Source organism: Dendropsophus ebraccatus, chromosome 6 (genome assembly GCF_027789765.1).
Source record: "Dendropsophus ebraccatus isolate aDenEbr1 chromosome 6, aDenEbr1.pat, whole genome shotgun sequence".
NCBI lineage: Eukaryota > Metazoa > Chordata > Amphibia > Anura > Hylidae > Dendropsophus > Dendropsophus ebraccatus.
The window spans coordinates 85,890,254-86,466,969 of NC_091459.1; the positions used below are offsets into that span (position 1 = coordinate 85,890,254).

The following is a 576,716-nucleotide window of genomic DNA, read 5'->3' on the forward strand; positions in this document are numbered from 1 at the left end:
TACTATCACTTTACTACCCCACCGAGTGGGGAGTGGTGGTAGGGGTGCAATCTCAGTGAGGCAAGAGGTAAGGAGGAGGATACTCAGTGGCAGAGAAGCCATGGCTTAGTGACAGCGTCCACCATTGATTTAAACTTTTATTTTTACAGCTAAAGAAGCCACAGAGATCACTAAGAAGGCTAAAAACACAAAGTAATCACTAAAAAAAAAAGTAACAATGTTTTTTCCTATGATAAAGGTGTCCATGGCCTTTCAGCTGAAGCAGCAACCCTGCAAGGTCTCCATATAGACCACCTCTCAAAGTGTGATAAGAAATTCTCAAATAAAAGCACCCAAAACCAATTTCTATTTCAACACATGGATATTTACTCACATAAATAAAACTTTTTATTAACAAAAAGGCACACAAACTGTTAACAATGAAAAATATGTACAATATGCACATAAATTATTAACAAGTGCACTGTTGGTCATCATCACAGAGCTTGAAGTTTCGGGGCTTTTTATTAGTCTCTTTGTCGAATTAAATAACGCCTCCTCCACCGGACTGTAGCAGCATTCTCTTATTTAGATGGAAACAGTGTTACTAACTTCTTCATACTGGATAATAAAATAGGGATAGCTCTGGTCATCATTAAATATAACAAAGATCTGAGGTTCAAAGAAATTGTCCACACAGGAATCATAAAGGTCACTGGTTATGTCTCCTGGGTTGAGTGGAGGAGGCCTTCTCATGGTGTGATTCCCTACAACGTATCTTCCGGTTAATACTTTTGCCAGGAACATGTAGTGAACTCCTTTTGGTGACCTCTTGGAGAAATTGTGAGAATAGCTTGCTTTCCTGGCAAAGTAACTGCCCTGTCCGAACATGGTGGCATGTTTCCCACAGACTCGGGGGTCAAAGTTATGTTTGCAAATCCCATCAACAACATCCTGGGAGGTCCCGTGAAACAGATGTCTTTCATTCATAATCCTGTCCAGTCCTGTCATCTTTCTGGCCATAAATTCTTTTTTCCTAGAAGAAAGGTGATAATATAATTTTTTAAATTATGGTTCTAGGAGGCCTAGACAAAACACATTGCTGTACTATGTATACCCTGACAACCTTAAGTGTACCTGTCATTGTATAAAAAAAAAAAAACCTTTCGACATCTTAGGCACAGTCTTTTCCTGGCACCTTTATGACATATTAACATTGTTTATGATGACGGTGTTCTTTTAAATCATAATTTTATTATAACTAAGTTAATTAACTTAATTGTGATCAATGGTAGCATAGTGTGGCAAAGGGGGAACCCATCCAAGTCTTAAGAAAGGGAAGATCACATAGGCAGTACTAAAATCTAAAAACTAAAGACAAGGAGAAGTGCCCACACTGCAGTCTAGAGGGATAGAGATGAATCCCAAATATTGTGTGTATCTGTGTGATGAGAAAAGAGAACACCCATGGCAGACTTTTTAATGGTCCTCAGCATCAGTGTCTATCAGTCCAAGGGAGAAGAGGGGCTTTAGAAGGGAAAACATAAGCAGGTACCTTATTGGTTTGTTTGAGAACATTTTTCTTTGTACTATGATTAACAACTCTAAATCCAGACATGATTTCATCTAAAAATGCCACAACTCCAATCTCCAGATATAAGGAGTGAAGTCACATCTATCAGTCAGCCCACTTAATTGTAATATATAACCTAGCCCCCTCTATTATAGACTTCTCAAAATCCTCCTACAAGAATGTGATCTAGAAAGCTGAAGTGCAACTAAAAAAGGAATTTAAACTATTGTAACCTCAGCTTCCCAACCCTTACGTATGTAACTACTTAGCTACTTATTCAGTTAAGAGATGTGTAGACACTTGTTGTCTGTGCATAGATCATTACACATTCTTCAATATATGAGACTTAATGTTCTGACAATTACATTTGTTTTTTTTTTTTTTTTTTTTTTTTTTTTTTTTAACAATACTGGGAGCATTCAGTTGCTGATTTGTAACCTTCCCCTAGGACTAATGGGGTAGTTTGGTCAGTGGATTAGTGGGGGTCCAACCACAAAGCCCTCTATCTATTACTGAAGCTGTTCAACCATGTGGCATTCTAGCATGGTAGCAAGTCACTGGCTAACAGGAGACAAACTTAAATTTCTGTAAGTTTCCAACAACAACTTCCACAAAAAAAAAAAAAAAAAAAACATGTACCTTTTATATTTTTCCCACAGGAAGAGGTTCTGCACTCGCATTATTTTCATTATTCGGAACTTGGTCTCAGGAACGGTTTTGTGAAATAAAGTATAAACTGTTCTATAACTTTTATCTTCTTTTGGCATAGGCACTTGGACAAACTCCTGAGATGAGTCCATGGGAATCCAGGTTTCAGGGTAGAAATTTGGGGCTGTAATAGCGACAGGAGATAAGACTTGCAGAGATGCAGGATCTGCCATTGCATCGGCAGCTGGGGATACCCCACTCAGTGTCCTATGGGTAAAGAAAGGAAGGTTTAATATGGGACATTGAAAAACATATTAAAGTGAGCTTTTCTTTAAAAAACAGGCAATAAAGCTTCTATTATCACCCAGCTTGAATGGCAAACAATTGATACAGTAGTGTATTATCACATAACTAGACAAATTTACCATTCAGGACTGCAAAATCTATATGAGTTGGGGGTCACACTGATTGTCCCTATCCTGGCTTAACAACTTGACATAGGAGGACTACCGTAAATCCAGGATTTTTGTTCACTGGTAATTTGTACTATAGAGGAATATGTTTTTTTTACATGAGCCTAAAATATAGCAAATTGATTCAACCACCACCTCTATAAGTAAAATCAGCCAGGAACTGAAGGCCGCCATAAACGTAACCTTTTAGTCTGTTCCAGGGAGCAGACAAAATACGTTTCGTAGGGAAATGGATTTCAAGCTGAGCCAACGCTGTAATTGTAAAACCATTCATTCTGAAATGGCTCATAAATGGGGTGGGTAGTAAAGCCAGACCGATGCAACATTGTGGCCCACAAAACAAAATTACTAAGTACCGTACTCTACTAATACAAGCTTTCTGTGCACAGTTTTAATGTAACCCATTCATCTCATCGATACCAGAAAGCTCCTATGTATATAACATGCCACAAAATGACCGACACCACTACGCAGAGATTATGCTGCATTTTCTTCTTGACCACCAGGCTAATCAACATAACTCATATGAAGAATTGAGGCTTTAAATGGCTAATCAGCTGATGGAAATGTACTAGATAAACTACAAGGGGTGTATACACTTGTAAGAATAGACACATATACATATTTTTTTCTGGAAAACAGACCTATACATGTCCATGGACAATGAACACATTCACTTTTTATACAAAGATTGCATTTAGAGAACTGTGCAAAAAATAAAATCAGGTTAATATTAGAAGTTACTTGTATTTTATGACTAAGCCCCTTTATTAATGTAACATTTTTATGTATTGTATGTGTTTCCTTTGAACTGTACAGGAAGTATAATAAAAGGCATACCGAAACAATGGCGCACTGGTATCTCATATGGCCCCTGGACTACGATATACCCTTGCTAGAAATATATAATGCCGGCCTACTCTGGAAAACACTGTATATTGTCAGGGTCAGGAATGAGAAGGAGAACTCTCACTGCCAACAAAGGCCCTAGTAATGACACAAGCTGAGTAAAAGAACATAAACAGGAAGATAAAAGCAATGTTCTCCCTAAGAAACACAACAAACTGTACCATTTATGACCCAACATAATGAATCATGAGTTTCCTCCTAGCAGGGTGCCTAGTTGTCAATACAAACAAAATACAGTATCACATTGTGCGGCATAACCAGAAGGGAAACTACTCATTGCATTCTTTCAGCCTACAACCTGTCCTTGTGTATGTACAGTCCACAGTATCATTCACTGCACCTCTATGCACACAAGGCCCTATTCCACGGAACGATTATTGGCCGTATTCAGTCGGTTACATAGGTACGCTATATTGTACAACAAACAGCTGTAATGCTGCTTTCTCACAGGGGGCAAGTGCTGTCTGGGAGTAAACTGATCACATGTTATAATCTCCTGAGCAGACAGAATGCATGGTACATGCCATCAAGTGGACACAGGCATTGGCAGTCTTGTGTTTTGTATGTCCATGGATGATCTGAAGAGAGAGCACCAAATGTTTTAGGGTAGGCACACACATTTTGTGCCTGTATTATGGCCTCAAGTCCCGACCCCAACTGCAGGTCTCATTACCTAAACTGACATCTAATAGTACAGTTCATCGGACCTACAGTTGGGCCAGGACTTGCAGCCATATTATCCTAGTATAGACTCAGGCCTATTTTGGATCCTGGCAGAGAATATAGCTGGGGCCTAATCTGAGTGAAAGGTTCCCTCTAATAGTGGCAGATATCTGGTTCCTGAAGGACAGCTCACCATCAATAAGTATACCCTACACCTTTAAAGTATTGTGTTTCCTATAGATTGAGGTGTTGGGTGTTCCAGTTGCCCTTTTGCTGTTACACACTGACCTCTTACCAAAAGAACTTCACTGTTGTCTGGGATCAGTTCTTGCCAGCTGGCATGTATTCATTCTTGTAGATGAGCCACAAAGGAATTAATAGCTGGAGATGGCCATTAACTCGGGACTTCAAGGACAAGTATAGCTCAGCATCCTCTATACTGCCGTGGCATACCAGGCAGTGGCTCTGGATTGTTTTGCCTTGTTATATAAACCCCAAACAGCACTGGATAAAGAACTGGGCCCTGCGGTACTCTATATTTTTTGGTGACTAATAAGGTGTATGATAAGAACTACTTTTGCAGTCTGCAAACCAGAAAGCCAGTTGAGAATGGTGCTATCAATTTCACAAAATTCCTTTAAGTGTTACTGTCATTTATAAACCCCTTTGGGCCAGTTTACACGGAGTAAAACTGGGGGAATTCCGCGGCGTAACTCTCCGCCACAGAATCCCGCCAGCCTCTATGTCATACAGGCAGTCTATGGGAGGGCTCGCGCCTCCCCTCTCCGCTCGGAAGAAGTGACATGTCAATTCTCTTGCGCGGAGAGAGAAAAGGCGCGAAAGTTCCGCTGCAGAATTCCACAAGTTTTACTCTGTGTGAACTGGCCCTGACACGTCATGCAGACATACAGTATGGAGGAGTCCTGCAGCATCCGTGGAATAATCAATAAGGGAATATTCACCTGATCCAATACAAAGAAATGCCATTGCTTTGTACTGGTTCATGTGAATAACCCTTCATTGATTATTCTATGATGTTGGAGGACTCCTCTATACTGTATGTCTAGTGCTCACATCTGAGATTGTAGGCCTTCCAGCGTGCATCTCCTTTCTACATAAGCCATTGTGGCCCAAGTTCCTGGTGCTGTTAGACCCTTCTCTGTTATGTCATGCAGACAGGTCAAAAAAATCTTGGAGCTACATTCACCCTGTTTCTTGCCATCAACAAGTCATTTAGTACCTGTGTGAATACTATGTATTCTTCTCATATCTAGCTGGATGGCAACAGCCTTCTCTATACCTTACCCTAGGAAGAGCAGGTTAAATACAGACAGGTCTGAAGCTACTTAAAAGATCTTGGCCCATGGAGAACTTCTTTTGAAGGGACCTTATGCCTACGGCCTTCAGTAAATCAGTTTAACAAGTTTAATCAGTTTACTAAGAACACAAATTCTTCTATGTAGCTGCATATGCTGACGGAGATTAGAATTGCAGCTCTGCTGCTTCTACGCCACTCTTTGTGGCTGGAGGGGATCAAGCTTAAACATGTCAGACTATGGAATATACCTCCAAACGCTATAAATAGCAGACAAAACATTCAACTTTTTTTGCCTTTCATTCAGTTCCTACGTGCAGATTGCTGCCACATCTATGGTGAATCTATGAACTCAGTGACAACTGCTCACACTGCCTCTCCTGTAACACAGGGCTCTTACTAGACCATGCATGTCAGGCCTCCAGGCTAACAGCTTCCCGCCATACCCAGAGAGGACAGTGTGTTCCTAAATACAGGACTGTGCAATCCTGCTGCCTCCAGCTGTGCATGAGATGCCATAAACAGCTTTTAAATACAGCTTCAAATCAAAACAGATTACGCTGTAGGACTCGCCAGATAAACGTCCACATCCGCTCAAGTCATCGCTGCCGCAGAACATGAAGAATATTCTGACAAGGATCACAGTGCAGATTGTTACCGGCTATGAGGACTACTCAGGTCTAGGCTCAGCTGTCTAGTGTAAACTTTGTTGTGTAAGAAGCTAAGAACTTGTGCAGTCATATCACTGTGCACCTAGGTAATGTAAATGACTGGACAACATGTAGAGGTGTACACCTAGATATTACGATCAGATAGCAGAGTATGCCTAGGTAATGTGAACAGACCAATGATTACACATAAAGCAGAGTACATCCAAGCAAGAATGGGTTCACAATGCCTTTTACTACTTTTTTCAGATTGTATACATTGGCAACCTCTCAAAAAGATTTGCAGACATATACGACAGTGTACAGACAGTGGACTCTTGAGTTTAATTTCACACATGGATACATAGCGATTATCGGCCATTACATCTGTTAATCGCTTTGTGTAATAAAAGGCAATGATCAGCCAACATGCACAATGGTCACATATACCACCAGTAATCAAATGCCGCACACTCGGATATGGATAAACCGGAGCATGCTCGAGGTTTGCTCATCTCTTGCGGTGACCCATTACAAAACAAATGTATAGGAGAGAGAGAATCATGCTGAACATATTAAGTGGCAGTGGCCACAATCTGAAGATATCTTTACTTACTGGAGATGAGGCAATAACATGACAGAGGAACGGAAAAAGGGTCTTCTTTTGATTTCCTTCCTGAAACAAGCGTTCTGCTGGAATCCATCTTTAATGTTCAGTATATATTGGTTGTGCCACGTAACAAATCGGACTTCCTTTAGTCCACGGAAGTTGGCTTCCTCTATCAGCTTCACAACAGGCTGTCGTACAAAAAGAACATAGGGTCAGAAGAACTGAAGTGCACAGTGTACAGATGTGGTTTATTGGCCAGATTCTAAGTAATAAGTTTACCTCTGAGTACTCTCGCCACCCAAAGTGATCTCTGCAATAGTATTTCCATACGGTGTGGTAATTTGAGGCAGCGCCGGAGGTAGAAGGAGTAGACAGTCGTCGGATTTGGTCAAATTCAAGACTTTCATAAATAGTCATTGAGTCCAAGTTTACTAAAAAATCATGTCCCCTGAAAAATAAAAAGGTTATATGTTGTTATATAGCAGTTTGCTTTAGTAGCCATCTAGTAGTACAGTATATGAAGAGGCACATTACTTATCAATGTTATGCATAGCTGCGTGTATATTAATGACATGCATACAACCGCCAGTTGTATATATATTTACATGTCACAGATGAAAACATGTATGTTCACAATACTAAACACTAGTTCCCCTGTGTAAAATGACGTTTTTCATACTCAATAGGGTCATAACAATGTAAATAGCAGACTATGGCCACCAACTAAAGATTGAATCAAGGGCACAGGAGTACTTTGTAGCCTCTGGGCCCAATGCAAAATTTGTAACAGTGTCTCATGTCTTCCAATGTGCCATTTACAATACTGGCATCTACTCATGGGGCAGAGGTGCCTAGGGCCACCCCCCCACCCCTCAGGCACAAGGAAGCCTTGCGAAATAAATCATACATCTTAGTCACTGACTAAACTGAAGCAAAGCACAAGCAAGGATGGAATGTAAGCTTCATGTGCGATTTGTCTCTGGGAGCCTATCTGTGAATGAAAAGCAAGGAATTAATGATTTCGCTAGGATCATCTGTTCTACAGCTGGAAGCAGAAACGTGAACGAAAAATGAAACTGGGCAACGTTCCTGAACACAAGTCTGTTTGTGGAGAAGTGAAATGCTCAGCCCTCCTGTGTGCTAATCGTGCATGGCTAATACATCCAGCCCAACTTGTTAACCTTCACACACATCACCAAGGCAACCCGTACCCCATATCCTTTATCCTTATTAACCAATAACGACTGAGAAAAGAGAGGACAAACAATGTAAAGACACAGAGACAAAGGAAGAAGCAGCTTGTGCAAATCTAAAGAAAGGGGGGATGTCGGAAGGAAATATACAGTTTATTGAGGCACCTATGTTTGTAAAAGGGCGCTCGGTCCCAGTAAATACTGTCAATCCCTACACAACTCAGTCTAGATGGGATATGCATGCTAGGAAGGAATTTCTGGTTTCAGTGTAACTGGGCAGACTACTGCTATCTAAATATGTGCTTAGCCCGGCTATAAATAATAATTTGCATGAGAAAGAAAGAGGCTGCTACAGTTCTCCTCAGGCTATCTTGCTGAGGCTTAACATTTTGCAATACTAAGACGTCTTAGGGTGGTATTACACGGGCCGAGCAGGGCCCGATAATACCTGTAAACGAGCAGAGATCGTTGCTCGTTTACTGGACCTATTACACGGCCCGATAATCGTTTGACAAGAGCTGCAAGGACATCGTCACCGATGTCCTTGCAGCCCTTGCTAAACTGGCATACATTACCCATCCACGTTCCAGGGCTGCTCCTGCCGTCCGCTTCTCCCGGGGTCCCGTGCACGCTCTAGCTTCACAGCGGCCTGTCAGCTGGTAGGCCGTTCAGCCAATCACAGGCCGGGACCGCCGCAGCCTGTGATTGGCTGAGCGGCCTACCAGCTGACAGGCCTCTGTGAAGCTAGAGCGCGCACGGGACCCCGGGAGAAGCGGACCGCAGGAGCAGCCCTGGAACGTGGATGGGTAATGTATATCGTTAGTCGCCGTCCACGCACCGCTATTACACGCAGCGGTGCGCGGTCGGCGCCCGACGAAAATAGGGTCTAACCTATATCAACGATCAGCCGATGATCGTTGTCATCGTATGATCGTTGCATTTATTACACGGAGCGATAATCGGCCGAATCGGGCCAATTCGGCCGATTATCGTTCCGTGTAATAGTACCCTTGTAATAGTACCCTTAGAATAGGTGTCATTAACCATGACCTGGAAAACAATTTACTTCATAGCGTGACATCAACGTTTTATGGTAAATTATGTTTAAGGATGTTAACCAATCCTTATCTAAAAATTTATAGAGTTGCTAGACACTGGGAAAAAATTACACCATTACTGTCACTTATATAACCTTTTGGCTCTCAATTTAGCTTTTTTGTTTTAGCCAGACTACTTTCATTTTTTCTAGGGTCAGACAACCTCTTTACAAGTTTTATCTCACTTTATGTGCCCAGCTTTCCCCTCCGATTAGAAATGGTATACAGAACAAACAGGTTAGCAGACATTAGTGGATTCGGACTGCTGGTAATCTCTGTTCAGCCTGGTGTGCTATTTTTGAGGTACTAAAAGGTGTCATGGAGTCATAGATGGCTTGTTCACAAAAATTGCCATTTCATGTCCCATGCAGCCGCAAAATCTAGACTGGATTGAACTGAACTTTTGCAAAGTTGAGTAATGATCATGGATGTACATGTAGTCGAAGTCCCATGTTGACCTGGTAGCTGTATAAATCCCTTTACGAGTAGATGTATATTGTATTAGGAAGCCCAACATCAGAATACACATCCAGACATTATTATTTAGTGCTTACGCATAACATAACCAGTGTTTTACAGTATACCTCAGGCTGTATAGAAAAGCGGGAAATGTGCTGGACTGTGAACCAATACCACAGAGGTTTCTCTAACCATAGCGCTTACAAAATATTGTGCAAATGGAATCTTACGTGACAAGACACGCCAGCTGCCCGAAAACAGCCACAATCGTCACGCTGATCTCTGCGACAGGAAGCTTGTCAACTTTACATCCCATGATGTGGTCACAAAGCTGTTAAACGTGATGGTAATCTCTAAACCTTCATATAAACACTCCGGTCACATAGGTTATCAATGTTGTTCTATGGCCCCATTTAGTAGGTTTCTAGTTTAGTCATCTATTTTTCAAGATTCACAAGAACTGTCGAAACTTTTTATTTTATTTGATACAGACACAGCTTTCCAGTCAACTTGGATCAAGAGTTTACCTTTGTTTGCTCTGGTGTCATTTGGCCATATACCCCTTAATACCGTGCATAGTACACTGGTACAGCGTGTTCCTACCAGGAGCTCCTAGGCGGCTCTGACTGTTCTGTAACATCACATTATGTCTGCTGCTTGTACTCTGCACTGGGGTATAGCTAATGAAAAGGTGTGGATGGCTATGGAGACATTACTAATGTTAGTCTTGAAGCACTGATAGAACACAGCACAGATATGAATTTTGCAGACTAAAAATAAAAAAACAACCTTTCAAGTACAAGTAAACTATAAAAGATATAGATGTTGTCCAGACTAGGTTACATGCTTAGCTGCAATGGCATCTTACTCTACCCCATGAGTGCAGCACAAACCTGAGCTTCCTTACTGCAATATGATGGCTGTCAAAAGTTAGTGTGCAAATGTGCACAATACTGCTATACAATGTTCACAGTCCAGTACAACCGTCACACAGTAGCATGGCTTCCGGCACCCCCAGAAAACAACTGATAGTGTGGGAGGGAAGCATGTGGCTGCTGTTTGAGAAACATCATACAGATAAATGGCCTTTCATTTAAAACATGGATGGCCCAGGTTCACTCAAATAGAAACAGATTTACCCCATGGTGGGGGATCCTCACATGGGGAGCCCCCTTTATGACAATCATATGCCATTAGTGGATAGAAGAAAAGTTTTATACGACTATAGCAGATTTTTGATGTAAACAGGACATTCCTATTCAGCCAGGCTGCTTGATTATTTGTACATGTAACAATATAGAAGACAACAATGTATCAATGTGTTACTGTATCAATGACACTCAGGATGGAGCCTGAGCCATTAGGGTGCAGGCCCAACAGGAGCAGTAATGCTTTGTAAGAAGGGGACTAGGGGTCCTATTTAAGCGATAATCTTTCCGTGTGTATGCAGGCAAACAACTAACAAAAATTTGTTTGCAAATTTTTCAGTGTATGTACAGTACACATCGGGTCATTATTACGACTGTAATTGCCATTGTAACTAACGACTATCGTTCTGTGCATTAGGGTGAATGATTTCAGGTCGTTCACAATCTTTTATCGTTAATTTAAAAAAATGAAAAATCACTTTGTCTAATAGGACCCTAAAAAATAGGTGTATAGGATTGTTAAACACATCTGTGAACGTCCCTGCATTCCAGTGAATGTAGGCGACCTCTTCTAGCTGCACAGTTAATCCGTGTTTTCCCCTCCTTTGTACTTTTGTACCTTCCATTTGGCTGGGCTCGAGCAGTCTCCGTACAGCGTTGCTTGTAGTTCTCTCTGAGGTGCTCCGTGTCTCTCCCCTGTGGGATCGCTGACTGGCTAATAAGAAGTGATATTATAGAGCAGATTTAATCACGGCGCAGTGCACTTCCACCCACAGATCCCATTCACATCCTCAGCCCATCATTACTCTGGCTGCTGCGTGACATTACTAAAAGGACACATGAATACAAAGCAGGCAGCGAGGGTGGGGAGAAGTGGGGGTAACTGATTGAAGTTTAATAGATAGCCAGGCTCCCTTTCTAAACTAAGAAAGATACGCCTACGGTAATTAGGTTACATTATTCCTAGACATGAGATGGAGACGTTGCATATGCCGAGGGCAATGAGGACACATGTTTCGTCATCTACCTCTAGTGTCAGTAACAGTAATGGATGGTAAGCTAGCCATCAGAGAACGAAACTGTGGTGGATTTGTTCTATCTAGAAAAGAAGAAGTTCCAGTGCTTGATTCCCTGGAAAAGACATAGTAGATTCCAGGGAACCAGAGCACTTGGAAAAGCACTTGTGAAGCATAACTTATTTTTCTAGACAGAACGAATCCTTTAATGAATGTAATGAATCCTTCAATGAATGTCAGTTCTGCAGATTCACACTGTAGTTTTACTCATCTCTGCTGGACATACACATTAGGTGAACCCACTGATTTCAGCGATATGCCTGGCCTACCATGTAATGAGTATGGTGGCTTCCTGACTCGCCCCTGATGTCAGTGGAAAGGATGGTTGGACATGGCAACATGCCATCACCAGAGGACAGCGGCTTTCTTTTCTCACATACTTAAGGCCCTATTCCACCAACAGATCTGACGACAGATTATCTGCCAAAGATTTGAAGCCAAACCCAGGAACAGACTATAAACAGAGAACAGGTCATAAAGGAAAGACTGGATTTCTCCTCTTTTCAAATCCACTCCTGGGTTTGGCTTCGAATCTTTGGCAGATAATCTGTCGTCGGATCTGTTGGTCGAATAGGGCCTTTAGACAGAGTGTTTATAAGTACGGGTGGTATGAGAGATATAGTTGTCAACTAAATAAACATTTGGCCTACAGCACTCTAAAATGTATAGTGAGCTTTAGAATCATAAAACATTTGTCAGCCAATCCCAATTTCCTAGGTAGGGACCATTAGGAAATCTAATGTAGCTGTCAGACCTTCATTGGGGAACAATGACTAGAAAATACAGAAGTTTCTCTCTCCAATTTCATTCTAAAGAGGTAACTGTCAGCTACCTGTCTGCCTATCTCCCCATTGGGCATGAGAATGCTCAAGGGGTTTTTAAACTATTGCTATGATATTAATGGTATTAATATACTATTAATGTCACTGTTGAGACCATTGATGAATCATAGTATCAAGGGCAGAGATACCAATGTCATGGTGGTGGTGGTGGGTGGGTGTGAAGTTAGATATTCCAACAATGCTCAAAAAATGCACAACCCCCTTAGGCCAGGTCCACACAGTGCAGTGCAAAAGATTTCCATACAATGAATACAGGAAAGGCCTTAGGTTTCATTAAATGTGTGCAAAAAAGTGAAAAGTGTATCTAAACCATATCAGAATATACTTACATAGCAAAGCAACATAAACACTAAATATTTTATGTCATTATTACTAAAATGCAACTAAAAGAAGTAACAGAAAATGGGAACAGTGGAGGCGAACAGAATACAGACTAATACGAGCAGATACAGTCTGGATTAAGGGATTATTTAGGACAGCGTCTAAGGAGACAGACACACACGCAATGTGCCATTTTCATGTTTCATGAATGGCAGCACCATTTTATGACAGCGAGAGTCACAAGGCTTGAAACTCTTTATTGTGACATGTAAAAGACAAGGTAAGATACATAAACATCATTCCAGAAATGAATAAAGCCCCTTATTCTAGGAAATATGATGTGCCCAGTAATATGAATTCCCCTACGCATGGTAACACTAACAGCACTTGTTGGAATAAACCTGTTGTGGTTTTTGGGGCAGTTTAGTTTGCACCTAACTATGCTGGTATCACTGCAAGGCTGGGCGACAACTTCTGTGAGAGCGGTAATGGTGGCTTACCGGACAGAATCTAAAGAATGTGACAGAAGAGGATTTATTGACGTCACATTCATGAAGAAGTCACTTGTGCTACCTGGCCATGCACTGGTGTGTAAACAGCCAAGGTTCCCCCAATTCTGGTTTTTAGTTGTTATTCTTCTCAGTCCACATAAGAGATACTGATCCCAAGACAATAAACACTTCCTCAGATCACTAGTGCTGCTTCTTTGTAGTATTTTGCAGCTTTTTTTTTTTTTTTTTTTTACTAGAGACATGTTTAGTATAGTGCTTTTCCCAGAGGACACACTAAATGTAGATGAAAAACATGATAAGAACAGGGCCTTGGATGTGATTTCCACCAGACGATACTAAGCTGTACATGTGAGACAATGCACAGTGGCCTACAAACTAGATCCTGCTGTATAACTGGCTTATGTGAGCTTCATGATCTCATAGAAGACAATCCAATCAAGAAATTAGAGTAATATACTTGATCGAGGGTAAACAGCCCTCAAATGAACCGCTTAGTCTGGGGCTCTGTGCTTCTGTATAGTGACAATAGCCAGGCTGATACTGCCATACAAAATAGCCCATGGTATTTGGGTAGGTGCGGCACCACACAAAGTTTTGTTAGTGGGAAATGAGCAGTTTGGTTCACGTGGAGTTGCTTTGTGTTACATCCTGCTTTGCTGATAAGGACTTTTTGATAAGCAGAGTAAAACCTATTAGGAAAGATGATTGTTTGCAAAAAACCTTTGTGTAATAGTTAAATGGACCAAGGAGCAAAGTCATCAATTATAGAGACTGCAGACAGCCCCATACATAACGCCTCCTGTGCTGTAATAGGACACTATGGGGGCTAGGAAGATAAGAGTCAGCATCCACACGTAGCTCCTAACTGGAGAGGTAACCTACATACAGTAAGTCTCTTATGTAAAATGCAGGTCAGCCGCAGTGCATGCCATCTGCAGATGAAGTGCTTGGCACTCTAGTTATGAGTCCTAAACGCATTAGAATAATCAGTTTTTATAGATTCCTCTTCATGACCTATCCCTCTAGAAGCCTCCTACCCACAAAGCTGCAGCTCTGCATGGCATCCACTCACATGGAAGACAGCACCAAGCCTGCTCTAACCATGTTATTTTGTCTATTCATAGATAACATACAAGGATGATCTGGACAAACCATTTTCTGATGCAGTTTTTCACAGTGATAACAGACAATATTGCTAGAGATATGCAATGTGAATAACATTTTTACAGGAAAAAACAAATGGGCTTACTTCATTAAAAAAAAAAAATCAAATAATTTTTATTATGTATTAAAAAGTTACCAATACCAAATGTTAATAACATTTTTGCATTTCCATTGCACAACCCTTCTGGAAAGCAGTAGGGACGGTATGACAACAGGGAAGTGAGCGCCAACATGTCAGCTCATCGCTTGCTTCCCCCTTATTCTCCGCTTTGCACTGCGCTATTACATGCACAGTGTTTACATGAGTGTTTGGGTGGCCATTGAAGTCAGCGCCAGTCTGCTACCGCTGCTCCTATTACGCGGAGCGACCATTTGCAGACTGTCTCTGATTTTTCAAACACGTTGAAAGACCACGATCAGCCGACATTGTGCATGTCACTGAACGATTATCAGCCTGAGTGGTCAGTAATCGACCAAGTGAGGCCAATAATCTTTTAGTGTGGTCGGGCCCTAAGGGTCCATAGATTCCAATGGACACCAGGGGTCTTCCAGAACACAAAGGGGGAGGTTTATCAAGCAATCTTACAGAAATGTTCTATGTTGCCTATAGTGACCAATCACAGTGCAGCTTTCATTGTACCAGAGATCATAAATATCCGAAAAATGTGCTATATTGGGCGATAAGGCAAGTGAAAAACAAACATCTGAGTCTGACCACTCGAAACATGAAAAGGACCATGGTCAGGTGATCATAAGTTGCATCCAGCTATCCCCATTTATTGCCTGTGAGTTTTGTTTGTCTTCTACGATTTATTACAGGCAGAGGGCACCTTGTTCGCTTATGGAGTAATGGGTCAGTGCACATAAACTTACGGCCAAGGTTCAGATCTTTAGTAAAACAAATGGTTTCTGAAATCCTACATTAAACTTCACTCAATAAACTGGAGAAGAAGCAATTTCTTTGATTAAAAAGAATAAAACAAAACAAAACCTGGTAACCTCCTGCGTGCACACAAGACGTTCCCTCCTGCCTACAGTCATCATAGGCTCGGATAAAATAAAGGAGCGGTTTGCTCATGGAAGATCATGAAAGGTGATGTGTCATGGGCCTGATAACTCCCATCTTCTGTAATCTGCTGGAATGAATGATTAAGCCGCTTTGTACAAGCTCATAAAGTGTGCCGATAGCACCAAGGCAGCAATGTTATCTTGTACCACCCTCAGTAAACACACCACAGAGCGGTCCTTATTTTGCTGTATACAGGCATTACACACATAGCATAGGTCAAATGTGACAATCCCGCTCAGATTTTTAACACATGAATGAGGTGCTCTGCAGTAGACTCTTTTGTACCATCACCCAGACAGGAAAAATTAAGAAAACTGCAGCTTTTAGGTAAGGCACAGACCAGAGAAAACATCAGCCAGGCCGAGGGTGAAGTGCACCGGGTAGGAGCGCTCAGCTATGCTTGTTAACACTACACTACAGCACATTTACACCGAGGCAGGAAGCAGAAGCACTTGTTCATGAATGGATAGCCCTCTTGGGAAATAAAGGGAAAAGGCTGCTGTGCGGTCAACAAAATGCTATGTCATCTGTGAAAAGCATGGGTTAAATAACCATACAATGTGAACCCAAGGGATGTACAGGTGAGTGACAGATGCTCCCAAACTGTAAACTGTTGTTTTGAGATGACAAATAAAGAATACATTTGTGATTGCTGGATCTCCAGAACAACACTTCAAAGGGCCCTGGCTTCTTGAATCATCCATGTAGAAACCAATTTGTCTCTTTTCATATGGAAATGGGTGAACACACAACTGATAGGACCGACCCAGTCTACTCCCCATATGTAATGATGCCTCTGACATTCCCAGTACACTGTTGCTCTGTTACTGGTGCTGCCAAGTCCTGGAGAGCATCAAGTTAAAGGGGTTATCCAGTGCTGCAAAAACATGGCCACTTTCTTTTAGAGACAACACGACTCTTGTCTCCAGTTCAGGTGCTGTTTGCAATTAAGTTCCATTCACTTCAATGGAACGGAGCAGCAAAACCCTGCCCAAACTGGTGACAAGAGTGGGGCTGTCTCTGGAAGAAAGTGGCCATGTTTTTGTAGCGCTGGATAACCCCTTTAACTGAACATAGAACTCATACATACTGTCCGAGTATACATGGCAATATATCGCCTCTAATCCTGCACATCCTATACACAATTATAAGACTGAGAACATTTACTGTGTTGGAGATATACAATACCTACATACATGTGGCTCTCTAGATGCGTTTAATGCCTATTTCCAAGAATACTTTGTATAAGTACAGCCCAAAAGTAGCCCACCATCATGCTTACCACTTCTTCCTTTACAGTCCCTTTTACACAGCCCAACTAAAGCGGCAAGTGAGCACTGATCAGTGACATCAGCATTTGTTTGCAAAACCTTTACAAGGCTTGATCAATTATGTGGCTGGGCTCATTGCTTTTTCATTCGTGCAGCCTATTAATGTCATTAGTCAAAGATGTGTTTGGCCAGCGAACAAAAGATTTCTTATTCAATGGCTGATCGCTTAATATGAGCCAATTATCGTCAGTGAGCGTTCCTGTCTGTCAATAATCAGCCCATGTAAAAGGGCCTTGAAATCTCTGGTGCCGGCAGAGAGCAGGCAACACGGGACCCAGCAATGGAGGTGGAGCAGTATAGGTAAGATATGTCCCTGACATCTCTACCTTGCAGCCCCAGCAGAATAGTAAAATATAATTTTATCCCAGAAAACCCCTTGAAGCTCTGTTTACACCTGCATTATCATTTATGTTATGTTCTATCAAAAGAACACAAAACTGGAAAAGAAGCCAGAAAGCTTATTAGCACACATTACGAAGTTATATAACTTTGTAATTTGTGTTAATTAAGCAGAAAATGCTGCACTACCACTTTAACTAAACAAGAACAGAGTGACACAACAGAATAAATCATAATGTGACAATGTATGACACATGTATAGCTCAGCCTGGTAAGGGGTGAAACGGCGAAAGAAGGAAATATGTATGAATGTATTCTGTGCAATATGTAATAATCTTTTGTTTCCTATACAATGGTATGGAAACAGGTGACATATAGTTCACCAAGAACTGGGCGGCAATTTCAATGGACCACTACTGTACACATGCGTTGTAGGCATTGAATATATCCCTATCCATAAGTATATATTCTTACAACATGTGTATATCATGATTGACATTTACTAGAAAGACACTGAACCTGATACAGACCACTAACAATATGCTCCTTTAATGGGATTAGTGACAGGAAGTACAGAACAATGTCTGCCCAATTTCTGTCCAGAAAAATATACATAAATGGCTGTGAATGATGTTAGCAGCCCTCTTGATAAAGCGGTTTTCCTTATGTTTACTGCCCCTTTAAGTCGGAAGAATACAATCCAGCAGACGGCGGTTCTCGGGTCACGCTGCACACCTGTGCATTTCTTCCAGTGGGAATAATCAATTAGGTTGCGTTTGTGATTACGGAGCAGAAACCGCTCTCCCCTTGGCATTTCAGCATTGTAAATAGGATGGGACGGAAAAAACTGGTTTTGTAAGAGTTCACCAACGTCACCATTGTATTTACTGCTAAGGTAATCACATGTAAAAATATTCAGCGCTCAGAACTCCTTAACTTAATTACAGCTCAAAACCAGACAAGTGACTTGTCATTTAGAACTCGGCTCTGTCTAGAGAGGAATATTACACACCATGATAGGTGTAGGGTACATTTTAGATAGCTATTGGCTGAACAGTCATTTTTTCCCCGTGATACTTGTACATACTCGGCTCATCTGAGTGTGCTTCAGTTCTCTGGCCCCTGCCAGAAACCTCAGGTGTGGGCTTATCCCCCATGAGAGCAAAGGAATGGTGCATGTTGAAAACCAATCCTCCCCAACATCCAACATCAGAGTCCCCCATACACAGTGCATTGTCAATGTTCAGCACCTTAAAGGGGATCTGCCTGTTTGTAACTACTCTTACTACAGATCAGAGAACTATAAGACCAGTACTATACTAATGCAGGAATAAATGTTGTACAAGACAAAATGTTCCACATCCGTGTAAAGCAAATGCAAAGGGGATTATTTATCGATATAGTGCAAATAGCAGCAAGCCAGGAAAATAAGCTTTAGCTATCCCAATGCAAATGAGACTGCTTAATGTGGGCACGCCAACCCCGGAGAGCACACATGACTTGTGTACCTGCTGTTCTGAATGTATTAAAGTGTGATTAATTCCTTCTGTACCTTCCTGCTCACAATGACAGGGTTATCTCAGGTCGTGTTCCAGGTGCCTCTATAAAATAAATGGTGTCTACATTATAAAAACAGAATAAAACTCTGGTGACAAACCTGGAGGCTATTGCTATAAGTTAACAACATAGAACAATGGGCAGTGTTACGGATGACAGGGCATTGGTTTCTTGCAGTGCCAAGGAAACGGTGTTCAAAACCAAGAGGAGCAAACAAGTTCTCGCCATTGGTAACCAGTGGAGCTGCCTCATAGTCGGAGCAGGCAGGTCCTGGTTTTGTAAATGCTGAGCCTGTCCGACCACAGGAGATGAATAGCTCTGGCCAAGTAATGTGCTAACAATGCAAATCAGATGCTGCACTAGCTTGTTTGGGAGCTTCTCAGGAAGGATCAACACTCGATTATTTGTGTCCTGTTGCCAGGCAACCCAGCATAGCCTTGAAATAACTTGGAGATAGAGGTTGAGGTGACCATGAAACTTATTAATTCACTTAAGGTCTTTTCTCAACATTATTGCTTCAACTGAGAGCAACCTGGAAAGTTGGCTTAGAACACGCACATAAGGGTACTGGCTGCCTAGATCGTGCATGACCAAGTTACAGATTTAAAGAGGTTATTCCAAGAGTATAACTTGTCGCCTATCCATAGGACAGGAGACAGTCGAGTCACTTTAGCAGTAACACTATAAGTGAATAACTCCACTAAATTACGGAACAAAGAACCTTGTTATTGTGATTGGTGGGGGTCCTGGCAGTCAAACCCACCTAAATTTATTATTATATAATTTTTTAATCTTCGGATAGTACCTTTAAAGCTTATTTCATATTAGCCAGATACTAGGAAAAATCCCAGGAAAAATATGGAATAACCAAAGTACAGTAATAAGGTAAAGTTATATGAGCCATTCTCATATTGGTTAACTGGGACCATTTAGCATAATAATTTAAATAATTACTGCTACTTTATCTCCACACATAAGTAAACCTTGAAGCCCAAAACAAAGCAACTTATCACCTTGTTCTAGGGACAACATCAACCAACATGAGGTTATCACTGGCATTGCCCAGTGTTGGCATTGTCCCGTAAGATCTACCATTTTGACCATTTAAAAAAAAAAAAAAAAAAAAAAAAAAAAAAAAAAAACACCCCCAGGCAACACTTTCCTCCCCATTCCACTTACTATTAATACATGTACAGTTGTTTTATGTGCTATAAGGCTGATTTTCAATATGGCCTCAGCCACAATAGCAGCTTTGTGAATTAAGTAGGGTTATGTGATTTAGTAAATCACATCAAATAAAGTGTTTTGAAATATTCTAACTAAGTAAGCCAACAAGATCCCTTCTTAAATGCTTGAGCTATCAGAGTACTTACATAAGGGAATTAAAAAAAAAAAGTAAGTTAAAGGCACCATTAAACAAGCTTTTAAGGTGCCCATATACTAAAGTCATCTGAAAGCACTGGTGGGTTGAGACGACTTTAACATAAAGGTATATGGGCACTCTCTAAAGTATATAGCAGCCCCCTGCATCTTCTACAAAGTTAATTGAAAAGAGTCGGGTATAGGGATGAGTGAATTTACAGTTATTCTCCCAGTTTCTCAGGACTGGATCCAACTTTTCTAGCTCCACTCTCCGTCTGCCTCCAGTCCCGTCCACCCCACCCTGCGACGCGCCTCCTGCTCCCCCGGCCCGTCCGCTCTGCTCCCCGGCCGCCATATGCCTGCCGGGGAGGTGTGCCGCTCTGCTCCCCCGTCCGCCTCCAAACATAGAGCTGGGCGACTCCTCGATTGTTCATTCTATCACTTCCCTAGGGAAATGATGGAACGGCGCTTTTATTCCATCATTTCCCGGGATTTGATCAAATCCCTGGATTCTATCATCTCACTGCAACATATATACATATATGTGTGTACACAATGTAAGCTGCTCCTTCTCAATCCTTTTAGTTTAGAATTTGGGAGGTCAGAGTATTGAGCAGTTTGCATTGTATTGTGATACATACAGGCTGCAGAAGCCAAATGGTACAAATATGCTAACTAAAACTATTGACAAATCTGTTTTATTTGTCAGTATGCAATGAAGGAAAATGATATATACAGTATACATTGAAATGAGTCTATAGTCTAAGTCCTGAGGGGCTTATAGTTACATTCTTATTACAAGATTCCATTCACCTTATAAAGTAAGGAGTGACACATATAAATACACACTCTATTATTTAAGGTCAAAAATCTATCAAGTACAATAAATGTAATAAACTTTAATAAATTAAATACTTACTGATATCGCAGTTTGATCCGGTCACTATCTGGGCTACAGTACAGTCTTTCCATATGTTCCTGTGAATCGTCATTTATACTTTGCCATAAACCTGTGGCTCTCCTCCTAACCTGCCAATGATAGGGCAATACCGTGTGATGCTTTTGGCAATCTTTACCATAAAAACACAACCCTTGTAAAAACTCCACACAAATGTCAATCCCATCTTTTTGATGGACGTGGTATTGCAGCTGATTCAAAAGTTCAAACACAAGAAGTAGAGATGCTTCTTCTGTTTTGTCCTCGAATATCCCAGCATTAGAACTATTGTTTTGGCTCACACTGTATTGGTCCAGACAGGTGGCGTCCTGGAATAACCCAGATGAGTAACTTTCTAACATCTTGTCCAAGGAGATGGAGTTGGTGGACTCACCAGAATTTGCTTGTAGTAGCGGATCCTGGAAGGAGTTGTTGGCAGTGGTAGGAACAGTTCCACTAGTGCTTTCTGATGGAAATGTTGGTTCTGTGCTCTCTAATACACTGGACTGGTCTTCATCGAGGTCTTGGGATGCGTGAACAGATGCTGTGTGCTCTGTCACTGGCCTCAGACTGGAATTCCCAGCTATCAGTGCATTGTTCTGAGGGCAATGTTGGTCAATGTCTAGTGCCTTTTTGACAAGGGGTTCACATAAATTACTATTGTTTCCAGCCTGATCATTGGATACAAATATTCCATTAAGAGTCCCAGATCCTAAAAAACTTGTGAAGATTGGCCGCAGAGCTTGAAGGGTTTCGGGGTTTAAGATTTTTTGGGTCTGTTTCTTTTTGAAACATGGTTTGACTGGGGGAATTTTATCAGAATGTCTGGAACAATCCACACTGGAAACTTCAGGGATCTTTAATGTACAGTCCTTATTCATTTCTGCATCCAATAGTTGCAATGAACCTTCCATATTGCTCATCAGTCTCCAGTCTTCCCTATATAGAAGAAAAAAGACAAAATATAACTACACGGGAAGATGAATGTTTAAAGCTAGCACTGCTAAGACTCCTTAAAGTACACAACGATAAGTGAGCTAATGCCGAGATGACGCCATGATCATCCGCACATATGGAAGCAGACATGAAGGAATGCATGCTGCACATTGCAGTGGTTTGCTTCTTGGTATTTAAAGCCACAAATACCTAGAGCTCATCGTTACTAGAGATTTTTTGCACACGTCTTACCTTTTATTGACACTACAGGAGAGCACACAATGTATCACAAACAGGCCCAGCAAAACAGACAGGCACAAGCTGACTACAAGACAGCCTTAAGGTCACATGCGTCCGTACACACCCTGTCTCACTCACTATCTTGTGCTCTGACACACACCCAGTCTGACACATTCACATGGCCAATTTTTCATTCTCAAGTACAAGACCTGCTCAGCCTTAAGGTGGCACACACGCCCAAGATCAGCTCTGACAATGCCACTTTATTTCAGGAGTTATAGCAGGAACCATAGTCACATTAGACATTATTAGTCTATTGATCAGTAAGTCATCACACTATGGAAGGGCCAGATGTCAAAATAAATAATTTTTTTTTATATACACTAAGGGTGACATTTATCATTTGCACCTTTTTTTGCGAATATTTTTAGCACTGTGCACTGGCTTATATGTTTGCAGCCTAGTAAGGTATTTATGAACATTCACATGTTGGTTCATAAATCACCTGCTATAGCTTCCCTGGCGCTGTGCATTTTACTGCAGGTATTCATGAATTGACCCTGGTTAAAAAAGTTCCGCTACCCTGGGACTGGAGTACAGATGCGAACGAAAATTTCAAAATTCTCACATGATAAATCCCGGCTGAGAATATTCTTACGGATAACCACGCCCACAAATGTCAAAAAGGCAAAAAACTGGAGTAAGCTGTCATATTCACACATACACCGAGCTACACTGTTTAGTAAATCTGACGAAGGGCTGTGCACATCACACTTACGCCAAAAAATACTAAGGAGCACAAGGTACACTGCTTGATACATGTCCCCCTAAAATCTTTGTCAGCCTGGCACAAGCAAACATACAAGAGCACATGTCACCCTGGATGAGACGTCTGAATTAGAAAGATCATGTTACTGCAAGAACAGGATCAGGTCAACTCAGGAAGTGTTGGTAAATCTCCTGAGGCCATATTGTGTTTATTAGAAGTGCTGGTAATACACAATGACATAGTCTGGTCCCTGCCCATAGAACAGCATTACCAATAGTGTGCCACCCTTCACGTGTGCTGCTTTGGTATGGTACATGCTTATTATAAAACCACAGACAGAACATTATACACATTACTTCCCGGTTGCTTCTCCCTCCCCGTTGGATGTTATTTCACTTGCTACCACTATGTCATATAAAGTCGTACAGCAAAGTTACAAAGGAACAAACGTCAGCCACTGATAACAAGTAGTTCTGTACAGATTCTCATCTAACAAACAGTCAACGTTTCAGGATGACAGAGGTCCGGCACTGGGCAAATTAGGTCACATGTGTCACGTCTTCCTTGCTTTACAGAAAACAATGTTACAAGCTGACATGAGGTTGACATGATAAATACAGACGTTGCCTTACTTGCCTCCCTACAGTAAGCCACTGACGCACAAAGCACAGAGACTGTCATAGCTGGCAACAGCAATGGCTGATAACAGAAGACAATAACCGCAGGTCAGCTGGGAAATAAGTATACAAGGTCAGATTCTGTTTACAGCATCTTTAGCTTTTCAGTAACGAAGAAGACGTAGACAATATAACCATAGAAAACATTAGAAAGCGGGCATACATTGTAGCAAATCTACAAACGTGGGAAAAGGGGTGTGGCCTCCCCGATACTACAACTGATCTAGAAATGTGTCTAGACAACAGCAGGTACAATAAGGCACTGTTCACATGAGCGTTCCATGTTCCCAGAGGCTTGCACCTTGTAGCTGGGAATATGATGCAAACTATGGTAAAAACATTCTAACAGGGCAAAATCTATAATCCCCCTGCCCTTGTATTTACTTAAAAGGACACTCTCCCCACAGAATAAGGCTTGAATTGCTAACTAGATCATTGACACATATGTATGGAAATGTATCTGGATGTTCTTAGAACTGAAGATATGTGGGGCAATGTAGTGATCATGGGGGGAATCAAAGACAGAATTGCACTGCAAGCGGCAATAAAGTTTAGTCCCTTTAAGCACAAGGGTTCAGTGAGTTTACAAGCTCTGCTTTAATCCATTTCCTGAACTAATGTAAAGTAGTAAAATGGAACATATATAAGATGACTGCAGTCTCCCACCAGATTCATTGTGCAGTGGTGGAACAAAAGTCAGATTTTCATATGAGGCAATCGTGCTATAAGAATTGCATTGCCTATCAGGATAATAAGGGGCTTCTTGGAAAAACAGGTATGAGGTAATTCTGCACAATGTTTTCATGGCAACTTGTGGGAATTGCATCAAGTAAAAAAAAAAAAACATTTGAAAACCCATCCAGAGAGTTCATTACAGCATTGCCTGCAGGTCCCCTGAGCCCTGCTGACGTCCCCTACAATAGGTGCTTCTTTACTCATCACATGGTGCACAGGATCTAATGTCTATTGACGACAATAGCATTAACCCTCAAAATCCACTATGGACGCCTATTTTCTAATATGTCGCAGCAGGTCTACAAACCTGTTACATAATTATTATAGCAATTATCAGGGTGGAATTGGAAGGCTATTATAATCCTGGGTCACTCTTAAAGTTTAGGAGAATAATAAGTGATTTCTTTGAGGAGCCAGAAAATCCCTGTATCCACCAAATTCCAGTGGAATGTGATCAAATCAAAATGAATCATTGTCCATTGTTCTGCTATCTCCAGCCGCTGTCCTGCAGAGTATACACTGCGGAGAGTACATATTCTTTTACAAACTACACCGCAGTCAGTCACATCCTGTACGCTGCGCTGGTTACACTGTATACAGGACTATCAGCAATGACACTCACTACAATATAATGTATGTAGGCTGCGCTGGTTACACTCTATACAGGACATTCAGCAATGATACTGACTGCAAATATAAAGTATATAGGCTGCATTGGTTACACCATATACAGGACATTCAGCAATGACACCATCTGCAGTATATAGGCTGTGCTGGTTACACTGTATACAGGACATTCAGCAATGACATTCACTACAATATAATGCATATAGGCTGCCTGGTTACACTGTATACAGGACATTCAGCAATGACACTCACTACAATATAATGCATATAGGCTGCGCTGGTTACACTCTATACAGGACTATCAGCAATGACACTCACTACAATATAATGCATATAGGCTGCGCTGGTTACACTCTATACAGGACTATCAGCAATGCTGCATTGGTTACACCGTATACAGGACATTCAGCAATAACACTGACTGCAATATAATGTATATAGGCTAAATTGGTTACACTATATATCCTATACACAGGACATTCAGCAGTGACACCAACTGCAAATCTACTTTATATAGGCTTTGCTAGATACATTGTATAAAGGACACTCAGCAATGATACTGACTGCATATATACTGTATACAGGCTGTGTTGGTTACACCGTATACTGTGCACAGGACACTCAGCAATGATACTGACTGCATATATACTGTATACAGGCTGTGTTGGTTACACCGTATACTGTGCACAGGACACTCAGCAATGATACTGACTGCATATATAGTATATGTTAGCTGCACTTTTCCTACTGTATAGGCTGCATTGGTATACACTGTACACAGGACATTGAGTAATAAAACTAAAGTCAATTATACTATATATAGGATTTGCTGGCCACACTGTAAACTGTACATTCAGCAATACAATCAGCTGCAGATATACTGTATATAGACAATTGTAGATATACTGTATATAGACAGCTGCAGATATACTGTATATAGACAATTGTAGATATACTGTATATAGACAGCTGCAGATATACTGTATATAGACACCTGCAGATATACTGTATATAGACACCTGCAGATATACTGTATATAGACACCTGCAGATATACTGTATATAGACAACTACAGATATACTGTATATAGACAACTACAGATATACTGTATATAGAGACCTTAACCATCTGTGATCATAACCAACAAGTACACTTTGAAAGCAGTGCTCCCCATCCTGTGACACTCCAGCTGTTGGGGCATGCTGGGAGTTGTAGTTATGACACGGAGCAGCACAGTTTAGGCAATGAGATGATTTAGCTCTGGTACTTGTGTAAGGATTCCAGGCTGCATTATATAGCACATTGTCCCTGTGCTGGAGGTAAGTGTTCTGTATCTGCAGCGGACAATGCCCCCCACCTACCTGCTGACAGTCTCCGCTGTGCCCTATGCTGCTCTGTAACTTTCCCCAGGGACACAAGCTGTAGCTGCTACTTACAGGACTCAGGATGAGGCAGGAGACCAGTGTAAGTGTGGGGCCCCCGGTTAGTGGGCTCTATAGAAGAGACGCATAGGTGTGCACAGGGACCTGCACTTCTCTCCCCAGACACATTCCAGCCCTATGTACCAGCAGGAATCCCCGGCCGCACAGTACGTGCTCCGGCAGATCCTTTGTTCTGTCACACAAAGTTCTGTGTCCTCCAGCCGGGACAGTCACTTACCTGCCGGAGCAGCAGAGCAGGAGGGTTCCTGGAGAGGAGGCAGCTGCAGCCTGGTATCCACTGTAGGGGAGGAGGGCTTCCTAGCCGGCTCTCTCCTCTCTACGTGCCTGCCGCCCCATCCCGCTGTGTACACTGTGCGCTGCCTCCTGCCTCCTCACATGTTACATTAAATATCGCTTCCTGTGGCCCCGCCCACAATGCCTAGCACGACTCAGGGCGGAGCCTCATCTGCTGAGGAGCCTTCTCATCCCAGGGATCAGCAGAGGCTTCTAGCGACACCTACTGGATGGGACACTGCATTACAGTGCACAGTGTAGATAGCGCCGCTCCTGTCACCACTGACTTGGTCTGGACAGGAGAGAAGAAAGGAGTGAAGTACAGTATTTGTACCCTTCCTGAGAGCACACAGATGTGTAGGCACTGCTGGGATCTCTTGTGGTAAACTAGTGGGTAAGGTGTCTAGTGGGCCCCCCACATACACACACATACACGTTGTTACAAGGTGCTGTCTGGGCTTTGTTCTCTTTGGGCGCTGGCAGCATTTGCTCAGGTTCATCAGGGGTTAATTGCAGGCTGGCTGGCACTACCTCCCCCACCCTCTTCCCTCTGGGCAGGACAAAGTGTGCATGAAGGGAGTGCGGTTATCGCCCTGTGCACGTACCTCTGACCTGGATGCAAGCTGTCAGTCCTCTCTGTCCACAAGAGTCCTGGCAATAACTGCTGCTGACTGCCAGGACTAGTGAAGGTGAGGGAGGGCTGCTCTCTCCTCAGTCCCACATCTCACATGAGGGCAGCAACATGTACTACGGCCACTGGCCCGTCTCAGCCCTGGCTGACTCCCTCCTTCCGCTAGGCGGCGCTGTGGCCACATCAGTAGGAGTCCCTCTCCGTCCCCCCTGCGTGACCCAGGAAGCAGCGTGCTCCTCTCTGGGCTGGCTCACACACGTGGCTGTTCTGTCATGGGGAACAATGGCAGCTACAGCTCCTCATCTGCGCTGCCTCCCACCCCTTCTCCCTCACAGGCACCTCCTGTTATGCAGAGACAGCTCCTATAACGGCTCCTACCAGCTTAACCCCTGCTGCACCTGTAGATTGCTCTCCCACAGCAGACCATCAGTCACTGCAGGCTGTATACTGTCCCCTACTCATCCTCCCAGTATGGGTCCCCCTAGTGATCCCCAGCCAGCTCACCCCAACCCCTCCTTGCCCACCTGCTCCTGTTTCAGCCCCCCCTGCTCTGTTTCAGCTCCCCTGCTCCTGTGTTTCAGCTCCCCTGCGCCTGTTTTAGCTCCCCCTGCGCCTGTTTCAGCTCCCCCTGCGCCTGTTTCAGCTCCCCCTGCGCCTGTTTCAGCTCCCCCTGCTCCTGTTTCAGCTCCCCCTGCGCCTGTTTCAGCTCCCCCTGCGCCTGTTTCAGCTCCCCCTGCTCCTGTTTCAGCTTCCCCTGCTCCTGTTTCAGCTCCCCCTGCGCCTGTTTCAACTCCCCTGCGCCTGTTTCAGCTCCCCCTGCTCCTTTTTCAGCTCCCCCTGCTCCTTTTTCAGCTCCCCCTGCTCCTTTTTCAGCTCCCCCTGCTCCTTGGAGGCCTGTAAAGAATTGCCAGAGGTCCAGTTCTTGTGATTCTACAGGTTGCCAAAGCTGTAGGTCAAGTAAGCACCATACCCATCACTGTTCCAGGGTTTCTGGGTGCAAACGACGCTTCAGATCTTCCCATTAGCGCTCTTCATCTTATTCAGTAGCGTCACCTGGCGCATCAGCAGAGTCAGGTCAGTCAGTGTAGTAATAACACCAAAGCCATTTATACTATATACAGGATTCGCTGGCTACACTGTAAACTATACATTCAGCAATACCACCAACTCCAGATATACTGTATATAGACAACTCCAAATATACTGTATATAGACAACTCCAGATATACTGTATATAGACACTTTGACCATCTGTGATCATCACCATCTAAACCTAATAACTTTTCTGGTCACATAAAGCAGTGATCCCCATCCTGTGACACTCCAGCTGTTACAAAACTACAAGGGCTGTTAGGGCATGCTGGGTATTGTAGTTATGACACGGAGCGGCACAGTTTAGGAATACAACTCTTTGAATCAAATAATTTTGGTAGCTCTGGTACATCTGTAACAATTAAAGGCTGTATTATGTAGGACATTGTCACATGGCCCTGTATGTAAATGTTCTGTAAAACTACAACTACCAACATCATGAAAGTTGTACTTTTGTTTAAGCTGCAGAGACATAGGTAAGGCAGACTGGAGCAGACAATGCCTGCAGCCCCCACTTATCTGTCCAGACACATTCCAGCCCTATCTATCAGCAGGAAACTCCCCAGCTCCCCGGCCCCACACTACGTGCTCTAGGAGATTCTTTCTTCTGTCCTTGCACTCAGTTATGGATCCATTGAGGGGAAAGTCCTATTGCCCCGCCTAAGGACGAGACATGCCTACATGTGGGAGTCCACAAGGACAGTTATTTTTGTGAGGCAAGCTCTATGGTTGCTCATGTAGATACAGAGATAAGGGAAAAAATTAGGGGTTACCAATACATAAACATTTGGCCCTTATGCCACAAGGATCACCAGAAATCCCGTTCTTTCCTTTATCTCATAATTCTGGGAGTCGCCACTGGTCACCATACCTGTCACCATTCCACAGTTTTTGGAAGAAAACAGCACTCCGGATCTTTCTGACGGCGCTCTCTATCTTCATCCGAGTGGTCCCATTACACATCGGCTGAGTCTGGCCAATCAGTCAGTAGAAGAACGCAGGAGTTTCCAGTCCCCGGGCCCCAGAGCCTACTCCCCAGTGCCCACAATGAATCAACATGGTGGAAATACAACAAATACTTTCGTCATTGAAATTGGACACAGATTAGGGCCACCAATGTCTGCCTCAAACTTGTGATGGCTCAGCGGAGCCAACCCTTTCAGCTCACAGCCACTTCCTCTGTGTCAACAGGTTTTCCAGGGACAGTGACTGACAACCAGAAGGGCCCAGCCATTTGCCGCCACCCCAGTACAAAACCAGCATGGCCTGGTCACAGTGACACTAAGGATTACAGTGAGCACATCCGCAATCGAGCCATGACTAAACATTTAGCTCAATAAGGAGTTTAAGAGTTTATTTCACATTTGAGTTCTTATTCCATTTATTTTTAGCCGACTCCCTTTTCTTGCTGATAATTTAAAATCTGCCAGGAATCACCCTGGAGTCCTTGACAAGTTATCCAAGAAAGTCTCCTTGGGTAGGATAAAAAAACCTTTCATCATCCCCTTTCTTTAATATGTGTGTGTCACCATTGGGTGTTGTTCCTAAAAAGGGACATTGGGACATTTTGTCTTATCCATCACCTTTTGCATCTGAAGGATACATCGGTTAATGACGGTATATCTCTGCACAGCCCTGTCTTTTTTTGAGATGGCTGTTGCTCTGGTCGCAAATGCTGGCTGGGGGACTCTTATGGTAAAATCAGACATACAGACGGTTGTTACCTGTTTATCCTGACTGCTGTGTAGGGATGAGCGAACTTTTGAAAAGTTCGGTTCGGTTCGATCCTGCGAACTTCCGTGAATTTCGGATCGGTCCGAACCGAAAACGAACCTTGCTCTAACGGCTGAATAATTGCAGCTACAATAGTGGGAGTGTGATAGGGTATAGTTTCGTTTAGTTGCAGTTTATATTACAATGAAAAAAAGTGGGGAAAAATTTTTCCAAAAATAATGAGAAAAAAAATAAAATAAAAAAATAATAATAATAGGAATAAAATATAGTGAATCAAAGTGCCAAAATAGTGAAAAAAAATATTGGAAAAAAAAGTTTACAAGGAGGATGCGGCAGCACTTGATTGCACCCAGGCCAGTATTGTTGAGAAGAGACAAGTCGAGAACCAGGAGGAGGCAGCAGTAGATTGCTCGCCTCTCAGTCCAGTATTGTTGAGAAGAGACAAGTTGAGCAGCAGGAAGAGGCAGCAGTTGATTGATTCCAGTCCAGTATTATTGAGGAGAGGCTACTTGAGGAGGAGGCAGCAGTTGATTGATTCCATGCCAGTATTATAGAGGAAAGGCTACTAAAGGAAGATGAGGCAGCAGTTGATTGATTCCAGGCCAGTATTATGGAGAAGAGGCTAATTAAGGAGGAGGAGGCAGCAGTTGATTGATTCCAGGCCAGTATTATCGAGGAGAGGCTATATGAGGAGGAGGCAGCAGTTGATCGATTCCAGGCCAATATTATTTAAACCAGACTACTTCAGGAGCAGGAGGCAGCAGTTGATCGATTCCAGGCCAGGATTATCAAGGGGAGGCTACTTGATGAGGAGCAGGCAGCAGTTGATCGATTCCAGGCCAGTATTATCGAGGAGAGGCTATATGAGGAGGAGGCAGCAGTTGATTGATTCCAGGACAGTATAATCGAGGAGAGGCTACTTGAGGAGGATGAGGCAGCAGTTGATCGATTCCAGGCCAGTATTATTGAGGAGAGGCTACTTGAGGAGGATGAGGCAGCAGTTGATCGATTACAGGCCAGTATAATTAAAAAGAGACTACTAGAAGAGCAGGAGGAGGCAGCAGTTGATTGATTCCAGGCTGGTATAATCGAGGAGAGGCTACTTGAGGAGGATGAGGCAGCAGTTGATCGATTACAGGCCAGTATAATTAAAAAGAGACTACTAGAAGAGCAGGAGGAGGCAGCAGTTGATTGATTCCAGGCCAGTATAATCGAGGAGAGGCTACTTGAGGAGGATGAGGCACCAGTTGATCGATTACAGGCCAGTATAATTAAAAAGAGACTACTAGAAGAGCAGGAGAAGGCAGCAGTTGATTGATTCCAGGCCAGTATAATCGAGCAGAGGCTACTTGAGGAGGATGAGGCAGCAGTTGATCAATTCCAGGCCAGTATTATTGAGGAGAGGCTACTTAAGGAGGATGAGGCAGCAGTTGATCGATTCCAGGCCAGTATTATTAAGGAGAGGCTACTTGAGGAGGATGAGGCAGCAGTTGATCGATTCCAGGCCAGTATTATGGAGGAGAGGCTACTTGAGGAAGATGAGGCAGCAGTTGATTGATTCCAGGCCACTATTATGGAGGAGAGGCTAATTAAGGAGGAGGAGGCAGCAGTTGATTGATTTCAGGCCAGTATAATCGAGGAGAGGCTACTTGAGGAGGATGAGGCATCAGTTGATCGATTACAGGCCAGTATAATTAAAAAGAGACTACTAGAAGAGCAGGAGGAGGCAGCAGTTGATTGATTCCAGCCCAGTATAATCGAGGAGAGGCTACTTGAGGAGGATGAGGCAGCAGTTGATCGATTCCAGGCCAGTATTATTGAGGAGAGGCTACTTGAGGAGGATGAGGCAGCAGTTGATCGATTCCAGGCCAGTATTATGGAGGAGAGGCTACTTGAGGAAGATGAGGCAGCAGTTGATTGATTCCAGGCCAGTATTATGGAGGAGAGGCTAATTAAGGAGGAGGAGGCAGCAGTTGATTGATTCCAGGCCAGTATTATCGAGGAGAGGCTACTTGAGGAGGATGAGGCAGCAGTTGATCGATTACAGGCCAGTATAATTAAAAAGAGACTACTAGAAGAGCAGGAGGAGGCAGCAGTTGATTGATTCCAGGCCAGTATAATCGAGGAGAGGCTACTTGAGGAGGATGAGGTAGCAGTTGATTGATTACAGGCCAGTATAATTAAAAAGAGACTACTAGAAGAGCAGGAGGAGGCAGCAGTTGATTGATTCCAGGCCAGTATAATCGAGGAGAGGCTACTTGAGGAGGATGAGGCAGCAGTTGATCGATTCGAGGCCAGTATAATTAAAAAGAGACTACTAGAAGAGCAGGAGGAGGCAGCAGTTGATTGATTCCAGGCCAGTATAATCGAGGAGAGGCTACTTGAGGAGGATGAGGCAGCAGTTGATCGATTACAGGCCAGTATAATTAAAAAGAGACTACTAGAAGAGCAGGAGGAGGCAGCAGTTGATTGATTCCAGGCCAGTATAATCGAGGAGAGGCTACTTGAGGAGGATGAGGCAGCAGTTGATCGATTCCAGGCCAGTATTATTGAGGAGAGGCTACTTGAGGAGGATGAGGCAGCAGTTGATCGATTCCAGGCCAGTATTATTAAGGAGAGACTACTTGAGGAGGATGAGGCAGCAGTTGATCCATTCCAGGCCAGTATTATGGAGGAGAGGCTACTTGAGGAAGATGAGGCAGCAGTTGATTGATTCCAGGCCAGTATTATGGAGGAGAGGCTAATTAAGGAGGAGGAGGCAGCAGTTGATTGCACCCAGGCCAGTCTTATCGAGGAGAGGCTACTTAAAGAGGATGAGGCAGCAGTTGATCGATTACAGGCCAGTATAATTAAAAAGAGACTACTAGAAGAGCATGAGGAGGCAGCAGTTGATTGATTCCAGGCCAGTATAATCGAGGAGAGGCTACTTGAGGAGGATGAGGCAGCAGTTGATTGATTACAGGCCAGTATAATTAAAAAGAGACTACTAGAAGAGCAGGAGGAGGCAGCAGTTGATTGATTCCAGGCGAGTATAATTGAGGAGAGGCTACTTGAGGAGGATGAGGCAGCAGTTGATCGATTCCAGGCCAGTATTATTGAGGAGAGGCTACTTGAGGAGGATGAGGAAGCAGTTGATCGATTCCAGGCCAGTATTATGGAGGAGAGGCTACTTGAGGAAGATGAGGCAGCAGTTGATTGATTCCAGGCCAGTATTATGGAGGAGAGGCTAATTAAGGAGGAGGAGGCAGCAGTTGATTGATTCCAGGCCAGTATAATCGAGGAGAGGCTACTTGAGGAGGATGAGGCAGCAGTTGATCGATTCCAGGCCAGTATTATTGAGGAGAGGCTACTTGAGGAGGATGAGGCAGCAGTTGATCGATTCCAGGCCAGTATTATTAAGGAGAGGCTACTTGAGGAAGATGAGGCAGCAGTTGATCGATTCCAGGCCAGTTTTATGGAGGAGAGGCTACTTGAGGAAGATGAGGCAGCAGTTGATTGATTCCTGGCCAGTATTATGGAGGAGAGGCTAATTAAGGAGGAGGAGGCAGCAGTTGATTGCACCCAGGCCAGTATTGTTGAGAAGAGACAAGTCGAGAACCAGGAGGAGGCAGCAGTAGATTGCTCGCCTCTCAGTCCAGTATTGTTAAGAAGAGACAAGTTGAGCAGCAGGAGGAGGCAGCAGTTGATTTATTCTAGTCCAGTATTATTGAGGAGAGGCTACTTCAGGAGGAGGCAGCAGTTGATCGATTCCATGCCAGTATTATGGAGGAGAGGCTATATGAGGAGGAGGCAGCAGATAATTGATTCCAGGCCAGTATTATCGATGAGAGGCTACTTGAGGAGGATGAGGCAGCAGTTGATCGATTACAGGCCAGTATAATTAAAAAGAGACTACTAGAAGAGCAGGAGGAGGCAGCAGTTGATTGATTCCAGGCCAGTATTATCGAGGAGAGGCTATTTGAGGAGGATGAGGCAGCAGTTGATCGATTCCAGGCCAGTATTATTGAGGAGAGGCTACTTGAGGAGGATGAGGCAGCAGTTTATCGATTCCAGGCCAGTATAATCGAGGAGAGGCTAATTGAGGAGGATGAGGCAGCAGTTGATTGATTACAGGCCAGTATAATCGAGGAGAGGCTACTTGAGGAGGATGAGGCAGCAGTTGATCGATTACAGGCCAGTATAATCGAGGAGAGGCTACTTGAGGAAGATGAGGCAGCAGTTGATTGATTCCAGGCCAGTATTATGGAGGAGAGGCTAATTAAGGAGGAGGAGGCAGCAGTTGATTGCACCCAGGCCAGTCTTATCGAGGAGAGGCTACTTAAAGAGGATGAGGCAGCAGTTGATCGATTACAGGCCAGTATAATTAAAAAGAGACTACTAGAAGAGCATGAGGAGGCAGCAGTTGATTGATTCCAGGCCAGTATAATCGAGGAGAGGCTACTTGAGGAGGATGAGGCAGCAGTTGATTGATTACAGGCCAGTATAATTAAAAAGAGACTACTAGAAGAGCAGGAGGAGGCAGCAGTTGATTGATTCCAGGCGAGTATAATTGAGGAGAGGCTACTTGAGGAGGATGAGGCAGCAGTTGATCGATTCCAGGCCAGTATTATTGAGGAGAGGCTACTTGAGGAGGATGAGGAAGCAGTTGATCGATTCCAGGCCAGTATTATGGAGGAGAGGCTACTTGAGGAAGATGAGGCAGCAGTTGATTGATTCCAGGCCAGTATTATGGAGGAAAGGCTAATTAAGGAGGAGGAGGCAGCAGTTGATTGATTCCAGGCCAGTATAATCGAGGAGAGGCTACTTGAGGAGGATGAGGCAGCAGTTGATCGATGCGAGGCCAGTATTATTGAGAAGAGGCTACTTGAGGAGGATGAGGCAGCAGTTGATCGATTCCAGGCCAGTATTATTAAGGAGAGGCTACTTGAGGAAGATGAGGCAGCAGTTGATCGATTCCAGGCCAGTTTTATGGAGGAGAGGCTACTTGAGGAAGATGAGGCAGCAGTTGATTGATTCCTGGCCAGTATTATGGAGGAGAGGCTAATTAAGGAGGAGGAGGCAGCAGTTGATTGCACCCAGGCCAGTATTGTTGAGAAGAGACAAGTCGAGAACCAGGAGGAGGCAGCAGTAGATTGCTCGCCTCTCAGTCCAGTATTGTTAAGAAGAGACAAGTTGAGCAGCAGGAGGAGGCAGCAGTTGATTTATTCTAGTCCAGTATTATTGAGGAGAGGCTACTTCAGGAGGAGGCAGCAGTTGATCGATTCCATGCCAGTATTATGGAGGAGAGGCTATATGAGGAGGAGGCAGCAGATAATTGATTCCAGGCCAGTATTATCGATGAGAGGCTACTTGAGGAGGATGAGGCAGCAGTTGATCGATTACAGGCCAGTATAATTAAAAAGAGACTACTAGAAGAGCAGGAGGAGGCAGCAGTTGATTGATTCCAGGCCAGTATTATCGAGGAGAGGCTATTTGAGGAGGATGAGGCAGCAGTTGATCGATTCCAGGCCAGTATTATTGAGGAGAGGCTACTTGAGGAGGATGAGGCAGCAGTTTATCGATTCCAGGCCAGTATAATCGAGGAGAGGCTAATTGAGGAGGATGAGGCAGCAGTTGATTGATTACAGGCCAGTATAATCGAGGAGAGGCTACTTGAGGAGGATGAGGCAGCAGTTGATCGATTACAGGCCAGTATAATTAAAAACAGACTACTTAAGCCGCAGGAGGAGGCAGCGGTTTATTGATTCCAGGCCAGTATTATCGAGGAGAGGCTACTTGAGGAGGAGGCAGCAGCAGTTTATCTATTCCAGGCCAGGATTATGGAGGAGAGGCTAATTGAGGACGAGGAGGCAGCAGTTGATCTATTCCAGCCCAGTATAATTAAAAAAAGACTACTTGAGCAGCTGGAGGAGGCAGCAGTTGATCAATTCCAGGCCAGTATTATTGAGGAGCGGCTACTTGAGGAGGAGGAGGCAGCATTTGATTGATTTCATGTCAGTATTATTTAAAACAGACCAGTTGAGGACCAGGAGAAGGCAGCATTTGATGGCTCTCAGCAGGGGCTGGCTGGCAAATTTTAGCCTGGGGGGCAGCCACATAGCAGTGGCCCATGAGTAGCAGGCCAGCGGCCCATCCTTCAAGGACAACTCTGGCCCTTACCTATTATTAAATCTATCTCCTATGTATCTCCTATCTATCTATCTATCTATCTATCTATCTATCTATCTAATATCTATCTATCTATCTATCTCCTATCTATTTATTATCTATCTATCTATTTATTATCTATCTATTATCTATCTATCATCTATCTATCTCCTATCTATCTATTATCTATCTATCTATCTCCTATCTATCTATCTCCTATCTATCTATTATCTATCTATCTCCTATCTATCTATCTATCTCCTATCTATCTATCTCCTATCTATCTATCTATCTATCTCCTATCTATCTATCTCCTATCTATCTATCTCCTATCTATCTATCTATCTCCTATCTATCTATCTCCTATCTATCTATCTCCTATCTATCTATCTCTCCTATCTATCTATCTATCTCCTATCTATCTATCTCCTATCTATCTATCTATCTATCTATCTATCTATCTATCTATCTATCTCCTATCTATCTATTATCTATCTATCTAAGAAATTCAGAATGAATGCAGCACTCGTGTAGCGATGAATGTGGTGCCAGGCGGTATATACCAGTGACCACCCGGTATAAGTGATATAAATCAGAAGAATACCGCAGCACTCATGGGATAGAATTCAACACAACGTGTTTATTTCCCCAAACTGCAAATCGCGGTGTTTATTTCCCCAAATCGCGGTTTGGGGAAATAAACATGTTGTGTTGAATTCTATCCCATGAGTGCTGCGGTATTCTTCTGATTTATATCTATCTCCTATCTATCTATCTATCTATCTCCTATCTATCTATCTATCTATCTATCTATCTATCTATCTATCTCATATCTATCTATCTATCTATCTATCTATCTATCTATCTATCTATCTCCTATCTATCTATCTCCTATCTATCTATTATCTATCTATCTAAGAAATTCAGAATGAATGCAGCACTCGTGTAGCGATGAATGTGATGCCAGGCGGTATATACCAGTGACCACCCGGTATAAGTGATATAAATCAGAAGAATACCGCAGCACTCATGGGATAGAATTCAACACAACGTGTTTATTTCCCCAAACTGCAAATCGCGGTGTTTATTTCCCCAAATCGCGGTTTGGGGAAATAAACATGTTGTGTTGAATTCTATCCCATGAGTGCTGCGGTATTCTTCTGATTTATATCTATCTATCTATCTCCTATCTATCTATCTTCTATCTATCTATCTCTCATATCTATCTATCTATTTATCTATCTATCTATCTCCTATCTATCTATCTATCTATCTATCTATCTATCTATCTATCTATCTATCTATCACATGTCTGTCTAATATCTATCAGGCAGTATGAGGATTGTGCTGTAGCTGATGGGCCTAGCATGGGGCACATATTTCAGCTACAGGCTATAGCAAATATTAGGATTTATAAAGAAAAACCAAAAACACATATATAAAATTAAAACAAAACATTTTTATATGCCTAATACTGTACATGTCTAAATAGCCATCAGTTACCAAATAACACTGGTATACAAGAAGCAAATATTATTATTATACAAGTTACCACCATAATATTACCAACCAATCTAGTATATAGGTTTAGTCTATGTTCACACAACGTAAATTATCAATTAATTAAGGCTGTTGTTGCAATTTGCAACAATGGCCATGATTAATTGATAATTTACATTGTGCTGCAGACAACGGAATCCTGGCCGGAGTGTATACACATATACACTCCGTCCGGGATTGCAAGCGGCTGCAACGAAAACTGACAGGTCAGTTTTGTTTTGCTGCTATTCATTGAATAGCGGCCGCACAAGCCAGACAGTTCACACAATGGAGAGTGCGGCCCTGGCCGCACTCTCCATTGTGTGCAATGTTGAATTGGGATGGGGGTGCACACGGCTGGGTCACAGAACGGTCGGTGTCTTACCCAGTGTGTGAACCCGGCCTTAAAGTGCACAATCAGCCGACAAGTGAGCTGATTGCTGGTCATGTAACATATATCTGTAACGATATCTGATTAGGCAGAGAATCGCTCTGTGTTATAGACATTTATGGTGTCATTATGTCATATGTTCCCCAATCTGTGTGCCCCCAGTTGTAGCAAAACTCTCACAGCTGGAACTACAACTCCCACCCTGACCTCACAGCTGGAACTACAACTCCCACCCTGACCTCACAGCTGGAACTACAACTCCTATCCTGACCTCATAACTGTAGTAATAGAGCAGTATAAGAGTAGTATTGGGGGTAGTAGAGCAGCATTAGGGTAGTAGTAGTAGAGCAGCATTAAAAGTAGTATTTGGGGGTAGTAGTAGAGCAGTATGGGGAGTAGTATTGGGGGTAGAGGTAGAGCAGTATTGGGGGTAGTAGTAGTGCAGTATTAGGAGCAGTATTGGGGGTAGTAGTAGAGCATTATTGGTAGTAGTATTGGTTGTAGTAGTAGAGCAGTATTGGGGGTAGTAGTAGAGCAGTTTTGGGGGTAGTAGAAGAGCAGTATGAGGAGCAGTATTGGGGCTAGTAGTAGAGCAGTATTAGGAGTAGTATTGGGGGTAGTAGTAGAGCAGTATTGGGGTAGTAGTAGCGCAGTATTGGGGTAGTATTGGTTGTAGTAGTAGAGCAGTATTGGGGGTAGTAGTAGAGCAGTATGAGGAGCAGTATTGGGGGTAGTAGTAGAGCAGTATTGGGGGAAGTAGTAGAGTAGTATTGGGGGTAGTAGTAGAGCAGTATTGGGGGTAGTAGTAGAGCAGTATTAGGAGCAGTATTGGGGGTAGTAGTAGAGCAGTATTAGGAGCAGTACTGGGGGTAGTAGTAGAGTAGTATTGGGGGTAGTAGTAGAGCAGTATTGGGGGTAGTAGTAGAGCAGTACTGGGGGAAGTAGTAGAGCAGTATTGGGGGTAGTAGTAGAGCAGTATTAGGAGCAGTATTGGGGGTAGTAGTAGAGCAGTATTGGGGGTAGTAGTAGAGCAGTACTGGGGGTAGTAGAGCAGTATTGGGGGTAGTAGTAGAGCAGTATTGGGGGTAGTAGTAGAGCAGTACTGGGGGTAGTAGTAGAGCAGTATTAGGAGCAGTATTGGGGGTAGTAGTAGAGCAGTATTGGGGGTAGTAGTAGAGCAGTACTGGGGGTAGTAGTAGAGCAGTATTGGGGGTAGTAGTAGAGCAGTATTGTGAGGAGTAGTAGAGCAGTATTGGGGGTAGTAGTAGAGCAGTATTGGGGGTAGTAGTAGAGCAGTATTGGGGGTAGTAGTAGAGCAGTACTGGGGGTAGTAGTAGAGCAGTACTGGGGGTAGTAGTAGAGCAGTACTGGGGTAGTAGTAGAGTAGTATTGGGGGTAGTAGTAGAGCAGTATTGGGGTAGAAGTAGAGCAGTATTAGGAGCAGTATTGGGGGTAGTAGTAGAGCAGTATTGGGGGTAGTAGTAGAGCAGTATTGGGGGTAATAGTAGAGCAGTACTGGGGGTAGTAGTAGAGCAGTATTGGGGGTAGTAGTAGAGCAGTATTGGGGGTAATAGTAGAGCAGTACTGGGGGTAGTAGTAGAGCAGTATTGGGGGTAGTAGTAGAGCAGTATTGGGGGTAGTAGAGCAGTACTGGGGGTAGTAGTAGAGCAGTACTGGGGGTAGTAGTGGAGTAGTATTGGGGGTAGTAGTAGAGCAGTATTGGGGGTAGTAGTAGTGCAGTATTAGGAGCAGTGTTGGGGGTAGTAGTAGAGCAGTATTGGGGGTAGTAGTAGAGAAGTACTGGGGGTAGAAGTAGAGCAGTACTGGGGGTAGTAGTGGAGTAGTATTGGGGGTAGTAGTAGAGCAGTATTGGGGGTAGTAGTAGTGCAGTATTGGGGGTAGTAGTAGTGCAGTATTAGGAGCAGTATTGCGAGTAGTAGTAGAGCAGTATTGGGGGTAGTAGTAGTGCAGTATTGGGGGTAGTAGTAGTGCAGTATTAGGAGCAATATTGGGGGTAGTAGTAGAGCAGTATTGGGGGTAGTAGTAGAGCAGTATTGGGGGTAGTAGTAGTGCAGTATTAGGAGCAATGTTGGGGGTAGTAGTAGAGCAGTATTGGGGGTAGTAGTAGTGCAGTATTAGGAGCAGTGTTGGGGGTAGTAGTAGAGCAGTATTGGGGGTAGTAGTAGAGAAGTATTGGGGGTAGAAGTAGAGCAGTACTGGGGGTAGTAGTGGAGTAGTATTGGGGGTAGTAGTAGAGCAGTATTGGGGGTAGTAGTAGTGCAGTATTAGGAGCAGTATTGGGGGTAGTAGTAGAGCAGTATTGGGGGTAGTAGTAGTGCAGTATTAGGAGCAGTGTTGGGGGTAGTAGTAGAGCTGTATTGGGGGTAGTAGTAGTGCAGTATTAGGAGCAGTGTTGGGGGTAGTAGTAGAGCAGTATTGGGGGTAGTAGTAGAGAAGTATTGGGGGTAGAAGTAGAGCAGTACTGGGGGTAGTAGTGGAGTAGTATTGGGGGTAGTAGTAGAGCAGTATTGGGGGTAGTAGTAGTGCAGTATTAGGAGCAGTATTGGGGGTAGTAGTAGAGCAGTATTGGGGGTAGTAGTAGTGCAGTATTAGGAGCAATATTGGGGGTAGTAGTAGAGCAGTATTGGGGGTAGTAGTAGAGCAGTATTGGGGGTAGTAGTAGTGCAGTATTAGGAGCAGTGTTGGGGGTAGTAGTAGAGCAGTATTGGGGGTAGTAGTAGTGCAGTATTAGGAGCAGTGTTGGGGGTAGTAGTAGAGCAGTATTGGGGGTAGTAGTAGTGCAGTATTAGGAGCAGTGTTGGGGGTAGTAGTAGAGCAGTATTGGGGGTAGTAGTAGTGCAGTATTAGGAGCAGTGTTGGGGGTAGTAGTAGAGCAGTAGTGCAGTATTGGGGGTAGTAGTAGTGCAGTATTGGGGGTAGTAGTAGAGCAGTATTAGGAGCAGTATTGGGGGTAGTAGTAGAGCAGTATTGGGGGAGTAGTAGAGCAGTATTGGGGGTAAAGGATCCCCTATACTCACCTAGAGATCTGGCAGGCTTGCGCACAGCTCCTCTTCTCCCCGCTACAGACGTGTGACGTCACCAGCGCGCGGGTGGCCGGAAACAGCGTGGCGGTGATTGACAAGGCAGACAGCCAATGGGCTGTCTGCTATTAGTGCGCCTGGGATTACCGTCTGACGGCATCCCCCTCCTTCTCCTCCGGCCTGACGCTGGCTGGGTAGTGCGGCTGCAGGCGCTGGAAGGAGGCTGGGGGTAGGGACGGAGCCAGACATCCTCCTCCGGCCTGTTGCTAGGTGAACGGCCGGCCGCTGCGGCCCTGGGTCCTTTAACCTGCAACCGGGGGTGGCGAGAGCGGGGGAGCAGAGGCGGACTTCATTCTCCTCCGCACACAGGGTAGGCGGCCGCTGCAGCCCCTAACACACGGCCCACTAATATTGAGTAAGACCGGCCCGGGGGGCACATGCCTCCCTGCCCCCCGGCCCAGCCCGCCCCTGGCTCTCAGGCTAGTATTGTTACAAACAGACAAGTTGAGAAGGCAGTTTCCACCCAGTATGTTTCCAAATAGACAATTGACTGTGGGGGCATTAGTAGGAGTAGTATTCTTTTGGACCCAGAAGGACCTAGTACAGACAACTAAAGTTTGAAGCTAAGGATATGCATGTGTGTAAAAATCATTCTTTAAACATGACAACATGTTAATGTAGAGTTCAGCACAGGACAGTCAACGTTAAAAAACACCCCCTCTAACATTACATCTATTCTAGCAGGATACGGATACGGTAAAATAGACAGAGAACCTCACCCTCAGAATCCATGAGGTGAAGAAAGGACATTTAAAAAGGTACAGATTCAAGAATGCTTTACCCCAGTTCCATTATCCAAAAATACGTTTCGAATTTTCATTAAATTGACACCTCACTGGCACTTGCTTTACAAATTGACGCAACTACTCTGGTGTCAAACCTGTTAAATCTGGGCCTATGGCTATTGGCGATACACATATATATATATTTTTTTCTTAACACCAGTTTGATGTCCTTACCGGGTGTAGCGTCCAATACAATGAATGTATGCTTTTGTGTTTTTTAAGTGCTGTCACCAGCTAGCTTAAAGGATAAGTCCGGTCAATTAATAAGTTTCTGGGTCAAGTAAGGGTACAGAAAGTTATTGACTGCCTGGACTTATCTTTTAAAGTGGGTAGGGGAAAAACCCCTGATGGGGTATGGGAGTGACCTCCCACCCTCGCTTTTGTCACTCCCAAAAAACCTCACCCTATGGGTACCTTCACATGTGGCTGCGGGTCTCCTGAGTAAAATCCACATCCACATCTTTTTATACCGTTCACCAAATGGCATTCAGTACTAGGGTGCCGGCCGGACATACGCAGTTCTGTGTTGAACTGGGTATTTGCGCCCAGCCCCATAGTACTGAAGGTGGCATAAAATCAGCCAACGATGCGCTGTGGATTTTAGCCAGCAGGGAACCACAAAAAAGCCTCCTATTGTAAAGGCACCCGTAAAGAAGGCAAGATAACCTGCCTTTCAGCAACTGTTTGTTGCTGTAACTAACTGTGGTGGTTTTTTATATCACAGTTAAAGGACAGCAGCCTCCGTGATATATACCCCATAGACAGCCTTATTCCACGCGTGACTGCATGAGAGGCGTGAAATAATTTGCACACAGAAGAACCCCATCGGGATTTGCGGTGCAAGATTTCACTACTCTCATGATATCCACAAAATACCTCAAGAACAGTTAGTACCCACTCACAAAACAATGAGTAGTGTTCCTTGGCACGGGTGCCAGGGATAGAACCCCACGGCTATAGTTCACAAAAGGTGAAATCCACACTTTTTGAAGCATAGTCGTGGGGATTATTTTAGGGTTGCTACTGTTCTTGGGGTATGGGTTGGACGGTGCACTGGTGCAAGGCATTAATCTGGTGTGGAGATGTTAAATAGCCAACACACCATGGGCATCAAATTTGGAAATGGGGATCTGTTATTTCAAATGTATCCGAATTAAGTTGGGAATTTTTAAGGTGATTTTTAAAAAAAATTTGGGGTCTAAGGGGGGAACATTACTTAATAAGTTAAATTACGGATTTTTACGTTGGGCACATATTTAGGATATCAAGGTCAATTTCTTGGACACACGGATTGCCATGCAAGACAGGTGACTGATGACTTAGTCATTCACATCAGGCAGGGGGGTGGTATAATCAGATGTAATCCAGGCACGATTCATCTTAACAAAAGTGAGCATCTCCACACTGTGGCAAGAGAGCCTCGTTCTTTGCGGTGTTATGATGTTAGCCCCTGCACTAAATACCCTCTCTGATGCCACACTACTGGCTGGGCAGGACAGCAGAGCCAAGGCAAACTCTGCCAGTTGAGGCCAAATCTCGAGTTTTTCTGCCCAGTACTGCACGGGGTCGGTGACACTTTGGGGCAGGGTAGAATCAAGGTAGGCAGTGACCTGGTAGCTGAGCTCATGCTGGTCCACGCCATGAGTCCGGTGCTGTGTCCTTTCTTCACCAGCTGGCTGCATGAAATCGCTCATGAGGGCTTGCAGGCTGTAGCGACTTCTGATGCCTCCACTAGTGGTGGTGGGAGTGGAGCGCGCTGGTTTCCCCCCAGAGGATGTTGTCTGGGAACCTGGCTGATCTTGCAGGTAAGTTGAGACCAACTGACTGGTGAGCATGTCCCTGTAGTACACCAGTTTAGCTTCCCTCTGTGATGGCGGGAAGAATTCTGCCATTTTGCAGCGGAAGCAAGGGTCCAACAGGGTGGCCAGCCAGTATTGGTCCCTCTGGCGGATGTCCACAATCCGGCTATCATTCCGCAGACACTCCCACAGACACCTTGCCATCTGCACCAAGGACAATGACCGCCTCTCCTCTACCCTGTCCTCGGTGTAGTTCCAGGGTCTGCTGGGGTCTTCCTCCTCTTCCTCTACCACCTCATCCTCCATCTCCTCCTGTGATGGAGAGGCAGAGAAGCCAGGTGGCGGTGTGCGGAATGGCTGGGCGTAGACATCTTCCTCCTCCTCAACCTCCATTTGCACTTCATCCAGCTCTGGGCTCAAGGCGATGTTCAGCCTTGGAGTTGTGGCCTGGGAATCCTCGCTGATGATGTTGCTCAGCGCACTTTCCAGAACATGGAGGAGTGGGATGATGTCGTTGATCCCATAGTCCTGCCTGCTCACAAACAGAGTCGCGTCCTCAAAAGGGATCAACAATTGGCAGACTTCCCGCCAGGGCCGGCTCCAGGTTTTTGTGGGCCCTTGGTCGAGAGAGCCTCGGCGGGCCCCTTTGAATAGCAAATTATATGGCATCATTGTTAGAGGGTCTCTAGCTCTTGATTCTGTGTAGGGGATCAGCTGTGTTATATACTTATTACCCCCCCTCCTGTTTGAGTGTGTATATATCTATCTCTCGAGCACATATATACACACACTCATACAGTAGGAGGATAATAAGTATATAATACACTGCTGTATACCTACACAGAATGGAGAGATATATACACACTCATACAGAAGGATAAAAAGTATATACTACACTGCTGATTACCTTTTTCACCTCGGGGCACACCTACCAAATAAAGTTTGACAAAATAACAAAAAAAACAACAAACATAATTCGGTAACTCACAGGTGACGTCTTCTTTGATCTGATGCGATCGCTCTCTGTTTCCTCGCCATCCGGCCCAGACCACCATGATGATTTCTTCCAGCTACAATTCTTCTCTTCAGAACCTGTGAGACAAACATCTTAGGCTCCGCACATTTCCAGCAACTTCCTTCCCTTTTCCCCACCCATAGGCTCCTATACATTAGTAACTCCGCTGCTTGGTGTCATGTGCAGTAAAGTAAGAAGGTTTGTGTCCCCATGCTGTGCCCCCATATAGTAATAATGCCCTCTGTCCCCATAGTAATGCCCCCTGCTCTGCCCCATAGTAGATGACCCCTGCCCTGTCCCATAGTAAATGACCCCTGCCCTGTCCCATAGTAAATGACCCCTGCCCTGTCCCATAGTAGATGTCCCCTGCCCTGTCCCATAGTAAATGACCCCTGCCCTGCCCCATAGTAAATGACCCCTGCCCTGTCCCATAGTAGATGACTCCTACCCTGTCCCATAGTAGATTCCCCCTGCCCTGTCCCATAGTAGATGACCCCTGCCCTGTCCCATAGTAGATGACCCCTGCCCTGTCCCATAGTAGATGACCCCTGCCCTGTCCCATAGTAGATGACCCCTGCCCTGTCCCATAGTAGATTCCCCCTGCCCTGTCCCATAGTAGATTCCCCCTGCCCTGTCCCATAGTAAATGACCCCTGCCCTGTCCCATAGTAGATGACCCCTGCCCTGTCCCATAGTAGATGACTCATACCCTGTCCCATAGTAGATGACCCCTGCCCTGTCCCATAGTAGATGTCCCCTGCCCTGCCCCATAGTAGATGACCCCTGCCCTGTCCCATAGTAGATGACTCCTACCCTGTCCCATAGTAGATGACCCCTGCCCTGTCCCATAGTAGATGACCCCTGCCCTGTCCCATAGTAGATGACCCCTGCCCTGTCCCATAGTAGATGACCCCTGCCCTGTCCCATAGTAGATGACCCCTGCCCTGTCCCATAGTAGATGTCCCCTGCCCTGTCCCATAGTAGATGACCCCTGCCCTGTCCCATAGTAGATGACCCCTGCCCTGTCCCATAGTAGATTTCCCCTGCCCTGTCCCATAGTAGATTCCCCCTGCCCTGTCCCATAGTAAATGACCCCTGCCCTGTCCCATAGTAGATGACTCATACCCTGTCCCATAGTAGATGACCCCTACCCTGTCCCATAGTAGATGACCCCTACCCTGTCCCATAGTAGATGGCCCCTGCCCCATAGTAGATGCCCCCTGCTCTGCCTTAACACAAAACAAAAAATCATACTCACCTAATCCAAGGGACGGTCCTCTTCTTCCTGGCTTCTCCCTTCTGCTAGCAGGGACGGATCCGCTAGCAGGCGCGATGACGTCATCGCTCTGCGCCTGCTGAGGGGATCACGTCCTGAAGCGCTGCGGAGGAAGGCCCAGCCCAGGACGTCATTGAGGACGTCGCATCCGCCCAGCAACGCCACACCCCCCGGATGTCGCCAGCAACGCGGCCCGCCGCATCCCCCGTACTCACTGTCGGCACGACAGTGAGTACGGGGGATGCGGCGGGCCCCATTGCTGGCGATATCCAGTGGCTCATTGCTCGGGCAAGTGCCGGGGGCCCCTTGAGAGGCTGTGGGCCCCGGCACTTGCCCGAGTACGCCACGTGCTGACGCCGGTAACTCACAGGTGACGTCTTCTTTGATCTGATGCGATCGCTCTCTGTTTCCTCGCCATCCGGCCCAGACCACCATGATGATTTCTTCCAGCTACAATTCTTCTCTTCAGAACCTGTGAGACAAACATCTTAGGCTCCGCACATTTCCAGCAACTTCCTTCCCTTTTCCCCACCCATAGGCTCCTATACATTAGTAACTCCGCTGCTTGGTGTCATGTGCAGTAAAGTAAGAAGGTTTGTGTCCCCATGCTGTGCCCCCATATAGTAATAATGCCCTCTGTCCCCATAGTAATGCCCCCTGCTCTGCCCCATAGTAGATGACCCCTGCCCTGTCCCATAGTAAATGACCCCTGCCCTGTCCCATAGTAGATGTCCCCTGCCCTGTCCCATAGTAAATGACCCCTGCCCTGCCCCATAGTAGATGACCCCTGCCCTGTCCCATAGTAGATGACTCCTACCCTGTCCCATAGTAGATTCCCCCTGCCCTGTCCCATAGTAGATGACCCCTGCCCTGTCCCATAGTAGATGTCCCCTGCCCTGTCCCATAGTAGATGACCCCTGCCCTGTCCCATAGTAGATTTCCCCTGCCCTGTCCCATAGTAGATTCCCCCTGCCCTGTCCCATAGTAAATGACCCCTGCCCTGTCCCATAGTAGATGACTCATACCCTGTCCCATAGTAGATGACCCCTGCCCTGTCCCATAGTAAATGACCCCTGCCCTGTCCCATAGTAGATGTCCCCTGCCCTGCCCCATAGTAGATGACCCCTGCCCTGTCCCATAGTAGATGACTCCTACCCTGTCCCATAGTAGATTCCCCCTGCCCTGTCCCATAGTAGATGACCCCTGCCCTGTCCCATAGTAGATGACCCCTGCCCTGTCCCATAGTAGATGTCCCCTGCCCTGTCCCATAGTAGATGACCCCTGCCCTGTCCCATAGTAGATTTCCCCTGCCCTGTCCCATAGTAGATTCCCCCTGCCCTGTCCCATAGTAAATGACCCCTGCCCTGTCCCATAGTAGATGACTCATACCCTGTCCCATAGTAGATGACCCCTACCCTGTCCCATAGTAGATGACCCCTACCCTGTCCCATAGTAGATGGCCCCTGCCCCATAGTAGATGCCCCCTGCTCTGCCTTAACACAAAACAAAAAATCATACTCACCTAATCCAAGGGACGGTCCTCTTCTTCCTGGCTTCTCCCTTCTGCTAGCAGGGACGGATCCGCTAGCAGGCGCGATGACGTCATCGCTCTGCGCCTGCTGAGGGGATCACGTCCTGAAGCGCTGCGGAGGAAGGCCCAGCCCAGGACGTCATTGAGGACGTCGCATCCGCCCAGCAACGCCACACCCCCCGGATGTCGCCAGCAACGCGGCCCGCCGCATCCCCCGTACTCACTGTCGGCACGACAGTGAGTACGGGGGATGCGGCGGGCCCCATTGCTGGCGATATCCAGTGGCTCATTGCTCGGGCAAGTGCCGGGGGCCCCTTGAGAGGCTGTGGGCCCCGGCACTTGCCCGAGTACGCCACGTGCTGACGCCGGCCCTGCTTCCCGCATTAACTGCCAGTGTGTTACTTGGAAGTCGCAGTGTGGCGTGAAGCTGCCTGATTGCCCCATGAGGTAGTCTGTTATGGCTGACCTTTGCTCATACAGGCGGTCGAGCATATGGAGGGCAGAATTCCAGCGGGTTGGCACATCGCAGATTAGCCGATGTTGATGCATACCGCGCTGTCTCTGTATTCTGAGCAGGGTGTTCCTTGCAGCGTAGGAGTGGCTGAAATGTTTGCACACTCTACGTGACATCCTCAGAAGGTCATGTAGTGCATAAAATGATCGGAGAAACCTCTGCACTATGAGGTTGAATATATACAAAAAGGTTCACCGTAGAGGAACTCAATCACCCCCACTCTCAGTATAGCCCACTAATAAGTTGTAGCCATGGGTGTTACTCTACTCAATCAACAAAAAAACCAACCATAAAGATGAATACACAAAAAAACTATGGGCATAGATTCTGAATCACTGCAAAATTTATTTATCATAATTATGATGATAACATGATAAAAACAATATATAAAAACTCACTAAAAATATTTAAAAACAACCAGGTACAATACATATATATAATAGACAACAACATAGGATGTATGGGTAATCAAATATTAGGTGCGTCGCAATGGTATGTCATTCCCTAAAACTAAACCGCTGTTCCAGCAATATTATGGCACAAGACAAACCAGAGACAGTCATAAACCTTATCAGCACTCACCCATTCGTCCTATGAGGGTCACAGCTGTCCCTACGTACGTTTCACCTCAATCGGGCTTCTTCAGGGAACTGTCCCCCTAAATCCCCCTCTCCCTTATATACATACCGGGCCTCATTATGGATTAGCCCCGCTTCCGGGCTTGTCGGCGCGCCAGACCGGAAGTCGAGACCGCGTCACCTCCGGGTCAGCAGCTCACCCCACGTACGCACGGCCGCGACGTATTGATGTCACGGACATGCGCACTAGGAGTACTGAGGCCACCCGGAAGTGACCGCAGCATCAACGACCGGCCGGGTGCGCACACCCATTTGCGATGACTTACCAGATTAACTATAACCTTGCTGGGACAGCAGTGATTGAATGAACAGGGGTATAGGACATATAATAAAGGCGAGAACAAGAATTATTCCTATTCTCCTAACATACTTCACCGAAATAAATATCATAGTACAATATATCAATTCATAATATTTAAGTGATTTATACAAAATAATGATTATATTCTTAATACAATTATATATATTACAAAAGTGACTAGTGCTATAATAAAACATAAGTGATTTGTTACAAAGCAATAAAGTGCACGAGTGCTGCGCAAAGAAATACACTAAATTTATGTGTACTACAAAAGTGACTAGTGCTATATTCAAAGCCTGATTAGGATATTGCAATACAAAAAAGTGCGCAAGCGCTGCGCAAAAAACGCAACCAAACCGCAAGTGCAAAAAATGCATAAAGTGAATCGGTGCAAATAATTATTACATTTTTTATTTTTTATTTTTAATTATATATTACAAATCATTATAGTTACTATTATTTCATGTGCATAATTTATTACAAAAATCTTCTATCCAATAATATCCCCTTCAGTTATTAACAGAAATATCAAGAATGCTGTCCCACTTTCTTATCTTCTTGAGGTACCCAAAACCTTAATATAGATAGAAAATCTGTATGGCAGAATTTAGAATAGAAAGAAATATAGTGAAAAAAAGATGGAAGGAAAAAGAAAGACATTAATAACATAAAAATACAATAATATAAAAAGATTATGGATTCATAAAAATGGAACAAAGCTACAATTTTCATTAAGTCCTGAAGGGGCTACTGTACCTAACACTGTAATCCAGCGGCACTCCTTCTGGGCCAAGATCCTCCTCACATTGCCTCCTCTAATACCGACCTTGACCTTTTTAATCCCTCTGACCTGAAAGCTTTTTGGATCACTTCCATGGAACAATTTAAAGTGTCGGGGGATAGTTTTAAGGGAATCAATATCATCTGTGTCTTTGGCTGCCACTATACCTCTCACGTGTTCCCTTACTCTCACTTTTAGTTCACGTGCAGTCAAGCCCACATATATCTTGCCACAGCCACATGTGGCATAATACACCACATGTGTACTATTGCAGGACACATAGTCCCGAATCGTATATTGTCTTGTGCCGTCGGCATTTTGGAACATCCCTATCCTAGTAACATTCGGGCATGCCACACAGTTTCCACATGGGTAACATCCTTGTTTCGGAGTAATTTGCCCAAATGGATTCTCTACTTTTGGAACATAGTGGCTCTTCACCAGAAGATCTTTCAAATTTTTTCCCCTTTTAGCTGTCATTGCCGGGGCTGGAGGGAGTTTACAAGCCAACACTGGGTCTGTAGTTAAGACCTGCCAGTGTTTATGCAATATTTTCCTCATCATTTCCCATCTACAGTTATATGTTGACACAAATCTCACAGTCCCATCACTTTTTTTATTTCTTATCCCTGTCTTTAGGGTATCCTCCCTTTTGGTCTGCTTAGCTCGTCTAAACCCTCTCTCTATCACTCTCTTGCTATATCCTCACTCCCTAAACCGATTCTTTAAATCCTCCGCTTGAGTCTCAAATTTGGACTCAGAGGAGCATATTCGACGCATCCTTAGGAACTGTCCAGTTGGGACAGCCCTAATGGTTGCCGGTGTGTGTGCTGAGGATGCGTGGAGCAACGAATTTGTGGAGGTTTTTTTGCGGAACACATCCGTCTGTAACATACCCAGATCATCACTCTCAATCAGAATATCCAAAAACTCTACCTTCTTTGGATCACTTTTATAGGTAAGTCTGATGTTTAGGTTATTGCGGTTGAGCTCATCCATAAAGCTCCCCAGTTGGGACTCCGACCCCTGCCAAATAAATAAAACATCATCAATGTATCTAAGCCAGCACTGGACATGGGTGGCGGCCTGGGCGCCCCCACACTGAAATACCCCCCTCTCCCAATACCCTAGGAAGAGGTTGGCGTATGAAGGCGCACAGGCCGCCCCCATGGCCGTGCCGCGTGATTGTAAATAAAAATGATCCTTGAACACAAAAAAATTGTGCGTCAAAACAAACTGTAATAATTCCAGAATTAAACGGCAGGTGTCGGAGTCCCACTGGCTCGCCCCCAGGAAGAACTCAACCGCACGAAGACCATCTTCAAGCCCTATACAAGTGTACAGCGACTCAACATCTGCTGTCACTAGTAGCATGTCTGGATCCACAAAAATCCCATCAATCCATGCCAGGGCATCCGAGGTGTCTTTAATATAGGAGGGTAGATTACCAACTAATGGTTTCAAGTAATAATCTATAAATTTACAGATTGGGTCACAAAGACCATCTACCCCAGACACAATCGGACGCCCCGGAGGATTGAGGGGATCTTTGTGGATCTTGGGTAGGAGATAAAATGTGGGGATCTGTGGCCATTTTTGTGTCAACCCCTCAACAATTTTTTGGGGGATGATTCCCTCTTCACAGGCTCGTTCTAAAATTTTATGTAATTCAATTGAGAAAGATCCCAAGGGATTAAAAGTCAGTTTTTTATAGGTATTTTTATCCCTTAACTGCCGTAATGCCTCACGTTCATATTTTGATGTCGGCCATACTACTACATTCCCCCCTTTGTCCGCCATTTTAAAAACAATATCATCCAAAGCCCGCAGATCTTTAAGTGCTATACGTTGTTCATGAGTGAGGTTATCTCCTATCATAGATGAGGAGATTTCTTTAAACTCTTTTTCTACTAATTTAGTAAAGATCTCGATCTGCGGGCAAAGGGACAAAGGGGGAAATGTTTTGGACTGTGGTAGCGTATTGGGGGGAAACATACCTGTACCCTGTCTGTGTTGTTCTTGTAGGAGTTCCTCCAATATGTGTATTGCTTCCCTTTCCTCAGCACTAAAGTCGCTGCCACAGTCATCTTTCTTACAGTGTAATTTCATCAGCATCAGTTTTCTTGAAAATAATTGCAAATCTTTTAGTGCTGTAAAATAATCAAAATGATTGCTGGGTGAAAAGGTCAGGCCCATAGACCAAACATCTATCTGGATATCAGAAAGCATATGGAGGGCAAAATTCCAGCGGGTTGGCACGTCGCAGATTAGCCGATGTTGGGGCATACCACGCTGTCTCTGTATTCTGAGCAGGGTGTTCCTTGCAGCGTAGGAGTGGCTGAAATGTTTGCACACTCTACGTGACATCCTCAGAAGGTCATGTAGTGCATGAAATGATCGGAGAAACCTCTGCACTATGAGGTTGATCACGTGCCATACAAGGTGTACGAGTCAGCCCTCCCTGCTGAACTGCAGAGACAATGTTCCTCCCGTTGTCCGCTACTACACTTCCCACCGTTAGTCGACGTGGGGTCAGCCATTCAGCTATCACCTCCCTGATGGTCCGGAGGAGCTCCTGCCCACTGTGGCTTCGTTGACCCAGGCTCACCAAATGGAGGACAGCCTGAGAGCGGCGGGCCTGACATCGGTGGTAAGACACTGGGTCAGGTTGGACTGCAGTGGTGGTGGAGGCAGAACTTGTGCTACCCGCTGATGGCCCCCTAAAGCACCGTGGAGGTGACAGTGGCAAGAATGAGCCAAGTTCCTGATGGTCTCCTGGGAGGATGTTGACCCAATGGGCAGTAACTGCCATGTACTGGCCTTGCCCATAATTAGAGGACCAGACATCAGCACTCAGGTGCACGGTCTTGGACACCGAGAGTCCCAATGATTCGCCAACCTTTCTCTTCACATAACTGTGCAGTGATGGGACAGCTTTGCTCGAGAAGTAGTGGCGGCTGAGGACTCGCCATCTGGGGTGCGCACACGCCACGAAATCCCTGAAAGGCTGGGAGTCCACAAGATTAAATGACAGGGACTGAAGCACCAGCAGCTTAACCAGGTGTCCGGCAGTACACCTGACGTTTGCCCATGGACTCGGTCAGGGATTGCTGCCTCATTAGGGATGTACATGGCAGTGAGACTGTGCTGCTGCTGGCAACTGAGGCTGACGAGGCCTGAGTTGCAGTGACAGGATGCTGCTTGATGGGATCTGCAGTGTATGGTGCATCCTGACAGGAGGGGGTATTGGGGTCACGTTTTTTCCAGGCCTGTTGGTGTTGCCTTTCCATGTGCTTCCTCATGGATTTTGTCCCAAGATTATCACCCCTGCCACGACTGACCCTCTCGTTGCACAGCAGGCACAGAGCGATGTGCTTATCTGTCCCCAGCCGAAAGAACTGCCAGACGACAGAGGACCGTGGTTTGCTGCCAGCCACGGGGGGTCTTGCGGCCTGTTGGTTGCCACTGCTGCCTAAGGGGCCCCTCTCAGGACCAAGGCTTGGAGGTAATGGACTGTGCCTGGTAGATTGTCTTCTACCCCTCCCTCTTGTGCCTCGCTTGCTTGCAGCAGTGGGATGTTGCTGCTTCGGTAGCACCTCACTTTCCTCCCCTGATGACACTGAGGATAATGGTGCTTGGGGGCGCCACGTCCGATCGGCGACATCATCATCACCACCACTGCTACTGTCCTCCAGTGGCTGGGACAGGATCTTAGGTGTGGCACTGGATGCCCCTTTCTGGCTTACAGCCACCACCTCCTCTGCAGTCTCTGCACGTTCCACCTGCTGCCTTTGGTGGACTACCTCATCCTCCTCCTCATCATCACTAAAAAGTGGTAGAGAATCCAAAGGTAGATCAAGATTTGCCAACAGTTCCCTGGCAGAAGGTGCCCCAGAGGTTGGTGGCATAGTAATAACAGGGGACGGGGCAGAGGACTGTCGCTGACCCTCCCATGTAAGGGTGGTGTCAGATGATCCAGCCGACCTCGTTTGGGAGCTTTGGGCGGTGGAAGTGGAGTATTGGGTAAGCCAATCTAGAACCGCTGGCTGTGTGGTTCTTACATAACCACTGGGTGTCTGGGGTAGCTGCACCCTGCTGCCACGCCTGCCGCCCCGGCTGCCGCCAGGCCTGGTGCTGCCGCTTCTCCTACCCTCACCGCCTGCCGTTGCAGTCCTTGCCTGGGAAGTGCTGGAAGTAGGACGCTTGGACATAGTTCTTTGGTTGGTGTAAATTTTGAAAAAGAAATAATCTATTGGGCAGAAGGCACACATTTTCAGTGACTATTGCTTTGTGGGTTGGAGGCACCCAGCAAAGGAGAAATTTACAGGTTATCCCAAAAAAAACAATTTTTTTTTTTTAAACTTTTTTGGTTGCAGGTGGCTAGAGGGGTTTGACGGCAACCAGCAGAGCACAAACGGACAGCTTTTGTGGGGCGCTGACTTCGCCTCAAATAGAACAAGCTGATCACAAACAAACAAACCAACTTTTATTTTTTTTGAAGGTTTTTTTTTTTTTACTTTTTTGGTTGCGGGTGGCTAGAGGGGTTTGATGGCAACCAGCAGAGCACAAATGGACAGCTTTTGTGGGGCGCTGACTTTGCCTCAAATAGAACAGCTGATCACAAACAAACAAACAAACAAACCAACTTTTATTTTTTTTGAAGGTTATATTTTTTAACTTTTTTGGTTGTGGGTGGCTAGAGGGGTTTGATAGCAACCAGCAGAGCACAAACGGACAGCTTTTGTGGGACGCTGACTTCGCCTCAAATAGAACAAGCTGATCACAAACAAACAAACCAACTTTTATTTTTTTTTAAGGTTTTTTTTTTTTTTTAACTTTTTTGGTTGCGGGTGGCTAGAGGGGTTTGATGGCAACCAGCAGAGCACAAACGGACAGCTTTTGTGGGGCGCTGACTTCGCCTCAAATAGAACAGCTGATCACAAACAAACAAACAAACTTTTCTTTATTTTTTTTTAAGGTTTTTTTTTTTTTTACTTTTTTGGTTGCGGGTGGCTAGAGGGGTTTGACGGCAACCAGCAGAGCACAAATGGACAGCTTTTGTGGGGCGCTGACTTCGCCTCAAATAGAACAGCTGATCACAAACAAACAAAGTTTTTTTTATTTTTTTTGAAGGTTTTTTTTTTTTTTTACTTTTTTGGTTGCGAGTGGCTAGAGGGGTTTGACTGCAACCAGCAGAGCACAAATGGACAGCTTTTGTGGGGCGCTGACTTCACCTCAAATAGAACAGCTGATCACAAACAAACAAACTTTTTTTTATTTTTTTTGAAGGTTTTTTTTTTTTTTACTTTTTTGGTTGCGAGTGGCTAGAGGGGTTTGACTGCAACCAGCAGAGCACAAACGGACAGCTTTTGTGAGGTGCTGACTTAGCGTCACCTAGAACAGCTGATAACAAACTAACCAAATTTTTTTTTAAGGTTTTTTTTTTACTTTTTGGTTGCGGGCAGCTAGCCGGGGTTAACGGCAACCAGCAGAGCACAAACGGACAGCTTTTGTGAGGCGCTGACTTAGCGTCACCTACAACAGCTGATCACAAACGTCTAGCGTCTCCTCCCTGTCACGGAACAGTAGCTGGTTCAATGCTACGTGTCCTGACTCCTGAGTGACTCTTCTCACTTTTCTCTCCCTATTTCTTTTTTTTATCTCCCTATCTCTCCCTAGATATCACGATTTTTGAGTTAGATGGCTATCTCTCCCTCTCTACCTAACTCTTGATTTCTCAGCCTCTTTCACTATGTATGAGCTTATCAAGCTTTCCCTGGATCTTGCGATTTTTTTATTTTATTTTCCTCTCTCCGGCTTCTGTCACAAACAATATATACTCCTTCTCTATCTCTCCCTGTACTTATCCAGTTGTTTGGATATGTAATCTATGTGTTTTCCCTCTCTGCCTAACGTACACCTCCTCTCTCTCTGCAGTCTAGACACACAATGAGAAAGAGCATGGACGCTCAGGCACTTCCTGTTCCTGTAGTGACGTCACACACCTTGATATTCACATAATAACAGGATACAAAGGATTATAGGAGTAATAATACCTTGTAGCCTTTTCTATACTCTGATTGTGACGCCGTTGCGATTTTAACGAACTTCGTCACAAACCTTTTGAAAGTTCGGTTCGGTACCGAACCGAACTTTTTGCAAAGTTCGTAACGAATCTGGTTTGTAACGGTTCGGTTCGCTCATCCCTACTGCTGTGGTGTGTCTGGATCAGTTATTCTTGCTGCATGCTGGTGGTAATAACCTCTGTGCCCTTCAGATGGTTGTATTGATAATTGGTGGGTTTTTCAATTAAATTGTGTTGGTGTGCTTGAAGATTATTCCCAAGGTGGTGTTGCAGGCTGCCAGTGATGCCACTGTCAGTTGGAGGGGATCAACAGCCGCCCTATGCACCTGGACGGTACACCAGGGGCGTAGCTAAAGGCTGATTGGCCCTGGTGCAAAATTTTAGCTTGGGGCCCCTCCTCCCCATCTCACCCGCTCAGGCAAAGTCATATCTAACATTATATCCAGTTACTCTAATGTGCCACCATGTTCTATTGAACTGTCACTGCCTCCACCTCATGTACTGCACTACTGCCCCCTATAATTAATGGACTGTACTGTGTCATTGTCTAATCATTGTTTTCCAATCTTTGACTCTCCAGCTGAAAAACTACAACTCTCATCATGAACTGCCAGTTGGAAACGATGGGGGTTGTAGTGCTGCAACCTGAAGAGCCACATGCTGCAAAACTACAACTCCCATAATAAACTGTCAGCAGGGCACGATGAAGTTTGAACTTCTGCAACCTGGAGAAGTCACCTGATATCACCTGCAGTCCTATGTAACACCACAGATAACACAGTGATATCCCTCTGAGTACAGATAATGTAGTAGTCACCTGCAGTCCTATGTAACACCACAGATAACACAGTGATATCTCTGAGTACAGATAATGTAGTAGATGTCACCTGCAGTCCTATGTAACACCACAGATAACACAGTGATATCTCTAAGTACAGATAATGTAGCAGAAGTGACCTGCAGTCCTATGTAACACCATAGATAACACAGTGATATCTCTGAGTACAGATAATGTAGAAGTGACCTGCAGTCCTATGTAACACCACAGATAACACAGTGATATCTCTGAGGACAGATAATGTAGATGTACAGCGGATCCACGACTCCATTACAGTTACAATTACAGTTATTAATGCCTTATATTAAAGCCCAGCCAGTCTCTCACACATTGCTTGAGTATCAGTGTTGTTTAGTCTCTGCCTCTAGTCTCCTATACTGTTCTATTGTTTTTTTGTCTGATTCCTCCTCAGTCCCCGGGCAGCCGCCTACCATGCCCAATGGGTAAGACGGCCCTGTAGATGTCACCTACAGTCCTATGTAACAGCACAGATAACACAGTGATATCTCTGAGTACAGATAATGTAGTAGCTGTCACCTGCAGTCCTATGTAACAGCAAAGATAACACAGTGATATCTCTGAGTACAGATAATGTAGTAGTCACCTGCAGTCCTATGTAACAGCACAGATAACACAGTGATATCTCTGAGTACAGATAATGTAATAGATGTCACCTGCAGTCCTATGTAACACCACAGATAACACAGTGATATCTCTTGAGTACAGATAATGTAGTAGATGTCACCTGCAGTCCTATCTAACACCACAGATAACACAGTGATATCCATCTGAGTACAGATAATGTAGTAGTCACCTGCAGTCCTATGTAACACCACAGATAACACAGCGATATCTCTGAGTACAGATAATGTAGTAGTCACACGCAGTCCTATGTAACACCACAAATAACACAGTGATATCTCTGAGTACAGATAATGTAGATGTCACCTGCAGTCATATGTAACACCACAGATAACACAGTGATATCCCTCTGAGTACAGATAATGTAGTAGTCACCTGCAGTCCTATGTAACACCACAGATAACACAGTGGTATCTCTGAAAACAGATAATGTAGTAGCTGTGACCTGCAGTCCTATGTAACAGCACAGATAACAAAGTGATATCTCTGAGTACAGATAATGTAGTAGCCACCTGCAGTCCTATGTAACCCCACAGATAACACAGGAATATCTCTGAGTACAGATAATGTAGATGTCACCTGCAGTCCTATGTAACACCACAGATAACACAGTGATGTCTCTGAGTATAGATAATGTAGTAGATGTGACCTGCAGTCCTATGTAACACCACAGATAACACAGTGATATCTCTGAGTACAGATAATGTAGTAGCTGTCACCTGCAGTCCTATGTAACACCACAGATAACACAGTGATATCTCTGAGTACAGATAATGTAGTAGTCACCTGCAGTCCTATGTAACACCACAGATAACACAGTGATATCTCTCTGAGTACAGATAATGTAGTAGTCACCTGCAGTCCTATGTAACACCACAGATAACACAGTCATATTCCTCTGAGTACAGATAATGTAGTAGCTGTCACTTGCAGTCCTATGTAACAGCACAGATAACAGTGATATCTCTGAGTACATATAATGTAGTAGTCACCTGCAGTCCTATGTAACATCACAGATAACACAGTGATATCTCTGAGTACAGATAATGTAGTAGATGTCACCTGCAGTCCTATGTAACACCACAGATAACAGTGATATCTCTTGAGTACAGATAATGTAGTAGCTGTCACCTGCAGTCCTATGTAACACCACAGATAACACAGTGATATCCATCTGAGTACAGATAATGTAGTAGTCACACGCAGTCCTATGTAACACCACAAATAACACAGTGATATCTCTGAGTACAGATAATGTAGATGTCACCTGCAGTCATATGTAACACCACAGATAACACAGTGATATCCCTCTGAGTACAGATAATGTAGTAGTCACCTGCAGTCCTATGTAACACCACAGATAACACAGTGGTATCTCTGAAAACAGATAATGTAGTAGCTGTGACCTGCAGTCCTATGTAACAGCACAGATAACAAAGTGATATCTCTGAGTACAGATAATGTAGTAGCCACCTGCAGTCCTATGTAACCCCACAGATAACACAGGAATATCTCTGAGTACAGATAATGTAGATGTCACCTGCAGTCCTATGTAACACCACAGATAACACAGTGATGTCTCTGAGTATAGATAATGTAGTAGATGTGACCTGCAGTCCTATGTAACACCACAGATAACACAGTGATATCTCTGAGTACAGATAATGTAGTAGCTGTCACCTGCAGTCCTATGTAACACCACAGATAACACAGTGATATCTCTGAGTACAGATAATGTAGTAGTCACCTGCAGTCCTATGTAACACCACAGATAACACAGTGATATCTCTCTGAGTACAGATAATGTAGTAGTCACCTGCAGTCCTATGTAACACCACAGATAACACAGTCATATTCCTCTGAGTACAGATAATGTAGTAGCTGTCACTTGCAGTCCTATGTAACAGCACAGATAACAGTGATATCTCTGAGTACATATAATGTAGTAGTCACCTGCAGTCCTATGTAACATCACAGATAACACAGTGATATCTCTGAGTACAGATAATGTAGTAGATGTCACCTGCAGTCCTATGTAACACCACAGATAACAGTGATATCTCTTGAGTACAGATAATGTAGTAGCTGTCACCTGCAGTCCTATGTAACACCACAGATAACACAGTGATATCCATCTGAGTACAGATAATGTAGTAGTCACCTGCAGTCCTATGTAACACCACAGATAACACAGTGATATCTCTGAGTACAGATAATGTAGTAGATGTGACCTGCAGTCCTATGTAACACCACAGATAACACAGTGATATCTCTGAGTACAGATAATGTAGTAGCTGTCACCTGCAGTCCTATGTAACAGCACAGATAACAGTGATATCTCTGAGTACAGATAATGTAGATGTCACCTGCAGTCCTATGTAACACCACAGATAACACAGTGATATCTCTCTGAGTACAGATAATGTAGTAGTCACCTGCAGTCCTATGTAACACCACAGATAACACAGTCATATTCCTCTGAGTACAGATAATGTAGTAGCTGTCACTTGCAGTCCTATGTAACAGCACAGATAACAGTGATATCTCTGAGTACATATAATGTAGTAGTCACCTGCAGTCCTATGTAACATCACAGATAACACAGTGATATCTCTGAGTACAGATAATGTAGTAGATGTCACCTGCAGTCCTATGTAACACCACAGATAACAGTGATATCTCTTGAGTACAGATAATGTAGTAGCTGTCACCTGCAGTCCTATGTAACACCACAGATAACACAGTGATATCCATCTGAGTACAAATAATGTAGTAGTCACCTGCAGTCCTATGTAACACCACAGATAACACAGTGATATCCCTCTGAGTACAGATAATGTAGTAGATGTGACCTGCAGTGTCTCAGGGGGAGACAACATAAGGGGGCAATCAATAGGGGAGGCATCTATAAGGGGGGAGACAACATAAGGGGGCAATCTATAAGGGGAGACAACATAAGAGGGCAATCTATAAGAGGGGGACAACATAAGGGGGGAATCTGTAAGAGGGGCAGAGGGGACAACACAGGAGGGCCATCTGTAAGAGGGACAGAGGGGACAACATGGGGGGGGCATCTGTAAGGGAGACTACAAAGAGGGGACCATTTATAAGGGAGGGCTACAGAGAGGGGGGACTACACAGAGGGTGGTTCTTAAGGAGATCCACATAGGGCCATATATAGGAAAGTCTAAACAAGGGGCCATCTGTAAGGAGGCTACACAGGGGGGGGCATATACTATAAGGGGGTCTCATAGAGTCAGCCTACCCACTAAATGAGGGTGTAAAGGGGCCAATACAGATGTGCAGTTAGTATAGAGATGAGGATGATGCCAGAGTGAGGAGTCTAATATGTCTGTCTGGCAGATTCTGTGGATTCGTGGCTCGAAGAAGTTCTCATGATGACCCAGGACAGATGGAGAAGAAGATGAAAAGGGAAGAACTCCGATCAGAGAAGACGTCTCCTGTGAGTCACTGGATATACAGTAATTTCACTGTAATGTATATGGTGTACAGAGCCTGTGTAGTGCTGGCTCTACCTCTATAGTGATCTGTGTACAGAGGATTCTATTCAGTAGTGGCGGTGGTTTTAGTCAGTATGTGGTGGTGTTGTTCAGTATCAGTGGTGGTGTTAGTCAGTATGTGGTGGTGTTATTCAGTAGCAGCAGTGGTATTAGTCAGTATGTGGTGGTGTTATTCAGTATCAGTGGTGGTGTTAGTCAGTATGTGGTGGTGTTATTCAGTAGCAGCAGTGGTATTAGTCAGTATGTGGTGGTGTTATTCAGTATCAGTGGTGGTGTTAGTCAGTAGCAGCTGCGGTGTTAGTCAGTATGTGGTGGTGTTAGTTAGTATGTGGTGGTATTAGTCAGTATGTGGTGGTATTAGTCAGTATGCGGTGGTATTAGTCAGTATGCGGTGGTATTAGTCAGTATGCGGTGGTAATATTTGTTACTTGTAATCTGTTACTGTGTTTTATTAGATTTAGTATACTGATTTGGTCAGTAACAATATGATAGTGATGGTAGTGGTTGTGGTGTGGCGGTAATATTTGGGAGGGTCGGGTGATGGGTGCTGAATATTGTCTGGAGGAGTAGGAGCTTTATAACACCTTGAGGGGGTCTCAGCAGACCCTGTGTGTGTGTGTGGGGGGGGGGCGCCGAAAAAAGTTTTGCACAGGGCGCCAATTACCTTAAGGCCGGCCCTGATCAGAGCCTTGTGTAAGAGTACAAGGGCTCCTCAGTGGCGGTCTTGGAGGAAAAAGTACCAGTATACAGCAAGCTTTGAAGTGGACTTAGCCGTCAGAAGTTTGGCGGCCGGCATAGCGCTTCCAGCCTACAAGTTGAAGTGGTAATCAAGTGCCTTAAAAGTTTTTGGTTTATGTTATCTGCAATAAAATCTCTAGTCACCCAAGGTCCAGTAAAACCTTATTCCTGCCTCTGTGTCATCTTTTCAGGTATTGTTAGAAAAGTACATGACACTGCATGTACCAGTCTTATTCACCTGCCTGCAGTCTATCCTATACTGACTTATATTGTTTCTCTAGGCCCTGTTCACATCTGCATGTAGCGGAACAGTAGCATATAACTGGGCACCAATGGACCCAATGACATTTCTCCGAACTTTTTAGATGGCTAGATTTACAACGCATTTTGTGTTCAGGTTTCACTGTATCGGTTACATGTGGACGGTACATGTATGTTACATTATGCTGTGTATTTTTATAATATGGGTTGATAATATATGCAGCAGATGCCTTTGGTTTGATGAAGTGTTACTTATCTGACCTGATGGGCTTATTTCTTTCCTCTATAACTACTGAGAGGATCACAATTTCAGAGGCCTCTTAATTATGTGTGCCTTTGTGGACAGGCTGGACTGAGGGCCGGACTGGGACTGAAAATCAGCCCTGGCACTCACACCCCACCAGCCCACATACCATATCACACTGTGTCCTTAGGTTGTGTTGTGTTGTATTGCAGCTCAGTTCCATTGAGGGGAATGGTGCAAAGTATACCTATCTATTTATCTCCTATCTATCTATCTATCTATCTATCTATCTATCTATCTAAACAGCAGAATGGAGTGCACTCACAGAAAAAGTGATTGGAGTGTCAGCAATGGAGACTGGAACCACGTCCCCTATTCAAACAAATCCAAGAGTTTGCAGCGCTTCCATATGGTGAAAAAACTTGTGGTATTTTATTTCAAATAATCATCAGCCAGTGCAACGTTTCTGCCTCATCACGGAACTTTCTCAAGCATGTTTAGAAAGGCCTCGTGATGAGGCAGAAACGTTGCATGCAGGGGCGTAGCTAATGTCTCTTGGGCCCTGGTGCAAGAGTTCAACTTGGGCCCCCCCTTACCACATACTGACTAATAACACCACATACTGACTAACACCACTGCTGCTACTGACTAATAACACCACATACTGACTAATAACACCACATACTGACTAACACCACTGCTGCTATTGACTAATACCACCACATACTGACTAACACCACCGCTGCTACTGAATAAAATCCTCTGTACATAGACCAATATCACTTCATACAGTCATATAGAGGTGGACGCACTGTACACAGGCTCTGTACACCATATACATTACAGTGCAGTTATATCAGGTGACTCACAGGGGACGTCTTCTCTGATCAGAGTTCTTCCCTTTTCATCTTCTCCATCTGCCCTGGGCCATTATGAGAACTTCTCCGAACCACGAATCCACAGAACCTGGCAGACAGACATATTAGACTCCTCGCTCCTCACCATCCTCATCTCTCTACACACTGCACATCTGTACTGTCCCCTTTACACCCTCATTTAGTAGGTACACTACAACCACCTTAATCATAACACGAACTGGAGAGAATGGAACCGCTGGACATCCCATCTATGGCTGATACTAATGCCGCTAGGCCTATATTAAAAATCAACACCAGAGTGTCTGTATATGAATTGATCAAGCCATATTGCCCCGTGTACCACCGCGCAGGTCCTCTGGTCCACACGGGTCCCTACGCTAACTCCACATCGTGTCGGTCAGCGACCGCCAACCCCGCAAAGCGTGCACGTGCAGGGAAGGGAGGCCATGGAACGGCCCTGCAACCCCAATGTCACAGGACCAGACCCAAAAAGCCTCACCAAAACCCAGCCAGCACCACCGGCGGGGAAGGCTGCCCCCAAACGACACAAGTATGGATATGGTATTACACTTACCATTGCTGCTCTCACAGAATGGGAAAGACATAGGGTCCAGACATGTGAGCACAGGCATCTCCTGCTAATTTTGGTCATGTGGGTCTTATAAAGGAGTGCTAGCTGTTCAGAGAGGGAGAATTGCAAAACACGAACTGGAGAGAATGGAACCGCTGCACATCCCATCTATGGCTGATACTAATGCCGCTAGGCCTATATTAAAAATCAACACCAGAGTGTCTGTATATGAATTGATCAAGCCATATTGCCCCGTGTACCACCGCGCAGGTCCTCTGGTCCACACGGGTCCCTACGCTAACTCCACATCGTGTCGGTCAGCGACCGCCAACCCCGCAAAGCGTGCACGTGCAGGGAAGGGAGGCCATGGAACGGCCCTGCAACCCCAATGTCACAGGACCAGACCCAAAAAGCCTCACCAAAACCCAGCCAGCACCACCGGCGGGGAAGGCTGCCCCCAAACGACACAAGTATGGATATGGTATTACACTTACCATTGCTGCTCTCACAGAATGGGAAAAACATAGGGTCCAGACATGTGAGCACAGGCATCTCCTGCTAATTTTGGTCATGTGGGTCTTATAAAGGAGTGCTAGCTGTTCAGAGAGGGAGAATTGCAAAACACGAACTGGAGAGAATGGAACCGCTGCACATCCCATCTATGGCTGATACTAATGCCGCTAGGCCTATATTAAAAATCAACACCAGAGTGTCTGTATATGAATTGATCAAGCCATATTGCCCCGTGTACCACCGCGCAGGTCCTCTGGTCCACACGGGTCCCTACGCTAACTCCACATCGTGTCGGTCAGCGTGAACCACCTTAATCATAATACTACTACCCCTTCATCCTCCTTCCCTTTCATCATCATACCACTACACCCCTCATCATCCTCTTGTTCCTTCATCATCATACCACTACACCCCTCATCATCCTCTTGTTCCTTCATCATCATACCACTACACCCCTCATCATCCTCTTGTTCCTTCATAATCCTCTTGTTCCATCATCATACCACTACACCCCCCATCATCCTCTTGTTCCATCATCATACTACTACACCCCTCATCATCCTCTTGTTCCATCATCATACCACTACAGCCCTCATCATCCTCTTATTCCTTCATAATCCTCTTGTTCCATCATCATACCACTACATCCTCATCATCCTCTTGTTCCTTCATCATACCACTACACCCCCATCATCCTCTTGTTCCAACATCATACCACTACATCCTCATCATCCTCTTGTTCCTTCATCATCATACCACTACATCCCCATCATCCTCTTGTTCCTTCATCATCATACCACTACACCCCTCATCATCCTCTTGTTCCATCATACCACTACACCCTCATCATCTTCTTGTTCCATCATCATACCACTACACCCCTCATCCTCTTGTTCCTTCATCATCATACCACTACATCCCCATCATCCTCTTGTTCCTTCATCATCATACCACTACACCCCTCATCATCCTCTTGTTCCATCATACCACTACACCCTCATCATCCTCTTGTTCCATCATCATACCACTACATCCCCATCATCCTCTTGTTCCATCATCATACCACTACATCCCCATCATCCTCTTGTTCCATCATCATACCACTACACCCCTCATCATCCTCTTGTTCCTTTATCATCCTCTTGTTCCTTCATCATCATAACACTACACCCCTCATCATCCTCTTGTTCCTTCATCATCATAACACTACACCCCTCATCCTCCTCTAGTTCCTTCATCATCATACCACTACACCCCTCATCCTCCTCTAGTTTCTTCATCATCATAACACTACACCCCTCATCCTCCTCTTGTTCCTTCATCATACCACTACATCCTCATCATCCTCTTGTTCCTTCATCATCATACCACTACATCCTCATCATCCTCTTGTTCCTTCATCATCATACCACTACATCGTTATCATCCTCTTGTTCCATCATCATACCACTACATCCCCATCATCCTCTTGTTCCATCATCATACCATTACACCCCCCCATCATCCTCTTGTTCCATCATCATACCACTACACCCCCCATCATCCTCTTGTTCCAGCATCATACCACTACACCCCCCATCATCCTCTTGTTCCAGCATCATACCACTACACCTACCATCATCCTCTTGTTCCATCATCATACCACTACACCCCCCATCATCCTCTTGTTCCAGCATCATACCACTACACCCCCCCATCATCCTCTTGTTCCAGCATCATACCACTACACCCCCATCATCCTCTTGTTCCATCATCATACGACTACACCCTTTATCACCATACCACTACACCCCCCATCATCCTCTTGTTCCATCATCACACCACTACACCCCTCATCATCCTCTTGTTCTATCATCATCATACTACTACACCCCTCATCATCCTCTTGTTCCATCATCATACCACTACATCCCCACCATCCTCTTGTTCCATCATCATACCATTACACCCCCCCATCATCCTCTTGTTCCATCATCATACTACTACACCCCTCATCATCCTTTTGTTCCATCATCATACGACTACACCCCCCATCATCCTCTTGTTCCATCATTATACCACTACACCCCTCATCATCCTCTTGTTCCATCATCATACCACTATACCCCTCATCATCCTCTTGTTCCATCATCATACCACTACACCCCCATCATCCTTTAAAACAAAAAAATCTATACTCACCTGAATGGTTCCTCTTGTCCCCTTGTCACACGCGCTGGCGGGCTTCCCGCGGCGGGGGGTGGGGCTTCCTGCGGGGGGGGGGGGGGGGCGGAGCTTCGCGGGACCATTTTTTTCCCAATACCGATGCACACAGAGCTCCCTAGGAAGCCGCAAGACAGCCGGGGGCCCGTCCCAGCCTGCCTCTTGTGATCGCAAGCAAAACATTGCTTGCCGTCACAAGAGGCGGGCAGTGCAGTGGCAAGGGGCGGTCGCTACGCCACTGGTTGCATGTATCTTTTGACCGTTATGGAATAAACACATTTGGATTTTTCACTAAAGAAAGTGCTGCGGAATTCTTGAGAATATCTATCTATCTCCTATCTATTATGCAACAACAGGCTACAGCAGTGATAATATATATATAAGTAGGGTCCTAGGGAAATTTTTAGGATATGTAAAATAATATTACACATATCCTGTATAATGTTAGCACTGATAAGCAATTTTCTATGCATGATAATACTGTATATCTCTAAATAGCTGTCATAGTTACCAAATAACACTAGTATACAGGAAGCGAATATTATCATTATACATATTACCGCCATATTGTTACTGACCAATCTTTTATAAAGAGACTGATACTACCATTATTACAGTTTACAAGTAACAGATAATACCTCAACACTATGACCACTACCATCATCACAACAACATGACTAATACCACTATACTGTCACTGAAGAAAATCCACTACGTGAACACAAGTATTACCAATAAAATGAGTATACACAGGACAAATAATACCGACATACCATGACCACCGCCATCATACAGTGACTGGATAATACTGCTGTACTGTCTATTAATAATATTTCCTTTATACTACCGGTATATAAAATGCAATATTCTACCTCAGCATTGACTAGAGAAGAATTTCAGAGGATTTGGGTTAATGTGAACCTAAACTTACTGTAAGTTCACTCATCTCTAGCAGTGACCACAAAGAGGTAAAGATCCAGCTATACAATGGATCTACAGACCTAAAGAGTACGTTCACACATATAGGATCTGCAGCAGATTTCATGCTGCAAATATCATTGTTACTCAATGACGGAACCCAGCATCAAATCTGCAGCAGATCCTGTATGTGTAAGTGCACCCAAAAAGTGATTATAGTGCAATTACATCCAGTGACTTACAGGCAGCGTCTTCCTACATGAATCATAAGTGACGTTCATGGTAGTCAAAGCTGTCAGTTTTTTCCTTTTCTTTCCATCTGGCTCAGCACATCATGAAGATTTCTCCAGCCATGACTCTTCTCCCCAGAATCTGCGAGACAAACACTTTAGGCTCCACGTTCCAGCATTATCCTAACCTTATACCTCATCATAACCTTATACTCCCCATTCCTTTACACAGTAACAGTGCCCCCTCTGTGCTCCTACATAAGCAATCAGGCCTAATATGTGCCTCCAAATAGTAGTCAGGCAGCTCTGTGTGACTATATAGTATTAGACGCTCTCTGTGCTATGTCATTATATAGGCGACTTCAATGCTCCCCTATAGTAGGCTCCCCTGAGCAGCAGTCCCCATATACCATAGGTCCCACTGAGCAGCAGAACATATATATATATATATATATATATATATATATATATATATATATATAGCACAGGTCCCCCCATGTGCAGCCCCTAAATAATATAACCCCCCACACATAATATAGATGCCCTGTGCAGTCCCACATAATATAGGCCCCCCACATAGTATAGCCCATCCCCCTGTGTAGCCTGCAAAGTATATCTTACCTTTGTGGCCCCCACATAGTATAGGTCCCTGTTTAGCCAGCCCCCACATGGCATAGCCCCAACATATTACCCCCCCCCCATGTAGCCCCGCACATAGTATAGGTCCCTGTGTAGCCAGCCCCCACATAGCATAGCCCCAACATATTACCCCCCCCCCCATGTAGCCCCGCACATAGCATAGGTCCCTGTGAAGCCAGCCCCCACATAGCATAGCCCCAACATATTAACCCCCCCCCCATGTAGCCCTGCACATAGTATAGGTCCTGGTGTAGCCAGCCCCCGCATATCATAGCCCCAACATATTAACCTCCCCCATGTAGCCCTGCACATAGTATAGGTCCCTGTGTAGTCAGCCCCCACATATTATAGCGTTGCCCGCAACATATTATCCCCCCCCTGTAGTCTCCCACATAGTATAGGTCCCTGTGTAGCCAGCCCCCACATAGCATAGCCCCAACATATTACTCCCCCATGTACCCCCCCCCCACATAGTATAGGTCCCTTTGTAGCCAGCCCCCACAAAGCATAGCCCCAACATATTAACCCCCCCCCCATGTAGCCCCGCACATAGTATAGGTCCTGGTGTAGTCAGCCCCCACATATTATAGCGTTGCCCGCAACATATTAGCCCCCACATGGCATTTTCCCCCTATACAGCCCCCACATTGTATAAGACCCCCTCTGTAACTGTAACCCCATGTTATAGGCCCCAAGTGAAGCTCCCACTGTGTAGGAGCATTCATGTAAAAAAATATATATATACTCACCTCGGATCCAGCAAATTCTCTTTGATTCTCTCTGGTCCTCTGCCGTTAGCTGCTTACAGGTTCCGTGATCAGCAGCCCGCATCTGATGAAGACCGGCCCCGGAGTCTCACAGCTCCTGCCCCGTGGCGCCTGCATCTCTCTCATCTACTGCTTGTCGGCGGACGTGTGACATCATCCGTTACTGCCCGCCACCGAGCAGTAGATGAGAGAGATGCAGGCGCCGCGGGGCCGGAGCTGTGAGACTCCGGGGCCGGTCTTCATCAGATGCGGGCTGCTGATCACGGAACCTGTAAGCAGCTAACGGCAGATGCAGAGCGGCCACACAAACTCCTTGCAGCCGCGACCTGTGCGGGCGGGCGGGGGCGGCGGCCGGTAGGGCTAGCGCTCCGAGTGAGTGGTGGCTCGGCCGGTGGTATGCTTAGGAGGGGGGCTGGTCGGCGGCCCTACGACTGATAATCTGAGCAGCCCAGCGGGCATTTGCCCGGCCTGCCAGATTATCAGTCCGGGCCTGCTCGGACTGGCCTACAGGGGAATCCCCCGGTGGGCCCTACCCCTTGGTGGGCCCCTGGCAGGAGGTGGGCCTCCCTGTCTGACTTTCTACCAGAGAATAAAATGTGAAATGTGAAAGGTTTGGTGCTTATTATATCTGGTGTAAGGTATGGTGGGCCCCAAGAATCCAATTCCCAGGTGGGCCCAAGGTGGTGCTCCCCCTAAAATCCATAGGATAGGGGATGTCAAGCTAAGAAAAAAATCTTTCAAATCAACTGGTGTCACAAACTTAGGGTACAAACACACATGGCATATACGCTGCGTATTTACTGCTGCGATACGCAGCAGATTAGATCTAAATAACTGAACACAGTATCAAATCTGCTGCGTATCTGCTGTGTGTGTTTGTACCCTTATATAGATTTTTAATTTATTTCTACTAAAAACCCTCAAGCCTTCCAGTACTTATCAGCTGCTGTATGTTCTGCTTCCACCTTTGTCCATGTTAGGAACTTACTTTGGACAGTTACTTACTTTGGCAGCAGATATTAATGTGTCAGACTGGAAAGAATAACCACTTCCTGCTGAACATACAGCAGCTAATAAGTACTGGAAGACTGGAGATAGCAGTAAAGTACAAATTTCTGGCACCAGTTTATTTGAAAACATTTTTTGGCTGATTTCCTATGACAGCCTGGGAAATGTAGTAATACTCTTTTGCTGCCTTTTCCACATACAACAAAATCAGATTGTCAGCTGTCTCATTCATGTTAACAAATCCGCCGTATATAACTGTATACCAGTGGTTTTCTAAACTGTGTATAGAAATGTCTGTGAACCACAAGTGTCCCTCCAAAAAGTTGGGAGGTATGGAGGAAGGGCTGACTGCAAAGCATTATAAGGAAGCTTGATGTCATGTGTTTTAAGTCATCATCATCATCATCATCATCATCAGATTTTACAGCAATGGAGCACCTTTATCAACCTGCCAGAGACAAAACACAATCTGATTCGCCTATAGCAACCAATCACAGCTCACCTTTCATATATTAAAAAGCTCTTATAAAATTAAAGCTGAGCTTTGATTGGTTGCTATGGGCAGATTAGACTGTCTAAATTGTGCATGGCAACCAATCACAGTTCAGCTTTTATTTTACCAGAGTAATTTGAAAAACAAAAGCTGAGCTGTGATTGGTTGCTATGGGCCACATCAAACCATATTATTTAGTGTTCTTAGTGTGGCCTAACCATAAGCTGTTTGCTTGGTCACAAGTGTGTTTAGTGACCTCTGCAGTAAAGCCCATCGCCAGTCATTAACCCCTTGCCTCTAAAGCCTGTTTTGGCCTTAATGACCAGGCTCATTTTTCAAAATCTGACCTGTCTCACTTTATGCGCTTATAGCTCAGTGATGCTGTAACGTATGCTAGCGATTCTGAGATTGTTTTTTCGTCACATATGGCACTTTATATTAGTAGCAAAATTTGGTCACTACTTTGTGTATTTTTTGTGAAAAACATCAAAATATCATGAAAAATTTGAAAATTTTGCATTTTATGAACTTCTGAAATTCTCTGCTTCTAAAAAAGGAAGTCATAGCACATAAATTAGTTGCTAAATCACATTACCAATATGTCCTCTTTATTCTGGCATAATTTTGGAAACATATTTTACTTTTTTAGGGTGTTACTGGGCTTAGAAATTTATTAGCAAATTATCACATTTTGTGAAAATTTCCAAAACTGATTTTTTTTAGGGACCAGTTCTTTTTTTAAATGGATTTAGAAGGCTTGTATACTGGAAACCCCCATAAGTGACCCCATTTTGGAAACTAGACACCTTAAAGAATTAATCTAGGGGTATAATGAGCATTTTAACCCTACAGGGGCTGGAGGAAAGTATTCACAATTAGGCCGTAAAAAAATCGAAAATTTAAATTTTCAAATAATATAAACGTTTAGATTAAAGTTTCTCATTTTCAAAAGGAACATGAGAAAAAAAGCATGCCAAAATTTGTAACGCAGGTTTTCCTGAATACAACGGTACCCCATATGTGGGCGTAAACCACTGTATGGGCACACAGCAGGGCTCAGAAGGAAGGGAGCGACAATTGGCTTTTTTAATGCAGATTTTGCTGAAGAAGTTTCTGAGCGCCAGGTGCGTTTGCAGAGCCCCTGTAGTGTCCGCAGAATAGAATCCCCCCAAAAGTCACCCCATTTTCGAAAGTACACCCCCTCAAAGAATTCATCTTTGGGTAGGATGAGCACTTTGACCCCACATGTATTAGAGGAAAGTATTCAGAATTAGACAGTAAAAATGAAAAACACAAATTTTTCCAATAATATGTTTGTTTAGTTTGAAATTTCTCAATTTCACGAGGAACAAGAGAAAAAAAGTACCCCAAAATTTGTAACGCAGGTTCTCCTGAATACAACGGTACCCCATATGTGGGCGTAAACCACTGTATGGCCACACAGCCGGGCTCAGAAGGGAAGGAGCGCCAATTAGCTTTTTCAATGCAGATTTTTCTGAAGAAGTTTCTGAGCGCCAGGAGCGTTTGCAGCGCCCCTGTAGTGTCCGCAGACGAGAAACCCCCCATAAGTCACCCCATTTTGGAAAGTACACCCCTCAAGGAATTCATCTTTGGGTGTGGTGACCATTTTGACCCCACAGGTATTAGAGGAAAGTATTCAAAATAAGACAGTAAAATTGAAAAACTAGAATTTTTCCAATAATATGTTCGTTTAGTTGGAAATTTCTCAATTTCACGAGGAACAGGGGAGAAGCTGCATGCCAAAATCTGTAAAGCAGGTTCTTCTGAGTAGAATGGTACCCCATATGTGGGCATAAACCACTGTATGGGCACCCAGCTGGGCTCAGAAGGGAAGGAGCGCCAATTAGCATTTTCAGTGCAGATTTTTCCGAAGAAGTTTCTGAGCGCCAGGTGCGTTTGCAGCGCCCCTGTAGTGTCAGCAGAATAGAACCCCCCCAAAAGTCGCCCCATTTAGGAAAGTACACCCCTCAAAGAATTCATCTTGGGGTGTGGTGACCATTTTGACCCCACAGGTATTAGAGGAAAGTATTTAAAAGTAGAGAGTAAAAAAGAAAAACTCGAATTTTTCCAGTAATATGTTCCTTTAGTTGGAAATTTCTAAATTTCACGAGGAACAGGAAAGAAAATGTACCCCAAAATCTGTAACGCAGGTTCTCCTGAGTAGAACGGTACCCCATATGTGGGCATAAACCACTGTATGGGCACACAGCCGGGCTCAGAAGGGAAGGAGCGCCAATTTGCTGGAGCAAAACCGCAGCTAGAAACAGTTATTAGAATAGCACAGTTACTAAAATACAATAAAAAAATTAGATTACAGGTAATGTGGGGTGGTTATGGGTAATCTGGAGGTGGTTATGGGTAATCTGCGGTGGTTACAGACAATCTGGGGTGGTTACAGGTAACCTGCTGTGGTTACGGCCAACGTGGGGTGGTTACGGACAATCTGGGTTGGTTACGGATAAACTGAAGTGCTTATATGTAATTTGGGTTGGTTACGGCAATCTGGAGGGGGTCTTTGGCAATTTGGGGTGGTTAGAGGCAACGTGCGGCCGTCAGTGGCAACGTGCGGCCGTCAGTGGCAACGTGCGGCCGTCAGTGGCAACGTGCGGTGGTTACGTGTAATCTGGCGTGATTACGGGCAACCTGGGGCGATTAGGGGCAACGTGCAGTGGTTACGGGTAATCTGGTGTGATTACAGGCAACCTGGGGCGGTTAGGGGCAACGTGCGGTGGTTACGTGCAATCTGGCGTGATTACGGGCAACGTGCGGTGGTTACGGGCAATGTGCGGTGGTTACCGGCAACGTGCGGTGGTTACGGGCAACGTGCGGTGGTTAAGTGTAATCTGGCGTGATTATGGGCAACCTGGGGTGGTTACGGGTAATCTGTTGTGATTACATGCAACCTGGGGTGGTTAGAGGCAACGTGCGGTGGTTAGGGGCAACGTGTGGTTGTTACGGGCAATCTGGCGTGATTACGGGCAACGTGCGGTGGTTACGGGCAATGTGCGGTGGTTACCGGCAACGTGCGGTGGTTACGGGCAACGTGCGGTGGTTAAGTGTAATCTGGCGTGATTATGGGCAACCTGGGGTGGTTACGGGTAATCTGTTGTGATAACATGCAACCTGGGGTGGTTAGAGGCAACGTGCGGCCGTCAGTGGCAACGTGCGGCCGTCAGTGGCAACGTGCGGTGGTTACGTGTAATCTGGCGTGATTACGGGCAACCTGGGGCGATTAGGGGCAACGTGCAGTGGTTACGGGTAATCTGGTGTGATTACAGGCAACCTGGGGCGGTTAGGGGCAACGTGCGGTGGTTATGTGCAATCTGGCGTGATTACGGGCAACGTGCGGTGGTTACAGGCAATGTGCGGTGGTTAGGGGCAACGTGCGGTGGTTACGGGCAATGTGCGGTGGTTAAGTGTAATCTGGCGTCATTACGGGCAACCTGGGGTGGTTACGGGTAATCTGTTGTGATTACATGCAACCTGGAGTGGTTAGGGGCAACGTGCGGTGGTTAGGGGCAACGTGTGGTTGTTACGGGCAATCTGGCATGATTACGGGCAACGTGCGGTGGTTACGGGCAACATGCGGTGGTTACCGGCAACGTGCGGTGGTTACGGGCAACGTGCGGTGGTTACGTGCAATCTGGCATGATTACGGGCAACGTGCGGTGGTTAGGGGCAACGTGCGGTGGTTACGGGCAACGTGCGGTGGTTACGGGCAACGTGCGGTTGTTACGGGCAACGTGCGGTGGTTACGGGCAATGTGCGGTTGTTACGGGCAATGTGCGGTGGTTAAGTGTAATCTGGCGTGATTACGGGCAACCTGGGGTGGTTACGGGTAATCTGTTGTGATTACATGCAACCTGGAGTGGTTAGGGGCAACGTGCGGTGGTTAGGGGCAACGTGTGGTTGTTACGGGCAATCTGGCATGATTACGGGCAACGTGCGGTGGTTACGGGCAACGTGCGGTGGTTACGGGCAACGTGCGGTGGTTACGGGCAATGTGCGGTTGTTACGGGCAACGTGCGGTGGTTACGGGCAATGTGCGGTTGTTACGGGCAACGTGTGGTGGTTACGTGCAATCTGGCGTGATTTCGGCCAACCTGGGTGGTTATGGGCAACGTGCGGTGGTTACGGGTAATCTGGGGGGGTTAGGGGTAATTTGGGAGTAAACTGCAATTATTACTATAATAAAAAGTGTGTGGTTTTTTTTTTGTGTGTTTTTCACTTTTTGTACTTTATCCATTCATTTTCACTGTATTACTATGATTACTGTGATATTTTCTATCACAGTAATTATAGTTTAGTGACAGAGACCAAATTGGTCTCTGTCACTTTAAATTTTCAGGGCTGGATGCTTCTGGCGCACATGCGCACATCAGAAGCAGCCAGGACACCGAAGAGGAAGGAGCTCCAGGATCAGGTAACATATAATGGGAAGGGCGGGTGACTGGGGGACGGGGGTGACTGGGGGGGTGGGGGGCGACTTGGGGGGCGACACTGTAACACTTTTTATCCCCTGTCACCAATGATTTATGGTGACAGGGGATGAAAAGTGCCGGCAGCACTGGGAACAGGCGATCGGCGGTATATAGTATATACCGCCGATCGCCTGCTCCGGGACCACACGGGGGGTCCCCGATCACTGCCCCATGCTCTCCGCTACCTCCGGTGGCGGAGAGCATGGGGCTTTGATCATTCTTTCATTTCCATCTCTGCGAACAAACATCGTTTGTTCGCAGGGATGGGGGCGGCCATCTTGGATCTGATGGCCGCCCGGGGAGGGAGCGGGTTAGTGATCGGGGCACTAGGGGGGCTGATCTGGGGTCTGATTATTACATTTTTATCTCCCCCCACCGTGGATTCACGGTGGGGGGAGATGAAAGCTGTCGGCAGCGCCGGTACCGGAGATTGCCGGTATAATGTTGATATCGGCGATCTCCGGTACCGGCGGCAGTGGAAGGGGGGCCAGGGGACACTGTGACAGTGGCGGCGGGAGGAGGCAACGTCCTGCAGCCTCCTCCCGCCGCCCGATCAGCGGCAAACACCACATCTCCCCCATAGACGCTGCGGTCGCATCGACCGCAGCGTTTATGGGGTTAACTGCCCGGGGGGAGCGCGGCTCCCCTCCGGGCAGAGGCAGCGGGAGAATGTGGTGTGATACTGCCTCCTCCCGCTGCCCGATCTCACTTACGGGCTGCGGGGGGAGGCAGGAACAACATGACGTTTGGGGAACGTCATGTTGCATTAACTACCTACTTTACATGACGTTCCCCAAACGTCATTTTGCGGCAAGGGGTTAATGGGTTAATACTTCAGATGTGTTTACCTGCAGTAACCATGGCAACCATGCACTGTGTTGACAAGCGCTTATGTCATAAAGAAGGTTCCATAAAGCAATGCACCGCACCCTGATCAGTGCCATCTTGGATGCGCCAGAGGACCTTGAGCTTGACTAATTTACTGCCCCCTACCCTTGATGAAATTTGGAGGTTCTAGCAGGGGATCTGGATCTGTGAAGGAGAAGAGATACAGCCGCCTAGCCATCAATAAGGTGACAGATATTGCAGCCTCATCTCTCTCACATCTGGTTTATTATACTTATAGTATGGTATTACCCTCTAAGCCCAGGGGAGGGGCAGCTCTTCAGTCATGGCTCCCTTGAGGTTTCCCCCACAGGGGGTTTTTCCTCGCCTGAGTACTGGAGGGTAACTCTTCGTGAGTCGGGGGTCTGCCATTTTCAGTGTCATGTAATTTTAAATAAAATTGGGACCCTTTGACACCTGATTACAATGTGTTGTGTCTTTATTTTGCATTCTTTGGTTTAACTTGGGGGAGTTGGGGGTCTATTACATATTGCAGAGTCATAAAGCTGGACATCTGCCTGCTACACAGATCTATCACCTGCACAATGCGCAAAAGTAGGATGGAGCGGTGACTGGTGGAACTCCTGCTTGTATGTGCATATCCCTGGATTAAAGGAACACTCAAATCTTGAAGAAAAAACATGCATCACAAGGCTTATACCTCGAAAATCTAAACAAAACACCCATAGGACATTTTTCTGCTATGGTGGTTTTTTTTGTGTTTTGCCACAAGCTTCTATAGGGGGGAATATTGTCATGTTTATAATGAAATTAGTGTTTTTTCCCCAGTTCTTCAACATAAAACCTGGAATCACATGATAAACAATCACATGATTTGTACCGAAAAAGCCCCACAGGAGATAAAATGAGAACTAAACTTTACACTAAAATTAGAACATGGCAGAAAAATTGCCAGAAAAAAACCCAAAAAGCAGGAAGATGTGCAACAGTCTTAATCTTGGTTCACATTTGTAGTGAATTTAGTAGAATTAAATTAGTACTTTTTTTTCTTTCAAATCAACTGGTGTATAAAGATTTGTATTTAACGTTTATTAAAAGAACAGTACTTATCAGCTGCTGGAAGTGGTGTATTCTCTCCAGTCTGACTCTGCTGCCACACCTGTTCATGACACAAACTGTCCAGAGTAGAAGAGGTTTTCTATGGGGATTTGCTACTGCTCTGGAGAGTTCTTGTCATGGACAGAGGTGGCAGCAGAGACTGTGCACTGTGTCAGCCTGGAAAGAACACAGCACTTCCTGCAGGACATACAGCAGCTGATAAGTACTGGAAGACTTTTAAATAGAAGTAATTTGCAAATCTATATAACTTTCAGACACCAGTTGGTTTGAGAAGAAAAAAGTTTTTGCCAGAGTACCTCTTTAAATTAAATAAAAAAGTCAATTAGCTTGACAGTGGAAACTTAAACTAGATGGTGTAAAAATGCACCATATTAAGGTCTCGTTCACACCACGTTTTTATTCTTTTTGCTCCATGACCTCCATACCTTCCCATATAGTTATGATGGAGGCCACTTTATACCATCTGTTCTACATAGACTCCTGAAATACCTCCCATTCTTGCTTTTTTTTAAATCACCCCCATTTTCCTATTTTATGAATACAAATAAATAAATAAATAAACATTTTAAATTACACCTACATAAGAACATCAAACCTAAACCAAATACTCCAGTCTGAGATTTTTTACAAATAAATATAACCCCTACATCAAAAAAATCCCCCCACAAATTATATTGTCCACAACCATACGTTGGAAAGTTCATCAATTTTATTTCAACAAAAACCAGTCCCCCCATAAAAACGCATACACTAAAGACATTTAAAACCACATCAATTGGGAGTCAGGAACATTAAATCAAACAATGAAATAGATATCACACACAATAAATACAATCTATTTGTGGGAAATGGGAATTGATAGATCCTACTGGGAGTGAAAAATCAAGTCAAGTCTATGATTATTGTTCAAGAGGACTATCCAAACATCATGAAATTAGGGAACAACCCAATCAAATTGCACATAGCCTGTATATTCGTTATATTGCACATAGATCAGTACATTACCTATATTGCACAAGCCCTTATCGACCAACAACTCACATGTGCAGTATTGCACTAGTCCCTCAATAGTTAAATTGCATAGAGTCCCGATAGCTGTACTCAGACCCAACCAGGCCCAAACATCACCCAACTAGTCCCACTTCTCACCCTATGGTTGTGGACAATATAATTTTTTGGGGGATTTTTTTGATGTAGGGGTTAAATAAATAAACATATTTGGTATCACCGCTTGCATATTCTCCCAAACTATTTAACGATCACATTCCTGATCATGCACAGTAAACAGCGTAAGTGCAAAAAAAATACGAGGGCACAGGTACAGACAGGTAAGTATACTTTCGTTATTATGTTCTTGCCTGCCTGAGATTTGTCAGTTTAAAGGGGAACTCCGGAAAAGAAAAACATGTTTTCTATTAAAAATACATTAAAAGTTAAATATATGTGTCTATACAATGTATTACCGTATCTGTATGGTTCTGCCACACTGGTATCTGATAGAAATCCAGGAAGTGAAAAAAATGGCCTTTGTGCCAATCCACATTATCTCCTGCTCCTTCTGCTCTCCCCCCCTTAGGATACAAATCTTCCATGCCTCTGTCTTACATTGTGTGTGTTTGCTGAGATCAGGCTGATGATGCAGATAGGGGGCAGGGCGTGATGTCCCAGGAGGCTTGGCTGGAGCCCCCAATCCCCTGAGTGATTCACCATCTCTGACCGGCCAGAAGCAGGTGCAGCACTGATTTCTCTAATTGTGCAGAAGTGTGCAGTGAAATTAGGGCTGTGTTCACACATGTTAGAGTGTCATTGCAGTACTGCAACGAATTCACAAAAATGATGCAGTAACACATGTAAATTATGCTAAACGGCAGAGAGGATCAGAGCCTTATTGTGGGGCTCAACTTCAAAGATAAAAGATGCTTGATCATAATATGTGCGTGAAAGTAAAAAGAAGAAAAAATTCAAAAAGTTATTTACTTTATTCCAATATCAGCATTACAGGTAGGGAATACAGTGTGCTGTGTGGTGTTACAGGTAGAGAATACAGCGTGCTGTGTGGTGTTACAGGTAGAGAATACAGCGTGCTGTGTGGTGTTACAGGTAGAGAATACAGCGTGCTGTGTGGTGTTACAGGTAGAGAATACAGTGTGCTGTGTGATGTTACAGGTAGAAAATACAGTGTGCTGTGTGGTGTTACAGGTAGAGAATACAGTGCTGTGTGGTGTTACAGGTAGAGAATACAGTGTGCTGTGTAGTGTTACAGGTAGAGAATACAGCGTGCTGTGTGGTGTTACAGGTAGAGAATACTGTGTTGTGTGGTGTTACAGGTAGAGAATACAGCATGCTGTGTGGTGTTACAGGTAGTGAATACAGCGTGCTGTGTGGGTGTTACAGGTAGAGAATACAGCATGCTGTGTGGTGTTACAGGTAGAGAATACAGTGCTGTGTGGTGTTACAGGTAGAGAATACAGTGTGCTGTGTGGTGTTACAGGTAGAGAATACAGCGTGCTGTGTGGTGTTACAGGTAGAGAATACAGTGCTGTGTGGTGTTACAGGTAGAGAATACAGTGCTGTGTGGTGTTACAGGTAGAGAATACAGTGCTGTGTGGTGTTACAGGTAGAGAATACAGTATGCTGTGTGGTGTTACAGGTAGAGAATACAGTGAGCTGTGTGGAATTACAGGTAGAGAATGCAGTGTGCTGTGTGGTGTTACAGGTAGAGAATACAGCGTGCTGTGTGGTGTTACAGGTAGAGAATACAGCGTGCTGTGTGGTGTTACAGGTAGAGAATACAGCGTGCTGTGTGGGTGTTACAGGTAGAGAATACAGCGTGCTGTGTGGGTGTTACCGGTAGAGAATACAGCGTGCTGTGTGGTGTTACAGGTAGAGAATTCAGTGCTGTGTGGTGTTATAGGTAGAGAATACAGTGCCGTGTGGTGTTACAGGTAGAGAATACAGCATGCTGTGTGGTGTTACAGGTAGAGAATACAGCGTGCTGTGTGGTGTTACAGGTAGAGAATACAGTGCTTTGTGGTGTTACAGGTAGAGAATACAGTGCCGTGTGGTGTTACAGGCAGAGAATACAGTGTGCTGTGTGGTGTTACAGGTAGAGAATACAGCGTGCTTTGTGGTGTTACAGGTAGACAATACAGTGTGCTGTGTGGTGTTACAGGTAGAGAATACTGTGTGGTGTTACAGGTAGAGAATACAGTGTGCTGTGTCGTGTTACAGGTAGAGAATACAGCGTGCTGTGTGGTGTTACAGGAAGAGAATACAGCGTGCTGTGTGGTGTTACAGGTAGAGAATACAGTGCTTTGTGGTGTTACAGGTAGAGAATACAGTGCCGTGTGGTGTTACAGGCAGAGAATACAGTGCCGTGTGGTGTTACAGGTAGAGAATTTAGTGCTGGGTGGTGTTACAGGTAGAGAATACAGGGTGGTGTTACCGGTAGAGAATACAGCGTGCTGTGTGGTGTTACAGGTAGAGAATACAGTGTGCTGTTACAGGTAGAGAATACAGTGTGCTGTTACAGGTAGAGAATACAGTGCTTTGTGGTGTTACAGGTAGAGAATACAGTGCCGTGTGGTGTTACAGGCAGAGAATACAGTGCCGTGTGGTGTTACAGGTAGAGAATTTAGTGCTGTGTGGTGTTACAGGTAGAGAATACAGGGTGGTGTTACCGGTAGAGAATACAGCGTGCTGTGTGGTGTTACAGGTAGAGAATACAGTGTGCTGTTACAGGTAGAGAATACAGTGTGCTGTTACAGGTAGAGAATACAGTGTGCTGTTACAGGTAGAGAATACAGCGTGCTGTGTGGTGTTACAGATAGAGAATACAGCGTGCTGTGTGGTGTTATAGGCAGAGAATACAGCATGCTGTGTGGTGTTACAGGTAGAGAATACAGCCTGCTGTGTGGTGTTACAGGTAGAGAATACAGCCTGCTGTGTGGGTGGGACCACAATGAAATCATAAATTACTGCAAATAATTCAGTAACACAATGCAACTGCAATGTGTGAACACAGCCTAGATGTTCTGCAGCAGCTTTGGGCGGGGAATGTGCAGGGTGGAGGACTGTGATAAACAGCTGAGGGAAAGCATTGCATTCTGGAACCTGTAGCACTGTGCACAACTGATAAACCAGGAAGTGCAGAAAACCAAAACAGAACAACCCCCCCCCCCCCCCCCCCCCAAACAAATGGATTTTTGGTAGTTTCAAAAATGGAATAGGTAGGTAAGTAATGCTTTATGCTTCTGCAGAAGTTTCATGTTCAACCTCTACCTGGAGTTCCCCCTTAACGGAACTTCTCCTTTCAAGATACTTATGTGGCATCCTATTCTGTTTGCATAGAGTGAGTGACAAGTTACCAGCAGTGAGCCAGCATTGCTGGTCACATACACAGCGCTGGTTTGGTTATATCTGGTATATGTAGGGTGGGCCCACTAGAATTAAATTCCCTGGTGGGCCCAAGGTACCCCAGTCCGACACTGTTTGTGGACCTCTGGTCGTGCCAAACCACCTTTTACTGTTGAGAGCCAACCTCCAGTGTTCCTTCTTGTCTATTCATGGAATTAACACCTCAAGAACTACATACTCGTCTGACTACATTTACTCCACACAAGGTAATGGCTCTATTACTCAGATCGATAGTCTACCGAAGAGTAATAAAGACAACGATCACCCGATGACAACTATCAGTGGCTGATCATGTCTTTTGGTCCTGACCTAAAATCATTGGCCAACTGCGCATCACTATGTGTAACAGGGATGTTCAGCCGATGGCTGATGAATATGTCAAGAAAATAATAAAGTACATTGGTACCTTGGTTTAAGAGTAACTCGTTTTAAGAGCGTTTTGGTTTAAGAGCTCACAGCTTTTCAAAATTGTGACTTGGTTTGAGAGCATTGCTTTGGTTTAAGAGCTCCCTGTACTGGGTGGGAGCGAAAGTAGAGGAGGGACATGGTCTGCATAGCGGGGTCTACAGCCCTGTTCTCTGACCCAGGAAGTCTCCCTCACCTTCCAAATCATAATAGATCCACTTCAGGCTGGGGCTTACATCAGGAGACAGGACTATGGGGGTAATCTCTCCATAGCTGTAACCCCTCTCTCCCTGGACAGAGAGCGCTGCATGTATGTGCCCACATATGTCCTGCTCATTCCTTCATACTCCCTGCAGTCTCTGTCCGCCCTTGTGTTTCCCATCCTCTCCATTACTGTACAGTAACTTATAATATCTCATATTCTGCTGTTTCTGAATGTTTGTTTCATCTGTTTTACATGTTATTCAGAATAAGAAATCATTATTTTTGGGGTGTGGAACCAATTGTCTGTATTTCTATGATTTTTTATGGGAAAATGTGCTTTGGTTTAAGAGTGGATTTGGATTACAAGCATGGCCCCGAAACGAATTATGCTGGTAATCCAAGGCACCACTGTATATGCATACCACCTGTTCATGCTCCCCGTGGCTTCTGCCCTCTCCCTGGTGTTTCCTTGTCTTCTGTCCGCTGCCCGCAGCTGCTGGTGAAACTTTAGAGCTGGTCTCTGAAGTGACATGCTTCTCAGCCAGTCACTGGAAGACACCAGGAAGCGGGCAGAAGGCCCCGGAATTGTGGACAGGTATGTATATACTTTATTATTTTACACTTTTAAAGCAAAGGCTGCACGCACATCACTAACGATGTCTGTGCAGCTCTTGCTGCACGATTATCGAGCCGTGTAATAGGCTCAGTAAACGAGAGCCAATCTAGCAGATTGGCGCTCATTTGCATTACTGATTTCTAAAGTCCCTATTACAGAGAAAGATTATTGTGTGAAAAATCATTATATTGTTTAAATTTAAGCGATAATCTTTCCATGTGAATGCAGGTAACAATCAAATGACTTACGAAATATTGTATGTGTGCCGTGGATCGCATCTTTTGAGCTGACCATAAAATCATTATGGTTCACTAATCGTTCACAAATCTTTCAGTGTATGTACACATTGTTCGTTATTATAATCATTTGTATATTCATATGATAGAGTATAGGAATCATTGTAAAAATGATTGTAATAATCATAATTTTATTTGTATATAATGCTTATCGTTCTGTGTATTATGATGAATGCTTTTAGGTTGTTCGTAAAGGCACTCGTTTGCAATCGTTTATCATTATTTGGAGAGAAAACAAAAAATTGCTTCATCTAATAGGACCCTAACCCTTTCGGTGCCATCTTTTTTTATTTGTGTGTTCACTATGTGGAGGAATTTAAAGGAGAAGTCTAGGGGGAGGCAAAAAAAATATTTTAGGCCGAGGTGGAGGAACATAAAAATTAGGTCATACTCACCTGTCCTGCTTCAGGATAGGGGACAAGTAAGAGATCGTGGGGGTCTGGCCTCCGTGCCCTCTAGTGATCTCTAGATCGACCCTCTGCTCCTTTACTTTTCAAACAAAGGAACCAAGGGCCGACCTGGAGATCACCGGGGGGCACAGAGGTTGGACCCTCTGTCATCTCTTACTGTTGCCTATCCTGTGGATAGGGAACAAGAAGTTTTTAATCGAAGAACCCCTTTAAGTATATACAAATCATACGCTGTGCCCGTGCACATGGCACACGTGCTGATACCTGATATTTCCTTCCGCGTGTATGCACACACATACTGTACTTCAGAAACACACCTAGATGTACTGTGATTTTCTCCAGAATGCAAAACAAGGTTTCCAAAGAACAGAAAGTGTTGTGCAGCTAGTACAGGATCCACCAGAAACATGCAAAAGAGTAAAACAGAAATCTACACCATGTGCACGTAGCAGGTCATATAAGTGCACAGTTCCTGTTCTCTTCATAAACATTCATTGTTTCTGATTCTTTGTTGCACAGATATCAAGTATACGCATTGTATATAGGACACGCCTGGAGCTGTTTTGATTTTAATTCCATTTATTAGTACATAAATAAGTCAGAGATTAGTGATGGGGTCTGATAGTCCCCCACTTGCCTCTCTGGTTCTTAAAGTGTCACTGTTGTGAAATTTTTTTTTGCAGAAATCAAAAGTCCAGGCGATTTTAAGAAACTTTGTAATTAGGTTTATTAGCCGAAAAATGTATTTTTATCATGAAAAAGCAGTTTGAAGCTCTCCCCCTGTCTTCATTGTTCTCCTATGGAGAGAGCTAAATAAAAGACCAAAACAGGACAACAAAGAGTTAATCTGCAAATACCTCACCTGTTATCTCTTCTGACAGTCAGCACTGACCTCTCTGAGCTCTGATTACAGCTGTCACCCAGCTCTGTGCCTGTAATCCTCTGTTAACTGCTTTCTGCTGTCGGCTATCTCCCTCCTCCTCCTTCCCCCTCCCTTCTCTATAGAACAGACTGGGTGAGTCTGATGCAACAAGTCACAATTTGCTGATATTTTGCAGTGGATGGAAAAGAGGAGGGAGGGGGGGACCTGGGAAAAGGCTTTTTAAATGCAGATAATGGCAGATTTGCCTAATAAACCCAATTACAAAGTTTCTTAAAATCGCCTGGACTATTGATTTCTGCAAATAAAAATAAAAAATATGCGACAGTGACTCTTTCAGGCCCCGTTCCCACTGAGCAAAGCTAGCGGAATTCCGCGACGGAATTGTCCGCCGCGGAATGCCGTTAGCCTCCCGCTCATAATGGGAGTCTATGAGAGGCGCGCGCTCCTGCTCTGTACGCGCTGAAGAATGAGCTTTGCTCAGTGGAAACGGGGCCTAATGCCTTCCTCATCTTCTCTCAGGGTAGACTGTGTTTGGCAATTATATACTGCACATTCACTTTTCTCCATATTTCTCTTTCTTTTCCTGACTACTGTGTAAACATTGAGTGCCCCAGAGCATGGTATACTAATGCACAGGTGTATTGTGAAATGAGATTATTCAGAGTATTCTGCAGTACAGTTTTTTGGCTTTTTTATATATTTGGAGAGCATTTAACCCCTTAAAGTGGCACCATCATCAGGTTCTTCCCAGAGAACCTGCTGATATGCCATAGTAGCTGTGTCGCTCAGTAGTATATTTTAGTTAAATATAACCTGTATTGTATTTATATATTTAAATAAGCGATGCGGAATCTGTTGGCGCTATACAAATAAATATTGTTATTATTATTATTATTTCACCCCTCTCTGCCCCTGCATTGTTTGTAAAATCTCTAAATGCTCTTATGCCCATCCCGCTCACTATGCATATTCATAACTGCATAGTGGGCTCTATACACGGCGGCTGCGCAGGGAAGCAGTCCCGCCGGTGGTCCCTCAGGATGTACGTATAAGATAGACTTAAACTTACGTCTTGAGGAACCTCCGGGAGGATCGGCAGCGGCCCATGGGAGGAGGCGGGGCGTGGCGATGCTCGCCAGCCCCGAGCAACGCCCTAAATGCTCATGCAAGTAATTTGCATAAGAGCATTTAGCAATTTTAGAAGCAATGCGGGGGTCGAGAGGGGTGCAACTAACTGCAATATACACAGCTACTGTGGCATATCAGCAGGTTTTCTGGGAATTTAATAAAGAAATCAGCAATCCTTGTGTTTTTTACTGCTTTTTGTCTATGCTGTTCACTGTGCGGGGACAATTTTGTTACATTTGAACATTATATGTAGCATAACCAATGGTTAGAGCAGACCTCCCAACCACCCGGATCTGGCGGGACAATAATGTCCCGCTGTATCGGGAAGGCCCCCATTTGTCCCGCTCCCCAACGCAATGCCTCCCGCCCCCTAGGCGTACTGTCCTTAGATTTCAGTACGCCTGTGGGGCTGGGGGCAGTGTCGGCCCAGCCCCTGGCTGATACACGCTCTCTGGGGACGTCCCTGGATACCCCAGCAGAGCGCGCACCGGAAGTACAGGCCGGTGGTGTACACCACCGGCCTGTACTTCCGATGCGCGCTCTGCTGGGGAATCCCCGGGACGTCTCCAGAGAGCGTGTATCAGCCGGGGGAGCGAGGTGCTAGGTGAGTTGTGGTTAGTTTTTTTTTTGTCCAGGTGACATGTACAAGGGGGTCATCTATAGGGGGAGAGCACACAGGGGGGCTATATACTACAGGGGGGGCTATATGGGAGGGGGAGAGCACAGGGGGGCTATATATTACAGGGGGGCTATATAGGAGGGGGAGAGCACACAGGGGGGCTATATAATACAGGGGGGCTATATGGAAGGGGGAGAGCACAGGGGGGCTATATATTACAGGGGGGCTATATGGGAGGGGGAGAGCACACAGGGGGGGCTATATAATACAGGGGGGCTATATGGGAGGGGAGGAGCACAGGGGGGCTATATATTACAGGGAGAGAACACACAGGGGGGCTATATGGGGGGGGAGAACACAGGGGGGCTATATACTACAGGGGGAGAGCACACTGGGGGGCTATATACTACTGGGGGAGAGCGCACAGGAAGGCTATATACTACAAGGGGAGAGCACACAGGGGGCTATATGGGAGGGGGAGAGTACAGCGGGAGAGCACGAGGGGGGCTATATAATACTGGGGAGAGCGCACAGGAGGGCTATATACTACAGGGGGAGAGCACACATGGGGCTATGTACTACAGGGGAGAGCACACAGGGGGCTATATGGGAGGAGGAGAACACACAGGGGGGCTATATAGGAGGGGGAGAGCACACAGGGGGGCTATATACTACAGGGGGGCTATATGGGAGGGGTAGAGCGCACAGGGGGCTATATACTACAGGGGGGCTATATGGGAGGGGAAGAGCGCACGGGGGCTATATACTACAGGGGCGAGTGCACAGGGGGCTATATACTACTAGGGGAGCACACAGGGGGGCTATATACTACTGGAGGAGCACACAGGTGGCTATATACTACTAATGCAGTCACCCCCTTTGTACCTAATTTGAAAGGGCTGGTGAGAGAGAGAAAATGAGAGTTTTCCCACTAATTAGCATCAATTCTGTATGTAAATAGTTGAACAATGTTTGTGAAAAGTAACAAAACACGTTTCCTACTGATGTTCAGCTCGGACCTTCACCTGACAATAGACCCCGGTAAGTGGACCTTCACTAAAAGTTGTTGAGTATACCTGGGTTAGAGGTTGGCATAAGGCCATGTTCACACAGTGTAATTTTTATGACGAGAAAAGCCGTTGTTGGCGATAAAAACAACGGCCGTTCTTGTAATAAAATAATGCACTACATTGAACTCCCAACTCCCATTGAACTCCCAGGCACACCCAAATATGCCTGCAATCCAATAGAAATAAAATGATGTTCCTGTGGCCGATATGGCGTTATCGACCACAGGAACGTGTAAAACAGCAGCAGTTGTTGTACACTGCAAACAACGACCGTGTCAAACCACGACTATTGTTTTAACTGTGTGTGAACATACCCTAATAGTGTAATATGTATTGCTATAATAGCACTTTGGAAGCACTCTTTATTAAAGTGGGCACGCTTTCCTGGGATCTCCTCACTGTGCCTGAAGGTCATCACGCAGCACCTTGTAGAACTGTGCCGCTCATATGTTCAGTGTATTGCTTCAGCGTATCCAGGAAACCAATATTGGATCTACCTAAGAGCTGAAGCCTGCAGCTGCACCACTGCTTCAGAGCTGTGCTTTTCATAGCTTACACTGACTTTGGACTGGCTGTCTACTAAATGCATGCCTATGTGTGTTCAAAACACAACACTGGCTAGTTATGGTGTCTCACTATATGTCATTTTTTTTTGCACACATCTAAATATAGCTTCCTTACAAAAATGAGTAAATTTCATCCAAAGGGGCAATTTTACGCATCTTAAAGACTGAAAGAATCTGCCCAACGATAGTAATCTCTTGGTTTCTACATGAGGTAAAGATGTTAAAGTTATTGTCCAGGACAAAACAATTGATAGTTGATAGGGTGACGACACCCAGCTCCCCTGCTGATCAGCAGTTTGATGCCCGCACTACAGTGAGAATGAAGCTGGAAGCAGTCGGCTCTGTTCCCTGTGTAGTGGTGGCACCAGGGTACTGCTTAACAGTGCAACTCCAACTGCTTCTGGCCCTGTTCTCACTATAGTCCCGGCACTGAACAGCTGAAGCCTGGGGATCAGAGCTGAGCAACCTGAGTCATCTGACAAAGGCTTAACAGACCCGCCTCCCTCTTGATGATGTCATTGTCACAAAATGGTTTCCACAGAGCAGCCTGGGGTCAATAGTCATTAGGTAAGAATGAGTTTACTTCACTTCCTGGTGTGGGGTTGAGAGGGGAAAAGATAGGGAAGGGGGGCAGACAGGTGATTGAAGCATATTACAAAGTTATATAACTTTGTAATGTGTTTTAATTACTGGGAAAAAGCTTTTTGCTGGAGCACCCCTTTAATGTCCCTAGAATTCTGAGAAGAAAGGCTAGGCAATGGCCTGTAAGTTTCCACATGTATTTATGACTTTCTCCTAAAGGAGAAAGAGAAACCATCCTTGTCTTTGCAATAGATGAAGGACCAACACTGGTAAATAGTATTTTTTTTATTTTATTTTATTTCTGGTGACTCCATGAATCAGGTCCCATGCTCTAATCGGATATTTATGAAGATCAGAGAATTTCCGTATTTTACATTAAGAAAATGTAGGACTGACATCCCACTAATTCTACAGGAGAATTCTAGGAAAATAGCTAAGAAATTTCTTTATAGCAATGCAATGCCCACAACATATTGGTGATTGTTATGCTGCGTTTACACGGAGCGATAATTCGCCCAATCGATCGTTTAACGATTTTTAAGCAACGATTCGGTTTCTATAACGATCAGCATTTAGACAAATAAATCGTTAATGCGATCGTTTTAAGATCACTTTAGCCTATTTCACACATAGGGTAAATCGGTGAAAGACTGTTTACACAAAGCGATCTGTGAATTTTTAGCGAACGATCAACGACGATTTGAGAACATGTTGAAAGATCAAAATGAACGATTTCTCGCTCGTTGCTTGAGTGTTCGCTGTGTTTACATGAGCCAATTATCGATCAAATGCGATTGTTATAGCGAAAATTCCAACGATAATTGTTCGTATAAACGCAGCATTAGAGAACATATTTAGCTGATCACAATGGATACAATGATTTTACCCTTTTAGGGTCCATTTACACAGAAATATTATCTGACAGATTATCTGCCAAAGATTTGAAGTCAAAGCCAGTAATGGATTTGAAGAGGAGAGAAAAGAGGAGAAATCTCAGGCTTTCCTTTATGACCTGAACTCTGTTTATAGTCTGTTTCTGGCTTTGGCTTCAAATCTTTGGCAGATAATCTGTCAGATAATCTTTCTGTGTAAATGGACCTTAACAGACAGCCATTATAGCTATGATCTGTTATTTTCTATCAGTTCATAGAGGAAATGGCACAACGTGCTGCGTACAAGCATCACCCTGTCAGTTCTATCCTGCTTTATGGGTGAACACTGGCTCTGCAGGGTCTCCTATTTGACAATGTAGCACAGCTCAGCACTGTGAATGTGACCATTGTGCAATACCTCTTGACAAACTCATTGAGAAGTAAAATGCTCCAGGGAGCTGGCTGTAACAGCTTCTGTCTGCCTGGATCTATACATTACTGCAACTGGTCACTTTTTGGCTATTGTAAAAAAACAAAACAAAACAAACATCTGATAACATTTTACAATGGGAAATGTAACACTTCCCTCTTTATTGCAGTAACAGTTTCCTTGAAACCTGCTGCAATAAGGCTGGGTTTACACTACATTTTTGCAATCCGTTTTTTTTTCATCTGTTTTTGCAAAAAAAAAAAACGGATAAAAAAAATAAATGGAAAAACATACAATGCCCAGTGATGGCAATAAGCACTAATATTAAACATTCCCCATAAAAGTTTCTCCTTGTATCAGGCATTGGGAAGCTCTTCTTTGCTGCATGGCTTAGGCTATACTGCAAAATAGATGTTTTTTTTAATTGTGTTTTTATAAACCTTTCATTACACCTGATATAAATATATATATGTGTGTGTGTGTGTGTGTGTGTGTGTGTGTAGTGGGGGTTGATTTTGACCGACATACACTGATATACAGTTATGTATGTTGCCCATGGACCTACTGTAAAGTGTAATGAAGTTTACAATTAATAATTAAATGCCTTCTACTTGTATGCCCATCTCTAATACTCTCTGAAGGAATTATTACATTTTATATCTTGGTCCTTAAACGTACCTGTCGACAAACTATGCATGCATGCATGCTTACCAGGAGACAAACTATGCATGCATGCGTACCAGGAGACAAACTATGCATGCATGCTTACCAGGAGACAAACTATGCATGCATGCGCACCAGGAGACAAACTATGCATGCATGCGTACCAGGAGACAAACTATGCATGCATGCTTACCAGGAGACAAACTATGCATGCATGCGCACCAGGAGACAAACTATGCATGCATGCTTACCAGGAGACAAACTATGCAAACTATGTATATAGCAAAACTGCTTATGATTACAACACCTGTTGAAAAGAAAAAAAAGGCAGTGCCTCTTTAAAGGGGTACTTCAGCAAAAAAAAAAAAATTCAAATCAACTGGTCCCTGAAAGTGCCAGAAATTTGTACTTTACTTCTGTTAAAATTTTACAAGTCTTCCAGTACTTATCAGCTGTTGTATGTCCTGCAGGAAACAGTATTCTTTTCAGTTTGGAGAGGTGAGGTTTTCTGTGGGGATTTTCCACTGTTGTAACAGAGGTGTCAGCCGAGAGCACTGTGTCAGACTGGAGAGAATACACCACATCCTGCAGGACATACAGCAGCTCATAAGTACTGAAAGACTTGAGATTTTTTAATAGAAGTAAATTACAAGTCTATATAACTTTCTGGCAACAGTTGACTTGAAAGATTTTTTTTCTTTGCTGAACTACCCCTTTAAATTAAAATATGTTGGAGTAAGATGCCTCTTGAATTTTATACATCTCAAAAGTGGCCATACACCTGATGTGTGATGTTCAGCTGTCAGTTATCTCTCCTGTCCAATCCCAGCCCTCCCCCTACATAGGAACGTTCAGTGCCATACATCCTGTGTTCTCTATTGGGAAGGATAGGTTAAGCTACAGTCAGAGAACTTGTCTCTCTCAGAGCTTTATCTCCACCAACATCTGTTGGTGGTCGGACTGGAGAGCCCCATACACCTTATAGTGCGCAGTGATTCCATTATGAGTGGCTGCTAGACAGAAATGATTGACACAAAGGAAGTAAAGCAAGCTACCATGCACTTCTTACCATTCATTCTCCAGAGAGACTAGACCAATCAAAACGCTTAACATTTCCCTGTGACATATCAAAGTTCAGTATTTTGAAGGTTATATACAGATGTAATTTTAGCCATATAACTATCCCTTACATTATTTATTAGATTTGTTTTGATACTATATTCTCTTTATAGAATGCTAAAAATGGGCAATCATGCAATGTACGGGCTTACAATGTGGATATGCAGCTACAGACATCCATATAGGCCCCTTTCAGTTTTCAGTGGGTTCTTGGTTCATTCTTTTTACCTTGTTCTGTTTCTTTTTTCCTTGTTCTGTATCTTTTAGTAGCTGTTTATTCTTCCAGTTTGTTTTTTGTTGCATCTACAATTAGCTCAACACTATTCTGCCTTAGTTTCTGTCTCTGGGACCTAGGGTCCTTCTTTTGTTTGTGTTAGGGTCTGGTTTGTCATTATTTGGTCTTTGTCATCTGTTGGTAAGGTTGTATTCTTATTATGCATTATCTGATCACATTCATATGTACTTTCATATAATTGTTCTTCAGAGTGGTCGTCATACAGTTGGTCCCTACTGTAAGTCCTGACTACGTCGACTGACTAAGTCGACTAAGACGACTACTACTGTGCTGAGACCAGCACGTTGTTACATTGTGGTCATAAAAAATGTCATCAGGTAAAAAAAAACTCTCTTGCATTTTAGTGCTGTACTCATATAACCCCTGTGTGTTCCATGATAATGGAGCTAACAATGAAGGGGATAAATAATAACCCCTGTGTGTTTTATAATACTAAAGCTAACAATAAAAGTGATAAATAATATGAAGATATTAACAGGCCAGAACCTTGAAAATCCCTGAAACTAAAAAAATTCACAACCAGTAGAGTATAACACATCAGATGGGAAATGTCATGTTTACAGCATAAGTACAAGAGGAGAAAGCTTTTTCTTCTATACACCAGGAGAAGACGGCCGGGGGAGACACATTTCTAATTAATGGACTTCATCTTGGCCATTAAAATAATAAAACATTTGCACCCATGACAACTAAGCTAATGGAATTTACAACTCACTCTGAGAATAGCATCCACAGATTGACTCATGTATGAGTGAAGCATGCTGTATAGAAATGACATGGAGATCACATTACTGCCAGAGGCCTTGCAATAATGAATACATTCATAAGAGACAGTTGGTTGTTCAAGGGACCCTTAAAACCTGATACTTAAAGGGGTTGCCCCACCATTAAATTTTACATTCATCATGTAAATGATAAAAAAAGGGAACAATGTCAAGTACTATTGTTATTTGTTAATAAACAATACAGTGAAGACCCATGACATGTACATGGAATGGCGCCACCTGGTGTTCCAAATGTATAACAATGGCTCTGTCCACTTAAAGGGGTTATCCAGTGTGGGGGCACTTTTTGGGGGGGAGCGGGGAGGAGGTGGCTGAAATAAAAGACGTCCACTCACCTCCCCGGTTCCCAGACGCTTCCTGGTGTCTGACTCCGCCCGAAACGCTACGTCTCAGGGCCGCTCAGCCACTCAGTGAAGGAGGCGGGATCCGTTTGAAGTCCGCTCGGATCCCGCCTCCTTCACTGAGTGGCTGAGCGGCTCTGAGACGTAGCGTCTCGGGCGGCGTCAGACACCAGGAAGCGGCCAGGAACCGGGGACCGGAGCGCCGCGATGAGTGACCCGCCGCTGGTCCCCCCCAGAAAGTGCCCCAATGCTGGAGCACCCCTTTAATGAGCTGAGTGCTAGAGGATGCAAACGCTCAGTGACTTTACCCAGATCTCTGCCTAGTGATAGGAATCCTACACATAAAAGTCCCACAAGTGCACAATCATTTTGTGCATTTTTCTCAAATTTTTGGCCAAAAAAGTCACAAAGGAATAAAATGCTCAAAATGAGAAATTTTACCACGCCCATGTCTGTCCAGACCCCAGTGTGGTCCTCCTCACTTAAAACACAGCCAAGACGGTGCTTTTGGTCAGGATTTAGTGCCTGAATTGTTTCTTTGCATTAGTCTGAACTCTGTCTTATTCAAGCACTTGCTGTGTGGTGAATGACTGGTTTCCACCACACACATCTGGGTTTCAGCTTGCTTCATCCTGGGCTGCTGATGGTTTAGTCTCAGTTGTGATAGACAGTTGCCTTCCCCACTTATCTCTATTCCTTGTCAGTCTGTGTTCTGTGTGGCTGGTCCAATCACGCTCCGGACCGGGACTTGACATCTCATAAGAAGTCTGGGATCTTGCAATAGTCTCTTGTAGCTTGAGCTGTAGTTTATATTGGATTGGATTAGTTGGATTTATGACCTCTTTGCCTGTCCTTCTGACCTTTGTTTTTGCTTGTTGTTTTTGTACTGTTAACCCCTGGTTTTACTTGTATCTGCCTGACCATTCTTAATTGTGTTTGTCTGTCTTCTCTCGTTCTGTGTTTCACCTTTCACAGTGTGGGGACCTATGCCCAGTTGTCACTTGTCCTGGCAAGTAGGCAGGAACAGTATTTAGGGGCCTAGTGCTAGGGCTCACACAGTCTGTCTGTCGCTTTCTATCATTCAGGTTCTGGGGTCCCTTACACAGTTGCTCAAAAATTTGAAACAATTTTACACCAAAACCTACACAAAACAATTAATGGATTCTCCAAAGAGTCTGTCACTGTTTTATTCCATTATAATTTAACTGGATTCATAGAAGCACATGCTGTGGATGTCACCCAGTCTGTCTCTGTACTACTTTGGATTCTATGCTATCTGTAGGGGAAGTAAGGACTATACAGTCAGCTGCTAGAAGAGGTAGGAGACCACTTCTGAGAATGCCCTCAGCACCATAGCTTAACAGCAGTACAATGGGAGCATAAAATTAAAATATTACGACAATTTAACTTTTTATATGGTATAAAGATTAAATGAAAACAGCTATTAACAGCATTTCATGACTTCTGGTATGAAAATGATGAATGAGATAAGCCCTTGAAGAATTCTATATCATTGGAATTCATCACAGCTGTAGACATTAACACAGTTATTAAGGATATAAAAAGTATTTTCCCCCATTATTGGATATTTGTCATAAGGTTTCTTATCTTGACACAAAATCTAATACTAGATAAAGGCAAAAAAAAAAAATCATTCATTGGCCGGACATTGCTCGGTGTAATAGGTGATATGCAGCTGGCAAATGAGGGAAGTAAGGGTATGCACCTATGTTGGTTTTAACTTTTATCCTGCTGCAGGATATGGAAGCTGAGATTCTGCTGCTGGAGGATACCAGGTGGCTTTCCAAAAACAGTCCTAGTGTGGGTAACAGCTAGAAAGATAGGGCAGAAGGTCTTGATGAGTGGCATAAGCCTGGCTTCACACGTGGCATTTCTTTTGGGGTGGGGGTGGGGATTGCCAATGCAGTTTTTGTGCCCAAAGCAGAAGTGGATCCAACAGGAAGGAGAAGTCTTCCCTTTATAATTTCCATCCTATTTGAATCCACCTCTGGTTTTGGCACAAAAACTGCCTTGTTGCCAGGCAGGGCTAGGTGAAGGACACCATAGAGCTGCAACCCCTATGACCCCTATAGCTACACTTCTGGATACGGGCTGTTTCCCCAAGTGTCTTGTCTTCTCCAATGCTTGATTGACCGTCATGGCTTAGCTTCCAGCTTGACTGATTGTCAGTGATGGAAGGGGAAAAAGGGAGGTGTTCCAGCCCTCAGCTCTTCAGAAACTTGGGAAAGTCTTAGACACTGCACTGGAGAGTGAAAGCATTTTTCTATGTTCTAGAAGAACCTGCATTACTACTGACAGATTCCCTAATATGTCTAATGTCTTATTTTCTATTTTATTGTAAAAAAGACCTAAATATTATAAAATGTAAACGTACAGTATACAGACTTGTCCTTTCTTTCAGAACCCATAATTCTTTATTTCTAGCAAACCCTTTAGATCATTTCCATCCTGGCCAGAGCCTTGTTGTCACATGAGTGTGTAGTTGTCACCTGACATTGGTGTGGGAACTCATTTAAGTTATGAGAAGTCTGGCACACGTGTGAACATATATGATTTGAAAATAACAACTGCTTAGTGCTATACTGTAAAAGTGCTACTGTTACAGGAAGAACCATGCATTTACAGTGTACACTTCCATGCATGTTTCATTATTGAATGGAATTTTCCTTTAAGGCTTTGGTCAAATATATCTTAGTGCCGCTAATTCCTGGTCCTATACAAATTACAGGAAGCCCATAAATCCATCTGATGGGAGGGAATTCACTACTGACACATCCTTTTAAGCTTCCTGAAAAACAGCATTGCTTTGAATACATTCTGCATTGTTTAACTGAGGTTCTCTCACAAACTTTCTGACAAAAAGTTTATTCAAGCATATCAGTATATGACACCACATAATGTAATAGTCTCTAGAAATGGGTAATGCCCATAATCTTGTCATATTATCTGGTAAGGAGTGTAAATAATTTGCCTTCTGACAAGTGACATGTAACTATTCTACAATGTGAACGGGTTTCTCGGGGCAGGCTATAACATGTCTGGGGATATGACTGTATTACACATTTTATCTAAGTTATTCTTCATATTTATATCCACGTATAGTCATCATAATACTTTTCTGCAATATGGCAATAGTCTATTTACATCAATGTGCACTTAGAGCATCTGTTGTCACCACTGTACACCTCTGCACCACGGTAGCATGTGGATAACACTTCTAAAATCTGATCAGCATGTATTGTACTGTAGCTGGGAATTTTACCTGCACAAATTTGATGGAAAAATCCTTTGAAATTTCAAAACATGTGAATTCAGCCTGAAGCCACTTTCACTTGAGTGTATTTTGCATCCCTATCTGTTACAGCTGTTTTTCCACGTACCATAACACAGAGATAATGTTAAAGTGGTATTCCAAGCTAAATAACGTATCCCCTACGCACAGGATAGGTGAGAAGAGTCAGGACATTATAAAGTGTCCTTGTTATGAATGAAGCATAGAGCTGCCAGACATAGCCGAGTACACTGCTCAGCCTTCTCCAGCAGCTCCATGGACAATGAGCTTGCCACTTCAGTCCCAACAAACAAAATCAGGGCCCCATTCTGGAGACGGGGGATGGGGGCCTCTATGGATTTAAAGGGGTTGTCCAGGGAAAATCTTTTACTTTCAGATCAACTGGTTTCAGAAAGTTATATAAATTTGTAATTTACTTCTATTTAAAAAACTCAAGCCTTCCCATACTTATCAGCTGCTGTGTGTCCGGCAGGAAATGGTCTTTTCTTTTTAGTCTGACACAGTGCTCTCTGCTGCCATCTCTGGCCGAGACAGGGACTTTCAATGTCTTTGCAATGTAGTATGTGCTACTTTCATCTACTTTGGAAATTGAAAATGACCACTAAAGTCTATGAAGAGGGATTAAAATAAGAATGTGTCTGTATGTGTTTTTCGAGCATTGCATCACATCATCAGTATTTCATCTAATTTTCAAGGTGTAGTCCAATCTCTTACCCCTCAGTATTTATTGTACAGAGATCCAGAGGCATATCTGATGCAGCACTGATGAAATACTGATGACATACTGCTACCAGCTTGCCTGGAATATGTCTGCATTATGGACCTTCTGTGAAGCAGGCCTCAGTCTTATAGCCATCTAAACCATTGTACACCTGCGCTGCTCCTTCCTTAACGCACATGAGGACAATAACAGCAAGGAGCTGGGGGCACATTCTTTACTGATTACTACTAGAATGGGAAAACTGCTGAGATATGTTGAAGACAGTTCACCTGCGAGGACTCACACTGCAAAATGACACTTGGTATTTTAAGCCCCAAGCCAAAAAGTGGTGTATCGTTTTTTTTTTAAATGTAATTAATGTAACCTGAATTTGAACTTTATTAATATAGAACAGTGAGCTTTACTAAGAATCATCAGCTCTACCTCCTTAGAAGTCAAAAGGGAATTTGATCATTTTGATGGGTTGCCATTGGTAAATCGTACATTTCTGTAGGGAAAATATTTAGCAAATACAAAATATGTAAACAAAGCCAGATTAAGCTCAACCTTAAAAAATGAAGGGAAACCTGTCATCACTTTCAAGTCATTGTGGTGGTCCCCGGCAACATCCGCCATGGCATTGATTGACAGATCACTCACTGTTTGTATAGGAAAAGAGAAGAGTACCTGTCATTATAAATATCATTTGACATGTTATTAGGCAGTCTCCGCAAGGAGACCTGCTGCGATACAAAGATACAGTCGGGAAGAGCGCATGGCGGCAGTGCGATCTAATCCCTGACCTCTTGCTAATTCCAACACTTTAGACCCATCATAATCTATAAGGATAAAATGTCAGAATTAGTGAGTGGCTGGAGACTGGATCACACTGGCACCATGCTCTCTCCCCAGCTATATCCACGTATTGCAGAAGGTCTCAGCAGTGAGACCCTTTTCAATCAATAACTTTTGACTTGTGAAAGGTTATTTATAATGACAAATACTATTTAATCATTCAGGGTTGGAGGGGCAGGAAGAAGCCACCAGGAGCCACCTTGATGACTCCTTGTTCAGGCAGCATGAACGTAATGGCAGGCTCCCTCTAAGTTGTCAGAAAATATAATTTACTAGAAAACTGTATTCTCTCGTCACAAGATAACATTCTCTATCATAAAGAATGTCTGTTACAAAGTAGTACTGTTTTATGTGTCTCAAAATGTTAATGTGTGTCTGCAAGGCCTAGGGCTTCTTGCACATGAAAGGGGCACTGGATTTAAAAAATGAGAGGTGAAATATTCCCTAAGGAAATGTTTCCCCTTTGCACTCTTCCAAAATCCAATGACCCGTTTGATAAAAAAAATAAGATGTGCAGGCGATGCATCTACCACTTACCATATTTTTCACTTTATAAGACAATAAGAAAAACAAGAAAAGAAATAAAAATATTACAATATACAAAAAAAAGGGGAAAAAAGAAATAAACTTCTAAGGCTGGCTTCACACTGCCTTAAAAATCTTGGAAAAGCGCCAATAAAAATGCCATGGCAATTTTTTTTTTTATTTCTGTTAAAACGCAAACAGTCAGGTGTTAGCTGGAAGTCAATGGAAGTTTATGATTTGCCTTACACATATGGTGTGTTTTTTTGTGTTTTTCTCTCCTTTCTGGTGTTTCTGAGGCTCTGTGGCAGTTTTTTCAAGACGCAACATGCTGAGAGTGTAGCTTTTTTGTGTGCAAACTGTGGCTTTTTTCCACCAAAGACATCAATGGGATTGTTCCAGACGTCTCAAAATGCCATTGCTGTGCGAATGCATGGAAAAAAAACACATTGGCAGTTTTCCTGGTGTTTTTTTTCTTTGGAGGTCTGAAGAACACCACTCAAAAAGGATGTGTGAGGGCACCCTAAATAAGATGTGAAAAGGGCCTTACAGCAATTTTTTTTATAGAAATTGTTCAATTTATTATATTTTTATTTTATTATATAAATTTACCTATATACATACCATGATACTGTATTGGTATTGTTATTTGTGTTAAATAAGAAATATTTAACTCTTTTATGACATCGACCGTACGAGTTCCATAAAATGTGTGCTTAGGGAGTTTGGAGTAGGATTAGGCACTGGGTTCCATACACAGTGGGTGTCACCTGCTATCCACAGCTCTCATTCACAGGCAGTCATGGCTGCATCTCGGCAGGTGTCGGACCAATCCTTTCATGTGTTCAATCTATCACAGTATGTTGATTGGTTGTTAATATTACCATATTACCACGCTCCTCCCAGGATGACGGGAAAAATGAGTGGAGCACTGAATAAACGAAGCACTTCGCTTTGTTTAGATCAGCGATTCGCTCATCTCTAGTAGCTACCACCGAGTTGTGTGATTTGGAAAGTATTGGTGGTAAGTGCTTCAGAAAATACACAGACTATTCAAATAATTAAACTACACCTAAAAACAGGAAGAACCAAATATAGACACACAAGGATAAACCAAACATATTGTACAAATCTTCCAAATATACCTAGCCCCCATCCACAGACATTATACCACACCATTGTTCATTATTAAAGGGAACCTGTCACCCTCGGTGCCGGGGTGACACGCTCCCGACCGCCCGCTAGAGCACCTTTTACGTACCTGATCACACCGGGTCCCGCTTCTTGAGACGGTCGGGTGACGGAGATTTCAGCGCCGAAACCCGGCGCGCGCTCCTGAGATGAGTCCAACGCTCATAGAGAATGACGGAGCGTCGGACTCACCAGTCATTCTCTACGAGAGTTGGACTCATCTCGAGCACGCGCGCGACGGGCTTTGGGTGCTGAAATCTCCATCACCCGACTGTCTCAAGAAGTGGGACCCGGCGCGATCAGGTACGTATAAGGTGCTCTAGCGGGGGGGTCGGGAGCCTGTCACCCCGGCACGGGGGGTGACAGGGCCTCTTTAAGCACATATCAACTTTCCATAAGACAATTAAACCCATTCATGCCATGAGGGGTGGAAGGTTAAATATAAAATAAATCTAAAACTAAAATTAAGCCAGAGGGCAGACATAAATAGTGCTACAAAACAATGCAACAACTGATGCCATATAAACTGCAAGTTCACAAGGACAATAAATATATTATACAATTGCTAATGTAAACTACAATTCATATTCCTGCAGGCAATAAATAGTAAATACATAAACCAGCCCACACACAGCTCCATAGACAGAAAAAAAGTTAGAGGTCACAATATGGCACCACTGAGGCCAATCTTTGCCTAAGTGGTTAGTTTTGCAGAGATGACATGAAGCCTTGGGAACCAGTAGCTGAAGGGGTTGGAGAAGATTCATTTTTATTTTTACAACACCCCCATGAATATTCAACAAATGTTCTATCCATAGAGAACCCCTTTAATTCTGTTTAAACTAATAGTGTATTGTTTTTGTTCTCATTATTTTGAACATGTGTTTTTTCCTGCAATTTCCCAACCCCTATTGGGAAATTTATGGGCCAAAATAGCAAGAATATGCCATATTTAGAAAATATCAAAAGTTTTCATTGGACAGGGTCTCAGTGATTAAACCACTACCAGTCCCTAGGTATAGCCAGGAGAAGCATGTGGTTTTGTGCTCCACTTCCTGGCTCAATCCGACTCTTTACAGTAGACAGGCTCCATGAACTTTATGTAGTTCATCTATAGAGATGAGCGTAGTGTGATTCGTTAAGCTTCGTACGAAGCCGAAGCATCGGTGTTTGAATCTCGCTGTCTGCCAGCTCCATGGAAAAGTTGGAAACAGACGGAGGACCTGCTGGAAAACATGGATACAGCCCTGGAAAACATAGATGCAGCCTATCGCCATGTTCACACTCTATATATACATCGGCTGTTTGACCCGGCCAGGTCAAACAACACCCGATGTGTGTGATGTTCACCCAGGTGATACTATAGTAACGGTTGGATGAACATCACTTTATTTGAATTAGAATGTGGGCACATTTAGGTGTGCCCGCACTGCAATTAGCCATAGACCACAATGTAAAGTATGGCCGTAAGCCGTACTTTACACTGTGTGCACAAGCTATGTTGTGCAGGAACTATTCAGTGTTTAGACCTGTCAATTATTTTGTGCGGCCGCAGAGAACCACGGCCGCAATATATACAGTGTGTATACACTATGGCTGTGATTCCATGCAATCTAATGTAATGCCGCAGTGTCATTAAACAATGGCCGTTGTTGAAATCTGCAACAACAGCCATTGTTTAATGAAAAAATACACTGTGTAAACAAGGCCTATGACTGTATCTATATTTTCCAGGTGGTCCTCGGGCTGTCTCCACCTTCTCCACGGAGAGAGCAGATGGCGGGATTCAAACACTGATGTTTCGGCTTGGGCGTGGCCCCGCGACATTAGCGCCACTTAGCCCAGCCCACAACACCACAGTTGGCCCCACCCCCTCGTCGGCCATTGGAACAGGCTGGCCGAAAGGTCTAGACCCCACATTGTGGGCGGGGCTAAGTGACGCTAATATCGCGCGGCCACGCCCACTTAATACAATCTGTAGTTGATAAAAGGACACTCTTTACTTGAACAAGCACCATGAGGTATGATATGAAATAAGGTATGAAAAACGCTAAATTTACCCTTTACACCTGTGTAGAAATGTCAAAATGCACAAAGGGGTGACAGTGTCACTTTAAGGAATCACACTTCGCTCATCTCTGCTCATCTCCCTCAACGAGTGATTGACAAGGAGTGAAGCATACAGCCATGCAAATCTATCTTGCTACATCTAGAGATTTCTGTACTGATACCCTGATTGTTATGAATTTTTTTTACATGTCTGCATAATCTTTAAAAAACAAATTTGTAATGACAGTAATGCCTTAAGTTCAAGATGTACACATATGATAAAGAATCTCATCCTTACCACAAAGAAAACACCTCATTCCAACTGTGATTTATTTATTGTCTAAGTGTTTTGCGGCTAATGACAAAATTCTAAGAAAATTCTATTGTTGAAGTTACTGACCAGGACATAGCGTACTGAATAACAGGAGGAGTGCACATTGCCTTCACCATATACTAAACATCTGCAGCTTGAGTTGAGTTGTGAGTATTTTAGAAGGATTCAAAAACACTCCACAATAACACTTTATTAGCCTTTTCAGTATTTTCCATATATTTCATCTCTTGTCAGCTAATATTAGCGGTTGATTGACACTTTAGCACAATGCTTCTCAATTCCAGTCCTCAGGCCTCACCAACAGGTCATGTTTTGAGGATTTCCTTAGTATTTCACAGGTGAAATAATTATACTCAGTGCATCAGGTATTATCACTGGTGTTATTTGTATGGGATATCCTCAAAACATGACCTGTTGGTGAGGCCCGAGGACTGGATTTGAGAAGCACTGCTTTAGCATATATTCCTCAAACATCTGTAATGCCATGCAGTTATCCTATTGAAATCCATACAGTTATTATAGACATGCATATCATTAGCACCATCATAACCTTGATAAAGTGTAACTAACTTTACCTTTACCTTACTTTATCACTTACTATGAAGTTCTACCTACCAGGAGTTCCATAGCCCTTGTAGTAAAGGCATTGGTGGACACAGACTGCACAGTTTCTTGTGCAAAAAATGTGCTCCTCATAACCTAACCACACCCCCAACCTCTTACCCTTATAAAAGTAATTACAGTGCAGTTTTATCCAATGACTTACAAGGGGCTATTTCTCTGACCTCTCCTGTACATGAATCCTCTCTGCAGAATCTGCCAAAGAAACATTTTAGGCTCCTCACGTCATCACTCTGTACAAATTTGATTCAAACTCTCTACCTGTAATGCCACATACAGTAATAGTGCCCACTCTGTGCCCCTTGTATGTCCCCACATAGTAGTTATCCTCCTCTGTGCTCTCATATAGTATTATGCCCCTCTGTGTCTCTGCATAGTGTTAGCCCTCACTGTGCCCCAATATAGTAGTTAGGCTCTTTTGTCCCATATAGTATGATGCTACGTTTACACGAAACGATAATCGTACAATTAACGATGTCGGAGTAAATTTTTTTTTTCAGAACGCTATATCGTACAGAAAATTCGTTTTGCGATCGCTTAAGCCTATCTCACACATTGGTTAAATTGGCGAACGACTGTTTACACGGAACGATCTGTGAATTTTTTGCGAACAATCAACGACGATTTGAGAAGTTGTTGAAAGATCAAAATGAACGATTTCTCGCTCGTTTGATCGTTCGCAGCGTTTACACATACGATTATCGCTCGAATTCGATCATTATCGTGCGAATTCGCACAATAACCGTTCCGTCTAAACGCAGCATGAGATTACCCAATGTACCCTCATATAGTGTAGGGTCTCTCTATGCCCCTATAGAGTGTTACGCCCCCACTGTGCCCTTATATAATATGAGCCACTCCCTCTGTGCTCTCCAATAGTGTTAGACTTCTGCTGTGCCCCCCCCGGCTTCTGAGCTCTGCTTAGGTATTAACACACACACTCTGTTCCTATAGTATGATGGTGTGAGACTCAAACACACAGCGTTCAGGAGTAGTTGCAGAACAGTAAACTTTACTGAAAGTTCTTGGAAGGTGCAAAAGAGTTACAGTCACAGTTTCAATACACGCCCTTGATAGCAATTCCCCTTTAAGAATACTTTTGTTTCTGCTTTTAGAAGTTAGACTGAAGGTTTAGCAAGTGTGACAGGGCAGATTACCTAGAACGGCACTGTCCAGTGTGTACAGTACTCTGCTAGAGCGGGTCCTGACAACTCTGGCTTGATTGCAATGACTTGACAAATGGACGGAAGAAAACCAGTACTCATGGTCAGAAACCTGTCTATGCTGTGATGAGTATGCAGAGCAGCACATCCAAGAGTATGTGGCACCAGGGGCAACACTGGTAAGAGCCACCTTCAGTATTAGCCTACAGGACTTGCAAAGGGTCACTTTGGCGAGATGCACTTCTCCAACCTCTGACTGGAAACAGGGACACTGTGGAACGTAGGACTTGACTAAAAACTTGTAGAGAATGACCCCCCCCCTATGCGTGGACAGGCTAGTTCCCTCAAGTGGTAGTCGCACCTCTAGTAACTTAGCAGGCCATGCTAAGCAGACTCAGGAGCATAGAAAACAGATCCACAGTATGCCAGTATCCAGGCCCCTGGAAGATGACTTTCTGGCTCTGGATACAGCTGGATCACCCACAGAATAACCTGTTCACATGAAATAAAGATTAGTATAGTGCCGCCCTGCACATGTGCATATACAGCAGAAGAAGTGACAAGCAGAGTTTTGGAGCACCCTGGCAAATATTAACTGCAGTTAAGTCACAAAAAGCATCCAAACTGTGCCATACAATGATATGGGTGGCTGTTACAATATACCAGCTACTTACAATTATCTAGTTAAGCATCCAATTTCTTTACCCAATCATTTCAGATATATAAAGTTTGCTCCCCCCTTCCCCCTAAAAGAAACCTGTTCTGGTGGGGAGGGACCAATGATGTTAAAGCGAGGGCTACATGGCAAATTATTATGTGAAAGCAAAACCACATCTGATGTGCAGGCCATCTTTTTTATATGTCTCTAAGATATATCAAAAGTAATAGGGCCTATTTAAGGAAGTTTTCTATAACACTTTCCAAAAATAGATATAAGGTGTATAGACTATTAAACGGTAATTGAGTGTGCTATTATTAAAAATCATTTACTCCTCTCCAGTATACATGATAAAGGGAATGTTGTTCCCCAATTCATAATCTGGCGAAGTATAGTGGAGAGAGACCACAGAATGCTCATTTTGAAACTTTGTGTCCAAAACAGGTAAACATTAAATGTCTCCTGAACACACAGTAACACACAATTTGAGTTGCTACTGTACAGCTGTTGTATGGCTGTATCCAAGTTTGACCTGAAGGCTTGCGCTATTCCCTATTACGTGGGGAGATATGTAGCTGGCTAGTGATAATTTTTTAACATGTCAGAACTGAGCGAACAGCTGATGATCGAGCACTTAAAGGCATAAAAAAAAAACGTGCCTAATGCAAAAAGATTTACCATGTCTCTCTTATTTCAATAATTAAAAAATGTGTGGGTGGAAAATGAAGGGGCGTGACTAGTCCTGACCTCTTCACTATGGATCAGAGGAGCAGAGATGAATGGCTTTTATATGTGGTGCTCACGTCTTCAGCTTATGTCTTTATATCCTAGTTCTAAAGAGATGGAATGAGAGGCAGAGAAACAGAAAGCAACTGCATGATGATTACAATTGCATTGGTAGGTAAAAGGGTTTGTCACTGGTTAGGCCTCTCCCCATGCCCGCGATGTGCGGCCTAACCAGACCCAGGACCCGCAACGCTTTTTCCCTCAAGTTGTGATGATGTTACGACTCGGGGGGGGGGGGGGGGGGGATTGCAGGGGGAATGCCTATCCTTGCTGATGTATTGCATGCTCAGCCAATCAGTCACTGCAACGGTCACTGTCTGGCTGAGCGGCCAGTCCATCAGCAGGGTTGTGATGTCGGCTCTGCTGGATATCCCAGAGCCTGGAGGGGGAGCAGTTTCCAGTGTTGGAGAGGCAGGGGACAGTTGAGTTAGTATTAGAGATAAGCGAATCTGCAGTAGGAATTAAGCAATCGCTTCATTCCTATTGGGATTCTGTATATCAGGCAGCGGGCTTTGAAGTCTGCTTTGCTCCCTGCAGCTCCTCCCCGGGTGCTGGAAAAAGATGGAACATCTTTTCCTAGGACCTTGGGAGGAGCGGCACGGAGTGGAGCAGACTTCACTGTCCGCGGCCTGATGAGTGGAATACAGATAGGAACAAAGTGCTTTGCTTCGTTCCTACTGTAGATTGTCTCATCTCTAGTTAGTATCATTTGTTATGTTCCCCCTGTGCCCTGCCGTTTGAAAAAAAAATAATAATCCTGTGTCCGGGCTTCTTTAATTGGTAGGAGTCAAAACCCAACCTGGAGGGCTCCTGTTATATGATATGAACCTATTTAGCAGCAAAATACTATGTAGCCACCTCAATCTGCAGACACTAATACTTGCATAGACCTGTATATTTCCCCCAAAACAAAGTATGCACCAGACACACTACTTCAGTTTTTTTTATAACATATGCAATTTTTAATAATATTGAAATAATAAAGATTGCATATTTTATATTGAAAAAGCTTAAGTTGTGTGTCTGGTGCATACTTTGTTTTGGTGGAAATGCAGACACTAATAGCCTGTCTCCTAGGAATGTGCCCCACGGGAATATGGAGAAGACAACAGCCTCATATCACCTCATGAAAAGAGATCAGACCTTAAAAGCAGAGGTGGAAGCTGCACTATGACAAAGTCTCATTCCAGAGTTATAGTGGAAGCTGTTGAATGTGACAGACACATTTGAAGTATGCACTGAGAATACTTCCAATGCATATGCCTTAAAGGAGAAGTCCAGGCAAAATTTAGAAAAATCTGCTGAAGGCGGGGTGTGTGGGAGGGATTTATAAGCCCAAATCTGACAAAGACAAGTTAATAAAGGTATTATTGGATTGTGCAGTGTGTAGATGGTGCAGAGAACTGTACATATAGCAAGGGTGGTGGGTGGACAGTATCACTTTAAAGAAAGAATACTGTGCAAGAATACTGTGCATGCTGTTGAACAGACACTGGAGATTTCAGAGGAAAGACAGTTGTGTAACACACAGAGCAGATGAGCAGGCGCTATGAACTAGTCTTAATGGCCAAGACACACAGAGCATGCTTACTATGAGGTTAGGAGAATTGGACATTTTTGGGGACATTTGAAGGCTCGTACACTGGTCTTTAATTAGGCCCCATCCACAATTGCCCGGCTGAATTCACTAAGAGGCGCATGTATCTTAGTGAAACCGGCCTGAGCAGGTGTAGAATTCTGGCATGATGTACACCTGTAAGCAGGTAAATTAGGTGCCGGAGGAAACCATGCCTCCACCCTTTCTTGCGTCACCCCCCCCTGCCCATTTAGGGTTCAGGGGATATGGCTGGCATATGCCTGGCACATTTTTGCCTTCTTGCTGGGGTACGCCACTGGCGCAGCTTTCATAAATGCCCCCCCTTATTTTCTCTGCTTAAGAAAATGTATACTGCCTAGCAATGCATGGTGGGAGTAGTGTATGTAACATCAGTGGAAGTGAAGAAAAATAAAGAAACTTTTACGTAACATGGCTAAAAACTGGGCAAAAGGAGGATTTTTATAACCCTACATAATTGGACAACCCTGTTTAGCTATATTTACAGAGGAGAACTATTTCCTTTACCATTTCCTATAATTACGTAGAAATAAGAGGTTAACATGAGTGAAATCCTTGTCAATCGTGCATTAGTCAAACCCAAAGTTCTTCTCAAATACATCATGACTCACTTATACTGGCATTGGACAAACCATGACACTGGGAACTACAAAGTCCTAATGTTTTCCTATAATGGTTAGTAGAAGTGCAGTCATATCCTTCTCCCGTAACCAACTCCTCTGTGCTCTGCAAGGTCACTGATTAGCACTCAGCTGCAGGGCTGACACAATGTCAAAAAGGTCATCTTGCTCCGGTTTACATGAATCCTGGCAACCATATAATATCCAGGGGAGATCTCCTTCAAGCTCCCAAATACAATTAGACAACATAGATATGTATGCGCAATGTCTGTGTAGTCATTGCTGTTGTTGAATAGAGTACAATTATACAGTTTAGCAGATTGTATACTCAAGGGTCACTCCATATATGCAGTACTACTCATAGGGTATGACGAATTACAAAATGTCCATGCCGTCTGCATTAAATGTCGGCTTTTTTGTTGCAGAGATCCATCTATTGAATAAAGATATGGTGCTTTTCTGCCTATTCTGATAACTTAACACTATAAGGTCAGTTTTGCACGGGATGCAAGTCACAGTCATGGTTTATTTTACGTGTAGTCACACACAAGTCACCCAGCACAGCATTACTAATTATGGTGAACTATCTTGCACCAATAAAATCAATGTATGACACTGTAAGGCACCAGCCTTACACATTCAAAAACTGATCACAACTGACACACATACATCATTCAGCCTTTTCACTCTTTTTGCAAGGAAGATATGTTCTTTCACCTGGCATCTGGATTGGTCTGGTGCTACAACTGACACGCTGGATGCCAGGAATGACCCCATTACCAATGAGATCAGTTTAAGCTTCGGTTTCCCACTTGCATTTTTCTAATCAGATAACTTTGTATATGGGAGCAAGCTCTTAAAGGGGTTATCCATCTAAGAGCTAAAAATGAAATGCTAGTTGGTCTTAAGGCCCTATTCCACGGAACGATTATCGTCCGTATTCGGACGATATCGGCCGCTACGGACGATAATCGTCCCGTGGAATAGAGTGCACCATGTCGGCTGATCTTTGCAGTCGCTTGTTTTTCAACATGTTGAAAAACAAGCGACTGATACAGCAACGATCTGCTGCTGTCCGTTGAATAGGAGCATTGGCAGCAGACGCAGCTGCATCCTATGGGCTGCCCGGACGATCAGCGATCCTCCGAGCAGCCCCCCCGCAGCTCCCCGCCGCCCCTCCCGCACTCACCCGCTCGCTGCAGCCGCGTTGAATAGCGGCGGCAGCGAGCGGGGAACGAGGAGCAAACGAGCGCTGAGAGCGACCTGTGAAATAGGGACTTTACTCACCAAGTCCCCTTGAGCATTTTGAGCAATCTCCCCTCTTTCTATCCGCTGCCATTGCTGAGTTAATATTACTATTGCACAGTAAACACAGGAATGTTATTTTCACTGATTTTGAATCACATCACCCCAGTGTGTATTGCAGCCGTTGATGTAGCAGAGATGACACGTACATGGTGTAGCTATGTGCTGCATAATGGCCATCTGTTTACCAGGGGTGGGGGGTATAGTACAGGTTTAGATCTCTGCTTGCTGACTGTGAATAAAGATTTCCAGACTCTAAGAACATCCATAACACGTACAATATACAGAGCTGTGACACAAGGACACATGCCTGCATTCACTGACAGATAGCAGGGATAGAACTATAACTTTTCATATTACAGAATTTTAGCCTCAGGGACACATGTAAGTCTATTGAAGCAGCACTATCACTTTAACTAGCAGTGAACAGGTGCATGGAGATGATGAGGGTTACCAAGTCAATAGACAGCTAACCCAGCCCCCAGATCACATGTCCTGTGTCTACAAAGAGAGGGGGGAAGGGGGAGCAGTGTGTTGTCAGAGTGGACACAGAAGATGATTTTAGATGTCCACAGCGGTTAATATGAGAAAACAAAACAAGGAAAGGGTGCAAGATAGGTGTCAGGGCTGCGGCGGCTTCCCGCGCTCCGGACCACCGCCGCACCCCCTCACCCTGTCCTGCAGCCGCCGGTGTCCACGTGCAGGGACCCGGCGCTGCTGCCACTTCGGCCCCTGGGGGCGCCTCACCTCGCCCCGCTCCTGTCCGTCGCTGTGCCGGCCGGGACGCGCGCGTCCCCGCCTCCTAGGGCGCGCGCGCGCCGGCTGTCTCGGAGTTAAAGGGGCAGTCCGCCCCTAATTGGTCACAGCCCACACACTCTCTTATAAATTCCAGCCCTGCCCCACCTCAGGTGTTGGAGCCTCTACATACTTCCCATAGCGTTTGGCCCAGCTCCCTGTTGTTCCTGACCTCAGTCCTTGTTCCCAGTTCCTGTCCACTGTCCCGGTCCCCAGCTCCTGCCCGCTGCTTAACCCGTTGTTTCCTAAATACTGTCTGCCACTTGCGGTTACGCCTACAGACCTCTGCCTGCCTGATCTTCTGCCTACTGCTCCTGCCACGCCTCGCCTGCTGTCACTAGCAACAGAGCCAGGGGTAGCGACCTGGGGGTCGCCTGCCGCAGCAAGTCCATCCCGCCTTGCGGCGGGCTCTGGTGAAAACCAGCGGCCCCTTAGACTCCGCTCCCTGGTGAGGTTAGTGCCATCGCTAGTGACGGTTCAGTGGATCCACGACTCCAGGCGTTACAATAGGTTATACATGTATATTAGGCATAGGGTGGTATTGGGAACCGGTATCTTTTTAGAATTTTTTTTTTGTTATCCGGATAACTCTTTTAAGTGATATTGTCACCCCCTTTCCATATAAGGATTTCTCTGCACCATTCTTAAGCTTATATTCTGGACATTTCATATCTTACCATATAAAGGATTTCTTGGTAGTCTCTCCCCTCAAAAATGCATGTTATTGTTGGTGGACAGTGCCGTATGGGCGGGGCTTCACAGCCGTTGTGCCCCATATTCCCACCTACATTGACACTGTACACTGTAGCATAGTGCTCAGCTCCTACTGAATTTCATGAGAGCTGCGCTGCAGTAACCTGAACAACCACGACACAGTAGATGGCTCCTAGCACTGTTTGCTGTGTCCTGTGGCTGGTATAGTAGCTCCCCCAAACATCTGATCTGATCTGTGGCACCCCACTGATCACACATTGATGGCCTACCCTGTGGATAAGCCATCAACATTATAAACATGGAAAAACTCTTGAGAGGCTTAGCAAAGCCTCTCAATGGAGAAAACTCAGCATTTGGTGATACCATTCCAGATATCAAAGGATTTGCATCCAATGCATTTCAGATATCAAAGGATTTGCATCCAGTTATTCGGAATAATCCTTATATTTACTAATAATAATACTGTCTAGCCTGTCAAACTGGATGTATTATGTAAAAATGCTTGTTAATGATAAATGCAATAGAGAGGTACAGCTCACTAGACCACTGGGACAAAGAATGAGCAAGTGAGCAAGGTGCAATATCACCAGGAATTCTGGTTTTGAGCAGTAACCCCAACCTGCTAAGGGCAGCATCACAAAAGCCAGATCCCCTCAGTCCTCCACCTCAGGAGCACAGGCACCTACTGACTAACCTGAAACCTTTAGAACATTACATGTTGACCCACAATATACCAATATGTGCAGACAATAAGCCAAACCAGAACGTGAAGAAGGCAGACCTTTGTTCTTTGGTTATTTGCCCTGTGAATACACATGCAGAAGCAGGTGATTTAGCTATGATCACCCTGGGAGGACTCATAGTCTGACTATATGTAGGCAGTGTGCAGTATTAGTAATCAGCTAGAAGAGAACATTTTCCCTTTTTAATGACTGCCATCCCCATTTAGATTTAGCTTTAGGCCAGGTTCACACATACTGCATTGCAGCAGATTTTACGCTGTAAGTTTCACAGCAAAATCCGCTGCGGTACTGTTATGTCCTATGGCTCTACATTTTCACAGTGGACTTTCATTTTGCTGAAAGAATGTACCCATTGCCTACTTAACCCTACATAACAAGCTAATAAATTACCCACCCATTCTCCTGCCTACTTCTCCAGCTCCAGGGTCACTGATGGCCCAATCAGCCAATCAGTCCATTGTCCCGCTGCAGCCACTGATTGGCTGAGGGGGCCACCAGTGACCTGGGAGCCAGAGAAGCAGGTAGGAGGGTGGGCAGGTAATGTATTAAAGGAAAAGTTTTTAACAAGTGCTGGGGAGGGGGAGGATAACTGCTCTTACCTCCCTCATTCCAGCACTGGTGGACACACACTGCCACTCCGGTCCCCGGCCTCTTCCTGGTCTAAGATGGACCTAGGTTGTGACATGTGCGGTCCGCTCACCAAGCCAGTCAGCGACCAAGGCAGAACCCCACTACAGCTGCTACCTGGCTGAGCGGACTGCACACATCACAACCCAGGTCCCCACTCAGAACAGGAAGCGTCCGGGGACCGGAGCGGCGGTACGCAGCCACCAGCTCTGGAGCAGGGGAGGTAAGAGTATGTTATTTCTTTTATCCTCCCCTTTAGTGAGCGATGCTGCAGCACTAGAGCAGCGTGGCACAATCCACTTGTGCCTCCAAATGAAGTGGAATTTAAAAGTAATCTGTAGAGCAAGTACGGCAGAACTGGTATGTCTATGTTACATTTCCTTTTATCTGCCCAGTAATGTCTGTAGCTCATACCAGTTATATAAGCTGACACCATTCAAATTACATGTCAATTATTGCTTTATGTTGTATAGTATGTATGATCAGCTAAAGGCTTGTTATACCTTGCTGTTACTTGCTGTAATGAAGTAGTTTGGATGCTTGAGTGTGAATGTTAGATACCATAGTGATGATTATTCTATGTAACAACTTGGCAGGTTTTCGAACATTTTGCAGTTCACACCAATTTTGATAAAAAGAGTGAAAACGTTACTGTGCCAGATGGTCCAAAAGTGATATGTTTGTTACTTATCATACTGGAGGTACGGGTCAATATCATACTTTATATTCTGTTCACACTAGAAGAGTGCAGAATAATTTCAGAAATCTGACAGACCAATTTAAAGCCTAATGTTGGCTTCACACTGCCTTATAATCTCAGAAAACCTCACTAAAAACTTCATGGCATTTTTTTTTATTCCCTGCAAAAACCCAAGGGGTCAGATGTTAGCTGGAAGTCAATGGAAGTTTATGATTTGTATTACATACGTGCTGTTTTTTGGTGGGGTGTTTTCCTCTCTTCTCTCATGTTTTTGAGGCTCTTTTCCAAAATACAGCACGCTAGGGGTGTGGCATTTTTTGGCAAACATTTGGCAAATTTGTTGTTGAGTCTAATATCTGTGATTTTTTTATCTAGTTTTAGCCATTTGTATTACTCTTTGTGCTTGGTGAATTTATCAAAAATTGTGCATGTCCTAAAAAAGAAATTGTGCATGGCTTAGAAATTGCGCACAGCATTTTTTTTTTATCTAACAAGTATATGGATTCACCTGGTTTGAACCAGATGTAGGCCTGCGCCAGTAGGTGCAAAAAAAATTTTTTGGCACACATGATAAATAAGGTGCAAATACTGGGTTATGTGAATATTTAGGTGAACACACAAAACAGTAGATTAAAAACAATAGCATCTAATAATTATTCACATATCGAATACTAGATTATAAGTACCCCTTAGACCAAAACATGGCCACAACCAACACTTATTTACTGAAAAGTTGTCGCAAAGCCCTCGATAAATGTCCCTCAAAGTGAAGTGAAAATAGCATACAGGTGCACAATTTAGAGGAAATATTTTATTAGCTGCACATCCCTATTGTGGAAGTCTACATATTATGGTGCGTTTACACGAAACGATAATTGGCCCGATCGTACGATTTACGATGTCGGAGTAACGATTTTTTTTTCATAACGATCAGCGTTTAGAAGGTACAATAAATCGTACGGAAAAATCGTGAAAAAGCGCGCGCCCGCAGCCCGGCCCGGCCGCAGCCCGGCCCCCCGCTCGCAGCCCGGCCCCCCGCTCATCCGCAGCCCCCTGCACCGGCTCGATCGCCACCCCCGCCGCCGCTCCGGTCGCGCCCCCGCCACCACTCTGATCGCCACCCCCGCCGCCGCTCCAATCGCCCCCCCGCCATCGCTCCGGTTGCCCTCGCTGTGAGCATACGTTACCTGCTCCGCGCAGCAGGTCTTCCAACATCCCCGTCTCCCCTCTTCAGTGCACTGATTGGCTGAAGAGGGGAGCCGGGAATTTCAAATGGCTCCTCTTCAGCCAATCAGTGCTCCTCTTCAGCACTGATTGGCTGAAGAGGAGGCGTTTGAAATTCCCGGCTCCCCTCTTCAGCCAATCAGTGCACTGAAGAGCGGAGCCGGGGATGTCGGAAGACCTGCTGCGCGGAGCAGGTAACGTATGCCCGCGGGCCGACGGGGGCGATCGGAGCGGCAGCGGGGGGTGGCGATCGGAGCGGCGGCATCAGGGGGGGGGGGCGATCGGAGCGGCGGCGGAGATCAAGCCGGCACAGGGGGCTGCGGATGAGTGGGGGGCCGGGCTGCGAGCGGGGAGCCGGGCGGCGGGCTGGGCTGCGGGCGGGCGGCCGGACTATCGCGCAACGACTGTTTACACGGAACGATCGGCGAATTTTTTTGCGAATTTTTTTGCAACATGATGACATGTTGACATGTTCTCGTTCGTCGTTTGATCGTTCGCTGCGTTTACACGTACAATTATCGTTTGAATTCGATCGTTATCGTGCAAATTCGCACAATAATCGTTACGTGTAAACGCAGCATTAGGCAGTATTGTAACCTTGATAAAGGTTGTAACCATGATTAAGCTTGTGTAGCAAAACACAGCGTTGGGTGAGTGGTCTTACCAGGCAGAAAAAACTCTCTGTACTCTGAGGTCTAAGTATACTCCCTGCTATATTTCTCAGTATATTTATTTTTCCGATTACATCTTGTATCCTGCATATTTCTGTAGGCTAATTCTGTATACATCTTTGTTTCTGTAGCTGCACTTGCAGCACACTCACATATATATATATATATATATATATATATATATACATTTGTATTTATATTTTACTGACTGCAGTACTTTGGAGTATTTTACTTAGCACGATTCATTTACCTCTGCCCCCCTGGAATTAAGTGACTTATCATCTATTTATGTGTGTATATGGGACATACATTATCCCATTTGCCTTGTGAGCCATCTGATGCATTTACTGTAGTATTTTCGTATCTCACTGCTTTTAATATGTTTTTAAATATATATTTTCTATGTGTGTAACAATAAAGTATCGATTCTTCAAGGTATTGTCTAGCATCAATCTTTGCGTTGTAGGTTGTATATATTGTCTGATGCGTTTGGACATTGGTGATAAGTAGTCCTAATTTAGGTAACAGTATTGTAACCATTAAAAACCATTGATCCATAACGGCCTGAATATGGTCAACTAGTGAGCTGAGATTTTGGTCCTCAAATACGCATGCGCTTGTAAAAATGATCCATATGTAGTCACTAACTGAATCAGGTCATTAAAGGGGTTGTCCTGCGAAAATCTTTTTCTTTCAAATCAACTTCTATCAGAAAGTTATATAGATTTGTAATTTACTTCTATTAAAAAATCACACGTCTTCCCATACTTATTAGCAACTATATGTCATGCAGGAAATGTTTTATTTTCAGTCTGACACTGCTCTCTGCTGACATGTCTGACAGAGACAGGAACTTTGTCTCGGTTTTCTATGAATGCCCATTGAAAACCTCTCCTGCTCTGGACAATTCCTTTCTTGGCCACAGGTGGCAGCAGAGAGCACTGTGTCTGACTGAATATAAAACAACATTTCCTGCAGGCAGTGGCGTAGCGACCCGCGAGGCCCCCCCTTACCACTGCACTGCCCGCCTCCCACTCCCTCTTGTGACCGCAAGCAATGTTTTGCTTGCGATCACAAGAGGCAGGGGCCCCCGGCTGTCTTGCGGCCCCCAGGGAGCTCTGTGTGCGGCGGGGGGGGGGGGGGGGGGGGGCGGGGGGGGAAGTACTTCCAGCGCAAGGAGCATCACGTTAAGAAAAAAAAAACAGGTCCCGCGAAGCTCCGCCCCCTTCGCGCTAAGCCCCGCCTCCCGCCGGGGGAAGCCCGCCAGCGCGTGTGACCTGGGGGCTACAGAAATCATGCGGGTGAGTATAGATTTTTTTGTTTTTAAGGGGATGATGGGGGTGTAGTGGTATGATGATGATGGAACAAGAGGATGATGGGGGTGTAGTGGTATGATGATGGAACAAGAGGAAGATGAGGGGTCTAGTGGTATGATGATGGAACAAGAGGATGATGAGGGGTGTAGTGGTATGATGATGGAACAAGAGGATGATGGGGGTGTAGTGGTATGATGATGGAACAAGAGGATGATGGGAATGTAGTGGTATGATGATGGAACAAGAGGATGATGAGGGGTGTAGTGGTATGATGATGATGGAACGAGGATGATGGGGATGTAGTAGTATGATGATGATGATGGAACAAGAGGAAGATGAGGGGTGTAGTGGTATGATGATGGAACAAGAGGATGATGGGGATGTAGTGGTATGATGATGGAACAAGAGGATGATGGGGGTGTAGTGGTATGATGATGAGGGGTGTAGTGGTATGATGATGGAACAAGAGGATGATAGGGATGTAGTGGTATGATGATGGAACAAGAGGATGATGGGGGTGTAGTGGTATGATGATGGAACAAGAGGATGATGGGAATGTAGTGGTATGATGATGGAACAAGAGGATGATGAGGGGTGTAGTGGTATGATGATGATGGAACAAGGATGATGGGGATGTAGTAGTATGATGATGATGATGATGGAACAAGAGGAAGACGAGGGGTGTAGTGGTATGATGATGATGAAGGAACAAGAGGATGATGGGGGGTGTAGTGGTATGATGATGGAACAAGAGGATGATGGGGATGTAGTGGTATGATGATGGAACAAGAGGATGATGAGGGGTGTAGTGGTATGATGATGATGAAGGAACAAGAGGATTATGAGGATGTAGTGGTATGATGATGGAACAAGAGGATGATGAGGGGTGTAGTGGTATGATGATGATGGAACGAGGATGATGGGGATGTAGTAGTATGATGATGATGATGGAACAAGAGGAAGATGAGGGGTGTAGTGGTATGATGATGGAACAAGAGGATGATGGGGATGTAGTGGTATGATGATGGAACAAGAGGATAATGAGGGGTGTAGTGGTATGATGATGATGGAATGAGGATGATGGGGATGTAGTAGTATGATGATGATGATGGAACAAGAGGAAGATGAGGGGTGTAGTGGTATGATGATGGAACAAGAGGATGATGAGGATGTAGTGGTATGATGATGAAGGAACAAGAGGATGATGGGGATGTAGTGGTATGATGATGATGGAACAAGAGGATGATGGGGGTGTAGTGGTATGATGATGGAACAAGAGGATGATGGGGATGTAGTGGTATGATGATGATGGAACAAGAGGATGATGGGGGTGTAGTGGTATGATGATGATGAAGGAACAAGAGGATGATGGGGTGTAGTGGTATGATGATGAAGGAACAAGAGGATGATGGGGTGTAGTGGTATGATGATGGAACAAGAGGATGATGAGGGGTGTAGTGGTATGGTGGTGGAACAAGAGGATGATGGGGATGTAGTAGTATGATGATGATGATGGAACAAGAGGAAGATGAGGGGTGTAGTGGTATGATGATGATGATGATGAAGGAACAAGAGGATGATGGGGTGTAGTGGTATGATGATGATGATGGAACAAGAGGATGATGGGAATGTAGTGGTATGATGATAATGGAACAAGAGGAGGATGAGGGTGTAGTGGTATGATGATGATGGAACAAGAGGATGATGAGGGGTGTAGTGGTATGATGATGGAACAAGAAGATGATGAGGATGTAGTGGTATGATGATGATGATGGGGGGTGTAGTGGCATGATGATGGAACAAGAGGATGATGAGGGGTGTAGTGGTATGATGATGAAGGAACAAGAGGATGATGAGGATGTAGTGGTATGATGATGAAGGAACAAGAGGATGATGGGGGGTGTAGTGGTATGATGATGAAGGAACAAGTAGTGGTATGATGATGATGATGATGGAACAAGAGGATGATGGGGGGTGTAGTGGTATGATGATGAAGGAACAAGAGGATGATGAGGATGTAGTGGTATGATGATGGAACAAGAGGATGATGAGGGGTGTAGTGGTATGATGAAACAAGAGGATGATGAGGGGTGAAGTGGTATGATGATGAAGGAACAAGAGGATGATGAGGATGTAGTGGTATGATGATGATGGAACAAGAGGATGATGAGGATGTAGTGGTATGATGATAATGGAACAAGAGGATGATGAGGGGTGAAGTGGTATGATGATGAAGGAACAAGAGGATGATGAGGATGTAGTGGTATGATGATGATGGAACAAGAGGATGATGAGGGGTGAAGTGGTATGATGATGAGGGGTGAAGTGGTATGATGATGAAAGGGCAGGAGGATGAAGGGGTAGTAGTATTATGGTGGAGGTGGTTGTAGTATGATGATGGAGGGGCAGGAGGATGAAAGGGGTAGTAGTATGATGATGGAGGGGCAGGAGGAGGGGACAACATGGGGGGCATCTGTAAGGGGGATAAAATGGGGGGCATCTATATGGTTGATAACATGGGGGGCATCTATATGGGGGATAACATGGGGGGCATCTATAATAGGGACAACACAGTGGGCCATCTATAAGGGGGAAACATTGGGGGGCCATCTATAAGGTGGACTACACAGGGGGTGTATACAATAGGGGGATATGTACTATAAGGGAGTCACATAGAGTCAGGCTACCCACTAAATGAGGGTGTAAAGGGGCCAATACAGATGTGCAGTTTGTAGAGAGATGAGGATGGTGTCAGTGTGAGGAGCCTAATATGTTTGTCTGGCAGATTCTGTGGATTCGTGGCTCCAAAAAGTTCTCATAATGGCCCTGGGCAGATGGAGAAGATGAAAAGGGAAGAACTCCGATCAGAGAAGACGTCCCCTGTGAGTCACCTGATATATTTGCACTGTAATGTATATGGTGTATAGAGCCTGTGTAGAGCTGGGGCCACCTCTATATGACTGGATGAGGTGATATTGGTCTATGTACAGAGGATTATATTCAGTAGCAGCGGTTGTGTTAGTCAGTATGTGGTAAGGGGGGGGGGGGGGGCCCAAGTTGACCTCTTGCACCAGGGCCCAAGAGACATTAGCTACGCCCCTGCCTGCAGGACATACATCAGCTAATAAGTATGGGAAGACTTGATTTTTTTCATAGAAGTAAATCACAAATCTATATAACTTTCCAACACCAGTTGATTTGAAAGAAAAAGATTTTCGCTGGACAACCCCTTTAAAGTCAATGGGACTTGTGCCTGACTGTGCTCATAAATGTCATCATCCCGTTTTGACATAAACGTATACCATGTTGTCAAATTGTGATGCGAGCAAAGTGCAACAGTTTAGTCATTTCTATTTTTACCAATTTTCTACTGGACACATATTTGTATATAATTTTTTTAAATACTAAATATGCAAAAGCGCCTGTTCCCCCGCCGTGCTGGGAGCAGACTAGTGACGTGTACATCAGTCTGCACTTCTTTTAGCATTGTGGATCATGAAGGAGCATGAAGATGGGTCCTTTTCACCCACTCCCTGCAGTGTCTGTTGCTCAGTAACAATCCAAACATACTGGCTGAAATGAGCAAAATGAATATTGTAATTACTCCAAAATGTGCATTTCCTTGTAGCTATATAAACACAAATGGAATTACTGAATCTTTTAACTGAATAATTATCAGTAAGAGGAAGTTAACAATCATTTTACCAGTCAATTTATGAAGGAAAAGGGAATCAAACAGCATAAGATTCAAGGATTCAATATCAATATTTCCTGCCATGTAGTACATGAGAACATACCCCTCTCCCAAAGTTATTTACAGGATAAGCGATAACAAGACCTATAGAGAATGAATGGAGCACTGTCCCCACTGTTTATTTGAGGGGGACACGTTTTCCACATTCGCGTGGCCACTGGGACCCCAACCAATCAGCTTGTTATCCCCTATCCTGTGGATTTTGCAGGGGGGGGGGGAGCAGCTGCCTAGCCCACACCTGCATGGATGGGTGTGTGGGCGCAATACTTTGCATTGCCCCTCATGCTGCCCACACACACACACACAAGAGCCACTGGGTTGTGTATATATGATGTATATTTATGGTGGTGTCCATGTTGCCATGAAATGCTATGATTGGTGTGACTCTGTCAAGAAGCCTTGTAGATTTATGTATAAACCTTGCAATGCATGTTTTTCCTTCAAGATATGAGTGTCCCCTTAATCCAGGGATACACACATACATGCAGGAGTTCTACTATCCACTGCTCCATCCTACTTGTGCTCATTGTGCAGTTAATAGATCTGTGTAGCAGGCAGATGTCCAGCTTTATGACTCTGCAATATGTAATAGACCCCCAACTCCCAAGTATAATAGGTTATACCAAAGAACGCAAAATAAAGACACAACACATTGTAATCAGGTGTCAAAGGGGCCCAATTTTATTTAAAATTACATGACACTGAAAATGGCAGACCCCCGACTCACGAAGAGTCACCTTCCAGCACTCAGGCGAGGAAAAAACCCCTGTGGGGGAAACCTCGAGGAAGCCATGGCTGGAGAGTTGCCCCTCCCCTGGGCTTAGAGGGTAATACCATACTATAAGTATAATAAACCGGATGTGAGAGAGATGAGGCTGCAATATCGGTCACCTTATTGATGGCTAGGCGGCTGTATCTCTTCTCCTTCACAGATCCAGGTCCCCTGCTAGAACCTCCAAATTTCATCAAGGGTAGGGGGCAGTAAATTAGTCAAGCTCAAGGTCCTCTGGCGCATCCAAGATGGCGCTGATCAGGGCGCGGTGCATTGCTTTATGTAACAGTCTTTATGACATAAGCGCTTGTCATCACAGTGCATGGTTGCCATGGTTACTGCAGGTAAACACATCTGAAGCATTAACCCATTAATGTGCTTTACTGCAGAGGTCACTAAACACACTTGTGACCAAGCAAACAGCCTATGGTTAGGCCACACTAAGGACACTAAATGATATGGTTTGGTGTGGCCCATAGCAACCAATTGCAGCTCAGCTTTCGTTTCTTAAATTACTTTGGTAAAATAAAAGCTGAACTGTGATTGGTTGCCATGCGCACCTTAGGCAGTCTAACTTGCCCATAGCAACCAATCAAAGCTCAGCTTTAATTTTATAAGAGCTTGTTAAGATATGAAAGGTGAGCTGTGATAGGTTGCTATAGGCAAATCAGACCGTGTTTTGTGTCTGGCAGATTGATAAAGCTGCTCCATTACTGTAAAGCTCATAATGATGATGACTTAAAACACTGGACATCAAGCTTCCCCATAATGCTTTGCAGTCAGCCCTTCCTCCATACCTCCCAACTTTTTGGAGGGACACTTGTGGTTCACAGACATTTCTATACACAGTTTAGAATCCTCTGATATACAGTTATATACAGCGGATTTGTTAACATGAAGGAGACAGCTGACAATCTGATTTCATTGTATGTGGAAAGGGCAGCCAAAGAGTATTATAAATAAAGCTGCTGAAAAAAATAGAGAAGGAGATCCCTACCCAGAAATCCTGCAGAGTATAGACAAGCAGTATGGGTGGCATGTAAACATTTCCCAGGCTTTCATAGGAAATCAGTGATCACCCGATTACTTGATCAATAGAGAAACTGCATTGATTGTACAAAAGGGGCTGTCAAGTTGATTAAAAGTAAAATAGTCCACAGTATTAAAGGGGTACTCCGGCAAAAAAAAAGATTTCATTTTCATTTCCAGTACTTATTAGCTGCTGTATGTTCAGCAGGAAGTGGTGTATTCATTCCTGTCTGACACAGTGATATCTGCTGCCACATTGTCCATGTCAGGAACTGTCCAAAGTAAGTTCCTGACATGGACAGAGGTGGCAGCATAGAGCAATGTGTCAGACTGGAAAGAATACATCACTTCCTTTAGGACATACAGCAGCTGATAAGTACTGGAAAGCTTGAGGGTTTTTAGTAGAAATAAATTAAAAATCTACATAACTTTCTGACACCATTTGATTTGAAAGAATTATTTTTTAACTTGATGTCCCCTATCCTATAGATTATAGGGGGAGCACCGGCCCAGCCAGTATCAGACTGGGGTTACTTGGGCCCACCTGGGAATTTGATTCTTGGGGCCCACCCTACTTACAGCAGATATAACAAGCACCAAACCTTTCACATTACTATAGCGACTTTGCACAGAGCTGTGTATGTGACCAGCGATGCTGGCTCACTACTAGTAACTTGTCAGTCACTCTATGCAAACAGCATAACGTGCCACTTAAGATTCTTGAAAACTTAAAGGACAACTCCCACGAAATTTTTTTTTAGCTTATTTAACACACATTACAAAGTTGTCCTTTAACCCATAGCCGCACCATGCAGTTATAGTACGTCCTGGCAGGAGGTTAGTTTCCGCACCAGGACGTACTATAACTTCCCGTCTCCCGGTGCTCACTGTTTATGTAAACAGTGACCGGGAGCTGAAACTAAACTGTCAGCTGATAGCTGACAGTTTAGTGAAGCCGTTCCTGGACCCCCAGCAGGGGTCCAGGAAAGGCAATCACCGGCATCAGGGGATTGGTAACGATCCACTGATGCTGGTGCACAGTCAGCAGTAACCCCCGGGTCCCGGTCTCTGCTGAGGTCCGGGACCGGGGGAAGCTGGGGCAGAGATCCCTCCCTCTCCTCCTCCTCTGCCTCTGATGACCCCCCCCCCCCCCCCCCACGATTGGAGCCCCCCCCCCCCCCGCACTTGATCGGCGCCCCCCCTTCCCCCGCGATTCCCGCGGCCCCCCCGCGATTCCCGCGGCCCCCGCGCGATCGGCACCCCCGTCCGCGGTAGCCACGCCCCCACCCGCGATAGCCACGCCCCCTGGTCCCGGGACTCACCCTGAGCTCAGGGATCCAGGGACGGCCTCCTCCTGGGAAGCATGTGACCAGCGTTTGTCCAATGACGCTGGTCACATTGCTTCTCTGTACTGTGATTGACAGCTCTGTGATCAGAGCTGTCAATCACAGTGTCTGACAGTGAGGACCAGAGGCTGGATGCAGGGTCTGATCCCCCACTAGCTGAATGCTATGTGAGGAGATCAGAGCCTGCATCCACATAGTGTATACACAAAACACACACACATAATAAATACCCCCTCCCCTGTGATCTCCCAGTGATAAGGGAGACCTTAGTCAGCGTCAGTTAGAAAGCGCCAGTCAGTGTCCGTTAGTAATCGTTAGTCAGTGTCCGTTAGGAATCGTTAGTCAGTGTCCGTTAGTAAGCGTCAGTCAGTGTCCATTAGTAAGCGTCAGTCAGCGTCCGTTAGTGTCAGTCAGCGTGCATTAGTAAGCACCAGTCAGTGTCTGTTAGTAAGCGTCAGCCAGCGTCCGTTAGTAATCGTTAGTCAGTGTCCGTTAGTAAGTGTCAGTGTCCGTTAGTAATCGTTAGTCAGTGTCCGTTAGTAAGTGTCAGTCAGTGTCCGTTAGTAATCATTAGTCAGTGTCCGTTAGTAAGCGTCAGTCAGCATCCGTTAGTAAGTGTCAGTCAGCGTGCATTAGTAAGCTCCAGTCAGTGTCTGTTAGTAAGCATCAGTCAGCGTCCGTTAGTAACCGCCAGTGTCTGTTAGTAAGCATCAACGTCCGTTAGTGTCAGTGTCTGTTAGTGTAATTCAGCGTCCGTTAATAAACATCAGCCTTCGTTAGTGTCAGTAAACGTCGTTGCATTTACTGCTACAGTAGGAGTGCACACACAGACAGAGGTGCTCCTTCTCTTCTGAGCCGTGTTGTGCGTCCGTACAATTTTTTACGTTCACAAATTGGGTATTTTCTTACTCAGGAGAAATTGCTTTACAAATTTTGGGGGGCTTTTGCTTCTCTAAGCTTTTTGGAATTTGGAAAATTTGGGGTTTCACTAACGTGTAAGTGTGAAAAATGTGATTTTTAATGTTCATGGGCCCCTTTTGCAAAAAACTGTGAAAAACTTGTGGGGTCAAAATGCCCACTTTACCCCTTGTTACGTTCCTTAAGGGGTGTAGTTTTCAAATTGGGGTCACTTGTGGGGGGTTCCCACTGTCTCAGCACTAGGGGGCTCTGTAACTGTAACATGGTCTCCTACATTTATTCCAGCCAAATCCACGCTCCAAAATCCAAAGGGTGCTCCCTCTCTTCTAAGCCATGTTGTGCGCTTGTGCAACACTTTATGTCCACAAATGGGGTATTAATAAAAACTGCAGATTCAGAGGAATAAATGTTTTATTACATTTTACTTTTTATAGCTAGTTTGGTATGAAAAAAATAGGATTGAATTGGGATCTCTGCAAAGAAAGTGGAAATTTTTACTTTCCACACTTTCTTTGAAGTTATTCCTGTAAAATGCGTAAAGGGTTAAAAAACTGTATGAATGTCAATTTGAATACTTGAAAGGGTGAAGATTTCAAAATGGGGTGAATTATGGGCGTTTTCTAGTAAACAGGCCTCTAGAATATGCTTCAAAACTGATCTGGTCCCTAAAAAAATCTGAGTTTAAATTTTCACAAAAATTTTAAAAGTTGCTACTAAACAATTACGTCTCTAAAATCCCCCCAAAAAGTTAAAGCATGTTCACCAAATGCTGCCAATATAAAGTAGACTTGTTATAGATATGAATTAATCAATAATTTATGTGGTATAACTATCTTCCTTATTGGCAGAAACTTTCAAATTTAGAGAAATGCAATAATTTTTACATTTTTCACAACATTTTGGAGTTTTTCACAAAAAAACGCTAAAGGTATCGATCCAAATTTACCACTAACATAAAGTAGAATATGTCACGAAAAAAACAATCTTGGAATCACAAGGATTGATAAAAGCATTCCAAAGTTACAGAGGCATAAAATGACACATGTCATATTTGAAAAATTTGGCTGTGTCATAAATGCCAAAACTGGCTGTGTCCCCTAAGGGTTAAGTCCCATGAGAAGTCCCATGAAACTAACAAATTTCAGGTAGGCAGGGGGGTGCAGGAACATAATAAAGTATATTTACCCTACCCTGTGCCCCCAAAGCTCTTCCTTAATGATATCCAATAGTCACCGGCCTCCTCCAGCTCCTCCAGCTGCAGCATCACATACTCAGCTGATGGATTGCCCGCTCAGCCAATCACTGACTGGGGATGGACACCGCTGCAGTCATTGACTGGCTGAGCAGGCAATCCATCAGGCGAATGTGTGACATTGAGCTGGGGCCGTGACATACACAGAACCTGGTCGAAAATGACTGAAAATTACTTTGTCGGCTGTGGGAGAGAGAGCGCGGTCCAGGGGCACGGGGACTGGTGATTATAGTTTCTTTATTATTTTCCTGCACTCCACAGCCTGCCTATCATTTGTTACAAAACTTCTGTCAGCCGTAATTCGTGCTCCAAGCTGCTGAAACTGTTAGATGCTGTTAGGTTAAGAAGACACATGGTACCTTAAATATACAGTGGTACCTCGGTTCTCAAACTGCTTGGAAGTCAAACTGCATTTTCAGAGAAAGTTTGCTCTGGTTCTCAAACTTTTGCTCGGTTCTCAAACACTTTTCGGGCACCCAGTACTTTGTATCTGAACATTTTTGCGAACGTGGATGGTGGGTTGTACGTGGTGAGTTTAGCACTGGTGAGGCTTTACATACAGTACAGTACTATATAAGTATAATAAGTATATACAGTACAGTAGTAGTACAGTCAGTGCACCACCATCTACCATCCTGTACAGTGCTGTATAAGATTGCTGGAGTGCATATACAGTACAGTAGTAGTACAGTCAGGGCACCACCATCTCCAATACTTTACAGTACTGGGGGGGGGGGCTCTATACAGTAAAGGATGAGTGAGGAGTTGGTGACTACTGTACTATAATTGCTGGTTATGTTGAATGTTTCGGCCGTGAGGTTGGATGGTTTGGACTGAGAGGAGAGCACATATCAGCCTGTGAGCACCTTACTACCTTGTCCTGTATAAGTAACCGAAATAAACAGTTAAAGTTTACTTGCAAAGCCAGCACTCGTGTGAGTATATGTTCTCGTGACTACGGAGAGCTAACACAGAGGAACTGCTACACAAGGTATTTCTCGTACGCTATACACATCTTGGTATATATCATTGCTAGTCTATAAAATCCCAATGTAGTGCCAAAGAGGTCTGGGGGCTACAGCCTCTTGTTCTAGTATCTAGCAGTGGTTTATCTGACATGTACTGTATCTATAATGTGTCAGGATAATGGTGCGTTTACACAGACAGATTTATCTGACAGATCTTTGAAGCCAAAACCAGGAACAGACTATAAACAGGGATCAGGTCATAAAGGAAAGACTGGGATCTATCCCCTTTTCAAATCTATTCCTGGCTTTGGCTTCCAAAATCTGTCAGATAAATCTTTGTGTAAACGCACTCTAAGTTTAAATCCGATGGGTCGTCTAATAACCCAAAGAGAAAACATTGTACTGTTTCCTATGATGTTTTTATGGTTGAGCTGGTCTTAATACAGAAATGTGGCTGTATTATTGTCATCTCAAACTAGTCTTCAGTTACTGCAGAATGAAGGCATGGTGCAGCAAACATGCAGTTGTCTGCTCACCTTAGTAGGCTGCTGCCAGCTCTATTTAGTTTTCATTACTAGTCAAACAACAACCATGGTTTCAATTTATCTGCTGTTGCCATGACTGAGAAGAGTGAATGGTCAAGTTAAATGCTTGGCTTCTCTTGGTGATGACCTCGCTTTGGCATGTCTTAGGCCAAACAGAATTTAATAATGTAGCTAGATAGACAACACTAAGGACTATATAACTCTGTAAGCAAAAACAGCAATTCAGAAAAGACCACAGGAGAGATTAATCAACCAGAAACTCAACAAGGATCTTTTGGTATTTAGAAGCAGACATAAAAAAGGCAGAATAAGGGGATACTCTATCCACCATTATGTCAATGGCAAATCATTAGCAACAAAAAGAGTAAGAATCCAAAATAGAAAAGAATTCAGAATCGAGAACAGAAGTCTCCCTCTGTTCGCCACTACAGATGCTATGGATACATTGACGGAAGACGTACTGGACGTACTGGCAAGTCTTTATGCAGGAAGGTGTTACAACACATCAAAAATACCATGTGTGAACTCAGCCCAAGTGTCTGCTGCTGACGGCACCTGGAGTTGCTGCTTACAGGCCAAGTAGTAACTTTGCCTGTAAGAGCTGCCTGTTGATTGCGTCACTGTTAAATGTAGCAGGAGAGGAATTCTTTGCAAATCCACAGCATCCACAGACCTCAAAGTAAACAACAAAGGTTCCCATTTAGTGATTACAAGTAAAGATTTTCTTCCCCAAAATATATCCCTACATGAAGTCTTTTAATATCCTGCCATCTGGACGCAGAAACTGAGAGAAAAACTATTATAACAGCTAGCTTAGTGTTTATGGAGCACAAGCGGGTGTCGGAGGGTATAGACTGCTAAACCTGCATTTTATCTTGTAAAATAAAATGTGATTAGAATCAGGAGGTTTAAAATAGCTCTTTATGTACTTACTTGTTGCTGATCCCAGTGCCATCCAATTTGCACAGGTTCTTGCTGTTCACTGCTTCCTGTGTCCCAACAATCAGGAAATTCTAGCTTAGCCAATCATTGACAGAAAAGTATTTCCTATTTTACCACTACACCGAAGCCTAAATAATGCCACCACACCATATCTGCTTTCATTACCACTCCCGATCATATAAGTGAGTACTGTGCAGTTACACCCAGCGACTCACAGGAGGCATCTTCTCTGATCAGAAAAATATTCTTTCCCTCTTCCAGTCCATCCAGCCTGTGATAATTTCTTCCAGCCATAACACATCATACCTTTCCCTGATCTATTGCACCATACAATAATAATGTTCCCTTTTTGTCCAGTAAAATGGGTAGGTAAGGGAGTTTGGGGGGAGGGATAGGTAGACGTCACTCTAATAGGTAAAAACTTACCACTGTTAGATAGGTGGTCCCTGTAGCTAATATTCCCCATTAGGTAGGTGGTCCCTTTAGATAATATCCCCGATTAAGTAGGTGATCCCTGTAGACGATATCCCCCATTAGGTAGGTGGTCCCTGTAGATAATATCAACCCAATAGGTAGGTGGTCCCTGTAGATAATATCCCCCATTAGGTAGGTGGTCCCTGTAGATAATATCCCCCATTAGGTAGGTGGTCCCTCTATATATTATCCCCCATTAGGTTTGTCATCGCTGTGCATAATAAGAAAGGTAAAAAGGGGTGTTACGGGATAAGGATATGTTCACACACCGTCAAAATAGCAGCCACTATTAGTGGACAGCCATCATTTACCTTTCTTTTAAAATAACATTTGAAATTGTTATTTTAAAATAACAACAACATAAAAACATTTTGAAGGTGCATGAACATCCTAATCCTGTAAAACCCCTTTCATACAAGGTCATAGGATACCCATAATGGGAGACAGAGCAAGAATTTTAATTAGAAAATCTCCATCTGGGTTCTGGGAATCATATAAAATCCAGGACAAATCCTTGAAATATTTCCCTAGTATCAATAGACATAGCTTTCTGGAAGCCATAGATACAAAACATGATAATAGTCCTGAAGTATGCAAAGGTGAAATGAAATTAGACAAATATATTGCTATAGTCCATTTATTATATTCCCGTACAATAAACATTTATGACTGCACATGTCTCCGGCAGAAACAATATTAGTTCTATGTACGGAGGGTTAATTCTTGTCAAATGAAAGAAGTCTCTGGGCTGTGAGTGGATTACAATGCATTCTTTTGGTTTCAGGTCAAATCTGCTCTTTTAGCCGGTTCAAACTGACATTTTATACCCAGAGCCCTTACCAGAACATGGCTTATAAAACATTTCATGAATTTTATAGGTCACTGTCAAAACATCTCTGGAAGATGGAGTTGCAAAAAGTAATAAAAGGAACATGAGTGTAAATCTACAGCACTGGAGAAAAGACAGATGTCTGCCCTGGGATCTGTAATGTTATCATAAAACCTCAATTATATGTCAGCTTTTTACATTCACAATCCACAATGGCATTCGCAGGTCCTTGTTCACAGTATGATATTTTTACCTACAGAAGTGATTTTTTACTTGTCCTCGTGATACATAACTGGGGTTAACTTGGTGAAAACATTTCAGCGTCTCTCCGCTCAGTACTTATGAAGCAAACATGGAATTAGATCCCAGGAAGACCAGTCTTTTTCCTTCATCCTGCTAAGGCCAGAGATAAATAGACCAACCTGTCTGTATGTTCGGAAGCCAGCTTTTAGCCAGAGCAGAAAGCTGCTGCAAAGAGTGTCCTCTGTAATGTAACGCACTGTGGAACCTCATTGTGATCACACAAAATTACATTGTAATTATGATAATCCATATTGTACTGAACATCTGTGACACAAAATCTGGCCTGAATAACGGGGTGGTCATGTTCTCAAAGAGGCTTCTCTGTACCACATTTCACCTTTTGGGCAAGTCATGATCAGCTAGCCTTCATTTAAAGAAGAGGTTGCTCAGAAGAACCGAAGCCTTTAAGTCAGTCATACTGACATGTTCTTTGTTACCTTTCCTCTTGATGTGACATACAGTTTCCTAAAATGTATGGAATGAGATTATGAGCTTTTTTTTAAGGGGCCAGCTGTTCTAAGGAGTGTGTAACACTAAGTAAATCTGGTCAGGAAAAGTAGCGGGGCTTTATTTAAAGTGACTCTGTACCTACAATCTGCCCCCCCCGAACAGCTTGTACCATCGGATAGCTGCTTTTAATCCAAGATCTTTCCGGGGGTCCGCTCCGCAGGTGATGCAGTTATTGTCCTAAAAAACAACTTTTAAACTTGCAGCCTTTTGTCAAACTGGCGTGGCCTAGAGTGTCTGTGCATTTGGCTAGCACAGCCTCTCCGTCCCTCCTCCCCACCCTCTTTATCATTAAGAATGCCCCAGGCAGGTATTCTCCTATTCATCAGCTGTGAGAACACGGCACATGGGCTGGATTGTTAAGGCACCTGTGCAGTGTTCACTGCTGAGGAATAGGAAATATCCTGTCAGTGGCATTCCTAATGATGAAGAGGGTGGGAAGGAGGGATGGAGGGGTGGTGCAAGGTTAGGGAACAGAATCTCTAGGCCATGGCAGTTTGACATAGGGCTGCAAGTTTAAAAGTTGTTTTTTAGGACAATAACTGCATCACCTGCCGAGCAGCTTCCAGGACAGAACTTTGATTAAAAGCAGCTATCCGACAAGTACAAGTATGGTACAAGCAGTCACTTTAAGACTAGTGTATGAGAGAGTCTTGAGAGTCCTTCAGAGTGTAAAGAGCCTCGTGCTGCATTTACACAGAACAATTATCGTTCGAATTTTCACGATAACGATCGCATTTGAGTGATAATTGGCTCATGTAAACAGTGAACGATCAAGTGACAAGTGAGAAATCGTTCATTTTGATCTTTCAACATGTTCTCAAATTGTAGTTGGTCATTTGCTAAAAATTCGCAGACAGCTTTGTGTAAACAGTCTTTTACTGATTTAGGAAACGTATTCCAGCAGTCCAATAAAATCCGGTATTTATTGTGTTAATTCCATAAAATCATTACATACAAAAAACGTAGAAAAATTCTAGAGGCGTTTCGGCCCGCTCTGAGCCTTGATCACAGCATATGCTGCAATAATGAATTTTCCAAACGATATATCGTTCTGTCTAAACGCTGATCGTTATAAAAAACACATTGTTACTTTGAAATCGTTAATTGTTCGATTGGGCGAATTATCGCTCCGTGTAAACACATCATTAGCTACACTACATAAATGACAGCCACATCTGGTAGCTTCCCTCTATTATAATTAACCACAGTCACACATGGAAACAAGCTACGGGCATTTTCCTTGGGGGCTCAGAGTTGTACTTCTGCTGACACTAACCACAAGCCTGTAAAATAAAATGTATAACGGGAAATCAAAAGTAGGACTATTTATATATGAAGAAAAAAAAACAAACACTTAAGCTATTAAGCTATTACAAATCTCCTTTCCGTTCCCGACTTGGTGTAAGTACACAGATGACACTTACATTGTCATTAGATGTATCACTTCTCACAGACTTCTCATAACCACCCATGTGTCACAAAGAAACCCCTCAGCGATCTCAAAACATCTTGGCATGCAGAAGATTTCCCTTCACTGGATATAAGTGGCCTGGGCTGACCCCTGTAAAACAACCCCAGGACATTATCCATCTTTCTCCAAACTTTACAGCACCAAGTAACCAGACAGGTAACCTTCTCCTGGAATTCACCAAAACCTGACTTGTCCATCGAATTGCTAATAAGTAAAGCATTTTTTAGCACTGCCCGGAGTCCAGGGGCACCATGCTGTATATCAGTCCATCCAATTCTTGACATTGTGATTGTATGTAGCTGCTTAAACATGGAGACCCAAGCAATAATCCCGATGCACAGCTATTGTGCTGACTGTACTGCCAGACTAGATTTGGAACTGTGTCTATACTGAGTGGGAGCATTAGTGACTTCCATGCACTATGTGCCTCAGCACTCGGCAAACCTAAAGGCTTCCCTAATAGGAGCTGGTATGTGACAGGAAGTTAAAAGGTGACAACAACCACCGGCAGCTCCTCATTTCCCATTGCACAATGTGTTTTTAAACATTATAGACACATTGTAATTGCTTGCCTCAATTCTCTCTACTATAATGCTTGGAAGCTGGACAGCAATTAGCTTTCCTTTCTCCCTGCATTTAAACAAATTCTGCATACATCAATAGTACAAAAGAATATAAGCAACTTTGCTGGTGATCAGGTTGCTGCCCTTAGATGTCTATGGTCGGAGGGGGTAAATGTGTAATGTACTGAGCTAAGGGAAGACTGACAGAGCCAGCAGATAGAAAAATGGTGCTAAAAGCAATATATACATCATATCTTCTGTTTTCTCCTGTACACCAACACAGCTGCTCAATCTAGAAAGTCACCTAGGACAGATATGTTTTATTACCAATTAAAGGTAAGGTTATGAACCATTTACCACTAAGGGGGCCATTTATGAAACTTGCGCTCCTAGTGTACACCACAGAGAGGGCGCTTTGTGTAAATCTAAGGGGCGAGGCCTAATTTAAGACTGGTCTATGAGTAAGCTAAATGAGAGAATAATGGTTAAAAATAACACTTGGAAACAAGTTGAAATTCAACATTTCGATCCTTTTCTCCCCGCTCGGCTGCCAGGAAAGCTTCGGGAGAATGGCAGAGGTGTTGGAAGTCCCTGAAGCCTCTACCATTCTCCCGGCAGCTGAGCGTCTTCGAGCTTCTTTGATGAGACGGTCGGCTACCAGGAGAGCTTCGGGGACCTCCGGCGCAGGCAGTGTCTCTGCATCACGCTGCCTGTGCCGGGAACATGATGGGAGACGCGCGGCTGCCAGGAATAGGTGACAGGTGAGGTTTTTTTTTTTATAGTGGTCGCCACATATTGTGGAGATGCGGCCGTTTTTTAGCTCCTCCACCATATGCAACCATTCCCGCCGTATAAGACGAACCACGACTTCTGGGCAGAATTTCTGGGGTTAAAAAGTAGTCTTATATGCTGGAAAATAAGGTAGTCCAAGTTTTTTTTTTTTTTTTTTGCCTACTTCATGCACACTTATCACTAGTTGTGCAGTACAATCTGGCTTATTATATCGCAGCTGTGCTTTATTCCTGTAAAAATGGTGCTATTTTACAGCAAATGTGCAAAACATGATAAAACCATGCCATTTGTACTGTGATGTTAGAAAACTTCAGCCAAAAAAAATCACAGCCAAAAAGCAGAAAAATGCCTATGCTGCACTATATAAGGAAAGAAATATTCCCAGAATGCTTCTTTACACTAGGCAGCCTAAGAACATGCTCATTCTGTTTGATGCATCCTTAGGCTATGCTCCCACACAGTTGGTATGGCTCTTGGTTTTTTCTCTGATTTACATTGTCAGCTGTGAGACCTTATATAGACAGGGCTGTGTCCAATCAGCTGACTGTACCACTGGTGACCTTAACCGATATGTAGAATCTCAGAGATGATCAATAGAAGTAGGAAGCCCCAGAGCTAAATTTGAGTGAATATTTAAAGGGGTTATCCAGTGGAAATAATTTTCTTTAAGATCAACTGGTTTCAAAAAGTTATATAGATTTGTAATTTTATTAAAAATTTCAAGTCTTCCCATACTTATAAGCTGCTGTGTGTCCTGCAGGAAGTGGTATTTTCTATTAAGTCTGACACACTGCTCTCTGCTGACATCTCTGGCTGAGACAGGAACTGTCTAGAGCACTAGCAAATTCCCATAGAAAACCTCTTCTACTCTGGAGAGTTCCTGTCTCGGCCAGAGATGTCAGCAGAGAGCACTGTGTCAGACTGAAAATAAAACATTTCCTGCAGAACATACAGAAGCTGATAAGTATGGGAAGACTTGAGATTTTTTTAATCGAAGTAAATTACAAATCTCTATAACTTTCTGAAACCAGTTGACCTGACAGAAAAAGATTTTCGCTGGAGTACCCCTTTTACCACATCCAAAGTCTATTTTTTCCTTTATAATAAATTCACAGCAAATCTGTTTTTACATTCTCATTATGTGGTATTGAATGCAGAGTGATGGGGTGACGTCAGCAGACAGCCACAACATAATAAAATGGGATGTAGGGGGAAGAGTCTGAAGCCATAGGATTGTAGTCCACTACATAAGCAATCGGCTGCAGATCTCAACATGTCATCCCCATGATTTTTAGGCTGAACAATCCATGACGCAAGTAGCTGCTTAGCCCCAGCTTCCATCTATTATTAAATAATACATATATAACATTTAATAAGGGGAATTTTCTAATGCCCTGGAGCCTCTCTGCCACTGAAATTCCCCTTTTATCCAGGAAGTCATATTGGTAAACAGGAATCCTGCAGTAATCTATGAACAAAACTGAAAGAAATTACAACTATATAATAAAATACTGCCCCAAACTCAAGTTATGATCTGCTATTCAAGTTGCATTAGCATCATGGCTGAAATAATCGGTTTTATTAAGCTGTAGAAACATGATAATATCCCTCCCACAATGAACCAAAGTGACAAGTACAGCTCAGCACAGCTCCTCCAGTGACATTACTGCAATCTGCACAGCACTGATATATCTCCTACTAATAAAATACTCGAAGAACACTGAATTTACCATAGCACAATGCCAGTTACAGCAGAAAGCAGACATTAGATTAGACAACAGAAGTCAAGGCAGATGAGGTAATCTCTGGTTGTGTACAGTCCAAATAGTCATTCACTTGCATTATACTGAAATACTGATTCACACAAACCAGAATCAGACTTATGTGTGTTTAAGTAAAGACATTCTATAGCTTTACTACAAATAAGGAATTAACCAAAATGTAATGACTGCAAGTTGCAGAGAGCACAGTGTACTTCCTGACTCTAGGGGGCGCTGTCACATTCTAATCCCTAGACTGTACTATGTGTGCTCTTGCTGTGTGGTGCATAGCCCCAGCATGAACAGACACTCCCTACTAGTAACTGCAAAAAGTCCCCAGAAGGGTTGAGGGGGATCCCTACCAGGACATCGATCATGGTGAATATAGATAGATATAGATAGGATGGAATCGATGTTTTTGTATGTAGAGCATGTGGCTGTGGCTCTACTAGGCTTTGCTCCCACCTAGCCAGAATCCTGCTCCACCCTGATAAGGGGCAACGCCCCGAAACAGCTGTATGTGGATGGATACCTGGCCTTGGTTTTTCCCTTGTCATTAGATTGACTTATAGGGCCACTATAGTGGATTTGGTGGTTTCCTTGCAGGAGCCACCCATTGGCTGGGCCCTTACTGGGGGGATATCTGGCTAGTCCTGTGTTTCTAGACTTTTTAATAAGGCTCCACGGGCTCTTCTTTTGCATATTCATGTGGCAGTGTAAAGTATATTTATGTGTATGTGTATATACAGCATGTTTTTGTATGTGTAGTCACCTTTTTTGTATGACTACACATACAAAAAAAACAGCTAGTACTCATAGATAAGTTCACAGACGGATATATTTGTTCCCTATTTTTTTTGGAGAACTGTTCAAGCTCTGTACTTGGGATGGAGTGAACTATTTTCAAGTCTGGCCACAAATTCTGTATCAAGGTACTTAGGTGGATTCTGTCCAGTCTGACACAGTGCTCTATGCTGCCACCTCTGTTTATGACAGGAACTTCCCCCAGCAGTAGACATTTTCCATGGGGATTTGCTTCTGCTCTGGACAGTTCCTGACACAGACAGAGGTGGCAGCAGAGAGCACTGTGTAAGGCTGGAAAAAAACACTTCCTGCAGGACATACAGCAGCTGAAGACTTGAATTTTTTTTTAATAGTAGTAATTTACAAATCTGCATTACTTTCTGACACCAGTTAATTCTGGGAAAATGCATTGTATCATAGGTTGCAGACTTTTATTGACCATTAACCGCTGTTTACAATATCTCATGACAGGCACTTTTAAATAACTTTGTCATTACATTATTTTAAGTGTCTTCATTGTATCATGTTTCCCCGGATGTCTATGTTGTCAGCATTTTTAGCTTACAGAAAAAGCTGGTTTCTGATTTAGTCTGCAGTACAGCCAAAACACCCGGGGCAGACAGAGGCCTTCTTTTTTTTTCTGTCCGTAATTATACGATCCCGTAGGTTTCTATGGCCTTATTCACATGTCTCTAATTTTACAGATCTGTGATTTAGCAGTGATTCATGAACATGGGATTATCCATAATTTATGAATCTGCAATTTATGGATCTGCAATAGCTTGTGACATCGTTTTGAAAGTAAAAGTACTTTCCACTTTAACATGCATTACAGATGCATTATGCAAATAAAAAATACAGTCAAAAAATATTACATACAGCTAAAACATCTGATAACAACTGTTAATTCCAATACTCAGCATTTCCATAGTAAGGGTATCCTCACACTGAGTAAATAATGCGGAAATCCAAGGCGGAACTCTCCACCACGGAATCCCGCCTGTCTCAGTGTGCCATAGCCTGACTATGGGAGAGCGCGCACTCCTCTGCTGCCGTCGCTCTCCGCTCAGAGAAAGTGACATGTATAGATAGAAAGAACAGGATGAGCCAGTCACACGCCAATGTCTGATTGCAAGTAAAACGTATAAGGTGCCGGAACCATCAGAGATATAGAGTGAGGGGACAACAGAAGGGGGAAAACAAGTTTAGGGAATGCTATAAGCGAGCCTGAAGAGATGAGTCCTCAGCCCTCCATTCCAAATATCTATTTGAATCCTGTGGTGTAGAAACAACTTTCATGAGTAAAGCTTTGCTACCATTTCTTTTAATGGTTATAGACAATGTACTGCACAGTAATGGAATGATACTGAAGTGCTGCAGAATTAATAGCTGACTAATAAAAGGAAATCAGGAAGTGTGGAAAAGCCTTCAAATCAGCATCTATGAGAACACCAATGTTTTAAATCTGCTCAATGTTCAATGAAATTGCAGAAAAAAATATTGGGGGAGATTTATCAAACATGGTGTAAAATGAAACTGTCTCAGTTGCCCCTAGAAACCAATCAGATTCCACCTTTCATTTTCCAAAGCATCTGTGAGGAATGAAAGGTGGAATCTGATTGGTTGCTAGGGGCAACAGAGCCGGCTTCACTTTACACCATGTTTGATAAATCTCCCCCATTGTGAGCTAATGTTTATTTCATGCTTTATTTGTCATACAGTTATATTATGTGTCCCTGTTGTAAAGACATGTAACAGCAGAACAGTCGGGCAAATCTATATGTAAATGAAAAATATCCACTGCGTGTGAAGATGTCTGTTCAAACTCTTTAACTTCTTGAGGACAACGCCAATTTTAATTTTTATTTTTATATTTTTGTCCCAACAGCTTCTAAAAGCCATTCTGGTGTTTGGTGTTTTTTTTTTTGCACACAGAGATACTAAGTATTTTTGTTTTTTAAAAACAATTTATTTGAAAAATGGAAAAAGCAGGATGATTTATATTTTTTATTAGAGTTCAACCTGTACTCTGCTAGTATAGATTGCCTGAGGCAGGCTGTATTAGCAGATTTAACATGGCAGGCACAGAGGCCTTCAGAATGTGCTAACTGATGGCACCCCATGATTGCTTTGCAGAGGTGCCGATTGGACACCCAACAGCACCTGTGATTTAGCCACTTAAATGATGCAATAGCTATTGTGGCATCTAAGCAGGAAAATGACCGACATTAGCGTAATTGCTGATGTCAGTCATTGACAATGAATGTCCCTTGCTGATACTAACCAACACCCACTGCCTATGAAGTAACCTCAGCATGTACCCACAGTAAATGTATGGCGGATGTTACCAAGTGATTACATTATGCATTCAGTTGAAATTTGGTACTATATTTGTCAGTGAGAATTTTAATTTACTTCTATATTTGCACATTTGTCACATCATATAGTTTCTGATTATTTACCAAAATGTAATATTAATGAAGGATGGATAGATATACTTGTGTGGACTTTAGCATAAAACTATACTAGCCTCTGTTTTTTCTGGCTCTGTGTACTTTATTGTTTTTGGAATATGAGATGCTAGAGTAAGAATAGAAGCTCCTGTTCTGTATAATCAGCTCGGTTGTATCAGTCCAGCTCCTGCCGATAGCAACCCATGTGGAATCCTTATTCTGTTTTTAGATAATGTTAAGTAAACTGCAATAAATGAATGCATGAATAGTACTCATGTGATGTCTGTGCATTTTAAGATTGCTGTACTGAGTATATATCTACAAATAGCTTTGTCAGTATGGGTATGCATCAGTGCATAAATATTCATCCTATGGGCATTTTCTTGCTATTGGTAACATTGTATTTTATTTGCACATTGTGTTTTTGGGGGAAAAGATGTACATTATTAACATGACAGCAAAGAAATATTGGTGTTTCTTATTGGCCTGAAGTTTATTTGAAGTACTGAGGAGTCCTAAGTGATACAAAAGCTGTAGAATACTGATTTTTCCTTCTACTTTTGTCACTGTTAACAGCTATGGCCACGAGGCAGAGTAGTAGACAACAATTTTTTAGGGGGGAAAATCCCTACTTTTATCCCTATTACTGATAGTGGATTGTCTTAGTGCTCAATTTGAAACCTTATTTGTTATGCAATTAAAACGTATCTCCTTACAGCATCTATATCCCCTGGCAGAAACAATAGAACACATAGAGTTCTTTTACATTGAACTGTTTAACAGCAGGCAAAAATGATCTTTGGAAAGGCCAGCGATCAGCCAATGAACAAGAAATCTCTTGCTTGTCAGCTGATCACATCTTTTTTGCAGGCATTTAAATCAGCAGTAGTCACCCACACATCATCTTGTGTAAATGAGGATGAATAGGTGACTATGATTAAGTCAATAGACCTAACAAACGATCCAGGGATCATTTTTAGGCCTGGCCATATGATTGGTTCAGCCTTGAGAAGGCCCTGCAAACGAGCGATCTTGCGGCCTAGCATCAGTCGGTGTAAAAGAGATGGTGTCCAGTGACCTGTGATGGAGTAATTTATCTATGTAACATCTATATATGGTTAACCAATAATTTCACTAGTACCTCTGATGTAAGATAGCATGGGGAGGGGGTCTGCTTACAGTATGCACACAACACGGGTTTTCTCACTAGGATCAGCATATGTCAGGCTAAAGATATACTATGCCATGAGCTAAAACCCATTACTATGTACGATTTCTTGGCTACCATATTAGGCATTACCATACCTTGTCTTCTTCTAACCTATCTATGTATATGTTCAATGTTATTGGTCAACTCGTTGGAACATGCTCAAAGTGTTGGTCAAGCTTTGCTATAAATAAAGTGGACTCACTCCACCATGGAGTGAGGCATTTGCATACCACTGGTGTATGACTTGTCTACTCATCTGGCCAGAGATTCCTCCCTTCCCCCGTACTTGGGAGGTTCGGAATTTGAAGCTCACAGACAAAGTAACCTGGGAGATCCATTTTGAGGTCTCAGTCGAAATTGCTCTAACACCTGTGAGCAAGGGTGATTCTAGCCTCTCTGCTGCCCGAGGCGAACTATAGAATGACGCCCCCCCCCCCGTATTATAATCCACTACTGCCCCCCCACTGCTGTCCCCAATAAACATAATGTTTGGTCCCTTTCTGCACAGAGGATGTCAGGAGAGGAGGGGGCTGACTTTATAGGAGAGGTCCCAGCAGCACAGAGGATGTCAGGAGAGGAGGGGGCTAATCCTATAGGAGAGGTCTCAGCAGCACAGAGGATGTCAGGAGATGAGGGTGCTAATCCTATAGTAGAGGTCCCAGCAGCACAGAGGATGTCAGGAGAGGAGGGGTGCTAATCCTATAGGAGAAGTCCCAGCAGCACAGAGGATGTCAGGAGAGGAGGGTGCTGATCTTTTAGGAGAGGTCACAGCAGCACAGAGGATGTCAGGAGAGGAGGGTGCTGATCTTTTAGGAGATGGTCCCCCTCTTCCCCCCCTTATAGATGGTCCCCCTCTTCCCCCCCTTATAGATGGTCCCCCTCTTCCCCCCCTTATAGATGGTCCCCCCCCTTATAGATGGCCCCCCTCTCCCCCCCCCCCTTATAGATGGTCCCCCTCTCCCCCCTCCCTTATAGATGGGTCCCCCTCTTTCCCCTCCCTTATAGATGGTCCCCCTCTTCCCCCCCCCCTTATAGATGGTCCCCCCTCTTCCCTCTCTCCCCCCCCTTATAGATGGTCCCCCTCTTCCCTCTCTCTCCCCCCCTTATAGATGGTCCCCCTCTCCCCCCCCCTTATAGATGGTCCCCCTCTTCCCTCTCTCCCCCCCTTATAGATGGTCCCCCTCTTCCCTCTCTCCCCCCCTTATAGATGGTCCCCCTCTCCCCCCCCCTTACAGATGGTCCCCCTCTTCCCCCCCCCCCCCTTATAGATGGTCCCCTCTCCCTTATAGATGGTCCCCCTCCCCCCCTTATACATGGTCCCCCTCTCCCCCCTCCCTTATAGATGGTCCCCCTCTTTCCCCCCCCTTATAGATGGTCCCCCTCTTCCCTCTCTCCCCCCCCTTATAGATGGTCCCCCTCTCCCCCCCCCCCTTATAGATGGTCCCCCTCTTCCCCCCCCCCTTATAGAGGGTCCCCCTCTTCCCCCCCTTATAGATGGACCCCCCCTCTTCCCCCCCTTATAGATGGTCCCCCTCCCCCCTTATACATGGTCCCCCTCTTTTCCCCCCCCCTTATAGATGGTCCCCCTCTTTCCCCCCCCCTTCTAGATGGTCCCCCTCTTCCCTCTCTCCCCCCCTTATAGATGGTCCCCCTCTTCCCTCTCTCCCCCCCTTATAGATGGTCCCCCTCTCCCCCCCTTATAGATGGTCCCCCTCTTCCCCCCCCTTATAGATGGTCCCCTCTCCCTTATAGATGGTCCCCCTCTCCCCCTCCATTATAGATGGTCCCCTCTCCCTTATAGATGGTCCCCCTCCCCCCCCTATACATGGTCCCCCTCTCCCCCCTCCCTTATAGATGCCCCCTTATAGATGGTCCCCCTCTTTCCCCCTCCCTTATAGATGGTCCCCCCTCTTCCCCCCCCCTTATAGATGGTCCCCCTCTTCCCCCCCCCTTATAGATGGTCCCCCTCTTCCCCCCCCTTATAGATGGTCCCCCTCTTCCCCCCCCTTATAGATGGACCCCTCTCCCTTATAGATGGTCCCCCTCCCCCCCTTATACATGGTCCCCCTCTTTCCCCCCCCCCCTTATAGATGGTCCCCCTCTTTCCCCCCCCCCCTTATAGATGGTCCCCCTCTTCCCTCTCCCGCCCCCATTATAGATGGTCCCCCCTCTTCCCTCTCTCCCCCCCTTATAGATGGTCCCCCTCCCCCCCCCCTTATAGATGGTTCCCCCTCTTCCCCCCCTTATAGATGGTCCCCTCTCCCTTATAGATGGTCCCCCTCTCCCCCTCCCTTATAGATGGTCCCCTCTCCCTTATAGATGGTCCCCCCTCCCCCCCTTATACATGGTCCCCCTCTCCCCCCTCCCTTATAGATGCCCCCTTATAGATGGTCCCCCTCTTTCCCCCTCCCTTATAGATGGTCCCCCTCTTCCCCCCCCCTTATAGATGGTCCCCCTCTCCCCCCCCCTTATAGACAGTCCCCCTCCCGCCCCTCCCTTATAGATGGTCCCCCTCTTTCCCCCTCCCTTATAGATGGCCCCCCCCTTATAGATGGTCCCCTCTCCCTTATAGATGGTCCCCCTCCCCCCCTTATACATGGTCCCCCTCTCCCCCCTCCCTTATAGATGCCCCCTTATAGATGGTCCCCCTCTTTCCCCCTCCTTATAGATGGTCCCCCTCTCCCCCCCCCCTTATAGATGGTCCCCCTCTTCCCCCCCCTTATAGACAGTCCCCCTCCCGCCCCTCCCTTATAGATGGTCCCCCTCTTTCCCCCCCTCCCTTATAGATGGCCCCCCCTTATAGATGGTCCCCCTCTTTCCCCCCCTCCCTTATAGATGGTCCCACTTCCCCCCCCCCTATAGATGGTCCCCCTCTTCCCTCTCCCCCTCCCTTATAGATGGTCCCCCCTTATAGATCGTCCCCCTCTTCCCCCCTCCCTTATAGATCGTCCCCCTCTTTCCCCCCTCCCTTATAGATGGTCCCCTTCCCCCCCTACCTTATAGATCGTCCCCCTCTCCCCTCCCCCCCCCTGCACAGCAGATAAAACAAAACAAAAACAGCACACAACTCACCTGCCATCCGTTCCCCCGTCGAGCCCTTCTGGTCTGGTCCCGGCTGATGTGCGGGCTGCCCGGGGTGTTCCCGTCCTGTCCCCGGCAGCGCGCGCATCAGAGAGCTCCCCGTGCGCCTGTGGCTGTGACTTCCAGTGCACGGGGAGCTCTCTGATGCGCGCGCTGCCGGAGACAGGATGGGACACCTCCGGCAGCCGCACATCAGCCGGGGGACTAAGGCTGCATTCCCACGTTCCGTGATCCTGACGGATCACGGACGTGGAATGCATTTACCGGAGTCCCCCCGCGCCCGGGCAGTATCTGTAATGAGATGCTGTGAGCGGGGGAGACTGTATTCATAAGCGCCGCGCTGTAGTAACAGCACCGCGCGGCTGATTCATTACAGCGCAGCGCTTATGAATACAGTCTTCCCCGCTCACAGCATCTCATTACAGATACTGCCCGGGCGCGGGGGGACTCCGGTACATGGTACAATCAGTGGCGGATTATAATGTGGGCGGCCGCCCGAACCGCTCATATTATAATCTGCCACTGAATGCCGCCCCCATGATGACAGCTGGTGGCGCCGCCTGAGGCAGACGACTCAGGTCGCCTCATGATTGCGGCGCCCCTGCCTGTGAGTGCAGAATAGGGTAACTAGTCAAGTGAGGAAATAATACAAGCATATCTTAAAGTCAGAAGCTGGCAGGTAAGATCCTTTGAAATCTTAAAATGTGCTTTTCCCGCTTGTTCATATCATAGTTCCAGGTATTGTCTTTTTGTTCTGCTTTGGGGTATGAAAATGCCTTTGTCTGTGCAGTTTTGTATGAATAGTGGATGCTGTAAAAGTGGATGCTGTAAAAGTGGATGCTGTAAAAGTGAATGCTGTAAAAGTGGATGCTGTAAAAGTGAATGCTGTAAAACTGGGCAGTAACAAGGAATAGATGATAGAAGGACTCTTAGTTGAAAATTATTGGTACGGTAGATAGTATATAAAGAAGTTTGGTAAAAGTTCTCAACCCATTGGGTTGGGGAGTGATAGAAGGTCAGCACAGTCGGGATATTTATAAGAAGAACTAGAAACCGCGGGTCTTAGCGGGGGCATTAGCTTTGGGGTACGTAGCCTTATACGGTTACGGGGGTAGCCTCAACGTAAAGTTACGTGGTAATACGTAAGGTTTTACAGGGGAGGTTATGGGGTTTTAAGGGGCTTGATCAACCTCTTTGTAGTTAACTATGGGTGCACATAATTACACGGGTGTCCAATATGGACGGGCCATCCTCAGGAAAGGATGGGGGTTTGACTGTGGCTGAGGTAGTAAGGAAGGAAATTGGAGAAGGGGCAATAGAAGATCTTGGAAAGATACCAAAAGAAAGATGTTAGAAATGGAACTGTGCAAGAAGTTTAGTGATGAGAAAGGAAAGAAGTGGCATGATTGGCATGAGGACGGTTGTGGCATGGAGATGTGTATGTCTGTGTGAGAGAAGTCTGTGCTCAGTGAGAATTTGCAGAATGCACTGTGGGGATTGTAGTTCCAGTAATGGATGGATGAGAGGGATGTGTGTTTCTGCTGATGTGGGGAATTGCAACCAGTTACTCAGTATGGTATGGATGGAATGTGCTGGTGTCCTGTTCTCCACTTGGGACAGTTGTGTTGGTGTTTGTTTGTTTGTTAGCAGTGATGGTTTGGTTTGAGTAGATGACTGAAGCTTCTTTTAAATTGGTTTATATCAAAAGAAATCCAGGTGGTATTAGGTGTATACACATTATTCGGGTTAAAAAAAAATAATAATAATTCTAATCAAACAATGATGAGTTTTGTTTTTTATTACAGTTATATGACATTGAGAAAGCCTTGTATGGAGAAATTCCATTAACTATCTGCTTATATCTTAGGAATAAGAAAAAGGAAAATTTGGCCATGAAAATAGAATATTGTATAACTTTATAATTGATAAAACAATTTTGGTTAGGTAAACAACACATTTTGAGTATAATAATTTGCATTGTGACTTCATTTTTCTAATGAGCTCTATATATGTGTTATTTTTGTATGTAGTTGTCTGATATGATGGGCCCTTGTGTGTCTTGTTTTTGTTCTCGTGCATTGTTTTATCTCTGTGTAATAAACTTCAGCAGCAGCTAAGATGACCAGTCAGCACTTCAATGGTCAATAAGTGACTGGACAGGAGACCATTATACAATTACCCAGAACAGGGGGCGGTGACAGACAGGTGGGAGGAGAAAGGTGGGACATGGAAGGGAGAGTGACAGCCCCTTTACCTCTCCTGAACAGAGACTGTGTGACGTTACTTGTAGAGAAACAAAACAGAACTCTGACTGACTTGTCTATGGACATATGTTCTTAGTGTTTGTACACACAGTGTACTTCATATGTTGATAAGTTGCATTTATTTAGGTAACAATAATTTGAGATACTAATAGGATGATATATAAATTTCTATATTTGAATACATAACAACCTGAACCTCCATCTTATTAGGTGTGCTATCCTCAGATCATGTATGTGTTAACCATACAAAGCTAAAAGTACATGAATTAGCTAATAATGGTGGAAAAATCATTACTAATGCAGATTTTTGAGTCTTTTAGATTGTTCCAGTTTTATAAAGATGGATGATACAAGACAGGATATGCTGTGACCATGGAGAATGAAGTGATACCACACCAACCACTCCCATCTGAAGGTGGAGATGAAGGTATTCTCTGAGATGTGTAAGATGGCTGAAGACTATAAATGTCTTTATAGAGTACAGGTACACATTTTGAGATTGTCCACAGTTATGGGACTATTTGGCAGAGTAGAGACTTTGTTGAATCCTTGGGTGAACCAACCAAAGTGCAGAGTTATATTTCATCTATTTAAGCCTTAGAGGTGCCAGAGATGACGGCCATTATAACAGTTCAGGCTGACATAAAGGACATATGAGAAGCCAAGAGAGATGAATGGTGGATGAGGCTGCACAGGCTGCAGTGTCCTGCCCCTCCCTGTGGTGGCACTATAGAGTGTACAGGTGGATGGGGGGAGTGCAAATGTCTCTGGAAATGGTTTAAGTCTCTTGCAGAAAGAAGCACAATAAGCTGAGAGACCAATGGAAGAAGAAGGAGGTGGTACGGGGTGAGGACGGCATCTGGAGAGGTGGTAAGATCCTGGATTTGCTAACAGCCTTGTACCCCATGATGACTCAGTATATGGCGTCACAGGTTCAGCACATAAAGTTGTGTATAGTATAATATCCTTACATTGGTGGCCCCAGAATTCAACAATGATGAAATAAAGTGTGCACAGATGCGTATCATCTATGCTTATAGCTTATATAAAACAGTAATGGTACCTGTGTAATCGCCAATGACTATCTTACCCATTCCAGAGACTACGAGTAGACTTCACTATGGTCACTATGAGTATGTCCGGGTCTGTACTAATCTCTTTTCAGTTACAGGAAGTAATATGGCCAAGGAACAATTGTCTGAGGTGATCTGCTGACACAATGTCCCTGAGATCTGGCTCTGTAGCTGGTGTCTTCCATCAAGCCTGGTGACTATGTGAGATGAAGCATGTGAGGAGAAGTTTCCAGATTTGTTGGTCACCTTCAGAAGTATTTAACAACTCCACCATGGATAAAGCTAGAAGGCAATACGATTTGCAAGTGTATTTCTAAAGGAACTGTTATATGACTCTTCACGGATCTTCAGTGTCTACAGCTACAGTCTTATGGTGCTAAATAATGGACATAATATGTTATTGAAGGACAATACGTTTATAAACCATCATGAAGTTCCTGCAACAATGATAATTTATTAGGTCATCAGATGTGTTTACATTCTTGGATAGCTGCAGTCTATGCTGTACATTGTTACACATGCTGTACACTGTTACACATACTTTACATTGTTATATGTCTTCCAAGAGGAGGAGCTGATGATGTCAGATTACTGAGATATAACACTCTATGAAGAGAATCAGAATCAGTGTTACGGTGCCAATAATAGAGGAGGTTAATGCCCCGTAAAGAGTGAAAAACATCACAAGAGAGGGAAATCCTAGGATGAGAGATTACAGTAAGGCCTGGTCACGGGGAGTGTGAGCCCCTTATGGTAGGGGATGTTTGGAATTAAAGGTGAAATGCAGATTCGATGGGTAATAGAGGTTGTAGTCTCTATAGGTTTTTTGAGTTGTATGATACATAACCCCATTTGGAGATGAAGATATAGAAGATGATGAGGCCGATACTAGGAATGAAGGGATGGAGATACAATGGCTATTCCATTGATAGTTGTGACACTAGATGGTACCATAGCCCAATTGGAAGTCAGTTGAACAGTAGTGTGATGTGTGACACCGTATAGTTAGTGAATATGACACATGTAATAGGTCACTATAGTAGTAGTGTTATAAGTTACTGTCTCATCTGATTATTGTTTGTACTTAGTTTGTTGAATCCAGCTGGTTTGTTTAATAAGTTTTAGATGTTTGTATTGTCATCTATGTGATGCTGGGAGGATCAGTTTTTATTCCATTGATAGGGATTAGGTATGAGTCAGAAATTTACACTAACAGCACATCAGGAAGTTTCTACACAGTGCATGTGGTCAGTACAGGTCGGTATGTACAGGTATACATCTATCAGACAGCTTTAGTTCTAAGGACACTGATGTGAACATTCGCAGAGATACCATGAGACATCTTTACAAAAGTGGTTACACATTTCTTGTTTTTGCCTTTTCTGGTGAACGGTTGTGCCCTGCCCTTCAGAAGGGTATAGTAGCTGGAGAAGGTGAAGCTTAGAGGTGTGAAGTGAAATTATGGTTAAGAGGAGGAAAATGATGGAGTAATTTATCTATGTAACATCTATATATGGTTAACCAATAATTTCACTAGTACCTCTGATGTAAGATAGCATGGGGAGGGGGTCTGGTTACAGTATGCACACAACACGGGTTTTCTCACTAGGATCAGCATATGTCTTAGGCTAAAGATATACTATGCCATGAGCTAAAACCCAATACTATGTACGATTTCTTGGCTACCATATTAGGCATTACCATACCTTGTCTTCTTCTAACCTATCTATGTATATGTTCAATGTTATTGGTTATTGGTCAATGCTCAGAGAGTTGGTCAAGCTTTGCTATAAATAAAGTGGACTCACTCCACCATGGAGTGAGGCATTTGCATACCACTGGTGTATGACTTGTCTACTCATCTGGCCAGACATTCCTCCCTTCCCCCGTACTTGGGAGGTTCGCAATTTTAAGCTCACAGACAAAGTAACCTGGGAGATCCATTTTGAGGTCTCAGTCGAAATTGCTCTAACACCTGTGAGTGCAGAATAGGGTAACTAGTCAAGTGAGGAAGTAATACAAGCATATCTTAAAGTCAGAAGTTATAAAACATACATGCATGCAATGCAAAATTAACAGATAAAGGGCAAGACTAACTGAGCTGAGCATTAAGATTGAGAGAAACCCAATAATAGTAAAACATAGAGATCTTCAAGAATTGCACAAATAAGAAACTTAAATCACAAAGAAAGTCAAGAAATTATGTACCGCAATGAATGTTAATCTTAGGCCTAATATGAATGTCAGGCTGAAAACCATTGCCACACCAGACCAAAAACTGAGCATGGATCCATACTCAGGCAACAAGAAGGTTAATTCTTTAGGTTCAAGGGGTTCTCCGGGTGGGAGTTAGTTTTAGGGTATCGCCAGGGAAGGGGTGGAAACAGAGGTCGCCGTTCACTTACCTCCCCGCTTCCATCGCCAGGTCCCGGATCGGGCCACCCTCCTGTCCGGCCGCCCTTCCTGGTCTGAGCTGCAGCTTGAGAAGTGGCGTCTCAAGGCAGGTAGCCTCTATTTCAACCCCTTCCACGGCCATACCCTAAAAATAACCCCTGCCCGAAGTGACCCTTTAATACATATTAAAACACAGGAGTTTAAAGTGGGAATCCTGTCATGTGTAACACATGAAGACGTACAATAAAAGTATTAGGCCACAATAAGTGGTGGCACAGATCTCCTCCTTCCTCTCCCTGAATTATGACCTCTGCAAAGGTCACAGAACATGTCTGCCAATCTCCATGCCACTAGTGCATGGACAACATTCATTTCACATTACAATACTGCATTTACAGCTGGTGCTGTCCCAGGCACTCAGAATGAGTACACCGTATGGCTATGTTCCAATTTTGGGAAAATATCGGGGAAGGTGGTCGTCTTGTAACATAGTCGGCCAATAATAATGATCATAATAAGGGTCCTGAGTTGCATCCACAATTCTGCTGGATATGACTGTCCGTAGTAAACAAGCTGTCAGACACAACTCAGCTCCTTTGATGTAATGGTATAATACATTTTCTCTACATAATTTGAGTGAAGTGTCTATGAACTCCCAAAATATAAATCACTGGAAAACACTTTGTTCACAGAGTGATTGGTGGGGGTCCCAGTGATCATACACTTCCTATCCTATTGATAAATGTTCTCCAGTCAATTTAGGCCTTGAGAACGAGAAGCATTTTTTCCCTCCCATATTCTAAAAGTAATTGGGGGACATTTCTAAAGGGTCCAGCGGGGGCGTACACCAGGTGCGCAGATTCGTCCCTTCTCCTGGTGTACACCTGCCACATGCCCCCACGCCTCATAGTTTGTAAAGATATATATATATATATATATATATATATATATATAACAAGCACGCTTCAGTTGTAAACAAGGCGTGAGAAGCGCTGAAACGCGTCAACTTTTTATTATCACTGTCCTGATGTGAAGATTTTCAAATAAAGTATGGAATTTTAATGGTACATGCCGATCTGGTGCTGGACTTCTTCTTTTTGGTATGCTGTGACCCTGGCTCCGGGTCTTACCGTGCACCAACGGCAATACCACAGCAGGTGAGCTGACCAACAAACAGACTTTCGATATATGTATTTATATATATATATATATATATATATATATATATATATATATATATAATTTTACAAACAATGATACTGCAGTATATATACTAATTTGATAAATCTAACAAAAAATTTGATAAATCAGCCTAAGTTTATGCTGTTTAAGAGTAGTTAGCCACCACAAATTTTTATTTTGGGAAGTTTAAATTAGTCTTGTTTTTACGGCGAATTAGTCAAGTTCTTACGGCGACTTACCGCTTATTTAACATGTAACCCTCAAACAAACTATATGTTCTATATCTGTTGATAGGTTGAATGGGACTCTATCTGTACTATGGATATACTACACCTGTTATTGTTCCATATTTCTGCCTTTCACTGGTTTAAAATGCTGTACTTTATATTTGTATGGAAAAATCTTATAAATAATTTATAAAAAAAAAAAGAGTAGTGAGCCTAGGCCACAGTTCTATTCCACAGGCCTGTAGGCACTCATATGCCGCCAAAGGGTGCATCCTTTTGTAATATTATGAGATGCTGCAAACCATTGACTTATATGTCATCTTCTAATAAAAAAAATGTCTATTTGGCTGTAGATGAAATGGAGGCACACTGAGGTCCAGTAAGGTCCCCCTGCAGGCTATGGATAGTGTACTATGGACTGGTACCAGGATGTGTGTTATATTATCTTATGATTGCAGTACATATTGTTTGATACCAAATAAAAATGCTATGAAAAGTTGAAAATCTGCTAGAAATGTAATGTAACATAGAATTAAGATAGCAAAGAGACAAAGGTAAAAAGCAGCAAGAGAAAGGGCTCTGGAGTCTGGATATGTTGGTGTTTGTAGTTATCAATCAGTGTACATGCATTATAAATAAGGAAAAAAATATGTTTTGTATTTAATATTGAGCATTCTGTTTTTGTACTAGTTCCTTTTTTCCTTTTTTGCCCTTACAAAGGGTCAAGGATACTTCAGTGGATTAATAGGTTTGCTTGCAGAAAGCGGTAATCCTTGTGTATGTTAGTATCTCCAGGGCAAGCAGCCCCCTACAGAGATGATGTGCCTGGCAGCAGGAGCGGGGACGCTGATATGTGTCCACATTCATAGCTGTGTTATACTATGAGCTAAATGCAATCTGGCTTAAGCATCTATACTAAACAATGCATGTCTTGCCAGATTTCAATTGGTTAAATAAAGTATCTGGTTTCTGGGATTAACCTTTGTTTCTTGGACAATGTAAGACATAGCGGAGAATGACTGGGCATGTAGACATTAGAAAATCAATAGCACAAGGTCATCATCACCTTCTTTATGTGAGTCTGTGTACATAGGTTTTACCTTAAGAAGGCTATCCTTACTGTAGTCATAAAAGGTAGAACAGCTTAAAATGATATTTTTTAATTTGCTACCATACTTCAGAAATTCACATTGTTTACAGAAAAGAATGTACAATGAGTGTGTCATGTATTCTGGATAGGCAACGTTCTCTAGATCAATACGCTTGGCATTTGAATCCTGCTGGCTGGAGAAGTTGGACGCTGCCCTAGGGAGGTCTGCAAAACATGTATACAGCCATAGGCTATGTTCACATGTAAGATAAGAGACCAGCCGTTCCGTAACCCGGCCGGGTCACGGAATGGCTGGTCTCTGAAAAGATCATCCCGGACGGTATTGCAGTCGTAGAGTTCTGATGCGGGCTCATCCATGCGCACCTGTATCAGAACTCCCCACAGTACACTATAGAGCGAGCGGCCGGAGCATATACCATGTATATACGCTCCAGCCGGGATCCCATAGACAGAGAGGTAACGTATATTTTCGTAGTAATCCCGGTCGTTGTACAACGGCTGTGATTTTACGAAAATATATGTTGTGTGAACATAGCCATAAGCTGTATCCTTGTTTTCCGGTACCTCTAGGCCGGAATCTAACTTCTCCAGAAGCCAGGAGTCTATTACTTCGCATTCAGGTTTGGAGAATGTTGCAGAAACAGAACAAGTTGTTGCAATGCTAGAGTTCCGTGAAACATTTTCCAGTTTGAACAACCTTAATGGCCAATATAGGGTAAAATGTGTATGGCTGCATCTGTTGTTTATCAGACAACAAACAGTTTCATTAAGGGTTGTTCATAAATTAACCTAATGTATGAGGCAACTTTTAGGGTTAATATTATGGCCCTATAACCCAGACCCTAAGGAACTACAGAGTAAACTACAGTAGATTTGCATTTCAAAGGAAATACATAGTACTTGAAAAGGACGCCCTTTTAACAGTGACTTCCCTTTAAGAGAAACTTTAACCCTTGATAACCTCCCTTTAAGAGCGACTTTGGTACAGTCCCTTTAAGAGCAACTTTGGTTCAGTGCCTTTAAGAGCAATTTTGGTACAGTCCCTTTCAAAGCAACTTTGGTACAGTCCCTTTCAGAGCAACTTTGGTACAGTCCCTTTCAGAGCAACTTTGGTACAGTCCCTTTAAGAGCAACTTTGGTTCAGTCCCTTTAAGAGCAACTTTGGTACAATCCCTTAAGTACAGTACCTTAAGAAGCGACTATGTTGCCAACGCTTTGAGTGACATATACTGTCTCTTTAAGAGCAGCTTAAGTATTGTCCCTTTAAAAGAGACTTAGGTACCATCCTTTAAAGAACAGCTTAAGTACTGACCCTTTAAGAGTGACTTGGGTACCGTCCCTTTAAGAGCGACTTGGATCAGTCCCTTTAAGTGTAACATGGGTATCGTCCCCTTAAGAGCGGTTTGGGTACCGTCCCTTTAAGAGCAACTTGTGTACCGTCGCTTGAAGAGTGGTTTGGGTACCATCCCTTTAAGTGCAGCTTGAGTACTGTCCCTTTAAGAGCGACTTGGGTACCGTTCCTTTAAGAGCGATTGCGTACCATCCCTTTAAGAGCGACTTTGGTACCGTCCCTTTAACAGCGACTTGGGTACCATCCATTTAACCCTTAGAGGACCGGGCCAATTTTTGTGTTTTTGTTTTTTCCTCTTTGTGCTTAAAAGGCCATATCACTTGCATTTTTTCACCTAGAAACCCACATGAGCCCTTATTTTTTGCGCCACTAATTGTACTTTGCAATGACAGGCTGAATTTTTTCATAAAGTACACTGCAAAACCAGAAAAAAAAAAAATTTTGGGTGAAATTGGAAAAAAAAACTAATTTCTTTTATTTGGAGGGTATTTTTTTTACGCCGTTTGCCCTAGGGTAAACTAAATTGTTATATATGTTCCTCAAGTCGATACAATTACAACGATATGTAACATGTATAACTTTTCTTTTATCTGATGGCTTGTAAAAAAATTCAAACCATTGTTAACAAAAATATGTTCCTTAAAATCGCTCCATTCCCAGGCTTATAGCACTTTTATCCTTTGGTCTATGGGGCTGTGTCAGGTGTCATTTTTTGCGCCATGATGTGTTCTTTCTATCGGTACCCTGATTGCGCATATGTGACTTTTGATCGCTTTTTATTACAATTTTTCTGGATTTCAAGCGACCAAAAATGTGCAATTTTGCACTTTGGGATTTTTTTACACCATTTACCGTGCGAGATCAGGAATGTGATTAATTAATAGTTTGGGCGATTACGCATGCGGCGACGCAAAACATATTTATTTATTTTCTTATTTTTATTTATAACATGGGAAAAGGGAGGTGATTCAAACTTTTATTAGGGGAGGGGACTTTTTATTAATAACAACACTCTTTTTTTTTCTTTTACACTTAGGCTTCGTTCCCACTGAGCAAAACTAGCAGAATTCTGTGGCGGAATGCCATTAGCCTCCCTCTCATAATGGGAGTCTATGGGAGGCGTGCGCTCCTGCTCTGTCCACGCTGAAGAATGTTTATTCTTCAGCGCGGACAAGGCATGGCGGCCCTGGAAGTAAAGATACGCCCAGGGTCATCTAGGGGTTAAGAACGACTTGGGTACCATCCCTTTAAGAGCAACTTATGTAATGCCCCTTTCAGAGCGACTTGGGTACCGTCCCTTTCAGAGCGACTTGGGTACCGTCCCTTTCAGAGCGACTTGGGTACCGTCCCTTTAAGAGCGGCTTGGATAGGTCCCTTTAAGAGCGACTCGGGTACCGTGCCTTTAAGTGCGGCTTGGGTACCATCCCTTTAAAGGGGTAGTGTGGCGCTAAACAATTATTCACAAAATAACATACATTACAAAGTTATACAACTTTGTAATGTATGTTATGTATGTGAATGGCCCCCTTCCCCGTGTTTCCCCCCCACCCACGCCAGACCCAGAAGTGTGATGCACTATACTCACCTGATCTGATCGGCACGAGGGACGGATGGAGCGGTTCGGCCGCCCGCCCGAAGATGACGACATTGTCCCAAGATGGCGGGCGGGGGTCGACACGGATCAGGTGAGTATAGTGCATCACACTTCCTGGTCTGGCGTGGGTGGGGGGAAACACGGGGAAGGGGGCCATTCACATATATAACATACATTACAAAGTTGTTTAACTTTGTAATGTGTGTTATTTTGTGAATAATTGTTTACCGTTGGGTACCGTTCCTTTAAGAGCAACTTGGATACTGTCCCTTTAAGAGAAACTTGGGTACCGTCCATGTAAAAGTTTCTTGAGTACCGTCCCTTTAAGAGTGACTTATGTAATACCCCTTTAAGAGTGGCTTGGGTACCGTCCCTTTAAGAGCGGCTTGGGCACCGTCCCTTTAAGAGCAGCTTCAGTACCGTCCCTTTAAGGGCGGCTTGAGCACCGTCCCCTCTGCTTTGCTACTTTACTGACTGACCTCTGCTACGTCATGCGGGTATCGGCTCTACTACATCGCAGACTGACCTCTGCTACTTATAATGGTAAAGATCATTGCTCGGTTACCATGACAATTTTACTCATGTCAGTGAGACAAAATTGTTAAGGACCTTCCATCTTCTACATCTTCTATTGGCCAATAGTGGACATGTGACTGTGTGGATGTTGTGATACATTCACTAACAAGACTTTACAATTTCTATTGGATTCTATATTTTAGCTATTTGCATATGTGCTGCGATTGGTTGTTAGCGTTTACAGTGTGGCCATTATTTCCAATGGGCCATTACTTTCTATGGGAAATTAGGGGTCTTTAAATGTAAATTTATTAAAAACGACAATTCCGATCGATACCAAAAATAGAAAGTACACCTGTCACCGCTGAGGGCTTCGAAGCCCAGTTTGAACGGAGTCTGTGCGCAAAGCGGTTCGGGCTGTATTAATCACAGAACAACGGCTGGAAGAAGAATACGGATTACAATATAGTGCTTTTTCAAGCACTATAATGACATCATTAATAGTATAATCGTACACATTATTGATAACAATCATTGAGAACAATGATAACTTTATCGCCAACATCATCGTTGACATCACTGATGACATCATCGATGACATCATCGAATAGTGATGAAATCATTGATGACATCACTGATGACATCATCAATGACATAACTGATTACAATGATTGACAATAATAACTTTATCGACAACATCATCGCTGACATCATTGAACAGTGATGACATCATCAATGACATCTTCGATGACATCATGGATGACCTCATCGATGACGTCATCAATGACATCACTGATGACTTTGTGAATGAAATCACTGATGACATCATTAATGATATTATCAACGACATCACTGATGACATCATCAATTACATAACTGATGACAATGATTGACAACAATGATAACTTTATCAACAACATCGTCGTTGACATCATCAAACAGTGATGACATCATCGATGACATATTCGATGACATTATGGATGACCTCATCGATGACATCATCAATGACATCACTGATGACTTCATCAATGAAATCACTGATGACATCATCAATGATATTATCAACGACATCACTGATGCCATCATCAATTACATAACTGATGACAATGATTGACAACAATGATAACTTTATCGACAACATCATTGTTAACATCACTGATGACATCATCGAATAGTGATGACATTATCGATGACATCATCGATTACATCACTGATGACATCAATGACATCACTGATGACATCATCAATGACATCATCGAATAGTGATGACATCATTAATGACATTATCGATTACATCATCGATGACATCAATGACATCACTGATTAAATCATCAATGACATCACTGATGACAATGATTGACAATGATAACTTTATCAACAACATCATCGTTGACATCATCGAACAGCGATGACATCATAGATGACATCTTCGATGATATCATAGATGACCTCATCGATTAAATCATCAATGACATCACTGATTAAATCATTAATGACATCACTGATGACAATAATTGACAACAATGATAATTTTATCAACAACATCATCGTTGACATCATCGAACAGTGATGACATCATCGATGACATTTTCGATATCATGGATGACCTCATCGGTGACGTCATCAATGACATCATTAAATACATCACTGATGACATCATCAATGAAATCACTGATGACAATAATTGACAACAATGATAACTTTATCAACAACATCATTGTTGACATCACTGATGATCATCAAAGAGTAACTTTGGTACAGTCCCTTTCAGAGCAACTTTGGTACAGTCCCTTTAAGAGCGACTTCGGTACTGTCCCCTCTGCTTTGCTACTGTACTGACTGACCTCTGCTATGTCATGTGGGTATCGGCTCTACTACATCACTGACTGACCTCTGCTACTTATAATGGTAAAGATCATTGCTCGGTTACCATGACAAACTTACTCATGTCAGTGAGACAAAATTGTTAAGGACCTTCCATCTTCTACATTTTCTATTGGGCAATAGTGGAAATGTGACTGTGTGGATGTTGTGAGGCATTGACTGACAAGACCTTAGAATTTCTATTGGCTGCTATATTTTAGCTATTTGCATATGTGCTGTGGTTGGCTGTTAGCGCATATAGTGTGGCCATTATTTCCAATGGGCCATTGTTTTTTTATGGTAAATTAGGGGTCTTTAAACGTAAACTTGTTAAAAACGACAAATCTGATCAAAACAAAAAAAAGATAGCACACCTGTCACTGCCAAAGACTTTAAAGCACAGTTTCAACGGAGTCTGTGTGCAAAGTGGTTGGGGCTGTATCAATCGCAGAACAATGGCTAGAAGAAGAAAAAGGAGAATACGGATTACAATACAGTGCTTTTTCAAACACTATAATGACATAATTAAAAGTATAATCGTAGACATCATTGACAACATCACTGATAACAATCATTGACAACAATGATAACTTTATCAACAACATCATCGTTGACATAATTGATGACATCATGGAATAGTGATGACATCATCGATGATATCTTCAATGACATCATCAATGACATCACTGACATCAGAGACATCACTGATGACATCATCAATGACATCACTGATTACATCAATGGCATAACTGATGACAATGATTGACAACAATGATAACATTATCAACGACATCATCATTGACATCACTGATTACATCATCGAATAGTGATGACACCATCGATGATATCTTTGATGACATCATCGATGACATCTCTGATGACATCAGAGACATCAATGATGACATCATCGATGACATCATCAATGACATCACTGATTAAATCATCAATGACATCATTGATGACAATGATTGACAACAATGATAACATTATCAACGACATCATCATTGACATCACTGATTACATCATCGAATAGTGATGACATTACCGATGACATCATGGATGACATCATCAATGACATCACTAATGACATTATCAACGACATCACTGATGACAATTATTGACAGCAATGATAACTTTATCGACAACATCATCGATGACATGATCGTATAGTGATAGACAACATCATCATTGACATCACTGATGACATCATCGATAACATCATTGAATAGTGATGACATCATCGATGACATCGGACATCATCAATGACATCACTGATTACATCAATGACATAACTGATGACATCAATGACATAACTGATGACATCATCAATGACATCATCGAATAGTGATGACATCATCGATGACATCATCAATGACATCACTGATTAAATCATCACTGATGGCAATGATTGACAACAATGATAACTTTATCGACAACATAATCGTTGACATCATCGAACAGTGATGACATCATCGATGACATCTTCGATGATATCATGGATGACCTCATCGATGACATCATCAATTACATCACTGATGACAATGATTGACAACAATGATAACTTTATCGACAACATCATTGATGACATCATCGATTTCATCATCAATGACATCACTGATGACATTATCAATGACATCATCGAATAGTGATGACATAAACGATGACATCTTCGATGACATCACTGATGACAGTAATTGACAGCAATGATAACTTTATCGACAACATAATCGTTGACATCACTGATGACATAATCGATGACATCATTGAATAATCATGACATCATAGATGACATCTGCGATGACATTATCGATGACATCTTCGTTGACATAATCGATGACATCACTGATGACATCACTGATTGCATCATCAATGACATCACTGATGACATCATCGATGACATCAATGATTACATCAATGGCATAACTGATGACAATGATTGACAACAATGATAACTTTATTGACATCATCGTTGACATCATCGAACAGTGATGACATCATCGATGACATCTTCAATGACATCATGGATGACCTCTTCGACTACATCATCAATGATATCATCAATGACATCACTGATGACATCATCAATGAAATAACTGATGACATCATTGACATCACTGATGACATCACCGATTACATCATCGACTAGTGATGACATCATCGATGACATCATCAATGAAATCACTGATGACATCATCAATTGCATCACTGATGACATAATCGATGACATTATCTATGAGATCATTGATGACATCACTGATGACATCATCAATGACATCATCAATGACATCACTGACAATGATTGACAACAATGAGAACATTCTTGACAACATCGTTGACATCATCAAAATCGATGAAATCTTCGTTGATATCATGGATGATCTCATCGATGACCTCATCAATGACATCAATAATGACATCACTGATGACATTATCAATTACATCACTGGTGGCAATAATTGACAACAATGATAACTTTATCGACATCATCATCTTTGACATCATCGATGACATCATTGTATAGTGATGACCTCTTCGATGACCTTATCAATGACATCACTGGTGATAATCTTTGACAACAATGATAACTAAAAACAACTATGGTACAGTCCCTTTAAGAGCAACTTCGGGACTGTCCCCTCTCTACTACATCACTGACTGACCTCTGCTACTTAGAATGTTAAAGATCATTGCTCGGTTACCATGACAATCTTAATCATGTCAGTGAGACAAAATTGTTAAGGACCTTACATCTTCTATTGGCCAATAGTGGACATGTGACTGTGTGGACGTTGTGAGGCATTGACTAAAAAGACCTTAAAATTATTTCTATTGGCTGCTATATTTTAGCTATTTGCTGTTGGCTGTTAGCCTATACAGTATGGCCATTATTTCCAATAGGCCATTGTTTTCTATGGTAAATTAGGTCTCTTTAAACGTAAATTTGTTAAAAACAACAAATCTGATCGAAACAAAAAAAAGATAGCACACCTGTCACCGCCAAGGACTTTAAAGCACGGTTTCAACGAAATCTGTGCGCAAAGTGGTTGTATCAATCGCAGGACGATGGCTGGAGGAAGAAGAAGAATACGGATTACAATATAGTGCTTTTTCTAGCACTATAATGACATCATTATTAGTATAATCGTAGACATCATTGACATTATCACTGATAACAATCATTGACAACAATGATAACTTTATCAACATCATTGTTAACATCATCAATGACATCAGCAAATAGTGATGACATCATCGATTATATCTTTAATGACATCCTCAGAGACATCACTGATGACATCATCAATGACATCATCAATGACATCATCATCGACATCACTGATGACAATAATTGACAGCAATGATAACTTTATCGACAACATCATCGTTGACATCACTGATGACATCATCGAATAATGATGACATTATCGATGACATCTTCGATGACATCTTCGTTGACATCATAGATTACATTATCGATGACATTACTGATGACATCATTGATGACATCACTGATTACATCATCAATAACATTACTGATGACATCATCTAATAGTGATGACATCTTCGATGACATTATCGTTGACATCTTCGATTACATCATCGATGACATCACTGATGACATCATCAATGACATCATCAATGACATCACTGATGACAATAATTGACAGCAATGATAACTTTATCGACAACATCATCGATGACATCTTTGATGACATTATCGATGACACTTTCGTTGACATCATAGATTACATTATCAATGACATTACTGATGACATCACTGATTACATCATCAATGACATCACTGATGACATAATCTAATAGTGATGACATCTTCGATGACATTATCGGTGACATCTTTGATTACATCATCAATGACATCACTGATGACATCATCAATGACATCATCAATTACATCACTGATTACATCAATGGCCTAACTGATGACAATGATTGACAACAATGATAACTTTAGCAACAACATCATCGTTGACATCATCGAACAGTGATGACATCATCGATGACATCATTAATGACATAATGGATGACCTCATCGACGACATCATCAATGACATCACTGATGACATCATCAATGAAATAACTGATGACATCATCGATGACATCAATGACATTACATGACATCATCAATTACATCACTGATGACAATGATTGACAACAATGATAACAATGACATCACTCATGACATCATCAATGACATCATCGAATAGTGATGACATCTTTGATGGCATCTTCGATGACATTATCGATGACATCATCGATGACATAACTGATGACATCATCGATGACATCATCAATGACATCACTGATGACATCATCAATGACATCACTGATGACATCATCAATTACATCACTGATGACAATGACAACATTGATAACTTTATCGACAACATCATCAATGACTAAATCAGCAATGGTAACTTTATCGACAACAATGGTAACTTTATCGACAACATCATCGATGAAATCTTCGTTGACATCATGGATGACCTCATTGATGACATCATCAATTACATCATTAATAACATCACTGATGACATCATCAATGAAATCACTGATGTCATCTTCGATCGCATTATCAATGACATCACTGATGACATCATCAATTACATCACTGATGGCAATAATTGACAATGATAACTTTATCGACAACATCATCGTTGACTTCACTGGTGACATCATCGATGACATCATCGAATAGTGATGACATCATCAATGACATTATCGTTGACATCACTGATGATCATCAAATACTTACTTTGGTACAGTCTCTTTAAGAGCGACTTCGGTACTGTCCCCTCTCTACTACATCACTGACTTACCTCTGCTACTTATAATGTTAAAGATCGGTTACCATGACAATCTTAATCATGTCAGTGAGACAAAATTGTTAAGGACCTTCCATCTTCTACATCTTCTATTGGCCAGTTGTGGACATGTGACTGAGTGGATGTTGTGAGGCATTGACTGAAAAGACCTTAGAATTTCTATTGGCTGCTATATTTCAGCTATTTGCATATGTGCTGTGATTGGCTGTTAGCCTATACAGTGTGGCCTTTATTTCCAATGGGCCATTGTTTTCTATGGTAAATTAGGGGTCTTTAAACATAAATTTGTTAAAAACGACAAATCTGATCGAAAGAAAAAAAAGATAGCACACCTGTCACCACCAAGGACTTTAAAGCACGATTTCAACGAAGTCTGTGCGCAAAGCGGTTCGGGCTGTATCAATCGCAGAACAATGGCTGGAAGAAGAAGAAGAATACGGATTACAATACAGTGCTTTTAAAAGCACTATAATGACATCATTAATCATTAATAGTATAATCGTAGACATCATTGACAGTATCACTGATAACAATCATTGAGAACAATGATAACTTTATCAACATCATCGTTGACATCATCAATGACATCATCGAATAGGGATGACATCATCAATGATATCTTCGATGACATCATCAATTACATCACTGATGACATGATCAATGACATAATCACAAATCACTGATGACATCATCAATGACATCATCATGGAAATCACTGATGACAATAATTGACAGCAATGATAACTTTATCGACAACATCATCTTTCACATCATTGATCGAATAATGATGACATCTTTGATGACATTATCGATGACATCGATTACATCATCGATGACATTACTGATGACATCATCGATGACATCACTGATTACATCATCAATGAAATCACTGATGACATCATCGATAACATCATCTAATAGTGATGACATCTTCAATGACATTATCGGTGATATCTTTGATTACACCATTGATGACATCATCAATGACATCACTGATTACATCAATGGCCTAACTGATGACAATGATTGACAACAATGCTAACTTTATCGACAACATCATTGTTGACATCATCGAACAGTGATGACATCATCGATGACATCTTCAATGACATCATGGATGACCTCATCGACGACATCATCAGTGTCATCACTGATAACATCATCAATGAAATAACTGATGACATCATCGATGACATCATCAATGACATCACTGATGACATCAATTACATCACTAATGACAATAATTGACAACAATGATAACTTTATCGACAACATCATTGTTGACATCACTGATGACATCATCGATTACATCATCGAATAGTGATGACATCATTGATGACATCACTGATGACATCATCAATGACATCACTGATGACAATCATTGACAACAATGATAACTTTATCGACAACATCATCGTTGACATCACTGATGATCATCAAAGAGTAAATTTGGTACAGTCCCTTTCAGAGCAACTTTGGTACAGTCCCTTTAAGAGCAACTTTGGTACAGTCCCTTTAAGAGAGACTTCGGTACAATCCCCTCTGCTTTGCTACTTTACTGATTGATTAGGGGTCCAATTTAGATTTTTGCACTTCGTTTTTTTTCCTCCTTGTGCTTAAAAGGCCATAGCAGTTTCTTTTTTTCACCTAGAACCCACCATGAGCCCTTATTTTTTGCACCACTAATTGTACTTAGCAATGACAGGCTGAATTTTTTCATAAAGAACACTGCAAAACCAGAAAAAAATTTCAATGTGTGGTGAAATTGAAAAAAAAAACACATTTTTTTATTTGGGGGGAATTTGTTTTTATGCTGTTCGCCCTGGGGTAAAACTGACTTGTTATATATGTATATGTATGTATATATATATGTTGCTTAAGTAGTTACGATTACATTGATATGTAACATGTACAGCTTTTCTTTTATGTGACGGCTTGTAAAAAATTCAAACCATTGTTAACATAAATATGTTCCTTAAAATTGCTCTACTCCCAAGCTTATAACGCTTTTATTCTTTGATTTATGGGTCTGTGTGAGGTGTCTTTTTTTGCGCCATGATGTGTACTTTCTATCAGTACCTTGATTACGCATATGCAAATTTTTGATCGCTTTTTATTACAATTTTTCTGGTTTTGGTGCGACCAAAAATGCGCAATTTTCCACTTTGGGATTTTTTACGCTTACGCTGTTTACCTGCGAGATCAGGAATGAAATAAATTAATACTTTGGGCGATTACACACACGGCGATACCAAACATGTTTATTTATTTATTTTTATTTATAACATGGGAAAAGGGGGGTGATTCAAACTTTTATTAGGGGAGGGTTTTTTTTAATTAATAACAACACTTTATTTTTTTTACACATATACTAGAAGTCCCCTGGGGGACTTCTAGTATAAGCACACTGATCTCTCATTGAGATCAATGCTGTATAGGTATACAGCATAGATCAATGCGATCGGCACTCAAATGCTTTCGGCTGCTGCAGCCGAAAACAATAGAGTGCCGAGCCAGGATCAGCGCCATTACGGCGCTAACCTCGGCCGGCAAAAGATGTGTGGATCGCTCCTCGATGATTTGAGAACATGTCGAAAGATCACAATGAATGATTTCTCACTCATCGCTTGAGCGTTCGTTGTGTTTACACGAGCCAAATATCGCTCAAATGTGATCGTTATCGTGAGAATTTGAATGATAATTGTACCGTGTTAACGGACCATTACAAAGTTATATAACTTTGTATAATGCTTTAGTCACCTATCTGCCCCCCACCAGGAAGTGAAGTAAACTCGTTCTCACCTAATGACTATTGACCCCAGGCTGTTCTGTGGCAGCCATTTTGTGACAATGACATAATCAAGAGAAAGGCGGGTCTAAGCCCAGTTAAGCCAGCCATCCTTTGTCAGATGACACAGATTGCTCAGCTCTGATTGGCTGATTAAGCTGTAAGCCATCTTAACAGTTTTAGAGTCAGTTAGACATCGTGGGAAACCCCAAACCAGGAAGTGGAAAAAAAATTAAGCCACCAATTGGAGCTTCAGGGACCTGCAAACAGCGGGAAATTCAAAGGGCGACAGACTCCAGAGGGATGGTAAATGTAAAAACTATGTTTGAATTATTTATATATTTTTTTTACCAGTGCCGGAGTACCCCTTTAACGACATATAGCTTTTTTTTCTTCATGGGTCTGTTAAGGGTGTATTAGTGAGTTCTTTGATACCAGTCCACTAAGAGCATCTTTGGTGCTTGACCTTTAGGCTATGTTCACACTACGGAATGGCCGGTACGACACGTCAAGGAACGGCCGGTGTCTGGCTGGATCATCTAGGCCGGTACCGGCCGGATGATCTTTCCAGCCGCAGAGCTCTGATGCGGGCGCATCAGCGTGCGCCCGCATCAGAGCTTCCAATAGCACAGAGTGAAGTGAGCGGCCGGAGCCGCTTGCTTCACTGTGTGCACTGACAGGTCTTTCTGCGGCCGGAATTCACTGAATTCCGTCCGCAGAAAACTGACATGTCAGTTTCTTTGCGGCGCCGCATAGATCCCTGTCGGAGCGTATACGATGTGTGTACGCTCCGGCCGGGATCCCATTGAAAGTAAGGTTATGTTCCACCCTGGAAAACTACAGCCGTAGTTCTGCGGCGAGAACTATTGCCGTAGTTTTACGTAGTGTGAACATAGCCTTAAGGGTAACTTTGTTACCTGCCTTTTAAGAGCGACTTTGGTGCTGGCGGCTTAAGAACAAAATCAGTACCGGCCCTTTAAACGCTAATTAGGTACTAATCCTGGTACAGAATTTGGTACTGGCCTTTTATAAGCAAATTCAGTACCAGTCCTTTACGAGCGACTTTGGTGCCAGTTCTTTAAGAGAAAAAATGATACCGATCCTCTATGAGCACATTTGGTATTGGCTCTTCAGTACCAGCCCTTTTAGAGCAAAGTCAGTACTGGTCCTTTAAGAGTAAATGTGGTACTAGCCCTTTAAAAGCAAGTTCAGCACCATCCCTTTAAGAGCCACTTTAGTACCATCCCTTTAGGAGTGACTTTGGTACCACCCCTTTAAGTGTGAATTTGATACCAACCCTTTAACAGTGACATTTACAGCGGCCTTATAATGATAAAGAAAATTGCTTGAATTGTGGAAAACTGTATTTATGTCAGTGAGGCGACACCTGTGAGTTTCTATTGGTTGCTGCATTTCAGCTATTTGTATATGTGCTGTGATTGGATGGTTAGGGCTGTGCTGTGTGATATTTAAATTCTAGAACATTCCGCCATTCATTTCTATATGAAATTTTTGTTTTTTTAAATGTAAATTTCTTACAAAAGACAAATCTAATCGAAACAAAAAATAATGGAGCTTAAATGGAGCTTGTTCATTCTCCTATTTTCTGTTATATGTGTGGGGGGGGTGTGGCTACCTCCTGTTGGCCTGCACTCCACCCATGTCCCAAGGGTGCTACAAAAGAGATCACTTGGCTGCTATCTGCCCAGTTGTAGGCTTATTCTGCCCAGGAGAGGCCATTGCTAGTGTGAAAATACTAGAGTAGGGACCATGTCTCTGAGGACACCTTAACAGTGACATGGTACACTCTGTTTGATCAAATAGTTTGCTAAGATCCTCACTTTTTAATATCTACAGAGCAGGTGTTTATCGTGTGTACACTGGGAGGAGTATATACACTAAGCCCTTGCACCTGTGGGTTGCTGTTGCACCTTCTGTTTTTTTGTATGTACTTAAGCCACAAGCAGCGTGCAACCTGCAGTGTGAACAGAGTCATAGATATGCTGCCAATTTTTTCTTTTTTTTCTGTTGAACGTGGGGGGTGTGGCTGCCTCCTGTTGGCCTGCACTCCACCCATGTCCCAAGGGTGCTATAAAAGAGAACATTTGGCTCCGTTCTGCCCAGTTGTAGGCTTATTCAGCCCAGGAGAGGCCATTGCTAGTGTGAAAATGCTAGAGTAGGGCCCATGTCTCTCAGGACACCTTAACGTTGGTGACATGGAACACTCTGATTAAATAGTTTGCTAAGATCCTCACTTTTTAATATCTACAGAGCAGGTGTTTATCGTATGTACACTGGGAGGAGTATATACGGTAAGCCCTTGCACCTGTGAGTTGCTGTTGCACCTTTTGGTTTTTTTGTATGTACATAAGCCACAAGCAGCGTGCAACCTGCAGTGTGAACAGAGTCATAGATGTGCTGCCATTTTTTTCTTTTTTTTTCTGTTGAATGTGGGGGGTGTGGCTACTTCCTGTTGGCCTGCACTCCACCCATGTCCCAAGGGTGCTATAAAAGAGAACATTTGGCTCCTATCTGCCCAGTTGTAGGCTTATTCAGCCCAGGAGAGGCCATTGCTAGTGTGAAAATGCTAGAGTAGGGACCACGTCTCTGAAGACACCTTAACGTTGGTGACATGGTACACTCTGTTTGATCTAATATTTTGTTAAGATCCTCACTTTTTAATATCTACAGAGCAGGTGTTTATCGTGTGTAAAATGGGAGGAGTATATACGGTAAGCCCTTGCACTTGTGGGTTGCTGTTGCCCCTTCTGTTTTTTTGTATGTACTTAAGCCACAAGCAGCGTGCAACCTGCAGTGTAAACAGTCATAGATGTGCTTCTGTATGGTTTACTAAAAGCTGCATTTATTTTATTTTTTGTGTTGTAAAAATATGCTAGACAAGTTCTGTACCCAATACTTGGTCCAGTACAGCCTGCCAACCTGCAGACCTGCAGGCTTCCTATTCAGAAACACTGTTATAAGTAATTTCCTTTGTAGCCCTTCAGCACATGCAGACTTGGATACAGCTAATAAAAATTCACTTTTATTATATTGGCTTGTAAACATCACTTTGGAATACTGAATGTTTTATCAAGCCATAGCGATGGTATGATATGGCTACTACATTATATATGAGGATGACATAATGGTCACTATAGCTACCTTTACAATAAGTAATACACATGAACCACAGCAAGGCCTAACCAATTGATGAACGGATCCACTATTTATTGTGCAAAAGCTGTCTTACCTTCTGTAAACATGTCACTAGAATACTTCCGGCCATATTCTGGCCCTTGAAAACTAAAAAGCATTATGTTTTATAAGAATACAGAGTCATTATTGCAAACAGAGAATTTACAAGTGTTCCTATATCATTCTCTTATCTCTTAAAAAAACTCACAAGAGAGGAACTCCGCCTGTTTTGCTCTGTGTGAACGGAGCCTTAAAAGGGAAAGGGCAAGGGCAGACAGTCAACCATATAGTAAAGTATTTAGTAAAGTAAACTGCATTGGAATAAGGGCATCTGAGGCTACAAAATAAAATAAAACAAAACAAAACATTTTTTTAATTGATCACAGATTCTCCTTAAAGGGGTTGGTCACTTTATAGTAAAGTTGTTTTAGTAAGTGTACTCACTGCACTTACTGACAGCAGCTCCCTGTGTACCTCATAGAGCTAATATCAGACTCCCATCCTCCAGGCTGTGCTGCCCTGCTCTGTGGTGAGTCTGTCCATAAGATGGCTGACATGGAGGAAAATGTGACCATGCCCCTCCTCTCCATGTGTCTTCCACTGAGCCTGTACATGCCTAAAAAGGACACAAAGGATGGGGCATGGTCACATGTTCCTCCTTGCTCAGCCATCTTAGGGACAGGATCACCATTCAGCAAACAGAGCAGGGCAGCACAGCCTGGATAAGGAGAGTCTGATATTAGCTCTGTGAGGTACACAGAAAGCTGCTGTCAGTAAGTGCAGTGAGTACACTTATTAATACTATGCATTGAACAATCTTATAACAAACTGTACAATATATAAAGTGGCCAAGCCTCTTAAAATCCTTTTAACCCTGCACAGATATCTTTATATCATGGCTTATGTTTATAACGAATGCACCAATGATACTGTATGCCTGATCCATCTCACAATATATCCAAACGGCACCTGATGGATCCCACTTAATTATATTGGAATCAGCCAAGATTTTTTTTCAGGCCTAAAATAGTGTCATAATACTAATATAAAAGTAGCCAAAATCTGGCACAACATAGTAAGCCAAAGAACATGACAATTTGCCTATAACGATCTATTTTCAGTTCACAGATCTCTTAGCAGCAATGTGATCTGCTCACACGCATCTATCGAGAACATTCTGACTGCATTTCCCCTTCACTGACATATCGCTGACTATATTATAAGAATGAATTTGGCCTTTTATCTTGTACCGCTTTAACTTAGGAAACAATTTAACATCTTTTCATTAGTCCTTTGGTCATGGCTGGCTGTTTCGTGCGAGCACTGAATTTCTCTTGTACTGATAATGAGCAATTTGTGTATAAGGAAAAAAGTGATCTGACAGTATTTTCAAAATAAAGTAATGATGTTAAGCCTAAGGCGATCAAAGAATGAGCGTGCAGTGTGTGAAAAGCTATTAGAAGTTATAATTATCAGCTGGACCATGGTCGCCTCTAATCCTATCAATTTGTTCATTTGCTTGAATGAACACTTTATGAGGTATACTTGAGTTCAATGCAGTTTCTTCATATCAAGTATCCAGAATACATTTTGAAACATTCATCTCAGCTCATTGCTTACAATGAATTGGATTACCAGAGAGGAATATATATACCTATGCAGGGTGGAAGCCAGGGAAGGAGCATTTGTTTTGGTTGGCTTGGTCCAGGATTGTGAAATCAACGGAAAAAAAAATGTTAATAGGCAAAAACATACACAGTGGTTGTGGTTGTTCTTTTCAGGAATTTAAATATATTAATGCACCATTGCTTAGATCAGGGATGGGGAAGCATTAGTACTTAAAGTGGTTGTCCAGCGAAAATCTTTTTCTTATAAATCAACTGGTGTCAGATAATTATATAGATTTGTAATTTACTTCTATTAAAAAATCTCAAGTCTTCACATACTTATTAGCTCCTGTATGTCCTGCAGGAAATGTTGTTTTATTTTCAGTCAGACACAGTGCTGTCTGCTGACATCTCTGGCCGAGACATACCTCATACCATCATACCATCATACCTGGACAGGACCAAAGAAGTGTGTAAATATTTTATTCCATCTTACGGTATCTAATTACATCTATCATGTTGTCTAAAGTGTAGCTGTCCTTTAAAAAAAATAATAAAAAATGGATATTTCCAAAGAACAATAGGGAAGAGAAGTTTAAAGCTGCACCCTGCTCCCGCTTCTCTGGGTCAAGATTTTTAATGTGCTGCTATGACAAAGCAAAAGTTTCTTAAAAATGACAGTACATACAGTAGTCATTAAGTAACATGATAATTAGGGATGAGGGACTTTACAGTACAAGTGTGGCACTCCGCTAGGCTCGGTGGTCAGCTTGTCAGCCTTTGAACTGGATCCAGTCCTGAAAAACTTCTCTGAGTTTCACAGGACTGGATCCAGCTTTTCCAGGCACACGGAGAGGAGTCACAAGGATTGGCACAGAGTTCAAAGGCAGCCAACTGACAAGCCCACCTGCAAGCCTAGCAGGCATTTGGCTTCACTAGTAGTGTAAATTTGTTCATCCCTAAATGATAATACTTTCTTTAGTTTTTCTTTTTTTATATTTGAAACTTATTATTCAACTTTATTTCCATTTTTGTTTCAGTGACAGTAGTTGAGACTTCCTGTTCTGTACAGACTATTCCCCAGCAGTGACCTCCTTGTCAACACAGTGCAGTGTGTAGTGAGATTTGACACCGGTATATAGATGAGGTACACACAACCCCCCCCCCCATTAATTGACCTCTATATAGGCTAATGAGCAAGCCCAGAAGCCTTTCTCATTCACCTGAATGAAACAGGTCTTGGGTCTCATGGTCTATAAGGCTTGTTGTAAAGCATATCTATAAATGCTCAGGCAAGATGGCAGCCCCCATATTCATGTATAAAATAGTAAAAATTACAATCAGGGAATAGGAACAGATTAGAGTAAAATAACATTTCAGAACCTGTCTCTGATAAGCAAAACAAAAATCTAAGTGATACATTACTTCATAGAACAGATAACAATCATTGTGAACGGACATGCTCACTTTAGTTTACAGGCAGCTATAGGTAGAAGGTCCAGCTTAACTACCGATATAACTACCAAAAACTGAAATACCTGAAAGTCTGTAAGTCTGCAAATGCATCACATAAAACTAAAATAAATATAAAATGAAGCATTAAAATTAGAACTAAGCAAAGAATAAAAAGGTATAATAAATTGGTGATAAATCCTCATTCAGTTCCTCATAATGTTACTGACATAGTCAAAAATCACAGTTCCCTGTATGGTTTAATGTCTTTCCCAAGAACGTACACCCCTACAGGGACATGAGTCCCAATGCTTCCTTCAGGCTTGTCATGCCTGTTCCCATCAGCTCATTGGTGGTTTGAAGGATTGTTGCCAAGAATCTGATGGGCTTTTCTATAACAATCCTTACAGCCTGTGGGGAGCGTCATTGTTGCCTAGTGACAGTTCTCACGAGAGATGTGCCCTGTGCATCAGTAGCTATTGTAAATGTCATCACTGTAAGAATCTGTACATTTATTTATTAATGGGAAACTAACAGCAGCTTAGAAGACTGTAACCTGCTGTTATGTTCCCATAGGGCTCAGGATGCTGGGAATGAAGGTCATTTTTTACCTTCATTGTCATAGTGTTCTTTTTGTGAAATCTGAAGTTTAATATGTAAATTAAGTGTTTAGGTGCACTGGGGGTGGGGCTACAGCAATGTAGAACAAACCAATTCTTGTATCTATCTATACAGGCATTTTTGTTATTACTTTTATGCTTCTCAGATAATATTGTAGATGTCTTACATGGGCCCAAAGTCCAGTACATACAACCAGGGCTGTGGAGTTGGTAAGCCTCAACTCTGAATCTTCTGAATTTTATCAGGGACCAATTTCCACTCCCAGTTTCTTCATAACTGGACATTCAGACACCAGGAGAGTTATTTATCACACTAATGTAAAGTAGATCTGGCTCAGCAGCACTTCTGTGTAATACTCTTCATTAGACTGGGGCGATTTCTGAGAAAATAGGGCAAAAATATAAAGGAAAATTGGCATTTTGTTAATTGGGGCCGTGACATCACAGAATCTGGAGCCTGATGGGGGACCATGAACTGTGACACTGCACTGTGGGGGGCACAGGAAAAAGGAAATAGGACTTCCTTATGATGATCACACCACCCCCTGTCCTCCACTGGATTTTTCACTGTTGTCCAGAATACCCCTTTAATTTCTGCCTCTCTCTCTCACACACACAGCCTGCTGCAGCCATGGTACACTGAAGAAAAACATGCAATCTTCTCCAAGAGAGAAAAGACCACATTGAGGACAGAGGTTACTGCTACACTATTTATAGTTTCTCCTGCTTCTCTATATTACACAGGATATCTTCATATTATACTGCTGGTTATATACACTCATCTAGGAAGAGATGAGCACAGATGTTCTCCGACCCAGCTCAGAAATAAACTGCCAAATAGTAACCGCCAACTTTTCCCTGACCATCCCTATTTAATAGGGCTAGTGTTTTATTACTGAAATATGGAGGAAATGCTTCATGAAAACTCAATAATAAATTTAAAGCTGAAATCGAAGTTGGCAATTCTTTTCTAACTCTGACACAGTCCTGCATACAACCTTAGGTCCCCTACACACCTGTGGTCTTTTTTATGGTCAGGAAACATTGATCTGTTTAGACAGTCTTTTAGGGGGCTTTAAGAAACCAGTGTTTCCTGACTGTAAAAAGGAGAGAGAAGAAAAAACATACCTGCTGCACAGTCCTCCCCACTGGCTCCTCCTTCTTTCTTCTCGGAGGTATAATGCTGCCTATGGCCAAAGTTTGATTGACAGGGTCCCATGCACCGTCAAACCTAACCCACATTTCACTGTATGTGCTCCTGATTAAGAGCGCATACAGTTAAAGGGCCAGCATCAGCACCACGCGGCAATTGACTGGGGCTGCCAAGCCATTTTTTTTTATTACAATAACAGTGTAAGTATAAAACTAAAATAATATATTGTAATATGTAAAAACTTATTCACAATATACATATTATGCAATATAATATTTAATTGAAAGAACAATAGTTCAAGTGGGAAATTTCAATACGGAAATTATTGTTGACTTGAGTCAAGAATTCCTGGAGAGTAAACCACAGCTTGTAACAATGTTGTTGAAAGATTTGTTTTTGCAATGCAGCGTAGAAGAACACCAGCTGTACAATGCTATCAGCCTTGACACGGGGTCTGTCTGTCCTCTGTGCTATTTTTATCAGAAGTTGTAGAGTTAACTCAAGGTCCATTCATTTAAGAAAATATCCTAATAATATCTCATGTCTGAATGTTCAGCTTTATTCCTGCCTACAACTAGAATGCAAACTTGATATGGAATTGCACATGAGAGGGGAATGCAACATGGAGTGATTAAATTCTCCTTACTCCTTTTTTTACATGGGCGTCTAATAACTAAAAGCAGTAAGGATTACCATTTAAGTGCATGGGGCTCTTCACAATTTCAAAATTGTGCCATGCTACCACATGTTGTATAGAGGAAGGACCACAAGAAAAGCCACATAGAAGAGAGAATTATCTATCGTTGCCCACACAAAAAGTACATCAGGGCTTATACTACAGAATTCAACCACAGAAACTGTATAGTTTTATTCAACCAAAAATTGTTGTTGGTTGTGGAAATTTTTTTTACAGTGTAAAATATACAAACTGTATGTTGTGTGTGTGGGATGAATGGTGCAACTTATCTGATGCTGTGAACCAGACACTGGTAAACATCCAGGTATGGTGGTATTGGTCAGGTCTGGTGTGGCATTGTTGTCCAGTCACAGTATGGCTGTATTGTTCAGGTCTGGTGTGGCGGTGTTATCCAGTCACAGTATGGTGGTATTGTTCAGGTCTGGTGTGGCGGTGTTATCCAGTCACAGTATGGCGGTATTGGTCAGGTCTGGTATGGCAGTGTTATCCAGTCACAGTATGGTGGTATTGTTCAGGTCTGGTGTGGCGGTGTTATCCAGTCACAGTATGCCGGTATTGTTCAGGTCTGGTATCGTGGTGTTATTCAGTCACAGTATGGCGGTATTGGTCAGGTCTGGTATGGCGGTATTGGTCAGGTCTGGTATGGCAGTGTTGTCCAGTCACAGTGTGGTGGTATTGGTCAGGTCTGGTATGGCGGTGTTATCCAGTCACAGTATGGCAATATTGTTCAGGTCTGGTGTCGTGGTGTTATTCAGTCACAGTATGGCGTTATTGTTCAGGTCTGGTATCGTGGTGTTATTCAGTCACAGTATGGTGGTATTGGTCAGGTCTAGTATGGCGGCGTTATCCTGTCACAGTATGGCGGTATTGGTCAGGTCTGGTGTGGCAGTGTTAAATGTGACACCTGGAGCTATTACCTACCAATCTACCAATCCTGTAGTGAGAACTCCAGACAATATGCAGACTGCTATAATCATTGATTCAGTGTGGAAATTTGTTTATGTTTTAAGCTGTTTCAGACAATATTTCTACATGTAGAGAAATGCATGTGCCCAAAACCACGCTCCCATTTCTTCTCCAGTAGTCTCCAGTAGTGCTGTTACCAGGATTAGTGGCCATACGCCTATTGGTTACAGCATAAGGGTCTGCGCTCTGGCCGGGATTCCATGCGGCGCCGCAAAGAACTGACATGTCAGTTTTCTGCGGCCGCAATTCAGTGAAGACCTGTCAGTTTACACAATGAAGCGAGCGGCTTGTCCTCACTTTGGGTGTGGTTTTGTAGCTCAGTTCCATTAGGAGAAGTCTGGCGAAATTAAAAAAAATCCTATGAAGACAGGGGGTGGGGGGAACATAATAAAGAAAGTATACATGCCGCAAACCCAAGAACGGGATTGTACAGCCAGTGAATAGGTGCCCACAGTATGACATATCAAAAAGACTATACAATTATACAATGAGAAAAGTGTATGTCATATAACACTAGGCACACTCGAAAAGTAGCAAAAAATGACAAAATAATTATTAGATAGTATAAAAATAACAACAAGCCCTAGCCCAATTAAACACTAACACTAAAAACAGTACATTAAGGAGGGACCAAGACAATAAAAAAGGTCGACACAACCAACATAGCCAAAATAGCTATGGGTACATAGCCAAAATACACCCCATACCTAGGTCAAAGTGCAAAAGAAAAGTCATTTATAACTCCACAAGTAAAAAACAGTAACCACCACAGTGTTAAAAATTATGTCTCACAGCACAATAAAGTGACTTGTGCAATACAAAAATCACGACTAAATATAACCATCTGGAGTGTGGCCAGCTGAGTGTAGCTCTGAGAAGCCCTACTCATTACATTACGATCCTGGAAGTTCATCAGGGGTGGAGTCTAATGCCCTAGGACTTGTTTATATACCATATACAAAATGAGAACATAAAGTTAAAGAAAGTATACATGCCCATGCCCCCGCAGCACCACATCACCGGCTCTGTGACCAATCATTTTCCCCTCACTTCCTGGTATGTCACAACTTGGTTGAAAATACCTGACTCTGCTGATGGATTGCGCACTCAGCCAGTAAGAGACTGCAGCGGTGTTCCATCCCAGTCACTGACTGGCTGAATACGTAATCCATCAGCCAGATCTTGATGTCAGCAACAGGAGCTGGAGGAGGCCAGCGGGGAACTGGGAGAGGTGACGCGGCACTTCAGACGCACAGAGACAGGTAAGTATGCATTTTTATTACATGTTTTATTATGTTCATCCCCTGATCCCTTGATCCCCAGAACAAGTGAACACTGTAATACCACGCACAACCTAGGGACATGAGTAGTGCCGTGTTTACTTCTAGTCCTGGATACCCCTTTAATGCATGCATTAACCTTTTAAAAAAACAAAACCCCTTCTACGCTACATGGTTATATCTGTGATAGGATGGCCAAAAGTTGTTGATAAAATAGTGTAAGTAAATAAATTACATTCTCTTTCTCACACATAAAAATGCGTTTGGAGATACTACAGTATTTAATTATCACATATGGATGGGGTTGCACACTTAATGGGGACTTCAGTACAATAGTCACCTGCCTTTTCTTCTATGCAAAACAGTTTGCTTTTCTGGCACTTCTGCGGTTTCCAATAAACACCTCTGCCGACACATTTAGATACAGTTTTACGTGAAAAGTGTAGGTGTGGCCATAGTACGAATATTATAATTGACATGTACAGACATGCTAGTAACAGATGATTGTACATTCCCATTATAAATTTACATGGTTTATTCAAGCATCTGTAAGTAGCATAGTTTTTGTTGCATAATGACACATAAAACATCCTTATTATATTGATAAATACCAATTCTTTCTTGTCCTTCAGATTAAAAATTTGGAAGATAAAGATGCTGGCTTTAAAATTATACAAGTAAATTTAAAGGGCTCCAGCCATGACCCCTTTCGGTGCTATGCCCGGGGAAGGGATGAAGGATGTAAATAACATACACTTACCTCCCTGGCTCCTGCCATGCTGTCTGTACTTCCGCTCTCGTTCGGGGACGCTGTAATAGGGCTGGCATAGAGATGCATAAGCTTCCTGTGGTGCTTTTCAGTTCTTTTGATTTTATTTGAAGATTTTTTTTTTTTTTATTAGAGTTGCGTAATTGGACTGTATGTGTAAGGGTATGTTTGCAAACGCGGACGGCTGGGAGGAAATTAAATGATTAATTACTGCAATTAAATGATGCATTGATGCACTGAAAATGCAATGAAAATGAATGTGTGAACACAGCCTAAGGAGATACTCTCCCTGAAAGAACTGCTATACAGTTATACAACCATGCACTAAAGGAGAAACAAAGAAAAAACTAAACTTTGCTGTGATGCTGTGCCTCGTGGCTGAGATTGTGCTGCAGGAATTCTGTCCCTAACCGGTGAACTGTTCGTGAACCTCATGTTTGTGTATCAGAATGAATGCATTTAATTATTTCTAAGAACTCCACAATAATGAAGAACTTCTTAATTGGTCCCATCGTGAGAAGTTAATCTGTTTCCAGTGCTGCTAATTAAGGACACATACAAATCTACATACTCATTCATAATGTATCACTAGCACATCCTACTCAATTATAATGTACACTCTATGTGCAAACTAGAAAAAATCCCAAACTGCATGTGTGAAAAATGCAGATCGGCAGATCAGAAGCTCAGACGCATTACTGCCGCTCAGAGCAGTGCAACGGGTTACAGATAAATCACAGGAATCTTCCAGACTGCAGCTGTAGATTAATTGTTAGGTGTAATGCTGGGTTTACACGGAACAAATATCGTTCGAATTTTCTCTATAACGATCGCATTTGAGCGATAATCGTTCCGTGTTAACACAGCAAACGATCAAGCGATGAGCGAAAAATTGTTCATTTTGATCTTTAAACATGTTCTCAAATCGTCGTTTGTCGTTTGCTAAATATTCGCAGATCGCTTTTTGTGAACAGTCTTTCAAAGATTCACCCTATTTAAAAGATGGGCTTAAACGATCTTAAAAACGATCGCAATAACGATTTTTCTTACGAATCTTCTAACGCTTTTTCTCCGTCTAAACGCTGATCATTATAAGAACTAAATAGTTGCTTCAAAATCGTTAATCGTTCGATTGGACGAATTATCGTTCCATGTAAACCCAGCATTAGGTGCTGCGGTCCAAGGCCAGTTTCACACAAGAGTAATATATGCATGATTTACGGCTGCAAGCCAAATATTGAGTCTACTGCATTAACAGCATCATAGAGATTGATGCCATTAGTTCATGTTGTTAGAACAATGGACAGAATAGGACCTGTGGTCCGCTCAAAACTGGTCCAGGTTGTCGGGACTACAGAGAGGAGTATATGATCTTTTTTTTCTCTCTCCTGAATGGCATATACAGCAGAGAAGCCTATGTGGCAAATTATTTCTTCTGTTATTGTTGCTAGATCTCTTAAAGGGGTACTCTGGGCCATGGGGGTACTTTTTGACGTCTCAAGGCAGCTCTGCCATTCAGCGGCCAAGGCAGGACCCCGCTATGGCAGCTGATTGGCAGAGCTGCCTTGAGACATGACGTCTCATGCGGCAGCTCTGAGAAGGAAGCGTCCGCGGGACGGGAGTCCCGGGTGGCGCGATCCGGGGAACGGGGGAGGTAAGTGACCTCCGGCTTCAATTTCCTCCCCCTCCCCGGCGATCCTCAAAAATACCCCTTGGCCCGGAGTACCCCTTTAAAGTGTACATGTTGTTATAACTTTCAAAGTCTAAATCAACAGTAGATGTGAAATAAAGCAAATTTTCAATATACATTCATTTTTGTTGTTGTTGTTATCATGCTGTAAAACAAAGCTGAACTTATTAGAAATCCAGGCCCAGTCTCCTGAAGGCAGATTTTCTGACTTGTGCTGGTTGAAAAAAACAGATTAAACACAGGAACTCTGTCCAGTACAGAGAGTCACGGCTTAATATGTCCATCAGTCACATGACTGCCTTCTCTCAGGGAGCGCTCTGATGGCCTGGGATACACAGGACTTCCTGTTTTCTGACAGTTTCCTGTTTTTTAAGAAAAAAAGAAAAAAATACTTGGTTTATATCACATCTGCTGTTGAGATTCTGCTGTTCAGATTTTGAAAGTTATGACGACAGTGACACTTCAACCGATCCTTTTCGATCTGTGTGACGATACAAGTGTCCTCAAATGTAGTGATATAATGGCATCTGTAATCTGCCCTACAAGGGCTGTGTGAAAGAGTCATTCAAAGCTAAGTCCTTCCCCCTCTCTATTCACATTCATGCTGGTCTATTCTTAATTTTATGAAAGATGGTACAGATGACATTATATATTATATCGTAGCTTATAGTGATACTGTGACATAACACATATTAAGGCAATGATTCCACTTCAGGAACATAAAGGGCAAACGGGACTGTTTAATTAAACAGACGCTAATAATGTTCATGAGAGGCCGTCTATTTAATGAGACAGCCGCGTATGCTCTATATGTTCCCGAAGCAGAAACATAGCCTAAAGGGGTTTTCCCATGAACAATACTTACAATCCATTCATTGGATAGGTGATAAGTATCTGACTACTGGATGGAGCAGAGGTCAGGCATGCCATCCTAGCCAAGTTTATAGAATTAAAAAAGATTTCTTTTTTAAATGTGGTGAGATGGTACATTCTATTTCATCAAACGGTTTGCTAAGAACCTCATATAAAAAAAAATCTTTACAACAGCTCTTTTTCGTGTCTACGACAGAGGAAGTGAATGCGGCGAGTCCTGACAATTGCAGGTTGCTGCAGCATTTTTTCTGTTTTTGTCTGTATGTTAGCCACGGCAGCATTCAAACTGCACAGAGAGCTATTTCTTTGCTTTTTTTGTAAGGGTGTGTTCACACTGAGGAATCTGCACGAAATTTCAAGCCGATTCCACAGCAAAATGCACGCACAATCTGCTTGAAATTCCGCGTTCCGCGTTCAATGGTATTTCCACTCTGTTGTTAAAACAGAATTTTCTGCTACAAATCCGCTTTCCGCTAAATGAAGTGTCAATTCTTTAGGCAGATTCTGCTAGAGGAATCCTATAGAAGTCAATGGGGCTTGGATTCTGCTTGCAGAGCATTCTGCTCAAATTCTGCTTCTATTCTGCCACAGCTGAATTTTTAAGCAGAAAAGAATTTTTAAGCAGAAAACTTTCCTTTTATTTTTTTAGTCTCCCACCTCCCATTCAGACTTGCCAGTACATCTGGTGTCTTTTTGATGGGAGGGGGGTTAATGGTGGAATTGTTCATTTCTGGAGCTATTACCTACCAATCCTGTGATGAGAATTCCCTCAGACAATATGTAGACGGCTTCAATCATTGATTTAATGTGGAACTTTGTGTATGTTTTAAGCAGTTAAAAACAGTCAAAAACACGACTCAGACAATGTTTCTACATGTAGAGAAATGCATGTGGCCAAAACCACGCTCCCCAAGATAGGGCGTCTTCAGGTTTAGTGCCTAGGGCAGCAGCAGCTGTTAATGCGGCCCTGCCTGTGGATAGGTGGTAAGGAAGTGTTGTGTGTGGGAAAAGCCCTTTAACCCCTTAACGACATCGGGCATAAGTGTACGCCTTCGCAGGGTGGGCTTTAACGCAAACGGGCGTACACTTACGCCCGATGTTTCCCCGATCGCTGTGTGTTCACACACAGCGATCGGGGAAGATGGCCAGGCCATCTCTGCTCGTCGGCACGGGGGGTGATTAACCCCCACCCCCACCCCCGATCGCTGCTATATGCTGATCAATACAGATCAGCATATAGCAGCTAAATTCAGCTTTCCGGGTCATCGGTGACCCGGAAGGCAATGGCGATTGGTGCTGTCCGAGACAGCACCAATCGCCATCAGTGTCCCCACCAAAGATGGCGCCGGTGCCACCCCCACGATCGCCGTGATAGGCCGGCCCATCACGGCGATCAAACTGTTAAAAAACAGTGTCGCCGGGTTTTGCACCCCTCAGCTAGGTAGCTGAGGGGTGCAGAACAGGTGTGTATAGTGTAGGTGCACTATACTCACCTGATCTGGGCGTCCGGAGCGACGATCTGCGGTCCACGGCGTCCTCTTCTCTTCATCGCTTCCGGGTTTCGTCGGGTCCAGCGCCGTCTAACTTCGGAAATGTTCGGCTCTTCGGGCTTCGGAAGTCTTCGCCAGCGTCGCTCTACTGCCCCCTAGCGGCTGATCAGTGAATATTATTTTTATTTATTATATTTTCCTTTTTAAATCCTTTTTGGCGTAGGGGCATTTTTCCCCTCTATATCCTACTGTCACTGTCTGCTGATAAGTGCCGCACATAAGTGCGGCATTTATCAGCAGCTCCTTTCTTGGCGTAGGGATATTTTTTCTTACAGTCAAAAAAACGTAAAAAACACTACATTACACCACACTACATGAAATAAAGTTTTACACTACACTACATTACACATTTACATACCCCATATACTAGTCCCCGTATAAAGATGGCTCCCAGGGTGTTTTCGGCGTTCAGCCAGTGAGGATGAATGGGGGGGATCCTTTTTCCTTTTTCATCCTCATCATCCAGTGACGTGTCTGGGGGTAGCGTGGCGTACGCTGCCCCCCAGACACGTCTTTTCCGCCAGAACAGTCCCAATAAGAGATGACGGTATGGCGTGAAATTCTACAAACTCTGTGAGAGTACCTCAGGGTACACTTACAGACTTAGGGTACGTGCACACTGCGGAATGGCGAAGGATAACCCTTTGTGCATTTGCGCACCTGCCGGAGGACTGATGCGGGCGCGTGTCTCCACCTGTGTCATAGACTCCATTCTATGCACAGGCGGATTCCGTCGTCCGTCCAAAGAATGAAGACGTTCATTCTTTGGACAGAGGGCGGAATCTGCCCGTGCATAGAATGGAGTATGACACAAGCGGAGACGCGCGCCTCCATCAGTCCGCCGGCGGGTGCCAGCTGCGGAATGCACAAAGGTTTATCCTTCGCCATTCCGCAGTGTGCACGTACCCTTAGAGTGTATGAAGGAGGGGGGACCCGAATCCTGCCCGCCCCCCCCCCCCCATCCTCCGAGTTAGTGGGGAGATCATTTGGGAACTGATCTTCCCACTGCTGGATAAAGGTTACCACCTGTACGGGGATGACTTTTATACCAGCACCCCCTCTTCCGGTCCCTCGCTGCCCGAGCTACTGTAGCTTGCGGCACAATCCGAAAATATCAGAAGCAGTAACAGAGCCCTAATATTTAGCAGCCATGGAGCGGACCCAGCGCTTCTGGAAGGACCCCGTATCGCACCAGGACAACATTTTCCAGGTGACATCCCTCACAGGGGGTAACAGGGGGATCAGGGGGATCAGGAAGGACACTAGTGATGTCACGATACCAGAATTTTGACTTCAATACCAATACTAGATTTTTTATTTCGATACTCGATACCAATTCGATACTTAATAAAGTATGAAAAAAAGCTACAATGATAGAAATATAATGCCCCCTAGACAGCGAATATAATAACCCCACCCTCCAACTGTTTTGACGCTGTTAAGGTCTTCAGGTCTGCACTATTACGGTGACACCGGTTTATTTTTTTATTTAATTTTTTACTGCAGTTTTATTTGGTATCATGTTTGTATATATGTGACCCTTTTGATCACTTTTTAATGAATTTTTGGGGGGATGTGAGGTGATCAAAAATCAGCAAATTGGTACTAGACCAGGAATGTGATCATTTTATAGTTTGGGCAATAACACTTCCAACTATCAGGCTATGCTGGGGCTGTAGTCTAGTAATATTTCAACTATCAGGCTATGCTGGGGCTGTAGTCTAGTAATATTTCAGCTATCAGGCTATGCTGGGGCTGTAGTCTAGTAATATTTCAGCTATCAGGCTATGCTGGGGCTGTAGTCTAGTAATATTTCAGCTATCAGGCTATGCTGGGGCTGTAGTCTAGTAATATTTCAGCTATCAGGCTATGCTGGGGCTGTAGTCTAGTAATATTTCAACTATCAGGCTATGCTGGGGCTGTAGTCTAGTAATATTTCAGCTATCAGGCTATGCTGGGGGCTGTAGTCTACTAACATTTCAGCTATCAGGGTATGCTGGGGGCTGTAGTCTACTAACATTTCAGCTATCAGGCTATGCTGGGGGTAGTGACTATATTCAGGTTGTTTTGACTTGGACTCAAAAGTGCACATATGGGAAATTAGCCAATCATTATCTGACTGCGTTCGGCCAATTAAAGCATCTTTCTATGCACCTAAATTGCATCTGATAGATTTACAGCCAGGATGTGTGCGCATGTTTAGGTGCATGTTCACACACAGTATTGTAAACTCCAGGAGGATCGCTGTGAGTGATAATCAATCCCTGTACAGTACTAAAAAAATATGTTGGTGCTATATAAAGGATATAGTGTTGTGCCACAGTCACATGGCATCATTATGGTGACAATGTGCCAACATACCCAGCAGTAAACAGAGTAAATTTCCATTAGTGAGAATATTAGTACATTTATTATTTTTCTATTTTAACTTTAAGGGACTTACTTGCAATGAGAAATCTCCCTTTAAGGGAGTCAGATGAACATTGCTATTGCCTCTTTTCATTATACTGGTTATGTACATAGATCTTTCTGCACACAGGAGTTTCACCCAGCTGACATCAGGGCTGGACACGAAGTACAGTATAAGAAAGTTCTTGTCACTCGGGTCCTATAGTTCTAATAAACAACTGAAGGACCCGAGAATTCAATAGCACTAAGAGATTTCCATCATATAACGAATGATGTGTACAGTGACAGAACAGTCCTCACTGTATGACAACCCACAGCAAGACAATGACAGCTAGTCTAATAATGTGGCACCCCACAACTTGTCTATGAATTCTATGTCTCAGCCTAAGAATACATTGCACAACCTTCCCCTAACCTGGAAAAAAACGCACATACAGCAACCAGGGGGTACAGACTATAACTCCCACAGCAGATAGCTGTACACACTGTAGGGAGCTGATGAAGCCTGCCAGGTCTGGACAGACAGGAAAGGGTTACTCTCCGGGAAGGTCAGTTCCTCAATGTAGCTTCTCACACCGGCTGCTGCATTCCAGGAAGGAGAAGAGGCTGAGGTGGGACGGACTGCGGTGGGTTGAGGGTCAATAGCAGCGGGGGTCTGCTACACATAGTAGCCGACCCCACTGCTTCTGGAACGGATCAGGAGAGGTCAGGTGCCGCTGTCAGGTGTGACAGCGGCATCTACAAAGATAGTCGGCACAAGCGATGGCTGTGTGCCGGCTATAACTTATCCCTGCAGTGAGCGGAGGGAGGGGGCCGGGTCAAGGAGGTGACGCCAGGGGGCAGGGGGCAGCACTCAGAGAACATGGCCGGCGCTCAGCTAGCCGCCGGCCGTGTTCTCTGCGCTATACCTTATGTTAAACTGCGTTATTAGGCAGCTTAACATAAAGTATCGATACCAGGAAATCCTGGTACCGAACCGTTTTTTTGCCCGAAATATCGATAGTAGTATCGATTTTTCGGTGCATCGTGCATCCCTAAAGGACACCATTTTCCAGTGTGACACCTGTCCTGATCACCCCGGCCTCTGCATACTGGATCGCTTCAAGGCGTACCACACGTCATTGGAGTTCTACATTATCTAAATTCTGTCCCTTATTCCTATTTCAGGGGTCACGTTGATCCGGGGATTATTCTGATTGCCATTATGAAGTCTGGAAGAAATTTTTTCCCAGTGATGAAGCTACTGTCGTCTGCCTCACGAGGGTTTTTTGCCTTCCTCTGGATCAACACAAGTTTAATTTGATGGACACCTGTCATTTCCAACCTTATAAACTAATAATTGGCCTAATACCCCCAAATAAATTAGAATTGTCCCTTTTCCCCAGCTAAATAGGTATGGCCGCCATTCCCATTAGAGGATGCCATGATGCAATTACAAAGCCTCTGTGCGGCCAGGACAGTAGAAACCCCCCACAAGTGACCCCATTCTGGAAACTACACCCCATAAGGAATCTAACAAGGGGTGCAGTGAGGATATGGCCCCCTGGTGACGGGCACAATGGTATTTTTTATTTTCACGGCACATGTTCTACATATGTGCCCGTTACCAGTGGGGTCCATATGCTTACTGCACCCCTTGTTAGATTCCTTATGGGGTGTAGTTTCCAGAATGGGGTCACTTGTGGGGGTTCCCACTGTCCTGGCAGCACAGGGGCTTTGCAATTGAACATGGCCTCCATCCTCCATTCCAGCCTCTAAATGGCGCTCTGTCCCTTTGGTGGCTTGCCCTGTGCCCATATGGCACATTATGTCCACATGTGGGGTATTTTCGTACTTGGGGGAAATTACCCTACACATTTTGCATTCATTTTCTTTTTTAACCCCTTGTAGAAATGGAAAAAATCAAGGCTAGACCAACATTTAGTGTAAAAAATGTTTAATTTTTACACTTAATAATTGATCTTGTCTTGATTTTTTCATTTTCACAAGGGGTTAAAAGATAAAAAAAAAAACACAAAATGTGTACAGCAATTTCCCCTGAGTACAGAAATACCCCACATATGGGCTTAAGGCGACATGCGGGTGCAGGGTAAGCCTCCAAAGGGAAGGAGCGCCATTTGGTTTTTGGAGGCTGGATTTGGCTGGAATGCATTTCGAGGGCCTTGTTGCATTTGAAAGGCCTCTGTGTTGCCAAGACAGTTGAAACCCCCCCACAAGTGACCCCATTATGGAAACTACACCCCTCAAGGAATGTAACAAGGGGTATAGTGAGCATATGGATCCCACTGGTGACGGGCACAAATGTGGAACAATGTGGCGTAAAAATGAAATATTACATTTTTTACACTAGGGGGCTGCATTCACACTACATATATTTCAGTCAGTATTGCAACCAAAACCAGGAGTGGATTAAAAACACAGAAAGGCTCTGTTCACACAATGTTGAAATTGAGTGGATGGCCGCCATATAATAGTAAATAACTGCCATTATTTCAATACAACAGCCGTTGTTCTAAAATAACAGCAAATATTTGCCATTAAATGGCGGCCATCCACTCAACTTCAACATTATGTGAACAGATCCTTTCTGTGTTTTCAATCCACTCCTGGTTTTGGTTGCAATATGAGGACCACAATACTGACTGAAATATACGTAGTGTGAACCCAGCCTAATGTTGGTTTAGCCTTAAATTTTTCATTTTCACAAGGGGTTAAAAGATAAAAAACCACACAAAATGTGTAGAGCAATTTCCCCCGAGTCCGTAAATACCCCACATGTGGACATAAAGCGCCGTGTGGGTGCAGGGCAAGCCTCCGAAGGGAAGGAGCGCCATTTGGATTTTGGAGTCTGGATTTGGCCAGAATGGATGATGAACGCCATGTCGCATTTACAGAGCCCTTGTGCTGCCAAGACACTGGAAACCCCCCACAAGTGACCCCATTCTGGAAACTACACCCCTCAAGGAATCTAACAAGGGGTGCAGTGAGGATATGGACCCCTTGATGACGGGCACATTTGTGACGTGAAAATGAAAAAATGAAATTTTTCACTTTCACGTCACATTGTTCACATTGGTCCATATGCTCACTGCACCCCTTGTTAGATTCCTTGAGGGGTGTAGTTTCCAGAATGGAGTCACTTGTGGGGGGTTTCCAGTGTCTTGGCAGCACGAGGGCTCTGTAAATGCGACATGACCCTTGAAATCCATTCCAGTGAAATCCAGCTTCCAAAAGCCAATTGGCGCTCCTTCCCTTTGGAGGCTCGTCCTGCGCCCGCTTGGCACTTTATGTCCACATGTGGGGTATTTCCATACTCGGGAGAAACTGCGCTACACGTTTGGTGGTTTTTTTTTTCCTCTTATCCCCTTGTAAAAATGAAAATTGAAGGCTAGAACAACGTTTTAGTGTAAAAAATAGAATTTTTCCTTTTTTACACCATATTGTTCTGAAAATCTGTGAAGCACCTGTGGGGTCCAGATGCTCACCGCACCCCTTGTTACATTCCTTGAGGGGTGTAGTTTTCTAAATGGTGTCCCTTCAGGGGTGTTTTTTATGTTTTGGCACCCCAGAGCCTCTGCCAAGCCGAAGTGGTACAGTCAAAAATGACCAAATAAAACGGAGGCATTGAAATTCACTAGGCGCTCCCTTATATCGGAGGCTTGTGGTTGCGGAGGCTTTTGGATTACAATAAAATCTCTGCACAGAAAATTAAAATTTTCAAATTTCTTACACACTTAGCTTTTATTTCTTTGACTCCCCTAAAGGGTTAAAAAACTTTCTGGATGTGCTTTTGCAGAGTTTGGGAGGTGCAGTTTCTGAAATGGGGTGCTTTGTGGGGCTTTCTAACATACAGTCCCCTCAAATACATTTTAACCCTTTGAGGACCCGGCCCAAAATGACCCAGTGGACCGCGCAAATTTTGATCTTAGTGCTTTCGTTTTTCCCTCCTCCCCTTCTAAGAGCTCTAGCACTCTCAGTTTTCTATCTACAAGCCATGTAAGTGCTTGTTTTTTTCAGGAATAGTTGTACTGTGTAATGGCGTCATTCATTTTACCATAACATGTATGATGGAATTCCACATATATTATTTATGAAGATATAAATAGGTGAAATCGTAAAAAAGAAAGCAATATGGTAACGTTTGGGGGGTTCCTGTGTCTACGTAATGCACTATATGGTAACAGCGACATTATACTATTATTCTATAGGTCAGTCCGAACACAACCATATGCAGGTTACACAGATTCTCTAATGTTATATATATTTTTTTTTATGAAATCCTTTTTTTTGGCAATTAAATATTAATAAAATGGGCCTATTGTGATGCTTATAACGGTTTTATTGTTTCACCTATGGGGCTGTATGGGGTGTCATTTTTTCCGCCATGATCTCTAGTTTTTATTAATACCATATTTGTGAAGATCGGACGTTTTGATCACTTTTTATTGATTTTTTTTAATATATAATGTAACATAAAATCGGTAATCTGCGCACTTTTTCCCCTCTTTTCGTGTACGCCGTTTACCGGTCGCAATGACGCTTGTTATATTTTAATAGATCGGACAATTACGCACGCTACGGTATATTATATGTTTATCTATTTATTCATTTTTATATGTTTTATTTATATAATGGGAAAGGGGGGTGATTTAGACTTTTATTGGGGGAGGGGTTTTGGGGTAGTGTGTTAGTGTTTTGAACTTTTTTTTTTTTACACATTTGAAGTCCCTTTGGGGGACTTGTACATACAGTACTTGGATTTATACACTGATGAATGCTATGCCATAGGCACAGCATTGATCAGTGTTATCGGCGATCTGCTCATTGAGCCTGCCTGTGCAGGCTCAGTGTAGCAGATCGCCGATCGGACCGCACGGAGGCAGGTGAGAGACCTCCTGCGGTCTGTTTTACCAATCGGGACCCCCGCAGTCACACTGCGGGGGTCCCGATCGGTAAGTGACAGGGGACTCCCCCTGTCACTTACACTTAAACGCTGCGGTCGCGCCGCGATCGCGGCGTTTAAGGGGTTAATGACACGCGGCAGCGCGATCGCTGCAGCGTGTCATTACCGGTGAGGTCCCGGCTGCTCACTGCAGCCGGCCCCCACCTGCTATGAAGCGCGCTCCGCTCCGGAGCGCGCTTCATAGCGGGAATAACACCCATGACGTAAGGTTACGTCATGGGTCGTCTGGGGACAGACTTCCATGACGTAACCCTACGTCCAGGGTCGTCTAGGGGTTAAGGGTAGGTTCACACTACGTAAGTTTCCTGCCGTAGCGCGCTCCATGAATAAGCGGCTGGAGATTTACGTAGTTTGCGTACAATGGAAAGTATACGATCTACGGCTGCACAGTTCACACTACGTAAGAACTAACGCCCGGATCGTATGCGGCGCCGTAAAATATGAACCAGACCATTGTTTCGGGATGGAAATGCTGTAACTTACGCCCGTAGCGTAACATGTGATTTGCCGATCCAAAAGGTTCTGTGGGGTGTCCGGGGCTAGCCGAAGATATCCAAGTAAAATACCTCTGTCAAATCGCTACGTATGCCGCTCGGGAAGCGTACGTAGCTTACGGGCGTGAGTTCGCAGACCGTACGTAGCCGGCCGCAACTTGCGTAAATCCCGGCCGGAGTTTTACACGTATATGTCCGGCCTGCGAAAAATATGCGGCCCGACATATACGTAGTGTGAACATAGCATAAACCTGAACAGGTCCCTAAAAATATCTGATTTTGAAATTTTACTGAATATTTGGAAATTTGCTGCTAATGTTTTAAGCTTTCTATTGTCTAAAAAAAAATGAAAGATAGTTTAATAAATGCCGCCAACATAAAGTAGACATGTTGCTAATGATATTTGATATATAATTTATGTGGTATAACCATTTTCTGTATAAGCAGAAAAGTTCCAGTTGGAAAAATGAATTTTTTCACAATTTTTCACGTAATTTGGTTTTTTTTCCATAAAGATTTGTTATAAGTATCAACTCCAATTTACCAGAAATGTAAAGTACAATATGTCACTAGAAAACAATCTCAGAATCAGCCGGATAGGTAAAAGCATCCCGAAGTTATTAATAAATAAAGTGAGACTGGTCATATTCATAAAATTTTCTGTTCAAGGAAAATATTCTGTACAGTTACAGCAGCCAAAAAAAAAATATTAAGGAAACATAAATTGGCTGTCTTTCAGCAGAAATCACAGGTGGCTTTAGATGGTGATGCCACAAAGACTTGAGACAGTGAAGACACAGCAGCTTTATAGTGACACCAAGTGGCTTTGGTTCATTCCACAGTCTCGATTAATGTGATTAAAGAAACTGCTCGGTATAAAGGTACAAGTGCCATACCATGCCTCAGGCAACATAGCTAACAAAGGCTGTGTCCTTAACTAGTGAAGATGGTAGTGAGATTAAGAGAATCTGTTCAAAGCTTCTTTATGGGGCACAGCATGTTATAAGCCATGCATAATTCCTTTCTATAGGGTCATAAACGTATGGTCTCTGATGAGCATGTGACTGCATGGATGATGTGTAATGAAGAGGGGCTAGACAGTGCAGTTTCTTCCAGAAACAGGGTTTTACATGTGATGTGTTTATATCTACTGTCTCGGGCTTAAAAGGAATCAGCCAAGAGTTGTAGAAACTAAGCCTCTGTTGACTAAAGGGCTCATGCAGACAGCAATGTTTATCTTATACACACCGCTCTGTCAGTCTGACATCCACTTAAAACATGACCCACAATAAGTATAATTTGGGTAGTCTGTGATATCTCTATCTCCCCTTATAAGGGAACGCCAGCACTGCCGGGTAACCCGTCCACCATATGTTTCCACTAACAGCACCACTGCTATATGAGAGAAGTCTGTTTATGTTTATTATGGTGACCATGCTGTGTGGTTTAGATCTGATACCATAATGCGAGAAGACTAAACAAATGGCCGTGAAAATGTTTATGTGGCTGTGTGGCTTTCTGTTGCTAACAGATCATGCTATGTCACTTACCTCATAGTGTTTCTCAGGCCCTCCAATTGGATATGTCAGAATTTATATTATCATCATGTACTTAGATTGGGTTACACATGACACAACATTGCCGCGTTGGGATTGGAAAGTATGCTATAGTATCACTTTCACTCATACTATCTTGTTAATGCCACAGCTGAAATAACAATTACACTGTACTTTATATTTATGGGGATAAGAACTATCATCTGACATGCACCACAGTGTCAAGGAAGGGTAACCATTGCTAGCATATTATTTGAGAAGTAAATATAGCACAAGCCTTAAAGGAGTCTTATACTAAAATGAAATAGTAGCGGGGTACAACCTTCTAAAATAAGCACCTCCCCCCCACCACCAATTTTGTTTCTTCATGAAAAGTAGTGCATGTACCAGGAAAGAAAAGAGCACATCAAATGGGTTGTGCAGGACTAGAATTAAAGGGTCTTCTGGCCATGGAATGAGTCTGGTGTTGCAGGTCAGGTCTATAAGGGTTGAACCTGCTAACCCCACTCCCATATCAACCCAGAAGCCTAAGCCTTACAGACCCCAATAACTACAAACACAACATACTTTTTGCAGCATTTACCACACTTTGTTTAAAACATTAAAGCCCAAACAGGGAGGTCCAACACAAATCACAACCTTCATTATCCAAGAGAGTCCCTCCCCCTTGACAGCAGCGCTGCTGCAAGGCAGAACTGTCCCTGCCAAGGGGACCTGGTCTGACCACCATAATCCTGGATGAAGAACTGAAGGAAAAAGACCCCCATGAGCCCAATTTCAAGTTGCCCCATCACAAGGAGAAAATCCTTTCCCAACTCCACAAGTGGCAATTAGACTAAATCCCTGTATCTACGTCTTATCACATAATAAAATGACAACTGCACCAATACAGCTTCTGCTTCTGACAAGATTACCTGCCCTTTATACCCATGACCCTGCCCCCTTCTCTCCCCAGTTCGCCCCTTCCCTTCCCCAGGTATTTCCCTCTGCATACTAATGTCCCTTTGTTCTCACAGAAAGCCCTCCTGCTCTCCCACTCCTCTCTCTCACCAGCAGCCATTTTTGCCCAGCCCTTACCGGCAGCCTATATTGCCATACTATACTGACCCCCACTTTCTACTTTAATAAACACTCCCCACAACCGTGTAGTCGTGGTTGCAGAGACACCCCCCCCCCCCCCCCCCCCCGAGATGGTCCCTCCTGTTACTGCTAACACTTGTAAATGACCCTATGAACACAATAAAGAAAAGAAAATAGGAACTAGGATTTACTTAATCCCATGGTCTGTGTACGCTACCACTATACAAGCACTAATATAGCCAATACTACCACCATACAGTGGTTAGATACCAGGTCTACATAGGCTCGGCAGAGTACTGCTGACTATGTCAGGAGCACAGCACTGTTCAGACGTAATCACAGGCAGAATACACAACTATTACAGAGGACCTGTCCTCTACAGACCTGGGTATTTTAGTCAATTCTTGTATTCTCCTGAGATTGTGTCATTCCTCTGTTATTCTTTCTTGTGTCAAAGGGATGTGTCCCTATGCAGTTAGAGTGTCGAGTTATAGACAATGGGAAGGGTAACACTCAGTTGTAGGTTAGATCTGGGCCAGAGACTTCATCTGGGTTCACACTATGTTTATGCCGGATGTCAGCTGTATCTGTTGGCATCTCTCCAAGAACAGCAAGCTGACGTATACTGTGCCATACAGCAGTGGGTGCCATTCATGGTAATGGATTTGCAACATGCACTAGGTATTCTGCTGGTAAACATTAAATTAACAGAACTCAATAGCTCAGCAGACCACAAGGGGTTCTGGCTGCAATCCAGAAGATTGTATAGTACCTGGTGTACAGCACTGTACTGCAGCACCATAGGTAACATCAATTACTAGCATTGCAACAATAGGATGGTAGTGTGAAATGTGGGTGAGAACAAGGGCAAATCATGGTAAATAAAGGGTCTCGCCCACATGACATGCTACCGCTGCACTACTGCAACATGTTAAACTGGTTATACATACACAGGGCTTTCATAGACACTTTTATGTCCATAAAGGTCCATTAGGGCTGCAGGTTCTGGCCTGAGCTTAGGTCTGATAACCCGAAGTGACAGTTGTCCATGTATAACTGGCCGACCTCCATTTACTGCCAACATACAGTAGGTCAGCCATGAGACTGTACCCACACTATCATCAGCCATAACGTCTGCTTATTTTGATCCTTTCTTAGAAATCTGGATCAGTGATGTTCAGTGAGAAACCGTTCATTTTGTATCAGTGATGCATGTTTTTCATCAGTTTTGTGGATGCAAAAACAGATGGGAAGAGCCTGCCTAGAAGTTGCCAGGCAATGTATTAGTGAAAAGGGATGTCACACGGATGGTGTATCTGCATGTTGTCAGTTCAAAACAGACCCATTGAATTTTTTTGGAGCATCCATTCCACAAAAACACATCGGAAGCTAAAAATGGATGTTGTGTGGATGACTACACGAAAATCAATGTTTTTTTTTTCTGTCCATAAACCAGGATCCTGATTTACCTACAGAAAAAAATGATGTGTGGATGATGCCTTTTAAAGCTCAGCAACATTTTATAGAAATCATAGGTTTACAACTTAAGCCCCTATTACACGGGGCGATGAGCGGGAGCAAGTGAGCGCCGACCTGTCAGGCCAGCGCTCGCTTGCTCCTCGTTCGTTGCTCGCTGCCGGCACTATTACAGTGGGTTTTCTCCACCCTGCTGTGCTTAATTGATAGACCTCTCCCTATTTATGTACAGTATAATCAATCCTGCCAGGCAAGGAGATTCTACATTCAACTGAATGGCTCAACAGAAAACTGACCTCAAGTAAACCTATGGTTGTATACTGCAGAAAAATTAAAGTAATTGTAACTATAACACATAATAAATGTGATTTTGATATAAAAGTAAAAACATTTTAACTATTAACTGAATTATATTGGGTAGAGAAACAATCAGAGGAGATACATTAGATCACAATATGCAATGTATACATTTGACAGTGAACGGCTCTTGAGCTCCATCTAGTGCCCTATAAAGATGTTGCAGACAGTTTTCACCCTGTGCAGAAATAAATTCCAAAAGACCTGGTTTTCATACATCAGATCTGTTTATTCCACCCTACCCATCTAGAGAAAAACACAACAGATGTATGTATCCAGGCAGGGGCGTAGCTAATGTCTCTTGGGCCCTGGTGCAAGAGGTTATTTTGGGCTCCCCCTTCCTCGACCCCTTATAGATGCCCCCTGGTTATCCCCCAACAACTCACCTGACAACTCGCTCCCCTGTCGTGGCTCTTCTCTACTGCAGGCTGGAACTGGCCCCCGGCTGACCCGTGGCTCCCTGGCTCTTTCCCGTCCCAACAGCACACGCGCCACGCAACTCTGTGTGCGCCAGGGCTGTTACTTCCGACACAGGAGGCGTGTGTTAGTGCCGCGCCTGTGCCAGAAGTACTTCCCCGGCGCACACAGAGTTCTGTGGTCGGTGTGCTGCCGGGGCTGGGACGGGAAAGAGCCGGGGAGCCACGGGTCAGCCGGGGGCCAGTTCCAGCCTCCCTCTTGTGACCGCAAGCAAAACACTGCTTGCGGTCACAAGAGGGAATGGGAGGGGGGCAGTGTGGTGGCAAGGCCCGGTCGCAGCGGTCGCTACGCCACTGTATCCAGGTTCCCTCATGATTTCACCTTTAACTCCAGGCCTTATAAAGGAATATTTGTTAATGTGAAACTATCAGAAGGTTCATGCAAACGAGCCTGCTGACAGCTCCGTGCAGCCGTGTACCTGTAAGCATGGATCTGTAAGCATGAACCTGCTGAACTGTTTTGGCCTTGTTTCTGTGTATAATTTAAAGAACTGATTTTGGGTTAAAGTTTAGTGTATATATTCTTTAGAATGTCTCAAATCATTAAAAATTAAATGTTTATTAATTTTTTCACACTGCTTATTGTTTGCTAGTATTGCTCCTCATGGGTGCGAGAGGGTGGATGCTAAACTGTTCAAAAGATTTTTTAAAACCTGCATGGTTTGGTTATACACCATTTACAGTGGTGACAATGTTTTTGTTTCTTTTTAGCTCTCACTGCTTTTATTGACTCCTGAGAGTACCCTCCATGGTGCATAGCTATTTCTTATTTTCCTTTCTTAAGGGGTGGGACCAGAGATGGACTGTTTGCCAGAAAAACTCACACAGGGACTCCCTTTCCAAATTACAAATTATCCCATTTTTACATCATGGCACCCAGCCAGAAAGCTACATCTCCCAGCATGCACTGCACCTCAGAACCAACTGCTGAGTATCCACCTCATCCTGCAATATCTGCCCAGCACTGGCTCAGTCTGCTTCTGCTCTGCACAGTTTCTATCTTAGAGAAAGAAAGAGGTGAAACATTTTCTCCTTTCCCCTATACTACTCAGGAGAGGCTGTTATTAACCCCTTTAACCCTTTGCCGCAAAATGACGTTCCGGGAACGTCATGTATTGCAGGTAGTTCCCGAAACATCATTCTCTCCCTGCCTCCCCCCTCTGTCCCTAGCAGAGATCATGAAGCAAGAGGAGGCTGTGTCACACAGCCTCCTCCTGCTGCCCCTGCCCGGAGGGGAGACGCGCTCCCCCGGGCAGTTAACGCTATAGACACCGCGATCCAGCGACCGCTGTGTCTATGGAGCAGACAGAGGGAGTTCCGCTCTCTCCGACCCCCCCCCTTCACCCCCCTGGAGCCTGCGAGAGTGTTCGCATGGCTCCTGGGGGTTACCATAGCAACCCCGACGATGCTTCCTGCGTCTCGGCTGCTATAGATGAGAGTGATCAGGTCCCTGCACTGAGACAGGGACCTGATCTGTGAATGAGCTGTCAGCTTCTGACAGCTCATTCATTCTATAATACATTACAGCACTGATCATGTGCTGTAATGTATTATAGAGGTACATGAAAAAGTGAAAGTACAAACAAATACATACACACACAAATAATTAAATAAATACATACATTTTTTTAAAAAATAATAAATTAAATAAATATAAATAGTTATACACATTCCCCATCCCCCCCCCTTATAAATGATCCTCTATAAATAAGATACATATATTTGGTATTGCCACGTCTGTAATGACCCCGTCTATTAACTCGTTACATTAGTTAATTAATTAATAAAAAACTAATCAAAATGACTATTTTTGTTACTCCACCCCATAAAAAATATAGATAAAAGCTATCAAAACGTCACTTGTACTCAAGGTGTACCACTAAAAGCGTCAGCTTATGTCGAAAAAAAAAGCCCTCACATAAATCCATTGGCGAAAAAATAAAAATATTACTGCTCTTACAATATGCAAGACACAGGTCTTACACAAATATTTTGGCACCACAAGGCCTCCGTGACATGGTATAATGGCTAAAAAGAAAACTGAAATAAAAAAAGGCCCCAAAATTCCCCAGGTCTCTGTCATGTCTGTGGCTTGTGGTTGAGTCAGGTGATGCACTGCGGCCACATATAGGGGATTTATAGAAACATTAGAATAAGGGTAATAAATATTGAGTTCCATTTCTCAGTTAGTATTTGCTGTGTAAAAGGAAAAATTTAATTAAAATAGAATATCTGCCAAAAAAATGTAAATTTTAAATTTCCCCTCCAACTTGCTTAAATTTCTGTGAAACACCTAAAGGGTTAATAAACTTATGAAATGTTACTTTGAGTACTTCGAGGGGTGCAGTTTTACAATGGAGGGATTTATGGGGGGGAAATAATGTACAGGCCCCACAAATCCACTTTAGAACTGAACTGGTCCCTAATAAAATCAGAACTGAATTTTTCATGCAAATTTGAAAAATCGCTGCAAAATTTCGAAGCCCTCTAACATCCTAACAAGTAAAAGGACGTTCACCAAATGACGTCACCATAAAGCAGACATGTTGCATTAAAGGACAAGTGCCATGAAAAACTTTTTCTCAGTAATTGAAGCACATTACAAAAGTTATATAACTCTGTAATGTGCTTCAATCACCTATCTGCCTCCCTTCCCTGTCTTTTCCCCCCTCCACCCCCCACCAGGAAGTGTAAGAAACTCACACATACCTAATTACTCTCGTCACCATGCTCTTCTCTCAGCTTCTTCTTGAAGAATGAGTCACCAGCAGGAGGGCTGCTCTAGCTCCTGTTACACCAGCCTCCCCCTCCCCTGCATTGTCTCAGCTTGCTCAGCTACGATTGGCTGAACAACTGCAAGCCATCTGAGCCATGTCACTTGCTTATCTTCCCTAGTGAAATGACTTCTTCACTTACTGAGTCCACTCGGCAGCAGGAGAGAGTATGAGGGGAGGGGGGAGGCTGCCTATGTGCTGGGAGTCAGTCGGAGAGAAGATAAGCAAGTGACATGACTCAGATGGCTTGCAGTTGTTCAGCCAATCGGAGCTGAGCAAGTTGAGTCACCTGACAAGGCAGGGAAGGGGGAGGCTGGTGTAACAGGAGCTAGAACAGCCCTCCTGCTGATGACTCATTGTCACAAGAAGCTGAGAGAAGAGCATGGTGACAACAGAAATTAGGTATCTGTGAGTTTCCTAAACTTCCTGCTGGGGGGTGGAGGGGGGAAAAGACAGGGAAGGGAGGCAGATAGGTGATTGAAGCATATTACAGAGTTATATAACTTTGTAATGTGCTTCAATTACTGAGAAAAAGTTTTTCATGGCACTTGTCCTTTAATAATTAGTTCATGTGGCATGACTATCTTTCTTAGGAAAAGAGTTTTGAATATAAAGAAATGTAAATTTTTCAAATTTTTGCGCAAATATTGTTTTTTACAAAAAAATACTAAGAGTATAAACCAAAATATACCACAAAAAAAAACAATATCTGAATAACCGTGATAGTTAAAAGCATTGCAGAGTCATAACTACATAAAGAGAGACAGTTCAGATTTGAAAAATGGGCCCTGGGCATTAAGGCCAAAACAGGCTGAAGAGGCAGGGGGTTAAAATCTGTGATACCATGCGTTTTTTTGTGCTGATTTTTAAATGTCCCTCATCAAATGCTATATCAACAGTAAATAAGTCTCATTCACTTGCTATGTTTTTCTGCTTCAAATGACTTGTGGTTTGTATCTGGGAAATACCTGCATAGCCAATCACTGGCCATAGAAGTGACCTACCTCAGCCACAGATTACATTTCCTGCATGTAGGGGATGTCAAGAGAAGCAGGAAAAAGCAGAGAGCACTGGAGACTGTCAGAACTGTGGAGACAGGTGATCAGGGTAGGTAAGTAGGGCTTAATTTTTTTTATATTTTTACAAGACCCGAGGGTGTTTAAAATAAATCTTTCTGGAAGCACAAAGGGAAGAGGGCTCTGGAAAACTGCCTCGCAGTTATTGCTGCTATTATTTTCAATAAACAAAATAAAAGGTGGCCAATGCCTTTAAGCTGTAAGGCTCTTCTTAGAATTCAAATATGAGACCGCTAAATATTACCACCTAAGCATTTGCTGGTAAACCCATGGCTAATTTAAGTGCTAGAAGACAATAGAGTGGTGCCTTGGATTAGGAGCATAATTCGTTCTGGGGGGCTGTGATTGTAATCCAAATCCACTCTTAAACCAAAGCAAATTTTTCCATAAGAAATCATAGAAATGCAGACAATTGGTTCCACACCCCAAATATAATCATTTATTATTCTGAATAACATGTAAAACAAATGAAACAAACATTCAGAAACAGCAGAATATGTGAAATTATAAGTTACTGTACAGTAATGGAGAGGATGGGAAACACAAGGACTGACAGAGACTGCAGGGAGCATGAAGGAATGAGCAGGGTATATGTGAGCACAGTATAGCAGCACTCTCTGTCCGGGGAGAGAGGGGTTACAGCTATGGAGAGATTACAGCTATGGAGAGATTACCTCCACAGTCCTGTCCCCTGATGTAAGCCCCAGCCTGAGTGGATCTGCTATGATTTATAAGGTGAGGGAGACTTCCTGGGTCAGAATACAGGGCTGTAGACCCCGCTATGAAGGCCATGCCCCTCCCCCAGTACAGGGAGCTCTTAAACCAAAACAATGCTCTTAAACCAAGTCACAATTTTGAAAAACTGTGAGCTCTTAAACCAAAACGCTCTTAAACCAAGGTACCATTTGTATTTTCTCTCTTCTTCTGTACCTTCTGTAGATGGCCTTCTACAGGGTAAAGATAAATATAAGGAGAGCTTGTAACACTAACAGCAGTAATGTTAAAGGAGAAGTCCCAAGACCTAAAAATAAACAGAGAGGCAGGGAGGTACAGGAACATAATAAACAAAGCATACTCACCTGTCCTCTTGCCCCATGGTGCCGCTCCCGAGTCCAGCTGACAGCTGCCTGCAGCTCTTCTAGCTGTAACATCACGTCCTCGGCTGAGGGTATGTGATGTTACAGCTGGGAAAAGCTGGGTACATGACATACCTGGATTCCATCAGATAATGACAGCCAGCTGCGCTATGGAGGAGCAGGGACAGGTAAGTATACATTGTTTATTAATGTCACCACCCCCCCCCCCCCCCCCCCCCCCCCCCCCCCCCCCCCCCCCCCCCCCCGCTGGACTGTTTTTATTTTTAAATGTTTCTTTATTTAAAGCAGCCCTGTGTAATAACCTGTCCATGGGTTCATATAGCTAAAAAGCATCTTTAGGCTATGTTCACACACCATTAAAATAATGGCAAAAAATGTCTGTTTTTTTAAATAGTGGCTGTTATTTGTCCTTACATGAAGAACTACAAAAAAAAAGCGCTGTATTTTTGCCAGTGTGTTAACAAAGCCTCAAACAGGAGGTCTTCTTGCCTACATTGTAGATCAATTAAGGAATTTTATCCCAAATTTGCTCATTGCCAAAACATAACTCACCAGGAAGCAATTGTTGGGACTGAATAAATATATGTGTGCCTGTAATAATGATATATGTAACTGATTATAATTTAACAGCGAAAATTATTAGGGAAAACGTTAGGGTTTTGCGTTACGGACATCAAGAAACATCGCAATGTGTGAACAGCATCGGGGTATTCGTACACCTTTACATCACCTAAACATCAACACAGTCAGCACAACCATCACTCGTACGTGTCTTGTAAGTACATGTAAGCTAAAAGCCTTCGGTTGGCAAACACGTTGACTGGCAGAAGCCCCGCCCACCAGTGACACTTCCGCTTCCCGTCTCCTAATGCTGACGTATCCGTAGTGAAGTCTAGTGACGGCGGCCGCGCAGGGTCAGTCAGAGTGAGACGTGTCGCTTTCCTCTCTCCTTCCCTTCCGATCATGGCTCCCAAAAGCAGCAGCAAGCAGCAGTCCGAGGAAGATCTGCTCCTCCAGGACTTCAGCCGGAACCTCTCCGCCAAGTCCTCCGCTCTCTTTTTCGGCAATGCGTTCATTGTGTCTGCCATCCCGATCTGTAAGTGTGAACTGTGTCTATCCTGCAGCCCATTCATCCCATAGACGTGGCATTGCTGAGGGATTGCGTTCCTATATACATGGTAAACTGTATATGGAGTCTGTATAGCGGCAGGGATGGCTGGGGGCTGCTGCTCTCTGGGATGTCTCGGGGATGGGGGCTGCTGCTCTCTGGGATGTCTCGGGGCTGCCGCTGCTCGGGGATGCCTCGGGGCTGCCGCTGCTCGGGGATGCCTCGGGGCTGCCGCTGCTCGGGGATGCCTCGGGGCTGCCGCTGCTCGGGGATGCCTCGGGGCTGCCGCTGCTCGGGGATGCCTTGGGGCTGCCGCTGCTCGGGGATGCCTTGGGGCTGCCGCTGCTCGGGGATGCCTTGGGGCTGCCGCTGCTCGGGGATGCCTTGGGGCTGCCGCTGCTCGGGGATGCCTTGGGGCTGCCGCTGCTCGGGGATGCCTTGGGGCTGCCGCTGCTCGGGGATGCCTCGGGGCTGCCGCTGCTCGGGGATGCAGCAAGGGGAAAGACAGGGAGGCGTCACGTGGGTAAATAACAGGACTGCTGCTGACTCCCATCCTTCAGAGGCCACGACTGCCACATATCTGATGGCATAAGGGAAGAGCAAATGTAGCTTTTTCCGTGCCCCTAGTTACTAATATATTGCTTGTTAGGTAATTAAGTTGTAAGGCGACCAGGCCCATTAAGGTATAATCTTGTTGTAGCGCTTTATGTCCTGTTATTTGTTTCCATGCTTTGTAACCTATATATAAAATACTCCTATTTTGTAATGATGACTAAGCACCCCTCTATACAGTATCACAGCATTATATACTGTATATACTGTAGAGTGATAGAGTCTAATAGTTGTCACTTTGTTCTTTTTCAGGGCTGTACTGGAGAATATGGCACATGGATCTGGTCCAGTCTGCGGTTCTCTACACGGTGATGACTCTGGTCAGCACATACCTGGTGGCCTTCGCTTACAAGAATGTTAAATTTGTCCTTAAACACAAGTAAGTGCTATAGGTTACGTTCCAGTATCTCTGCAGGCAGTGAGTACACTAGGATTTCCATCCCCTATAGAAGTGTATGGTACTGTTCATGCAGTCTGTAGTGGATGGTCACCAAATGCGCAAAGAAACATCCCAACGTATACGTCAAAGATGTTGCCCTAAAATATATAAATATGCTATACAGTTCCATATTGATTCCTATTCTAAATAGTTTTTTTTCCCCCAGGATTCACTTGTAATAGTAGCTGTAGTCAACTATGCTTTTCAATACAGCAACCCCCCCCCAAAAAAACCTCTATACTTCTCTTTATTCATGGTATGTTTGGCCAGTATAAACCTAAGGGTCCGCATATATTGTGTATACAGAAGTGAGAGCTTTTCGCCTTTGGGGACTCCTATTTGCCTGGCTGTAGCTGGGGAATCTGGTTGGTGTGTAATAAAGATGTGTATGGGCACAGAATGGTTGGGTTGGGGATCCCAGCTCTTTTTGGACCTGTACTGATGCATTGGTTTACAATTAGTTCCACTTTTCTTTTCAGGGTGGCCCAGAAGCGTGAAGACGCCGTCTCCAGGGAAGTAACCCGCAAACTGTCTGAAGCTGACAATAGGAAAATGTCTCGTAAGGAGAAAGATGAAAGGTAAGAGGCCTGGATAGTATGCGCATACACTGATCAGCCCTCACATTCATACCAGGTGAAGTAAATAACACTGACTGTTTTGCTGCTGATGGACAGCTTTTTCCTAATCAGGCCTTATATACACGTTCCGTGTTTAATGGACCTGCCGTCTGTTGCATGTCTGATGTGGCGTGAAACTGGAGAGCAGTGGGGAAACTGATTTATTTGTGGCACTCTAATGAAGCAGCCACGCAGCTGCTTTTTACAGAGCCACGAATATTCAAGGACTTTTTCCGATCCAAGCTACATATTGACAGATGATGCAGTGCGGGGGAGGGGGAACCCCACATCAGGCCTTCCACGGGACATCTGTGAAACACGTAAGGCCTTACTGTGCAAAAGTGACAAAGCTGTGGTTCAGTGGGAAGGGGGGTCTCTAAAGCTGCTGTTCTGTGGCCCTTATTGCTCATTTAAACCCCCCCATGCTAACATGCATTGCTGTAAATGGCGTCATGAGTGCAGTGATACATTTGTATACACAGAGGGGCTGGGAATTTAAAGTGTCAATGTTGTTAGTTTTTTTTTTTTTTTTTTTTTGCAGAAATCAGTACGGGCGATTTCAAGAAACTTTGTATTCGGGTTTATTAGCCGAAAAATGCATTTTTATCATGAAAATGCAGTTTGAAGCTCTCCCCACTCTTCATGGTTCTCTTATGGAGAGGGGAGGAGTTGGGGTAGATGAGGCACCAAAACAGGACAACAGACAGTTAATTTACAGCTACATCACTGGGCTATCTGCTCTGAAGTCAGCACTGACCTCTGAATAGCAGCTTTCACACAGGTCCCGCTTGTGTAATCCTTTGTTCTTTGCTTTTTGCTGGCTCTCCCTCCTCCCCCCTCCTCTCTCCATAGGTTATACAGGGCCCGACTGATGTAAAAGAGCCGAGATTTCCTGATGATGAGCAGGGAATTAGAGAGAGGAGGGGGGGCCTTGGGAAAGTCTTATTGAATGCAAATAATGGCATATTTGCCTAATAAACCCAATTACAACGTTTCTTAAAGGCACTGTACCATCAGGCCTGGGCTGAAGCACTGGAGGTGGGCTGACCCACCCCCAGTGGGAGGAAACCTCCGCCCCTCTATGACACTGCTTCATTAGAATCAATGGAGCTGTATCATAGAGGGGCGGGGGTTTCCTCCCACTGGGGGTGGGTCAGCCCGCCTCCAGTGCTTCAGCCCAGGCCTAATGGTACAGTCCCTTTAAAATCGGTTGGACTATTGAGTTCTCCCAAAAAAATATGACAGTGACACTTTAAGTTTACTATTTTTAAGCCCCTAAAGCTTTGATCCTTAAGGCCCTATTCCACGATTATCGGCCGATAATTGTCCTGGGGAATAGAAGGCAACGATCAGCCGACATCGTTCATGACGGCTGATCGCTGCAGTCGTTTGTTTTTCGACATGTTGAAAGACAAACGACTCATACAGCAGCAATATGCTGCCGTTGCTCTGCGGAATAGGAGCGTCGGCAGCAGACTTTGCTATATGCTATGGGCTGCCCGGGTGATCGCTAGCTGCGCTTGCAGCGCTTGTTTGCTCCTCCAGTCGGCCTGTGGAATAGGGGCTTTAGACCACTTTTCAGATAAGATCCTTCTGTGCCATGAATGTAAATTACCTTTTATTAATAGAAATCTTTGTTTGGAAGAAATGAATATAAGAATATATTTTGTGCAGGCATTAATGTTTTTTTTTTGTTTTGTTTTTCTCCTTAAAGGATTCTTTGGAAGAAAAACGAGGTTGCTGATTATGAAGCTACCACCTTCTCAATCTTCTACAACAACACATTGTTCCTGGTGCTGGTCATCGTTGCCTCATTTTTTCTGCTGAAGAACTTCAACCCTACAGTGTATCCTTTTATTCTAAAATTACTGCCAGATTAAGTTTTGTGATGGCTATGACATGTAGTTTGTTGCTAGCTTCATTTCACTTTATACCTTTATGATCCTCCCAAGGAAGTAATGTGGAGAGAGTGGATTTCAACATTAATGGCTTTAGGAAAGGAGTGTCTATCAGCATGGCATCAATCCCCTAAAATGTACCTGTCAATTAAAAAGCTTTTGACATGTCATAAGTTAGGATCGGTTGTAATCTGGGAGCTCAGACCCCCACTCATTGTTAGAGTTTGGAGAAGCATGCAGCTTAGTGCTTCTTTATTCTGAAATGGTGGGCTTGGGTAGAAGCTGCATGGGGGTAATAGTTTTTATTTATTTTTAATCAAAATCTGTTTTTATTAGATATAAAACGTAGACATGTTATTGAACATATCAGACAGTAACGACATAACAGTAAAGGCAGAACAGGAGTGGGTAATAAGGAGTAAGGGGGAGATTTATTAAAGGGTGTAAATATACACCTGGTGTAAACTGCCCACAGCAAGGGGGAACAAAGAATGACTGTCAGTCAGGGAACAAGACATTTGTTTTTGTTTTTTTTTAAACGACTGCAGATTTTTATGCAATCAGTGTATGAGTTAGAACAATTCATCAGTCTGAAAGGCCACGAGTGTTCAGTCCCTGACCAATCGGGGAGAATCCGTGTGCAGCGCATCCATCCTCAGCTCCATGTTACTTTACCTAGATAGACTTTCAGTGTAAGTCTCGGTCCGTCTAGGTTGCAGATACAGAGCAGGAAAAGGAGCGCACAGCAGCACGGTCACCTCCCCAATTATTTTGTATTTAAGTTTTTTTTGGGGGGGCTGGTTTTTTTTGTTTGTTTTTTTCAATCTACAAATATTTGTTAGCTTTTTATTTTTTTATAATTCCCCTTAAGTTTCCTTAACTATTTATTACAGAAACTACATCTTGTCCATAAGTGCTGCTTCTGGCCTTATTGCTCTGCTGTCTACTGGATCAAAGTAAACGCTCTAAAAACCATCAGTTTGGTGCAGCAAAGTGTTCTATGTATTTTTTTTTTTGTAATAGACAACATGTAAAATAAAGATTGGGTTGGATTTCTTTTTATGCTGTTTTTACTGGTGTTTTCTCCATGATTTACCCAAAGGTGATAGCACTTCGTATCCTAGCTCTCATTTAGTTTAGAAAAAACTTCAGTACTGGGTAAACTAGGTTTTTTGTTTTATCAACCATAGTTCTGTAAGCTCTGAAATTAAAGGGGTAGTGCGGCGCTAAACAATTATTCTTAAAATAACACACATTACAAAGTTATACAACTTTGTAATGTATGTTATGTATATGAATGGCCCCCTTCCCCGTGTTTCCCCCCACCTACGCCACCCCCGGAAGTGTGATGCACTATACTCACCTGATTCGTGTCGACCCCCGTCCGCCATCTTGGGACAATGATGTAATCTTTGGGCGGCCGGCCGAAGCGCTCCATCTGTCCCTCATTAGCCCCGCCCCCTCCTCTGCCGCATCACCAGCTGCTCAGCCGCGATTGGCTGAGCATAACTGTGCCGCAGCAGAGGGGGGCCATCACGAGGTATGGATGGAGCGCTTCGGTCGGCTGCCCGAAGATGACATCATTGTCCCAAGATGGCGGACGGGGTTCGACACGAATCAGGTGAGTATAGTGCATCACACTTCCGGGGGTGGCGTGGGTGAGGGTGAGGGGAAACACGGGGAAGGGGGCCATTCATATACATTACAGAGTTGTATAACTTTGTAATGTGTGTTATTTTGTGAATAATTGTTTAGCGCCGCACTACCCCTTTAAGGCTGGTGGGAACGCTTTTCCCTTGTGCTCCTTAAGTACATAGAGTATTTTGCATAGTTATATTTTCAGTTAATAAAATTGGCTGAAATGCAAAATGAAATGATAGGTGGTCAAAGAGCAAAACAAAAATCTTTACTGCTATAAATGTAAAAATATCAAAGTATTTAGGGCATCTAAACAACCATTATAGGGGGTTGATCACTGGTTAGTTATTGTATTTAGCTGTGTATGTACAGAAGAGGAAAGTAATGGTGTGGTTACACAGAGAGATCTGACAGATTTTTGAAGCCAAAGCCAGGAACAGACTATAAGCAGGGAACACATCATAAAGAGAAGACTGAGAGTTCTCCTCTTCTCAAATCCATTCCTGGCTTTGGCTTCAAAAATCTGTCAGGCCTCTCAATGTGAACGAGCCATAACAGATCTAGGTGGGTTCAGTGCTGGTAATGCTAAACCATTTACACAGCTATTTTAGTTGCCCCATTGGTGCTTAAAGGGTATCTGTCACCAGGTTTATACTATCCTATCTCAGTAGCCGAATTAATGTAATCAGGGTTTATTTTCTGCCCATAGATCTGTACGCCCTTGGTATTCTTTATTACCGTGTATTGGCCGAAAGCTGTCAGTCAGAGGTGGGGGCTGCAGTGCACACACTGTAATACATCATTAGAATCTGGGGCTTTGTCGTTTGTGCTAGGGCAGAAGATATTGGTCATTGAGTCAGCGTTACTGTGGGATGGCACGATCCACCTCCAAGAGAGCAGTATAGTTAAAGTGACTGTACCACCAGGCCCAGGCTGAAGCACTGGAGGCGGCCGACCCACCCTTAGTGGGAAGAAACCCCAGCCCCTCCATGACGTGACTCCATTAGAATCAATGGAACCCTATTATAGAGGGGCGGGGGTTTTCTCCCACTAAGGGTGGGTCGGCCCGTCTCCAGTGCTTCTGCCTGGGCCTGGTGGTACAGTCACTTTAATGGCAAATCCCATCCTCCCCCTTACTACTGACAATAATATATATTTTTTTTTTATTGGTGCAATGATGGCCATTAAAGTGACTCTACACACAATCTGTTCCCCCCCAAACCACTTGTACCTTCGGATAGCTGCTTTTAATCCAAGATCTGTCCTGGGGTCCGTTCGGCAGGTGATGCAGTTATTGTCCTAAAAACAACTTTTAAACTTGCAGCCCTGTGCCAAATGGAGTATCTGTGCCCTAACTTTGCACCACCCTTCCGTCTCTCCTCCTCACCCTCTTCATCATTAGGAATGCCCCTGGAACATTTTCTCCTGTGTGAACATTGCACAGGTGCCTTAATGATCCAGCCCATGTGCCGGGCTGACACAGGTGGGGAATAGGAGACAATTTGCCTGGAGCATTCCTAATGATGAAGAGGGCGGGAAGGAGGGACGGAGGGGTTGTGCAAAGTTAGGGCACAGATACTCCCGTTTGGCACAGGGCTGCAAGTTTAAAAGTGTTTTTACGACAGTAAATGCATCACCTGCCAAACAGACCCCAGGACAGATCTTGGATTAAAAGCAGCTATCCGAAGGTACAAGTGGTTTGGGGGGGGGGGGGGTCAGATTGTGGGTACAGAGTCACTTTAAGATGACCAGGTCCTTGCAGTAAATGCTGATGGTTGTGGTTCATTCACGTCTGTATAATTTCCCCCTGTATTGGACATTCATCCATTAGATCTCTCTGGTGTCAGTTGTCCAACCTGCTGCTTAATTACATCAGCCTTGGAGGAAAGAATCTGTAATGTGGACCAGCATCTAAGAGCCCCAAAGCGTCACTTCAGCTGTAGTAAAGTAGGATGACTGGATATGGTTGTTATTCTTTGTCTGATCAACATGATGGTAAATCCTGCTAAAAAGGGTACACTGGAGGGAAGAAAAAAAGTCTTCAAATCAACTGGTTTTCTATGGGAATTTCCCACAGTTCTGCACAGTTCCTGACAGACAGAGGTGGAAGCAAAGAGCATTGTGTCAGACTGAACTGAAAGCACCAATTCCTGCAGGGCATACAGCAGCTGATAAGTATTGCAAGGCTTGAGATTTATAAATCAAAGTAATTTACGAATATGTATAACTTTCTGGCACCAGTTTATTTAAAAACATCTTTTTTCTCCTGAACCCATAACTGTCTACCCACGGTTATAAAAACAGTTTTCTTGCAAAAACAGTGCTACCCCTGTCCTCAGGTTGTGTGTGATATTACAATCTAGCTCCATTTCATTTTAATCAAAATGAGCTGCAAAACCGCACTCAAACTGAGCCAAGATAACCTTTAACCCTTTGAGGACCAGGCCCAAAATGACCCAGTGGACCGCGCAAATTTTGATCTTAGTGTTTCCGTTTTTCCCTCCTCCCCTTCTAAGAGCTCCAGCACTTTCAGTTTTTTATCTACAGGCCATGTAAGGGCTTATTTGTTACAGGAATAGTTGTACTGTGTAATGGCGTCATTCATTTTACCATAACATGTATGATGGAATTCCAAATATATTATTTATGAAGATATAAATTGGTGAAATCGCAAAAAAGAATGCAATATGGTAACGTTTGGGGGGTTCCTGTGTCTATGTAATGCACTATATGGTAACAGCGACATGATACTATTATTCTATAGGTCAGCCCGAACACAACCATATGCAGGTTTACGCAGATTCTCTAATGTTATATATATTTTTTAAATGAAATCCTTTTTTTTGGCAATTAATTATAAATAAAATGGGACTATTGTGACGCTTATAACGGTTTTATTTTTTCACCTACGGGGCTGTATGGGGTGTCATTTTTTCCGCCATGATCTCTAGTTTTTATTAATACCATATTTGTGAAGATCGGACGTTTTGATCACTTTTTATTAATTTTTTTTATATATTTAATGTAACATAAAATCAGTAACCCGCGCACTTTTTTCCCTCTTTTCGTGTACGCCGTTTACCGTTCGCAATGACGCTTGTTATATTTTAATAGAGCGGACAATTACGCACGCTACGGTATATTATATGTTTATCTATTTATTTATTTTTATATGTTTTATTTATATAATGGGAAAGGGGGGTGATTTAGACTTTTATTGGGGGAGGGGTTTTGGGGTAGTGTGTTAGTGTTTTTAACTTTTTTTTTTTTTTACACATTTGAAGTCCCTTTGGGGGACTTTTACATTCACTACTTGGATTTTTACACTGATGAATGCTATGCCATAGGCATAGCATTGATCAGTGTTATCGGCGATCTGCTCATTGAGCCTGCCTGTGCAGGCTCAGTGACCAGAGCGCCGATCGGACCGCACGGAGGCAGGTGAGAGACCTCCGGCGGCCCGTTTTACCGATCGGGACCCCCGCAGTCACACTGCGGGGGTCCCGATCGGTAAGTGACAGGGGACTCCCCCTGTCACTTACACTTAAACGCCGCGGTCGCGCCGCGATCGCAGCGTTTAAGGAGTTAATGACACGCGGCAGCGCGATCGCTGCAGCGTGTCATTACCGGTGAGGTCCCGGCTGCTGATTGCAGCCGGCCCCCACCTGCTATGAAGCGCGCTCCGCTCCGGAGCACGCTTCATAGCGGGAGAAACACCCAGGGCGTACAGTTACGCCCTAGGTCGTCTGGGGACAGACTTCCATGGCGTAACTATACGCCCTGGGTCGTCTAAGGGTTAAAGTGTCACTGTCGTGAAATTTTTTTTTGCAGAAATCAATAGTCCAGGCGATTTTAAGAAACTTTGTAATTGGGTTTATTATCCGAAAAATGCATTTTTATCATGAAAAAGCAGTTTGAAGCTCTCCCCCCTGTCTTCATTGTTCTCCTATGGAGAGAGCTAAAGAAAAGACCAAAACAGGACAACAAAGAGTTAATCTACAAATCCCTCACGGGATATCTCTTGGGACAGTCACCAGTGACCTGTCTGAGCTCGGATTACAGCTGTCACCCAGCTCCGTGCCTGTAATCCTCTGTTATCTGCTTTCTGCTGCCGGCTAACTCCCTCCTTCCTCCTCCCCCCTCCCCTCTCCCTAGAACAGACAGGGGACGTCTCCTGCAACAAGTCACAATTTTCAGATTTTTCAGAGTGGATGAAAAAGAGGAAGGAGGGGGGGACCTGGGAAAAGGCTTTTTACATGCAGATAATGGCAGATTTGGCTAATAAACCCAATTACAAAGTTTCTTAAAATCGCCTGGACTATTGATTTCTGCAAAAAAAAAAAAATACGACAGTGACTCTTTAAGGTAGAGACTCAGAGGGTTAAGTAGCTGCTCTTTTTATGTGGTTTTGGGGTTGGGGGGGTATGCTGCTTTGTGATATTTGGCACCACTGGGGGACTATTTTTTTGCTGACTGGTATTGGTACCAATAGGGAGTCATTTTCCCTGACACTCTAATTTATGCAGCACGGTGGTATTATTTAGCACTGTCTGGAAGGTATTTAACCCCTTAACGACATCGGGCGTAAACTTACGCCCTGGCGCCCTGGTACTTAGCGCATCAGGGCGTAAATTTACGCCCGATGTTTCCCCGATCGCTGCGTGTTCACACACAGCGGTCGGGGAAGATGGCCTGCTATAAATCATAGCAGGCCATCATAGCTTCTCGGCACGGGGGGTGGTTAACACCCCCCGTGCTTACGATCGCTGCTATAGGCTGATCAATTCAGATCAGCCAATAGCGGCGATCGGAACCTTTCCGGGTCATCGGTGACCCGATGACCCGGAAAAAAATGGCGGTCGGTGCTGTCCGAGGACGGCACCGACCGCCATTACTGTAAAAAGTAATGTTGATCGCCGTGCCACCGGCCCGATCGCCGTGAACGGCCGGCCGGCCGTTCACGGCGATCGGGCCGGTGGCACGGCGATCAGAGTCCCACAAAATAGTAAATACCTGCCCTGGACCCCTCAGCTAGGTAGCGGAGGGGTCCAGAGCAGGTATTTGTACATTACTCACCTGTCCCGGGCTCCTGATCGGCGGCTTCCGGGTTCGCGGCGTCCTCCGTCATTCCGTTCGGTCTTCGGGTCTTTCCGGCGGTCCTCGTCGTCTTCTTTCGGCTATTTTCGGCTCCAGCCTCGTCATTTTCCGGATTTTGCGCTCTGCTGCCCCCTAGCGGCTGATAAGTGTAATACACTTATCAGCAGCTACAGGGATATTCAGAATATAAAAATTTTTTTTTTTTTTCCCCAAATTTTTTTTTTTCTATTTTCCGCACCCTATCGCCGCTGAGTGTTGATCAGCATCGCACGAAAGTGCGCTGCTAATCAGCAACTCCTCCTTTTTGGCGTAGGGTGTTTTTTTTCTATATTCTACTGCCACGGTCTGCTTATAAGTGCCGCACATAAGTGCGGCATTTATCCGCAACTCCTTTGTTGGCGTAGGTTTTTTTTATACTTACTGTAAAAAAAACACGTAAAAAACACTACATTTCACCACACTACATTGAATAAAGTTTGACACTACACCACTACATACCCCATATACTAGTCCCCGTATAAAGATGGCCCCCAGGGTGTTTTCGGTGTCAGAGGGATACGTTATTATTGCCTCCGACACCGAAACAGCCAGTGAGGATGAATGGGGGGGATCCTTCTTTCCTCCATTCATCCTCATCATCCATTGACGTGTCTGGGGGTAGTGTAGCGTACGCTGCCCCCCAGACACGTCTTTTCCGCCAGTACCGTCCCAATAAGAGATTACGGTATGGTGTGAAATTCTACACACTCTGTGACAGTACCTCAGGGTACACTTACAGATTTCGGGTACGTGCAAACTGCGGAATGGCGAAGGATAACCCTTTGTGCATTCCGCAGCTGGCACCCGCCGGCGGACTGATGCAGGGGTTGCGTCTCCGCCCGTGTCATAGACTCCATGTTATGCACGGGCGGATTCCGTCGTCCATCCAAAGAATGAACACGTTGGACGGAGAGCGGAATCCGCCTGTGCATAGAATGGAGTCTATGACACGGACGGAGACGTGCGCCTGCATCAGTCCGCCGGCGGGTGCCAACTGCGGAATGCACGAAGGGTTATCTGTCGCGATTCCGCAGTGTGCATGTACCCTTAGAGTGTATGTAGGAAGGAACACCCGAATCCAGCCCCAGATGCCCCCTCCCCTCCCATCCTCGGAACAAGTGGGAAGATCGTCCGGGAACTGATCTTCCCACTGCTGGATAAAGGTCACCACCTGTACGGGGATAACTTTTATACCAGCACCCCCTCTTCCAGTCCCTCGCTGCCCTGTAGCTTGCGGCACGATCCAAACATATCAGAAGTAGTAATAGCGCCCTAATATTTAGCAGCCATGGAGCGGACCCAGCGCTTCTGGATATGAGGGACCCCGTATCGCACCAGGACAACATTTTCCAGGTGACGTCCCCCACACTGGAGAACAGGAGACCCCAGAAGAAGTGCAGAGTGTGGCGTAACAGGGGGATCAGGAAGAACACCATTTTCCAGTGTGACACCTGTCCTGATCCCCCCGGCCTCTGCATACTGGATCGCTCCAAGGCGCACCACACGTCATTGGGGTTCTACATTATCTAAATTCTGTCCCTTATTCCTATTTCAGGGGTCACGTTGATCCGGGGATTATTCTGATCGCCATTATGGAGTCGGGAAGGAATTTTTCCCCTGTGATGCTGCTACTGTTGTCTGCCTCACGAGGGTTTTTTGCCTTCCTCTGGATCAACACAGGTTGAATTTGATGGACACCTGTCATTTCCAACCTTATAAACTAATAATTGGCCTAATACCCCCAAATAAATTAGAATTGTCCCTTTTTCCCAGCTAAATAGGTATGGCCGCCATTCCCATTAGAGGATGCCATGATGCAATTACAAAGCCTCTGTGCGGCCAGGACAGTAGAAACCCCCCACAAGTGACCCCATTCTGGAAACTACACCCAATAAGGAATCTAATAAGGGGGGCAGCGGGGATATGGCCCCCTGGTGACGGCCACATTTGGGACGTGAAAATGAAAAAAAATGGTATTTTTTATTTTCTCGGCACATGTTCTACGTAAGTGCCTGTCACCAGTGGGGTCCATATGCTCACTGCACCCCTTGTTAGATTCCTTATGGGGTGTAGTTTCCAGAATGGGGTCACTTGTCGGGGGTATCTACTGACCTGGCAGCACAGGAGCTTTGTAATTGCGACATGGCCTCCATCCTCCATTCCAGCCTCTAAATGGCGCTCTATCCCTTTGGTGGCTTGCCCTGTGCCCATATGGCACATTATGCCCACATATGGGGTATTTTCGTAATCAGGGGAAACTACCCTACACGTTTTGTGTTAATTTTCTTTTTTAACCCCTTGTGGAAATGGAAAAAATCAAGGCTAGACCAACATTTAGTGTAATTTTTGTAAAATTTTTACTCTAAATCATTAATCTTGTCATGATTTTTTCATTTTTACAAGGGGCTAAAAGATAAAAAAAACCACTAAATGTGTAGAGCAATTTCCCCTGAGTACGGAAATACCCCACTTGTGTACATAAAGCGCCATTCGGGTGCAGGGTAAGCCTCCGAAGGGAAGGAGCGCCATTTCGTTTTTGAAGGCTGGATTTGGATGGAATGGATTTTAAGGGGCCATGTTGCATTCAAAAGGCCTCTGTGTTGCCAAGACAGTTGAACCCCCCCACAAGTGACCCCATTATGGAAACTACACCCCTCAAGGAATGTAACAAGGGGTGTAGTGAGCATATGGACCCCACTGGTGACGGGCACAAATGTGGAACAATGTGGCGTGAAAATGAAATATTACATTTTTTACACTATAATGTTGGTTTAGCCTTGAATTTATCATTTTCACAAGGGGTTAAAAGAGAAAAAAACACACAATATGTGTAGAGCAATTTCCCCCGAGTCCGTAAATACCCCACATGTGGACATAAAGCGCCATGTGGGCGCAGGGCAAGCCTCCAAAGGGAAGGAGCGCCATTTGGATTTTGGAGGTTGGATTTGGCTAGAATGGATGATGAACGCCATGTCGCATTTACAGAGCCCTCGTGCTGCCAAAACACTGGAAACCCCCCACAAGTGACCCCATTCTGGAAACTGCACCCCTCAAGGAATCTAACAAGGGGTGCAGTGAGGATATGGACCCCTTGATGACGGGCACATTTGTGCCATGAAAGTGAAAAAATGAAATTTTTTACTTTTACGTCACATTGTTCCACATTTGTGCCCGTCACCAGTGGGGTCCATATGCTCACTGTGCCCCTTGTTAGATTCCTTGAGGGGTGTAGTTTCCAGAATGGGGTCACTTGTGGGGGGTTTCCAGTGTCTTAGCAGCACGAGGGCTCTGTAAATGCGACATGGCCCTTGAAATCCTTTCCAGTGAAATTCAGCTTCCAAAAGCCAATTGGCGCTCCTTCCCTTTGGAGGCTCGTCCTGCGCCCCCTTGGCACTTTATCGCCACATGTGGGGTATTTCCGTACTCGGGAGAAACTGCGCTACACATTTTGTGTCTTTTTTTTCCTCTTATCCCTTTAAGAAAATGAAAAATTGAAGGCTAGAACAACGTTTTAGTGTAAAAAATAAATTTTTCTTTTTTCACGCCATATTGTTCGGAAAATCTGTGAAGCACCTGTGGGGTCCAAATGCTCACCGCACCCCTTGTTACATTCCTTGAGGGGTGTAGTTTTCTAAATGGTGTCCTTTTAGGGGTGTTTTTTAGGTTTTGGCACCCCAGAGCCTCTGCCAACCTGAAGTGGTACAGTCAGAAATGACCAAATATAACGGAGGCGTTGAAATTCACTAGGCGCTCCTTTGTATCTGAGGCTTGTGGTTGCGTCAAATAGCGCAATAGGGCCACATATGGGGTATTTCTATAAACTGCAGAAACGGGGCAATAATTATTTGGGTGCATTTCTCTGGTAATAGGTTTATAATTATGAAAAATATTGGATTACAATAAAATCTCTGCACAGAAAATTAAAATTTTCAAATTTCTTACACACTTAGCTTTTATTTCTGTGACTCCCCTAAAGGGTTAAAACACTTTATGGATATGCTTTTGCAGAGTGTGGGGGGTGCAGTTTCTGAAATGGGGTGCTTTGTGGGGCTTTCTAACATACAGGCCCCTCAAATACACTTTAAACCTGAACAGGTCCCTAAAAATATCTGATTTTGAAATTTTACTGAAAATTTGGAAATTTGCTGCTAATGTTTTAAGCTTCCTATTGTCTAAAAAAAATTAAAGATCGTTTAATAAATGCCGCCAACATAAAGTAGACATGTTGCTAATGCTATTTAATATATAATTTATGTGGTATAACCACTTTCTGTATACGCAAAGAAGTTTCAAAGTTGGAAAAATGCAGTTTTTCACATTTTTTCACATTATTTGGGTTTTTTTCATAAAGATTTGTTATGATTATCGACTCCAATTTACCAGAAATGTAAAGTACAATATGTCACGAGAAAACAATCTCAGAATCAGCCGGATAGGTAAAAGCATCCCGAAGTTATTAATGAATAAAGTGACACTGGTCATATTCATAAAATTTGTCTCTGTCATTAAGGCCATTTCAGGCTCTGTCCTTAAGGGGTTAATGAGCTGGGGTGTTTGGTTGACACTGCTGGGAATGATATGACACTTGCATGGTTTGTTTTCTGGAGAGGCCACATAAAAGTGCAGCATTAGGTCACCAGATACTATTAACTGGTTTGCCTCTAGACTGCCAGGGATATCAAAGGTATAGTAACTATATCATAAACACTATATAAAAATGTGCATTGTAGTAGTGTATATACAATGTACACTTGCACCAACCTTCTGCCTTTCCTCCTGGTAACATGGTTATCGTCATTCATGTTACAGGGAAATCACAGAAGAAACTGTGGAGCTATATAAAACTAAAATGTACTTTCCTGAAAATTTGGAAACCGAAATAAATTAGTTCAATTTATATTCTTTTCCGTTTTAACTCTTTTTGAAAGCATTGAGTTAGTACTAATGAGAATGTACAGTAAGTGTCACATTTGTTTGGTCGCCGTTCACACCGTGTACAGTTTAGGCATTTTATGACTATGGTACAGGGCAGAAATCTGTATGTCTCTCAGGGGTAATTATTTCATTTTATATTTATTTCTTTCTCCGCTTTCAGTGATTCAGCAACAGAATAGTTAAGTATTTTTCCCTCCAGCATGTATTGGCAGCCTCAGGATTGTACTCCATGGAATAGAAGAGATGGAATGAATGGAGGGAAGATTACAATCTGTTTTCTACTTAGCACAGCCGAGCAATATTGGAATTGACTCTGTTTAATTCACGTAAGACTGATGGAAATCTCAGTAAACAGAAGATATTGCGGTAAAGTGAAACCAGGCTGGGTATATTAGTGACTGAGGTTACATACCCTCAGCAATGGAAATATTATCTGCATGTGTCATTGGTAAACTGGTCAGTTCTTCTTATTATTTTTTGTCTTAAAGAAGTTTTATGTGAATAAAGCTTTAAACATCTGAGTTAGATAACTTAACATTGCAGCAGGGCTTACTCCTGAGACCCACTAGGATCCTTAGTTTTAGCACGGTAAAATGTGCAGCACCATGCTCCACTCCCTAGCCGTCCGGGAGATCCATCTCATCAACTCCATAAACTTTAATAGAGAAAATAAGTTGGATTTGATTGACAGCTAGGGGGAAGTGTGCGATAAATCTCAAGATTGCAGCAGGTCTCGGGATTGATACCCAATGCAATCTTTAACTTTTGACATACTATACTATGATATAATACTAGAATTCCTGCAGACTATAGGTTTTACATTAAACCCATACTATTAGTTACTGGTATGATCTGTGCTTATCACATGGGCATCTCATGTCTACAACACTATTTGTACTCTATAGGTTCCACAATAAACAAAATCTGGATTGTACGCACACCAGGTTCTACATGTAAGCCAACTAGAGATGAGCGAGCCGGGTCAAGGTTTGGGTTCATGTGAACCTGAATAGAGATGAGCAAACCTCGAGCATGCTCGAGTCCATCCGAACCCGAACGTTCGGCATTTGATTAGCTGGGGCTTCTGAAGTTGGATAAAGCTCTAAGGTTGTCTGGAAAACATGGATACAGCCAATGACTATATCCATGTTTTCCAATGCCGAACCATCGGGTTCGGATGAACTTGAGCATGCTCGAGGTTCGCTCATCTCTAAACGTGAACCATCGACATTTGAATCCCGCTGTCTTCCTAGACTGTAGAAAGGTGGAGCCAGCCCGAGTCCCACCTGAAAAACCAGGATACAGCCTATGACCTAGTTTGTATTACTGTTTTCCAGGTGGGACTTGGGCTATCTTCACCTTTCCCACGGAGCAGGCAAATATCAGGACTCAAATGCCGATGGGTTGGGTTTGGACGAACCCAATTCTTGGCCTGGCCCGCTTATCTCTACCGCTAACACCCAGTATACGCACCTGTACAAATTTTAAGCCTCTTCATGTGTCCCGATTACTTACTCTCGGGACTCTCTCTAGGCAGGTTCTTCCATATCCTTTGGTCTGAGAGTACATCCAGCTTAGACAGTATACTTTCCTTACACATTGAGTAAGTCCTTCTCTCTGCTCCCTAAATTTTTTTTTGTATTTAATATAGCATTTTCTTACCTTTAGGTGTCCAGATTCCAACTCGAAATATAGGGATTTTGATACTTTGTTGTCCATCTGCACTTTTTGTATATTTGTATGGCCAATGATATAACGCTAAGTAAAACTTCTCAATAATGCAGCAATACAATGCTTTTTTCTTTATAATAATCAGATGGGTGAATACTTTATTTAAAAAGGGAGTTTAAAAGCAATGCTAGGAGGAAGTTTTAAATATAAGGCTGAGGAGGCATGAATTAGGACCAGGAGGGGGGATGGTGATATAAGACTCAGGGGGCATAAATTAGGACCAGGAGCGGGGATGGTAATAGAAGGCTAAGGGGGCATGAATTAGGACCAGGAGGGGGGATGGTAATATAAGGCTGAGGGGGCATGAATTAGGACCAGGAGGGGGGGATGGTAATATAAGGCTGAGGGGGCATGAATTAGGACCAGGAGGGGGGATGGTAATATAAGGCTGAGGGGGCATGAATTAGGACCAGGAGCGGGGATGGTGCTATAAGGCTAAAGGGACATGAATTAGTCACATATTCACTCTTCCTCTGAGCCTTGGGTCCACACAACTTTTTTTTTCCCTTTTAAATTAAGTTCCCATTAGGGATGGTCTGAACCGAGTTCGGTTCAGGTTCGTACGAACCCGAACCCTCGGTAATGATTCCCGCTGTCTGCCCGCTCTGTGGAGCGGGCGGATCCAGCGGGAAGTCCGCCTGGAAAACTGGGATACAGCCATAGCCATAGGCTGTATCCCAGTTTTCCAGTCGTTACTCCCGCTGGATCCGCCCGCTCCACGGAGCGTCCAGACAGCGGGAATCTGCTGCCGAGCGTTCGGGTTCATACGAACCCGAACCTCGGCAGGTTGGGACCATCCCTAGTTCCCATCTTGACTTCTCAGAAAAAAGTACAGAGAGTAAAAATAAGTAAAATAATTTCCAAATGTTTCCTGGAATTTTCATATTTATGAAAAATATGGAATATATTCTTATGGAATTGAGGAGACTGTTTAGTTTAACACCTTTTAATAAAGATATAAGCTCAGTGTTGACATATCCTTTAATAAGCAGCTCCTTATTACACACTAGGGAAGTAAGTACAGTAATAGATTCATCTGCCTCCAACCAATTTGTAAGATAAGTAAAAACTTGGTATAGATAGCAAATTCCTATCTGTAGGAGGAAAACTGACAATTGTCACAAAAATCTAATGTGAATATAGGTGAAGGTGTGCTCTGCTATAGTGAGTAATATAGATCAGTCAGCAGCAGAAGAAAGTTCTGTGGATAATAGTTTTAATGTATTGCAACCCTAAATATACTTTAACATATACTATTATATGTACTTTATGAGCATACTATTGTACTTTATTATGTTTAGCATTAGATAATTTTAGCATAAATCTAACTTTTTCAGTATAATTTCTACTTTTGCATATCTACTGGGGTAATATTTCATAAAATGGTTAAAGCTTAACAATACTGAAAATACTAGTGTTGGAAATGCCTTGGAAAGTCTTGGAAGGCAACAGATCTTAAGTAGAAGTGATCTTTTAGGAAATACACCTTGCTCACACAGTGCAATTTTTAGCCCAGATTTTAATACATTTTAGACCCCAAACCAGGAGTGGTTCCTAAGGAGAGGAAGAATATAAAGACATATATTCTCCTTTCTTGGTTCCAGTTCTGTTTTTAAGTAGAAAAGAGAGAATAAAAAAAATGCATCCAAATTGCAAATGTAAACAAAGCTTTCAAGTCACCTGTTGCCAGAGATTTGTAATTTACTTCTATTAAAAAATCTTCCAGTACTCTTTGTTGCCACCTCTGTTCATGTCAGGAACTGTCCAAAGCAGTACCAAATCCCCATAAAAAAAACTCCTGCTCTCCAGATGTGAAAGAATACTGCTTCCTGCAAGCACCAGTTGATTTGAAAGAAAAAATATTTGGGGAATAACCCCTTTTAACCCTTAGGGGACACAGCCAGTTTTGGTGTTTATGACACGGCCAAATTTTCCAAATATGACATTTGTCACTTTATATATTAATAACCCTGGAATGCTTTTACTGATCCTTGTGGTTCCAAGATTGTTTGTTTTTTCGTGACATATTCTTCTTTATGTTAGTGGTACATTTGGGCCGATACCTTTAACTTTTTTTTGTGAAAAACTCTAAAATGTTGTGAAAAATTGAAAAAAATTGCATTTCTCTAAATTTGAAAGTCTCTGCCATTAAGGAAGATAGTTCTACCACAAAGGATATTGATTAATTCATATCTAGAACATGTCTACTTTATGTTGGCAGCATTTGGTAAATATGTTTTAACTTTTTTAGGATTTTAGAGGCCGTTATTGTTTAGTAGCAATTTTCTAAATTTTTGTGTAAATTTAAACTCAGAATTTTTTAGGGTCCAGTTCAGTTTTCAAGCATATTCTAGAGGCCTGTATACAAGAAACCCCCATAATTCACCCCATTTTGAACTCTTCACCCTTTGTAGTATTCAAATTGACATTTAAAACAGTTTTTAACCCTTTAGGCATTTCACAGGAATAACTGCAAAGTAAGCGTGAAAAGTAAAAATTTCCATTTTCTTGGCAGATATTCCAATTCAATCCTATTTCTTTCATACCGCACAGCTATAAAAAGTGAAATGCAATAAAACATTTATTCCTCTGAATCTGCAGTTTTTACAAATACCCCATTTGTGGACGTAAAGTGTTGTGCACAACATGGCTCAGAAGAGAAGGAGCCCCCTTTAAATTTTGGAGTGTGGATTTGGCTGGAATAAATGTAGGAGACCATGTTACAGTTACAGAGCCCCCCTAGTGCTGAGACAGTGGGAACCCCCCACAAGTGACCCCATTTTGAAAACTTCACCCCATAAGGAATGTAACAAGGGGTACAGTGGGCATTTGGACCCTACAGGTTTTTCACAGTTTTTTGCAAAAGTGGGCCGTGAAAATGAAAAATCACATTTTTCACACTTATACATTGGTGAAACCCCAAATTTTTCAAATTTCAAAACACTTGGAGGAGAAAAAGCCCCCCGATATTTGTAAAACAATTTCTCCTGAGCACAGAAATACCCCATTAGTGAACATAAAGTATTGTATGGGCGCGCAACAGGGCTCAGAAGAGAAGGAGCACCTCTGTCTGTGTGTGCTCTCCTGCTCTCCATGCACGGACATTTACTGACACTTACTAACGGACATTGACTGATGCTTACTCACACTTACTTATGGATGCTGACTGACAATAACTAACGGACACTGATGCTTAGTAATGGACACTGACTGACGCTTACGTACACTTATTAATGGACGCTGACTGAAGCTTACTTACAGATGCTGACTGACGATTACTAATGGAGGCTGATTGATGCTCAATAACGGACACTGACCGACTCTTACTAACGGACGCTGACTGATGCTGGCTGACACTTACTTACGGAAGGTGACTGACGCTTGCTGACACTTGCTAATGGACGCTGACTGACTCTTACTAATGGACATTGACTGATACTGACGCTTACTAACGGACACTGACTGACACCGATGCTTACTAACGGACGTTGACTGACACTGACTGACACTGACGCTTACTAACGGACGCTGACTGACGCTTACTAATGGACGCTGACTGACGCATACTAACGGACGCTGACTGACGCATACTAACGGATGCTGACTGATGCTTACTAACGAACGCTGACTGACACATACTAACGGACGCTGACTGACGGACACTAAGTAAGATCTCCCTTATTACTGGAAGATCACAGGGGAGGGGGCACTTTTTAGTGTGTGTGTGTTTTACACTATATGGATGCAGGCTCTGATCCCTCACAAAGTCAGGGATCAGAACCTGCATCCATGATCAGATACTGTGATTGACAGCTCTGATCACAGAGCTGCCAATCACAGTATATAGCAGCATGTACCAGCGTCATTACACAGGCACTGGTACATGCTGCTGCAGCAGGAGGGGGTCACAGCAGAGATCGCTCCTTCCCCCACCTCCTCGCAGCACTGGCTCTCCGGTCCCGGAACCCACTCTGAGCTCCGGGATCCGGCGAGCTAGTGCTGCTGCAAGGAGGAGGGGGAAGGAGCGACCTTGACTGTGGCCCTCCGGTGAGCACCGGCAGAGGAGCGGCGGCGATCGGGGGGAGAGATGGCACAGCAGCAGGGGGAGGATCGGGTAGGACATGGCATCAGAGGAGGGGGGGGACGGAGGACACGGCATCAGAGGGGGGGGGCAGACGGAGGACACTGCATCAGAGGGGGGGCAGACGGAGGACACCGCATCAGAGGGGGAGGGAGGACGGAGGACACGCCATCAGGGGAGGGGGAACGGAGGACACGCCATCAGGGGAGGGGGAACGGAGGACACACCATCAGGGGAGGGGGAACGGAGGACACGCCATCAGGGGAGGGGGAACGGAGGACACGACATCAGGGGAGGGGAAACAGAGGACACACCATCAGGGGAGGGGGATGGCCTGGACCGGGGATTTACCGCTTGCTTCACCGGCAACAGTGGATCGTTACCGATCCACTGATGCCGGTGATCGCCTGTGCTGGACCCCTTCAGGGGGTCCAGCAGCAGCTACACTAAACTGTCAGCTATCAGCTGACAGTTTAGTTTCGGCTCCCGGTCACTCTTTGTGTAAACAGTGAGCACCGGGAGCCGGGAAGTTATTGTACGTCCTGGTGCGGAAAGTAACCTCCTGCCAGGACGTACAATAACGTCCTGGTGCGGCTAGGGGTTAAGGGGTTATCCAGTTAATACCCCTTCTCGGACAAGTTGCCGGTGACCTCACTGTAAATAAATTTCCCAGGGACCAGCCGGCATCAGAGTGCAGAGACAGCAGGCCGGGGACTCTGGTCATGTGAGCATCCCTAAACGGGAGCTATTAAGTTCAGCGCTGGAACGGAGAGAAATGCTCAGATTGTCTTGTGCAGAAGTAAAAAGGGAAGGAGATGAATAAGGTAATAACAAGTATTGAACAGATGGTTAGTCTCCAGAACATCTGACTCTTTCGTAATGAAGCTAATGACTTGGATTTGATTGACTGCCGGAGAGACACACGCTGCTGTACATTCCCTCCAGGCTGTATCTCAGGATCGCAACAGGTCTCAGGAGTTAGACTCGGTGTGATTACTTTTGATATGTCTGTTACTTTAAATGACAGTAATACTTTAGTCTTATTGATTAATACACTCCGGTATAGCTCTATATACCTTGTTTATAGTTATTGATAGTTTTAGGGAATTGCTGGAATGGTCAGAATATTTCTCTACTCCTTCTTATGGTTTCATTTATTGATGTGTATGTGCAGGAATAAAATGTGGGAAGAAATCCTTCATAAACATGGTTTATAATACTTAAAAACAAATTATACTAAGAATTATTTTCCCTTGCTGCCAATTTACAATATGGAGGCAACATATTCCAAAATAATGTCCATTTGTACAGCTTTATTAATAAATCTAGCTCTATTGGTGGATTGTGCCATCTGGGTGGGGCTTCATGACCACTGTGCGACTACGCACTGCCCACATAGGCCTCGTCCCTTTGTGATGTCATGCGTCTAGACCTCTAGGCCCGGCCGGTTCCAATGGTCATTGAGGGGGCAGGGCTTAGGCACCGATGATGTCATGATGTGGGCAGGGTGAAGTGGTGCTGCGGTTGTAAAGCCCCGCCCAGGTGGCAAAATCCACCAACACTAAAAATCATTTTTTACTGGACCAAGAAGCCTATTATAAAGTAAGGTATGAATACTGTAGGCTTTACAGCTGTGTAGAGAAGTCCTCATACAGAAAGGGGTGACAGTATCACTTTAAGTGAACATTAGGGAACCTTAGCTCTCCAGCTGCTGTAAAACTACAGCTCCCATCATGCTTTAGCTTTGGCTGTCCAGGCATGATAGGAGTTGTAGTATTGCAACAGCTGGAGAGCCAAGGTTCCTTACCTCTGCCCGGTAGGTGTTTAAGGATGTTCTTTGCATTCCCTTAGACCAGCACTTCTCAAACTATTTCTACTGGAGCCTCACCCAACAGACCAAGGCAATGCTTGCGCCTCACCAGACTGACCAAGAGGATGCCTGGGCCTCACTATCTGCAGTGAAAGTCCATTTAAAAGCTGGAAATAATGCTTGGGCTACCTTTCACTCATCTCCCAAGCTCTCTATACTAATAAAGCAAGTACAAAATAAGTTACTAATTAGGGATGGTCCGAACAGAGTTCGGTTCGGGTTCGTACGAACCCGAACCCTCGGTAATGATTCCCGCTGTCTGCCCGCTCCATGGAGCGGGCGGATCCAGCGGGAGGACCGCCTGGAAAACTGGGATACAGCCATAGCCATAGGCTGTATCCCAGTTTTCCAGGCATTACACCCGCTGGATCCGCCCGCTCCACGGAGCGGGCAGACAGTGGGAATCTGCTGCCGAGTGTTCGGGTTCATACGAACCTAAACCTCGGCAGGTTCGGACCATCCCTATTACTAATGTTGCTAAAATGGAGATTTTTGCAAACGGCAAAAGGACTGTGCAGATCATAGTCACTTTTGTGAAAAGTGGCTCCCCAGCTTGGCCTCACCAACAACTAGGGGGCGCCTCACAGTTTGAGAAGCACAGCCTAAAGGCCCTATTCCACCAACATATCTGACGACAGATTATCTGCCAAAGATTTGAAGCCAAACCCAGGAGTGGATTTGAAAAGAGGAGAAATCCAGTCTTTCTTTTATGACCTGTTCTCTGATGATAGTCTGTTCCTGGGTTTGGCTTCAAATCTTTGGCAGATAATCTGTTGTCAGATCTGTTGGTGTAATAGGGCCTTTAGACCATGGACTAGACAAATCACAGTATATATGTTTTGCATAAAGTGTTCTTTAAAGGGGCATTACCAATGGAGTAGTTATGCCCTATCCAGAATAAGCTTCATTCAGCTTCCTCAGCAGCTTGGTTCTTGGTTCTGCAGGGATTTTGAGGTCTCTATTTTTTTTAATTTGGGGGGTCAGCAGTCGGACACCTGACAATCTCTTAGCTATACCCCTCTCCTGTTTTATACTCTGGATAGGGCATAACTACCCAAGATGGGAAAACCCCTTAAAGTAATGTTTGGTTGCTGAGCTTTATCAGCTTAGATTTGTAAGCGTATTTGTAAAGTAATGCTATGTAATATATTAGATTGTTCTTCTTAAAATGCGCACATTTATACCTAGTTACAAACCATGTTACACGGTCCGATTTAATTATATAAAAGGAGCTAACTGCAGTCTTGGTGAGCATTACATTTTACTTAGAAATTACACCAATAACCTTCTGTTATAAAATATACATGTTCAAAAATACCATACTGTTGTCTTTACATTATTCAGTACATCCAAATTTTTTCATTTTTTACAGATTAGGTACATTTAGGAAAATATATAAAAAAAGCAAGATCCCTTAGTGTTTTCAGCAGACATATAACCAGCAATGATGATAGTTACTGTACAAGATGTGTATCATCTAAGAAGGATAAAGGCTGTGCAGGGTAAACTTTACTGTAAGGTGGCATTTATTTGAATACAACTATGGATATATTTTCTACACCGTGTCCTACTAATATGTCCTGTCATAGTGCTGTCTAAATTGAAGCTTTTTTGAAACATTCATGTCCTAATATGTGTAAACCAGGAATAATTCATTATTTTTTAAACACCTATAGGAATTCTAACAAGAGTTCTGCCTGCCGTGGTTTTCTCTGCCAGAAAGGGAAAAACATTTTCTTAAAGAGACTGTCAGTAGGTTTATGGTGTCCTATCTAAGGGTAACATAAACTAATGACAGAGAAGCTGAACAGAATGATGGATCACTTGCATTGTTCTGTGCAGCTGTTCCAGAGACAATAAGTCTCTCCATTATGTGTATGAGCCCGGATATTCATGGGAAGCAGAAATCCCCGCCCACCAGCTGCTGATTGGCAGTTATCTACCCATGCTGTGTATAGGCAGTCAACTGTCAATCAGCAACTTGGAGGTGGAGGGGAGGGGTGTGGCAAGAATACTTCTGCATATTAGGAGAACAGCTGAACAGAATGATGTAAGTAATACACCGATCTGTTTAACATTTTCGTCACTAGTTTATGCTGCCCTCATTTATGGCACCATAAACCTAGTAACAGATTTACTTTAAAGTGTAACTGTCACTTCAAACTGCACAAATCAATAGTACAAGCAAATGTAAGAAACACTGTAGTAGATCTTATTAGGCACAACAGCTTACTTCTGTACACACAAGGCTCCCACCCACACTTCTTATGTGTTCATCACTTAGAGCCCTATAACACGGAGCAATAATTGGTGTAACAAAGATAATGATCAGCCAATGAAAACGATTATCGACAGACTGTGTCTTTTGGTCTTGACCTAAAATCATCGCCGTGAAATAACGATGCATGGGCGATGACTGATGACTGTGTAAAAAATTAAATAATGATGCTGTATACATGACCCGGTGTTCTTCTGCCATCTGCTTGCTTCCAGGAGCCACTGCTGCAGCTACATCAATGGCTCAGGGAAGTGAGCAGAGGGCAGAAGGACCATGGACAGTTTAAGAGCAAGGGCTGTACAGACATTGGTAACAATGTCCATGCAGACAGTGCTAAATAATTATTGAGACGTGTAATAGGCTCTGTAGTCAAACACCAATTCGGCAGATCAGCACTCGCCTACAGGAGACATCAGGCTGTCTAATACTACCCTAAGAGAAAGCCCTTAACGGCAGAGTGAGTATGGGCTTACACTGCCCATGCAAGTCTATGGAGGGGGAGGGGCCAAGCGGGATTAGTGAGCAGGAAGTGCTGACAAGCAGACAGGGAGGATCCAAGGTTTCTGGCCGGAGAAGTCACTAGATTCACAGGTCAGGAACTCTATTTTTAGTGTCTATAAAGTGTATAGCAGCCAGCACAGAGGTTAGTCTGGATCCACATTGTAGCTGAGCAAAAGAAATAAAAGACACAGAGATGGAGTTTGCAGGGGGAAAACACCATATACAAGTGACAGAATGAGCACTAATAGTGCTGCTTCCCATGTAAACACAGGACAACCCACCCTGAAAAGTCATCTAAAGTAACAGCTACACTTTAACAAAGTGTCAGAATTCATAGCGGTTTATCCTCCCACACCCATGGGAAGACAATAAAGTTGGGATGAGTAGATGAAGGGCTAAAGCTAAGGGCTAAGTGTCATGTTAGGTAGAACTCGACTGAATATGATCTGGGTCCCATGGCATCAAAGCTCATAGGCGATTACTAGTCACTATAGTCATACACTTGGCTTACGTTATTAAATTACATTTGAGAAACACTTATCAGTGTTTTTTTCCTAGGTCCTGCACTTAAACATTAGGCAGTATTATAATTCACAAAGTGCCCTTGTATCCCTTTTTGCCAGGGGGGTTTGGACACTATGTTAATGCACAAATAGTCGGCCTGTTGTTAGGCAAGTGTGCAGCATGTTCCAAACCTACCTGTTCCTGAGTCAGAAAGCAAAACATACATACTTAAAGGGGTTACCTCAAGGTTAAAAGTTATCACCTGTCCTGTGGATCAACAATTGGCTGGTCGCTCATCACAATGCCTGATATCCCATGACCCTCAAGTGAATGGAGCAGCAGCATACATGCTTGTCCTCCGCTCAGACCAATGTCTATGGAACTTTTGAACAGTTTCTATACAGAGCAAATGAGTGTTGCTGCTCCATTCACTCAGAGAACAAGGGATCTCCGTTATTGTTAACTGTACCAGGAGTAAATCCCCACCAGTCAGGTGTTACCTATGCTGTGGATAGGTGAGAATGTTATCTTTTAATTTAACTGTAAATCAAGATGAAAAAGGTACCAGGTAGATTGGGCTGCGGGATGCCCCTACATGCCTAGAGTGCAGCTCAAGGCACCCATGTTGATTGTCTATTTTGTTAATTGCCCTTTATTTTCTATAGACTCAAATATTGTATTTACAGGGTCAATGTTTGTAAACAATTTTGATACATATAGAATGTAAATCTGCATTACATCTTTTGTCCATATCTTGGGTTACAGTCAATATTACAATACAGAATTACGTTCAATGATTTGCAGGATGCTTTTGGAAACCAAGATGAGTTCTCCTACTGCTGGGGGGGAATACAATAATATATGGCCCGATGTAAAGGCTACACCTTACTGAATGCAAATCCACAGAACAGCTTCCACAGATAGTGAGTCAGCAAGGCTAGGATTTAGCTTTGAAGCAGTATTGTGATTGCAGCTCTGGATGATAAGCTAGGTTGTAATGTAGTACAAAAAAATTATGCAAAGTATTTGTATGTTGCCCTGGAGTGAGAAAGTCAGCTAAAACACATGTTCATCTTATGGGAAGTTGATACAGGATAACTGCATATAAAGGAGAGCATGGAAGAACACACTTCTCTTCAGATACACATGTATGCCTTTTTACATCTGACAGCACCAGGATTTTCAATAATAACTCCATGCAAATAAATTATTAATGGAAAGACATAGAGAAAAAAATGTTTGCAGCTCTGCTTAACTTTGGTTGCCTATAAAGTTTACAATGATTTCGTGCTGTTGTGGAAGTATGGTTGCTACAAATGAAAGTGTACAAAGGATAAAAGCTACACATGCAAATGCTTTCCAAATCAAAGCTTCAAAGTACATTAAATATTTAAGTGTGTCATCCTCAAAAAGTCTTTTTTTTTCATATTTCCATTCAACTATTTTGTTATTTGAACTTATTTAAAGCATGGCTAACTAAATGTCAAACCATGGCTCATATGTGCAAGGCGTGCAGTTTGTTAATCTAGATTCTTAAAATCTTTTATTTTGGGAATCTAAAAATTAAAGGGGTTGTCCACTTTTGACCACCTCTTTATGTTAGATAAATCCCATCATAAATAATCAGAAAATAGTGTGTTCTGCTGCTGTGCCCCCATTGATCAGCTGTGATCTGTCTGGGAGCATTGAAGCAAGTGTTCATATCCACTATGGTGATCAACATTGTGGGGTGAATGCAGCATTACATGGAGCCCATTAAAATCAATGGGCTGGGTCCTTTAGAGACAAAAACACTCGTAACAGCTCTCTGCTCCAGCTTAATGATGGAGATCAGGGTTACCAACCATCCAAAAATTCCTCGACAATCTGTAAAAATAGGGGAACGTGAAAAATTCACACCTCCATAATTTGTTTGGTATATTAACAACTCTTTGTGACTGCAATTATCACCGTTTTATGACGATACTGATAATTATATAACTTTATATTGAGCCCTATAATCTTTATTATTTACTATGATGTTCCAATATGTCTGTAAAAAAGATTGAGTGATTTTTGAATAAGTTGTCCAGGTTGGCAGCCCTGATGGCGATCCCACATTAGTAACTCCCTTCTATTAACTCTCCTTGTTAGAATGCCCTAATAGATATAAAACAGTGCAGAGTCTATAATTGTTAAAGTGCCTTCATTTTTAGTTAAACCATAAAAAAGAAAGAAATATATCTGACTGTTCTGTAAGTAAACTTTGAACTCGTTGCCCGAAAACCCTGAAAACAGCCTCATATATGGGTATTCAATTGAAGGGCCGTATTGACCCTCTCTACAGTAAAGCCATCATCTTTCAATAGCATAAGAATATGAGTGAATTCTGATAGTTCTTATATAAGTCGTTCTGCAGCCTTTTACACACCACACAGATAGATAGCTTTTATATAGAGACTGTAGTAATGTTTGAGGCTGATGCATAGTATTTGGACCTCATTACCCGGTATAATACAGAATGGCGTTCGCCCTCTCACTCTATAGAAGGACAAAGCTGTAATAAAACATTTTGCATATTACATGTCTCTCTTAGAAATGGTTCATTCCATTGAAAGTCTTTGCATTCCTACTGCCATTTAAAAGTGGCATTCATTGTTTCTCAGCATAAGCAGTATGCATGAAATCAAATGGTAAGAAACAGGTACAAAGAATATATACAGTTTTTCTTATGTGCTTCTAGGTATAGTGGTAGCAATTCCCAGTCGTGACAAGTACTGGAGCAGGTATCTGGGGGTATCCATTAACATGTGATCCAGTACTATATAAAGGGCACTATTAGAACCATGCAGACTGCTCTTCATGCAGTAGGTTACGACCTATAATCCTTTTTGCTGAATGGCTTGTTTCCCAAAATGTTATCAACCTCATTCACAATATGTGATGTCATCTTTGGAAGGACCTGTGCAGAGAGGATGAGAAAGCAAGTAAATATCAGGACATGACATACACTGATCGCAACCGAATATTAGGGTGCGTTCACACTGAGGAAAACAGGTGGAAATTCCGTGCAGAACCGCCGCTGCTGACTCCGCTAGGAATCCTGCCTGCCTGCCAGGCAGGATTTCATGATATAATATTACTGCAAGCCAAATATCCCTAACTTTTTGTGATATATACACATTTTTTTTTACCAGCAGTAATCCTACAAGCTTTACCGCTCCTTTAGGAAATCGAGATTCAGCTTATAAGACAATCCAATTAATACTACTATTAAAGATGCTGAAGATCGGGAACATTTTACATTGTCTAATCTAATTTTATTTTTCCCTTGGGCCATTGGAGTATTGCTATATTGCCTATTAAAGTGAATCTAGTAGCAGCTTAGATGGATCTCACCTGCTGATAGATTCTAATAGGGCAGGGGATGGGAAGATAGACAATACCTTTCTCTGGAAGGTCTGCTGAGCCATTAATGATGAATGCTACTTTTTATTAATATGTAAATCAGGTTGTTTGGTGCACTGGGGGCTCTTGCAGCATACCTCCTTATGAATATTCATTGTGATGTCACTGCATTGCGTCATTATATATTTTTATAAGGAGGTATGCTGCAGGAGCCGATGGGTGGTGCAGGGCCACCCCAGTGCACCAAGTCACACAATTTACATATCAAGAAAATGTTAGCTTTAAGTTGTGGCTCTAAAATAATTCAACTTTGTAGTTTACATTTAAAGGAGAAGTCCAGCAAAAATTTGTACTGTATTGCCCCTGTGATGTCACAACCCGACTCCCAGAGCTGTGTGGGCTGTGGCTGCTGGAGAGGATGATGGCAGAGGGACACTGAGGGACACAGGGCACTGGAGGGACACTAAGCATCCCTCTGCCATCATCCTCTCCAGCAGCCACAGCCCGCACAGCTCTGGGAGTCGGGTCGTGACATCACCATGTTATCCAGGAAGTGACATCACCATGTTATCCAGGAAGTGAAGCCTTGATACCGTAGTAAGTGCATGGAAAAAGCACTTTATAAGCATTTCCTGTAATAAGTGTATATTGGTGATTTGTATAACTTGGGGGCAATACAATACTTGTAATTTTTGTCAGATTTCTACTTTAAAAACAGAAGAATACTTGGTTATTTAGTCACTGATACCTGCTCTTTATTTGCAGCTATAACTGCTAGGGAATAAAACAGACAACAGGGACTTGCTATTACAACAACGCTGCTGAGTGTGAATAGTACTTACAAGGTATATTGCATTCTTTTACATGCTCTTTCCATCTTACTTTTCTTGGTATCATGTGCTGTGTATAACATATACTGTACACCTACCTGTATGGCTCCTAGGTTTTCTATCAGTTGTTCTGGATTAGATGATCCTAACAGAACAGAGCTCACTCCCTCATTCCGCAGACACCAAGCTAGAAAAAAAAAAGTAATTATAAAACTTGCAATATGAAATATGACAAGCCACAAGTTCTATATGTAGATGAGCACTAGAGGTCACTATTTCATTCCTTATGGTCACGTCTCTTATGCATTATAGAAGAGTTTTTTTATTTGTTGCTGAAGTTACAGTACTGAAAATATTACATTACAAAAATTTATGTTTTTCATAATAGAAGTGTCCACCTACTCTGTTTTATAAGTAGACACGTGATGCTGAGTGTCCCTCACTCGATGGTCACCCTTATTGTCATGTAAAATATGTGGCCAGGAGTTGGAAACCGGAGCGACATTACTAGTTTACAGCGGAGGGCAGCATAAATTTGTTTTTCACGAACTGGAGAGAATGGAACCGCTGCACATCCCATCTATGGCTGATACTAATGCCGCTAGGCCTATATTAAAAATCAACACCAGAGTGTCTGTATATGAATTGATCAAGCCATATTGCCCCGTGTACCACCGCGCAGGTCCTCTGGTCCACACGGGTCCCTACGCTAACTCCACACCGTGTCGGTCAGCGACCGCCAACCCCGCAAAGCGTGCACGTGCAGGGAATGGAGGTCATGGAACGGCCCTGCAACCCCAATGTCACAGGACCAGACCCAAAAAGCCCGACCAAAACCCAGCCAGCACCACCGGTGGGGAAGGCTGCCCCCAAACGACACAAGCATGGATATGGTATTACACTTACCATTGCTGCTCTCACAGAATGGGGAAGACATAGGGTCCAGACATGTGAGCACAGGCATCTCCTGCTAATTTTGGTCATGTGGGTCTTATAAAGGAGTGCTAGCTGTTAGGTGCAGCACTCTGTTTCTTCCCTGAACCGCATTTTGTTTCTCTCTTTTCTCCGTGTTTTGCACTCCTCCTGGTGAGACCCACATGACCGCAATTAACAGGAGACACCTGAGTGCACATGGTTTTAATCCCTCCTGTTTTTTCCCATTCTGTTTGCTGCAGCTATGGTGAGTGTAATTCCTTATCCAGACTTGTGCTGCTTGGGGGCGACCTTCTCCGCCGGCGGTGCTGGCCGGGTTCTGGTGTGGTGTTTTTGGGTCTGGTCCTGTGGCATGGGGGTCGCAGGGCCGTCCCATGGCCCCCGTTCCCTGACTGTGCACGCCTGCGGGGTTGGTGGCCACTGACTGGCACGGTGTGGACTTAGTGTAGGGACCCATGTGTATCAGATACCGGCACGAGGTACATGGGGCAGTATGGCTTGATCAATTCATACACAAAATTCTGATGTGTTTTTTATTTAGCCTAGGGGCACTAGTATCAGCCATAGGTGTGAGGTGCAGCACTCTGTTTCTTCCCTGAACCACATAAATTTGTTTTTCTGTGGGCACTGTTGGACTTTCTGGGCATTGTTGTGCACAATGTAAGCCTTGCATGGCACCCTGGACAATGGCACCTTGTAAACATTATATGGCTGTATATGTGCACTCTTGTGTGGGCAAGGTATGATAACACTGTCTCTGTATTGCCAAGGACTCTAGCCATTATGACCCAAAACAAGAGACAATATTGTATTACTGTGTACAGTATATGCATATATCTTCTTACCAACGGCAAGCTGTGGCAAAGTGCATCCAAGACGTTCTGCAATTGGCATCAAATCTTTCAGTTTAGATTGCTGTTTGCGTCCTTCTTCACTTAGTATTTTGTCCTTTAACCACTGGTAACACTGATAGATCATCACCAAATCAGAGGAAATACAATACAAAAATATATAAAAATACAAATGTAACAGTTAATATTATTGAAAGAGATATTCAGAATAGAATGGTGATATATACAATGTTATTTATGTATACCATTTATAATAACCATATGTAAAATTAAAAAAAGATCAACAATGCAGTGAAATGTTGAAGTAGGTGTAACGTGTTGTTGTGTTCAGCATCTTTTGTATACTTTCGGATTACCTTTAATGATGCTCTTGCAGTTTCTGGGACTCCATTTTCATATTTTCCTGAGATGATACCACAAGCTAGGGGAGACCATGTCACTGCACCAACCCCTGCAAAATATTCAAGAAGCCCACTTTCACTATATAATAGAATTTACCAGAAATTTCTAATATTTTTCTAGATTGCTTTTTTTTTTTAATTTTGGGTAGAACCAGTCACCTGTAGTTTGGTTCTAGCTTTTTATTTCTCCTATGGAATACTAATTGGAATAAAGTCCTACTCACCATAATTTTGTGTAATAAGATTTGTTTTCTGTGTGTTGTGAAGGTCAGTAAACACCTATGTTCAGACTTAAGGTGGCCATACACTTTAGGTAACTGTCGGACCAAAAAGAAGCCAAGGTGGGTTGGGGGTGGGGGGGTGCTGGGTGGGGTGGAGTTAACCACTGTGATTCACAGCGATCATAACAACCGGGGTCCCCAGTTCCCATCTGAATGGAGAAGTGATCACCCCATTCACTGTCTATTGAGTCTAGAAAATAAATGCTTCATAAAACAGTATAAAAGTAATTTCCATTACAATATGAATAGACTGGGTAGCTAGATACCACTAATTTTCCTTTAGATGTGCAGACCTGTGCCTGATAAGAGTGCCAATTTGTCAGATTGGCGCTTCTTTAATGAGCGTTTTAGACAGCAAAATGATCATCCAGCCAGGGCTGCAGCGATCACTAACGTTGCTGTGCAAACAGGGGATGTGTGGCCAACTAGCAATGATTTGTCAGGACTGCATGATGCCAGCGATCAGTCGATAAATGAGCAGTCATCAGGATTTACAGCTGGTCATTGCCAAGTGTAAAAAGCCTTTAAACCCCAATGAGTAAAATAAGATTACTAGGCTGCTGCCATACATGTACTGAGATAACTAGGGATGAATGTGAAGAACTCCTAAAGGTCCCCATACACTTTATAGCAGTAGAAATGGCCATCAGTATAAGGTGTATGGGACTCTCCTGACTGTCTACTGATAGATTATATCAATGGAGATAGGGGTTAGGGAATGATAGAAATTCAGAAATTCCGGCCTTATACAATCTATTACACATCTCAAGTGGACTAACATCTGGAATTCTCTAAAGTTCTGTAGAAAAAGAACTCAATAATTTAAAGGGAAACTATGAGCAGGTTAGACAAATCTAACCTGGCGATAGCTGCCTTTTGCACACGGGGCGGTGAGGATGAGGGTATGTTTCTTATCTTCATCCTTTACCCTGTTCCTGTGCTGTTTGTCGTGAAATCCTCTGCCCGGTAAGGCCATTAGGCACTGGGGTCAACCCTCCCCTGCCACATCCCCCCCACCCCAAGCTGATCTGGCCCGACTCTTTAAGGCTATGTTCACACTACGTATGAGACCGGAACGGCCGGTCTCTGGCCAGATGATCTTTCCGGCCGCGGAGCTCTGATGCGGGCGCATCAGCGTGCGCCCGCATCAGAGCTTCCCATAGCACACAGTGAAGCAAGCTGTGTGAACTGACAGGTCTTTCTGTGGCTGCATAGATCCCAGCCAGAGCGTATACAATGTGTGTACGCTCCGGCCGGGATCCCATTGAAAGTAAGGTTATGTTCCACCCCGCAAAACTACGGCTGTAGTTCTGCGGCGAGAACTACGGCCGTAGTTTTACGTAGTGTGAACATAGCCTAAATGATTATCAATGAAGTAGGCCGGTGGGGGGGGATCGGTGCTTGGAGAACGTAGCCCCACTCCCAGTGCTCCTAACAGCCTTTTAAAGACATACCTTCATCCTCAGCACCCGTACACACTAGGAAGCTATCAGCAGGTTAGATTTATCTAACCTGCTGATAGTTCCCTTTTAAAGCTTGCATTAGTAACAGACTGTGCGTCGCCATAACCATTTCATGATATATACTAGATATATTTCTTGAATGTGTTACATCCAGGTAAGTTATATCAAGCTGAATACATCTGAATCTAGGATATCGGAAAAATATAGAAATTTGCAATTTACCTATTTTGTGGTACAACTCAGGCAACTGAACTTCTACCTTCTCTCTTTGGAAGAGATGATATTCAGCTTGTTCACACACAGGAGGGATCATATTGAATTGCCGGGCTACAGAGTATGCTTCCTACAAACATATCAAGACATTATTCAGTAAGCATACAGCAATATATAAATCTATATCCTGCATTACTAGATACATTCTGTGAAAATGTTGCTTCTTCCATTCTCTTGATTTCACAGATAGGAAATGTTAGCTCTGTACTGTGACTCAGACATATTGCTAAATTGTCCTACATGAATTATCTGCTTCAGGTCCCATAGCATCTGCTTTGGGTTCAAGTAAGGACTTTGGCTACACCGCACTTTTGTTTTTTCCTCTCAAGCTTTCAGATGCAGACCTGCTTTAGGGTCAAACCAATGGACATTCTCTTTCTGTATTTTCTGCAATATTCCAGAGCTCAAAGTTCTTTTTTTTAACCCCTCCCTGCACCTTGACAGTACTACAAGGTTCTTTAGTAGATATCAAAGCTTGACCTAGTATTGAAACATGGTGGTTACTGCCTTAAGAGCTGGTGCTTGTACTGCGGGGGCATGATGGTGATTAATAACAAGGCTCCCACATTTTTTAACTCTGACTATATTTGCATTACTCCAGTAAAGCTTGGTTTACACATTATTTTTGCATCTGTTTTACTGTATCCATTTCAGTACGTAACATGGTCAACCACGTTTATGTTTAAAAAAAAAATCGGATAGGTTATTTTTAGAGATGAGCGAACCGGGTTCGGGTTCGAGTCGTTCCGAACCCGAACGTTCGGTATTTGATTAGCTGGGGCTGCTGAACTTGGATAAAGCTCCAAGATTGTCTGGAAAACAAAGATACAGCCAATGACTATATCCATGTTTTCCACATAGCCTTAGGGCTTTATCCAACTTTAGCAGCCACCGCTAATCAAATGCGGAAAGTTTGGGTTCGGATCGACTTGAGCATGCTCCAGGTTCGCTCATCTCTAGTTATTTTTGTAATGTAAGTCAATGAGAATGGATCCTGCAGTACGACACACAACAGCATCCATTTTTATCAACCAAAAGCTTCACATTTAAGTAATTAGCCCATAAAATATTATTCTAGACAGCTTGGGAATCATCCATGTGTTCCTTATGTAAATCAAGCATGGGTGTTCCTTGCAGATATAATAAATCTCGCTATACCTACTTGGATTTCCAGCTATCTATTTCAGTACCAGGTAAGGTTTAGTTTTATTAAAAAAAAATGTTTCTGTTCAACATGGCTGACTGTAATTAAATTGCATTCAATCAACCGAATCAGTTACATTTCACATTTGGTTGGATCAGTAACTAATGAGGCAGTTATTACATATTAAATAAGTTTTTTTCCTCCTGAATCTCTCATCTATTCCTTACACTTCTTTTTCCAAAAACCAACAGTGCATGACCAGATAGGAAAATATGTAATTGTTTAATATGTATATGTTCAGAAAAAATGCTTCATTCAAGCATTTAATATCAGAAATATCAGTAATTGTTCAAAGTCACTGCACTCACTCAAAACCCCCATTAGCATGAAAGTTACACTGAATAATCATGTTAGTGGCAAAGCAGTGCCTGAGCTTTGAGTAAAGAGGGGGGAGGCTGCCTGCTTCTCCTCCTGAGAATAGCATGTTTCAATAGGAATGAGGCTGGGTTAACTCTAGCATAAAGTATGTTTGCTTCTGTGTTATGACTAGATTTGCAGCCATAATAAAAATACAAACATGTGTCCGTGTAAGGCTAGTATGAACACAGCCTTATACATACTAGTGTTCGGTAATGGCGCTCAGTGTTTTCCATGTAAAATCTTTTTTCCAATGTCCAGAAGCTTGCACTGTGGTCTGAGTAGTGGAAGCTTTTGAGCAAGACATTTATAGATGGAGGATGCAGAGAAGTAAAATGGCTTTTGTAAGAAAGTAAGATGCTTTGGTCACATGTTTTTCTCAGCAAACAAAAGAATCCCTTGTCCAGCCCCCTGTTAACATGGAAAGAGTGGACCTAAAACCAGTCTGAGCTTAGCTCAAAGAGCAGTTGCTGTGACCAAATATTTACTGTCGGTCATCTCATTTACTGTCTGTTGTGTCATCTCATCCTTTGCTGGTACTGTTACATAGAGACAGGGCCGCTGATAGAGCAGTACAAGTGGTACTGGCGTATGGGGCCCTGACCCTAAGAGACATGGGGGGGGCCCGCCGGCCGCCGCCCCCCGACCGCTACGCTAGGGCGGGCCCGCACGGCCCCCCTTGCCACCTGTTTTTGAGCATCCAGAGAAGCTGCGGCCACGCAGCTTCTCGGGATGCACTGATTGCTTTGATGTTCCGCCCGCACAGTGAGCGGGCGGAACATTAAAGCGATCAGAATACAGGAGCAGGACCTGTCAGCGTCCTACTCCTGTATTCTCTCCCATAGGCTGCCGGCACTTCATACCCGCAGCCTATGGGAGGCCGGGACGTGACCTCTCCGGCAGGCGTGATGATCACGTCTGCCGGAAGTCCCGTCCCTGCGGCTCGCAAGATGGAGCCCGAAGAGGAGGAAGAGCTGCTGCCTGCACAGCACAGATTAGGTGAGTAGGATGTTTGTTTTTTTAGGGGAAGAGCAGGGGGCATTATTAGTATATGGGGGCACCTCTGGGGGCATTATTAGTGTATGGGGGCACCTCTGGGGGCATTATCAGTATATGGGGGCACCTCTGGGGACATTATTAGTATATGGGGGCACCTCTGGGGGCATTATTAGTGTATGGGGGCACCTCTGGGGGCATTATTAGTATATGGGGGCACCTCTGGGGGCATTATTAGTATATGGGGGCACCTCTGGGGGCATTATTAGTATATGGGGGCACCTCTGGGGGCATTATTAGCTCATAGGGGCACCTCTGGGGGCATTATTAGTGTATGGGGGCACCTCTGGGGGCATTATTAGTATATGGGGGCACCTCTGGGGGCATTATTAGTATATGGGGGCACCTCTGGGGGCATTATTAGTATATGGGGGCACCTCTTGGGGCATTATTAGTATATGGGGGCACCTCTTGGGGCATTATTAGTATATGGGGGCACCTCTGGGGGCATTATTAGCTCATGGGGCACCTCTGGGGGCATTATTAGTATATGGGGGCACCTCTGGGGGCATTATTAGCTCATGGGGGCACAGCAGGGAATCCTACATACAGGGGGCATCCCACACAGCGCATTTACTATGGGAGCCTACAGGGGGGAGAAAGGAAAGGAAGTTGCTAGAAATGTGCGGAGCCTAAATTGTTTGTCTCGCAGGTTCTAAGGGGATGAAACGTATCTGGAAGGAATCATCATGGAGGTCTGGGCCGGATGGAGAGGAAAAGGGAAAGTGACGCCTCAGATCAAAGAAGACATCACCTGTGAGTCACTGTATGACACTTTTCTTATTTTGTAGAACATCATTTAGTAGGGGTGCCCCGAGGTGACATCTACATTATCTGTACTCAGAGATATCACTGTGTTATCTGTGGTGTTACATAGGACTGCAGGTGACATCTACGTTATCTGTACTCAGAAATATCACTGTGTTATCTGTGGTGTTACATAGGACTGCAGGTGACTACTACATTATCTGTACTCAGAGATATCGCTGTGTTATCTGTGGTGTTACATAGGACTGCAAGTGACAGCTACTACATTATCTGTACTTAGAGATATCACTGTGTTATCTGTGGTGTTACATAGGACTGCAGGTGACATCTACATTATCTGTACTCAGAGGGATATCACTGTGTTATCTGTGCTGTTACATAGGACTGCAGGTGACATCTACTACATGATCTATACTCAGAGATATCACTGTGTTATCTGTGCTGTTACATAGGACTGCAGGTGAAATCTACTACATTATCTGTACTCAGAGATACCACTGTGTTATGTGGTGTTACATAGGACTGCAGGTGATATCAGGTGATTTCTCCAGGTTGCAGAAGTTCAAACTTCATCGTGCCCTGGTGTGCTGGTGTCTGTATGTCTGTATACATGTGTGCTGGTGTCTGTATGTCTGTATACATGTGTGCTGGTGTCTGTATACATGTGTGCTGGTGTCTGTATGTGTGTATACATGTGTGCTGGTGTCTGTATACATGTGTGCTGGTGTCTGTATGTCTGTATACATGTGTGCTGGTGTCTGTATACATGTGTGCTGGTGTCTGTGTGTGAGATCAATTCTAGAGAACTGGCTCATATATCCCATTTTCCCCAGTGGCTTAAAATGTAACCTCTGTTATACAGTTATAAAATTGTAAAAGCTAAATGTGAACAAGGTGCAATTCAAATAGACACTTACTTGTATAGCTGTCTCTTGTGCTCTGTATGCAGTGCATTATATTCACCCTTGCAACGTACAATTTATAGCGCGTCTACAAGCCCAGCGGGGCTCATTATGATGGAGACTAAAACTTATACAAGAGTGGGGTAGGGGTTCCCCTGTATTCAGAATGCTGTTGAGTGCTAGGCAATGCCCTGTCTGGGATTATTGAATTTCGAGGGTCTATGCAGAGCAGGATAAAGACACCTCTGCTGCACAAACAGGATCCCCTAGAAAGCGTTCTCACCGCCATGTATTCGCTATCACTGGCTTGGGTGAGCTAAACTAGTCTGCCTGGGGGGGGGGGGTGATTTGTATATGCTCACTAACATGGAACAGCCTCATTATATCAGCCTTATTAACATATTCTATGTTAGTGAGCATACCGGGGGGGGGGGGATATTGGTGAACATATACAAATCAAACAGCCCCCCAGACCCTCGAAATTCAATAACCCCAAACGGGGCATTGCCTAGTACTCAACAGCATTCCGAATACAGGGGAACCCCTACCCCACTCTTGTATAAGTTTTAGTCTCCATCATAATGAGCCCCGCTGGGCTTGTAGACGCCCTATAAATTGTACGTTGCAAGGGTGAGTATGCACTGCATACAGAGCACAAGAGACAGCTATACAAGTAAGTGTCTATTTGAATTGCACCTTGTTCACATTTAGTTTCTACAATTTTATAACTGTATAACAGAGGTTACATTTTAAGCCACTGGAGAAAATGGGATATATGAGCCAGTTCTCTAGAATTGATCTGAACCAAATTATACCTGCCAGCAAGGCGTGGGTTGAACACACAATTTTTTTTTTTATTAATGTGGGGGGCCCAGACACTTTGGTTGTATGGGGCCCCGAAATTCCTGATGGTGGCCCTGCATAGAGAAACAGGTTCCTTGACAAAGAGATTGGTTTACACAAGGGACAGTGGGTTAGCAACAGCACCATGCCACATGACAGATCAGAGGAACTACAATGCACAGCTAGCCTCAGGGCTGATTCTAGGTTTTCTGCTGCCTTAGAAAAAACCTACAATGGTGCCTTCCGCACCTCTCCCGTGCCCACGGCGCCCCATCACCCTCCCCCCAAGCCTATTGAAATACATTAGTAAGGCGTGTGTGCAGAAAACATGCAGCTTATAATAAGTGCACAAACAATCCGGCTCCACCATAAATCACACTGATAAAGCACTACTGGTGAGAACAAGAAAGAAAAAGTTTTAAAGGGGTTATCCAGCGCTACAAAAACATGGCCACTTTTTCCCCTCTCTTGTCTCCAGGTCAGGTGTGGTTTGCAATTAAGCTCCATTTATTTCATAGGAACTGACTATTAAACCCCACCCAATCTGGAAACAATATAGGAGAAAAAGTGGCCATGTTTTTTTAGCGCTAGATAACCCCTTTAAAGTTTCAATGACACCGGTCTGTAAAAAATTCTTCAATCTTTATTGCTTCCCCAAGAATAAAAGCACTTGACATATACGAGAGACAATGCATTGTGACTACTCCTGGTTATCTTATTCATAAAAACATAGAAGATTGTTGGCAGAAGAAGACCACTGGGCCCATCTAGTCTGGCCTTTTAGTATTTCCTTTCTTATTATCTTAGGATAGATATATGTTTATCCCAGGCAGGTTTAAATTCTGTTATTGTAGATTTACCAACCACATCTGCTGGAAGTTTGTTTCAAGTATCTACTACTGTTTCAGTAAAATAATATTTTCTCACGTTGCTTCTGATCTTTCCCCCAGATAACCTCTTTTCATGGTCATACTACCATTACACCATGTGCTCCATGTAAAGGGGTAGTGATCAGACATAGTTATGTCTGAAGCACCAAACAATGCCTGCAAAGTGTTTCCAGTCCTGACTTCCTTGCATTCTACGTCTGGTCCAGCTATCATCTGCTGGTCATGTGGTCAATGAAGTCAGTGGTGTGTAGCAGTATAATTTATGGCCACTCCATAAATTCTGCCACCCTCCAGAGGCTCTACAAAGCTGCCACCCTGAGAAATAAACTAATTCACTGTCTCACTGCAGAAGCGGCCCTGGCTAGCCTGCTATATAAGATCAACTTGCCCCCCTTAGGTACAACATAGGGACATATATCACTATCATCTTAGGAATCTATAGTGCTGTCAGTTTGGATCTTTAGACCCACGGCTGGGCTGGAACTTGCGTAGGAACTAAAGCATATTAGGTTCATGGGAAATTTACGTTGACATTTAATCATCCTATTACAGTACATTAAAATAAATGTTTTAAGTAAGATAATTTTTTTACCATTGATACATTCTATATAGATAGCTGTCATATTCCTATGTAATTTGGGGTTAGATGTTACCCTAAAGCAGGGGTAGAAAACCTTGGCCGCCCAGCTGTTGCAAAACTACAACTCTCATCATACCTGGACAGCCAAAGGTAAAGCTGGGAAGCATGATGGGAGTTGTAGCTTTTTTTCTTTTCTTTTATTTTAAAATAGTGGGGAAACAGCACTATAGTGCTAACAAGCTGTGTCTTAAGTAAAGGGACACGGGTTTCTGTATTACTGTAACCCTCTGGTGACCCAATGTGCGTGGGTTGGAGAAGCAGATAATTTCCAGGTTTATTTCCACTGTTCAGATGGTTAATCAATTGTGTCAGGTCATGACCTGCACACCATGTTCACTTCCAGGATGTGCACACCACAAATGTATTAGAGTAGTAAGATGCTTGTACTGTACCATAATCTCCATGGCACTCCAGCGTGATGTCCCCCAGTACATTGCCATTCCTTGGTTAATGACGTAGGACATTGCTCTGACAATTTCTAGGTAACAAAGGCAAAATAGTAATATTTAGAGTAATAATAAGTAATAATCTTGAGAAACAACAGATCACATTGTGAGAGTAGAACAACATTCAAACCAAAAGTAGAATTTCTGCGTGAATAGGGTTGCCGACTCATTTACCCATGATGAATGGCACATAGCAGCATCCATCATACATATGGTTTCATAGTAAGACAGAATAATAAACTGAGCTGTATACTTTTTTATGTGAATGGAATAGCACAGAAGTCTGCTCTATTCAGTCCAGCAAACCCTGATACAAACAATTATTTAATGCATGCTCCAGGACCTATCCCATTGCTTACATTAAATGAACCCTGCTGAATACTGCCTAAGGGTGCCTTCACACCTACCGGATCCACAGCGGATCTCACTTCTGCGGATCCGAAGCGAGAACCGCTGCGGATCCGGTACCTTTCACCCCTATGATAGCACATATTCGCAGTGGGATTAACATCCCGCTGTGATTTAACCCCTCGCTGTCCGCAGCCCTGCCGCCGCATTAGCCCATCCTCGGCCGCATCCCCCCATACCCCGCCGCATCCTGCAGCCCGCCGCCGAGAGCATAAAATACCTGCTCGGCGGCACGGCTGCAGTGAGGCTCCCGGCTCCGGTCCCGCTAAAGCGGGCTGGTGGATGCAGCAGGGGATGCGGCCGGAGATGGGGGATGCGGCCGAGGATGGGCTAATGCGGCGGCGGGGCTGCGGACAGCGAGGGGTTAAAGCACATATTCTCAGAAGTGAGATCCACTGTGGATCCGGTACGTGTGAAGGCACCCTAATGCAGAGTGAACCCAGCTTTACCCAAAAATAATGGACAGGTAACATCTATTACAGACACATTGAAAAACCATAATGACTATGATTATAAGTAGTAAACGTAGGAGACAGCACTTCTTGTGAAAAAACATGATTTTTTATTCACATCAGACGCGACGTTTCGGCTGGTACTTCAGCCTTTCTCAAGCATACCAGGCTGAAGTACCAGCCGAAACGTCGCGTCTGATGTGAATAAAAAAAATCATGTTTTTTCACTAGAAGTGCTGTCTCCTACGTTTACTATTGGATTGAAGCCGAACGGAAGGGTCCTGTGCGGTGAGACGTGCACTCCATCTAAATATTCTTATAATTTTTTTCCAGTGCTGTCCCAGTTTGATTTTTATATGATTATAAGTAGTCTATTAGTCCATATAAACGCAATCAGGTTGGGTATGTTCACACTTAATACAATGCAAGTGCGTTGTATATATCTGAAGAGAAGGTGATACAGATGAATACCACAGGCAGACCCAGACAGCTCCCATCATTTCATTGGGCTGATCATAGCCTATTTGGCACATTTGTGAGCAAATACTGTTGACACAAAAAAAGAATACATGCACAAATGTGCCAAACGTAGTGACTTTTAGATTATGTTCAGCACAATAAAATAAACAGATCTGGTGGGGGAACACTGTGGTATAAGTCAGCATCCCATTCTCCCATGTTGCTAATGTGTATCCCACAATATACACTATTAGAGATGAGCAAAACCGGTTCGGGTTGAAGTCCATCCGAACCAGAACCTTTGGCATTTGATTAGCTGGGGCTGCTGAACTTGGATAAAGCTCTAAGGTTGTCTGGAAAACATGGATACAGCCAATGACTATATCCATGTTTTCCACATAGCCTTGGGGCTTTATCCAACTTCAGCAGCCACCGCTAATCAAATGCCGAAAGTTCGGGTTCGGATGGACTCGAGCATGCTCCAGGTTCGCTCATCTCTATACACTATATAGAGTGTGAACCTATCCTTCCTGTGAACACATTACATATTATTATGGGTACATCAGTTTTAAACATATTTCATGACTAGGTAAGAGACTGCAAACTGCTTTGTTTAGCACAACTACATTCTCATGGCTTCATGGCTTCTGATGCTGCAAGAATTCTAATGTCCAGTTCAATAATATTTATTGAAAAATTTAAAGTAAAATAAAGATATTACAAACTTAGAAACATGTAATAAAATATTCACGTTATGGGTATAACAAGTATTCCTGACAACTAAGGGTCCATTTACACAGAAAGATTATCTGACAGATTATCGGCTAAAGATTTGAAGCCAAAGCCAGAAACAGACTATAAACAGAGATCAGGTAATAAAGGAAAGCCTCAGATTTCTCCTCTTTTCAAATCCATTCCTGACTTTGGCTTCAAATCTTTGGCAGATAATCTGTCAGATAATCTTTGTGTAAATGGACCCTAAGGTCACTGACTGTGACCTTCATGTGTCATCTGATGCCAAATAAGTGGAAAAACCAATCATTTGCTGCTGGAATGATGTGTTGGTAGTGACAAAATAAAAAAAGCTCTGGAATCAGGGCACCAGAGGATGTGCAATGGCATAAAAACCTTTTTTTTTATGGACCACCAGTGGCATAGCTACCATAAAGGCAGACCACCCTACTGCTATGGGGCCCATGCACCAAGGAGGCCCGCAGACCCAGACCCAATTTGTGATGAATGCTCACAGTTAAACACTGCAGTGCACTGACTGAAAGAGAAAGAAGCCTTTGGCCTCCTGCCCTGATAGTCTCTCTTGTGGCCAGAGGCCTCATTGCACCTCCAGCCACTAGACCCCACTGTCTGTCCCAGCTCCCCGACGCATGAGTGACATAAATTGTGAGCTTCCGAGCTGGGAGAAACAAGGAATGCCAGGGGAATGCGCTGGGCCAGGTGAGTATGTGTATTGGGTGTAATGGGTTCACCACAAGACAGTCAACAAGATTTTTATTTCATAGCAACAGGCAAATCACAGATCTGACACAAGACAATGTTTAATAGCTGAACATTCTGACCTCATGTAACATATCTAAAACACATAAAATTGATTTTTTTTATCATTTCCATATGTTTTTCCAGCTCAAGTAGAAAGAAAAAATCACTCAATGTTGAGGAAAAAGGTCTAAAAATGCAAATTAGTCTGTACTGAAAGGGGAATGCTTATGAACTCAGTATTAGCCTATGTCTACACACTGTATAAAGAACGGCCATTGTTTAACACTACCTACAATGAGAATTAATGAAAATGTTCATCAATTTCGGCCATATGTAGTGTTAAACAACGACCATTCACACGGAATGGCCGTTCTTTGTACAGTGCGTGAACGTAGCCTTAAGGTCAAAATGACAGGCAACCCTTGTGTCAAGGGAGAATCGCTGATTTCTAGCTATTAAAGGTGCCCAAAGAGAGCTTAACATTTTAAGCACTGCTCAGAGATTTCTGCTATTGAAAATGTGACTCAACATTTTGGCACAAGCAAGCTCAGGCTGACAATCTGTTGGTTCTGTCATTTTCCAGAAGGGCAGCTCTAAGTAACCATGGAAGAACCGGTCTCTCATACAAAAACAAATAAATAGGCCCAAATTAGATATAAAGAAACATAAATCTGCCAGCGATAAGAGGGACGGGGCTGAGATACTAGCCACGACTACCGAGCTGTCTGCTCAAACTGCTCACAGGGATGTCACAGCAGCTTATCAGACAGATAACTGTGATGTAATAGCAGCTTATCAGATAACTGTGATGTTACAACAGCTTCTTAGACAGATAACTGAGATGTAATAGCAGCTTATCAGATAACTGTGATGTAACAGCAGCTTATCAGACAGATAACTGTGATGTAACAGCAGCTTATCAGACAGATAACTGTGATGTAATAGCAGCTTATCAGATAACTGTGATGTAACAACAGCTTATCAGACAGATAACTGTGATGTAACAACAGCTTATCAGACAGATAACTGTGATGTTACAGCAGCTTATGAGACAGATAACTGTGATGTCACAGCAGCTTCTCAGACAGATAACTGTGATGTCACAGCAGCTTATGAGACAGATAACTTTGATGTCACAGCAGCTTCTCAGACAGATAACTGTGATGTCACAGCAGCTTATGAGACAGATAACGGTGATGCCACAGCAGCTTATGAGACAGATAACTGTGATGTCACAGCAGCTTATCAGACAGATAACTGTGATGTCACAGCAGCTTCTTAGACAGATCACTGTGATGCAACAGCAGCTTATGAGACAGATAACTGTGATGCCACAGCAGCTTCTCAGACAGATAACTGCGATGTAACAGCAGCTTATGAGACAGATAACTGTGATGTCACAGCAGCTTATCAGACAGATAACTGTGATGTCACAGCAGCTTCTTAGACAGATAACTATGATGTAACAGCAGCTTATCAGACAGATAACCGTGATGCCACAGCAGCTTCTCAGACAGATAACTGCGATGTAACAGCAGCTTATGAGACAGAGTACTGTGATGTCACAGCAGCTTCTCAGACAGTTAACTGTGATGCCACAGCAGCTTATGAGACAGATAACTCTGATGTAACAGCAGCTTATGAGACAGATAACTGTGATGTAACAGCGGCTTATCAGACAGATAACTGTGATGTCACAACAGCTTCTCAGACAGATAACTGTGATGTCACAGCAGTTATTTGGTGAAATGTTGTGATATTACAGCTGCTTACCAGACAGAGATGCAAGGCGGCAGCTGTGTACGTGACAGAAATAAACCCACAATAACAGCAGCTTACCACTTCCTCCTTAGCAAGGTGTGGCTAATAAAGGAAGTGACATGTTGTGAGTTGGTTTGGTGGGTACATAGGTGGGTTATGACCACATGTATCCTTTGTTGCTATTATAGGCAAAGGGAGTATTTATCAGAGTTGCAAGGAAGGATGATTATTGGCTTTTGGGCAGATGGTGGCAGTATTTCCAAAGCTGTGCACTGTGTGAACTGTTTATGTGCTGTTTTGGTGAAAGTGTCTTGTGAGTGGACAAATGGCACCATTGTAAAGAAGTGCTGTGGAAACTACAATGAAAGGTGAACATTAGCTACAAAGGGTTCTGAAGGCGGAACAACGTTACAGTGAAGCAGCTCACTGAAATTAACCAGGGGGCTTTCAAACGTGTGTCTATAACAACTGTTCAGTGTTATGGACATTGGCATGTCAGGGGAGAAAAATCAGAAAAAACTTTGTAATCATTGCTGGAAAAACACAAACAGGCGGAGACCACGTTACGATCTGAGTAAGAAAAGAGCAGATCTCTTACTGTTCTCTCTCTCTCTAAAATTGTCAGTCCTATAACCTCGACATGAAAATATTTACCATGACATAAATAGCTCTGGGGAAAGGTTTATCTTACCGCCAGTTGTCTTACAGTCAGACACAGGTTTATGAGCAGGAGGAGGAACATGGTTGATCAGTTTTAATTGTCTTACAAGGCAAAACAGGAGCAAAGACGGAGATTAGATTGGGAAGGAATTGCAGGGTTTGTATTTTATTTATTTATTTATTTTTGTATGTTTACTGTTTGTTTAAAGGTTACCTATCATTTAAACAAGCTTCTGACATGTTATAGCGACATGTCAGAGGTTTGTATCAGTCAGGGTCCGGGTGAGGAAACCCTGTCGATCATTAGAATGAAGGGGCAGACCTTTGCAGCAGTGTGCGTGATGCCTCTTCATCTCCATCTCACTGCTAAAGTAGAGATGGACAGAGTTATACTGGCACCCTATGCAACTTCCAGCGATGGTACAGCGATTACTGGAAGTTCCATAGGGCTCCATTATAATTACAACACATACTACTTTAGCAGTGAGACGGAGATGAAGAGGCTGCTGCACACGTCTGCCCCTTTATTCTAATGATCGGCGCGGTTCTCAGCACCTGGACCCTGACTATGTCAGAAATTTCTTTCAATGATAGGTACTCTTTAAGAATAAGCATCATGTTGAGCTTTAGTTTTGCAGTCATTATTCTGATATGGTAATAGTATTGTGTCTTTCAGTAACACTACCTGATCTTGTGAACACCTATACAGAAAGGGTCCTCTTGTAATTTCATTGTAATCTTTTTCGTTATCAGGTGTCTCCAAAGTCAGCTTCTGTAGTGACTCACAATATGGCAGAGCTGGTCCCCTTTCCTGGGTCCTAACAGTGGCTCCCAGTACGCAGATACCCCTAAGAATTAGGACTCTATTACGCAGAAAGCTTATTAACCAAACTGGCTGATAATGCCTTGTGTAGTAGGACCAAAAATCACTTAAAGGGGTGCTCCAGATTGGGGGCACTTATTTTGGGGGACCGGGAAGGAGGTGGCTGAAATAAAAGACGTCCACTTACCTCCCCGTTTCCAGCGGCGGGTCCCACATCACGGCGCTCCGTTTGAAGTCCGCTTGGATCCCGTCTCCTTCAATGAGTGGCTGAGCGGCCCTGAGACGTAGCGTCTCGGGCGGCGTCAGACACCCGGAAGCGGCCGGGAACCGGGCACTGGAGCGCCGTGATGCGGGACCCGCCGCTGGAATCAGGGAGGTAAGTGGACGTCTTTTATTTCAGCCACCTCCTCCTCGGTCCCCCCAAAAAAGTGCCCCCACGCTGGATAACCCCTTTAACTAACTAACTAACTAGGAAACTCTTGTTTGTCAACGGATTGGGTCATTTTAACCTGATAAAAACCGTTGGCCATCTTCTTGTGTAATGGAGAATATACAGCTGATGGCTGATAACTGCAAAGGGTCACAAGAATGATCCCTGTGTGCCGCTCGAGCAGTCTGATAAGCTCTGTAATTAAGCTCCAATCTATGAGATCGGCCCTCTCTTGGGCCATCTAATATAGCCCTTACAGTAGAATCAAACTGTGTAACACCCAGGCAGTTGCAAGTACAATGAATTAGAAGCAGCTATCAATGAAAAGGAATAAAAATTGCAACAAACAACAGCAACATTAACGAAATGGACACAAGGACTAAGAAGAATGAACCAAGAACTAACTGAACTTCCTAGGAACAAAATTATGCAAGAACAAGGTAACTGGTGTGATTGCAGCACACAAAGCAGATGCTATATTATATACCAAACTGTAAAAGTCAGGGCACTATCAAGACAGTAGAGATGAGCAAAATTACAGTAGGAACTAAGCGAATCGCTTTGTTCCTATCTGCATTCCACTTATCAGACTTAGGGCTTTAATGTCTGCTCTGCTCCGTGCCAATCCTCCCCGAGTGCTGAAAAAAGACGGATTCAGTCCTGGGAAACGTCTCCCAATTTCCCAGGACTGGATCCATCTTTTCCAGCACCTGGGAGGAATGGCAAGGAGTGGAGCAGCTCACAGCCTGAAGAGCAGAAACTCCATAGGAACAAAGCTCTTCGTTTTGTTTGTACTGTAGATTTGCTCATCTCTAATCAAGAGTGACTAACCAAGAAGAAACACCTAATCCAAGCTAGCCCTGAGGTAAATGATCAGCTGATCCACACTAATGGATCAGATGTGAGACAGATGCATTACAGCTGCCCTGAATAAACACAAGGCAGTAGCAAGATGAGCCCAACTTTTGTACCAGCTTGAAATGGAGTTCTCTTGTGCTAGAACTTTGGTGGCTACTAACAAGTAAGATCCTGGACCACCGCAGACCCCTTGAATACTTCACTACTATAAGATGTAGTGTTGTGTTTCACAAGAAATGAACTGTATAAGAAAAACAGTTTCCTTTGCATCTATCCTAATGCAGCATATGAATTGCACATGGTTTGTACCTCCGGCCTGCTGTTTGTTCTCACGTATGCCTTGTTTAAAGCTGAGCCATGTACAGAGTGTGTTATTCCCCACTGCTCTTGGTTTCCTGATCTCCACACGTGCCTCACTGATTTTAGACAGAATAACACAGGAGCTGTCATGAGTCCAGCCACACAACCAGAGAAGGTAAGATGCCCTTGTGAGAGCAGGGCTTTGTAGCTGTCACTCATGCTTTGCTAAGAACCGCAAGCTGAGAAATGTAATAAATCCTGTGCTTGAGCCCTGGCCAATTGATTGTTCTGCCTATTCCTGTTATCATGTCTGCTCACATTATCACATTACAGCTTACTGTGAAAGCCTGTGCTACGAGACCTGCAACCATCCATAACTGGACTCTATAAACTTGTAGAAAATGTGCTGACCCTTCAAACTGATCCCCGCATTAAGCCAATGATCTCTCTCAGTAAAGAACTGTCTCTAACAATCCACCTACTCATTCCAGACAAGGGGGGGGGGGGGGTGCAGCAGTGCATATCAGATGGGGGCTCTCCATACTATAGTGTTTACAGCCAAGAGTTCGAAGGCATCATCTAGTTATATAAATCCTCAAAGGCTTTTTGTTGATGAGCTTTCCTGCCTCACTTGAAAAAATAATTTTCTAGCCATACACATAAGTAAGATAGTTCATTCATATCAGAAAAAAAGGATCACACGCTGGATTTCAAAATGACTCATCCTTGTTACCACAAGAGATAAGGCGGGAGAAATTCATGTCAATTGGGAGTTCACGTGTCCGAACGGCTTTAGACTGGCTGTTACAAAAAAAAAAGCATTTTAAGCAGAACCCCAGCGAAAGTGAGAAACCCAGTGCTGGCAGAGGGGTAGGGGGAACATAATAAGGAAGTTATGCGTACCCCTCCAGGTGCCCCCACAGTGCTGCCTCAACGCTCATGGACCCCCACTCCTGTAATGTCACCACCTCACTGAGGAATACCCTCCCAGCTAGTCACTGACCGAGGCAGGACAGTGCTGCAGTCACTGATTGGCTGAGCGGGGAGTTCCCGCTGGGTCGTAAGGAACAGAAAGCCAGAAGAAATAGGAGGCTGGCAGGGGTCCATGAGTGGTGAGGCAGTGCTGCAGGGACACCTGCACAGGTAAGATTCTTTATTATGTTCCCCCCAACCCCCTGACCTCCCCCACCAGAGTTCTCCTTTAAACAACACTCTTATGTTTCTAAGATAAGACAATTAGACTGCATATTAGCCTATGTACTACAAACCATTTAAACAGATCTTTTCACAGTACACAGTCCTTCAGGATAAACCATTTGTAGGGTATCAATCATTTATGGCCATGCAAGTTATCTCTCCAAGAGCAATCAGGCATGTGAAAATCCAACATCCAGTGTTTGGCCAATCCCACCATAGTTGACAAGTTCAGCAGACTTTAATGTGTATCTTCAATGTGTACAACCATCTTCAGTCACAGGACACATATCATTATTGATATGAAGAGAGACCAGTTAATCCTTATGCCAACTTTAAGAAAGGTTTAGGTTTGTACTTTCCCAGAGAGCTCCTTCTTACAACCCAGCATTCTCTCAACCACTTATGTAAACACCTATCCACATGACCTAAAAATGTTGAGCGTTGCGGTCCCAGTAGGACATCCAGTTGGCTTGACATTCTGTTTCCTGTCACACAGATTGGTTTATAATGCTGAGTGATGATGCAGGTGATTCTGCTGCAGTTTACTTCCCAGAGGTATTATTTAATATTATCAGATCCATATTTTCTATGGGGTATAATGAAAGACACTGATACCTGTTAAGTCCTCCCAGAAGAAAGGAGAAGCAGAACAGTCAGCGTAGTCACTTAGTATTATTACTGTATGCTGACATGCCGCTTCTCCATATTCCCAGTGCTTCCAGCTGCCACGGCTACTGATTATCTATACTACCTAGGTTGTGCCAATGCAAGGTAAGCAGTCGCTTGTTTCACATCAGCAAATCCAGGATGCTGTTTAAGTGAATGAATATTTCGCTAATAAATGGACTGGAGAGAGGTGTATGTGGGAAGCAGTGAGGTCATAGTGCATCCTTCACCACAGTGACTTCTGCCAGCCTATTTGGATGTGTTCTTACACCCTTCTTTAGCTCTTCTGTAACAGGGACATTCAATGGGTCACTTCTTTCTATATTTTGTATTCGAGTAAAACTATAACTTTAAAAATTCTTGTCAGGTAACTGTATTTTTTCCTTATTGTCATCATCGAGCAGTCCCTGACGCAGCGGTCCTACAGCATTTAGGAATATTAATGCAATCATTTGTCATCCTTTCAGCCAAAAGATTAATGTGTAAGCATTTGGGTGGATGACACAAGTTATCAGTTTCAATTTGTCCCCTTCAGCGCACATGCACATGCACAAAAAAGGCTTGGAATGCTGCTCATCTCTTGGCATTTTCTCGCTTGCGCGTTCTGTCTGACAGCAGAAAGCCTGGGTTGTTATGGATTATGTGATATAAAGCAACTCCAGCAACCCAACACCAACCCACATACTGTACAAATGAGAAGCTGTTGTTTTAACCAAATCAGTTCTCATCATTCTGCTTAGTTTTACTCTAATTTACATTTGAAGTCTTCATCATTCTATAAATCTGTGACAGGGAGATGGTAAAGGGTTCCAGCTGGAAGACTGTCATTGTTTGGGATTTGTGGCATGGAGAACACATACTTTAAAGTCTCCTGCATATGAACACAAAGGTTTGCTGACTTCAAAACCACTTATCCATTGGCATTGATGGTACAAAGATAGTCAGTCATCTGTGGGCCACCTGCAGATAATAGGAGTACAGGAACACAGATCCGCACCATATAATAACATCTACAATTTTTGTGGCCTGGGCTCCAGGCAAATGTGCATTGGTCCATAACATGGAATGGGTCCTATACATGTGGATAGTATCTGAACATTTTTTATGGCCACATGCAAGTAGACACCCCCCCCCCCCCAACACACACACACACACACACACACTCCCCTTGTCTTTTTTTATTAATATGCAAGGAGAATTTTAACAATATATTGTACTTTTTTAACAATCAGTACCAGTGGTTAAAACTCCGACATAGTTAGAAAGGCTAATGTTAGTTTACAACTGGCTGAAAAAGGAAGAGCATTATTACATGGAATGACTGACATTTTTATTTTGATGGGCCTAGAAGACTGACAGGAACAATGACAGGTGCAAACAATGACAGAGGAAAAAGTACAGAATCAGCAAAAAAGCGTCTAGTGGAGTCAAAACAAGACAAATCTAGGCGTTTATGCCAACATTTTGTATATTGGATAATTTAAGTAGCGAGGTGCTTAGTAATATTTATTTCTTGGGAGATACCAAGCTCAAAGGATTTATTATATGGGGTTGTCACTCAGCTTTCCTAGAGCTCTGCAGTGCACTGTGTATTATCCTCTAAAAAACTGAATGCATGAGTGACAGGAGATAAAAGATGTCACATAATAAAACATAGATAACCAAAAGCATCAGTCACCGTCACTGCAGAGTTGAGGAAACTGAATTGGCATTATTCGTGACATTATTTTTAAGATCTGTATTTAGAAAACCAACAGCCCATTTTTTGTTACATATACTATTCACTAAACATTTATTAATGTGTTGAAATATTGTTCACAGAAATGTCCCATTAAGTTCCCCTGGATGATTTGTCTAGCTGTGTTTCAGAATGATCAGACTATAATGATATACATGACTATAGTCTATAGTGCATTGCAGGTCTGGGCTTTGCTAATGCTGCACTGCAGAAAAGGATTACTTAAATAAGAGAATAGATTGAAGCTTGTTGTCGCAGTTTTACTCCAAGCCATAATTTGGAACCATTTCATATATTGGAAGGCTTGGTGTATAAAGGATATACTAATGCTTCTCTGTTCACTGTTGAATTTGGCACGTACATTCATTTCATAATCCAGGTTTTTACCTAAAGCACTTTGTTTCAGAAATTGTCAGATGAAAATACCGATTTGGCTAGAATCACACCATGCTTCTCTGTTCTACTGAAAAGTTCTGTTTTTTCCCCCATCTTATAAAGGGAACCTGTCGCCATCCTGACCTGCCTGGTTTAGTAAATACTCCCTATAAAATAACAGTTCTGGAAAGATCTTTTGTTATAGCTCTGTGTTGTGCTGTCCCTTTTTTATTCTTACTAGAAATGTATGACCTAATAACCACCTGGGTGTTACCAGTTGGAGGCGTGTCCCTAAACAGTCCAGCACTGTTAGCTCTGATTGGACAGTATCAGACAGTGTAGGGACACGCCTCCAATTGGTAACATTGAGTCATATATTGCCAATAAAAATTGGCAATATATTGGAGTGACACCACAACACAGAGTTAGAAAAATTGTAGGAGAAATGAAAAGCCAGCTTAGATCTTACTGTTCCGCAAGTAACTTCAGGTGGCTTGGCAAAGGCAGTTGCATATGCCATAATGTTGCTACTGGATACTGGTGGACTTTCAATAAAACACTTTTAAAGCAGATCCTGTTGACCTGCTAAATCCACTGTGACCTGTTGTCCTTGCTGAGCTATGGAGGCAGATGCTCCAGAATTGTTATTTTATGGGCATTGCATATACTTGCTAAAATACACAGACCAGGAGAATTGACAGTGCTTGTATCCACACCAGACCCGAAAGTGTAGTGCTCTATACATACCTGCCTCTTGCCGACCCCCGTCCGCCATTTTGTGCCAATGATGTCATCTTCGGCCTGCCGGCCGAACCGCTTCGACCGTCTCTAGTGCCGGCACTAGGGACGGTCGGAGATGACATTATTGGCACAAGATGGCGGACGGGGTCGGCAAGAGGCAGGTATGTATAGAGCACTACACTTCCGGGTCTGGTGTGGGTGGGGGGAAACACGGGGAAGGGGGCGATTCACTAACATAACATACATTACAAGGCTATGTTCACACTACGTATATTTCAGTCAGTATTGCAACCAAAACCAGGAGTGGATTAAAAACACAGAAAGGATCTGTTCACACAATGTTGAAATTGAGTGGATGGCTGCCATTTAATGGCAAATATTTGCTGTTATTTTAGAACAACGGCTGTTGTATTGAAATAATGGGCGTTATTTACTGTTATATGGCGGCCATCCACTCAATTTCAACATTGTGTGAACAGATCCTTTCTGTGTTTTTAATCCACTCCTGGTTTTGGTTGCAATACTGACTGAAATATACTGACTGAAATATACGTAGTGTGAACACAGCCCAAAGTTGTATAACTTTGTAATGTGTGTTATTTAGTGAATAATTGTTTAGCGCCGCACTACCCCTTTAAATATCTTCACCATAATCTGTTTTAAACCTAGCCAATACTTTCTAACACCAGCTCTCTGTTTGCATTATTTCTTATTCTCTGTTATACTGGCCAAAATCTCCTTCTTCATTAGAAAAAAGAGTCGGTACACAGGAAGTCCCGGCCCCATGCGTGCGCCCGAGCAAGGTAGTCATTTGATTGACGACCTTGTCCAGCGCGCATCTTTCTTCCAGTCTGTGAACTGCAGGTCGGATTGTGGGGGGAGAGGGGGGAATGCTGTACTGTCATCCTCTCTGCACTAAAAAAGTATCTGCACACATAGGGGGCGGCAATACAGGCGGGGATGCAGCTCCTTGGCCTTTGGCATGTGTAGGGGCGAGTGAGAGATGTAGCCTATTCAGCTTCTGCTGACAGGTACGTCATTTGATGTGTACATGCCCCTCCCTGAGGGTGGATGCCAAATAGGTGAGCAGAAAGATGGAAATATCTGGAACCAGAGCTGCGGAATGCCATGAAAATTGCCAGACAGCAGCCAAAGAGGTAGCCCGCTCTGAGCACTGGCATCTTCACGCTGCCGCTGATCCATTCAGGTGAAAGACCCAAAGCGATGTACCTGATGGTACATTTGCCTTAAGCACAGATTTAGATCCCTCATCAAATTCTCTATCAGATACACATGTCTCATGCACCCCTTCCCCTTTTTCACTTATTCAGGTATTTCCATAGTTTTGGACCACCCTGTAGTCTATACAGTTCATTGGAGGCCTGCATTAGTTTTCCTTTATACTTCGATTCAAGTGCAGTTCACATAAATAATATATTGTAAAGAAATATATAAAGCTGACAGTATTCCCATATATTTATCTCTGCGGAGTCACAGTTCCCTTTGCCTGTCTTTACTTATCTGTTTTGCGTGCACCTCACTGTCCCTGCGTAACAGACTTCATCTATCACAGGCCTGTAGTCATCCATCCACACTTGTTCTATGTGTCAGAGATAACATAATGTATTGACTCATCCAGATAGCAAAGGGTCAGGATAAAATAGCAAAAAATAAGAGAAAGTTTATAAAGAACAGGTTTTTCTGGAGACAGATTAAAGGAAAAGAAACAAAAGCTTGCACATACAATGCAATATAGAAATAATGGCCCAGATTTATCAAAGGGTGTAAAATATCCACTGGTGTAAACTGCCCACAGCAACCAATCACAGCTCAGCTTTCATTTTATCAGAGTTGAGAGCTGAGCTGTAATTGGCTGCTATGGGTAGTGTATATACGCAGATGTGAAAATGAGGAATACCTTGTTAAAAAATAAATAAATAGCACAACAATACCTAGCCATGTTCCCTGCCTTATACTCAAAGGGGGTGGATTTTTTAATCGCATGTGTGGCATATGCTGACAACAATCTGACTTTTTGCTGATGCACGCCCTGCTCATCAGATGGGTGGGCAGGGGTGGGGTGGTAATCAGCAAGGTGGGATTAGGCATGGGGTCCTCCTGCACCCGATTCATGGAGCGTGTCTCATGCAGCTTCTCCTAGCTATATCTTCAGACCCCTGCTTACAGTACAGGACTGGGTGTGAATCAGGCCAAAGATAATATCTATTAGGTTTATGTATATTCTTCCTGTTTCCACTCTCCAACATTTTCCAGAGTTATTTAATCAGTTTAAAGAGTAAACAAAATTTTCAGAGGGGCCATGGTCTATTGCCAGATATGTTATACTATGTTCTGGCTGGTATTTCTAAATATATCTAACATAATAAAGCAGCCATTACTCTGTATTTTTACACTCAGCACAGATTATATGAATTACAAGTGGGCAACCATTCAACTACAAGAACTTGGATTTGCTATTCACATAGTGAGCCAACTTGGAGAGCTCCATAAAACATTTGGGCACGTCTAATGGTGTTATGTCTATAAACTAAAAAAGTACTTTTATAGCATTTAGTATGCTACTGTTTTGCTCTTGAGGTGACATAATATATTGGCTTGTATTTGTGCACTCTGCAGTTACCATACCCCTCTTTCTTAAAAATGTAGTCCAATCTGCAGGCATTTTGTTATAGAAGAAGAGTTTGAAAGATAGTTATGTGGGAAAAGTACCAGCATAACAAGTAGTCATGTGTGGTCCTACTCAGTAATTGACAGCTATTTGTGTGCCTGTAGACAGAGCTATCTATTACTGAAAAGGACCACTTGGCTATTTAGCCCAGGACAAGCAGGATAAATAACAAGAAATCCTGGAACTTTCCCACAAAATGATATATTACTTTGATCATCTCTTTCTGCTTTATAATATGATGATGACAGACTGGACTACTTTTTTATTGTGACAGGTTCCCTTTAAATTGTAGAAAGATATTTGCTGCAACTAAGTGGAACCATTTGTACATGGCTATATTTACATAGGATTTTTTTTGTTTATGTTTGGTGGATGCACTTTTAGCACATATGCTTAGTGTATTCATAGACCCAAACTCAAATTACAAAGGCCGAAAGCGTGTCCTGGTATGCATCTGCATTCATCTTTTTTAACTGTATAAGTAACAGATTGAGTTAAAGATCAACTGACTACTGAAGCCAATTAAAAGGGTTATCTGGGTTTTTAAAAAGTCATACTCACCTACATTGGTCCACCTGGTCCCTACTTCCCATTTAGTAGTGATAGTCCACTCGGACAATTACTGATCGAGCTGGGACACTGTTATGGTGAGTGATTGGCTAAATAGGCTGTCACAGCTGTCTTGAAATGATGAACAGGGTACTGGATGACAACACAGTGGGAGCTGCAGAAGATCAAGGTAGGAGAGTATGCCTTTTTTATGATGTAAAAGCTCTCCCAGCTAAATATAAAAAAAATGTATATGCTTGTAGGATCTATTTAATGTCAAGGCAATCAATTTACACTATATACTTCAGACTAAACTAAAAATAGTTGTATAAAATGTAGTTTCTTTCACTTTTAACAAATTAGTTATCAATCAATTATATAATTGTGGTGCTGCGGCTGCTTGTTTTCTCAGGCTGTACACACAAAGCAATACAAAGCATATCATAGTGATAGGGGACTTATTTTTTTTATAGAATGGTAATGTTCAGTGCCAATTACAAAGGAGCAGATGGCACAACAGGTGCTATACACCCAATACAATCTGATCTACAAGAAAGAAAATGTCCCACCATACAGTAGTCGTAAAGAGTACTGGACATCACTGTGCACTGGCTCCTGATCAAAGTCTGATATGCACAGCATTAATGGACCGTATTTATAAGCAGCATAAATGATTGGCGCAGTTCATTGCTTTAATGTTATATGATGGTAATAATTACTAGGCATTTTATGTAATATTCCTTTTTTAATGGTGTAACTAATGGTTAAACATTTAGATAAGTAAAATTGATGGTTTTATTATTAATAGAACAGTTTTTCACAGTCTGAAACTGTGATTTAATTTTACAGAATGCATACTCCTAGCATACTACCATACTACTGCATAGACCTGAACCTTTACCTTCATACTGGTTATACCTCTAGCTATCCAATCAAGCATTTCACTTGCTTTTCCTACTGACTGGATGAATTGCTGACTACCACTAAACTCTTCTCTTCTGAAGTCTTCACTAACAAAGAACTGACAATATGATACTTGGATAGAGGATTCCTTCAAATGTATTATTTTACATTTAGAAACAATAAATGGCAGCCTATATTTTATATTCTATATTAAACCAAACCATAATGAACCTGCAACATGATCCACCTGCTCTTCAGTCCAACCTTCCAGTCCATCTGCTGTGCAGTTGCATATGTTATAGAGATTCTCCAGAAAAAGATAAGGGTAGACATTTATGAAATCTTCGCCACTGGCAAACACCAGGGAGAAGGCGCAGATTCGCCCCTTCTCCCTGGCATATCGTCTGATGGACGGGCAAGGAAAGTGCGGCAAGGCAAGGAGGAGGCATGGCCTCCTCCCACACCTGATTTATCATAGTTTATGTCTGCTTGCCTGCTCTTCATGATACAAATCTACACCTGCTATAGGGACAGCCAGGTTTACCAAGAGTCGTGCGCCCCTTAGTAAATCTGACCACAAAAGAGGGCACAGGGCTTTATTTAAGAGCGGTTTTCTCGTACACCTGCCTTCATAAATGTCCCCAAAAGTGTCTACTTTTAGGCTAGATTCACACTCGATGTATCCGCAGTGGATTTCTCGCTGTGAATTCGCAGCAAAATCCACTGCGGATACTTGCCCATTTAATTCAATGGGCTGACATACCCGCAGCGGGATGACAATAGATAATGACAGTGTGTCAAACTCAACTCATAGTTTATGTCTGCTTGCCTGCTCTTCATGATACAAATCTACACCTGCTACAGGGGCAGCCAGGTTTACCAAGAGTCGTGCGCCTCTTAGTAAATCTGACCACAAAAGAGGGTACAGGGCTTTATTTAAGAGCGGTTTTCTCGTACACCTGCCTTCATAAATGTCCCCAAAAGTGTCTACTTTTAGGCTAGATCCACACTTGATATATCCGCAGTGCATTTCTCGCTGTGAATTCGCAGCAAAATCCACTGTGGATACTTTCACATTCACATCAATGGGCTAACATACCTGCATCCGGATGACAATAGATAATGACAGTGTGTCAAACTCAGCGCCATTAACCCCCGTGGCCTCTGGAACATACTGTACCGGGTCCCCGCTCCGGCCTGCCTCGGGGGCATTTCCCGTACTGCCGGGAGCCACGAAGCTGACCAGAGTGGGGACTCAGTAAAGTATGTACCCAGGCCGCGGGGGTTAATAGCGCTGGGTTTGACATACTGTCATTATCTATTGTCATCCCGCTACGAGAATGTCAGCCCATTGAAGTAAATGGGCAAGTATCTGCAGCAAGAAATCTACTGTGGATACGTGACGTGTGAAGCTATCCTTTACAGAAACAGCACGAGATCGGTCAGTATGTTGCATATATTATTGTAACTCATCTCTTTTCAAGTGAAAGAGACTAAACTGTAGTGCCAGACACAGCCCATGAACTGATGTGGGGTTGTTCCCCCTTTTTTTATATATAATCCTGGAAAATATATAAACCAACATATGGAAATGCTTCTCATATTATTATGTCTAGTTTCTGTACTATTAAATAAAAGAGCAGAGGAATTTGTTCTAGTTAAAATACTTTAGAATGATAAGCTTGTATCTTTTATAAAGCTTATGTGGGGGTCTTTTACTGGGATTTCAATGTTCGTCACAGAAACCAAAAATTTAAATTCTGATACAGACAGGTATTGACAAAGGCAAGAAGGGAATGTTAGACTAAGGCTATATATGTGTACAACAGATTAAAAACTGACATGTATTTCTATAGCAGAAATCCGAAGCTGATCCTTGACTTTCTACAGTGGATGTGCTGTGGATTTGCTGTAAGGGTAGAGAAGATCCATAGTAGACTCAAACAAGGATTAGATTCAATGGAATTCAATGGAACTAATACTCATCATTTCCATCTGAAAAGCCAAAGTAGGGACAAGAACCACCATGAAAATTTTTCATTGCATGTGAAAGGAGCTTCAGAAACTACATTACCATGTGTAGGATATTGTTGGATTTCATGTAGATTTCTGTGCAGAATACTCTTGATCTCCTATTCCCTACAGTTAAGGTCAAGGGTCCTTAGCGTCCATCATAAAAATTATTCTCTTGAACAATGTTTCTATTTGAGCAGCCTTCATCCACCTATACACCCCAGCTGTCTGTTCACCTCTCCCCACAACTCAACAATAGGAAAAAATGAGGTCTCCGTGGCCTTCATTCACACAAGCAAGGTTGCAAGGGCTGGCAGCAAAATAGAAAGCAGTAGCAAAGCAGCTAACACACAAATTCACAGCAAACCATTACCTGAAATGTCTGTATGGCCATGTGCTGAAAATGGCTATAACATCTAGTGTATAAAAATATATATACTGAACAACAAAGTTATACAAACCCATAAACATAGGATTATCATTTCACATGCCTCCTGGCGCTGTTGTTGATGTGCTGGTCACCGTGTAGGGCTGCACCATTTTTAAGTTAGGGACCCACACGAATCAGTTATCTATCTTTGCAAAATTAATAGCCATTCTTTAGGATTGGTGATGGTCTGACTCTTGGGTATATGAAGGGACCACAGTGTTTATGCGAGTGCCGCCATCACTGTACTAATAGTACTTCTATTGCAAGTATAAGCAAAGTTAAACGTTGAAGAGGCTGCAGTAATTACATAAGCGCCACAACCCCTACAAAACCTGGGGTGCTAAGAGTAAGATCCACATAAGTCTGAATGTTCACAAAAGATAAATGTGTAGTTTAAAGGGAATATCTTAAAAACGTACCAATAGCCGCACTATGTGACCAGTGTCCAACCAACCAAGTCACTAGTCCTGGTATGACTATTGCAATAAATGTAGGACACAAAATATCTTTTGCAAAAGTATCTCTTTGTTAAAAAGGTCCGTCCATACCAATGGGCGTCGAGGGAATGGGGCTTACGGTGGTGCTGTGGGCGGGGCTAAGTGCCGCTGTTGCTGTAAAGCCCCGCCCACTTAGCACAATCTGCAGTTGATAAAAGATCACTTTTTACTTGAACAAGCACCATGACGCATGATATAAAATAAGGTATGAAAACTGCTAAATTTACCCATTACACCTGTGTAGAGAAGTCAGAATGCAAAATGGGGGTGACAGTGTCACTATAACACTGGTTTTCAGTCTGACAGAACTAACATAATTGCATTACATGTTGGTCATTCTCACTGTAAAGGAAAACAATAGTCAAATGTTGGTATCACTTGGTATGCTCATAGTTTAAAAAAAAAAAACAATTGTTTTTATGAGTAACGTAAACTGAAGTGTATAAGTCAAGGCAATTCAGTTCAAAATCCTCTATATGTGCCAAGTGATGCCTCCACTGGATATTATGCTGCTTTCTGGCAGGCGTGCTGTAATTGGGGACACTTTTATACTGACGTGGGCTTTATGAAAATATTATTATAAAATACAATTAGCACAACTCAATCATTCGTAACACTGTTATATAACAGAGCATGAGTAAATAAAGGCAGTCACTTGTGTGATTAATCTCTGGCTCTTTATGATTAACATCCATGCTGCTTCACAGGGCATGCCTGAGTGGGTGATTCCAGTCGAGAGTCTCACATTTTAATTTTCTGCGCCTTAGAAAAGCATTAGTAATAAAATATTTTATAGATAAGAAAAGCCAGAAAGGTCATGGTAAAATTAAGCCTCAGTTTTCTTACAAATCGAGATGGTGATCTCCTGATGGAGTTCTGCCTTTGCCGGGGACGGATATCACTCTACAGTTATTAGGTTTCATATATATGAAAATAAGACAGGCTTTAAGATAATGTGCCCATGCTGGGTATGATGGCAGGCTGCCCATCTTATATCCATTGTAGACAGAATTTAATTTCCAGCAACAGGTGATGGGAGCCTGTAAATCAGAATCAATCATCCCGTACTAACCTTCCATGGGGGTATTATTATCTGGCCGGTTTGCAAAGACCACATCCACATATTCCAACTGCATCCTCTGGAGAGAACCCTTTAATCCTACAAGCAAAACAAAGATGAAACCATACGGTAAGAGAGAGGCTTAAGTAAGGTACTTACCCGCTCTCCTAGAAAATCATCTGTCCTGAAATGCTCCCTCTAAGGCATATTTAACATTTTACTAAAGGATGTTTAAAGTGGAAGTATCAAAATCTATCTATCTATCTTTTCCCAACTGAAACCACAGGAAATATTTCAGGCAACATGTTTTATATATTTTATCACTTTAACAGACTGCAAAAACACAGTGTTATGGTGGTAAGTTTAACATATACGTTTTATGGAAAAAAAAAACATGAAAAAAACATGCAATTGTGTGCAATCCTTTTTTCCATTGACATCCATTACAAAAAAAAATCAAAATGCATACTTTTTATTAGCATACACAAAAACATGGTTGACCATGTTTTTGTGAATGTTAAAAGTAACCATTTAAAAACGCATCCGTTAAATGGACGCAGGGTGAACCCAGCCTAACATTGATCCTCAATAAATCATTCTTAAAGCTAATGTACCATGAGGTACATTCGCTTTAACATGAGCCACGGATAGATCGGTGGTGATGCAGGAAAGCCAGTGCCTTCAACTATTTTTTTAGCCATCTTTGGACTCACTTTATTTTATCAATATCTTTTTGTAGGTGAGGTCTCCAGAACTGGACACAGTATTCCAGATGTGATATCACCAGAGCTCTATACAGCAGGATCACAATCTCCCTCTTCCTACTGGTTATACCTCTAGCTGTACAGCCCAGTATTCAATTTGTTTTTCTAACTGCCTGACAGCATTGGTGACTCATTTTAACTAAGAAATCACTAAATCCTTTTCTTTCGAAGTCTTCTCTAATATAAAACTACCAATACCATACATACCAGATTCCTTTTACCCTAATGCATTATCTTACATTTGGAAACATTGAACTGCATTTCATTGTTTCCCGTTTCGACCACATATCTAGCAAAACTAAATAATTTTTATCAACCCTATTGCACACTTTTGTGTCATCAGCAAACTGACTTTCATGCATTTACTGTTCCAGTTCTATACTACCTTATGCCTCCAAATTCTTTAAACAACATGTCCCTCTAGAACTATCTCCCAATCTCTCCTACAGTCCACTTTTTTGTCACTTATAATTTGGCATTCAATCCGACTGCTTTATAATTCTACAATCCTTTACATTATGCTTCATCTATTAGAAAATGTTAGATTGGGAAAAATTATTCTACTATATTATAATTACCCCAAGAAAACTTCTTTTAAGATTTGGACCTACTTAACAGACAAAGTTGCTGCTTCTCTGAACAGCTTGCCATCCCAGAGGCTAGACCTAAACAACAAATGTGTTTGCAGGAAGCAAATTCTCTCTACAGATTTCTTTGAAAAAAGGCAAGTCTCTGGGAAAGACTAGACAATGCGATCCAATCTTATTCTTGTCTCTGAATTTATAGCTCATGCACATATTGTGGCCATGGGCATGAACCCTAAGGTTGCTTTTTTTAAAAACTATTTTCATCATGTCATTCATCAAGTCAAAAGAGGCAAAAAGAATAATAACTGGAGTTAGAACTAAACAGATTACAACTACCAGAACTTAAAAGAGAAGTCCCGCGAAAATGTTTCTTAAAGTATTGCCCCCAAAAGTTATACAAATTACCAATATACCCTTATGCGAAATGCTTATAAAGTGCTTTTTTTCCCTGCACTTACTACTGCATCAAGGCTTCACACTTCTTTAACCATGCTTATTTTATGCAGTTCTTTTTTTTACTTTCTCCTTCACTTCACCCATCAGTGCTGTATTTCTAATTGGTGCCGTAGTCTCCAAATTTGTAGAAATGGATAAAAAGGTTTCTTAAAATACATTGTATGGCTACTAATTTCTTGTATTGCTACTACTATTGGTCAAAGAGAGCTTCCCACACAAACTATGGTAGAAATACAGTATATAGTAAAATAAAATATAGTTACCTTCAATAATGTGTTTCCTTGACAGGCCTCTCTCAGTTTCCGCTCTAGAGAAATACATACATCGATATGAAGTAAAAGTAAAATAGTATCCCTGAAATTAAGCTGTGACAAACTGATCAAAATGTCCTTCAATAATGTTTTATAGTGCAGACAGGCATGGGCACAACGCCACATTTTATTTATGCTATTTACATGCACTTTGTAAGGTCTCAAAATGTTTCTTGGAAGAAAAAAAAAAACTATATACTGCCTTACAAAAAGTATTGATTCTGCTTGCAGAGGAATAGCTAGCAAGGAGTCAAAGCATGCAAAATAGCTCTCCTCCAGTATAAAAAGAAGGATGTATGAATAGATAGATATACAATTCTCACAAAATGTTAGGGATATTTGGCTTGAGGATAAAATGTATTATATATTTATTATGTAATGAAAGTAGGGAATTTAAGTAGAAGCATGCAATGGCAATTTCCTTATCAAAAGCCAACAGCACTGGCGGGTATGCCCCAACAAAAAATGTAAATGTCTCATTAACTTGTCATGTGCCCTTGAGCATCAATTACAGCTTGACAACAATGTCTTATGCTGTTTACAAGCTGACTTGTCTGTTGACGCATGGCATCCCACTCTTTTTGATGGGTGGTCATCAGATCATAGAGATTCTGGGGTACAGAGTTACGAGCCTCTACATGGTGACTCCAATAGAATTTTGATCTAAATGGTTTTCTATAGGATTCAGGAATGGGGAAAGTGCAAGGCCATCCATTTGAGATCCCCTAGTCTCCAGCAGCTGGTCCCTAATTATATGACCTTCATGAGCTGGAGCATTGTCATCCATGAAGATGAAATCGTTCATACAAAGGCACAATGACTGAATTAACTATTTTATTTAAGTAGTATGCTCATGACAACCATTCACAAGTATAAGCCGGTTATGTATTGACTAGACACACCTGCCCACAGTGTACCACCATCACCTAACAAGCTCCTGCAAAAAGTACTGAAACATTGAATAGTTGGACATGTGCATTCAAAAGTTCAAAGGTGGTCACATTAAGTTTACCTGTAAAGGTAAGAGTGTGTTTTAGTATCACTTGCAAGCCAAATATCCCTAACTTTTTGGGAGTATTGTAAGTCAATATCCAACCCTTCCAAACTTAGGTTAATAGCCAAACCAGAGATGCTGGTTGGCAGATTATACTGTCTCAGAGTTGTTGCTTCTTGGATGGAGTAGGAGTTTGACTAGCATTGTGGGATATGTTGTGTTTGCTGCCCCTCAAAATGTACAACTTTTCATTGCTGGGGTCCAACTAGTAGGTAGTCTTCACAGGGCAGTGACCCACAGGTGGCAGTTTTTTTCCATAGAAGAACTATTTTGTAGATTATACACGTTGTTCCAATTACCATCTAAACTTCAATATTATACACATAATGCTGTCCCTACGGGGAGAAATGGGAAAGTAGTCTCTGATCGAATACTGTACTGTATTATCATCGAAAGTAATTTTGCCACTATTTCCCAAGGGAGTATTAATGCAGAACTGGTGAATAAACATCTGTTATGAAATTCCATTTCACTAAATTACTGTATGTTACTTTGGTGGTAATGTAAATGAGACTCGAAAGCCCTTTCTTTTTTATTGCACTTATATAGTGCAGTTATATTGAGCTGATGTTGTTTAGTCATAAAGTAGAAAGCAGTCATTTTTAAGTGAGGGTTTTGGTCCCATAACATTTTACATTCATCTTGTAATATTATCATAGAAACATAGAAGATTCTTAGCAGAAAAAGACCACCTGGTCCATCTAGTCTGCCCCTATATCATTTCATTGTGCCCTTCTGTTCTTAAGATAAGCACTTGCTTCATTAGGTAATACGTTGTATGAGACCGGTTGGTCTCAGAAAAGATCATCCCGGCCAGTACTGCAGTATCGGCCGGATGATCTTTAGCGCCGCATCAATGCGCGCTCACATCAGAACTCCCCACTATGGATCGTGCGGCTGGAGGCGCTCCTTAGTGTGCACTGACAGGGTCTTCTGCGGCTGCGGCCGGAGTGTATATCATGTGTATATATTCCGCCTGGGATCCCTTCAGTCTGCAGCACTACGTAAGTTCCGTGGAAATCATGGCCGTTGAAACAACGGCCGTGATTTCCACGGAACTTACGTAGTGTGAACATAGCCTTACTATGTGAATACAAGGAATTTGAATGAACTTACTTTCCTCCCCAGTATAATTTAGTTGTAATGACCAGACTGGATCTCCTGTAGGAAAAAGAAATTTTATTCCAGTTATGAAAAGGACATACATTATTTCTACCTCTAATAGTAATGTTACATATAGTTCTCAGAGAATCCCAAAAGATGTGATTGTGCGACACATTCAAAAGCAAAGTTGTCACATTAACAGGGGAACTTTACTAGTAATATTACTGGGTCATATTTCTTCTCTGTAAATTAGTATAGCTTTCTTAGTGCAAAGGCTAACACAATACAGTGCCTCCTGGAGGCCACATACAGCAGCACACTTGATTTGAGGAAGTTACTTTTACGGCCATCTTTAATTCAGCCTATTTATTATATGTTTGCACCATTTGTTAACACATTTTTCCCTGGCTTTCCAGTTTTGATTTTCTGATAGTTGTTGGGTGTGTGGCTTTTCTGTATTAAAATGGTCATCCTTGATAACAAAAAGCTAATTTCTACCAAAAAAAAAAAAAAAAAAAAAAAGCACCATTCCTGTCCTTGAGTTGTGTGTGGTAATACAATGCAGCTCTGCTCATTTCAGTGGAACTGAGCTGCAAAACTATACACAAACTAGACAAGTGTAAAGGCACTCAATCGTGTCTATTATCCCCAACCTGCTGCGGGTCGCTCTGTCCTGTGGTGATCATTTTAGTATGCTGCTTCTTACGGCAGCTTCTCCTGTTATGAGCTAGACTGCTGTAGGATTGGGCTCCCTCTAGGGGTAGGCGTGCGCCTGTTCACCTGTATTTATAGATCAGGCCACAGGTTTTGGAGAATTCCAGGCTGTTCAACTGAGGGTATATATAGCCACTACTTCCACCAGTGGCGTCGCTAGGCATTAAGATTCGGGGCCAGTGCCCCGGCTAGGAAGATCACTGCCCCGAATCTTTTGCCTCATGACATCAAGCTACCCGGTGCAGGGCCGTTTCTAGGAGCTCCCCCGCACTCAGCGCATCACCCATCTCCCTCCCCCTATCCCCTCTCTCCCCCGAGGCTGGACCCCAACGCACGCTGGGGACACGCTGCTGTGACGTCGTCCGGCCCTTCATTCATTGGACGGACGTCCGCAGCGGCTCCACACTCCTGCGGCGCCTCTCTCCTGCTTCAACACAGGCAGCCACAGAGGTTAAAATGACATCCCCCGGCGGTTGTTCAAGTCGCCGCCTGTGTAGCTGCCTGTGTGGAAGCAGGGGAGAGGCGCCGCTGCGAACGTCCGTCCAATAAATGAAGGGCCGGACGACGTCACAGCAGCGTGTCCCCAGCGTGCGTTGGGGTCCAGCCTCGGGGGAGAGAGGGGATAGGGGGAGGGAGATGGGTGATGCGCTGAGTGCGGGGGTGCTCCTAGAAACGGCCCTGCACCGGGTAGCTTGATAAAGATACCGGCACCCATCTGGTGAGTATGTAAACCGGGCTGGTGCGGCCAGTATGTGGGATGGGGGCCAGGTGGGGCAGTGAGTGTGTGTATGGGTCAGGTGGGATAGAGTGTGTGTGTGGGGGGGGGGGGGGGAGGAGTCAGGTGGGATATAGTGTGTCTAGGGGTAGTCACGTGGGATATAGTGTGTCTAGGGGTAGTCAGGTGGGATATAGTGTGTCTAGGGGTAGTCAGGTGGGATATAGTGTGTCTAGGGGTAGTCAGGTGGGATATAGTGCGTCTAGGGGGAGTCAGGTGGGATATAGTGCGTCTGGGGGGAGTCAGGTGGGATATAGTGTGTCTAGGGAAAGTCAGGTGGGATATAGTGTGTCTAGGGGTAGTCAGGTGGGATATAGTGTGTCTAGGGGTAGTCAGGTGGGATATAGTGTGTCTAGGGAAAGTCAGGTGGGATATAGTGTGTGTAGGGGTAGTCAGGTGGGATATACTGTAGTGTGTCTGGGGGGAGTCAAGTGGGATATAGTGTGTCTAGGGGTAGTCAGGTGGGATATAGTGTGTCTAGGGGGAGTCAGGTGGGATATAGTGTGTCTAGGGGTAGTCAGGTGGGATATAGTGTGTCTAGGGGTAGTCAGGTGGGATATAGTGTGTCTAGGGGTAGTCAGGTGGGATATAGTGTGTCTAGGGAAAGTCAGGTGGGATATAGTGTGTCTAGGGGGAGTCAGGTGGGATATAGTGTGTGTAGGGGTAGTCAGGTGGGATATAGTGTGTCTAGGGGTAGTCAGGTGGGATATAGTGTGTCTAGGGGTAGTCAGGTGGGATATAGTGTGTCTAGGGGTAGTCAGGTGGGATATACTGTAGTGTGTCTGGGGGGAGTCAAGTGGGATATAGTGTGTCTAGGGGGAGTCAGGTGGGATATAGTGTGTCTAGGGGTAGTCAGGTGGGATATAGTGTGTCTAGGGGTAGTCAGGTGGGATATAGTGTGTCTAGGGGTAGTCAGGTGGGATATAGTGTGTCTAGGGGTAGTCAGGTGGGATATAGTGTGTCTAGGGAAAGTCAGGTGGGATATAGTGTGTCTAGGGGGGGTCAGGTGGGATATAGTGTGTCTAGGGGGGGTCAGGTGGGATATAGTGTGTGTAGGGGTAGTCAGGTGGGATATAGTGTGTCTGGGGGGAGTCAAGTGGAATATAGTGTGTCTAGGGGGAGTCAGGTGGGATATAGTGTGTGTAGGAGGGGTCAGGTTTATTGCAGGCAGAAGGGGGAATTTTATTACTATGGTGGGTACAGCAACCACATTATTATTATATAGGAGGCACAGCAGGTACATTATTACTATATAAGAGGATCAGCAGGGGGCATTTTTACTATAGGGGGCACAGTAGGGGCATTTTACAATGTGGAGTAGCACAGCATGGGGCATTATTACTATATGAGGCACAGCAGGAGACATTATTACTATATGGGGGTACAGCAGGAGGCATTATTACTTATATGGGGGCACAGCAGGAGGCATTATTACTATATGAGACCATAGCAAGGGACATGATTACTATATGGAGGGCACAGCAGATAACATTATTACTATATTGAGGGCACAGCAGTGACATTATTACTATATGGAGGGCACAGCAAAGGACATTACTACTATATTTGGCTGCCCAGCAGGAGGTATTCTATATGAGAATGCTGCACAACAGGGGGGATATGCTATATGGGGATGCTGCACAGCAGGAGGGGCTGTTCTATATGGTGATGCTGCACAGCTGGGGGGGATATTTTATATTGGGATGCTGCACAGAAGAGGGGGCATATACTATATGTGGTTTGATGCACGGGGGGCATATACTATACAGGGTGTGTTGAACAGGTGGCCATATATTACATAAGGACTGCTGCATAGGGACATATACTATATGGAGGCACAGACACAGAGGGAAGGGGGGCTACTACTATGTGGGGATAGAGAGAAGGCCTATACTATATGGGAGCACAGATAGGACACAGAGGAGACCTAATTACTGTGTGTGCTGGAGCAAGGAGCCTAAAATGTTTTTCCTGGCAGATTCTGAAGAGAGAGAAGGCTTATGGCTTGGACCGAATGGAAAAGAGAAAAGTGAGCGACTCTGATCAGAGGAGACGTCAACTGTGAGTCACAAGTCACTATTTCAAATGCTAGCCTATATGACCATCTGTTTAAAAATATATATATACATATATATTTATATACGCACACACACACACACATAATATATATATATTATATATATATATATATATATATATATATATATATATATATATATATAAAGTGTGTGTAACCGTCAGTGCAGAAGTCAGCTCAGGGGGCCCGTGCCCCGGATGTTTTAGGACCCTAGCAACGCCCCTGACTTCCACACCTCAGTGCTCAGTTGTGAGTGTGTTCCAGTTAGAAAACCATGACTGTGCTCCCTGGCTATTTGCCACTTCCTCACTTCCTAGCGTCCTTCTAGCAGTTGGATCTTACTCCATTTCTCATTCTCAGCTCAGCTCGAGTCTGAACAGCGCCTTCCCATATTTTGGAGTGTGAGAAGAGGAGCATCTAGTTGCGGGCTCCTGTACTTCTTCACTACCATCAGGCGGTGGTCACCAGGGACCTTCTCAGTGGATAGCGACCAGGGAGTTTCCTGCAGCAAAGCCCATTCTGCCTTGCGGCAGGCTTTAATGTAAGTTGGGGGTTCCTTAGACTTTTCTCCTTGGAGAAGGTATATCAGCACTGCTTGGTGATCCAGGGGATCGTCCACCTACTTGTGTCTAGCCCATCCTTTACAAGAGTGGTGCTGTTGAGATAAACGGCACAAATGATAAATTCCCCCCATGGTTTATAGAACTCTGTGTGCTATCATACAGGGTCTATGCGCATACTGTGACATGTGCAAGGATCCTAGAGCTGTAGTATGCTAGCATCTGAAGCAGAAAGATGATTACAGTGTGTAATGTCATCCATCAATAACAGGAAGGAATAATATTTATGACAAGCATGCTATCTATATGCCATTACTGCTTATGTAGCGTGGATGTCAGCAGATTGCTTCTATGATTGTTTGCTATGTTTACTAAATATTTAATAAAGGAACCCTTGAATTATCTCCTCCTTTCTTCTGGGATAAATGGATCATACTTTACTCCTCTTGTAGCCCAGCTGCACGTAGCATTAAAGTATCATTAATTAATATTATAGAGCCATCTGCTGAGTGTGTTAGGAGCCGTAAATCAGGATAAAATCAAATTATATTGTATTCTTTCAAATTACAGTCTTTAAAAAAAAAAACCTGCGGCTCCCCTCCATCTTTGAACATTCATTCTCTAAGAACTAGTACAGGAACTGCTAACAGAAACCTTGCAGAAATCCATGCAATTTTTATCAAAAACAGATGTCTATAGGCAACCCCTTCAGTTTCTATGTTCTAGTACCCATCATCCGTACAGTAGAGATAGGGGGAATCTGAGGTAAACTCACCTCCAGTTCTTCTTCCTGATGATATTTCCTAAGATCACTTCAGCCCTGGGAAAATGAGAGAATAGAGGAAGTTTTTGCAAACTAAGCATAAAGCTTAATTCATAGAAAGCAAAGAAAATATGTTATTGCACTATACAAAAGGATTGCATAGTCTTATCTGCTCAGACACACAACAGATTTCTTGCTTTATCTATACCTGCCCCTAAGGAGTATCTGGCTTAGAAAGGGTGAAGAAGTGATCTGCACACATTTCCTAAAATCAGAAATGCAAATATAATGCTCTATATATACTATATGTATACTAATGAATATCCGGTGATCATACACACAGACGTTTCAGACACTGCAAAAGTGATACAGCACAGACACACAATACTGTATCATAAAACACTCAGACTAAACACTCAAGGAGGATCTATTTAAAGTTCGTACATCTAGTAGGTTCTTATTTGTACAATACTTCTTATTCCTCCATAACCATTGACTATTTACCTTGACTGGGAGGTGTTTAGACGTTACTGAGACAGGCTGTAACTGCATGTTTACATAGATGTAGAAGCACCTTACACGTCTGTATTCCAGTGGTCCAGAATTACAACCTGTTTATAAGACCAGAGCTGCACTTACAATTCTTCTGGCTGCTACTGGGACCAGTCTGTAATTCTGTTTTTTTTTTTGTCATTTATACTTGAATTCCCTATAAATAATTGCATTCCCAGTGAAATGACCATGCTCCTGCACTTTTTTATTATAACTCTAAGTTTCTGTATTGTGCCATCCCTCTGTTAATCCTGGGTGTACCATTCCCTTAGTAAGTAGAGGCACTAATTTGACTTACTGGACTGTGTTATAGGGGTACTCCTGTGAAAAAAAATTGTTCTCAAATCAACTGGTGTCAGAAAGTTATACAGATCTGTAAATTACTTCTGTTTAAAAATCTCAAGTCTTCCAGTACTTATCAGCTGCTGTATGCCCTGCAGGAAGTCGTGTATTCTTTCCAATCTGACAGGGTGCTATCTGCTGCCACTTCTGGACAGCTCCTGACACAGACAGAGCAGTAGCAAACCCCCATAGAAAACCTCTCCAGGCAGTACAGAGCTCCATGTCAGACTGGAAAGAAAACACCACTCTTTGCAGGGCATACAGCATTTGATAAGTACTAGAAGTTACTAAGTATTAGATAAGTACTAAAAGTAATTTATAAATCTGTATTACTTTCTTTGTTTACTGCAACCTATTATCTGAAGCTTTGTCACGCGGTACAAACACTAGGAATAAGAATTTATTCAGAGTTGAAAGACACATGGTAATTAGAGATGAGTGAACCTCATGCTCAAGTCCATCCGAACCCGATCGTTCGGCATTTGATTAGCGGGGGCTACTGAAGTTGGATATAAGCTATAAGGTTGTCTGGAAAACATGGATACAGCCAATGACTATATCCATGTTTTCCAGACATCTTAGAGCTTTATCCAACTTCAGCAGCCACCGCTAATCAAATGAAGAATGATCAGGTTTGGATGGACTCGAGCATGCTCCAGGTTTGCTCATCTCTAATGGTAAATAAAATTTTACCCACATTAACTGGGTTAAAAAAGGGGAACTGAGAAGACTATACAGCACAATACTTTAAGACCCCTTTAAGTTAGGCATAGACAAGGGACTTTGATCAGCCACATCAAGGCTAAATTAAGCAAATTTTCAGCAGCTATAAGGGTCCATTTACAGAAAAAGATCTGCCAAAGATTTGAAGTCAAAGCCAGAAACATAGTATAAACAGAGACCAGGTCTTAAAGAAAAGCCTAATATTTAAATCTTTGTCAGATAATCTGTCAGATAATCTTTCTGTGTAATTAGACCCTAAGTCTGCCATTGGCCCTTGCAGATTATCATTTTTGTGTCATTTACCCATGACGGATGGACAAAAAAAGCACCAAGCTTGCCCATTTTGGCTTACCCTTATCTTTTATATATGGCCAGGTATAGACTGTGTAGAGATATGCCCCACTGTCACTCAGTTGTTAATTGTTACATTTCCAGTAGGACCAAGGGTACGTGCACACTACGAAACCTGGGTGGATAACCCGCCGCGATTGTACTCATCTCCGTCTAAGCCATAGACTCCATTTTATAGTCAGGCAGATTCAGCCGTCTGCCTGAAGAATGAACGGGTTCATTCTTCTGGTGGACAGCGGAATCTGCCTGTGTATAGAATGGAGTCTATGGCACAGGCGAAGATGCAGAAGGCCGCGAGCAGGGGCAAGCTGTGGTGATCCACCTGAGTTCCGTAGTGTGCACATACCCTAACAGAGGAATTACACACAAGAATTTTCTGAAGATGCATCAGAAATGCTATTTCATTGGGAATACAAGTCAGGGAAGCTAACAGGTCCTTTTTATCAGCTTACATAAGCTCCTAATAATACAGGTGGTTACATTATTATGAATACAACATGATACAGGGTAGGAACATTATTGCCTGGTAAATATTTGAAAATTCCAAAAACCTAAACCCAAAGCTGTGAATATAGCTCTGGACTATAATAGAGACTGTTCTGTATATACTGATAGTAGGCCTAGACTGTTCTAATATAGTTTTATCTATAATACAGACTGTACTTGAGGATAACTAGTGCACTAAATCTACTAAGTTTCTAAACTAAACTTTTTACATAGTTTATATGTAAACTGGTCTTTGATGTTGATTGAAGGTTGGCTCCATTTACTTTACACTGTGAGAATAATCATCCCTCACCTCATTATTAAAATTATAACACATCTTTTTGAAGAACTTTTTTTTAGCTATCTGGTAGCAGAATGAATGTTATGTAATGGAAATGTTATGTTAATGAAAATCTGTTGGAAATGTTGACATTTTAGCTCCTAATCCAAAAAGCAAAGACTGCTCATCATTTGGGAGATTTCTGTTAGACCAGATCCTGGTACACTTCACCTGCAGCTAGCGCCTGTTTTCTGTCATTGCCTTTTGGCTAATCTCCCATGAGTTGATTCTCTACTTAATCTTTTCCAAGTCAAACATAAAGGTTTATTTTTAAAGTCATTCCCAGTTTCTGAACTATAATTAAAGTGAACTCAGAGAGGAAAGAGAAATACAAAACCTAACATGTGCTGCTGGGTTTGTAGGAAAATGCATATGATAAAATATGAAAGCTGAAAAGCTATGGACAACTTTACAGTGATTTTTTTTTATAATTTTTTTCCTTTATTTAATATGAGGCAACTCTCTAAATCTTCTACGTTAAAAAAATCCTACAATTTAGGAAAAGATAAGATAAATCTGTCAGATGGACTTTCTGCTCTCCTTAAGTTAGGATAGCAGTAGGGGGTCACACTAGCTCAAAATATAAAAGGGAGGCAGAGAATCCTTAGAGGGCAGCTTACACAGGCTGCAGATAGGGAGAAAGGCAGTCTGCAAAAGAGAGTCCCAAAATGTGTGTAGAAGTGAAAAGAGAAAGCTAAGCTTTTAATTAAAGAATAATGGAGAAAGTCTTTTTGCAAGTATAAATTAAGAATAATTGAAAACGCATGCCTCTGCGCCGTTCTGGTGCAGTTAGTAATGTTCAGTCCGGTAAGACCGTTAGGAGCACTGGGGCACCCGTTAGGAGCAGTGCCTGCCCAATAGTGCCAATCCGGCCTGCCACCGGACAGCCTGCTCCATTCATTATCATTAGAAAGGGGCAGGCTGGCCAGGGGTGGATCAGCATTATGGGGTGGGTAGTGCTCCTAATGGCCCCCTAGTGCTCCTAACGGTCTCACCAGACTGTTAGGGGCACAGGGACACATACCTTCCTCATTGGAGTCTTCTGTACAATAGGGACATATCAGCAGGTTAGAGTAGTCTAACCTGCTGATAGTTCCCCTTTAACCTTAGTCTATTTAGTGCATTGTAAAGAGCTGTGAAACTGCTTCCATTCTTATTGGTCAGTATGCTAAACCCATTTTAAAGCATTAAAGGGGTAGTCCACCCAAAATTTTTTTCTTTCAAATCAACTGGTGCCATAAAGTGCCAGAGATTTGTAATTCACTTCTATTAAAAAATCTTAAGTCTTCCAGTACTTATTAGCTGCTGTATGTCCAGCAGGAAGTGGTGTTGGTGTTTTCTTTCCTGTCTGACCCAGTGCTCTCTGTTGCCTCCTCTGTCCATGTCAGGAACTGTCCAAAGCAGGAGCAAATCCCCATAGAAAACCCCTCCTGCTCTCCAGACTGGAAATAATACAACTTCCTGTTGGGCATACAGCAGCTGATAAGTACTGGAAGGCTTGAGATTTTTTAATAGAAGTAAATTACAAATCTCTGTCACTTCATGGCAGCAGTTGATTTGAAAGAAAAATTTTTTGGGTGGACTACCCCTTTAACTTCCCATGCTTTGTAAGAGTTGATCAAACTTCGAGCAAGCTCAGGTTCGTCCATAAGCTGTATTCATGTTTTCTGGGACTCCCTAGTGCTGTTTGTTTGGATGAACCAGAGCGAGCTCGAAGTTTGCTCAACTCTACTTGCTATGCTTGCCTTTAATCCCCAAACAAAACATAGCACAAATGTGAACTTTATTCAGCACTGTCCAGAGACTATTTCTGTTCGTCTAGGTTTTGCCTTTTATTTTATTAATGGCATGCAACCACCTGAAGTGAGAGATCACAGGATACAGCGGGGAAGTGATGGCCTGGGAGGCTGTGAATGAGTCTGCCATATGTTCCTATTTCTGGATTTGTTCTCATAATATACTATTACTATATATTTAAGAAGGATTTGGTTATTATTTTATAGGGGCCGGGATGCAGTTCTCCAGTGTTGCATTGTCTGGCTTCTTCCTTGAGGATGCACAATATTGATGTTTCTATACATGTGGTCTGTTGAGTCATTACACTTGACTCAGTACTGTTGAAGCTGCTTTGTATGTTTATATTATATATGGTATTTATTTAGGCATTTATTAGTCATTACATGTGCCTTAATACTAGCCATGTTGACTCTTGGCTGCATCTCTTTATATTGTGTGTAGTCTAAATTTTCAATAAAGTATACTTTTTAATACATTTTTTGGTGTATGCGATATTTCTCCAAGGAAAACAGGGTTGTCCAGCACACATCTGAATCCTTAAAGGACAACTCCGGCGGGACCTGCAAAAAAAACAAAACAACATAGACACACACACACCATACTCACCATACCTCCGGTGACGATCACCATTCAAACTGCCCGCCGTCTGCGTCTCCATCACCTTCGGCCACTGCCCTGCGATCTTTTTCACTTCTGGGTTCATGGGAGCGCATCACATGGCTTTCAGCAAGCTCAGCCACTCAGGGCTGAGCAAGCTGGAAGCCATGTGATGTGCTCCAGCCAATAAAAAGGCTGCTGGTGCGCAAGTGCACCAGCAGCCTTTTCCTCTCCCACTCACTTCAGCAGAAGACACCGAGGAGGAAGAAGACCTGGCCCACCCCCGGCTCTGACGACATCGTCACAAGATAGCGCCCGGGAGCAGAGGACGGGGGTCGACAGTAATTGGGTATGTATAATTTATTTAACTTCCCGGGGAGGGGGTTCGGGGGTCAAATGTGGGGGAAGGGGGCCAGACTACTTATTTACACACATTACAAAGTTATATAACTTTGTAATGTGTGTTAAATAAGAAAAAAAATTTTTTATGGGGAGTTGTCCTTTAAAAGACTTCAAAGTAGAAACATGACAATCAAGTTACAGGGGCCAAGTGGAGTAATATTGGCTATATACTTTAATTAAATTCATTCCAAATTAGACATGGAAACCCTTCCGGCAAGGGTTAAATGGGAGGCTAATACTCTTGACATAACAGACGAGGTTTTGGGGTGAAATGTTATCTTTACATAAGTATGTATCACCTGCAGACAATAATGAAATAATTCAACTATATATTACTCGCCAAAGTTATATTACTCACCGATCAGGTATATAGGATGGGAAGATATCCGAGCACTGATTGTCATGGCTGCCGAACTGCTGATTCTGACTTTTGGCATATGATGTGGGGGTATCGCCCGGTTCACACTTTTTGGGAAGAGGTATTAGCTATCTTAGAAAAGGTTCTGGGAGTCACAGTACCTTTTGACCCTAACATTTGTCTGTTTGGGATATTAGAGGAGGAGTAATGGATATTTCTGAGAGAGGTATTGTTTATGGCACGTAACACAGTCACCATGGATGGAACCCAGGCCACCCATGTTATCCTAATTGAATTATCTTATTAATTTAGTTCTACCATATGAGTATGTGACATATAAAAGCAGGAGATGTGAACTTAAATTTAAAAAGGTGGGGGATTGGTGGTGCTCTTACACTCTGACTAATTTTACCCCCAACCAGTATATGAGGTGGAGAGGAGCACAGGAGGGGAGCAATAAGTATATGGGTAACATAGTATTTTGGAGTATATGGGGAACATAGTATTTTAGGTTCTCCTCAAGAACGTGATGTCTGATCCTAATGGATAATTAAATATAGTTATGCAATGCAGAGGTTGGCAACAGGAGACATATACTACCTGTATGTATGAAAATAGTGGTCTTGTACCTACAAGGATGTTTTTTGCATGTTTTGTACAGCACCAGCAGATTGTATATGTGCAATTGTTTGTACATGTTCATGTATATTGTGGATGTTTATTCACTCAGGGATTTTGGTGTACAAACTTCGATAAAATAAGAATTTATTAAAATCTTACATTCTTCAGATGTGATTTATATCACTAGGATATGCCATTGCTTTCTGATCAGTGATGGGTCTAAATGCCAGAACCTCCAATGGCTTTAATAATCATGGAGTCTTACATTCCCATTTACATCTTTGTAAATCTGGTTCCCAGATGTGCAGGGTGCTGCAGGGCCTCACTGACGTCAGTAGAGCTGTGCTAAACTTTGCAGCACAATGGGTGACACACTGCAGGAAAAAATTGTTAAGGAGTCACTGGGCTGAACCGGCCTGTAGCCCCTTTATTTTTAGGATTGTTGGGGTTTCCTACTGTTAATTTCCCACTGATCAGAAAGTTTTCTAATACTATGACATAATTAGATAAGAATGAAAAACTTCTTTACATCAGCATTTGTAACTGATTTGATAGTACTCCATTGCTATGTAAAATAAAGTTTCCAAATTATATCAGTTTAAAACAAATCCTATTTGAATCTGTTTCTCTAATGCAGCAGTCTCCTGGCTTTTTTGGCCAGGGATAGGATTTAGAAAGGAACAATTTTCCATGGCCTGGCAAGGGGTGGGGCTTTTGCCATATGGGGGTCGGGTTGTGGACAAGCAGTGGACCCGCCATTACCTGCCATGCGGCACCACAGGACCTCTCCTTCATCCTGGTGCCGTGCCGTCCGGGTCCCTGAATTCCTTGCAGTTCCCCTTGGCCAGTTCGGACAAGATGCTGCGTCCCACCTCTTATCCATAGAGTATGCTCTGCTATGCGGTGCCACTGGCGTTGAACACTTTGCGACCTGGTCCTGGTCTGCGAACCAGTGGTTGGGGACCCCTGTTCTAATAGAGATCTATATGGCTCCATTATAACACACTACAAAAAATCTTCTTTAGTCTAGTTATGCAGAATTGTCCCGTATGTATAGCTGCCAGAGCCAATAATATCTTCTCTGCTGCCTAAGGCGAAAACTAAAATGATCTGTGATAAAAATCTGTAGTGTAAAACAGTATCAGCAAAGCTGACAATATACCTGTATATAATAGTCATACAGTTTTCAAATAATGCCACTGTACTAGCAACAAATATCATCACCATACATTGTGCTGTCAGTTAACGAAACCCACTGTACTGAGACCAAAATTACTTAAAAGCCAAATAATACCACCACACCTTGACAACATATTACTACCTCATAATGACCTCATAATAAATATTATCACCAATAATAACTCTTCACTAGGAACAAATAATATTGCCACATCCTGACCACATGTTGCCACTGCTTGATGACTGTAAAATGCAGTAATCTGACTGGTTTGCAGTTTTCTTTGTCTGAGCAGAGTGCACAATAGAACATAACCTAATCCACACTCTTCTCTCTGTCATTCATATATGAAATCTAAAGAATACTCACTTTCCTGCTGCATAGACCTCAGCTGTGTCAAACAGGTTTACTCCATTCTCGTATGCAATAGTCATTAGCTGCTCGGCCACCTGACAGGGTTGACAAAAAAAGAACATGAATAAAAATGTTCAATGTTGTTTGTACATAGAAATATTAATAAGTTACTTCCATAGGGACAGGGATGCTGAGAATTTAGGTAATTTTCTTACCTTAAAGCGACTCTGTACCCACAATCTGACCCCCCAAACCACTTGTACCTTTGGATAGCTGCTTTTAATCCAAGATCTGTCCTCAGGTCAGTTTGGCAGGTGATGCAGTTATTGTCCTAAAAAACGGACCCCAGGACAGATCTTCGATTAAAAGCAGCTATCCGAAGGTACAAGCGGTTTGGGGGGGGAGTCAGATTGTGGGTACAGAGTCGCTTTAATGCTCAGTGCCATTTTTGTAAAATCTTCAGTTTAACTAATATGTATATTAATATCAATATGTACATTATTTACATATTAACAAAAGGAAACTTTTACGAAAACAGCACTGATAATGAAGGTAAGAAAATAACTATAGGAACATAACAGCAGATTAGAGTCGTCTAACCTACTGTTAGTTGTCCTTTAAAGCGACTCACCTCAGTGCACCGCAGCCAGGCATTTACTTTAATTAAAGTGACTTTGTACCCACAATCTGACCCCCCCAAACCACTTGTACCTTCAGATAGCTGCTTTTAATCCAAGATCTGTCCTGGGGTCCGATCGGCAGGGGATGCAGTTATTGTCATAATAACAACTTTTAATCCAGCAGCGCTGCGTCTAACGGCCGGGGCTTACATTTGTATATGCATTAGGCTGGCACACCCTCTCTGTCCTTCCTCCCCACCCTCCTCATCATTAGTAATGCACCAGGCAGATTGTTTCCTATTCCCCACCTGTGTGTGTATAATGAACATGGGCTGGATCGTTAATACCCCTGTGCAAAGCTCAAACAGCAGTAAATGTTCCTGGATCATTCCTAATGATGAGGAGGGTGGGGAGGAAGGACAGAGAGGTGGTGCCAGCCTAATGCATATACAAATGTAAGCCCCAGCCGTTAGACACAGCGCTGCCGGATTAAAAGTTGTTTTTATGACAATAACTGCATCCCCTGCCGAACGGACCCCAGGACAGATCTTGGATTAAAAGCAGCTATCTGAAGGTACAAGTGGTTTGGGGGGGACAGATTGTGGGTAGTCTCGCTTTAAAATTCATCATGCATGATTTTCGATTTGTAGCACATCTCTAGAATAATTAAACTATACACCCGAGAACCACGACCATTTATACACTATTCAAATGCAAAATATTCCTTTATGAAGAGCTACACCTACAATGAATATCTATGCTCAAAAGGAATTCTCAAATTTACTACCAAAAGTAGTAAATTGTAGTATTAGACAACTCTAACCTGCTGATAGTCCCCTATAGTGCCCAGGACGCTGAGGAGAAAGGTATGTGTCTCACCTTCCTCCTTGGTGCTGGTCCCACACTGTAATGCTGCGTTTACACGAAACGATTATCCTTTGAATTTTCGCAATAACGATCGCATTTGAGCGACAATCGTTCCGTGTAAACACAGCAAACGATCAAGCGACGAGCAAGAAATCGTTCATTTTGATCTTTCAACATGTTCTCAAATCGTTGTTCGTTGTTCGCTAAAAATTCGCAGATCGCTTTGTGTAAACAGTCTTTCAAAGATTCATCCTATGTAAAAAATGGGCTTAAGCGATCTTAAAACGATCGCAATAACGATTTTTCTTACAAATTTTCTAACAATTTTTCTAACAATTTATTCGTCTAAACGCTGATCGTTATAAAAACAAAATTGTTGCTTCAAAATTGTTAAACAATCGATTGGGCGAATTATCGCTCTGTGTAAACGCAGCATTAGTCAGTGTAATCTTTGGCTAGTAGCACTATTAGGAGCATTGCCCCACCCCACAGCGTCATCTGGCCTGCTTCTTCCCTGATTATCGATGGAGCTGGATGACATAGGTAACAAATATACCTTCCTCCTCAGTGTCCTGGGCACTATAGGGGGCTATCAGCAGGTTAGATTCGTCCAAGCTGCTGATAGTTTACCTTTAAACTCATCCATTTTGTTGTCTTTTTTGGCTCTGTTTGGAGTGGTATGCCTTAATATATATATACATATTCCTGCTATATAGGAAAGCACATTAGACTGCTTTTGGCTATACAGGGAGCTACTACAAAATAACCTACACCATGTAGGATATTATTATACCTTTACAGTGACATGTCTGTGCTTGTATACATTGTTTTGCATCTATCTATATCTCATTGACAAATTAAGATTCGTTTATACATTAACAATCCCCGGGTCATGAAACAGTTAATATAGCATTTTAGCAGTAAAGATATTTAACCTAAAACTTTTGCAGACTGAGCAAGTAGGGAACAAATCAATAGTTCCTTTTTCACAGCTTGCTAAGATTGTTCTATAGCATTCAATACAATAAGACATCACTTGGAATAGATACTGCTTTTATACATCTAAATATAAACCTGTCCCGTTTTAGTCATTTCACATATAGACTTTGAGGAGCAATGATTGATGATCAGGTGACTGACATAAGTAATAAACATTTATGAGAGGGCCAGTGATTGATGCTAAGGAATTATGATTGCTTCCCAGGGTTGGCAAAGCAGTTGTCATTTTTTTTGCAACAAATCTCTGACAAGACAAACCATTATAGTGCAAGCCTCTATAGATTCCGCTGACACAAACAACATCTGGAATCTTGTTGGGATGAGTCATGTGGTGTGTTTGCCTCCGGCATACATGAGGTTGTGGAACTGTGATCGCAGAGGACTTTTTAGCTGCTTGGACAATTTCTATACAAGAGGCTACAACATGTAAAAGAAATTTAAAGGGACTCTGTCAGCTTTATTGCTGTTAGGAGCTGCAGACACTATTGAATAGCTGTTAGGGTATAAATATAAGCTATACCATTCCTGGATCTGATGGTGGTTGCCAAACTTATAACATTGCCTTTTTATTTCCTAGCTAAATGTCATGAAGGTGGGATAAGATGCTCAATTTCCACGGCTTGACATGCCTTCTCATTCACCCTCACCTCCCTGCCCTCCCTTGACTCACATACAGAGCCCTTTACATTAACCCCTTAAAGACCAGGCCAATTACGATTCTTGCACCTCCGTTTTTTTCCTCCTTGTGCTTAAAAGGCCATAGCACTTGCATTTTTTCAACTAGAGACCCACATGAGCCCTTATTTTTTGCGCCACTAATTGTACTTTGCAATGACAGGCTGAATTTTTGCATAAAGTACACTGCAAAAGCAGGAAAAAAATTCAATGTGTGGTCAAATAGATATACAGCATAGATCAATGAGATAGGCACTCGATTGGTTTCGGCTGCTGCAGCTGGAAGCAACCGAGTGCCGAGCCGGGATCAGCGCCATTACGGTGAAGACACGCGATCGCTCCTCTGGGACAACGTCACTAGACCACCACGGATGGGCAGAAGTAAGTAATCAGATGCAGCTTTCAACTTTGACAGCTGCATCTGATTACTTTATCAGCGGGCACAGCAATCGGACCGTGCCTGCTAATAGTCGCGGCCCCGGGCTACATGCCACACCCGGGACCGCGGCGGTTCAGAGCGGGGTCGCCGCGCGCCCCCCCTGAACTCCCCGAGGTGGCCGCAGGGCGTAAGTATACGTCGTTAAGGGGTTAATCAAGGAGGGAATGGGAAGTGAGAGGATGTGGCACTTAAGCAGCTTGGCCCCAACTCTTTGACACTTGAGGAAGTAAAAAGGGGATTTTATAAGTTTGCCAGGTGCCATTGGCTTCAGGAAAGGTACAGTTTACTTTTAAATCCAACTATCCAGTGGTCAATCTCCTTGAAAAAAAAAAGTCATTAAAAAATGTCAGAGGAATTGTAACCCTGAACATATAGAGTGGTAAGATGACAGCACTGCAAAGCACTGTGCGAATACATTCAGCTAAACTACAAGAGTTGGACTGGGAATACATCAAATTGTCACAGAAGAATCACGATACCCTTCTTTTGGGAGCTTCTTCTAATTCGAGCCATAAAAACATGGAGTAAAAATAGAATAAATGCCTTTGGGACTATCTTTGCATGGAATATCTGTTTGAAGACCTGGCACATTTTTAGTTAAACAAAAAAACAATGGGGCCATTTATTATTAAGTCTAAAGGTCCTATTAGACAAAGCGATTTTCAACGACAAACGATCGCAACCTAGATTGTTTATCGTTAACTTGAAATCATTAACCATTTTACATAGAACCATAGTCGTTAGTTAAGGTTGTTACACAATCGTTTATTCCATTTGATCACAGCAAAAGAATGAACGATCTGCTATTACACTGATTAGTGAGCAATTAACTATGATTTTATGGTCCAATCTATATCTGCGAACGGCACACAAACAATTTTTCGAATGTGCCTGCAATTACACACAACAATTATTGTTTAAATTCAAACGATATAACAATTTTCTGCATGTCCTGTGTAATAGGGCCCAGACAAATAGGGCAAAAAATCCAATTATTCGCCTAAGAATAGGTGCAAAGCCCTTGATAAATGACCCCCAATGTGTTTGCATAACATTTATTCCATTTGATTAGGGAACATTACCTTAGTGGGTGCACCCATACCCCCAGGTCTTACAGTGGTAGGATATATATATTAATAGATATAGATATATATGTTAATGGTTGAAGTGAATAGTCAGTGAAGACATTTATGCTTGTTGAGAGAGATTTTTTAGGTGAATACACTCCTATTATCCTATCTGAACACTATCTAGGATGCGAGTAGTTATTCCTCGAATAACATTATTAGGCGATGTTTAGGATCCATGTAGACTGTATCCATGTTTTCCCAGACTCCCTATGGCTGCATCCAACTTCTTCAGCCACCAGTATTAAAATGGCAAACAATCGGACTCAAGCATGCTCAAGTTGCGCTCATCTCTAACTATGATATCTAGATCTATACTGAACTGTCGCTAGGTTTCTCTTCAAACCTTAATACTACATAGCTCTGCTCTATCTATCTATCTGAGGATTCCCCTTTAGGTAGATAAAGTTCTAGAGTGAACTCATGCTTGTGTAAAGTTTTCGAATATGCAGCAGCATAGTCCTTCTGTGCCAGATGAGTCATCTCCTTTTATTCCTTAAATATATGAGAAAAAAAGACTTCCATTTTTGATTTACTGTTAGCGGTAAACCAAGAAATTACTTATATTTATTAAATAATGCAAAGCATACAAAGCGAGCAAGCAAAATACATAACAGCAATGTGTCTTACCTCATCAGAAATCTGGCCACCAAATGTCACCCACGTTCCTGAAATGAATAAAAATGATGTAATATTTATTGGAAGGTTACAATGCAAAACACAAATAGATGAAGCATTAATTCTTGTGTAAAGCCTGCATTTAAATCATTTATAGATTACGGCAATATAATGATTTAAAGGGAACCTGTCACCATGAAAATACAGTCTTGCCTACTGACACCATGTAAAGCTGGAGGTGCTGAGTTGACTGATATATAGTTTTGTGGAAAAAGATTTATTGCAACTTGGAACTTAGGGAGGAGAGTATATGCAAAATAGCTTTCACATCACCCTGAAAACACTAGTACCATCCATTTGATTAGAGTAAGTCCTTACCAGTCATCTCCTTTGAAATGTGCCTGGTGACTTGTTAACAGCAAAAAAGATCTTTTAATCCGCAGCGTTGTGTCATACTGGCGTAGCCTAGAATGTCTTTGCCCCAGATCTGCGACGCCTCTCCTTTCTTCTATCTCCCCACTCTCCTCATAATAAGGAACACCCCCAGGCCGAATTTCTCCTATTCCTCATTTATCTAAACAGTGCACATGTGCCATAGTGACACAGGTGCAGTTTAGACGAGCGATGAATAAAAATTCTGCCTGGGGGAGTTCCTAATGATGAGGAGAGTGGGGAGAAAGAAGAAAGGAGAGGCGTCGCAGACCTGGGGCAAATAAAACGTGATGTTTTTATTTTTGGTCTAAATGGCTGTGTGAGGCATCATTTTTTTGTGCCATGATCTGTAGTTTTTATCATTGCCACACTTGTATATATTTTTTTATCACTTTTTAATCATTTTTATTTCTTGAATGTGATGTTTATGCAGTTTGGTGGTATTTTGTACTTATGTTATATACCATGCAAGAAATTTGATAATTTAACGTTTTGGGCAATTTCACATGTGGAACCTCACCGTCAGTGATCAAGAATGTGCAAACAGATCAGATCACTTGTACCCATGTGGTGTGCTGCATCATAGTGTACAGTATATGCCTGTATTTTAATTTTGATCTGGAATAAACATATTCAATTTTTACCAAATTGCTGGATCATTTGTACTTTATATTAGCCTGTTTACTCCATGAATTTGTTATTTAAACTAGCTATACATCCCCCCCCCCTTAAAGGACAAGTGCCATGAAAACCTTTTTCCCAGTAATTGAAGCACATTACAAAGTTATATAACTGTGTAATATGCTTCAATCACCTATCTGCCTCCCTTCCCTGTCTTTTCCCCCCTCCACCCCCCACCAGGAAGTGTCCTGACTCACACAGACCTGATTACTGTCGTCACCGTCACCAAGCTCTTCTCTCAGCTCCTTCTCCTGTTACACTAGCCTCCCCCCTCCCCTGCCTTGTCAGGTGACAGGCTTGCTCAGCTCCCATTGGCTGAACAACTGCAAGCCATCACTTGTCACATCTCACTTGCTTATCTTCCCTCAGACTGACTCCGGCACATAGGCAGCTCCCCCCTCCCCTCATACCCTCTCTCCTGCTGCCGTGGACTCAGTGAAGGAGTCATGTCACTAGAGAAGATAAGCTGAGCAAGCAGAGTCACCTGACAAGGAGGGGGAGGCTGGTGTAACAGGACCTAGAGCAGCCCTCCTGCTGATGACTCATCCTCACAAGAAGGAGCTGCCTGGTGACGGTGACGACAGTAATCAGGTCTGTGTGAGTCAGGACACTTCCTGGTGGGGGGTGGAGGGGGGAAAAGACAGGGAAGGGAGGCAGATAGGTGATTGAAGCACATTACAGAGTTATATAACTTTGTAATGTGCTTCAATTACTGGGAAAAAGTTTTTCATGGCACTTGTCCTTTAAAGGCATGCCTCTGTCTGTTTAGGACTCTGATGTAGTCTTTCTCTTTAATGCAACTATGCTGCAATACCAGCTCTGGAAGAAAGCAGACATGTTTTTCTTATCCCATATAACCTGTTTAATTAAATTTTGTTTTACACATGGGATAGGGTTTTGTTATTTTTATCTTCTGCATATTGCTTCTGTTTGGCCAATAGTTTTACATTTTGTCCAAAAAGTTTATTATCTAATACTAAAATAACACAATTTCCATAATCTCATAATCCTATTATACTCTGGATAATTCCAGTCAAGGAAAACTGTCATGTGAAGCCTGGATCAAGGTCCTCATGAGTTGTCGGCATACAAAGAGTAGACTGAAGTGAATAGACCTATTTACAGTTTTATTCAGTTTATTCTTAGGGTCCTATTCCACGGGCCGAGGAGGGCCCGATCAACGATGTAAACGAGCGGCGATCTGCTAGATCGTCGCTCGTTTACTGGGCCTATTCCACGGCCCGATGATCGTTGAGCGAGGGCTGCAAGGACATCGTTACTGATGTCCTAGCAGCCCTTGCAGCATCATTACCTGTCCAGGCTTGTCCTGTCATTACCTGCAGGACATTACCTGTCCAGGCTTGTCCTCCGCTCCGTCTCCTCCCCGGGTCCCCTGCGCTCTATCTTCTGAATGGCCGGTCAGCTGACAGGCCACACTCAGCCAATCACAGGCCGCGGCGGTCCCGGCCTGTGATTGGCTGAGCGCTCCGTCAGCTGACCGGCCATTCAGAAGATAGAGCGTGCGGGACCCGGGGATGAAGACAGCGCAGAGAAGAAGCCCTGCAGCCAGGTAATGTATGATGATGCTGCTGCTGTTTCTTCTCAAATCGTCAGTCGCCCGCCGCGCACCGCTATTCAACCGTAGCGATGCGCGGTGGTGGAACGATGATTTTAGGTCTGGCCCTAAATGAACGATCAGCCGATGACACGATCATCGGCTGATCATTCTTTCTATTTCAACGAACAATAATCGGCCGAATCGGGGCAAATGGGGCCGATCCGGCCGATTACACAGGTCAACAAAAAAAAAAAATTTACTGGTGTCCAAAATATTTTAATGATTTTGGGGTATTTTTGGGGTGCTGATTCTGAATATGCTATCAGTTTTGCCAGATTGGCTCAAGTTTTTTTTCATGTCTTGTTCATTTTTGAAGATTACTTTCTAAAACTAGTTAAAATAAACTAAAATGAACATTTACTTTGTAAAATTTATTGTATTCATGACAATAGCAATAAAGTTAATGCGCGTGTAGCAAATTACGTCTTTTTTTTTTTACACATTTCACGAAAATTCTCAAAAACTTGAGCCAATCTGGCAAAACTGATGACATATTCAGAATCAGCACCCCAAAGTTACCCTAAATTCGTTGAAATATCTTTGGCCCCAAAAATGCTGTTGACCTGTGTTATCGTTACTGTGGAATAGGGCCCATAGACTGGGTTCACACTGCGTTTTTCAATCAGTTTTTCTCACGGATGAAAAACGGATTGCAAAAACGGATGCAGTTGTGTGCATCCGTTTTGATCAGTTTTTCCATTGACTTCCATTATAAAAAAAACAGATCAAAACGGATCCGTTTTTTTTGACGGACACAAAAACGGATCCGTTAAATGGATAGCAAAAACGCAGTGTGAACCCAGCCTTAGATATATAGCTCATGTTGCTGTTGTATCCAAAATGACCCTACAATCTACAAGTCCTTCAGAGTTTATATTAATAAAATCCATTGTGGCATGGAAATAAATAGTTCCCTCCAGGAAATTAGGCTGTACCTTAAATATATCGATATTCATAATGATTCATTATATAAATGCTCAATACTATTTTAATGCACAAGGTTTTCTTCCTGTTCTTATCCCATGTCTATTTATAACAGCATTGGTATATATATACCAAGATATAATTGCCACACGCAGCCATTACAGGTTCACACCTTATAAACTTTTTCACACAAACAAGTTAGGGATGAATCAACATTGGCAAAAAAATGTCTGCCTGCTTCCTGCTGCTACATTTCAGGTCTGCTGCTTCTTCGGCAATATTTACAAATGAGAACTGAGAACCGGTATTTAGATGTTTCATTTACAGCAGATTAAAGGAGTTATAAACCCCATTTCCAATACTTTATTAAGTCCTTGTGAGTAAACAGATAAGAGATCTTCACTTCAAGACCGTCATCGATCAGTCAGAATGAAGAGTATCAAAGAACATCTCACAGAGGATCTGCCATGTCAATACATTATGCAGGCAGCCCACCAGTTTCAATGCTCCATTTTCCCTGGGAATCTGAACTCTTGCAGCCATGTTCCTCTGTAGTGTACTATTGGTCAGCAGTGGTCAGTCAGTTTGTTGTCAAAGGACAAAGGAAAAGATTATTTTTATAGCGTCAACTCTAACGTAAGCATAACATGCTAACTTTTGCAGGTCAGTATATTTTTTTAGGTTTGCCTGCATTGCTATATTTCGACACCTATCACATTTTATTTTTCTGTCTACTATGCTGTTTGGGGCTTATTATTGCATTGTGAGCTGTATAGTAATCTCTAGAAGTCTTTGAAATAAAAGTATGCATACATGAGGTCTACATGTTCACACACACACACACACATATATATTTGCAATTAAATATTTTAAATCACATTATGCATAATTTAAAAGAGAGCTTACTAATATATATATATATATATATATATATATATATATATATATATATATGCTCAAACAGCTGGAATTCAGGTGCTTATTACTTTGTGGAATACAATGGGCTCAATAATACAGTATGCAGGGAGCTCCTAAGTCCCCCCTACTTGCCGACGTGTTAATTTTTTTGGCTATGTATCTATAAAAAGGGGAGACTTCTAAAAAGATAGATCGACAAAGTGATTCACATGGGATTTTTAATCTAAAACAACATGATGGGATTCAATGTAAGGAATTAAATACACAGTTTTTTATTTTAAGGGAAAATGTGTTTTGGCTGTGCATATTGATGACGTTGCTCATTTGAAGCATATTTAAACGTAGCATTTACAAGGCTTTTATACACTCTGTCTCTCTGCGTTCTGCCTTTGTACTCCATAACCCTACAGGCACAGAATATATTAGTATTTTAAGCACACAGTGAGAGTCCATCTTTGGTTGTTCTTCCCACACTCTATGTAAATGCGTGTCCCGCCACTTCTACGAAATGAAAAAGATCATTAAACAATCTTTATGGCCTCCATCAGGTAGGTAACATTACAGATACCTACGGCTGTAAGCATCAAGCAGTGTGTTCTGCCATGTGGTCTGATAAAATATAGGTCATAAAATGCAGACTTCAGACCTTTGTCATGCAGTGTGTCTAACTTTTTAAACGCTATAAAAGACTCATTGGGGAGATGTATTCATACAGTATAAAATCAGATGAGACAGGCAGAGACAGTGCCAAATGTATCACCGTGGTGCATGCTGTGCGATACATTTCTTACATCTGGCTAAACATGTTAACCACTTTCCCTTATGTCGCCTCTTAGCTCACTTTACATCAATATTCAACGCCAAATTAATGGAGAACTCCATTAATAAAACTGGAGGATTTTACAACTTCTCTGAGCCACACACCCTTTAAGGCATTTTTCAAAACTGTCTAGTGAGGTGTAAAGTGCTTAAAACGCTGACTAAATCCAGCATGTTTACTGTCATTTTAAACAGTCTGAGCCAGAATTCTGCCACATTGTGCTTACTAAATCCCTCCTTATGTATTTCCTTGAAGATTTTAAAGGAATAAAATATACAGGTCTACTGACTCTATATGCATATTAGTTTTGTTTTTTTCTAAATTAAAAGTTAAAGGGGTAATAAGGTGGGAAAAAAATCAAATCAACTAGTGCCAGAAAATTATATAGATTTATAAATTACTTCTATTTATAAATCTCAAGTCTTCCAGTACTTATCAGCTGCTTTATGTCCTGCAGGAAGTGGTGTATTCTTTTAAGTCTGACACAGTGCTCTCTGCTGCCACCTCAGTCCTTGACAGGAACTGTCTGTCCAAAGCTGGAGAAGTTTTCTATAGGAATTTGCTACCGCTCTGGACAGTTCCTGACGCAGACAGAGGTGGCAGCTAAGAGCACTGTGTCAGACTGGAAAATAAACTTCTGTTTTATATTACTGGTTATTTTACCTATTTTTCTCTCTCCCCAACCCCCTCATTCCCTTTTAATCTGTATGTACCTTCTTTCGAATGTCTACAGTTGCCCTTGGAAACCAAAAGCAGTTTAGCTCAATTCTACTCTCAGTTCCCAGTGTAGCTGTTATCTGAGCTCCCACAATGCACTGCTCTCCAGTAACAAACATTGAAATGTAGCTTTAAGCAAGAATGGGAGAGAAAAAAAATATGTATCTGAAAAACTACTGTTCTAATGGAAGTTTTTATTTCAGCTTAATCTTTGAGCAAAGCCTTATTATGCAGAGGGAAATTCAATAGCAATTCATCAGTAATTTTCTAATATACATCTATCACCTGAATTGTTTTCTTTATGAGTGGGAGTAATTTAGTTATAGGGGAGAGCAGCTGCCAGGAAATGTAATTCCTCATTGCTGGTCTCCATAGCTCCTGAGCGGGTGGAATCAAGACAGCAGACCACAAGCTCCCACTTCATTCCTATTCCCTGCATTGTACCAGGAAATCCCAGTGATGTCATTTGGACTGTAGTGCCACTTTTTCTCTATCTACAATGCAGAATACAGTATAGCTCATAAAAAATAATTAAATATATGTATATATAGTATGGCATTTCTCTAATGTGACACTTTAGACCAGACGTGTCAAACTCAGGCCCTCCAGCTGTTTTAAAACTACAATTCCCATCTTGCCTGGACAGCCAAAGATAAAGCTTTGGCTGTCCATGCATGATGGGACTTGTAGTTTTGCAACAGCTGGAGGGCCTGAGTTTGACATCCCTGCTTTAGGCTATGTTCACACTACGTAAAACTACAGCCGTAGCTTTGAGGGGTGTACCATAGCCTTATTTTCAATGGGATCCCGACCGGAGCGTACACACATCGTATACGCTCCGGCCGGGATCCCATGCGGCGCCGGAAAAACTGAAGTCAGTTTTCTGCGGCCGGAATTCAGTGAATTCTGGCCGCAGAAAGACCTGTCAGTTCACATGGTGAAGCAAGCGGCTCGGTGAAGCGGCTTGGTGAAGCAAGCGTGCTGATGCGCCCGCATCACAGCTCCGCGGCCGGAAAGATCACCCGGCCGGTACTTAAGTCACGGAACGGCCCAGTGTTCACGTTGAGTGAACATAGCCCTAGACTGTATTAAACTCTAGTAACAAATATCAGCTCTTCCTGTAGAGGCAACTTCCAGGAATTTTCCTGGATTCAATAGCGGGTAATAAAGAGGCTCTGTGACCCCCTTTAATCAGATGATTGTGGGGGAGCCAGAAGTTCGACTTCCACCAATCTGAAATTGATTGCCTATTCTAATGATAGACCAGCAATACTAAAGACTTGGAGACCTCCTATAAGCTTTAGTTATGTATATCCAAAGTCCTATATATATATATATATATATATATATGAGAGAGAGTACAAACACACACACCGTATACGCAGCAGATACGCAGCAAATACGCAGCAGATCTGCAGCAGATTTGACGGTGCAGATTTGATGCTGTGTTCAGTTATTTAGATCTAATCTGCTGCGTATTTGTTGCGTATTTGCTGCGTATCGCATCAGTAAATACGCTGCGTATATGGTGTGTGTGTTTATACCCATAGGCAGAACATACAGATAATATGGAAAGAGGCAGCCTAGCCATTTTGCTATCAGGTGCTAAGTACCTGCACAAGACTTCTTTCTCCAGAGCATCTGTATTGTTAGCAAGGAAGTGGGTTGGGAAGAAGCTCAGGGATCATAGAGTGTTCTTGGAGGAGTCTTTTACCCTGGGTTAAAAACCCTGCAGCATTGTGGGTGCTCAGTTTCATGTTTACTATGGGCCCCCATCTATTCCATGGTTGATCTAGGAGTATATGTGATTATTCCACACATACACACACCACATTCTATACATTTCAGTCAATGATATTTAAAGAGTCACTGTCGTATTTTTTTTTTTTGCAGAAATCAATAGTCCAGGCGATTTTAAGAAACTTTGTAATTGGGTTTATTAGCCAAATCTGCCATTATCTGCATGTAAAAAGCCTTTTCCCAGGTCCCCCCCTCCTTCCTCTTTTTCATCCACTCCAAAAAATCTGAAAATTGTGACTTGTTGCAGGAGTCGTCCCCTGTCTGCTCTAGGGAGAGGGGAGGGGGGAGGAGGAAGGAGGGAATTAGCCGGCAGCAGAAAGCAGATAACAGAGGATTACAGGCACGGAGCTGGGTGACAGCTGTAATCCGAGCTCAGACAGGTCACTGGTGACTGTCACAGGAGATATCCCGTGAGGGATTTGTAGATTAACTCTTTGTTGTCCTGTTTTGGTCTTTTCTTTAGCTCTCTCCATAGGAGAACAATGAAGACAGGGGGGAGAGCTTCAAACTGCTTTTTCATGATAAAAATGCATTTTTCGGATAATAAACCCAATTACAAAGTTTCTTAAAATCGCCTGGACTATTGATTTCTGCAAAAAAAATAATTCACGACAGTGACACTTTAATGAGGTAAGTTAAATACATTTTGTAATAATAATTCACCTTAGGGCTATGTTCACACTAAGTAAAACAAAAAAAAAAGTAAAAAGGTGTCAGTTTTTTGGTAAAAATAAACCCATTATTGCATCATTTTAATTGACTTCAATGAATTACATTGAAGTCTATGAAATAACGGACGCCATTTGTACACAGTGTATTAAATGAAGGACGTCTTTTGCGGCGGATGTCAAATAATGGTCATGACAATTATTTTCGGATTTTTTTTTTGCAAACAACGAACGTTATATTTTGGTTGTTCACACACAGTTCTTTTTTTCACTGTTCTTTCACTGTCTCTACTATAAAATTCAATAGACTTTCACACTTAAAGACACATCCAAAGGCCAATCTGAACTAGAATAACGTACCAACAGCTGTTATTGCAACGAGCAACCCAACCACAAAATTAATGGACGTTCTTTGGACTCAAAATGACCAACAAAAATTATAAATTGACAATAAAAATGTTGTGGGAACATAGCCCCAGGGAGTATCATGCATACAGATGCTTAATCATTTTATGAAGTGGATGTAGTTTCCAACACTAAAGCTAAAACAAAACATAAGCAGACAAATTATAAGGCAGCCTGATAGTAACTAGATTATTAACCCTATGTCTACCGATAGAATACACATTTTTAAAATTGAACGTTTTTTTCATTCAATATATTATCATGCTGGGTGATGATCTCAGCCCTAGCAGAAGAGGATGGTTCTAGTTACTTTAACATGTCCCAAAAAGAGACATTCCTTTCATTGTATTTCTATAGCTTTTTGTGTACGAGCATTTGTAAATGTGTTCAAAGTGATTCTGCTTTAATAATCACAGCGTAAGACACCCACAGATTCTGTAACCATAGCTACCACACCATAAAAATCATGTAAATTTTCTTATTTTCCTCCCTCTTCTGCTTCCTTGGGGCTTCCCTTTGATGTATTTACAGTATCATTAGAATTCAGCTTGAACTCTTTAATTTAAAATCATGCAATAAATGTGGCTGCCCACCCCACCCAAGGATCTCTGTTAATAGTTAAGTAGGCAATAAAATAACAAGTATTGTTATCTTAATAATGAATGTGTTCTGTAGAGCATCCTCCACTGAGATCAACACAGCCATAACCATCCCTGCGTAAATCCACTCCGAAAGTTATTAAACTGCAGAGCCCTCTATTCAGAGACAATGCACACAATGGATTTTACTGATCTGTTTACACTGCTGGTATGTGAGACCCTTGACTGCAAATTGGATTTCAGTGTTTTGTTTTTTTACAAACATGAGTTTCCTGATATTAAAGAGTTTGCAAACAGTAAAGCAATAAACCATTGTGTTGGATATGGCAGGCTGTCAACAGCCCGGCAGGGGGAAGACATTCCATTTTTTTTATCAAATGTAAAAGGAAAATGGTGAAAAAAAACTATATATATATACTACCATTCAAAAGTTTGGGGTCACATTGAAATGTCCTTATTTTTGAAGGAAAAGCACTGTACTTTTCAATGAAGATAACTTTAAACTAGTCCTAACTTTAAACAAATACACTCTATACATTGCTAATGTGGTAAATGACTATTCTAGCTGCAAATGTCTGTTTTTTGGTGCAATATCTACATAGGTGTATAGAGGCCCATTTCCAGCAACTATCACTCCAGTGTTCTAATGGTACAATGTGTTTGCTCATTGGCTCAGAAGGCTAATTGATGATTAGAAAACCCTTGTGCAATCATGTTCACACATCTGAAAACAGTCTAGCTCGTTACAGAAGCTACAAAACTGACCTTCCTTTGAGCAGATTGTGTTTCTGGAGCATCACATTTGTGGGGTCAATTAAACGCTCAAAATGGCCAGAAAAAGAGAACTTTCATCTAAAACTCGACAGTCTATTCTTGTTCTTAGAAATGAAGGCTATTCCATGTGAGAAATTGCTAAGAAATTGAAGATTTCCTACAACGGTGTGTACTAATCCCTTCAGAGGACAGCATAAACAGGCTCTAACCAGAGTAGAAAAAGAAGTGGGAGGCCGCGTTTTTACAACTAAGCAAGAAGATAAGCACATTAGAGTCTCTAGTTTGAGAAACAGACGCCTCACAGGTCCCCAACTGGCATCTTCATTAAATAGTACCCGCAAAACACCAGTGTCAACATCTACAGTGAAGAGGCGGCTGCAGGATTTTGGGCTTCAGGGCAGAGTGGCAAAGAAAAAGCCACATCTGAGAATGGCCAATAAAAGAAAAAGATTAAGATTGGCAAAAGAACCCAGACATTGGACAGAGGAAGACTGGAAAAAAGTGTTGTGGACAGATGAATCCAAGTTTGAGGTGTTTGGATCACAAAGAAGAACGTTTGTGAGACGCAGAACAAATGAAAAGATGCTGGAAGAATGCCTGACGCCATCTGTTCAGCATGGTGGAGGTAATGTGATGGTCTGGGGTTGCTTTGGTGCTGGTAAGGTGGGAGATTTGTACAGGGTAAAAGGGATTCTGAATAAGGAAGGCTATCACTCAACTTTGCAACGCCATGCCATACCCAGTGGACAGCGCTTGATTGGAGCTAATTTCATCCTACAACAGGACAATGACCCTAAACACACCTCCAAATTGTGCAAGAACTATTTACAGCAGAAGCAGGCAGCTGGTATTCTATCGGTAATGGAGTGGCCAGCGCAGTCACCAGATCTGAACCCCATTGAGCTGTTGTGGGAGCAGCTTGACCGTATGGTACGCCAGAAGTGCCCATCCAACCAATCCAACTTGTGGGAGCTGCTTCTAGAAGCGTGGGGTGCAATTTCTCCAGCTTACCTCAACAGATTAACAGCTAGAATGCCAAAGGTGTGCAATGCTGTAATTGCTGCAAAAGGTGGATTCTCTGACGAAAGCAAAGTTTGATGTAAAAACAATGTTATTTCAAATACAAATCATTATTTCTAACCTTGTCAATGTCTTGAATGGTGAATAAGTGTGACTTTTCATGGAAAACACAAAATTGTTTGGGTGACCCCTCTAAGAGTAGGTAAGCAGTTACTGCACTGTATATTCTTTTTCTGAGAGTGGCTAAACAGGCTGGAGGCTGGCAGAGAGGGAGGCAGAGAGCTGCCTTGGTTAGTTTGTGAGCACTGAGGTTTATACTTCTTATACTTCTCTCCCTTACATAGAGGAGGCAGAACAAAATAAAACAGGTTCCTTTTTTAGGTTTAGCTTGATGCTACCACATCTATAGTCACACAGGTTGTGGTGCCCTCATCCTGTATTACAGACTAGAGTCCAAACTGATGTCCCTTATCTTGAAGATTGGCCGCCCGTCAGTGCAATAACAGCTGGTGGTACATTATAATAGTTTGTGTTACCAATTGGCCTTTGTGTGTGTGTGTTTAATTGAAAAGTCCATTGAATTAAATAGTAAAAATGGAGAAAGGGCAGGGAAAAGAAAAAAACTGAGGTAAATAACGCACATCTTTTTAAATAGAAAAAGCAGACGTCTTTTTATTTTTGACGCTGTGTGAACATAGCCTTAATCTGGGTATTGAGAATGTGTTTGAGGGGCCATGACGTACATGTTCGTCATGCCTGGTGGAGCATCGAAGTTGAATCTTGTTAGAAATGTATCTAAAATTATTACATGGTGCTATTATAATGGTACCCTATAATAAGGTTTCTCAAATTCAGGTACTCCCAACTGGTCATGTTTTGAGCAATTTCCTTAGTATTTCATAGGTGATATAATTATAGTCAGTGCAAATCACTACTTGTCGAGAGAAACACTGGCCTATGATGCCTCAGCACTGCCCCCTAATATAATACTGCTATTATTTTTTATACCGCCTATACATTTACCTGTGTTTGCCATTAAATTCATTACTACGGAGTTGCTAGGATGGCCACAGATTTATGCACAATCAGGTATAGGCTATGTTCACACAGTGTATAAACAATGGGCGCTGCATAGCAATGGACGGTGTTGTACTGACGGACGCCAGGCGGCATTCGTCACGTTCCTGCAGACGATACTGCTGCATCAACTGCAGGAACATTATCTTTTTTACAACTGAATTGCGAGCATCTCTGGCCGTACTTTATATTGTATGAACAGCTATTGTTTCAGGACGCTGTTCATTATTTTAACGTCCATTCTTTAGTTAAAATAACGAAATGGGAAAACTGCACCGCTGCACTGCATTGAATTCAATGCCACCGTTGCAGAAAAGAACGGACGCTGATTTAATTGCAATCAGCGTCCATTCTTTTCTGAAAACCGACATAGTGGGAACATAGTCTTAATGTGTAATCCAATGAGTGAACAATAACGAGACAAAAGCAATCAACGGCATAATGTAAAATAGATTAGAATGCTAAAACAAACTCTCTAAAGGGATTGTTCACAAGAAAAAAATTATTTCAAATCAACTGGTGCCAGAAAGTGTCAAAAATCCAGTACTTCCAGTACTTATCAGCTGCGGTATGTCCTGCAGGAAGTGGTATATACTCTCCAGTCTGACACAGTGCTCTCTGTTGCCACCTTTGTTCATTTTAGGAACAGAGCAGTAGCAAATCCCCATAGAAAACCTCTCCTGCTCTCCGGACCAGAAAGAATACACCACTTCCAGCAGGGCATACAGCAGCTGATAAGCGCTGGAAGACTTGCGATTTTCTAATAGAAGTAAAATACAAATCGCTGGCAGCGGATAATTTGAAAGAATTGTTTTTTTGCTGAACTAGCCCTTTAATTGACCATAATTCCAATACAAACTGTTCAGTTCTACAGAAATCTTCTAAATTGAACGCCATGTGGGACAGATAAAATAAAATAGATGGAATGGCAAATATGAATCTTTGCCAAGTGAATAAAGATAAGTTTTTCTCATACAGAGCTTCAAGTCTAATGCTTAGCCATGGCATGTCTATATTGGATTAGAAGCTCTGACCTCTATGAGGATATACTATGAAATTGCCGGTGAGAATGTTGCATCTAAAAATAGCTTGGAGGTAAAAAGTGGACGCTAGCTTTTAGGTTGTAACCATGATTGATATGTTGAACATGTGACAATGTTACAATAGTAACTAAAAGGTTACTATTCCATTACCATTCTCTAGAGCTCATGCTCTAGTTATCAACTCTAGAGCTTATTCAATAAACACTAAGCATTTGTTGATGTATTTGCTTGTCATTGAGGTAATATATAAGCCCATAGCCAGGTTCTTTATTTGTGCGCCTCTCAGCCACTTTTGTCCTACCAATTTGCATCCTTCAAAATAATTTAACCCAAATCAAACAAATACAGGACAGAAATGAAAAAGGGAAAAAACAAACGAACATTTTCAATTATAAAATGATGCATTTAATAAAAATGAAACATAAGCAAAAGGACTGCAGCAAGGTTTGAGATAGCCTCAAATTATATATTCAATCATATGGCAAAAAGCTATTGTATTGGAAATTACTTTAATTATGCTTCTTGTGTCTCTAAACATGATACATATGACGAACTCTGCTATTATCTTTTCTGCTTTATAGGCTGTTTCCTTCTATTTTTTTTTGTGTAGTCTAAAGAAAATAAAACTGAAAGGGAATTTTTATGATACAATCTTTTGTATTCCTCGTGCACAAAATACCTGTAAGCAGCTGCATTATAAGCCACACTTACAGCTGTACTGGCCATTAGGCACCCAAGGTACCATGTCTAAGGCGGCAGTGTTAAGGGGACGGCACTTCAGTAAGAGAATCTGTACCCAATGCCCCCCCGCAAATTACTGGGACCGTTCCTTAGATGAGATAAAGTCCTTCCCGGATGTCTTTTCCAAAGTGCTGCTGGTGGCGTCTTTTGGGTGAAAAATCATACAGTATTTTATTCTTCAGTAGCAGTATATCAATGAGGCAGGGCCTAGAGTGTTTGTGCCCTAGGTCAGCGCCGCCTCTGTGTATTCCCTGCCTGCCCCCGATTCTCATACTGCCCTGGGCCTGATTTCTAGTCTCCAACTCTCATTTCTTCAATTGTGTCTGCGACGTAGGGATCCTAGATAGCGCAAGTGCAATGACATGCTAGCGTGAAACATGAAGCCCGGCTGTGTCACTGTGCTTACGGCGTCTAGGATAGCTACAGCGCATGCCCAATTGAAGAAGCGAACGTTGGAGATCAGAAAACTGTCCCAGGGTAGTTTGGGAATCCAGGAAAGGCAGAGAATACTACCCCAGAGGCGGCGCTGACCTAGGGCACGAACGCTCTAGGCCCTGCGAAATTGACACAGCTACTGAGGAATAAAATATGATTTTTCACCCAAGAGACGGCACCAACAGCATTTTGGAAAAGACATCACCTCATCTAAGGTATGGCACCAGTAGTTTGGGGAAATGGTTCCGTGGGTATAGATTCGCTTTAATAAATGATAAATACTTTTGATGTAGCTGCTGCAACCATGCTGTGTACTGGAGAAAAAATATATTTCTCCCTCTGGTTGAATCCAAATGGGTGAAAACAGCTGTAAATTGTAGCTGCAGATCTGCTGTTGCAGAATGTTTGTTCTTTTATGGATTTAGGATTTTTCTACTTTCTGTGTATGGGGGTAAGATCCAAAGTCAGTGTTTTGCATATAACATATGGTTTCTGCTGCAAATTTGTGCCAGATCTACATAAAAAAAATGCCTGCACTTGTAAATTAACCCTAAGGGGATTTATTTAGTCTGAATGCCTAGGGCAGCAAGAGCTGTAACTATGGCCCTAGCCACACCATGTGTTATGTGACTGGTTGCAGATAGGGGTGCACATACTAGAGGAATTCAACAGACCCGTATCCCCCAGACTCTTTGTGCACCTGCTTCTCCAAATATTAGCCAGTGTACTGAATTGGGGACAAGCGGTATTCCAACCTGGTCCTGCTTCTTAGTACTCCAATTAATCTGTGTCCATATAAGAAAGACACACAGGAGCCCTGCTAGTCTCTTCACTGTCCCTAGTATCCTCCTCTGTTACACAGGTGGCAAGATGACAAGATGCCCGTCTTGCTGCAGCATGCTGTATGCACTGCACAGCTCTACTTTCTGTATGCAGTCAGTGAAAAGTGAATAAATCTCAGTGCATCACATGTCCTCCCTCTCCTCAGTGGGCAGGGTTAGAAGTGCTAACCAAGCCCATTGAAGAGATGAAGGACACGTGATCCCTGACATGGAGGGTGGGGGCCAGGAGAAAGAAGTGGTGTCAGAGAGTTAAGATGAATTTGTGCATTCAGAGGGGCTGAGTGCACCTAAAAGCAGCAAAACAGTGCAAATGCCTTAATAAGTTGATTTTATAAACATGGAAAAATATTTTTTGCATTAATAAATAGCCCACCCATAGCTTTCATAGAAACATATAAAAATAGAAGATTGTCAGCAGAAAAAGACCACTGGGTCCATCTAGTCTGCCCTTTTAGTATTTTCTTTCTTATTATCTTACATACATCTATCCTAAGATAATAAAAAAGAAAATACTAAAAGGGCAGACTAGATGGACCCAGTGGTCTTTTTCTGCCGACAATCTTCTATGTTTTTATGTTTCTATGAAAGCAATGGGTAGGCTATTTAGTAATGCAAAAAATATTTTGGGGGGAATATCCCTTTAATGTTGGCATAGCATGCGATTGGTGCACCAGATTCTCACCCCTGTGCTGAATGATCTGATTTGTCAACAAAGCCCACACCTTGTGAACGAATATAGCACAGACTAAATGGTAAGTAAATCTGAATTCAAATTAGAAAGTTTGAGCACAGAGCGGGACAACACATTGAATCAACTAGGAAATTGCTGGTCCAGGTCAAATCTAATTTTTACATGACCATTGGAATATTGGAATATTACACTTACCAAGTCCTAGGCATGATACTCGAAGTCCAGATTTCCCAAGATTTCTAGAAAATAAGCAAAATATTACTCAGTGATATAGTACAAAGAAATGTTTAATTTAGCAAAACAGAAAATACAATTCATTATGCAGGAGTCCAATTTTAGGCTGCGTTCACACTACGTATATTTCAGTCAGTATATTTCAGTCAGTATTGCAACCAAAACCAGGAGTGGATAAAACACAGAAAGGATCTGTTCACACAATGTTGAAATTGAGTGGATGGCCGCCATTTAATGGCAAATATTTGCTGTTATTTTAAAACAACGGCTGTTATATTGAAATAATGGCAGTTATTTACTGTTATATGGTGGCCATCCACTCAATTTCAACATTGTGTGAACAGATCCTTTCTGTGTTTTTAATCCACTCCTGGTTTTGGTTGCAATACTGACTGAAATATACGTAGTGTGAACGCAGCCTTATATTGTATGAAATAACTAAACATATCTACCCTTATATAGTACATTCAGGGGAGTAACTATTGCCGTAGCAGCTGCAATGAGGCCTGGCGCATCAGGAGGTCTGGTGGTCGAGTACTCTAACAGACTGGGCCCCCTGAGCTTGCATCACTAGCAGCACCCAACAGCCAAGCAGGTCTCCCAGGTGCTGCAAATGTCCCTTTAACTGCAGGCACTCCATGTCCCTTAAATTGCGTATGCAGTTAAATGTGGCTCTTTAATAACAAAGCGGGGAGCCATTGTCAACAAATGTTATATTGTGCCTCCGGTCACAAGAGGGTGCTCCCTCTGTGCTCTGGCCACAAGATGCCTAACATGGGGGTGGGAGCGCTATCTTCTGGTGGGGGGGATACTAGGAGAGATGCCTAACATATGCAATCTACTGGGGGAGGATGGGGGGCTAACTAACAGAGGGATTACCTACGGTGGGATGCCTATTACATTGGGAATACTACATACTGGGAGAGTGCTAACTACCGGGGGGGGGGGGGGGGGGTTACCCACAGAGGGATGTCTACTAGGGGTGGGGAAATGCTAACTATAAGAGAGATGCCTTCATGGGGAATACTACATACTGGGGCAGCCTACAGCTAGCTAACAGAGAGACTACCTGGAGCCTAAAATGTTTTTATGGCTAATCGTGTGGAGATGGCTGGGAGCTGTCCTCATAGTGGTCCAGACTGGCTGGAGAAATGAAAGAAAAGTAAGCGAAGAAACCCCCCTGTGACAGTTTTTGCTTGTTATATACTGTTGTTTTTTGGTAGCTGAATGACAATTTCAGAATGTTTGCTGCAGGGCCCAGCAATTTCTAATTACACTTCTGAGTATATATATGCTATATATATCTGCTATAATGTACACAGTGTATATAACTCATGCAGCTGCACAGGATCCATAAAGAGCTCAGGTTTTCCTCTCTATCTTAATCATAGGTAGGCTGATTCCTATAGGCATTAGTTAGCTACAGTAAGGAGATAGGATTGTACTTCTATACAATGTGCATCAAAACCAAGCTAGGAAAAACAGCTTTTGACTACTGGACCCAACCTAACTAAACACTTGTTTTTTATTTTGTTGAAATGAAGTTAAGGCACTAGAAAGGTTGCTCTTAATCCTGCAAATATACTGATGTGCTGAAACACTTTCTGTAGCACATGGCAGCAGGAACAGGAATAATAGCCATGTTTATGTTTTCTGTATTGGATGCAGACCAGGAACACTCAAATATTTGCATCCCTTAGAGCCGCACAGTTCCTCTTTTGGGACTTTTCCATTGGATGCTTTGTTCTTGTCTGCTACATATTTTGAATTGATGATTGTGCCCCTGACAGAATAAAATAATTACAGAATACAGAGCTTTTTATCTTCTATTGTAGCCGGTAATTTGTACATTATGATGTTACAAACCATCGAGACATCTGCAGAACATCTGTCTTGTTCCAACTTCTCCCTCATGAGATGCATATTAATATATTTTATGGAGTATTTTGGGAACAACCATTTATTTAGTCTGAATATTTAAAAAATATATACTGTTAAGTGTTCTTAACAGCAATGTAAATGATTTGGTGCATCCCATAATATACCTGATAGGACTATGTTGTTTCATTTCTTTTGCCAAGACTGCAAACTGTTCCTTTTTTTCCAACATCATCACTTATCCTTGCCTCCATACACATATAAGTTAAAAAAAAATAAAAAATCTTGCTCACCTTTTGCCGCTACTAGGAGGCTGATCTGTATGACATTACTATTCATATCAAGATCAAAGGAGCTGTATCAACTCTACATAGATCTGTTCCAAGTGGTACTGTAGCAACATGGAGTAGAGCACCATAGCATTATCAAGTATCATAGAAGAAAATATAAGGGAGGGCACTCACCATTAAAAGTGTAATCTTTATTTCATATCTTTAAAATCGTCCATGCAGTCAGGTACGAGGACGCCAGCTGCGGCGTGATTGTGAGGGGCCAACCGCAGTATCTTATTTTTATTATTATTATTATTTTTTGCATTATCAAGTATATTCACTAGAAAACACTATAATTTGTATTATACATGATAACAGGAAAAAAACTAGAGCTATATTATATCTTGAAGTGGTAATTATTAATATGATTATTATTAATAATAAATGTTATCATCATTATATATTTAGAATAAATTAAAAGTTAATTGCTTTATTAACTAGACTAAGGCGAATAACAGCTGTATTCTATTCAGATGTAAGACAAGGGAAAATAATATAATTTAGTTTAGGGCATGGTTTACTAACCCTATAAACTGACAGTCAGGACCCACAACAGCCTGACCACGAGGGCTACTGCATTTAAGAGTACTGGTGGCTCATGGTGGTGCATCTGTGGTCTCCCACTAGGGGTGTTACTATTATTCACACCCTTCGTAAAAGTCTGTCTTTTTTGTGGTCTTACTGCAGCCAAGGTATTACTAAAGATGACCATTAGATGTCGCTGTATTGAATATTGAAGTGTGGAAGCTGCACAGCTGAAGTGTCTCAAAGGGTTATTGTATTTGTATGTACCAGATTCTGTGAACCAGTAGGATCTTTACTTTCTTCTGTCCTATGACTTCTTCCCTTTCTACTCTTCTGTTGCCCTCTTTCCACCAAACCACAGCGCACCACACATGCTGGATAGGAAGTTAGTCCCTTGGGTGAAGGAGGAGTCTTAGTTAAGCTTCTGTGGAGAAAGGACGCAGCTCAGATAGCTCTACACAGTGGTTCTACCTGGGCCCTGGCCCTTTGCCAGGTCCCCTCTACAGAGCAGTCTTAGTCAGTACCCCGCATGGGTAGGACGCAGGACAGTGCCCTCTTACAAACTTTTTTCTTGAAGTGCCTGTATGCTGCGTGATTCAGTGCTGAACACTTCAGGAGAGGACTAGCCAACAGATCATCTCAACCCACGCCGTGGACTAGGAGTTACAACAGTGCAGGACAGTATCCACTAAAGAGCCAAAGAGCTAGGAACAGATCCTTGTGGAGCAAAGTTACTGGAAAGTCTATGAACTCCATCTTGCAGCATGAGTGTCAGCAGGAAACCCTCAGCAGTCTGCTCATCCCAGGTAACAAGGTCTGGGGCCTGTGTAACCCATCAGTACGGTTCAGCCAAAGGTAGTGGACATAAGGTGGTGTGAAGACTATAGGAAAGTCAATACACTGGCACAGGTTGTCTTTTTCTTTTACAAGTATTCTTCTATACACTCCAACATCCCGGCAGAGCACATTACTACTTGGGTTGAGACTCTCACAGCATCCTCCTCTCTACTATGCTACCTTAGTACAACCTTATCAACTCTACTATATCCTACTCAGCACTTATCAAGCATATCTGGTGGTGTTACATCTCAGTATTTATTGGAACTTTGTCAAGTGTATATCTACGAACTTCTGTATTGCCTGTTGCACATTTGCCAATTGTAAACCAAGACATTGTTATCAACGGAGTCTGTGATTATTCACTACCACCTGCACAGTACTTACACCGCAACCTTGGGACATCTCCTCTTTCTGTGGGTGGTGGGTCCTACTATTATTCAGGAGGGTCATTACACCGCTCTGGCCATCTGTGACTACACTATCCCAAGGGACCCGATCACAACCAGACAGGACACTGACCACAGGAGAAAAGGGTACAACCGTCCTTACACTTTAAAAGCAGCACCTTCATGCCCCACAGGCACTGGCGTCACGTGGCAAAACCCAAAGATCCGGCTGTATCTCGGCCATCCACCATAGTAGTGGCATCACACTTCCACCTAGCAAGTGACCGGCCGTCCCACCGCTACAACATCATCCGGGGGCCCACCACACATCCCCATTAAAACATTACAGCTAATAATTAGGGACAGTAAACCTGGTACATGTAGTTAACAATTATGTAAACTACATGTATGGAGTTAATGTAAGAGATTGTGGTCACAGGTGTAGTAGCATCCTTAGCCTGGCCCTCTCTTTATATATATATATATATATATATATATATATATATATTTATTTATTTATTTATCTTTAAACATTTCTCAGAAAGATTGGAAAAAAACATAATTTTTGTTTGAAAAAATGTAACAATTATAGGGCAGAATTTATCAAGACATCAGTTTTAACCTCTTAAGGACATAGGACGTACCGGTACGTCCTATGTCCTCACTTGCACTTCAAAGCGGGGCCGCGCGGCGGCCCCGCTTTGAAGTGCCGCGATCCCGGGTGCCGCGAGTAGCCCGGGACCGCCGCTATTAGCGGGCACGGTCGGATCGCCGTGCCCGCTAATTAGCTAATCGGAGGCAGCTGTCAAAGTTGACAGCTGCCTCCGATTACCGGAGGCAACGTTTCCCTGGTGTCTAGTGGGGGAGATCGCTCCTCCGGGACCTTGTCCCGGAGGAGCGATCTCCCTGTCTGATGCCGGCCGGGGACGCGTCCAAGATGGCGCCGTCCTCGGCTCGGCACTCGTTTGTTTCCGGCTGCAGCAGCCGAAAGCAAACGAGTGCCGATCTCATGGATCTCTGCAGCATATCTATGCTGCAGAGATCTCAATGAGAGATCTGAGTGCATATACTAGAAGTCCCCTAGGGGGGCTTCTAGTATATGTGTAAAAAAAAAAAAAAAGTGTTGTTTATAGTAAAAAGCCCCCTCCCCTAATAAAAGTCTGAATCACCCCCCTTTTCCCAGGTTTTAAATAAAAGTAAACAAATAAATAAATAAATAAACATGTTTGGTATCGCCGCGTGCGTAATCGCCCGAACTATTAATTAATCACATTCCTGATCTCGTACGGTAAACGGCGTCAGCGCAAAAAAATCCCAAAGTGCAAAATTGCGCATTTTTGGTCGCATCAAATCCAGAAAAAATGTAATAAAAAGCGATCAAAAAGACGTATATGGGCAATCAAGGTACCGATAGAAAGATCACATCATGGCGCAAAAAATGACACCTCGCACAGCCCCATAGACCAAAGGATAAAAGCGCTATAAGCCTGGGAATGGAGCGATTTTAAGGAACGTATATTGGTTAACAACGGTTTGAATTTTTTACAGGCCATCAGATACAATATAAGTTATACATGTTATATATCGTTTTAATCGTAACAACTTGAGGAACATGCATAACAAGTCAGTTTTACCCCAGGGCGAATGGCGTAAAAACACATTTCCCCCAAATAAAAGAAATGCATTTTTTTTTTCAATTTCACCACACTTTGAATTTTTTTCTGGTTTCGCAGTGTACTTTATGCAAAAATTCAGCCTGTAATTGCAAAGTACAATTAGTGACGCAAAAAATAAGGGCTCATGTGGGTTTCTAGGTGGAAAAATGCAAGTGCTATGACCTTTTATGCACAAGGAGGAAAAACCGAAAACGTAAAAACGAAAATGGGCCATGTCCTTAAAGGGTTAAACAAAGCCCCGCCCTCATACACCCCCCAGATTTATGGTAAGTTTGGTTGCCCTGTGTGGCAGGCCGAAAAATCTACACTTGCTCTGGAGACACCCAGGCGCACAAAGGGAGGAATTTATCAAGACCGACGGTTCTATGGCAGGCACAAGGGCAGGAATACATTTTTGCCTTTATTTATGCCTGCTAGCATAATAAATCCTCCTCCCCACCTTGTTGCCTCCTTCCGTCCACCCATAAGGCAAGCAGGCTGTACATCAGGAAAAAGACAGATCCCCTCTATAATTTTATGATATAAAAACTAAGCACAGCTTCCAGCAGACTCAACAAAAGCAGTAAACAATGTACTCTCTATCTTATCTATTTTATATGCACAACTGCACACACAGCAACTGTATAGAAGTATATTTTTCATTAGATAAACGCATACTTGTTTTGTAAATTGAAGGGAGATACAAAAATACAGTGACATAACGCCTGTAATTACCCGCACCCAATACAATGCATGCCAATATGACTTGTGAATGCCGATCAGAGCAAACATCATTTTCAATTCTATTAGGAAAGAAACAGAATTCATTGCGATACTGGAGAGCAACAAACCCTATTGTGGATTGTAAATTGTTACATTTTGCAGGATGGAATAATTGGTCTTGACGGAGAGGTTATGTTAGATAAGTCAGAGAAGCAAGGGTATTGACTGATGTATTTCCTATGAGATAATGAAGTAATAGGGGAGAACTGATATAAGATCTGTGTAGCTTGGAGCTACAGAAGAATCCCATCCCCTTTCTTTTCAAATTAATTTCTATTCCAACTCATATCTGCTATGTCCTGACAGAATAAAAGAAGCTATGTTAAAGGCCAATGACATATGAGTATTCCAGAGGCAAACTTCTGGGAAAAATTCCAGCCTCCATCATCCTATTCGGTGGCAGCACACTGCATTTAGATGAGCATGCACTACCTTGAGGGTCTTTCCAGACGTACATGTTTGTAGCTGCAGGTTTAGGAATGACAATGCTCAAAGCAATGTGACTGACATGCAACTTTTGGGTCATTTGCTCTTAGCGGCATATGTTCGGCATGCTGTTTGACAGAAATATACACTAGTGTACCTGCAAATTGTTCTTTACAGAACAATGCTCAAACAGAGATTGGGAATAGTATCATTGGAACCACTCTCTTTCGAAGGCAACTATACATATGCTACATCACTGATGGACAACTGCCAGGTACAGTACACAATGACATTCAGTTGATACATGCAGTCATTTTTTTCCTTATCTAGTTCATACCATCATGACTCTTGCCCAGTTGGGGGCACTTGTTTACCATCATAGGGGGGGTCCTGTGTAAGATCCTCATATATATTCAAAATTCTAACACTATATTCTTACATTGCAGCGGGATGTATTTTATTTCTGTACTTCTACATATCCATATAAATCAGTTAAGTGCATTCTATTCTGGAAAAGAACTAAAGAAGTAAAGATCCAAATGCTTAAGGCTTATTCAAGTGAAGCTTCTAGGACTGAGGCCGTATTATTAATATCAATCTTTCTTCTTCTGATGTCAAGAAGTAAATAAAAGACGTCCTACTTTGCTAAGCAGTGACAGATGCGCTTGACAGCTCCATGCATCGTGAAACTGTGGAAGTCTGAAGTTTTCCACCCGGGGTGATTTTATTTTTTGGTCAGTTGCTCAAGTCAGTGCTGTAAAATTATTTTCCAATATGATCGTGATAAGTGGCAGAAAATAGGTCAAAAGCTGTATTTTATATGACTACATTCACAAGGTCGTAACATTCCACTGACACCCTGGGTCTTTATTGCACTAGGTATAAGAAAATCTTTCCCCATGCATGAAATGGAGTCTGATAAGTAGAATATAGAAGACTGTGACTAAGGCCTTATTTACGCTTCAGTATTTAAACAGTATTTTTCCATTTTTAAGCTAAGATCATGATTGAATTTTAAAAAAGGATGTAAAAATGTTTCCATTTTTTTTATATGATACTAAAGTGTGAATTAGACCCTAGGATGGGTTCATGCATATATAAAATTCTGGTAGCAGAGTAGACATATATGCAATCTATGGGCATGCTATAGATAAATTCTGTACAGGGAACCTGTCACCACGCCTGACCTGTCTGTTTTAGTAAACACTTTCACCATGACGTGTTCTAACTCTTTGGCGCTCTGATCTCATCATTACAGTGGACATGTGCAGTCCAGCAGCGTTGTACCTCCTTGTCCGCCGTGATGACGACATCGAAGTGCAGACAAGTTGGAAGACCACCTTCTGCAATGTATGGCTGATACAGCGCTATGAATCATGCCCAGAGGGGGTGTAATTACAGTACTGGTACACCCAGGGGACGTGACCACATTCGCCAGCCACAACACCCAGATGACCCAGTTGCCCCACATTTACATAGAGCACGGGACTTTTCAAAGTAAGTTTTCTGATCATACCGGGCAGGGGCACAGGGCATAGGTATATATTTAAGAAGTGTGTTCTGTGATATACCGCAGGTTTACTTAGCTCTATATAGATTTTTGGAGTGATTTGTTCCCTTTAAGGGAAACTAAGCAAGTTCTTTAAAACATTTTTTTTTTGTTTAATTTTGGAATCTTTACAAAAAATAGGACAAGCAAAATCACTAAAAATAGGCCAACTAGAGTCTTACTATCAACTATCCTATATTCCATCCAAGTGATATTAAGCCCATTAATCTAAGGCTGACACATTCAGATATCTGCCGCAGATGTGCAGCTGATGTTCTAAGGATGTGCAGCAAATCCGGCTGATTCACACATGGACAAGCCTTATTGTCCTTTAGGCTGGGTTCACACTACCTACTGTATATTTCAGTCAGTATTGTGGTCCTCATATTGCAACCAAAACAAGGAGTGGATTAAAAACACAGAAAGGATCTGTTCACACCATGTTGAAATTGAGTGAATGGCCGCCATTTAATGGCAAATATTTGCTGTTATTTTAAAACAACGGCTGTTATATTGAAATAATGGCAGTTATTTACTGTTATATGGCGGCCATTCACTCAATTTCAACATTGTGTGGACAGATCCTTTCTGTGTTTTTAATCCACTCCTGGTTTTGGTTGCAACATGAGGACCACAATACTGACTGAAATATACGTAGTGTGAACCCAGTCTTAATGTGGCTAATCCTTAGAATTCTGTTCAAGTTAAGTTCTGTGCAGAACTTGGCTGTCCAAGCATGATGGGAATTGCAGTTTTGCAACAGCTGGAGGGCCAAAGGTTCCCCATTCCTGGCCTAGATGATTGGTAAGAGATTTGTAAACCACTTCATTTTCCAAAATGACATGTTAATTAGTGTTGACCATTAGGTGTCTTAGTTTCTTGCAATCTGCGGTTCTTTTCCGACTCAACCTTAGTCTTTAGTAAAACTGACACCAAGATGCAACAAAGGAGGTGGGGGTTGGGCTTAGCTAGTGCTTAGCACAGGAAAGAGCCCAAGTTTCAGTACTAGCAAAGCTGTCAAATTGTTAACCTGAAATGCCCTGTCTATTAACCTGAGGTTGACTCACATAACACCACCATCCAGACAGGCATCATTTATATCTGTAGGGAGAGGGCGGTCTGGTTCTTGAGGCCAGGAGCAAGTGCTATCACCAACACATATGCAAGGAAAGATGTTTGTAGCTCTCATTACATATAGAAGCTATGATGGCAGTATGAATTACTTGAAACCTATTTGATGTAAATTTCCTTCAAATTTTTGCCCACAGGGGTCTTTATTGTTTATTGTCCCTAGCAACCAATCAGATTCAACCTTTCATTTTCCAAAGAGTCTGTGAGGAATGAAAGGTGGAATCTGATTGGTTGCTAGGAGCAACTGAGCCAGTTTCACTTTACACCATGTTTGATAAATCTCCCTCATAATGTATAAAAGTTACCTAATGTTATTTTTGTAAAGCAGTGTAATGGTTAAGTGGTGAACAACATCTATATTATGTCCTGGAAAAATTTATTGGAAACCACAGTCTGTTGTTTTTTTTTTGAGCGACATGACTGGCTACACTCACTGCAGACACTAGTATCCCTGAAACAAGACACTGGACACTGCTGTACAAGTGTTTACTAGTCAAAGGTGAACATAAGGTTTTTGTGGCCACAATATGTTGATATTACACACTGATTTGATAAAAAAAGCAGGCAAACAAGGAAAAGCTCTTTGGTTTGCAACTGATATTTTGAACAACTGTGTTTTTTCCTTAGAATTGATGCTGGCATTAGAAAGCATATATTATAAGGTTTAAATTGTGCTTTTAGTGAATAATACAGTGCTGAGTTCCAAGGGACCCTGCAGTTCACATAGAAACCAAAGCTGGCAATGGCACACAGCTTTGGTACCACATACCACATACTGACTAACACAACCGCTGCTACTGAATAAAATCCTCTGTACATAGACCAATATCACCTCATCCAGTCATATAGAGGTGGCCCCAGCTCTACACAGGCTCTATACACCATATACATTACAGTGCAAATATATCAGGTGACTCACAGGGGACGTCTTCTCTGATCGGAGTTCTTCCCTTTTCATCTTCTCCATCTGCCCAGGGCCATTATGAGAACTTTTTGGAGCCACGAATCCACAGAATCTGCCAGACAAACATATTAGGCTCCTCACACTGACACCATCCTCATCTCTCTACAAACTGCACATCTGTATTGGCCCCTTTACATCCTCATTTAGTGGGTAGCCTGACTCTATGTGACTCCCTTATAGTACATATCCCCCTATTGTATACACCCCCTGTGTAGTCCACCTTATAGATGGCCCCCCAATGTTTCCCCCTTATAGATGGCCCCCTGTGTTGTCCCTATTATAGATGCCCCCCATGTTATCCCCCATATAGATTGCCCCCATGTTATCAACCATATAGATGCCCCCCATTTTATCCCCCTTACAGATGCCGCCCATGTTGTCCCCTTCTCCTGCCCCTCCATCATCATACTACTACCCCTTTCATCCTCCTGCCCCTCCATCATCATACTACAACCACCTCCACCATAATACTACTACCCCTTCATCCTCCTGCCCTTTCATCATCATACCACTTCACCCCTCATCATCATACCACTTCACCCCTCATCATCCTCTTGTTCCATCATCATCATACCACTACATCCTCATCATCCTCTTGTTCCATCATCATCATACCACTACATCCTCATCATCCTCTTGTTCCTTTATCATCATACCACTACACCCCTCATCATCCTCTTGTTTCATCATCATACCACTACACCCCCCATCATCCTCTTGTTCCATCATCATCATCATCATCATCATACCACTACATCCTCATCATCTTCTTGTTCCATCATCATACCACTACACCCCTCATCATCCTCTTGTTCCTTCATAATCCTCTTGTTCCTTCATCATCATACCACTACACCCCCCATCATCCTTTTGTTCCATCATCATCATACCACTACACCCCCATCATCCTCTTGTTCCATCATCATCATACCACTACACCCCTCATCATCCTCTTGTTCCATCATCATACCACTACACCCCATCATCCTCTTGTTCCATCATCATCATACCACTACACCCCCATCATCCCCTTAAAAACAAAAAAATCTATACTCACCTGCATGATTTCTGTAGCCCCCAGGTCACACGCGCTGGCGGGCTTCCCCCGACGGGAGGCGGGGCTTAGCGCGGAGGGGGCGGAGCTTCGCGGGACCTGTTTTTTTCTTAATGCGATGCTCCCTGCGCTGGAAGTTCTTCCCCCCCCGCCGCACACAGAGCTCCCTTGGGGCCGCAAGACAGCCGGGGGCCCCTGCCTCTTGTGATCGCAAGCAAAACATTGCTTGCGGTCACAAGAGGGAGTGGGAGGCGGGCAGTGCAGTGGTAAGGGGGGGCCTCACGGGCCCCCCCTTGGTAGCGGCCCGGTCGCGGCGGCGACCCCTGCGACCGCGGTCGCTACGCCACTGTCCAGACTCACAAACCAGTTATTAAATGAAAGGCAACAAGAAACAATGGATGACAATAATACCCTAGAGACAATAAAAAAAAATCTAAACAATGAGATGCAATATCGATAGTTAAATGTAGATAATACTAAATCTGTATCTGTGCATAGTGTATCAAAGTCACAATAATTTTATCAGTCACTCAAAGTACTATTTGGACTTAGTAGATACAATGACAAAGTGAGTAAGCATTGACCACTGCAGGGGCACTTCTTAGATACTTGGCCTCATCAGCCATGAGGAACATAGCAAGCATATCAAATAGATCTGAGAAAAGTAGTAGGGTACCAGAGTGGCTCTGTGCAGCAGAGGACTCTGGCCTAGGTCCTGTAGCTAGAGAAACAAGAAACAAAGGGTTTCTACTAGGCACAAGTGCCATCTGGTTAGGTAGGAGCCACAAACGGTTGTGTGTGTATCAGAATGTGTGCTAAACCCTACAGAAAGTGGTACTGCTGCATGGAGCTCTGTACTGTGGGCTATCAGCTGTTGTGGCCTGGAACTGGCCTAGATCTGACTGCTGTCTAAGGCAGACAGAACCCATGGGGGACTATGGTGGAAAGCAATGCCCATGAGTAGAAACTAAATGGAGAAATATCCATTGTCAGGGCTGTTGAGCAAGCTTTTGGTACTTGTTATCTGGGCCACCATTAATTGTCTGTTCAATTTCCAGACGTAGTAAAAACAGGTTGTTGTTTGTGTCAAACTGTGGTGTAATATCAGGAGGCTGGAGGAGTGACCATTACTATTCAATATTTATTGAAAAAGTACATAGTCCTCCTGATGGTGTACAAATGTTGCATTGTTATGAGAAAATGTTCATCATAATAGGCCAAATAGCTGTACAAAGATGATATAATTAATATGAAAATCTCCATCCATAAGCTATGCTCACACATAGTATTTCAGTTATTCTTTTGGCCACTCTTTTTTCAACCAGAATCTGGAGTGAAATTGACAGGGAAAACCTATAATGGAAAGATTTGCAGTTTCTGTGTTTTCAACCTGCTCCTGGTTTTGGTTGAAAAAAGAGTGTCGGAAATACTGCCAGAAATACTACGTGCGTGAACATAAATGTTTGGGAAAGTGGATGTGGTGTCCCACCATTGGTGCTGTCTAGAGTACCTGAGTAAGTCATTCTTTCAGGTTCACAAGTGGGAGATGTAGTACTGTGTTTTCACATGTTGCACAGCTTAAGTCACCAAAGATTAATTGTTTTATGCCATGTGTTGTATTGCTGACCAGTCAGAGGTGCTATCCTATCCCTTCTCTCTCACACTCAGCCCCACCACTCACAGTAGGGTTTAGTTTTAGCCCCTGTAGGAGGAGTTAGTTAGGAGGAGAGACTACCTACTTACAAAGTTTTTCCTACTAGACACTAAAGCAACTATGCAGTGCTAAGCTAACCTTAGGGGAGAAAAGCCACCTGGGAATAACCCTTGCCCATGCCAGGAAGCTCTCTAAAAAGTGCAGGGCAGTATCCTGAAGCAAGAGAAACTGACCTCAGTGGGACAAAGCTACCGTATAGTTCTACGTAACCTACTGCACAGTGCAGTATGACTGGGACACCTCTGCTCAACCCAGGTAACCAAGGAATGGGGCTTGTATTACCCACCTAGGACAAGTATCTCGCAACTAGGGGGCATAAGGCGGTTTATAGGCACTACTGGCATTCATGAGTACGAGTATCTTCTTACCTCTTTAGCCCTACACCTGCTCTGGCAGAGCACATTCACTACATTGGGCAGGGCTCCTCTGGCAACTCCTTTCTTGTTCTTCTCTCTATTACAAAGCACCCTCTACTTCCACAAGCACTGGTTACCTCTGTGTCAGCACCAAGGTCTGAGTGTCAAGATTTGCACTACTGTATCACGTGTACTGTTAAACTCACTTACTTCATTAAAGTGTTATATTTTTGACTAAACGCACAGGACTGCACCCACACACATCACTGTATACTTGGGTTATTTCCCCTTTCTGTGAGTGGCGGTACCAACAACCCAGGTGGGTCTGCTACCACTCCAGGCTACCTTGACAAGTGCCCAAGTGACCCTAAACACTCCTTGAGGTTACCGACAATTGGGGATAGAAAACCGGCCTGACATATACATTCTGCAGCTGGGTTATATTGCATCCTGGCATTTTAGGGTCATTTCACAGACACACAGATTATCTGACAGGCTTCAGATACCAAAGCCAGGAAAGAGGAGAAATCTCAGTCTTTCCTTTATGACCTGTTCTCAGTTCATAGTTTGTTGCTGGCCTTGGCTTCAATAATCTGTCAGATATCTGTGTGTGTAAAATGACTTTTATACTCAGCTCTGTCTCTAACAATGGCAGAATGAATTTCTTTACTGAATTTCTTAGCAGATGTTGGAAAAGTAATAAGATGTCACAGTAACAGAGTAACAAAGAGCAGCGGATCTGTCCGCATCTGTCTTAGCTGGATGAAAACCGACAAGTAAATTTGTGATTTTATTGATAAACAAGCCCCAAGACTGATACAAGGAGGTCGGAGAACTAGCTTTAGTACCTCAGAGAGCGTACACGTGGGTGGAATGTGATTTATGCAGTGGTTCAGCTTCAGTAAGACTTTCTGAATTAGAGGAACATACATTTTTTATAGACAAGAAGCGTTTAGCTGCTCAGATGATGTAGGAGAAATAACACGTTTTTTTATTTTTTAAGATGGCAGGCGATGGCTACTTTGTTTTATTGATACATACATACATCATTCCAACAACGATACAGAAACAGTAAGAAAAGAAAGGTATAAAATAAATATAAAACAGGCATTTATTTCTTGTAGCTTGCAGACCTGGGATGAACCTTGAAGTTTTATTAGACTTCCATACACTATAAAGTGCCTCAAAGCTGTCTTTAAAGCAAATGTAACATTCATGCTATTAGGCTTGATGCATATGTCCCTGGGGGTTAAATAGATCTGTAACATTACCCCACTACAAAATATATGGTGCCATATAAAGCCACCAAATGAAAACTCATAGAGTATGCATGTGAATATGGTTATATGGAACCTAAGGGACACCATGTGACACAGTACAGGATCCAATATTTGAAGCTTACCAATGTAAATAAGGCCCTGCAAGATTGTCAATATATATATCTGAAATGCAGACAATTGGTTCCACACCCCAAAAATTATTTTTATTCTAAATAACATGTATAACAGATGAAACAAAGAGAAACAACTGAATATGTAATATTATAAGTTACTGTACAGTATAGCAATCAGCACGTGGAGTATAATGTATAGTAAGTGCATAAGAACGAAAAAACTGCAGCAGCTTGTAGATACAGGATGGAACTGCAGATTCCCATAATGCAGTAACATAGTACAACAGCCTAAAATAGAGAAGCAGGGCTGCTGTCAGAGGTCTGTGTGGACTGCATGACAGGGGCTCAGCATAGACCAATCAGGCAGTGAGAATCACAGAGCTGTGCAGGAGGACAATGACAGAAACTTTTCTGTACAGCAGTGTGAATGGCTGAGTGTGAGTGTAGGCAACTTATAGCAAGAATAGAGATGATAGGAAACACAAGGGCTGACAGAGACTGCAGGGAGCATGAAGTAGGAATGAAGTGGGTGTGCCATGATTTGGAAGGTGAGGGAGACTTCCTGGGGTAGAGTACAGTGCTGTAGACCTCGCTATGCAGACCATGCCCCTCCCTCCCCCTCCCACCCTGTACAGGGAGCTCTTCAACCAAAGCAATGCTCTTAATCCAAGTTACAATTTTGAAAAACTGTGAGGTCTTCTTGCAAAACGCTCTTAAACAAGGTTACTCTTAAACCAAGGTACCACTGTATATATATATTAGGGATGGTCCGAACCGAAGCCATAGGCTGTATCCCAGTTATCCAGGCGTTCCTCCCGCTGTATCCGCCCACTCCACGGAGCGGGCAGACAGCGGGAATCTGATGCCGAGCATTCGGGTTCATACGGCAGGTTCTGACCATCCCTAATACATATATATATATATATATATATATATATATATGAGATAATCCACATAATCCACCGGAGCAACGTTTCAGCGAACAGTCTTTGCCATTTTCAAGCACGGTAAGTGAACAGGTAAATCAACTTTATATATAGGTGTATAGCAAAATATAGCATTTCTATTGGTTAAGAAGTGTCCATCAAGTGTCCAAGTGATCGTGAGTATTAACTCCATCGTAACCCTTTCACGATATGCACATGATGGGGATTGAGTAGAGACTTTTATTGTATATAGTGCCTACTCCGTACAAGACACTGAAAGGGTTACAATGGAGTTAATACTCACGATCACTTGGACACTTGATGGACACTTTGCTTAACCAATAGAAATGCTATATTTTGCTATACACCTGTATATAAAGTTGACTCACCTGTTCACTTACCGTGCTTGAAAATGGCTAAGACTGTTCGCTGAAACGTTGCTCCGGTTTTTTGTATGCTGCACTTTACTTTGACTTTATTTGACGTGTATCATGGAATAAATTCACATTTTTTTCACCTTATCTGCTGAGTGCTGTGGATTATCTCCTGCATATTTAATCCAGCCTTTGGTCAAGGCAAGATCCACTGGCACCAACTCATCCAGGAGTGCTGCTGAATTATTCTTTGTATATATATATTTAAGACCGACGTGCAGGTATGCCAGAATGTTGTCGCAGTTTTTGGCAAACAAAAAAAAGGTGTAGGTGTTCAGGTGTTACTGGACATACTTTTAGAATAAATTTGACAAAAATGAGTTTGGTGCCATATTCACATAGGGTATCTAAAGAAAAAAAATAAATAAATATATATATATATGTATATATGAAACATGCAGCACACCGGGGTGCGTGGGAAGAGAGTGAGGGGGATGAGGAGAGGATGATGGTGATAGTAGTCTCTCCTGAGCGTGGCGCTGAGCTCCTCTGTGAGGGGATGCACTGAGGACTGCAGGGGAGAGTGTGCTATACCTGCAGGATGGCTGGAACTTGTCACGGTCACAGGTGGGCACGAGGGCTTCTGCAGGTACAGGGGGACTCTCTGGCGCTTCCCTGGTATCACTCTCTCTTCTGTGGCTGCTGCAGCGGTTTCTGTAGGGGGGCTGCACCCGTGTGTAGAGTGGTCGGTGGTGTGGACCTGTAGTTCCCCCGGGGCCAACCCCAAAATACTGCTGCCTGGTAATATGGCCCTTGATGGTGGTGTGGTGCAGGTGGACCAGACAACAGGGAGACAGTGTAACAACAACTCCTTTACTGTTAGTCTTGCAGATGTTATACAGTCCTTTAGCATACAGTGGTGAATACTGGCGGCTTTGACTGGGTTACTGTACTTGTGAGAGCCTGGTGGAGTGTAGAGAGATGACCTGCCTCAGATCCTGGTCTGCCAGTACGTGTGGGACGCTGGTGAGCACTGTGATCCTGTGGACTTCTCCCCAATGGCGCTTGAGTCTGCTTTTCCCTCCCTGTCTGCTAGGAAGCTTCCTGCTTAGGTTACTGGGCCAGGCCTTAGGCCACAACTTTCGGGTCCCAGAGGTATCCAGGGGTCCTAGTCAATCTTACCCCCCGAATTTAGGAAGATGGGTACAGAGGCCTCAGTTATCTCTGCTACCCAGTATGCTCAAGTCCTTTTGCTTAGGGGTTCTACCCTTAGGATTCCCACTAGAGAAATACCTTGTATCTCTGTAAATACTTCTGAAGAACTCTCCTCTGGTTCAGTCTCTCCTCCTTTATCTCCTTCCCCTTCTTTAGTAACAAGCAGGCTTGACTGGCCTGCTTGTAGAACAACCACTAGCTGCACTGTACAGTGGCTGTACACACTGAGCACTGAGCTCTGACTTGCCAGTCTGCACACTGACTGAACTGCACTGAACTGAACACTACTTCCTGTCACAGCTAGGTCTTGTGAGGAGACTGCTCCTCCCCCTTCTAGCAACTTCCTATGGGATTAATACACTATCTCTACACTACCTAGAGCAGTTCCCACTAGGGACAGTAGGTGTCGCTGTTGTGTGGTGTGCAGGGTGAAACATGTAACCCATTCTCTGCCTGCCAGTTACAGGGTACAGAGAAATACAAATAACAGTTTAGACAATAAAACACTTGTGGACAGGTGCCATCCTCAGCCCAGCCACATGGGTTGCGCTCTAGGACACTATATATATAGCCCCCTTAAAAGTCAATAGGATACAACAGTCTTTTGTGGTATAAATCAAAACCTGATCTGTTACAACCTCCATAGTTTCCTTTTAGACAAGAGCGATGATATAAGTGTGAGCCTAAACTTTTATCTAAATATATTCTAATCTAACCTGCAGCTGCCATATTGCTTGCAAAAGTTACAATGTTCTCCCATGGCAGACAGCAGAGATGTAACATCAATACTTGGCACCTAGCCTCAGCGCTTAAGATTAGATTTTGCAGAATTAATTATTTTTGCTAGTCGATGCTTATACACAGCCTATTGCTATCTTAAAGGGGTACTCCTGTATCAGAAAATTGTATTTAAATAAAACTATTGTCCCAAGATATAAAGCTTACTAATATAGTGTGACTACAAATTGTACTGGTTTCCACATGATTGTACATGAAATACCCCTAACAGGAAGTTGCAAAGTTCTTTCTTTTGTGATATTTTCTCTAAAGCTCTGGCTCCTTACTCTCTACTGAGGCAACGCATCATCCTCTGCTGTTTAAGGAGGCTGGATCTTGTCTCTGAGCTGAAGCTCTGCCCCTTACTGGTTTCCACATGATTGTACATGAAATACCCCTAACAGGAAGTTGTGTAGTTCTTTCTTTTGTGATATTTTCTCTAAAGCTCTGGCTCCTTACTCTCTCCTGAGGCAACGCATCATCCTCTGCTGTTTAAGGAGGCTGGATCTTGTCTCTGAGCTGAAGCTCTGCCCCTTACTGGTTTCCACATGATTGTACATGAAATACCCCTAACAGGAAGTTGTGTAGTTTTTTCTTTTGTGATATTTTCTCTAAAGCTCTGGCTCCTTACTCTCCTGGAGCAACACATCATCCTCTGCTGTTTCAGGAGGCTGGATCTTGTCTCTGAGCTGAAGCTCTGCCCCTTAGTGATGTCACCACCTCTAACCAGCCCCTCCAGCCTATATCGACCATTATATAAATATATATATATCTTTACTGGAACATTAAAGGGGAACTTTTTTTCTTATAAATCAACTGGTGCCAGAAAATCATATAGATTTGTAATTTACTTCTATTTAAACTGTTAAGAAGTAGAAGGCACTCACCATTCTGTGTAACTTCTTAATTGTTGTCCAAACCTAAATGCATGCAGAAGAAGGTGGGACGTCAAACAGCTGTTGAAGCAGGCATGTGTGTGAAACAGCTGCTATGGCATCCCCGCCTGCTCCTGCATGCCTCTTTAATTTTAGGCTTGCACATCAATAAAGAAGTTACACAGAACGGTGAGCACCCTCTACTTCTTTACGGATTACATATTTAGATGGAAATGCATTTTATTAGAGTGAGCACCTGTTAGCAACTCTACATACCTGCTCTCAATATACTCGCTGTTATTTTAATGATATCATTACCTATATTTAAAAATCTCAAGTCTTATCAGCTGTTGTATGTCCTGCAGGAAGTGGTCTTTCCAGTGCTTTCTGCTGCCTCCTCTGTCACTTACAGTAATTGCCCAAAGCAGTAGCAAATCCCTGTAGAAAACCTCTCCTGGTTTGGACAGTTCCTGCCATGGACAGAGGTGGCAGCAGAGAGCAATTTACACCACTTCCTGCAGCACAAACAGCAGCTGAAGCCAGTTAATTTGAAAGAATTTTATATCAGAGTACCCTTTTATGGGAAGAATGAGGTGTGTTTATAGCATGCTGCTGTTACTGAGGATGCCATGGATATGATGGAATCAGCACTACTGCAGAACTTAAACTGCTATTTCATGTATTGTTGTTCATGACATGACAAATTAATAGAAAACTCCATTTGCAAACACATCCTACAGCAGAAACACATGCTGAATAAGTAGATCCTGGCTGAGCTTACAGAATGTTGTGATACTGCACACACAATCAGAAGAATTCCCCTGATTCCATTTGTGAAGAGCAAAACATAGAGGAGACCACTGGGAGCCAATTAACAATTTTCTATTACCTTAAAAATGAGACACAGGTTATCGCCCTAATGGTGACGGTTCTAAATTAATGTCTATAAAAACTGAACAACATGTTTATATCCAACGCTGATAATAATTCATCTCATCACATAGTGAATAAACAGCCAAATAACTCAACCGCACTGACAATCCACAAGATAGTGTTATATGCTATCAAAGCAAAGTCTAATAAAACCTCTTCTAAAATGACCTTCCAGGACTTGTTTCCAGTCTGCTGCGTTACAGAGCTAAATAGAACATATTACCAAAATGCTGGATTACAGATTCAGTATCAAATCCGAAACTCAATCCCAGTGCTTATTCTTATTATATCCTAGCCCTGGTACGAAAATAGGGTGGCATGACCTGAGGGCAGGTTGTCATCTTGATTACAATATTTGGTAATGTCAAATTAGAAGTTTGGAAACAGACTAATTTATTTAAAGGTGTTTTCTAAGACTTTATTAAAGGGGTTATCCAGCGTTACAAAAACATGGCCACTTTTCCCCCACTCTTGTCTCCAGTTCAGGTGTGGTTTGCAATTAAGCTCCATTTACTTCAATGGAACTGAGTTTCAAACCCCACCCAATCTGGAGACAAGAGTGGTGCAGAAGTGGGCATGTTTTTGTAACGCTGGATATCCCCTTTAATGATATGGGTTACAGGTGCTGATTTGGATGGCAGCAGTCAAGTAGGAAATTATTGTATAATAATGGCTTTTTGGCATATAAAAAAATTCCAAGGGGGAAAGGATAGGAAAGGATTCTAAAAAAAAAAAAAAACGCTCTTATTCATCACTTCAATCGCCCCTGGTCTGGTCTTTACATAACTATACACCATGGGTCTCCAGACATGATGGGAAATGTAGTATTGTAACAGCTGGACAGCCAAATCCAAAGCTTAAGGCTGCATTCCCACGTTCCGTGATCCTGACGGATCACGGACATGGAATGTAGGTACCGGAGTCCCCCCGCGCCCCGGACAGCATCTGTAATTAGATGCTGGGAGCGGGGGAGACTGTATTCATAAGTTGCGCGCTGTAGTAACAGCACCGCGCGGCTAATTCATTACAGCGCGGCGCTTATGAATAGAGCTCCCAGCATCTAATTACAGATGCTGTCCGGGCGCGGGGGGACTCCGGTACATGCATTTCACGTCCGTGATCCGTCAGGATCACGGAACGTGGGAATGCAGCCTTAGCTGTCCGGGCATGATGGAAATTGTGTTTTTTTAACAGCTGGAGGGCCATTTGGAGACCCATACTATACTATTTATGGGCTGCCACTTTCTGTCACTGGTCTCAGCACTCAGTGCAACAATGTGTGGTGAAGTTGCCATGGCATGTACACTGGGGACATTGTAGCAGTACCAATGCTGGACTAGGGGTCGCCTCGGAGATAATATATGTTTCTTTTATTTTCCTTCTCAGTTCTTGCTTCCTTGAAATTTTTTGTTAAACTCAGAGATTGCTTTTGAACCTCATGTAAATTGTCTCTCTTCTTTGAGAGGACCACCACTCCAGAAGATTTCTCTCTCTGCAATTCTGTGCGCTTGTCTTAAGAGGTCTTATTTTAGCTATGAAATATCCAGTCTCATTACTATTTTCTAGCGCACAATAGAAATGCTCTCTGAAATTCGGATCCCACAAATTGGTAACTTCAAGTGATAATCTGTGTCTAGCTCTATTAATCACAGCTAAAGTAACCAATGTTAATAATATGAGATTACACACTGTACTTATTCTTAGAAATTGTGTTCCTTTGATAAATTGCAGTTCTTTAAGGAAATTGCTGACTATTAATCTCTTGTTAGAATAAGGCCTATATATATATAACAGAGGACAGATTACCTAGATGTTAAGAGAGTTCTAGTAAATGCTACAGAATAATATTCATTGAATCTGCATGGTAATATCTTCTCTGTCTACTCTAAATGACATGCTAATTTTCTTAAAGTGTTCCTGTCCAAATATAACTTCTTGACATTAAACAGAGGCATGTCAAAGTTTGGAGTGTTTAGATTTCTAGATATAGCAGGGAGAAGCGTGCAGCTATGGGCTTCATTCTCTATCTTCGTATGATCTCCATCTCACTGCATGAGACACTTTCCATTATAAATCTATAGAGCTTAGGTGGGAAGTGAAGCACTCAGACGTGTGCTTCTCCTGGCTATATAGACAAGTATTCTGTTATTGTAAGGCATTGAATCTACACCAAGAGGAAGGATGGTAAATTCTGGGGAGATTGGGGCCGTTTAATAATTAGACTGAGAGAGGCAGATGCATAGCCAAAAAATATGAAATATAGAACCTGTTGGCCAGCATGGCCTCCAACAGAGCCTGCGAGGTGAAATAGATTTTACTTTTACTGTGGTGTAGTAGATAGTAATGCTCTATTGACAGTGCATTGTGATTGATCCTTCTTCTTTTAATGGTCCAATATCTATGGTTCACAAAACTGTCGGAATCTGCTAGCAAATGTTTAAGATTTATGATCACCCTAAGCCTTTCAACATCATTAATCTCACCTTCTGTATGATATAATCCCTTGGATTTACCACCTAATGGAAGTCTGAAATTGCGGCTTCCCACCTAGTAAATGGCTTCTTTATGCATTCACTGCAAATGTTCTCAAGTAATCGCTGAATTCATGTGGCTTATTCCCACAGATCGCAAATAGTTACTCAGACAATATGACATACAGTTATCTCTGCCCTTGTGCCATACAATATTAATGTCAGTCTTTTATGGTAAGTGCTGCCTTGTTAAGTCAGACCATTAAATCACATTTAATGGTTATTTTCTAGTTCAGTATTGCATGCTGTTATCCTGAAATAAATTGAAGTACTTACTTAAGTGTCTATCTGTTCCAGACTAGTTAGATTTTAAGATGTGGTTGTAATCCATACTCTTAATATTTTTGCTGTCATATTCTGGTTTCAGTAAGCCATTGCAATTCACAAACTCTCCCATATGCCTCATTTCTTTGATACTAGATATTAGGGGGAAATTGATCAAAACCAGCACATCTACATGCTGCTTGAAACTAAAATCCTTCCTTCTCACCCACGTCAGATTTATTGAAAAGCTGGGGTAAATTTAGACATTTAGTGTCAGACTGGGCTACGGTGGGCCCACCAGGGAATTTGATTCTAGGGGCCCACCCAACATACACCAGATATAGGAGGAGGAGGTGGTGTGCTCAACCTGTAGTAGAAGGAGAATGTGGTAAATGCCGTAGCTCGAGTGCACTACCTAGTTCTGCACCTGATAGAACTTGCAAATGGTCTGAGAAAAGAAAGAGGGTGGTAGGCTCTCCAGAGACAATTGGCTTGTATAAACTTAAGATTTGTACATCTTTAAACAGTTATTTATAAATAATAGGCACTTCTGGAGTAGTCTAAAACAATAGATATAGCATAGTATAAAAATGTTGCTTTATGTAATATGGAACATATATGGTGGTCCTGCCAGGCGATAAGGCCTTTTTGGCAACTAGCCTTTGCCTTATATGATAGAGTCTGCTCAGTATCTACCAAACCTTCACTGGACTTAGCTCTTCTGTCTCTGCAAGAGGGCTCCCTGCAAAAATTCAAAAAAGGTCTGTTGCGACATTTTCTACATGCGGCTCGACAGGCCATTCCTCGTAAGTGGAAGTCCACTGCGCCTCCCTCTCTTGGGGACTTTTTAGACTGCCTCCTATCCATTAGACGTATGGAAGAATTATCGGCTGATGATGCCCGTGGTAGGTCATTGTTTACCAAGACATGGTTCTCTTGGGATTCCTTTAGTGGCTCTGGAGATTTGGCTAAGTGGATTTCTCAACATAACATATAGCTCCATCTAACTAATAATTTCTGACTTTTTCTATTATAGTGGTATATCACAGGTAAAGCACTGTTCCCCCCTTGTCCTGTTTCCTTCCCTTGTTTGTGGTCATGTCTTATTCTTTCTCTTCTCCCCAGTCTGGTCCTCCTGAATTTTGTTTTTCGTTTGTATTTTAATTTTCCATGGATCTCTTTGGGACCATCTTAACCAATTTTGGAAAATAGTTTTATCACTATGTCTATCTGGCTTAGCGAGCATTATATCTTATGATGTTTTGACTTGGTGCTTTATGCCAATTTATATTTTTGTGACTTTCCTCTTTTTGCTATGATAAGACTGTTCATTATGGATGTATATACCTATTCTTTAGTGTGATGACCTTGGAGGTCTGTTGGATTTTTCTGTGTCTTTATTTCTAATAAAACTACATTTACTGAAAAATGTTGCTTTATATGAAAAGGATAAGTGTATAAAATAATTCCATTTAGGATAAAATTGGCATATAGAAATCATTAAAATCAGTTAAAAATATTATGTAACATCCACATAACCTTATTATAGGTCTGTAATAAATTGTATTATAGGTCTGTAATAGATTGTATCACTGCGGTGCTGGGCCCTAGCTATACCGCATATAACCTGTTAGTTCACCGTACACTCTTCTTTATATGTAGATTAATTGGAAGTACAGTTAATATTAAAGCCGTATATGATGTATGTGCGGTGGAAGTCCACCTCTCACCACTCTCCGAGGCTGTCCAGACTTCTGATGGTGCGGTCTTTGCTATATGGCAGCCTATGAGTTGGTGCACGGCAATGTTGTATCTTTCAGTGGGAGTTGTGGATAGTATCTCCTCAGTTTAATCTTTGTAGATTGAGGTGGTATTTCCTCGTGCAGATGGCTGGGTCTGCGTCCCGGCGATTTAGTAGTATTTCCTTCATGCAAATTCAAAGTGCATAGTAGGCGTCTCCCCTCTGCTATTGAAATGAAGTACTTTGCATGCGGTGCACCTTGTGCACACGTGTTAGAGATGAATGACGGGTTAAAGATTGTAATAGTGGCTGAATAGTCAATATACAACTGCAACCCTTTAGATCCGTTTCAGGATGTAACTATATATCCTTTCCTCAGTAAAGAATGTTGCTAGGGTCCAGCACCGCAGTAATACACCGCAATTAGTGGCTCCATAAAATAGTATATATGTATTCAATATTATGATGAAACAATGATACAATCTATTACAGACCTATAATACAATTTATTACAGACCTATAATAAGGTTATGTGGATATTTTTAACTGATTTTAATTATTTCTATTTGCCAATTTTATCCTATATGGAATTATTTTATACACTTATCCTTTTCATATAAAGCAACATTTTTATACTATGCTATGTCTATTGTTTTAGACTACTCCAGAATTGCCTATTATTTATAAATAACTTTTTAAAGATGTACAAATCTTAAGTTTATACAAGCCAATTGTCTCTGGAGAGCCTACCACCCTCTTTCTTTTCTCATACACCAGATATAACCAGCACCAAACCTTTCACATTATTATAGCGACTTTGCACAGAGCTGAGCATGTGCCCAGCGATGCTAGCTCACTGCTAGTAACTTGTCAGCAGGTCTACAAATAAGACGGGGAGTTACAAAAGAGTGCACATAACCCACAGGTGTGTGCAGCAGTGCTGTGGGATTATATGTCATCCTGGAGCTAAACAGGGAGGCCCACCTCTTGGTGAGGGGCCCACTATGGGATGGGGCCCACCGGGGGATTCCCCTGCTCCCCTGTGGGCCAGTCCAAGCCTGCATTTAGACCTCTTTCACAAGACCATGACTCCAGTTGTTACAGTTGTACAGTGCTACTCCATTCATTCTCTATAGGAGCTGCTAAAGTAGTCCAGCACTATACTCAGCTATCTTTCACAGCTCCATAGACACTGAATGGGGAGGCAGCGCGCATGCTGACCAACCGCTCCATTCCAAGCAAGGTCAGGGTCCCAACCTGTTGGAATACAACTTAAACTTATTGGAGGAAATTTATCAAGGGCTTTGCGCCTATTTTTAGGTGAATTATTGGATTTGTCACCCATTTTTGGTCTAAGTTCTATTTATTTGTATAAATAGTATATGATGAATAAATATATTTTGGATTAAACTTTTTTTTAAATCTACCTGTTTTGCGTATTCATCATGCAGTGTTCCCATGAGTTTTGTGGATCTGTAAAAAAGCTTTTATATTTGATGTTTTCTATTTTTAGTATTTTATGGCTCTATGTTTTTAGAATTGGAACTTTCTGTTCCCCCTCAGTTCAGGTATTTGCCCATTTACTGCACCAATAATTGCAATAGATGTTATTTCAGACAACCCTACAGTCAATTTCATCTGAACCCAGACTGCTGCTGTCTGGTAATGACCCTTGAAATCCTCAGAACTCTGTTAACACATGCTGCCTGCATAGACAAGCTACTCCTATTAAATTACAACATAATCACATAGTATAATATCAGTGAAAAGTGTGCCGTCTTCTTCAAGCGGTTCATGAATCTTGTATAAAAAAAGACTGAGCAAACTTTATCAAAATCCTGTGCTTAGATGCGACCAAGATAAGAAAATAACAGGGAAGTCTATGTTAAAGTAAAACAAGTATATTTAGTAATTCCCTTGTCATATCTATTCGCTATGGGCGCTGGTGGAAAAGTTGGCACAGCACCACATGCCCTGCTATTACTTCCCTGCTGTTTAGAGCAGAGCCAAGGGAATTAAACAACAGGCTTCATCTATTTTATAGGCACTCTGTCTTTCTAAAAAGCAGAAGTATGAGCTTAAAAAAATGCAGGAAATTTTCTTTATCACGAATATAGGTCAGTTGTGACCAAAGTGAAGTGAGAGACATATGTACCTTTATATGAGGGAAACATTTCATTAAAATTACAGTAATTATTTATTTGATAAGAAATATTGTTTTAATTTATTCTGGATTATGCTTTAAAGCGCATGTACTATCAGGTACATTGCTATAAGTTTTTTATGTGAATAGACCAGCGCTGGCACGAGGATGCCGATGCCACGGTTCTCTTTTTGAACTGTGGCCCAGTTTCCATGCGTGATGCAGGTCTATTCCTGGGCACTGGCCTAAAGCACTGGAGGTGGGCTCGCCCGCCCCCAGTATGATGAAACCCCTCCCCTTTGTGATGTGGCTCCACTGATTGTAATGGAGCGCGTCATAGAGGGGAGAGGGTTTAGTCACACTGGGGGCAGGCGGGCCCGCATCCACTGTCTCAGACCGGGCCGGTGTGCAGGAATAGACCACCGTGGAAACCGGGTCATGGTTCAAAAGAACCATCCCTGCGCTGGTCAAACCAATGTCACACTCCTAACTGACCATAGGTTGGATTCAAGAAAAACAATTGAAAATGAGACCTGACACTGTATAATTATAAATAGATAAAACCAATGATGATGATTCATTCAGTATATCTGGTCTATCAGGGCACAGAGCTACTACAACCAAAAGGCCTATTGATTACTTGTAAATACATATACATAGTAAACACCCCCCATGGTGAGGAAACTGTAGATTTTTCTCAATATATTCTAGAGAATCGATTAGGAAAAATGTAAAAGGCCACATTCAAAGCATGCTGTGGTTTATAACAAATGTGCAGCACGCCTCAAAGCTACTTCAACTGCAGAATTTTTTCTAGCAATGTCTACTGAGAATTTCTGCGACATCTATTAAATCGAAAAGTGATGATGATATATTCAGGAAGGGTAAATAAGAATAGTAAGGAAAGGGAGGGCACAATCCCACTGGAAAAAATGCAGTGTATATTTTACAAAGAGGATACAAATGCTATAAAGTCATAGTGACGCAGCTGCTGTGGAAACATCCTAAGCATCGGCATCCGTGTACAAGCTCTATTAAGAAGACCAGGGCTCGTGCACAGAACTTGCTGACACTTAGGACGCTTCCACAGCTAACTGAACGCCCATCAACACTTGGGTATGCTTGGTGGTTACAGGAACATACATACAAAGCTCAGTGAGCATGGGTGTTCTTACAAAGATGTACAAGTTCTGGTTACATAGTAAGTTGGTGGTTTCCATGGGGCTTGGAAAAAATGTAAATTCTCTCTAAATCTGTGTACTGGGGCTTAGAGCAGAGACACAGGACTTTTTTCTATACATTTAGTGGATCACAGTTACACTTGACTTTTACCTCTGTGGCCTGATAGCTGTCCCTCTCTCGGCTGGTTACTCTTCCAGGGTAGGCGCACTCCATTTTCCTCCAGCATCTCACAAATTTACTCTCAGACTCTCACTGCCCAACATCGCTAATGGTTGCCATTGTTGTTGCTGCTTAAAGTGACACTGTCACCCCCTTTTTGCTTTATGACTTGTTTACACAGGTGTAAAGGGTAAATTTAGCAGTTTTCATACCTTAGTTTATATCATACGTCATGGTGCTTGTTCCAGTAAAAAGTGATCTTTTATCATCTGTGGATTGCGTTTCACCGTTGAAGCGCCACTTAGCCCTGTGCACAAGACCACCATTGGCCCCGCCCTGTGACATCATCAGCGCATAGACACCGCCCCTCGATGACCATTGAAACAGGCCAGCTTTAAGGTCTAGGCACCACCATACCAATGGCCGCTGAGGGGGCGGGCCCTATGCGCTGATGACGTCGAGGCAGCGGGGCCAACGGTGGCGTTGTGAGCTAGATTAAAGGACAACTCCGGCGAAAATTTTTTTGGGCTTATTTAACACACATTACAAAGTTATATAACTTTGTAATGTGGTTAAATACCCGGTCTGGCCCCCTTCCCCCACTTTCCAACCCCGACCCCTCACCCCGAAAGTTAAAGAATATATACATTACCTATTACGGTCGTCACGGTCCTCTTCTCTGGTGTCGAGTGACGTCAGAGCTGGGGGGCGGTCCGGGTCTTCTTCCTCCTCGGCGTCTTCATTGAGAGTGAATGGGAGAGAAAAGGCTGCTGGTGCACATGCGCACCAGCAGCCTTTTCATTGGCTGGAGCGCATCACATGGCTTCCAGCTTGCTCAGCCCTGATTGGCTGAGCTTGCTGGAAGCCATGTGATGCGCTCCAGCCAATGAAAAGGCTGCCGGTGCGCAAGCGCACTGGCAGCCTTTTCTCTCTCATGGACCCGGAAGCAAGAGACATCGCTGGACGGCGGAGGCAGGTGACGGTGAGGCGGACGGCGGGCGAATGGAGTGGCGATCGTCACCGGAGGGATGGTGAGTATGGTGTCTGTGTGTGTCTGTGTTTTTTTTTTGGGGGGGGGGTCCCGCCGGAGTTGTCCTTTAAGCGGCGCTTTGGCCGTGAAGCTCCGCCTAGATAGCACAATCTGCAGATGATAAAAGATCACTTTTTACTGGAACAAGCATAATGAGGCATGATATAAAACAAGGTACGAAAACTGCTACATTTTCCCTTTACACCTGTGTAGAGAAGTTATAATGCAAAAAGGGGGTGATAGTGTCACTTTAAAGGATAATTCCGTCCATTTGCAAAATCTCACAGCCATAAGGGTCAGGGGACAACATACTGATCATTGTTTACCTCTCTCCGTGCCAGTGCTGTGCCATGTGACAGGCTCCGGGACCCCCGAGTTCTGATGATATCAAACTCAGGGGAAAATACCTGATCTGACTGATGGATTGCAGACTCAACCAATCAGTGACTGCAGCGGCGTCCTACCCCAGTCACTGACTGGCAGAGCGGGCAGTCAATCAACCGGGTTGTGATGTTGGCTCTGTAGGAGATCACACAGCCCGGTGAGGGTCCTAGAGTGGATATCCAGCACTGGAGAGGCACAGGGAGAGGTAAGTTGTGATAATTTGTCATGTTCTCCCCTGACGTTTGAGAAAAATTTTCACAAAGCTGCACTTCTCCTTTAAGGAGGAGTTTCTCTCAGGCCACACACTCCAGCACAGCTTCTCCATACTCACCGGTGTTACATACAGAATGCGGATGGGACCTCAACTGCTTAAGGTCAAATGCTCACATAGTATTCAGTAAGCTCTACAGGGCGCACCATGTTAGTCCCTGCTACCTGCTAACAGCCGTATAGGGGACAAGGCCAGAATTCTTCATCACCATGTTGCTTGATTGCATCCACATATAAACTATATATGCTTAGATTCACTATTCAGTTTTTTAGGCCATAACGCCATCACTCAGGGCAGTACACAACAATAAAATCAGCTTGCTAAACTCACATTGTACATTTTATCAGGAGGCATCTAACACTGCTGTATGGATGATGTAGTACACAGTGCAAAGTGAGATGGTGTATAAATAAATTCTCATTTACTAATATGCACATCTGAGCTCTGCTGTAACATACAGTAGTGGCAAAACCACCATGAAAACACCTATACATATAGATGACATATCAAGTATAAAAAATCCTTTTGAATCCAAACTTAACAACACTTAAGATAAATTTGGCCCATTGCACCCCTTCACTTGTGTATATCTGATTGGTAGAGCGGTGATGCTGCTGCAGGGGGTGCATGTGACTGTCTTACACATCCGAGTGTCATGGTGTTAATCTCTGAGCCATTAATGGCACAGTTTAACGAATGAGGATGATAATGAGCTCACTTCTGTAAGCTTCATAGCTGCAGTTTTTAGCTCTGCAATGTGAGTCAGAGGTAGTAAGAAGCCCCAGGGATTTATGTGTGGTGTAAAATAAAAGATTCATGACTGAGTCAGATGTTTCACCAGACCCCAATGAGCAGCAATGTTATTTCAAGATAAAAACACTAATACCTGATTATAAAGTGCGGCCATTGATCGTAAAATAATAATACTAACACTTAGAAAGATAAGAACACTAATGAGGAAGAAAGACTTTCTGACGACTCAAAACCCACCCACACAACTCAAACACCTTAGTGTTTCTTGATACAATTTCTCTTATATCTTTATCTTTGGATTTTCTTTGTCTGTTACATTATAGAGTATTGTATATCCTTAGGAATCTGTCTTGTGCAGTGCCCATATGCTGTACCTAATGAAAAATAAAAAAAAACCCTGCTCTTTAGCATCTGATTGGGACATTTTTGACCCATCAAAAATATCAATAAATAAATTGTTCAATGTAAAAGGAACATGTGGATGATGAGTGATAGCAACAAAGGGTCTCACAAACAATCTACTGATCACTCATGCAGTGCTACCGGTATGACTACCGAGATCAGCACTCCTTTACAATAAAGCTTGAGCCATCTAACATGGCCCTTAGTTTTCACTCTATTACTTGTAACTGCCCCTTACATATTCATACTTGACTCAGCTATAAACAAATGTATTTCTGGCAGATATACCTGGCAGCATCTTTTCTTTCTTAAAGGCAATGTCTCATCAGAAAAAAGCCCATTCTTTAAAATTTTCTCAAATTTTGTTATATTTTAAAATATTCCATAAATCTTGCAGTTTCATTCTGGCCACTAAGCCTAATAATAAGCTGACACTTCCTGTTATATAGAGAAAACAAATATCACTTCTATCACAGGACTACAGTAAAACAAAACAAATGTATACAGATAACAGAAACTCTACCACCATTCACAGCTAAGCCTCCCCCTCCCTGTTGAATGACCTCTGCACAGAGCATGCTTAGAAAACATTCCAATCTATTGTGTTTGTGTCTATGGGACTTGCTGTAAAGCATATCTCTAAATGCTGTTAAAAACAACTCAGGCGAGTTGGCTATCCCCATAATACTGTTAAAAGTTCAACCACCCAGTGTTGCTTTCCCTGACTTTTACCAACAGGGTAGAGTAAATTGACAACCTTAAAGGAAAGGTCCAGTGAAAATTTTTATTAAAGTATTGTTTTGCCCCCCAAAAGTTATTCCGATCACCAATAAACACTTATTACGAGAAATGCTCATAAAGTGCTTTTTCCCCTGCACTTACTACTGCATCAAGGCTTCACTTCCTGGATAAAATGGTGATGTCACGACCCGACTCCTAGAGCTATGCGGGCCGTTGCTGCTGAAGAGGATGATGGCAGGGGGACACTGAAGGACACAGGGCACTGGAGGGACACTGAGCATACCTCTGCTATCATCCTCTCCAGCAGTTACAGCCCTCACAGCTCTGGGAGTTGGGTCGTGACATTATCATTTCCCGTAATAAGTGTTTATTGGTGACCTGAATAACTTTTGGGGGGGGCAATACAATACTTTAATAAAAATTTTCAACAGTCTTCTCCTTCAAGAGCAGAGCACTCTTCATGCCAACACAACGGCTACATTAGTGGGCCTTTTAATGTTTGAAATGTCACTCGCTACTTTAAATGTCTATCACTAAATACTATAACAGTTTACAGAAAGAACATACATATCACATTGAGTAAACTGAAATAACATTTATACATGATTCCATTATTTATCTCTTACTGGTCCTAAATTATAACCTATATCATAGCTTGTAATTGAACTTTCATTCCTGCAGGCCATAAACCTGTAATTTCCCAGCAGTCCAGCTATGCTGCTGAATATGTGACTGAGACCACACTCTTTCCAATGATGACCACAAGAACTGTACATGAAACAGTAGACTATAGCACATTCTGTATTTCAAGATTAGTGCAAGCAAATGTAACACAAAATATTAACATACAATTTTTTTTTTACTTTTTTTTTTGGGGGGGGGGGTGGATTTATCAATGGTTTTTGTATAGGCTTTAGTTAAAAGTTGTTACAAAATGTTAAGCAATTGCTTATTTGTGGCTTTTCTCATATTTTGATCTCAAATTTAAAAACACACATTAAAGGACAAGTGCCATGAAAAACTTTTTCCCAGTACATGAAGCACATTACAAAGTTATATAACTCTGTAATATGCTTCAATCACCTATCTGCCTCCCTTCCCTGTCTTTTCCCCCCTCCACCCCCCACCAGTAAGTGTCCTAACTCACACAGACCTAATGACTGTCGTCACCGTCACCAGGCAGCTCCTTCTTGTGAGGATGAGTCATCAGTAGGAGGGCTGCTCTAGGTCCTGTTACAGCAGCCTCACCCTCCCCAGTCCAAGTGATGGCTTGCAGTTGTTCAGCCAATGGGAGCTGAGCAAGCTGAGTCACCTGACAAGGCAGGGGAGGGGGGAGGCTAGTGTAACAGGAGAAGGAGCTGAGAGAAGAGCTTGGTGACGGTGACGACAGTCATTAGGTCTGTGTGAGTTAGGACACTTCCTGGTGGGGGGTGGAGGGGGGAAAAGACAGGGAAGGGAGGCAGATAGGTGATTGAAGCATATTACAGAGTTATATAACTTTGCAATGTGCTTCAATTACTGGGAAAAAGGTTTTCATGGCACTTGTCCTTTAACAATTGCACAACCATTTGATACTTTTGAAAAACTAATTTCCTGGTCATTGATACCCCCCCCCCCCACCACCACCACCACCACCACCACCACCACCACCACCACATGTATACATACACATTATCAAACAGTGCTCAACCTTGGGCTTACCCTTTAAATATTACTAAAGCATTGCTATTTGGATTCCTGTTCTGTTCTCTCAGTCACTTCTTTAGATGAATGATGAGTAGGAGGATTCTACTTTCATATGTCTTTCTGGCTAGGGATGCCTGTCAGATTACAATCATTTGCCATGTTAGCTTTTTAGGTGAGTTATATGTTTGTTGCTGCTTCTTCTTCTAGGACAAACTGATATAATGAATAGTTGTTCAAAGTCACACTTCTCATGCACATGAGAGATATACAGGTGGACAGCTAGGATTCATGGGGCCCCATAGCAAAAAAACAGTATGGGGCCCTACCCTATGCACAACACAAAGAGCAAATAGCTGCTTGTTCTGTCAGTCCACCAAATTTTACGATAAGAACCCATTAGGAGCCCTTATGGTTAAATACAAAGGTGCAGGAGCAGACTACCTTCTGCTTAACCCCTTATGTACTGCAGTGCGTAAGAGACCCAAAGTTCTCTTACATGCTGCAACACAAAAAAGGGTTAACAAGCAGAAGACAAGGGGATTTCTGCTTTACTGCTGGTGCACTGATAACCCCTGACCTGACTGCACTAGCAGTGAAGCAGAGATCTCCTTCTTTTTAACCCTTTTTTGTGTTGCAGCATGTAAGTGAACTTTGGGTCACTTACACAATGCAGTAAATAAAGTTAAGCAGAAGGACACAGGACTGCTCTTACCTTCCCTGTGCATCCCTCCCTGCGGGCCCATGGTGCACTGGAGTGCTGAAGGCACTGGAGGGTGGATCGTGCCAGAGGAGATGCTGCAGAGGCAGTGCTGAGAAACTGTCTCTGTCGGGAATCCTGTCTCTGTCAGTGCTGGAAGGACTGTAGCTACTAGGGAGGCAGGTCACTTTTTGCTGAGGGGGGCCTGGACCCCATAGAAGTTGTGTAGCCTGCCTCTATGGTAGCTACGCCACTGTATATGCTGTATATGTGTATGTTTAAAGGGTAATTATGTCTCGACTAACATAGTTAAGCTTGTAGGACTCATCAAAGTAAATAGTTGTGCAATTGTATTTATTTACTAAACCTGCCTCTTTCTCCCGATATGCTGCTCTCTCCCTCCCATTTAACAGTTAACAGCTCATTGTCTGGGTTACCAACCATCACTCTGCTTTAAAAGCAGTGGCTAGACTAAGCAGTTTACTAAACAAATGGATTTGCATTGTCCTACAAGCATAACTACTGTATATTAATTGAGACAGGAATGTTCACACATAGTATTTCTGTCCATCTTTTAATTAGTCTTTTCAAAGACTGAAGAAATGCTATGTGTGAATATAGCCTATAGGTGCAGGCTTGATATGTCTACTTTCAATAGTGCTTTGGTATTGAAAGATAGTTCTAGAACTACCTGGTGAAAGTGACTTAAAGTGTCAAGTTGTAAAATTTTTATTTTTTTTCTTTAGAAATCAATAGTACAGGCGATTTTAAGAAACTTTGTAGTTGGGTTTATTAGGCAAATACGCCATTATCTGCATTTAAAAATACTTTTCCAGGTCGCGCCCTCCTCTCCTTTCTGTCATCTACTGCTTAGAATCAGGAAATCTCAACTGTTTTACATCAGTCGGATCCTGTCTGTTCTGTAAAGAGGGGAGGGGGGAGGAGGGAGATTAGTCTGCAGCAGAGGGCAGAGAACAAAGGATAACACAGCAGGGAGCCGCTGAAAGCCCCCTATTCAAAGGTCAGAGAGATCAGTGCTAACGTCAGAGGAGAGAGCCTGGTGATGTAGCTGTAAATTAACTCTTTGTTGTCCTGTTTTGGTGCCTCATCTCCCTCCACCCTTCCCCTCTGCATAGAGAACAATGAAGACAGGAGGGAGAGCTTCAAACTGCTTTTTCATGATAAAAATGCATTTTTCGGCTAATAAACTAAATTACAAAGTTTCTTAAAATCGCCTGTACTATAGATTTCTGCAAAAAATATTTTTAACGACTCTTTATACACAATGGGGGACATTTATGAAGACCGGACATTTATAAAGTAAACCCGTCCAGCCCTGGGCCCAGTGCAACTTGTGCTCAGGAAATATGCACCTGCTTCTAGCAGGTGTAGATTTTTAGCATGATTTATGCCTTCTAGCAGGCGGAAATCATGATAAATGGCCGCCTCCCCGCCTTGCTGTGTCCCCACCCATGCGGTCAGCAGGGGATACAGAAGGCGTACGCCATGGAAAAGGGGCAAATTGATAAAGCAGCAAACAGTAAAAGTTTATTCCACTAGCTTTGACTTTTATGTGTGGTGCGACAGCTTTCAATTAGTTTTTGTTTCCAGGTGATGGATAGCAATAAGCAGATTTTCTGAAATGTCTACAAAAAAGCAGATTACAGTAAACCTCTCCCCCTGCAATGCTGCACAGTAACCAGCGCTCCACATGAAGGAGTGGATCTGAATATGTATTGTGGGGCAATGAGCAGTAATCAGCAGCTCTGTCACTTCTTCTATAATACGTGACAGACACAAACCATGCACAAGAGGCTCATTATAACAAGATGCATATTAACACAGCACATGCCAAGAGGAAAACATAGGCTTGGTGGGTAACATCTTATGTAAGTGACAGCTTTTATGTTATTTTTTCCAAATATAAATACATATGCAAGCACTACAGAAAGATGAAACATATAAACAATGAAGTGTAATTCTCTATTTGTGAACAATCTGCGTCACAATACATAATGCTTTGTGTTAAGATTTATGTGAATGGGTGGTGGGAATGTAAACCTTATGTGACCTGTATGGTACAGGAGCCTACCAGCTGTGGGATTCAATATAAATGTATGTATGGAGAGAAAGAGAAGAGAGAGAGAATGGAGGGGGAGGAAGCAAGGACACACAATGCAATGTCAGAATTAGTTTTGGCAAAACTCCCATATAAATCTGAGATTTGACAATCTGCCTGACAACCTCCAAAAAATAATGACAGGCATTTATATAAGCAGAACTTGGCACATCTCATGCAATCTTTTCTGACTATGCTGCACGCTTTACTGTATTGGTAACATAGGGACCAGTATTTTTTTACTCTTTCAAATAGAAACTGCACCTAGAACTTATCTAAAGGGTGACTAACATAATTTTGCCAACCATTGTCATTAAATAAATGTCTGGATGGATACTCATGGTTACCATTTGTAAGGATGAAAGAAAGAGGTAGAAGAAAGATGATCAAATCCAAAGTTATTGGGATTGCTTTAAGGAAATTTTGACTGTGTCAGGGACACCTGTCAAAGACAGCAAAAACAGGAGACCCTGCTACTGTACTTACTGAACAGCAGAATGCCCCCCTGATCAGTAAACATTTATTGAAATAATGCAAACCAGAATTGCTGATGCTGAGCCCATCCCATCGAGTGTTTATTCAATAATTTACATGGTACCCTAGCACAGGGTGTCACAGAAACTATGTGGAGAGGCAGGGATGTTTAGTACCTGTAGTACCTGTTCTAACGGTGCCCGAGTGCTCCTAACAATCTCACAGGACCGTGGAGTAAATGACTAAGGGCACAGGAACAGCACTGAGGATGAAGGTAAGAAACATACCATCATCCTCGGTGTCTCCTGTGCAATAGGGACATATCAGCAGGTTAGATTCGACTAACCTGCTGATAGTTTCCCTTTACATATTAATAGCTGCGTACTATATATCTGCATCATCTTTTCATCCATTTAGCTTCTATGACTTCTGCTCACATGTGTAATAAAAGAATCAATCACAGGTAGCAGTGTCAGTAAAATGAGATTTTCAGAGACATACTGCATCATTCTTTTTCAGAAGAGTGATTCTTCTTGGAGTTTTTCAGGTTATGTGAACCCAAATTAATTATAAGCTTCTGTTCACCCCTGGGGCTGATGCACCTTTGTACACACTCATTACAACCGATCATAGAGACTTCTATTGAGTTCTATTTTCTCTTTTTAGTCTCTTTTGCGTGATGACAGTTTATAGATGAATGGAAAAACATGGGTTATTACACATTGTAAGAGAAGTTGGAAGAAGTTGGAATATACAAGATATGTGATGAATGACAATCAAAGGGAAACTAACTCTGTGGCTTTTTCGATCCACAACACTTTAATTTTTCACTGCCTCCAAAATGGAAAATAACTATTAAAATTTATTTTCAGACCTTTAAAGCCATGGGGAAAAACATTAGGTCCCAGCTACCTAAAAGAGTTACTATCTTACCATTCCTAGGGTCCGCTATAAAATTTTTTGATCCAGAGCATTCAGTGTTAGAGACCCCCAATCTCTGTCTCTCTGTGGGATAAGTGTGTTCTGTATTATTTACCTTGAAGAATAAGACAATGTGTTATGGCAAATATTTCATTAATAGTAATGAGCGAATAGTGAAATATTCGAATATTCGATCCCATTAAAGTCTATGGGAACAAGTATTCGATTATTGAAAAACATCTATTCGACCCCTTGGAGGTAAAAACCGGAAGCTGGGGGATTTGAACGCTTATCGAATATTTGGCGAACTATTCAATAATATTCGATAGATGAAATACCTATATCTATTCGATCGAACAGTATTCGCTCACCACTATTCATTAACCCTTGTAATTCCAGTTTATAAAGATGTACTGGAAAAATGTATACATTTAAAGTCAAATCTGAAAGATTCCATAAAAAACTACTTTTACCATCAGACATCAGACATGTAGGCCCAGTCGATCCATTCGCTCTGTGACTACCTTGTTATTTGTGTTTAATACAACTCTAGTGCTCAGAGTGATGCCGACAACCCCCCTCTGCAAATCAGTGAGTTATTTCAACTCATCAGAATGAATTAGCAGAACTCAGCATGGTCTATCCATGGGCGCTCCAATGAACACATATTATGAAGAGTCCTGATCAGGGTCTCAGTGTGGAATCTCTCAATTACATCCCATTGTAAATGTATTTTGTTCGTAGATTCTACAATTTGCTTTTGAACCTGCGGAATAAACAATGTCAAAACTCTCACAACAGATGTTGCCTTCATGGAAATAAGAAAGAAACATGGATAATTGATCAATGAAACTGATTTCTGCATATGTTATGAATTCTATCTACAGAAAACTGTGTGTAGGCCAATGTTCACACATCACATTTAATTAGTGCTAGTATACCTCAGTGGCTGATTATTCTACTTGCATGACCAAAGAAAGTATGTTTACTTTCAAGTGTCCTCTGGGTGGTCCATTTCTGTACAGTGTCCTGGGCTCTGCACACTGAATGCTCCCAAACTTCCCCCGTCTGCTAGAAATGAGGGTGGAGTAAAACTGTATTGCATTGTATGGTATTGTGCAGAGGCCTAACTACCACTGTAGCGACCATAGAGGCCGCTATGGGGCCCACCACATCAGGGAGCCCATCCCTGCAATCAGGGTCGTATTAATAGCTACTGCTGCCCTAGGCACTAAACGTGAAGACGCCCCATCTTCATGCACCAGTTAGCATCATGAAGAAATGGGACCGTGGTTTCGGCCATATGCACTTCTCTACATGTAAAATTATTGTCTGAATCACATTTTTCATGGTTTTTAACTACTTAAAACATCAACAAATTTCACCACAAGATTGGTAGATTGGTAGGTGATAGCTCCAGGCATCATATTTAACACCTCTACAGCAGACCTGACCAATACCACTATACCCCAAACCCCCACCCCCCTTTTGAAAAGACACCAGATTTGCTGGCAAGTCTGAACAGGAGGTGGGAGACAAAAAAAATTAAAATAAATAAAAATGTCTTTTCTTCCCCCTGCTCCCTGGTGCTGCCCCCCTGCAAGGTGCTGCCCTAGGCACCGGACCACGGGTAAATACAGCCCTGCCTGCAATACACTGGGCCTCCTGAGCTGTCATCATATCACCAAGGGAGTTGCCTACCATGGGAGACACTATGCACTGGAAGGGATAGGATACTAGGGGAGATGTCTATTGGGGGACACTATGTACATGGGAGATACAAGGTGAGGTGCCTACCACAAGGGACACTAAGTGAGATTGCTATTATGGGGGACACTAGGGAAGATGTCTACCATGGGGGGAGATGCCTAACATATGCTAGCTACTGGGTGGAGGGCAAACAAACAAACAAAGAGGGATTACCTAGAGTGGGATGGGGGAGAGGAGGGGGCCCAATTAAAAATTTGGTATGGGGCCCAGTCTCTTCTAGTTACGCCCCTGGTATTGTGTCCCACCCTGTTTGCATGCAATTTCATGTTCTAATACTGTGATATTTGCTGTAGTTCCTACATTATGCTGTTGTCATAGAAACTAGAAGGTTATAAAAAGTGCTGCTGGCAGGAAGTGCAGTCAGTGGGGGGATTAAATAAAAGCCATTGCATAAGGCTAATCTACTCGATGTATATATCTGCAGAATATCAAACTGCACATTTATGGCGAAATCCAAAGATCCAGTTCAAATTTCTACCATGAATTGTCCTCCAAATCTACAACAGATTTCCGGCTGAAAAATCTTAAAAAGCAGGGTGCCTTTACACAGATAGATTTATCTGACAGATTTTTGAAGCCAAAGCCAGGAACAGACTATATACAGAGAACAGGTCATAAAGGAAAGACTGAGATTTCTCCTCTTTTCAAATCAATTCCTAGGAAAATAAACAAAGCGAAGGGAGCTACCTAGTGTAGTATGTCCAATATCATAGAGGTGGATGATTCCTATACATAGTCTCATTCACTTTGCTAGGTTGTGCTAGGATAGAAACAACTCTAGTGAAAGCCTCAAAAGACACTGCAGCTCCACAAAAGACCACAACAGCGTTGAGAAGGAATCAGCAGCAGCCAGAGTGTCCTGCCGGGACCTGACAGAGCACGATATACTTCTATAGAGGGAGTGCAGGTGGGGATAACACTTATCAACAAGCACGCATGTCAATCGCTGCATATGAACAGCGACAAACACACAAACCACCAGACCATATGAAACTAAATTGAAAATGCGTCGCCGCAATGAATTTTTTTATTTTGTTTCATATGGTCTGGTGGTGTGTGTTTGTCGCTGTTCATATGTGTGCCTGTTGATAAGTGTTATCCCCACTTGCGCTCCCCCTATAGAAGTATATCTTATTCTGCCCGGTCCCTGCAGAACACTCTGGCTGCTGTCAAATCTATTCCTGGCTTTGGGCCCTATTCCACCGGACGATTATCGTTCATATTATCGTTAAATCGTTCGAATCTAAACGATAATCGTTCGGTTGAAATGGACTTAAGGATTAACGACCGAACGAGAAATCGTTGATCGCTTTATAAGACCTGGACCTATTTTTATCGTTGCTCGTTCGCAAAACGTTCGCATTGAATGAGACATTGTTCGGTCGTTCGCAATAGATACGAACGCAATAGCGAATAAATAGCAAAAAAAACGATCGCAATTACGATCATAAGTAACGATTATCGTTCCATGGAAATGAGTGAACGTTTTCAGGTCTTTCGCAATAGCGGTGGTTTGAGATCGTTAATCGTTAACGATTATGCAAACGATAATCGTCCGGTGGAATAGGGCCCTTTGGCTTCAAAAATCTGTCAGATAAATCTCTCTATGTAAAGGCCCCCTTAGAATAAAGGCAAACTGCATCAGTAGGGGCTGGATTTTATACACCTGCTACTATCCTATGGGACTGAATGAAACACCTGAATTCAGGGATCATGAGTGTCCATATAGTGTATACAGTATATGTAATATTTCCATAATAGAATAAAATACTAAGGAGACCTATAAATAAGGATTCGAGTTCCTAATTTAAAATGGTATGGAATGTGGTATGAAATGAAGCTTAGTTGGGCACCCTATATTTAGATGCGGTAACAATGTCATGTGGAACTGTTTGAGAAATCCTTAATATGATCTTGTACTATCTGCCCAGCAAACAAGACCACTCTGCTAATGCCTGCAGACATTGCCATGAAATGTCCAGAAACTCAGCTTTACACGGTTCTGCTGCATAACAATGAAACATTTTTTTTTCTAATCAAGTTGAGCTAAAAGATTTGCCATCTGTATTTACACGGGGAAGGCTTGCATCACAATTCAGATGAGCCTTACAGCAGATGGGCATGTTTTCAATGAATGCACTTATTCATGGATCTCTATTTCACATTCATTTTTAATTAGTTTCAGTATAGCACCTACAATTTTCAGCTTGCTGTACAGATTCCTCTATCTAAAAGATGATTATATAATATGACAAGCCTCACATATACATCGTTCAGTACATATTCTCTAAACATCTCCATAAAGCCTCTTAGGGCTAGAGATGAATCATAGCATACTTGTATTCAGTGGAAATTATATCAAATACAGCTTTAGGCCAGCTTCAAACGAACGTATGTAAAACCAGCCGTGATACGGATCTGGAATACAGGCGTATTTAAGATGAAATAGTATTCCAACAGTATTCAGTGCCTATTTCTGAACAGTAAATAATGCGGGCTGTCTTTATAGACAAGAGACTGAATTACAGTTTGAAAAACTCATGACATAAATGAAAATAAATGAATGATGAAATACGGACGCAATATGGATCAAATACAGACATCCATATTTTAATCCCTGTAAAACATATCAAATTAGTATATGCTTCATTTTTAAAATATACACATATTTTATACAGCCATGTGAATGGCCGTATTGTGGATTGCAAAAGATGACAGGAACAGGAATAGTAAATATGCCTGTGTATACTTTGACCCCTTTATGCTAATTCATGTACGTCTGGGGTTACTGTAATGCAACCCTAAGTACATGTACAGGAATGAGTTAAACTGTCAGCACTTGCCTCACCAAAGGATCACTGTGATTGGTCCGTCATTTCAGATAGACCAGTCAAAGTGTAAAATGACCAGAGGGGCTGGCTTTGGACAGCCCTTCTAGGTCTGATCCCCTACATTGTTTGTGTGTGGGAGAAGATCAGAGCAAGAAGAACAGCCCTGTGGCACAGTAAAGTACAGATGCAGTACAAACCCCAATTAACCCCTTCCTACCCTGACCCTCATCTTTTCCCTGTTGCCATCTAATCATTGCTCCTGTCCTCTGTTGCTGTAACTGATTGTCTCCCCTGTCTCCTGTTGCTGTACCTGATTGTCTCCCCTGTTGCTGTACCCGATTGTCTCCCCTGTCTCCTGTTGCTGTACATGATTGTCTCCCCTGTCTCCTGTTGCTGATTCTCACAAAAAAAGAATTAATGTATCGACCACAATTTACTATAAACATGTAGTAAACAAAGACATTTTGTCATGAAAAAATACTTTAAGAATCACTTGGATAAGTTAAAGTTTCACAAGTTATTAGCACATAAAATGAGAGCAGTCAAATATATGACAATATGCCTTTGTAACTGGTTAAAGGGGTTTTCTCATCTAACAAAGTTATCCCTATCCACAGGAAAGAGAATTTGTTCCTGCTTCCAACATATCAAGGGCTTCACTTGCCACCATATATACTGCTCTCCTTACGGCGCCATTGTAATGATATAATCAATGTTATTCACTTCACTTAGTTTTAACATTATGGCTATGATGTATACATACATACATATTTTATTGCCATGATTTATGCGTCTGTCCCTGACTATATTATATACGTAATCTATTCTATCTATCTTCCTTACAAGCATATCTTTACATTACTGTACATCATTTACAACAATCATTGATATAATTGCCGTTCAGTTCCTTGCAGGGTGGAATTACACATTAAAAACTTGCAGTGTATTACAGTAGCGGCAAAGCGGGTGGGATTTGTAGAAAGCTCGTGTATATGCTGCATAAAAAAAACTGACCTGCAGTGCGGATATAAAAACCACAGCATGTTAACTATGCAGAAGTTTAATGCAGCTTGCCCCCAATGATTTAAATGGGGAAGTCTGAATATAAATTGCAGTTGTTGAGAAAAACTAAAGATGTGGACTTCAGATACACATATGTATAACATTAACATATTCCAGTGTAAAATACCCAGCTGCAAATCCACAATTAATTCAAACCAAAAAAAAAACCAACAACACAATTTAATATGGCCTTACCACTGCAGATTTACCTGTGGAAATGATGTGGATTTTCCTATGCAAAAAAATGCACAGTTTATCCACATTGTACACCTAGCCCTAACTGCTATAAATCATTACGACCTTTCTTTTCTGACACAATGGGAAAATTGTTACCTACGACCCCTGTAAATACTGAAATGGCGGTCATAATAGTTGTCATCCAGATTTCCTGACACAGATATAACATCTAATCGAAGCACCAGAGGCAAAATTTTATGCACATTGTATGTTGTCATGAAAACTCATCTACAGAGTTCTGTGCACACTGGGTAAAGAGGATTGTCTCTGTGCCCAGATAAAGCCATGGGTACCCAAGTTCCTTAAATTCCAGGACTGGCGGGGTCCCTTTAATCTGATTATAATATTCTGTATCAGTAAAAGATAGGAAACTCCATTAACAATCTGTTTGACCAATCAAGATATTAGATGATCAAGATGTTGCATGAACTAAATTCAGGATTACGCAGGCATATAGTAGTTGACAAGCCATCAAAAATATGTAACGCCAATACAAGTACCTTAGACGTAGACTATTTCCAAGTCGTGCACTACTACCACTCTAAGCACTAAGTTTATCTACAGTTCTGTATCACAGCCACCACTAATTGCCAATAATATACTGTATACTATCTGCCAGTAACAGACACAGCACTTGAAGAGCAGAATCAATGTACTGTACTTGTTAAACCGCAGTTAAATAATTTAGCAGCATAACAAGTGTAACTGAATTGTAATAGTAGCTGGGATACAATAATCAAACCCCATGTTTTAGCTGTTCCGTTACAAGGCAGGATTTTAAAACATTGAATGCATTTGTAAGTAATGATGGTTTAATTTTTTGCAGTGCTGGAAATGGGGCTGTTTTATGCTACGTGTGAACATACCCTTATGCAGCTTATCAGGGAAAGCAGACCAAATCTCCTTAGCTAGTCTCCAAGGATACAGGTGACAGTAAATGGGGAGGAAAGAAGGGCTGTAGAAAGAACACAACAGCCTTTTCTTCTCTCCAATGTTAGAATAAAAGTGTCATAAATTATGGCTAAATCCTGGTGGTACTAAGGCTGCATTGTAAACTTTGATTCCCTATCAATGCTCTCTCCCAGTCTCCTATTGCACCACATATACATGTTATATGAACCTTTAATTATATTACATTACTCTGTGTGCGTCTGTATCTGTTGTGCTGCAGAGAGATGCAATAATAAATATGTGTCATACATACAAACATGCACACATATATACCTATAAAAATGATATTTTATTGTGTGGTAAGCTCTGTGAATCAATCTCGCAGCACAGGACTGTGGCAGAGCAGGAGCGGAGAGCACAGCTGTCAATCACACTGTAGCCCCACCTGTATTTAGTTACTTATAAAGACTGAACACAACCTAGCAGTGCCCAAGTCCAGGCATCACATTCAGTAAGGAACATGGCTGCATTATAACGTTAGGGTATGATACACACAACAGTACCAATATAGTTGTATACAATCAACAATTTTTCAAGTCAAACATGACTAAATATAACCATTTGTAATTGTCGAAAATTCAGTACTAGTCACTAATATTTGGCGACAAGTTATGAAATTTATCTTTCAGTCTATGGCACATCAGTTTGCTATTCTCGATGCATCACTCATAGATTACAAAAAAAAAATTTTTTGACTGTATTTAAGGCACATTGTTCTGTCTATGGCCCATAACATACTCCTGTACAAGCATCTGTGAGATCATGATAATGTGATGCAGTGCAGTAGTTACAGCATATTCCACTTTCTTTCTACACCCCCATCACTTTCTGCTCCATGTGCTGTGCAGGATAAATCACTGCACTCGTCTAATACAGTAGCTATGTAAATAACAGCGCTTATTTATGGGATTCACCTTCCAGTAATCATTAACTCTAAGCTCTGATTTATGAGTAACACAGGAGCTCCCTTTAGCTTCATACAGTGATGATCAATCAGGGTCACAGCACATCAGCTCCACATTACCCGAAACATTTCATTTCTTAAATCCCCCCAGCACGTTGGAGGGAAATTATACCCTACGCCTACATTTAACACCAGGCATATGATGATAATTTCTTACTCCCACAACTTTAGTGTGCTGCAATAAAACTCACTTTTCACATTTCCTGCCAACACTTTACCATCGTTTGCAGCTGAGAATCACAGGCTTGCTGAGAAGATATTCCATTTATTTGGTTGCTATGAACAACCCATAGAGATGTATCTCTATTATGTGTTATCTAGATAAACAGAAGTAGGAAGACATTTCTTGGATGATGAGTAAAAGGTTTGCTCTCTCTCTCTCTCTCTCTCTCTCTCTCTCTCTCTCTCTCTCTCTATATATATATATATATATATATATATATATTAGGGTTTAGCCCTGCAGCCTGGCATCACCTAGCTAATGGGTCTGAGTATCTGAATATAAGCAGGGCAACATCTGCAAGAAGTTGGTACCGCATCCCTATTTTGGTTTCCTCTAAAGAATCCTCTTTTATACTATTCTCCCCAAACACCCCCAGATTAATTGGTTTGCTATGAAGGTGACCACAGAGTGTGTGTGCTGCTGAGATAAGGAAAGTACTGTAGCCTGGGAACCCCAAAGGGGACAGGATCCACAGGAGTGAATGCATTCTGTATACCCTGCTGCAGAATATGTTGGCACTATACTGTACACTGAAGCTGCAAAACTTGTTTAAAAGAATCAGCATGGAATAACTTTAACTGTAACTAGAGGCAGTGGCTGATTGTAGTCTGTACATGGCTGCAGATGATGCTGGCACTATATTGTACACAAAACGGGCTGATTGTAGTCTGTACATGGCTGCAGATGATGCTGGCACTATATTGTACACAAAACGGGCTGATTGTAGTCTGTACATGGCTGCAGATGATGCTGGCACTATACTGTACACAAAACAGGGGGTGACTGTAGTCTGTACATGGCTGCAGAGGATGCTGGCACTATATTGTACACAAAACGGGCTGATTGTAGTCTGTACATGGCTGCAGATGATGCTGGCACTATACTGTACACAAAACAGGGGGTGATTGTAGTCTGTACATGGCTGCAGAGGATGCTGGCACTATACTGTACACAAAACAGGGGGTGATTGTAGTGTGTACATGGCTACAGAGGATGCTGGCACTATACTGTACACAAAACAGGGGGTGATTGTAGTCTGTACATGGCTGCAGAGGATGCTGGCACTATACTGTACACAAAACAGGGGGTGATTATAGTGTGTACATGGCTACAAAGGATGCTGGCACTATACTGTACACAAAACAGGGGGTGATTGTAGTGTGTACATGGCTACAGAGGATGCTGGCACTATATTGTACACAAAACGGGCTGATTGTAGTCTGTACATGGCTGCAGATGATGCTGGCACTATATTGTACACAAAACGGGCTGATTGTAGTCTGTACATGGCTGCAGATTATGCTGGCACTATATTGTACACAAAACGGGCTGATTGTAGTCTGTACATGGCTGCAGATGATGCTGGCACTATACTGTACACAAAACAGGGGGTGACTGTAGTCTGTACATGGCTGCAGAGGATGCTGGCACTATACTGTACACAAAACAGGGGGTGATTGTAGTGTGTACATGGCTGCAGAGGATGCTGGCACTATACTGTACACAAAACAAGGGGTGATTGTAGTGTGTACATGGCTACAGAGGATGCTGGCACTATACTGTACACAAAACAGGGGGTGACTGTAGTCTGTACATGGCTGCAGAGGATGCTGGCACTATACTGTACACAAAACAAGGGGTGATTGTAGTGTGTACATGGCTACAGAGGATGCTGGCACTATACTGTACACAAAACAGGGGGTGACTGTAGTCTGTACATGGCTGCAGAGGATGCTGGCACTATACTGTACACAAAACAGGGGGTGATTGTAGTGTGTACATGGCTACAGAGGATGCTGGCACTATACTGTACACAAAACAGGGGGTGATTGTAGTCTGTACATGGCTGCAGAGGATGCTGGCACTATACTGTACACAAAACAGGGGGTGATTGTAGTCTGTACATGGCTGCAGAGGATGCTGCCACTATACTGTACACAAAACAGGGGGTGATTGTAGTCTGTACATGGCTGGAGAGGATGCTGGTACTATACTGTACACAAAACAGGGGGTGACTGTAGTCTGTACATGGCTGCAGAGGATGCTGGCACTATACTGTACACAAAACAGGGGGTGACTAGTCTGTACATGGCTGCAGAGGATGCTGGCACTATACTGAACACAAAAAAAGGGGGTGATTGTAGTGTGTACATGGCTACAGAGGATGCTGGCACTATACTGTACACAAAAAAGGGGGTGATTGTAGTGTGTACATGGCTACAGAGGATGCTGGCACTATACTGTACACAAAACAGGGGGTGACTGTAGTGTGTACATGGCTACAGAGGATGCTGGCACTATACTGTACACAAAACAGGGGGTGATTGTAGTCTGTACATGGCTGCAGAGGATGCTGGCACTATACTGTACACAAAACAGGGGCAGAAACTTTGCTTCAACTGGTGTAACAACTCTTAGCACTAGAGATAGGGGGTGAGTGTCTGTACTTCGCTGCAGAATATGTGATCACTATTGGAGAAGGTAACAAAAGCAACAGGCAAAAGAAGTAACATTATATAAAATATAATAAATGAAAATAAAGATATATTAGAAGCTTACACACTGCTCATGCTTTCATGTAATGGCACAATATAGAAAAAGTTTAGAAAACCTCCAGTCCAATAGAGTTTGGTAATACAAAGTGGTCCCCTACATGTATCAATCACCTATCATCTATCATCAATCTGCTCTAAGCATTCTTACCTATACTTCATGCCAGTTTGCTTGGCTGTGGACTCCTTGAGTGAGATGTGATGCTGAGGAGTGAAGGTTCCCAGGCTCCTGGCGATGATGGCCACGGTGCGGAACCTTGCCCGGGCTGCATTGACCACGTTGGGGCCGCTGGAGTTCTGCTTGCTGTGCCGGTCGTCCCCATTGCGGCTCTTGAGGTTGTGCTCTGTGCACGCTATGGAGACCTGCATGGCTTCTGCTGGACTCTCTGCGATCAAGCAGCACTAGCAGGATATTTAGAGGCTCATAGATCTCTCCTCCTGGAATCTGTCAGAGATCAATGAGTGACAGGATTAGAGTTGAGGGGAGGGTGTCCTTGGGATGGCACCAGTAAGCTTCAGGGCACCAGCAGGCATGTCATCCCATCCAATCCTCCAGGAGCAGGCAATTCAATCAGAAGAGTCCTGTGCCCTCATAGTCACTTGCTGGTCACTTGGTGTCCTGCTGCAGTCCCAGGGACAGATCAATGGCAGTCCATCTCCATATGTGAGGACCCCAGCTCTCTGTAGACCATCAGCTGATGAGCACTCAATCTCCCAGACCTGGAGAGAAGCTTTAATCACATCAGACTCCCCATAGACAGGAGATCTCCATCTAGTTGATCAGTTTGATGATGTGAGATGTGACAGGCAGGAGCTTGCTTTTCATGTGCTGCTGCTGAGTGTGAAGCTCTAGCCCAGGCTCTGCTCCAGCATACAGCAATGTAGTGAGAGGCAGATGGTGGGCATGGCTCTTTAAGAACTGAGGAGCATGCTGTATGTCTTAGCAGCACATCATAAGGGAAATGTGGAGGTTGTAAGCATTTACAGCTCCACCAGTCAGAATAGACTAATAATGATATGCAAGGAATACTGTCTGCACTCATGGACTTCTAAGTTAACTAGAAGTTACCTGCACCCTATATCCTACAGCTTCATATCCTACTGCCAGGCTGAACCTCTCTGTATTCTCTAAGTATGTGACATAAGGGCAGGGGGATAAGGAGCAGAGCATCATCTGCCCATTATCATACACTGAAGGCATGCAGGACCTGTGTCAGCGCTTTTCTATAATACACTACAACCTCAATTGGCTTTGTGACACTGCAGAATGGAAGCAGCATCTCCCAGTCCAATCCAGCTAGGTGCCAGTATTGGATCAGAGATGACAGTAGTTGCAAAATACTGTAGAGATTTATACGCTTTATAGAGCAAGCTAATTACTTAGAGCCTCCAAAAACTCACACTGCACCAGAAGGGAGAAGATGCTATACATAAGAGCTATACATAAGAGCAGCATCTTATATGCAGCATTGCAGCAAGACCACCCCCACAGGCTCAGTTATAACTAGTAGCCAACATACAGGAGACTGGACTGGAGCTTTTAGTGACATTTAAATATCTACCTAACGCATAGATATTTAATATTATATTGTAAATACTCTTTTTAACTAGAAGTATGTGAAGTCCCCATAGGGACAACTGTGAGTGACGGGCTTAATTGAACTGATCCTAAATATAAACATTTATCCTGACCTGCCTCTGCACAATGTGGCCATTGTTAAGTGTACAGAAAGCAAACAGAAATTGCCATCTTATACCTTGAGACTAGATTAAATATAGATATTGTATAATCTACTAATATGTATTTGAAAAATATATTACAAAAGGAGCTCACCATTCATGTGGCAAGAGGATAATGTAATATAAAGGTGGGATATTAAAGGTAGAGGTACATACAGATAGTGTCGGACTGGGCCCCCAGCCCAGCACCTGCAGAGCATGCACGCACACTTAATATGAATGTCCCAGTCGGTTGCGGGGTACAGTTAGTCAGTGTGTGCACCCGCTCCCACAACTGAAGGGGCAAGCTGTCATCTGACTGGGTCCTTGGGTCATAAGTTAGACTCTCACCCAGTCAGATGACAGCATGTACCAGGGCCCCCTGCAGCAGACATTGCCAGGCTGCACATGCAGTGTATGCCCCCCCCCACACACACACACACACACACACAGAACCCGACACTTTTATCCACTGCTCCTTTAGGAGATAGATAGATGGATAGGAGATAGATAAATAGATCCACGCTGCCAGCCTCACTGACTCAATGTGATGTCTCACACGCCTCCAAAGAATTGACATGTCAATTTCTGCTGTGTTGGATGTATGTGTGAGGCAGCTGCAGGGTTATCTTCACAGGCCGTGCTTCCCTGCAGTGTGGTGATCTGTGACCTCTGGGCCTGTGTGCGTCCTCCCTCCTTCTTCTTCAACCTCCCTATGCAGCGTCCAGGATCTTCTGTCTCCCTCCATGCCTACCTGTGCCCCTGTTTTCTTGAGTAAGATTACTTCTGCTCTCTGTATTAATTATATCCTCTTTTGTTCTATTATTTGTCTATCTATCTATCTATCTATCTATCTAGCTCCTATCTATCTGATAGATAGGATATACTGTATATAGATATGGGATAGTAAGAAGATAGATAGGAGATAGATAGATAGATAGATAGATAGATAGATAGATAGATAGATAGATAGATAGATAGATAGATAGTAGAGGAAAATCCACAGCACTCCTTAGTAAACTTTAAAAACAGTGCGGTTTATTCATAGACTTGTGCAGCATACAAACGCTTTTGTATGCTGCACAAGTCTATGAATAAACCGTACTGTTAACTAAGGAGTGCTGTGGATTTTCCTCTACTATATACAAACGGTCTCCTTGATCCTGACCAGGATCCGCTGGCACCCGCTATTTAACTCTTGAAGTGCTGCTCCATTTTCCTATTCTTAGATAGATAGATAGATAGATAGATAGATAGATAGATAGATAGATAGATAGATAGATAAATCCACGCTGCAGACTCTGTTTGGAATCCCGCCAGCCTCACTGAATCAATGTGATGTCTCCCGCGCCTCCACTCAAAGAATTGACATGTCAATTCTCATAGCAGAGAGCAGAGGCAGGCGAGACATCACATTGAGTCAGTGAGGCAGGAGAGATTCTGAGCGGAGCAGAGGTCAGCCTGTTGTGTCTTACTGGTTGTTCATTGGTGGGCCCCAAGGATCATTTCTTCTGGTGGGTCCCAGGTACTCCAGGCCGACACTGCATACAAATATGCAGTTGGTCCTATATTTTCTAGTTTTCATCTTGAAAGTTTGATATAGCCATGTTGATGATGATGTTGTCATGTGTGATGGCTGCCATATTCAATTTTTTTCTACCACTCTGGGCATAACACTGGCACCTACTAAATACACTTGACCAAAAATGACTAACTGCAGTGGACAGAAGAGCCATTCCAGTGTTAAGTATAGTAAAAAGTTGGGGGTGGGGGGTATGTATTTTTATTTCTTTTCCTTGGGAATTCTGGGAAGAAGATCCCAAGAAACTCCAAAGAAAATGCCAAGTTTAGGTCAATGGAAATTTATGATCTGCCTTACACACACAGTGTTTCTTTGGGGTGGCGTTTTGTTTTTGTTTTTTTCCCTTTCTGACATTTTTAAGGCTTTGTGGTAGTTTTGTCAAAATGCGGCATGCTGAGAGTGTGGCGTTTTGCAAACTGTGCTGTTTGTTCTCTCCCATAGACTTCAATGGGATTTTTCTGATCGTGAAAAAACACCATTGCTGTGCATATGGCATTTTTGGAACCTTTTGTGGTCCAGCAACTAGGTCATGTGACTGCGGAGGGGGGGGGGGATTGGTTAAGACACAAAAACACCTAAACCACAAATATACACGCCGTTTTTTTTATTTTTATTTCGTGGGGGCCTGAAAAATGCCAGACCAGAAGTGTGTAAGGGCACCCTAGTTGCCATAATAAACTTGTTTGCAAATACAGATCTCCCATTAAATCGGAATTACATAAACAGTATTAGTCATGGTGCTATCCTGTTTATGCAACTTCCATTAATGTCAATGGGAGTTAATGCAAAATGCCACAAACCACATGCCACATGTTTGTTGGAGGTGGTCAATGGCACACAATCATAGAATAGGTGTGGGTTCCAGTGGTGGGACCTGCAAGTATTTGACATCTATAGCAATTCAATGCAGTTTTGTAAAGGGACTATCAGACAAGTGTATGCACAAAATTACTTTCAATGCAGACATTGCTGGCCCTAATCAGAGGCCTAAAACACTGCAAGCAACAATGCAAACAATGCCCTATAACATTGCTGATAATAATTAGAAGCCCTGTAACAATGCCAGCTATAGACAATGCCCTAATAATAGACCCACTACAAATGTGCCAGCCAGGAGGTATTCTTACATACAGTGATGCCAGAGACATTTATTTGAATGGGCTTATTAGATTATGTGGAAGGATCACAGGCCAAAATAACAAATTCATGTTAATTCATGGGCCATAAAAATGAAATAGGGCAAAAAATCACCAAGGTGGTCTGGAGTGTGGCAGTTTAAATCAGCACCACAGAATGACCCCTTTAACCATTGCAATTTCACCCAATCATGTCTCTAGGACTCTAGGACTTAAGATGTGTAATGTACTGGAGCACATTCATACAGCAGAGATTATCTAAACCAGATTTCATTGCCCTCTGTTGGTTGTTAGCTAATAGCTTTTTGGGCCTGACATCTGGAAAAATTGGATAAGCAGAACTTCTACCATAGTTTTTTTTTGTCTCACTGCAGTGTAATAGCCTGAAGTGGATGTCTTCTACAACTACTATTACTCTAAAATTCAATTTGCATAAGGGCTGGAATATCAACCTTACAACTTCAGCAGCTGCACAGGCAATGGGGGCCCAGTGCCTACTAGACCACATGCAAGGAATCACAGAGTAGCCATACAGTTGAACATGAGCACTAAACCCTCCTCAGTGACACAGTATAGTCCCCAGTTTAAAGACGTCATGACCACCATTTATACACTTATTGAGGAACCTGTATTAACACAAATATTGGCTGCAGGATGTATGGTGGTGTCCCAGAGAGTTTGCACATTGGGCAACAAATTTTCTCCTACCCTTCTGCCTCATAGTAAAAAAATGAATGGGTGCTACCTGACTAAATATAAAGGGGTTTTTCAGATGTGGTCAGAGCCCATGTAAAACCTGTTACTATGTAAATCAATGTAAGAAATTTTCAGGTGCAGGAACCAATAAAATATTCTTTGATTTGTAATAGCCTTAATGTTATATATACTATTCAATGCACAGAATGCAGTAAGAGTTATGTGGGCTGTACTGATAGAAGACATAAAATATGCATACTTTAACACATTTATGACACTGGTCATAGGTTCAGGTTCCAGAAATTCTTTGAGGGCTTCTGTGCATTTTATTGATGAAAACCAGGGCTCTTCAAATTCTTTCCAAGTGCTTGCCATAGAGGTGAAAATATGTATCGCAGGCTTAGAGACCTGGAAGCATTCTGGACGTTCCTGTTCAATACCTGATTTCCAAATGCGTCAAACTTGCGGAAGAAGCTACTGATCTATTATTAAGGCTACATATAATGGATATGTAAGTGTAAACTATTTATTTGTTTAATATATGGTTGTGCCATAGTGGATATGTAAAGAAAATGTGCAGAGGGATTTAGGATTAAAAATGCGATCAACATTTAGAATAGATATCAGGCTGCTTTCTCCTCCGTTGGCCTTGTGCGTCATTTATGATTCTTCTGTACTTATTTCACCTCACGTAACAAGTGTATTCTTATTTTAACACATTCTGGGTGTTTTGTTATCTCACACCCATTTTGGCTATATGTGGGGGAAGTCATCACCTATTTGACAAGGCATGTCTTACCTGCTAAGCCATTTAAACCTTCTTAAAACTAATGGTGCGTTTACATAGGCCAAAGCCAGGCTAGGACTATAAACAGGGAACCGGTCCTAAAGGAAAGACAAAGTTTTCTCCCCTTTTCAAATCCATTCCTGGCTTTGGCTTTCAAAATCTGTCAGATAAATCTGCCTGTGTAAACGCACCATTAGGGCCGAATCGGCAGATTATTGCTCCATGTTATAGAGACAACAATCAGCTGATGAAAATGATCTTTGGCTGATTGTTGATTTAGGTTTGGGAGAGGTAAGGTGTCAGGTGTATTGGGCCATCTAATAGGTCCAGTGTTAAAATCAGGCCGTCTAATATGTCCAGTACTAAAATGATCAGGCCAAAGTTGGCCCATGTAAAAGTACCCTAAGCATGGTGGCCATGATTCAAGGGTGTGTATCACACCAGTAGCTCATTGGAGTCTTCCTAAGGTCTGTCCTATGCCTGTACACTCTGTGATGGTTTTATGTCACACCAATAAACTGGTATTATTATTTTCTACTGGATTATTTGTTTTTGTTTTCTTGTCCAGATTGTTGTCCTGTTGCATTGGGCAAGTGGTTGGCATCCATTATATAATGACTTCATTAAGTTTTTATGTATGGGAATAATGGGAATGGTTGGATTGGTAAACCAGTGAAGGATTTTTAGAGAGTTGAAAGGAGGTTAAATCAGAAATGTGGCAGGAAGAAGGGATGTGCATGTGCTTTTAATACAGGGGCATTCTACTGTCTATGCCTTTGCTCAATTACCAATTGCACTTGCACTGAAGAGTCACAAATCTATAGTAAAGCTACTTGGGTCAATCAAACTCACATGTAATAAATTGGAAATCACAGAAAGCAAATTCTCCAGAATTGTTGAGGATCAGCCTCAGTTTTGACATTGTCAAGCCAAATACTACAAAATGATTTTTTTAAAAATATTTTTGTAATATAGACTAGAACTTGTAATCTATTATATTTAATTTCACATAAAAACAGAAAAATTCAGCATATACAAACCTCAAGACCTAACACAAGGAGAACACCCTCATCCTCTATATAAAGTGTCACAAAAATATCAGACTGACATTTAAGGTCCCAGGTGAATACTTCTCAATGTTTAATGTGTTCCACATGGGCAGAAAAGCTTTTACGATCCATTTTTACAATGCATCTGAGCACGTCTTACATTACGAAACAAAATGAAAACTGCTCTTTATGAACAAATGCAACGTTAAGTGTAGAGACACAGCAGCCAACAAATCACTTAGTCAATGGATCAGAGAAAGCAATTGTTAACATAGAACATGCTTAGGGGGAATCTGGTAGTGTGCCAATGTCTTTGAAGAACTCTACTTAAATCCTTAAATGCCATAGGGGATGCGGGATCATTGCCAAACTGTGCACTTGTTGTAGCAGCGAAGATGTTAATCCGCTAATGCTTATCCCTGGTAAATAGAGCACTGGCTCTCCAAGGTACTGAAATAAGATAAGCGTTGGCATTAGGAGCGCTTAGCCTTGATCATTTTATACTAGAAGGTCACATGCTAATTAAATAGGAAAATTAGTTTGTAACAGTTTAATAACAATATAAAGCCAGGATATTCTGACTATTATGTTAAATGAGATGAATGACCTTTCTTCTCTTATAATAGTTATTTAGGAGGTGTGACTTGCAATATACATATAGAATAATATCTTGTGAACAGGCTTATTAGATAGATATTTCTAGCTATATGCTGCTAGTAAGAATGACAGTACATTAGGGATTTAGGAGAATCCTTGTAAAAGGACACATATGACTTCTAGGAAATGTAGACTAGTTAGTACTTTACCCAAATTTTCAGTGGTGGAAAGTTCCGAACATTCTCTTGATTGTTGACCGAGTTCTTATTTCTGACTTGACCCTCTGATCTTGTGTTTGCTGAAACTTTTCATTGACAACTTTGCTGACCTTCCAACATTTTTCCCGTCCCCTTTTTGCTTGTTGTTTCCTGTTAACTTGGTGTAACCTTGATCCTGAGTTCACTTGTGTCATTCTAACTCCTTGCTTCTACAGGCTTGAAATGCCAATCTGTGAATGGTTTTCCAGATTGCCAGCTGTTGCTGTTTGCCTGGAGGTCTTTAGGATTTCAGCTATTAACCCCCAAGGGGAGCTCTCCTATGACTTACTATCTACCCACCTGTTGCTAAAGTTATACCACTTATTGTAACCCAACATACACACTGAAATACACACCTAGCATGTAACTAAATTTGTTTTGGTAATAAACATACCTCTTAATCACTAAGACACATAGATGCACTATATTATATGCATAGTAATGCTACACTGAACAAATATATAATACTGCTGTTTCAACATAGAAAGATAACAAGCACTCACTACTGTATGTACAAGGCTCGATTTTATTCATCTTGCGACAAGGCAGGGCAGGGGGGGTGGAGTTAGGTGCAGGACGTGATCCCTGGTGTGACGGCTGTTTCTGGCATTACGTCCTTCTTCTGGTCAATAATGGTGATACTGCTAACACTGCCATAACCAAACAAAACAGTTGGGCGGCACAAATAATATTTTTCTGGCTGCCAGTTTATAGACAGTGATGCCAACGTCAGCATGAGCATCTGGGACCAAACTCCTATATTGAGAAGAGTTGGCAATGTACAGTACATATTTCTGCAAAAGGTCATGGATTAGTGGTCACAAGAATCCACGGAGATAATGGACAAAACAAGACAAAGAAAGTAACTTGTCCAGCCCCATTAGTAATGCCTAGGTCTGGTAGGATGGGTGAAATCTCGTAATCATTTTGAGTGCAGTTTGAAACAACCTTAAAAGTGAATAAAGAGTTCTAAGATATTCAAGTTGTTTTGGACCACATATTGTGACCAGTAACCATCAAGCTTGTGGGGAAAATAAAAATAATTTATTCAAAAATTACTTGATATTTTTTGAAAGGATAATATCAGTAAACACCCTTTACATGAGGAATGGGAAACCTGCCATCCTCCATCTGTTCCAAAACTACAATTCCCACCATGCCTGGACAGCAAAAGCTTTGGCTGTCTGGACATGAAGGGAATTGTAGCTTTGCAATATCTGGAGGACCCCAGGTTCCCCATCTTCCATTTTCCTTGAAATGTGCTATTTCTATGCATAGGTAGTAAAACATAAAAATGATACTTAAAATCTTACAAAAAACAAGCCCTCATAAAGTTACATAAATGGAAAAATATGGCTCCACCCATGTTATGTCTGATCAATGCACAGTAGGTGTCTAGATACTCATTTTATTCTTACATAAAACTCGTGAAAATTCTTTTTTTCTGATGGAAGTTTATATTTTGTCTATATATTAAAGGATTTTACATTCTAACGGTTAATTTATATATTATAAGAAATGGAATTGAGAATGCTTTACTTTAGTAGCTTAGCTGAGATAATCGATGAAAAGACAGAGACACTTTACAGAAGTACAATTGTCATAGCAACACATTGAATTTAATGTATTGGAAATACTTGGGCCTAAATTAGAAGGAGGCGGAGGAATTATAAGTGTTCTGGCTTCAATTTTTTTTTATCAATTTGTATAAACACTCCACTTTCCTCCTACGTGCCAAACACTAATGTCAGTTAGCTTCTTGTGTTTGTGTGTTTGTGATATTACAATGTAAGCCCCCACAGGGACAAGGATCAATGTAAGTGCTTTCTTTATGTGGTGCTGCAGAATTTGCTGCCAATTTGTAGACAGCAGGTAATAAAAATAACATAAGGGATCCACCTTTAAAACAGGCTTTTAGTGCAGATAGTTTGGACAGGTAACCGTTAAATGTGATGTGAATATTCTTTCTTTGCAAAAAAAAATTCTATGTAATTGCAAAAAAGAAAAGTTGGATTGTAGATATATTTCAAGCACGCAGCAAACGTTCAGTGTTCTTTTGCCAGAAGTGCAAAGAGGTCAAAGCAATTTGTTCTAATTGAAAAGTGTCTTTATCTACAAGGCAGTAATTTATTCAGTATGTCAAGGCATGGGAAGAGGGAATCCTGTGCATGGTTAGTACTTGTGCCCTTTCAATAAATGTTCACATTTAGCCTATAATTATTGGCAAGACAAGCAATAATGACAGTGTCTTTTAAAGATGTCAAGATTCTTATTAAATAATAAGCAGCACATTTATTGTGGATGTACTGGAGAAGGGCATAGTTCTTCAAGTTCAGTGTAGTTACTTAGCGATCATACTTCCTCACCTCCAGGAGATGCTTATACTGTCAGTAAAGCCTTTACATAACTGTATATTGTGTTTATTAATGTTCCTGGAAGCTAAGCTTAAGAGCATATTATTGGCACACAGTGGCAAACAGAGCAGGTTTTTATCGAGTGTAGAACGGGGGGAGTATATATATCGTAAGTGCTTGCACCTGTGGGTTGCTGTTGCACTTAGTTTTTTTTCTGGTTGTAGTGATTCAAATCCCTCTAACTACCTACTTTTATAGAACGGATCTTATTGGCACACAGTGGCACATAGAGCATGTTTTTATCGTGTGTACGCGGGGGGGGGGGGTATATACGGTAAGCGCTTGCACCTGTGGGTTGCTGTTGCACTTTGTTTTTTTTCTGTTTGTGATGATTCAAATGCTTCTACCTACTTTTATAGAACCGATCTTATTGGCACACAGTTCAAAGGGGTTATCCAGAAATAGAAAAAACACAGCCACTTTTTTACAAACAGCACCACCCCAATCAGCTCCAATTTAATGGAACTGAGCTGAAGAATCCAACACCCAAGCTGGGGACAGGAGAGGTACGGTTTTTGGAAAAAGGCATCCATGTTTTTCTAAGTCTGGATAAACCCTTTTAAGTTGCAATTTAAACAATAAACTGTACCTATTGTCACAAGTAGCTGTCAATAATAGATGTGTAGATCGATGATAATGGCAACTTTGAGTAGGTAGAGGCATGTTAGGCTATTCAACTTTCCTATTAGTAGCGTGAAAATGCATATGAATCCACAATCACAACAATGATAAAAAGGAAATGGGCTGAGGGTAATGCCATTATTTTCTCTACAAATGGTTGGTGATGTAGGAAAGGCAACCAGCACCTCTTGGTAAGTAAAGAATGAGTCAGTAATAGGAATGAGGGCACCTTGAGCATGCTCGAGTCATCCAAACCTGTAAGTCTCTGCATTTGATTAACAGTGGCTGAAGAAGTTGGATGCTACAGGTATTTTTCATGTTTTCCAGGACTCCCTGGGCCTGCATCCAACCTTTTCAGCCACCAGTAATTAAATTCCGGTTCAAACGTACTCACATAGCTCAACACAAGATCTCATGCATTCATAGCAACACAGCAACAATATGGTTGTCTTGCTGGCATTTTAAAGGTTATGGCTATGTTCACACTAAGTAAAAAAAAAAAGAGAGAAAAAGCGACTGCTTTTTCTTTTTAAAATGATGTCCGTTATAACCACATTTTTATTGATGTCAATGGAATGAATGGAAATAAATGGAATGACAGCCTCCCAGTGCACACAGTGTATTAAAGGGAACCAATCACTCCAGAAATCGATATAACGCTAAGTAAACGTGCCAGATTATCACTGAGCGCACTTTCTAAACATATACTCATGCCCTGGGCCCCTGCCCAGTATGATCAGAAAACTAGAATAATGTTTCAAGAGCTGTTCCAGACGGCCGCTGAAACATGCTAAACTAGGGGTGTTAAACTCAAATACACAGTGGCCACTCTGTTGCGGGCCAACCTTGATATTTATCGGTGCATGCATGCATCGTTCCTGGTACTGTCAGTTCCATGCATGTCCAGACACTGAACACTTTGATTAAAAAAAATATAATAAAATGCTATGGTATAACAAACATAGGATAGGAAGGTAGAAGCCCCTCCACACATCTGTAAAGAAAAAGGTTATCCGGCACTTGAAAAGGTTTGATATTTTGGTACAATTATAAGGAAATTAATGAAGGGCCTATTGTCACCTTACCATGCCCGGTGTCCTCCTGCAGTGTCTCAGGGTTCCCTGCTGACCACTGCGGCTGCTATTTTCATGATGAACTTGTATCAGCAGTGACAGCTCGCTCAGCCAATCACTGTGCGCAGCACTGTCCCATGAGTCAGTGATTGGCTGAGCCTATACAAGTTCACCTCAGAAGTGGCAGCATCAGCAGGGGATATGGAGACACCGCAGGAGGACACCAGACTGCAGTTAAGCCACCTAAACCCACCTCCCCACATCTACTATTAATGTGGAACTTTAGGAACCTGATGATAGTTCCCAGTAGCTGCCGATGTCTTCTTGCCGGCGCCAGTTTTCTTATCATCTCAAGTGCTGCTGTTTTCAGAATAATAAGTGCAATACAAATATGCTAATTGACTTGTTAGGAGCCCAGGAGCAGGGTGGGGGTGGGGGGGGGAGGAGGTTGAACAGTGCTCTGAGGGGCCGAGAAACGAATTAGCATATATGTATTGTATCAATTATCCTGAAAGCAGTGGCACTTGAGACGGTGAGAAGACTGGCACCATAAGAAGACTTCAGCGGCTACCGGGTACTATCAACAGGTTCCTATGCACAAACCTGCTGATAGTTCCCCTTTAACCCCTTCCACCCTTGCCACATCTACCATTAACCTCCTCTGCCTCTTCATGTCTACTTTTAACCCCCTCTATACCCCTACGTCTAATAATAAAGACCTCTGCGCTCCCCATGTCTACTGCTGTATGAGCCCTAACATCTTACCTAAAGCGGTCAGTGCCGTTGTAGGCTCCTTTCTGGACAGAATTGTCTTCATCACTGCCCCACGTACCGGCTTCCTATAAGTATGTATAACAGTAACTTGGTCGTCTCCTCCCGTCTGACAGGACCTATAGGCTATAGTGGTATTCGTCAGCAGGCCAGCTATAAGAAATCAATTGATTTCCTTTGTGGGCTTAATGCACTGGCGGGTCAACAGTAGGAAATCACTGGATTTCCAAAGCAGGCCAAAAATAATGGCATTGTGGGCCAGCGTTTGACATGACTGATATAGTTATTTACCTCTACTGCTAATTTAACATCATTTCTTGGTAATGACAGTTCCTATTTATGGCTGGCATGAGGGACACTCTCTGGCACTGCCTTTCCAACATTCACTGGGTCTCTGTAATATCCACTTCCTATTCCCATCTGGACACACAAGAAATGCCCCATCAGCACCAGTAATGCACCTCAGACAGGCATTTACTTTAATTAAGATGGGACCATAGAATGGTTATTGGTGGAGACCTGGTCAACATCATTACAGCAATGGCAGGAGATCAGTGCGTAACCCAGACTTGTCTATTAAAGAAAAAGACAACTTTATATTGATGGAAAACCTCTTAAATTTCTATTCTATTTAAGTAGCAGCACACAGCAACAAGGAGTTCTGCCTATCCAGACTGACCTACAGCTTATAACTGGCACTGCAAATAATGCAGAGTCAAAGCACAAATCATTGAAGTGTGACACTTAAACCCTGTGATGGATTATTGATGATCCATTCTGGATGATTGGCAACAAACATGAATAGAAGTTGTGGGGCTACAGTCCTGTAAAAGTGTTTGCTAATTCATGGAAATAACAGATATAATAAAGAAATAAACACAAGAAATATGCAACAAATGACTGAAATGCTACGCTCTATTGAAGCTTAGCTCCTGGTTGGTGGTTGTAGTTTTTTTAAACACTGGCAGTGTGTTTCATGACAATATCTATATAAAACGGTGATCTCATTTATTATACTTGGTTCCTCATTTGATATTATTACCATTAAGGTCAATGGGGTAAAACAAATAGGGCACTCCTCACCCACTCCTCATTGAAATAATGCATGTAGTATCACATGATTCAATGCAGTAAGTAGCTTTAGTATTATAAAATCAGAGAAACATGTTATATCCTCAAGAGACAAGAAAACAATAGATACCACTCTACATTATGGTGAATGGGTTGGAAATAACCATTCTCCTGTATGCTGACAAGTTTAATTATTTCCACAGAAGTGGATACATCTGCACAGTCATCTTCCTATCTCTGTGTGTTTTCTACAGTTAAGTATGGTACATTCTATGTACTGTATAGTATAGGTGCCTATTGACAGATAAAACATGAATACTGCTTATATACTGCTTATAAAGAATGTTGGTAAGATAGTTAAAGTAACTGTCAATTTGAAATTATAATTGAATTGCAGAGGTAACGCCGGCCATTCGTCCTAAATCAATAATAGATTAGTCTGTAATTAGGAAACGCAGAGAACTTCTTAAAGGGAGCCTGTCATCACTTTCATACTGGCCAAACCATAAATTATTAGGATGGTCTCCAGTGGCTTCTTCCTGTCCCGCCAGCCTTGATTGATAGATCATTTCCTATACCCAAAGGGGAGAGATCTATCAATCAAGGTCATTGGAATTGGGATAAGTTGCCAATTAATCTGGTTCAGGCAGCATGAAAGTGATAAACTGTTCCCTTTAAAATCGGAGGCTTTTTTTTACAGATCAGTTAGAATTTGATAGCTGATACAGATGTATTGACTAAATATTACAGAGATCTAATGCCCCTTTGGCCAAATGATCATGGAATTGCGAAGAAACTGTATTCAGAAAGCAAAAGCACACAGTTTCTATTGATCCATTGACAGCATACCTAGGCTTATTCATTCTATAGCCAGTAAAATCTAGCACCTGGTTTGAAAGAAATAACTTCCAACCCACTCTGCTCATCCTGCAGGAAGTCATGGATTCTTTCCAGTCTGGCACAGTGCTCTTTGCTGCCACCATATATGTTATTACATAAGCAAAGTTAGACAAATTCCCGATGTACAACAATTATGGGAAATGCACATATAGTGATATTTCCCTCAATTTAGTAGTTCTGGCAGTCTTCAATTTCACAAAAAAAAAAAAAAAATGTGATGTCACGACCCCCTCAAAATACCTGAAGTGACCAGCAGGGGGTGCAGTAGAAAATACATGTAGAAAATAACAGGGACCTTACTGTACTTTCTGCTGCATAGCTCACAATTCAGCTACCCGCTGGACCCTTCAGGTACAGTATACACTGGGGCCGTGACGTCACATTTTTTTAGAGAAATTAAAGCCTGCCTGATAAACTAAATTGAGGGAAATAGCACTGTATGTGCATTCCCCATAATTAGTGTATATTAGGAATTTGTCTAACTTTGCTTATGAAATAACATGTTAAAAATAGATTTTGGCCACAGTTGTCTTTTAAGGATATTAGGATTAAGGCTTGCGAAGGAATTGCAAAAGTTATCAGGTAGTGTTATAAAAACTGAATCTTTTTTTCAGACTGGTAAAGCTTCCTGTCTAGGAGATCTTCTAGTCACTTTAATATTTATGAAAAACATTTTTTGATGTCATAAAGTTTTATCAATATACAGTGCATTATACTTTATGCAGTTCTGCAATTCTTACATTTCCCTTGCTGCTTTTTTCATTATTGACGTCAAAGCAGAAAAATGCTTCAGAAATGTCAAGGGTAGGGTGTGCTGCAAACCACTGCTATGTGCCCCTCCTTGTCAGTAGGTATTGTATAACCACATGACTTGCTATGTAACATCTGGCTAATGCAGAAAAACATGGATGTACTTGGACAGCTTTTAAATGCAGCAATGCAAGTCTTAAGCCTTAGAGGGGGAGATCCCTGCACTAGATGGAGTATTCGTGTTGTACATTTCTCATGTATGGAATCCACTCCTGTGCTTTGATATAAAACTGGCAAAGTAAAATGTGAAATCTGTCACACAAATGTGTCTGATAATATCAGAATTGTGATAAATTGGTATTTATTTATTTTTTTATAGCTTTTTTTTATAGAATGAACCTGAATTCATAAGAATATTACTTATTACTTTACTTTAAAGCAAATGTACCACTCGGTATATCGCTATGGGCTTTTTACATTAACAGAAAGGCGTCGGCATGCTGGTGGCGTGGTCCTTTTTTTGAACCGTTGCCCGATTCCTGTGCACAGTTCCGGTCTATTCCCGAGCACCGTCCAGGCATGAAGTACTGAATGCGGGCCCACTGGCCCTGGGTGTAAATGAAGCCTTAGAGGGGGAGATCCCTGCACTAGATGGAGTAGTCGTGTTGTAAATTTCTCATGTCTTCAATCCCCTCCTGTGCTTTGATATAAAACAGGCAAAGTAAAATGTGAAATCTGTCACACAAATGTGTCTGATCGTATCACACTTATGCTAAATTGGTATTTTTTTTATAACTTTTTTTATAGAATGAACCTGAATTCAAAGAAATATTCCTTATTACTTCACTTTAAAGCAAATTTACCACTAGGTACATCGCTATGGGCTTTTTACATTAACAGAAAGGCGTCGGCATGCTGGTGGCGTGGTCCTTTTTTTGAACCGTTGCCCGATTCCTGTGCACAGTTCCGGTCTATTCCCGAGCACCGTCCAGGCATGAAGTACTGAATGCGGGCCCACTGGCCCCGGGTGTAAATGAAGCCTTAGAGGGGGAGATCCCTGCACTAGATGGAGTAGTCGTGTTGTAAATTTCTCATGTCTTCAATCCCCTCCTGTGCTTTGATATAAAACAGGCAAAGTAAAATGTGAAATCTGTCACACAAATGTGTCTGATCGTATCACACTTATGCTAAATTGGTATTTTTTTTATAACTTTTTTTATAGAATGAACCTGAATTCAAAGAAATATTCCTTATTACTTCACTTTAAAGCAAATTTACCACTAGGTACATCGCTATGGGCTTTTTACATTAACAGACAGGTGCCAGCATGCCGGTGGCGTGGTCCTTTTTTTGAATCGTTGCCCGATTCCCGCATACAGTGCCGGTCTATTCTGAGCACTGGCTGGGCATGAAGCACTAAAGGCGTGCCCACCGACCCACAGTGTGACAATCAGTGGGACAGCTCCATTGATTCTTATAGAGCCGTGTCACAGAGGGGAGGGAAGATCATCACCCTGGGGGCAGAAGGACCCGCCTCCAGTGCCTCATGCCCAGCCAGTGTTTGGGAATAGACCGGTGCCCTGCATGGGAACTGAGAATGGGAAACTTTTCCCAGAAGAGCGATGTACTCGGCTTTTTCCATCAGCTCCATAGAAATGCATAGAAGGCTCCGTGGGTCACGTGCTGTAACTACGGCTCTATTTATAATACAGAGGGACGGAGGGAACAGAGGTTCGACCCCTGCAATCTAGTTTTCCCCTGTCCTGTGGATAGGAGGAAAGTAAATTTTTCATGGAATACCTCTTTTAGCTTCCTTTCAGCTGTGGACAGAAATAGGGGAGAGTTAGACACCAAGTAGCCGCCATCCCCGTTGTCCCCTACCACCAGATGTAGAGCTGCACAGTCTGCAGTTGCCTGCTGCCATACCCTATGCTGTATGTCCCTGCTGTATAAGTGGTCCAGGGACTGCTGTGGAAGATTATTACAGTCTCCAGACTGTACAGTATATTATAAATGTTCTTTTTTAAGTTCAACAATAAATGTAAATTCTTTTACAAAAGAGCTGGAGAGGAGGTGGCTGCACATAACAACATGCACCTACCTCCCTGGCTCCAGTGTAGGGGTCCGCTGTCCCCTGCTCCAGCTCCCCATCCCTGGCCGCTTCCTGGTCTGAGCAGGGACCTGGGTTGTGACGTGTTAGCCCCACTCAGTTAGTCAGCAGCCGGGGAACCAGAGCAGGGGACAGTGGACCCCTGTGTTGGAGCTGGGGAGGTAGGTAGCCTGATATGCTGCTCTTTCCCTCCTATTGTTGACAGCTCCTTGTCTAGCTGAACATATACTGTAATATATATATATATATATATATATATATATATATATATATATATATATATATATTTAACCATCACAATGCCATGTAACACTTCCAGCCACAATCTCCTTTATCACATTCCTAGATCCGGTCACAGTTGCCCACAGAACCTTCTTTATGTGCTGTTTGTACTTTCATTCACTAAGCGTGATGCCCTCAAACTGCAATAAGCGTGACTCTAGCACAGGGAAAAAGTGGCTAAAATCCAGGGAGTTATCATTTAAATGGAGAATGACAAATGCTTTTTATATTGTTTTATGCCTCAGCTGCAAACAACAAATTAAATTGCCAAAAATCCATTTTTATTTTAGCTTCTAAAATAAAATTACTGGCGAATTTACCATTTCTATTGCTTTGAAGAAAAAAAAAAGTTTAGCCCAAAATATACCTACAGAAATTCGAACATCTTATTCTTGCTATAGGAATACCATGTAAAATTGGCAGGCATTGGCTTCAACTCCGCTGCTACAATCCTTTCTGAAAAGAGGTAACTTGACCACCTGCTACTTGCTTCTCATTGTTCTCTATTCTTATCCCCTGGTCATTACTATGAGAACTAAGTTCCAAAATGCTTCTTCCTGAAAACAATAAAATAAACCTGTCAAGCTCTATCTGTATCCAAACTGGTTGTCATAGTCTATCAGCCCTCAGCAAAGGATTGTTTAGTTTAAGGTAATTAAATGGTTATGTTGGTGAATAAAATAAACATATTTTTTAGTGAGATGAGATGAATAGTAATAACCGTAATAAAAGAAATAAAATCAAGCCTAACAGATTCATCGACTAAACATGACGTGTTCCCGTGATTTTAAAGGGGTAGCTCACCCCCTAAAAATTCTTTCTCAACTCAACTGGTGCCAGAAAGTGCCAGAGATTTGGAATTTACTTCTGTTAAAAAATCTCAAGTATTCCAGTACTTATCAGCTGCTGTATGTCCTGCAAAAAGTGGTATTCTTTCCATTCTGGAGAGCAGGGGAGGTTTTCTATGGCATTTAACTACTGCCCTGGACAGTTCCTGCCATGGACAGAGGTGTCAGCAGAGAGCATTGGAAAGAAAACACCACTTCCTTCACAATATACAGCAGATGATAAGTACTGAAATACTTGAGATTTTTTAAATCTCAAGGTAAATTACAAATCTCTGGCACTTTCTGGCACCAGTTGATTTGAAAGAAATTTTGTTTTTTGTGTGAACTACCCCTTTAACTGTGATCTGGAGCATGTGCCTTGAGACACCCCTGCCTATTGCAGTAGCCATTCAGGGGTACAGACCTATGGTCAGACTGGAATGTGCAGCCATAATACAGATGTAGAAATACATGTCTGAAATGGCCCCTAGATCAATTTTTAATAAAGCCAAAGGAATGTGACCCAGACACAGGGACAACATACAAAAAACAATTGCAGATATTGTCCTTTGCTGCGTGGTGTTAACCATTGAGCCACCATGCCAAAATATGTGGACCTAAAGTATTGCCATTGACTTGACTATGGACTTTACTTGGATTTTAGCCCAGTGGTTTTCGGTTCCTCACCCTTAACTGCTACAAGGAGGTCACTACCCCGGATTAGTATCCATAATCAACAACTGACAAAAAAGTGAGCAGCTGACATCATGAAGTAAGACAAAGTTGGCAAGTAAAAGTTATAGTCAAGCAAAGCAAGGGTCCTACCAGGCTGTGTTCACTCAGCAACAGTATACAGGCAAAGATCAGAAGAATGTAGGCTGGGATCAACAGAAATCTGCAGGACTGGCCCTTTAGGAATCAGAGGTTTGTACTTGTACAACCTCTGATAGAGAAGCATGAAGTGGAAGGATCCTCATCTACCATGCTCAGTTTTTAAGGACTTATTCCCACGTTCCGTATAACACGGAACCTCTATCCCCACAAGGCATCGTGTATCAATATGATGCCAGGAGCGGTGAAAGTGTTTGAATCTTCGTGGCACTGTAATGACACAGCCGCTGCTTCATTACAGTGCTGCAAAGATTCAAACACTTTCCCAGCTCCCAGCATCATATTCTGTGTTATACAGAACTGGGAATACGTCCTAACACTGGCATCCTCTGATTTAGGAACAGTATCTTTCGTATAGGCACAAATGCCACTTTGGCACCCATTATATAGCTACACCCCCGCATAAAGCTTTTATAAACTATACTGACATGTCATGTATTTTTCATGAGGAATACATTTATCAAACTTTTACTCTGTATGGAGATGGAATAACATGTACAGTATTAAGAGACAATCACTGCTGAATAAAATATTTGTCCATTAATTACTATATACATGGACACAAATTAGGATTTCAGATAAACTAGTAAGACAGATGATTTCTTCATCTCACCGAAGTATGGCAAGAACAAAGTCATTTTCACAACACGTCTAAGGGTGGATAGCAACATACAGCTACTAAACGAAACCCATTATGTTTACCTAGAAACTGTTTCCATGGGGACAGAATGCAGGAGGGTTTTTTTTTTAATTATTTCATGAAAGTTCCAAGTTCCAAATAGATTGTTTTCAGGCAAAGATCTGTAATATAGGAAGTTTCTTTCTACAGAGCATAATTACATAGCATTTTATCATCTGTCTGGTACGTGGTATCTTTAACGTGGGATGCTTCCCCCAAGCTGTTATGAAGAAGAAGAGATAATTAGAGGTGTTTAGCTATGTGATGCATAGGAGCACTTTGCAGATCAAATGTGCAATCCAACTTTCAAGCAAATTTACCAAATACAAAGAGCATTAAGAAACTATAGTTCTAAAATAAATATCCCTCTGCAACAATGACTTGCTCTAAATTCGATGGCATCTAGGACGATGTTTACAAAATAGGTTTTATTTAGCATGTTTATCATTGTAGGAGCACTGAAAACCTCTCTCCATCAATGTCTACATCAAACGTGATTTGTTTGTCCCCTTCTCTTTGGATACCGCACAGAACAGTTAAAAATGGGAGATCTTGTTAAATGCAACCATTTAATTTCCTTATGCCATAAAATAGAGAATTCTAAAATATAGATGTAGCACAAGAAACGTCTTACGGGTGGGAAAGAGAAAAAATGATGCCATTGTTCTGTAGGTCATTGCCAGATGAAAGAAGTGTGAGTGTTATGGTAAAATATAGGGAGGAAGGTGGGAGGCTTGATAAAGAAATGTATCAATTACTTTAATTCTATATGAAACAGGCAGCTGGTGTAGTAGGAAAGCAATATACCTATTAGAAAGATCAATAGGCTGAAGAAGAGACATTGTGCTTAATGAAAAATCTGAATAGCTGAGACAAGAAGTAAACAGATGACGAATTTATGTAGCAATGTCAATAGGGGAAGAAATGGGAGATGCGCTGTAGGTGAAGATGAACTGGTTTATCAGTCAATTTATTGAAAGGAGTGTGTGATGAATTTCCCATTCATGCCACAAACCAAAGACTTTAGATAGTCAGCAATAGGATGGATATGTCTACAGTACAGTTCAGTACATATTCATTATTCAAGAGCGAAGGACAGTTTGGCAGTAGGGAGTGTACATTTTAGTATCAACATCATAGGGATAGTATTAAAGGCAAAACTTACACCTTATAATAAAATATAATTATATTTACCAGCTACCTTCCATCTAACCTAAAACTATTACTATGTTTTCCACTAGGGCTTAGTAAAGACAGCGGGGAGAATTTACTATTTGAGTGTCCAAAATGGCAACTGCATTGTGCATTGTATTTTGTATTTTTTTGTGGTGCATGTTCGTTGGTAAATCCAAGTGATGTAAATTCCTCATACAATCCTATATACAACATACAGTAACGGTGTAGCCCAAACAGTGTACGTTATTTGTGGCATGTTCCAAACGTTAATGATAGAGAGGACAATAATGGGATGTATTAGGAATAGTAAATTCCTCCCAGTGTGTGTAGCGTATGTTAGGGGAGGGGTAGGTGACCATGGAACTTGAACAGAAAGTGAAGATGGAAAGATAGTATTTGTTCAAAATTGATAACTGTTAATACTGTAAATCTGCTCATCTCTAATATTAACTTTATTATACAGGCTGTTAAAATTATGTTAAAATATATATATAATTTAATTCTTGAAAAGTTGATCCCACAATTAAAAAAAAAAAAATCTTTTTTTTTTTCTTATCAGAAACACATTGTTAGTTGGATTACACTGTTGGATGCCATGACAACCTGTAATCATTACAATCATATTGCTCAATGCCTTTCGGGTGACCAGCAAAAGGTAAAGCAGCAGTCTTTTAAAAATGGCAGGTTATAGTTACCAGCCTATGGATGTGACGTATATCGTTCAGCGGGAAGCAATGGTTAAAGATAGGAATATTCAGAAAACGTCCTTGTCGATTTTCAGCTTATAATTTAAAACAAGATGTGAAGGAATTAGGAGATCATGAGGACAGAACTACTTTACCATCCAGGAGCATTCACTAGTTCTCTCGGTCTAGTCTTGGAGCCTGTAACAGGGCCATAGGAAAATCTATATCATTCCCTATGTTATAGAACTGGAAGGTTAACGTTTAATGACTATGATGTGCAAAAAATACCAGTTGCTTAGTTACCAAAAGAAGCCACTCATACGATCTATAGTCATGAACTTTGTACAAAATAATTAAAGTGATGTTCTGGGACTTTCTGATTGATGGAGCATTCTCAGGGTAGACCATTAATATCAGATCGGTAGAGGTCCAACACCTGGCACCCCCACCATTCATGTGTTCAACAGAGCAGGTGTATATACAATAAAAAAGAGACAGTATCAGACATCTACATAGACTGTGTACTGGCTGTATTGGGTTACTTCATGACAACTGACCTGTCTCTCCCCACTCACCCACATAGCTACTCGCTTTACTTACTATGCATGACACTAGACAGCAGAGCTACTACTGTTTGGGACCTTATAAGTGGGGAAAACTAAAAAATAATTGCTGTAAAAGTGTGGAGCCTTAGATGTTTGTCTGGCAGGTTCTGTTGAAATGAACCGCGGCTGGAAGAAATCATCGTTGGGGTCTGGGCTGAATGGAGAAGGAAAGGAAAATTCCAATCAACAAAGACATCATCTGTAATTTACTGAATAGGACTGTACTCAGGGCCGTTTCTAGTGGCGGGCGGGTCGGGCGACCGCACGGGGCGCCGACAGCTAGGGGGTGCTGGTGGCACCTTCCCAGACCTCACCTAGCTGCGCACGCCCCTGCCGGCCACATTATCAGCCTCCCCCGCCCGACCGCAGCTCCTGCTGCCCCGCGTGCCGGCCGCATGATCTGCGCAGATCGCCGGACTTCAGCTCCTCCCCGGCCCATCACCTGACAGCAGGCCGCCGCCCCCGAACACATCTTATCTATCCTCCAGCAGGCGCCGTGATATGACGTCATTCGCCTGCTTGAGGATAGAGAAGATGTGTTCGGGGGCGGCAGCCTGATGTCAGGTCATGGGCCGGGGAGGAGCTGCAGTCCGGCGATCTGCGCAGATCATGCGGCCGGCACGCGGAGAGGCAGGAGCAGCGGTCGGGCGGGGGAGGCTGATAATGTGGCCGGCGGCTGGGAAGGGAGGAGCTGTGGTTGGGGGAGGCAGATCATGCGGCCGCTGGGCGGGGAGGCAGGAGCGGTTCCTTGCAGGCCAGAAGAGAAGATCTGATGAGAGAGAGAGGGACCCGCTGTATGCAAGAAGGTGAGTATAATGGTTTGGTTTTTTTTGTGTTGTGATCGGCAATGAAGGGTGTAACTTCATAAGGAGCAGAACAAGGGGGGGGGAGATTATTACTATATGGCAAAACATGGGAGGGAGGATTATTACTATATGGCAGATCATGGGAGGAGGGATTATTATTATATGGCAGAACATGGGAGGGGGGATTATTACTATGGGGCAGAACATGGGAGGGGGAATTAATACTATGGGGCAGAACATGGGGGGGTTTACTATGGGGCAGAACATGGGAGGGGGAATTAATACTATGGGCAGAACATGGGGGGGTTTACTATGGGGCAGAATATTGTAGGGGGATTATTACTATGGAGCAGAACATGGAAGGTGGGATTATTACTATGGGGCAGAACATGGGGGGGGGGTTTACTATTGGGAAAAGCACAGGGGGGTTATTACTATGGGTAGAGCACAGTGGGGATTATTACTATGAGGGCAGCACAGGGGGGATTATTACTATGGGGACAGAGCACAGGGGGGATTATTACTATGAGAACAGCACAGGGGGGGATTATTACTATGGGGAAGACCACAGGGAAGATTATTTCTATAGAGACAGCACAGGGGATATTATAGGGACAGCACGGGAGGGGGGGTTATTACTATGGGGCAGAGCACAGCCGTCATAAAAAAGGGAAGTTGTTGTAAAAGTGTGGAGCCTAAGATGTTTGTCTGGCAGGTTCAGAAGAGACGAATTGTAGCTGCAAGAAATCATCATGGAGGCCTGGGCCAGATGGAGAGGGAAAGGAAAATGACGCCTCAGATCAAAGAAGACGTCACCTGTGAGTCACTGATTTTTCTTTTGTTTCAGTTGAAAATGGTTAAATAACACTGCTCAATGCCATAATACACACACTGCTTCTTCATAGCAACAACGCCCTCCCCCCCTCCCCACATCACTTGAGAGGGGATGGGGGGGGGGGCGCTTTTAGCAAGATTCGCCCTGTAGTCAAAACTACCTAGAAATGGCCCTGACTGTGCTGTAATCTACAAAGCTAACAGAGATATATGGGTAATATGCATTGCATTTTAGACTTTTTTTCGTACAAGGGATGCCCCCAGTTGGGACACACTCATATAGAGTGTAGGAATTACAAAGCAACAGCGATGAGGCGGCACTAGTGGAAATAGTGAATAAAGAAGTAAATTCTCCCATCATGTGCAATACAACGTTCCAGTTTCTTAATGAAACCTTTTTCAAGCAACACATCACTCAAGTGAAGGAAAGGGCTGGTATTTAAAGTCCATAAGCTCAGCCCATAATCAGTGACATCATAATAGTGTAAACAATATATAAAAACACTGATCTGTAATATATTGTCATGGCCGCGGCGGCGTCCCGTGCTCCGGGCCGCCGCCGCGACCGCCATCCTGCCCAGGCAGCTGCCGGGGTCCTGGTGCAGGGACCCGGCGCTGCGGTCTGTTCGGCCCCGGGGGGCGCCTCACCTCGTCCCGCTCCGCCTTCCGTCTGTGCCGGCCGGCGCGCGCGTCCCCGCCTCCTAGGGCGCGCGCGCGCCGGCTGTCTCAGATTTAAAGGGCCAGTCCGTCCCTAATTGATAGTTGCACCCAATCACTCCCTATAAATCCCAGCATGCCCTGTCCCCTGTGTTGGAGCCTCTACATGCTTCCCATAGCGTTTGGCCCAGCTCCCTGTTGTTCCTGATACCTGTCCGCTACCTGGTCCCTAGTCCTTGTTCCTGTTTCCTGCCCACTACCCAGTCCCTACTCCTAGTCCCTGGTTCCTGCTTCCCGTCTCACTGCTGTTCCTGTGTTCAGCCTGTCACCTGCGGTACGCCTACACGCCACTGTCAGTACCTACTCCTGCCACGCCTCGCCTGCCGTCACCAGCAACCAAGCCAGGGGTAGCGACCTGGGGGTCGTCTGCCGCAGCAAGTCCATCCCGCTTTGCGGCGGGCTCTGGTGAAAACCAGCGGCCCCTTAGACTCCGCTCCCTGGTGAGGTTTGTGCCATCGCTGGTGCCGGTCCAGTGGATCCACTACTCCAGGCGTTACATATATACATACTCCATAATCAAGATAGTGTAAAATGTTACATCAATACAGTGAAATAAAAGTCTGAGCTATATCAAGATATCATAATCCTCATAATTCAAAAAGTTCAGTAGATGGATAATCAGAGGTTAATGGAAGGGGCCATGCCTCACCTGGTACTTGTAAATAAACCGATGCTCCTCCATGCTCGATGTCACGCTCATCAGTGTTTGTAACCATTGTAACTGCCCATGCGTGGAGGAGCGCACTCAATGAACTCGAGGGTAGGAATTAGGTAGGAAGCATGCTGTAAAAGTAGGGAGCCTAAGAGATCCAGGTGACAAACTCTGGATGTAACTGCACTATAATCACTTACATGTTATGCAAAACCTGGAAGTATTATTATTATTATTATTATTATTATTATTATGTGGCAGTTGTGATGTATATCATATTATATATAGAAAATTGTCTTTTAGCAGTGCTGTCTTTGAGATAGATCCATTAAGTTCTTTATTTAAAGACTACAACTGTCACAATCAAACTAAAGTAAAATAGTATATGTCATAGAAGCAGAATATTTGTGCTGTGCAAAAAATTTGGACGTTATTCTGGAGAGAATTAAGCTTTGCAACCTAATGCTGCAGAAACACAAGTTTCCAGTGCTAACCACTAAAACTCCAAGTAGCTGCAGCAACATTCAGGCTATGTTAACACAACGTCAAAATTTTAAAAAAGGCGTCTGATTTTGATATTTAAAATAATGTCCATTTTTGCCGCGATTTAACTGACTGCAATGGCAATGCATTGAAGTTAATGGGAAGATGGACGTTCAGTGCCCACTATGCATTGAATAACGAACGTTTTTACCGCGGGCGTCAAAATAATGAACATGATCATTATTTTCGGACGTCTTTTCCAAACAGCGGACGTTTTTTATTAGTTGTTCACACACAGTTTTCCTATTGTCACCATTCTTTCTCTGTTTTAACTATTAACCCCTTAAGGACCGGGCCTAAAATGGCCTTAAGGACCGGAGCAAATTTTATGAATATGACCTGTGTCACTTTATTCATTAATAACTTCGGGATGCTTTTACCTATCCGGCTGATTCTGAGATGGTTTTCTCGTGACATATTGTACTTCACATTTCTTGTAAATTGGAGTCGATACTTATAACGAATCTTTATGAAAAAAACCAAAATAACGTGAAAAATTGTAAAAAAAAATGCATTTTTCCAACTTTAAACCTTTTCTGCTTATACAGAAAATGGTTATGCCACATAAATTATATATTAAGTAACATGTCTACTTTATGTTGGCGGCATTTATTAAACTATATTTAATTTTTTTTAGGGTACAAACCCACTTGACGTATTTGCTGCGTGAATCAGTCTTAAAAATAAGCAGGCAAAACGCAGGTTGGCTTTATACGATTGTTCTGCGTTAAAATACGCAATTGCGTATTTTTGAAGCGTGAAGCTTGTGTTAGCAAAGCATCAGTTGTTAACAACCTGTGCGAAAAACGCATGTAGCTTCACGCTTCAAAAATACGCAATTGCGTATTTTAACGCAGAACAATTGTATAAAGCCAACCTGCGTTTTGCCTGCTTATTTTTAAGACTGATTCACGCAGCAAATACGTCAAGTGGGTTTGTACCCTTAGACAATAGAAAGCGTAAAACATTAGCAGTAAATTTCCAAATTTTCAGTAAAATTTCAAAATCAGATATTTTTAGGGACCTGTTCAGGTTTAAAGTGTATTTGAGGGGACTGTATGTTAGAAAGCCCCCCATTTCAGAAACTGCACCCCCCCCAAACTCTGCAAAAGCACATCCAGAAAGTTTTTTAACCCTTTAGGGGAGTCACAGAAATAAAAGCTAAGTGTGTAAGAAATTGGAAAATTTTTATTTTCTGTGCAGAGATTTTATTGTAATCCAATATTTTTCATAATTATAAACTTATTACCAGAGAAATGCACCCCAATATTTATTGCCCTGTTTCTGCAGTTTATAGAAATACCCCATATGTGGCCCTATTGCGCTATTTGACGCAACCACAAGCCTCAGATATAAGGGAGCGCCTAGTGCATTTCAATGGCTCTGTTATATTTGGTCATTTCTGGCTGTACCACTTCAGCTTGGCAGAGGCTCTGGGGTGCCAAAACCTAAAAAACACCACTTAAAAGACACCATTCAGAAAACTACACCCCTCAAGGAATGTAACAAGGGGTGCGGTGAGGATCTGGACCCCACAGGTGCTTCACAGATTTTCCCAACAATATGGTGTGAAAAAAGACAAAAGTATTTTTTACACTAAAACGTTGTTCTAGACTTCAATTTTTCATTTTCACAAAAGGATAAAAGGAAAAAAAAACACAAAACATGTAGCGCAGTTTCTCCCGAGTACAGAAATACCCCACATGTGGACATAAAGTGCCAGGCGGGCGCAGCACGAGCGTCCAAAGGGAAGGAGCGCCAATTGGCTTTTGGAAGCTGGATTTCACTGGAATGGATTTCAAGGGCCACGTCGCATTTACAGAGCCCTCGTGCTGCCAAAACACTGGAACCCCCCCACAAGTGACCGCATTCTGGAAATTACACCCCTCAAGGAATCTAACAAGGGGTGCAGTGAGCATATGGACCCCACTGGTGACGGGCACAAATGTGGAACAATGTGACGTGAAAGTGAAAATTTAAATTTTTTCACTTTCACGGCACAAATGTGCCCATCATCAAGGGGTCCATATCCTCACTGCACCCCTTGTTAGATTCCCTGAGGGGTGCAGTTTCCAGAATGGGGTCACTTGTGGGGGGTTTCCACTGTCTTGGCAGCATGAGGGCTCTGTAAATGCAACATGGCGTTCATCATCCATTCTAGCCAAATTCAACCTCCAAAATCCAAATGGCGCTCCTTCCCTTGAGAGGCTTGCCCTGCACCCACATGGCGCTTTATGTCCACATGTGGGGTATTTACGGACTCGGGGGAAATTGCTCTAAACATTTTGTGTGTTTTTTTCTCTTTTAACCCCTTGTGAAAATGATAAATTCAAGGCTAGACCAACATTATAGTGTAAAAAATGTAATATTTCATTTTCACGCCACATTGTTCCACATTTGTGCCCGTCACCAGTGGGGTCCATATGCTGACTACACCCCTTGTTACATTCCTTGAGGGGTGTAGTTAATGGGGTTACTTGTGGGGGGTTTCAACTGTCTTGGCAACACAGAGGCCTTTTAACCCCTTGCCGCAAAATGACGTTTGGGAAACGTCATGTAAAGCAGGTAGTTCCCGCAACATGACGTTTCCCAAACGTCATGCTTTCCCTGCCTCCCCCCGCTGTCCCTAGGTGAGATCTGGCAGCGGGAGGAGGCAGTATCACACCGCATCCTCCCGCTGCCTCTGCCCGAAGGGGAGCCGCGCTCCCCCCGGGCAGTTAACCCCATAGACGCCGCGGTCAATGCGACCGCAGCGTCTATGGGGAGATAAGAACAATTGCGGCGATCGGGCGGCGGGAGGGGGCTGTGGCATGTTGCCTCCTCCCGCCGCCACTACTGATGCCCCCCTGGCTGTTCCGTGCCCCCCCCCCGGTACTGGCGGATCGCCGCTATTTCCGTTATAGCGGCGATCCGCCAGTACCGGCCATTACCGGCGCCGCCGCTGCATTTCATCTCCCCCCTTCGTGAATCCACGGTGGGGGGAGATGAAATAAGTATAAATCAGACCCCAGATCAGCCCCCCCCCTCCTAGTGGCCGATCCCCGGGCGGCCATCACATCCAAGATGGCCGCCCCCATCGCTGCGAACAAACGATGTTTGTTCGCAGCGATGGAAATAAAAAAATGAATGAAACACCCATGCTCTCCGCCACCGGAGGCAAGGGGTTAAATGCAACATGGCCCCTCAAAATCCATTCCAGCCAAATCCAGCCTCAAAAAACCAAATGGTGCTCCTTCCCTTTGGAGGCTTACCCTGCACCCACATGGCGCTTTATGTCCACATGTGGGGTATTTCCGTACTCAGGGGAAATTTTATTTTTTAGCCCCTTGTGAAAATGAAAAAATCAAGACAAGATTAATTATTTAGAGTAAAAATTTAAAACAAATTACACTAAATGTTGGTCTAGCCTTGATTTTTTTCCATTTCCACAAGGGGCTAAAAAAGAAAATAAACACAAAGCGTGTAGGGTAATTTCCCCTGAGTACGAAAATACCCCACATGTGGACATAATGTGCCATATGGGCACAGAGCAAGCCATCAAAGGGACAGAGCGCCATTTAGAGGCTGGAATGGAGGATGGAGGCCATGTCGCAATTACAAAGCTCCTGTGCTGCCAGCACAGTAGAAACCCCCCACAAGTGACCCCATTCTGGAAACTACACCCCATAAGGAATCTAACAAGGGGTGCAGTGAGTATATGGACCCCACTGGTAACAGGCACATATGTAGAACATGTGCCGTGAAAATAAAAAATACAATTTTTTTCATTTTCACGTCCAAAATGTGGCCGTCACCAGGGGGTCATATCCCCACTGCCCCCCTTGTTAGATTCCTTATGGGGTGTAGTTTTCAGAATGGGGTCACTTGTGGGGGGTTTCTACTGTCCTGGCCGCACAGAGGCTTTGTAATTGCATCATGGCATCCTCTAATGGGAATGGCGGCCATACCTATTTAGCTGGGGAAAAGGGACAATTATTAATTTATTTGGGGGTATTAGGCCAATTATTAGTTTATAAGGTTGAAAATGACAGGTGCCCATCAAATTCAACCTGTGTTGATCCAGAGGAAGGCAAAAAACCCTTGTGAGGCAGACGACAGTAGCCTCATCACTGGGAAAAATTCCTTCCTGACTCCATAATGGCAATCAGAATAATTCCTGGATCAACGTGACCCCTGAAATAGGAAAAAGGGACAGAATTTAGAAAATGTAGAACCCCAATGACGTGTGGTACGCCTTGAAGCGATCCAGTATGCAGAGACCGGGGTGATCAGGACAGGCGTCACACTGGAAAATGGTGTCCTTCCTGATCCCCCTGTTACGCCACACTCTGCACTTCTTCTGGGGTCTCCTGTTTTCCAGTGTGGGGACGTCACCTGGAAAATGTTGTCCTGGTGCGATACAGGGTCCTACATATCCAGAAGTGCTGGGTCCACTCCATGGCTGCTAAATATTAGGGCTCTATTACTGCTTCTGATATCTTCGGATCGTGCCGCAAGCTACAGTAGCTCAGGCAGCGAGGGACCGGAAGAGGGGGTGCTGGTATAAAAGTTATCCCCGTACAGGTGGTAACCTTTATCCAGCAGTGGGAAGATCAGGTCCCCAACGATCTCCCCACTAACTCCGAGGATGGGGGGTGATGAGGATGAGGATGAATGGAGGAACGAAGGATCCCCCCATTCATCCTCACTGGCTGTTTCGGTGTCGGAGGCAATAATAGCGTATGCGTCCGACACCGAAAATACCCTGGGGACCATCGTTATACGGGGATTGGTATATGGGGTATGTAAATGTGTAGTGGTGTAGTGTAAAACTTTATTCCGTGTTGTGTAATAGTGTTTTTTACATGTTTTTTTAACATTAAGTATAAAAAAAAAATATGCCAAGAAACTTATGTGCGGCACTTATAAGCAGACCGTGGCTGTAGGATATAGGAAAAAAACACTCTGCGCCAAAAAGGAGGAGTTGCTGATCAGCGGCGCACTTACGTGCGATGCTGATCAGCACTCAGCGGCGATAGGGTGCGGAAAATAAAAAACAAAAAAAAACAACCTTTCTTCAACCCTATAGCTACTGATATGTGTATTATATACACTTATCAGCCGCTAGGGGGCAGTAGAATGCAAATTCCGGAAAAAGCCGAAGTTTGACGACGCTGGAGCCGATAATTGCCGATGGGGACCGCCGGTAAAAGACGAAGACGCCAACGAAGACGAGGACGTGATCGGAACCCGGAAGACGCGATCGGGACGCTGGATCCGGTGAGTATGGGTCAATACCTGCTCTGGACACCTCAGCTACCTAGCTGAGGTGTCCACAGCAGGTATTTAACCCTTTCATGGGGTACTTATATCGCCGTGATCGGCCGGCCGGTCCCGGCGATCGGGACGTGGCACCGTGGCCACCATTACTTTTAACAGTAATGGCGGTCGGTGCCGTCCTCGGACAGCACCGACCGCCATTGCTTTCCGGGCCATCGGGTCACCGATGACCCGGAAAGCTGCAGATCGCCGCCATTGGCTGATCTGAATTGATCAGCCAATAGCGGCGATCGTCAGCACGGGAGGGGTTAATCACCCCCCGTGCCGACAAGCAGGGATGGCCTGCTATACATTATAGCAGGCCATCTTCCCCGATCGCTGCGTGTGTACACGCAGCGATTAGGGAAACCGCGGGCGTAAATGTACGCCCGTTTGCGTTAAGGCACGGGTTTTGGGGGCGTACACTTACGCCCGCGGTCGTTGAGGGGTTAAATTCAATGGACCTTTCAATTGAGCCACACCCAAAGGCCAATTAGTAACTCCAAACTAGAATAATGTAAACACCAGTCATTGCACTAAGGGAAGGCCAGGCTGCTAAATAACGTCCGTTATTTTAGCCTCAAAATGACAGACGTTATTTTAAACGGAGCTTAAAAAGGTTGTGTGAACATAGCCATAAGATAGGAAATTGACCCAGGAAGATTAACAGTAAGATATATTTTTTGTCTGCCACACAACACAAGTATTATTTAACATCTCAGGCTGAAGAGAGCAATACCGACAAATACATAATAAAGTATGCCTGATCATAAGGTTTTCCTGACATTTAACTTAGCAAGTACATAAATTCAGATACAGAATTTGTGCAAGAAAATCCAAGGCCAATTGTTTAATAAAGACTCTTATGTGAGCATTGACTGGGTCAAGGTAAAAAAAAAAACATTATATAAACTAATATCTTCATTATAGCCAACTATTACGTGATCACTGACCAAGGTAAAATGAAAAAAAAAAAAACATTACATAAGCTAATAATATTAGCCAATCTGAACCTAGTTTTTTTAAGTAATGTTATATATAGAAACAAGAGCAAATGTGTGATTGCTAAAGTGCTGGTAAAGCGTACAAAAAGCCTCCCTGGTCCATCTAGTCTACCCTTATATCAGTTTCTTTGCTTATTATGTTACAATAGTTTATCCCAGGTTTGCATTCACTTACTGTAGACCTACCAACTAGCTGGAAGTTTGCTCCAAGGATTTGCTCCTTAGTCTATACCCTATTGTTTTTGTTTCAGTTACTTAATAAAATCTTCCTTAACCTTATTTAGCCCTTTAACAATCTTCTATGTTTTTATATATGACACATATAAATACATTAACACTGTATGATAGTTCACCACATTGGTGACATTGACAATACATACTGACCAGGACATTAACCATTCTATGGTAGGTAGGCGTTGTGGTATGGCCTCCACCTCTACCTTAGCAGACCCCTCTTCCCTAATAGCTTCAGTAAGCCCACCTCTTCTATAAATATTTAGTGAAGGGGTCCGTTTCCACAACAGGGCTTCCTTTTTTCTTTTCTTAAGAATGACAGCATTGACTTGTTTTCATAAGTGGTCACAGCAGTGGTCCTAGTAGAAGTCTCACAGCGTGGGCCCTTTCTTTCCTCAATGATAAGACCAGTGCTCCCCCTTTCCTTTTCCATTGATTCAAATCAGTCCTCTCTTCCCCACTGCCTGGTCTGTAAAAAGAGATGAGCGAAGCAGCCGGAAATTTATTTCCTGACCTTCCCAAATTTTTGGTCAAACTCGTTATGATCCGCAAATCGAAACTTAATGAATTTCAAACAGCCAAAACTATAGTAGTTACAATACTGGGACTCAGGGCTGGTTTTAGACTAAATATGTCCCTGGACAAAGTTGAAGGTGGGGCCCCAAATGCTTAAAATATTTTAGAAACAATTTAAGGTCCCCATACACTTTTGTCAGCGGTACTCGCTGCTCGTGTCGGGTTCGGGTATTACACGGTCAGATATTCTGTTTAAGTTAGTGCCAATCTAGCCGATCTTGCTTACAGAACCTATTAGACAGCTCGATTATGTCCGTGCATCCCTTGCTTCATATAGTAAATAATAAAGCTATTACTTAGCTCATCATGTTCCTCAGTGTCCTCAGGCCTTGTCTGTGCGACACTCTGGTCAGCGCAGCTGCAGCTCTCACTTCTGGTCCCCTCTCTGAAGTAACAGGCCAATCACTGGCAGAGACAGGACACCACCAGGCCAATGATGGGCTGAGGGCCTGTTACTTCAGTGATGGGACCAGAAGTGAGAGCTGCAGCTGTGCTGACCAGGGAATCCCACAGACAAGGCCTGAGGACACTGGGAACGTAATAGGTAAAGTAAAAGGTAAGTATATCCACACTTCTGTCTGCATGCAACTCCCTGGTCAGGGAGTGGTCCAAAAAAATGTATCCACTGTTTAAAAGTCCATAACTTGCAAACTAATTGACGGAATTGTCTCATATTTGGTAGTGTACTAGTTTGTAGTTCCGGCAGTCACCACACAAGCGTTGTATTGTTTTGTCAGATGACAGTCGCCGGATAGTGTTGTGTTCGTAGTTGCACCTAGTTACTCGAGTAAACATGTCTGGCGCAAGGCTTACGTTCGATGAAAGGAAGTCAGTTTTGAAGTGGTATTTTAAGTACGAAAACATCAATGAGGTTCAACGGCAATGGCGAAATGAGTATCAAACAGAGCCACCGACACGTTTAACGATTCGTTGCATTCGAAACAAATTTGAAGCCGAAGGCTGGGTTAAAGATGTACACAAACAACGATCTTCTTTGACGGCACAGTTACCTGTGAGGTGTACCTTCATAAGCTTCAGACATCCATTTTACCTGCCATCCGAGACCTGTATGGAGACGGAAGATTTTACTTTCAACAAGATGGTGCCCCAGCCCACTACCAACATCGTGTTAGGGCGTATCTCTACGAAAATCTACCAGGAAGATGGATAGGCCGTAGAGGTGCTGTGGAGTATCCACCACGTTCCCCAGACTTAACTCCTCTGGACTTTTACCTGTGAGGAACACTAAAGGACGTTGTTTATCGACAAAAGCCACGCACATTGGATGAACTTCGAGAATCCATCGTATATTCATGTGCTAATATCGAACTGAACATGTTGCAGTCAGTAGTTCGTGCTGCAGTTCGGGGGCATCGTTTGTGTGTGGATGTGAATGGTGACCATTTCGAACACCTACAGTGATATCTTTAAGTTGGACTTTAAGCTACACTTTCACCAAATATGAGACAACTCCGTCAATTGGTTTGCAAGTTATGGACTTTTAAACAGTGGATAAATTTTTTTGGACCACTTTGTATATGTATATCATCGGTCTATTATAATCTTAATGCCAGTAGCGTAATTTGGTGGGGGCAGAGGGGGCGGCTGCTCCCGGGCCCACACAGGCAGGGGGCCCACTGAAGATTTTGCCAGTTAATGCTATCTGCAAAAGCTATTGCTTTTGCAGACAGACTTAACAAATGTCTATTGGCTGTAGGTGGCCCCTGGCCAGCAACCAATGCTCCTGGGGGGCCCAAACGGCTACCGAATGTTGTGTCTGACCATTTAGCTGTATGCGCTTCTATGCTAGGAGAACATACAGTTGAATGCAGCAGGGTGATTGACAAGGGGAGGAGAGCATTGGCTCTCCACCCTGCCAATCACTGTTGTGACCACAAGAGGCCGTTCCCTCCCTTAGAGCTGAGGGATATGGGTGATGTCACTCGTGCGCTCACAGAGGTAAGTATGGCTTTTTTCCCCTTAGTTATAAAGAAGGAGACCTATCGAGGTGGGTGGGGCTAACTTCTGGGAAGGATGTCATCTATGGGGGATGGAATGTGCTGGCTAACTGAAGAGGGGGTTACTAATCTGGAGGTGCAGTCTACTCACAGTAATGGGGGTGTCTAACCACCAGGAGGATTACCAAGGAGATTACTGCTGGGTTAGGGGGTGGCTGCATGGGGAATACATACCAGGGGGATTACCTACATGAGATGGTGCAGGATAGGATGCATATATGAAGGATACTACCTTTGGGGGGGGGAGGATTGCCTGTACAGAGAGGTCTAAATACTAGATAGATGCACAGAGGGGAGTATAACTTCTATATGAGGGCACAGAGGGTCCTGACTACTACTACAAAAAAACTGAGGGAAATAATAACTATATTGGGGCACAGAGGCCTAACTGCTATATGGGTGCACAGAGAAGCTGCATTTCAATATGAAGGTACAGAGGGGCCTGACTACTATATGGGGGTGCACAGGGAGGGTATATCTATGGAGGAACAAGGGGGGATAATCTACCGTGTTAGGGTATAGATGTGGCCTTTTTATTATATGAGAGCACAGAGGAACCCTACGAACTATATGAGGGCTAAAATTGGGTCCAAATACTACATGGAGGCATAAGTTGTCTGCTCTCATATACCCTGTACACCATTACTATCATGGCTGATTTCTACTATATATTTAATGTATTGTCATGTATTGTTTTTATGAATTAGTAAAGTCATTATTCCATTTAGTTATGTTGCAGTAGTCTGGCTTTTTTGTATATCGGTTATTTAGTATAGTTGCCTTAGACTGCATGGGACTATTTATTGTTATTACCCAGCATTTGTACTATACATTTGCTCTATTGGTACTGCGGGTATGCCCTTCGGGTGTCACTGACCATCAGCTATGGTGTAGTCCTCATGCTGCCCAATAGATATTAGACAGATAAATATGAGATAAAGAGATAGAACGGATGGATGGCTAATTAGAAAACAGAAACAGCACCACAGCTTCCTCTATGTTGTGTGTGGTATTACAACTTGGTTCCATTGTCTTTTAGTGGAACTAAGCTGCACTACCACATCCAAGCTTTGGAGGAGAGTGGTGCTGTTTCTGGAAAAAGGCAGCTACGTTTTTCAATCCTGGATAACCCCTGTAATTTTTACATAGTTATATATGTGAAATGTAGAAAGTCTTTCCCACTGGTCTCAGTCCCTGTTCACTATGAATAATGAAGTAGAAAATACCCTTTATTATTCGGAAAGCATTGTCATCTATTGAGGTTCCCTATGGGTAACATAATCGGTTGGGGGCCCACTGAGACTCTCTCGCCCCCCCCTAGGCTGAACCCCTAGCTACGCCCCTGCTTAATGCATTAGGCTATCACACTACTACAGCAAAGCAAAAATTTCCAACAGATAAAAACACTGAAATTATATAGCAAACAAATCTTTATTGATTACATATAAAAACATGATTGTTAAAAAAAAACAAAAAAAACATTAACAAGAACGGTTGCTATCCCGAAGGCAGTAACAAAAGATTCCTATTATACTCACATAGTCTGAAAATCCCTGGCAAAGAAATATGTAAACGGGCAGACAGTAAATGTTAAATATCCATTGAGCAGGACATCATGTATTGTGATAACCAATACAGTGCTAGTGCATACCAAACATCATGACTACTATATTAGCTGACTATATGCTCAAATAATGCCCTATAGTAACCAACCCCACGATTTCCTAGAGATACAGTAGGAGTATACCTTTGAGAAGATTTTAGTGGGTGGTGGCGTACCACTAAAATCTTCTCAAAGGTATACTCCTGCTGTATCTCTAGGAAATCGTGGGGTTGGTTACTATAGGGCATTATTTGAGCATATAGTCAGCTAATATAGAAGTCATGATGTTTGGTATGCACTAGCACTTTATTGGTTATTACAATACATGATGTCCTAATGGATATTTAACATTTACTGTCTGCCGGTTTACATATTTCTTTGCCAGGGATTTTCAGAATATGTGATTATAATTGGAATCTTTTGTTACTGTCTCTGGGATAGCCACCGTTCTTGTTAATGTTTGGTTCTCTTTTTAACAATCATGTTTTTATATGTAATCAATAAAGATTTGTTTGCTATATAAATTCAGCGTTTTTTTTGTTGGAAATATAGGTAAGGTAAGTAATAGTTTTATTATTTTAAAGACACAATTATCAGCTAATGTAGCAATATTTTTAAACTTGTCAAAAGACAACGATCATCCGATGATCGGCTCTTCAGCTGATCATTCTCCTTATTACATGGAGCAATATCAGCCTTATTCAGGCAAGTATTGGGCCATGTATTAGGGACCTTAGTCACAGTCAGTCAGTTCAGAAGGTTACATGCCAGGACTGCTGCTAGTGTCGTAAAAGACTCACACTATTAGATGCAAAAGACAAAAACTATTTATATGGATTGTTTTTTAAAAAAAATATTGTTATATCAGGACCAAATATTACCTCCATACTGAAACGGAAGAAAACGCACACATGTAAATACCAATAATATCACCACTGCATGACCACCGCATAATGACTCTATATACAGACCAATATTACCACCATAGAGTGACCACCATGTAATGACTCTACATACACACTATATACACAGACCAATATTACCGCCATACTGTTACGGAATAAAACGCACACATGTAAAGACCAATAACATCACCACTGGATGACCACCGCGTAATGGCCGAAAAACGCACTCTATACAGACTAATATTACTGCTTTAGAGTGACCACAGCATAATGACTCTATATACACACTACAGTACATACAGACTAATGTTACCGCCATAGAGTGACCACCGCATAATGACTCTATATACAAACTATATAAAGACCAACATTACTGCCATAGTGTGACCGCCACATAACACACCGGGAGCACAGCGTCTGTGTGACCCTTGATAGCAGCCATTAGCTCTAGCCAGGGATCACTCCCAGACGCTGCAAGACACTGTCTGTGCGGTCCTGCCCCTGACACATAATGTGGGGGCCCTGGGCAATTGCCCCCCCTAACGCCGGCCCTGCTGGGGCTATAATAGAAGGGCAAATTTGTTAAAGCATGTTGTTGTTAGAGTGTCAAAAATCTGAGAATCACAATTGTCAATCAGCCAGTCATCTTAATTCCGCCATTTTGTCCTCTCTGTCCCTATATTGTTCTATCCCTGCTCTGCTCTAACTGCAATCCTGCTCTCTTCTCCACAGAGCCAACTGGCCACCTCCGTTAACAAATCACCTAAGAGGGGGAGGGAGGTGCTGACATCACCAAAAATCAGCTCTCCGGTTCTCTCCTATCCTTTCCTTTCTGTCCCTATATCACTCTGTTAGTCTCTCACTGCTCTGCTCTAACTGCCTGCTGTGATCCTGCTCTCTCCTCCACACACAGCCGACTGGCCACCTCTGTTTACAAATCACCTTATATAGAGGGGGAGGTGCTGCCATCACAGAGGGGCCTGCAGCTGATTGGACGAGCATTAGGCGTTGTGATTAATCCGTTTCTCCCACCCAGTGACGCTCCAGACAGCATGTGCAGCCGCCATTTTTTTTTGTGAACTTCGCAATATTTGCTTCGCAGAACAAAGCGAATTGACAGTGTGGTTCGGAGCGTATCTTGATTCACCAGATTCGCTTTGCTCATCTCTAACTATAAGTATACATATGGGGGAACAATAAAGAAGGACTAACATTAGAGGGATATCACATTTCAATCTACAGAGAAAAAAAATGTTCACAAAGACATTAGACAGACATTGAGGCATTCAGAAAAAAAGTTAATAAATATTACTAGCTCATGTGGGATTCAGCAGCTTGATTTATCTGTGTTTTTACACATCTAATCGGTACTATAAAGCATTATAGAAGCTGATGTCAAAATCATAAAACTATGCAGCTTACCCAAAATGCAAAGCAAAAGTCATTTTGTACATAAAAGATTGTCATTTATTTCAATGGCACTTGTTTATAGTTGTCTTGTCATCAAAAAAGTTACAACTATTAAAACAAAAGCATCAGAAAGGAAGTAATTGTATGTGCTATTAATGAGTATGCAGGAATAACGGAAATCCATAGGACATCAGGGTATTGTGCGGCCTATATGTAGTACCTGTCAGCTATGTTTTCACTTTTATAGTTGTGTGCTTTATAGGCTGCCTGTTCTAGCTACATTCCCCTAGAGGCACATTAAATTTCATTCAAAATCCTCGTAACCACAATTAATCTTATGTGACATTAATTTTAATGGTACATGGAGTGCACAATTGAATGAAAAAATCACCGCAAGCTAGACAGGGTACGACTAATTGTTGCTCCTTACAGCTAATAAAACAAGAAAGAACATTCTCAATGAGACAGGTCTTCATTGTATAAGAAATCTTCATAGACAAAGGGACGTATAGCATTGAGGCAATTTCTTTTCACTCGTAGCCTAAGAAGCACAAGAAAGATGCTCAAAAATATGACCATTTCTTACAGATTACTGCTTAAAGTGTCCCCAAGGTATATGTTAGGCCTGTTCCCTCTCTAACTAAATGAATCTATTGGAAAGATATTTGGTTCATGTCCTTATGTGAATGTTAGGCGCTAACATAAAAATAACTGTTTTCAGTATGATGAGCTTTTATATTATTTCATTCTGTTTGAAATCAGTAACTATTAGTATGTTCCAAATATTCCTCAGCACATAAAAGATGCACATGTATGTTCTGATGTTCAATATATTGTGTATCAATGATATTGATGGAGGGCCCAAGCTAAAATTTAGCACCAGGGCCCATTGACCTTTAGCTATGCCCCTGGACTCGGTTGTACAACTGCTAGTCACATGTATTGGGCTGTAAAAATCTGCAACATATCCTTCATGTCTGAAATCGCCCTACATCATTCTGAGAGGCCATAAAAGCCTATTTTACATTGTGATATTGTATAGTGGGTGACATGGCTAAGACTGCAGCACAATGTGCCCTAACCTGAAACAACAACTTCCATCATGCTCTGACAACCTGTTAAGGCTTGCTCATGACATCAGAATACAACAAGCAGTGACATCAAGTAAGTGACATAATTAGTAATATCATCCCAGGGCCTTAGTAAAGAAGAGACCCGGACTCTCTGTCCTAAGGGGCTCCACACAGGGCCAAACTGGGACTGAAAATCAGCCCTGGCATTTCAGAGTACACAGGCCCACTTGCCGTGTGGTGAAAAGTTATGAGACGATGTTGTGAGTGCAGCATGGCTACATGTTATATCATCACGGCCATGACTGGAATTACAGATAATAACACAGTAAATAGGGTCAGAAGCTTCTGTCTCTGTACTGTGTAGCTGTGCTGCAGTTACAGGTCATCACCACTACACAGTGTACAGAGACAGACTGCTTCCGGCCCCGGTCACTGTGCTGAGTTTAATACCACCACCGCATACTGACTAATACCACCGCATACTGACTAATACCACCAGATACTGACTAATACCACCGCATACTGACTAATACCACCGCATACTGACTAATACCACCAGATACTGACTAATACCACCGCATACTGACTAATACCACCGCATACTTACTAATACCACCACATACTGACTAATACCACCGCTTACTGACTAATCAGTATCTGGTGGTGTTAGTCAGTATGTTGTGGTGTTAGTCAGTGTGTGGTGGTATTAGTCAGTGTGTGGTGACAATAGTCAGTATGTGGTGGTATTAATGTCACCACTGTGAAGTGTATAGAACGCCAGCTCCGCTCGGTCGCTAGTCTGCCTCGCACGGTCCGGCACTCAAGCAGGTGCTGTAAGTATTCCAAGAAAGATTCATGGACCAGTGTGTGCAGGTGAAGACATCAGACGTGTTAATTGGAAAGACCCATAAGAACATGGACACATCGATCACTTCTCACAGAACGTCAACGCGTTTCTGGCGCATGCGCGCCCTTGATCACGACAAAGATAGGTAACATAGTGCACACATATATACACGTAGCCCATCCCCCCAAGTGGGGAAATGGCTCACGTGTTGACAATAAAATGTTCTTAATAAGCATTCATTGTAACTAGTTACAAATACATTTAAAAGCATTGCTGTATAAATTCACTCAAAGGACTGTACATAGATGTTAGGGGCTTGTTAAATTTTAATAATATAGATGCAATTCACGGCGCTGGTTCAACCCGTTGGGGGCACATGTTTCTAAATGATACATCCAAAAAGCATCGGTTCCTAGATCCAACACATCAGCGAGAACATGGCTATCCTGTAAAGGATATTATAGATGCGGGAGCTGCAGCATATGCAAATATGCAAACCAAAGTAAACATTTCACAGATAACAAAAATGCCAACAAGCATGAAATAAAAACTTTTCTAAACTGTAAAAGCTCTTATATGGTGTACACCATAAGCTGTGCGGAATGCAATGTACAGTACGTGGGGTGCACCACGAGACAGCTACGAACCCGTGTCCTGGAACATATTTATGATGCGGGACACAGCAACTCACGCAATCTCTCTGGTGCATCGCGACATTTTGCCGAGGCCCATGAGGGTAAGGTAGACAATATGAAAGTCATGGCTATTGAACAAGTTCAGCGTCCATAGAGGGGTGGGGACAGAAGGGTTAAATTGCAAGAAAGAGAAGCTTTTTGGATGTATCATTTAGAAACATGTGCCCCCAACGGGTTGAACCAGCGCCGTGAATTGCATCTATATTATTAAAATTTAACAAGCCCCTAACATCTATGTACAGTCCTTTGAGTGAATTTATACAGCAATGCTTTTAAATGTATTTGTAACTAGTTACAATGAATGCTTATTAAGAACATTTTATTGTCAACACGTGAGCCATTTCCCCACTTGGGGGGATGGGCTACGTGTATATATGTGTGCACTATGTTACCTATCTTTGTCGTGATCAAGGGCGCGCATGCGCCAGAAACGCATTGACGTTCTGTGAGAAGTGATCGATGTGTCCATGTTCTTATGGGTCTTTCCAATAAACACGTCTGATGTCTTCACCTGCACACGCTGGTCCATGAATCTTTCTTGGATTAATGTCACCACACACTGACTTATGTCACTGCATACTGACTAATACCACCACATACTGACTAATGTCACCACATACTGACTAACACCACCGCATACTGACTAGTATCACTGCATACTGACTAATACCACCACATACTGACTAATGTCACCACTGCTACTGAATAACATCCACTGAATACAGATCACCTCATACAGTCATATAGAGGTGGACGCAGCTCTACACAGGTTCTGTACACCATATACTGTACATTACAGTGCAGTTACATCAGGTGACTCACAGGGGACGTCTTCTCTGATCAAATTTCTTCTCTTTTCATTTTCTTCTCCATCTGCCCTGGGCCATTAGAACTTCTCCGAGCCACGAATCCACAGAATCTGCCAGACAGACTTATGAGGCTCCTCATGCTGGCACCATCCTCATCTCTCTACACACTGCACATCTGTATTGTCCCCTTTACACCTTCGTTTAGTGGGTAGGCTGACTCTATGTGATCCCCTTATAGTATATGGCCCTCCTCTCTGTAGCCCCTCTTTATAGATGGCCCCCTATGTTTCCCCCCTTATAGATGACCCCCCCCCCATGCTGTCCCCTTATAGATCCCCCCATGTTGTCCCCTTATAGATGGACCCCTATGTTGCCGCCCCCTTATAGATGGACCCTCCTATGTTGTCCTCTTAGAGATGGCTTCCTCTCCCCCTATGTTGTCACCTTATGGATGGCCCCCTCTCCCCTATATTGTCCCCTTATAGATGTCCCCCTCTTCCCTAATGTTGTCCCCTTATAGTCCCCCTCTCACCCTATGTTGTCTCCCTCTCCTCTATGTTGTCCCCTTATAGGTTCCCTCCCCCCTATGTTGTCCCCTTGTAGATGGACCCCTCTCCCCCTATGTTGCCCCCCATAGAGATGGCCCCCTCTCCCCCTATCTTGCCCCCCCTTATAGATGGCCCCCTATACCCCCCTTATAGATGGCCCCTTCTCCCTCTATGTTTTCCCCGCCTTATAGATGCCCCCTCTTCCCCCTCCCTTTTAGATGGCCCCTTCCCCCCCCTTATAGATGGCCCCTTCTCCCCCCCTTATAGATGGCCCCCTCTCCCCCCTCCCTTATAGATGCCCCCTTCTTCCTCCCTTATATATGGCCTCCCCCCCTTATAGATGGCCCCTTCTCCTCTTCCCCCCCATAAATGGCTTCTCCCCCCTTATAGATGGCCCCTTCTCCTCCCCACCTTATAGATGGCCCCTTGTTCTCTTCTCCCCCTTTATAGATGGCCCCTTCTCCCCCCTTATAGATGGCCCCTTCTCCTCTTTCCCCCCTCCTTATAGATGGCCCCTTCTCCTCTTCTCCCCCTCCTTATAGATGGCCCCTTCTCCTCTTCTCCCCCCCCCCCTTATAGATGGCCCCTTCTCCTCTTCCCCCCCATAAATGGCTTCTCCCCCCTTATAGATGGCCCCTTCTCCTCCCCCCCTTATAGATGGCCCCTTGTTCTCTTCTCCCCCTTTATAGATGGCCCCTTCTCCCCCCTTATAGATGGCCCCTTCTCCTCTTTCCCCCCTCCTTATAGATGGCCCCTTCTCCTCTTCTCCCCCTCCTTATAGATGGCCCCTTCTCCTCTTCTTCCCCTCCTTAAAAATGGCAACTTCTCCTCTTCTCCCCCCCTTATAGATGGCCCCTTCTCCTTTTCTCCCCCCACCTTATAGATGGCACCTTCTCTTCTCCTCCCCCTCTTATAGATGGCCCCTTCTCCTCTCCCCCCTTATAGATGGCCCCTTCTCCTCTCTCCCCCTATAGATGGCCCTTTCTCCTCTTCTCCCCCCTTATAGATGGCCCCTTCTCCTCCCCCCCTTATAGATGGCCCCTTCTCCTCTCCCCCCTCCCCTTATAGATGGCCCCTTCTCCTCCTCCTCCCCCTTATAGATGGCCCCTTCTCCTCCTCTCCTCCCCCGTATAGATGGCCCCTTCTCCTCTCCCCCCTATAGATGGCCCCTTCTTCTCCCCCCCCCCTTATAGATGGCCCCTTCTCCTCTCCCCCCACCCCCACCCCCTGTGCAGAGCAGATTAAAAAAAAAAATCTGGTGCTCCTGAATAGTAAAGCTGGGTTCACACTGCGTTTTTGCAAACTGTTTTTTTCATCCGTTTTTTGCAAAAAACGGATGAAAAAAGTATTGCAAAAAATTGATGCATTTGTGTGCATCTGTATTGATCCGTTTTTCCATTGATTTCCATTATTAAAAAAAACAGACCCTTTTTTTGACGGACACAAAAACGTTACTGACACTATTTTTTTGTCCTTTAAGAAAACCGGATCCGTTAAACGGATTGCAAAAACGCAGTGTGAATCCACCCTAACTAAGACATGAGACATTGAGCTGGATCAACACCACCAGCAGGATGCTGATCTGCTTCCTACAGACCATCAGACTGCTTCTAAGATGCTTCACCAGTACAGAGGAGCTGAGAAGATGCATCTCTATCATCTCCAAGGAAGTGCTCAGCGGCTTCTCCGCCACCTTCACCACACCACGTTTCGAGGGGCATCCCTACCACTGACAGCAAATTATTTAAAAAGTTAAATAAATGTTTTTTGTCAAAAATGTGTACTTGTTATAAGATAATAGACATGGGGGGAGGGGGGGATTTATTATAGTCCAGAATTTTATATGTCACTATATACATTAGAGTAAGGAGTCTCAAGGGTGTAAGTGTGTAAAAATCATAATGTGGGACAATATAAACACATACCCCACCTCTCTTACACTATACCTGTCAGATCTGCTCCCCCAAAAATGGCCGCTCTGCAGTACAAGCCATTATTGTCTGAGGTGAGGAGGAAAGGGGAACTACAACAAACAAGGCCAGCACACAAGAGCTCCCCCTGCTGGTCACTCTCCTTCTCCCGCTCTTCTCTCTCCCACTGGTTGTCGGAGTATACTCTGCCCAGACAAACACAACTGGTGGGGTCTCTGAAGATTTATCACACAGTGTCCTTGTTTCCAGATACTAACCCATCACAGCTCAGCTTTCACATATAATTTGCTCTGGTAAAGTGAAAGGGAAGCTTTGATTGGTTGCTATGGGCTACTAAGGACAGTAAGGGAAATTTATTATGCTGTCTTATAGTAAGAGACCCATAGCAACCAATCACAGCTCAGCTTTCAACATATTATTTGCCCTGGTAAAGTGAAAGGGAAGCTCTGATTGGTTGCTATGGGCTACAAAGGACAGTAAGCATTTTTTTTTGTGCTATCTTATAGGAAGAGACCCATAGCAACCAATCACAGCTCAGCTCTAGGAACATGAAAGCTAAGCTTTGATTGGTTGCTAAGGGCAACAAAGATAATCTTACTATTTGAAAGCTTAATAATCAACCCCATTCTAAGTAAAAAGTTGCATTCACACTTGGTGTTTTTGTTGCATTTTTGCCATTTTCTTTAGTATTCCTATAGCTTTAGTATTTCTCCTCCATAGTGCAGACTGTACAGGACCTGTGGTGACATGATAGTCACACGTTAAGGTCCTTCAGTATGTTCTTTAATGTTCCTGAATTGTTTCCTGGTTGCGGTTTTGCTCTGATTTGTGCAAAATTGCTGTAAAAAGCAGACATTTTTTTAAAATCATGGCAAAACTGTAGCTAGGAGACAATACACCACTGAAAGTATAAGTCTGTTTGGGTGGCCACCCAGGAGCTCAGGGCTGCCGTACGAAACAGACCTGTTATAATCCGCTCCTGCCTTGCACATAAACAGGAGTGGACCTGAAAGAAAGCAGCAGTGTTTTTAATATCATACAATAAACCTAACATTAAATTATTCCAATATACAGTATATGCATTTAGATTGATTGCTCTTTACAGAAATACCATATAGGTTGTATCCATAGAACCCATATGTTTAGTCTTCAGTTATATATGAACCTTCAATTCACAGTCAGGTGCTCCTGCATTCATTCACCTCATTGATTTCCTTAGTTAATCTGTTTATCTTTTTTACTTCTTTATGTGTTTTTATCAAAGTTTCATTTGCCATATCTAGGGGTGTAAGTATAATGACAGAATCAAAGTGTCTGCCAGTGACCGATTCCCCCTATAATATAATGGTGCTCAGGGCAAGAAGAAATCTTTTGTCATTTGTATATAATGTTATAGGGCAAGTGAGTTATTATATATTAGATGGGTTTGTTTATCTTTGGAACAATTAAATGAAATTCCTCTGTAAATTGGGCTTTCCATGTTTTACTATTTGTCTGATCTCCTAAACTGTATTTTTAATCATCTTTAAGGGTGCCTTCACACACACCGGATCCACAGCAGATCCGCAGCAGATTTGATGGTGCAGATTTGATGCTGTGTTCAGTTATTTCGATCAAATCTGCTGCGAATCTGCGGATCCACAGCAGAAAATCCACTGCGATTCGGTACGTAAGAAGCTACCCTAAGGGTACTAACCCACTTGCTGGATCCGCAGCGAGTTTCTCACTTCGAATATGCAGCGAGGCTCGCTGCGGATCCTGGCCCTGTTTACTCAATGACAGACAAACTCGCAGATTTGATGCTGTGTTCATTCATTTAGTCAAATCCGCTGCGGATCTGCTGCGGATCCGATGCGATACGATAAGTGTGAAGCTATCCTTAATGTAGTTTTTTCTTCAGTTTGGGGTTTATAGAATTCTCTTCACTGATTTTGGATCAGACAATTGGCATAATATTATTGAATGATACTGATGCTTTCTCCAGTGACTGATGTCTCACGGCTGTTATTACTGAGCATTAAACATTAATTAGGATTACTTTTGCTAATGACACTTGCTTGAGTAGAGAAAAATATTAAAGTGATACTATCACTCCTGTTTGCACGGGTGACAGACAACTAGGCGTGGCTTTTCTGCCAACGAGTCTCCCCTGCCCACCTTGGACTAAAGCCATGCCTCACTGACACTGTCACCTCAGTAGCAACACTCATTAAAAAAGACACACACCACTAATTTTGTGTTTACACGAAGCGATAATTCGCCCAATCGATCGTTTAATGATTTTGAAGCAACAATTTGGTTTTTATAAGCGTTAAGACGAATAAATCGTTAGAAAAATCGTTTGAAAATTCGTAAGAAAAATCGTTATTGCGATCGTTTTTAAGATCGCTTAAGCCCATCTTTTACATAGGGTAAATCGGTGAAAGACTGTTTACACAAAGCGATCTGTGAATTTACAGCAAACGACAAACAACGATTTAAGAACATGTTGAAAGATCAAAATGAATGTTTTCTCGCTCCTCGTTTGATAGTTTGCTGTGTTTACACAGTGCGATTATCGCTCAAATGTGATCATTTATGCGAAAATTCGAACGATAATCGTTCCGTGTAAACGCAGCATAAGAAAGTTAAATCCCCAATGTATAGCAGCTAACCCGGCTGCTGCTGTGGCTATCACTTTAAAACCCATTTATAATTGGAAACATATTGGTACACATTTATTTGCATTGTAGTCCTGAGGCATATTGTGCAGCAATTGCAGCAATCTCACCAGCTTACAGGTTACTTCCTCCTATAGAGCACGACAGCATGAAGGTAATGAGTGTTATGGTCCTTTTACACGGAGCGATAATTCGCCCGATCGCACGATTAACGATTTCGAATGAACAATGTGTTTTTCATAACGATCAGCGTTTAGACGGAACAATATATCGTACGGAAAAATCGTTTTGCAATCGTTTTGCAATCTCTTAAGCCTATCTCACACATAGGTTAAATCGCTGAAAGACTGTTTACACGGAACGATCTGCAAATCTTTTTTCGAGCGACCAACGATGATTTGAGAAAATGTTAAAAGATCAAAATGAACGATTTCTCGCTCGTTGCTTGATCGTTTGCTGCGTTTATACTTAACGATTATCGCTCAAATGCGATCGTTATCATGCAAATTCGAACGATAATCATTCTGTGTAAAACCACCATTAGACTGGGTTCACAACATTTCCAATGCACATGTGAACAGGGAACCTAAACATATGCAATTTTATGCACACATTTACTTTTTATGTTTATATATGTTTCTTTTCCATAAAGTAGAATGCTTTTTCCAAAGGCTTTTCTTCTAAGGGGTTCTCCGGCACCTAAACAATTTTTATATGTTGCTGCCCTTATATAAAACATAACAAACATCTTATTGTTACCACTCTACGCTCCCCAGTTTCCTCCTGCGGTGTCTCTGGGTCCCCCACTGACCATAGCTGCCACTTCCAAGATAAATTCATCTCAGCAGTGACAGCCTGCTCAGCCAATCAATGACTGAGACAAGACAGCTCCGCTGCCAGTGATGCGCACACAAAACCTGAGGACAAGATTGGAGATCTTTTTGTAAGAAATTAGTTATGTTTGTTTTTTTTCGAATCCCCTTTACTGCAAAATCCATACTTTTTCCAATGTATTCTCTTACAGCATGTATCATAACTCCTGACCGGGGGTAGCTATACAGAGCTATACAGACAGCATCTACATATGGTCTAAATATTCTGTGCTACATAAGAAGACCATAAGAAGTCACCACTATTATAAATGACACATGATAGGCAAAGGGCTTCAGGTTCACCCCTAATAGGATCACCGACAAGCACTAAATATAGTTTTTTTGAACCTATAAATCTTATGTAATAAGATGCTCCTCTACTTGCCCATGGGCATCTTAGCTTCCATATTGCCAAGCAGTAGGCATGAACGAATCTAGCAACAGGAGTATGAGTATCCCTGCAAGCTAAGGAGCAGAAGTTGACAGATACTTTTACCATTATACTAGAGATATCTCTCTATGTAATTGCACTTGAATATAATACATAATATTCGTCATTATTGAATTTTCTATGTGAAAGACAAGAATCAACTGTTAAACCTCTCACTTTATATTACTAATATACATCCTAGCTATTTATACACAGCACCAGTTCCTTAGCAACAGCTGTGGAGACTTCTCCAGTCCTCAGTGTAGAGATTTATTTATAAGTATGCAGGTTGTACCAATCAGAAAAAACGGGAAGGCAAAAAAGTGACACAGATTGTTATTCCAATTAAAAAAAAAATACCAGCAACAGCAGCACTTTTTTGGCAAAGGAAAAGCTGATGTTTACAGCCAATGGCAATATCTTTAGGGCTGTTTTAATGGACATCTGAGCCTGAGCTTTGCTGAAGCAGGCTATACAGTCATCAGCTGATCAAAGTACATCTCTAGGAAAACCTTCCCCTTTACACATTCGGGGGTCTTGCATAGACAGCTGCTGCTATATGTCATGTCTTTTATTTTACTGCAGTTAATAGAGGGTTTATTTTAATTAATTTCATAACACTATGGTTATTGCAAAGTCTTTTCATATACTGGTATTTTTGCACAATAAATGATGGAAAGAACCAAACAAGAGGTGATGTACATCCTAAGGGCTAATGAAGGGGATTTGTGCCCCAAAGTGCATAATCTTTGGCCAAATAATCATTTTATTGTTTTCTGTAATTAAGTCAGGACCACTATGGTTGACACACAACCTCCTTTTTCTTGCTTATATCCCTGTTCTCACCGGCTTGGTGATTTGTAGAGATAATTGTGAATGTCAGGATTCACATCTTGAATGTCAAGATTTCAGGATTATTTTAAAATATACCAGTAGATGTTGAAATGAAAAAATTAGAAAAAAGCCACAAATTTTACATAAAAATGTTATTTAAACAATAAATAAATCATTTTCTGATGACACGCAGCGACATCATTACTTTATGGGGGGCTCTGCCATTTACCCAATATGTGTTATAGGAAATACACCAGGAAACCAATCTATAGACATTTTAGTGCCTAAAATACTTTCTCTGTGGTACCTCCCAGTCAATAAACCAAGGGGCACCTTCATGTATTTAAATTAGGCTCCTAAACCATTTGTGCACCATAACACCTAACCTAGGATTTTCCAGTTAAAACTTATTGACAAGCAACTGATCAGTGAAGTTTTGGGGTTTTGGGTCTTATCACCGCCCCCCATAGATCTGATATCTGGGATGGCGAAAACTCATTTTTTATTGACTGTATTTTTAGATGTGGATTGCACCAAGATTTTAGTTTTACCATTTGGGAGATGCCAAATAGGAACCCACACCAGGATTTTATGTGTGGGCAAATTGGTTATTTGGTCTATGTGGAGTAAAAGTGGCCCCCAAGTAAAGATTAATTGTGTTCATTCTCTGCTCAAAAACATTAGAATGATACCTTGTGTGTTATAACCATTAAGCTTTAGTGCCCACTGTGTGTTCTGACACCATCAGGTAGTCTATACAGATTTCTAAAAATAATTTCTACTTTAGGGAGAGCACTAAGTTCCTGACCCTTTCAAGGCCCAAACCCAAACTCGTGACACCCATTAGTAAGTTTATTAATAAACATTTAGGAGAAACCCTACAATTGTCATTACATGAAAAATAGACTTTTTTCAATTCTCGTTGAATTTGAAACAAAGACATAAATATAACCTGTCTTAAACAACACATGGTTAGATCTTTAGTGTTAACAACTATCTAGGTGACATTTCAGACTCTAAAGGAGCAAATCATTTCTACTAGATTAGACATTGCATTGCCTAGTAAGAGCTAAAATTATCAGTCAGTGAGTCAACATAAAATACCCACTTATCATTTCATGTTTGAATGTACAATTTTACAGAAAATGCTAAATGTTTCATTTGTGAATTTATTTCCAGATAGATTTTACTTGTGACACAACCATTCTTCTCTGCTTTTATTCATGGAGTGGTAGACACATTTCGATTACAGATTTAAATTTAAAAAATAAATACTTCATGTCACATGATGTCCGTTGGAAAATATTTGCGGTTAAACTGGAATTTTGTTATCTCACACGGCTTATATTTGACCTGAGCACTATAGCATTAAATTAATTGCATATGTCTTTACATGTTCTTGGTATTAGAACTTACATTTTGCGTTGAGTTTATTACAGTCAGTTGGGGTTTTCCTGTATACAAAATACAGAACGTGAACACAATTCTGGGGAAGTAAATGGTTACTAAATGTTAGGACTGAGCAAAGAGTTCTTAGATTTGTAAAGGCAAACTAACCCTAGCTGAAAAAAGAGGACTCAGTGACAAAAAGTAACTTTGAAGAAGCACTCTCTCCAAACTGTTTTATCTGCTCTCCGGCTTCAGGCAACCCGTATACTCACCTATGAGGATCGTTTTCTCACGTTACGGCTTCATTATGGTGCAACAATGCCACTCAAATCCCACTGGTGCCTACGTTACCTCTTCTTCTGGCTGTCCTACATATTTAGAGGTCAGAAGTCAAAGTTTTTTATGCATCTCTATGAGAGCACTTTTATAGAGATGCATTGAAGACTTACAGCCTTCAAAATCACTGGGGAATCCAGAGGGTCCGAAGAGCTGTCACATCAGTAATCAGCATGGGTGAGTAAATGTTCCAGTCGGGAGCTGGGGAGCAGATAATACATTTTGGGTAAGTTCTTTAAATATGTTAACGGGCTAAAAAAGGTCCAAGAGGGAAGTGTTTGTTATTAAAAAAATATATATATATAATAATAATAAACAGAAGAACAAGGCGCATTCTGAAGTTATTTGGAGGGAAAATCAGAAACAACAAAAAAAAAATACTTTACTGAAAAGAGTAGTAGATGCTTAGAACAAACTTCCAGCAGATGTGGTAGATAATTATACAATAACTGAATGTAAACATGCCTGGAATAAACATATATCTGTTCTAACATGAGAAAGGAAAAATATGGTCAGTTCTTCCTGCATTATAATATGATGTTGATAGATTAGACAGCATTGTCTTAATGACAGGTTTACTTTATTTGCACATAGTATATGATATATTCTACACCACACTGCAAAGTCAGTGATATTTAAAGGGAATCTTTCGGCACCCGGGCCATACCTGAGGTGCTGACAGTGTGCTGTAGCTGGCAGTCCCCTTGTGAGCATGGTACCTTTTGGTAATTTGTCTGTGGAGTGGATTATGCACAATCTCGGGTCTCCTATTGTAATGAAGAGTCAAAGAGGAGTTGTGCTTCGCCGTTTGTGCCACACTCTGGAACACCTCACCACTCCTTCTTCCTTCCTCTCTTTCATGAATAATCAATGCTGCCCAGCCTCCTGCTTGCTCAGTCACTCTGCAATCAGGGACACTGGCTGACAGCTGAGCGAGCAGGAGGCTGGACAGCATTAAGTCATAACTCCTCTTTGACTCACTAGGGGCCTACCAACTACAGCACTCTGTCAGCACCCCAGATAGGGCCTGGGTGCTGACAGATTCCCTTTAAATGAAAGGTAATCAGTTATAAACTACTATGGTAAGTACCCCTACCCCCAGAGCTGAGCTATATGGTCCACAGCAACTGTCACAATTTAACCAACAGACAGAAGGACTAATAGCAGGATGGCCCCAGTTATGCATAATAACATGTAGCAGTGCATTACATAACTGTTGTTCTGAATTTGGAACCATGTCAGATTTTAGACTTCCTTAAAGGGTTTGTCTGGCTTAGTCCTCATTTATGATTTATAATAACTTTTTCAGCAGTGGGGGTCTATGCATAGTGTTGTAACAGAAGGATATTGTATTCTGTCTAATTATCAGCTACATTTGTTGGACTACATTATGCTCTGGTATGTTACTTTATTGAAGACATGAATGACAAAACTCAGATCTGTAACTCTGCAGTGCAACATTTGTTTCAGTCAGACATCACCAAGCAAATGTTAATGATGCATAGGGTTTTGAAGTACAGTTTTTCTTGTTGAAAGGCAAAGCAAATCTTATCAATATACATCCCCAGTGGCTGCATGCATGAAAGCCTTCTGTCCTGATTAATAACAATGCCGCTGTCTGCACATGATTTCCAGAGAAATATGTACATTTGTAATCATGAGAGGATCACAGTAAACATTTTCTTCTAATCATAGTACCGGAATGCTGGGTGGTCTTAATTCTATCTAATAAGAAAATTATACAAAAGTTTTGAGGACAAAGCTGTCTACAGTTGTTGAATCAGTATTTAAATCAATGTATTCAAATAGTTCACGCATCACTTTGCCAGACTTGCTATTAGCTGAAAGCTTCTAATGAGTCCACAATGTCTCCCTGTCTGAATAAGTTGAGGTAAGATTGCCAAGTGATCAACTTTGAAATCATATAAGGAGGGTAAGGGCCCCATAACACTAAATGATTATGAGCCATACTTGGGCGATTACCAGTCATTCCAGCTGATAATTGTTTAGTGTAATAGGTTATGTTAAAAGGCAGCGATCAGATGACATGCACAATGTTGGCTGATGTTTTAAAAAAAAAAAGGTCACGATAGCGTCGGCCTGCTGGTCGTTGCTCCATGTAATAGGAGTGTCAGCAGCAGACTGCTGCTCCCTTCTATGAGAATTATCATAAATTTGAACACTATAACAAAGTTTCACATGATGATCGTCCTGTGTAATAGGGCCCTAAAGCTTATATTCCCCCTCCCCTCTTATAGAAAAGACTACCTACTGTGGATGCCCCACTTTTAGAAAATGTTTTTTGTATTATATTATCACTGCTATGTATATATACAATACGTGATGTGCATATTGTCAAGTATTGTTTTGTTGTGTGTCCTTGCACTACACCTTGTAGTCCATTATATAGGTGGCAAACCATGGTAAACAGAGGCACTGCCATGAGTAGCTGGGCATTAGGATTGATTAATTCCTGACTGCCAGTTGGCAGAAGGAGGTGCCTTATAGGCTCTTATAGGTTCTAATGGAGCTTGCTGTTGGTCTAAGAAGAAGCAGAGCTTGCAGTCAATGGATTGTGGACAATCGGCTGTCATGTGGCCTGTAAAGTGGCCTTTGGGTTCCACTCCTGAAACCAGTGGGCTGGTTGAAGCTAGAGGAAGACGTTAGCCTAAGGGGCTATTGGACATTAGACAAGTAGATGAGAATCATCCCACTTCAGCTGTATTTGCAGTGGCTACTGTGACCCTGTTTAACTATTAAGGCACTGAAGAAATTCAAATTATCTGTAAAAAGGAAACCTCAGTCCAATAGGGCCCTATTACACAGGACGATTATCATGTGAAAAATAGTTATATAGTTTGAATTTAAACAATAATCGTTCTCTGTAATTGCAGGCAACAATTAAAAAATTGTTTGTGTTGTTGAAATTTATCCTTAATCGTTTGCTAATTGTTCGTTAATTATTCGCTCTAATTCCACATTTGTTCGTTCAAGTTCTGCATTTTTTCACTAATCAGTCAGTGTAATTGCACACTGTTTATTGTTTTGCTGGGATCAGATGGAGAAAAAGATCGCAGTAATGATCGTAATAGCGATCGTAACTAACGACTCGTTCTGTGTAATATGATGAACGATTTCAGGTTAACGATAAACAACGATCGTCCGTTACGATCATTATGATAGCGATCGTTTATCATCAGTTGATATTTATTAAAAATTCATTTGTGTAATAGGACCCATAGTCTCCTATCTGATACTTTGTGGGAATATTTGATGACTGTTTTACCTATTGTGCTCTTGTAATAATTTAGTATGACAAGGACTTCATACATATGACCTAATACACTGTGTTAATACTATTGCAGAGCCTAAAGGGTCAATAAATCAATTGGTATTCTTTAAGGCTCTAAATTATGTGCTGCCCCGTTAGGCCTAGGACTAGGTGTAACCCATTCTGTAAGGTTTCTTTTTTATATTTCAGAGATTTCAGAGTGTATCTTTAAATATTGATAATTATATTGTGCTGCTAAAGTTCCCCCCCCTTAGATGTCAGCTTTCCTGACACATCTGGTTTAGTAAATACTTGTATACTCCATCATGAAAATGTATGATTACATTGACAAGTGGACATTAACTTCCCCGTTTCAGTAGGGTTTGTCCCTTCGCAGGCTGACACTGTCAGAACTGATTGAACATTGTCAGAATGTGAAGGGACAAGCACAACTGACAAGGGGAATAGTAACACTTGTTTTCAATTTCTTCCTACAGTTCCAGGAGACAGAAGAGAGTGACAGCATAACACTAAGTTCTATGAGCAGATGTTCCAGAACTGCTTCATGGGGAATACACAAGTATTACTGCAACAGTGAGAAGAGCTGACAGGTCCTCTTCAAAGAGCAGATACATGTACTGTTTTTAAACCATAGCCAATTTTTTTTGTTAATAATTCTTACTAGAAAAATGTAGAAAAAATGTAGGAAAACATAAAGAAAAACATGCTAAATAAAACTTCTGTGCTCAGCTTAGTAAATCTTAAAATGTTATAGGAAAAAAGGGGTACTCTGGGCAAACTTTAAAAAAATAGGGTGGAGGGTGGTGGGAACAGAACAGTCAAGTTGTATTTGCGCATCCTGATGACCCCATGGGGCAGTGCAAAAGAAATCTTCTACAAACGGAAAATACAATGGCTGCTTATTCCCTACATAAAATTAAAGAGTTAGTCAAAACAAGAATATATGTAGCAAAGGTTATTTAATTACTGGATATTAATGAATGCAACTCCCCTGTCCTGTTTTGCTCATTTAAAAAGGATGTACCACCAGGTACGTGCTCTTTAACCTGACACAGGGATAGAACGGCACTGTGACGGGGAAGCCGTTGCCGTGGTCTGTTAATCGAATCGCGGCCCGGTTCCCCCGTATGGCGCCGTTCTTTCCACGGTTATCGGACGGTGCTCAAGCACTGGAGGTAGGCCGGCCCGCCCCCAGTGGGAGGGAATTCCCTCCCCTCTATGAGGGGAGGGAATTTCCTCCCACTGGGGGCGGCCTGGCCTACCTCCAGTGCTTGAGCACCGGAGGTGCTTGAGCACCGGACGGTAACCTTGGAAAGAGCGGTGCCGTAAGGGGGAACCGGCACGCGGTTCGAAAAACGGACCGTGGCACCGGCTTCCCCGTCATGGCGCCGTTCTATCCCTGTGTCAGGTTAAAGAGGACGTACCTGGTGGTACATCCTCTTTAAGTTCATCCTGTGTCATTGCGACCCCACAGGAACTACCTGCACAGTCACTCAGTGACTGCAAAGGTGTTTTGTCTCAGTTACTGATTGGCTGTGTGGGCATTACTGAGCAGGGCCATGATATTGCAGGGATGGGAGATACAGGAGAACAGCCGGTGACCATGAGTAGCAGTGCTGCAGCTGTGGGTGCACCAGTACGGGTAAGTATACTGTAACTTGATTTTTATATTTCCACCCGTTTTTTTAAGGTTTCCCAGCTACCCCTTTAAAGTGATTATATTTTACACTTGGAAATCAGATTTTGACACTTTTGTGTAACTGCCATTTTAATATTGGATTCAATTCAAAATGAATTTAAATAAGCAAAATAGAATGGGGAAGTTGCATTCCTTAATATCCAGTAATTAAATAACCTTTCCTACATTGATTCTTGTTTTGACTAACCCTTTAATTTCATATAAGGAATAAGCAGCCATTGTATTTTCTGTTTGCTGAAGGAATTGCTTGTATTCAATAGATCAGTAAGTGTTCTAGATACGCCTCCTGCTTCCATCAATTCCCGAGGAACAAGTCAAGTCTTAATTATAGTCACCAGAGAGATTGTCAAAGGAAATAAAGAGACTTTCAAAATGTTCTGTGAGGCAAAAGTCTTCAAAGTTTAACATATTAAATCACTGACAAGATGTGTAGAACATTCTCCCCTCTAAAATGTAATTAAAACTTCTAATATTACTCCGTTTAGATTCTACTCCTACACACAATGAGCCAGAAAAGGAGAAAATTACAGCTTTTAATGTAAAATACAGCAATTGTTACTTTCTAAAGGTTACACTATCATTTCTAGCCTTTGTATTGTTTGCTGGGAGGGAAAATGCTATACAAATTGGTTCGTACAGTATATTTCTATAACCAACTTTTGGCATGTAATATTCAGCTACATAAATTTTGGCAGGGCCTTTTGTTTTGACCTCAATCATGTCTAGTCTATCTGATATTATACAATATGACCATGACAAAATCTGACACTAGTGAAAGTTGTTTTATCCTTTATTTTATTTGTCACCTTCATTTGTGTTCTATTATAAAACTAGTAACAATAAATGTAGTTTACAGTGTTGCTACTAAGTAACCTTACCGATGCTATAGCAGTAAAAATGTTACCTGGTGCTAGATCTGGGGAGTACGCTTCACAGCTTATGACAAGAGCGAGAATTATTATTTTTTTTTTTCACAACATTGGCCTTTTTCTCATCACCTTTGCCCTCAGCTCTTCATACCCTTGTTTGTAGCAATGCTAATTCACTATAGGACCTTCTGGGACCTACTCTTCCAGTGCCACATCATTGACATCAAAGAAAGAAACAACCTAGCTTTGAATTTGGACTTGCTTTGATGTTCTTCCTTCAACTTTGTGTTGGTGTTTTTCAATGCATCGTCTGATGTTTGGTCTCAGGATTGTACTTAAAGATTTCGTTACATCAGAGATAGTTTCCCAGATTTTGAAAGAAATGGCCATAATTTCCACAAAAAAATCTTACATGATTCGTGCCAATATTATCATGACTCTTTTTTTGGTGGATCTGACAAAGGCGAAGTTCCCTTTGTAAGATGAGCATGGCTTTGGGAAGAGGGACATGGCCTAAATGTGTCGAAATTGCAGTGCCCAATTGCATTTAACCTCTTAACTCTTTCACGACCAATGAACACTTGAAAGTGCACCAGCCTTACCTCCCTCCCTTCCCCTCCAGGATCTGTAGCCAGGAAACAAAAAGCCTGAGGCTTCCAGTATCCATGGCTACCATCAGTTGGTTACCAGACAACGGTTAGTTACTAGACAGAGAATTATCCCTCTGTAGAGGGAGAATTCTCTGTGTGTGGCCCTATAGATGCTGCGGTCGTCAGCAACTACAGTGCTGACAGTTGCAGTGGGTCCCCCGCTATCACTGACAGAAGGGATCTGCTGAAGATTCTGTGTCATCCTGGATCGTAAATTAACCCCTTCGCGTCAGTAACATGTATATATACGTTCCTACTGCACATACCCCGTGCAGTAGGAATGTATATATACGTTCCTGTAGCTGACGGGGTTATTGATGAGAGCGGGAGCGCTTCAGGGATAGCGATCCCACTCTCATCTGTGTCCGGGGCTGCAGGTAATGAGAGTCAGCTCATTAACCCCTTAAACGCTGCGATCTACAGTGATCAGAGTTTAAGGTACAGTATTTTCCTGCATATAAGACTTCTTTTTAACCCAGGGAAATCTTCTCAAAAGTCAGGGGTCGTCTTATACTCCAGGTGTGGTCTTATAGGGTGGGTGCTGAAAAACTTCCGACTGGAGAATCTGCGTTCGCCATAGACGGTGGGGAGAGCTCAAAAATTGCAGCATCGCTGCCGTATGAAGGGCAGAGCAAACTGCAAGCTTCTGAGGTATGGAAAAAAGAGATACGGCAGAGTGACGCTGTGCCCAGAAAAACACACATCTTTCCCCCGTCTGGCCGCCCTTGTATCCTACCTGTATTATTGTACTACCTTCTCTGCCTCTCAGATCTCGCTGCTGTTTGATTTTTTTTTATTAATTTAAATTTGGTGTGCGTTGGAAAAGGGATAGTCTTATACGGCGATTATATCCCAAACTCTATATTTTAACTGGAAAAGTTGGGGGTCGTCTTATACACCTAAGTTATCTTATACGCCGGAAAAAACGGTACTCAGTGACAGATCAAGCATCTGTCACTGAGTGATCGGGACCCCTGCAGCCGTTCATATGCCGACAGGCGGGGGTAAGCTCCTTACCTCTGTCCTGTCGGATCTGCGATCTATGTATAGAGTCTGCTCTCAGGCAGGCTCTATACATAGATCGCCAATAACACTGATCTATGCTATGCTATGGCATAGCATAGATCAGTATATGCAATCTAATGATTGCATATATTACAGTGTTAAAAGTGTTTAAAAAAAAGTGTAATAAAAAAGCTTTTAAAAGTATTAAAAAAAAACCATATAAACCCCCTCCCAAAAAAGGGGGCCCATTATAAAAATGTAAATATAAAAAAATAAATATATAACATATCATAGCATGCGGAATTGTCCGATCTATTAAAATATAACATTATTGTTACCGCAAGGTGAACGGCATTTTATTAAAGAGCAATCAAAATTTTTCTGCTACACCAATATGAAATGAATAAAACTAGAGATCATAACGCAAAAAATGACACCCCAACCAGCCCAGTAGGTAGAAAAATAAAAGCGCTTTGGCTCTTAGAAGGCGGGGAGGAACATTGCGTTAATTTGACCCAGCCTTTTGTGCATCAAAAGGCTCTGTCTTGAAGGGGTTAACGTCGCTGCAGAGATGTTAATTTACATTGCAGCAGCGAGAGGGGGTTAATGACCGCTTATACGTCTGTGTAAAGAATACAGCACAGTACTTATCCATTGGTTTCCAGATGTCACAATCTCCAGTGCTGATAAGTACACATGTTAAGGCCCTAGGCCTGCCATGGATGCCTAAGTATCCAGCCATGTCTGCAACTAATAGGTGGGATAGCTCGATGTCAGACCCCCACCACCACCACCAATCTGATATTCATCGATCCACAATCAGAAATAAGAGGGCAGATTATCTGCCAAAGATTTGAAGCCAAAGTCAAGAACTGATTTGAAAAGGTAAGAGACCTCAGGCTTTCCTTTATGACCTGATCTCTGTTTATAGTCTGTTTCTGGCTTTGGCTTCAAATCTTTAGCAGATAATCTGTTAGATAATCTTTCTGTATAAATGAACCCTTAGCAGCTAATTGTGTGTTTACACAGAGAGATTTATCTGACAGATTTTTGAAGCCAAAGCCAGGAATGGATTTGAGAAGAGGAGAAATCTCAATCTTTCCTTTATCACCTGTTCCCTTTTTATAGTCTATTCCCGGCTTTGGCTTCAAAATCTGTCAAATAAATCTCTGTCTAAAGGCACCATAAGGGTATGCTTGTGGTGTCCCACCACGGGTGTTTCTAGTGTATACACCCTTTGCAAAAGTCTGTACTCTAAGTAAAAGTTGTGATGCAGTCGTACCTAAATTTTGCCACTAGATGTCGCTAGTATGTATATTGTATTGTATGCTTAAGGATTGCACAGCTGTAGTACTCAAGTGGTTATTGTTGTTTGTGATTTGTGCACCAGTGAGAGCTCTTTCCTCTTCTCTACCTATCTCTTTTCTCCTTCTCTCTTCACTCTTTTCTCACCCACTCACAGCAGGTATTACATGGGGAGAGGAAGTGTTAGCGTGTCTCAGTCTGGTTCCTGTACAGGGAGGGCGCAAGCCAGAACGGTCCCTACAGCAGTCACGTTGGGCCCTGGCTAATGCCAGGTTCCGTGTTAGAAGACAAGTCTAGTGAACAGACACACATGGCTAACAAGGACACTCTTTTCTTGAAAGCAGCACACTATGCAGTGCTAAACACTCTCAGAGAGGACAAATAAGTAAGAACAAGTCTAAAGGTGCAGGACAGTAACCTGAAGAATGAGGAACTTATCCGGATAGAGCAAAGTTGCTAGAAGCCTACGTACTCTATCTCGCAGCAATGGTGTAACCGGGAAACCTTTGCCACTATGCTTAACCCAGGTAACCAGGTCTGGGGCTTCTGTCACCCTCTAGGATGGGTCACTCGACACTGGTGGGCAATAGGTGGTGTAAAAACCAAAGTAGTCAAAACACAAGCACAAGTATTCTCTCTACTCTCAAGTATTCTACTTATTCTACTTCTAAAGTTCCGGCAGAGCACAGTACTAAATTGGGTTGGGACTCTCTCCACATCCTTCTCTCTACTTCTCTGAACTTACTCTACTTCTCAGCATGCAACCAAGCCAGTACGGCTATTCTACCTCTCAAGCGTTCAGCACAAGTCTTGTCAGTCAAGTACAAAGTATATTGTCAAGTATATTACTGTATCAAGTATTCCTAAAGTAAAAGAGAGTTTATTTATGGTAATGGGTGATTATTGCTTAAGCACCTACACAGTAATAGCACCTTCCTTGGGTCATCTCCCCTTTCTGTGGGTGGCGTTACTGATAGTCCGGGTGGGTGACAACTCTACTCTGGACCACCCTGATAAGCGCCCAAGTGACCCTCTCACAGCCCGGCAGGTCACCGACCACAGGGGAAAGGGTGTAGCCAGTCTCCCTAAAATAAAAGCAGGTGTGCCACCATACCTGTGTACCCAACTGGAACTGGCGTCACAACAACCTAACATCTGGATGAGCTATATCCCGACCATCCACTACTGTAGTGGAGTCACACTTCACCATCTAGCAAGTGACCGGTCGAACCTCAGAGTGGTGTAGCACCACATGTTCACACTGAGTAAATCAGTCCGAATTCCGTGGCGGAAAGTTCTGCCACAGAATTCTGCATGATATACTTAGTGTGAACATACCCTAAAGAAAAAAAAAAAAAAGTTACATTTCAGGTTTCCACAATTCTTGCAGATTATTGTTAACTATTGCAAATGGCCAATGATTTAAAAAGATTAGGTTAAAAAAAAAAGTTGTGGTGTTCTGCCACCTGTTCTTTCTTTGAGGAGTCGCTTTGGACTTAGGGGTCTGTCATCATCTCTGTGACTGGGTACTAAATAGGGATTGATGTAAGGGAAGCTATGCCCTGATGACAGGGATGTCTGGACCATGAGACAGATGTAGATGGTTGTTGTTATTAAAAGAAACCTCTGTTACTGAATCTTTCTAACCCCTTAACCCTTTTATGGCCCTAGGTCTTTGATGCATGGTATCATATTGGTGTAAAAGAAAATTTTAACTGCTTTTTATAAAAAATTTTTTTTGATATAATATTTTAAGAATCAGCAATCCTGGCCGTTTCTTCCCTCTTTTATTATGGCTGTTCACCGTACGGGAACAACACCACACTCGCTATAGATCACAACGTTTAAGGGGTTAATGACAGGCAGCTGTGTGATTGTTACTGAGCTGTTTGGGGTCTCTTTTCTTGCTGGCACCTTCTCATTGATTCCATTTTGGTTTAGATGGAACTTTTTGACTGATTTTTGCTTTTTGTTTCTTAGATGAAGGGTGACCAAAAAGTGTTAATTCTGGTATTAAGTATTTTTTTTATTTAACCCCTAGCCGCACCAGTCAGTTATTGTACGGCCTGGCAGGAGGTTACCTTCCGCAACAGGATGTACAATAACTGACCGGCTCCCGATGCTCACTGTTTACATAAACAATGACCGGGAGCTGCAACTAAACTGTCAGCTGATATCTGACAGTTAAGTCAAGCTGTTCCTGGACCCCCAGCAGGAGTCCAGGAAAGGTGATCACCGGCATCAGTGTGAATTGGTAATGATCCACTGATGCCAGGGCAGACATCAGTAAACCCCCAGAAAGGCACCCAACCGATCGGCACCCCCCCCCCCTTCCCAGACGAACGGCACCCCCCATGCTGCTAGCCTCTGGTGGCATTCCCTCTTGGAGATCGGCTACCAGGGTGGACAAGACCCTTGTTCTCCTCTATGCTCATGGATTGTAAGCTCATGTGCTGGGATGAGGATTTCTCTGCAGAGCTCACTGGCTGCGGGACCTGCGGAGAGCCAGATGGAAGAGGAGCAGCTGGGGCCCCAGGAGGAGAAGCAGAGGGACAAGCCACCCCCCATTCAGTGTGCAGCTCCTTCTGGGATAAGCATCACCCTCCACTCCCAGTGCAAGAGCTCCAGCATCAGCCATAACCCCCAGTGCAAGAAAAGTTAGGTGATGGCATCATTGTATCCCACTCCAGATCCCATAGGGTAGGCATCCTGTAAATGGTCACAGGACTAGCCCTGCCAGGGAAGTCCCTGCTCAGCATCCTGTTTAGATACTTTGTACCAATACTGTTACTTATCTGTTGCTTTTTTTAGCCTACTTACTGAAAGTTTTTTAATACCTGTATTATTCCATCATATTTAAAGTGCTTTCAGGTCAATATATGTGTAGATATACCTGCTGTGTGCAGTTATATATGAGGATCTGATGGAGGGGCAAGTCTTCCCCTGAATTGTTTTGTCCTCTAATAAAGTTCTGCCTTCCATAAATTGCTTCCAGCATGTATCCATGTACCATTGTATCCAGCACGGCAAATGTATCTAGTTGTACAGACATATGAGGTAAGGGATTATGTTTCTCCAGAATAAGGAAAATTTGCTGTCAAGGAGTCTGTGAAAGGTGGGTGACAAGCTTAATAGTAGCTGCACTAAAGTTATTTTTAAAGGGGAACTATCAGCAGGTTAGACAAATCTAACAAGCTGATAGCCCCTTATAGGGCCCAGGACGTTGAGAGGGAAGGTATATCTCTTACCTTCCTCCTTAGCATCAGTCCTGCGCTGTGAGTTGGAGTTATCTTCGCTCCGATGCACTGTTAGGAGCACTACTGCATCATCCAGTCCGGCCGGCCCGCTCCATTGATTATCCCGGTTGGTATAGGGGGCTATACACAGGTTAGATTAGTCTAACCTGCTGATAGTTCCCCTTTAAGGTCCCAACAGGGGTAAATTCAGCGTCTGTTAGTGTCAATCAGCGTCCATTAGTAAGCGTCAGTCAGTGTCTGTTAGTAAGCGCCAGTGTCCGTTGGTGTTTTATCAACTTCTAAGTGTGAAAAAAATGTGATTTTTAATTTTCATGGCCCATTTTGCAAAAAACTGTGAAAAAACTGTAGGGTACAAATGCTCATTGTACCCTTATTACATTCCTTAACCCCTTTGGGACCAGGCTAATTTTCGTTTTTGCATTTTCGTTTTTTCCTCCTTGTGCTTAAAAGGCCATAGCACTTGCATTTTTACACCTACAGACCCACATGAGCCCTTATTTTTTGCGTCACTAATTGTACGTTGCAATGACAGGCTGAATTTTTGCATAAAGTACACTACGAAACCAGGAAAAAATTCAAAGTGGGGTGAAATTGAACAAAAAAACCACGTTTTTTTTATTTAGGATTTTTTGTTTTTACGCAATTCGCCCTGGGGTAAAACTGACCTGTTATGTATGTTCCTCAAGTCGTTACGATTACAAGGATATATAACATGTAGAACTTTTCTTTTATCTGATGGCCTGTAAAAAATTCAAACTATTGCTAACAAATATATGTTCCTTAAAATTGCTCCATTCCCAGGCTTGTAGCGCTTTTATCCTTTGGTCTATGCGGCTGTATGAGGTGTCATTTTTTGCGCCATGATGTGTTCTTTCTATCGCTACCTTGACTTTTTGATCACTTTTTATTACATTTTTTTCTGGATTTGATGCGACCAAAAATGCACAATTTTGCACTTTGGGATTTTTTGGCACTTTACCGTGCGAGATCAGGAATGTGATTAATTAATAGTTCGGGCGATTACGCACGCGCGATAGCAAACATGTTTATTTATTTATTTACTTTTATTCATAACATGGGGAAAGGGGGGTGATTCAAACTTTTATTAGGGGAGGGGGCTTTTTACTAATAACAACACTTGTTGTTTGTCCGCAACCCACCCCGTTAACCCCCTGCCGCCTGGACACTATACATTACCCCCACTCCTGCTTGCTTTGGGGCTCCCGGTGTTTGCACGTCCCGCTCGGCCAATCAGTGCGCTGCAGCGGGGCAGCGCACTGATTGGCCGGGCGGGACGTGCCAGGAACCGCTGAAGCAAGCAGGAGCGGGGACCCGGTAATGTATAGTGTCCAGCTGGCAAGGGGTTAACGGGGCGGGCTGTGGACAAACTCGCAGCAGGGATGTATATCCCTGCTGCAAGTTTGTCTGGCATTGAAAGTATAGGGCTGAGATCCGCAGCGAGTTTTGCTGCAAATACGCAGCGAGGGGACTCGCTGCGGATCCGGCAAGTGGGTTTGTACTCTTATACTGAGGTAAAGTCTCCTCTCTTCTCTCCATATTACACACAGCAGCAGCCTCTCTCCTCTCCATATTACACACAGCAGCAGCCTCTCTCCTCTCCATATTACACACAGCAGCAGCCTCTCTCCTCTCCATATTACACACAGCAGCCTCTCTCCTCTCCATATTACACACAGCAGCAGCCTCTCTCCTCTCCATATTACACACACAGCAGCCTCTCTCCTCTCCATATTACACACAGCAGCAGCCTCTCTCCTCTCCATATTACACACAGCAGCAGCCTCTCTCCTCTCCATATTACACACACAGCAGCCTCTCTCCTCTCCATATTACACACAGCAGCCTCTCTCCTCTCCATATTACACACAGCAGCAGCCTCTCTCCTCTCCATATTACACACACAGCAGCCTCTCTCCTCTCCATATTACACACAGCAGCAGCCTCTCTCCTCTCCATATTACACACAGCAGCAGCAGCATCTCTCCTCTCCATATTACACAGCAGCCTCTCTCCTCTCCATATTACACAGCAGCCTCTCTCCTCTCCATATTACACAGCAGCCTCTCTCCTCTCCCTATTACACACAGCAGCAGCCTCTCTCCTCTCCATATTACACACAGCAGCAGCCTCTCTCCTCTCAATATTACACACAGCAGCAGCCTCTCTCCTCTCCATATTACACACACAGCAGCAGCCTCTCTCCTCTCCATATTACACACACAGCAGTAGCCTCTCTCCTCTCCATATTACACACACAGCAGCAGCCTCTCTCCTCTCCATATCACACACAGCAGCCTCTCTCCTCTCCATATTACACACAGCAGCCTCTCTCCTCTCCATATTACACAGCAGCTTCTCTCCTCTCCATATTGCACACAGCAGCAGCCTCTCTCCTCTCCATATTACACACAGCAGCATCTCTCCTCTCCATATTACACAGCAGCCTCTCTCCTCTCCATATTACACAGCAGCCTCTCTCCTCTCCCTATTACACACAGCAGCAGCCTCTCTCCTCTCCATATTACACACAGCAGCAGCCTCTCTCCTCTCCATATTACACACAGCAGCAGCCTCTCTCCTCTCCATATTACACACACAGCAGCAGCCTCTCTCCTCTCCATATTACACACACAGCAGCAGCCTTTCTCCTCTCCATATCACACACAGCAGCCTCTCTCCTCTCCATATTACACACAGCAGCCTCTCTCCTCTCCATATTACACAGCAGCTTCTCTCCTCTCCATATTGCACACAGCAGCAGCCTCTCTCCTCTCCATATTACACACAGCAGCAGCCTCTCTCCTCTCCATATTACACACAGCAGCCTCTCTCCTCTCCATATTACACACAGCAGCCTCTCTCTTCTCCCTATTACACACAGCAGCCTTTCTCCTCTCCATATTACACAGCAGCTTCTCTCCTCTCCATATTACACACAGCAGCATCTCTCCTCTCCATATTACACAGCAGCCTCTCTCCTCTCCATATTACACAGCAGCCTCTCTCCTCTCCATATTACACAGCAGCCTCTCTCCTCTCCCTATTACACACAGCAGCAGCCTCTCTCCTCTCCATATTACACACAGCAGCAGCCTCTCTCCTCTCCATATTACACACAGCAGCAGCCTCTCTCCTCTCCATATTACACACACAACAGCAGCCTCTCTCCTCTCCATATTACACACACAGCAGCAGCCTCTCTCCTCTCCATATTACACACAGCAGCCTCTCTCCTCTCCATATTACACACAGCAGCAGCCTCTCTCCTCTCCATATTACACACAGCAGCCTCTCTCCTCTCCATATTACACACAGTAGCCTCTCTCTTCTCCATATTACCCACAGCAGCCTCTCTCCTCTCCATATTACACACAGCAGCAGCCTCTCTCCTCTCCATATTACACACAGCAGCCTCTCTCCTCTCCATATTACACACAGCAGCCTCTCTCCTCTCCCTATTACACACAGCAGCCTTTCTCCTCTCCATATTACACAGCAGCTTCTCTCCTCTCCATATTACACACAGCAGCAGCCTCTCTCCTCTCCATATTACAGTGATGAGTGAGTACTAAAATGCTCAGGTGCTCGTTACTCAAGACGAATATCTCCCGATACTCGAGTGCTCGTTTCAAGTAACGAACCCCATTGAAGTAAATGGGAAACTCGAGCATTTTTGCAGGGGACCCAAGTTTGGTAGAGGAAAGGTCGTGTGAAAACCTGTCAACCTCAGAAATTGATGAAAACACAACGGAAATGGACAGGAAACAGCAGGGGCAGCATGTATGGATGCCTCAGAGGCTGCCTAATGGCACCATTATGCCTAATTCTGGGCAACAGCTGGGGGATACAATCTGTTGGTGACTGCACCTATACACCTATAGCAGTAGTGAACTTAAATATGGCTTGAGTAACAAAGACAGAAATCTGGAAATATACTAGTGGTCCCAATAGTTTTGGGGGGGCTGTGAGATACAGCCTGTTGGTGGCTGCACCTATACACACACTCTGTGACACCCCCTTTACACTGTGGAAGCAGTAGTGAACTTAGATATGCCTTGTGTAAGAAATACAGAAATCAGAAAATATAGTAGCGGGCCCAATAAAATAGTCTTAGGGGTCTGTGGGCAACACCTAATGTCCCCTTTCTGCCAGCAGCCGATCACCACAGTGTGCTGGTGAAATCGTGGTAGCTGCACTGCAAGTCTCAGCCAGCAGTCTGTAGTAATACAATTTGAAAAGATTTGAAGCCCTTACAAGGGCTGTTTGTTTGTATTGCTAGTATCCTCTGCCTACTGGAACGCTAATTCCCTCCCTAAAGCAGCAGCTCTGTCCCTAATCTTGTAAGGCGAGCCTAGGCGGCCAAGATTTTTTTATGGCAGGGTCATCTGATCTGGCCAACCAATCGCTGCTATCGACATGTATGGGTCCCATGTGATCGCAGAATGTACTAAAGAGTCTCCTGCATGTTTATTGGCTGAGAAAAAGCGCCGAAACTTACAGGAAACGGATGATGAGTTTTTTTCAAGTATCGCGAGATGCTCGTCCGAGTAACGAGTACCATCGAGTACCCTAATACTCGATCGAGTATCAAGCTCGGACAAGCATGCTCGCTCATCACTATTAATAATAACTCTGTGTGTACAATGTATGGAGGACAATCTGCTATTGTCTACATGATTTTTATCTATAGGAAACCTTTCTAAGAACATAAAAAAGATGTTTTCTCCCTGTTTCCATGTGGCATTCTGGCATCATACTGACACAGTAAGGAAAAAATTTATTTATACTTTCATTTGAAATCAGAGGCATACAGTATGGTTATATATTTGTATGTGCATGATAATATGGTCATACTTTAGACCTTGTGCTTGATATTAGTTCTCAATATGTTTTCTGCAAACAACGGTTCTGAATATGTTTGCTGCATTGTAAGCAACATAAGAGTTATTACAGCAGAGATTAGGGTCAGGGTGCACTGACAATGCAGGGGTGTTGTGTGAAAAATGATGGGATTGTACACGCCATGCTAAGTTAGAAAACAAAACTATTGGTCCTTGAGAGAATGTGGCCTCAAGGTTTTGTGGAGTATATAAATATATGCTCACAGTTGATAACATTGGTTCTTTGAAACTGGATTTAGATTCACCTACTTACTGTATATTCGGTTGTTTGTTCACAAGTCATTACTCTCCATAAGTTAGGATGATCATTTTGTATGTAGCCCTATACAGTTGCAGAAGGAATTATGGGATCCGTACTTTTGTGGATGCAATCCACAAATAGTGATTAGATTATCATTAACCACATGTTTTCATTTTTACGGATCAGCAAATAATACGGATGCAATACTGATGGAATTGCTAATAAAAAATAGAGGATTGCTAATAAAAAATAGCGGACTCAAATTTGCGGAGACAAAAAATATACTGACGTGTGAATAGACCCTTAGACATCCTCATACTAACTCTCCCTAGTGATATAGGGGTGTTAGTAAATATCTTCCTACACATTAAAACAAGGGGGAAGAGCTGGCACACATATGCAATGTTTAATTATATGCTGTGAATACATAAAGGATCTATAAAACAACTCATATGAGACATGCATAGAACAGAAATTCTATTTTGGTGAAATATCTTATAGTGCAGTCAGCAGGTTTTACAAAATGAAAAATGTGCTTGAGGGTATTTTTCTATTTGCAGTACTGCAAATCTAACACAAGCTCTTTGGACATTATCAAACGAGCTAGCATTGCAAAACTCCAGCATTTGGTGTCAAAGTGTATTTACAGACATCCATTGTGAAGGAAGACATTTTAAAGCTTAAATGGAAATTGTGCTGATGATTTTACTAGGACTAATCTTGTGCAGGAGAGTAATTCTAGATATTCGATTAGAGCTCTGACCACAGTCTCATCAATAATAGTCAGTAATCACAAACTCCTATTGTAGAAGTTTAAAAGGCAAAAAAGCTTACTGTATATCAGAAAAGCACACATTATGGTTGAAAACATATAAGGTGAAGAAAGTTTTTGCAATGGCCTAGTGGGGAACACTAATGTGACTGCTATATCCTTTGTATGCCATGGTCAGACTTAAAAAACTGACGATTTTCATGCAAAAACTGCAATTATTTTAAGGCCATGTTCACATGGCGTAAGACACCGGCCAGTGTGAGAGAAGATCATCCCGGCCGGTACTGCAGTACTCCTGGCCAACCTGCTGTATGTAACCTGTAATATACACTACTGCACCCAACATCTCCTGGCCAACCTGCTGTATGTAACCTGTAATATACACTACTGCACCCAACATCTCCTGGCCAACCTGCTGTATGTAACATGTAATATACACTACTGCACCCAACATCTCCCGGCCAACCTGCTGTATGTAACATGTAATATACACTACTGCACCCAACATCTCCTGGGTAACCTAAGTATTGCATTGATCAGTATGCGCAATCGACTAAAAAGTGTATTAAAAATTTCAAAACATTTTAAAAAATATAAACAAATCCCACCCATAGTAATAACTGAAATCACCCCCAATTTTTCCCAATAAAAAGATGTGGTGAATTTGTGAACAGAATTGTCAATAAATTATCACATTCCCACATGGGGGGAAAGGTTTGGGGGTGACATGGCATTGTGTGTGTGTGTGTGTGTGTGGCGGGGGGGGGGGGGGGGGGCAAGTTGACCCCTTGCACCAGGGCCCATGAAACATTAGCTACGCCCCTGTAAAGTATTATTCACGGCCGTGTTGCAAATTGTTGTGTGAACATGGCCTAAGGCTACAAAATATATACAAATGTTCTTCCAAATATAAATGCTTTCATTCTCTGGTGCAAAGTGTCAAAGATGTGTTCCCCAGCCCCTGAAGTGTTGCAAACTGAAATGCCTCATTGCTCCTCCTCCCAATTCTTATTTGACTGACAGTCAGTATAACCTTCCAGCCCTGTGTTAGGAACCGGACAGCAGGACAAGACAAGACAGTGAGCCCTAAGCTCAGCCCCGCCCACTGTCCTCTACCTACTTGCCACTATCCGCCCTAAGATGGCGGCGATCAACTGGACGGCAGTCCCTGCACTGGCTAGGTGAAACACAAATACAAAACAGACAGACAAACACAATGAAGAATAGTCCACAAGCCGGGTCACAACAGTCGGGCAGCAAAAGTACAAAATCAGGATCCAAAGGCGTAATCAGAAAACAGGCAATATGATCAGGGGCAGGCAGCAAGCAAGGGAGGTCAGAGATACAAAGCAGTAGTCAGGAGATGCAAAGAAACAGAATCCACAAGCAGGCAGAGACTAAGTCAATAACCAGCAATAAGTGCACAGGCTGAGGTTTCTTATATAGGAGACCAGGACTCTGGTCCAGAACGTAATTGGACCATCCCCCTGATCTCCAAGCACAGACAGCTGAGAACAAAACAGATCCACTGGCAGGAAGACCTGTCAGTCACAGCAGAACCAGAACACAGATTAACCCTGACATGGCCAGACAGAACTCAGCAGGTGAAGTCGGGTGTGTCTCCCAAAGAGAGCAAATAAACCAGTGTTCAGACACAGCAAAACAAACCACAGAACAGAATAAGAGAATATCAGCGCCTTCTCGGCCGCACAGCACGAGCAGAGGGATGCATAACGCTCCGCAAAGATACCATCCTGACACCCTGATCACGGTTTCCAAATCTAATGCTGTGCTGTGCATTCAAAGTGTGCAAGATTTGGAAACATCCTCAGCCTCCAGCTGATTATCAAACAGGGATAAGATGCCTAGGTAGAGCCAAACGCTGACCTAAAGGGACACAACTTTGTCTAAGTGGTGTGAGAGCTATTTGAATATCCTTTCTAGAATTTCCATGGAAGCAAGAATGGCCTCTAAATCTCCACCTGTCTTTATGACGGACTCACCTTATGAAGAACTAGTATCCCTTTGACCTCTGTATTATTGAAGCACAAACAGATAACATAGTCAGCAGTTTGGAACATGAATTGTAGCTGACAGATTCCCTTTAAATTTGATGTTTACTCATGGTTTACTAGGTCCTATAGAAATGTTTTTATTACCAAACCAACTATATAAAGGCATTACAGGGTGATTTATTATACCCATACATATTGTTTGCAATTGATTGTTAAGTAATACAGAGAACAAATTGTAAAATAATAAGTTTCATCCAGCCAGAACACAATGAATTCCTTCAGTTCAATAATGTGCAAATCATTAGTATTCATAGCAAAAAGAGGTTTTATAACCTTTGTTCCTGCTCTATAAGGCATAGAAGTAGGTAAACTGACATTAATACTGAGAAGTCTACGACATATAGGGAATGTATTATCATATTTGTTTTACTCATTAAATATCTGTAATAAAACACTCATTTTTCTAATCTGTTTTAGCATTCAGTTTGATGGTGATCGCTCATTGTAAGCTTATGGCGCGGATCGCAATTACTGGTACGCTGGTCATTGTAAAGGGTGAGAAAAGCCAAAGGAAGCAAATAATAACATATTTAATCATTTATTAGGAAAGACTATCTGCGGCATACAGAATGACTCGTGAAGTATACGATACCTATTGTATAACATTGGGATGACAGCTACAAAATAAAATTTAGATCCCACATAGGGAAGTGTTTATCAGATACAAGAGATTAATGTGATAGTAGACTATTGACATCAACAACAGCGCATGGAGAACAAAGGGCTTAGACAATTATCCTTGTCTCCTGGGCAATATTACACCTAGAGAAGGTCATGGATCAATGTTTTTGCACTGTACAAGCAGTATTATGTCCATTACGGAAGTATAATTTAGTTGCCTTAGTGTTGTGAGGAAATTGTAACAAGCAGAATTAAAAAAACTGAAAAGCTGAGGTACTTGTTATTAAGGGGCTATGCCTGGCTATAAAAAATGTAGCTGCTTCCTGCAATAAACAGCAATACTCGTGTCCTCAGTGTGTGGTATAACTGTTGAGTTCACTTAAAGTGAATGGAGCCAAGTTGTAATACCACACACAACCTGTGTTGCGCTTTCTTTTTAGAAGAAAACAACTATGATGTTTAATCCTGCATAACCCCTTTAACCCCTTTAAGTCCTGTTAAAAGGTAAGTACAGACTCTAACCAACTGTTCCCAGAGCTCAAGGAATGCAAAGAATAAATCTCATTTTCCCTAAGGGGGGGGGGGGGATGTTATCATATGCACAAGCTAGTGGACAACAAAAAAAAGGGGCAGATTCTCCCCTTCTCTGTGGCATACAAGGCGGGGGCGTTGCCTCCTCCCACACCTGATTTATGAAGGGTTATGCCTGGAAACAGAAAACTACACTTGCTTTAGAGCAGTTGTACATTTTTTGTGCAATGCCTGCGCCAGGCGGAGGGCCGGCCAGCTGTACTTAGAAGTGTGTGCCTCCTAGTAAATCCAGCCAGGGGAAAGGGGATGGAGCTTTTTCAAAAACTGGCTTACTAATTTACATATTGATTAAAGTGAAGATTTAGCAAAAACTGCCCTAAGGATGATGGTAAAAAAAATATGTTTATTCTCAAAGTCCCATGTGCTATGGGATCATAACAGCAGGTTAGAGTTTTCTAACCTGCAGTTAGTTTCCCTTTAATAGCAAAGCCAGAATCTCTCTCTGGCCATGTTCAGCCAGGGTAAGACAACAGTCGTTATTTGACACGACCATTGTCTTACATGTGTCACCATTACGATACTGTAGTATCAGCCGGATGAACATCAATTAGAATGCAGGCACATTCGGGTGTGCCTACGCTACAATTTGCCATAGCCCACAATGTAAAGTACGGCCGGGAGCCATACTTTACAATGTGAGTACAGGCTATCTTGTACGGCCACTGTTCACTGAATAGTGGCCGCACAAAATAGACCTGTCGTATACGCCGTGATTCCATACATTGTAATGTAATTAATCACAGTCATTAAACAGTGGCCATTGTTGCGAAAGTCCATTATGAAGAAGTCGTCCATTATGAAGAGGAAGGTAACAGCATCCACAAGGTGATACATTTGCAGAAAAATCGGCTGTATTCAATCATGGCATCCATAAAAGTGACGTTTCAACCAACGTTTTTTTTCTTAAGCTCAGAAAAAACAATTGGTTGAAACATCGCTTATATGGATGCCATGATGGAATAAAGCAGATTTTTTGCAACTGTACCACCTTGTGGATGCTGTTACCTTCTTCTTCATAATGGACTCTTTAGCCCCAATGAGACACTGGGACTGATAACATTTGCATCTTTATGAAAATACATCTTTTTTAAAAATGAGTACAGCCTAGGTGCCGACTAGAGAAATGCTTTGGTTACTATTGTTTCCTGTAAGTAGAAAGGCTTTAGAAGGGATATTGCCATCTCATGATGTTATCCCCTATCCACAGAGGATAACAATCCTAAATTCTACTATTGATGTTTCGGTTTTGTTTGTAGAGTGCTTGCCATTTGTGTTTTTTATTATTTAAACTTTTACTTTGTATGCTTTTTGCAATATTTATTAGTCTTATAAATGGATCATATCATGTGGTCCTTTGATCGCTTAAATGAAACGTCGGGATTCTAATGTGGTGCAGTGCTCTCCTCCTGCCTGACAGCTTCCTTATGACAGGCAGCTTATTAGAACCTAATAGACTTCTGTACGGGGAAGAACTGGAAGCTGTTGTCAGTGCTCTGCCTTCCATAGTACCCTGCAATTACATCACAAATGTCTGTGTGTGACTGCAGCCATAACTGTGCTAGACTATAGACACATATGTCTATCTGAATTTTGTGTCCATTCCATTTCTTTATCTTGATTTTTTTTAAGCTATTACTTTAATTCTACTTTTTATAAGAATCTAGGCAGAAATATAAACCCTATTAAAATATTACTATTATTCATGCAGAATCAATTCTCCTTGAGGCCACAGTGGATCAAAATCTTTTTTTATCATAATATTTGACTGTCTAAGTTGGTAACGTTAAAGGTTTAAGCCAAAAGGCAATATTCAGCATAAAGCGCTTTGCTACATTTCTCAGATTTATTTTCTACATCTGGATTTCCATATCAAGATGAAAGACGTTCAATTCCACTGCTTATTTTCATGCTGGGAATGCTGAATATACCAATTTCCACATCAAACCCATCGGTCTGTATAATTTGTGTGTTTCTAAAGCAACGTTCCCTTTTTATCTGAAATCAGTTTTGCTCATGGCATATCTGTAGTTCATTTTCATATTTCACTGCCCATCTAGTTGATCATATACATTTAGTTTTTACAAATTAGCTCAGTTATTTCCTTGGCATTTGTCTCTATACTGGTTATTTAGATGCCTGCCTTCCCTAACTCCTTCATAGCTCTCTTAGGCCATTTTCACACCTAGTTTAGTGTGTGTGCAGGGAAAGCTCCCAGTATGCATCATAAACATATCCATAGACCCCAGGGTTATCTGTAAGGAGTGGTGCAGAGAGATGTGCTATTTATCAGAGCCACATACAGTAAATTTTTTTTGAAAAGTTTACCACAAAAAATATGTTGGGGGGGGGGGGGCTGTGTCCGGAAAAGGGACTGAGGGGGGTCAGTGCTGTCGATGAAAGAGGTGCTGAGGGGGTCATTGATGCTGGAAAAGGTATTGAGAGGGTCGCTGCTAAGGGGATCAGTGCTTCAATTAGAAAAGGTACTTAGGGGTTCAGTGGTGTCGTTGGAAGAGGTTTTGGGGGTCAGTGTTGCTATTAAGAGAGATATTATGTGCACTGTGTGGTGGTATATGGTTGGAGTTATATGTTTTCTGTGCGGTGGTATTTGGTGGTGTAATATAGGTAGAGCCCTGAGTAGAAGAAGTCTAAGAAGCCCTGCCCTAGACTGACTCAGTAGCGGACTCAGCTGGCCAATGAGCAGAAATGTTTTGCTGTTGGTGCTGTTTCACTGGTCAGCAGCCTCTCACATGCCGTGTATACTGTGCACATGACTGAGGTGCTGCAGCTCTGCCTCCTCTGCAGTCTGCACGCACTGCTCCCTGCCTCTCCCTGACAAGCGGTCCAGCACTCCAACAAAAAACAGACCAGGGCATGTATAGGAGAGGGGGGCTTAGTTTAGAGTTTTGCTATGGGGCTCCATGAATTTCGTATAGGCCACGGTTCCTTATGGATTTTCTACCAATTTTTCTGCCATGTGCATGAGATTTCAAAACTCTCGCCCCCTGTACTCTTACTGTTAATGAGCAAGTTAATCCTCCTCAGTGGCTCTGCAGGTGGCCACCTTCTTTATCTTTGTCCCGACTTCCTATACTAAATATATTACAAAGTATGAGATAATTTGATTTATCTTTATTTATGCAAACCTGGAAAGCTCTCTCGAGTTCATGCATTACACTTAATACGTTCTGAAATGGTGTAGTAGTTGTTTATTTAACCACTGGCAAAGAATGAGAAACTTAAGTGGATCAGTTAATACATCTACAGTACTTTCTACAATTCTACTCTCTCCATTTTGATTGTAATAGCCAAAAACACGGAACTTGTTAATTGTACGGCAGTTGAGACATGAGGCTGTTAACAACAGTTCAGACAATATATAACTATCCAGCGCCCTCTGCTGGATGTATAAAAAGTGTTGCTACAGCAAAAAAATGTTGAATTATCTACTTCTGGGATATTGTATGCACACTGCATCAGACTCTCCTAAAGCTATGTTCCCACAACATCTTTTTTAGGTTAAAAAAAAAAACAGCTATTATTTTATAATAACTACTGTAAGTATTGATCGTGATCATTATTAACAAAAAAAACGGCTAGCCTAAGTATGTTTTATTAAATTATGAATTATTAAATTTATAAACATGACATGTACCGCCTACTCACTAATTATGCAAATTTTAGACAAGAGGGTTCTGCACATAAATATTATTATTATTATCATCATCATCATCATCATTATTATTACTACATGTATTATTTTGCCAATCACAGTTATAGCTTATCCATCCAAGAAACACTTTGAATCCCCCCAAACCCCTATACCCAGAAAAGAATTAGTTATGCTGTGCACAGTGGCCCACCATCTTGCAGCACCTGCAATTAATATAGATCAAACTGATACATTACAGCATACAATCAAAGATTTACAGTATATCTATACCCAGAACATACAAATACATTAACTAGGCATGCACCATTTATAGTGACCTGCAATTGTTCATAGAAGAATACTGTCCTGAAGAATTGACTGTGTAGCCCACCACCACCACCACCACCTATATAAATGAAAATTAATAAGAAATAGCAAATTCAAGCGAAGAATCTGCAGTTGAAGGGCTTTTTTTCTATTACTAGATATTGTATCATATATATATATATATATATATATATATATATATATATATATATATAGTAGATTTGTGTTTACTTACCCTAATGAGGTGCTCTCCATACTCTGTTAATGATTTTCCAAGAATACTAGCGCCTCATCAATTGGCAGCCAGGGGCGGGGGATGGGGGGACCAGGTGAGCTGGGAGAATGCACAGGCAACACAGGCCCTGGGAAGACTAGAGCAGGTAGTGCACTTGACAATGTGAATATGGTGTAGCTTGATATTTTCAGCCCCAGCAGGGTGAGGCATGTATTGTTACATATTGAGAAACATGCACACAGAGAGGATATTAGATGAAGGAACTGGAAATTATGCTGCTTCCACTCTATGATAAGTGGTGTCCATCGGACATACTGTAAATGTCAGGGAAATACCAGACATATATACAATCATGGCATCAGGGCAGTTTCTAGGGCATTTTGGCAACAGGGCGAATCTTGATAAAAGTGCCCCCCCTCCCCCTCCAGATCCCCCACTTCCCCCCCCCCCCCCCCCCCCCCCCCCCCCCCCCCCCCCCCCCCCCCCCCCGCCCGCATCACTCAGTTCAGCCCTGGGGAAGGAAGGGTGGCTTTTATCAAGATTCGGATTACTAGGAAAAAGCTGTGTGTGTACTGCGGCATAGAGCAGTGTTGCACTCCTAACAGATAAAGTTCTACTGAACACGAAATATACAAAAACATCATTCAGGGACTTACAGGTGATATAGGGCCTATATACTATCCTATACTATCCTAAACACAGTCCTGTGTATAGGATAGTATATAGGACTGTGTATAGGATAGTATATAGGGCTGTGTATAGGATAGTATATAGGACTGTGTGTAGGGTAGTGTATAGGACTGTGTATAGGATAGTATATAGGTCTGTATTATACAGCCCGATATACTATCCTCTACACAGTCCTATACACTACCCTACACACAGTCCTATATACTATCCTATACAAAGTCCTATATACAGCCCTTTATACTATCCTATACACAGTCCTATATACTATCCTATATACAGCCCTATATACTATCCTATACACAGTACTATATGCAGCCCTATATACTATCATATACACAGTCCTATATACTATCTTATACACAGTCCTATATACTATCCTATACACAGTACTATATACAGCCCTATATACTATCCTATACACAGTCCTATATACAGCCCTATATACTATCCTTTACACAGTACTATATACAGCCCTATATACTATCCTATACACAGTCCTATATACTATCCTATACACAGTCCTATATACAGCCCTATATACTATCCTATACACAGTCCTATATACTATGCTATACACAGTCCTATATACAGCCCTATATACAATCCTATACACAGTCCTATATACTATCCTATACACATTCCTATATACAGCCCAATATACTATCTTATACAGTCCTATATACTATCCTATACACAGTCCTATATACAGCCCTATATACTATCCTATACACAGTCCTATATACTATCTATACACAGTCCTATATACAGCCCTATATACTATCCTATACACAGTCCTATATACTATCCTATACACATTCCTATATACAGCCCAATATACTATCTTATACACAGTCCTATATACTATCCTATACACAGTCCTATATACAGCCCTATATACTATCCTATACACAGTCCTATATACAGCCCTATATACTATCCTATCCTATATACAGCCCTATATACTATCTTATACACAGTCCTATATACTATCCTATACACAGTCCTATATACAGCCTGTATATAGGACTGTGTATAGGACTGTGTATAGGGCTGTATATAGGACTGTGTATAGGGCTGTATATAGGACTGTGTATAGGGCTGTATATAGGACTGTGTATAGGATAGTGTATAGGACTGTGTATAGGGCTGTATATAGGATAGTGTATAGGACTGTGTATAGGGCTGTATATAGGACTGTGTATAGGGCTGTATATAGGACTGTGTATAGGGCTGTATATAGGATAGTGTATAGGACTGTGTATAGGGCTGTATATAGGACTGTGTATAGGATAGTGTATAGGACTGTGTATAGGGCTGTATATAGGACTGTGTATAGGGCTGTATATAGGACTGTGTATAGGGCTGTATATAGGACTGTGTATAGGGCTGTATATAGGACTGTGTATAGGGCTGTATATAGGACTGTGTATAGGGCTGTATATAGGACTGTGTATAGGATAGTGTATAGGACTGTGTATAGGGCTGTATATAGGACTGTGTATAGGATAGTGTATAGGACTGTGTATAGGATAGTGTATAGGGCTGTATATAGGACTGTGTATAGGGCTGTATATAGGATAGTGTATAGGACTGTGTATAGGGCTGTATATAGGACTGTGTATAGGGCTGTATATAGGACTGTGTATAGGGCTGTATATAGGACTGTGTATAGGACTGTGTATAGGGCTGTATATAGGACTGTGTATAGGATAGTGTATAGGACTGTGTATAGGGCTGTATATAGGACTGTGTATAGGGCTGTATATAGGACTGTGTATAGGGCTGTATATAGGACTGTGTATAGGGCTGTATATAGGACTGTGTATAGGGCTGTATATAGGACTGTGTATAGGGCTGTATATAGGACTGTGTATAGGGCTGTATATAGGACTGTGTATAGGATAGTGTATAGGACTGTGTATAGGGCTGTATATAGGACTGTGTATAGGATAGTGTATAGGACTGTGTATAGGGCTGTATATAGGACTGTGTATAGGGCTGTATATAGGACTGTGTATAGGGCTGTATATAGGACTGTGTATAGGATAGTGTATAGGACTGTGTATAGGGCTGTATATAGGACTTCAGCCACATAACCCAACCCCTTCCCCCCCTCCGGGAAAAAAACAACAACAGCATTATACTTACCTAATCCAATCCTGGCATGGAGCAGGCCTGTCTCTTCTACCCTCTTCACCTTGTCGGAGGCCGGAGGGATCCCCCAGGATGCCCGATGACGTAATTCCTGCGCCTGCTGCGGGATCCGTCATCAGCTGCAGAGACACGGGGCCGCGCTGAGGACATCAGTGAGGGGTGGAGGGAGGCTAGTGCCCGGAGCCCCGTGGTGTCCAGGGTAAGAGGTCCTGGTTGGGCAGGGAGCAGGGGGGTTGCTGGTAACATCGCCGATGCCATGAGTGCGCAGGGGCCGGGCGCGGTCGGGCGCCGCCGGGTGCCCCCTAGCTGTCAGCGCCCCGTGCAGTTGCCCGGCCCGCCCGTTTCTAGAAACGGCCCTGCATCTTTCATAATGTATAATGGTTTCAATAATAAAGAGTATACTTATTTTTTAACAGATTCAACTAGAGAATGGTAGAATGGTAATAGTGTGAATTATTTCATCCATCAATACCACCTGAACAGAGCCAAATGCCACATTTCTGGCCTCCTTATGCTGTGTTTACACGGAACGATTATCATGCGAATTTCCACGATAACGATTGAATTAGAACAATAATCGTACGTGTAAACGCAGCGAACGATCAAGCGACGAGCGAGAAATCGTTCATTTTGATCTTTGAACATGTTCTCAAATTGTCGTTGGTCGTTCGCAAAAAATTCACAGATCCGTGTAAACATTCGATCACCGATTTAACCTATGTGCGAGATAGGCTTAAGCAATCGCAAAACGATCGTAAAAAGATTTTTCCGTACGATATATCGTTCCGTCTAAACGCTGATCTTTATTAAAAAAAATTGTTACTTCGAAATCGTTAATCGTACAATCGGGCGAATTATCGCTCTGTGTAAACCCAGCATTAGGGTCTATAGATCTGTATTACACATATGCCAGGTGTTTTTGTTCAATGGATACTGGTTATCAGTGCGTGTGAAACCAGCCTTAAACTTACTAGATGTAATTCTTCTTGTGTGTACACAGACAGTACAGGAAGAATGAAACTGTACTGTCATTACATAGAGGATTTTTGGCCACATAAGCGTCTGAATCACTTAATTGCCACCATTTATAATAGAAATTCATTGTACCATTTATAATAGAAAGCCATCAATCGCATATATATAATTATCCATTAGAACAAAGAATATGTATTAAGACCGATGTCTTAGTGTCAGAGGTGGATTTATGATATGAACTGTATTATGTATCTTATCAAGTGTAGAAGATCATTAGAAGAATCCTGAAAGGTTTAATTAAGTTCATCCTCTACCTTATTTAGCCTCTTCCTGAACTGCAGTTTGTGTAGATCCTCTAGGGAACGGCTCTTGCAGAAGGAAATGTTCCCTAATGGATGTAATATCTTCATAGACTCACATGCTGGAGCTGCTTGACAGGAGGAGGGCAAAGCTGAGGCAGCAGATAATTCATTTATCCTTCTGTTACACATGTTAACTAACAGCAGCTCTAATATTTGTAAGAAGTCAGAGAATCAATTCTACTTTGTAGAAAGGAAGTTAAAGGAGCGCCCCCAAGAAAAAAAACAATACACTGTGTAATGTCTAGTGCAGGGCCTTAGGGGCACTGCACAGCTCTCAGATCTGAGAACTCAATGGAAAGAATACTTGCAACATCCTCTCTGGCCCTAAACTAAGATGGCATGCACACATCCACAAAAAACTGTTTGCGCACAATGTTCTGCGGAGTGGTGCTCCCCATGGCCCCTCCCACTGCTCCCACGCACTGTTTGTGTGTGTATTAGCGTTGGCACTCGCTTCCACCTCAATATCGCGCTGTGTAATATGGACTTAAGGCTGTGTTCCCACACTCAGGTTTTGGTTGTGTAGCGTCCCACTACGGGTGGTTTTCTGTGTTTACACACCCAGGTAAAACTAGTTCATTCAGATGCCACAGCTAGAGTACTTAATTGCTGTGCCCTACTCCAGCCACTAGGTGTCTCATTCCCCCTGTGCAAAGCTGCAGTCTAAAAAGGAAGCTTTAGCTTACACTCTCTCGCACACACACTTCCTTAGTTGGGTGGAGTTGGAGTCTAGACAGGGAAGAGACAACACCAGTTCCAGAGAGAGACTACAGCAGCTATGCACTGCTGAATTTACACCCGGGTTACCCAGACAAATAGGAACACCCCTTGCCTATGCTGTGGATTCTTCACTTCAGGACAGTAGCCCCCTAGGAAGGGGAGGCAGTGGGACTGATCCGCAGTAGAGCACAGATGCAAGTTAGCCGCTCTGTACTGACTATGCTCCACTATGTGGGAAAACTTCCACTAGTTAGCTTCACCAAGAGACAGAGGCCTGGGACTCGTACTACCTTGCAGGGCAGTCACCGATACTATGTAGGCAGAAGGCAGTCATATAACATTGACTTATCTAAACATGAGTACGAGGAGTTCTTCAAGATAGGGCAATTAAGCAAGGGCTCCTATCTGGCCCCTATCTACTGCTACAGTTTATTCCTACTTTATCCTTACTTCAAGCTACTGTGAAGATTTCTACTGTTTATTGCACTTTACCAAAGCACTGTTATATTTTTGTATTGCACTGAAGATTTTTTTCAAGTAAAGTTTAAGCCTGTTTTATCCTAATTGACTGCCTGGGCTTTGTCACATGACAAAGACCAGACAGTCACATAATCATGTAAGTTATAGTTATGTGAACACTCAAAAATTACCAGTAACATTGTGTGGCGATTGGTGACTACATTGAGGGTATGGATTCACCCCCATGCAGGGTCTGCAGTGTGGGAATGCTTCCTAAGTACAACAGTGTAACTTCTTTTCTTGTAGTGTTCCTTTGAGAAAAACTAGGTTTTGAAAATATGAGTGGATAGGCTCTTCATGGTCAGAAAACAGCAGTCATGTGTGCTCTTAATCAGTGTTGAGGATATTCCAGAGAAAGAACACATGTGGTGATGCCTGATGCCCTGGCTATAACTATACTACCTGTGAAATACTAAGGAAATACTCAAAACTTGACTTGCTGGAGAAAAGTGAGGTCAGTATTTAAGGCCATATTACACAGTGCGATTTTCTGAGGGAAGTGAGTTCCAAACTGCCAGCTAAGCACTTACCTCCCTTCTTTCCCTGCCCACTGCCTGTGCTATTACACGCTCAGACAGAGAGCGGGGAGCACTCCAATGATCCTTAGGGTACTATTCTACGAAGCGATTTTATAATTAACAATAAACTATCTCAAACGACCGCTATGGGGAACGACCTAAAATCCTTCACCCAATTACACGGAACAATGATCATTAATTATGATCCTTCTTGCCGTCGTCCTGTCATCGCTACTGCGTTCGTCGCTACTGCGTTCGTCGCTACTGCGAGCGACAATACAACGTTTTATTACATGCGAACAATTTGCAAACGATCAATGATAAAAATAGATCCCAATTCTATCAAACGACCAATGATGTCTGCTATTACATTTAATGATTATCGTTCAAATCCGAACGATCTAACGATTTTTCTAACGAAAAACGTTCTGTTTAATAGGGCCCTTAGATTGATCGGGCGGGCCATTGAAGTCAGTGGCGGTCTGCTGCTGCCACTTCTATTTCACAGAATGACATGCAGTCCGTCAGAAATCTAGAAGAACAAGGAGTGACGTCAGCGGCAGATCAGAGTGATGGTCGTTTCACACAAAGCGCAGAGCTTACTGTCTCATAGCATGCAGTCTCACAGAGTCCCTGCCTCAAGAGTAGTGTGAATGGCGCCTATCTATCTTGAAGACATAATATGGGTGACGTCCCCACTGAATAGCTAACAAAAGCTTGTTATCACAATGTCCCAGATACCAATTATCTCTTCTATTTATGTTTCTAGTTTTATCATGTATCATTCATGTATCCGTGTGTTTACCAGAAATTGTTTAGGGCCTGACTTTAAATTGTGATTTACCAGGTTTCCAGGTTGTATACAATGTTGCCCCTCTAGATGTTGCATTCTATCTGCTATTCATAGGTAAATGTGTAATGTCCACAGATAGGGATAACATGATTTATGTCCCTGACAGCTGTCTACCTGGCATTGTAGTCAGCAGGGATGTCACAATGTATAAAAAGCTGTAACAATACAGACACTAGACTTAGAGGTTAATCAGCCTTCTGCCAGAAGTCCCAGAGTGCACTGCTGCTCTACAATAGGTAAGGATTACATGTTTGTTGTAATGATTTATTCAGGCATACAAGGAAACTCATGTCGCTTTAACAATAGCAATAGCCAGAATTTAGTTACATCAGAAAGAGGAATCCATAGTGATGCAGCTAAAGACAATGCAGCGTCGGCAAATACTAGAGATCAGAAACCTACACTGCAGGGTTCATTTATAAAGGTGAGAAAACTGCAGCATAAAGAAAGAGGTCGCCAGCTACAGCATGGCTTTTGCAAAATTCTCATATCACCCCCAGATGCTAAGAATACAGTTTAGGCATATGTTACAGCTGGACCACTGCTGATTTAGCCATCATTATAGCTTCTACAGAGGTCAGCACTTGGTTTTCCCACACTTCTACAGTAAATGAAAACTTGTCCTAATAATAAAACTCTGATGTGCTATATGACCAGGCAATTGTGGCATTCAGGTCTATAGAAGAGCTTTGGGTGCTCTTAACAGATATACCAAAAAATTGGCTAAATGGACATAAAAATTTGATAGAAGAAGAAACTCAAGGGACTATACTTCCAGCGAATTTTTACCTCCATCCAAAGGTACAGGGTGCAGATTTACCATTAGTAGCTACTTTTTGCTTCTCCTGTTTTAGTGCAAGTTATTTTGTAATTGAGCTTGATATATCTGGAGTGTGCCTGCTAGTAAATCTAGTGCAATTAATCCCGGCCGATGTTGCTGATTCACAAAAACGTCCGTGATTAATTCAAAAGTTACGTGCCCTGTAGTGCCATAGGGAATTACAGCACACAGTATCACAGCGGATTTCAGAGACAAATTTAATCCATGCCCTCATCTACTGATCAGGTGGTGGTCAAACCACCAAACATTTTAGCACTAAACAATGCTCAGTGGTCCTATAGAGGATTAACAGAGCGCTGGGCACATCATTCATTTTGGGAATAATGTGGTTCCCATACTCTGAATTGTTGGAAGCCCTGCAGTCAGACCCCCACAAATGAGCTTGCATGCCATCTCCTCCCCCCCCCCCCCCCCCCCCCCCCCCCCACTGCTTGATTTGGAAGGGGGGGTACAGCTTGCTGCTCCTTAGGAGCTTGGGAAATCCTCTTTGACTCTTCTTACTAAATAATAAAATCATTTGGCTAGGTTCTAGAATCACTGACAGATGTATGAAAGGTATTGTGTGTCTCCCTGATCTAACAGCTTTCCAGCAGTGTCATGGGTTGGAACATGAATTGCAGCTGAGTTCCTTTAAGTTTACAATGGTGTATTGGGTATTGGGGGTAAGTGGATACTCTAGGGTCTACTCTTTGAGAAATAGTAGGCTGTCTATGTTTGGGTTTTTAATGGCTATTATTTGCCTTCAACCTCTGTCAATCAAATAGGATGAAGGGGATTTAGTGAAGACATTTATAGTATATCCCTAGGATATGCACTTATTTTCTGATCAGTGAGGGTCTCATCCCTAGATACCTCACAATCCTGAATATAAAGTGGCCTCCATACTGGTCCATGTACAATGGCACTCTAGGCCACCTGCTCTACAGGGAACTACAGCACAGCTTCATTCAACTCCTATAAGCACATCCCTAGACAAGTGATTTTATATACTGTAAATTGTGTTTTATTTGATTTTCCACCATTCAGGCTGTGTGCAGTTTATGATTATCCTGGTGATTTCAGGACAGAACTGCTGTATCATATAATTATGCTGTCTGCTGAAAACAATTGCATTGTGTACTGATGACTGCATCATTTTCTTCATTGTTCTGCCTTTTACATCCTTGCAAAGTTTTAATCACAAGAATTTGTTTCTGGGTCTTATTAAAGATCCTAAATAGCAATGTTAAGGTAATACAGTATAGAACAATTGCAGGTATTGTCTTGTGTTACTATCCTTTATTTACAGTTGGTGGCACCATTAAAGGAGATTTTACAATATTAGGCTATGTTCACACTACGTATGTTCCGCAGAAATCAATTTCTGCGGTACTTACGTAGTGCTGCAGGCTGAGGGAATCCCGGCCCGAGTGTATACACATAAAATACACTCCGTCCGGGATCCCTGGCGGCATTGTAGAAAACTGACAATGTCAGTTTTCTGTGGCCACTTTTCATTGAATAGCGTCCGCAGAAAACCCTGTCAGTTCACACAATGGAGCGAACAGCTCTGGCCGCACGCTTCATTGTGTGCTGTGGGGAGTTCTAATGCGGGCGCACACGGATGCGCCCGCATCAGAGCTCAGCGGCGCTAAAGATCATCCGGCCGGTACTGCAGTACCGGTCGGGATGATCTTCTTTGAGACTGGCCATTCCGTGACCCCGCCGGGTCATGGAACGGACGGTCTCTTACTATGTGTGACCATAGACTAAGGGTACTATTACACGGAACGATAAGCGGCCGAATCAGCCCTATCCGGTCGACTATCGCTCCGTGTAATAAACACAACGATCAGCCGATGAAAACGATCATTGGCTAATCGTTGATATAGGTTTGAACCTACAGTATAATTGTCGGGCGCCGACTGCACATCGCTATGTGTAATAGCGGTGCGCGGCCGGCGGCTGACGATATGAAAAGTGCATACATTACCTGTCCATGCTGTAAGGACCACCGCAGCCAGTGATTGGCTGAGTGGCCTGTCAGCTGAGACAGGCCGCTCTGAGGCTGCAGCGCGCAGGACCCAGGGAGAAGAGGAGCCCTGCAGCATGGACAGGTAATGTATGCAGTTTAAGCAAAGGCTGCAAGGACACGGTAACGATGTCCATGCAGCCCTTGTTAAACAATTATCGGGCCGTGTAATAGGCCCAGTAAACGAGCGTCGATCTAGCAGATTGGCGCTCGTTTACAGTTATTATCAGGCCCCCATCAGCCTGTGTAATACCACCCTTACACTGTAGGTACTTTACTTAGTGCCTGTGGTAACAGAGACATCTCAGATACAAAACTTCAGCTGATCCCTTATTTATTCTCTGAAGATTGTAGAAAGACATATTGGGGGCCCATATGAGGGCAGTGGCAGGGAGTCAGAAAATAGTCATAGTAGTATAAAATTGTCATATAAAGCTTTATGGCATAACTTGCTCTGGATTTATAGTTTTACAGTTTGTGGCTGTGGGTCAAACGGGCTCCAGATGTATAGAGCATGTGCTACATTATTGGCCATTTCATACCCAGTCAGACTAGTCCAACACAAACAAAAAAAAAAATCATAGATGTCATCTTATTTTACAGTTTAGGCTTTTGTGGGCATGCCTTCAGAAACAAATTTACACACAAGTCTGCAATACTTTAGCAAATCTGGCACATGTCTAGTAATCTATGTGCCATCATTACCAACAATAAAATAGTTGGTACAAAGTCACTTTTCAGACGTGATCAAGTAAGTTCCTTTATAAACAGGGTTACATTAAGCACAATTATACACTTGAACAACAATTGGAGGTATTTATCATTACTGCTTCCTCTATATTTTTTATAGCATACTTACTATGCATTTGAGCCATTTTTGTTTCTCACTTGTTTTGCTTCCTGACATCTTATGGGGCTGTGCCTTAGGGGCCTTAGGGGCGCCTTAGGGGCAGTAAGGCTTTATGAGGGGATGAGAAAATTTACAGTACTAGCAAAGCGATTTGCTAGGCTCGGCGGTCAGCTTGTCAGCTGGCTGCCTTTTAATTCTGTGCTGCTCCTCTCCAGGTGCCTGGGAAGGCTGGATCCAGTCCTGGGAAACTGGGAGAAGTTTCTTAGGACTGAATTCAGCTTTCCATGTACCTGGAGCTTAGAGGAATGGAGTTCTAAGGCAGGCAGCTACCAAAGTGCTTTGCTAGTACTAAAAATTCACTCATCCCTAGTTTTTGAGCATGTGTATTATTTTCAACTTTTTTGTAACAATCCCTAAGTTTATATAATGCTTTTTATATCACAGATATATAAATTCTTTCAAGCAACCCTGCTTTCAATTTTGTAGTTCCTAAAAAATTGTAGAGGGGAATGCTCCAAACTCATTGTGCATCAAGTGACAATATAATGAATCTGACGCATTTAAATTTGGCACAAGGAGCAAGCTAGAAAAGTGGGGACATGATATCTTCTGCTTAGAATCTGCAGCCTTGAGGGTATGTTCTCACATGTTGAAGTTTTGTTGCATTAATGCAATAAGGGGAAATGCAGTAACATAATGAAATGAACAATTACTGCAACACAACTTAAATATATTGCATGAAATCTGTAACAGACATATGAATGTACCCTTATGTTGCCCCTCAAGGTTACTAGCAAGCCTATAAACTAGATCATATTAGTTGTCACCCACCAAAGGTTACAAATTAGCTTTAAACCCCATAATTTCCTCACATTTACTCCAGTGACTTAGACAAACTATAAAGTTCATCTACCTGTAGAGCATTCCAGTTTCCGCCTTGACTGTTTCCTTCAGGGACAGCCCATGAACATAAGCAAACCTCTCCAGGTTCTTCTGCTCCATGCTTGCATTCAGTGTCATTGCATAACGTCGTAGTGGAAGGCAGTTTTTGGAGACTGCATTTGGCTTTTTCCCCCTTGCAGTTTCATTCCCTTTCTGCCCAGCAATTTTAGGGTTTGGTATATCAGTGTAGGTTGGCTTATACAGATGCATTTTCCTTGGAAGGCCTCTGCACTTAGCTTTTATTCCTCTTGTCTTGCATGGAAGGAGAGTGTTGTGTCTAGATTCTGCCTTAACAGATCTAAATGTAGGGAAGCAAAGCTCCTATAATAAATATCATGGGAATATGCTGCTCTCTGCCTTTCCCAGTGGAGCTGGTTGTCACTGTTACATTTTTATTAAAGCTATCATGTTGTGGACCTCAGCCAGACAGTAACTTATTTTCTATGTTCAGATTATCCCTAGTCTAGTTTTGACAATGGGGATAAAGTTGATCCCCTCTGGGTACACTGGTTTTCCCACGTCCTTATATTTAGGTAAAGCACAAACATTTTTGCGGGATACAATCCAAATGCTTGTTCTCATAGCATCTATTTAAGGCACTGACTCAAACAAGCCATTTAAAGGGCAGATAACTTTTGCAAGGGCAGTCTGCATGGCAGATGGAAAAAAACAAGCTGTCCTTGGCCAGTGGTATTTTATTTCTACAACACAAAGGGTTTGATGCTTATGATTACACTTGTGGCTGGCTTTACAAATGGAAAGAGGTGCAGTATTAAAACACAAGAGCACAGATGAGAGGTGGACGTCAAATCCAGTCTCAGTTGGATTACATTTGGAACCAACAGTTGAGCACAGGCCACCTTTATTGGATTGGGCATATATTATTAGGACATTGTGCTGCTGCGATTATGCAGAACTCAACAACCTGTTACATTACACAAATAATGCTTAAATAATATGCTTAACTCTTTGTATGAAGGCAATAATAAAAGTATGAGCAGTTACCTATAGAAATAATAGAAACAGAAGATTGTCAGCAGAAAAACACTTCCCTCCGGAACCTTATTTAGTCCTTTAACATACCAAAAGGTTTCAATAATGTCCCCCTTTCCCTTCTTTCCTCCAGACTATACAGATTCAAATCCTTATTTTTTTTCCGATATATTTTATGCCTGGTCAATTAAATCACTGTCACTGTACCTTTAATTTTATTTCAACCACAGCATTAGATGTATATACTAGATGTATCATTATTTAGATTTGTTAACTCTGGTGAATTGGGCTCTGTAAATCCATTTATAAGATGCACTGGGACTTAACAGAGGCTGCTGAATTATTGCCAACCACAGTGTCAACCTAGCCTTGGAAACACAAGGATGCTATACCACTGAATAGTCACTATAGATCCAGTCACTAAAAATACCACTATACAACCAGAAAATATTATCACCATACATATTACCATCACACTGCTACTGACCAAGTCCAGTATATCAAGACCAACATTACCAATAATACCAGTACACAAGAGGTACATAATCCAGCCATTTTATGATTACCATACAGCGACTGTTGGACAAACATCTTAGGTTCTGCACTTTTTCCAACAGCAACATCACCAAAAGTGCCCCAAATGGTAATAATGCCCCTCTTACTAGGTATCTGCCCCTCGGTAGTTTGCTGCTGCCCCCCTCTGTGCCCCCAGTGGGTATATATGCCCTTAGTAGGTAGATGGGTGCCTCTCCTAGTAGGTTGTGTAGCACACCTGTGGGTGGAGCTTGATTAGAGTATGTGATGTGACCCCTGCCTGAAACCTCGGTGACACCCCCAAATATTTCCCAACTCTCTGACACAATTTTTCTTTGACAGCAGAAAAAACACATTTATTGGAACAGGTTAGTAGAACTGTCCTTAAAGCAGTTAACATATTATTAGTTACTCACGCATGCATCTAATCACACAATAAACTGTAATTCTATGATCCAACTGCTTATAAAATGGCCTCAGAGGTTTTTGTGTGCGGTGAAAGAAAAAAAACAGGTTTAGGGTGCCTTCACACACACCGGATCCGCAGCAGATTTCACGCTGTGAGTTTGCACCGAAATCCGCTGTGTATCCAGTGCTCGTTCATCCCAATGATTATCCATACTCGCAGCGGGATTGATATCTCCGGCCCAGATAATACATTACCTGCTCCGCGATCCAGCTTGCTTAGGGGGTTCTCGGCTGGAAGTCCCGCTCAGCCAATCAGTGCGCTGCCCCGCCCTGCAGCCATAGTCCTCTAGTACCAAAAGCAAAAGGAAGTTCAATATATCCACGACTGTGAATCAAGTAGCTCCCAAATAACAAGTAGCTTCCAGATAACAGTGCTGATGTACTGATAGGCTTCAGCTGTAGTCTCACTCTTTACAGGCAGGTGGGGAAGCCTCAATCTGCCGGCTCTCGCTTATTCTCCTTACTTGTTCCGATACACTTCAGAGCACTGGCCTTTATTCTACAGTACTCCAATACTTTCTCTCCAGTCTGCAAATTTATATTTGAGACACTGGGGCTGTATCTGATGTGGCTCCTGCAGGTATGTGTTACTGTTCTTTCTGTGAAATGTCCGACTGCTTTACACTTCCATCATGTGTCCTGCCTGAAATGGTGGCAGCCTCACACCATGTTTTGTCTCGTCCCATTACCTAGGCATGTTCACAAACTGTGACTGGTTGTACTCATGGCCTGGTCACGTGTCTGTTAACAGGCAGGTTCTTTGCACGATCTTACTGGGGTGATCTCAGCGTCTTTTCTCTTGTTTCCAGTAGCTCCCAAAACCTGTGCCACAACCCCCAGCACCCTCTTCCCTTCTCCTTCCTCTCCTTCCCAGCTCCTCCCACAGCTAACCCTGAAGGATTGTGGGTCTTATAGTTTAATTATCATTCTCTGCACTGGATAGCTCTAAATGTAATCCCACCCCAGAGCACAGCAATAACTGTTTGTTTGCGGAAGAATTTCGTTAGCAGAGGGACTCTACAGTTGTTACCCCTCCAGTAAGTAGATATGTGCCCTCTGAAGGTATATGTCACCTAGTATACCTATTGGCCCACTGTAGGTAGCCATGTGATCACCAGTAGGTAGCTGCCACCAAAAGGTACAGTATTGGCCCCCCAATAGGTAGTTGCCACCCTTCTGGTAGATAGGTTTCCCAGTGAGCACAGTCTCCCCAGTACCTAATTGCTCCCTTGTAGGTAGCCAGGTGCTCCACCACCACCACTACCAAATGTTGATAGGAGCCCCCCAGTGGTTAGCCAACACCCAGTAGGTATTTGACCCTTAGTAGGTGGTTGCTCCATTGTAGGTAGCCATTTCCCCTATCCCTATAGGTAGATAGGTCCCCTCCATGGAGGAAGGTGGTGCCTCTAGTAGGTCAGCGTAGAGGATTATAATACTTCCATTTTGGATGGTAGCGTCATTGTCCCAAGATGGCGGCCGGGGGTCGACAGTAATGCGGTGAGTATAATGCACCACACGGGGTGGGGGGGAACACGGGGAAGGGGGACATTCACTTACATAACACACATTATGCCGCACTACCCCTTTAACCCCTAAGCGACCCTGGGTGTACCTGTACGTCCTGGGCCGCCTAGGGATGTTCAGAGCGGTGCTACGTGGCGGCCCCGCTCTGTACCGCTGCGGTCCCGGGTGCCGCTCGTTGCAGCAGCCGGAAGGAATCCAGTGCCTATTTCATTAATCTATGCTGTATAACTATACAGCATAGATCTCAATGAGAGATAAGTGTGCTTATACTAGAAGTTCCCCAGAGGGGCTTCTAGTATAAGTGTAAAAGTTTGAAAAAAAAGTGTCATTAATAATAAAAAAAAGTGCAAAATTGCTCATTTTTGGTCGCATCAAATCCAGAAAAATTATAATAAAAAGCAATCAAAAAGTCGCATATGCGCAATCAAGGTACCGATAGAAAGTAATGATAATGGCACAAAAAAATGACACCTCACATAGACCAAAGAATAAAAGCGTTATAAGCCTGGGAATAGAACGATTTTAAGGAACATATATTTGTTAACAATGGTTTGAATTTTTTACCGGCCATCAGATAAAAGAATAAATATACATGTTACATATCGTTGTAATCGTAACAACTTGAAGAACATATATAACAAGTCAGTTTTACCCCAGGGCGAGCGGCGTAAAAACAAATATCCCCCAAATAAATAAAATGTTTGTTTTTTTTTTTCAATTTCACCACACATTAAATTTTTTTCTGGTTTTGCTGTGTACTTCAGCCTGTCATTGCAAAGTACAATTAGTGGTGCAAAAAATAAGGGCTTATGTGGGTCTCTAGGTGAAAAAAATGCAACTGCTATGGCCTTTTAAGCACAAGGAGGTTCTCTAAGGGTTAATACTGGAGGCCACAGGGCAAGCGAGAGATTGGGAACCAGCAGGCTTTTTCCTGCAAATACTGCGCAATAGCATCAGTGATCCAGGGAAAGTACAGAGGATTCCTGTATAATAGATATATACTGTAGCTATATAGATTTTTTTTCTGGATAATAGAAGATTCAATCTAGCATTTGATTTGGAAAGGGTGAAGGACACATATAAAAAGGTTATTTCAAGCTGCAAACTTTGGGGATGCGGCAATACCAAATTTTAGGGATTAATAAGCCTGACAAAAACCCTGTGGGTTGGAAAGCTGCTTTCGTGCATGATGCTTGCTAAATAAAATTCACATAACTTCACGCTACTGAATGCTGTGAGATTACCTAATGTTTCATGTCCTAAAGATATATAAATATATATGAAGATATAAAGTTTTGTCATTCAGACCCAACCAATCGTAAGAGTAAGGAGAAGAACTTGGCTCAGTGCTTCACTCCCGCTTACAGCCTTTTCCATCTCGGTGCTGGAGATAGGCTCTATTGTAAGGGTACTATTACACCAAGCAATTTTCCGACGACTAACGATTAACGATAAACGATCTTAAACGACCGCTAAGGCAAACAACCCGAAATCGTTCGCCCAAGTACACGAAACGATGATCGTTATTTATGATCGTTCTTGCGGTCGTTTAGTCATCGCTATTGCGTATGTTTCAGCTGTGAATTCTTATTCCACCGAACGATATGCGAACGATGTGCGAACGATGAGCGAACGATCAAACAATAAAAATAGGTCCGGATCCTATTAAATGATCAACGATTTCTCATTAGTCGTTTAATCGTTGCCTGCTATTACACGAAATGATTATCGTTCAAATCCGAACGATTTAACAATTTTTCGAACGATAATCGTTCCGTGTAATACCACCCTAAGTCTATTGAGCCCACTCTTGCAGTAAGATGGGAATAGCTGCAAGAAGGTAAGGAAGGTGCTCAGCACTCCAAGTTCTATGTAATAGTCATGGGGACCCCAGCACCTAGACTCTAACCAATGTAAACTTTTATATGTCTCTAGGACTGTCAAAGCTTTTTTAAAGTTACAGACACTTAAGACAGGTATATTTAGAAAGAGAATTTAGGATAGAGTAAAAAGAAATTAAGGGTTAGAAAGGTTTTCAGTTTTACACCAATATGAGATCATATAAATTATGAAGTACGTACAATAGAAACTGGGATGTTTTGGAGATGCATCAATTATTTACAAAGTTAAGATTGAAAAGAATTCAAGAAGTTTAAAAATGAGTTGTTTTTGACCAACAGTGATTTTGTGTTCTATAGTCCATAGAGAATTCTTTCATGCAAGAAGATTGTGATTTCTTTAATATACTGAATTCATGTATAACTGAGAAGGATACAGTTTCTAACATGAATAATAATAATTGCATACAGAGTAATGATAGGTGGACTGGTTTACACATTGGAGCAGTGTGAGTCTTTAGGATGACTCCTAGAGTGGTTTAATAGATTAAAGTAGTATTGATTCATTTTCAAGTTTTGTTAAAAGCAAGCTGCATTACTTTTATATGGATTTTTCAAGATACCAACTTGCAAGAGGATTGGATTAATAGGATGAACTAGATATATAGTAAATAGAGACTAAAAAGGTGAGAAGAAAAGATCCTCTCCAGCTCAAATAGTATTGAATGCTTTATTGGACATACATATATTATCCCGACGCGTTTCAGACCCCACTGGGTCCTTAGTCATGGTTTTCTGTAATATATTTGTTTGCTGTATGCATGACGTCCATATAAGGGACACGTGAGATAATTTACTGTTTCAACATCTCATAAGGAGCATATAAGTGGTGCCAGGCAGAGCCAGAGGCGTCCTAAAAAGGTGAACCAAGTACAGGAAGAGTGTTGGTCAGCAAGGCTGCTTAACCCCTTCAAGACAGAGCCCTTTAATGCACAAAAGTGTGGGTCAAATAAATGCAATGTTCCTCCTCCCCGTCTTCTAAGAGCCATAGCGCTTTTATTTTTCCACCTACAGGGCTGATTGGGATGACAGCTGCCTCCGATTACCGGATTCAGCCGTTCCCTGGTGTCTAGTGGGGGAGATCGATCTCCGTTACTGAAGCCGGCCGGGGACCTCTCCAAGATGGCGCCGTCCCCAGCTCGGCACTCGTTTGTTTTCGCCTGCAGCAGCCGAAAGCAAACGAGTGCCGATCTCATTGATCTTTGCTGAATAACTATACAGCAAAGATCTCAATGAGAGAACAAAGTGTATATACTAGAAGTCCCCTAGGGGGGGCTTCTAGTATATGTGTTAAAAAATAAATAGAGTGTTGTTATCAATAAAAAGCCCCCTCCCCTAATAAAAGTCTGAATCACCCCCCTTTTCCCAGGTTATAAATAAAAGTAAATAAATAAATAAACAAACATGTTTGGTATCGCCGCGTGTGTAATCGCCCGAACTATTAATTAATCACATTCCTGATCTCGTACGGTAAACGGCGTCAGCGCAAAAATATCCTAAAGTGCAAAATTGCGCATTTTTGGTCGCATCAAATCCATAAAAATTGTAATAAAAAGAGATCAAAAAGTCGCATATGCGCAATCAAGGTACAGATAGAAAGAACACACCATGGCGCAAAAAATGACACCTCATACAGCCCCATAGACCAAAGGATAAAAGCGTTATAAGCCTGGGAAGGGAGCGATTTTAAGGGACATATATTTGTTAAGAATGGTTTGAATTTTTTACAGGCCATCAGATAAAAGAAAAGTTATACATGTTATATATCGTTTTAATCGTAACGACTTGAGGAACATATACAACATTTCAGTTTTTCCATAAGACACACGGTGTAAAAACACAGTCCCCCCAAAGAAAAAGAATTGTGTTTTTTTTTCAATTTCACTTCGCATATAATTTTTTTCTGGTTTCGCAGCATATTTTATGCAAAAGTTCAGCCTGTCATTGCAAAGTACAATTAGTGACGCAAAAAAAAGGACCTATGTGGGTCTGTAGGTGTAAAAATGCAAGTGCTATGGCCTTTTAAGCACAAGGAGGAAAAAACGAAAACGCAAAAAACGAAAATTAGCCTGGTCCCGAAGGGGTTAAAATAGCATTCTCTGTATAGCATGCTTGTATTGCCTGTATAGTGACATTTGATTATGATAACAGCATAGGCTTACTTTGTAACAATAGTCCTACTGATTTGTTTGGGGATTTACCTGGGTTGGTAGCAGGCCCGCTCCTGCCATGAGGCAGACTGAGGCTTCAGCCTCAGGCGGCAGCTCCTGTGATCCTGCAGGGGGCGGCACAATCTTCTCTGCCACTGTCATTTTAGTGAAGTTTAACTTCACTAAAATGACAGCAGTCCTGACCCCTATCAGTGCTGAGTGCCTGGCCGCCCCCTGCCGCCCTCCCCAGGAACTGCCGGGCTACGTCTCTGATGTGTGACGTCACCTGGCAGTCTTCCTGAGGATTGGGTAGGAGCCTGCACAGCCGGCCACAGCGGCTCCACATGCTGATCCCTCCTCCTCCCCAGTACTAGTGAGTATAACAACGAGGGAAAGGGGGGAGGCTGGTGGCTGAGGGTCATGATTGTTTGTAAGGGGGAAGGGGGGAGGGTCTGGAGGGGGGGTCCCGACAATTGGGGTTGGGGTTGGGGGTGGGGGTGGGGGTGGGGGAGCAGGTCTCAGACCCAGGAGGGAGCCATGTGCCAGGTCTGTAGCTCTGGGATTACAACTGTGTGGTGCTCTGTGTGGATGTGTGAGCTACAGGCAGTGCAGTGTGCTTATAGGAGAGTGTGCACACTGAAGAAAGCACATAATCCGTCTTTGTGACAACAGACTGATAACAGCAGCAAACACAAGACTCGGCTCCTCCAGCAAGTTGTATCCTGTCAGTGTGTGCTCCTCCTCCTCCTGCCTGTGCTGGACTCCAGCCCCTTCATTACTATAGTGTACAGACTGGGGCATAGTGCTGGAGGTGGTGGTATATAGCAGCACATGTGATATATACTGTATATGTACACTGGGGCATAGTGCTGGAGGTGGTGGTATATACTGTATATGTACACTGGGGCATAGTGCTGGAGGTGGTGGTATATACTGTATATGTACACTGGGGCATAGTGCTGGAGGTGGTGGTATATAGCAGCACATGTGATATATACTGTATATGTACAGACTGGGCCATAGTGCTGGAGGTGGTGGTATATACTGTATATGTACACTGGGGCATAGTGCTGGAGGTGGTGGTATATACTGTATATGTACACTGGGGCATAGTGCTGGAGGTGGTGGTATATAGCAGCACATGTGATATATACTGTATATGTACAGACTGGGGCATAGTGCTGGAGGTGGTGGTATATACTGTATATGTACACTGGGGCATAGTGCTGGAGGAGGTGGTATATAGCAGCACATGTGATATATACTGTATATGTACACTGGGGCATAGTGCTGGAGGTGGTAGTATACAGCAGCACATGTGATATATACTGTATATGTACACTGGGGCATAGTGCTGGAGGTGGTGGTATATACTGTATATGTACACTGGGGCATAGTGCTGGAGGTGGTGGTATATAGCAGCACATGTGATATATACTGTATATGTACTCTGGGGCATAGTGCTGGAGGTGGTGGTATATACTGTATATGTACACTGGGGCATAGTGCTGGAGGTGGTGGTATATAGCAGCACATGTGATATATACTGTATATGTACTCTGGGGCATAGTGCTGGAGGTGGTGGTATATACTGTATATGTACACTGGGGCATAGTGCTGGAGGTGGTGGTATATACTGTATATGTACACTGGGGCATAGTGCTGGAGGTGGTAGTATATAGCAGCACATGTGATATATACTGTATATGTACACTGGGGCATAGTGCTGGAGGTGGTAGTATATAGCAGCACATGTGATATATACTGTATATGTACTCTGGGGCATAGTGCTGGAGGTGGTGGTATATACTGTATATGTACACTGGGGCATAGTGCTGGAGGTGGTGGTATATAGCAGCACATGTGATATATACTGTATATGTACAGACTGGGGCATAGTGCTGGAGGAGGTGGTATATAGCAGCACATGTGATATATACTGTATATGTACACTGGGGCATAGTGCTGGAGGTGGTGGTATATAGCAGCACATGTGATATATACTGTATATGTACACTGGGGCATAGTGCTGGAGGTGGTGGTATATAGCAGCACATGTGATATATACTGTATATGTACTCTGGGGCATAGTGCTGGAGGTGGTGGTATATAGTAGCACATGTGATATATACTGTATATGTACAGATTGGGGCATAGTGTACATGTATATCCACTTGTGCTGCTATATATCACCTGAGAAGCTGAGGTGTGTATGATGAGGTCCTGCAGCAGCTGAGGTGTGTATGATGAGGTTCTGCAGCAGCTGAGGTGTGTATGATGAGGTCCTGCAGCAGCTGAGGTGTGTATGATGAGGTCCTGCAGCAGCTGAGGTGTGTATGATGAGGTTCTGCAGCAGCTGAGGTGTGTATGATGAGGTTCTGCAGCAGCTGAGGTGTAGTATGAGGTCCTGCAGCAGATTGGGTGTAGTATGATGTTCTGCAGCAGCTGAGGTGTATTATGATGTTCTGCCGCAGATGGGGTGTATGATGAGGTTCTGCAGACCATCATAATACACAATGTGAAAATAATTAATTTACCAATAGTACACAATTGATGAATTGATGGGGGGGGCGCCATTTATTTTTTTTGCCTCAGGCAGCAGAAAAGCTAGAAACGGCCCTGGTTGGTAGATAAGTTCATCATTGCTTTATGGTCCTAGAAACCGACATTGGCATTATCCTGTGTTTATTTGGGACACACCTGTGTCTTCGACCTACTCCTCAACACCATCCAGCAATCCACTGGAGGTAGTGTAGGTGGCTCTGCTTTGTTTATTTATTCACTACGTTTCTTTTTGGTATTGTACCTGTATGTTGTGCACCATTGTATCCCTGATGATCATGTTGTTATTGTACAGGTTAAACACGTTGGTTTTGTTTCTGTTCATTTTTGATGTGGTAACCTATTTTTGTGATTCACATTTTGTGTTTGTTTGTGACCTGTCCTGCACTTAGAGTAGAGAAGGGAACGTCTCCGTGGTTGGGGCCACCCTGTTAAGTAGGTGGGTCACCCCAAAAGGCAGGGAAAGCATCATATGACTAGGAGTGGACAGAGTGCACCTTGTCCCTCTGTGTGTTCCCTTGTCTAGTAAAATACATTCCCACTCTTCTATAGCTATTGTCTATAGTGCAGTAACTGAGACTCACATTGGTGATTCTGTGTATTTGTGTTTGTATAGGCTCTTTTTACATTAAAAGTTATGTTTTAGGTTCCCAAGTGCTTCTTTTTTGATAATTTAAACAGTTGATGCTCTACAGTAGCACGGGAGTGTGTATATCAGTACAGAGGACGTGACCTCCTCCTTCATTGGATCTGGTTCACTGTGGACTTTGTTGAGACGGAACAGAGCCGCAGCCAGTGATTGGCTGAGTAGCCTGTCACTGCAGAGTTCGCTTCAGAAGCTTCAGCAGTGGCAGAGGTGACCCTGCAAGCCGGAAGGACACCAGGGAGCGTGGAAAGCAGAAGCAAAATTAGGGGGGTGCAAATGGGGCAGTGGCCCCTGGGCCCACACAGGCAGGGGCCCACTGAGGTCCCAGATGGTTATTGCTGTCTGTAGAAGCTATTGCTTTTGCAGACAGCCTTAACACGTCTGTAGGGCCCCCCTGCTCCTGGGGGCCCCACTCAGTCACCTGATGCTGCCCCTGGCCAGGGATGTTCTGCTCTCTCCTCTCTTCCTGTTTCCTCACATGTTGCACAGCATGCTGTAGCTCCTCCCCCTCTGCTACACACTGCTCTGCATAGTGCTGTGTGTGAGGAGGGGAGGAGGGGCAGCCATGTGAGGGGAGGAGCCGAGGGATCCTGCTACTGGATGGCTGCCAGCAGGTGTATGGCTGACTGAAGAGAAGCAGCAGCAGCTGACAGTGAGTGATCATCATCATCTGTGTGTCTGTCAGGCTGCTGTTGTGTGCAGTAGGTGGTAGAGAGCAGACTGAGTGAGGGGTAGTACAGAGAGCCCTCGTCCTGATTCTGGAGCCTGGACATCTCTGTACAGGCAGCTGCTTCACTCAACTGGTTCTAAGTTTATTTGTTTCTGCCAATAACTTTGCCCCCCTCCCCTGTGCAGAGCTCAGTGCAGCATGGTGGTTCCTTTTATTATCTACCCCCTAAACAGCAACAGACAATGTGTCCTATCTGTGCCCCAACAGTGCCACCTCCAGTGTGTTATCTCCCTCTTTTACCTCCCCTTAGGCTATGTTCACACTACGTAAGTTCCATGGAAATCACGGCCATTGTTACAACGGCCGTGATTTCCACGGAACTTATGTAGTGCTGCAGGCTGAAGGGATCCTGGCCAGAGTGTATACACATCATATACGCTCCGGCCGGGATCTCTCTCGGCGCCATAAAAAAACTGACATGTCAGTTTTCCGCAGCAGCTATTCACTGAATAGCGGCTGCAGAAAACCCTGTCAGTGCACACTATTGAGCACCTGGCTCTGGCCGCACGCTTCATAGTGTGCTGTGGAGAGTTCTGATGCGGGCGCGCACTGATGCGCCCGAATCAGAACTCTGCAGCGCTGAAGATCATCCAGGATGTACCTTTCAGAGACCGGCCGCTCCGTGTCCCAGCCGGGTATATGGCAGCCTCCCAACTGTCCAACAGCAGATAAAGTAGGTAGAGATAAGGATTGGGTGTGCTGGATTTTGCCACCCACTATTTTATATAGATAGATAGATAGATAGATAGATAGATAGGAAATAAATAGATAGATAGATAGATAGATAGATAGATAGGAAATAAATAGATAGATAGATAGATAGATAGATTGTAGAAATCTCCACGGCACTCCGATATAGTCAAAATAAACGTGATTTATTTCATAATGAAACAGCACAGCAAAGTGTCAAATAGCGACGTTTCAACGACCTCCGTCGTCTTTTTCAAGCGTGACAACACTCCAAACATCAGATCCTCTTATACAGGTGAGTGAATGAATACAAAACAGTGATTGATGCACTGGTGCACGTGACATGGGTTTGACAAACATACATCTTATTAGTGTAAAATAAATTCATGTGTTTAAGGTACATAATTCATTGTACAAGTGTTCAGTGTGAATTAAAAAATGAAAAAATAAAAAAGAAGCTCGAGCCAGACGGCAAGTCATTCATAAAGTTCATCATTAAGTCCATATTATTGTAGTAAACAAACATATTGATTGTAGCGGTTGCGGCTCACCACCAATTAAGTCAGATCAGGAACCTCGGCAGCTATGCGCAGACTGCGCTGTGTAACTCATGATCACACCCATCAGGTATGAAAGCCGGTATGCATATTGAGAGTAGTAGTGTTTAGGGAACAAGGTACTTCAGACAGCTCTGTGTGGGATCGCATCACCCCAGAGCTGTCTGAAGTACCTTGTTCCCTAAACACTACTACTCTCAATATGCATACCGGCTTTCATACCTGATGGGTGTGATCATGAGTTACACAGCGCAGTCTGCGCATAGCTGCCGAGGTTCCTGATCTGACTTAATTGGTGGTGAGCCGCAACCGCTACAATCAATATGTTTGTTTACTACAATAATATGGACTTATTGATGAACTTTATGAATGTCTCGCCGTCTGGCTTTTTTCATTTTTTAATTCACACTGAACACTTGTACAATGAATTATGTACCTTAAACACATGAATTTATTTTACACTAATAAGATGTTTGTTTGTCAAACCCATGTCATGTGCACCAGTGCACCAATCACTGTTTTGTATTCATTCACACACCTGTATAAGAGGATCTGATGTTTGGAGTGTTGTCACGCTTGAAAAAGACGACGGAGGTCGTTGAAACGTCGCTATTTGACACTTTATGAAATAAATCACGTTTATTTTGACTATATCGGAGTGCCGTGGAGATTTCTACAATCAGGGCCGCCGATAGGGCAGTACAACTGGTACTGCCGTATGGGGCCCGGTCCCTAATAGACACGGGGGGGGGGGGCCCGGCGGGCCCGCCGGACGCCGCCCCCCGACCGCTACGCTAGGGGGGCCCGCACGGCCCCCCTTGCCACCTGTTTTTGAGCATCCCGAGAAGCTGCGGCCACGCAGCTTCTCGGGATGCACTGATCGCTTTAATGTTCCGCCCGCACAGCGGGCGGAACATTAAAGCGATCAGAATACAGGAGAAGGACCTGTCAGCGTCCTCCTCCTGTATTCTCTCCCATAGGCTGCCGGCACTTCATACCAGCAGCCTATGGGAGGCCGGGCCGTGATCATGTGCCCCTCCGGCAGGCGTGATGATGTGACTTCATCACGTCTGCCGGAAGTCCCGTCCCTGCGGCTCGCAAGATGGAGCCCGAAGAGGAGGAGGAAGAGTTGCTGCCTGCACAGCGCGGATTAGGTGAGTAGGATGTTTGTTTTTTTTAGGGGCACCTCTGGGGGCGTTATTAGTGTATGGGGGCACCTTTGGGGGCATTATTAGTGTATGGGGGCACCTCTGGGGGCATTATTAGTGTATGGGGGCACCTCTGGGGGCATTATTAGTATATGGGGGCACCTCTGGGGGCATTATTAGCTCATGGGGGCACCTCTGGGGGCATTATTAGTGTATGGGGGCACCTCTGGGGGCATTATTGGTGTATGGGGGCACCTCTGAGGGCATTATTAGTGTATGGGGGCACCTCTGGGGGCATTATTAGTGTATGGGGGCACCTCTGGGGCATTATTGGTGTATGGGGGCACCTCTGGGGGCATTATTGGTGTATGGGGGCACCTCTGGGGGCATTATTGGTGTATGGGGGCACCTCTGGGGGCATTATTAGTATATGGGGGCACCTCTGGGGGCATTATTAGTATATGGGGGCACCTCTGGGGGCATTATTAGTGTATGGGGGCACATCTGGGGGCATTATTAGTGTATGGGGGCACATCTGGGGGCATTATTAGTATATGGGGGCACCTCTGGGGGCATTATTAGTATATGGGGGCACCTCTGGGGGCATTATTAGTGTATAGGGGCACCTCTGGGGGCATTATTAGTTCATGGGGGCACCTCTGGGGGCATTATTAGTTCATAGGGGCACCTCTGGGGGCATTATTAGTTCATGGGGGCACCTCTGGGGGCATTATTAGTATATGGGGGCATTATTAATTCATGGGGGCACCTCTGGGGGCATTATTAGTGTATGGGGGCACCTCTGGGGGCATTATTAGTGTATGGGGGCACCTCTGGGGGCATTATTAGTATATGGGGGCACCTCTGGGGGCATTATTAGCTCATGGGGGCACCTCTGGGGGCATTATTAGTATATGGGGGCACCTCTGTGGGCATTATTAGTATATGGGGGCACCTCTGTTGGCATTATTAGTTCATGGGGGCACCTCTGGGGGCATTATTAACTCATGGGGGCATCTCTGGGGGCATTATTAGTGCATGGTGGTACCTCTGGGGGCATTATTAGTTCATGGGGGCCACCTCTAGGGGCATTATTAGCTCATGGGGGCACAGCTGGGAATCCTACATACAGGGGGCACAGCAGGGGATCTTACATACAGGGGGCATCCCAAACAGCGCAGTTACTATGGGAACCTACAGGAGGGAGAAAGGGAAGGAAGTTGCTAGAAATGTGCGGAGCCTAAATTGTTTGTCTCGCAGGTTCTGAAAAGATTAAACATATCTGGAAGGAATCATCATGGAGGTCTGGGCCGGATGGAGAGGAAAAGGGAAAGTGACGCCTCAGATCAAAGAAGACGTCACCTGTGAGTCCCTGTATGACACTTTTCTTATTTTGTAGAACATCATTTAGTAGGGGCGCCCCGAGGTGACAGCTACTACATTATCTGTACTCAGAGATATCACTGTGTTATCTGTTGTGTTACATAGGACTGCAGGTGACTACTACATTATCTGTACTCAGAGATATCACTGTTATCTGTGGTGTTACATAGGACTGCAGGTGACAGCTACTACATTATCTGTACTCTGAGATATCGCTGTGTTATCTGTGGTGTTACATAGGACTGCAGGTGACTACTACATTATCTGTACTCAGAGATATCACTGTGTTATCTGTGGTGTTACATAGGACTGCAGGTGACATCTACATTATCTGTACTCAGAGGGATATCACTGTGTTATCTGTGCTGTTACATAGGACTGCAGGTGACATCTACTACATGATCTATACTCAGAGATATCACTGTGTTATCTGTGCTGTTACATAGGACTGCAGGTGAAATCTACTACATTATCTGTACTCAGAGATACCACTGTGTTATGTGGTGTTACATAGGACTGCAGGTGATATCAGGTGATTTCTCCAGGTTGCAGAAGTTCAAACTTCATCGTGCCCTGGTGTGCTGGTGTCTGTATGTCTGTATACACGTGTGCTGGTGTCTGTATACATGTGTGCTGGTGTCTGTGTGTGAGATCAATTCTAGAGAACTGGCTTATATACCCCATTTTCCCCAGTGGCTTAAAATGTAACCTCTGTTATACAGTTATAAAATTGTAGAACCTAAATGTGAACAAGGTGCAATTCAAATAGACACTTACTTGTATAGCTGTCTCTTGTGCTCTGTATGCAGTGCATTATATTCACCCTTGCAACGTACAATTTATAGCGTGTCTACAAGCCCAGCGGGGCTCATTATGATGGAGACTAAAACTTATACAAGAGTGGGGTAGGGGTTCCCCTGTATTCAGGCCCGGATTGGTAATCTGGCGGGCCGGGCAAATGCCCGCTGGGCCGCCAGATTACCAGTCAGTGGGGCCGCTGGTCCTGCTGTAAACTTGAATCGGCCCTCTGCAGTGGCTGAGAGAACAGTGTGGCCGGCCGCCGCGCTGTTCTCTCAGCCTCTGGCAGTGTGACTGGGCCGGAATATTCCTCCCCTGCTCCCCCCTCCCCTCTGCCTACTTCCCTATACCTCAGCATAACGGAGGTGCCGCACAGGCCGTCTGCTTCAACTTCCTCTCTCACATCTGACGTCATTTCCTGCAGGGGATCAGCTTCCTGGAGGAGAGAGGAGAAGAAGTTGCCCCAGGCTGCAGCACTGAGAGGCTGCCGAGGTGTCAGTCAGAGGGGGGCCCGGGCCTGTCATCTGCCCCCTGCTGGGCTGTGTGAGGAGGCAACCAAGTCTCCCTCCCCCTCACAGTGATTTCATCATCTCCTTCCTGCTCTGCAGTCGGAGGGGCAGGGGAGAACCATGCTGGCTGTGAGGGAGGAGGACCTGCCAGGACCAGAGAACTAAGGAGCTTAGTGATGAGAAGTAAGTGATTGTATGTGTAAGTGTGTTACTATATGGAGTGTGTTCAAGTGTGTAATGTACACAGTATATGTGTGTTCAGTATATAGTGTATGCATGCCTCTAGTATGTGTATGATGTATGTATATGTGTGTACAGTATATAGTGTATGCATGCCTCTAGTATGTGTATGATGTATGTATATGTGTGTACAGTATATAGTGTATGCATGCCTCTAGTATGCTTATGATGTATGTATATGTGTGTACAGTATATAGTGTATGCATGCCTCTAGTATGCTTATGATGTATGTATATGTGTGTACAGTATATAGTGTATGCATGCCTCTAGTATGTTTATGATGTATGTATATGTGTGTACAGTATATAGTGTATGCATGCCTCTAGTATGTTTATGATGTATGTATATGTGTGTACAGTATATAGTGTATACATGCCTCTGTAGTATGTGTATGATGTATGTATATGTGTGTACAGTATATAGTGTATGCATGCCTCTAGTATGTGTATGATGTATGTATATGTGTGTACAGTATATAGTGTATGCATGCCTCTAGTATGTGTATGATGTATGTATATGTGTGTACAGTATATAGTGTATGCATGCCTCTAGTATGTTTATGATGTATGTATATGTGTGTACAGTATATAGTGTATGCATGCCTCTAGTATGCTTATGATGTATGTATATGTGTGTACAGTATATAGTGTATGCATGCCTCTAGTATGCTTATGATGTATGTATATGTGTGTACAGTATATAGTGTATGCATGCCTCTAGTATGCTTATGATGTATGTATATGTGTGTACAGTATATAGTGTATGCATGCCTCTAGTATGTTTATGATGTATGTATATGTGTGTACAGTATATAGTGTATACATGCCTCTGTAGTATGTTTATGATGTATGAATATATGTATAGTGTGTGTGTGTGTGTGTGTAGATGTGTGAATAGTGTATACATGCCTCTGTAGTATGTTTATGATGTATGAATATATGTATAGTGTGTTTGTGTATTTGTATGTACAGTTTATAGTGTATACATGCTTCTGTAGTATGCTTATGATATATTGTATGCATGTATGTGCAGTAGGCATATGTGTATATAATTTTATGTTTGTACAGAATGTTCTCATATATGATATGCATGTGTATAATAAAATTGTGCCTTCTTATTCTGACATATTGCACATACAGTATTACATATTTTTTGTATATGCAATATGGCAGAATATGAAAACACATTTTTTGTATGAAGGAGATGCTGTCCTAGTTTATAGTCTCCATTGTGTGACAGGGATGCCATGGGTTGGTTGTAGTGTGCCCATCCCAGGGTATCGGCAGTACACAGCGCTACAGAAAGTGTATGCTGCCAGTGTTAGACACATTGCGCTGACATGTGACCATACCTGAACTGTAGCGTCAGCACAATCTGTTTAATGCCGGCTACATGTGTACGTACGTATGTATATATATATATGTATGTATGCACAGTGTGTGCTGGGTGTTTACACCACTGGAATAATCTGTAATAATCTGTAGTTAAAGGGGTAGTGCGGCGGTAAACAATTATTCACAGAATAACACACATTACAAAGTAATACAACTTTGTAATGTATGTTATGTCTGTGAATGGCCCCCTTCCCCGTGTCCCACCACCCCCACCTGTGTACCCGGAAGTGTGGTGCGCTATACATACCTGTCACGTGCCGACTCGTCTCCGATCTTCAGTCATCAGATGCTCAGCAGCGATTGGCTGAGCACAGTTATGCTCCGCCAATCGCGCTGAGCATCTGGTGACACTGAAGAGGGTGGCCGGCACTCAGGACGGTCGGAGGGATTCGGCCCGGCCGTCCGAAGACGACATCGCTGACTGAAGATCGGAGACGAGTCGGCACGTGACAGGTATGTATAGCGCACCACACTTCCGGGTACACGGGTGGTGGTGGTGGGACACGGGAAAATGGGCCATTCACAGACATAACATACATTACAAAGTTGTATAACTTTGTAATGTGTGTTATTCTGTGAATAATTGTTTACCGCCACACTACCCCTTTAAATGTGACTGTAAATATATGTAGGATTCCATAGACAAAAGTCCAGCACTTTCTTCCTATGTAATTATATTCACATCTTTATTGTAACTCCCTGATAGATACAAGACGCCATCACCATCACATGATGCAGTTGTTGGTAACAAGGGTGTCTTACATTATGGATCTGTTATGAAGCTGTGAATTCTAATACACCAGAACGAGGTGCTGGACTTTTGTCTGTCAGGCTATGTTCACACACACTTTTTTGAGCCATAAGCCGCATTCACACGTTCCGTGTTCTGCACGGAACATGAATGTGGAATGCCTGTAATGGACTCTCCCCCGCCCGGACAGCATCTGTGATAAGATGCTGGGAGCGGGGGAACTGTACAGATATGCGCCGCACTGTAATGACAAAGCCGCACGGCTGCTTCATTACAGCATATCTGTACAGTTCCCCCGCTCCCAGCATCTTATCACAGATGCTGTCCGGGCGGGGGAGAGTCCGTTACAGGCATTTCACGTCCGTGTTCTGCACAGAACACGGACGTGTGAATGCGACCATACAGTAGCTGCTCATAAAGTCCTAAAAGGTCCATAACAGTTTATTATGTTCAATTAAACTTGATATTAAAATGGCTGTTTGCGCACACATGTAGTGACTTTATGGTCATAATCATCACTACAGAATTTAAAAGGATAATCCAGAATTAGAAAAACATGGTTGTTTTCTTCCAAAAACAGCGCCACCCTGTCCTCAGGTTGTGTGTGTTATTGTATTAGAACTCAGCTCCATTCACTTCTCTGGAAATAAGCTCCCTCTTTGCAAAGTGACACTAGTTGAGGGGCTATGCAGCTTTTAATATATCATCTGGTCATCAGTATTGTTCTATGGATAGTAGTCTGCAGCTACTACAGTATAAGCAGGGCCTGTGTGGGCCGCCATATCCATACACTTCATATATTGGTGACCTGGAGTGTATTTTTAATAGTGTCACCTTCATCTTCATGTTAAATTTATTATTTTATTAGGTATTAACAAACACAAATTTTTAATAATAGGGTCACGTCCAAGGTGTGAGTGGGGCATTGGCCCTTTTGTTAGGGAGGCCCCAGACACTTTGGCAAAGGTTACTTTGTGAAGCAATACACTTGGGTATGATGCTGGAACAAGGATCCTAAAATGTTTGTCTGGTAGATCCTACAGAGGGAAGTCACGGCCGGAGAAGTCTTCATGATAGGTGAGCAAGAAAAAGAGAACAACTTTAGCAAAAACGTCACTTGCAATTCATGCAGAGAAGACGCCTCCTGTAAGTCACTGGATGTAATTGCACTATAAGCACTCCTTTTATAATCATCCTTTTTATTACCAGCTGAAGTGTCACAGTGACAGCCGCAGCACCGCCATGTATGTAAATCAGTCAGAGCAGGAAGGCTCCTCCTCTGTGACACTTCAGCTGGTAACGAAAAAGGATGATTATTAAAGTTTACACTGGACTAAAAGTCCTGTCACTGATACTGTATCTCCCCCGCACCTTTCTACAGCTCTGTACCTAGTATGGACCTCACAGATTCCCGTACATACCTAATCTATTGCGGATTTGGTGCTGCTGAAATACATAAATATGCACAAAAGATTTTTTCTTTTTTATGTGTTGATGGTAGGGTTCAATATTTAAGGAAGTAGTGAGTAGTGAGTAGAATTCGCTACAGCATGTATAGTACAATGTTATCTCTAATTTATAAGGAAGGATATGGTATGTGGGCTGCTGAGGTTTGAGTGCCAGGGCTGATTTTAAGTCCCAGTCCGGCCCTGCCTGTATTCAGAATGCTGTTGAGTGCTAGGCAATGCCCCGTTTGGGATTATTGAATTTCGAGGGTCTATGCAGAGCAGGATAAAGACACCTCTGCTGCCCAAACAGGATCTCCTAGAAAGCGTTCTCACCGCCATGTATTCGCTATCACTTGCTTGGGTGAGCTAAACTAGTCTGCCTGGGGGGGGGGTTATTTGTATATGCTCACTAACATGGAACAGCCTCATTATATTAGCCTTATCAACATATTCTATGTTAGTAAGCATACCGGGGGGGGGGGGGGGGGATATTGGTGAACATATACAAATCAAACAGCCCCCCCAGACCCTCGAAATTCAATAACCCCAAACCGGGCATTGCCTAGTACTCAACAGCATTCTGAATACAGGGGAACCCCTACCCCACTCTTGTATAAGTTTTAGTCTCCATCATAATGAGCCCCGCTGGGCTTGTAGACACTCTATAAATTGTACGTTGCAAGGGTGAGTATAATGCACTGCATACAGAGCACAAGAGGCAGCTATACAAGTAAGTGTCTATTTGAATTGCACCTTGTTCACATTTAGTTTCTACAATTTTATAACTGTATAACAGAGGTTACATTTTAAGCCACTGGGGAAAATGGAGTATATGAGCCAGTTCTCTAGAATTGATCTGAACCAAATTATACCTCCCAGCAAGGCGTGGGGCGAACACACAATTTTTTTTTTTTTATTAATGTGGGGGGCCCAGACACTTTGGTTGTATGGGGCCCCGAAATTCCTGATGGCGGCCCTGTCTACAATATACAAGTCAAGTCTTGGTCTCGACTTCCCGCAGGCACCCAAACATACCCCGGGTGGTGCTGCTCCAAGATACAGATTATCTAGATAGATAGATAAAATTCAAGAAATCGCAGCACATCCAAATTGTGCAAAATCCGTGTATTTATTTCATGGTAACAAAATTAGCCAGTGCAATGTTTCAGTCTCGCTTCGTTTCTTTTGAGACTGAAACGTTGCACTGGCTAATTTTGTTACCATGAAATAAATACACGGATTTTGCACGATTTGGATTTGCTGCGACCTCTTGAATTTTATTGAAGAGGAGACATTTTATCCTATCTCCGTTGCTGGCACTCCTACACTTAGAGTGCACTCCAGACTGAGGCTTAGATAGATAGATAGATAGATAGATAGATAGATAGATAGATAGATAGATAGATAGATGCTAAGAGATGGATTGATTGATTGATAGATAGATAGATATTCAAAAGGATCGCCCACAGCACTCCACTTCGTATCTCAAATAAAGTGATTTATTATAGCATAATGGTGCAGCACAGCACAACTGTGCTGTGCTGCACCATTATGTTATAATAAATCACTTTATTTAAGACACGAAGTGGAGTGCTGTGGGTGATCCTTTTGAATATTGTGAAGAGTCCTGGTCAAGACTACCTGCAGGCACCCTGGACTTTACATTGAAGTAGTGCTGCTCAGAGATTTGAAATACTAGATAGATAGATAGATAGATAGATAGATAGATAGATAGAATCACTGACGTTCAAGGAAATGTAAAATATACCTTTTATTTCTTTTTCTTTAAAATTGTATCAAGAAAAACGTGTATTCAAAAATATTCAAAAAAACACACAAAAGATTAAAGGACGGCCAAAGAAAAACAACATACAAAAGTTCATGTGTGCTCTATTCCACTATACTCTTCACGACCATCATCTCGCTGCCTATTGATTGCAGATAGTGAGAGAACGTCATATCACTGTAGTCTGGTACGTTATACACACTTAGCTTGCACCAAGACACAGTATATTGCTTAATGTCTCTATTGCACTGTTGTTTATTGCACTTTTGTATTTTTTCTTATTGCACATCTAGTTATTGCACTTATTTTCTGTTTTTCTTATTGCACATAACCTCTTTTTTTCATTGCAACACTTGCATAATCCATCTTGCATATTTTGCACTTTTCAATACAAACAAAAAATTATAAAAATCCAAAAAGACTTCCCTTATTGATTTCATTGGAGTCCATTCAGCCGTTTTTTTTATATCCCTACGCGTTTCTTATGCGATAAATCTTCAGGGGCTAGTTGCGCTTTGTATCAGATGGATACACTTGTGAACAGCTCTGATGATGGCCGCACACTGACTTCTGTTTCACAGCCTCCTTTTATATTGTCCATGATACCGCCTCTCCTTTTGATTGACGTTCTATTCAGCCACTCCGCAATTACACACTGCTCTAGTCAGAAGAGGACGTAACAAGATTTATGGCATTCATTAAAGAAAGGAAACATCAGCAATACAAAAGAGATTAAAGAAAAAAGAGTATATGAGGCAATAAAGTATACTGTGGATCAAGCCGAAACTGAACCATCAACATCGGAAACTGGTTTCTCTGATACAGAGCAACAAGTAAATTGTGGGCGAATAAGAGGCAGAAGTGCAGGAAGAGGACAGCCTCGTGGTCGTGGAAGAGGAAGGGGACGGGGTTTTTTAGACGGGACTCCATCAATGTCCCACTATGTGCTGAGGGAGCGCAAATAGGAGAACAAAAAGACACAGATTCACTACAAATAATAAATTTAACATCTAAGACACTGACTGAAACAGAAATGCAGGTCCTCGCGAAAGGTTTATCCTATGTCCCTACAACTAAATATAATGCCTTCATGTGGGTTAAAGATTTGAATATGTTCTCTAGGAACTTAAAATGGAAAAGATACTTTGAAATAAAAAATTAAAAAACAAGTTTGGAACTTGGCCTGGCTGAAGAAGATATAAGCGTGTACAGAGATATGATGGAATTAACACATTCAGCCAACAGACAGGAAGGCGAAGGTCCTTTCACGAATCTCAAACCCATTAATACTAAAACACCACCAATTGGTGACTATGGTTATATTGATGCGTTTGTTGAGGTGGTAACAAGAGAATTGAGAGAATTGGAAGAGAAAACCGTAAAAACACAAAATTTTTCGGCTGCAGAAAGGCAAGCACTCCTACAATTAGAGCGCGATTCCTCCCTGGTCATCAAGCCGTCTGATAAAGGGGGCAATATTGTATTGATGACCAGGGAGGAATATGATGCTATGTGCTTTGACCTATTAAATGATAAAAACTGTTATAAGAAACTGAGATCAGATCCGACTGACATGTACAAAGAAAAGCAGAAAAAACTTATTGATGAAAATGAATTCAAGTATCTAAAATCTAATAACCCCAAAATTGCGAGTTTCTATAGCATCCCAAAAATTCACAAGGGGTACCCCCCCCCAAGAGGACGTCCCATAGTGGCGGGGATAGGTAATGTTACCCAGAATGCTAGCCAGTATGTGGACGTCGTCTTGAGACCATTTTGTCATATATAAGGGATACTACTGATGTACTCAGGAGAATTGAGGGAGTACAAGTGGATGGAGGAGTGTATCTGGCCTCGTTGGACGTAGAGGCGTTGTACTCCTCCATTCCACATGAAGGGGGAAAGCAGGCTGTGAAATTTTTTCTGAATTCTAGAGGCACACAATATGTGGCCCACAATGAGTTTGTCTGTGAACTATTAGACTTCATACTTACCAGCAATTATTTCCTCTTCGGAGACGACCTTTTCCACCAGCAGCAGGGTACAGCGATGGGGAGTCCCTGCGCCCCTTCTTATGCAAATCTGTACCTCGGCTGCTGGGAGGATCGGGTCGTCTTCGGAGAGGAAATGCTGGAATGGCCACGTCATATAGGCCTCTGGTTAAGGTTTATAGATGACATTCTACTAATTTGGATGTCTACGGTGGAGAAATTTCATGAATTTGTGGGACGCCTCAATGTGAACCAACTGGGACTGAGATTCACCCAGACCATCAGCGAAAGAGAACTGATTTTCCTGGATCTTAAAATCTGGATCGGAGAGGGGGGTGACCTTATGAGTACGGTCTACAGGAAAGAAACTGCCACCAATTCCATCCTTAAATGGGACAGCTGCCACCCCAGGTCTCAAAAAACCGGCATACCGGTGGGGCAGTATTTGCGCGTAAGGCGAAACTGCTCCACGGTGGCTGAGTTTAAGGAAAAAGCAGGGGAGCTAAGAAATAGATTATTGAGGAGGGGGTACCCTAAAAAGGTGCTAAGATCAGCGTATTGGAAGGCACTAACAAGGGACAGGAATCAACTGTTGTTGCCCTCAAGGACAGAGGACACAAATCAGGAGGTAGCAACAAGAATAATTAGTACATATGATGAAAAGTCAGTACAGGTCAGACAGATACTGTCACGGTACTGGCCATTGCTGAAATCAGACAGGATAATTTCTCACCTCATCCCTGAATATCCTCAAATCACGTACAGGAGAGGGAGAAATTTGAGAGACAGACTTGTTCACAGCTACCTACCCAGCAAAGAGAGTGAACAAAGAAATGAAGTAAAATTGAGAGGAACCTATAAGTGTGGCCACTGCACTATGTGCAAATTTGTCAGTCAGAGCAAAACATTTTCATGCACCAAAACAGGTGAAACATATATGATGCGGACACAGGCGGAACTACCGCCGTAGCAGCCGTAGCGGCTGCTACGGGGCCCCGCCGCATCAGGGGGCCCGTGACGTGGGCCCCTGGAGCTTACATATCCTGCAGCACCCGGCGGCTGAGCATGCCTCCCGGGTGCTGTAGCCGGGGGCCAGTCCCGTGCTCCTCCCGACTCGGAGACTCCTTTCCCCAACCATAGGGAAAAGGAGTCACTGGGCCAGGAGGAGCACTGGACCGGTCCACAGCGCTCCTGTCACCCCGTCTGATGCGCGGCTGCCGTCTGATGCCGCGTCCTAGCCCCGGCAGCGCGCGTATCATAGAGTTCTGTGTGGGCTTGTGCTGCGGTCGCGACTTCCGGCACAGAGACGTGTGCCGGAAGTCGCGGCCACAAGCCCACACAGAACTCTATGATACGCTCGCTGCCGGGGCTAGGACGCGGCATCAGACAGCAGCCGCACATCAGACGGGGTGACAGAAAAAAGGCTTGACGGGGGAGCGTGTTGTTAGGTGAGTTTTTTTTCTTTTTTTAAACTTGCTTTCCTCGGGGGGGGGGAAGAGAAGGGGGCATCTATAAGGAAGGGGGGAAGAAGAGAAGGGGGCATCTATAAGGAAGGGGGGAAGAAGAGAAGGGGGCATCTATAAGGAAGGGGGGGAAGAGAAGGGGGCATCTATAAGGAAGGGGGGGGGGGAGAAGAGAAGGGGGCATCTATAAGGAAGGGGGGGTGGGAGAAGGGGGCATCTGCAGGGAAGGGGGGGGAGAAGAGAAGGGGGCATCTATAAGGAAGGGGGGGAGAAGGGGGCATCTATAAGGAAGGGGGGGAGAAAAGGGGGCATCTATAAGGAAGGGGGGGAGAGAAGGGGGCATCTATAAGGAAGGGGGGGGGGAAGAGAAGGGGGCATCTATAAGGAAGGGGGGAAGAAGAGAAGGGGGCATCTATAAGGAAGGGGGGGAAGAGAAGGGGGCATCTATAAGGAAGGGGGGGGGGAGAAGAGAAGGGGGCATCTATAAGGAAGGGGGGGTGGGAGAAGGGGGCATCTGCAGGGAAGGGGGGGAGAAGAGAAGGGGGCATCTATAAGGAAGGGGGGGAGAAGGGGGCATCTATAAGGAAGGGGGGGAGAAAAGGGGGCATCTATAAGGAAGGGGGGGAGAGAAGGGGGCATCTATAAGGAAGGGGGGGGAGAAGAGAAGGGGGCATCTATAAGGAAGGGGGGAGAGAAGGGGCATCTATAAGGAAGGGGGGAGAAGAGGAGGGGGCATCTATAAGGAAGGGGGGAGAAGAGAAGGGGGCATCTATAAGGAAGGGGGGGAGAAGGGGGCATCTATAGGGAAGGGGGGGAGAAGAGAAGGGGGCATCTATAAGGAAGGGGGGGGAAGAGAAGGGGGCATCTATAAGGAAGGGGGGAGAAGAGAAGGGGGCATCTATAAGGAAGGGGGGGAAAGAGAAGAGGGGATCTTTAAGGAAGGGGGGGGGGGAGAAGAGAAGGGGGCATCTATAAGGAAGGGGGGGTGGGAGAAGGGGGCATCTGTAAGGAAGGGGGGGGGAGAAGAGAAGGGGGCATCTATAAGGAAGGGGGGGAGAAGGGGGCATCTATAAGGAAGGGGGGGGAGAGAAGGGGGCATCTATAAGGAAGGGGGGAGAAAAGGGGGCAGTTTTTTTTCTTTTTTTTAAACTTGCTTTCCTCGGGGGGGGGGGAAGAGAAGGGGGCATCTATAAGGAAGGGGGGGGGGGAAGAGAAGGGGGCATCTATAAGGAAGGGGGGGGGAAGAGAAGGGGGCATCTATAAGGAAGGGGGGGAAGAGAAGGGGGCATCTATAAGGAAGGGGGGGGAGAAGAGAAGGGGGCATCTATAAGGAAGGGGGGTGGGAGAAGGGGGCATCTGTAAGGAAGGGGGGGGAGAAGAGAAGGGGCATCTATAAGGAAGGGGGGGAGAAGGGGGCATCTATAAGGAAGGGGGGGGGAGAGAAGGGGGCATCTATAAGGAAGGGGGGGGAGAGAAGGGGGCATCTATAAGGAAGGGGGGAGAAGAGGAGGGGGCATCTATAAGGAAGGGGGGGAGAGAAGGGGGCATCTATAAGGAAGGGGGGGAGAAGAGGAGGGGGCATCTATAAGGAAGGGGGGAGAAGAGAAGGGGGCATCTATAAGGAAGGGGGGGAGAAGGGGGCATCTATAAGGAAGGGGGGGGAGAAGAGAAGGGGGCATCTATAAGGAAGGGGGGGAGAAGAGAAGGGGGCATCTATAAGGAAGGGGGGGGGAGAGAAGGGGGCATCTATAAGGAAGGGGGGAGAAGAGAAGGGGGCATCTATAAGGGGGGGGAGAGAGGGCCATCTATAAGGGGGGGGACACCATAGTGGGAGAGCAGGCCATCTATAAGGGGAGAACATAGGGGGAGAGGGGGATATAAACGTACAACATTGGGGGAGAGGGGAACATCTATAAGGGGACAATAAAGGGGGAAAGGGGGCCATCTATAAGGGGACAATATAGGGGAAGAGGGGGCCATCTATAGGGGGGGCAACATAGGGGACCATCTATAAGGGGACAACATGGGGGGCATCTATAAGGGGGACAGCGGGGGGGGGGCAACATAAGGAAGCTATCTATAAGGAGGGGCGACAGAGAGGAGGGCCATATACTAAAATGGGATCACATAGAATCAGCCTACCCACTTAATGTGGGTGTAAAGGGGCAAATACAGATGTGCAGTATAGAGAGATGAGGATGGTGCCAGAGTGAGGAGACTAATATGTCTGTCTGGCAGATTCTGTGGATTCGTGGCCCGGAGAAGTTCTCATAACGGCCCAGGGCAGATGGAGAAGAAAATGAAAAGGGTAGAACTCCGATCAGAGAAGACGTCTCCTGTAAGTCACCTGATGTAACTGTACTGTAATTTATATGGTGTACAGAACCTGTGTAGAGCTGAGTGTGTTGATGGCATAGTGGTCGATCGAGAGGGGGTGGGTCGGGGGGGCCCCAATCAAAAGTTTGCTATGGGGCCCAGCCATTTCTAGTTACGCCCCTGGATGCGGAACTTTGCAAATTGCTCCACAGAAGGAGTGGTGTACTTGCTCACGTGCCCGTGCCCGAAGGGATATGTGGGCAAGACATTTAGGTCTCTAAGGAAAAGACTCAGTGAGCATATTGGAGACATTAAAAACAAAAGAGAGACACCAGTTGCACTACACTTCCTGGAGGCACACGCGGGAAAAGCAGACGGATTAAAGTGTCAGGTGCTGGAAGTTATTGTTATATAGTTTATATCTTATATGTGTTTCAAGTGAGATGTGTCAAAAGGCGCTTCGCAACAGTGATGCTATTGAAACTTTAAATCATCTAATGGACACAAAGAAACTGTGGATGTTGTGTGGTAATAAAGTAATTACACTGAGAAGTCTTACCTCACTGGTTAACCATGACCTATCCAAATGAAAGAAGTAGGAAGTCGTAAGCGGAACTTGGAACGCAAATAGCGTTCCAGGGTGAAGTCATATGATCGCAAACACGTAATAGCCACATGATCGGGACCCAGGACGTAAAATTAACGTCGCTCTGATGTGTTCACGCTGACTAGAGCAGTGTGTAATTGCGGAGTGGCTGAATAGAACGTCAATCAAAAGGAGAGGCGGTATCATGGACAATATAAAAGGAGGCTGTGAAACAGAAGTCAGTGTGCGGCCATCATCAGAGCTGTTCACAAGTGTATCCATCTGATACAAAGCGCAACTAGCCCCTGAAGATTTATCGCATAAGAAACGCGTAGGGCTATCAAAAAAACGGCTGAATGGACTCCAATGAAATCAATAAGGGAAGTCTTTTTGGATTTTTATAATTTTTTGTTTGTATTGAAAAGTGAAAATATGCAAGATGGATTATGCACCTTACTAAAATAATTGTTGCAATGAAAAAAGAGGTTATGTGCAATAAGAAAAACTGAAAATAAGTGCAATAACTAGATGTGCAATAAGAAAAAATACAAAAGTGCAATAAACAACAGTGCAATAGAGACATTAAGCAATATACTGTGTCTTGGTGCAAGCTAAGTGTGTATAACATACCAGACTACAGTGATATGACGTTCTCTCACTATCTGCAATCAATAGGCAGCGAGATGATGGTCGTGAAGAGTATAGTGGAATAGAGCACACATGAACTTTTGTATGTTGTTTTTCTTTGGCCGTCCTTTAAACTTTTGTGTGTTTTTTTGAATATTTTTGAATACACGTTTTTCTTGATACAATTTTAAAGAAAAAGAAATAAAAGGTATATTTTACATTTCCTTGAACGTCAGTGATTATATCATTAATAGGAAAGCAGTAAGGACTCTTATAGTGTCAGTACACATAGATAGATAGATAGATACAGAGGAGAAAGGAGCCGCACTTCTTCACAGGTGTAGCGGGTGCAATAGGATGTAAATCCCTTGGCTGGGGGGATCGCCAAGTATCACACGAAAATCCAAAGCACTCCAGCATAAGGTGAAAAAAGGTAGTGGTTTATTACAAAAATGTGCAAAAACACAGGATGCACCGTTTCAGTTCTCTCACAGAACCATGCTTAAAAATGGTTCTTTGAGAGAACTGAAACGGTGCATCCTGTGTTTTTGCACATTTTTGTAATAAACCACTACCTTTTTTCACCTTATGCTGGAGTGCTTTGGATTTTCGTGTGATAGATAGATAGATAGATAGATAGATAGATAGATAGATAGATAGATAGATAGATAGATAGATAGATATATAGATAGGAAATAGATAGATAGGAGATAGATAGATAGATAGATAAATAGATAGATAGATAGATAGATAGATAGATAGATAGATAGATAGATAGATAGGTAGTGGTGCTGTTTCTGGAAGAAAGCAGCTATGTTTTTCTAACCTTAGATAACCCTTTTAATTTTTACATGGTTCTATATATGAAATGTAGAAGCCTCTATAACTTTTCTCAATCCTTATTCACTATGAGTAATGTAGTAGAATATAGCCTTTGTTATTCAGAAAACATTGTTGTCTGCCAAGGTTCCCTATGGGTAACATAATCAGTTGGGGGCCCACTCAGACTCACTCGCCCCCCCTAGGCTGAACCCCTAGCTACGCCAAGGGTGGAAAGGTAAAGTATAGCTTTATTATTTGCTCTACACTGTATTCTGCTGCCAGTCGTGCATCTCCTATTACACTGAGCAATGCGCAGTTGGCCGACAATGATTTTTAAACCTGCTGAAAGACAATGATCAGCCGATGATCAGGTCATAAACTGATCGCTGTCTATATTACATGGAAGAATATCTGCCCAAGTCAGCCTGATAATCGTCCCGGATAATAGGCCTGTAATGATGAGGCGTTCGGAGCTATTGTTTCCTAGTAATATATAGATTACATACAAATATACTGTATAAAACACTTTATGTTCTATATGTCAGTCATGCCCCTTTACCCCTTTCTCCCCTGTGATTACTACATAAGGTCTAAGCACAATTACACTGAGATAGGAAGGCCCAAATGACAGCCCTCATACATTTTACAAGCTCAGTTTCCTTTGGGCTTTCTATAAATTCTCTTGGAAGCTTTCTAGTGCAAACTTTAAAGGTAAAAAAAGACAAAGTTTTATCTCTATAAGAAACTTATTAGAGTATGCTCGCTGTGTTGTAGAGGTGTGTCCAGCCATATACTAATTGTTACTGCACAGAAATTAGTCTGGCAATGGAAATCACGGTGGCCCAGTGGTTAGCACTGTAGCCTTGCCAACATCTGCAAAGAGTTTGCATGTTCTCTCTGTGTTTGTGTGGGTTTCCTCCGGGTACATCGGTTTCCACCCACACCCAAAAACATACAGATAGGTGAAGCCCTGCGGAATCTGTGTGTGCTATACAAATAAACAATTAAAACAATTAATCAATCTAACTAGCCTCTGAATGTCAGCACATCGCATAAAAGCAGACGGGGCAGTTTGTTTCTTGCTGGATCTGTCACTTTAATACTTTTTCCAGTTAAAATGCTCTTTATCATAGTTCATGATAAATTAACAGATGCTTATTTCATGATTTATGGAATGGTGTGAACATTGTCTGCAGTAAATCCTGTTTAAAGTCAAGGTCTGTACAGAGAGGCTTGTCTTTAGAATCTACTGTGTAACAGCAACAGTCCGCACACCCAAAATCGTATTGTCGGGTGCTAGTACAGAGGGATTCCTCAATCCCTTAGTGCACATAAACAGAGGTACTGCACTCTCAGAAGCGTTTATGCTGATGAAATTTTATTCAGAAGAAAATCATATCACAATCCAACCAGATCAAGTAATATGGATGAAAGAAAAGAAGTCATGCTACAGGCCTGTAGCATGACTTCTTTTCTTTCATCCATATTACTTGATCTGGTTGGATTGTGATATGATTTTCTTCTGAATAAAATTTCATCAGCATAAACGCTTCTGAGAGTGCAGTACCTCTGTTTATGTGTCTTTAGAATCTACTGATAAATGTTCTGTCATTGATCCAGGTCTAATGAGGAGCTTCTGATCGCATTCACTATCTCAGTTTTTCTGATAACTATGTTTCCTGGTAATTTAGTAATGGAGCTGAAAGATTATATATATATATATATATATATATATATATATATATATATATATATATATGATTGTTTTCAACATCTGGAAATGTCACCACACTCTGTATGGTTAAATAAAGATCCTAAAAATTACACTCCTCTTCTGTCGGCATATAAACAGGGCCGCTTTAACCAGAGGGCAAATGGTGCATGAATGTACAATGTATGTTCGCTACACCCTACTATGGAATTGGAAAGTGTTGGAGGATATATACTCTGAGTGCACTACTATTCTAACACCCAAGAATACTTATAAAATGAAATCGTATGTAGGCTCTCTAGGAGTAAGTCCTATATATCTGATGTTTGTGGAGGCAAATTAATTATATCCTATATATCTGATGCTTGTGAAGGCGAATTAATTACAGGAGATATTTAAAATATATCACAATCTTATAAAAAACAACAATTAAAATTTCATAAATTCATAGTAATATATATAATTATATGGGATAAATCAAAACAAATAAATGGTTCAATTCATAGGTAAAATAAACAGTAAAATTAAACGTTTTGTAATGTAGTTTGCTGAAGATAGAACGTCAGCGCAGGGCCCTTGCGCTGGTTGTTCTCTCAGTATAAATCGCAATTTACATATGGAATAAATGTTCTTATGGCATTTGAACTCTCTGGCCTCTTGCCCCGTACTGCTTTGGAACTAGATGATATTAGTTGTAATTCCGTAGTCTTGTTGTAATGTATAGATGGGGCTTAATTTATTTGCCCTTTATCTGGTTGTACACTGTGTCCGCAAATGTATCTTGGTTGCAAATTATGCTGTGTCCCACATATATATCCCAGTTTCGTGGTGCATGAGCTATGGCCCATCCATGGCGCCCCCTGCAGGGCCTAGCCCTCCCCCCCTCCGTGACTGCTGCTGCGCTCTGCACTGTAACTTTGAGCGCTCATAAAAAGCGCTCATAGATACATACAGCAGCACTGACAAAGGAAGAGCCATTGGCTCACTCCCTGTCACTCTTATGGCTGTAGGCAGTGTTTTGCCCGCAACCAGAAGAGGCCACTCTCTCCTTGTGATCCTAAACTCCAGTGACTTCACTTAAGCGCCAGGACCAAGAGAGTGGCCTCTCTTGACCGTGGGCAAAACACTGCCTGTGGCCACACGAGTTGAGAGAAGAGGAGACGCGCGGATCCAGGTAAGGATAAGTGGTTTTTTTTATTATCTACTATATAAAACTGGGGGAGCACACAGGGGGTCCATATACAAGTGGGGGAGCACACAGGGGTCTATATACAAGTGGGGCAGCACACAGAGGGTCTATATACAACTGGGGGAGTACACAGGGGTCTATATACAACTGGGGGAGCACACGGGTCTAAATACAACTGGGGGAGCACACGGGTCTATATACAACTGGGGGAGCACACAGGGGTCTATACACAACTAGGGAATTACACAGGGGTCTATATACAACTTGTCGAGCACACAGGGGGTCTATATACTACTGGAGGCAGCACACAGGGGTCTATATACTACTGGGAGAGCACACAGGGGGTCTATATATATTACTGGGGGCAGCACATGGGGGTCTATATACTACTTGGGGCAGCACACAGGGGGTCTATAGGGGCAGCACATAAAAGGTATATACTACTGGGGGCAGCACACAAGGGGTATATACAACTGGGGCAGCACACAAGGGATATTTACTACTGGGGCAGCACACAAGGGGTATATACTACTGGGGCAGCACACAAGGTGTCTATACTACTGGGGGGCAAAACACAAGCTGTCTATACTACTGGAGGCATCACACAGGGGTCTATATTACATTGGGGCTGCACAGAGGGGCCTATATCATATAGGCACCTAACTACTATACAGGGGCACAGAACATACCTAATTATTAAGTGGGGGCACAGGGACACCTTAAAACTATGGGGACACAGAGGGGTGTAACTACTATATAGGGTTACAGGGGTCTTAACTACTCTATGTGTTGGAGTTTGAGTGTTTCGCTGGCAGATTCAGGAAAAGACTTCCAGGTGGGCGAGGCTGGATAGTGAGAAAAGAAAGTGAAATACTCTGATACTCTGATCAAAGAAGGTGCCACCTGTGAGTCACTGGATGTAACTGCACTCTGTTATAGGGTTGTAATGATAGGGGTCATGGTGTTCCGGTATTATGTAATGAAATCATTGGTGATATATTTTTGTTTTGTTCAGAGCAGTTTTGAGGCAATGTGTAATATGTAATCATTGGCTCTTAATACAGTGTGATGTACACTTTCAGGGCATTATACTAACTGTGGAGCACTGGTTCTGATAACACTGGGTTCGGGGGGGGGGGCACCAAACTGGGGAGGGCCCACTCTTGAGGGCTTTGTACCGGGCCCTGCATATAAAATATACTGTATATCAATAAACAATAAAGGTAATACAAGACAGGGTGCCTGGCTTACCAGTCTGTTTTGTGTGGGCACCACTATTAAATCAGAAACATCAATAGTACAGCTACATCTTTCAAAGCAAAGGATGGAGTGCCATTGTCTCATGGAAGTATTGGCCAAAGTCTGGTTGGCACTTTTATGGGTGGGCATTGTCTAACAGACATGGGCAGTATTTGGTTGGCAGCAGAGATGAGCGCTGCGAGATGGAGTTCACAGACTTTACGTAACTTTGCTCCACCCGGATCAGTTCCTAGCTCTTTGGCTCTCTTGGGGATACTGTCCTGCACTGTAGTTACTCCTTGTCCTCGCCGTGGGTTGAGGTGATCTATTGGCTAGTCCTTTCTTGAAGGGCTTAACAGTGCATCACACAGCGTGTGTGATGCTTCAAGAAAAAGGTTTGTAAGCACTGACTGTTCTGCATCCTACCCATGTGGGGTACTGTCAGCTGTGCAGCTTCTAGACCTTAGTTATACAATACAGCGACATCTAGGGGTCATCTCTGGTAACACTTCAGCAGTGACAAGATCACAAACAAGTACAGACTTTTACGAGGGGTGTAAAGGATAGCAATATGCACAGTGGGATACAACACGTGTCCTATTGGTCACATGACTGTGATCTCTATTTGTTCTTTTTTTGTTGCCATCATGTAAACTATGTGCAGCCTGAAGTGCAGTGTACCAGTATATCACCTCTTATACTGATACAACCAGCAGAGGTGGCATACTGGCACACTGCACAGCACTGCAGGCTGCACATATGGAGGTCACTATTATGTGATCAATAGCACACTTGTTTTACTTTAGTCTTCCTCCATCTGTGCACTCTGCAGGACAGGGCACTCATGGGTGGGGAAGGGAGAGGGGGAGATCACTATTCTGTATTCCTGTATGAGGGAAACCTGACAGGCCTCCCTGCTGCACTCACCTCTTGCTGGGCTCTTACTTTGCTCCAAGGCCATATGCCCCGCCCCTTCCCGGGAACCAGCACTGCTGCTCCTCCTTCTTCTCCTCTTCTCAGTCAGACTTATAGAGGTGCTCATTGGACATATACACAGGATACCCTTGTCCCAGCCACCCTGCTGGCGACCCCGACCTTGTGCCCAGGGCAGATAACCCCCAGCCTCCCCCCCCCCTCCCTATGCCCCTGTATTGTCCTATCAGTATAAGTTTCAGAAATGGAACCCCCAAATATTAGATATGTATGGCATATATTGTTGAATACAGTATATCATATTGTTAAATCGTGTGGCAGAAACACAAGGGGTCAAAGTGTTATTGCTGTACCCTATGAGCATGTGAACATGGCCGAAGCAAAGTTTCAGATAACGATGGAAAACAGCAGCTTGGCAATCTAGTTTATTGCTTACATGTTCTGCAATAGATTGTCTCTTCCAGGAGATTTTTACATGTTGACACCTTCATTTTTGGCCACATATGTCTAAAACATGCCATGTAGTATTGTGGTACCCACAAGAGGGTCAATTATATAAGTGCAAGGTAGGGAAATAGTAGACCCTCTAGCAAATTCCCTTGTGTCATGGTACCATTGTGGTCTGTCTGGACCCTGTATGTCTTCCTGTGGACTTACACAACTTTTGTAACTGGGAATCTGCACAAGAAGAAGAAGAAAAGAAAGGTATGGTGTCTGGACACAGGTGTACCCATGGTGGTATGTGCAATAGTGTGACCCAGACACAAATGTGAAAGCAAGAATAACTTTACTGAAGATTCACTGTGCACACCAACAGAATCCAGACTCCTTACAGCTCAGGGTAGTGAGATGTTTATACAGTTCTAGGCTTAATACATAAGACGTACAATCTGCCGAGGAGGGTCTTCCCAGCTTGGCTCAATGTGCATACTAAAAATACTTTATTAACAGGCCCTATTACATGGAGAGATAATCTGCCCAGACAGGTCAATTTGGCAGATTATTGCTTCGTGTAATAAAGACAATGATCAGCTGAAAAATGAACATTGGTTGATCACGGTCTTTCAACATGCTGAAAAATCTTCCATCACCAACTGTGCATCGCTACGTGTAATAGCAATGCTCAGCTGACAGCTGATGACTGTGTAAAAAAATCCTTATACATACCTGCCCACGCTCCCCAATGTTCTTCTAGCTTCCGCCCACTGCCTGCAGCAGCTGCTGGAACTTCAGAGGCGGTATCTGAAGTAACCAGCCACTCAGCCAATCACTGGCTGAGAGGAGACAGGTATGTATAAAGTTCACACTTAAAGGCAAAGGCTGCACAGACATCACTAACTATATATACACAGCCCTTGCTGCATGATCGTCGAGCTGTGTAATAGGCTCTGAAAACGAGTGCTGATCTAGCAGATCAGCGCTCGCGTAGGGTATGTTCTCACTGAGCAAGTACGGCGGAATACCGCCATGCTCAGTGTCCCACTGTTAGTGAATGAGAGGGTGTGTGCTTCTCAGCTGCCGCCGCTCTCCGCTCAAAGAAGTGACATGTCACACACGTAATTCCGCGGTGGAGAGTTACACCGCCGAATTGCGCCTATTTTACTCCGTGTGAACATACCCGTATCCAGCATATCGGGTTATATAACAGGGGCTTTCAGGTGAAAATAGTTGTGACTTGTAAGCCACGGCATTGACTCTAATAAGAAGATAAATCTAGTTGTATATATTATATGTTTTTTGTTATGTTGATAAATGAATATATTTGTTGCTCCCAAAATGACTTGTCTTTTTGGTCTGCAGCTGGGATCTGAAACCACAATGAACACTAGTAATAACAATAGAGTACTTTCTAGACCACTTTTATCTATTTTATCCATTTGTATAATGTAATCACATTTTGATTTCAAAAGAACCAAATCACAAATCTGTCCATGTATGTGACGCGGTCGAAACCAATTGTGTGCACTACCATATTATGGCTCTTAACAACCTCCCAGTTGTACAGACTGTCATACAGAACATAGCAATCTGTAGGGTCATAATGAATTTTAAGGTCCCCATACACCTTAGACTTTGATTGTCCAAACCCTCCACCCACGGGGGGATTTAGCTATCAGTCAAACTTGTACAGGGCTATCTAGAACCACCACCGCCAAATGATGGCGCTCTCACAGCGGCTTACAATCCCCTCCCCATAGAGAACATGTGAATGGTGTGGTGACCCACCATGGGTGTTGCTATTGGTTACACCCTTCGCAAAAGCCTGTACTCTTTGTAAGCAAGTGGTGATGTAATAGTGATAAAGTTTCGCTATAAGATGTCGCTATTGTAAGTATATGTACTTAGATGCTGCACAGCTGTAGGATTTAATAGGGTTTCTGTTTGTTTATATGTCACATGGCTCTGTGGACCAATGAGAGTACTTTCTTCTTCTATCCTATCATCTCCTTCTTTACTTCTTCTGTATGCATTCTTCACCCATTCACAGCACACCTTACGGGGGCTGTAGATAGGAAGTCACGTGGGTAGAGGAAGTGTAGTGGTTCTTTGATGTTGGACTCTGTAGAGACAAGACGCAGCCTACAGTTTTTCTTCAAGTAATTTCACTCAGCACTATGCAGGTTAAACCCTTTACTAGAGAGGACAAGTCAGAGATCATCTCAACCCACGCCGTGGACAAGGAGAGTCACAGTGCAGGACAGTATCCACAAGAAAGCAGAAAGCTAGGAACTGATCTGGATAGAGCAAAGTTGCTAGAAGCCTATGAACTCTATCTCGCAGTGCGGATGTGGACAGGGAACCCCTAGCATTCCGCTCATCCCAGGTAACAAGGTCTGGGGCTTGGGTCACCCACTAGGACAGGTCCCCCGACACTGGTAGGGCAATAGGTGGTTCATTCCGACAAGAGTTGATGCATGGGCACAAGTATTCTCTCTCAAGTCTTCTTCTATTTCTACCTCCAACAGCAGAGCACAGTACTACTTAAGTTGGGACTCTCACGACAGCCTCCTCTCTGCTCCTCTGATTCTTCTTTGTACCTTTCAAGATGCAACCCAGTTGGCACGACTGTACCACTTTCCATACTCTCATCACAGATTTGGATCCCGAACTATTGAGTGTCTTATCAAGTGTAAAGTATTCTGTCAATGCAAAGCTGTATGTTCTGCTGCATATGAGTATCTTCAGAGTAAACAAGATTTAATTTATGATTAAGAGACTCTGTAATTCCTCATCTCGCACCAACACAGCACAAGAACACCCCTTGAGACATTTTCCCTTTCTGTGGGTGGCAGTACCAATAGTGAGTGGGTCACTACTCCACTCCTGACCACTGTGAAAACAGCCCAAGGGACCCCGCTATAACCCAGCAGGTCACTGTCCACAGAGGAACAAGGTGTTACTGGCCCTTTAAAATAAAAGCAGGTGTGCCACCATACCTTTGTGCCCAACCGGCATCGGCGTCACGACATAACATCCTAGGGTCCAGCTACATTTCAGCCAACCACCATAGAACTGACGTCACACCTTACCATCTAACAAGTGACCGGCCTTACCTCTGCCATAACACTGCGCGGGCACACCACACTGAACACTTTTGTATATTATGGGGAGGGAGGGTGGCAGATGTGAGAGATAACTGGCTAAATGATCGTTTGGCCATCAGTTATTGAAAGTGTATAGGGGCCTTTTCAGTTCATATCTCTACCATCAGATGGTTAAAGGAATATTCTGTTCAAACATAATGTTTCATATGTTGCTGCCCAATTCTTTCCATACTTGTTATTATCTATTCAGTTTCTTTCCCACAACTCTGAGCTGCTGTTTTCTGCTGAAGACACAAAAAACTGTGTGTGAGTTTTTCTCTCCATCTCCCCCTCATCCCCACTCCCTTCTGAGAAGGCTGATGTAAACAAGTCCTTATCTGCAATTTTGTAGCAACTTTGTAATGCCAGCAGGGATAATCACATTGAGCTCATCAGCAACTTGACCTCGGATTTACCCTCCCAGCATTACAAAGAAGTTGCAGATTTTGCCAGGGACTTTTACATTAACCGTCTCAGACGGAGAGAAAAGCTTACATGCAGTTTTCCTTGTCTTCAACGGAAAGCAGCCGCTCAGAACTGGGAGAAGGAAACAAGTATGAAATGAATTGTTAGTCTCACCATGGGCAGCAACATATCTAAAGTTATGTTTGAGTGGAATACCTCTTTAATTAAATGAGAGCAATATGAGCTAAATGTGAGCTACAACTATACTAGGCCATATTCTTGGTCAGTATTTAGTTAATATTTTAGTCAACATTTTTAGACAACTCCCATAGCCACATATCCATGCCAGCAACAGAGTTTACATAACCGTGCCACATTTTTCAAGTAAGTTCCAGCTTTACAGTGCCCATGATTGATAGTCACACCATTCACTTAACGTTCTCAGATTTCTTGCATATCCCCTCACCAATAAACAGAAATTGCATATAGCTTTATGTAACTTTTTATAGATTTTATTACAGAAAAGAAAGGATGCCTTCAGGTGAGAGTGCTGTTATCCTACCTGTGAGGCAATGCTGTCCCACTAAGCAGGGGTGCAGCTGCACCTTAGATGCCTGCCCCTACTACTCTTGGCGCACACCTGTATTACTACAAGTAACACCCACTAAGGGTCCATTTACACAGAAAGATTATCTGACAGATTATCTGCCAAAGATTTAAAGCCAAAGCCAAGAATGGAGGAGGAATCTCGGGCTTTCCTTTATTACCTGTTCCCTGTTTATAGTCTGTTTCTGGCTTTGGCTTCAAATCTTTGGCAGATAATCTGTCAGATAATCTTTCTGTGTAAATGAACCCGGAGGCTAAATACAGCTCACAGATGAAATACACCATGGTTATGAACATAACATTAATTATACTTCTAAAGGAAGGAAAAGCTGTACACAGTCAATCACATAACCTCCTTATTCATTACAACATAGTGAAATACTAGACACAAATATTCAGAGGCAGCTGTCAAAGGGATGGATGGCGTGTCTGCTTTATTAAAACTGGAGGATGGGATTTTCTGAAATGTAGGTTACTGACAATATGACAAAGGGCCCATCATCAAATTTGTGTCATCTGTACACTGAAGTTGCTGCTATGAGTTATCTTCGCAAAGGTCACAATCAATCGAGAAAAGCTGTTGGTGAATATTTTACATGTCCCACTTACTGATGGGGGATTGCAGTTCCCGGAGTATGCGAAAAGCAAAATGCTGGGCTTTACTAAATCCCCAGGAAGCAGATGATTAACATACATTGCAGATTAGCATGTTGAAGCAGGTCTCCTATTACTCTGCTTTTATTTCATGCTATTGAAGGTATTCATAACAAGTTTATTTTAGATAGGCTTTTATCTCAAAGCGCTGGAAATCATAACCTTCTGTGCAGGACTGATAACAGTCCATGGTTTTATTGGGACCTGACCCTAAGCCTGCACACTATAGAACTATACATAGTATTCTTGTAAATATGGTATCTGGAATAATATCACAATATGGTTCAGCGCATGCATTTATATGTTCACATGACAGTGTCTCTCTATAAAGTACAATTATAGAAATATGTTAGAAAGCTCACCAGTAAGTCCTTAGTATGTATATTTTTCAATATTTATCACTGCTCATGGATGACTATGAATATTACATCCCCCCAGGGGTAGTCACAAAACTGCGTATGTATGCATTAATACAGCCCCTGCTCCCAAGTTATTGCTTAACCGTGAAGTTTTTCCCTTCATGGCTATGGAAGATGAAAATAATACGATATAACATACAGCTTTCCTGAACAGGTTAATTTAAAGGGGTATTTTCATCTCAGCTAGCGTGGCTTAACTTGGAGGGCACATTAAGTTAAATATTTTTGCAAACCCATGTAGGTTACCAACCACCACTCTACTCTAAAAGCAGTGGTCGATGTAGTGTATATATAGCTGTAATGTAATCTATAGAGATATTTATTCTATACTCGGTATAGAATATAAAAATGTACAATATATCTATAGACAAACCATCCAGAGCACTGATTTTACAGCAGAGCAGTGGTCTGTAACCTAGACAGCAAGTTGAGGACAATAGGAGGGAAAGGGTGGCATATAAGAGTCACATCCGCGGCCGCGGCACATACCTCTCGCTGCGGTCGCGCTGTCACGTCTGGTCACGGCCACAGTTTCAAGCTGCTCCGGCTCACCTGTCAGCTCGACGGGCGTGTCCCTGTCTCCTAGGAAGCGCGCACGCCAGCTCTGCTTTGATTTAAGGGGTCAGTGTGCCTTTAATTGGCTGCTGCTCTACAGCTCTCCTAAAAATTGCAGCCCTGCCCTACCACATGTGTTGGAGCCTCTACATGCTCCCCATTAGTGTGTGGCCAAGCTCTTGTGTATCCTGCCTGTGTATCCTATCCTTATATTCCTGCCTAGCGGTTCCAGCCATTCTTTGTTCTTGCCATCTGACTGCTGTCTCAGTTCCAGCTGAGACTCCTGCTGAGTTCCAGTCTATCTTCCTCCTTGTCTCCAGCTGCACCTCGCCACTGCCACTAGCAAGCCAAGCCAGAGGTAGCGACCTGGGGATCGCCTGCTGCAGCAAACCCATCCTTCCTTGCAGCGGGCTCTGTGAAGACCAGCGACCCCTCCGCTCCCTGGTGCGGCTTACGTCATCACTAGTGGTGGCACAGCGGATCCACAACTCCCAGCGTTACAATCAGGAGAAGTCAAGCTTGCTAAATGATTGTACTTACAAAAATCTAAACTAGATGAACCCTGCAAGGGTAACCTTGTTAGTTGATATGTGGTCAATCCTATAATTGCTAATTTTTAAATAAAATTTTAAAGGAACGTAAAAACATTTTACCTTGGATGCAAGAATAGGAGGCCAGGCTGCAGAACTGGCGCTTAGAACCACCTGTTCTTATACCCAGCCAATTTTTTTCTGCAGGGAATTGAGGTATTTCTTTTATTTACCCCTTTTCCTATAATCTATGATCATTTTGATTGACCCAAAACTGTGGGTTGCACTTTAGGTACCACCTTACACTGATGCTTAGGATCCCACGTCAATGAGTCAATAAAGCTTTAGCAGTCACAAAATAAATGATATATACACTCCAATAAAGGTCATGTTAATGTGACTGTGATGATCCAGAAGTAGAATTTAATATATTAGTATGAATTATTCCAAGAAAAACAGATATTGCTGTCTGATTGTATATCGCAGATGTGGTGCTCTTTGTGGAAGAGACATGTTTTTCTTATTGTGGACAATCACTTTAAATATTAGGATGATATGTCAGAATGTAGTATGTGTTCCATTATTACATCACAAAGCTTTCAGTGTTAAACATATACAGTGTAATCTCTGTAAAAGGGTGTAAGGTACATTCATAGATTTACTATCCATGAGCCTGAGTTTGTAAAGTCAATGCAAAGTACACTAAATTTGCTTGAACTATACATATAAGGATGTGTACATTGCCTTTTCATGGTGATCATACAGATTTCTCTATTTGATTAATCGCATTACTTTCCTGGACAGTAAGCAGTGAAAGGAGACGATTTCCCTAAATAGCTACATATTGCTGTCTCCAAGGTAAACTATAGACACAGCTGCTGCAGTGTATACTCACAGCCCGAGCTGTTTACTTTTATGTCTTTAGAATCATTTATCTTCCACAGTGTGAACCCAGTTATTAATTTCACAATGGCAGAATCAGTAGGATTTAATAACTTAATAAAGCCTATGGACAACTTTAAATAATTGTTTTTTATTCTTTGCTTTGCAATTATTCTAGAACAAAAAATAGTATATGATTTTTTAATTTGTGTAGTTTTCTATATTTGTGAAGTCACCCCCCCCCCCCCCCCAACTCAGCTAGCCTTGTGTCTTATCCAAATGGTGTTCCTATCCTATGATACACTATATGAACCTCTTAATCAATGAATTTAGGACTTCTGTTCATTCCCATTACCAAACCTGTATAGAATCCAGCACCTACCAATGCACACATTAGTAAAAGAATGGCTCATCCTAAAGACCTAAATTTCATTGTGGTGCTGTATTAGGAGACACCAGTGCAACAAATCAGTTTGCCAAACATTGAGGTTTGTCCAAACCAGAATGCTTGACATTTGCCTCCCACTGTCTGGAGAGCTGGATACAGCCCTAGGAAGTCCTGAAAAACTTGGATCCAGCCATAGGCAAGTTCAGTTATCACTATTTGTGAGATTTATTGCAAACCAGGCCCTCTCATCCAACATTAGTGTCAGACTTCACAAATGTCTTCTGGATAAATGGGGGGGGGGGAATCCCAAAGACACCAAAGTCTAGAAGTAAATCTTACCAGAAGCAGGAAACTTTTAATGACAACTCTATAATAATACCTATCTATTTAGAATGGCATATCCTAAAAAGCTTTTTAACCCCTTCAAGACAAAGCCTATTTGCACCTTAAAGACCAGGCTCATTTTTCAAAATCTGACCTGCCTCACTTATAGCTTATATCTCAGTGATGCTTTAACGTATGCTAGAGATTCTGAGATTGTTTTTTCGTCACATATGGCACTTTATATTAGTGGCAAAATGTGGTCACTACTTTGTGTGTTTTTGGTGAAAAACATCAAAATATCATAAAAAATTTAAAAAATTTGCATTTTATGAACTTTGAAATTCTCTGCTTCTAAAAAAAGAAAGTTGTATCACATAAATTAGTTACTAAGTCACATTACCAATATGTCCTCTTTATTCTGGCTTCATTTCATAAACATATTTTACTTTTTTAGGGTGTTACGGGGCTTAGAAATTTATCAGCAAATTACCATATTTTCATGAAAGTTTCCAAAACTGATTTTTTTTAGGGACCAGTTCTTTTTTTAAGTTGATTTAGGAGGTTTGTATACTGGAAACCCCAATAAGTGACCCCATTTTGGAAACTACACACCTTAAAGAATTAATCAAGGGGTATAATGAGCATTTTAACCCAACAGGGGCTGGAGGAAACTATTCACCATTAGGCCGCAAAAAAATGAAAAATTAAAATTTTCCAATAATATATACGTTTAGATTAAAGTTTCTCATTTTCAAAAGGAACATGAGAGAAAAAGCACCCCAACATTTGTAACGCAGGTTCTCTTGAGTACTACGGTACCCCATATGTGGGCGTAAACCACTGAATGGGCACACAGCAGGGCTCAGAAGGAAGGGAGCGCCAATTAGCTTTTCCATTGCAGATTTTGCTGAAGAAGTTTCTGAGCGCCAAGTGCATTTGCAGTGCCCCTGTAGTGCAGGGGAGAAAATCTTGCCATAAGACACCCCATTTTGGAAAGTGCACCCCTCAAAGAATTAATTTTGGGGTGTGGTGAGCATTTTGAACCCACAGGTATTAGAGGAAAGTATTCAAAAGTAGACAGTAAAAATGAAAAATTTTTCATTTTTCCAATAATTTTTCCAATAATATGTTCCTTTAGTTTGAAATTTCTCAATTTCACGAGGAACAGGAGAGAAAATTCCCCCCAAAATCTGTAACGCAGGTTCTCCTGAGTAGAACGGTACCCCATATATGAGTCTAATCCACTGTATGGGCACACAGCCGGGCTCAGAAGGAAGGGAGCGCCAATTAGCATTTTTCGTGCAGATTTTTCTGAAGAAGTTTCTGAGCGCCAGGTGCGTTTGAAGCGCCCCTGTAATGTTTACAGAATAGAACTCCCCCAAAAGTCACCCCATTTTGGAAATTACACCCCTCAAAGAATTCATCTTGGGGTAGGATGAGCATTTTGGCCCCACAGGTATTAGAGGAAAGTATTCAAAATTGGCAAGTAAAAATGAAAAACTTTTTTTCCAATAATATGTTGGTTTAGTTTGAAATTTCTAAATTTCACAAGGAACAGGAGAAAAAATGTCCCCCAAAATCTGTAACGCAGGTTCTCCTGAGTACAACGGTACCCCATATGTGGGCATAAACCACTGTATGGGCACACAGCAGGGCTCAGAAGGGAAGGAGCGCCAATTTGCTGGAGCAAAACCGCAGCTAGTAATAGTTATTAGAATAGGGCAGTTACTAAAATAAAATAAAAAAATTAGATGACATGTAATGTCACGGGACATGGATATAATATTACCGCTCTATAAAGCCTTGGTGCGGCCTCATCTGGAGTATGCTTTCCAGTTTTGGAACCCGATTCATAAAAAGGATGTTCTAGAGCTGGAGAGGGTACAAAGACGGGCAACTAAACTAATAAGGGGAATGGAGCATCTTAGTTATGAGAAGAGATTAAAAGAATTACATTTGTTTAGTCTGGAGAAGAGATGTTTAAGGGGAGATATGATTAATTTATTTAAATATATAAATGGCCCCTACAAGAAATATGGGGAAAAGATGTTCCAGGTTAAACCCCCTCAAAGGACAAGGGGGCACTGCCTCCGCCTGGAGAAAAAAAGGTTCAACCTCCGGAGGCGACAAGCCTTCTTTACCATGAGAACTGTGAATCTGTGGAACAGTCTACCACAGGATCTGGTCACAGCAAAAACAGTAGAGGGCTTCAAAACAGGGCTAGACAAGTTCTTAGACCAAAATAATATAAATGCATATGTATAGAACCTATCACCCCTCCCCCTTCCCTGTATCCATCCCCTCCTTGGTTGAACTTGATGGACATGTGTCTTTTTTCAACCGTATTAACTATGTAACTATGTAACTATGTAACTATGTAATCTGGAGGTGGTTACGGACAGTCTGAGGTGGCTCCGGGTAATCTGGAGGTGGTTACGGGCAACCTGGGGTGGTTACGGGTAATCTGGGGTGGATACGGTCAACATGGGGTGGTCACGGGCAACCTGCTGTGGTTACGGCAACCTGGGGTGGTTAGAGGCAACCTGGGGTGGTTACAGGCAATCTTGGGTTGTTACGGATAAACTGAAGTGCTTATAGGTAAACTGAGGTGGGCACCTGTAATCTGCAAGGTGCGGTGGTCAGAGGCAAGGCGCGGTGGTCAGAGCAAGGTGCGGTGGTCAGAGGCAACGTGCGGTGGTTAGAGGCAAGGTGCGGTGGTCAGAGGCAACCTGCGGTGGTTGCATGCAATCTGAGGGGTTACATGTAACCTGGCATGATTACGGGCAACCTGGGGTGGTTATGCGCAACCTGCGGTGGTTACGGGCAACCTGGAGGGGTTACAGACAATCTAGAATTGTTATGGATAGACTGAAGTGCTTATAGGTAATCTGGGGTGGGTACATGTAATTTGGGGTGGTTACAGGCAATCTGGGGTGATTACGGACAATCTGGAGGGGGTCACTGGCAACGTGCGGTGGTTACGGGCAACGTGCGGTTGTTACGTGTAATCTGGGGGGTTACGTGCAATCTGACGTGATTAAGGACAACCTGGGGTGGTTATGGGCAACCTGCAGTGATTACGGGGAACGTTTGGTTGTTACGGACAACCTGTGGTGGTTACGGGCAACCTGCGGTGATTACAGGTAATCTGGGGGGTTAGGGGTAATTTGGGAGTAAACTGCAATTATTACTATAATAAAAAGGACAAGGAGCCATTGCCTCTGCCCCCCCCCCCCCCAGCGCTATGGCATACAAGTGACATCACTTGTGCACTTGCAGAGCTGGAGGAGAGCACCGCTGCAGCCTGTAGAAGGTGAGTATGTTCTTTTTTTAACTTCAGTTTTTACAGTCGTAAGACACTGATCATTTCTTAAAGCCTCCTTAAAGATTTCTTGATCAGTATTTCCCGACCGTAAAAATGGCCACAGATGTGTGCAGGGGGCCCTAAATCTTTTATTATCTCCTCCTTATGAGGAGGAGAGATCTGACACAGGAGCACAGAAAAAATGCGGAAATCAAATCACCTGTGAATCAATAAGTACAGGCTGCTGTTTCTGCCATACTGTATTCTGCTTATAAAATAGCAGCTACAGACTGTCATACAATAGTGTTTGAAGATGAGTTGGTGAAAGCTGAATCTTTTGTAAATTTATGTTTCCCATTATGCAGTATTCAAAGGATTCCCTTATGTAAAGGATGTGAATCTGATCCTATGTGGGGGTAATGCCCTTTTCATTATACATTTTCAGGCTATGTTTATACTACGTAATTTTTGTAAAATTACAGCCGTTGTTATGAAGTGCTGCCTTCTAAGGAATCCCGGACAGAGTGTATACACTCCAGCCGGGATCCCTGGTGGCACCACAAGAAACTGACATGTCAGTTTTCTGCGGCCGCTATTCAGTGAATGGCAGCCACAGAAAACATGTCAGTGCACACAGTGGAGAGTGCGGCTCCGCACCGCACCCGAATTCAGCGGCAGTGAAGATCATCTGGCCGGTACTGCAGTACACGGAACAGCTGGTGTCTTACTACGTGGGAACATGGCCTCATGCTGCGGCTGCTGAAGGATTTAGTTTTAAAAAAAATAGTTGCTACAGTGAAAGGAGTTTTCTACCAAACCAAACTAAACCACTGCGCTACCTAGCCATCAGGTTCTGATACCACAATGTTCAATGGAATACATACAACATGTCTTTTATAGGTATATTATGATGTTTTTGTAGGCGGTAGGATTTAGTTAACATGTATATGTAAGTTAATTTTAGATTTTTCTCATTGAATATTTGTCCCTAGAAAAACTGATGTTACATAAGAAGTTATCATTCCTTATGTAACACTGGAACAATAAAGTATCATAACATAAAGATTTTATTTTTTCAGTCCCCCTTTACTATATACAGTTAACCATAACCGCATGATTGAAAAAAAAAATGTAACTTTATCATTTGTAGATATAGGAATATCTACTAGTAATGAAAAGGTTAATATGATGTGAGTTATTGTCAGGGGCTTAATCCAGCAGTTGGAATGCAGTATTATCAGCAGCACCCGCTCTGGGGTATGGAGTGACAGATTACATGCTGCTTTATGACTCATGTGACCCTGTGTCTAGTGACAGTGACTTCTGTTGGTAATAATAAATTTCATTCCCGCTGCAGGTTAAAGGTCGGTTACCTATACTCCTTCTGTTTCCTGTGCCTGCAGTGCCTTGTATTACCTGGTAACTTGGTATGCTGCTTCTTTGCTTGCAAATTTAAAGGTTTTAGAGGGACTCATTTCAACCATGTGTACAAGTTATATGAAAATGAAGGACGGATTATAGGTGATGGAATCCGACCTCTTTATGCCCTGTAGTGACATTTGCAGGCTACTGAATTTACTATGCACAATATATGTGATTTATTGAATTGGATCATTTTTGGATTTGGCAACATTAAAACCCTTTATCTACAAGGTGATACATCACATATTATGCTCTTATTTGCAGTCTACCATAAAATAGTCAAAATCTATCAGATAATGTCTGGGCTAAATCATCCCTTAAAGATGACAACACTCCCGGTAAGCTATTGCCCCTTTTCTGGGTGCCTACAGTAGTAGATTCATTAAACCATCTGTACAGTGTTAATGTAGTGTTCATAGTAGTCTGTGGTGTAACTATGATTTCTATGCATGACTAGACATTACCGTTTCTATCAAGGGCTTACTTAGAAGTGTTACATTTACAAAAAATGGAAGAAGAATAACAAATGACTATATGCTTCTATACACCGAAGATACCTTCTCACTTACCTGTAGGGCATCCCAGTCCTGCAGGCAACAGTATGTTCATATGATAACTCACAGACTCTTAGGTACCAGTTCATCTCCAGCTCATATAGGAGAGCAGTCTTCCCAGTCCTTGGCTGGACTTGTCCTGCTGCGCTGTGCCTCTTGCCTTTGCCATTTTCCGCCACACTTTTTGGAGCTTTATTTCCCAAAGAAACAACAGAGTACTTCCTCAGTTTGGCACTGTCATCCTGAATTTTACCCCCAACAGCCCCAGTACGTGCTGCCAGCATTGTGCCCTTTTTACCACCCAAACACTATGTCACTGTCATCAGATATATTGTGGTTGTGTTTTCCCACTGCTGGTCCTCCCTTATAGCTTTACGCTGATCATGGAAAGGTAACTAGATCCCTCCAGATTCAGCTTAACCACTTCAGTCCTGAAGGGGCCAGCAATGCATTGCAAAGCAAATGCATTGCAGGCCCCTTCAGATGAAGAGGGGTTAACAAGAGCAAAGACCTGAAAGTCCCCTTTTCTTTCAACTGCTGAGAAGAGCGGTCCACCTGGTGCAGGTAAGCTGTGCAAAGCTGAGAGAAGCTACAGCTAAGCTTGTCATTCATACAATCCCGTTCTGGAGAGTCTCACTTCTGTCTGTATCAACTAAGCCTAAAAAAAAAGAAAAGAAAACATGCAATGAAGGCTTCTTAATCTGGGGATTGTTCTACCACTGCTGTGCATGTACTGTTGTGCCTTTGCTTTTTTTTTTTTTTTTTATTTCGGTAGAGTGAGAGCTGTCTTTACTTTGTAATCATGAGTGTACGCTAGAGTGGGATTAAATGTACTTAAATCAACAGTGATAAAAAAAAAAAGCCTGATCCGTTCCTACATCCTCTTTGTATATTGGAGTCTCAATGGAATTAATGTTATTGGAATAGGAAATGGAGTCAAATACATAATGTACTATGACAGTTAGGTTTATAATACAAGAACGCCTGTTTACACACATTAATATTTTAAGAACATTTCTTCAGTTGATATATAGAACATATCTATGAATGTAGAATTGAGATTTGGGATATTTTATTATTCTTTTTAGCTCAACAGATTTACCTTGGCCTCCTATATGACTACTATTCATTGCTTTGCCAGCTAAGAGATAACATTAAAAGATTTATTTTGTAAATTTACCAAAATTAATTATTAGATAAGTAAATCCAAATGGCTGTTTCATTGTAACCTGTGTCATCAATTGGAAATAAGGGGGTTGAAAGATTTCTTCACTTTTACTTGACTCCCAAGTTTATGTGAATCTAAAATGACACACAAATCATGGTTGTTCTGCACAGCAAATTGAGCCATACAAGCTAAAGTAGGCCTAATCTACTGATTTCAGCAGGATTGACCAACTATTGAATGTGTATGACGGCCTTATGACTTCCCCGATGGCAGATGAAAAGAGAGAGAATGACTGGGCATGTTGAACTTGGACTGCCTGATCCTTTAGTTTTAAGAGAGATAGGCCAGTGTTGGGTGCTGCTAGATATTGGTTTAATTTTGCATCAAAACAAAAAAGAAACAGTACGGCAGTATGCGCACATGGTGTGTAGAGAAGGTCCGAACCTGCCGAGGTTCGGGTTTGTACCGAACCTCATGGAGAGGGTGGAAAAAGCAGGAAGACCTGGGAAAACTGGTATACAGCCTATGGCTGTGGCTGTATCCCGGTTTTCCAGGCGGTCCTCCCGCTGTATCCACCCTCTGCACGGAGGTTTAAGACAGCCGGAATCATTGCCGAGAGTCTGGGTTCGTACGAACCCGAACCTCGGCAGGTTCAGACCATCCTTAATGGTGTGCTATGCTCTTGTGTATGGGCCTGTTTACAGAACACAATAATGTGTTACCAAATAAAAAGGGAAAAAAATCTATAATACTGACTGACTGCAGCTTTATACTAGACTGTAGACCAGCAGCAGCTCACTAGCTTTCTGTGGGTGACGGAACTTGGTGATGCTGATAGGGGAAGGACTGAGTCACAGCATTACCGCACAGGGTGTACGCTCTACCCTGCAGCTGCCAGAATGGGGAGCGGGGTCCAGCCAGGGCTTGAAGCAGATCCACTGTGGCGGCCACCAGCCAATGGCATCCAGAAGGGGCTGGAAGAAGGTCAGCGACTGCCTGGTGAGCGGTCCTTGGTGGTTCGGTAGGCCGGTGGATGTGAGCCCTGCTAGAGCCCCAGGAGGGTTAGTCCCACAAACTGCAACCCGTCACTGGCCCGATTCTCTGGAACAGGCTGGACCCCACTCAAATTAGCCCCCCTTTCCATGTAGTGTCCCAACACAAGTGTGCCACAAAGTTTCCTATGCACCTGTGCAAAGTAACTCACTGAGGTTCCCACAGTGGGATGAAGGAGAAGTGTGTTGTTTGTTTTTCCCCACTTGGTGTCGCTGTTGTATTCTTTGTATGTTTTATAAATGAAGGAAGCAATGGGTTAATTGTTTTGTATCACATGGTTGTTCTTCTCGTCACAGGTACATGCCTGTTTCACTCTTCATGCTATCCTATCGCTTCTCCTCTCTCTTTTGCACACAGCCCCACCAATCCCACACTAGATAAGGGAACCCTATAAAAAAGGAGCTAGTTCCTGGTGGGAGGGTCTTTTCTTAGTGGTCTTCTAGTTAAGTCATTGGAGAGAACAAGACATAGACAGAGAGGTTTCTCATGCTGTTAACTATCGCTAGCATGCAGTGCTAGACCCCTCAGGTGGGAGGACATCCTCTGAGGCAAACCTTGTCCACGCCAGGAATACCTTCTACACTGGACAGAGCAGTCACCTGGAGTTAGGTACTGACCCCAGTAGGACAAAGCTACAGTTAAAGCCTACATATCCTACTGCAACGCACGGCTATTCTGGAAAGTCTTGGAAAGTCTGCTCAACACAGCGCAGGGACGTGGGACCTTGTACTATCCTAGCAGGATGAGTAACCCGACACTATAGGGCATAAGGCGGTCAGATCACAGGGATCTATACGTGAGTACCAGTATCTTCTTCTTCAGTTATTTCTACCTTCTACCAGGATATCCCGACAGAATACACTGCTACATTGGACAGGGCCCTCAATACATTACTACCTCCTGCCTGCACCTGCAGTTACCAAAAGTGTATTATTCTGTATTGCACTGAAGTTCCTACAAGTAAACCAAGTTGTTGTGGTTAGGCCACTGGGCTGTGGTCTGTCATTTCGCGCCTGCACCCAGTGGTGGATAATAATGTGGGTGGTTTGGGTGGCCGCCCGGGGCCCGAGGCTCCAGGGGGGTGCCCATGCCACGCTGCCCACATTATAATCCGCCACTGCACTCTCTTGTGACCGCAAGCATTGTTTTGCTTGCGGTCACAAGAGTCCGTCAGTCCCCGGCTGATGCACGGCTGCCGGGGGTGTCCCGTCCTATCCCCATTAGCGCTCGAATCAGAGAGCTCCCCGTGCGCCTGTGGCTGTGACTTCCAGGGCACGAGGAGCTCTCTGATGCGCGCGCTGATGGGGATAGGACGGGACACGCCTGGCAGCTGCACATCAGCCGGGGACAGACCAGGAGGCGAGAGACTCGACGGGGGAACGGATGGCAGGTGAGTTGTGTTGGGGGTTTTTTTGTGTGTGTTATCTGCACAGGGGGGGAGGAGGGGGACCATCTATAAGGGGGGGAGAGAGAAGAGGGGGACCATCTATGAGGGGGCCAGCTATAAGGGGGGAAGAGGGGGACCATCTATATGGGGGGGAGAGGGAAGAGGGGGACCATCTATAAGGGGGGGAGAGGGGGACCATCTATAAGTGGGGAAGAAGGGGACCATCTATAGGTGGGGAAGAGGGGGCCAGCTGACATCCTCTGTGCTGCTGTGACCTCCCCTATAAGATCAGCACCCTCCTCTCCTGACATACTCTGTGCTGCTGGGACCCTGCAACTTCCCCTATAAGATCAGCACCCTCCTCTCCTAACATCCTCTTTGCTGCTGGGACTCTGAGACTTCCCCTATAAGATCAGCACCCTCCTCTCCTGACATCCTCTGTGCTGCTGGGACCCTGCGACTGCCCCTATAAGATCAGCACCCTCCTCTCCTGACATCCTCTGTGCTGCTGGGACCCTGCGACTTCCCCTATAAGATCAGCACCCTCCTCTACTGACATCCTATGTGCTGCTGGAACCCTGCGACTTTCCCTATAAGATCAGCACCCTCCTCTCCTGACATTCTCTGTGCTGCTGTGACCCTGTGACTTCCCCTATAAGATCAGTGCCCTCCTCTCCTAACATCCTCTGTGCTGCTCGGACCTCTCCTATAGATCAGCGCCCTCCTCTCCTGACATCCTCTGTGCTGCTGTGACCTCCCCTATAAGATCAGCACCCTCCTCTCCTGACATCCTCTGTGCTGCTGGGACCTCTCCTATAGGATTAGCATCCTCCTCTCCTGACATCCTCTGTGCTGCTCGGACCTCTCCTATAGATCAGCGCCCTCCTCTCCTGACATCCTCTGTGCTGCTGTGACCTCCCCTATAAGATCAGCACCCTCCTCTCCTGACATCCTCTGTGCTGCTAGGACCCTGCGACTTCCCCTATAAGATCAGCACTCTCCTCTCCTGACATCCTCTGTGCTGCTGTGACCTCCCCTATAAGATCAGCACCCTCCTCTCCTGACATCCTCTGTGCTGCTGGGACCTCCCCTATAAGATCAGCACCCTCCTCTCTTGACATCCCCTATAAGATCAGTGCCCTCCTCTCCTAACATCCTCTGTGCTGCTCGGACCTCTCCTATAGATCAGCGCCCTCCTCTCCTGACATCCTCTGTGCTGCTGTGACCTCCCCTATAAGATCAGCACCCTCCTCTCCTGACATCCTCTGTGCTGCTGGGACCTCTCCTATAGGATTAGCACCCTCCTCTCCTGACATCCTCTGTGCTGCTGTGACCTCCCCTATAAGATCAGTACGCTCCTCTCCTGACATCCTCTGTGCTGCTGTGACCCTGTGAACTCCCCTATAAGATCAGCCCCCTCCTCTCCTGACAACCTCTGTGCAGCTGTGACCTTGGGCGGGGGGCAACAGCAGGAAACCAGGTGGCAATATGTTTATTAGAGGCAACAGCAGGTGAACAAGTGGCAATATGTTTATTGGGGGCAGCGGAGGTGGACAATGCTTACTGGGGGTAGCAGCAAGGGACCAAACATTATGTTTATTGGGGCCAGCAGGGAGGGGAGGCAGGCAGTGTTTATTGGGGACAGCGTGGGGGGGGGGGGGGGCAGTAGCGGATTATGTGGGTGGATTGACCGGGGGGGGCCAGGTTGGGTGGACAGCCCGGGGCCCAGGGTACATTTAATCTGCCTGCACCTACACACCAGGTTACACTTGGGCTATCCAAACCTTAAAGGGGTTATCCAGCGCTACAAAAACATGGCCACTTTCCCCTTACTGTTGTCTCCAGTTTGGGTGAGGTTTTGAAACTTAGTTCCATTGAAGTAAATGGAGCTTAATTGCAAACCGCACCTGAACTGGAGACAATAGTAGGGGGAAAAATGGCCATGTTTTTGTAGCGCTGGATAACCCCTTTAAGTGCAGTGCCCGTTTGTCCGGGGGTGGGTTGCAACATCACTCCTAACCCCCGTGACACGTGCCCAAGTGACCCTACAGCCATAGAGCTGCCACAACACCTCACAAAAACACAGTGTGATCCCAGCCCGCATATCTTGCCTCGGTGAGGAATAGGAGCATGGTTCCCAGCTGCTGGTCTCCAAGCTAGCCAGAGAACTACTAATATTGGTGGAGGAGGATGTTGGCAGCAGACATGCAGCTTAGGGAAATCTTCCCTAACTTATTTCTCTATGCAACCCCTCCCCCCCCCCCCCCCCCTCCATACACACACACATTTAGCTATATCCTAGAATTTCAACCTGGGTCAAGCTGCCTCATCCTTAAAACGTGAAATCAGTCAGGGATCTGTGCAATTCTAGCCCTTGCACTGTCTTCACCTGAGATCAGGTGTCACAGCGTCCCCTGTTACATAGTGTCACAGTGTCAAATGTCACAGTCACCTGTTATGCAATGCTCAGCCAAGCTGGACATTAGCCCCTGTAATACAACATTAGAGATGGAAATTACTGTTAGGACTGAGTCTATAAATGCACAAAGCAAAGGACCTGAGCCCCACCTAAATACACTGTCACTAAGTACAGTGAGCCTGTATAGCAAAAGTCAATTCCCCTTCTATGAAATGGTTGGGACTGGTCACCACCCTGTTCTATAAAATTGACTTTGCTTTGGTTGCAGTCATATTAGGCTATTATTATCCGTTCATACAGCAGAAAAAGAAAATAAACTTGCAGTACTCACCATCTTCATACAAATGCTTTTATTCCACAAAGGCGTGAGGTGTGGATAGAGCTAGGGCGACGGTCCATTTTCCGCACTGCTGTGCGCTTCCTCTCGACCCTATTACAATTATTCCTAAAATAAAATTTTACCTGGTCATTGTCTCCAGAAGCTGCTAAAGCGATACCTCATATATACATACTGTACTTGCTTGCTTGGCTGGTGTCTGCAGGCTACACATGTTCTGGTTCCAGTTCAGTGTGCAGGTGTTTCTCCTAAAAGCTGCATTACTTCAAACATTGCTGCTCAAAGTGTTGCGGTCAATAAAAAAAAAAAAATTCATTTCATAGAGACGTGTTAACATTTTGAGCAGTCAAGTGGCCTTGGTGCTGACACCTTCACTGATCGTTGGAACGAGCAGGAGAAGCACTCAGCAAAGTGTTTCTCTCCCCTTTTCTCTCCTCACATACATAAGACAGACTTTATAGAAAGACGTAAAAATGACCAATCCTCAAAGGTACTTGCCCAAATGGATATATTGTTAGATTAAAAAAGCACAGTGTAATCAAAATCAATACAATAAAAATACATATATATAAACAGTTACCATAGGGCCCTAATGGTATAAAAAATGAAATAAAAACAGTGATTAAATATATAAATGAAGCTCAATGTGGCTCCTAAAATATGGTGTCTCGGTAAAGGAAAGAAAAAGGGGTTCATATAGTGCACCTCTCACCAGACCACGTTGGCTTAGCGATGATGTCGTAATGTTCTGCAACCTGTGGTACGCCAGAGATGTTATCAGTGGTATGTCCAAACAGGTAAAGTGCTTGAAAGAGATCGCTGAATGTTCACTATTTGCGACCTGTAGTGCGCCCGCGGTTTCCACTGTAGATTACCGTCTTGGAACGCTGAATGTCCGCTATGTGCGACCTGTAGTGCGCCCGCGGTTTCCACTATAGATCACCGTCTTGGATCTCCGATCTAAGGTGAAGTTATTTGTCTACTTATGCCGCTTTTAATGCCGGGAGCGCCGGCTGGAGAGTGGCGTCTTCTCCGCTCGCGGTGATGTTGTAGATTCTGATCGTAGCAGTCCAACGCGGGAACTCAACTGTCAATCAGCGTACCGTGGCAGTATACGGTAAAATGTCGTAACTTGTGGTTTGGCCAATTCTCTGTGCTTAGGGTCAGAGATGGTGCACTATCGGTACCAGGTGAGATAGCTATACGCGTTTCAAGGCAACCAGGGCCTCTTCGTCAGTAGCTTATCTAGGAGCCACATTGAGCTTCATTTATATATTTAATCACTGTTTTTATTTCATTTTTTATACCATTAGGGCCCTATGGTAACTGTTTATATATATGTATTTTTATTGTATTGATTTTGATTACACTGTGCTTTTTTAATCTAACAATATATCCATTTGGGCAAGTACCTTTGAGGATTGGTCATTTTTACGTATTCCTTTATCTTGCATTTTTTCCACCCATGGTACTGGGTTGACCTCTGACCTCAGGTATAGAGAGCTCCACTATTTTCTTCTTTTTCTTCTTTTTATAGAAAGACAGCCTATGGAGTGCATCTCCTGCCGCGAGAAGAAAGATGGGGAGAGAAGCGATTAGCCAAGTGCTTCTCCTTGCTTGTTCTAGCGATCAGTAGTGGCCTTAGAATTCAGACTCCAGATCAAAACTTTTCACTTGTCTCTCTATATGTAAAAAAATTTTGTAAGGCAAAAAAGAATACACTAACAAATCCATTATAGTGTCAGAGCCTCGGAACTTACCTAGGGCAGAGCAGAGAGGACCTGTTTCAGCGCTGCGGTCCAGTGCCGAAACAGGCCCTCTCCGCTCTGTCCTCGGTTAGCTCCGAGGCTCTGACACTATAATGTCTACCCAAGTCTTCGATCCCTTGGCTTAGGATCCTGGACTGATCCCTTGGACTGACTGCTGCGGCCCCAGGCTATCTCCATTAATAGCGTTCTGAGGTGTTGTACTCTTTGTACAACACGCAAAGGTGAGCATACCCAATTGTGCTTCTTTTGCTGCCTATGTTTTTATGGTGTTACCCTAAGGTGCCTTTCATATCTTTTTAGCCTTATCTACCTAACAAATCCATTGTCCTGGCTGGATTGTCAGGCTTCCTCGATTACTGGATGCAGTGGTAAATGGAAAGACTTGTGCCAGATTAATAATTGAACAGCAATCCTGTTGTACTCAGTAGTCATGACTCAGGCAGACGTTCACATACAATACATTCCTATTCAACAACATTTTCTATAGAATTTTTTTTACCAAAATGACCCCAGTCTAAGATTGAAGCTGTCTGTAACTAACTGTACAGAGAAGGAAAGTGCGATTTTTTTTTTCATCATCTTAATGAGGTAACATCATCTGAGCTATGAAAAATGTACAAGTTGGACATAGGAGATAGTTTCTTCCCAGAAAACCAAGATCTCTTAAAACATTTATGGTTGAGCTGTCCATATCCTTGCGTTTTAACCCAAGGTTCCCTTGCCTTACTGTTAAGAGTAGGTTTCAGTATGTGTGTCTGTGTATACAGAACAGGTATTTATTACTACTAGTATCATTAGCATGATTAAATAGGTGGTTAAAAAATCCATTCCTGAACACCATATTTCTGACCCTGATCTGTTAGCCAGAAGGAAGAGCTACGACAAAAGGCGTTTATCAATCTGGAGGACCCAGCATGTCTGGCACTAACATAGACATTCCATTTATCTTAATAGTAGCTATTTAATATTTTATTTTGCCTGTGGTGGTGCTGAAGGTTATTGCACACTAATAAATTTCAGCTGCTTGTGAGGGGGTCCCACCACCAGGACACCCTTAGATCACCTTAAAACCCTGCTATATAAATGCTAAAGTTCTGTCCTCTTATTGGACTACACAAATAATGTATAAAACATGTTTATGTAAATGTCCTTTTTTTTCTTTTATTTGTTCTATTCATTTCAGAAGTAAACAGTCATAGTTTTATATCTATTATAAGACTGTTGTAGCTTATAAAAAAATAGATTTTCTGATGGAGCGGATAAAAACCCAGATGTTTAATCCCACACATTTCTGTGTCTGTTATGTTTCTGTTATGTGTATGGATTAAGATAAAAAAAAACTCGCTCTGAGGCTAGTCAGCAGTATAATGCTTGAAATAGGCTGTGAAAAGGAAGCCATGAAGCACACTGAAAAACAACATCTAGCTGGTAGATGAGAAAGGAGAGGAATATACAGGATAACTGTGAAAGAAATACTTTAAAGGAAATCACTCTCACCAAAAGGGAAAAAATACTGCACAGAAGGTTATAGAGCAAAACACAGATAGTGCCACCACTTTAATTTATGAGGCTGTAAGTACTTTTGTCCAGATTTGCTTCGGCTGCTGCACCAGACTTTTTGTGGTGTCCTACCACGGGTGTTGCAGTGTTATACACCCTTCATAAAAGTCTGTACTTATTGTATTTGTATGGTGATGTAGACAGTACTAAAGTTTTGCCACTAGATGTCACTATATTATATATGTGTATTAGAAAGTTGCACAGCTGAAGGATGTAAAGGGTTATTGTTTCTATATATGTCACACGAATCTGTACACCAGTAGAAATCGGTCTTTCTTCTCTCCTATCAGCTCTCTCCTTGTTTCTTCTGTTGCGTAAGTCACATGGGTGGATGAAATGTGAAGGTCTTTCATGTTGGACATTGTGAAGGAAGGACACAAGCTAGATAGCTCTCCACAGTGGTCCTATTTGGACCCTGGTCCTCTGGCAGGTGGCCATACTCTCAAGCTAGAGTCTTAGCTAGGACCCCGTATAGGTAGGACGCAAGACAGTACTCAGCTTTCCTCCTCAGTGACGCTATACAGCACTAAGCACTGTTAAACCCCTCTTAGGAGAGGACAAGCCAGAGACAACCTCAACCCATGCAGTGGACTAGGAGAAGTAACAGAGCATCCAAAGCAGAGTATCCACTAAAGCCAAAGAGCTAGGAACTGATCTAGATAGAGCAAAGTTGCAGTAAGCCTATAAACACTATCTCGTAGTGCAGGTGTAAGCAGAAAATCCTCAGCATTCTGCTCATCCCAGGTAACAGGGTCTGGGGCCTGTGTCACCCTCTAGGAAGGTTCAGCCGAGTCTAGTGGGCATAAGGTGGTGTGAAGACTATTCAAGGTCAATACATGGGCACAGGTGTTCTACTTCTTCATCTAAGTATTTTACCTCATCCTCCAACATCCCGGCAGAGCAGAGTGCTACATGGGTTAAGACTCTCTCTGCATCCTCCATTCTACTACTCTGCTTCCTCGTATCACTCAGAACACTACTCAGTCAACACGACTATATCTTGTCTTACATTCCTACTACAGATTCAGCTACGATATTGTCAAATATTTGTCCGGAACTATTGTGAAGTGTATTATCAAGTGCTTTATCAAGAGTAACGTCAGAATTGTGTGACCTTGCCTCAAGCACATATCTTTAGTAAACAACAAGCCTATTTAAGTGAAAGAGACTTTGTGATTTTTCGTTTTCTACCGACACAGCAGACATCATAACCTTGGCACATTTCCCCTTTATTTGGGTGGCGGTTCCGATAGTCTGGGAGGGTCACTACACCACTCTGGCCATCCATGATCACTCTAACCCAAGGGACCCCGTAGCAACCCGGTGGAACACTACCACAGGGGGAAAAGGTACAACCGGCCTTACAAAATAAAAGCAGACGTGCCATCACACCTGTGTGCCTACCTGGCACTGGCGTCACAAAATAACACCTTAAGGTCTGGCTGTATCTCGGCCAACCACCACAGGAGTGCCCTCACACTTCACCACCTAGCAAGTGACCGTCTGATCCTCCGATATAACATCACACCCGGGGGTACACCAAATTTTGACTTCAAATATGTCGGAATGGTGGAGCAGGGCAGTTTTGATTTTCCTGTGTTTTGATTGATTGACCATTTTCATGTGTTTTGATTTTCCCACTCGCAAGATGGCTGTGGCTATGCAGTGGTGGATTACTTCCAGATCCTGGATCACAAAAGAGGGATAAGCTGGTCCTACCTAGATGGGTTAATATTGTTAGCACCAAATACATACCTTTCCATAGCATCAAACAGACAAACTGCAGTACAACAGTAAATACCTCCTCAAAGCAGCAAACAGACACCGCAGTGCAACACCTTTCCACAGTGTGGAACAGATATCCTATCACAGCATAAAATACTTTACAACACCAGATACCTCAGTGAAGCATTAAATACCTCTTCACAGAAGCATATAGTGCACCAGATACCTATCCATACCATCAGATTCCACATTACAGCACTAAATACCTCTCCAAAACCCCCCTCCAGGCTATGGGAAGGGGATCAGACCTTCAGGAAAAGCGGCTGTGTGTCAAAGGGAAAAATTCTTATGTGCAGCCACTTACCACTGTCAGTACGGAACTTCTAGGGACTCTTCTACACACAGGGCTGTGGCAGTATCTCCTCCCTCTTCAGTATGGAATTCAGTCTTATGTGTAGAAATATGTACGGGAGTACTTTAAAGGTGACATTATCTGGCCTGTGAACTTTGACAGGAATGTCCCTGTGACTCACCTAACACTGAACCGTACCTCACAGCTCCAGAAGCACTGATTTACAGGTTTAAATAGACCAGCTCATAGTTAAAGGGGTTGTCCAGCCAGGACTCCTTTTATGGCAATGGGGAGGTGCAATGGAACTGCCACCCGCATTCTGCTACTCCGGTCCTCAGTCTCTGCGGACACTTCCGGGGTTCTGAGACGTGACGTTGCTGGCCCGCTCAGCCAGTCAGTGAGGTGGGGCATTGCTGCAGCAGAACCAGCCAGACACCACTGGACTGGAGCAGCGGAATGGAGTGCAAGCGAGGGTCGGGGAGGTAAGTGGATATAATTGTTTTCACCCACCCCCTTGTTTGGCATATTCTTAAGCAAAAGGTTCAGATATGTCTTTAAAGAAGGTGACCAATTAAGGTACAACACAATTTTATTAAGCAAATAATTAAAAAGATGATAAGAAATATATAAGAGGATTATATACAGATGGTATGGCATAAATACAATAACCTGGTGTTCTAAGTATGAGATTGCCTACACTTATGTATAGATATAAATACAAAGATTAAGTATTTACAATATCATTAGTGCATAGTTGCATCATCTGTCCTTCAAGCATCAGCCACAAGCAAAGAAGCAAGTGGCCGAAAACAATCATCAGCCGCAAATCGGTGCAGGACAGAGAACAAATCATTACCAGGAACATATCAATACTTCATCTGCCATAAAACTTCAAATCTGACAGAGACCAACTCCTGGGCCTACACTATGGAAGCGTCCTTACCATAGGTCCAAACCTCTCTACCAGATGGCTGCAACTCTGCAAACTATCTCCATTGAATCAGTAAAAGCCGCCTTCAAACTTTTTGGATGACCTAGAAGCAGTAGCGAAATTTGATGGGGGGCAGGGGGGGCGGCCGCCCCCGGGCCCACTCTGGCAGGGGCCCACTCAGATCGCTATTGAATTTTCTCTCCCTAAGTCTATTCCTGAAGATACAGACTGCCTGTGCAGTCTGTATCTTATGCTTTTACCTAATCCTGTATAGCGGAGAAGTACGGCCGGGGGCGGCCATCTTGATGACGTCACAGTGGTGCGTTCCAACGCTGGAACGCAAGGGACGTCATCAAGATGGCGCCCGGCTTTACTGCACCGCTACAGAGGACTGGGTAAAGTATAAGATACAGACTGCAAAGGCAGTCTGTATCTTCATGAAGTTTATTTCTAAAGATACAGACTGCCTGTGCAGTCTGTATCTTATACTTTACCCAGTCCTCTGTAGCGGTGCAGTAAAGCCGGGCGCCATCTTGATGACGTCCCTTGCGTTCCAGCGCTGGAACGCACCACTGACGTCATCAAGATGGCCGCCCCCGGCCTTACTGCTCCGCTACACAGCTATAGGTAAAAGCATAAGATACAGACTGCACAGGCAGTCTGTATCTTTAGGAATAGACTAGAGCTGGACAGGTGGACGCAGGGGGAGCTGGAAATGTGGACGCAGGGGGAGCTGGACATGTGGACGCAGGGGGAGCTGGACATGTGGACATAGGGGGAGCTGGACATGTGGACACAGGGGGAGCTGGACATGTGGACGCAGGGGGAGCTGGACATGTGGAAACAGGGGGAGCTGGACATGTGGACACAGGGGGAGCTGGACATGTGGACACAGGGGGAGCTGGACATGTGGACACGGGGAGCTGGACATGTGGACATAGGGGGAGCTGGACATGTGGACACAGGGGGAGCTGGTAAAGAGGGGGAGCTGGACATGTAGAAACGGGGAGCTGGACTTGTGGAAACAGGGGGAGCTGGACATGTGGAAACAGGGGGAGCTGGACATGTGGACACAGGGGGAGCTGGACATGTGGACGCAGGGGGAGCTGGACATGTGGAAGCAGGGGGAGCTGGACATGTGGACATAGGGGGAGCTGGACATGTGGACACAGGGGGAGCTGGACATGTAGAAACGGGGAGCTGGACATGTAGAAACGGGGAGCTGGACATGTAGAAACAGGGGGAGCTGGACATGTGGACACAGGGGGTGCTGGACATGTGGACGCAGGGGGTGCTGGACATGTGGAAACAGGGGGAGCTGGACATGTGGAAACAGGGGGAGCTGGACATGTGGACACAGGGGGAGCTGGACATGTGGAAACAGAGGGAGCTGGACATGTGGACATAGGGGGAGCTGGTAAAGAGGGGGAGCTGGACATGTAGAAACGGGGAGCTGGACATGTGGACACAGGGGGAGCTGGACATGTGGAAACAGGGGGAGCTGGACATGTGGAAACAGGGGGAGCTGGACATGTGGAAACAGGGGGAGCTGGACATGTGGAAACAGAGGGAGCTGGTAAACAGGGGGAGCTGGACATGTGGAAACCAGGGGGAGCTGGACATGTGGAAACAGGGGGAGCTGGTAAACAGGGGGAGCTGGACATGTGGAAACCAGGGGGAGCTGGACATGTGGAAACCAGGGGGAGCTGGACATGTGGAAACCAGGGGGAGCTGGACATGTGGAAACCAGGGGGAGCTGGACATGTGGAAAACAGTGGTTTTCTGATTTAACCCTATTTGGCCCAGTTCTCTCTGGCAGCTTCATAGAGGAGCTGGGGGCTGATCTGGAGATCCTGGGGGAATGGGGGCAGAGGTCCGACCCCTCCACCCCAGTCTCTTACAGGATAAGGGACAAGTATGTTTAAATCAGAAAGCTGTGATTCGGATCACAGAGAGCAGGGTGCAGCAGCCTGTAGTGGCTGCCCGAGTTAGCTAGTGATTGAGCCTGCGGTACCTCCCTGTGAGTGATGCACCTGTCTTAGGCAGAATGCAAATTATCTACCTCTATGGTATATGGGTCAGTCAGTGTATAGGGAAAATAATAGTCTTTGCATAATGGATTTAACTTTTTTTTACAGTTTTAACTACAGATCTCAGGTGAACCTGTTATACTGCCCATACATCCATGACATTGGGATAGTGAGCGACTCCGATGAGAAGACACCCCTTGTAAGTCACTGTTTCATTTTATGTGTCTATATATGTAAATGTAGAAGCCTCTAACACTGCTCTTAATTCACTATGAGTAATGGAGCAGAATATACCCTTTATTATTTAGAAAGCATTGTTGTCAAGCGAGGTTCCCTTTGGGTAACATAATCGGTTGGGGGCCCACTCAGACTTGCTCGCCCCCCCTAGGCTGAACCCCTAGCTACGCCCCTGCCTAGAAGTCTAGTGTATACGGTCATCTGGGGCATTCATTAGTGAAGGACTTTTAAAAATGTGAAATGGAGACTAGCCTATAAATGACACACAAAATAGTGGTTGATATACTTCAAAAGCCCTAATTTAGTCTTGGTTTTACACCCCTCCCCTGACAGACAATCCCTTTAACTCTGATCTTGGCGACTAGAGAGCTACGGAACCTTAATATCTGCACAACATAACAATGTTAACTTGTGACGAAGCAAGACATGGTTTGCAGCTGTGTTCTTTTGCAGCCACATACTTATTCAGAATAGTGTATTAAAATAAAAATAAAAAGAACAGTACTCACCCTACTGATCCCCTATTAGACACTTGAACATTGGAATCAATCAATGCTGCAGCAGTCACATGCCCCATTTTCACAGATGGACCAGGAACCAATACAAAAAATATTGGGGGACCTTTAAAGTGTTGGAATTGTAGCCACAAAGGATCAGTAGGGAGTGTTACTTTTTTCAATACTTTACACCATTCTATGCATTCTATTTTTAAAATACTAATAATTTGAAATGTTTTATTAATTAATTAATTAATTAATTAATTAATTAAAATTTAATTAATCAACAATAATACAGTAGCCGGTCAATTCTTTTAACATAAAAAAAGAAAAAGGCATAGTGTGCAAAATAATCATTTTGTTATTACAATATGATGTTATATAAGGAAAGAAAAAACAAACAAAATAATGAAAATAACACATTGACTGAAGGAATTAAATAACAGATGGTGCATGTACTGTATTATGAGAGTTCAGGACTAAACATTCCGCTCCAAAATAGACTAAAAGCTGCCTCATGTATCAACATTTAGGAAGGTGATTTTTGTAGCTCTTAGATTGCTTTTCAGCTAAAGCTGGGTTCACACTATGTATATTTGAGGCTGTATTTGGTCCTCATGTCAGGTCCTCATAGCAACCAAAACCAGGAGTGGATTGAAAACACAGAAAGGATCTGTTCACACAATGGTGAAATTGAGTGGATGGCCGCCATATAACGGTAAATAACTTCCATTATTTCAATACAACAGCCGTTGTTTTAAAATAACAGCACATATTTGCCATTAAATGACGGCCATCCACTCAATTACAACATTATGTGAACAGAGCCTTTCTGTGTTTTCAATCCACTCCTTGTTTTGGTTGCTATACAGCCTCACAAATACAGCCTCAAATATACGTAGTGTGAACCCATTAAAGGGTAAACTTATTGTTTAAATAACACTTTTATGTTAAACATATTTTTTAAGAATTTTTGTTGAGTTTTTTTCTCATGTTTTCATTTTCCTATATATATTATAAAATTATCCTAAAATCTTGCAGTCTTCATTCTCACCACCAGATTTTCAAAGCCAAAGAATGGAATGATTTAAAGCCAAAGCCAGTATTTGAGAAGAGGAGAAATCTCTGTCTTTCCTTTATGACCAGTTCTCTGTTAATAGTCTGTTCCTGGCTTTGGCTTCAAAAATTTGTCAGAAAAATCTCTCTGTGTAAACACACCCTAAGCTGAGACGTCCTGTTGTGTCTGTAGTGATAGGAGGAGACTGCTATAAAATCATCTGTACAGCATTACAGCGCCCATAAGGCTTGCTGTAAAGCAGGTCACTAAATACTTTTAAAAGCTTAAAGCTCATTCAAGGTGGCAGCCCCCATAACTATGTACAAAAAGATAGAAAGGTAAAATTCCATAATTTCGAGGTAAAAATATAACTATATTTTCGCTCCATTGAAGTCAATGGGAAATTGGTTAGCAGTGAGTACACAGTATAGAATAACAGCCGTAATTGATTAAGATCATCCAAATATTGAACATGCTCATTATTTACCAATTGCTTTTGCATATTGTTTAATTTTCAATCAATATTACAGTCATATTTAGCTTTTATTTTTCAGTATATGAACCTAGCCTAATGCTATAACAGCAGCTCAAAATGAACACCATCATATTTACCAAATTACCTTAAACCTTTTTCTGACACCTTTTTGAAAGGTCACAAATGATATATTGGGCGCTAATCCTGGATTATGCAAATTTTGGGGTGAATACTCAAAACAAGCAGAATTTTAAAAAAGTTGCATCAAAAAAATATTCATAATAATACTGGTTTATAAATAGAACGTCCCAAATCCAATTATTCTCTTAAAAATAGGCACAAAGCCCTTGATAAAGGTCCCCCACTGCTTCTTTGTTGGCTGTTTGACAGCTATCTCTTAGGATGGTCGTCATTTTGATAATTTTATGACGGATGTTATTTGTAAAATCACAGCCATTTTTTGGTCTCAAAATGATGGCAGTGCTAAAAAACGGCCCTCAAATGTCCAAATTTGAGACGATTTGTGAACATAGCCTAACTGTAATAAGAGGGTTTAAAGCAAACCAATCACTAGGAATTACCTTGTAAAGCAACTAACAGCAGCCAATAGATCGGGTAAACCGCTGCCTTACAATGCGTTCTATACTCTCTGTGGTACCTTTATCTGCAGGAAGGGAAAGAGACAGAGACTAGTCACGGCTCTGTGCCTGTTAGCATGCTCTGCGGGGTGATTGACAAGAAAAGCAGGCAGTTAGAAGCCACTTTTCCTGTCAATTACCGCTTTAATCCAGGCTGAAAAGAATGGCTGCTATTTTCATTAAAGACAGTGGCCGTTCTTTTCAAAAATACTACCTTGTGTAAACATGGCCTCAAGATGCTTATTAGCTATAATCTTCTTTTATTGTTTAGAAGTTTTAATGCTGCACAATAGTATGGAGGCAAACAGAGTCTTTGTGTCTGAGAGTCTGTCACAAGCTTGGTAAAGTTCTTTAGAGAGACAAAAAAAAAGTGTTTACATTATTTAAATTCGTAACATAAAAACATTAACAATTTAAAAAAACGTAATTGGTATCACTGGATCTAAAATAATTCAGATTTTTAAAATATCCTTTTCTATACATGCCATAACGAAAATCCTGAGCCAGAATTATTCGTAATGGTAACCTCAGTGTCCAAAACGAATAAAAAGTAATCAAAAAGTCATATACACCCCCACTTTATAAGTCTATGTGACTGTGACATGTCAAAAGTGTTGTTGTTTTTTTAAATTACAGCAAAACTTTAAGCCATGAACAAAGACCTTTTGTCCTCAGGTGGTAAGCCAGTTCTGCTTTAATGAGACATGTAGTAATTCACTCATACCAGGAGATGGTGCTTTTGTAGTACGATATATTTTCAGCAACATGATATATATATATATATATATATATATATATATATATATATATATATATATACACTATCGTTCAAAAGTTTGGGGTCACATTGAAATGTCCTTATTTTTAAAGGAAAAGCACTGTACTTTTCGATGAAGATAACTTTAAACTAGTCCTAACTTTAAAGAAATACATTCTATACATTGCTAATGTGGTAAATGACTATTCTAGCTGCAAATGTCTGGTTTTTGGTGCAATATCTACATAGGTGTATAGAGGCCCCTTTCCAGCAACTATCACTCCAGTGTTCTAATGGTACAATGTGTTTGCTCATCGGCTCAGAAGGCTAATTGATGATTAGAAAACCCTTGTGCAATCATGTTGACACATCTGAAAACAGTCTAGCTCGTTACAGAAGCTACAAAACTGACCTTCTTTGAGCAGATTGCGTTTCTGGAGCATCACATTTGTGGGGTTAATTAAACGCTCAAAATGGCCAGAAAAAAGAGAACTTTCATCTGAAACTCGACAATCTATTCTTGTTCTTAGAAATGAAGGCTATTCCATGCGAGAAATTGCTAAGAAATTGAAGATTTCCTACAACGGTGTGTACTAATCCCTTCAGAGGACAGCACAAACAGGCTCTAACCAGAGTAGAAAAAGAAGTGGAAGGCCGCGTTGCACAACTAAGCAAGAAGATAAGCACATTAGAGTCTCTAGTTTGAGAAACAGACGCCTCACAGGTCCCCAACTGGCATCTTCATTAAATAGTACCCGCAAAACACCAGTGTCAACATCTACAGTGAAGAGGCGGCTGTGGGAATTTGGCATTCAGGGCAGAGTGGCAAAGAAAAAGCCATATCTGAGACTGGCCAATAAAAGAAAAAGATTAAGATGGGCAAAAGAACCCAGACATTGGACAGAGGAAGACTGGAAAAAAGTGTTGTGGACGGATGAATCCAAGTTTGAGGTGTTTGGGTCACAAAGAAGAACGTTTGTGAGACGCAGAAGAATGAAAAGATGCTGGAAGAATGCCTGACGCCATCTGTTAAGCATGGTGGAGGTAATGTGATGGTCTGGGGTTGCTTTGGTGCTGGTAAGGTGGGAGATTTGTACAGGGTAAAAGGGATTCTGAATAAGGAAGGCTATCACTCAACTTTGCAACGCCATGCCATACCCAGTGGACAGCGCTTGATTGGAGCCAATTTCATCCTACAACAGGACAATGACCCTAAACACACCTCCAAATTGTGCAAGAACTATTTACAGCAGAAGCAGGCAGCTGGTATTCTATCGGTAATGGAGTGGCCAGCGCAGTCACCAGATCTGAACCCCATTGAGCTGTTGAGGGAGCAGCTTGACCATATGGTACGCCAGAAGTGCCCATCCAACCAATCCAACTTGTGGGAGCTGCTTCTAGAAGCGTGGGGTGCAATTTCTCCAGCTTACCTCAACAGATTAACAGCTAGAATGCCAAAGGTGTGCAATGCTGTAATTGCTGAAAAAGGTGGATTCTTTGACGAAAGCAAAGTTTGATGTAAAAACAATGTTATTTCAAATACAAATCATTATTTCTAACCTTGTCAATGTCTTGACTCTATTTTCTATTCATTTCACAATGTATGGTGGTGAAGAAATGTGAGTTTTCATGGAAAACACAAAATTGTGTGGGTGACCCTAAACTTTTGAACGGTAGTGTATATATATATATATATATATATATATATATATATATATATATATATACAGTATATATATTTTATATTTGTTGCTAATATCCTAATAGATTCACTTAAAGGAGATGTCCGGGATCCGTCATTTTTTTTAAACATGTTATGTTCAGCCATTTCCTTTCTGGCAGTTTTTTTTTTTTGTTTTTTTTAACCCCTTAAGGGCAGAGCTAACTTGCATTTTTGCATTTCCGTTTTTTTTCCTCCTTGTGCTTAAAAGGCCATAGCACTTGCATTTTTTCACCTAGAGACCCACATGAGCCCTTATTTTTTGCGCCAGTAATTGTACTATACAATGACAGACCGAATTTTTTTAGTAAGTATATATTTGGGAGGTATGTGTTTTTGTGTTGTTCACCCTGGGGTAAATCTAACTTGTTATATATGTTCCTCAAGTCTCTTCGATTAAAACGATATGTAACATGTATAACTTTTCTTTTATCTGATGGCTTGTAAAAAAATTCAAACCATTGTTAACAAATATATGTTCCTTAAAATCCATTCCCAGGCTCATAGCGCTTTTATCCTTTGGTCTATTGGGCTGTGTGAGGTGTCATATTTTGCGCAATGATGTGTTCTTTCTATCGGTACCTTGATTGCGCATATGCGACTTTTTGATCGCTTTTTATTGCAATTCTGGATTTGATGCGACCAAAAGATGCGCAAATTTGCATTTTGGGATTTTTTGCGCTTACGCAGTTTACCGTGCGAGTTCAGGAATGTGGTTAATTAATAGTTGGGGCGATTCCGCACGCGGCGATACCAAACATGTTTGTTTATTTATTTATTTTTATTTATAACATGGGAAAAGGTAATTTAAAACTTTTATTAGGGGAGGGTTTTTTTTACTAATATTAACACTTTTTTTTTTACTTTTACACATATACTAGAAGCCCCCCTAGGGGACTTTTAGTATATGCACTCTGATCTCTCATTAAACTATGTTGTATATATTAATACAGCATAGATCGATGCAGCCGGAAGAAACCGAGTGCCAAGCCGGGATCAGCCATTACGGCGCAGACCCCGGCCGGCAGCAGACAGGGAGATCACTCCTCCGGTACAACATCCCGGGGGGGAGGGGGGGGCGATCTCCGCCACTAGACCACCAGGGATCGGGCTGCATAAGTAATCAGATGCAGCTGTCAACTTTGACAGCTGCATCTGATTACTTTATTAGCAGGCACGGCGATTGGACCATTCCCGCTAAAAGCCGCGGTCCCAGGCTACATGCGGAACCCGGGACCGCAACATGCAACTCAACACTCAACCACAACCAATGTCTATTATGCGCCGGAGCTAGGGAGGGAAGAGGCGGAGGGAGGTATGAGTGATGGTGTTCTCAGTCATAGCTGCAGGACTGTGGAGGGGGGAAGGGTGAAGAGGGGATAGAGAGGGGAGGGGGGAGAAAGAGGACATGGGGAGGGAGAGGAAAGAGAGAGGTCTCTGGGTTGCTGCAGCTTGGGCAGGAGCCGACAGCTGAGGAAAGTGCTGTCATCTGTGAGCGGGGAGGACATATTCAGACCCACCACAGCAGGGGAGACGGGAGGGTGGAAGAGGTTGAGGGGGCACTGTCATTTGTGCACAGCGATGGTGGCAACGGTGCTCTGCAAGGTAGTGGGTGTCTTGTTCAGGTCTGGGGGACTGCCCATTGGGGCGTCCGGGGCCTTTAGGCGGGGTGCCGAACGGGTAATGGGAGATATGATGAGAGGCACAGCCCACTGAAGGTGATGTCGGTGGATCACGTGTCCTCCGTCTCTTCAGTGGGCAGGGTTATAATTGCTAACCCAGCCTATTTAAGAGACGGTAGGACACATGATCTACATCTCGGAAGGTGGAGCCAAGAGGAAGGAAGACACGGAGAGGACGCCCTTTAGCTCAATTTTTGCATCCAGAGGATGAGTCAGGAGAAATAGCCCCAATTGGATCAGAACAGGTAATTACTAGAGATGAGCGAGTAGTGAAATATTTGAATTTTCGAATATCGAATCGACTAGACCCTGATACTCGAATATTCAATCAAATATCGAATCTCATTAAAGTCTACGGGAAAAAAATGCTTGACTCTTGGAAATCTAAATTCAATCACTTGGAGGTCACCAAGTCCACAATGACACCTCAGGAATTGATGCCAATACCTCTGGAATGCAACTTGGAAAGCAGGGGAAGCATGTGATCAGTTTTTACACCCCTCGCAAAAGTCTGTACTTCAGGAAAACATGTTAATGAAGTAGTACCTAAGTTTTACCACAAGATGCCTATATATGCACTTATGTATTACACAGCTGTAGTGAACAAGGGGTTATTGTTTGTTGTGATCTGCGCATCAATGGGAGCCCTCTCTTCTTCTATGCTCGTTTTCTCTTTACACTTTTTTTCTCCACCACTCACAGGGGACCATTACACCTCCTGCAGGAAGTTATCACATGGGGAGAGGAAGTGCACGCCCACACTCTCACACTTAGTGAGGCTTACCCAAGTCTTGGTGGAGAGAGGACACAAGACAGGATGATCCCTGCTGTAGTCCAGCTGGGCCCTGGCTTTTCCAGGTCCCCCCTCCAGTCGGTCCAGTGTAGTCTAGTGTGTGGTAGTGAATAGACGCACATGGGAGACACAGAGACTTTTTCTTCAAAAGTTACACCTATTCCTAATATGCAGTGCTAAGCTACTTGGGAGAGGACAAGTCAGAGAACACCACAACCCACGCCGTGAACATTTCTAAAAGAGCAGAACAGTATCCTGAAACAAGAGGAACTGATCCGGATAGAGCAAAGTTGCTAGAAGCCTACGTACTCTATCTTGCAGTGCAGGTGTAACCAGGTAAACTTGGCCACCTTGCTCAAATCAGGTAACAAGGTCTGGGGCTTTTGTCATCTTAGTAGAATGGGTCACCCGACACTGTGGGGCAACAGGTTGTACAACGACAACAAAGCTTCGAAACACGGGCACAAGTATCTTTCTACTTTCAAGTATTCTTCTGTATTCTACTTCTTCTTCTCCTAAAGTTCCATCAGAGCACATTTCTAACCTGAGTTGGGACTCTTGGCACAAACTCCTCTCCACTTCTCTGAACTTTCAGTACAAACTCCACTCTATTGTTCTCAGCTCACTCTACTTCTCAGCACGCAACCAAGTCAGCTCAGCTCTTCTACTTCAAAGGCTCTTAGTGCAGATTCTGTTCTGTCACGTCTACAGTCCATGATCAGCTATTATGCAAAGTGTTCTTACGGTAAAGAAGATTTTAATTATGACAACAGGACTAAGTTGTTATTGATCCGGCACCTACACATTCACTACCCCATCCTTGGGTCATCTCCCTTTTCTGTGGATTGTGGGTCACAACTCCACTCCGGACCACCGTAATAAGTACCCAAGGGACCCCCTCACAGCCCGGCAGGTCACCGACCACAGGGGAAAGGATATAGCCAGCTCCCTTTAAACTAAAAGCAGGTGTGTCTCCATACCTGTGTGCCCCACTGACACTGGCATCACAACAAACTACCATGTGGCTGAGCTATATCTCAACCAACCACTACATCAGTGGCGTCACACATCACCATCTGGCAAGTGACCGGTCGTTCATAACCAGGCTATACCCCTGTGGACACCACACCTGGGTGCATCTATTACGCCAAAGTTGCAGCATTACGCCACTATCACAGCCTATCAACTATACACTCCAAACACAATATAACCTCTATGTTAAGTGGAAAAAATACATAGAAACCTTCTATGCTTTACAGTATTATGGACAGAAATACACATTTTTTAGTCAAAGAAACATTTTCATGCACCACAATAAATCACGTTGCCTATGACAACCCCAATGGCATAGGTAAGGGGGAAATCAAACAGCATGCTTAGATTTTTTGTCTTGGCGCACAAGGAGTATACAGCTGGATACCCTCACTGATGTATTAGAAGAATGCTCTAGAGCAGGCAACAGGCGTACGACTTTATTATGTGGCGCACAGTATTATGTAACGCAGAACAGTAGCACCACACTTAGATTTTTTGCCTTGGCACATAAGGAGTATACAGCCGTATACCCTATACGGACAGATACACTGCAGCCTATTCCTCACAGTATACTCCAGCTGCCTGCCTTTTTGAACACACTGATATGCTGCTAGCTGGTTTACTATCGGTATATCTTTAGGTAAATAAATTCTTTCTATAATTTTAGCCCTAACAAGGGATTTTGGGGGTCTCTCCTGCCTAAATTCACCTAACACCTGACTGTCCCTGCTACACACTGTCTCCCTGTCTAGCTCCAAGTCTCATCTGAAATCGAATCTCAAATCCACTATTTGATTACTGCCTGTGTGCTCCTAGTGCCTGTCCCCTTCCTGCATAGTTATTGGTTAAAAAAAAGCGCCAGGGAAGGTTACCAGGATTCAAATTTTTACAGCGTTTTTAATCGAATACTCGATCAAAATCGAGTATTTCAAATAGTGTACTACTCAATCAAATAAATACCTACTTGAACGAGTAGTACTCGCACATCTCTAGTAATTACTTGCTTTGAGCAATATATGGAGCTATGGGTGCACTATTTAACAATGCAAAAAAAAGATTTTGGGTGGAATATCCCTTTAAGTTTAAAGCAAAAATTTTAATTAAAAAAAATTAAATAACCTTTCTGTAATTCTAAATATTTTTGTACATACATACTACACTGCACAAGCACGAGCCACATAGAAAACAATGTTAGCGCACTCTTTGTAGTCACTTATATGGTTCAAGTAATCATTATTTACAGCATGACACTGCTCTTCCTCAGGAAATGATTATCCAAATGACAATGAGCCAATAGAAATCGACCACATAGAACAAACTTTGCCAGTGCTCCAATCTCACACAGTCCATGTTATGGAAAAAAAAAACAGATTCATACATCCACTAGCAGAAGTTCACGTCCTGTCCCTTGGGTCCTCATACCCACCGGCTGTTTTTCATGAATGAACCTCTCCAGGGGCAGTGATTATGATTTCACATCTGATCCTGCTACTGAGTAACAGGTATTATATAGCAGATATATATTACCGATTTTCCTAAATTTATGTAATCTTTACTTTTGACTACTGTCTACCTTTTAACAGATTTATGGAATAACACAGCATACTTAACCCAGTATAGGTTTCATTCACATAAAGACAATGACAAGGACATGTTTTTTTTTTACTTTCCTGAAAGACTAAGTGTATTTTTATTGACATGGGTATATCAAGGGTTTTTGCAAGATTAGCAATTTAGTGCTTTTGTATATCAATAAGTGGTTTTCCAGGGAAACCCCCATTAACCGCTTAACACCCAGCACCTACTGTACATTGATCAGCTGTTCAGTTGCAGCCATGGCACCTGGATGTTAACAATATATGTAGTCGAAAGCTTCAGCTCCATACATTGTGTAGTTGTGGTGTTGGGTTACTACAGCACATTAAAGTACATGGGAGCTGTCCTGCAGTAACTTGGTGCCAAAGCTTCACAATGTACAAAGCAAAGCCTTCCAGGTCTGTATATATCGTGGAGCTATTTATGGTCTGTCCTGTGGATAGACCATCAGTGGGTTTTCTGTGGAAAACCCCTATAACAGGATCCTGTCACCACTTCCCCTGGCCTATGCATGTTCTGACACCATACTATAGTTCATAATAAATTGTGTAAATTGACTTCTGTGTCTATTTTTTCCCCAAAAAATGTACTTTAATCATTGATAGTGTCATGGAGGCCAGGCTTAATGTCCATGGTGCCCTCCATCCCTCTATTGAAGCTGGCCTTAATGATGTCAGCCAAACCCAGACCCAGTGAAACTGCTTCTGGTCTTGTCTAACGTCACCAAGCCCAGCATCAGCAGGAGGTGGGTTCATAACACTGGACTGAAACTGGTTAGAGGGCAGAGCTAAGCAGAGAATCTTCGGAACGCATCTCTTATCTGAGCACTTCAGGCCCCTGTTTCTAGCATGTGTTTCCACGCGGCAAGCTAAATAAATTTCGTGCATCAAGAGAGATGACGCCCTGTTACAGTAGGCTTCATGTGAATGTTTTATTCATGTCACAAACAATGTAAATTTGCTGATACATTGTTATGTTGTTACATTTTGAGGAAAGCCCTTCATCACGCTGGAAAATAGCAGTTTCCAATATATGATGGTGCAGGGATACGCTTTCAGAAGCTGGCTCCATACTGCATATGCCATTGAAGTAGTAGACAGAAAAAGAAGATTCAGTTGTTCAGTCATAGTGAGCTGAGGAAGTGCCAGTATAAAGGTAGAGAAACCATGAGAGAGGACTTGTTACAGAAGATGGGTTTTCCCTTTAAAGGGGTACTCCAGCGCTGATAAAAAAAATTTTATTTGTATAGCGCACACAGATTCCACAGCGCTTCACCTATCTCTATGTCTTTGGGTGTGGGAGGGAACCGGTGTACATACAAACTCTTTGCAGATTTTGGTGGGATTTGAACCTAGGACTCCAGCGCTGCAAGTCTATAGTGCTAACCACTGAGCCACCGCTGTTTGCGGGTCCCTGAAGCTCCAGTTGGTGGCTTCCTTTTTTCTTTAAATGAGTATGTACCAATATAGAGGGCTCTCTAGAAGCAGGTGGTGTGTTACAAACACTGTCAAGACATATGATTTGTGCACCTGTATAAATTGTACGTCAACATTTATTGCTTGAATCTATATATCATATTGATAGTAGGTCATCGCTGTAAAAAACCTAGTAAGGTAAACCTAATAGTAGAAAGCAGTCTATATGCATAGGAAATACATAAAAATCACATATAAATGCCTAACTAGTATAAAGATAAAAATGGATAAAATCTATAAGATAAAATAAAAATTGTGTGTATATGGAGCCTAGTGAGGTTGCCTGCGCCGGGCCCAGCGCAGGCAGCTCACCTAGATGTATTTAGCAGTAGTCCCGAATCAAGAAGTCTGGCATAGGCTCGTATCGCTGGATGGCCGTTGGAATAATTATATTAGTGTCCTAGTGAGACAGCTTACTTTTCAGATCATACACTTTGGGTGAGATAAGGTGCTATAAATGACAAATGGTGGAATGTCCACCTCTCACCCTGCCGGCGGTAGCTCCCACGGTCCAATATAGTATTGTAGCGGCGGTCCAAGTCTCAGTCAGTGCGGCTTCTATGCAATCCGTGCAGTTGAGATCTGATTCAGCACAGTGGGTTGTCTCATGCTGTTTGCAGCATCCACATGCATGTGAGCGCGCGCTCTTGTTAACTGCCGCTTGGTTTGAATGTCCAGGCAGATACGGCTTGAGTTCGGGATATAATCAGTAAATGATAAAAAGGCTCTGTTATCCTTGGTTCTTGTACGCGTTTCAGGAGATCTACTCGCTCCTTTCCTCAGCAGAGAACTTGGATAACTCATCCAAGTTATCCAAGAGTTATCCAAGTTCTCTGCTGAGGAAAGGAGCGAGTAGATCTCCTGAAACGCGTACAAGAACCAAGGATAACAGAGCCTTTTTATCATTTACTGATTATATCCCGAACTCAAGCCGTATCTGCCTGGACATTCAAACCAAGCGGCAGTTAACAAGAGCGCGCGCTCACATGCATGTGGATGCTGCAAACAGCATGAGACAACCCACTGTGCTGAATCAGATCTCAACTGCACGGATTGCATAGAAGCCGCACTGACTGAGACTTGGACCGCCGCTACAATACTATATTGGACCGTGGGAGCTACCGCCGGCAGGGTGAGAGGTGGACATTCCACCATTTGTCATTTATAGCACCTTATCTCACCCAAAGTGTATGATCTGAAAAGTAAGCTGTCTCACTAGGACACTAATATAATTATTCCAACGGCCATCCAGCGATACGAGCCTATGCCAGACTTCTTGATTCGGGACTACTGCTAAATACATCTAGGTGAGCTGCCTGCGCTGGGCCCGGCGCAGGCAACCTCACTAGGCTCCATATACACACAATTTTTATTTTATCTTATAGATTTTATCCATTTTTATCTTTATACTAGTTAGGCATTTATATGTGATTTTTATGTATTTCCTATGCATATAGACTGCTTTCTACTATTAGGTTTACCTTACTAGGTTTTTTACAGCGATGACCTACTATCAATATGATATATAGATTCAAGCAATAAATGTTGACGTACAATTTATACAGGTGCACAAATCATATGTCTTGACAGTGTTTGTAACACACCACCTGCTTCTAGAGAGCCCTCTATATTGGTACATACTCATTTATTCATTTATATCCTGCGAGCGCTGGGAATAGTGGTGCACTCGAAGGGGGTGGACTCCATTCGTAGGGGTTAGGTGTAGCAGACCTTTACTATTTTTTGTTTCCTTTTTTCTTTACTTCCTGGTTTGGGCTTTCCCATGATGCACGATGTCTCCCGTGAAGTCTAACTTACTCTGTAATATTGTTAGATATCTTACAGCTTGTTCAGTCAATCAGAGCTGAGCAACCTGAGTCATCTGACAAAGGGAGGCTGGCTTAACAGGGCTTAGACCCGCCTCCCTCTTGATGATGTCATTGTCACAAAATGTCTTCCTGGGGTCAACAGTCATTAGGTAAGAATGAATTTACTTCACTTCCTGGTGGGAGGTTGAGGGAGGAAAAGATAGGGAAGGGGGGCAGATAGGTGATTGAAGCATATTACATGTTGTAATGTTTCAATTACTGGAAAAAAGCTTTTCACTGGAGTACCCCTTTAAAAAATGTGTCACAGATTATATAGTTAAAACAGATGTCTTAATTTTTTATTTTTACTTTACAGTGGGTCGCCAAACATACCAGTTTTAGTTCACTTAAGGCACTACACACATGCCATTTACTGCTCACTCCAGGTGCTGCTGTTGCTTGTAGACTGGAGTGTTGTAGAGTAGAGTGATCACTAGAGGGGCATTTATCAAACCTTGCACAAAGGAACAATTGAGCAGATGCCCATAGCAACCAATAAGATTGTTTCTTTTATGTTTAAAAAGGCCTCTGAAAAAAAGCCGTAATCTGATTGGTTGCTATGGGCATAAATCTATAATAACCGGAGAACATAAAGAACATCTTAGAGACCAGTTCCTCCCCGCCTTCTAAGAGCCTTACTTTTATTTTTACACCTACAAGGCTGGTTGGAGTGTCATTTTTATAATGGGCAAAGCGGTATTTTAATCTTGTGTTGGGGGGGGGGGGGGGTTGTTACACTTTTTTTTACATTTTTATTTAACTGTTAAACATTATTCATTATTCAATCATTAGATTGCATATCATAGCATAGATCAGTGTTATCGGCGATCTGTGCATAGAACCTGCCTGAGAGCAAACTCTATGCTCAGATGGACAATCCGACAGGATGGAGGTAAGTGACTTACCCCAACCCGTCGGTACAAGTATGGCTGCGGGGGTCCCGATCAGGCAGTAACAGGTGCTTAACCTGTCACTGACTTCCTTAAACGGTGTGATTGCTATAGCTCACAGTGTTTAAGAGATTAATGACAGGCAGCTGTGAGATCCGGACACACTGGGCTCCAGACACACTGACGCGTGTGCGACCGCTCACACTGTAGTGGTCCCACACACATCTAAAGCGCCTCATTGTCAGAAGTGTATATATATTTGTTCCTGCTGAACGGGGCATTTGCAGCAGAAACATATATATATATATATATATATATATATATATATACTGTATATATATATATATATATATATATATATATTGCTGACGTAAAGGGGTTAATATGTTTAATAATAACCATGTAGAGGGGTTACAGAGTAGAATTTCTATATTTGTAGATGATACTAAAATCTGTACAGTAATTAATGGAGGAAGATGATATAATATTACACAGAGATTTGGGGAAGCTGAAGGCTTTTTCAGGGAAATGGCAAAATAAATTTGCCAATTGGGATGAATGTAAGGTGATGCACTTTGACTGAGGAAAAAATGTAAATAGTAATAGTAAAGCACTAGGTAAAACAGCTGCTGCAAAGAACTTGTGGGCATTGGTGGACAGTAAACTTAACTTGAAAGTGATCAGTGCCAGGCAGCGGCTGCCAAGGCTAATAAGAATTATGGGATGCATCGAAAAAGCTTGGGGTTAATTAGTTTGGAAGTAAGAAATCTTAGGGGCGATCTTATCACCAAGTATAAATATGTGAACATGAAATATGGTACAGATATTTTTCTATATGTCTTTTGATACCTAGGCCTATAACCATGAAAAGGAGGCTTTACTTATATCTGCTGTGCCACAATGATGGGATGGTTTATTTTATTGAAAAAGTCCTAGAGGGGCTTACATGTAATATAATAATAATATTACAAGTTATAGGTATTAGATTTTTGGAGGTGGGATGTTGATCCTAGGACTTATTTTTTTAACATACATCAACTAACTGCAAAAGGTCTAGGTAATTCTAGAAGGACCCCTCCCTCCCCATTACAACAGGACTTCTATGTTACTACCCCCTCACAAAATTGTATATCTGTAAAAAGTATGGATCATTCTTATTTTGCCATGTCATGCATGTGCTATGCTTAGTTGTATTCGACGTAATGGACCTCTCTGTCTGTCAGTCATTCCCTCAAGGAGCACTGACAGACATAGCACGGTGACTAGATACGCGCGGGGAGCGGCCCAGATGACTACTTCTCCGCCCGTGACTGTCACACGGCCGGAGAATAAAACTCTTTTTCCCCGGTATAAAGCTCCTGCAGCAGCCACGGCCGGCACATGCCACAGCTGCTGCAGGAGCTTTATACAGCTCTCCTGGGAACCATATCAGCCCAATTGGGCTGATTGGTTCCTTTAAATCTGTGGTGGTAAAAGACTGGTGGTGGACCATTCTGTGTTATGCAACTTTACAAATATCACAATGCCCACTTATTTAACTGTTTTTAGTTCAATATATATATATAAGTAAATGTTGTACACAAAATGGCAACGGTCCTCTTTTTGTCTCAGGGCTGTCACACGCAGAGGGAAATCCCATTAACGTTTTTCAGTCAGGGCTGATGCAACACTACCAGAGCTCCTCATGCCTGAGGGTGTGGGGTTTAGAAACTTACTTTTGCTGCCTTCTTTAAGGATTGGACATCTTCAAAGTAGGGCTGATAACTATACTTTTAAATGCTATGAAGTTGGAGTTGTCTGAGGGGTACACCCAAGCCACCAGGTAGAAAGAAGTGATAATAGCTGCTCTAGCTTTCCCCAATCTGTAGAAAATCATCTTCTAAGCCAAGCAGTGACACCACCATACTCTAAAAGAGTAGCTGGGCACCTGGAAACATTAGGCCAAGGTAGGCGCTGAGTACTGACATTGGTTAGTATTGAGTATGAGGTGCCAGAAACACCTGCTCTGATAAAGAGAGAGAATGCCTAGGGTCCAGTGACTGATGAGTATGGGCTACGGGAAGGCGTGAGTAATGGAGAAGAGGTCCACAAATAGTTGCCAGGAGAAAGTTGGTGATCGCCAGAAGGAGAGGCGATCTATAGCTTGGCAGTCAACCCCAAAAAAACCACTATAATAATGCAATGCACATCATATGAACCGTGCACCAGTGCCTCTGCCAGGTATAAAAGTGTTAGAGACATGTGATAACTATGGAACTATGATATTTAGCACCTTTGTCATGTTTTTCAGTACATTTTATATAAATGTTATTAAATCTGCCCAAATTTTAGTTACAGGCACCATGCTATGGAAAAGGATATTACCGTACTACTATTATTATTATTGTTATTATTATTATTATTGTGTTTGTAGAAACATAATACAACATGACACTGAGAATATGGTGACACATGATGAGCCCAATTATAGTTTTTGCAGATCCTAGGAGCTTGAAGCTCTGCATCTGCTCCACCATGGCTCCAGGAAGTGTTTACAGAAAACATCATGGTGCTCCTCTGTGACATGTTCAGGGAAGCATTTGCAATAACTGTAATAAACAAAGCAGGGAGCACGAGAGGTGATTGAAATGTGCACAGGTTGCTTGCACTTACTCTCTTGGGTCCAGAACTATTCAATATTTTAATTTGACCAGATAGGAGGCCAATCTCATGGGAAAACACTTGTGTTCTGCTCTATCACACAATCTTTGCAACCTCAATTATTCAGGCAAATTGCTGCATGATGAAACTTGAAGTACACAGTGTGCAGAGAAAAGTGACTGCCCTCTGGTCTATCTTAACTCATCTTAATAGCTCCTCGTTCTCCAGGAAGGAATCCAGAAATCCATGCCAGCCGCATTGCATCCCGCTGACTGCGGCATCTGTGAATTTACAGATATAAAATGCACATTCTCTCTATAAAAACACCACTGCTCTTCTGCAAATACTGTGCATATTCAGGTAGTTCATCTCAGCTAATCTCTCTCAAGGAATGGTTGATCCAACCTATTCAGCCCTATATGGTGTCACAATTTTTGTTGGATTCAATTCGATACATGCTATAAATTCTTCAATTGCTCGGTCTGGTGAATGATTCTTTCATAGAAACATTTTATAGATGGGCTTTCTTTTTTATTTCTCTTTTTATGTTCAGCAAATTGGTTTGTTACATAGGACCAGTGGCACCCAACATATGTTATAGAAGCCTGATATAATTCTGTCTCTGAGGGTTGTGCCACACTGGTAGTTGATCCCATGGGTACACAAAGGGCAGGTGCAGGTTGCAGGCAGTATAAATGTTGGATCACACTATATTAGGGTGGTCCGTAGAAGTGCACAGTGAATGCAAAACAGACTATTACCCATATTCTGCCGGCGTCTGCCTGCATGTGTCCTCACCTTGTCTGTATACGGATTTGAATAAAGAACTGTGGTTGAACGTATGGTGAGTGCAGCTGATTTCTCCTACATATCACTATGCTAGCTAGCTGTCTTAGCATGCACCACCGAGTGTACCTGAGTGTACCTCATTATATATGTGGGTTTAATCAGAAGGACTGGTATAAGTAGTCCCGGTATATCATGCTTTCTATGTTATTGGTATACATTGGCCCTAAAGCCATTACTTGCCTGCAGGGTAAATTGTAGCTCCACATTAAGGTGAGAGCAACATCAACTACATTGTGCAGCTATTGGACATTGCGTGCAGATAGGGTTTCGCCCACATGCAATGATCAGGATATGCACCCACCACCTTCACTTTTTGTAAGGCTTACTTGAGTGTTGAGGGGCAGAAGGCTTCAACTTTCTTCTACTCCCTGGACAACCACTTTTAACTTAATCTGTAGAGACTGGAGGAGAGAAGGCAAAGGGGCGTTAAATAAGGTTCTGGAAAGAAGTGTTTTTAATTAAAAACTGAACACAATAACAAGGGCCCCCAATCTAAAGTTAGAGGGGGGAAAGATCAGAAGCAATATACAAAAAAACTATTATTTTATTGAAATAGTTGAAGATGCTTAGAAAAAACTTCTAGAAGATATGGTTGGTAAATACGCAGTAAATAAATGGAAAGCTGTCTGGGATAAACATACATCTATCCTAAGATAAAAATAAAAGATAGAAACGCTCCTGGGGCCGATAATCGGACAGTTTAAAAGTGAGACCGATCAGCCAAAGAGCAGGAAAACACCAGTGCAGGCTTTAAAATTTATCATTGTCGTCACCACATCTTCATGTGTAAACAGGGTTATTTTTGACCGATAATGATAAAAGGAAAGTGACAGCATCCGGGTCTCTAATCCTCCAATCTGCCCCCTGCTGTATCTTTAGGCCCTGCTTCCTGTGGCTGTTAATCATTCTGGAGGGCCTGAAGATACAGCTGGTGGCTGGAAGATTAAAGCTCCGGATGCTGGATCACAAGCAGCGTGGCTGGTAAGTATTAACAGCTGCTTGTGATCTAGAAACTGACAGAACAGATATATACATATCTCTGCTGTCAGGTTCAAGAACTGCAGGAACTATACAAGGATTATTTGTGCAGCCTAGCCGCTCAGTTTGTCGGGCTATGTAAAGGCACTGCAAATGAGCACCAATCTCACTGAATGCCGCTTGGTTGCTGCCAGGCATGCCAAATTATGGCCGTGGTGCTATTATTTTTGACACGCTAAAGCGATTTCTTACAGTTGGTCCACCAATGTTTATGGCCCGCTAAGGAAGTCAAGTTCTTTCCCACAGTTGGCCTGCCGATGATGCATCCCAGATCTTCCAATAGGTCCTGTAGGGCAGAAAGGATCCACATCACAGTCATACGTACCCATAGGATGGCGGTATGTGTGGCAATGACATTGATCCTTCCCTCCAGAGAAGACCGGCACCAACGGACTGCGAGGAGGGGGTCTCACAGACATGGAAGGGGCAGAGTGGTAAACAGCAGATGTGGAGGGATTAATAGCAGACATGGAGCAGAGTAGGTTAAGAGAAGATGTGGAGGGAGTTGATAGCAGAAAGTGGGGAGAATGGGGTAAAAAGAGTTATCTGGTGCTTAAAAACATTTGACATAGTAAGCCAGTTATAAGGGAAATAATAAAGAAGCAATTCTTGCCTCTCCGGAAGTATAAGAACCTGCATTTATATGGTACAGGAAAACACAAAGGGGGGAATTAAGTGTAGCACAGAGTGACAAAGAGTCTTTTTATCTTAGACCAGGGTTTTATGTAAACGCCTGTGCCATTTAGTTGCACATGTTTTATTGAAAGACGAACGCCTTAATAAATCTGGTGCATCTGAGGCTGCCCAAGGGGACATAAATAATAATAGATTTGGCACATGGGGAGCCCTTGACAATCTTTATGCAAACCTTGCCCACTTCACAGTAAGCCCCACCCACCCCACTCATTATTAGGCTGCGTTCACACTACGTATATTTCAGTCAGTATTGTGGTCCTCATATTGCAACCAAAACCAGGAGTGGATTGAAAACACAGAAAGGCTCTGTTCACACAATGTTGAAATTGAGTGGATGGCCGCCATTTAATGGCAAATATTTGCTGTTATTTTAAAACAACGGCTGTTGTATTGAAATAATGGCAGTTATTTACTGTTATATGGCAGCCATCCACTCAATTTCAACATTGTGTGAACAGAGCCTTTCTGTGTTTTTAATCCACTCCTGGTTTTGGTTGCAATATGAGGACCACAATACTGACTGAAAAATACGTAGTGTGAACCCAGCCCCAGCTGTAAAAAGTTGCAAAATTTGTCTTAAAGCAGACGTGGTAGCTTGATAAATCCCCCTATGTGCCAATTGTTACAAACAAAAATAGCATACCAAACAAAACATACCATGAGATGCATTCAAATGTGATGTACTTGTTTACATGAGACAAAAAAGACAAGCTTACGGTTTCTCCAAAATTCTGTACTTTATTTTATCAGAATCAATCACACTGTATTTTACATTTATTTTGTCTTCCAATGTGCATTATCTTTCTTACCACGTTATAAAATGGTTCTACAAAAAATTCTGCAGGGGAAAACAATACAAAGAACTAAATGGTTTCCCAAAAGTAAAGTAAAATCTGTATATCAATAGAGTTAGAAAATTGCCCTGACTTACTGACTGTCACTGCCTGTGTATCCACTAGGAGTAGATTCTGTGATTAGACACTGTAAGAGCTACAGTAACGGAAAAAAGGCTGGCTGAAGCTACGCTGTGTTTCATATAATACTCTATAGTGTTTGTAAAGGGTTCCCATACACCTTCAATAACTGCAGCCTGAATGAACAACAATTATCTCTCCTGACCTCCCTATACATATGACCATTGGGTACGGCCAGATGTTTATTGTTCGCTATGGGGAGGGGTAAACATTGCCAAACAGTCTGGTGCCAGATTATCTCTTTCAGAACAAAAGGGTCAGTGGCAAAAATCCAGCATGCTCAACTCTTCTGTTAGTAGGGTGTTAAGAGGCCGCCATACACCTTACACAGTTGTCTGAATCTGTTGGTGGCAGCAAGTGGAGTAGACTTTAGTATAAGGTGTATGGGTGTGTGCAAGGTGTATGCAAAATCAGGGGTATCATGGGAAATGCAATTTCAAACCATTTAGGTGGGGTAATAGGAATCAAGATGGCAGACAACCCAAGCCTGTCACATCAATTAAGTCTATAATGTATTATTTTATAAAAATCACTTGCTGCACTATATAAGCAAAAATAAAAGGTGATAAAAATGTTCTGCGTTGCTTTTTAACTATTGTTTTTTTAAACCAGGTAACTCTCTAAAAGGCTAATTAAAAAAAGATTGCTTAAAAAAATCAAGAATCCTTAAAGGATTTTCTATTACAAGAACAATAAAAGTTATATAGATGTATGTCTCTATATAATGTATTACCATATCTGTGCGGTTCTGCGGCACTGGTAGTTGATTGACATCCAGGAAGTGAAGAAAACTGGCCTCTGTGCCAATCCACATTGTCTCCTGCTCCCCCTGCTCTCCTCCTTCAGGAGACAGAGATTACATGCCTCTGTCTCACATTGTGTGTGTTTGCTGAGCACAGACTGATGATGCAGACAGGGGGCAGGGCGTGATGTCACAGGAGGCTCGGCTGGATCTTGTCTCTCACCCCCCTAAGTGATTCACCATCTCTGAAAAGCCCCTTTAGACTGCACTGATTCACTAACTTCACTGATTGTGCAAAAGTCTACAGTGAAATTAGGGCTATGTTGACACATGGAGTGTCATTGCAGTACTGCAGCGTATTCACAAAAATTATGCAGTAACATAATTAAATGATACTAAGCAGAGAGGATCAGAGCCGGCACTGCCAATCCCACCTGGAGATTAAATGAGGCATAAACAATATATCCCTTGTAAGATAATATTGAATAAAGTCCTTATTGTGGGGCTCAACTTCACAGATGAAAGATACTTGATCATAATACGTGAGTGGAGATGAGAAGAAAAAAATTTTAATTCAATTTAAAAAGTTCTGTGTGCTGTGTGGTGTTACAGGTAGAGAATACAGTGCGCTGTGTAGGTGGGACCACAATGAAATGATAAAGTACTGCAATTAATTAACACAATGAAACTGCAATGTGTGAACACAGCCTAGATGTTCTGCAACAGCTTTGGGCGGGGAATGGGCAGGGTGGAGGACTGTAATGAACAGCTGAGGGAAAGCAATGCATTCTGGAACCTGTAGTACTGTGTACAACTGCTCAACCAGGAAGTACAGCCACAAAATACAGAATGAAGACCCCCAAAACAAAAGGATTTTTGGTAGTTTCAAAACTAGATTAGACAGGTAAGCAATGCTATATGCTTCTGCAGCAGGTTTAATTTTTATTTCACCTCTACCTGGAGTTCCCCTTTAATCCCTTACCTTTGAGGTTATGAAGTAATGACTGCTGAGCCTATGTTTAACTTGCAAAAAAAATCTGTACCCAGAGTGGCATTTCTTTGACTATGTGAACTGTACTAATTTTGCCATTAGCTACAAAAACGGGACAACTAGGAACTATAGTCAAGCACTAAAACCATGACTACTAAAATGTATTGTATCCCCTGGCTACCATTCTATGCAAATTTACAATATGTGCCTTCTTATACTATACAACCACCCTAATATTAATAAAATTATTTAGACACATTACATTTTGTTATATGATTCATCTTTGATATGTGTTACACAAGCCACGTGTCACACACGTATGCTTGCCATTTTTTATATTCACTTTGGGGGGTTTTTTCTTTAAAATATATATTTTTTATTTATGAAAGTAGGTAGATTCTGAAAATTGCACTTCCCCATAAGATTCACATATGGTGGTCACTCGCTTTTTTCTTCTGCCAGGGCAGAATTGGATCCAAGTGACAGGGCAGATATAAACCCTCTCTTCCCATGTTTTGGATTCAATTCCAGTTTTAGCAAAGAATAAAGTGTTTTGTGTTTCATTTAATGTAATATTGTATGTATTGTCAACACCGAGACATGGCCTTCAGTGAGACTACAGCAATATTAGTCATCCAGCACAACGGTGGATACAGTTGTGCTATTTATCTCACTAGTAATAGAGGCTGATGTTGCTGGAGCACTTTTGTCATTAGTGGCAGCTTTGCCACCAACAATTTCTTCAGTGTTTCTCTCTGGTTTTATCAGAATGATATATCCTTTAGGGACATAAATACAACCAAGTAAACCAAAGCTTGATGCCAAAATGGCAAAAATTTCAACAGCTACTTTAAATTTCCCTCTTGTGCTCAAATAGGCCGGAACAAAGGATATCCAAACGATAAAGAAGACCAGCATGCCAAAGGTGATAAACTTAGCCTCATTGAAATTATCTGGAAGTTTTCGAGCCACAAAAGCAGTAATAAAGCACAGTATAGCTAGGAAGACGTCAAACCCAAACATGGAGCACAAGAACTCAATGGAACCTTCATTACACTCAAGAATTATCTTAATATTTTGGGACTCCATGTTTTTGTAGACCCAAGGAGGTGTGAGAATTAAGTAAGCTGTACATATACCAACCTCGATTGTTAAGCCAGTGACAGCAACAATTTTTTGGTACAAAGGTTTGAAGTCTATTGGAGAAGTTTTTTCAGTCCCTTTTGATTTGGCAGCTCTCTTTCTTAACATCAAAACAATAGTTTTGCCAAGTATGCAGGAAAGACACAAAGAAAACCCTAGGGCTAGTGTAGTTTGTCGTGCCATACATGACCATGCCTCTGGTTTCCCCACAAAAAGAATTGAAGTCATGAAAGTACAAACCAGTGAGATCTGAATAAGAAAACTTAAGCTGCGGTCATTTGCCTTGACCAGGGCAGTTTCTCTATACATGACATAGATGACGGTGAAGGCAATAACCAAGGCAGCACCAAACACAGCAAGAAATATCAGTGTTATCCCCAAGGCTTCATCACTGGCAAGGAACTCCACTTCTTTCAGCACACACTCATTCCTGTAGGCATTAGACCAGAAGTCTGGTAGACATGCTATACATTCTCTTGCATCTGAAAAACAGCCAATGCAGTGAGTTAGATACCTCCATTCAAACACAAAGCCCTTCTCCCAACAGGACCAGTTAGGGCCCTATTACACCAACAGATTATCTGACAGATTTTTTTTAACCCAAAGCCAGAAATAGATTTGAAAAGAGGAGTAATCTTGATCTTTCCTTTATTGCCTGTTCCCTGTTTATAGTCTGTTCCTGGCTTTGGCTAAAAAAAAATCTGTTAGATATTCTGTTGGTGTAATAGGGCCCTTACTGTAATTGATCTCGTTGAATGCTTTGAAGGGTGTTTGGTCATACAGGTTTTCAGTTTCATCATATACAGTCATGGCCAAAAGTTTTGAGAATGATACAAATATTAATTTTCACAAAGTCTATTGCTTCAGTTTTTAAAATGGCAATTTGCATATACTCCAGAATGTTATAAAGAGTGATAAGCTTAACAGCAATTACTTGAAAAGTCAATATTTGCCTAGAAAATGAACTTTATCCCCCAAAACACATTTCAACATCATTGCAGCCCTGCCTTAAAAGGACCAGCTAACATCGTTTCAGTGATTGCTCCATTAACACAGGTGTGGGCGTTGATGAGGACAGGGCTGGAGATCAATCTGTCATGATTAAGCAGGAATGACACCACTGGACACTTTAAAAAGAGGCTGGTGCTTGGCATCATTGTTTCTCTTCTGTTAACCATGGTTATCTCCAAAGAAACATGTGCAGTCATCATTGCACTGCACAAAAATGGCCTAACAGGGAAGAGTATCGCAGCTAGAAAGATTGCACCTCAGTCAACAATCTATCGCATCATCAAGAACTTCAAGGAGAGAGGTTCCATTGTTGCCAAAATGGCTCCAGGGCGATCAAAAAACAACCAGCAAGCGCCAGGACTGTCTCTTAAAAGTGTTTCAGCTGCGGGATCAGGCTACCAGCAGTGCAGAGCTTGCTCAGGAATGGCATCAGGCAGGTGTGAGTGCATCTGCATGCACTGTGAGGCAGAGACTCTTGGAGCAAGGCCTGGTCTCAAAGAGGGCAGAAAAGAAGCCACTTCTCTCCAAAAAAAACATCAGGGACAGACTGAATCTGCAAAAGGTACAGGGAGTGGACTGCTGAGGACTGGGGTAAAGTCATTTTCTCTGATGAATCCCCTTTCCGATTGTTTGGGACATCTGGAAAACAGCTTATTTGGAGAAGACGAGGTGAGCGCTACCACCAGTCTTGTCTCATGCCAACTGTAAAGCCTCCTGAAACCATTCATGTGTGGGGTTGCTTCTCAGTCAAGGGAATTGGCTCTCTCACAGTCTTGCCTAAAAACACAGCCATGAATAAAGAATGGTACCAGAATGTCCTCCAAGAGCAACTTCTCCCAACCGTCCAAGAGCAGTTTGGCGATCAACAATGCCTTTTCCAGCATGATGGAGCACCTTGCCATAAAGCAAAGGTGATAACTAAATGGCTCACGGAACAAAACATAGAGATTTTGGGTCCATGGCCTGGAAACTCCCCAGATCTTAATCCCATTGAGAACTTGTGGTCAATCATCAAGAGGCGGGTGGACAAACAAAAACCGACAAATTCTGACAAAATGCAAGCATTGATTGTGCAAGAATGGACTGCTATCAGTCAGGATTTGGTCCAGAAGTTGATTGAGAGCATGCCAGGGAGAATTGCAGAGGTCCTGAAGAAGAAGGGGCAACACTGCAAATATTGACTTGCTGCATTAACTCATTCTAACTGTCAATATAAGCTTTTGTTACTCATAATATGATTGCAATTATATTTCTGTATGTGATAAAAACATCTGACAAACACACATAAAAACCAGAGGGCAGCAGATCATGTGAAAAGATAATATTTGTGTCATTCTCAAAACTATTGACCATGACTGTAATGTGCATATTGACCATCTTATTTGCAGGAATGACCCAGCAGTTCCCATTTTAAAGGGGTTGTCTGTTATGAGAGTTTTCAAGAATTACTTTACCTATAAAGTGGCGTTGTACGCCGATGATTTATTACTTTACCTTAATGACTCCTCCGTCTCCCTCTCTAATGCCATGACCACTATAGATGAATTTGGCACGTACTCGGGGCTTACGATAAATTGGGATAAATCGGTCGTCATGCCAGTAGACTCAGAAGACACTCTGCAGTTGGATCCGGCCATCCCATTGAGGAGTGTCAGTACGTTTAAATACCTGGGAGTATTTATCTCCAGAGAGGTCAGAGCATATGAGAAACTGAACATGACACCTCTGATAGATAAATTTCAGCAGAAATTGGCGGTTTGGCGTAAGTTGCCGTTGTCAGTGGTGGGCAGGGCGAATCTGGTGAAGATGATATGGATGCCACAGCTGTTATATATTTTACATAACTCTCCTGTGTGGCTTCCTTCTCGCCTTTTCTGCAAGATTCACTCTCTCTTCCGTGCATTGGTGTGGGGTTCCCAACATCCCCGCATCAAACTGGAGACCTTACAAAGAGCTAAAGATGATGGGGGTCTTGCCATTCCCAATGCGGCAATGTACTTCCTTGCGGCCCAGTTACAACACCTGCGGGGATGGGAAGTGGGTGATGGGGGCGACCAGAACAAAGCCTTGCTCGGAAACCACCTACAGTCAGACTCTTTGTTTGAAACCCTGGAAGCTAAAAAGATATTGCTGCTCAGCCCTCGGATACCAACGCTGCTACTCATCCATAAATTATGGTGGAAGATTCGACACCTATATGGGGTCACGGGCTACACACAATACACCTCCATATGGGATACTCCATGGTTGGGAGAATTGTATTTTCTGGAGGGGTTCTCTGCCTGGAGAGACACGGGACTTAGGAGGATAGTGCAGTTGTATGATGGCAGCCAGCTGAAGCGGTTTGACCAGCTGCAGAGTCAATTTGTGCTGCCCCATGCTCAGTTTTATAAATATTTACAGCTCCGCCATGCATGTGAAGCGGAAGGGGACATACTGACATCAGACGTACATTATATGCCACCTATGAATATTGTAGGGGATTCTGAATCCACTAAGGGACTTATCTCCTGTCTATACCGACATATTATGTCCAAGCACCTGGATAAATTTCCCCTTCAACTACGGGAGAAATGGGAGGCAGACATAGGCCCTATAGAGGAAGGTCAATGGACGGAAATAATGGAAATGACACCTAAATTGTCCTTGGGGGAGCAGCATAGGCTATCACACCTCTACCTGCTACACCGAGTATATCGTACTCCACAGTTCCTCTTCCGCATAGGTGTTCGGGACACGCCCATGTGCCAGCGTTGTCATGTCCATGAGGGGGGATACTACATATGTTTTGGCGCTGTCCCAAGCTGTTCCGCTATTGGAGAGGGGTGGCGTCGGCCATACAAAAAGCATATTCAGTGGCACTGCAACAGTCTCCTCTGGTCTATGTGTTAGGATATGTTGAAGACGTAGCACTACCCGCGGTAGAACAACTTGCAGTAGCCCGCATTCTATTTATGGCGCGTAAACTCATTGCGCAGCATTGGTTGGACGAGACCCCTCCTTCAAACTCGGAATTTGTGGGGAAGGTCAATTGGCTGATTGGCATGGAGAGGTACGCGTATGAACAACGCAAAGCATCCAAGAAATTTGAGAAAATCTGGGGAAAATGGTTGGCGACCCCTGGACTAGGGTCAGCTGGGTCTCATACACAGGCTGGGAGGTGAGGTGGGCAGGGTGGAGGAATGATCTATGCTAACATTACTGGTACCTTGTCTCCGCTGGCTGGTGAGAGGTGTGCAGGACAGGGCTCAGTTAAGCTGCTTGGACGTGCTTTACCTTTATTTGTCTCTGGTGAACATTCTTCAATTGCAGACCCACTCACGTGGTGGGAGGAGGTCGAGAATCATGGTCTGCAGACTTTTATGCATACTCAACAAGGACTGTGGAACTGACAGGACTGAGGAACGGGGGGTGGGCTAGGGAGGGTTGGGGTCGGAGGGTATGCCCTCTGGGGAGTTTTTGTTTGTTAATGAAAAATGCAAATATTTCAATAAAAATAATTTGGATTAAAAAAAAAAAAAAGAATTACTTTACCTGTGTCATTGGTGATCTCTCCTTCTGCACATGAAATACAATCAAAGCAGCACACTGGTTCTCCTTGCCTAATGCCTTTTCTTGTTCCTGGAATACAGCTGTTACTGCAAACCGATACCGGAGGCTAGAGTGAAGGTAAATACAGATATCACATTATATTATATATTAGATTATACAAACATCACTGTACAAAAAAATAGAAATTAGTCTGTTTTGCATTAAACTTTACAGTCATTATATAAAACTTGTTTGTTTAAATAGACTCTGTCAGTAGGTTTATGGTGTCCTATCTAAATGCAGCATAAAATAGTGACAGAGGAACTGAACAGAATGATGTGTCACACCGTTCTGTGCAACTGATCCAGAGATATCCTTTTGAATAACATGGACAATAAGTAGTCCTCTCCATTATGTCCGTGAGCCCAGTAGTCCTGGATATTCATGAGAAACAGAAAACTCCGCCCACCAGTTGCTGATTGGCAGTTATCTATCCATGCTGTGTATAATCAGTCAACTATCAATCAGCAGCTGGAGGGCGGGGGGGAGGGGTGGCAAGCATCCTGTTCTCCTGCATATTAGGAGAACAGCTGAACAGAATTATACAAGTAATACAATGATCTGTTCAGCATTTGTGTCAATAGTTTATGCTGTCTTCATTTAAGGCAACATAAACCTAGTGAAAGATTCTCTTTAAATATTTGATTCCCTGAGTGCTGTGGAAAATTAGAATGCTATTCTATTTGTTTAACTAACTAGGTAAAATATTGAGAGAAGTTTGCAGAACAACTAACTTCAATAGTCCCCATCCCATCCCCATTTTTAAAAGTACCAATTTAAATATTTGAATATCTGCCCCCTAAAACTCAAAAGAAGTCCAGCCCATCTATAAAATTCAATTTTTTGAAGTCCATAGAAATACTATGGGGTCCAATTGGGCCAGTGAACGTACTGACAGGTAAGCTTTGAGCTTCCCCCAGGGTAGACCTGATTACAGTATCCGTCAATAGTGTTGTGGGGTACTCTTTATGTTTCACTCATGCAAAGCCGGGTCACAGGGGGGAGGACACATGAGATCATAACAAGTAACTTTACTTTGTTCAACAATAAATCATCCACATACACGGAGACACAGTTCTTTAACAAAGCACAGTTCCCATGTGAACAAGATTTTGAATATTAATTAACCAATTAGGGGGCTCTAGCTAGGAAGAGACTTAAGGCCCTATTCCACGGAACGATTATCGTCCGTATTCGGCCGATATCGGCCGCTACAGACGATAATCGTCCCGTGGAATAGAGTGCAACGATCAGCCGACATCGTTCATGTCGGCTGATCGTTGCAGTCGCTTGTTTTTCAACATGTTGAAAAACAAGCGACTGATATAGCAGCGATCTGCTGCCGTCGCTCCGTTGAATAGGAGCGTCGGCAGCAGACGCTGCTATATCCTATGGGCTGCCCAGACCATCTAGCGATCACCCGGGCAGCCCCCCCGAAGCTCCCCGCCGCCCCCTCCCGCACTCAGCCGCGTTGAATAGCGGCGGCAGCGAGCGGGGAACGAGGAGCAAACGAGCGCTGAGAGCGCTCGTTTGCCCCTCTGACGACCCGTGAAATAGGCCCTTTAGATGATGTGTGTTTTAGAATTTAGGGTTAACACTGTATGATCTCTGTACAACAGCAACACAGGAACACTGTATGCACTAATACAGAAAACTATGAAAAGGGTTAAAGGGGAACTATCAGCAGGTGAGACAAATTTAACTTGCTGATATGTCCCTATTGTACAGGAGACGCTGAGGAGGAAGGTATGTGTCTAACCTTACTCCTCTGCACCCTTCCGGTGCAGTTAGTCTTGTGTTCCAGGGTCCGGTGAAACCACTAGGAGCACTGGGGCACTTGTAAGGAGCACTGCCCCCCCCCCCCCCCCCATAGCGCCAATCCACCCCCAGCCAGCCTACCCCTTCCTTATAATGAATGGAGCAGGTGGGCCGAATCAGCACTATGGGGGCATGTAGTGCACACAACTAGCTGCACCGCAACATCGCCAAGAAGAAAAGTACCTTCCTCCTCTGCATCTCTGGTGCTATCGAGACATATCAGCAGGCTAGGTTTGTCTAACCTGCTGATAGTTCCCCTTTAAAACACATTATCATTGCATGACAATAATACAAGTAACTATTCACAATTAATAAAATGTAGCAGGATGGCCTTTACTCAAATCAACCACAAAACACAGGGATACTGCATATATATTGTACCTACCAGTCCATTCGGGGTGTTCCAGAATATTGAACTGTTGTCTATCTTAAGTTCAAAACTTCCTACTTTTGTTTTATAATGTCCAATTTTTACAAAAGATAGTGTTTCATTGTTATGCCACTGCCAATTTAATATATCATAATATCCGTCTACATCCCCTGATTCATCAAAACGCATGGATTCATTAGTAAAAACTGTGAATTTTGTATTCTTTAAATAGTACATAAGCTGTAGGAAAATATAAACATGTCATAATATAATAACACAAATGCAACTTATCTCATAAATGTACAAGGGCAGACTAAACGTCCACATGGTCTTTTTCTGCCAACAATTTTCTCTGTTTCTATGAACCCACTTTAACTTGAAACCACAAGGTTAAGAATTCCTATCAATCTTTTAGTATGTAAAAAATAGTCTGAGTGCGATAATTTTATTAAATAAGCAAAGCCTTCGGTCACAGGGATGATAAAACCTTTCCCAAATCTTCTCTTAGAATTTCATCTTTTTATGTCCCCAAAGTGTTGCACATCAATTGGCACATCAGAAGTAGGATGCTTCAGACCTAAAGTGTAGGACTTTGCAAGAAATAGGTTTGTGGCTGTTTGTGGCTGAGAGCCATAGAAATGCTCTAACGTTCATCACTACTGCCTCCTTGTTTCTGTGAACTGCTCCACTTAGCCAGGCACAGGCCACTGGCTGGCTATGCAACACAGGCTCTATAGGGAGGATGCATCACAGGAACAAGAAAGTAGTAGCAATAATCCTGAATCCAAAGTGTCAGAACTGCTGCTGCTGCAGGATACATGGGAAGGTATGACTTTTTATAGCCCTTCCAGCAAAATATAATATTTACCCTCAACAACTTTAAGAGGTGTAGTCAAGGAAGTATCTTTATTCTACTTCTGCTAAGGCTGTTCTTTAAATCATACTTACCTTGCTCCCACTGAGTTTTAGTCCCACTGTGCAGTACTTTCTGGATTGGCGGTGACACATTAAATTACCTACTCAGCCAATCAGGCTGATGCAGCACATCGATGTTGTCACTTACTAAATAAGTAGGCATTGCCATATGGCAAACCCAACCCTCGAACTGCTGCACAGCAAGACTGGAATTCCATTGTACTTGGCAGCGTCAGGGAGCAAGGAAGGTAAGTATAGCATTTTTTATAGCTCCTACCTGAGCAGAATTTGAAGAAAAACTTTCAAGAGTACATCTTTATTTTTTTCTTATTCCTTTTGTGTCCTGCCATCAAGCTCTGCACTACATCTAGTCATGCCACACTACCAATACCCTTGGTGACTTTCCTGACCTGGCATTTTTGTACAGTTTTGTTCTGTATTTAGAATGTCCTCTAAAGGAATTTCATCCTGGTCCATTTCTGATCCCTTTTTAGCACATCCAAGCAAGTATATGGACATAGCTTTAAATAACCTTAGTTCGTGTCCAACGTGCAGTCAATAACACATTATAAACTTTATTTTTGTTTATTTTTCACATTTACAACTCATTGGTAAAGCAAATACTTACTTGCCATGGCTCAAAATCAAGCAAATTTGCACATGCCCCACCTGGAAAAGGCCCGCTTCCTTTCCTGCATATATCTAAATCATGAAGAGCATTGGCAATGGTGTAAACAGACTTATAAACACTGTAAGTGATGCGAAGTTCTGACACATCAGTGTATGTATTCAATATATCCTTAAATTGTTCTTTTCCAGTGCAGAGGCGCGGAGATATGTTTCTTTTCCTTCCTGCCACAATTGCTTCTATGCTTATATTAGTATAAAAAGCTGCTCTGTTTGTCGGCCAGGTACAATTAAAGGCCTCCTCCCAGAACTCATATACCAGATCATCAGTCCCATGTTCTGGGTGAATTTCGCGGAGAAATTGATCAAAGCCTGGAATTTCTGCCTTACGAATAGCAAACCCAATGGTTCCTCCAAGAAATGAGAAGTATGGTGGTTTAGCTATCAGTGCTGATGTTGTCCAGGCTTCACTGGCTATATAGGTTTTACCAGTAATATTAGTCTCTGCAAGGGCTTCCATTAATGGACTAAGGTCAATGTCTGATGAGAAGATGACAATAACATTGGCTGATGATGTACGTATTGCCTTCACAATGCCATCTATACTGTCTTTGTTATAGATCCTTGGCAGTGTTTCAGAAAAAGCAATGCAGACACCATTTTTTTCAACTTCTTCTTTGAAAACCTTGATACCATATTTTCCATAGTCATCATCTGCTGCTATTGTTCCCACCCATGTCCAACCAAAATATGTGACTAGATCCGCAAAGCCTTTGGACTGGGCTAGGTCACTGGGTATTGTGCGGAGAAAAGATGGAAACTGAAATTTGTCACTAAGAACCGAGCAAGAAGATGCATATCCCACCTGTAAGTTTAAGAGACACTTGAAATTATTTTGAAATTCTGTAGTTTTCAGATCTTATGTAATAGACACACATAACATATCAAAGAGAGGCAATAAGAAGAAGATCATGTAATATAACTGTTTAAAGGAAACCTGTCACCCAGGATTCCGCCGCTGAGCCAGCCCGACCCCCCGGTGCAGCCCCAGATACCTACCCTTTGCTGCAAGTCCTGCTCCTGGACCCGGTCCCCGGATGGAGATATCAGCGCCAGAAGGTGAGCACGCGCTCTATGCAAATTACATGAGATGAATCCAATGCCCATAGAGAATGACTGGAGCCCTCATTCTCTATGGGCGTCAGACTCATCTCTGGAGCGTGTGCCCACAGCTGCCGACGGAAATATCTCTGTCCCGGGACTGGGTCCAGGAGCGGGACTTGCAGCAAAGGATAAGTATCTGGAGCTCCACCAGGCGGTCAGGCGGGCACAGCATTGGAATGTCGGGTGACAGGTTCTTTTTAAGGTATCAGTAATGATAAATGCATTGAGGATGAGAGTTCTAAGGTAAACTGTTAATGAGAGGAGGGGATGATTCTCTGAGACCAATTTTAGGACTGGTCTTCAAACTAAAGCCCCAGCATTGTTTTAAACCTACCACTCCCATCATGCTCAGCTGCAGCTGTTAGGGCATAAAAGATGAAGAGCCAACCTTTAAAATTTATAAGCAGCGGGGTAAGTGGAGTTCATCTAGTAAAGTTTTGATAGATCCAGTCTGAGATCCACAGTATTTGTTATGGTAATTATGGAGGCTTATAGGGAATGTATCACCTAGTAATTTAGTACCAAAGGGCTGACATTGCTACATAGGTCTTGGAGAAAGGCTACACACATTTGCTTTCATTTCGTTGAACTTGACTGCAGTCTGCTAAAAACATGCTGTTTCATGCTGCAGTGGAGGAATGGTATAGGCACCTCGGAGCTCTGAACTCCCTGGGCAATGCCTCTTGGACACTTCCCTGCATCAAAAAACAACACTTTTTTGACAGATTGCGGTCACAGACTGCTAAATCAATGGAAATGTGTATCTTTTCCACAAAACCTCTGTAACACTGTAAGCACTTTGGTAATGAATTTCAGGGTGACAGATTTACTTTAAGCCATTTCTTAGAACCCTATTAGATGTCTCAGTGCTCTAGGTAAATAAGTGCCATTCTTGTAAATATTCTATTACATGGGCTCATTATCAGACAGGGATCATTTTCAGCAATCAGCTGTTATCTACAGTGGTTTGCAATAAATTAGAATATTAACAAAAAGTCATTTTCTTCCAGTAATTCAGTTCAAAAAGTAACCTCATATATTCTATAGAGTGATTACATACAGAGTGAACTTTTTCAAGCGTTTATTTCTGTTAAAGTTGATGATTATGAATTACAGCCAAGAAAAACCCAAAAGTCCGTATTTCAGAAAATTAGAATATTATATAAAACCAACTGAAAAAAAATGTTTTTAACACAGAAAAGTTGACCAAATGAAAAGTCTGTACAGTAAATGCCCTCAATACCTGGAGGGGGCACCTTTTGCATGAATGACGGCATCAATGCGGCATGGCATGGAGGCGATCAGCTGATGGCACTGCAGAGGTGTTATTGAAGGCCAGGTTGCTTTGATAGAGGCCTTCAGCTCGTCTGCATTGTTGGGTCTGGTGTCTTTCATCTTGCTCTTGACAATACCCCATAAATTCTCTATAGGATTAAGGTCTGGTGAGTTTTCAGGCTAGTGATGCTGTGGTTAGTAAACCAGGTATAAGTATTTTTGGCAGTGTGGACAGGTGCCAAATCCTGCTGGAAGATGAAAATTCCAACTCCAAAAATCTTTTCAGCACGGGGAAGCATGAAGTGCTCTAAAATTTCCTGGTAGACGGCAGCGTTGACTTTGGTGTTGATGAAACACAGTGAACCTACACCGGCAGATGACATGGCTCCCCAAACCATCACTGATTGTGGAGACTTCACACTAGACCTCAGGCAGCTTTGATTGTGCCTCTCCACTCTTCCTCCAGACTCTGGGATCTTGATTTCCAAATGCAAAATTTATTTTCATCTGAAATCAGCACCTTGGACCACTGATCAACAGTCCAGTTCTTCATTTCCTTGGCCCAGATGAGACGCTTCTGGCCTTGTTTCTTGGTCAGGAATGGCTTGACACATGGAATGCAACACGTGTAGCCCATGTCCAGCAGACGTCTGGATGTGGTGGCTTTTGAAGCACTGAATCAGCAGCAGTCTACTCTTTGTGAATCTCTCCCAAATTTGTAAATGTCATTTTTTTTTTTTACAATCCTGTTAAGACTGCGGCTCTCCCGATTGCTTGTGCACCTTTTTCTACCACACTTTTTCCTTCCACTCAACTTTCCATTAATATGCTTTGATATAGCACTCTGAGAACAGCCAGCTTCTTTAGCAATGAACTTTTGTGGCTTACCCTCCTTGTGGAGTGTGTGAATGACTGCCTTCTGGACATCTGTCAAGTCAGCAGTCTTCCCTATGATTGTGTTGCATACTGAACCAGACTAAGGGACCTTTTATAACACTTAGGAAGCCGCTGCAGGTGTTTTGGGTTAATTATTCTAATTTTATGAAATACTGACTTTTGGGTGTTTTTTGGTTGTAATCCATAATCATCAACTTTAACAGAAATAAATGCTTGAAAAAGTTTACTCTGTATGTAATGACTCTATAGAATATTTGAGGTCACTTTTTGAATTGAATTACTGGGGAAAAAAATGACTTTTTGTTGATATTCTAATTTATTGCAAACCACTGTATATATTCCCTATGACACAGGGAGATGTGCATCCAATGGCTGATGATTTTCTGATAACTCAAACCTACCCAATTTTCCAATGAACAAGTATTAAAACCAATCACTGGCCCTTTTAGACAGGGTGATATTGGCATGTTAAGTGCACTATATAACCGAGCCACAGTACCAAATACATGAGAAGCATGGAGTAGCACATTTTAGTCCCTAACTTACAGCGATCTTCGCCCAGGCAGCTCCATTATAAGTTTATGGTGCTGCCTGGATGGAGATAATTATCAGTGCACTGCCACAAACATCTCCCCGCTCGTTCTCTTGATTTGTGGGGTCACAGCATTGACACCTCCACCAATGAAAACTTTTGACATGTCCCTCTGATGTGAAATGTTTGTTTTTTTGTAGACACTTACACATACACTTTAAGGCCATGTTCACACAAGGTAAGTTTTGAACTAATCACAGCCATTATTGTCGATTCGCAACAACGGCTGTGATTAATTCAAAACTTATGTGCATTGCATGCTGAGGGAATCCCAGACGGAGTGTATACTCATAGGGGAGGATGGTCTATTTGCGAATATTTCAATTGCATCTGGCCCATCTGCGCCTCCTGCGCCAGTGGGGCGGGGAGGGGGGCACTACGGGGGTGCAGCAGCACGCATAGGGGGCGCGGCCTCTGCATGCGCAGCATTAATAATTTTTCCGGGGGAAAACTGTTAGTGAAACCCACGCCAGCTCTGAGCTGGCGTAGGTCTCAATTTATTCGCACAGACAGGCTCAGTGCACACAGGATTTATGTAGAGGCAGTGCGTCTCTACATAAATCCTCAGAGCTCTGGAGCTGTGCGGACATTTGTAAGCCCAGCGTAAAAAATGCTGGACTTAATAAATGTCCCCCATTGTATACACTCTGGCCGAGATCCATAGCGGCTGCACGAAAAATTGATATGTCAGTTTTGTGCATCTGACCTGACAAGTCAAACAGTAGCAGCCGTCCTGTGATCCGGCTGGGTCACAGAACGGCCGGTGTTTTACGTTGCCTGAACATAGTCTAATATAGTATGCATTTTAAAATAGACATTGAATTTACCTGTGGAAAATAATAGAGCCCAAGTATTCTGGCAGTGGCAATGGATAATGCTGACCCTCCTGCGCCAATGACAGCTGCCAGTGGAGCTCCTGCACTGCAGCGAAAGTTTGGGTGGGTTTCATTCTGCCCAGTAAGAAAAGATAAGGTGGCCTCAACTGATTTGGAGATAGTGAAGCATGTGTCAAAAATCTGGTAGCCCAAAGAAATCCTCGGTAGAATGTCTGGTCGTTTATTTATTTCATCTATGGCAAACATCATGGCTCGAGTCCAGCGCAAAGCCCGGAAATTGAACCTGCATATGAAAAAAGAATAGAAATTATGCCTGAGATTTCTTAACCCTAAAACCTTATGGACGCCATTCTATTAAAGGGGTTGTCTGTGATTTTTCAATATACTAGCATTATATTGACCTCTGTGGATGTTTCATGTTCTATATACACTTTTATTTTTTATTTAGAGTGCTTATTGTGTTCTCAGGCTCAGTCACATGACCACTCTGTGTTTTCTTTACTTCCTGTGATGTCACGTTCCCTGTTTGTTTCCTGTTCCTGCCAGTGAAGGAAGAGTGAGTCATCAGGTGGGTGGGGCATACATTCACATTGATTTAGCAACACCCCTGTAGGAGGAGCTAACATCTGAGCCCAGCAGTAAGGGCAGCATGACATGGAGGAGACCAAGAGCTTATAGCCCTATTGGGCTGCACAGAAGTTAGCCGTGTTGCTTTGTAGTGTTGCAGTCCTGGAATCAAATGCCACCAAGGATAAAAGCTGTATGTATGTCCCCCAATGTATGAATGGATTTAATGACACACTCCAAAACATTGTGAGCCCTGTTGTGGACAGGGACCAATATGTGTGACTACAAACTCTGAAGAGCCCTGGCAGAAAGAAGCATTGTATACGCGAAAATGGTTGTTCGCTTGGACGCGCCTGCTTGTAACTCCCTCCTTTTCAAATGAGAACGGCACTGAATAAATGGACTTGTTGGCAGCAGACTGGTGAGTGCTAAGTGCTTTATCTCATCACACATGTTTGCATTGTTCTTCTTTATGGTGTACCTCCATTGGCTGCATGTCCCTGGCTACATTGTCTTACTATGCACAGATCCTTGTATATTTAGACACTCAATGTGAACAGGTGCTATAGTGGTGCCAGCTCACAGTACCTACCTAGATATAGTTATTGTACTGTAAGGATCTACAGTGGCCGAGCAGTGTAATATGGAGAGTAGAGACGCTAACTCAGCTCACGTCAGTCACCATTCTATCTATTTATTGCTGAGGGAAACTTATAACAGAATCCTGACTTATTAAGGCCCGCCCACTGAAACCCCAACCACCTGTAGGTTTACAATCTGCAGTGTGTATGTATTCCAGGACTACAACCCCTAACATGTACATGTGTGCTGGGGTTTGTAGTGCTACAACAGCTAAAGGATTCAGAACTTCAGGAAAAAAGTTTATTTGATAATGTAAGTAACTGACAGACACTTCAGCGGCTGCAGATACCACCTGATAATAAATAGTGGCATCTCCTGCAACCATAATCCGGCCCTGTCTACATACAGGTATATGGATAATGGTATATTTTAGCTCAGAATGGCAAGGCTATAGTGCTACCATAAGCCACCATACTGCTGATATACATTACTGCCACACACGTAAGTATACATTAGCTATGAATATACCATACACATAAAAATATACCAGCAGTCACTGTATCACACATATACATGCATGCCAGCAGTGTCTATGCCATATACATACATGTACTAACAGTGAGTATACCGCACACAAACACATGTACCAGCTGTGTGACCAGTGACTGGCATCCCCTCTGCTTGTCCATCATCTCATGCCTCATGGCAAGGGGTAGTAATGTGATCACTTACAAAGGATGAGAAGATGAAATGATGATGAACAATAAAGCATGGGACCCGCACCACTTTATCCCTCACCTTCCTTTGATCAAATGCAGTAATCCTCCAGAGTGCCCCTAAAATACCCCTAAAGAGCATCCTCATTATTGGTAGTGACCTCATAACAGCACTACTCATAACCCCTCCCTCTGCAAAGACCCCCTAATAACAGTCAATCACCAACCCACCCCCCTGAGAACATCAGAGTGGTGACAGAGAGAGACCCCTAGCAGGGTGTAACTACAGTGAGCACCCATAGACACTCCATACTCAATCCAGGACATATCTGCTGCATAATACGCACATCATTGTTACCAACATTTAAAAAAAAAAATCCAGGGACACTTTGCATTGTGGTGTACCCCCAGGGGTGTGGCTTGTGGTGTACCCCCAGAGATTTTGTTTTGGAGGAGCAGCCGGTCACTTACTAGGTGTTAAGGTATGACCCCACTTCTGTTGTGGTTGGCCAAGATACAGCCGGACCTTGGATGGTAGTTTTGTGACGCCTAGAGGGCACACAGGTGTGACGGCTCGCCTGCTTTTATTTTATAAGGCCGGTTGTACCCTTTTCCCCTATGGTTGCTTCCGGGTCCCTTGGGGTAATATCACGGATGGCCAGAATGGTATAGTGACCCTCCCGAATGTAAGAACCCACCACCCACAGAAAGGGGAAGTGTCCCAAGGTTGCGGTGTGTGCTGTGTAGGTGGATTGCGATAAATCACAGAGTCTCTTGAGTATAGTTAAGCCGGTTTTCTATTTGTGAATGTGCAGCAGGTAATACAGAAGATATGAGGTTTCTTTGGGTAAAGCACTTGAAACACACTTGACAAAAGTTCCCAATAAATACTTGACAATATAACGATCTGATCTGTAGTTGAAGTGCAGTGTAGGAGATAGTCGTGTTGGTTGAGTTGTGCTGAGTGATACGTGAAGCAGAGTAGCAGAGTAGCAGAGAGGAGGATGCTGTGAGAGTCTCAACCCATGTAGTACTGTGCTCTGCCGGGATGTTGGAGGATGAGGTAGAATACTTTAGAAGAAGAAGAAGAACACCTGTGCCCATGTATTGACCTTGAGTTTTAGTCTTCATACCATCTTATGTCCACTAGACTCGGCTGAACCTTCCTAATGGGTGACACAGGCCCCAGACCTTGTTACCTGGGATGAGCGGAATGCTGAGCAGTCCCTGCTGACATACTAGATACTGTCCTGCTCTGTTACTTCTCCTTGTCCTCGGCATGGGTTGAGGTTGTCTCTGGCTTGTCCTCTCCTAAGAGGAGTTTACCAGTGCATAGTGCTGTGTAGCATTACTTGTAAGAAAGTTGTTAGCAGTGTGCAGTCTTGCGTCCTTCCCATGCGGGGTTCTGACCAAGACCGAACCGAGGCACGAGGACTTTTCAAAGGGCCAAGGCCCAGATAGGACCACTGTGGAGAGCTATCTGGCTTGTGTCCTTCCTCAACAATGTCCAGTACGAAAAGACCTTGCTCCTCCCACACCCATGTGACTTACTTCCTCCTAGCATGTAGCATGTAAGGTGCGCTGTGAATAAGTAAAGAAAGAAGAGAGGTGATAGGAAAGAAAATAACTAGACTCCTACTGGTTTACAGATTCAGGTGACACATAGAAAACTATAACCCTTTAAAATCCTTCAGCATACACATCTAGTGGCGAACTTTAGTACTACTTTTATCAACACAACAGTACAATAAGTACAGACTTTTGCAAATGGTGTATATATATACGTAACACCCGTGGTAGAACGCCACATGGCTTATTGTGGGTGTGGTCTCGGTGGGGTGTGGTTTGCAGAGTGTGGCTTGTCACCAGTTTTTGTTTTTTTTTCTTAACAATTTTCCAGGTAGAATTTTACTGTCAGAACAACACAAAAGGAGCATTACACACCCCAGTATCAGGTCTCCAGTATATTACACACCCCTGTATTAGGTCCCCAGTATAATACACACCTCGGTATCAGGTCCCCAGTATATTACAGTCCCCAGTATATTACACACCCCAGTATCAGGTCCCCAGCATATTACACATGCCAGTATCAGGTCCCCAGTATATTACACACCTCAGTATAAGGTCCTCAGTGTATTACACACCCAGTATAAGGTCCCCAGTATATTACACACCCCTGTATCATGTCCCAGGTATATTACACACCCCAGTATCAGGATCTCCGGAATATTATACACCCCAGTGTCAAGTCCCCAGTATATTACACACCCGAGTGTCAAGTCCTTAGTATATTACACACCCCACTTCAGAGCAGCATACAGGCTGTGGCCCAGGGATAGCACTCTACTGACTAACTGTATATATTGGTAGTTTGTGCCGCTGCACTTTATATCATCATACTACTACCCCCTTCATCCTTCTCCCTATCCATCATCATACTAGTACCACTTCATCCTACTGCCCCTCCATCATCATACCACTACCCTTTCATCCTCCTGCCCCTCCATCGTCATACCACTACCCCTTCATCCTCCTGCCCCTCCATCATCATACTATTTCCCACACACACACATATGCACACTTACACAAAACTTGAGTGTTGAGCTGTCTCCTGGCTTGACAAATAACTACACAGTTGTACAAAGTTTTGTTGTACCCTGATGTGTGAATAAAAACACACGCATATTACTATGGATGCAGTGGGGAATCCTTTTTATTTCGAAGTTTGAAGCTCTCACCTAGGATTGGGAGCATACCTGCGTGCATCCTACACTTTTTTTCTTAGCCGCTATTGGAAGATCTCCAAGGTGCTGTTGGATTTTAGTTTTTTTTGGCAAATAACTACACAGGTCCTGGGAGGCCATGAAGGAGGCAGAGTTGATGATTATGCAGAGGAGTGGGGCACAGCACATACAGCTCTGCAGTGTCAGCTTTCTGGTTTTCATTATACAATATAAAATATACAATAATGCAATATTATAGCCCATTGCTTTCTATTGAGCTATTCACACATTCCATTTTTTTTCACGGGTCCCGCAGTCTGTTCCTTGAAAAAATAGGACATGCCATAACTCGGATGAGATGCACGGATTCCCCCATAGAAGTCTATGAGATGTGTGTTTTTCATGGATTACAAGGATTGGACATCCGTGTAATCCGTGAAAAAAACGCATGTAAATCAGTGTAACTTAAAGCGACTCTGTACCCACAATCTGACCCCCCCAAACCACATGTACCTTCAGATAGCCGCTTTTAATCCAAGATCTGTCCTGGGGTCCGTTCGGCAAAATACTTTTAAACTTAAAGCCCGTGCCAAACGGGAGTAGCTGTGCCCTAACTTTGCACAACCTTTCTGTCCCTCCTCCCCACCCTCTTCATCATTAGGAATGCTCCAGGCAGATTGCCTCCTATTCGCCACCTGTTTAGCCCGGCATATGGGCTGGATCGTTAAGGACCTGTGCAATGTTCAGCATGGAGAAAATGTTTCAGTGGCATTCCTGATGATGAAGAGGGTGGGGAGGAGGGACGGAGGGGTGGTGCAAAGTTAGGGCACAGATACTCCCATTTGGCACGGGCTTCAAGTTTAAAAGAATTTTTTTAGGACAATAACTGCATCACCTGCCGAACGGACCACAGGACAGATCTTGGATTAAAAGCAGCTATCCGAAGGTACAAGTGGTTTGGGGAGGGCCAGATTGTGGGTACAGAGTTGCTTTAAAAAGCTTAAAATAGATAAGTGAAAAACATGGAAACCGATGCAATCATGGATGGTTTTTCACAGGAGGTAGTTTGCGGACTTCATCCACAGAACTTGAAAATCACTGAACATGTGATTAAAGGGGTACTCTAGCGAAAAGCTTTTTCCCAGTAATTGAAACTCATTACAAAGTTATACAACTTTGTAATATACTTTAATCACCTATCTTTCCCCCTTCCCCAACTCCCCCCTGTCAACCTCCCACCAGGAAGTGAAGTAAACTCATTCTTACCTAATGACTGTTGACCCCTGGCTGCTCTGTGGAAGCCATTTTGTGACAATGACATCATCAAGAGGGAGACGGGTCTAAGCCCTGTTAAGCCAGCCTCCCTTTGCCAGATAACACAGGTTGCTCAGCTCTGATTGGCTGAACAAGATGTAAGCCATCTAACAGTTTTACAGAGTTTTTACAGAGACATCACAGGAGACAAAGTGCATCATGGGAAAGCCCAAACCAAGAAGCTGTGCCTGTGCAGATGATGTTATTGTCACAAAATGGTTTCTACAGAACAGCCTGGGGTCAACAGTCATTAGGTAAGAAAGAGTTTATTTCACTTCCTGGTGGGAGGATGAGGGGGGAAATGATAGGGAAGGGGGGCAGATAGGTTATTGAAGCATATTACAAATTTATATAACTTTGTAATGTGTTTAAATTCCTGGGAAAAAGCTGTTCGCTGGAGTACCCCTTTAAAGTCTAAGGCTTCTAGTGTTAGGCTAGGTTCCCACCCAGTATTTTTGGTCAGTATTTTGCAACCAAAACCAGGAGTGGATTGAAAACACAGAAAGGCTTTGGGGGAGATTTATGAAAGGGTGTAAATATACACCTGGTGTAAACTGCCCACAGCAACCAATCACAGCTCCTCTTATATTTTACCAGAGCTGAAAGCTGAGCTGTGATTGGTTGTTGTGGGCAGTTTACACCAGGTGTATATTTACACCCTTTCATAAATCTCCCCCTATGTTCACACACTGTTGAAATTGAGTGGATGGGTGCCATTTAATGGGGAATAATGGGCATTGTTTTAAAAAAAAACAGCAATCATTTGCCGTTGAATGGCGCAATCACAGTATACAGCCGTATACCGGATATATAATTGTTTTTACAATAATAAAATGAAAGAGCCGTTCAACTCCTTTACAGGATGCAGACTGCGCAGATAACAGGTATTATCCCGCATTCACAGTATACAGCCGTATACACTATCAGTAGATGTCTGAGCACACTGCCTGTCTCACAACAGCTTCTAAATATATGTTTTTTATAGTTTTAGCGCTAACAAGAGCTTTTGGGGGTCCCTTCCTACCTAACTTCACCTAAAAGCTAACTCTCCCTGGTATACAGTCTGTCCCTCTCTAGCTCCAAACAGCAAGTGACACTAATCTGAAATCCCCCATCGTATACTCAGGAGGTGGCATAGTTTAGACAGCCAATCACAGTTAGAGGTTTGTTTTTTTTAAAGTCCTGCCTATTCCTAGTGCCTGTCCCTTCCCCCTGCATGTTTATTGGCTGGAAAAAAATCGCTGTGGGGGGTGGGAGCGGGAATCAAATTTTTACTGCGTTATCGTTCGAATATTCGAACGCAATCAAATAAACGTGAATAGCTTACTATTCGATCAAATAGCTATTGGAACGAATACTGTTATCATGGAAAACACGGCACTTCCTGATTTCTGACTGTTTTTCTCAAAAAAACAGGAAACTGTCAGAAAACAGGAAGTCTGGAGTTTCCCAGGCCATCTAAGCGCTCACATAGAGAAGGCAGTCATGTGATTGACAGGCACATTGAGCCGTGACACTTTGTACTGGACAGAATTCCTGTGATTAGTCTGTTTTTTCAACCAGCCCAAGTCAGAAAATCTGTCTTCAGGAGACTGGACCTGGATTTCTGGTAAGTTCAGCTTTGTTTTACAGCATGATAACAACAACAAAAAAAAGTGAATGTATATTGCAAACTTGCTTTATATCACATCTACTGTTGATTTAGATTTTGAAAGTCATAACAACAGTGACACTTTAACTATAAGGTATTGACACAGCTGTATAGGACTCCTGAACACCTACATAGGATGTTTCCCTTTGTACCTAATGTTTGTTGGAGGGGCTTGAATGCGACAGGGTCAATGCTCCATATTTAGTGGACTTGCCCATGCATTGCGGCCTTATGTAAAGGGGTTCAGGAGTTATATAACACTATCACTACCAACCACATAGTCTTTATGCTTGAGATGGCCCTTCTCTCGATCTTACCGGGCCCAATGTCCAGGATTACAAAGGGGTTTTGGGGCTTCTCCCTGCTGGCCACTAGGCAAATTATCCCAAGGTTGTGTAAGTCAACTAACCCCCCCTGCCAGACTCATGTGGGCAGAGGCACCCAACGATTGCTTGGACATTCAGACTGAGCACTTGAAACTGAACCATGAGGATACCATGTCCCTTGTATGATAGTATTTTCAGTGTGTATTCCCATCTTCATGGACAGACAACCTGGCGATCACCTCCCTGCACCTACACAGAATGCTTAGTTTTCATTGCAGAACGTTGTTTTGTGTTTTTAAATTATTCTGACTGACCATCTGTTTCTCAGCACTATATACTACTAACATTAGGAGTTACTTACAATTTGATCAAAGTGCAAAAGCCCACACATCACATTAAGGTTCCTGGTCCAGATGTCCAGCAACCCCAGTGCCACCAGACATAGCCCTGCTGGGCTGAGGGCTACACCAAGTGCAGACACAGATGGAAAAAAGACACCTTACCCTCTGTTATCAGTCACAAGACTGAGGGAAGCCAGGCTCTGACCCTATGTACACTTACTAATTAAAACCACCTGGGCGGGGGAGGAGTGCTGAACCGAGGCAAAAAAAAAAAAACAATGAGGGGACAGAACATACAGAGTAAAGACCCTATTACACAGGGTGATATTGAGGAGCAAACAAGCGATGTCAGCGCTCGTTTGCTCATCGATCCCTGGTTGCTGCTGCCGCTACTGCACAGCGGCGGCAGCGAACAGGTGAGTGCGGGAGGGGCCGCGTGGAGCTGCGTGGGGGCTGCCCGGGTGGTCGCTAGATCGTCTGGGCAGCTGGTCTGCTGCCGCCGCTCCTGTTACACAGAGCAATGGCAACATATCGCTGCTATCACAGTCACTTGTCTTTCAACATGTTTAAAGGACAAACTACAGCAACGATCAGCCGACATGAACGATGTCGGCTGATCGTTGCCTTCTATTACACGGGACGATTATCAGCCATAACGGCCTAATACGGACGATAATCATTCTGTGTAATAGGGCCTTTATTCTATGTTCTACCTGTCTTTTTTTCTCTCCATAGATTTACGTTGAAACCACCTGTATATGTATATGCATAATGATTTGTGCTGTGCAAAACCAAACATAACAGATAATGCACAGAGAAAAGGGAAATCATCAAGGTGTTAAAAAAAAGGGTAAAGGCAAAAGTATCACCTTGTATGGAAGCATTGGTAATAGTGGAGTTGAGGTCCACTGAACCCACGTGTTACAACAGACAATGATGACTTCATCAGCCTTGTCTGGCGTAACACGTGGGTGCAGCAGACCCCAACCTTCACATATTCATATACAGGTGGTTTGTGTACTTTGGGTATCTGCTCATTGGGTATATTGGTATTATATTTTAGATATCTACTATATAGCAGTTGGCAGTTTGTGGGCTTGTCATATCAGTAGAGCCCTTGTGGAGTTGCTTTCAAGTGTTTTATACAGGATTTGATGTATTTGCAAAACAGTTCTTGGTCATTAAATGCGCAATTGCTAATGTTGTGATTTTGCACACCTATAATCTAAACGGCCGTGCAAATCCATTTCATGGTATTTATGCACATAACCACTTATGTTACTACCAAGGACCAGTTGTGTGGCCGTAGGCAATATTTTTGACAAAATTACCAGCCTATACTCCACTACATTGTAAATCCCATTTGCTTAGTGTGAACTGGACCAAAGGGTGGGTTCACACTGAGGAATGAGGGTATGTGCACACTGAGGAATACGTGAAGAATTGAAGAGAAATCCGCTCTTATGGCCCCGTTCAAACTGAGCAAACATGGTGGAATCCCGCCATGCTCAGTGTCCCGCTGTGAATGAATGAGAGGGTGCGTGCACGACCACTTTCTCCCCTCTCCGCCCAAAGAGGTGAAATGTTACTTCACTCACAGCGGGACATTAAGTACGGCGGGATTCCGCGGCGGAATTCCACCGTGTTTGCTCAGTGTGAATAGGGCCTTCCGCTTGACCAGTCTTGCAATCAAACAGGCCATACAGGTTGGGGCCAATCTTGTGCTTGCCTCCATTCTCACACATATGGCACTGGGAGCATTTCTGGAAAAAGACTTCCTTTTCTTTTTCAACGTCTCCCATTAGTGAACACTCTAAATGCTCTATCCACTCTTCCTTCTGAGAGAGATTCTGGCTTGATGTATAATCCCCAAGTGTGTTTCAAGTGTCTTTAGAGGCTAGGCAATGACCACCTTCACTAGGTTACACCAAAGTCCAAGCATTTGTCTTTCTGGAGGATGGCTACTTTGAAAATATTGACTAGAATGCTAATATAGAAATTATAGAATAGAGCACCAAAAAATTAATAATAATAAGTAACCAGAAGGAAAACACTCTGAAAACACTCAGTATGATCACAGGTTAAAATGATCTAAAATGACTTTGTATTCCTTTACTGTGCGCACTAGAAGTATCTGCCATGCCATCTAGTGTTCATAACTAGAAGCCCATATAACACCTGAGATTTTTGTTCTCTTTTGCACTTTTTTGTTCCCTCTTTTCTTTTCTGATCGATCAGTGCTGTCAGGGGCGTAACTACCACTATAGCAGCCATAGCGGCTGCTATGGGGCCCGCCGCATCAGGGGGCCCCATGGCCTGCTCCTGCAATACACTGGGCCCCCTGAGCCATCATCATTTGCAGCACCGGGTGGCCCTGCTGGTCTCCTGGGTTTTGCAAATGTCCCTTTAACTGCAAGCACTCCTGACCAGAGCTAGCAGTTATGTAGTTATGACTTCACTTGACCGTTTAGTGGTCAGTCGGGGGGGGGGGGCAATCAAAAGTTTGCTATGGGGCCCAGCCATTTCTAGTTACGCCCCTGAGTGCTGTAAAAGTTAAAGTATTAAGGTATAAAAAAAAATTCATTAATAAAAAAAATCCCCTCCCCTGATAAAAGTTCAAAATTGCTGATATTTTTTGTCACATCAAATCCAGAAAAATTGTAATAAAAAGTAATCAAAAAGTTGTATATACACAAGCAAGGTACTGATAGGAAGTACAGATCATGGTGCAAAAAATGGAGCCTCACACAGCCCCATAGACCAAAAAATAAAAGCGTTATAAGGCTAGTAATAGAGCAATTATAACCCTTTTTTTTTTAAAGGTTTTAATTTTTTAAAAGCACTCAGGTAAAATAAAAGTTATATCAATTACATAGTATTGTAATCATACTGACTTAGTACTTAGTACTGACTCACTTTACATTGTCTGCAATGCTTAATTGGAACATGTGCCCATATTCTTTTAAAATCAACAGGTGTCAGAAAGTTATACAGATTTGTAAGTGACTTCTATTTAAAAAATAACTCAAGTCTTCCTGTACTTATCAGCTGCTGAATACCCTGCAGGAGGTTGTGTATTGCTTCCAGTCTGACAGGATGCTCTCTGCCGCCCCCTCTGACGAACCTTCAGGCACTGTATAAAGCAGAGAAGGTTTTATATGTGGATTTACTGCTGTTCTGGGTAGTTCCAAACACAGAAAGAGGGCACAGTATCAGTATCAGCTAATAAGTACTGGAAGGATTGAGATTTTAAAATAGAAGTAATTTACCAACCTATATACTGTAACTTTCTGACATAAAAATATATTTCTCTGAAGTAACAATTCTTTTATTTTTTTTTTTTGTATTATGGGGGCTACCTTCTTGTCTAGGTTGTTTTTAACAGCATTTAGTGGTATGCTTTACTGAAAACCGCATGGACATTGGCTGAGCCACTAACATGAATAGGAGAGCTTTCTGGACATGCTCTGTGACCTGTGCAGAGGTCATTCCTATGGAGGGCACAAAGCTGGGAGCTTTAAACATACTGCCATATTGTAGCAATGACGGTACTTTTCTGCAGTTGCTCATAGCTCCTCTTAGGGTATAATTACATGGGCCGTTGGGGGCCCGATAATAACTGTAAACGAGCGCCAATCTGCTAGATCGGCACTCGTTTACTGGGCCTATTACACGGCCCAATTATTGTTACCATTGTCCTTGCAGCCCTTCCTTAACTTTATAGATTACCTATCCAGGCTGCAGGGCTCCTCTTGCGGTCTTCTTCACCCTGGGTCCCGCGCGATCCAGCCTCAGAGCGGCCTGTCTCAACTGACAGGCCGCTCAGCCAATCACTGGCCGCAGCTGTCCCAGACAGTGATTGGCTGAGCGGCCTGTCAGCTCAGACAGGCCGCTCTAAAGCTGGAGCACGCGGGACCTGGGGAGAAGAGGACTGCAAGAGGAGCCCTGCAGCCTGGATAGCTAATGTAAATCGTCAGCCACCGGCCGTGTACTGCTATTACACGTAGCAATGCACAGTCGGTGCCCGACAATTATAGGTTCAAGCCTATATCAACGATCAGCCGATGATCATTGTTATACTTCTGTGACATGGAAATGCAGGAAGTGAACAGCAGGAGGCAGAAGGCTTGATCCATCTTCTACAACCCCTTTAATAGGCAGTTTTCAGGACATTTACAGTAAAGTTCCTGTCACAGACAGTGGTGGCAGTGGAGAGCACTGTGTCAGACTGGAAAGAAAATTCTATTTCCTGCAGAGCATACAGCAGTTCATAAGTACTGGAAGATGTATTTTTAAATAAAATTACAAATGTGTATAACTTTCTGGCACCAGTTGATTGGAAAACATTTTTTTCTCCAGAGTACCTCTTTTATGGCCTATCCTCAAGATAGGCTGTCAATGGCTGATCAACAGGATGCTGACACATGGAACCCCTGCTTATCCGCTGTTTGTCAGAGCCACACAATAATTAGGGCAGTAAGACATTGGTTCTATTCATTGTGTAGCAGTCATGCCAGCTTATTGTAGCCAGGGGTGCGACTACCACCATAGCAGCTATAGTGGCTGCTACGGGGCCTGCCACATCAGAGGGCCCGGTGGCCTACTTCTGCAGTACACTGGGGTCCCCTGAGCAGTCATCATTTGCAGCAACTGGTGGCTGAGTGGGCCTATTGGGTGCTGCAACTGCAAACTCTCCTGACAGCTCCTGTCACTGTCCGATCGGACCTCCACAGTGTGATGGGAGGGTTCCGATCATTCTATCTGACTACTGGAGGTCCCTTACCTTCCTCCCGGCAGTCAGATTGGCGATCATTGTATAGAATCGCAGATAACACTGATTAATGCTATGCTATAGCATAGCAATGATCAGTGTACGTAATGTAATGCAAAAATGTAAAGTCCCCTAAGGGGACATAAAAAGTGTAAAAAAAAAAAAAAAAAAATTAAAAAAAGTTTTAAAAAACACACCATAGCCCCTCCCCCAAGAAAAGTTTAAATCGCCCCCTTTACTATTTTATAAAAAAAAACACATAAAAAAATAAATAAATAATCATATTACATACCGTAGCGTGCATAATCTACCGATCTATTAAAATAGATCAATATTGATCAAAAAGTGATTAAAAACCGCCAGGATTGATTATTTTTATTAAATTTTATTTAAAATAAAATGAATAAAAATTGATCAATTATGTCTCATCTACACAAATATGGTAGTAATAAAAACTATAGAGATCATGGTGCAAAAAATGACACCCCATACAGCCCCGTACGTAAAAATATAGAAACGCTATAAGAGTCAAAAAAGGGCCATTGTAATTACACGATAGTAAAACATTAGAAAGGCTATATGAAATGCATATCGATGTATTCAGATTGACCTATAGAATAAAGATATCATGTCAGTTTTACTGTAAAGTGCATTACGTAAACAGGGAACACCCTCCCCCCACACACACTCAATTTTCAGAGATGTATATTTTCCCCAATTTCACCCCATAAAAGATATTTTGGGGGTTCCATCATACATGTTATGGTAGATCAAAAGGCGTATTTACAAAGTACACCTGTTCCTCAAAAAAAAAAACAAGCCCTTACATGGTCCTGTAAAAATAAAAGAGTTATAGCTATTAGAACTGCAAAATCCAAAGAACAAAAAGGAGATATTGTCCTCGCGCAGACCATATGTGAAATATCTAATTTATTGGTACATAAATATCCATAGGTAACGCGTTTCGAGAGCCCTATGCTCTCTTTATCAAACCTTCAGGATGATTAATCATCCTGGAGGTTTGATAAAGAGAGCATAGGGCTCTCGAAACGCGTTACCTATGGATATTTATGTGCCAATAAATTAGATATTTCACATATGGTCTGCGCGAGGACAATATCTCCTTTTTGTTCTTTGGATTTTGCAATTGACTACGCACATCTTAGAGTCTGCGGTTGAGAGTCCCCAGCCGTGACCATTTTACCTTGTTCCTTTGATGCGCTTCATAGTGGTTGTGGCTTATCACAACTACATCAGGTGAGCCTAAACCTATGTGTTCCCGTCCTGCATGATTGCTACCTATCTACACAGTGTCATGCTATGAGGCGCTCTGCCTTGCGTTTTTTCTGTTTCTTTATCTGCTATAGCTATTAGAAGACAAGGAGGAAAAAACGAAAACGCTAAATTGAAAATTGTCCCGGTCCGTAAGGCCATTTTGGGCTCTGTCCTTAAGGGGTTAAAGTGGCCATACACCTTTAATAGCTGTCAGATAATTGTTGATTGAGCTGACTATTGCTGCGTTTACACGGAACGATTATCGTTCGAGTTTTCGCAATAACGATAGCATTTGAAAGCTATTCGTTCTGTATAAACACAGCAAACGATCAAGCGACGAGTGAGAAATCGTTCATTTTGATCCTTCAACATGTTCTCAAATTGTCGTTCGCTAAAAATTCGCAGATCGCTTTGTGTAAACAGTCTTTCACCGATTCACCCTATGTAAAAGATGGGCTTAAGCGATCGATTAAGAAAAACGATTTTTCTTACAAATTTTGTAACGATTTATTAGTCTAAAAGCTGATCGTTATAAAAACCAAATCGTTGCTTCAAAATCGTTAAACGAACGATTGGACGAATTATCGCTTCGTGTAAACACAGCATATCTCTCCTGATCTCACCGTACACATGAATGTTTGATCTGAAACTGATCTGAAGTTGCATTGAAGACTGCGGACAGCGGGCAAGAGCGAAGAAAACACCAGGGAGTGTAAGGGTACGTTCAGCCATTAGCCATTGGCCGTGCATCACACGTATTACACGTAGAAATGCGCAGTCGGCTGATGATGAATTTCGGTCAAGACCCAAAGACAAGATTAGCTGATGATCATGTTATCTGCTTATTGTTGTCTTTATTAGGGTCCATTTACACAGAAAGATTATCTGACAGATCTGACGCATTGAAGCCAAAGCCAGAAACAGACTATAAATAGAGATCCGGTCATAAAGGAAATCCTGGGACTTTTGTTCTTTTCAAATCCATTCCTGGCTTTGGCTTCAAATCTTTGGCAGATAATCTGTCAGATAATCTTTCTGTGTACATGGACCCTCACTCGGAGGAATGATCTGCTGAATCGGCCTAATTTGGCAGATTGTTGTTTCGTGCAATAGGGCCCTAAGTCGATGCAAAGACATCTCTCTACGAAAAATGAAGCCAGGCAGTTGAAATACAGTACACTTGATCTGTCTCGTCCCAATACCATTTGTTGAGCAAGAGTCAAGAGAACCTCATAGACTTTAGACAGTCAGGTGGCCCTACAGAAGTTGCCAGACTTGGCTGACTTTTGACGAAAGTGTTAGGGTCCTATTGTACAGGCCGATGGGGGCCCGATCAATAATGTAAATGAGCGCCGATCTGCTAACTTAATTGGTTCCGGCAGGCAGTTTGAGAACTGAGCAGTTTGGGAACAGAGCCGTGTCTTCCCGTAGGAAATAATGTAAATGTGTTTAATTGATTCCAGCACCCACCAATTATTTCCCACAATACTCATTTATTACATTGTATAGTGCCCAGTGTAATCCGTACAGTACATTACAGAGCAGCACTATAGTGTGCAGGACATAATACACAAGAAACATTCAACAAAACCAGCAAATATAGTACAGTAGTCACCAACTCCTCACTCATCCTTTACTGTATAGAGTCCCCCCCACCCCATCCCAGTACTGTAACAGATGGTGGTGCACAGACTGTACTACTACTGCACTGTATATGCACTCCAGCAATCTTACACAGTATAGGATGGGAGATGGTGGTGCACAGACTGTACTACTACTGTACTGTATATGCACTCCAGCAATCTTATACAGCACTGTAATGGATGGGAGATGGTGGTGCACTGACTGTACTACTACTGTACTGTATATACACTCCAGCAGTCTAATACAGTACAGGATGGGAGATGGTGGTGCACTGACTGTACTGCTACTGTACTGTATATACACTCCAGCAGTCTAATACAGTGCTGTACAGGATGGGAGATGGTGGTGCACTGACTGTACTGCTACTGTACTGTATATACACTCCAGCAGTCTAATACAGTGCTGTACAGGATGGGAGATGGTGGTGCACTGACTGTACTGCTACTGTACTGTATATGCACTCCAGCAGTCTTATATACTACTGTACTGTATATGCACTCCAGCGGACTTATACAGCACTGTACTGTGTGTGAAGCCTCACCAGTGCTAAACTCACCTCGTAAAACCCACCATCCACACTCGCAGAAACGTTCATATACTGAGTACTTCAAGACTGGGGGCCCAAAAAGTCTTTGAGAACCGAGCAGGAGTTTGAGAACCAAAGCAAACTTTCCTTGAAAATACAGTTTGACTTCCAACAGCTTGACAACTTTGAGAACCGAGGTACGGCTGTATATATTTTTTCAGAGCACTATACAAAGGCATATATTTCTACCTTATATTCGCTGCGAATTTCTGCAGCAAATCCACTCCATAATCCACATTACATGCAAATTTTGCTGCAGATTTACTACAAATTTCACCTCTATACAACGAAAGGGAAATAGGCAAGCTTTGGATTTTAAAATCTCAAAAAATTCTGCACCATGTGGATAAAGAATAGTTATCTCATCTATATGCCTCTTACTATCTTCTGCTACTGATTTTACCTGCATCCATAGGTTCAATCCCCGGAAATCTACCATGCATGAATTCACCTACAGGGTGAATTCAGAGTCCATGGGACATCAGGGGAAGTCCCCAATGTATAAATTCCACATATATTTATGACACTTAGTAGCATCAATCATACATGGGGTCCTATTGTTAAAAAAATATTAAACATAGTATATCGCACGGTACACTTTTTATTTGATTCAGTGGAAGTCCACACTATTCCAACCAGAAACTTTTGGCTTCTGTCAAATATATGAAGGTCTATAGATCTGTTCGGGACCCATCTTGTCATTTGCAATAAATAGGATTGGCCGTTCACTGCTTAATGCAGTGTGAAGTTACCCTTAGTGTTGATGCACGTGACCACATTACTTCTGCATTGTAGGAGGCTGTGATATGGCTGCCAGAAAGAAGCATTAAAGTGATATTCCCATCTGGGAAATGTATGGCATATGCACAGGATATGCCATAAATGTCCCCCAGATGTCAGTTCCACCTCTGGGACCTGTACCTATCTTGAGACTGAGGGCTCCTTGGCCCCTTCCAGTTTGCTTGTTACTGCCCGAGGTGACTAGGAAACTGAAAACAATTGGGCTGGCTGTTTTTTGCAATTTCCCACCTAAGCAGACTAGAGGGGGTCATCTCGTTCCCAGATAGGAATACCCCTTTAAGCCTCTACTGTACCTTTTGAATGCCTCCAATTTCCATTCTATTCAGTAGAAGTAATACAGTTGTAGCATTCTACATCAGACTATGCAGTTCAGCATAGTCTGTACAGCTTTTTAATAGTGACCCATACATCGCCATTGATTGTTATAAATGGGACTGTGCTGGGTGCATGAGTCCTTGGCCATTTTCCATACTTTGTTATATCTGGGTCCTGTAAAATCGAAAATAGATCCTAACAGATTGGATGTGAATAGGCACAAGCTTAAATACTATATATATACATATATATTAACTTGTTAAGAGAGTAAAACCCTTAGTGTAAACCCATCTTTCATGCGCACGACAAATCATGATACAAAAACATATGGATGTGTTACACAGCAGATGTGAAAGCCGGCTATTAACTCCTCTACTCCCAGAAGACTTTGCTATTTACCAGTAGATTCCCAACCTAACCACACATGCTCTACCAGTCAACAAAGAGTTTAAAAGTGGGATTCTAGTTCATTATCAAATCTATAACGTTATAGAGAAATGTTTCTGCACCTTGCTGAATACACTTACGTTGGAAAGGGGCTATTATGTAATCAGCCGTATTTCTATCACATATACAGTATACACAGTTGCCTGAACATATAGCGGATTACCTATAGAAGCATTGCACATGGAACATCCCAGCTCAGGAAGCATAAATTCCGAGTATAAAAATAACTGAAAATATATAAAATGATATATAATGAAGGTTTATTGGGAGACAATTTATTCTGGATGCAATAGGAAGTCATATATCCCATATAAAACAATCGTACCGGCTTCTAGTATTTCTAGCTGTCATTTATTTTTACTAGTCAGAAGTAAACCACAACCAGTGTCTATATGAAAACATGGCCACTTCTTATAAGAATATACAAGTATATATTGCTGGGCCTGCTCAAGTATAGTGATGATACTTATTATGACGACTTTGTCTAAACAATGACAAGGATTCAGACTTACCCTTCACATTTCGGGGATTTGGGCTCTTCCATGTCAGTGTCATTATTCAAGATGGTTCTGAAGTGGAAGGGAAACATTCCTCCAATGATCAGTTCATGATCCTTAGATTCCACAAAGCCATGGAGGTCAAATTTCCCTATCAGCCTGCACTCTTGACCGCATACGAAATGCTGGTTCTGCAGACATATGAGCAAAGCCACCAGTATGTGGAAGATGTTGTGGTCCATATAATAACACAACTTGCTCTTCATGATGAAGATGATGATGGTGACGATGATAAATCCAGCTGTGACCAATATGAGAGGTTCTCAGTTTATGTCAGAGCTTTGCAATAAAGAAACTTTCACAGTTGCAGACCTGTAAAGGTGAAAGGTGACCCTGGGGAAAAGAAGGCCTGATGTTCTCTCACGCAGAACATGGTACATTTGTCAGTCAGGAGAGAAGCACTCAGCTGTCAGCAGGTAGTGATTCTGACGGCTGACTCTTCATTATATTAAATACACCTACAGGTATTCCTAAGGGATCCCACTGCTTTTTTCATTGGTGAGAAACATAAGCCATGAATGGAAGGTTATCTTACTTATACATATGTTATATCAATGATTACAAGAATTAGTTTTTCATTTCAGGACTTCCCTAATCTAATGCTATTATTGGATTTATTATTATTATTATCATCATCATCATCATCATCATCATCATCATCAATAATAATAATAAATGTTCATGTTTTATACCTATTTTATGGCCATATTTTTTCTTTTTTTAAGGGTGCCTTTACACTTACAGGATCCACAGTGTATTTCACACTGCAAGTTCCGCAGCAAAATCTGCTGCAATCCTGTGTCCTGTTATTCTCTATTTTATTTCTATTATTCTATTATTTCTATTCTTTTTGCTAGTATAAGATGCAATGGCGGATTATAATGTGGGCGGTTTGGGCGGCCGCCCGGGGCCCAAGGCTCCGGGGGGGCCCGCGCCGCCCACATTAAGATCTTGCATAGCAGCGCCAGCAGCACATCACTTTCGGGGCCCAATGGGCCCCCGAGTGATGTTCTGCTGTGGCGCGCTGTCGTCGGAGTCCGCCGCGGCACCGCCCCCTCTCTCCTTGCCGTCTTTGCGGTGCCCGTACTTCTCTCCTGGCGGCGTGATGACGTCACATCCTGCGCGCCGCCAAGCAGAGAAGTTCGGGCACCGCGGGGCTGCACTGTGAGCTTCCGGCCTGCTCTCTCTGCCGGAAGCTCACCCTGGCTCCCTGCCGCCCGAATATACCCCCTGCCACCCGGCTGTACCCCTTGCCCCTTAGCTGCTCTCCATGCCGCCCCATCTTCTCCCCCTGCTGCTACCCCCATCATCTTCTCCCCCTGCTGCTACCCCCATCATCTTCTCCCCCTGCTGCTACCCCCATCATCTTCTCCCCCTGCTGCTACCCCCATCATCTTCTCCCCCTGCTGATACCCCCATCATCTTCTCCCCCTGCTGCTACCCCATCATCTTCTCTCCCTGCTGATACCCCCATCATCTTCTCCCCCTGCTGCCACCCCCATCATCTTCTCCCCCTGCTGCTACCCCCATCATCTTCTCCCCCTTCTGCTACCCCCATCATCTTCTCCTCCTGCTGATACCCCCATCATCTTCTCCCCCTTCTGCTACCCCCATCATCTTCTCCCCCTGCTGATACCCCCATCATCTTCTCCCCCTGCTGATACCCCCATCATCTTCTCCCCCTGCTGCTACCCCATCATCTTCTCCCCCTGCTGATACCCCCATCATCTTCTCCCTCTGCTGCTACCCCCATCATCTTCTCCCCCTGCTGCCACCCCCATCATCTTCTCCCCCTGCTGATACCCCCATCATCTTCTCCCCCTGCTGCTACCCCCATCATCTTCTCCCCCTGCTGCTACCCCCATCATCTTCTCCCCCTGCTGCCACCCCCATCATCTTCTCCCCCTGCTGCTACCCCCATCATCTCCCCCTGCTGCCACCCCCATCATCTTCTCCCCCTGCTGCTACCCCCATCATCTTCTCCCCCTGCTGCTACCCCCATCATCTTCTCCCCCTGCTGCTAACCCCATCATCTTCTCCCCCTGCTGCCACCCCCATCATCTTCTCCCCCTGCTGCCACCCCCATCATCTTCTCCCCCTGCTGCCACCCCCATCATCTTCTACTCCTGCTGCTACCCCCATCATCTTCTCCCCCTGCTGCCACCCCATCATCTTCTCCCCCTGCTGCCACCCCCATCATCTTCTCCCCCTGCTGCCACCCCCATCATCTTCTCCCCCTGCTGCTACCCTTCATCATCTGCTGCCACCCCCATCATCTTCTCCCCCTGCTGCTACCCTTCATCATCTTCTCCCCCTGCTGCTACCCTTCATCATCTTCTCCTCCTGCTGCCACCCCCATCATCTTCTCCCCCTGCTGCTACCCCCATCATCTTTTCCCCCTGCTGCTACCCTTCATCATCTTCTCCTCCTGCTGCTACCCTTCATCATCTTCTCCTCCCGCTGCCACCCCCATCATCTTTTCCCCCTGCTGCTACCCCCATCATCTTCTCCCCCTGCTGCTACCCCCATCATGTTCACCCCCTGCTGCTTCCCTGCCTTCCCAGCTTCCCCCCCCCCTCCCCGGCCTCATTTGCCCCAGCTTCTCCCCCTGTCGCCCCAGCTGCCTCCCTTCCCCAGTCACCCCCAGCTCCCCGCCTGCAGTTGAGTTGGGGCCGGAGAAGTCTTCATGATGCTGCGCCAAATAGAGAGGAAAGGAAAAAGTGAGCGACGGCAATCGGAGAAGACGTCACCTGTGAGTCATTAGTAACTGCACTGTAATCACTTATAGGCTGGGCTCACACTACGTATATTTCAGTCAGTATTGTGGTCCTCATAGCAACCAAAACCAGGAGTGGATAGAAAACACAGAAAGGCTCTGTTCACACAATGTTGTAATTGAGTGGATGGCCGTCATTTAATGGCAAATATTTGCTGTTATTTTAAAACAATGGCTGTTATATTGAAATAATGGACGTTATTTACTGTTATATGACGGCCATCCACTCAATTACAACATTGTGTCAACAGATCCTTTCTGTGTTTTCCATCCACTCCTGGTTTTGGTTGCTATGAGTACCTGACATGAGGACCAAATACTGCCTGAAATATACATAGTGTGAACCCAGCCCTATAGTGTGCAGAGCCTGTGTACCATTGGGGTCTAAATGGGTCAGTGTTTTGTTTGCGGTAGTGTACTGACACAGCCCCGGGGTCACTACAGTACACTAGCGAAAACTTTTAAACTAGAACCCAACTACAACTGCAGGCACTACAACTCCCAGCATATTATGAGGGCTGCAGACTGTCAGTACATGCTGGGAGTTGTAGTGCATGTAGCTGTTGTAGTTTGGTCCTAGGTGCATTATACACTGGATTCTTTGTGGCATATAAGAATACATAGATCTGTGGGGGCTCAGTGCAGGGAAGTGACCCCAGAACATCACTAATAGGGGATAGAACAAAAACATCCCCCCTATCCCCTATTAGTGATGTTCTGGGGTCACTTCTATATACTGATCCCCCTCAGACCTATGTATTCTTATATACCCCACACAGCCTGCTGGGGGGGGGGGGCCCAGGTTGGGTGGACAGCCCGGGGCCCAGGGTACATTTAATCCGCCACTGATAAGATGGATCCTGCACGCCCAGAGCATAGGCTTATTATTCACCATGGAGAGGCTAAAGTAAAGTGTAGATCCATCCCGGGTATGAGGCAACCTCATGGTTGGTGTAATTGTTTACACTATTTGCAAATGGTAACCAAGAGCCTCATTATTTTTATGGAGATTTTTTAGCAGTTAGGGGGGCTGCTTTTTGTGATTTTCATATCTGTATTGGGTCTGTATCTTGTCATTGTGGTGAGCTGTTGCATTTCTCTGTGTTTTTGTGTGTCTGTCATTTTCTATTGGTTTACATACTCGCAGCTGATTTTTCATTCCACTGGAAGTATGTTAAGCCCCTTCTCACTTAACCCACTGATGCCCAGCTAATATGTTACCTGGCTGCACTCCTGCTTGCTTCTTAGGCTTTAGTAAGTGCACTGCCCCACCACAGCCACTTATTGGCTGAGCCAGGACACCAGGGAGCTAGGCTGGACACCAGGGAGCTAGGAACCGGAGAAGCAAGCAAGAGCACAGCCAGGTAGCACCCTACAAATTGAAAATTATAAGTAAGGTTTGTGTGCAGAAAACCAGTGGCGTAGCTATAGTGGTCAAACCGGTCGCCATGGCGACCCTAGCTACTGAGGGCCCGCTGGGCTCCTTCGCCACTTCCTGCCTATCTGCAGTTCTCCTTAATCAGCTGTGATAGCCAATTCGGGAGAACTGCACTGAGCCTGCGGTCTGGGGTCCTGTTTCCTCCCCTATCTGCTCTCCTCTGCTGTCGGGGGAGGAGAGGAAGAACCCAGTGCAGGGACCTGGAAGAAGATAGAAGAAGAACTGCAGTGAGCCTGCAGTCTGGGGTCCTGCTGGGGTCCTGTTTCCTCCTCTTCCTGCTCTCCTCTGCTGTTGGTGCATGGGACCAGGAGGAAGATGGAGGAGGGAGGCAAGGGGCTGCTGACAACCAGGAGTTTCTTCATAATAAGTAAGAGTACTATTAGACAGGCCGATGGGGGCCCAATAATAAATGTAAACGAGCGCCGATCTGCTAGATACATGGCCCAATAATCATTTAACAAGGGCTGCAGGGACATCGTTACCGATGTCCTTGCAGCCCTTGTTTAAACGTTATACATTACCTGTCCAGGTTGCAGGGCTCCTTTTCCTCTGTGCTTCTCCCTGGGTCCCCGTGCTCCAGCTTCAGAGTGACCTGTCTCAGCTGACAGGCCACTCAGCCAATCACTGGATGTGGCGATTCCGGCCAGTGATTGGATGAGCGGCCTGTCAGCTGAGACAGGCCGCTCTGAAGCTGGAGCGCGCGGGACAGGGGAGATGTACAGAGGAAGAGGAGCCCTGCAACCCGGACAGGTAATGTATATCGTCAGTCGCCGGCCGCTCACCGCTATAACACGTAGCGGTGCGCGGTCGGGGCCCGACAATTATAGGTCGGGACTAGTGATGGTCCGAACCCGCCGAGGTTCGGGTTCGGCTGAACCCGAACGTTCGGCATCGGATTACCGCTGTCTGCCCGCTCCATGCAGCGGGCGGATACAGCGGAAGCACCGCTTGGAAAACTGGGATACAGCCTATGGCTATGGCTGTACCCCAGTTTTCCAGGCGTTCCTCCCGCTGGATCCGCCCGCTGCACGGAGCGGGCAGACAGCGGTAATCATTGCGGATGGTTCGGGTTCGTACGAACTCCGTACGAACTCGGTTCAGACCATCCCTAGTCAGAACCTACAGTATATCAACGATCAGCCAATGACAACAATTATCGGCTGATCGTTGTCTTTATTACACAAAACGATAATCGGCCGAATCGGGACGGGATTACCGTTCCGTGTAATAGTACCCTAAGTGTGTATATGTGTGTGTGTGTGTGCCTGTCTCTGTGTATGAGAACTGTGGATGTAAACTTGTGGAAGTGTATGTATATAAAGTGTGTTTCTGTATGTAATGTGCTCAGTAAATGTACTATGTGTGTTTAAAGAATGTATGTATGTACAGTATGTGTGTATATGATGTATGTATATGTGTATGCATGTACAGTCATGGCCAAAAGTTTTGAGAATGACCCAAATATTATCTTTTCACATAATCTGCTGCCCTCTGGTTTTTAACAAAAGCTTATATTGACAGTTAGAATGAGTTAATGCAGCAAGTCAATATTTGCAGTGTTGACCCTTCTTCTTCAGGACCTCTGCAATTCTCCCTGGCATGCTCTCAATTAATTTCTGGACCAAATCCTGACTGATAGCAGTCCATTCTTGCACAATCAATGCTGGCATTTTGTCAGAATTTGTTGGGTTTTGTTTGTCCACCCGTCTCTTGATGATTGACCACAAGTTCTCAATGGGATTAAGATCTGGGGAGTTTCCAGGTCATGGACCCAAAACCTCTATGTTTTGTTCCCTGAGCCATTTAGTTATCATCTTTGCTTTATAGCAAGGTGCTCCATCATGCTGGAAAAGGCATTGTTGATCGCCAAACTGCTCTTGGACAGTTGGGAGAAGTTGCTCTTGGAGGACATTCTGGTACCATTTTTTATTCATGGCTGTGTTTTTAGGCAAGACTGTGAGAGAGCCGATTCCCTTGGCTGAGAAGCAACCCCACACATGAATGGTTTCAGGAGGCTTTACAGTTGGCATGAGACAAGACTGGTGGTAGCACTCACCTCGTCTTCTCCGAATAAGCTGTTTTCCAGATGTTCCAAACAATCGGAAAGGGGATTCATCAAAGAAAATGACTTTACCCCAGTCCTCAGCAGTCCACTCCCTGTACCTTTTGCAGAATATCAGTCTGTCCCTGATGTTTTTCTGGAGAGAAGTGGCTTCTTTGCTGCCCTCCTTGAGACCAGGCCTTGCTCCAAGAGTCTCCACCTCAAAGTGCATGCAGATGCACTCACACCTGCCTGCTGCCATTCCTGAGCAAGCTCTGCACTGCTGGTAGCCCAATCCCGCAGCTGAAACACTTTTAAGAGACAGTCCTGGTGCTTGCTGGTCTTTCTTGGGCGCCCTGGAGCCTTTTTGGCAACAATGGAACCCCTCTTCTTGGAGTTCTTGATGATGCGATAGATTGTTGACTGAGGTGCAATCTTTCTAGGTGCGATGCTCTTCCCTGTTACCAGAACCAACTTATAAGGGCCAAAAGCCCAAATCACATCCAATAACCCCTACTACCACTGAATAAAACGTAACCTTTAATGTCCCTCAAATAGAAAATAATGAGTATACGGTTGTGCTCATTAAAATCACATCACTTCCCTAGCCTTCCAGAGTGAATTGTATCTATATTTATATAGTCATAGTAGCTGCAGACTACTGACTATCTACTGATGGTACTATCTAACTGGGCTATGAGAGCAATGCACTTAAAATAAACCGCACAGCCCCTCAACTAGTTTCGCCCACACATGGGCTTCATCAGGAGGAGGGCTTATGTAAAGGCGGCGCCCCCTAAGGGGCCTTATTTATAGTACTCCCCAATCACATCATCTACAAGCGACATGTCTCATCCAATAGAAACATTACTCTAGGACCAACATAGCCATGTGGCTAGTAGTGGCCTATCCATGGATGCCACGTCAGACGCCGTGTGTCCATTTTCTATACAAATGATAGCACGCCCCTGGCGCTCCTGTGACGTCTTCACTAGTCTCAACCTATTAAACACTCACCCACGCCCTCGTCATTCACAGCGCAACGTTGATCCTCCATATTTCCTATCACTTCCGGGTACGATCCGGACTCCGATCACATGACTCAATCACCTGACTCTCAACGTCACCATCGTCATCACTAGTACGTCATCCGGTCACATGAGTCGTCATGTGATCGCACTCTCAATTGTGTATTCGTTACTCAGGACCGCCTCACGGGCGTGGTCTACTCCCTTCTGATACAGTGATGATCTGTTTACATATTACCTAGACAACCCGACCTGGAACTAACTATCAATCCACCAATAATTGGATGCAGAACAACTTCTCTTTATCCCAGTAAGTTCCAAAATATATAAAGATTCAGATGTATATATTGGCCCAAACTAATAAATGCGCTCCAAACAATGTAGTATACAAGTGTTGTGTAGTGCTTAATATTAATAACATACATTGTGTAAAGACTAATTAATCCATACATAAAAAATATATATACTGTATATATGTACTCCTAATATACATTCCAAACCCACTACCAAAGGAATTCTCTTCTAAATATAAAAAAGTACAAAATGTCCAAAAAGAAAAAAGAAAAAAAGAAAAGAAAAAGGAAGAAAAAATAAACATAAGTGAATTATTTCTAAATATATAGTGCCAATTATCCATATATATGCACTATATATTTAGAAATAATTCACTTATGTTTATTTTTTCTTCCTTTTTCTTTTCTTTTTTTCTTTTTTCTTTTTGGACCTTTTGTACTTTTTTATATTTAGAAGAGAATTCCTTTGGTAGTGGGTTTGGAATGTATATTAGGAGTACATATATACAGTATATATATTTTTTATGTATGGATTAATTAGTCTTTACACAATGTATGTTATTAATATTAAGCACTACACAACACACAACACTGTTTGGAGCGCATTTATTAGTTTGGGCCAATATATACATCTGAATCTTTATATATCTTGGAACTTACTGGGATAAAGAGAAGTTGTTCTGCATCCAATTATTGGTGGATTGATAGTTAGTTCCAGGTCGGGTTGTCTAGGTAATATGTAAACAGATCATCACTGTATCAGAAGGGAGTAGACCACGCCCGTGAGGCGGTCCTGAGTAACGAATACACAATTGAGAGTGCGATCACATGACGACTCATGTGACCGGATGACGTACTAGTGATGACGATGGTGACGTCGAGAGTCAGGTGATTGAGTCATGTGATCAGAGTCCGGATCGACCCGGAAGTGATAGGAGACACGGAGGATCAACGTTGCGCTGTGAATGACGAGGGTGTGGGTGAGTGTTTAGGTTGAGACTAGTGAAGACGTCACAGGAGCGCCAGGGGCGCGCTATCATTTGTATAGAAAATGGACACACGGCGTCTGACGTGGCATCCATGGATAGGCCACTACTAGCCACATGGCTATGTTGGTCCTAGAGTAATGTTTCTATTGGATGAGACATGTCGCTTGTAGATGATGTGATTGGGGAGTACTATAAATAAGGCCCCTTAGGGGGCACCGCCTTTACATAAGCCCTCCTCCTGATGAAGCCCATGTGTGGGCGAAACTAGTTGAGGGGCTGTGCGGTTTATTTTAAGTGCATTGCTCTCATAGCCCAGTTAGATAGTACCATCACTATTAGTAAGTCAGTAGTCTGCAGCTACTATGACTATATAAATATAGATACAATTCACTCTGGAAGGCTAGGGAAGTGATGTGATTTTAATGAGCACAACCTTATACTCATTATTTTCTATTTGAAGGCCATTAAAAGTTACGTTTTATTCAGTGGTAGGGGTTATTGGATGTGATTTGGGCTTTTGGCCCTTATAAGTTGGTTCTGGTATTGTTACCATCCATAATACCTTCCTTTAGGGCACATTATTTTAGTTTGTCTCTTCCCTGTTAGGCCATTTTTGTGCAGTGCAATGATGACTGTATGTGTTTCTTTAGAGATAACCATGGTTAACAGAAGAGAAACAATGATGCCAAGCACCAGCCTCCTTTTAAAGTGTCCAGTGGTGTCATTCTTACTTAATCATGACAGATTGCTCCATTAACACAGGTGTGGGTGTTGATGAGGACAGGGCTGGAGATTAATCACTGAAACGATGTTAGCTGGTCCTTTTAAGGCAGGGCTGCAATGATGTTGAAATGTCTTTTAGGAGATAAAGTTCATTTTCTAGGCAAATATTGGCAATTGCTGTTAAGCTGATCACTCTTTATAACATTCTGGAGTATATGCAAATTGCCATTTTAAAAACTGAAGCAGTAGACTTTGTAAAAATTAATATTTGTATCATTCTCAAAACTTTTGGCCATGACTGTACAGTATGTGTATATGATGTGTGTATATGTGTATGCATGAACAGTATGGGCGAAATGTATCATCCGGCGTACGGATGATTTTCGGCGGAAAGTGCTGATTTGCGTATTTTTCACGCAGAGTACGGCGGGGGGGGGGGGGGGGCGTTACGGGGGGGTGCGGACTCACAGTCCGCGCAATTTATCATTTTTTCAGCGCAAAGATACGCCGAAAACCTACTCCACCTTTCAGGTGGAGTAGGTTTTCGGCTGTGCGCACTGACGCGCACGGGATTTATGTAGAGGCGGTCCGCCTCTACATGAATCTCCGTAGCGCCGGAGATGCGGGGACATTTATAAGTCCGGCGTAAAAAACTCCGGACTTCATAAATGCCCCCCTATGTGTATATGATGTATTTATGCATATGTGTATGCATGTACAGTTTGTACAGAACTTGGAGGAATGTATGTTCTCTGAAGCCGCGTTGTATGCACTGGGTGATATACATGGATGTTATGTACATCTGTATGTGCTGCAGGAATTTACTAATAATAGGGATTTGAAAAGAAGTATTGTATGGTTCTTATGTATATGGTATGTATGGTGTACTGTATGCATGTACAGTATGTGTGTAGGTGATATGTATATGTGTATGCATTACAGTATGTGTGTATATGATGTATGTATGTATGTGTATGCATTACAGTATGTGTGTATATGATGCATGTATATGCATGCACAGTATATATATGGTGTATGTATGCATGCACAGTAAGGCTGCGTTCACACTACGTATATTTCAGTCAGTATATGTATATTTCAGTCAGTAATGCAACCAAAACCAGGAGTGGATTAAAAACACAGAAAGGATCTGTTCACACAATGTTGAAATTGAGTGGATGGCTGCCATTTAATGGCAAATATTTGCTGTTATTTTAAAACAATGGCTGTTGTATTGAAATAATGGCAGTTATTTACTGTTATATGGCGGCCATCCACTCAATTTCACCATTGATCCTTTCTGTGTTTTTAATCCACCCCTGGATTTGGTTGCAATACTGACTGAAATATACTGACTGAAATATACGTAGTGTGAACGCAGCCTATGGCCAGGTTCAGACTATGTAACTGTGCGGCTGTATTTGCGGCTGTAATTGTGCGGCGGTATTTTTGGCGGTTCATGCGTACGCTGGAAAGTATAGGATATACGGCTGCACAGTGCACACTATGTATGAATCTACGGCCCGATCGTAAACGGACCCGTAAAAAATGAACAAGACCATTGTTTGCGGCTGGACATGCGGCCGTGGATTGACAGGCGGTCCGTACGGAGTACTTCAAAAATAGCCGGCAATGATGCCGAATGCCGATGCCTCTAATAGTTAATATATTAAATTAATCAAACACATTTTCTTTGTAATAAAGTCCCTTTTGTTGGTCAATAATTTAATTCTAACGAATCCATCATTTTGCAATTAAATATACTGTTAAAATAAATAGATATATAAATAAATGTATATTTATATATATATTTATTTTTTGACAGTATATTTAATTGCACAATGATGGATTCGTTAGAATTAAATTATTGAACAACGAAACTGAATTTATTTAATCGAAAATGTGTTTTATTAATTAAATATTAATTAGTACAGGAAGCTCTATAAGCCGTTAATTCATATGCCGGCAATAGAGCACTCTGTACTAATCATCACTTTACTTTAATGAAAACATCAAATGTTTCTTCTAATTATGTTATCACAATAGCATTATTAGAAGAAACATTTAGAATTATATGTGCGCTCAGCTGATTGGCTGATCGGCTGAGTGCACATATAATTAGCGGGTCCGCAGCACAGTGACTTCATTGTGCTGCGGACCAGCGAAGAGACAACATCAGGGTGAGTATAGAGCTCTCCCCACCCCCTCCCCAGCACTGCACCCCTCCCAGCAAGGAAGGGGGGGTCAGTTAACCCCTTCCTTGCTGGGATGGGTGCAGTCTGACATCAGTCTGGCCCCCAAGGGGTTAAGGGGGATGCAATACATCCTCCCTTAACCCCTTGGGGGCCAGACTGTAAGCAGCGATCTGTAAAGATGCTGCATACTGTAAGGTGCACAACACCGCTCACAATGATGGGTGTTGTGCTCCTGTTTGTGTGTTTTTTGTGTGTTTCTCCCTTTTTGTTTTTCAGATATCAGTATCCTGGGGATTACGTCGGATTCCGTGGACTACGTCGATGACCAGCGTTTTTTTTTATTTTTTTTTTAATAAAATGGTCAATGAGGGGTGTGGGGGTGTTTTTATTTGAATAAAAAAAATTTTTAACTTGTGTCTTGTCTTTATTTCTTTACTTTATAGACTTAGTAGTGGAAGCCGTCTAATAGACGGAATCCATTACTAAGTTGGGGCCTAGTGTTAGCCGGTATAAAATGGCTAACACTAACCCCCTATTATTACCCCAGTACCCAACGCCACCAGGGGTACTGGGAAGAGCCGGGTGCCAGTGGTCCCGGAGCGTCAAAATTGGCGCTCCTGGACCGGGCGGCAGCAGGCTGGTAAGATTTAGGCTGGGGAGGGCCTAAACCAATGGCTCTTCCCACCCTGGTGTTACCAGGCTGCTGTCGTTTGGTTTTTAACCCGGCTGGTTATAAAAATAGGGGGGACCCTATGCTTTTTTTTTTTTTAAATAAATAAATAATTTAAAAAAAACGCATAGGGTCCCCCCTATTTTTATAACCAGCCGGGTTAAAAACCAAACGACAGCAGCCTGGTAACACCAGGGTGGGAAGAGCCATTGGTTTAGGCCCTCCCCAGCCTAAATCTTACCAGCCTGCTGCCGCCCGGTCCAGGAGCGCCAATTTTGACGCTCCGGGACCACTGGCACCCGGCTCTTCCCAGTACCCCTGGTAGCATTGGGTACTGGGGTAATAATAGGGGGTTAGTGTTAGCCATTTTATACCGGCTAACACTAGGCCCCAACTTAGTAATGGATTCCGTCTATTAGACGGCTTCCACTACTAAGTCTATAAAGTAAAGAAATAAAGACAAGACACAAGTTAAAAAAATTTTTTATTCAAATAAAAACACCCCCACACCCCTCATTGACCATTTTATAAAAAAAAAACATTAAAAAAACGCTGGTCATCGACGTAGTCCACGGAATCCGACGTAATCCACAGGATACCGATATCTGAAAAAAAAAAAGGGAGAAACACACAAAAAACACACAAACAGGAGCACAACACCCATCATTGTGAGCGGTGTTGTGCTCCTTACAGTATGCAGCATCTTTACAGATTGCTGCTTACAGTCTGGCCCCCAAGGGGTTAAGGGAGGATGTATTTCATCCCCCTTAACCCCTTGGGGGCCAGACTAATGTCAGACTGCACCCATCCCAGCAAGGAAGGGGTTAAGTGACCCCCATTCCTTGCTGGGAGGGGTGCAGTGCTGGGGAGGGGGTGGGGAGAGCTCTATACTCACCCCGATGTGTCCTCTTCGCTGCTCCGCAGCACAATGAAGTCACTGTGCTGCGGACCCGCTAATTATATGTGCGCTGAGCCGATCAGCCAATCAGCTGAGCGCACATATAATTCTAAATGTTTCTTCTAATAATGCTATTGTGATAACATAATTAGAAGAAACATTTGATCTTTACATTAAAGTAAAGTGATGATTAGTACAGAAAGCTCTATTGCCGGCATATGAATTAACGGCTTATGGAGCTTCCTGTACTAATTAATATTTAATTAATATTTTCGATTAAATAAATTCAGTTTTGTTGTTCAATAATTTAATTCTAACGAATCCATCATTTTAAAAATTAAATATACTGTTAAAAAAAAAAATATATATATATATATATATAAATATACATTTATTTATATATCTATTTATTTGCAAAATGATGGATTCATTTAAATTTAATTATTGAACAACGAAAGGCACTTTATTACAACAAAAATGTGTGTTATTATTTTAATAGATTAACCATGAGAGACATCGGCATTAGTGCAGAGGATCGCAAACCCCGGTAATAGCAATTCATGTAAACTGTGTTCCCTGCTTTCCCAGATGCATCCAGAGGTGTTTGCATCACTTTCTTAAGATTTTATTTGTTATTTTTAGTTGAACCAGATTTCCAAGTAAATGACCGTATGTTTTCAGCCGCATGTCTATTTTTTCCCACGGCCGTAGTTTCATCCGCACATTTACAGCCGCATAAAAAATACAGCCGCACAGTTACATAGTGTGAACCTAGCCTATATGTGTAGATGTGAGCCCCAGAGAAGAGCAGGAACATGGACAGGTTATCCCTAGAACTACAACCTCCATCATGCCCTGCTGACAATTCATGATGCGAGTTGTATTTATACAGTCTCTGTCTCTCCAGATTGCAGCACTACAATCTCCATCATGTCCTACTGGCAGCTCATGATGGGAGTTGTAGTTTTGCAGTCTTCTGTCTCCAGGTTGCAGCACTACAACCTCATCATGTCCTGCTGCCAGTTAGTGATGGGAGTTATAGGTTTTTAGCTGGAGAGTCAAAGATTGGTAAACAATAATTAGAGAATGACACAGTACAGTCCATTAAGTATAGGGGACAGTGGTACAGTACATGAGGTGGAGGCAGTGACAGTTCATTAAGACATGTTGGCACATTAGAGGGCGTCACCTTAAATTCATTGGGGGGGGGGGCAAGCTAAAATTCTGCACCAGGGCCCATCAGCCTTAAGCTACGCCCCTGCAGAAAACCTGCAGCTAATATTAAGTGCACACACAATCCAGCTCCACCATAAATTATACTGTTCAAGCACTACCAGTTTTAAAGTTTTCAATTTCACAATTCTTCAATCTTTATTGCTTCTCCAAGAATAAAAGCACCTGACTGGTGATCTTATTCATGGTCATACTACCATTACACCTTGTGCTCCATTTAAAGGGGTAGTGATCACTTGTAGTGTAGTGATGCCTGAAGCATATAACAATACCTGCAAAGTGTTTGCAGTCCTGACTTCCTTGCATTTTACGTCTTTGACTCTACAAAGATTCCACCCTGAGCAATAAACTTATTTTGCCTCATGGGAGAAAGGGCCCTGACTGCGAGTATGTAAACCCATATAAAATGACAGGACACAGGATTGCAATAGATTTTGCTGTGGATCTTGCAGCATGAAATCTGTTGCGATTCGGTTTAGCAGAGTCATGTCAGTGTATCCAGGGGTGGGCCTTGCTCATACCACTCCAGGCCACCATGACAAGTGCTTGCATGGTGCTTCTACCATCTGCCTCCTCTGGGTCGCTGTGCTAACATGCTGCAGAACAATTACAAGATGAACTCAACGGTAACCCATTGCAAGGAGTGGACAATTTTATGAAGTATGCAGCACTTTAGAAAGTTAGAGATAAAAAGAGGAATATAATGAGCAGATGTTATGTGCTGTTATCATGCCCATATACATTATAATTAGCTGATCCAGGCCCAACAACCTAAAGGTAGTCATACACATTCTATAAAAGTAGGTTGATGGTTGAACAAGGCTTGACCAAGCTTCTGATGGATGATCATCTGGCAGACACAGCCATGCACATTTTAGATCATAATTACTGTACAAAAGAAAAGAAGCCTGGGCAGAAGCAAAGAACCTGCACATTTCTAATATGTTAAAATACAAAAATCTCATCCAGCTGCATCATCACATACCCAGCTGAGTGATTGTCCCCTGAGCCATTCAACGACCGGGGCAAGAAAGCACCCCAGTCACTGGCTGGCTGAGAGGGCAATTGCTCAGCCAGGCTGTGATGTTGCAGCTGGAAGAGCCGGGTACTAAGTATGTAAAGTACCTGGATTCAAACCGAAGATGACAGCCAGTGGCCATCAATGGGACCTGGGAGCAGCACAACAGAGGCACAAGGCGAGGTGAGTTTACTTTGTATATTATTTTCCTGCATGCCCCTATTCCCCATACCCCAAGATAGGGGAATACCCTATAGGAGAACATGCCCGAGATGACACCACAGGTAATAATGATTTACGGGGGACGGAGGGTGGTGGAGAAATCATTAACTTGACACAACATGAGTTAACACCTGCATGTATATCATTGTTGAAAAAAGGTCTTAACTTTTGCATATACAGTGGTGCCTTGGATTACGAGCATAATTCGTTCCGGGACTGTGCTTGTAATCCAAATCCACTCTTAAAGCAAATATTCCCATAAGAAATCATAGAAATGCAGACAATTGGTTCCACACCCCAAAAATAATGATTTATTATTCTGAATAACATGTTAAACAGATGAAACAAACATTCAGAAACAGCAGAATATGTAATATTATAAGCTACTGTACAGTAATGGAGAGGATGGGAAACTGCAGGGAGCATGAAGGAATGAGCAGGGCAGATGTGGGCACATACATGCAGCACTCTCTGTCCAGGGAGAGAGGGGTTACAGCTATGAAGAGATTATCTACACAGTCCTGTCCCCTGATGTAAGCCCCAGCCTGAAGTGGATTTGCTATGATTTGGGAGGTGAGGGAGACTTCCTGGGTCAGAGTACAGTGCTGTAGATCCCGCTATGCAGACCATGCCCCTCCTCCACTTGTGCTCCCATCCAGTACAGGGAGCTCTTAAACCAAAGCAATGCTCTTAAACCAAGTCACAATTTTGAAAAACTGTGAGCTCTTAAACCAAAATGCTCTTAAACCAAGTTACTCTTAAACCAAGGTACCACTGTATACTGATTATGATCATAGTGAATTTCTATCTGATTTATACAAAGGTATTAGGAAACTGAATTTGAAGCGTTTTTCGCAGGAAAGGAGGGAGTGTGCAGAGCTGGTTAGTAGGGGAAACACCTGTGAAAGTGGGTAAATTAGGCTTCATGTTGAATCCAGATTTTACAGAGACAGATAGGGAGATGGTGGATATTTTGATGGATTTGCAGGGAATGGATAATAATCATGAGATCGTAGCCAGCGATGTGTTTAGAGGTGGAGCTCCTTCTAAATGTAATCCTCCTTTGCCGGCCGGCTGTAGCCTCGATGTCTTTGCTCATAATGTAATCAGGGATGTAAAAGCCCTGATCTATCCCACTGACAGGATGAACTTATCAGTGGAGGAATTACAGGCGCTGAAATGGTTTAAGCAGAGCAAAGACATTGTGGTGAAACCGGCGGACAAAGGGGGCAATGTAGTTCTAATCCCTAAAGAATATTATATGGAGGAGGCTCATCGACAGCTGGGGGATACTAATACCTATATACAACTAGATGGGGACCCCACTGCCAATTACCAGAACAAAGTTAGAACATTATTGCGAGAGGGTGTGGAGCGGGGTATCCTCAAAAAACAATTTGCAGAGAAATTGATAATTGAGTACCCTAAAAAACCATACTGGTACTGGATACCAAAAATCCACAAGTCTATCGAACGACCACCTGGTTGGCCGATAGTAGCTGGTCGTGAATCGGTATTGGAACCGCTATCCAAGTACCTGGATTGGGTACTTCGCCCCCTACTAACTAAAGTCCCATCTTACCTACGAGATACCAGTGAGTTGCTAGAAATTCTGGATAATTTCTTTTGGCAGGATGATTTTTCCCTGGTCAGTGTCGACGTTGAGAGCCTGTACACCCGCATCCCTCAGGATGTGGGTGTACAGGCCATCCGTCGGCACTTACAATCCTTAGATCAGTATGACACTGTCTACATTGAATTTCTGTGTGACATGTTGCAGCTGGTGCTCTCCCATAATGCGTTCCAGTTCACTGACAGGTGGTACTGTCAGCGGGCTGGGACAGCTATGGGGATGCCAGTCGCACCTACTTTTGCAAATTTATTTTTGGCAGATTTAGAACAAGATATTATTTTTTCCCCAAAAAAAACGGTTTGCTGTACACATTAAACTTTTTCTTAGATTTATAGATGACATACTAATAGTATGGTCAGGTAGTAAATCCCAATTTTATGAATTTTTACAATACATGAATGACAATTAAGTTAATATGCATTTTACATCTTGCTTTGGGGGTCAAAATTTAGATTTCTTATGGTGCGTTTACACAGAGAGATTTATCTGACAGATCTTTGAAGCCAAAGCCAGGAACAGACTATAAACAGAGAACAGGTCATAAAGGAAAGACTGAGATTGCTCCTTGTTCCAAATCCACTCCTAGCTTTGGCTTCCAAAATCTGTCAGATAAATCTGTCTGTGTAAACGCACCATTAGATGCTAATTTGAAAGTACAAAATGGCACTTTATGTCTATCTGGTTTTCGCAAACCCATGGCCACCAATTCACTGCTGCGGTATGAGAGTTATCATCCGCAGCATGTGAAGGAGGCCATACCGTACGGGCAGTTTGTCCAGTTACGTCGCATAAACAATTCTGATAGCAGGTTTGAAGAACAAGCCAACGAATTATGTACACGTTTGATGAGCCGTGGTTACCCTCAGGATAATGTGAATAGGGCCTTGGAACGGGCGAGAGGTCTGACACGTATAAAACTGATTTATTCTAGAAAAAACGAGGGACCAAGAAAGTCGGTTTGTGTTTAGTTTTAGACATAGTCCCATGAACAAGATCATAAAAACAGCGATTAATAGGAATTGGCAAATGATACGTGAGGATGAATTTTTAGAAGGTACTACAGAAGAGCGCCCCATAGTGGCCTTTAAAAGATGTAAAAACTTAAGGGACGAATTGGTTCATGGCCGTGTGACAGTGGAAAGTAATTCCAGGACTTGGCTCAATCGTGACCTCCCCAAAGGTAATTACAGGTGTGGGAGCTGCAATTATTGCAGTTACCTGAATAATACACAATGGATCAACCTGGGAGGTCAAAATATTTATGTGAATGATTTTATAACATGCAGAACACCCTATGTTGTTTATACTATTACTTGTAACTGTACATTTTTTTATATAGGTAAAACGATCAGACCTCTATTTAAACGTTTCTCGGAACATCTACGTTCGATCAGAACGGGAAAAGGATGTCCCAGACTGATCCAACATATCCGAGAAAAACATCAGGGTGATGTATCACATATGAAATTCATGGGCTTAGTGCGGGTAAACAATCTCAAGACAGGTGGATATAAACATGGTTTATTGTTGAAAAAAAGAGATGGAACTGATTCTCCGTACAGAAGCATTGGGCCCGCTGGGTCTTAATGACCGCACAGATTTACAAGCAATAATATAAGTGGACTATATCTATTATAACTGCAATTCAATGCATAATGTTTAGTGGAATTGCGTCTGTTATCATATCCTAATGTTTGCATAATCAATGTTTTTATGTATTCACTTTTTGTTTGTTTTTTATAGACTGTATATGTCTTTTGTATATAACTATACTGTCTCTTTAATTGCACTCACGTATATAGAGGGGGCGGGTGCAATGGGTGACGTATGGGCCGAGAGGAAGCGCGGTGAGAGCGCGAGCGATCATAGCCTGATGACTTGTTTGTATCCACGAGCATGTGATAAATAAATAATCACCAACAAGTTTTGGATGTGTGCCGCATCATCTTTATTCCTGTTGTACTATATATTAATATATCATCAAGGTCCAAAATGGGACAACACCTTTAACCCCTTAGCGACCCATGACGTATCTGATACATCATGGTGCCGCAGGGGGAGTTCAGAGAGGGGTCCCGCTGGGACCCCGCTCTGAACGGCGCCGCTCCCGGCTGATATCTGCAGCCGGGGAACGCCTCCATTAGCCGGCGTGGGTCCCATGGCCGTGCCAGCTAATTAAGCCTCTAAATGCAGCTGTCAAGCCTGACAGCTGCATTTAGAGGCTTTGCACCGCACGTCCCTGGTGTCTAGTGGGTCGGATCTCCCCCTCGCGATGCGATCGCAGGGGGGAGACCCGTCCTTCTGCCCGTGCTGGGCCTCAGCATCGCAATGATGCTGATCCCGGCTCGGCAATACATTGCTATGGCCTGCAGCAGGCCAAAGCAATGTATCACCGATCTCACTGATCATTGCTGTGTATATACACAGCATTGATCTGTATGAGAGGTCAGTGCTGTGTATATACAAGTCCCCCAGGGGGACTTCTAGTTAATGTGAAAAAAAAGTAAAAATGTTTTTTTATTAATAAGAAATCCCCTCCCCTAATAAAAGTCCATATCACCCCTCTTTTCCAATTTTATAAATATAAATAAATAAACAAATAAATAAACATATATGGTATCACCGCACGCGTAATCGCCTGAACTATTAAATTATCACATTCCTGACCTCGCACGGTAAACCGCGTCAGCGCCCAAAAATTCCAAAGTGCAAAATTGCACATTTTTGGTCGCATCAAATCCAGAAAAAATGTAATAAAAAGCGATCAAAAAGTCACATATGCGCAATCAAGGTACCGATAGAAAGAACACATCATGGCGCAAAAAAATGACACCTCACACAGCCCCATAGACCAAAGGATAAAAAGGATAAAAGCGCTATAAGCCTGGGAATGGAGCGATTTTAAGGGAAAATAAAGTCTGTCATTGCAAAGTACAATTGGTGTCGCAAAAAATAAGGGCTCATGTGCGTCTCTAGGTGAAAAAAATCTAAGTGCTATGGCCTTTTAAACATAAAGTGGAAAAAGGAAAAGCGCAAAAACGAAAATTGGCTTTGACCTTAAGGGGTTAATAGTGAAAAAAAATCTACTGCAAATAATCAAAATAATTAAAGACAAACGTTTAACTAAAAAAAATAGAAACCTCAGGGGGAAAAGCTGTAAAAGTCCCCATATATGTCACTATTATTTTCCTAGATCCTAGATAAAGCTATTTCCAGAAAACCTTCACATTGTGACATTTGATCATGTTATGCTCCTTTCTGCCATAAGACATACTTGTTATTACTTGTTTCTTTCCCTTCCAGCTACACAAAACACCTGAACCTGCCAGTGATGCTAATGTTTTGTTTGTCAGGGGACGGAGATAATAGCAGATAAATTATATGTTCCTGTGATTAACACGGCACATACTGAACATGATGCAGTAACTCTTGCATGCATTGTAAATGGTTTCCATAGAAATGCTGTGATCCATTCATGCTGGTAAACAGCTTCCAAAACCATGAAATTGTCACATATAATGTCATGTTAAATGATTCCCTATTACCTAAAAAAACAGCAATGGCAATTTCTGGAGGACAATTTTGTTGTTATTGTTGAGGGTTTCACGGCAAGAAAATAGTAGTCAAGTGTCAAGTGTCAAGAGGGCCCAAAAGAGCAGGTGTCACTTCCCTTCCCTGCAGTGTAGTGGGAATTGAGTGCAACTATCTGAAGCTTCATGGTTTCTTTAATATACACCTATGCAGAAAAATGTATTGGGGTTGGTCCAATGTTGGTGGAACCCCCTGGACAAAAAGTATTTATTACCAGATACTATACTGCATGGCTAACCAATGCTTATCATACACAGAATATTTTTGGCTTATGCCCTCAATGTCAGTCCGATATTCAGAGAAGACAGAAGCATATCTATCTCTCGAGCAGTGTCAGCTTCTGGGGAAAAAAGGATTGAGCAACTTATATTTATTCTGCATAACCTTTTGTTCCCTCTTGATTATATTTTTACAGCATGGACAAATTGTCTGCAAAATTTGGTTGAGATTTATGCATGGATTTGCCACAGATTACTGTATCCCTCTTTCTATTGCACCTGCTGACAATGACAAATGCATAGCTGCTGAGCCTGTGTCATCTCTACACCCTAATATTACGGAATGGGGTGGGAATGGGTCATCCGACCCTAGGAAACGTTCTTAGTGCACACACACAACATTTAAGATTGCACAAGTGTAGTAAGTCTCTGACCCCTGGGGCACTACTAGTGTAATATGTCTCGTGTGTAGCAACATTTTTGGTATTTTTGTAACTGTTTAAAATGCAATAACTAGTCATTCTGTGATGTTCTTCTAAGTATATGGGATAATTACATGTAACATATTGTCATCAAATGGTGTAGAGCAGATCAGTACCAGTAGAGGGCGCTCACTGAGTAAATATGGAAAATGTAGTCCTTTTTTCGTAGGTCTCTATACTTCAGCTGCCATTTATTTTAAATCTGGAAAAAATAGGCATAGAGCTTTTTTTGAGCTAGCCAGTGTAGACTACATAGCCAATAGCATAGTCCATATAGTTAATCCACTCAGGCCATGCTCACACACTGTATCCTTACTATAAACAACGCCCATTGTTGCAGATCGCAACAACAGATGCTGTTTATTGACAGCGTGGAATCTCATTAGTATGTATGGAACAACAGCTGTAGTGTACACACGACACACTGTTTACACTACGGACGGTGAGCTCTGCGGCCGCAAAAAATAGCAGCAGGTGTACAAAATAGTCTGTGCTCAAGATGTAAATTATAGCTCCATACAATGTGTGAACATGGCCTCAGGCTGTACTGGGCTCTCAGTCCGCAAATCTATGACAATTAGAAAAATAATGGTATAGGTCATGTTCACGCATCAAGGTAAATGTCACACAACGGTAAATGTCTGAAATGTTCACCTGACTGATGCAGTAGTATCGGCCGGATGAACATCACTTTATTTGAATTGGAATGCGGGTACTTTGGAGTATGTCTGTGCTCCAATTTGCCATAGACCACAATAAAAGTACGGCCAGGAACCATACTTTACACGCTGGAGTACAGGATATCTTGTGCGGCTGCTGTTCACGAAGAACAGGAGAGAAAAGGCACCCCAAAATCAGAAGGGAAGGAGTGTCATTTTGCTGGAGCAAAACCACAGCTAGTAACCGTTATCTGGAGGTGATTACGGGCAACCTGCGGTGGTTATGGGCAATCTGGGGTGGTTACGGGCAACCTGCAGTGGTTACGAGCAATCTGGGGTGGTTATGGGCAACCTGCTGTGATTACAGAGAACTTTTGGTGCTC

General features: G+C 42.9%; 4 protein-coding genes and 1 long non-coding RNA gene across 6 annotated transcripts; 1 reads left to right on the top strand and 4 right to left on the bottom strand.

The window, feature by feature from the left end:
* Positions 1-342: 342 nt before the first annotated feature.
* Positions 343-27,029, bottom strand: TIPARP (TCDD inducible poly(ADP-ribose) polymerase). The gene is made up of 6 exons (XM_069975297.1): positions 26,868-27,029; positions 21,207-22,163; positions 7,097-7,265; positions 6,824-7,005; positions 2,192-2,467; positions 343-1,015 (listed from the first exon to the last, which is right to left on the bottom strand). The coding sequence occupies exons 2-6, from the start codon at positions 22,145-22,147 to the stop codon at positions 568-570; spliced, it is 2,016 nt and encodes a 671-aa protein (XP_069831398.1). The 5' UTR covers positions 22,148-22,163; positions 26,868-27,029; the 3' UTR covers positions 343-567.
* Positions 27,030-196,924: 169,895 nt separating this feature from the next.
* On the top strand, positions 196,925-201,763 carry SSR3 (signal sequence receptor subunit 3). Its single transcript, XM_069973857.1, has 5 exons — positions 196,925-197,123; positions 198,000-198,126; positions 198,666-198,764; positions 200,518-200,649; positions 201,595-201,763. The coding sequence occupies exons 1-5, from the start codon at positions 196,991-196,993 to the stop codon at positions 201,659-201,661; spliced, it is 558 nt and encodes a 185-aa protein (XP_069829958.1). The 5' UTR covers positions 196,925-196,990; the 3' UTR covers positions 201,662-201,763.
* A 19,210-nt stretch (positions 201,764-220,973) lies between these two features.
* On the bottom strand, positions 220,974-435,516 carry KCNAB1 (potassium voltage-gated channel subfamily A regulatory beta subunit 1). Of its 2 annotated transcripts, none has more exons than XM_069975298.1 (14): positions 435,246-435,516; positions 298,414-298,457; positions 282,026-282,063; positions 276,684-276,763; positions 268,581-268,625; positions 263,692-263,736; positions 261,474-261,517; positions 259,416-259,502; positions 238,847-238,932; positions 231,744-231,864; positions 229,733-229,827; positions 229,371-229,491; positions 227,691-227,779; positions 220,974-226,316 (listed from the first exon to the last, which is right to left on the bottom strand). In XM_069975298.1, exons 1-14 carry the CDS (start codon positions 435,482-435,484, stop codon positions 226,227-226,229), a joined length of 1,224 nt encoding a protein of 407 aa, XP_069831399.1. In that variant the 5' UTR covers positions 435,485-435,516; the 3' UTR covers positions 220,974-226,226. The 2 variants fall into 2 exon arrangements, with proteins under 2 accessions (XP_069831399.1, XP_069831400.1); XM_069975299.1 differs by lacking the exon at positions 435,246-435,516 and adding an exon at positions 346,778-347,306.
* Positions 364,787-392,145, bottom strand: LOC138794916 (uncharacterized). The gene is made up of 4 exons (XR_011363527.1): positions 392,066-392,145; positions 368,710-368,898; positions 366,862-367,058; positions 364,787-364,998 (listed from the first exon to the last, which is right to left on the bottom strand). It is a non-coding gene; the product is annotated as an uncharacterized lncRNA (long non-coding RNA).
* Positions 435,517-521,995: 86,479 nt separating the features above from the next.
* Positions 521,996-554,408, bottom strand: LOC138794917 (vomeronasal type-2 receptor 1-like). Its single transcript, XM_069973858.1, has 6 exons — positions 554,182-554,408; positions 535,599-535,890; positions 530,845-531,708; positions 529,317-529,541; positions 527,057-527,180; positions 521,996-522,993 (listed from the first exon to the last, which is right to left on the bottom strand). The coding sequence occupies exons 1-6, from the start codon at positions 554,406-554,408 to the stop codon at positions 521,996-521,998; spliced, it is 2,730 nt and encodes a 909-aa protein (XP_069829959.1).
* Positions 554,409-576,716: the final 22,308 nt, after the last annotated feature.

Bases quoted from the DNA above. Each gene is read 5' to 3' on its own strand.
- TIPARP (XM_069975297.1), bottom strand. From the start codon at position 22,147: ATGAGCAATATGGAAGGTTCATTGCAACTATTGGATGCAGAAATGAAT. The intron at 7,006-7,096 runs GTAAACTTATTA...TTTGTACGACAG, and splicing joins GGTGGCGAGAGTACTCAGAG to CCTGTTGTGAAGCTGATAGA. The intron at 2,468-6,823 runs GTAAGTAAAGAT...CTTTACCCATAG, and splicing joins ATGTTATTGCCTCATCTCCA to GACACTGAGTGGGGTATCCC.
- SSR3 (XM_069973857.1), top strand. From the start codon at position 196,991: ATGGCTCCCAAAAGCAGCAGCAAGCAGCAGTCCGAGGAAGATCTGCTC. The intron at 198,765-200,517 runs GTAAGAGGCCTG...TTCTCCTTAAAG, and splicing joins CGTAAGGAGAAAGATGAAAG to GATTCTTTGGAAGAAAAACG. The intron at 200,650-201,594 runs GTATCCTTTTAT...TATTTATTACAG, and splicing joins AAGAACTTCAACCCTACAGT to AAACTACATCTTGTCCATAA.
- KCNAB1 (XM_069975298.1), bottom strand. From the start codon at position 435,484: ATGCATCTGTATAAGCCAACCTACACTGATATACCAAACCCTAAAATT. The intron at 298,458-435,245 runs GTAGATGAACTT...CTTATTTTCTAG, and splicing joins GAAACTGGAATGCTCTACAG to AAATCTTGGGAAATCTGGAC. The intron at 227,780-229,370 runs GTAAGAAGATAT...TTTTTTTTCTAG, and splicing joins TTTGCCACAGCTTGCCGTTG to CTTGGTGTCTGCGGAATGAG.
- LOC138794917 (XM_069973858.1), bottom strand. From the start codon at position 554,408: ATGGACCACAACATCTTCCACATACTGGTGGCTTTGCTCATATGTCTG. The intron at 535,891-554,181 runs GTAAGTCTGAAT...TTTCATATGCAG, and splicing joins AAATCCCCGAAATGTGAAGG to GTTCAATTTCCGGGCTTTGC. The intron at 529,542-530,844 runs GTAAGTATTTGC...ATTTTCCTACAG, and splicing joins TTGATTTTGAGCCATGGCAA to CTTATGTACTATTTAAAGAA.